This window comes from Ambystoma mexicanum, chromosome 10 (assembly GCF_040938575.1).
Source record: "Ambystoma mexicanum isolate Mex_15411 chromosome 10, UKY_AmexF1_1, whole genome shotgun sequence".
Taxonomy (NCBI): Eukaryota; Metazoa; Chordata; class Amphibia; order Caudata; family Ambystomatidae; genus Ambystoma; species Ambystoma mexicanum.
Genome location: NC_090932.1, coordinates 70001761 through 70520972, shown reverse-complemented (window position 1 = coordinate 70520972; position 519212 = coordinate 70001761). Strand labels below are relative to the sequence as shown.

Below are 519212 nucleotides of genomic sequence, written 5' to 3'. Positions count from 1 at the left end.
TCACAGAAATCCTCAAGAGGCTCGCAAGGCAGCCTACAATTTACAATGTGGGGAGGATCAGGCCCCACAAGAATTTGTGCAGGAGTTAAAGCGTGCTTTTGCGCAGACCACCAGAAGGGTGCGCACAGACAGTAGAGAATTCATTAATACATTTTTTCATGCCTTGCCCAAATACATAATGACCCAGCTCGTGAGGGATTTTCACGAGAAAAGATCTTTAGACTGGGTCATTGAACAGGCTACCCGGATCTATGAGGTGCAGAAACCGGTAGATAGCAAAAGTAATGCCCAGAAAAACCCCAAAGCCAACAGCATCCCTGCTGCTGCCAAGGTGGCAGAGGTAAAGGTCACCCCCGTTTTGGATTTGGAGATGGGGGGGCCTAAAAACCTACCTGCACCTAATAATGCTAGGCCCAGGAGGTCCTCGGGCCAGTCACAGACAGGGAGCCAGGGAGGCAGCCCCACAAATGGGGTCCCTCGCTCTCCTGATTATGTAAGTCCCCGTTACAAGGGAAATCGACCCATCCTGGGTTATGTGTGGACTCCTCCAGCCCAAGGGGGGGGATCCGGCCAAGCACCTAACCCAGGGAACCTCCCTCCTAACTTCCCACCGGAGGGCAGAAATTCTCCAAACCCTGGGCAGAACTTTTTCCCCAGATATCCACCCGACTTTCAGCCCCAAAACCATCCATCCTTCTTTCCCCAATTCCCTGAGCCCAGACCACTGAATCCGGGAGAGGGGAGGCCAAGGGTGGAGGGGTACCCAAATCTTCCCAACCCGGGGTATTACCAGAGGAGGGACAGCTACCCTTCCCGGGATCAGCCCAGGGGAGAAAACAGGGCCCTGTATCAGCCTGAGCGGGTTTCCCAGTTAGAGCGCCAGGTTCAAAACATGGCGCGGGATATGGGTCACATACTGAGGGCTCAGCAGAACCCTCAGATCGGCATGCCGGCGCAGAACATACCCAACTCTGGACCTGGTGCTCCAGAACAATGACGGGGGCAGCACCCCGACAACTCACCGGTTCCCAGGGAGGAGGCACAAAGGGAAGGGGGGTGTAAAGCCTTGGAGGAAGCTTCCTTCCTCACTTGTAAACAGCCCCTGGAAACCCAGGAACCGGAAACAAAATCTCTTGCCCCTGAAAGTCTGCCTCCTAAGGAGCAGAGGGGGGGTAGGAGAAACAAAAGACCCAAACAGACTCAGTTTGAGGAGGAGGTACAGATCTTCCAATTTGAGGGAGAGGGATCCTCAGAGGATCCTGGGAAAAGGATCTTCTCCTTCAGGGAGGGGGGAACTCCTCCCAAAGAAAAATGGGTCCCTAGGGATGCAAATCCAGACTGGGGAGATGTGGAGACTGAGCTACCGCCGCCCACCCTCTCATCCCAGAACCAACAGCAAGAAAATCCCCTGGTTCAAACCCATCCTGGTGACTGCCTCCAAAAAGGGGGGGGCGGCCCAGAACCGGAGCCAGGGGAACCCACAATGGCTCTGATCTCCAGTTGCCAACTTTTTCTTTCAGATTCCCAAGGCTCTCCACAGAATTCTGCCCAAATCTCTTCGCTAGCGATGTCCAAAACCAGAAAATTAGCCCACCAGTTGTCCAAAAATGTACATTATCTGTGCCCCCTTGAGGAGAAGGAGGGAAGATACTATGCCCCGGTACATGTACATGGGCAGGGTACAATTTTGGCACTGGTGGACACTGGATCTCAAGCTACCCTTCTGTCCAGAAGGGCCTTTGACGAACTGAATGCAGGAAGGGGAGGGAATTACCAAATTCCTCTCACCTCTCTTCCTTGACAACTGCAGAACTTTGACGGGAAGGAAATTCCCGTTGAGGGGACTGCAGACTTGGACATTAAAATTGGGCGACACAAGTTGAAACACCCGGTCATAGTTGTGACCCCAGAGGGCACCCCTTGTTTACTATGGAATGACCTCCTGAGAAGGTTGTCACCCCTAATAGATTGCGTAAACAAGGTCCTCTGGACCCAGACTAGCCGACCAATAAAATTAAAACAGAGTGTCAACCATGTTAGTTTAAACGGCACCTGCCACATGGTTGAACAAAAATCTGACCAAGTAGAATTTCACTTCCAGAACAACCAAATTCCAGACGTGACAGTAATAGAAGTAGGACAACAGACTGGTGATGGGGGGTCCTCTCTATTTCTGAAAATCAACCTTCCTTCCAGTTTAAGGTGGTATTCCACACTGGAAGGAAACACTCTGAAATTCTATACTAATCCACAATCAGAAACTACCACTTCTATAGTCCAGGAAGATGTGAAATCAGCTCATAGCCTGGCTGATATTCAGCAAATTGGAGAGCAGTTGTTCATCCCTGTTCAGTTAAATGATGGGAAGGACTCTGTTCTCGCTCGAGTGTGTGTGAACAACGGTAAGAGCTTCATCAGCGAAGCCATGTTTCGCCAACTCCCAAAAGATCCAGCCATTCCCACCTTCAAACTGATAGACAAATGGGAAATGGACCTGGAAGCACCTAATTCCAAACATCTCCTGCCAAACAGGTGTATGCTCAAAATCTCCATTGGCAACAAGAGCATAGTCCATAATTGTTGGGTCGTGCGAGACGTCACTGCCGCCTTTTACTTAGGCAGTGACATTCTCAATCGCTTTGCCATTAGTTTGGACCTAATAAACTTCAAGGCTTGGTCCCGATTAGCGGATAATCCCATGGGCTTTGATGATCCAGAAAAAGCATTTAGGTCAGCTCAATTGCTACCTTATGCAGTTGAAATTCAGGTTAAAGAGGAAGTCACCATCCCAGAAAGGACCCGACAATTCTCCCTGGAAGTGAAAGTTAAAAGGGGACAAGAGTTGAAAAACCCTGATGCTTACATACATCTAAACGCTTCTCTCCAACAGCAAGGGTTGGGGGTAAACCCAACTCCATTAGTCAACATAGAACATGACACCATTCCAATAGAGGTGAATAACAGCGACTTAAAGAGTATTACTCTAGCCGCAGGCACCATTATTGGAATGGCGGTTGATGACCGACATTTTTCCATCGACTTAGTAAATGAACTGTTAGGACCAATCCCCAAGGACTGTTTTGACAGTGACAGTGATGACAACGCAACACCAGACAGGATCTTTACCCGGCATGGGGGGAACTTCCTGGTGTACTCTTCCTGCCCCTATGGTAAGGAAGATGTGACTTGTGACTTCAGGAGGGATGAGGTGATTTTCCAGGTCCATGAGGGCTGCCTTTCCCACCTGAAGCCTCCAGTCCAAATCAGCACTCTGACCAGGGACTTCTCCACCCAGCTGGAGGAGGCCGCTGAAATAGCCAAACCAGAAGTCTTTCCAGGCTTCAGGCAGATGGTGGAAGAGAGAGTCAACCTAGCTGATGCCTGTGTGACTCTGGAACAAAAGCAAAAGTTGAAACAAGTTTTCTTGGATTTGCAAGATCTCTTTGCGGTAGACTCATATGACTGTGGTCGCACTGACATCCACACAACAACAATCCCCACGGACCCTGGCATGACTCCTGTGTTTGTGAAGCAATATCGCTTGCCTCTCGCATCAATGGAGTCCCTTACTGAAATAATTAAGAACCTTGAGTCCCGGGGAATAATCCGTCCAGTCCACAGCACCTTCAATAATCCGGTGCTGGGAATATTGAAGCCAAACGGCCAGTGGAGACTCTGCGCCGACCTCAGGGAGCTCAACAAACGGGTCCATACTTCCCGATGGCCTCTGCCCTACATTGACCAAGGGCTGGCCCAGATCCAGGGGTCACAGATATTCACTGCAATAGACCTGACCAATGGATACTGGACCGTGCCTGTCAGCAGGGAGGACCAATACAAACTGGCTTTTACCTTTGGGGGCCAGCAATACACATGGACCCGGACTCACTTCGGATACCTCAACTCCGGCAATGAATTCAACATTTTTCTACACAAGGCCTTGCCCGACTTGGGTGCAAGGGGTAACCTGGCTTATGTAGATGATGTCCTCATCAAAAGTTCATCTGTGGAGGAACACATAGCGGAGATCCGTTATGTTCTGACGCAGTTGAGGGCCGCCGGAGCAAAACTTTCCTTTCAGAAAGCACAGTGGTGTAGAACCCGTGTTAATTTCTTGGGGCATGAGATTACTCCTCAGGGTCTCTGTCCCCAGGAAAAGAAAGTGGAAGCACTTCAGAAACTGAAAGACCCCACAACTCTGCGGGAACTAAGGAGCCTCCTTGGACTGACTAATTACAGCAGAAAGTTCATTGAGGGCTACGCAGAGATCACCAGACCCCTGATTCATCTCCTGAAGGGGGGGGTCAAGTGGGAATGAGGTCCAGAACAAGCCGAGGCAGTAAAACAACTCAAAAGAAGCCTCTCACAAGCGCCCTGCCTAGCTTACCCTGTCAGAAACAAGGAGTTCTTCCTGGAGACGGGGTTTTCTAATACGTGCTTGACGGCAGTATTATACCAAAAGCATGACAAGGTCAATAAAGTAATCTCCTATGCGAGCAAAACTTTATCCTCTGTGGAGGAAAAATTCAACGATTGTGAGAAGGCACTCCTGGCAACGGTGTGGGCATTGAAGAATTACCGCCCGTTTATCCAGGGGGAACACATCATGGTGGAGACTCCACACCAGCCTCTGCAATATCTCCAAAGTGATAGAATCCGGGCCGGAAATGTGAGTAATTCCCGAATTACTTCCTGGATTCTATCAATGCAAGGCTTTCCTGTGGAGGTCCGATATGGCCAAAACAAGAAGAGTCCCCTTGCGCAAGGTCTGGCTGACTTGCATGATTGTGCCAGAGAAAACTGTCTCGAGGACGAAAGTCTAAAAATCAAGGACAACACGGAGGCATACCTTAATTCCCCACACAAAGTCTTTGAAGAAGACAAGTGTGAGGGAATGCCCACTGTGTATGTGGATGGATGCTCTTACCATGTTGACAACGACGGGGAGAAAGAACTGGTGGCTGGCGTAGGGAATGCATGGGTGAATGAGTCCCCAGAACCCTCCACTGGATACAAAATTGGTCCCCGAAGTAGTCAGGTGGCAGAATTGATGGCTGTGCATCAGGCCATCCTCACTGCTGTCCAGCATCAACTCCACGAACTGGTCATAATCACAGATTCGGATTATGTACGGAACGGGTTCGTGGAGCACCTGGTTAATTGGAAAACCAGAGGCATGTTATGTGCTAACAACAAACCCTTGAAACATGGGAAGTTGATCCAAAACATTGATGATCTGGTCACATCGAATGGGATGACCATCTACTGGAAAAAGATCAAGGGTCATTTCAAAGTAGAGGGACCAGACAAAACTGGAAATGACTTAGCTGATCAGCTGGCCAAAACCGGGGCCATCCAAGGGGATCTAATTGAGATTGAGTCCCTGTTGGGGGAAATCCAGGTCATTGCTATCACTAGGTCCCAGACAAATGCTCACAGCGACCTTTCAATTGCACAATGGAGTAAGGAGACCCCTGATGCTGATTTGATTACTGCTCAGAAGGGGGATCCAATAATTGGTAAATTTTACCAGCACCTTGAGGACCCTGAGAACTTTCCCCTGATGGATACCGATTACATTGGGAAAGAGGACCTAAGAGTGTTGATGAAATGTCCAAAAATGTTCCGGATCCAAGACGGTTTGCTGGTAAGGAAATCCAAAGCTGGCCACGATCAGTGGGTGGTTCCTACCTCATTCCGAAGCCTGATGTTAAGTCACGCCCATGATGCGGCCACCGCCGGTCATAGGGGGTTTCACACAACACTGGAAATCTTAAGAGAGGTTGCATACTGGCCACACATGGGGCAGGACCTCGACCAATACTTGAAGGGGTGTCTTGTGTGTGCACAATTTCAGCCATCATCCCTCACGCACCGCGCGCCTCTCCAAAAGCGGGGGATGACACTGCCATGGTCAGATTTACAAATCGACTTTGTAGGCCCTGTGATTCGCTCTGCTAGAGGGAATAAGTACATGTTGACTGTGACATGCTTGTTTACCAAGTGGGTGGAATGTCTCCCAGCCCCAAATTGCAAGGCAGAAACTGCAGCTGCCTTGATGATTAACCACATCTTTTCCCGTTTTGGTCTACCTCAAAGGATTGAGTCAGACAGAGGTAGCCACTTCACCAGTGAAGTAATGACAAAGATGTGGGAGATACTGGGGGTCAAGAGAAAGCTGCATATTGCTTATAGACCAGCTTCTTCTGGGGCAGTAGAGAGATATAACCGGACAATTGTGAGCATATTAAAGAAGTTTGTGGCAGATTCTGGGCCAAGTTGGGATATCCGATTACCTCTGGTCCTAATGGCCATCAGATCTACCCCTTCATCTGCAACCAAAATGTCACCATTTGAGTTGATGACTGGACGCAAGATGGTGCTTCCTCAGCATTTGCTCTATAGGACCCAAGAGCAGACACTGATAAATGCCTCCACTACTCATGAGTATGTGGAGAATTTAAGGAAACACCTCCAACATGCTTTTGCTTACGCTCAGCGGAATCTAGAAAGATCGGCTGATAGCATGAAGACCCATTATGACCTGAAAACTTCCAGGAAGGAATATCAGGTGGGAGACCGGGTCTATCTATACAATTTCCAAAGGAACCAAGCCAAGCAGCGCAAATTTTTGCCTACATGGAAGGGACCCTTTGAGATCATCGACAAAATCTCCCCAGTGGCCTACAAAATCCACATCCCCAAAGGTCCTTTGGCAGCGGGGGAAGACAAGTGGGTCCACATGAACCAGTTGAAATGTTGCCATCCCAGGCACACTCTGCAACAACTGGAGGAATCCTCTGGAATCCTAGCGGGTACTGTCTCAGACTAATTCAGTTCCCATCATAAAACATACCACATCTAGTCTCTAAAATATTGTGATTTGCATGAAACTGTCTCTTAGTTATACTGTTTTTTTTTTCAAAATAAGAATGTAATGTTTCATTATGATGAAATGAATATGCTGCCCCACTATCTCAACAGTGGTGAAAAACGTCTATGAGTAGGTATTGCCGCTTTTGCTTTATCATCCTAGGAGAGATGAAACCATGGAGAATGACCAAGGAGGATGATCCGGAGACGGGAACGAAGATCCAATGGGCCCGGGGTACCGCCCAATATTCCCATCAGGACTGGCGAGGATGACCGATCGATCCACCGGATGAAGGAAGAGATGCTGAACTGTGCCATCTATTGGAAGAAGATGAGGAAACATCCCAGATCTTGCGAGTCCCATCAGTGAAACCGAATGGCCATCGCAAGAGGGGGGCTTGTGGGATGTATTTACCCATGCATCCGAGCCCTACCTCAAAACTGTGCAGTACTGACATGGAAAACATCATGATGGCCAGAGTTTCCCAGAAAATGCACAGGAAAATCCCATTTTGCCTATATTGTGAGCTCAGAGAGGCAATGCTGATTGCCAAAAGCAAACCCATAACTGTGGGGAATTCATTTTTCTTGAATGTCAAATATGGAAAAATCATGGGCACAGAATTAATTTACTTCAGAAACACACCAATGCCATGTCCTGAACATGGACAATATACTCCATGTAATATCACTTGCTGAAATGAACCAATCTAAAAAAAATCCCAAGGATGGATGCAGTAACCACAAAATCCTGAGGGTGGCGCTAGCGGTCTAAACTCTGACAGGAGAGCTGTCTTGCAAAACTGTCTAGTGCAAAGAAAGGGGTCTTATTCAATTGAAAGTTCAAAGGGGTTGCCTGTCCTGAGAACTCTTGACACTTCAGAACTCAACACAAGAAGCCAGGAAATCACAGGGTTCTGTTAATTAAATGCAAAGTGGCTCCCTGGCCTCCTGATCTCAGCTTCCCAGGGACCACACAATGGCCCCTCTCCTCTGAAAGGAATATGTTGATTTTTACTGTTTCCTGTCAACAAAGGCCTGCCTGCCCCGAGGACACATGTGACTGACCCACCCAAGTCTTGGAGGCGGACTCCAACACTCTGAGGACTGAATTGAAAGTAAAATATATATTTTACAAAAACACTGATAACTCTTTGTAATCAAATGACAGAAATGTATAACTTTAAGAGCCTTAATTTAAAAAATGTACCTTCAATTCAAGCCCAAACTCCAATTTGTGTGATGTTCTGGGGCAAAACCCTGCTAATTGTTAATATTACAGACACTGTGTTTAAGTTAGACAAATGAAAATTCATTGGTATAAGTATGGACAGGCTGTGTACATATGTATGAAGTTGGAAGAAAATCCGATAGTGGGAACCAGCTTAAAACGCGCAAAATATTGCCATTTCTGGATGCAAGCTCCTAGAAACGCCAGAGTCAGAACAGGGGCTAACATCAGTAATGCCTCATGTGTGTATGTCATTTTAAACAAATGTGTACCTGTGCAAATATGTCTTTTGTTATCAAATATAGAATGTGTGCAATTTGACAGGGGAGTGTCCTCTCTGCAAGCCATAAAATGACATCGCTCTGACTCACAGTTCCTTCCCCAATCAAGTGAGAAATTGAAATTTGACCAATGGCAAGTGGAGAGGGGTAGGGTCTAGTGATGCTGCATACACACCCACTTTCAAAACACATAAAAGCAGAGAGTGCAAGCCAAATAGACATTCATTTTCCACTTGCAGCTGGAAGCTCTGCCAAAATTCCATACTTTACCTCCATCAAACTTCAAAGAGCCAAACTAGAGACTTCAATCTCCAGAATCCAGAAGCAGTGCTGTACCCAGAGAGAGAGAGCAGAGCTGACCCAGGCCAATGAGAGCTGAACCAGAGAGCTGAACCGGAGTCCAGTCCAAAACCTGACCAGATCCGTGATGAGGCCCATTTAATTCAAGAATATAGTGTGAGTACCTAGTAGAACTGTGCAGAACCAATCTCTTAGTTACAATAATATAATTCAATCTATTTAATCTAAGTAGAACTGCCTCCTAACTGTCACCTGTCATTTCTAGTTGCAAACTGTCACTTGTCTTTTTGAACTTTAAAATTTCAAATCTGAAAAACGACCTTCACAAAATCACTCATATCTCCGCGACCGTTTGTCTTAGAGACTTGCAGTAACTTTCCTCTGGAAGCTGAGATCCTAGGCTTTCCTAGGACCCCAAAACGATAGTGCTAGTACTTTTAGTTCCTCTGTAATCGTGCCAGACGCATTCGCGAATTTTGCCGCGATTTGCAAATTTCTCCACGTGTAAAAAATCTGCTGCTGCTTGCCTTCCATTTGCCAGAAATTCGTTTAACCTGCTAATTATCCCTGAATCATTGCAAGAGTGAGCCTGGACTAATATTAACTAGATACCACTCACCCTGAACCTCTAAAGGGAATTAAAAGCATTTTAGCATATTTTTTACTTAATTGCCAGCACATATAAAAGCATTTTGCCTGTGTTTTAAACTTCTGTAGTCTAAGCTGCTGGGGTGAACTGAATCACATTTGATTGCATTTCTGAGAACTGTGTGCTTTCCTTCCATTTCCTTGCATTGCATAAAAGGGGGGGGTGAATTGTACAAGAAAGTGATTACATTGTCTTTGCTGAAATCCTATCAAGTTATTTTCTTTACTGCATTTCATTCCACATTGCATCCATCTGAAACCATAAAAGTATTGTTGCTATCTTATCCATTTCATGTCAACTCCTTAGTGATTATAAAGAAGTGTGCTAGTGCCAGATTCTCCGTTGTTAATCTTTATCATATCAGATTAAGTGTGATAGTCAATTATTAATTTATTATAAGGTGTGATATATATATCTATTGTTTAAATTATCAAATAAACCTTTTAAACTTGCAAAACAGAACTACTTCTTGGCTCAGTGGGGTCAGGAGGATTCCAAGAGGGGTGTTATATAGGGGTAGTCATCCAGAACGCATGAACTGGACATAAAGATATATCAATAAGGGTTTTCATTCAGTATTATAGACTAGGCGTTGACTTAGCTGTAGTGTTGAATATGTTCCTCTTACAGTCCCTTCCCCCTGACTGGCTGTTGGGTGGAAGTTCCATATATGGTAGTGTGGGGAAGTGCTGACCAGACTGGCTGGAGCCTTCTCAACAACCGTATGTTGTGGGTACGCCTGTGGGTGGGACCTGGGTGAATGGAGTGTGTGACGAATACGCATTCTATGTTGTGGATGTCTAGTATCTGGTGGTTGACACAATGACTGAGACAACCCTGCCCGAAACCGGTATGAATGCAGCTTGGAGTGTTGAATGGCTCGGTACTTGTACCAATACACATAACTTGTTGTGAGTGTCTGGAGAGAAGTGAATGGCCTGAATGTCCCATGTGCCTGATTGGCTGCCTGCCGGCATGAATGACCGTAGTCGTGATTGGATGCTTGAGTGTGACCCAGCGGAATGAATGGGAGATCAACAGTATATCTGGGGACCTCTCACTGCTAGGAATCGTGTTCAGGAGCTAAAGTCCACTACGACGAGGAACTGGAGTAACTGAAGCTTGATCTTGAAACCCTGCTGGACGAGAAGAATTGCTGTTGCTCTCCTTCACAATCTGAAAGCTGCTGTGCTTGAAGAACTGACCCAGAGAGGACCTGGCAAGGCACCCTCTTCCCGAGCTACGAGGGACCATCGTGCACCAGCAGATCTTTGCCAAAGCTCCCTGGTAGACAGACCTTCGACAGGCTGCCAACCCGATATGGGGATTGCTGCGGAACTCCAAAGAGAAGCGCCCGGACTGTTGTCCGCCACTGTCGATGACTGCCATCGCCGATTGGAGCCGTCGTGCTCCTGTTTTGCCTAAGAACTTCATTGATCCAAGGACGCTCTCGTCTGCATCGTCGCTGCTGTATCCCGCTGGAGAAGGCCTGACCGTCGACGCGCCAAGGAGCATCCACCGGTGGGTTTCCCGCCACCCAAAGACCAAAGAGACGCCGACGACTCAATGCCCTTGCTGGGCCACAGTTCTTCAAACTCTTTGCGGTCCAGAACTATCGACACCGAGGTGCCCCAACGTTTACGCTTCCCCGTCAATGAGCACTGCTAGCGACAACGCGGCCACTTCAACGTCGTAGCTCGACCTGTTCCCCGTCGGACGTTCAACGACCCGTGACTCCTGCCTGAAAGGGAGGACACTCAAGAAGGGCCGTCGATTGCCCGACGAGGAACGCTACAACGCCAAGGTACTGTGGGGTTGCAGAACTATTGGATAGTCTAGTGTGAACGATATATGGACTGGGCTTGTGATACATCTTTGCTTTACAAGTTGCCCAGATGGGGGGATCTCCACACAGAACTGTGTCTAGTGGTCGGGCCAGTATTCTGCCAATTGTTCAAACATCTTGCTTTCCTTCCCCTCTCTACTGCTGGTTTCCTCTTTATCCTGATCTGTGTGTCATTCGGACCGTATGCACTTTAATGAGATCTGATAACGTTAGTGGTACCACTTTAGAACTGTATATATTTACCATTGTTGATTTTCGGAGTACAAAGTGAGTTATCGTGATATTGTATATACCTTTGAATATTAATTATATAAAGACTGTGTTGTAACCTATACAGTGTGTGGCCATTCCTTTGTGGGTGCTTGGGGACTACACTGTACTTAAGAACCAGCCCACATCACCTTCCGAGAACCTAGACCTTGATTGCTCGACCATAGCTACCGAATAGAGAATCTTGGCAGGGGTCCTCTGTGCCTCTACTCTACCATATAGAGAGCGGAAGTACAGACGCCCCCACCAGTGGTTTCTTTACAATGGGTTATATGGCGGTGGAGGTGCAAAAGTTCTTGAGTCCCCTTGCCCTCCTTAGTGGCTAATCCTGATAATCCTGTTGACACTCTCTCTATCACTGGAGGCCTATAGACTGGGTTTGTATACACTACTGTAAGTTTAGGCATTACGGGGTATTTAACCTTACATTGGTTCTCTTTTTCACCCTCCTGATTATGATGCTGGAAATGCATCGGAAGAACAGGGCATCCGCATCCTTGTCCTTTAATGTTTTTATCGTGTGTTCTGACATGTTTCCACGCAGGAGTTCATGTGGGACTCCTGGCGGTGCAGCTTTGTTTTGGTTTGGTGTACAGACCCATGGGATACACTTATGGCACCCATGGGTGGGGTGCAACTTGTGCCCCTAGTGTATGTTTTTGGAATTGGAATCAGTTGATTCCTGATAGGAAATAAGATGGCCCCTGTGGCCTCTTCCTTTCTATTACCTGTTACCTTGTTTTCCCATGGGAAGCCCTGACTCTGTCCCTTCCCCCTGACTGGCTGTTGGGTGGAATTTCCATATATGGTGTTGTTGTGAAGTCCATGCCAGACTGTCTGGAGCCTTCCCAGTGACTGTATGTTGTGGGTACACCTTGTGGGTGGGACCTGAGTGAATGGAGTGTGTGACCAATATGCACTTCTTGTTGTGGATGTCTGGTTTCTGGTGTTTGACAAAATGAATGAGACAGCCCTGCCCGAAACTTGTATGAATGCAGTGTGGAGTGTTGAATAGCTAGATACTTGTCCCAATACACATAACTTGTGAGTGTCTGGAGAGAAGTGAATGGCCTGAATGCACTATGCACCTGATTGGCTGCCTGCCTGCATGACTACCTTTCTGACTGATTTGTTGCCTGAGTGTGGCCCACCAGAATGAATGGGAGATCAACTAGTATATCTGGGTGGCTCTCACTGCTAGAATTCGTGTTCAGAAACTGAAGAGAAAATGGAGCTGAAACTGAAGCTTAACCTTGAAGCCCTGCTGGAAGAGAAGAATTGCCATTGCTCTTCTTCACCAATCTGAAAGCTGCTGTGTCTCCAAGGACTGACTTGCCTGCACCGTCGACCGCTTTGTCCCGCCGGAGAAAGTCAAGGCCGCTGACACACTGAGGAGCATCCGCCGGTCAGTTTCCTGCCACCTGACGACTGTAGAGACGCCGGACGACTTGACGCCCTTGCTGGGCCATAGTTCTTCACAATCTCTTTGGGGTCCTGAACTATCATCACTGAGGTGCCCCGCACGCCTCTTCCTTGCAAGTCGCCAACGCTCCGTCGTCGATGAGCACCGCTAGGAACGAAGCTGCCACCTCACCGTCGTCGTTCAACCCTTTTTCCTCATGGGATCTCGATGATCTGTGGCTCCTGCCTTAAAGGGAGCCGCTCAAGAATGATCTGTCGAAGACTCGACGACAAACTCTGCCAATCCAGGTATGAAGGGGTTTTAGAACTATTTTAGACTGAACTAAGACTTCTAGAACAATATATGTACTGGGCGTGTGATATATCTTTATTTTACAGGTTGCCCAGGTGGGGGGATCTCCACACAGAACTGTGTCTAGTGGTAGGGACCAGTATTCTGCCTATTATTCTAACCAACTGCTTTCCTCTTATATCTATTTTTGGTTTCCTTTACAAACTGATTTGTGTGAGATTTAACCGTACAGTTGATGCACTTTAATGAGATCTAATAGAACTGTATATTTGCCATTGTAGATAACGGAGTACAAAGTGAGTTATCATGATATTGTACATAACCTTGAACATTAATTATATAAAGACTATGTTTTAACTAATAAAATGTGTGGACATTCCTTTGTGGGACTTGGGGACTACACTGTACTTAAGAACCAGACTGCATCACCTCCTGAGAAGCTAGGCCTTGATTGCTCACCCACGTTTACCAATAATAGAGAATCTTGGCTGGGGCCCTCTGTGCCTCTCCTCTACCATATAGAGAGCAGAAGTACAGACCCCCCCCTCCAGTCTTTACATTGATCTTCCATATCCTCGAATAATCGCCAGAGATCTAGAATCTATTTTCTTTTTTGGAATTTTCTCCCCTTATATTTTGCTGCTAAAAAGATGGACATTTTTTCTAGCATATTTCTGTAATGGGAGCCCTGCTCTGGCCAGGAGCAGGACATCCCCCTTCCTTTGTTACCACTACCCATTGTTTGTGATATTTATCTATCCTGTCACAATACAGTGGCAAGAGCCTATGCATGTATTTTATTGGAGTTTCCTCCCCCATAATGTTGTGTGTGGCCCTAATGCTTCACTTAAACCTTACTGCTATGCTGTGCATGCTGCCGCTTGTTACACAAAAGTACAGATCAACCTACATTTTCCCCCACCCCTTTTATTTTTTTCCACTTTTATTGCGCACACACGCACACACACACAGCGACTCATCCACCTTCTTTCCTTTTTTACCACAAAAGAGAGCAACAGAAAATATATTAAAATAATTGACTAGAATCCAGGCCCATTCCTCATACCGAGCTACTACTTGTTTTTCCTTATATCCTTGTAATACCACCTTGCCAGCTTTTTTAATATGCTGAGGATCCCATTGCTTTTATCGTCATAAAAGAATAATCCATGGTACTACCATCTCAACCTATTATGGATGAGGATCCCTTACCTCTCAGCCTTTGTACACTGAGGCTCCCTTTCCTCTCAGTCTTTATACGCAGAGGCTCCCTTTTTCCATTATAAAAGGTAGAAAAAGAGAAAAATGTGACAATTTCAATCCACAACCCACCCCCTATCCAATCTACTCCTTAACACATCACCTGAAATCCTATCCAATCTATACCATAACAGATCACCAAACGTCATATTCAATCTATTCCATATCACATTACCAAAAGTCCTATTCAATCTATTCGATTGACCTTGTACTTCATCCACATCACCACACTATCATTTATACGTACATACATATCCCCTTGTTGTGATCACTTGCAAGAGTATACTGACATGTGCATGTTCACTCGAGTTTCCTCCGTTTACAAAGTCCCAATGCTGACCTGTCTTTCTTTCTGGAGCCCCGTCCCACTTTAGTGAGCAGAGAGGATTTCTATTAAAATGGCTCCTTCTAAAACCTCCCACAAAACACATGTTATTTTGATTTAAGGCACTGGTCGCTATAGATGGGCGTGGCTCTTTCCTGATGACTGGCCTGGGTCTTGGCAAAGTACAGGGGGCACAAAACTGAGATCACGTCGGGTCGTCACCACTCTGAGGGTAGCCCAACTTACAGAGGTATCCCTAATTAGAAGGGTGCCCCCAATCACACTCAGACCAGAGTAAAGTACACCTCTATAGGGAAGTAAGGCCAAGAGTCTATCTTGCAAGGATAACAAATGTAATATTTACAGAAATGGGGATGGGCAAAAGAACTCTGCTCCCTGAATGGCCTTCTGTCCCTCTTCCGTTCCTTTTCTCCTACAAATCGGTGCCAGGCAGGAGCTTTTATACGCATGACTTGCTATAGTGGCATTGCTGGATAAAGCCGTGGCTTTATCCCAACTCATCCTGCATCCATACAAGGGATGCTCCAGTCTTCCTTTCTTCATTGTCATCGATTTCTGTTAGGACATGCTACTTTAGATATTTCTACCTTACATAGACACACACCGCAGCCCTGCAGACTTTTACAAACCTTGAGGCCTAGCCCCAGGAAAAACTAAAGATTTATGTTGCTAATTTTCATTCATACTATACTCATTCCACTCATTTTTATGTGGTCCTGTAATTTCTTTTAAACCTGGTTTCATAATTCAGCATGTTGTGCATTGAACATGTTAAAATCCCTTTTTAGCATGCATGGGCTTTTGACAGACAGCAGACAGATGCTGAGTTACTTCTGCTGCTCTGCCAGCCTAAGGTGACGCAACACTGCATGAACCCTGCAATCAATTTTTAGCACAGGCAGCATTCTTTCCTGCAGAGAACGTGCTTCTATCGTGCTTTGAGATTTTAGAACTACATAGGATTAACATTTACAAACATATTCAGCTAATAATTATTTGCACCTTATATTTAAATAATAACTGCCTTCTTTTTGTGCATGACCATGTCTGTGTATATGATTACATTTGCACGAGAGAGCTTTCCCAGGGCCCCTCTTCCCCACTGGTCACTTGTAGTGCCTAGAAGCAGTCAAAAGAAGTCTTGTCTAATTCTAAACCACTTGGGGGTGAAGGAAGGTGCTAGCTCCTTCCCAACACTACATTCCTCTATTTTTCATTTATTGGAAATAAACACCTTCCCTTTAATCAACAGACCTATCAGTATTTCAAACAGTACTCAAGAAAACTCAATTTAAAATGTACTTGACATTTTTTCATGTAAATCACTTGCAAAAAGAAAAATATATATTTAATGTGTATGTTTGTTAGGTACCCTTCAACAGTGCTTCTATTGCATTCATGTGTAAAAACGTTTACTTTGTCATTTTCAATGGGCAACTAGCAGTGGTAAAAATGGGTGACATTTAAAATCCCTTTCCCTTTTTCCATGAGTGATTCAGGGACAGTAGCAGGGGATCACTTCAATTACATTATTTTTCTAGGCATATGCAAAGTGAAATATCATTGGGTTCCAAGTCGGTACTTGGCCATTGCACAGAGAAGAAGTCAGTGATCTCCCAATATGCATACCCTTTTGCTCTGTTTTTAACAAAATGAAAGTTTGCAGAGGCACTTACACTTCTGACATATTTATTTACTTCCCAGGATGTACAGTCAATGTATATCCACCCTCAGTACTTCCACAAGTAAAAAAGGGCTGGGAATTATTACATTCCCCCTTAGAGTATACTCCTTCTCAGAATTATATTTCACTTTAACATACTTAAATTGGAATATATTTTTGGCTGTCTCAGAGACAGGTGGTCACCCTCTTAAGGAATGATTCAACTCTGCCCCTCTAGCAACAGGTGGGAATCAGTCAGCAACATGGGTCAGTTTTCCTCCACAGCCTGGTTTATTTCCTTCTGCATTGTGCCAGTCTGCTTCCTTTTCCAATGAGGAAGGCCTAGGTTGGAACTCCATACAAGCCACTTTCACTTCAATCCAAAATTAGTCCAAAGGAAATCAAGCAATTCTATTCTACTTTTCTGTTGTTGTCAATTCTTCTTTCCATCTCCTCCCAGTCAGTCAGTTTTCTTAAATATTTGGGTTTGGATTTTTGTAGATTAAAACCACTCCCTTTAGAAGCATAATTTTTCTATTCAATCGGTCAGTCTATATTATTGAATTATGATCCAAAACAGACATCACACTAAACCATCCCTTTTGTACTCATTGGGCATATTAGTGAAGAGGGCAGTCTAATGGGATCAACTTCTAAACCGAGTTTCCCTCCCAATTGATGAGATTTCTACATTAAAAAATTGTGATTTTCTAAAACAATATGTTCCACACATGTAATTAAGTTACTAATTAGTTTACCGAATTGCTCTCACTCAGATTAAACAAATAATGTGGGTTTCATCAAAGGACAACATATGATGTGTGCTTGACCGATTTTATTCCCTTTATTCTCTGATGCTTTCACTCAAATATTTGATTCCCATCTCAGGATAACGCCCTTGTCGGCACAGACAGTAGGGTATATGATTTGTCTGTGCATAAAAATATATGTTAACATAATTTACATAATTAAACAACAGATACATATAATTTTACATCAAGCTAACAGAGCTTTTCGCCATCAACAATTAAAGAAAAGTAAGTTGCTACAACATTACTATCAAAAGATATTCAAGAACATATGCTCCATATGTAAAGTGAGCAATGCATTTTTTTCCATCCAATATGTTTTTGACAAAATATTAAATAGCATCCCCTTTTCCTGGCCTGGCAATGACAATATGGTGTCAGATCCTTTGAGACATCAGAGATGGGCTATTAATGATGCCTGCAAGGGCTGCTTTCATGAAGGTTCTTTGAAGTTCAGTTACTCAGAGTGATTACACCACTTGGATGTCACAAATGTCAGACCTCATGTCTGAGAAAGTGTGAATTGCATTGTTAATGGGAGACCTGTTTGATGAGAATTTCTGAATACATGGGGCAAGACTACTGCAGGCCCACTTCTCAGAATGTATTCTTTTATCTTATGGAATTTGTGGAGAGGACCAGTGATAAATGGAAATTGTTAATGGGCACCATTTGTTTTCCTCACAAGGCCTGTTTTTGGAAACAAATAGTACATTTGGCCCTTTGGTAAATCCAGGCAGTGTCATAACGTTTATAAACCAGCATCAAAGGACAGGATTTAATTTCCTTGGGAAAACATCTCCCAGCACTGTGGCTGGAGTCACTTCTAGTCCAAAGTTGCTAGTTTCATTCATAAATGTAGCATTTACAGTGACTTCCTTTTCCACATTTACATGTTATAATTAGTTCTTTAAAAAGGGGCAACATCAGAACATTTTTGCAATAACACTCCCTTCAAAGATTTACACTTGAAGTCTCTGTAGGTTTCTCAGTCCTGTAAAGAGGAAAGCAAAAACAACGTAGGCCTCAATTCGATTTTCCCTTTTCTATAACATGCAGTGCTTTTTCATCCCAGATTTCATTGTCTCCCCTTGATAAAGGTTGCTGGATATCTTCATATAACTGAAAAGATATATTTCTCATTCATTTATTTATTTAGACATTCATAAAGCGCAGCAAACCCATAGGCATCTGGGTGCTAGATTACATAGGCTTGGAAATTCCAATTGTAGTTTACATAGGAGAAGAGAGTGTAGTTGGTTAATGACATAATTGGTAATTAAGTAAGTGATAAACATGAGCATAAAGAATGGAGTTAATTTCAACATAAGTGTTACTTAGCAAGTCATTTCTTTGAGACAGATTGCCAGGTGCAGAAAAAAAAGAAATTGAACAATTTTATTTCCTCTGGATTTCTTGGGAGAGGAGCCAGGCTTTGAGGCCTTTGCAGAAGGACCAGAAGGATGGATCTGATCGTAGCACTAGGGGCATGGCATTCCCTTGGTTTGCCGCAATCACAGAGAAACTGCTACCTCCAGCTTTCTGATGCCTGAATCTGGGGATGACGAGAAGGTGCAAATAGGCAGACCACGTAGGTCTGTTAGATTGGGCCTTGGTAATTTGTCTGGGGGGATAAATCAGGGCACTAATCGATAAACATTTGTGGGTTAGGGATCGTGTTTTGAACATGATAAGTTCTCGGAGAGGGAGCCACTCGACATTTCTTCTAGCTGAGGAGATTTGGTCTTTTATAGGGATGTTGGGTGGTGCTCTTATGGCATTATTCTAGTTGATTTGTAGTTTGTTTATATTACGTGAGTTGGAACCTGCATAGAGGGAGTTACAGTAGACAATCCTGGACAGTGAGGGCTCGGGCAAGTGTGATGCAGTTGTCAGTGGTCAGGAAGGGCCAGCAGGCATTGATCAGTTCAGCAATGCATGCTGCAGCCGATGTGATTGCATTTACCTGTCTCATTAGGGAGTGTGTGGAGTCTAGGTATACTCCTAGAGTTTATAACTTTTTGGCTACAGTGATGATGTTTCCAGAGATCTTCGACCTACTCGATGACAATGGCATTCACATCCTGTTCATCACAGAAACATGGCTGGACGACAACTACAAAATCACACTCCAAAACTGCCTTCCGACCGACTTCAAATGCCTACAAATAAACAGGAAAAACAAAAAAGGAGGAGGCATCGCTATAGCATTCAAAGAACACCTGAAAATAAAAACTGACAAACCATTCAACATCCTCAACTGCGAAACCATAGTAATACACCTAACAGCGAGCCTAAAAATCAACATCACATTCATCCTGGTATGCAGATCGCCAACATATTATGCAACATTCGTCGATAACTTCATAGAAGCCATCACCAATTTAGCTATCAACCACGAACACCTAATCATCCTGGGGGACTTTAACATCTGGTTTGAAGACAGCCACACCAACTCCCAAAACTCACTAATTGAACAACTCAGCACCATGAAACTACGACAACTAGTCAAAGGAGCAACGCACTCAGCAGGACACACTCTAGACGCAATTTTCACCAAAGAAAAACTCATCACCACGGCACCTCTGATACAAATACTGTGGAGCGACCATCTCATCATCCCATTCGTGATCACTCTGCCTACCCAAGCCTACATCCAACATCCGAAAATCACAACCACCACCAAAAGAAACTGGAAACACGTCAAAGAAAGCAACCTATTTGAACAACTGGAATTAACGAAACCCTCAACTACAGAACTGGAGCTAGCTGACCTGACCTTGACGGGAAAGCAGAGATACTGCACAAATGGATCGCAGATACAATAGACCAGATCGCCCCAGAAAAACCGTTCACCCCATCAAAAAAAAAGAGCAATGTCAAAATGGTTCACCCCACTATTAAACGACATGAAAAAGGAAAACGAAAGATGGAATTGGAATGGAGGAAAGAATACAACCAAGGGAAAAAACACTGTACCAGAAACAAATCCACGCATACAAGAAGGAAATTCAAAAGGCAAAGAGAACATATTACGATGACAGAATCAATAATGCCACCAACACACAAAAAGAAATGTTTAGCATCATTGAAGAAATGAGAAACCCACCAGGCTGCGATAACACCCCAACCGCCTCAGAAAAACTATGCAACGACCTGGCAGAACACTTAAAAAAAAAAAAGAAATCAATGACATCCGACAAACCATACAAAAGCGACCAACCAACCACAACATACAACCCAACAAACCTGACACGGAACCACAGCACAAACTCTAAAGCTTTCCTGAAATATCAGCAGAGCCATTTGCAATGCTGGTAAAACGAAGCAAGAAAGCGGGATCACCCATGGACCCCTATCCCCCAGACATCTACAAATCAATCCTCGCGCAGGGATCACCAGCAGAACACTACAGAAACCTTCTAAATCTATCACTATCAACCGGGACTGTACCGAAGATCTTCAAAACAGCATACATCATGCCACTCATGAAAAACACAAGTGGTGACATAGATGACCTTTCCAACTACAGGCCGATCTCTAACATCCCCTACCCAGCAAAAATTCTAGAAACCTACGTATATAAACTAACACGTAGAAAAACACCACCTGCTGGACCAAGTTCAAATCGCTTTCAGACCAGCGAGAGGAACGGACACAGCACTACTATCCATCTGGGGTGACCTCAAAACTAACGCAGACTCAAACAATACCTCAACCCTTATTCTGCTTGACCTCTCCGCAGCCTTTGACACAGTTAGCCACGACACCCTGACCAAAAGACTAGAAGACATAGGCATAACAGACACAGCACTACGCTGGACCAAATCATTCCTAGCAGATGGAACAGAAACCGTATGGATAAAACCTTTCAAATCCACTCCACAAATTAACGACTGTGGAGTGCCTCAAGGATCCTCACTATCTACACTATATTTAAACATCTATCAGACTCGGGTCATCAGAATCTTCAAAAAATACAACATTACATGTTTCAACTACGCAGATGATACTCAGATCATCTACAAAATCAAAGACACTGATGCCGACCACTCAGCCCTAACCGACTGTCTAAAAGAGGTCTTCGACTGGATGGATGCCAACAACCTGAAAATCAACCCAGGAAAGACAGAAATCATGATCGTATCCAAAGACCAAGAGAACGAAACCACCATCCCATGGCCTACGAAAATGGGAAATGCACCAACACCATTGAAGGTAGTAAAAAATCTGGGAGTCCTAATGGACAACTCCCTAACCCTGGAACCACAAATAAATGCAACAGTGAAGAAATGCTTTTTCCTTCTCCACACGGCAAGAAGAATTCTACCTTTCCTCTCCTTCGCACACAAAACATTCACTATCATCGCCTTAATCATGTCAAAAATCAAATATGCAAACAGCCTCTACCTCGGAATACCAGAATACCTCCTGAAGAAACTGCAACGGATCCAAAATGCAGCAGCAAGACTACTCCTCAAGCTATCCAGAAGAGACCACATCACTCCAGCCCTAAAAACACACTACACTGGCTCCCAGTAAAACATTGCATCACCTTCAAAACAATGTGCATAACGCACAGGGCAATCAGCGGACAAAGAGCAGAATTCCTACAAAAGAAAATTACAGTCTACAAACCAACGAGACCCCTCCGATCAAGCAATGAAATACGTCTGGAACTCAAACCATACCTTGAGAAAAAACTTGGAGGCACCTCCTTCTACCACTTAGCCGCAAAAATCTGGAACAACATCCCAAAAGAAATAAGAAACACTGAAGATCACCTAAAATTCAGGAAATCACTAAAAACCTGGCTCTTCAACATCACAGACTAAATCTGGAAAGCAAAACCGGAAAAGTTAGAGGTGGGGGTCAGAGGAGTAAGGAACCTGTATGCCAGTCGGACCCAGATCAGGACAGAGCCGCATCAGGGGAGACTGCGCAAGCTGAGCGCCTCAATTCTGGATAGAGACGCAAACTTACCAACCCTACTAACAATTGCCCTTTCTGCATACACCTCTCAAACTCCAAACCAAACACAACCAAACCTACAGCACAACAAACCGCACAAACTTCACTACATTGTAATAACAAAACAAAAACACACATAGTCTTGCACAACAGTACACAACAACTACCGGCCACAAACACCCCAGGCCCAGCCAACGGACCCACCGGGCCGAGGCCGCCAACAGCACATCACTGCTCTCTTGCACTTTTCCTGCTTCCTCCCACTAACTCAACTTCCCCTCCTCTTTCAGAGCCGCCAGAACGCCAGGGGACCACTCCGGTGGTGATAGTGCGCGGTACAAATGTCCTTTAACATTAACATTAACATCGATGGTAAAGTGTCACACTTTGCCTGGAATCTCACCTGTTTATCTTTCGAAGTCTTGGTCAGGTGTTTTTCCTTATTCCGGACAGCTCAGGTCTTGTAGAGACACTGTCACGTATCCTCCGTCGTCAGCGTGCAGGTGAATCCGACCGAGGTGAGTGTACGTTCAGCTCCAGGGAGGAAGGAAGATTTCTTTTGTCTCGGGAAAAGGGAAGCTAGGAAGGAACCAGGACAAGAACAAGGTGGTAAGGAAATAGCGCTAAGTGCAGCAAAGGCCCAGGGAAGGGCGAGCGCTAGTGAGCTAAGAGGAAATGGGGGATTGAATAAAACCTGGAAGGAGGAAAGTACTAAGCGCAAGGGAAAGTACAACCACACTTGTCAAAGTTCGGAAAGTTAGCGTTGAGATGTGCAGCGCCGCGGGGGCGTGTCCCTTTTGAAGGACCTGGCGAACTCCTGGAAACACTAGAGCGGTAGTGATGATCTAGCGTCGGCCATGTTGGGTGTACTTTGGAGGGAATGTAGCAGTGTTTTATGGATCACGTAGTCCAAAAGGGACTGAAACGTTGAATCATGACATAAAGGCTTTGTAGGAGTCAGAGAGTTTGTTTTTCCGAGAACGTGCGCCAATAAGGAGCAATTCTGTTTTCTCATCATTTAGGCAAAGCTTGTGCTGTGCCATCCAGGCCTGAATGGTTTGGTATATCTCTCTCAGTACGATACAATCCATGCCATAGTTGCCGGCTATGGGTAGACTGGTTTGGGTGCCATCCGCGTAGTTGGTGTAGGTGACACTCAATGTGTCAAGGAGGTCAAAAAGTGGCTTGGTGAAGATATTGTAAAGTGTTGGTGAAAAACATGAGCCTTGAGGCGCACCACGGGTGGCTGGGGCTGGTGCGCTGCAGAGGTTGTGTGGAGCACTCTCATTGTGCAGTTGGACAAGAAGTACTCTATCCATGTTATGGTTTTGGTTGAGAAGCGGGCAGCTATGGCAAGGTGTTAGCAGAGTATTTTGTGATTTACCAAGTCAAAGGCTGCTCAGAGGTCGAGTAAGAGGACTTCAGGCCTTGTCATTTATTGTGGACAAACACACTCTCGTTGTAGATGAACTGCTGACATGATAATATTTACTCATGTGTGTTTCTTTCAAATGCAGGGTGCAGTCCATACATTTATTTTTAAATGTAGAGTTTTATTTTGCATCCTTTCCTTTATTAGATATTTCCCTTCAAAAGCTTCTAAATGATCCTTCGATGCAGGGGCTCCCATATAGCACAGAGGCCCAATTGTCTTGTGGGACATAAATGAACACATTGCATTCCATTCTATAGTAGTGAAATTCGTATTGCTGCATATCTATTGTACCTGCAACCTACCCGACTATGCCTTGTAGCCTTGCACTGCTTATGTATGATCGATCAGCCTGGCACTGTACCTGGAACTGTATTATATATGTAACCCACCTACTATGACCCATCAACACAGCGCTGTATTTGTTACCATGATAGGTGGTAACAAATACAGCACTGTGCTGTATTTTTTACCACCTATCATGACCTAACAATCTTGTGCTGCCCATGTACTGTAATAAGTATGTAATCCACCTATTACACCTATTGTACACCTGATGTAGTCCCTGTAACGTGAGACGTGGCTTTGCCATACTGTGCACCCACCCTATTTTGTCTTTGGCATATCTGTATACCAGATGTAGCCCTGCGCATGAGGTGTGGCTTTGCCAGTCTGTGCATGTACCCTTAACATATCTCTTTCATAGCTATATACCTGTGTTTTGCATCTGTTTGGCCATGTGAAGGGAGCACTTACACTTATGCCTCCCCGGCCCCCTAGCAAAAGCGAGTTATTGGAATCAGACGAGCAAAAACACCACACAGACTATGCATGAGAGATATATATATATATATATATATATATATATATATATATATATATATATATATATATATATACAGATAAACAAACATGCACTTAGATATATAAAGAAAGGGGTATAAGAAACATCACCGTCAAACATGAAGCAGAAGAAACCTTCATCTTGGCCACCACAACACTGCTTAGTCCCTCAGCAGGTAGGCAAAGAGATCAATGGTTCTATCGGGATCGGAGGCGGAGTGTCCTCCCTCTCAGTGAGACTGGATCACCCGGGGGTCCAAATTCCAACTAACTTGCCATGCAATCTGCTCTCCTTTATGGGGGCATTTCCCTGCCCTTCTCAGTTGTGTCTGCCCTCGGCCGAAGAGCAGATCACAAGTCGAAGGGACAGAGGGTGGAAAAAAACAGTTAGAAGTGGGAAAACCCAGCGCCCCTCTCCTCGCATTCATTCCCAGAACACCTTATCATACACCCGCAGGAAGCTCCGACTCCCTTTCTGTATTCGTCTTTCAGTGCACAATACAATAACTATTCTCCACAGCAAGTCCACTCGGCAATAATATTTATGTGACCGTGCTCTGTTCTTGCTGCTGCTCGTTTGTTTGCGTAAATGCAGGTTTTATTACTGTAATGGGAGATAAGTGTCCAAAAAGGCTGCACATCGACGCCATGTTCTGGCTCGCATTTTCGCACGAGCATTACAACCTGATGTAGCCCCATACCATGAGGCGTGGCTTTGCCAGACTGTTCAACTATCCTATTTTGTCTTTTGCGTATCTGTATACCTGATGTAGCCCCCGTACCATGAGGCGTGGCTTTGCCAGACTGTGCACCTACCATATTTTGTCTTTTGCGTATCTGTGTTCCTGATATAGCCCCCGTACCATGAGGCGTGGCTTTGCCAGACTGTGCACCTACCGTATTTTGTCTTTTGCGTATCTGTATACCTGATGTAGCCCCCGTACCATGAGGCGTGGCTTTGCTAGACTGTGTTTCTCATGGTCCGCCTGCATCTTGTAACCCTCATGTGTGGTCTTGCACTTTGTAGAATGTCACTTCGCACTTTCTGTAATTAGCGCCTAGATGCCTGTGTGCTGCTATAAATACATAATAAAATAAAAAATAAAAAAGCTTGACATAAGCAGCTTTCACATTAATTCTTTAGATAAACACCAACACTTTGAGGGAGGAGACAGTTGCATCATGCCACTGCACTAATGAGAGTTCAACAAAGTAACAGTTCTTGTAAAGTTTTACGATCTTTTCAAATGTTGCTTGTGGCTAATTGGGTGCTTTGTCCAGTTTCCTTGCAGGCTACCATGTGGCAAAGCATCACAACGTCAGAATGGCCATGGACTAAAGCTGAAGAAGATAAGGCCCAATCCTTTCCAGACTCATTTGGCTCCTGATGGTTCAAGAATAAAGTTCAAATTCGTATGCCTTGCGCAGAGATTGCGCACCGGGACATCCTCCGTGATTTTCAGAAATGAGATCATTTTCCACACTTGAACTATCCAACTCTAAGGCTCCTAAACACCCTCAAATCCAATCGCACAAGAAAGAGAGGCCGGCACGTCTCTGTTCAAGCACCAACCTTCTAGAACAGCCTCATACAGGATAAATGTGTCCAACTGTGTAAAAGCCACAGAAAGGTAATCTTTCCCAACCTGGGCACCAAATGAAACGTGCACAGTCCTCGTCCATCTCGGGCCAATTGACAGTCAGTGCCGGATTAAAACCTGTGGAGGCCACTATGCAGTCGAAATGTCAGCCCCCGCCCCTGCAAATTATCTCCTAATACGTTTTTAATTTTCTGCACCGCTGTTGTTTGTGGTTATGCACCATCGCTCTTCATCACAAATCTTGAGACAATGATAAACATGCAAAAATAAAATGCAAACATTGCAGCAGTGCCTCTGTATGGATTGTACATGCACAGTGATCCAGAGAGAGAAATACCGGGGAAGTTTGCATGCCATGCGTGTCAGCGTGATAGCGTACACACTCCAGTACTCTCTGCTTTATACGCCTGATTTGTAAATGCATCCATGTAACAACATGGCTGCTGCTCTTCACGAGTTCAGAGGTGAACAGTCGCTAAAGCGTCCACTCAGCCCCACACTACAACCAAACCAACAGAGATCCAGATCAAGAAGGGGAACTAGAGCTCAGCATACATGATGCACCTCCTTTGCCTCTTTCTGGAGTGGCCTGATGACAAGCTATACTCTTCAGGAGGGGTGTGAGCTGGCAGAGAAGCAACACAAACCAGAATGGTGCAGTCATGCCAAAATAAAAGCAATGTTCAGTCCAAGTTCAATACAAATGTGACTTCAATTGGACTCAAAATGCACACAACTAATAACAAACACGAATAGCCCACCCCTGTGAAAGAAAGCGCAAAGAGTGCAGACTTTGGAATAAAGGGACACTCTGGGTTGGGAGACAGGGAGTAGGCAGTCAAGAATTTGAATAGCAAATGTTATAGTTCAAGTGAAGTTGTCTTTTAAAGGGGGAAGAGTGAGTGAGGGTTTACAAGTCACACGGATCCTTTGAGGCAGGCAAGGGAGAAAGGGACACTTCAGACACCCGTAGTTCCTGATTTGGGGGTTCAGCAGTGTTGAGCCAGGCTTCTGGGAGCCTCCTGTGGTGTTGCTTCGGCATTCGGTTGCTGAGCTGAATGACTGGGTCCAGCACATGGTGCGGTCCAAGCAACAATGGCACGTGGTACGAAGAAGCTGGGACAGAGGGAGATGTCTGGGCCGGTGTAGCTCACAAGCAGTTTAAGGCGGTAACCAGGGCCCAGGTCTGTTCCTTGACTTCTGGGTTGCTGGGAGGCCCTACCCAGGGTCTCCAGGGGCAGGGGTCAAACTTTTTCTGTGCTTCCATGCAGGGAAGGTTACCATAAAGCACCTGCAGGAACTGCTACTTCCAATTAGCAGGATCTTGGTTCCAGTATTCAGGCAACAGACAAGGCATTGGTACACACAGCAGCTTCACCTTAAATAGGCCCTGAGATGGGTGACGACAAGAGCTTGCCTCTTGTTTTGAAGTCTATGGTCTTCTCGGGCAGAGGACTTTGGAGTGGGCAGTGCTCCCAATAAAGTTCCAGGTGAACACTACTTCCTTAGTCCAATGATGAATCAATTCCTGCAGAGGGTCACCTCCCAACTACCCCACCCCCCAGGCAAAAAGCAAGAGTGGATTTGTCCACAACATGCCTGTTGTTAAGGGTTTAATCCTGAAAATTGTAGAAAGTTTCTGCAGCCCGCTGATGTCACACCTAGAGTTCCTTGACTGTGGGAGTGGGCCAAGAGGTTTGGGATCAATAGAAGAATCCAAGTGGGTTAGACCTCTCTCTGAATTGAAGCTCACTGCTGGGATATATTAACTCTGCCCTCCTCCTGTTCCTCCTTCAAAAGGACTCCAATAATCAGCTCCCTGGAGGAAGGTAGCCATTGAAGTGACCGCCATCTTTAAAGCACTGGTTACCATGGGACCGCCCAAGGAGTGCTCCTGTTCCCTGCAAGAAGGTGACAAGACTACACAGGGGCTTCAAAGAGAGGGCTTACTGGGCTGGACCCAACATAGCTTGCGTGGGTGCACCCAACCCAGATAGCTTAATGCACAGCAAACATTGTCATGAATGAGTCACTGTCCACCAATCTCACAATACTATGACATCAATTGCTTGTGGCTGTATAATTGTGCAATCCCAGCCGCCAATATGTCAAAACCTATATATGGCTTCTATCTGTCTATCATAAACTGACACCAGAAGGCTTGAGTGCATACAATTATGCAATTCTAAACTGCTTGCTCACTTTCAAAGGTGTTCCAGTTTTTCTTGCAAAATTAGCCAATGTCAACATTAGAATACCTTCGATTCTGAAGATGCCAGGGAATAATCGTTTGTTTGCACTTTCTAGGATATGCATAAATGATCCCTTAAAATTGTAGAGACCTATCACTTTAGTAGCAGTTTTGGCAACCATGATCGTGTTGAACTTTTTAGTGAACAAACCGACTTGGCACTTTGTAACAGCTACACTTCCTGCTGGCAATCCAAATAAGCATGGCCAGTAGCGGGTACACAGGGGGTGTCTTCTACGTGGATATTGGTAACTTCAATAATGCACCCAATGGACAAAAGGCATGTCTGGCTACAAACCCACCAACACCAGTTTGTAAAACACAGAGCGCTCTCTGAAAGTGAGACTGTTTAGCAAATGTGACTTTCACTGCAGAATCCATTTACTACAGATCCTAAAATTAAAATAAATTGAAGATGCCCCCTCGTATATTGAAATCTGTCCCAATCGCAAGGACGTGTAGCTTCTTCTGAAGTTTGAATCGTCAATTCTCCTTCAGAGTGCTGGGCACTCACTGGGATTGCTGACTGCGATGGCATAATAGTTTGGTCGCTACTGCTCAGGATAGAGAACAGGTGTCAGCTCCATGCACCAGAAACATTCTACTTATGATTGAATCCAAAAAGAGGGTGTGCAACAGAAATCCCAATACTTCTTCTGAAGTCTGGTCATGACAGCTGGAAACTCTACTGTTTGCGTCTGGCTCTCTTGATGGCCAATTACCTGTTTTGCAGCATGTGCTTGTTCCCATTCCTGCTTTGCAATCTTTCCTGGCTGTGTTGTTTTTTTTTGTTTTTTTTTGTGCTGCTTTTCTGTTTCTTTTTTCCCCAGCTGTATTTAAAATGTTCACTAAGCAGGGGACTCCTCTAAAATCGCTTCTGAAGTCATAAAATATACTCCTTTTTATAAGAACAAGTTATACTATCACCAACCCACAGAAACGCCCCGCCTGTCAGGACTGTCCGGTTAATCAGTCAATAAAAAAACAGAGACAGTAAATGCGCCTACATGTGTTAAATTAGTTTAATAAGAAGAGTAACACATTTAATATTCTATATACATCCTTGCATTTTATGTTTAATATCTACACCATCCAAATGACAGAGTATCCTTTGATATGATATGGTATAAGACATGGCATTTATAACTCGCCTGTAGACCCGTCTTTTGCATCACACACAATGTCAGAATACTGCCAATGGCAGGTGGGCCTTCTCCTACTCAAGAATGAGTATTATTCATTCATTCCTTATGGTGTAAAAACTTTACACAGTTACATAGCGGGTGCCGAAACTGCAGAAAATACAAGCGCATTAGTGAAAATGGAATCTAGAAAGCCTGTTCTACACACAGGGTAACTAGATTAAACATAACAACATTTGGCTTAATTTGTCAACCCACATACCGGGTCTGGGTGTCAATAATATGCATCGCCAGCACCCCAAAATCCTGCATGTTATATCGAATTATACATTCTAAAATGTTGAAGACGAGGTGACCAACAGAACATCGCCACGCTGACACCTTTGTGTATTTGTGTGGGGTGAACTCAACTAGGAGACAAGGCTCACCTCCTCTTGTATTCCCTGTCTTTCGGGTGATCTGCCTAAGAATCAGCAACTATCATGAACGCAGTCATGCTGGACCACTAAGAGGAAGGGATGTAAACAGAACTTAACCAGGGGCCAGTGGTCCCTTTTGAATCCTTGGCCCAATACATAGTCTTTGGGATTTAGCACCCAATCGTTTGAAAACTCGCAGTCACCGGGATTTAGTGCCGGGCGCACTTCCTTACTTCTCGGTCCCAGCACATAGTTCCTCCCCCTTGCCTCGGGTCACTGGAAGGTTGCCTTATTTCAAACGACCAGCCTAGAGTCAGCCTCCTGGGCCAAACAAAGATGCTAGCCCTTAACAGGCTCGGGATGTTCATTTGGGTCTCCGTCTCCTTTCGGGGCCTGTGTATGGACACACTCCTTCCAATATCAAAGCTGATGCCTGCGGGCTACGGCGCATTGCAAATAAAGGAAGAAAGAAAGCTCGGACTCAATGGCAGCAGCGCCCTGGTCCACTCGGAGCGCATTTACGATATGCACTGCAGGTCCCTGCAGTAAACGAACTCCTCTGTTACAGCAGCTAAATACTGGAATGCATTTGCAGCAAGCATTCGCTGCAGCAAAACGTCTCTTCTTTAGAAACAAAACTTAAACATATATTCTGAGTCTTCCTCCCCCTCCACGCTCCCCTCCCGCCCCCCACAAGGTCTGTCCCTATTTCCCCCATTTTCTGGGACATTAGCTATTGTGAGTCAAGTGCCGAGAAACCTCTGGTTTGGTAGCGCCCCGCCCAAATAATACCAATGCCCTTCTCGCTCCTCAGCCAATGCTCACCCGGGCCCGTCTCCGCCCCTCGTCTGCTCTGCATCGTGCACTCCATGCACACTTCTTCCTGCGTTCGACATAGCCCCCAGGTATTACTCGCTTCCGGCTCCAATACGAAGAATGCCATCTAGCGCTTCATGTCGGATCCCCTCGCTTCTAAGAGCTGCAGTAATAGATGCGGCCTTCCAATATATGGAGCTCAGTTTAACTTCGGGAGGATGAATACCGAGCTATCTTTTCTTATCCCAGCTCCCCCCGCCCTCCACCTCCCCCCGCCCCCAATGGATCCATGGCGGCTTCCAGTTCTTGTAATGTATGCAATGTGTACACAGCACAGGCTCATCGATAGGCTGTATACAGGCAGATTCATTTAATTACACCTGGGCGTCTTGTATAGCGGAAGCATGCGGAGATGCTCACTTCGGAGCGCTATACAGAGAGAAAGAAAGGTCTGCAGACTTGCCTAGAGAGAAACCAGCAGACACACATTTCTCGGTATGTCTTTGTGTTTCTCCCCCGTCAGCCCTCCACTCCACCCTCAGAGATGAGTTCCTGGCAGCCTGGCTCAGATAAGTGTGTGTTCTGCTTTATTAAAAAGCGGATCTGATCCAGCAGCAGCAGCTCCCCCCTCCCCCTTGTCACTTCCCGATGTGATGCTCATGAAAGGGAGGGGGTAGGGGGCATGTTTGGCCTCTGTGTTCGGACCATGCCATTGTCCCGTGGTAAGCTGGGACATCCGGGTGGTTGGGATGGAAACCCAGCAGGCGGGCAGGAGGGCAGCAGGCAGAGGAGGGGGCTTCGATGCTGACAGTTTGCCTTGGGATGGGGTGGCCAGAGTCTCCGTTCCACTAGCCCTGGCCCTGGTGGTTGCTCGCCCCTTGCGCCCCTTGGTCCGCTCCACCATTTCCTGGGTGCTGCGGGAACAGCAGGCGACATCCAGGTAGACCAGCCTCACTCCCACTGAGCTGGCATTATCCGGCCTCTCACTGACCTCCATCGCTCGGCTGCCGAGGCAGGATGTCGGTGCACAGGGCCCAGCCTTCCCCCTTTGGGCACCTGAGGCGCGAAAGGCACATCTCGCGGAACGAGTGGAGGGTCTTGGCATCGCAGAGACCTCAGGATGGAAGGAGGTCGCCCACCTCTGGAGGCTGGAGCACAGAGGCCCCTCACAAATGCACCATGTTTACTGAGGTCCCTGCACCCAAGGGTGCTGTCAGGGCTGCGGCGAATGGTTGTGCACCCAACGGACGGGCAGATGTTGGAAAGCAGCCGAACGAGGTGGGAGGTCCAGGCCCCCAGGCTGCTCCACAATCACTGCCAGAAAGGGTAGGAGGGAGGAGAGGAAGCCCGGCCTTGGGGAAGAGCACGGAGCTGGACCAGGAGGTAGGAGACGCTCTGGGGGTCGGACTGCAGCTATTGGCCGGAGTGGACCAACTCTGCATCACCTCAAGAGACACGGCCCGGGGTAAGTCCAGCACCTTCTCCAGGAACCTGCTATTCTCCACACAAGCAGCTGTCTGCCACTCTGCCACACAGGCACCTGCCACTCTCCCCCAGCGGCTGCCTGCCACTGACACAGGTATCTGACACTCTCCTCCCAGCATCTGTCTGCCACTGTGCCCGAGGCACCTGCCACTCTCCCGCAGCGGCTGCCTGCCACACACACAGGCACCAGCCACTCTCCCCTATCAGCTGTCTCCCACTGTGCCATAGATACCTGACACTTTCCTCCCAGCATCTGTCTGCCACTCTGCCACACACACACACAAGCACCTGCCACTCTCACCCAGCAGCTGCCTTCCAGTGTGCCACACACACACAAGCAATGGCCACTCTCCCTCAGCTGCTGCCTTCCACTGTGCCACACACACAAGCACCTGCCACTCTCCCCCAGAAGCTGCCTTCCACTGTGCCACACACACAAACACCGGCCAGTCTCCCCCAGTAGCTGCCTTCCACTGTGCCACACACACACAAGCACTGGCCACTCTCCCCCAGCTGCTGCCTTTCACTGTGCCACAAACACAAGCACCAGCCACACTCCCCCAGCAGCTGCCTTCCACTGTGCCACACACACAAGCACCGGCCACTCCCCCCCAGCAGCTGCCTTCCACTGTGCCACACACATAAGCACCGGCCACTGTCCCCCAGCAGCTGCCTTCCACTGTGCCACACACAGAAACACACAAGCACCAGCCACTCTCCCCCAGCAGCTGCCTTCCACTGTGCCACACATACACACAAACACTGGCCACTCTCCCCCAGTAGCTGCCTTCCACTGTGACAAACACACAAGCACCGCCCACTCTCCCCCAGCAGCTGCCTTCCACTGTGCCACACACACAAGCACCGGCCACTCTCCCCCAGCAGCTGCCTTCCACTGTGCCACACACACAAGCACCTGCCACTCTCCCCCAGAAGCTGCCTTCCACTGTGCCACACACACAAGCACCGGCCAGTCTCCCCCAGCAGCTGCCTTCCACTGTGCCACACACACACAAGCACTGGCCACTCTCCCCCAGCAGCTGCCTTCCACTGTTCCACACACATAAGCACTGGCCACTCTCACCCAGCAGCTGCCTTCCACTGTGCCACACACACAAGCACCGGCCAGTCTCCCCCAGCAGCTGCCTTCCACTGTGCCACACACACACAAGCACTGGCCACTCTCCCCCAGCAGCTGCCTTCAACTGTGCCACACACACAAGCACCTGCCACACTCACCCAGCAGCTGCCTTCGACTGTGCCACACACACAAGCACCGGCCACTCTCCACCAGCAACTGCCTTCCACTGTGCCACAAACACAAGCACCTGCCACACTCCCCCAGCAGCTGCCTTCCACTGTGCCACACTCATAAGCACCAGCCACTCTCACGCAGCAGCTGCCTTCCACTGTGCCACACACACAAGCACCGGCCACTCTCCCCCAGCAGCTGCCTTTCATTGTGCCACACACATAAGCACTGGCCACTGTCCCCCAGCAGCTGCCTTCCACTGTGCCACACACATAAGCAATGGCCACTCTCCCCCAGCAGCTGCCTTCCACTGTGCCACACGCACAAGCACTGGCCACTCTCCCCCAGCAGCTGCCTTCCACTGTGCACACACACAAGCAACGGCCACTCTCCCCCAGCAGCTGCCTTCCACTGTGCCACACATACACACAAGCACCGGCCACTCTCGCCCAGTACCTGCCTTCCACTGTGCAAAACACACAAGCACTGCCCACTCTCCCCCGGCAGCTGCGTTCCACTGTGCCACACAACCAAGCACCGGCCACTCTCCCCCAGCAGCTGCCTTCCACTGTGCCACACACACACAAGCACCGGCCACTCTCCCCCAGCAGCTGCTTTCCACAGTGCCACACACACAAGCACCTGCCACTCTCCCCCAGAAGCTGCCTTCCACTGTGCCACACACACAAGCACTGGCCACTCTCCCCCAGCAGCTGCCTTCCACTGTGCCACACACACACAAGCACCAGCCACTCTACCCCAACAGCTGCCTTCCACTGTGCCAAACACACAAGCATTGCTCACTATCCCCCAGCAGCTGCCTTCCACTGTGCCACACACACAAGTACCGCCCACTCTCGCCCAGCAGCTGTCGACCACTGTGCCACACACACAAGCACCGGCCACTCTCACCCAGCAGCTGCCTTCCACTGTGCCACACACACACAAGCAACAGCCACTCTCCCCCAGCAGCTGCCTTCCACTGTGCCAAACACACAAGCACCGCCCACTCTCCCCCAGCAGCTGTGTTCCACTGTGCCACACACACAAGCACCGGCCACTCTCCCCCAGCAGCTGCCTCCCACTGTGCCACACACACAAACACCGGCCACTCTCCCCAGCAGCTGCTTTCCACTGTGCCACACAAACAAGCACCTGTCACTCTCCCCCAGAAGTTGCATTCCGCTGTGCCACACACACAAGCACCGGCCACTCTCCCCCAGCAGCTGCCTTCCACTGTGCCACAGACATAAGCACCGGCCACTCTCACCCAGCAGCTGCCTTCCACTGTGCCACACACACACAAGCACCAGACACTCTCCCCCAGCAGCTGCCTTCCACTGTGCCAAACACACAAGCACCAGCCACTCTCCCCCAGCAACTGCTTTCCACCGTGCCACACACACAAGCACTGGCCACTCTCCCCCAGCAGCTGCCTTCCACTGTACCACACATACACACAAGCACCGGCCACTCTCCCCCAGTAGCTGCCTTCCACTGTGCCACACACACAAGCACTGGCCACTCTCCCCCGGCAGCTGCCTTCCACTGCGCCACACACACAAGCACCGTCCACTCTCCCCCAGCAGATGCTTTCCACTGTGCCACACACACAAGCACCGGCCACTCTCCCCAGCTGCTGGTTCCACTGTGCCACACACACAAGCACCTGCCCCTCTCCCTCAGAAGCTGCCTTCCACTGTGCCAAACACACAAGCACCGGCCACTCTCCCCAGCAGCTGCCTTCCACTGTGCCACACACATAAGCACCGGCCACTCTCACCCAGCAGCTGCCTTCCACTGTGCCACACACACACAAGCACCAGACACTCTCCCCCAGCAGCTGCCTTCCACTGTGCCACACACACAAGCACCGGCCACTCTCCCCCAGCAGCTGCCTTCCACTGTGCCCCACACACAAGCGCCGGCCACTCTCCCCCAGCAGCTGCCTTCCACTGTGCCACACATACACACAAGCACCGGCCACTCTCCCCCAGTAGCTGCCTTCCACTGTGCCACACACACAAGCACTGGCCACTTTCCCCCAGCAGCTGCCTTCCACTGTGCCACACACACACAAGCACCGGCCACTCTCCCCAGCAGCTGCCTTCCACTGTGCCACACATACACAAAAGCACCGGCCACTCTCCCCAGTAGCTTTCTTCCACTGTGCCACACACACAAGCACCGGCCACTCTCCCCCAGCAGCTGCCTTCCACTGTGCCACACACATAAGCACTGGCCACTGTCCCCCAGCAGCTGCCTTCCACTGTGCCACACACATAAGCACCGGCCACTCTCACCCAGCAGCTGCCTTCCACTGTGCCACACACACAAGCACCTGCCACTCTCCCCCAGCAGCTGCTTCCACTGTGCCACACACAGAAACACACAAGCACCGGCCACTCTCCCCGAGCCGCTGCCTTCTACTGTGCCACACACACAAGCACCGGCCACTCTCCCCCAGCAGCTGCCTTCCACTGTGCCACATATACACACAAGCACCGGCTACTCTCCCCCAGTAGCTGCCTTCCACTGTGCCACACACACAAGCACTGGCCATTCTCCCCCAGTAGCTGCCTTCCACTGTGCCACACACACAAACACCGGCCACTCTCCCCAGCAGCTGCTTTCCACTGTGCCACACAAACAAGCACCTGTCACTCTCCCCCAGAAGTTGCATTCCGCTGTGCCACACACACAAGCACCGGCCACTCTCCCCCAGCAGCTGCCTTCCACTGTGCCACAGACATAAGCACCGGCCACTCTCACCCAGCAGCTGCCTTCCACTGTGCCACACACACACAAGCACCAGACACTCTCCCCCAGCAGCTGCCTTCCACTGTGCCAAACACACAAGCACCAGCCACTCTCCCCCAGCAACTGCTTTCCACCGTGCCACACACACAAGCACTGGCCACTCTCCCCCAGCAGCTGCCTTCCACTGTACCACACATACACACAAGCACCGGCCACTCTCCCCCAGTAGCTGCCTTCCACTGTGCCACACACACAAGCACTGGCCACTCTCCCCCGGCAGCTGCCTTCCACTGCGCCACACACACAAGCACCGTCCACTCTCCCCCAGCAGATGCTTTCCACTGTGCCACACACACAAGCACCGGCCACTCTCCCCAGCTGCTGGTTCCACTGTGCCACACACACAAGCACCTGCCCCTCTCCCTCAGAAGCTGCCTTCCACTGTGCCAAACACACAAGCACCGGCCACTCTCCCCAGCAGCTGCCTTCCACTGTGCCACACACATAAGCACCGGCCACTCTCACCCAGCAGCTGCCTTCCACTGTGCCACACACACACAAGCACCAGACACTCTCCCCCAGCAGCTGCCTTCCACTGTGCCACACACACAAGCACCGGCCACTCTCCCCCAGCAGCTGCCTTCCACTGTGCCACATATACACACAAGCACCGGCTACTCTCCCCCAGTAGCTGCCTTCCACTGTGCCACACATACACAAAAGCACCGGCCATTCTCCCCCAGTAGCTGCCTTCCACTGTGCCACACACACAAGCACCGGCCACTCTCCCCCAGCAGCTGCCTTCCAATGTGCCACACACACAAGCACCTGCCACTCGCCCCCAGAAGCTGCCTTCCACTGTGCCACACACACAAGCACCGGCCACTCTCCCCCAGCAGCTGCCTTCCACTGTGCCACACACACAAGCACCAGCCACTCTCCCCCAGCAGCTGCCTTCCACTGTGCCACACACATAAGCACCGGCCACTCTCACCCAGCAGCTGCCTTCCACTGTGCCACACACACAAGCACCAGCCACTCTCCCCCAGCAGCTGCCTTCCACTGTGCCACACACATAAGCACCGGCCACTCTCCCCGAGCCGCTGCCTTCTACTGTGCCACACACACAAGCACCGGCCACTCTCCCCCAGCAGCTGCCTTCCACTGTGCCACATATACACACAAGCACCGGCTACTCTCCCCCAGTAGCTGCCTTCCACTGTGCCACACATACACAAAAGCACCGGCCATTCTCCCCCAGTAGCTGCCTTCCACTGTGCCACACACACAAGCACCGGCCACTCTCCCCCAGCAGCTGCCTTCCAATGTGCCACACACACAAGCACCTGCCACTCGCCCCCAGAAGCTGCCTTCCACTGTGCCACACACACAAGCACCGGCCACTCTCCCCCAGCAGCTGCCTTCCACTGTGCCACACACACAAGCACCAGCCACTCTCCCCCAGCAGCTGCCTTCCACTGTGCCACACACATAAGCACCGGCCACTCTCACCCAGCAGCTGCCTTCCACTGTGCCACACACACACAAGCACCAGCCACTCTCCCCCAGCAGCTGCCTTCCACTGTGCCAAACACACAAGCAAGGCCCACTATCCCCCAGCAGCTGCCTTCCACTGTGCCCCACACACACAAGCACCGCCCACTCTCCCCCTGCAGCTGCCTTCCACTGTGCCACACACACAAGCACCGGCCACTCTCCCCAGCAGATGCTTTCCACTGTGCCACACACACAAGCACCGGCCACTCTCCCCCAGCAGCTGGTTCCACTGTGCCACACACACAAGCACCTGCCCCTCTCCCTCAGAAGCTGCCTTCCACTGTGCCAAACACACAAGCACCGGCCACTCTCCCCCAGCAGCTGCCTTCCACTGTGCCACACACATAAGCACTGGCCACTCTCACCCAGCAGCTGCCTTCCACTGTGCCACACAAACACAAGCAGCAGACACTCTCCCCCAGCAGCTGCCTTCCACTGTGCCACACACACAAGCATCGGCCACTCTCCCCCAGCAGCTGCTTTCCACTGTGCCACACACACAAGCACCGGCCACTCTCCCCCAGCAGCTGCCTTCCACTGCGCCACAAACACAAGCACCGTCCACTCTCCCCCAGCAGCTGCTTTCCACTGTACCACACATACACACAAGCACCGGCCACTCTCCCCCAGTAGCTGCCTTCCACTGTGCCACACACACAAGCACTGGCCACTCTCCCCCAGCAGCTGCCTTCCACTGCGCCACAAACACAAGCACCGTCCACTCTCCCCCAGCAGATGCTTTCCACTGTGCCACACACACAAGCACCGGCCACTCTCCCCCAGCAGCTGGTTCCACTGTGCCACACACACAAGCACCCGCCCCTCTCCCTCAGAAGCTGCCTTCCACTGTACCAAACACACAAGCACCGGCCACTCTCCCCCAGCAGCTGCCTTCCACTGTGCCACACACATAAGCACCGGCCACTCTCCCCCAGCAGCTGCCTTCCACTGTGCCACACATACACACAAGCACCGGACACTCTCCCCCAGTAGCTGCCTTCCACTGTGCCACACACACAAGCACTGGCCACTTTCCCCCAGCAGCTGCCTTCCACTGTGCCACACACACAAGCACCGGCCACTCTCCCCAGCAGCTGCCTTCCACTGTGCCACACATACACAAAAGCACCGGCCACTCTCCCCAGTAGCTTTCTTCCACTGTGCCACACACACAAGCACCGGCCACTCTCCCCCAGCAGCTGCCTTCCACTGTGCCACACACATAAGACTGGCCACTGTCCCCCAGCAGCTGCCTTCCACTGTGCCACACACACAAGCACCGGCCACTCTCCCCAGCAGCTGCCTTCCACTGTGCCACACATACACAAAAGCACCGGCCACTCTCCCCAGTAGCTTTCTTCCACTGTGCCACATACACAAGCACCGGCCACTCTCCCCCAGCAGCTGCCTTCCACTGTGCCACACACATAAGCACTGGCCACTGTCCCCCAGCAGCTGCCTTCCACTGTGCCACACACACAAGCACCGGCCACTCTCCCCAGCAGCTGCCTTCCACTGTGCCACACATACACAAAAGCACCGGCCACTCTCCCCAGTAGCTTTCTTCCACTGTGCCACACACACAAGCACCGGCCACTCTCCCCCAGCAGCTGCCTTCCACTGTGCCACACACATAAGACTGGCCACTGTCCCCCAGCAGCTGCCTTCCACTGTGCCACACACACAAGCACCGGCCACTCTCCCCAGCAGCTGCCTTCCACTGTGCCACACATACACAAAAGCACCGGCCACTCTCCCCAGTAGCTTTCTTCCACTGTGCCACACACACAAGCACCGGCCACTCTCCCCCATCAGCTGCTTCCACTGTGCCACACACGGAAACACACAAGCACCGGCCACTCTCCCCCAGCAGCTGCCTTCCACTGTGCCACACACATAAGCACCGGCCACTCTCACCCAGCAGCTGCCTTCCACTGTGCCACACACACACAAGCACCAGCCACTCTCCCCCAGCAGCTGCCTTCCACTGTGCCAAACACACAAGCACCGGCCACTCTCACCCAGCAGCTGCCTTCCACTGTGCCACACACACACAAGCACCAGCCACTCTCCCCCAGCAGCTGCCTTCTACTGTGCCACACATACACACAAGCACTGGCCACTCTCCCCCAGCAGCTGCCTTCCACTGTGCCACACATACACACAAGAACCGGCCACTCTCCCCCAGTAGCTGCCTTCCACTGTGCCACACACACAAGCACTGGCCACTCTCCCCCTGCAGCTGCCTTCCACTGTGCCACACATACACACAAGCACCGGCCACTCTCCCCCAGCAGCTGCCTTCCACTGTGCCACACACACACAAGCACTGGCCACTCTCCCCCTGCAGCTGCCTTCCACTGTGCCACACATACACAAAAGCACCGGCCATTCTCCCCCAGTAGCTGCCTTCCACTGTGCCACACACACAAGCACCGGCCACTCTCCCCCAGCAGCTGCCTTCCACTGTGCCACACACACAAGCACCTGCCACTCGCCCCCAGAAGCTGCCTTCGACTGTGCCACACACACAAGCACCGGCCACTCTCCCCCAGCAGCTGCCTTCCACTGTGCCACACACACAAGCACCAGCCACTCTCCCCCAGCAGCTGCCTTCCACTGTGCCACACACATAAGCACCGGCCACTCTCACCCAGCAGCTGCCTTCCACTGTGCCACACACACACAAGCACCAGCCACTCTCCCCCAGCAGCTGCCTTCCACTGTGCCAAACACACAAGCAAGGCCCACTATCCCCCAGCAGCTGCCTTCCCCTGTGCCCCACACACACAAGCACCGCCCACTCTCCCCCAGCAGCTGCCTTCCACTGTGCCACACACACAAGCACCGGCCACTCTCCCCCAGCAGCTGTTTGCCACACACACAAGCACCGTCCATTCCCCCTAAGTAGCTGTTGACCACTGTGCCACACACACAAGCACAGGCCACTCTCACCCAGCAGCTGCCTTCTACTGTGCCACAAACACAAGCACCGGCCACTCTCCCCCAGCAGCTGCCTTCCACTCTGCCACACACACAAGCACCGGCCACTCTCCCCCAGCAGCTGCCTTCCACTGTGCCACACACACACAAGCACCGGCCACTCTCCCCAGCAGCTGCCTTCCACTGTGCCACACATACACAAAAGCACCGGCCACTCTCCCCCAGTGGCTTTCTTCCACTGTGCCACACACACAAGCACCGGCCACTCTCCCCCAGCAGCTGCCTTCCACTGTGCCACACACATAAGCACTGACCACTGTCCCCCAGCAGCTGCCTTCCACTGTGCCACACACATAAGCACCGGCCACTCTCACCCAGCAGCTGCCTTCCACTGTGCCACACACACAAGCACCTGCCACTCTCCCCCAGCAGCTGCCTTCCACTGTGCCACACACAGAAACACCAGCCACTCTCCCCCAGCAGCTGCCTTCCACTGTTCCACACATACACATAAGCACCGGCCACTCTCCCCCAGTAGCTGCCTTCCACTGTGCCACACACACAAGCACTGGCCACTCTCCCCCAGCAGCTGCCTTCCACTGTGCCACACACACACAAGCACTGGCCACTCTCCCCCAGCAGCTGCCTTCCACTGTGCCACACATACACAAAAGCACCGGCCATTCTCCCCCAGAAGCTGCCTTCCACTGTGCCACACACACAAGCACCGGCCACTCTCCCCCAGCAGCTGCCTTCCACTGTGCCACAAACACAAGCACCTGCCACTCGCCCCCAGAAGCTGCCTTCCACTGTGCCACACACACAAGCACCGGCCTCTCTCCCCCAGCAGCTGCCTTCCACTGTGCCACACACACAAGCACCAGCCACTCTCTCTCAGCAGCTGCCTTCCACTGTGCCAAACACATAAGCACCGGCCACTCTCACCCAGCAGCTGCCTTCCACTGTGCCACACACACACAAGCACCAGTCACTCTCCCCCAGCAGCTGCCTTCCACTGTGCCAAACACACAAGCAAGGCCCACTATCCCCCAGCAGCTGCATTCCACTGTGCCCCACACACACAAGCACCGCCCACTCTCCCCCAGCAGCTGCCTTCCACTGTGCCACACACACAAGCACCGGCCACTATCCCCCAGCAGCTGCTTGCCACACACACAAGCACCGTCCATTCCCTCTAAGTAGCTGTTGACCACTGTGCCACACACACAAGCACCGGCCACTCTCACCCAGCAGCTGCCTTCTACTGTGCCACACACACAAGCACCGGCCACTCTCCCACAGCAGCTGCCTTCCACTGTGCCACACACACAAGCACCGGCCACTCTCCCCCAGCAGCTGCCTTCCACTGTGCCACACACATAAGCACTGGCCACTCTCACCCAGCAGTTGCCTTCCACTGTGCCACACACACACAAGCACCAGCCACTCTAACGCAGCAGCTGCCTTCCACTGTGCCAAACACACAAGCAAGGCCCACTATCCCCCAGCAGCTGCCTTCCACTGTGCCCCACACACACAAGCACCGCCCACTCTCCCCCAGCAGCTGCCTTCCACTGTGCCACACACACAAGCACCGGCCACTATCCCCCAGCAGCTGTTTGCCACACACACAAGCACCGTCCATTCCTCCTAAGTAGCTGTTGACCACTGTGCCACACACACAAGCACCGGCCACTCTCCCCCAGCAGCTGCCTTCCACTGTGCCACACACACAAGCACCGGCCACTCTCCCCCAGCAGCTGCCTTCCACTGTGCCACACACATAAGCACTGGCCACTCTCACCCAGCAGCTGCCTTCCACTGTGCCACACACACAAGCACCGGCCACTCTCCCCCAGCAGCTGCCTTCCACTGTGCCACACACATAAGCACTGGCCACTCTCACCCAGCAGCTGCCTTCCACTGTGCCACACACACACACAAGGAACGGCCACTCTCCCCCAGCAGCTGCCTTCTACTCTGCTACACATACAAACAAGCACCGGCCACTCTCTCCCAGTAGCTGCCTTCCACTGTGCCAAACACACAAGCACCGCCCACTCTCCCCCAGCAGCTGCGTTCCACTGTGCCACACACACAAGCACCGGCCACTCTCCCCCAGCAGCTGCTTTCCACTGTGCCACACACACAAGCACCTGTCACTCTCCCCCAGAAGCTGCCTTTCACTGTGCCACACACACAAGCACCGGCCACTCTCCCCCAGCAGCTGCCTTCCACTGTGCCACACACATAAGCACTGGCCACTCTCACCCAGCAGCTGCCTTCCACTGTGCCACACACACACAAGCACCAGACACTCTCCCCCAGCATCTGCATTCCACTGTGCCACACACACAAGCACTGGCCACTCTCCCCCAGCAGCTGCTTTAAACTGTGTCACACACACAAGCACTGGCCACTCTCCCCAGCAGCTGCCTTCCACTGTGCCACATATACACACAAGCACCGGCCACTCTCCCCCAGTAGCTTTCTTCCACTGTGCCACACACACAAGCACCGGCCACTCTCCCCCAGCAGCTGCCTTCCACTCTGCCACACACATAAGCACTGGCCACTGTCCCCCAGCAGCTGCCTTCCACTGTGCCACACACATAAGCACCGGCCACTCTCACCCAGCAGCTGCCTTCCACTGTGCCACACACACAAGCATCTGCCACTCTCCTGCAGCAGCTGCCTTCCACTGTGCCACACACAGAAACACACAAGCACCGGCCACTCTCACCCAGCAGCTGCCTTCCACTGTGCCACACACACAAGCAAGGCCCACTATCCCCCAGCAGCTGCATTCCACTGTGCCCCACAAACACAAGCACCGCCCACTCTCCCCCAGCAGCTGCCTTCCACTGTGCCACACACACAAGCACCGGCCACTATCCCCCAGCAGCTGCTTGCCACACACACAAGCACCGTCCATTCCCCCTAAGTAGCTGTTGACCACTGTGCCACACACACAAGCACCGGCCACTCTCACCCAGCAGCTGCCTTCTACTGTGCCACACACACAAGCACCGGCCACTCTCCCACAGCAGCTGCCTTCCACTGTGCCACACACACAAGCACCGGCCACTCTCCCCCAGCAGCTGCCTTCCACTGTGCCACACACATAAGCACTGGCCACTCTCACCCAGCAGCTGCCTTCCACTGTGCCACACACACACAAGCACCAGCCACTCTAACCCAGCAGCTGCCTTCCACTGTGCCAAACACACAAGCAAGGCCCACTATCCCCCAGCAGCTGCCTTCCACTGTGCCCCACACACACAAGCACCGCCCACTCTCCCCCAGCAGCTGCCTTCCACTGTGCCACACACACAAGCACCGGCCACTATCCCCCAGCAGCTGTTTGCCACACACACAAGCACCGTCCATTCCCCCTAAGTAGCTGTTGACAACTGTGCCACACACACAAGCACTGCCCACTCTCCCCCAGCAGCTGCCTTCCACTGTTCCACACACACAAGCACCGGCCACTCTCCCCCAGCAGCTGCCTTCCACTGTGCCACACACATAAGCACTGGCCACTCTCACCCAGCAGCTGCCTTCCACTGTGCCACACACACAAGCACCGGCCACTCTCCCCCAGCAGCTGCCTTCCACTGTGCCACACACATAAGCACTGGCCACTCTCACCCAGCAGCTGCCTTCCACTGTGCCACACACACACACACACACACACAAGGAACGGCCACTCTCCCCCAGCAGCTGCCTTCTACTCTGCTACACATACAAACAAGCACCGGCCACTCTCTCCCAGTAGCTGCCTTCCACTGTGCCAAACACACAAGCACCGCCCACACTCCCCCAGCAGCTGCGTTCCACTGTGCCACACACACAAGCACCGGCCACTCTCCCCCAGCAGCTGCTTTCCACTGTGCCACACACACAAGCACCTGTCACTCTCCCCCAGAAGCTGCCTTCCACTGTGCCACACACACAAGCACCGGCCACTCTCCCCCAGCAGCTGCCTTCCACTGTGCCACACACATAAGCACTGGCCACTCTCACCCAGCAGCTGCCTTCCACTGTGCCACACACACACAAGCACCAGACACTCTCCCCCAGCAGCTGCATTCCACTGTGCCACACACACAAGCACTGGCCACTCTCCCCCAGCAGCTGCTTCACACTGTGCCACACACACAAGCACCCGCCACTTTCCCCAGCAGCTGCCTTCCACTGTGCCACATATACACACAAGCACCGGCCACTCTCCCCCAGTAGCTTTCTTCCACTGTGCCACACACACAAGCACCGGCCACTCTCCCCCAGCAGCTGCCTTTCACTCTGCCACACACATAAGCACTGGCCACTGTCCCCCAGCAGCTGCCTTCCACTGTGCCACACACATAAGCACCGGCCACTCTCACCCAGCAGCTGCCTTCCACTGTGCCACACACACAAGCATCTGCCACTCTCCTGCAGCAGCTGCCTTCCACTGTGCCACACACAGAAACACACAAGCACGGGCCACTCTCCCCCAGCAGCTGCCTTCTACTGTGCCACACACACAAGCACCGGCCAATCTCCCCCAGCAGCTGCCTTCTACTGTGCCACACACACAAGCACCGGCCACTCTCCCCCAGCAGCTGCCTTCCACTGTGCCACACATACACACAAGCACCGGCCACTCTCCCCCAGCAGCTGCCTTCCACTGTGCCACACACACACAAGCACTGGCCACTCTTTCCCAGCAGCTGCCTTCCACTGTGCCACACATACACAAAAGCACCGGCCATTCTCCCCCAGTAGCTGCCTTCCACTGTACCACACACACAAGCACCGGCCACTCTCCCCCAGCAGCTGCCTTCCACTGTGCCACACACACAAGCACCTGCCACTCGCCCCCAGAAGCTGCCTTCCACTATGCCACACACACAAGCACCGGCCACTCTCCCCCAGCAGTTGCCTTCCACTGTGCCACACACATAAGCACCGGCCACTCTCACCCAGCAGCTGCCTTCCACTGTGCCACACACACACAAGCACCAGCCACTCTCCCCCAGCAGCTGCCTTCCACTGTGCCAAACACACAAGCACTGCCCACTATCCCCCAGCAGCTGCCTTCCACTGTGACCCACACACACAAGCACCGCCCACTCTCCCCCAGCAGCTGCCTTCCACTGTGCCACACACACAAGCACCGGCCACTCTCCCCCAGCAGCTGTTTGCCACACACACAAGCACCGTCCATTCCCCCTAAGGAGCTGTTGACCACTGTGCCACACACACAAGCATCGGCCACTCTCGCCCAGCAGCTGCCTTCTACTGTGCCACACACACAAGCAAGGCCCACTATCCCCCAGCAGCTGCATTCCACTGTGCCCCACAAACACAAGCACCGCCCACTCTCCCCCAGCAGCTGCCTTCCACTGTGCCACACACACAAGCACCGGCCACTATCCCCCAGCAGCTGCTTGCCACACACACAAGCACCGTCCATTCCCCCTAAGTAGCTGTTGACCACTGTGCCACACACACAAGCACCGGCCACTCTCACCCAGCAGCTGCCTTCTACTGTGCCACACACACAAGCACCGGCCACTCTCCCACAGCAGCTGCCTTCCACTGTGCCACACACACAAGCACCGGCCACTCTCCCCCAGCAGCTGCCTTCCACTGTGCCACACACATAAGCACTGGCCACTCTCACCCAGCAGCTGCCTTCCACTGTGCCACACACACACAAGCACCAGCCACTCTAACCCAGCAGCTGCCTTCCACTGTGCCAAACACACAAGCAAGGCCCACTATCCCCCAGCAGCTGCCTTCCACTGTGCCCCACACACACAAGCACCGCCCACTCTCCCCCAGCAGCTGCCTTCCACTGTGCCACACACACAAGCACCGGCCACTATCCCCCAGCAGCTGTTTGCCACACACACAAGCACCGTCCATTCCCCCTAAGTAGCTGTTGACAACTGTGCCACACACACAAGCACTGCCCACTCTCCCCCAGCAGCTGCCTTCCACTGTGCCACACACACAAGCACCGGCCACTCTCCCCCAGCAGCTGCCTTCCACTGTGCCACACACATAAGCACTGGCCACTCTCACCCAGCAGCTGCCTTCCACTGTGCCACACACACAAGCACCGGCCACTCTCCCCCAGCAGCTGCCTTCCACTGTGCCACACACATAAGCACTGGCCACTCTCACCCAGCAGCTGCCTTCCACTGTGCCACACACACACACAAGGAACGGCCACTCTCCCCCAGCAGCTGCCTTCTACTCTGCTACACATACAAACAAGCACCGGCCACTCTCTCCCAGTAGCTGCCTTCCACTGTGCCAAACACACAAGCACCGCCCACACTCCCCCAGCAGCTGCGTTCCACTGTGCCACACACACAAGCACCGGCCACTCTCCCCCAGCAGCTGCTTTCCACTGTGCCACACACACAAGCACCTGTCACTCTCCCCCAGAAGCTGCCTTCCACTGTGCCACACACACAAGCACCGGCCACTCTCCCCCAGCAGCTGCCTTCCACTGTGCCACACACATAAGCACTGGCCACTCTCACCCAGCAGCTGCCTTCCACTGTGCCACACACACACAAGCACCAGACACTCTCCCCCAGCAGCTGCATTCCACTGTGCCACACACACAAGCACTGGCCACTCTCCCCCAGCAGCTGGTTTACACTGTGCCACACACACAAGCACCCGCCACTCTCCCCAGCAGCTGCCTTCCACTGTGCCACATATACACACAAGCACCGGCCACTCTCCCCCAGTAGCTTTCTTCCACTGTGCCACACACACAAGCACCGGCCACTCTCCCCCAGCAGCTGCCTTTCACTCTGCCACACACATAAGCACTGGCCACTGTCCCCCAGCAGCTGCCTTCCACTGTGCCACACACATAAGCACCGGCCACTCTCACCCAGCAGCTGCCTTCCACTGTGCCACACACACAAGCATCTGCCACTCTCCTGCAGCAGCTGCCTTCCACTGTGCCACACACAGAAACACACAAGCACGGGCCACTCTCCCCCAGCAGCTGCCTTCTACTGTGCCACACACACAAGCACCGGCCAATCTCCCCCAGCAGCTGCCTTCTACTGTGCCACACACACAAGCACCGGCCACTCTCCCCCAGCAGCTGCCTTCCATTGTGCCACACATACACACAAGCACCGGCCACTCTCCCCCAGCAGCTGCCTTCCACTGTGCCACACACACACAAGCACTGGCCACTCTCTCCCAGCAGCTGCCTTCCACTGTGCCACACATACACAAAAGCACCGGCCATTCTCCCCCAGTAGCTGCCTTCCACTGTACCACACACACAAGCACCGGCCACTCTCCCCCAGCAGCTGCCTTCCACTGTGCCACACACACAAGCACCTGCCACTCGCTCCCAGAAGCTGCCTTCCACTATGCCACACACACAAGCACCGGCCACTCTCCCCCAGCAGTTGCCTTCCACTGTGCCACACACATAAGCACCGGCCACTCTCACCCAGCAGCTGCCTTCCACTGTGCCACACACACACAAGCACCAGCCACTCTCCCCCAGCAGCTGCCTTCCACTGTGCCAAACACACAAGCACTGCCCACTATCCCCCAGCAGCTGCCTTCCACTGTGACCCACACACACAAGCACCGCCCACTCTCCCCCAGCAGCTGCCTTCCACTGTGCCACACACACAAGCACCGGCCACTCTCCCCCAGCAGCTGTTTGCCACACACACAAGCACCGTCCATTCCCCCTAAGGAGCTGTTGACCACTGTGCCACACACACAAGCATCGGCCACTCTCGCCCAGCAGCTGCCTTCTACTGTGCCACACACACAAGCACCGGCCACTCTCCCCCAGCAGCTGCCTTCCACTCTGCCACACACACAAGCACTGGTCACTCTCCCCCAGCAGCTGCCTTCCACTGTGCTACACATACAAACAAGCACCGGCCACTCTCACCCAGCAGCTGCCTTCTACTGTGCCACACACACAAGCACCGGCCACTCTCCCACAGCAGCTGCCTTCCACTGTGCCACACACACAAGCACCGGCCACTCTCCCCCAGCAGCTGCCTTCCACTGTGCCACACACATAAGCACTGGCCACTCTCACCCAGCAGCTGCCTTCCACTGTGCCACACACACACAAGCACCAGCCACTCTAACCCAGCAGCTGCCTTCCACTGTGCCAAACACACAAGCAAGGCCCACTATCCCCCAGCAGCTGCCTTCCACTGTGCCCCACACACACAAGCACCGCCCACTCTCCCCCAGCAGCTGCCTTCCACTGTGCCACACACACAAGCACCGGCCACTATCCCCCAGCAGCTGTTTGCCACACACACAAGCACCGTCCATTCCCCCTAAGTAGCTGTTGACAACTGTGCCACACACACAAGCACTGCCCACTCTCCCCCAGCAGCTGCCTTCCACTGTGCCACACACACAAGCACCGGCCACTCTCCCCCAGCAGCTGCCTTCCACTGTGCCACACACATAAGCACTGGCCACTCTCACCCAGCAGCTGCCTTCCACTGTGCCACACACACAAGCACCGGCCACTCTCCCCCAGCAGCTGCCTTCCACTGTGCCACACACATAAGCACTGGCCACTCTCACCCAGCAGCTGCCTTCCACTGTGCCACACACACACACAAGGAACGGCCACTCTCCCCCAGCAGCTGCCTTCTACTCTGCTACACATACAAACAAGCACCGGCCACTCTCTCCCAGTAGCTGCCTTCCACTGTGCCAAACACACAAGCACCGCCCACACTCCCCCAGCAGCTGCGTTCCACTGTGCCACACACACAAGCACCGGCCACTCTCCCCCAGCAGCTGCTTTCCACTGTGCCACACACACAAGCACCTGTCACTCTCCCCCAGAAGCTGCCTTCCACTGTGCCACACACACAAGCACCGGCCACTCTCCCCCAGCAGCTGCCTTCCACTGTGCCACACACATAAGCACTGGCCACTCTCACCCAGCAGCTGCCTTCCACTGTGCCACACACACACAAGCACCAGACACTCTCCCCCAGCAGCTGCATTCCACTGTGCCACACACACAAGCACTGGCCACTCTCCCCCAGCAGCTGGTTTACACTGTGCCACACACACAAGCACCCGCCACTCTCCCCAGCAGCTGCCTTCCACTGTGCCACATATACACACAAGCACCGGCCACTCTCCCCCAGTAGCTTTCTTCCACTGTGCCACACACACAAGCACCGGCCACTCTCCCCCAGCAGCTGCCTTTCACTCTGCCACACACATAAGCACTGGCCACTGTCCCCCAGCAGCTGCCTTCCACTGTGCCACACACATAAGCACCGGCCACTCTCACCCAGCAGCTGCCTTCCACTGTGCCACACACACAAGCATCTGCCACTCTCCTGCAGCAGCTGCCTTCCACTGTGCCACACACAGAAACACACAAGCACGGGCCACTCTCCCCCAGCAGCTGCCTTCTACTGTGCCACACACACAAGCACCGGCCAATCTCCCCCAGCAGCTGCCTTCTACTGTGCCACACACACAAGCACCGGCCACTCTCCCCCAGCAGCTGCCTTCCATTGTGCCACACATACACACAAGCACCGGCCACTCTCCCCCAGCAGCTGCCTTCCACTGTGCCACACACACACAAGCACTGGCCACTCTCTCCCAGCAGCTGCCTTCCACTGTGCCACACATACACAAAAGCACCGGCCATTCTCCCCCAGTAGCTGCCTTCCACTGTACCACACACACAAGCACCGGCCACTCTCCCCCAGCAGCTGCCTTCCACTGTGCCACACACACAAGCACCTGCCACTCGCTCCCAGAAGCTGCCTTCCACTATGCCACACACACAAGCACCGGCCACTCTCCCCCAGCAGTTGCCTTCCACTGTGCCACACACATAAGCACCGGCCACTCTCACCCAGCAGCTGCCTTCCACTGTGCCACACACACACAAGCACCAGCCACTCTCCCCCAGCAGCTGCCTTCCACTGTGCCAAACACACAAGCACTGCCCACTATCCCCCAGCAGCTGCCTTCCACTGTGACCCACACACACAAGCACCGCCCACTCTCCCCCAGCAGCTGCCTTCCACTGTGCCACACACACAAGCACCGGCCACTCTCCCCCAGCAGCTGTTTGCCACACACACAAGCACCGTCCATTCCCCCTAAGGAGCTGTTGACCACTGTGCCACACACACAAGCATCGGCCACTCTCGCCCAGCAGCTGCCTTCTACTGTGCCACACACACAAGCACCGGCCACTCTCCCCCAGCAGCTGCCTTCCACTCTGCCACACACACAAGCACTGGTCACTCTCCCCCAGCAGCTGCCTTCCACTGTGCTACACATACAAACAAGCACCGGCCACTCTCCCCCAGTAGCTGCCTTCCACTGTGCCAAACACACAAGCACTGCCCACTCTCCCCAGCAGCTGCGTTCCACTGTGCCACACACACAAGCACCGGCCACTCTCCCCCAGCAGCTGCTTTCCACTGTGCCACACACACAAGCACCTGTCACTCTCCCCCAGAAGCTGCCTTCCACTGTACCACACACACAAGCACAGGCCACTCTCCCCCAGCAGCTGCCTTCCACTGTGCCACACACATAAGCACTGGCCACTCTCACCCAGCAGCTGCCTTCCACTGTGCCACACACACACAAGCACCAGACACTCTCCTCCAGCAGCTGCCTTCCACTGTGCCACACACACAAGCACTGGCCACTCTCCCCCAGCAGCTGCTTTACACTGTGCCACAAACACAAGCACCAGCCACTCTCCCCCAGTATCTGCCTTCCACTGTGCCACACACACAAGCACTGGCCACTCTCCCCCAGCAGCTGCCCTCCACTCTGCCACACACACAAGCACCGGCCACTCTCCCCCAGCAGCTGGTTCCACTGTGCCACACACACAAGCACCTGCCATTCTCCCCCAGAAGCTGCTTTCCACTGTGCCAAACACACAAGCACCGGCCACTCTCCCCCAGCAGCTGCCTTCCACTGTGCCACACACATAAGCACCAGCCACACTCACCCAGCAGCTGCCTTCCACTGTGCCACACACACACAAGCACCGGCCACTCTCCCCCAGCAGCTGCCTTCCACTGTGCCACACACACAAGCACTGGCCACTCTCCCCAGCAGCTGCCTTCCACTGTGCCACACATACACATAAGCACCGGCCACTCTCCCCCCGTAGCTGCCTTCCACTGTGCCACACACAAAAGCACTGGCCATTCTCCCCCAGCGGCTCTCTTCCACTTTGCCACACACACACAAGCACCGGCCACTCTCCCCCAGCAGCTGCCTTCCACTGTGCCACACACACAAGCACCTGCCACTCGCCCCCAGAAGCTGCCTTCCACTGTGCCACACACACAAGCACCGGCCACTCTCCCCCAGCAGCTGCCTTCCACTGTGCCACACACACAAGCACCAGCCACTCTCCCCCAGCAGCTGCCTTCCACTGTGCCACACACATAAGCACCGGCCACTTTCACCCAGCAGCTGCCTTCCACTGTGCCACACACACACAAGCACCAGCCACTCTCCCCCAGCAGCTGCCTTCCACTGTGCCAAACACACAAGCACTGCCCACTATCCCCCAGCAGCTGCCTTCCACTGTGCCCCACACACACAAGCACCGCCCACTCTCCCCCAGCAGCTGCCTTCCACTGTGCCACACACACAAGCACCGGCCACTCTCCCCCAGCAGCTGTTTGCCACACACACAAGCACCGTCCATTCCCCCTAAGGAGCTGTTGACCACTGTGCCACACACACAAGCATCGGCCACTCTCGCCCAGCAGCTGCCTTCTACTGTGCCCCACACACAAGCACCGGCCACTCTCCCCCAGCAGCTGCCTTCCACTCTGCCACACACACAAGCACTGGCCACTCTCCCCCAGCAGCTGCCTTCCACTGTGCTACACATACAAACAAGCACCGGCCACTCTCCCCCAGTAGCTGCTTCCACTTTGCCAAACACACGAGCACTGCCCACTCTCCCCCAGCAGCTGCGTTACACTGTGCCACACACACAAGCACCGGCCACTCTCCCCCAGCAGCTGCTTTCCACTGTGCCACACACACAAGCACCTGTCACTCTCCCCCAGAAGCTGCCTTCCACTGTACCACACACACAAGCACCGGCCACTCTCCCCCAGCAGCTGCCTTCCACTGTGCCACACACATAAGCACTGGCCACTCTCACCCAGCAGCTGCCTTCCACTGTGCCACACACACACACGCACCAGACACTCTCCCCCAGCAGCTGCTTTACACTGTGCCACACACACAAGCACCAGCCACTCTCCCCCAGCAGCTGCCTTCCACTGTGCCACACATACACACAAGCACCAGCCACTCTCCCCCAGTATCTGCCTTCCACTGTGCCACACACACAAGCACTGGCCACTCTCCCCCAGCAGCTGCCCTCCACTCTGCCACACACACAAGCACCGGCCACTCTCCCCCAGCAGCTGGTTCCACTGTGCCACACACACAAGCACCTGCCATTCTCCCCCAGAAGCTGCCTTCCACTGTGCCAAACACACAAGCACCGGCCACTCTCCCCCAGCAGCTGCCTTCCACTGTGCCACACACATAAGCACCAGCCACTCTCACCCAGCAGCTCCTTCCACTGTGCCACACACACACAAGCACTGGCCACTCTCCCCCAGCAGCTGCCTTCCACTGTGCCACACACACAAGCACTGGCCACTCTCCCCCAGCAGCTGCCTTCCACTGTGCCACACATACACATAAGCACCGGCCACTCTCCCCCCCGTAGCTGCCTTCCACTGTGCCACACACAAAAGCAACGGCCATTCTCCCCCAGCGGCTGTCTTCCACTTTGCCACACACATACAAGCACCGGCCACTCTCCCCCAGCAGCAGCCTTCCACTGTGCCACACATACACAAAAGCACCGGCCACTCTCCCCCAGTAGCTGCATTCCACTGTGCCAAACACACAAGCACTGCCCACTCTCCCCCAGCAGCTGCCTTCCACTGTGCCACCTACACAAGCCCGCCCACTCTCCCCCAGCAGCTGCCTTCCACTGGGCCACACACACAAGCACTAGCCACTCTCCCCCAGCAGCTGCCTTCCACTGTGCCACACACACACACACAAGCAACGGCCACTCTCCCCAGCAGCTGCCTTCCACTGTGCCACACATACACACAAGCACCGGCCACTCTCCCCCAGTAGCTGCATTCCACTGTGCCAAACACACAAGCACCGCCCACTCTCCCCCAGCAGCTGCCTTCCACTGTGCCACATACACAAGCACCGGCCACTCTCCCCCAGCAGCTGCCTTCCACTGTGCCACACACACAAGCACCGACCACTCTCCCCCAGCAGCTGCTTTCCACTGTGCCACACACACAAGCACCTGCCACTCTCCCCCAGAAGCTGCCTTCCACTGTGCCACACACAAGCACCGGCCACTATCCCCCAGCAGCTGCCTTCCACTGTGCCACACACATAAGCACCGGCCACTCTCACCCAGCAGCTGTCTTCCACTGTGCCACACACACACAAGCACCGGTCACTCTCCCCCAGCAGCTGGCTTCCACTGTGCCACACACATAAGCACCGGCCACTCTCCCCCAGCAGCTGCCTTCCACTGTGCCACACACACAAGCACCAGCCTGTCTCCCCCAGCAGCTGCCTTCCACTTTGCCACACAGGCACCTGCCACTCTCTCCCAGCAGCTGTCTACCATTGTGACACAGGCACCTGCCACTCTCACCCAGCAGCTGCTTTCCACTGTGCCACAAACACAAGCACCGGCCACACTCCCCCAGCAGCTGCATGCCATTCTGCCACACACACAAGCTTCGACCACTCTCCTGCAGCAGCTGCCGTCCACACTGCCACACACACAAGTACCTACCACTCTCCCCCAGCAGCTGTTTACCACTATGACAGAGGTACCTGCCACTCTCCTCCCAGCATCTGTCTGCCACTGGGCCACAGGCACCTTCCACTCTTCCCCAGCAGCTGTCTGACACTGTGCCATTGGTATCGGTCACTGTCCTCCCAGAATCTGAATGCCACTCTGTCACACACAAGCACCGGCCACACTCCCCCCAGCAGCTGGCTGACCGTGTGCCACAGGCACCTGCCACTCTTCTCCCAGAGTCTGACACTGTGCCATGGGCACCTGCCACTCTCCCCCCAGCAGCTGTCTGACACTGTGTCACAGGCACCCGCCACTCTCCCCAGCAGCTGTCTGACACTGTACCACACGTACCTGCCACTTTTCTCCCAGAGTCTGACACTGCGCCATGGGCACCTGCCACTCTCCCCCAGCAGCTGTCTGACACTGTGTCACAGGCACCCGCCACTCTCCCCAGCAGCTGTCTGACACTGTACCACACGTACCTGCCACTCAACTCTCGGCAGCTCTCTGACACTGTGCCACAGGCACCTGCCTCTCTACCCCAGCAGCTGTCTGACACTGTGCCACAGGCACCTGCCACTCTTCTCCCAGAGTCTGACACTGTGCCACAGGCACCTGCCTCTCTACCCCAGCAGCTGTCTGACACTGTGCCACAGGCACCTGCCACTCTTCTCCCAGAGTCTGACACTGTGCCACAGGCACCTGCCTCTCTACCCCAGCAGCTGTCTGACACTGTGCCACAGGCACCTGCCACTCTTCTCCCAGAGTCCGACACTGTTCCATGGGCACCTGCACCTCTCCTCCCAGCATTTACCTGCCAGAGTGCCACAGAACCGGCTCACATATACATTTATAAGCAGAGCGGGGGTGAGACCTAAGGGGTCCTATAGCCATCAGAAGATTGTGCTGGTATCCGGGGACAGCACAAAGTCAGAGGCCGAGTCCCTGCCAAAGTCACCAATGCCCTCAGATGGCCCAAGTCCCCACAATATTGTCATTAACCTGTGCAGGGCACGGCAGACTTTAACTGGTGAGCTTTACAGACACGAATTACAAAAAAGTTGTTGCCATTGGACAAACAAAACTATCTATAAATCAATTATTTATTTATCACTTTTTTCATTTCATATTTTTAATCGAGGTCACATAGACATTTCTAAAATGATCCTCCTGAGGCCTGTTAAACACCTGGAGAAGGAGGCTCGAGCCCAAACACAGCAGGACTCACCTAGCCCTGAACTATTGATCAGCCCCACCCCTGATACCCACTTGTCTACATATATGTCTGTGTACCATGTTGATGTTATAATGTGAAAATGCCTTATAAAATGTTTTGTTGAAAAAAAACACACCATTGCATACATATAAGCATCTGAAAACATTTGTTAGAGTACATCCAAAAGAGCAAAAAACTAAAATTACATAAATTATGAATCACCAGAAATCAAGCAAAGAAGCCCCCGGCCGGGATCCCTATCGGGGTTACACCCGAGGATGTGTAAAAGCAACACATCTCGACATACAAATACTAACTATTCATAAAATAATCTGCAGTCTACTTCCGGTATCGGAGGCGTAGGCAGGGTAGGGCCTGAGGGGCAAGGCCCACTCAGCAGCGCTGTGTGGGCATTTACAGATATTTTTGTCAGTGCAGTGGGTCCAACTGCATCAGCTTCAGGCCCCATTTGCCAGACAATCCTGGCTACGCCTCTGATCATGGGACTTCTCCCCGTGATCCACTCACTAAACATCCCACTGTTCCGCGCTTAAGACGATATTAGGAAGCATTAATGGGCGGCGACCTTTCTGATAAGAGAGGCTCGCGGCGGCAGCGCCCCAGGCAGTGAAACTAAAATGTGCCTCCTCTCTTCCCACAACCCCTGCACCACCCTGGTCAAGGTGGGAGTAAGGAGGTTTTTTTTGTTTATTTCCCCGCACTGCGGCAGGGAGATAATCACTGGAATAGGGCGCTGATGCTAATGAAAAACGTCTGCTCCCATGCCGGAGCAGGGAGGTAATCCTTACTGTTATTAAATGCACCCCGCTCACATGCTGGAAAGCCCGTCGCCAGCACAAGAGCGGACCGTATTTCATTTCAATATTGCGCTTGTTGCACCTTCTCCCACCACGCCACCTCGGGGGAGCCCTTGAAAGACTCCCCCGAGCTGGCGTAGTGCCCTGCTCGTGCACCCCTTCCATGTCTCCTAATCATAAATGCAAAAATAGACGCAATTTTAGAAACAATATGGTTGTGTTCAGGTGACACTTACAAAACACTCTGGGCCTCATTGCGAGTTTGGCAGCAGCCATGGAGCTATTAGCTCCATGGCTGCTGCCAAACCGGGCTCCTTTACCGGGTTCCCAGAATGGGGAATTACCGGGCCATTCCAAGTTCGGAGGGCCCGGTAATTCCTCCCTCTAGGAACCCGGGTCCAGACTTTCCCCATTCCCATCTGACCCCCCATAGGGCTCAACGGGAATGGGAGAGGGAGCTACCAACGGGTCGATTGCGACTGGCCTGTTAGCTCCCACTTCCCCTCGCGGGACCCGGTAACGATGCCTGGTTTTACCAGGCGTCTTTACCGGGTCCCTCGAGGGGACCTCGTAATTTCACAGAACGGGTTCAACGGGTCCACCTCCATTTGCGGAGCCCGTTAACTCGTCCCGCGAACGTCGTAATGAGGCCCTCTGATTTATGGTTGATCAGAAGCCCCCCGCCCACTCCCGATGGCGGTTAGCATTGTTGCTGTGTGGTTATGGCTGCCATTTTTGGTTAACCCTTTTTTTTGCCATGTGCTTCATTGAGAGAGCAATGGCTCTTATAGCGCGCACGTCAAAGGCATTTTATTTACGTGGCCGCCCAGACTCTCTGCATAATCCGGGAATCGCTGCCCATTGCTTGTTTCTGCGCCTCCTCGTAATGTTCGATTGCCCGGGAAACACATATCACTTCTTGCCTTCGACGCAGGGAGCAGCTCCAGCTGTCGGGCAAGCTCCAATTAGTCTGTACCAACGGATTGCTAAACCTTCTAGGCTAGCCTGCCCCTTGCCAGGGCCGTGAAGAGGCGAGGAGCTCCTGATGGTACATCACTATACACTGGACTGCCTCGAAGCGCTATAATAAAAGATGGCATTATGAACCGATTCCATGATGCTAAGTTTCACCCACTCGCTTGGAGGAAGGGTTGAGTTGGCTTTTGTATAGCCTTTAATGGCGTGGCCTAGCCTGTTTATAGTGCTTCTTTTTTGGTGGGTAAGGGAACAGAAGCACCTGGAAGGCGGCTTGGCCGCTCAAGCACCTCGCAGCTGGGTCATGATGGCAGGGCGCGATTTTAATTATTTAAGAAGCAGATTAAACGTATCTGTTCAACCTCAATGCAGGTTAAATCCCGTCCTCCCCGTCTTCCTGCCTGATTCCCCTGCCTGACAAATGACTTTTGTTGTCTCGTTCCTGTCTGTTCTTCATGTGCGCTCTGAGGCCTGTGGGGCGTAATAAATATAAAAATAAATACATTCAGTACATTGGCACCGTAACCCAAGTTTCCCAGGTCTAGGGCTGGCTCCTTAATCACCAGAGACTCTACCCCCTGATTAAGCTTACCAAGCCCACCATTCTGATTTTCCGGAAAGTAAATGGAGCCATATGCGAGCTTTGCACGCGGGTAGGTAGTAGGTAATTTGGGGACAGAGAGGGTGCGGTAGTGTGGGTGGGGCAGAGATGGGAGGGGGTAGGTGGGCCGGGGATAGAGTGTGGTGGGGTAGTGTTGGCAGAAGAAAAGAGCCAAGTGGTCTTGAGAGCTGCAAGGTCATATGCTGTTTTCCCTTTTTAAAGAAGGCACAACAACCTGCCCTCTATTAGGGTGACCAGACAACCCGGCTTTGCTGGACCATCCCAGAATTAGGCCCCCTGTCCCATGTCCCAAGAGTTTAAAACCCCGTCCCGGTTTTAGGAAAGGGTTGGTGACCCCTGCAGAGATGCAATATATCAAGGTGATATCCGTTGATAATAAACAGGTCTCTTGCTCTGTTATCACGTGTGTACATCTCTTCCACCCAGGGCTTTAAGTGGACCGGGGCCTGCCGGGGTTGGACCCGGCAGTCTCCGAAATCTCGTTTTGAGGCAAGGTCCTGCCAGGGCCCACTAATCTCCTCCTGCAGCCCCAGCCACTACACGAAAAGGTTTATTTTCCCACCATTGAGGCTGAATAGGCAAGGCACTGTCCCCTGCCAGGCGAGCCTATAGAAAGTAAATGCTTAGATCAGCACCCTCTCCCACATGGGGTCAGGGTGTGGATCTCTACAAAAGTCTGCCTGGCAGGGGTGCCAGTAGCCCATTGAGCAGGGGCTCATCGGTGGGTCGTGGCCTAATGGGCCAGCAGGACCCCTGCCGTTAGGCCACACCACCTTGATGAGCCCCGGCTCATTTGTTAGTGCCACTTAAGGCACTGATTTCTACCCCGGGTAGACTCGAACCCCCAACCTCCCTGTATTTACTGATTGCGCCACCGGGGTGCATAAGAAGCACTCATTGCAAAGCCTGTAATAACAAACAAAGGAAAAGCCCCTTTTGTTTTTAACATGCTTAGTGTCGCAGCCGAATCTGCAGTGTGTATGGCCGTAGAGAAAGAAGGGCTGGGAATTGCATTTGTTTTAATGTGCGATCCTACCCAGTTGTTGGGGGTGGAGGGGGCGGGGGGAGTGTAATCCTTTGGCACAATGGCTACGGGAAGAGCTCACTCAGAATTCCAATGCTCCAAGCATCCAGGGAATCCATGGTAGTGGCGGGAGACCCTTTCCCTGCACGAAGTGATGGGGAGCTTTATTGAGCCAAGATTCTCTCCCAGCCCCAAAAAGGTCCCCGCCAGGACAGGACTCTTCATGCCAGCCAAGCACATGGAAGAAAAACGTTCAAAAATGACCGTCGTCTCATCAACGATGGGGGTGTGCGCCATATAAGAGACTAATAATATAAAACAGCCCACACCATTGATTAATCAATAAATGAGAGGCTATACAGAGTAGGGCCTGAGCCAGCAAGGCCCACCCAAAAGCTGTAAATGCGCTGTGCGGGCATTTAGAGATGTTAATGTCACTGTGGGGGGCCCAACTACATTAGCTTCAGGCCCCACTAGTTGGGCAACCTTGGCTACGCCTCCGGGTAGTGTGGCCACAGAGCACCTAACTGGTCTCAAATAGCGGTGTCCCCTCCAAACCACCCTGCTATGACGACAGAAGGCATTTTACAGACCCTCTCTATTGAAACTATTAGTATCAGTAATCGAGGGCCAGAAGATGCGACAATAGATAACGCATGCAAGTGGTCAACCTCTCTGATAGAGCTCTAAGTTCGACAGAAAATGAAGTTTTAAGGAAAGGAGTTTCCTATTGACTAACATGCATAGCATGTACAAATATATTAAGATATTTCACCTTAACTGAGAGACACCCTGTTCCCGATATTATGTTTACCACGTTCCAAAATGGTGAATTGCTTTGACCAGGATCACACATGGGGATGAATGCTGTCATGAACAACAAAGAGGGACATTGCTGCATTTAAAAATGGGCATTTGCAGAACTTTACTGCACAATCTGACGAAGCCCACAAGGGTGAAACGCGTTGTTGTTTGCTTACCTGGATGTCCACATTTAATACATTAAAGGATTGAAATGAAGCCAGTTGGAGGTAGTGTACTTCATTTGACTTGATTGGAGCAAGTGCCTACGCCTCTTACAGGCAAAGAAAACTTTCTTCTGCCCGCTCTCTTGTTTTCATAATTATTCATATGTATATGTACATATTCAGCTCATTTTCAGGCTCCCTTCAGCCACCTCCTCTCATTCTCTCATCTCTAACTGTTCACTATCCAGAAGTGGTGTGCTGCCAATGACCGGCACACCTGCTCCCTCCTTTCCTGTCTCTCTCTGGTCGGCCTCTCTTGGCGCTCTTCCTTCTCCCACCTGTGAGGCTAAAAACCTTGGGGTCATCTTCGACTCCACACTCTCCTTCTCTCCTCACATCTCTGAGGTCTCTAAGAAGTCCCATTACAAGCTGCACCTCCTTAAAGGTATTCTTCCTTTCCTCTCCTTCCTCCAGAAGCTCACTGTCTCCAGAGCTCTGGTTCTCTCTAGGCTGGACTACTGCAACAGCCTCTTTCTAAATCTGCCTGCTTCTACTCTCCACCCTCTGCAACTCATCCAGAACAGGACTGCAAGATTTGTCCTTGGCCTCAAGCCCAGGGATTCTATCTCTCCAGGACTGAAATCTCTGCACTGACTCCCAGTGGCTGCGAGGATTAAGTTCAAAACCCTCTGTATTGTCCACAAGACCTTCTGGTGCCTGGGGCCTCAATACCTTCAACTCTCTCTTCCTAGATATTTTTCTTCTCGAGCTCTTCGCTCATCTGCCTCCAACTCGCTCATGGTCATTCGCTTGTCCAAGCAACAGGTTGGTGGTAGATCTCTTTCGTCAGCTCGGGCCTCCCTCTGGAAGAACCTCCCTGAAACTTGAGAACCATCTCTGGTTCCGGAAGCACCTCAAGACCTTCCTCTTTGCTTCTGCTTTCGCTCCTCCTCTCCCCTGTTGAACCCCTGATTGAACCTGCACTGGCCGAGGTCCCCTCCCCCGCAAGCTGCACACCTGCACTGCCTCCCAGGTATGCCCTGCACTTGGGGGCTGTCTCTGTATCCCTACAGTCCCCACCAGCTCCTGACACTTGATGTCTTCACTTAGCCATGCACTTGCCATTAGCCCGCAGCACTTTTTACCTATTGTTTTTATTTATTCTATTTATTTTTTACTGTTGATCCTATGTCCTGCACTGCCCTCTCCCCCTCCACACCTTTCCTTTCCCCCCTCCCCTGTCTCCTGGCCTAGTAAGATCGCTGTCTATGTCATCCCTCTGTTCCCCCTCCCTTGCCTCGTCGCGCCTTGAAACACTTGTGTATAGGCGCGTTATAAATTGCCATATCATATATGTATATATAGTTAAGTAGATGGTATGAAGCTATTTGATCTGGTGTAAGGATTAAGGTGGGGGTGTTATTGCCTTGAGTATTAGGGGGTGTTTGTTGTCAGTATCTGGGAGGTAAGGGATTTAGGGATTAGCTTGGCGTGAGGTGGTGAGTTTAGCTGGAGGCTTGCCTACGGCCGTCATGTGAAGAGGGGTTGCCCAAAATTAATATGCTTTAGCCCCACCTCCAGGAGTGTTGCTAGGTCTGGAAAAGATCTGGGGCTACACTAATGTCGGGACTCGGGGCTAGCTAGCCTTTTGGCTGTAGCCCCTGAGCTTCTATCCGGGGCTACAACCAAAAGACCTGGGGCTTTAGACCCATCAACCTCGCCCAAGCAACATCTCTGACCACCTCTATTTGGGTGGCACAGGATAGGAAAAAGGGGACTGTTCGTCTGCTCACCCTAGAGGTGCCTCATGACTACTTTCAGAGGGGCGGGCTGACGGAGCAGGACTGAGAGGGGAGGATTATGCCAGGGCTGGGAAGTGGGAACCTTAGTGAGCTATATTTAGAAATAAAAAGTGGGATATGAATGTTTGTTTATTGTTATTGTTAATTGTTTTGGATTAAAATAGAAGTTCCCGTTAAGGCATGACACAATCCACCCCAGTGACATTTATGGAAGGTTGGTGTAACATTGCTGCACATAGAGGAACCCCGGAAGTAGCCCATCTCCTGTTTGATGCGCCATCTATCATTTCCATGTTGTCCAACATCCATTTCCTTTACAGCTGGACTGTGGGGGAGAGGGTGTAGTGGACCCACCCTGGCCTAGTGGCGATGGCTGTGCCATTGGTCCACAACCCAAATAAGTCCAGGTCTACAACCCCAATAGCACAAAAGTGAAAATGAAGATGAAGGAACACCACATCTATAATTAATGTAAAAGAAAAACTGGTTTCCATCCGTTGTCGTTTCATTTTGCCTCCCTCACTCCCACACTTGTGTTTGTTACCTTGGGCCATCAGCACCGTCCCTTCTCAGTCAGTCGACTGCAGCGTAATTGCTGCCTTCCTACTTCCATGAAAAATATAATGACCCACGAGTAAAGTAAAGAAAGGGGACTGGAAGAAAGAATGGAAGAACCCCTCTAGACCATGCAATTGCACGACCCCTGAAACACTTGTGTATAGGCGCATTATAAATACCATATCATATCATATAAATAAAAAGGCCTGCAGCATCTTGGACCTGTTGAGAAGTAGTGAATCAGAAGTCCCACCCTAGATTCCCATTGTTTGCACCCTGTTCTCCAGCTACCCTTCCTGTGCCTGTGTGCACCCCAAAGTAAGGACACCCCAATGAAGGAATGGTGAAGACAGATGAAGAGGGAAGGTCGACATGTACCCCTACTTCCCCTTCCCCCAGACACATGAACATAAAGAAGAGCAGAAAGAATCACGAGCGCTCTCACCATTCTGCACCAGTTCCCAGTGTGCCCCTGAGTGACAAGTATGCTGAAAGATACCCACTCCGCCAACCTTACAGCCCAAAAGCAACACAAACCTTGCCCAGAGTAAATGAAGAGCCCCTGGATGCTGTTAAAGACACCTCAACTAAAGCGCCAAGAAGACGTGCCTAATGTCGTTAGAGACCCCATGACATAGCAGCGTTAGACATGAAGTACATGTGCCATCTGCACATCGGGACACAATCGCACATCCAGACACATGAAGAACACATGCGTCAGTTCTGTGAGTTAAAGGACAGATACATTTACACCCTGCCATTGCTTTATTATTTTGTCATTAGTTTGACTGCAGCAGTGCAGAAATCACAAGATGCAAGAGATGCTGTTTAAAAGCTTGCAGATGTTTACATGCAAATAACCAACCCTATGGAAAAACAGGAGCACTCGAGGGACCTGACAGAGCCATAAGAAACTACCCAATGGATACTCTATGGAGGAATGTGGACAGTAATGCTTTGGTTTAAGGGAAATTACAGCAGGCTGCAGCTGTTTGAGTGGCGCTGGATTAAGCGCGAACAAAAGGAGTAAACATTGTGAGCCAGGCTCGCTGCCACATTGTGAGCCAGGCTCGCTGCCAACGACCTTTGTTGCAGATAACTTACTATTCCCTGAACTTCAGTAAACTCCAGCGCAGAAAATATTGATGATCCCTCATACAATGCAGCTAATTCAAAGCTGCAGACGTTTAGAAGCATGGTGGCTGAACACGTGGTCCAGCAGAGCTGACAGGGAGCCAAGACTGGCAGCTGGGAGCGAAGGACAGTCTCATGAGCCAGACATGGCTTGCAACAAATGTTACAGAAGAGCCTGCATGTTGAATGGTGAGAGTGAGCGCTCTCAGAGGCATTGGTGGTTCACACAAGATTATAATGCAGACACATAATTATCCTTTTTACCTTAAAAAGGTACATTTAGAGCTTAGAACAGATTCTGTCCCAGGCCTGGGGGCACCAGCTCTAACCAATCACAGTTCAGGATCCTAGGGGTGGGTAGCTATGGGCACTAACCAATGAGAAGACCCTCACACTGCAATATTGTAGAAAACTAGCTACTTGGGGACAAGCCAGGCCAGCCATCTGACATGGAAGGACCAATTAAATACAGCCTAAGGGGGGAGCTATAGGTGGACTACTACTGAGCGCACAATCCCAGGGTGTGATAGGTGTTCTGGGAACCAGCCCAAGATGTGATGTCAGTATGATGTAGTTGTACTACAAAACTGGCCTGCAAGCCAGAGCTCTGAAAGAGAGTGCCTGGACCCTCCCTCCGTGCACGGATCCCTGTGGACTTTTGGCCATAATAAACCACAGTTTCAATTTGCTGTTTGTCTGGTCCTGCGTTCCTTTTGGCAAAGGGATGGCGTTGGGCCTTCCATGAGTTCTGGATCCATGAACTCCTAGTAGCCCAAACCTAACTGGGAGTTTGTTCTCTAACCCAACACAGACACACGTTGATATCAGTTCTACTCTGTTAATATGTTTGCATTTTTCAAACAGCATACGAGTACTGTAAGGAAAACAGGACTTGACAAGGGCAACAGTGTGAGGTTTTATATAGGCATTGTATAGACTTTTGCCAGGCATTCACCAGTTGACAGCTTTTGGCATCACAATATCACATCATTGGCCATGCATTGTAAAGATGCATTGGGAATCGACGGAATGCCCTCACAACTGTGTCACACTGCCATCCTTCAAGCTGTTAGGGTAAAACCAGCATCACAGGAGTGGGAAGGTGAAGTCCTGTTTCCCCTACCCCTGTGGGGGCGGGGTGCAATGGTCATCCGGTTATCCCTCTTGCTTGCTGTTTGTGCCCAAAACAGATCATCATGCCTGTTTCAACAATAGATGCCAGGATTGCCAGTGTAAAGCACAACTTCATGCTGCTAGTGCCCAAGGAAAGCATGAGCCCTGTCTCAAGAATATATGCCCCACTAACGTTGGCTGTGCCCAAAGAACATCATGGGGTGTGTCTCAACAATCTATAAGCACGATGCCTTGTGCAATTCTCAGTGCTTTGTCCCCCACATATGCCCATCAACACACACCTGTATTTTCACAAACATGCATGCAAGCAAAAACATTGTTTGTACCCTTTTCCCCCCATTCCTCTGGTTCCAATGGTCCTGCAGACAACAGTGAGAACTCAGATTTGAAGCTCCAGCCTACAATCTTTTGCACATGCTTGGACCCCAACCTAGATGGCTTCATAGTCTTCCATGAGCCGGGACTCTTAGGATCTAGGTAGCGCCTGCACGGACAGAAGACCATGCAGCGCCCCTGCTGGGACAGCAACGCATCTCACACAGTGCCCTTCATGGGCATCCGCCCCTGCGGGCACAAGGTGGCGTGCCATGCAGAGTGGTCGTCTGCCAAGTTGCAGAATAGAGGGCACCCACCCCTAGCACCAGATATCCAGCCATCTCGCGCCTTGAAACACTTGTGTATAGGCACGTTATAAATGCCATATCATATCAGACCATATCACTGTGACTGGTCTATGGGTGACTTGGCACAATGAGTAAGCTGGGCGGTATCACACTGAGTGCCACCTAGCTTCACAGCAGTGTAGACATATAAGAGATGTTATTACAACAGTAAATGCGCCTTTTATCGACAACATAAGGATAAAAGGCAGAGACAGTGCTGCCAGAATCCCAACATATACATATGTGCAAAGATATCAGAAGATCTATAGATAGTTGTACCGGACACCATGGGATGGACCCACGTACATGGCAAAGGGAAGCATTTTCTTTCCTGCCACACAAGTAATCTACAAGCACCCACAATTACTTCTTGAACTTTCTGACTTTGCGAGTCAGGATTGTGTCTTCAACAACAGAAAGAGTGAGAGTGTTGTAAATATGCACGTTCAGGATTGGAACAAAAGAACAGATTTCCCTACGCGTGTTTGTGATGCTGTTCTTATTGTGATCCTCCCTGGCATAGGATGTGTGATGCTGTTCTTATTGTGATCCTCCCTGGCATAGGATGTGTGATGCTGTTCTTATTGTGATCCTCCCTGGCATAGGATGTGTGATGCCGTTCTTATTGTGATCCTCCCTGGCATAGGATGTGTGATGCCGTTCTTATTGTGATCCTCCCTGGCATAGGATGTGTGATGCCGTTCTTATTGTGATCCTCCCTGGCATAGGATGTGTGATGCCGTTCTTATTGTGATCCTCCCTGGCATAATGTGTGTGATGCCGCCGTTCTTATTGTGATCCTCCCTGGCATAGGATGTGTGATGCCGTTCTTATTGTGATCCTCCCTGGCATAGGATGTGTGATGCTATTCTTATTGTGATCCTCCCTGGCATAGGATGTGTGATGCCGTTCTTATTGTGATCCTCCCTGGCATAGGATGTGTGATGCTGTTCTTATTGTGATTCTCCCTGGCATAGGATGTGTGATGCTGTTCTTATGGCAGGCAGGAGCAGCACCACTGAAGCATTCTGATGATTCTGCAGAGAGTTCTCAGCCGAATTCTCTCCTATACTTGAATCCACAGCTGTTTAGGCATGACCCCTTTTTCTGCATTCAGAAATCAATCCATTTTGAACCCCCTGCAGTCTGCTAATAGGTTCCATTGAAATGACCCCCAGGAGTACATTGCGATGGTTAAGAGACAAGTCACAAAGGCTCCTACTGTAGTGGCACACTTGTCCATTGGCATAAGGGAACACATCTTACATAGCCGCTGAATGATACAATAGCAATCCTTGCAATAACCTGGACATTCATCAACTATCAACTTGCTGCATCATCTATAAGGCAGTCGCCCTCAAGTCACCCAGCTACCTCGCAGAGGAACTCTGCATCTCTGGCAAACAGCGCACCACCAGAAGCCAGGACACGTGCAGACTTGAAATCTGCCACGGAAAAAAGGAAAGAACCAGAAAACAAGTCTTCTCTGCCTACGCCCCAAGACTATGGCACCTCCTCCCTGTCAGCATCAGACTCGCTCCAATGCTCCTACAATTCAGAAAAGAACTCAAGACCCGCCCCTTCAAGGAATCATTCCTCGACAACACCTAGGCCATCACATCACCCCTCACGCCACCTGACTCATTAGATGCTGCCCACCCCTCTGCTCCCCGCCACCCAGTACAGCTGTAGCCCTACTATGTACCCCGCTGTAGCCTAGCCCCCACTGTATATCTGTTCTGTTATTACCTCTGAAAAGCGCTCCATTATGCATCAGTACAGTGTGAAGGCATCATGAAGACGGACACAGACAACAGACTTAAAGTTCAAAGATATTCATTAACTTAAATGTCAGGATGGTTGAAGGCCTAACTTGCCCTATGCGAAGGTGGGATATCCATACTTGAACAAAACTAAGGAAAGTCTGAGTCAAAGAGTTCAACTTAAAGTCTGTGTCCAAAACCTATTCTTGCCCTCACAACTGAAGCTAAACAACGTCTAGAGATAGTACTAACAAAATGAACAGTACTTAACTCAAAGTCTGAGCTCCTTCCAGCTCTCAGCTTATTTTCAGCATCCCTTCCCCAAGTTCAAGAAAGTTCCATATAAATTCTCAAGATGCCCTTTTTCACATTAAAAACCACGCAGTTCCAAATAATCATTGGGGTTCCCTTCCCCGAGCTCCAAGCAACACAGTTCACAAAGTAAAGGGGTCTTGAGGCTTTCCCTCAAGACAACATGTGCCGTTCCTCAAGTCTCTGGGTGCCCTTCCCCATGACTTCAAATCGGCCAGGTTTATATTCAGTCTTTTCAAAAGTGCAAAAAAGACTGAGGTCTACTTGATTGTCATGCATGCTGGACATATCTCTGGACCTGGAACAACCTCTCCATACAGAATGAGTTACGCCCATAGAACCGCTAGACCGTTCTATTCTAAATGGAGGTCGTTTGATGCATTGCCAGGAAAACGACGTCTGCATTTTTCACATTGTTAAATTCACGTGATTTAGTTCCGTTACGTATGTTACGGCAGTACGTACATAAGCAGCGTGGAAACGTCGCTCGCTGCTTCTGATTGAATCATTTTGGCGTTTTGTAGCTGAACTCTTGACCTGCGTCCTCGCATTCCCTTCAGCTACTTCTTTGGCCTTTTGTAGCGTGTTTTCCTCCACACGCTAATTCCTGGAGCCGTGTATCCTGTTTGCGTTCATATCCACACGCGAACGCTGTCTCCAAGCGCGGCTGTCCTGGGCTGCGTGTATCCTGTTTGCATGCCAAATCTCCACGTGAACGCTGTCTCCAAGCGCGGCTGTCCTGGGCTGCGTGTATCCTGTTCGCATGCCAAATCTCCACGTGGACGCTGTCTTCAAGCGCGGCTGTCCTGGGCTGCGTGTATCCTGTTTGCATGCCAAATCTCCACGTGGACGCTGTCTTCAAGCGCGACTGTCCTGGGCTGCGTGCACTCTGTTCTGTTCGAGTGCAAATCCACACACGGATGCTGTTTCCAAGAGCGGCTGTCCTAGGCTGCGTGTACTCTGTTCGTGTGCAAAATCCACACGCGTGCGCTTTCTCCAAGCGCGGCTGTCCTAGGCTGCGTGTACTCTGTTCGCGTGCAAAATCCACACGCGGGCGCTGTCTCCAAGCGCGGCTGTCCTAGGCTGCGTGTACTCTGTTAGCGTGCAAATCCACACGCGGACGCTTTCTTCAAGCGTGGCTGTCTTGGGCTGCGTGAACCTTGTCGTGTGCACTCCTGCACGTGGATTTCTGAACTATTTAAACATATATTCGACTAGCAAGGACTGTTTTGCTTTGGAGTGAACCTCTGGCACTTGTGATAGTTAACAGGTGAACTTTCTATTTTCTGTTCTTCGTGGGATAGGAAGTATTTCATTAACTATTGGAAGGTGATTGTGCACAGTACTTCGGACATTATCCTGTGGTGCACCAACCTGGTATTTAGCGTGAGCCTTGTGCCGTTCGGGGTAAAGTCTCCCTTACTAATCTTCCCCTCCTTTGTCGTTGGTTCAACTCCTGGTTTTCTTCAAGAGACTTTTGTTGGATACTTCAGTTCTCGCTATAAGGTCAGTGTTTTGAATTAATGCTAATACTGTGCTATCATAGTGAGTTGAGTTGGGGCAGTTTCTTATGATACTTTATCTATCCTACGGCCGTCATGTGAAGAGGGGTTGCCCAAAATTAATATGCTTTAGCCCCACCTCCAGGAGTGTTGCTAGGTCTGGAAAAGATCTGGGGCTACACTAATGTCGGGACTCGGGGCTAGCTAGCCTTTTGGCTGTAGCCCCTGAGCTTCTATCCGGGGCTACAACCAAAAGACCTGGGGCTTTAGACCCATCAACCTCGCCCAAGCAACATCTCTGACCACCTCTATTTGGGTGGCACAGGATAGGAAAAAGGGGACTGTTCGTCTGCTCACCCTAGAGGTGCCTCATGACTACTTTCAGAGGGGCGGGCTGACGGAGCAGGACTGAGAGGGGAGGATTATGCCAGGGCTGGGAAGTGGGAACCTTAGTGAGCTATATTTAGAAATAAAAAGTGGGATATGAATGTTTGTTTATTGTTATTGTTAATTGTTTTGGATTAAAATAGAAGTTCCCGTTAAGGCATGACACAATCCACCCCAGTGACATTTATGGAAGGTTGGTGTAACATTGCTGCACATAGAGGAACCCCGGAAGTAGCCCATCTCCTGTTTGATGCGCCATCTATCATTTCCATGTTGTCCAACATCCATTTCCTTTACAGCTGGACTGTGGGGGAGAGGGTGTAGTGGACCCACCCTGGCCTAGTGGCGATGGCTGTGCCATTGGTCCACAACCCAAATAAGTCCAGGTCTACAACCCCAATAGCACAAAAGTGAAAATGAAGATGAAGGAACACCACATCTATAATTAATGTAAAAGAAAAACTGGTTTCCATCCGTTGTCGTTTCATTTTGCCTCCCTCACTCCCACACTTGTGTTTGTTACCTTGGGCCATCAGCACCGTCCCTTCTCAGTCAGTCGACTGCAGCGTAATTGCTGCCTTCCTACTTCCATGAAAAATATAATGACCCACGAGTAAAGTAAAGAAAGGGGACTGGAAGAAAGAATGGAAGAACCCCTCTAGACCATGCAATTGCACGACCCCTGAAACACTTGTGTATAGGCGCATTATAAATACCATATCATATCATATAAATAAAAAGGCCTGCAGCATCTTGGACCTGTTGAGAAGTAGTGAATCAGAAGTCCCACCCTAGATTCCCATTGTTTGCACCCTGTTCTCCAGCTACCCTTCCTGTGCCTGTGTGCACCCCAAAGTAAGGACACCCCAATGAAGGAATGGTGAAGACAGATGAAGAGGGAAGGTCGACATGTACCCCTACTTCCCCTTCCCCCAGACACATGAACATAAAGAAGAGCAGAAAGAATCACGAGCGCTCTCACCATTCTGCACCAGTTCCCAGTGTGCCCCTGAGTGACAAGTATGCTGAAAGATACCCACTCCGCCAACCTTACAGCCCAAAAGCAACACAAACCTTGCCCAGAGTAAATGAAGAGCCCCTGGATGCTGTTAAAGACACCTCAACTAAAGCGCCAAGAAGACGTGCCTAATGTCGTTAGAGACCCCATGACATAGCAGCGTTAGACATGAAGTACATGTGCCATCTGCACATCGGGACACAATCGCACATCCAGACACATGAAGAACACATGCGTCAGTTCTGTGAGTTAAAGGACAGATACATTTACACCCTGCCATTGCTTTATTATTTTGTCATTAGTTTGACTGCAGCAGTGCAGAAATCACAAGATGCAAGAGATGCTGTTTAAAAGCTTGCAGATGTTTACATGCAAATAACCAACCCTATGGAAAAACAGGAGCACTCGAGGGACCTGACAGAGCCATAAGAAACTACCCAATGGATACTCTATGGAGGAATGTGGACAGTAATGCTTTGGTTTAAGGGAAATTACAGCAGGCTGCAGCTGTTTGAGTGGCGCTGGATTAAGCGCGAACAAAAGGAGTAAACATTGTGAGCCAGGCTCGCTGCCACATTGTGAGCCAGGCTCGCTGCCAACGACCTTTGTTGCAGATAACTTACTATTCCCTGAACTTCAGTAAACTCCAGCGCAGAAAATATTGATGATCCCTCATACAATGCAGCTAATTCAAAGCTGCAGACGTTTAGAAGCATGGTGGCTGAACACGTGGTCCAGCAGAGTTGACAGGGAGCCAAGACTGGCAGCTGGGAGCGAAGGACAGTCTCATGAGCCAGACATGGCTTGCAACAAATGTTACAGAAGAGCCTGCATGTTGAATGGTGAGAGTGAGCGCTCTCAGAGGCATTGGTGGTTCACACAAGATTATAATGCAGACACATAATTATCCTTTTTACCTTAAAAAGGTACATTTAGAGCTTAGAACAGATTCTGTCCCAGGCCTGGGGGCACCAGCTCTAACCAATCACAGTTCAGGATCCTAGGGGTGGGTAGCTATGGGCACTAACCAATGAGAAGACCCTCACACTGCAATATTGTAGAAAACTAGCTACTTGGGGACAAGCCAGGCCAGCCATCTGACATGGAAGGACCAATTAAATACAGCCTAAGGGGGGAGCTATAGGTGGACTACTACTGAGCGCACAATCCCAGGGTGTGATAGGTGTTCTGGGAACCAGCCCAAGATGTGATGTCAGTATGATGTAGTTGTACTACAAAACTGGCCTGCAAGCCAGAGCTCTGAAAGAGAGTGCCTGGACCCTCCCTCCGTGCACGGATCCCTGTGGACTTTTGGCCATAATAAACCACAGTTTCAATTTGCTGTTTGTCTGGTCCTGCGTTCCTTTTGGCAAAGGGATGGCGTTGGGCCTTCCATGAGTTCTGGATCCATGAACTCCTAGTAGCCCAAACCTAACTGGGAGTTTGTTCTCTAACCCAACACAGACACACGTTGATATCAGTTCTACTCTGTTAATATGTTTGCATTTTTCAAACAGCATACGAGTACTGTAAGGAAAACAGGACTTGACAAGGGCAACAGTGTGAGGTTTTATATAGGCATTGTATAGACTTTTGCCAGGCATTCACCAGTTGACAGCTTTTGGCATCACAATATCACATCATTGGCCATGCATTGTAAAGATGCATTGGGAATCGACGGAATGCCCTCACAACTGTGTCACACTGCCATCCTTCAAGCTGTTAGGGTAAAACCAGCATCACAGGAGTGGGAAGGTGAAGTCCTGTTTCCCCTACCCCTGTGGGGGCGGGGTGCAATGGTCATCCGGTTATCCCTCTTGCTTGCTGTTTGTGCCCAAAACAGATCATCATGCCTGTTTCAACAATAGATGCCAGGATTGCCAGTGTAAAGCACAACTTCATGCTGCTAGTGCCCAAGGAAAGCATGAGCCCTGTCTCAAGAATATATGCCCCACTAACGTTGGCTGTGCCCAAAGAACATCATGGGGTGTGTCTCAACAATCTATAAGCACGATGCCTTGTGCAATTCTCAGTGCTTTGTCCCCCACATATGCCCATCAACACACACCTGTATTTTCACAAACATGCATGCAAGCAAAAACATTGTTTGTACCCTTTTCCCCCCATTCCTCTGGTTCCAATGGTCCTGCAGACAACAGTGAGAACTCAGATTTGAAGCTCCAGCCTACAATCTTTTGCACATGCTTGGACCCCAACCTAGATGGCTTCATAGTCTTCCATGAGCCGGGACTCTTAGGATCTAGGTAGCGCCTGCACGGACAGAAGACCATGCAGCGCCCCTGCTGGGACAGCAACGCATCTCACACAGTGCCCTTCATGGGCATCCGCCCCTGCGGGCACAAGGTGGCGTGCCATGCAGAGTGGTCGTCTGCCAAGTTGCAGAATAGAGGGCACCCACCCCTAGCACCAGATATCCAGCCATCTCGCGCCTTGAAACACTTGTGTATAGGCACGTTATAAATGCCATATCATATCAGACCATATCACTGTGACTGGTCTATGGGTGACTTGGCACAATGAGTAAGCTGGGCGGTATCACACTGAGTGCCACCTAGCTTCACAGCAGTGTAGACATATAAGAGATGTTATTACAACAGTAAATGCGCCTTTTATCGACAACATAAGGATAAAAGGCAGAGACAGTGCTGCCAGAATCCCAACATATACATATGTGCAAAGATATCAGAAGATCTATAGATAGTTGTACCGGACACCATGGGATGGACCCACGTACATGGCAAAGGGAAGCATTTTCTTTCCTGCCACACAAGTAATCTACAAGCACCCACAATTACTTCTTGAACTTTCTGACTTTGCGAGTCAGGATTGTGTCTTCAACAACAGAAAGAGTGAGAGTGTTGTAAATATGCACGTTCAGGATTGGAACAAAAGAACAGATTTCCCTACGCGTGTTTGTGATGCTGTTCTTATTGTGATCCTCCCTGGCATAGGATGTGTGATGCTGTTCTTATTGTGATCCTCCCTGGCATAGGATGTGTGATGCTGTTCTTATTGTGATCCTCCCTGGCATAGGATGTGTGATGCCGTTCTTATTGTGATCCTCCCTGGCATAGGATGTGTGATGCCGTTCTTATTGTGATCCTCCCTGGCATAGGATGTGTGATGCCGTTCTTATTGTGATCCTCCCTGGCATAGGATGTGTGATGCCGTTCTTATTGTGATCCTCCCTGGCATAATGTGTGTGATGCCGCCGTTCTTATTGTGATCCTCCCTGGCATAGGATGTGTGATGCCGTTCTTATTGTGATCCTCCCTGGCATAGGATGTGTGATGCTATTCTTATTGTGATCCTCCCTGGCATAGGATGTGTGATGCCGTTCTTATTGTGATCCTCCCTGGCATAGGATGTGTGATGCTGTTCTTATTGTGATTCTCCCTGGCATAGGATGTGTGATGCTGTTCTTATGGCAGGCAGGAGCAGCACCACTGAAGCATTCTGATGATTCTGCAGAGAGTTCTCAGCCGAATTCTCTCCTATACTTGAATCCACAGCTGTTTAGGCATGACCCCTTTTTCTGCATTCAGAAATCAATCCATTTTGAACCCCCTGCAGTCTGCTAATAGGTTCCATTGAAATGACCCCCAGGAGTACATTGCGATGGTTAAGAGACAAGTCACAAAGGCTCCTACTGTAGTGGCACACTTGTCCATTGGCATAAGGGAACACATCTTACATAGCCGCTGAATGATACAATAGCAATCCTTGCAATAACCTGGACATTCATCAACTATCAACTTGCTGCATCATCTATAAGGCAGTCGCCCTCAAGTCACCCAGCTACCTCGCAGAGGAACTCTGCATCTCTGGCAAACAGCGCACCACCAGAAGCCAGGACACGTGCAGACTTGAAATCTGCCACGGAAAAAAGGAAAGAACCAGAAAACAAGTCTTCTCTGCCTACGCCCCAAGACTATGGCACCTCCTCCCTGTCAGCATCAGACTCGCTCCAATGCTCCTACAATTCAGAAAAGAACTCAAGACCCGCCCCTTCAAGGAATCATTCCTCGACAACACCTAGGCCATCACATCACCCCTCACGCCACCTGACTCATTAGATGCTGCCCACCCCTCTGCTCCCCGCCACCCAGTACAGCTGTAGCCCTACTATGTACCCCGCTGTAGCCTAGCCCCCACTGTATATCTGTTCTGTTATTACCTCTGAAAAGCGCTCCATTATGCATCAGTACAGTGTGAAGGCATCATGAAGACGGACACAGACAACAGACTTAAAGTTCAAAGATATTCATTAACTTAAATGTCAGGATGGTTGAAGGCCTAACTTGCCCTATGCGAAGGTGGGATATCCATACTTGAACAAAACTAAGGAAAGTCTGAGTCAAAGAGTTCAACTTAAAGTCTGTGTCCAAAACCTATTCTTGCCCTCACAACTGAAGCTAAACAACGTCTAGAGATAGTACTAACAAAATGAACAGTACTTAACTCAAAGTCTGAGCTCCTTCCAGCTCTCAGCTTATTTTCAGCATCCCTTCCCCAAGTTCAAGAAAGTTCCATATAAATTCTCAAGATGCCCTTTTTCACATTAAAAACCACGCAGTTCCAAATAATCATTGGGGTTCCCTTCCCCGAGCTCCAAGCAACACAGTTCACAAAGTAAAGGGGTCTTGAGGCTTTCCCTCAAGACAACATGTGCCGTTCCTCAAGTCTCTGGGTGCCCTTCCCCATGACTTCAAATCGGCCAGGTTTATATTCAGTCTTTTCAAAAGTGCAAAAAAGACTGAGGTCTACTTGATTGTCATGCATGCTGGACATATCTCTGGACCTGGAACAACCTCTCCATACAGAATGAGTTACGCCCATAGAACCGCTAGACCGTTCTATTCTAAATGGAGGTCGTTTGATGCATTGCCAGGAAAACGACGTCTGCATTTTTCACATTGTTAAATTCACGTGATTTAGTTCCGTTACGTATGTTACGGCAGTACGTACATAAGCAGCGTGGAAACGTCGCTCGCTGCTTCTGATTGAATCATTTTGGCGTTTTGTAGCTGAACTCTTGACCTGCGTCCTCGCATTCCCTTCAGCTACTTCTTTGGCCTTTTGTAGCGTGTTTTCCTCCACACGCTAATTCCTGGAGCCGTGTATCCTGTTTGCGTTCATATCCACACGCGAACGCTGTCTCCAAGCGCGGCTGTCCTGGGCTGCGTGTATCCTGTTTGCATGCCAAATCTCCACGTGAACGCTGTCTCCAAGCGCGGCTGTCCTGGGCTGCGTGTATCCTGTTCGCATGCCAAATCTCCACGTGGACGCTGTCTTCAAGCGCAGCTGTCCTGGGCTGCGTGTATCCTGTTTGCATGCCAAATCTCCACGTGGACGCTGTCTTCAAGCGCGACTGTCCTGGGCTGCGTGCACTCTGTTCTGTTCGAGTGCAAATCCACACACGGATGCTGTTTCCAAGAGCGGCTGTCCTAGGCTGCGTGTACTCTGTTCGTGTGCAAAATCCACACGCGTGCGCTTTCTCCAAGCGCGGCTGTCCTAGGCTGCGTGTACTCTGTTCGCGTGCAAAATCCACACGCGGGCGCTGTCTCCAAGCGCGGCTGTCCTAGGCTGCGTGTACTCTGTTAGCGTGCAAATCCACACGCGGACGCTTTCTTCAAGCGTGGCTGTCTTGGGCTGCGTGAACCTTGTCGTGTGCACTCCTGCACGTGGATTTCTGAACTATTTAAACATATATTCGACTAGCAAGGACTGTTTTGCTTTGGAGTGAACCTCTGGCACTTGTGATAGTTAACAGGTGAACTTTCTATTTTCTGTTCTTCGTGGGATAGGAAGTATTTCATTAACTATTGGAAGGTGATTGTGCACAGTACTTCGGACATTATCCTGTGGTGCACCAACCTGGTATTTAGCGTGAGCCTTGTGCCGTTCGGGGTAAAGTCTCCCTTACTAATCTTCCCCTCCTTTGTCGTTGGTTCAACTCCTGGTTTTCTTCAAGAGACTTTTGTTGGATACTTCAGTTCTCGCTATAAGGTCAGTGTTTTGAATTAATGCTAATACTGTGCTATCATAGTGAGTTGAGTTGGGGCAGTTTCTTATGATACTTTATCTATCCTACGGCCGTCATGTGAAGAGGGGTTGCCCAAAATTAATATGCTTTAGCCCCACCTCCAGGAGTGTTGCTAGGTCTGGAAAAGATCTGGGGCTACACTAATGTCGGGACTCGGGGCTAGCTAGCCTTTTGGCTGTAGCCCCTGAGCTTCTATCCGGGGCTACAACCAAAAGACCTGGGGCTTTAGACCCATCAACCTCGCCCAAGCAACATCTCTGACCACCTCTATTTGGGTGGCACAGGATAGGAAAAAGGGGACTGTTCGTCTGCTCACCCTAGAGGTGCCTCATGACTACTTTCAGAGGGGCGGGCTGACGGAGCAGGACTGAGAGGGGAGGATTATGCCAGGGCTGGGAAGTGGGAACCTTAGTGAGCTATATTTAGAAATAAAAAGTGGGATATGAATGTTTGTTTATTGTTATTGTTAATTGTTTTGGATTAAAATAGAAGTTCCCGTTAAGGCATGACACAATCCACCCCAGTGACATTTATGGAAGGTTGGTGTAACATTGCTGCACATAGAGGAACCCCGGAAGTAGCCCATCTCCTGTTTGATGCGCCATCTATCATTTCCATGTTGTCCAACATCCATTTCCTTTACAGCTGGACTGTGGGGGAGAGGGTGTAGTGGACCCACCCTGGCCTAGTGGCGATGGCTGTGCCATTGGTCCACAACCCAAATAAGTCCAGGTCTACAACCCCAATAGCACAAAAGTGAAAATGAAGATGAAGGAACACCACATCTATAATTAATGTAAAAGAAAAACTGGTTTCCATCCGTTGTCGTTTCATTTTGCCTCCCTCACTCCCACACTTGTGTTTGTTACCTTGGGCCATCAGCACCGTCCCTTCTCAGTCAGTCGACTGCAGCGTAATTGCTGCCTTCCTACTTCCATGAAAAATATAATGACCCACGAGTAAAGTAAAGAAAGGGGACTGGAAGAAAGAATGGAAGAACCCCTCTAGACCATGCAATTGCACGACCCCTGAAACACTTGTGTATAGGCGCATTATAAATACCATATCATATCATATAAATAAAAAGGCCTGCAGCATCTTGGACCTGTTGAGAAGTAGTGAATCAGAAGTCCCACCCTAGATTCCCATTGTTTGCACCCTGTTCTCCAGCTACCCTTCCTGTGCCTGTGTGCACCCCAAAGTAAGGACACCCCAATGAAGGAATGGTGAAGACAGATGAAGAGGGAAGGTCGACATGTACCCCTACTTCCCCTTCCCCCAGACACATGAACATAAAGAAGAGCAGAAAGAATCACGAGCGCTCTCACCATTCTGCACCAGTTCCCAGTGTGCCCCTGAGTGACAAGTATGCTGAAAGATACCCACTCCGCCAACCTTACAGCCCAAAAGCAACACAAACCTTGCCCAGAGTAAATGAAGAGCCCCTGGATGCTGTTAAAGACACCTCAACTAAAGCGCCAAGAAGACGTGCCTAATGTCGTTAGAGACCCCATGACATAGCAGCGTTAGACATGAAGTACATGTGCCATCTGCACATCGGGACACAATCGCACATCCAGACACATGAAGAACACATGCGTCAGTTCTGTGAGTTAAAGGACAGATACATTTACACCCTGCCATTGCTTTATTATTTTGTCATTAGTTTGACTGCAGCAGTGCAGAAATCACAAGATGCAAGAGATGCTGTTTAAAAGCTTGCAGATGTTTACATGCAAATAACCAACCCTATGGAAAAACAGGAGCACTCGAGGGACCTGACAGAGCCATAAGAAACTACCCAATGGATACTCTATGGAGGAATGTGGACAGTAATGCTTTGGTTTAAGGGAAATTACAGCAGGCTGCAGCTGTTTGAGTGGCGCTGGATTAAGCGCGAACAAAAGGAGTAAACATTGTGAGCCAGGCTCGCTGCCACATTGTGAGCCAGGCTCGCTGCCAACGACCTTTGTTGCAGATAACTTACTATTCCCTGAACTTCAGTAAACTCCAGCGCAGAAAATATTGATGATCCCTCATACAATGCAGCTAATTCAAAGCTGCAGACGTTTAGAAGCATGGTGGCTGAACACGTGGTCCAGCAGAGCTGACAGGGAGCCAAGACTGGCAGCTGGGAGCGAAGGACAGTCTCATGAGCCAGACATGGCTTGCAACAAATGTTACAGAAGAGCCTGCATGTTGAATGGTGAGAGTGAGCGCTCTCAGAGGCATTGGTGGTTCACACAAGATTATAATGCAGACACATAATTATCCTTTTTACCTTAAAAAGGTACATTTAGAGCTTAGAACAGATTCTGTCCCAGGCCTGGGGGCACCAGCTCTAACCAATCACAGTTCAGGATCCTAGGGGTGGGTAGCTATGGGCACTAACCAATGAGAAGACCCTCACACTGCAATATTGTAGAAAACTAGCTACTTGGGGACAAGCCAGGCCAGCCATCTGACATGGAAGGACCAATTAAATACAGCCTAAGGGGGGAGCTATAGGTGGACTACTACTGAGCGCACAATCCCAGGGTGTGATAGGTGTTCTGGGAACCAGCCCAAGATGTGATGTCAGTATGATGTAGTTGTACTACAAAACTGGCCTGCAAGCCAGAGCTCTGAAAGAGAGTGCCTGGACCCTCCCTCCGTGCACGGATCCCTGTGGACTTTTGGCCATAATAAACCACAGTTTCAATTTGCTGTTTGTCTGGTCCTGCGTTCCTTTTGGCAAAGGGATGGCGTTGGGCCTTCCATGAGTTCTGGATCCATGAACTCCTAGTAGCCCAAACCTAACTGGGAGTTTGTTCTCTAACCCAACACAGACACACGTTGATATCAGTTCTACTCTGTTAATATGTTTGCATTTTTCAAACAGCATACGAGTACTGTAAGGAAAACAGGACTTGACAAGGGCAACAGTGTGAGGTTTTATATAGGCATTGTATAGACTTTTGCCAGGCATTCACCAGTTGACAGCTTTTGGCATCACAATATCACATCATTGGCCATGCATTGTAAAGATGCATTGGGAATCGACGGAATGCCCTCACAACTGTGTCACACTGCCATCCTTCAAGCTGTTAGGGTAAAACCAGCATCACAGGAGTGGGAAGGTGAAGTCCTGTTTCCCCTACCCCTGTGGGGGCGGGGTGCAATGGTCATCCGGTTATCCCTCTTGCTTGCTGTTTGTGCCCAAAACAGATCATCATGCCTGTTTCAACAATAGATGCCAGGATTGCCAGTGTAAAGCACAACTTCATGCTGCTAGTGCCCAAGGAAAGCATGAGCCCTGTCTCAAGAATATATGCCCCACTAACGTTGGCTGTGCCCAAAGAACATCATGGGGTGTGTCTCAACAATCTATAAGCACGATGCCTTGTGCAATTCTCAGTGCTTTGTCCCCCACATATGCCCATCAACACACACCTGTATTTTCACAAACATGCATGCAAGCAAAAACATTGTTTGTACCCTTTTCCCCCCATTCCTCTGGTTCCAATGGTCCTGCAGACAACAGTGAGAACTCAGATTTGAAGCTCCAGCCTACAATCTTTTGCACATGCTTGGACCCCAACCTAGATGGCTTCATAGTCTTCCATGAGCCGGGACTCTTAGGATCTAGGTAGCGCCTGCACGGACAGAAGACCATGCAGCGCCCCTGCTGGGACAGCAACGCATCTCACACAGTGCCCTTCATGGGCATCCGCCCCTGCGGGCACAAGGTGGCGTGCCATGCAGAGTGGTCGTCTGCCAAGTTGCAGAATAGAGGGCACCCACCCCTAGCACCAGATATCCAGCCATCTCGCGCCTTGAAACACTTGTGTATAGGCACGTTATAAATGCCATATCATATCAGACCATATCACTGTGACTGGTCTATGGGTGACTTGGCACAATGAGTAAGCTGGGCGGTATCACACTGAGTGCCACCTAGCTTCACAGCAGTGTAGACATATAAGAGATGTTATTACAACAGTAAATGCGCCTTTTATCGACAACATAAGGATAAAAGGCAGAGACAGTGCTGCCAGAATCCCAACATATACATATGTGCAAAGATATCAGAAGATCTATAGATAGTTGTACCGGACACCATGGGATGGACCCACGTACATGGCAAAGGGAAGCATTTTCTTTCCTGCCACACAAGTAATCTACAAGCACCCACAATTACTTCTTGAACTTTCTGACTTTGCGAGTCAGGATTGTGTCTTCAACAACAGAAAGAGTGAGAGTGTTGTAAATATGCACGTTCAGGATTGGAACAAAAGAACAGATTTCCCTACGCGTGTTTGTGATGCTGTTCTTATTGTGATCCTCCCTGGCATAGGATGTGTGATGCTGTTCTTATTGTGATCCTCCCTGGCATAGGATGTGTGATGCTGTTCTTATTGTGATCCTCCCTGGCATAGGATGTGTGATGCCGTTCTTATTGTGATCCTCCCTGGCATAGGATGTGTGATGCCGTTCTTATTGTGATCCTCCCTGGCATAGGATGTGTGATGCCGTTCTTATTGTGATCCTCCCTGGCATAGGATGTGTGATGCCGTTCTTATTGTGATCCTCCCTGGCATAATGTGTGTGATGCCGCCGTTCTTATTGTGATCCTCCCTGGCATAGGATGTGTGATGCCGTTCTTATTGTGATCCTCCCTGGCATAGGATGTGTGATGCTATTCTTATTGTGATCCTCCCTGGCATAGGATGTGTGATGCCGTTCTTATTGTGATCCTCCCTGGCATAGGATGTGTGATGCTGTTCTTATTGTGATTCTCCCTGGCATAGGATGTGTGATGCTGTTCTTATGGCAGGCAGGAGCAGCACCACTGAAGCATTCTGATGATTCTGCAGAGAGTTCTCAGCCGAATTCTCTCCTATACTTGAATCCACAGCTGTTTAGGCATGACCCCTTTTTCTGCATTCAGAAATCAATCCATTTTGAACCCCCTGCAGTCTGCTAATAGGTTCCATTGAAATGACCCCCAGGAGTACATTGCGATGGTTAAGAGACAAGTCACAAAGGCTCCTACTGTAGTGGCACACTTGTCCATTGGCATAAGGGAACACATCTTACATAGCCGCTGAATGATACAATAGCAATCCTTGCAATAACCTGGACATTCATCAACTATCAACTTGCTGCATCATCTATAAGGCAGTCGCCCTCAAGTCACCCAGCTACCTCGCAGAGGAACTCTGCATCTCTGGCAAACAGCGCACCACCAGAAGCCAGGACACGTGCAGACTTGAAATCTGCCACGGAAAAAAGGAAAGAACCAGAAAACAAGTCTTCTCTGCCTACGCCCCAAGACTATGGCACCTCCTCCCTGTCAGCATCAGACTCGCTCCAATGCTCCTACAATTCAGAAAAGAACTCAAGACCCGCCCCTTCAAGGAATCATTCCTCGACAACACCTAGGCCATCACATCACCCCTCACGCCACCTGACTCATTAGATGCTGCCCACCCCTCTGCTCCCCGCCACCCAGTACAGCTGTAGCCCTACTATGTACCCCGCTGTAGCCTAGCCCCCACTGTATATCTGTTCTGTTATTACCTCTGAAAAGCGCTCCATTATGCATCAGTACAGTGTGAAGGCATCATGAAGACGGACACAGACAACAGACTTAAAGTTCAAAGATATTCATTAACTTAAATGTCAGGATGGTTGAAGGCCTAACTTGCCCTATGCGAAGGTGGGATATCCATACTTGAACAAAACTAAGGAAAGTCTGAGTCAAAGAGTTCAACTTAAAGTCTGTGTCCAAAACCTATTCTTGCCCTCACAACTGAAGCTAAACAACGTCTAGAGATAGTACTAACAAAATGAACAGTACTTAACTCAAAGTCTGAGCTCCTTCCAGCTCTCAGCTTATTTTCAGCATCCCTTCCCCAAGTTCAAGAAAGTTCCATATAAATTCTCAAGATGCCCTTTTTCACATTAAAAACCACGCAGTTCCAAATAATCATTGGGGTTCCCTTCCCCGAGCTCCAAGCAACACAGTTCACAAAGTAAAGGGGTCTTGAGGCTTTCCCTCAAGACAACATGTGCCGTTCCTCAAGTCTCTGGGTGCCCTTCCCCATGACTTCAAATCGGCCAGGTTTATATTCAGTCTTTTCAAAAGTGCAAAAAAGACTGAGGTCTACTTGATTGTCATGCATGCTGGACATATCTCTGGACCTGGAACAACCTCTCCATACAGAATGAGTTACGCCCATAGAACCGCTAGACCGTTCTATTCTAAATGGAGGTCGTTTGATGCATTGCCAGGAAAACGACGTCTGCATTTTTCACATTGTTAAATTCACGTGATTTAGTTCCGTTACGTATGTTACGGCAGTACGTACATAAGCAGCGTGGAAACGTCGCTCGCTGCTTCTGATTGAATCATTTTGGCGTTTTGTAGCTGAACTCTTGACCTGCGTCCTCGCATTCCCTTCAGCTACTTCTTTGGCCTTTTGTAGCGTGTTTTCCTCCACACGCTAATTCCTGGAGCCGTGTATCCTGTTTGCGTTCATATCCACACGCGAACGCTGTCTCCAAGCGCGGCTGTCCTGGGCTGCGTGTATCCTGTTTGCATGCCAAATCTCCACGTGAACGCTGTCTCCAAGCGCGGCTGTCCTGGGCTGCGTGTATCCTGTTCGCATGCCAAATCTCCACGTGGACGCTGTCTTCAAGCGCGGCTGTCCTGGGCTGCGTGTATCCTGTTTGCATGCCAAATCTCCACGTGGACGCTGTCTTCAAGCGCGACTGTCCTGGGCTGCGTGCACTCTGTTCTGTTCGAGTGCAAATCCACACACGGATGCTGTTTCCAAGAGCGGCTGTCCTAGGCTGCGTGTACTCTGTTCGTGTGCAAAATCCACACGCGTGCGCTTTCTCCAAGCGCGGCTGTCCTAGGCTGCGTGTACTCTGTTCGCGTGCAAAATCCACACGCGGGCGCTGTCTCCAAGCGCGGCTGTCCTAGGCTGCGTGTACTCTGTTAGCGTGCAAATCCACACGCGGACGCTTTCTTCAAGCGTGGCTGTCTTGGGCTGCGTGAACCTTGTCGTGTGCACTCCTGCACGTGGATTTCTGAACTATTTAAACATATATTCGACTAGCAAGGACTGTTTTGCTTTGGAGTGAACCTCTGGCACTTGTGATAGTTAACAGGTGAACTTTCTATTTTCTGTTCTTCGTGGGATAGGAAGTATTTCATTAACTATTGGAAGGTGATTGTGCACAGTACTTCGGACATTATCCTGTGGTGCACCAACCTGGTATTTAGCGTGAGCCTTGTGCCGTTCGGGGTAAAGTCTCCCTTACTAATCTTCCCCTCCTTTGTCGTTGGTTCAACTCCTGGTTTTCTTCAAGAGACTTTTGTTGGATACTTCAGTTCTCGCTATAAGGTCAGTGTTTTGAATTAATGCTAATACTGTGCTATCATAGTGAGTTGAGTTGGGGCAGTTTCTTATGATACTTTATCTATCCTAGGCTGACTTCTTATACAATACCCACGCCCTTTCCAGTGATCCATCTCTCTGCCTGTATCATCAGTCAGAGAGTTGTATCATTTGGAAGGTCTAATTTGGCTTCACTACTATCAAGTCGTGTGAACAAGGATCCGGAAGAGCCCTACCAACTGTATCCTTTTTTGGTTACCGTATCCTTTTCAATTGATACATTGGTGATTTATGACATTGATCCTCCTACTGGTTTGCTTCACCAGTGCATTCACAATGTTTCTCCTTGGTTTGTTTAACAATTCATTCAGATCTCACTGGTCGAGGCGCAGTTGTCAGACCACACGGTCCACCCATCATAGGTCGCGCAACCAGGATCCCTAGGTTCTGGGCTGGCTCCTGCAATGTGTACCAAGTCACTTTCACTTAATTCCAATTCGTTGGCCTCTTGGCTTTATGTGCAAGTTGACACTTCTTTGGTTTCTCCTTCTCAACCTCTTGATTCTGCTACCATGTGTCACACACCTCTTGCCCGTCTGTGGCCTTGTCGCATTGCATTCACTCATAAAAGTTTGCTTTTGTGGGGTTTTATTCCTATCCCACCTTCTGTGGCACTCTTTCACACTTATGCCCTTTTTCCATCATTTTTTTTCAGGCTGCGTGAATGTACAGTCCGACATATTTCAGTTCAGCTGTAAGTGCTATAGGGTGGTCAAATATGCAGGCTCTCAAAAATAGAGGTTCTCAAAAGGAACAGCTGGGAATGCCACACAATTTGCTGGTATGTGCATCCTTTGGCGTTGTACTGCCTTGCATGCAGACAGGCAGAGACACACACTCTGAAACGCTTGATCTGCAGTACTTGGGCCAGTCAAACTTCTCAGCACTGTTCCACTCACATGAAGAGTTTGCAATCGGTGGCGGCACCGCCAATGGGCCAAAACTACATATCAAGAACAAAATGATGCAACAAAAAGCACATCTGGCTGAACTGCGAAGGATTCAGCGGCTCCGCTCCAGGAATCCAGATCCACCTCTTACCTGTGTTCACTTTAAAGGCGCTTTGACAATGGAAACCACCACCAAGCGAAGGCAGATGGGGGGGAAATACAAATCACTAAACCCCGAACGTGCATTGTAGCTGTGAAAGGGTGCACTCCCTGTGCCACATGCATGTATGCAAATAGCTTGCTGCCAGCACAGTCTTTGTGATGGGTGACCCTCACATGTGCATGGCCCCTTTAAGGGGATGTGTCCCTCCCACGTGTATTGCCCCTTTAAGATGGGCCATGACTGTGTCATGGCCTGAGCTAATAAAAGGAGCTCCTGCAGGCACGTGCAGACTCCCAAAGAGGAACGACTGAGTCCGTGTCTCATTATTGATGTAGGCCGCAGGCCTACACGTGGAGGTACAGGCCTGCATGCCCTGATGCCGTGGGACCCGCATGCCAGGATGGCAGCCGATGTCCGCACGGTCAGAGGCCTGGCAGGCTGTGACCCCACCTCATGGTGCTGATGTCCCATAGCACCAAGGGCCCTGCCGGATGTCCAGGGCAGGCCCCAAACCCCACAGATAGTGGGCCTGCGTCGTGCTCGCAGAGATAGCACCCAGGGGCGCCTGCCGGACGACCATGGCAGGCGACCCCCAACAGTCTTCATGCCTGCTTAGCCGTTGGCGGCTAGCTGTTTTGGGCTGGCACTGGGAAGCTGGCATTTTGGAGCCCACAGATGCTGCCAGCCTACAGTGGCTGAGCTGAGGAGGGCAATTCCTTGCGTGCCCACTTTGAAATGCTTGCTCTCATATTGGAGCATCTACGGATTTTAAACGTTTGCAAACGCTGCCCATCACGACAGCATGCCAGGGCGCTCTGGCTGGTGACGGGGCCGCTTCTCATCGCTCAGGTATTTGGGCAATGGTCTGCAGAAATTCCAAAACGAGGAACAATTCATACTCAGGTAAAAGAAATGGAATGTTCCGCCTCCTCGCCTGCATCTCTTGGTCAATCGGTGGGGCAGGAACAAGGCACGTGACAGGAAGAATGGGCGTGTCGCTGTGCGCAGGTTCGATACTGGTGCGGGTCTCTAATGTGCATTGAGATGAGTGAAGTGCATTTATATAGGAGTTTGTGCAACTCGTGTGTGTGTTTAGCACACACCATCACTGCAATGGTGGGTTAAATATACCAACAAAAAACCCTTCTACCAAAAATGGGAGTGGGCAATAGGCCAACACGTGCCTCCTATCAATCCGTGGGCGTCGACCTCTACTTCCGAGCCACCGAGCAATCCATTGTGGCTTATGCACATTTGCGCAAATGATGTTTTCCTGTGGCTGGATCAGTGCACATCTTCTAATCTCCATACCAGCCCGATGGCAGTTTCGCGTGCCAATTTCTTGACACTCACACACTTATTTCACTGTTTACAAACTGCAATCTTCGTTCGCACAACATGCACGCTTTTAAATTGGCTTATCTTTGTAACTTTGTAATATTTGTCTACTTGAGAGTTTTGTGATCGGCACATGCGCATTTTTCATTTTGCACAAAATTGGTGGTTGCGTAATCCCCCCCCCCCATGTGCCTTTGCTTACTGTGTCTGCTCCCACCTCTTCTTCCACTGTTCTCTATCCCTGAAATTCTCCGACTGCTCCTTCTGCACCCCCTTTCCCCTTCCGTCACCCCCATTCCTGCAGTGAGCGTGCTCCCCCAAGCACGGTGAGCCTTTACAGTAGAAAGGGTGACGGCGCACTGCAGCCCTGGACTCATTTGGTTCACTTCTCATTCCAGCCCCAAAGCACCATTCCTAGGCAGTTCATGGCAATCACTGGCAATGTGAGCACCTGGGCTCTCCATGGCAATAGCAATACCTTTCATTACACGAGTGCCAGAACCAATGGTGGGAGTAACCGAGCATATGACCGAAACTGGAGGCAAATGGTGAATGCCTGGCAAATACCCATACAATGCCCATACAAAAGTCAAAACTGTTGTCTTTGTCAATGCTCGTTACTTTTCGAAGTTTTTAGGTTTGGCATCAGATGTCTTACAACACTATATTTAAAAGTAAATATAAATATCCTAGGATATCAACAATCTTCACAGTCATAAAAGACCAGTGCTGGTGCGGTGGTGTGGTACCACTAGAAGCAGTGGAATGTGGTGAATACGATCATAAAAGCTCCATTTTTTCTTTCAGGGCTCTCCTGCCACCCTGGACGCTCATACGCCATCTGTACCCGAAAGGCCAAAAAGCTGTTTGCGGCTGTGGAAGGTAACCATTCCTTAATATACCGGTCTGCTCCCCTCCGACCCCTCGAGACCAGCACCTGGCTCATCACAATGTGTGTTCCTCGCGCTGCTCTCAGGACGTGGAGTCGCACCACAACCAACTGGGGTGCGTGGCTCTTGAGCCGGACGCTTGGTAGGAAGGCTTGTTTGCAAAGGATAACAGTATTTTGGGGGTGCTCTTCTCTGTACATGGTTTTAAAGTATATAATGACTAGAGCCGGGAGAAACTCAATCCAAGCCTATATTAAAAATTAGGTTCTGATCCGTTCCAATGATTCAAACCATTTGGAGCTGAAACTCAAAATGGCAGAAAAGAAAGCTAAACTCCCCAAATGAATGGGAGTACCTCTTGGCTCGAATTGTCTGGAATGTTTGGAAATGTTTAGTGTGTTTCCTTCATTGAATTTCTTTGGAGTGTGAGTGAGAGAGAGAGAGAGAGAGACACTACCTTGGCCACGCCCCCTCTATGGCCACGCCCCCTCTATGGATGAAGTCGGATGGTGCTTGCACGTGAGCCACCAGCCATCAACCCAGGGAAAGTCTGTACCTAGGTTACGGCACCACAGTACCTCTCTCAGAGATTCTCCGCGCCCCCCTCGAACAGACCCACTCATTCCAGTTACTCCAACCACCTCGCTATCCCCAAAAGCCTCAAAGCCCGGGCAGGTGGCTCAAGCTTCCCGGTGCTAGCAGCCACCAACTGGAACCTACTCCCCCCCGCCCCCCACAATCAGAAGCATCAAATCCCACACTGCCTTCAGAAAAGCAATCAACACTACACTGTTTGTATAACCTCACACAGGATCTCACTGCTAGGCATTTACCACCAGTAACCCCGGCAGTGCCTTCTACTTCTTGTAACTAAGACAATTTCTTGAAACAGCGCCTCGATGCCTCTGGGCTGCTAGGCGCTTTACAAATACAAAAATCATATAAATAAAAAATAGGTTGGTCTGCATGGAAAAGTTTGTCAATACCCAGGTGAATGTCCATATTGGTTGTGTATGTTCCAGTTGCACACTATCTTTCTTATTGCTGGAAGGTTGAAGATTTGGTGCACACGTGTTCAACGACTTCAAAGATATAAAGTGTGAAACAAAAAGCTGTGGGTTTTACTTTTTGCATTGGTTTTCCCATAGGGAAACATGAGCAGTCAGTGAACAGAAGCACAGCCTCAACCGCTGAACTGTTTGCATTATTTTGCGTTTGGTGCAGCACAAAGTGATGCAAATGCACCTTTTATTGGTTTGGTGGAAATGCATCCAGTTGTGGTTTAATTTTATTTGGCAGAGAGCCGAGCACCAGACTCTCTTCTGTATCTTCCACAATGCACTTGTTGTGAGGACCTTAGACTGTTCATAAATGAAGGTCCACTGGTTTATTTGCATGTTTTTTTAGTTGTGGAGGTCTGGGAAAAACTAGCAGAACTATCCGACCTCATTGAGCCCTGATCCGGTCAAGACAAGCACAAGGTCCCACTGAGCAGTTGCTGTGGCTGGGCTATGGCACCATGAGGTTGGATACCTCTGGCCCTCTGCAACCCTTCCACAGCAAAATCCTCCAGGCAGTTCAAGGTGCTTGGTGTGGCCTACCTGTTTTGACAGGTTCCCAAACCCGTGCCACCACTCATCTTGCAAAGGGGTTGGCCAGACATACCGAGCTTCACCTGGACTGCACATAGCATGACTGATCCTAACCCATCCCCTCCTGCCTCCCTCAGAGCACTCTAAAAGGGTGCGCTTAGTATTGTATTTTGTTGCCCTTCCTTTCAGTTCAACTGATCTCTGCTCCACTTCCTCTACGACTACAATTCATTTCCTAAATGATGTTTTTGAGGGTTACCTCTTTTTAATTTTGATCTGCAGATGGTGCAAATTACTTCTGTTACATTTTGCACATCATCTGGTTCAGGAGTTCCAATATAGTCCCAAATCCAAGATTTTAATTTGCCAAATGGTATTGTTCCAGAGGTATTCATATTTTTGGGATGTTGCTTTTTGATCTACTATTAGTTGTGCTTGAAATGCTTTTACTGCTGTCAGTACTACAGACATTTAGTTGTGATTTTTGTTCAGTTGTTGAACTTTCTGATGTATAAGTTAAAGGAGTAGTACTAATTGGAAAATGATATTTTGTTGTGTGGCCCACGCCAGTTTTCCTTTTAAAATACTACTACTTGAAAGTGAAGGAGTTTGCTGACGTTATAGGAGTTGCTTTGGGCACATTTATTGTTTTACTTTTAGTTATGTCAGAAATGTTATTTTTTTAAATAGAGGTAGTCGAAGTGCAACAATGTAGTTATTTTTGTTTAATAAAATAATTTTGCACCCTTTGAAATAGTACTAGCAGTAGTACTAGTAATAGGGAATGTTTTTGTGTTTTTTGGTGGATTTGTGGACCTTGAACTTTTGAAATAGTAGTATGTTTATTATAATGTGTTATTTGTGATGTATCAGCACTTTTAATTCCAGTCTAGAACTAGTAATAGGCACTAAAGCTCCCATTTCTATTTCAATAGGCGAAGTTTGTACTGTAGAAATGCATTTAATTTATTTTGACTATTTTACTTTGTTAACTTTAGTTGTATCGCATGGTGAATGTAATTCATGAGGTGTGGTACAGGTAGCCACAGGTGGTAACATTGGGAGCATTAAAACGTGTATTACTATTTTCAGTGGTTTCTTTTAAAATGTGTAAAGGACTTGTGAATACAGATGGCAAGACTTCATACGGTGCAATACATGTGGTTGTTTCTGTTGTAAGCTATTTTAAAAATATATTTTCGTTGATTGGAGGAGACTTCAACCTCACCCCCGACCCCCGCATCGACAAAACACTACCACCCACCAAATCGGACTACGCCCGATCCCTGGGGTTCACAGAATTCCTGAGGGGTGCGGGCACGAACAATGGGGCCCGAGACTACTACTCCTTTTCACACGTCGATAGGGGCTTCTCACGCAAAGATCTTCTGTTGGTGTCCAGCGCACTGTTCCCATGTATTGAAGACATTCAAATTGGTTCGAGGGTACTCTCTGACATGCTCCAATAGTAATCCGGCTCCAGACGGTTGGCCTACTGCTGCCCCCGCAGAGGCCCTGAAAGTTGCAAGACTACATTCTGTCGGATGCAGCATCGAGCTGGGAACTGTCAGAAGCCCTTACACACTAGTTTGCTGAAAATGCTTGGAGGGGGTCTTCTGAATCCATGGTATGGGATGCGATGAAGCCAGTGATCCGGGGTATAGCCATCGACTGCACAGCGGCACACAAACGCAGACACCATCTTCAACTCTCCAAGCTGGAGGCTGAAGTGGTGGGGAAAGAGGTGATTTACAAATGCGGCCAGTCGGCTAGAGCGGGGAGAGACCTCAGAAGGGCCAAAGCAGCACTCGAAATGCACCTGGCAGACAGAACGGCACGAGCACTGGCGTACACGAAACAGTACTATTATCTCAATAGTAACAAGGCCAACTGTCTGCGAGTGCACAAACTCAAGAAACTGCACTCCAGGAACAACATTCTAGACCTCCGGGACGGGGAGGGCAAACCCCCGCTGTTCGAAGGCGGAAAAGCTGGACATTATGACCAAACACCATAGAGGAGTTATGTCCGGAGACCCTACGAATAAGGAAGCTCAACTCTGCTACCTGCAAACTATTCAAAGACCCCCTCTCCATCCGCAGCTGGACTCTTGAAATCCCTATCGCCACTGAAGAAGTGACTGAAGTCATACGCTCCCTGAAAAACACAGGCTCAGGCCCAGGTGTCAACACCTTCTTGGTGACAGGCTGCACGACCCCGTCCATGGAGGACTCCCTCACAGTCCTGATACTAAAGCCTGGGAAGGACCACGAACTCTGCTCATCGTACCGCCCCATTGCACTGCTGAACGTTGACCTGAAAACCTTCTCTAAGCTCCTAGCATGCATGGTGGTGAAAATCCTCCTGGACCTGATCCACCCGTACCAGGCAGGATTCATACCAGGCCGCAATGCCTTAGACAACACCAGGCGCACTCTGAACATCGAGTCACCTAATAGGATGGGGGAGAAGGTGGCGATCCTGTCGCTCGACGCTCACAAAGCCTTCGATATGCTCAACTGGTGTTATATGGTGGAAACACTGAAGCACTTTGGCTTTGGGCAGAAATTCTTAAGATGGACGCTGCCGAACTACCAACACCCCACCACGGCCCTTCGTATAAATGGTAGCAAATCCCTCAAGATTGTAATAACCAGAGGCACTCGGCAGGGCTGCCCCCTGTCCCTGCTCATTTTTTATTATCCAGGGAGCCATTTGCCGCCAGAGTTCATCAAAACCAGCTGATCCGGGGTCTTGAATTTAAGGGTGAAACCTATAAAGCAGCCTTATGTGCCAACGATGTGCTGTCGACCCTGACCCAACCAGAGGCCTCTCTCAGCAACCTATGGGAGGAATTAGACAGCTTTAAAACAGCATCAGGCTTCACTATTAACCTCATGAAATCCAAAGCCCTGGGAATCAACATCCCAAAGCCCTTGGTGGACTCCTTGGCGGCCAACTTCCCGATCCCATGAGCAAAATCCCACCTTGACTATCTGGGTAGGCGACTCCCTAAATCCATAGAGCGAACTTACAAGGTGAACTTTCCAGCACTGCTTAATGACCTACAGTCAGATCTCTCTCGCTGGCAGAAACAGGAGATCTCCTGGACCGGGAGGATCACAGCCGTCAAAATGAATCTGGTACCCAGACTACTATACCACTGCCAGGCCCTCCCAGTTCCTATTACCAAAAAAGATAGGCAGAAACTGCAGGAAAACATCCTGAAATTTGTTGGGGGGCCACGCACACCAGGAGAGTCATGCTCCGGAGCCCGGGGAATCGGTGGAATGGGGGTCCCGGAGGTGAACAGATACTACCTAGCGGCCCATCTCTCAGCAACATTCATGTGGCAATCCGGCACTAACAGACCCCGCTCGTGGAAGTTGGAGGAAGCCTGAAGCAGCTACCCAATGGCGTCCCTCCCGCACATCCCCTGTCCTAGGACTCCGACAAATGCGGGGCCCCTGCTGGCAACCAGAACTACGGTGGAGAGCTGGAGAATGGCAGCTCAGAGGTGGGGTTGCCATAGTACGCTGGGCCCGCTGTCCCCGATACGGACTTCACCCCCGGACTGGAGCCAAATGATTTCACCAGGTGAAAGCCAGGCGGGCTGAAATGTATCATAGACTTCTTAACGGACGGCACCCTGCTCATCTTTGAGGGCTGTAAAGAGAAGTTCCAGGTACCAGAAAGCAAGCGCTTTCATTACGCCCAACTGCACCACTGGTTATCCCACAACTTGGTCAGGACACACTGGGGATGAGACTTAATGGCATTGGAACGAACCCTGACAGCATCCCTGCGCAGGGGGAACATTTCAACCCTGTACAAGCTATTGGAAGAGGTGCCCTTGGTGTAAAGGAGCCCTACATGGAACGATGGAGTTTGACCTTGGCAAAGAACTGGATGAGGCAAGCTGGAACCGGATCTGGACGAGGGCTCACGGGAGCTCCAAGTGCGTCACAAACAAGGAAGGGGCAATCAAGGTCTGCTACAGGTGGTACTTGACACCGGAGGTCCTGGATAAGAGCAACCCAGCAATCCCATCGCACTGCTGGAGGGTTTGCCTTGACAAAGGTTCCCTATTGCAACTCCTGTGGTCTGCCCGAAAGCGACCCAGTTCTGGAGAGAGGTCCTGGAACAGATCAAACTAATCACTGGTCTCTCAATTGCATGGGTCCCGGGGATAATTATGCTGGGTGACACTGGTGAGGGCCAATTTCCTCTAATGGGGCACCTGGCTATCCTCTGCATGCATCTGCTCACAGCTGCAAAAATCTCTTTAGCTAGGCTGTGGAAACACCCAGGGGGCCCAGCGATTCTTATGTGGTGGACCAAGTGTTGGGACATTGCGGCCGCAGAAAAGATTACGGCCCTCCAATTTGGGAACAGAAGCAAGTTCGACAGCATTTGGGCCCCCTTCTTGGAGGTTCATAGACATAATTTCGAATACAAAATATTCGAAAGTCAAAAAGTCGAAAAAAAAACGTCGAAAAAAAAAATGTCGAATTTTTTTTTAATGACGTTTTTTTTTCGAAATGGGGGGGTTCCCCCCCCAACCCCCCTTTTTTTTTATTTTTACCTATTTTTTTCACAGAAACTAGAGCCCAAAAAAAAATATCGAAAAAAAAAACAATTCGACATTTTTTTTTTCGACATTTTTGATTCGACTTTTTTGACTTTCGAAATTATGTTTTCGAAATTATGACTGGACACCCTTCTTGGATTACGCACAATTCCCCGGAGTGGTCAGTCAGCCACCGTCCCTCCACTGGATGGCAAAATATGACTGATCTGACTCACATCCCCGCCAGCGGCACCTGGGTGGCCCTATGCAGGACCACCTTTAACTGAAGTGCTCCGTGCCCCAATATCCCGCTCCCTATACCGAGTCGAACTGGAGGGCTGCGGCCCACCGCGGACCCCTTAAGACAGCTTCCGATGTCTAGGATCGTGACTTGAAGCTATCCCTGCCCCCTGAAATTTTGTGGTACTCTTGCGAGTTGAAGCTTGGTTTTGTTTAGTTTGTTGTTTTCCTTAATTGACAGCATTATGAATGACTTGAATAATGTACACAGCATTGTTATGTCAGTAAATGTTTAATAAAAAGCCTTGTTGAAAAAAAAGAAAATATATATATTTTCATCTAGCTCTTCTGTGAGAATACCAACACTTGGAATAGTTGTAATTTCTTCAGTGGGAATGTTTATTTGAATATCCTGGTGGCTAGTTATATATGTGCTTTTATGTTCTTTTTGTGTTCCTTTTTTGAGGAATATTTGTGCTATTTTTATTTGTTTTATTTACCACTTTATTTCCCTGCTTGTGTTTTCCTGCTGCAATTAAATTACAAAGGATACATTGTTTATTAAAAGACTATTGTTAATGTATTTTTACATTTTAGGTTTAATGTACAATTGTGTTTTTGACTTTTGTGAAAAACGTAAATTTGGTGAATGATTTTGTTTTTTATAATAAATGATACAAGAATTATGTTTGTGTTCTTTTTTCTCATCTTGTCATCTCTTAATCTATACAAAAAAGGCATGTTAAAATATAAAATGGTGTACTGTTTACTATATACACCTGTATGTTATAACTGTACAGACATTTGATGCTAGTGCCTTCATTTGTATGAACATTTTGTATGTAGTGCTATGTATGGTACGCTATTAACAGTATTGTGCTATCTACAGGACGCTAGTGGCTTTATGCGTATTAATTCTTATCTAGCATTACAAGCATAACTGAATGTTGTGTACACATTTGTTGAAGCTATGTAGCATATGAAGCATATTAACTCATCCAACTGTTTAGTGTACACACCTCTATGTTATGAAATTAAGGGTTTTAGAGGGTACTGCTTATGTTTGTCTTAACATTTTCTATTTAGTACTATTTATAGTATGCTGTTGCCTATATACATATTGACCTGTTGTATATAGTGCTCATAATAGTACGTTAGTGTGTACATTTGTATTGACATTTTGTGTACCGTGCTATTAACAATACTCTAGTGGGTACATTTGTATTGATTTTTAATTAGCATGACAAACATAACTGAATATATCTGTATGTTATAATTGTAAGGACATTTGATGCTAGTGCTTACATTCATTTTTAACATTTTCTATATAGTGCCATTAACACTACGGTATTGGCTACATTCATATTAATTTTTGCTAGCATTACACACATAACTGAATTGTGCGTACACACTTGTCGAAGCTATACAACACATGAAGCGTATCAACTCGTCCAACTGTTTACTGTACACACCTGTACATTATAATTGCAAGGACACTGTTTGCTACCTACATTTGTATTGTCATTTTCTATCCAAGACTATTCATTGTACACTAGTACCTACAATTTTATTGACCTTTTTTTATATTATGATATATCTCATTTATTGCACGCCCATAGACAGGTGTTTCAAAGCGGGGAACAAAGGGGAGACAAGACATTAATCGTACTAGGCCCAGTGACATTGAGAATGCGCAAGTGCAGGGGAGAGGAAAGGAGAAAGGTGCCGAGGGGAGGAGGAGCAAGTGCAGGACATAGAATCTTAACATCAAGAAACATGAAGTGAGGGCAACAGGTGGCAGTGCAAGGTTAAGTGCAGGGCAGCAAGTGATGGATAGTGCAGGTAGGGGACCGTAGGGTTACAGATACAGCCCCAAGTGTGCAGGGTTGCCAGGAGGCAGTGCAGGTGTGCAGCTGAGGCGGCAGGGACTTGGGCCCGTGGTTTAGAGGGGAGCCAGGTAACCATTGCAGTATCAGCCAGGAGATCAGCAGAGAAGAGGAAGAGAGAAGGCAGAAGCAAAAAGGAGAGTCTTGAGCTGCTTCTGGAACTGAGGTTGGTTCTGCTCAAGTTTCAGAGAGGCAGGGAGGCTGTTCCAGAGGGAGGCTTGGAGGCTGTTCCAGAGGGAGGTGCCCACAGAAGAGAGCGATCTGCCCCCAGCTCGTTGCTTGGAAAAGCGTCTGACCCTCACTGACTATAATGCTATCAATAGTCTGCTAGTGCCTCCATTTGTATTGAAATTGTGTACCTATTGCTATAAAAAGTACTCTAGGGGCTACAACCATTTTGTTATCTATTCTTATCGTTCATGTTTCACCTATACAAAAGAAGACATGTTAAAATCTAAAATGTACTGTTTACTGTAAAGACATGTGTTATAATTGTAAGGACATTCGATACTACTGCTTACATTTGTATTCACATTTTCTATGTAGTACTAATTATAGGACGCTAGTGCCTACATTAGTATTGAACTTTTGTATATAGTTCTGTTAATAGTGCGCTTTTGTGTACACTTGTATTGACATTTTGTGTATAACAGAATGCTAGTGGCTACATTCATATTAATTTTCATCAAGCACTACAAACATAACTGAATTTTGCGTAAACGCTTGTTGAAGCTATGCTGAATTTGAAGTATATTGACTAGTCGAAAAAAGTAGATCAAGCTACTGTTTAAAGTTGTTTTTGTAGTTTAGATCTATTGCTGTATTGCATTACAAAAGGAGTAACTTAAAAGGGTAGGTATTATTTACAATATTAACATTTAAACAATAATTGCATTCACTGGTAAAGAGTGATTTAATAAAAAATAATTCACTAACCTGGCTCGGTTGAAGGTGAGTTTATATGTTATGGGAGCGTGTGTGTGTTGTGTGTGGCTATGATAATGGAGTGAGTGCCTATGTTGTGTGTGGTTATGATAATGAGGCGAGTGTGTATGTTGTCTGTTAACATAATGTGGGCTGCATATTGTTGCTTGAACTTTATTATAATGCATGTTTCTAATATGTACGCCTTGAGGGTGAATGTGTATGCTTGGCGTGGTTATAGCTGACGTGCGTATGCCTGTCGTGTTTACTAAGCCGTGTGGTTTGAGTCATTTCATATTTTTTCCATGAAAACATTGTTTGTCACAGTGCATGCGTTATATATTGATACATTGTCAATTGTTAATAGCTCAAAAAGTCGATTTGTGAGTGTGTGAGCGCTCTGAGCTTGGGCCGGCAGGAAAGCGCAGGGCTGCTGTGCAGACTGGGGACCCTCTCCACAGAACAAACGGCGTGGCACTGTCCATCCCGGCTTCCGCTCAGATGGGGCAGACTCCGGAGACTCCAAGCAGCACTGTCCAGACTGTAAGAAACCTGAAGGTGTCTCACTCGCTAGTCCCCGGGGATCTGTCATCCAGGTGGCCAGGACACGGCCATCGCTATTGGATTCAGTTCCTGGGGTTGGACCAGTGTGGGAGGATCACCTGGATGGGGCATCTTCAGGGAGTGGAAGTGGGACACTGATGGGTGAGACGCGGTACCCTCTTCCTTATGACACCTTTTCTCCATCCTACCCAGTAGGATATCTAGAAACTCACCCCCCTTCTTGACACAAACACTTTCTCACAAACCGATTACCATGAAAGACAATTAACTAACACCAGAGCTGTATACCTGACATGCCCCAACACAACAGTCAGGCAGAGTCAGGCAATTACTGATAACCACACACACCTGACTTTCCTTCCCCTTCCCCATAGGGATAAAAGGCGGAGCACGAAAGCACACTCTGAGCAAGGCCAAACGTACAAGGAAGCAGCTATCCCGAGACAGCAGTTCAAACAGGGGAGAAAGGCGGCGAGACCTGAAAGGACACCAAGGAGGGAATAGCCCTTGCCGTTTCAACACATACACCCGAAACATCTAAGAAGGGAAACGTAAGACCGGGACTCACGGCTGGAAAATGGTGTGACAGATGTCAGCTGTACATGGGACCCTCCCGCACCGATAGCCAGGGTGGGGAGAAGTGGTTACCATTGTGGTACCGTCCTTGACTTTAGTGGCAACAAACGCCAACAAGTTCAGCACAGCCGGTGAGTCGGAAAGAACTGATAGTATACCGGACTGTGTTAAGCTCAAGGTTGCAGAAGCAACTTTGTGTGAAGAAAGAAGATTAAAGCACAAAGATCATTTGTAAGCCAAATTGGTATCAGAGTTAGAGGGGTCCAGCGCCACACAGGCGCTCATTCTAAAGGACTCGAACTGGTGCCATACTCCTGAACAAGAAGAATGTGTTGAACTGGGAAATCGAAGTGGTCCTGTACCAGGTTATGTTGAATCCCGTGCATAGTCAAAAATCTTTGGTTGTTGTAGAAACTACAAGTACCAAGACGCCTTGGGGGAGGCCAGCGTAAGGTGTCAAAGTGGCCATATGAGGGTCAAACGAATCCCCTTGTACAGTCGAAAGTCTATGACCCATTGTGGAGGCAAATGTGAACCCGAATGAGGGATGCCAAGAGAAAGCTAAGTAAGGTGAACTGTGTTATTGGGGCAGATGTGAACCCAACTGAGGGTGCCTGCAAATTAGGGTGAACAGTAACACACCCAAGAACATTGTGATGATAGAACTGTGTAAACTGACTGGAGGCTTTTGGAAAAAGGAAAGCTTTTGGGAAAGCTTTCGGCTGAGACCCGGACTTAGGTAAAGGAAGAACCTAAGGGGTCTAGGGGTCTAGAATGCCATTTCTTTTAACTGTGTTCAATGGCAATGTGAACCCGACAGAGGGATGCCCAAAGAAAGCCAAGGGGAGTGAATCCTGCATGGTGTTAAAACTAAGTGAACTGTGATAATTGGCAAATGTGAACCCGGCTGAGGGATGCCTGCGAATTAGGGTGAGCAGCAAAACACTTGTGAACATTGTGATGACAAGTGTGAAACCGACTGAGGGATGTCCACATAGGGTGGTTGGTCTGAGCCCGACTGAGGGAAGCTAACTTTGAGAGAAGGATCAGAGCCCAGCTGAGGGGGATCCATGGGTGAAGAGTAAGCGCCCGACGTGAAGAAAAATAGAAGGACCTTTTGTTTTGTTGTTAATGGCATATCAGGCCCTCTGAAGCAAGAGACTTTGCATGAAAGAGACTTGGGCACAGAAGGCCTTGATATTTATAAAAGGTACTTTAACCTCGTGCTGGAGAAGCCCAGGAGTGCCATGTGCTCAAGAGTCCCACCTTGTCCTGTGCTATAAACGTGGGGATGGGAGACCCCAGCCATAATATCCTGATTTATCATTTTGTGAACACTTCTTTCTTTTCTTGTGAACATTATCCCACACTCTTTTGTAGCATAGTGGTAAGGATTGGCAATAGGTTCTCTTCGTACAGGCCCTTTTATTTGACTAGACTCCAGTAGGACTGTATTATTATTATTTCATGGTCGTAGCTTGCTCCCATCTTAGATTGAAGTTTAGATTAGGTGTTTATCTCACCCATTTTTACAGTTTAATAAACACCCTTGAACTGTGATCACTTGTGTCCATCTCACTTTGATACCATGCCTTCCTTACAAGACCCAGAAAACGTCCACACAGCATATCTTTTAAAAACCAAGGTTTGGACCCTCTGCAGCAAAGCCAGCACAGGACATGGTCGCAGTGTTTGGAGAAGCAGGCATAGCAGCACTAAGTGCAAGCACGCTGCGCAGCCATCGACCAGCAGCTGCCGGAAGGGATCAGCACAGATTGCGAGTACTCTGCACAGCCATCGACCAGCAGCGCCCGGAGGGTATCGACGCAGAATGCGAGTATGCTGCACAGCCGTCGACCAGCAGCGACTGGAAGGAATCAGCACATAGTGCACGTACGTTGCACAGCAGTCGAGCAGCAGCAAGCGTAATGTAAGTAAGGTGCGGGCAGTGAGAGCAGCCACTATTGCTCTCTACTGAATTGCCTGCCATTTTTGCATACTTCCACCTATAGGCCCAACTTATCAAACTCTGTCCATGCACAACCTTAGGGTTCCCCTCCGTTGTGGTTAGCCGTACTTTGTGTTTTCTGAATCCTTGCTGGGTCCCTAGTCTAATGCTGCTAACTGTTGTGTTCTAGGCCTGCCCCTCCCCCGCCCAAGGTTCCTACTCCTCTGACATTGTTGCTACTGTATTACTGTATCCACTAGAGTCTCTCCCACTTCTAGGTTCCCACTCCTCTGCAGTTAATGTTGTTACTGTATCTCTGCTGTTCCACTTGCTCTCTCCCTCTCTGTAGTTCCCCATTCCACTGTGTTTACTGCCTGTTACTGTGTCTTGTTGTCCCACTAGGCTCTCTCCCACTCTCTAGGTTTCTACTGTGGTTACTGTTACTGTGCCACTCTCCCCCTTGTTGTGTGCCCTGCCTTACTTCCTGTTGCGTTGCCGTACTGTTCTGCTCCCCTGTGTGACCTCCCTCCCTCCTCCTCTGCATCCTGTGGTGTGCGGCACTGGGCTGTGCTCCTCTTCCTCCCTCCCTCTCACCTCCTTGCACCCCGTATGGTGCTCTCCATTGCCCCCCCATCTTCTCTAACTGCTACTCTATCGACTATCTTATCCCTCTCACTAAGTCTGGAAGGAAAAGGTTCAAGACGGATGCCCTCGTCTCCAACCCAGGCGTCCTTATCACCCGGTGGGAGGGCCACTTAGCCTCCTTCCACTCCTCCAAAACCATCATTAATGTCCATCTGAATGGGACCGTCTTGGTCCAGGACCCTCAGCCCAATCTCCTCCTTTTCGATAGGCACTTCCTGCGTTTGATCAACTTCCTCTCTTCTCCTGCTACCCCTTCTAACACCTCTCTGGCTCCTTTGCCACCTCCTTCCTCCATCACCTTTCTGGCACATACCACCTCCTCCTCCTCCTCCTCCTCTCTGACCCCCATGCCACCTCTGTCTATTGCCTCTGCCCACTCTAGGGCCCCTCTAAAGTCTCAGCTGGGTGTAACTTCCTCCTGTACACCACCCCAGAAGTCTTTTAAATGTGGCTACCTGCTCCACGTCACTACTCTCAATTGTCGCTCTGCTGTCAAACACTCCTCTGACATCTGTTGCCTCCTTGAAGACCTTGACCTGAACGTCCTCGCTCTCACCGAGACATGGTTCTCGGCTAGCTCTGTCACAAGTGTTGACACTCTCCTCCCAGAGGGCTATAAGATCCACTCTGAGCCCAGAACCTACCAGCCGGCTTGTGGAGTGGCCCTGATCTTTCAGGAGTGGGTCCCTGCTTCTGTCATTCCTACGCAGGCCTACTCCTCCTTTGAATGTCTGGTCTGCAGAATCTCTATCTCTTCTGGCCTCTCTCTGATTGTGGCCACCATCTAGAGGCCACCTGGCCAGGCTGCCCTATTCCTCTCTGAATTGGCTGGCCTCTCCTCTTCTCTCCTGGCCTCTACCTCTCAGTTTCTCCTCCTCAGAGAATTCAACATCCACCTGGATGCTTCTAATCCCACCTATGGTCTCTTCCGTTACCTTTGCGATTCTCCCTCTCTTTCCATTCTTCCCTCTATTCTGACACACTCTGCCGGCCACTCCTTGGATGCTCTCATCTCCTCAGACATCCCCCTCTCTAACCCTCTCATCACTCCTCTCTCGTGGACCGACCACTTTCTGCTCTCCTCCCACCTGACACTGCTTGTCCCACTTGCAAAGCCTACCCCAGCACTGCCACCTTCCTTCTTGGTCATTCGGCCCATGAAGCGAGGGTCAGGGGACGCCTTTGCCTCTACTTTCTCTGCTCCTCCTACTCCTGCGACTGACTCGCACCCCAACACGGCCCTCTCTATCCTACATGTCGATCTCCAGAACTCTGGACATCCTTGCCCCAGTCATGCATTACCCATCACTTCTTGCATAATGCCTTTATATGTGTATCCATCCAACACCATATGCTACTACTGCCATTTTGTAAATATTGTCGTATGTAATTCCAAATACTTACTATGTAACTGTAAATACCTCTTTCTATGTACCTGTAAGAAATGTGCCCAGATGCCCTAGGGCTTGGCGCGCTATATAAATAAATACAATACAATGAGAATCTGCCTGAAGTTTACCCCCAAGTGAAATTCTTGTGATGACTTGGACCTTGCTGCCCTGAAACGCAAGTGAAGGGGGGCTGAGAGGAAATGGAGGGCTTCAGGCTCATCCTCTGACAAACTGGCCTGCCGCCTGCTCCAAAGGCGATACAGACTCTGTCTTCTCCAAGAAGAGAGTCAATATCCAAGCATGCATCAATCTGGCCTCTAACAACATGGCTGAACTCTTTAAAATCTGCAAGGAGCTGGCCAATCCGACTGCTGTCTTCACCTCTCCTGTCCCCTTCCAGGTCCTCTGCACAGCACCGGCTTCTACTTTCATCACTAAAACTCAGGACTTTATGTCCTCACTTTTTTTTTTTTTTTTTTTTTCTCTCTCTCTCTCTCTCTCTCTCTCTCTCTCTCTCTCTCTCTGATTTGAGACAAGTCTGATCTATGGAAGTTTCATCTAAACAGGTGCTCCCCTGCTCTACCAGAACTATCAAGGACCACACTGACACCCTCTTTCCAGCCTGGGCCGATTTCTGCAATCACTCCTTCACCACTGGATCTTTCCCCTCTCTCCTCAAGCACTCCCTTGTGCACCCCCTCCTAAAAAAGCCTTCTGCTGATGCTACCTGTCTAGCAAACTATCGCCGATTTCTATCACTCCTTTCATGGGCAAACTCCTGTAAATGTTGGCCACTGACCGCCCTTTTTTTTCAGATCTGCCAGGGGACCACTCCGGTGGTAATAGTGTACAGTATAAATATCCTTTAAAATTAACATCCCCCAGCTTACTCTCCACAGTGTTGGTTGCCTCCACGACCATCAGTCTGGCTTCAGAGCAGCCAGAGGCAGGGAAACTGCTCTCCCGAACACTTTTGAAGATCTGCCCTCTAATCCTGACTCTAGATCTCCTTTTGTCCTCATGCTCCTTGACCTTTCTTCTGCTTTTGACACCGTCAATCACTCCACCCTGATAAATCAACTTCAAGAGAACCTGGGCATCATGGATCAGCCTCTGCTGTGGCTGACCTCCTTCCTCCTGGGCCGACCCTCCTAGGTCCAATTTAGGTCCTTCCTCTCCACCACCACTCCCTCTACATGTGGTGTCCTCCAGGGATCTATCCTCTCACCCTGGATCTTCAATGTCTTTTTGGCCCCTTTGGCCCACCTGACCACCTCCTTCTGCAACTTTCAGTGTTATGCGGAATGTCATCATAACATAAATCCCTCAGCTGCCTCTCCTGCCTCGCTCACTCCGGACTGTCTAGCCGCGCTTCGGGATTGGTGCACCTACAACGATCTCTGCCTTAATGCCAGTAAGACAGAGATCTTTCTAATTGGGATCCCTACTCCCGCTTTCCCTCTCTCACTCTGGTCACGCACCTTGGACCCTGTACCCTCGCCTACCTGTGAGGCATAAAACCTTGGTGTCATCTTTGACTCCATTCTCTCCTTCTCTCTTCACATCGCGGACCTTGCCAAGGAGGCCCACTTCCAGCTGCACATTCTCAGAGGTATTCTACCTTTTCTCACCTACCCCCAGAAGCTCACTGTCTCCAGAGCCCTGGTGCTCTCCAGGCTGGACTATGGCAACAGCCTCTTTCTCAATTTGCCTGCCTCTACTCTTCACCCTCTGCAACTAATCCAGAACAGGACTGCAAGACTTATCCTTGGCCTCAAGCGCAGGGACCATTTCTTGCCAGCCTTGAAATCTCTCCACTGGCTCCCGGTGGCTGCAAGGATCAAATTCAAGGCCCTCTGCATCGTCCACAAGGCTTTCTGGGGACGTGACCTGCACTACATCCAACTCCCTCAGCCTAAGTACCTTTCGTCTCCAGCCCTTTGCTCAGCTACCTCCAAATCTCTCAGGGTCAGACGCTTATCCAGACCTCGCTCTCCTCTGCAGGTGCTTCCCTCTGCAACAGCCTCCCTGCCCCTCGCAGACTTGAGCTGGACCTCCTGAAGTTCCGGAAGCAGCTCAAGACCCTCTTTTTCTCGTCTACCTTCTCTCTCTCGCTCCCCTGCTAACCTGTCGGACTGATGTGCCGACTGGTTGCTTGGTACCCTCAGAGCCTCACTGGGTACCAGGCTCCTCTACGACCAGTCCCCTTGCACTGCTGCCGGGCATACAGCGCACTTAGGGGCTGTAATCTGTATCCTCTACAGCCCCCCTGCCCACTTGCACTTACTCAGAGCCATGCTGGCCCTGACCGCACTTCCCCTACCCTTTCCCTTGCACTTGCCCCACTCCCTTCCCCCTACACCTCTCATTGCCATACTTGCATGATCTGAATGTCACAAGGCCTAGTAAGATAATTTGTCTTGTGCTCTCTCAGTTTTCCCTCCCTTGACTTGTGGCGCCTAGAAACAGGTGTACAGGCACGTTATAAATGCAGTATCATATCATATTAGGGTGAGTGAGGCACTTCAAAAAGGGTGGATAGTGGCTGCTTTAATAGAAAACATAAGCAGATATGGCATCTGGCGGGCCCAGCAACAATAGGTTTACTCAAGGGGCGGGGAAGTGCAGCAACAAGAGGTTTAGTCAAGGTTGGATAAAAAAGTTTGAATACCACTGATACAGCCTTATAGACTGAAGCAGAGGTCATTATCATGAGATAATGATGCATCCATCGACTCTGGCCATAAATTAGGCAAGTGTCATCATCCCAAGGTATACAGATCCCTCTGAGGTCTTTAAAGCATGTAGCTTATATTTGTAATAGCAATATAGGTTTTAGAATTGTGGTGGTGAAGTAGGAAATGTCAGCTTAATAGTATATTAAGTACGATAAATATGCAAACCATGTAAATCAATTAAATTTGGATTTATTTTGTAACATTTAAACAACAAGAGTGTCAACCATTTTAACTCTCGTTGAACTAGAACATATTTTAAGATATGTTTAAATTAGGTGTGTTGTGAAAGTGAACAATTTCCCCTATACAAAACAAAAGTAAAATCATTGGGCCTCATTCTGTGTCGGCCGGTCTGATAAAAAGTGCTGGTATTGATGTATAGCGGCACTTTACTGACCGGCCGACTATAGTTTTGCCAGTGGGGCACATGTGGAGGTAAGGCAAGCGCCGTGACGGCAAAACAAGGCGCCATTGCCGCTGCCAGTAATGACAGCACATCCCCTCATGGAGTGAATGGGGATTAACGCCGCCACTCCGGCACCCGTAATCTGATGGCAACGGTAACATTGGCCGGTATCCTGGATAACGGCAATGTTATAATGAGGCCCATTGTTCCATCTTTTAGCTTTCACTTTGACATGTTAAATTATATGTTGGCTGTCACATTGTGGGAGCAGTTGAAGGTTTTTGTTGAAATAAATCTTGCTGGGATGTTGCATTGCTATTTCTTGAATGTAGAGAAGGGTTTTATGTGATTTGCCCCTACGAGTCTGAATTCAGAATGTTTGGAATGCAGCCAATACCTGTAGTCATTGGGGTAAGATTTCCATGGAGGTATAAAAAGAAAGGATTCCCAGGAAATCCACTTGAATTTACCACCCGCTAAAAATAAGAGGGGTTCCACAGGAATCCATTTAAAAGGCTGCATGCAAAGCAGGTTACAAAAACAGAATGTAAAATAAAGAGTAAATGCAATTTCACCTGTTTTTACTATTCACCTTTGCACTCTGTCTCGCAAAAGTTGTAAATTGCACAGGGGGGGGGGCAACATCATGTAATTGCTTACAATGTTAGTTGCCTGCAAACGTTGTACAAAATGACCCCCTGCATGTGAATTCAGGAAGGGGCTTACCTGTCATCCTAAAGCTATCAAGCAAACTAATGTGTTTGCCCAGCGAAGGCTGGTGAGAGCCCATGTTGATAATCTGCCCTGGTCATATAGTGATGTGGTTGCCTGGATACCGAGCACCTCCATCTCCTCGCCCTTTTTTTCTAGAAACGGATTGCCTGTGCCTGCACCTGTGCGGCCCTGCCCGCTCCAGCTGCATCCGGCTCCACGACCAGAACGCGCAGGAAGTGCTTCGCCTCTGCCGCCCGTATCGTGTGGATGTCTGCTGTCTGGGCTGCTGCCTGATGGAGATGAGGGCGTTCACGGCAGCGGGCAAACTCCTGGGGACGGTGTGCCAAAGGTGAGCGTCAAGCCGGATTAGTGAATGACCATAACCAATGTATATGTCAACGTGTGACATTGGCGATTTGCCTGAACAATAACATGTGTTGCGCAACGTCTCTTGATTCTGAATAAATAAGGGATCTCAATGTATAATAGAAGTATTCTTGTATATTTTGCAGATTGCCACCATGGTGGTCTCCCAGCATAGAGGCTTGTCCGCCGGTTGGCAAATTGTACCCCTACCAAGGATATCCAGAACAAAGTCTGAGGAGCAAAGGGGAAGTAGGAGGGCAAAGTGGGAGTAGGCACAAATTGAAGATGAACTCTTGATAAAGACAAGGATAGACAGGAGGAGGGGGTTGGGGGTACTTATTTCATCTTGGATGCACTTAGAATAAAATTTGTTGGATCAAACTGTGGGCGGGGTTGAAAATGAGTAAGGCAATAACGAGGCAAAAACACAACCGAATTTGCTTATTAGTGTTTGACTTCTTTGAGGGGCCAATGCACCCGCTTTAATTTCTGAGCCAATACAGAGTGGGGTATCATAAGAATTTCAAAATTGAACACGGTGCTTCTTTGGAGTAGGTGAAAAGCCTACACAATTCTCAATGCAATAGGGCCGCAAACCAACTAACTAAAGTGTTTGGGTTTTCACTCTTAAATATGCAGAAGGGTAAGGAACCTACAACTCAAATGCCATTCTTTGCACTGTACAATGAAGGGCTTCAGTTTGTATATCTGGTGAAGAGTTGTGAGAAACCTGAAGGTGTCTCACCCACTAGTCCCTGGGGATCTGTCATCCAGGGGGCCAGGACACGGCCATTGCTATTGGATCCAGTTCCTGGGGGTGGACTAGTGTGGGAGGATCACCTGAATGAGGGGTCTTCGGGGAGTGTTAGTGGGGCATAGGATACCTAGGAACTCAACCCCCGGCCCCCTCCCCCCAACTCCCTTTGCTGACACAAACACTTTCTCACAGACAGTTCACTGGGAGCAACAACGGTCTAATACAAGAGCCGTATACCCGACATGTCCCAACACCATGGTCAGGCAAGTTCAAGCAATTACAGATCTTTACACACACAGACCTCCAGCACACTTCCCCCACACGGATAAAAGGCAGAGCATGAAAGCACATTCTGAGTGAAGCAAAACACACGAGGAAACAGCAGTTCTAAGATAGCAGTTTAATTCAAGGAGGAATATGGCAAAACCGGAGAGGGTTGCAAGAAGGGAAGCACCCTTGACCTATAAAGACTGTTACTTTCACGAGCCTTGGTTATTTACAGAAACAAAGGCTTATCAAACCTATACAGCGTGTCAGAGGTACATGGGGCTTTCCTGCGTCGATTATCAAGGCGGGGAGGAGCGATTGCTGCTGTGGTACTGTTCTTGGCTCCTACAACAAAGTATCCGAAAGAGCAACACAGCCAGTGAGTCGGAGAGACTGATACCAACCCTGCTTGTGTTTTGAACCAAGATTGCAAGTGGCAACATTGTATAAAGAGAACATTTGTGAAAGTCAGAAAGAATTACTTGAACTTCATAATTGAACACTGGGGAAATTAAGAAAAGATACCATGCACAGAGTGGTCCGGCACCACGTGGGTGCTCATTCGAATGTCTCTATTAGGTATCCAACCAATGGTGAGTGTGAAAGGCACATTGAGATTGAAGTGGTCATGCACCAGGACTTGCTAAACCCTGTGAACATTCGAAAGACTTCGACAGTATAAAGTAAATCCAATTGGTCTGAGCCCGGCTGAGGGAGACTAATTTAATCTTGTATTGGTAAAAGGCATCTGAGCCCAGAAGAGGGGGATCCAACGTGGAACGATCTGAGCAAAGAAGAGAGCATCCAACATTGAACTTTTTGTTTGTTTGTGAAAAGGATCTGTGCCCGGTTGAGGGAAGTCCAGGGTGAATACCCAAGGCGTATACTGTGAATGCTAAAGAGAACATTTGCATGTCGCTTCTGTTACAGCAGGCCCTCTGCGTCAAGAGACTGGTGAGAAGTAAAAAGACTTGAACACAGAAGGTTTTGAGTTCTGTGAACTGTCAAACTGGAACTGTATCCTCGTGCCGCAAAAGTCAGAGTGTGCGCTTTGCTCAACTGAACCGCCTTGCCCCATGCTGAAAACGTGGGGAAGGGAGGCCAACGATCCAAGTATCCTGACAGCATTTTGTGAACGCTTCTTTCTTTCTGCACCCCACACTATGTTTAACTAGTAGTAAGGATTGCAATAGGTTTTTTGAGTATAGGCTCCCATCTTTAGATGGGTGTTTATCACACCCTCCAAAGGTTCAATAAAACACCCTTGAACTGTGGTCACTTGTGTCTGTCTTACTATTGCCACCATGTGTTCCTTACAGAGTGATGTTGGTAAACGGTAAGGTATGGAAACATCCTTAGAATAGTTTTATATTTCTGTGTAATTAAAAAAGTGCACTGAAAATGACATTGACACTATGTTAATGTTAAAGGATATTTATACTGCGTACTATCACCACCGGAGTGGTCCCCTGGCGGCTCTGAAAAAGGGAGAAGGAGGGGTGAGTTAGTGGGAATAAGCTGGAAAAGTGCAAGAGTGCAGTGATGTGCTGTTGGTACCCTCAGACCGGTGGGTCCGTTGGCTGGGCGTGGGGTGTTTTACGGTCGGTAGTCATCGTGTGCTGTTGTGCTAGTCTATGAGTGGTTTGTTTTGTTGTTGCAGTGTAGTGCGGATTGCTGTGTTTTAGGTTCATGGTTGTGTCTGGTTAGAGTTTGAGAGGGTGTCCAGACATTTGGTCGACCTAAAACTGGTCGAATGACATTTGGTCGACGCAATTTGGTCGAAAACCAAATGGTCGATTTTTTTTTTTAATTTTATATTTATTTTTCGGGTTTTCGTTTTTTACAAAAATGGGTTTTTAGAAAAAAAAAAAGTTGCGGGGGGAACCCCCCCCCCCCCCCAAAAAAAAGGGGTGAAAATAAAAAAAATAAAAATTTGACAATTTGGTTTTCGACCAAATTGGTTCGACCATTTGTCTGGTCGACCAATTTTTTTCGACCAAATGTCTGGTAACCGTTTGAGAGGTGTATGCAGAGGGATTAAATTGTTAGTGGATTGGTTAGTTGGTATTGCTGTCCTTGCAATTGTGTCTAGGTGTGATGCTTGCTATCATTCACTATTCCATCCGAGTGTGGCCTTTGCCAATCTTCAATATTCTGGCTAGATGTGAGGCAGGCTAGTGATAACGATTCATAACAAGTGTATTGCAAGTGGCCCGAATCAGAGGGCGTAACCGAGAACAGTGATGTACTTTACCACTCGTTACATCATAATTATATTAGGTTTTGATTAGACATATTGTTGGATCATAGCTCTGCTGCTATTTGGGGCATGAAGGGAATATTCGCTCATTCTGGAGCTACTTGAGAGCATGGTCTATTGTTACAGGTATATAACGTTTAGTTCTCATGGGAAGCAACATTTCCTTCTGCACCATGGGTCTTCCTGAGTCATTCGAGCCGTATCACCTGGTAACTGCTGAGGGCACAAGTTATAGGCGCAAGCGCAGCCATCAGGTGCTATTGCCATTAGCACCCCGGGTTTCCAATCTGGAAACCCGCGGTATTGATAGCAATGTCTTATCTTTGAATGAAGGGGACTGACTTAAGATGGCCACTGGGAAAATGGAAGGCAGGGCTCCATGCAGAGCCCCTCTTCCATTTCCATGTGGCCGGTGGGCCAGGACATAGGTTACTATGAGCAGCAGAGGTGGTGGTAGTGATGAATTGCTGCAGTCGAAAGTCACCATCAAGGAGGACCCCAAGATTGTAAGCTGTGAGCAGGGGAGAAAGAAGGCGAGGCAGAAAGGATATGGGAGACTGGACAGTATGGATGGCGTTGGGAGTCGGGAGGAAAATTACTTGGGAATTTAAAACGTTCAGCATGAGGCAGCTAAAAGACCTCCAGTGATGGATTGGATTGACTCAGTAATCCATTCCGCGTTGGCTGGGTGACTGAAGAAAAGGAGAAAAAGATTAGAATTTAAATCAGCAAAGAAGTGATAGTGAAATCCAAAGGAAGACAGAAGTCTATCTAGGACAAAGGTATAGATGGGGAAGAACAAAGGTCCAAAGTCATTACAGAGCATTTGCAATGAATGTGAAAAAAAACTAGTGAATAGAAATATCCAGGTACAGGGTAGGCAGGAAAAACAACGAAATATATGCAAACTGTAGACAGATGCTGAAGAAGGGTGCTTAATGAGTACTACCTTAAAGGACACATAGGAATGCAAGAAGAGAGAAAATCATGGACCAGAAATCAGAACAGGTATCAGGAACTTAGGAAGAGAGCATGCAAGAAAATGCCACAGGAACTCAGAATCCTAGTGTTCTCGGAATAGCGGAACACTAAATGCACTAGTGACAAACAAGACAGGAGGTTGCTGCCAACTTAGTGAATATGTGGAATTATCAGGAACATGTCACACTCAATAGCAGGTGCATACAACTGTGGACGGAAGTATAGGAGCAAAGCCAGAAAGGAAGAAGTAGGAAACCTTAATACAAAGGTTTGCTGCTCACTCAGCAAATACATGAAATTGGCAAGCAGGAGAAAACGACATTAAAGCAAGAAACTGGGACTGCAGGGAGAAGTAGAGCAAAAATCACTTGCAGAAGCAAGGGGGGGTCTGTGGGAGGGAAGTGCACAGGGAAACAAGTATGTGTTGACAAACGGGCACAGAACCAGTAGGATGTAGTGGAGGCAGGACAGGACGCTGCACAAGAAGCTAATGCAGGGAGGATGCACTTGCAAGGATAGGACCAGCCACAGCAAACAGGATTTCAGTAGCAAGCAGTGGTGGAGTCAGAGGGGACGGGGGGAAGCTGCCCACTCTGGCTCCCCCCTGGGGCACAGTGCGCCCAGCAGCCTCACGCTGGCACCCTAATACCCCCCCTCCCCACCCCCTGCACCAAAAGCTGCCTCGGCTTCTGGTAGCAAGGCTCAAGGCTGTAGATGAATGGGGCCAGACACTGCACAAAGCAGTGACAACCAGGATGCAGAAGCCAAAGCAAAATCTCAAAGACAAGTTCAAAACTGGGAGGCTGTAACAGCACACAGGGCCCAGGAGCATTTCAAGGAAAGAGCCAAATAACCAGACACAGAAGAACATATGTTCAATGTTTAGCTCTATTCAAAAAGCCAAAGCAGACATTTGTGGGTTTTTAGAAATGCGCTATTAGGCAGGCTGGAAAGTGAGGGTCCTTGTCGATCACAAAGGGCGCTGCAGTGCCCCACAATGGGTTTCCTAAGGCATAATATTAGCACCTGTGTCTGCAAAGAAATCCATGATTGTGCCCAGACGGGCTTGACTCTTTCTTGTGCCTTGATGCAGGTGGAGTATGTTCAGTCCTCTTTTGGAGGTTTGTGACTCAGATGGCCAGGGTGTCATGAAGATCCACGGATGCTGGAGCGCCACACGTTGCTACACCGATCAAGAGTTCCAGGTATGGATTGTCAAGGTCCCATCAACTTAAAGTTCCATGCACGTGGAAGCCTTGCTAGTTTACAGGATCAAATGAAGTTTATTTAAAAAACCTGATAGGTGAAAAAGTTGAAGCGATCCAAGGATTACTTTTTTTAACAATAAAAATTACAGGTTGTCTTTCAGAGTTTTGGCACTCTGGAGGGGTTTTGGGTGACATTTTGACTCACAGACTACAAACGTGCTTTGTTTTTAAAATGTTAGCCATAAAACTTGAATTGATCAAATGTATTGACATTGTGTAATGTTGCACATGCAGAGCAAACCATGCCAATGTTCTGCCGGGCAGATGGGAAGAATGGTGGCGAGCAAGGGGGCAGAGGAGCGGGGTTACGGAAAGCATTTCCTTTTGCAGCTGACAGGCCTAGTTCACAATCAAGAAGCCAGGGGTGCAGAAATGACACCCTGCTAAACAGAATGACTCAAAACCTATAATGGAGTGCTCTAAAACAGACTTAGGGACTGTACAAGTCAGTGAGGAAGGTCAGTCTAGGTGTAAGAGGCAAGATCGGCCAGATCTTGCCGCTTCCACCTCTACAATATCCGTAAAATTCATCCCTTCCTAACCTTTCCTGCTACAAAACTTTTAATCTCCTACCTCATCTTCTCCAGACTCTTCTACTGCTCCACTCTTCTCTTTGGACTCCCTTCCTCTCACCTTTCTCCCCTCAAATCCATCACTCCGACATCCGCTCCCTCTCCCTCCTCGCGACTCCATCTCCTCTTCTCTTAACTCACTAGGTTGGCTCCCTTTTCACTCTCAGCTCAAATTAAATTGTCTCTGTCTTGTCTTCAAAGCCCTCTATAATCTTTCTCCTTCCTACCTATCCTCCCTTCTTACTTTCCATACTCATTCTCATTCCCTCCGCTCTGCTGAGCTCTTCCTTCTCTCTCCTCCTCCTCCACCCTGTACCCGCGTCCGCTCCTTCCAACTTCTTGCTCCTTTCCATTGGAATCACCTACCCCTCCCTGTCTGCTTGATCACCTCCTACCCTTCATTTCGCACTTCTCTTAAATCCTATCTCTTCCACTCACCCGCCTAACTTCTCTTTCATCTTCTTCCTTGACTGAATCTACCTCTACTTACCCCTCTTACCCCTTCTCTTACTATTGTTCTTTCCACTAGCATTTAACCACCTCAACTTTGTAAATTGTTCTTTGTACTGTTTTCTGGTTTGCTTCAATTGTCATGTATTGCTTGTTGTAATTGATTGTTCCTTTTGTAAAGTGCTTTGGATTAAAGTGCTATATAAATTCAAATAAATACAAATAGGTTCTTGGTACCTTTTAAAAAGGTCCTGGATGAGCACAGCCATATCACCATTGGGGGATGGGTTGAGGCGGGCATGTACAAGGTGGAGGAGGCTGACGAGAGACAATTAGATTCAGAGCCCCCCACACAAGTCTCAAAATTGGAGAACAGAACAATTTCTATCTTAAAGTTATTATAGAAACGACTCTACCTAGTCTTTTCTTGCAACAGACCATTCCTTATCCGAGTAGGGTTCTCCTCCTTTGCACCCATGCTCTCCTTGCTTCCTCTGCTGAATTTGACCAGCTATGTCATTCAGTACGATTTAATATAAAGCGTCTATCTCAGTGGTCTTTAAATTGTGGGGCTACCCCCTTAAGGGGGCCCAAAGGCGAGGCTCTTCCAAAGGGTACATGGTGACAGCTTTTAATAGAAAATATGAGCAAACATGTATTTCGGGGGCCCTCAGCAACAATATTTTTATTCAAGGGGGACTCAGCAACCACATCTCCACTGAAGGGGGGCTAAGCATTAAAATGTTTGCATATCACTGGTACCTTAAGCTGTTCCCTAAAGTTGTCAACTGTCGATTGCACAGGTTACCTCCAAAGCCGGTTATCCCGTGGCCGTGATATGGAAGAGGTGGCCAGGCTATAACGAGGACTGCAATATGGACCATGACTTCTTTGGACTCGACGGTAAGTTTGAAGTCTTTGAAAGGAAGACTTCCACTCACATATTGAGCAGGTTCTGAACTTTCTTCGCAGGTTGCAATCATTACAATTGCAGTCCTTATGGTGGTTTCATGGGTCTCGGGGTCACAACTTCGAGGTTAACTTCAGCCAGTTTCAAGCCAACTGATGAGGATTGTCCAGAGGAAAGATACCTTTGAGTCCAAAGCATATGGAGACCGCATGTTGCAGACCCTTGCCTAGAGGAATGAAACTGGCTCTATCCATGGACACAATGGACTACTGGTTAATTACTTTAGGAGCTTGTGCAGCCCCTTTTGGCACTAGCTGGCCACCCCAGTATTCTATAGGGTACAACAAGGACATTTACCCCTGAAGTATCTGTCCCCATGCATGCAACAGCAGAGCCTGGCGTGAATAGAACAGTATCTGGTCAATCCATCGAACACCAAAGCATCTAATACCAAACCATTGCATTATATGCAACGAAATTCCATTCCATCGAATAGCTATTTCGTTGTATATAATTTGATGGATCCATCGAAATTAGAGGGGTTAGGGTTGGGCCTAGGGTTGGGGTAGAGTTGGGGCTAGGGTGGGTTAGATTAAGGGCTACATTAGGGTTAGGGTTGGGGTTAGGGCTAGGGTTAGATTAAGGGTTACATTAGGGTTAGGGCTAGGTTTAGATTAAGGGTTACATTAGGGTTAGTGTTGGGGCTAGGGTTAGATTAAGGGTTACATTAGGGTTAGTGTTGGGGCTAGGGTTAGGGTTGGGCCTAGGGTTAGATTAAGGGTTACATTAGGCTTAGGGCTGGGGCTAGGGTTAGATTAAGGGTTACAATAGGGTTAGGGTTGGGGCTAGGGTTATGGTTGGGGCTAGGGATAGTGTTGGGGCTAGGGATAGATTAATGGTTACATTAGGGTTGGGTCTAGGGTTAGATTAAAGGTTACATTAGGGTTAGGGTTGGGTGGGCTGTAAACCGCTCCCTCCCCCCAATATACAATAAAAAATTAAAACGTTACAAGGAGCTGGCCAGTGCTGAAATTTCAGCATTGTACAGCTCCATGTAATGTTTCAAAGTTACAAAAAAAAAAGCATTGTAATGCTATATTTTACATGTAAAAGTGCATTTCCATTGAAACCAGTCCATTTATATTTTCGATGGACTGGTTTAGATAGAAAGGCACTTTTACATGTAAAAGATAGCCTATATGTTTTGGCATTGGATGCTTTTTATTAGATGCTTTGGTTTATAGTTGCTTTTTTCCCGATGGAATCACTATAAACCAATAGAACTGTGCTTGGTAACCCTCCAGGGGAGACCTGGCTGTGTTGGTATGGGAAGAGGAGTACGTTGTGTGCTACCCAACAGTTAACGTGGTGGTGGTGTGGATTGTCTTCGATGTATTCAATCCATAGAAAGATCTATGAGGTGGATGTTTATGCACTATGCCAGCTTTGTGTACAGCTGCAGGGGCAGCAGCGCGCTTTAATACAACGGTAACACACTATTACACATATCAGTATTTAATTAAAGGTGTATTACATTGTGCACTAATGAGGCCCTTGCAATTCGCGATTTCTTCACTAATGTTATTCATGTGAATGTCTCTTGAAAACTGGACTTAGTACTCAGTGTTTTGTGCTCAGCATTTCAAATCATGTGATCAACCTAGGACTCTGCCAAATTTAGTAGCACCTTGACCTTTGGAATGACAAATGTCACATTGAAAATACCATTTTTGGAGGTTCTATTCTGCTTTTTATCCGTCTGATCGACCATTGCATTATGCACTTTAGAGGCAGGCAGGATTAGGTCTCAACTACCATGTCTGCTCTTTTGCTGATTGCGCATGGCATATTGCACATTAGATGAACAAGTTACTCTCTTACCTGGTAACATTATTTTGATGGGATGGTCCGACGACGTATTCCATATCTATGACAGTAATCACCACAGCTGTGCTGCTTCGGAAAATCTTTCGGCATCTGCGTCCTGCGTCGATGACATCGATACGCTGTCTTCGAGGGCCTCCGTCGAGCCGACGTCACCGGATGTTAGAAGTAGGACGCACGACGCCCGTAGCCTCAGTTGTAGTTTTTTCCCAGAACGTGTGGCACTAATCTTCTGCCAGTATGACCACAGAAAGCCTTGTGGAAACGTAAGCTACAATCGCAAAAGAAATTCTGTAGCAGGGAAGGCAGGGAGGGAGCGATATGGAATACATCGGAGGACCCAATCCCCTCGAAGAACAAGTTACTCTCTTACCTGGTAACATTCTTTCGGTGGGATGGTCCGACGACGTATTCCATATCTATGACAGAATCCCATAGCAGTACCAACGTAAGGAGTTGGGAAAAGAATTTAGAATATATAATTTTAGAATGCTCAATCAAGTTGCATAGTAAAGGACCGCGTTGCCAAAGGCCAGATCCTGCCCATGTATAGAATCTAGGGAGTAGTGACATACAAAAGTATGGACCGAAGCCCAAGTGGCTGCTTCACAGATGTTAAGAATAGGAACACCCCTCTGCAGGGCAGTAGAGGCAGCCATACCCCTAGTCGAATGGGCCCTTAAGCCTACTGGAGGGGCCTTACCCGCCAGGCGGTAACATTCAGAAATTGCCAAGATAATCCATCTAGACAAAGTCTGCTTAGTCACAGCTTGTCCCAAACGCCTTCCAGCATAACCAATAAAGAGCTGATTGTCCACTCTGACCCGGGACATGCGTGAAATGTAGAAACTTAAAGCTCGCCTGGGATCTAACCTATGGAGCCTCTCCTCGTCCTTACCAGGATGCGGCGGAGGGTAAAATGCCGGCAGAATGACCTTCTGGCTCAAATGAAAATCCGACACAACTTTCGGAAGAAATGAAGGACGAACTCTAAGGACAACCTTGCCCTTATGAAACACAGTGAAGGGTGGATTAACAGACAGTGCCTGTAACTCAATCACTCTGCGAGCGGAAGTGACCGCAACTAAAAAGACCGTTTTCAGGGTTAACAGTCTAAAAGGACAAGAATGTAAAGGCTCAAATGGAGCACCCATTAGAAACTTGAGAACAAGGTTCAAATCCCACCCACGCACCTGGAAAGGTGACGGAGGGAACACATTAGTGAGCCCTTTCAGAAACTGAGAAATTAAAGGGATTTTAAAATAAGAACACTCCTCAGACGAGCGCTTAAATATGGACAGCGCCACCAGGTAACCTTTAATGGTACCCACTTGCAAGCCCCTGTGGGCTAAAGAAAGCAAAAAAGACAGAACCACAGGAATGTCACATGAAAAAAGGATCCACATTCTTAACCCTGCACCAGTCGCAGTACTTTCTCCAATGGCAACGGTACAGAGACTTTGTTGCCGGCCGTCTGGCCGAAAGCAACACCTCCATCACGTCTTCAGGGAGGTCCCAATCCTTATACCTCAACCTTTTAGAAGCCAAGCGTGAAGGTTGAGGGATCTGACCTCTGGATGGAGAACCTGACCCCCCCCTCCCGTGAGAGCAGATCGTCTCGGTAGGGAAGACGACGTGGAGGGCAGATGGACAAGTCAAGAAGGTCCGGGTACCACGTCCTTCGGGACCATGCCGGAGCAATGAGGATCATCCGGGAACCGAATCTCCGTAACCTCCGCAGCAATTGCGGGATGACAGGGACTGGAGGAAACGCATACAGCAGTGGTAAGGACCACACCACCACAAACGCGTCTCCCAAGGCTCCTCTTGGAGGAAATTCCCATGAGCAGAACCTTTCACACTTCCGGTTGACACTGGAGGTGAAGAGATCCACTTGAGGAGTCCCCCAAAGGGCAGAGATCTCCAGGAGAATCTCCTGAGCCAATCCCACTCGTGAAAGATTGTGCTCTGCCTGCTCAGAGCGTCCGCCGTCTCGTTTTCGTCTCCTGCCGAGATCGAAATTTCCTGCTGGATGGACCAGAACCAGAGCTCCATCACCTACCTGCACAGAGGAAGTGACCCTGCCCCCCCGTTTTGTTGAGGTAGTGCATGTCCACTGTGTTGTACGTCAGAATCAGGACATTCTTTCCTTGCACAGTCGGCAGAATAGCCTTCAGGGCAAGCCTGACGGCCCTCAGCTCCAACAGATTGATATGGAGTCTGGACTCCGACAGAGACCAACGACCGCTGACTGTCAGCTTGTTGGCATGAGCTCCCCACCCCGTGAGGGACGCGTCAGTCACGATAGTCACATCTGGCCAGGGCTGCCAAAACGGAGCCCCCCCCCTCATCAGATTGCCTTCAATTGCCCACCACAGAAGGTCCTGGGCGACCGAGGGCGGCACCTGAACGGGGTCCGACATCCTGCCGGAGGACTGTGACCACTGGAGCTTGAGAGCCCATTGCAAAGATCTCATCCGCAACCTGGCCTCTGGCACCAGAAGAATGCAGGATGCCATGAGGCCGAGCAACCTCAAGAACTCAAACGCTGGAAGACTCTGGGCATGTTGCAACTTGTGCACCATCTGCTGAATGTGGTGAGCCCTCACCTGGGGAGGAAAACACTGCCCCAGGGACGTGTCGAGCACTGCTCCGACATACTGGAGCCGCTGAGTTGGTGTCAAGCCCAGCTTGTGAAGGGAGTGGCAGGTGACGGACAGATGATCCAGGACTTGCTCGGGAGAGTGCGCTCTTATCAACCAATCGTCCAGCTAGGGATAGACATGAATCCCCCCTTTCCTGAAATACACTGCCACCACCACCATGAGCTTGGTGAAAACCCTCGGGGCGGAGGTCAATCCGAACGGCAGGACCCAAAACTGAAAGTGCGAGTCGCCAACCGCAAACCTCAGGTACTTCTTGTGCTTGGGATGGATCGGCACATGAAAATAAGCATCCTTGAGGTCGAGAGACACCAACCACTCCTGAAGTTGAAGGGCCTGGAGGACTTGAGAAAGAGTAACCATCTTGAACTTGTCCTTCCTGAGGAGCTTGTTCAAACCGTGCAAGTCCATGATGGGTCTCAATCCTCCCTCTTTCTTCGAAATCAAAAAATAAGGGGAATACCATCCCTTGTTCCTCTCCGCTACAGGCACCAGTTTTATGGCGCCTTTCTCCAGCAGGGATAGAATTTCCTGCGCAAGGAGCGGATCCGGACTCTTCAAAGAGAGATTCCCTGGTGGATTGTCGTGAGGCCTCTGCCGGAAAAGAAGACAGTAGCCGTGGGCTATGATCTCCAAAACCCACACATCTGAAGTAATGGCACGCCATTATGCAAGATGCTGCGCCAGCCTTCCCCCAACCGGAGAAGCATGGGCCTCATGACTGAGCTGAAGTGGCTGCGGCAGTGCCTGAGGGCAAAGAGGCAACTGCTTGCGCGGCCTTGGCACCTCTAGTACCTTGTTTTCCACCTCTGGCACTCCTACGGTTGCCCCTTTGACTTGCAGCTCCTCTCGATTTACTAAAGGACGAGTAATATCGAAAGGAACCTCCACTCCATTGCTGTCCCCTAGGACGAAAAGGCGGAGGTTGACGAACTGCAGCGTTCAACGACTTCACTGCAGCTTTGGAGGTCTGCAACCTCTCAAGACTCTCGTCAGCCTTGCTGCCAAAATGATGGTCACCATCAAAGGGCATGTTGAGAAGCCGGGCTTGCACATCAGGAGCAAAACCCGACTTCCGCAACCATGAAAACCTGCGTATTTCGGTGTTCGCCACCATGGACCGGCTGACGCAATCAACCATGTCCAGACACGACTGAACGGATTCACACACTGCATCCTTGCCATCCTGCACGATAGCAAGGAAACCATCCCGTTCCTCGCCTTTGGGAATATGATCAGCCGCTAGGGAAATACAGTTCCACAGAGTGTGCGTGAAACGAGACAAAGAAAAAACGGAGTTGGCAGCCTGAAGCGCCATACCCCCAGAAGAAAATACCTTCTTCGCCCAGCCGTCAAAACGTTTGTCGTCCCTATCAGGAGGGATGGTAGGGTACGACGCCTACTTTGCCAGGGCCGTAGCTGCCTGCACCACCAAACTCTCCGGAGTAGGGTGCGTGGTCAAGTAGCAGGGGTCGCCACTGGCTGGGCGATATTTCCTCGGCAAGGACTCTCAAGAGCAGTCCAAGCCGCAGCCACCCTTCTCTGCAAGGCCATATGGAATGGCAGCACCGGGTCAGTTGGAGGACCTTGGTCCAGGATATCAGTCAGGTCATCCTGCTGAAAATCGCCTGGGGGGGGCCAGGCCACCCCAGGTAGTCCGTGACCCTCAACATGAGGCACCGATATGAGGATTCGGCATGCATGCCAGGCTCCGGCCTACCAAATTCCACCTCCGGAGATGTGTCCAGACCACTGGCGTCATGCAGCGACTGACGCAGGTCCTCAAGTTGACTATGACCAGAAACAATGTCATCAGGAACCCCTGCAGGAACCTCACCTTCCTCAGAAACCTCATCCACCTCAGAAATATAATCCAGAGGCTGGAAGGAGGGTACAGAAAAAGGCACAAAGACATGTTTAGCCTTGGCCAGCACCTTTCTGGGGGGTGCCACCGTGCCATGGGGTACCTCCGACAAGGCCGCCTTATAAGGCGGTGAGGGCGTCGACAGTATCGGCGTCAAAGTCGAGCGCGGCACTGACAGCTTCAATGGCGTCGACACATGCCTCGAGGGCGGAGCCCCGAGCGTGTCTCTCGACAGCCTGGGCGCCGATGACTTCCTCAGAGGCGGGGCCTCTAGAGAGCCCGTCGACGACCTCGGGGCCGCCGGCGTCGATGTCGTCCTCGAAGACTTCACAGGTTCTCGAGGTCTCGAGGGCGTTGAGGTCCGGGACCTGGAACAGACATGTCTAGAGTGACCATCCTTGTCCGACCGGGACCTCGAAGGCGCCCGGTCGTCGCGAGGACTGCTCGAGCCCGAAGGCGTACGAGCGGTGTCTCTATCACGGCCACGACCAGCGTCCTCAGACGGCGCGGACGGACTGGAGCCCTGCGATTGAAAAATCACCAACATCTCCTTTCGGAAGGAATTCCATTCCTCAGGAGTAGAATGCGTGTTGGGACAAGCAACCCGCCGACGGGCGGAGTCCTCGAAAGAGGACGCTTCCTGGAATGCCTCGAAGAGGCAGAGGAATGGTGGGACCGACTCCCAGACCGAGAACCCCCGGACTCACGACGACGATGCAGAGAGTCGCCCCCCGAATCGTCCATCGAAAGACCAGTGGAACGTGACTTATGGGGCTTGGCCACCTTACCGACCGACAGCTTCTTCTAACGCTCCCGCAAGTCCTCGAAAGAGGACGGGGAAGGCGACCTATGACAGCGCTTCCTGGAATGCCTCGAAGAGGCAGAGGAATGGTGGGACCGACTCCCAGACCGAGAACCCCCGGACTCACGATGACGATATGGAGGGTCGCCCCCCGAATCGTCCATCGAAAGACCAGTGGAACGCGACGTCCGGGGCTTGGCCACCTTACCGACCGACAGCTTCTTCTTACGCTCCCGCAAGGCCTTCGATGTGAGCGATTGGCAGTCGACACAGTCGTCCGTATCATGGTCCTCCCCGAGGCACCAGAGGCAAGCGTCGTGTGTATCCGTCAGCGACATCTTGGACCCGCACACCCGACACTTCTTAAACCCGGACCGCGGGGTGGAAGAAGCTGAAGACATCATACGATAGCAATGAAGAAACAGGTTCGAAGAACCGAAAGAACAGGATTCAGTAGAATCGAGGCACGCCGAGACCTCCGAAGCGAACACGTTCGCGGAAAAAACGGAAATGAGGCTACGGGCGTCGTGCGTCCTACTTATAACATCCGGTGACATCGGCTCGACGGAGGCCCTCAAGGACCACGCATCGACGCAGGACGCCAAAAGATTTTCCAAAGCAGCACAGTTGTGATGATTACTGTCATAGATATGGAATACGTCGGAGGACCCAATCCCCTCAAAATTGCACTTTGCACTTTAAAGGCTTTTTAGTAATTAAAGGCTGCTATTATAAATGTATTCTGCGTGTGGAATATGAATACCCCATATAATAGCGCATGTGATTTTTAATTGCACTTTGCACTTCGTATTCCAGCTTCTGCAGGTTATGCTTCAGATGCTAGAATGACTATTGCCTTGTTGACTGCACATTGCATATTACAAAATGGCTTCTGCGCTGTGCACTTTCTAGGCGGATAGTGACCCGAGTTGTGAGGCTTACCCAGGCTTTGCCGAGAGCACATTACTAACCTTTACCAGTGAATCTGCCATCCCATCCGCATAATGCAGTTTGGGACATGCAGCATTTATACATGATGCTGTCCATTTGCCCAAAAAAAACAATGTACAATTGTTATTGCCTCAATATAACAAAATCGTAAGCTGCCACAATGTAGCCACTCTGCGTAGTGAAGTGAACCTCTGCATGCAGAGCGAATGGGTTGGCTTAATTGCACTTCGCACCTTAAATCCCAGGCTAGGTATTATGCGCTTTGGTACAGATTTGAATTTCATGCTGCAAGAATGATTCATGTTATGCTAATTGCACAATGTACACTGTATATAGTGGCTCATGCACCTGGCATTTTAGAGGCCAACAGTAACCTGTCATTGCGATACTTATTAAGATGTGTCTAAGCGCGCATTAGTAACTTTTCTCTGCGCATGCGCAACGTAGAAGGATTTGCTGTTCAATCTAGGCGTGGTAGTTTGGGTTAAAGAGAGGGATGTAGAGAATTCAAAAATTGTGTTTGTTATGCTTCGCATTCTTTCTGACAACGTACATTGTTGTGGCCTCCATTTGGATAACGATATAACGGCAACAGGCTTCCTGGGGTGCTCAATGCTACACAGGAGCCGATCCACAATGCAACCGCCTTTATTTCCCTTTACATGGAAACTGCCAGGCTTTGGTAGGCCCTCCTCTTCCTCTCTCATCCCTCGTTCCCCGTCCTTCCGTTTCCTCTCTTAAGGTTGTACCTGGTTTAAGGGGGACCGACCTTGGTTGCTCTCCACATCTCCACCCTGCTTATCTAGGTGAGGCAGTGGCCTTTGCTACATTTCAGTGATGCCTCACAGGGATGGTATCTTCCTGCTGGTTTATGGTGTCATCTCTTTAGTGCCACTCGTTCACATCTCTCTCGTCCGCTCGGTGGCCAAGGGTTTGGACGGTGCTTGTCATTTGGCGGATCATTCCTCCTTTGGTCTTCCCACGGATGAGAGTCTCCTCTCGCCCCTACGTTCCTCGGGTTGCTCGTCATCCCTTGTGATGGGAAGGAGATCCCTTCCCTGCACACCTGTTCAAAGTGATCTCTCTGCCACCATCTGGCACACCAGTCCCTTATCGCTGGACACAGTCCGCTGTGGGGGAACTGCAGCCTACATCAGTAGCACATCCTCTCTTTCCCACCCATCAGCGCCATGGTGTTTTGGGGTTTTCTATTGTAGTTGGCTTGTTCACGTGGCCAGATTGCACGATAAGTGGATATGGCTGCCACCTGCTCACTTCCAGTCGGCTTTTCTATCTCTGCGGCTTGGTGGTCAACCCTTTGGTGTGCTTGGTCTAGATCCAGGATGGCCGCAAGCGGGAGGAGCTCCTTCAGGTGGTGCTTCCTGAATATGGGTGGGGTGCACCCCTCTATCATCCGTCGGGATAAGGCCTCTTCGTCATTGAAGTTCGCAAAGTCACAATGTGTGCTCATCTTTTGTAGCCTGATGACAAAGCAGTCTATTGACTCCTGGGGAAGCTGTTGAAACTTGCATAAAAGGTATCTTTCAAAGTCTTTGTTCGGTTTGGCAAGTAGCTTCTTGTTGAGAGTAGTGATGGCCATCCCATATGTTGTGCTCTCTTTTGATGGGATTGTCTTGAGGATTCCTCTGATCTCACTCCTCGCGATGTTTTTGAAGACCCCCAGCAGTATTGTGGGATCATCTTCTCCTAGTGCTTTCATGTAGTCCTTAAAAAATATTTTTTACTTCACCTCCTTAGAGGTACTCTGCCTTTCCTCTACTTCCCTCAAAAGCACACTGTCTCCCAAGCTCTGGTTCTTTCCAGACTGGATTACTGTAACAGCCTCTTTCTAAATCTGCCTGCCTCCACTCTCCGCCCTCTACAACTAATCCAGAACAAGACTGCAAGACTTGTCCTTGGTCTCAAGCCCTGGGATCGTATCTCTCCAGCCTTGAAATCCCTTCATTGGCTCCCGGTGGATGCAAGGATTGCATTTAAAACCCTCTGCATTGTCCACAAGGCTTTCTGGGCCCTGGGTCCAAAATACCTTCAACTATCCCTCTGTAAATAACTCCCCTCTCGAGCCCTTCGCTCCTCTACTTTTAACGCTCTGAAACACTTGTGTACGAGCGCGATAGAAATAAAATATCAATCAATCAACTCCCTCAGGGTTAGTCGTTTTGCAAAAAAACAAGCTGTGGGTAGATCCCTGTCTTCGGCTGATGCCTCCCTTTGGAACAGCCTGCCGGCCACCTTGAAACTTGAGGAAAAACATCTTTGGTTCCGTAAACTTCTCAAGACCTTCCTCTTTGCCTCTGCCTTCTCTTCTGCTGATCTGTTTCTTCTCATGGCATTGTGCACCTGGTCACCCTCTGTTCTTCCGGGCCCAGGTACCTGCTCACCCTGCCACCCTCCGGCACTGCCTCCAGGCCACCATCTGCACTAAGGTTCTGTATCTGTACCCATACAGTCCCCCTCCCACGTTTCTTCTGCACTTATCAAATATACCTTTCTGACTAACTTTCACCTGCCACTTGCTGGCTGCACTACCATGGTGTTAAGCCCTTATTTATTATTTATTCTATTTAATATTTATTGATGTTTTCTCTCCTCTGCTTTGCACTTTCCACTCCCCCCCCTTTTCCTTGCACTTTCCCCCCATTTTACTTTCCCATTCACTTGCGCTTTCTTAAATGTCACTGGGCCTAGTAAGATCGCTGTTTTTCTGTGGTTTTTTTTCTCCCTTGTACCCCTCCCTTTTTGCCTGATCCCGCTCTGAAACACTTGTGTACGAGCGCGATATAAATAAAATATAATTTCTTTTAATGTAAAGGGAAATAAAGGAGGTTGCATTGCGGATCGGCTCCTGTGTATCATTGAGCACCCCCCATCCCAGGGCCAGCAAGGGCTGGGTAGCCTGTTGCTGTTATATTGTGGTCCAAATGGAGGCCACAAAAACTGCCGATGAGTGGATGATCCAAACCCGCAGTCCGTCTGACCTAGGCTGAGGGACGACGGCAGTCCGCCAAAATCACATGCGCCCACAGTAGAGACGTTGGGTGCCACGGAGGGTAGAGGAGCAGCAGCTGAGCAGGGTTGCCGTGCGCGGACCAGAAGGTGTTCCCCTGCTCCAGGACCACGAGGTGAGCGATCCGCTGCAAACGAGGTGGTCCATGCACCACCATGAGGCGAGCGTCACAGTACCTGGCCGCAACCCAGACCCACACCAGCAGTCCTGTGCTGTGGGGGCCGTGCAGGGTGTGAGGAAGATGGTGGCAGGGTGCCGCCACGCATAAGTGATTGGCAGAGGCCAAGAAGGAAGGGCAACCCGCCCACTAAAATGAAGGAGCAACATCCCACTTCATGGAGAGACTGATCCCAGCCTGCTGTTCAACAGGCTGATCCCAGCCTCAGAGCACCAGCAATCCGCCCAGCACAGGACAGGCTGATCCCAGCCTCAGGATAAGGGCAATCCGCCCGCTGGAGCGGAGGAAGGGTCAATCTGCCCAGTGCAGGGGAGGAAAGGCATTCCGCCTCAAATAAACTGGACAGGCTGATCCCAGCCTCGGAACAAGGGCAATCTGCCCAGTGCCGGACAGAAAGGGCACCACGCCCAACCCGCCAGTGCAGGACAGTCTGATCCCAGCTGCAGGATAAAGGTAGTCCGCCTATTGGAATTGAGGACAAGGGCAATCCGCCCAGTGCAGCTAGGAAGGGCTCTCCGCCCCACAGAGAGGATGACCCTGTGAGCAGGAACAAAGGGGTGGATGACCCACAAGGAAAGGACGGGTGGCACACCCAGAGGACAGGAGCGGAGTAGCCACACAAAGGCACCAGGGGTGCAAGCGTGCACGGGAGCTAACCTCATAAGAAATGCAAAGAGGATAGTGGAACGGGAGAGGAAGCGAGGTAAGCAACACAGAAGTGACAGGGGGTAGACTAGACGCCAGCCAACAACACACAATGGGGGAAGAACAGAGAATCCCAAGAATGAACAGTTGTGCGAGGACAGCCAGAGAAGCGTTCCTCAGACAACCACAACCGTTTCAACTGCAGCCGCATCAGGACCAGGCACCCAGATGGGAAGAGTGGCTAGTCGACTTTAAGGACTACATGAAAGCACTAGGAGAAGATGATCCCACAATGCTGCTGGGGGTCTTCACAAACATCGCGGGGAGTGAGATCAGAGGAATCCTCAAGACAATCCCATCAAAAGAGAGCACAACATATGGGATGGCCATCACTACTCTCAACAAGAAGCTACTTGCCAAACCGAACAAAGACTTTGAAAGATACCTTTTATACAAGTTTCAACAGCTTCCCCAGGAGTCAATAGACTGCTTGGTCATCAGGCTACAAAAGATGAGCACACATTGTGACTTTGCAAACTTCAATGACGAAGAGGCCATATCCCGACGGATGATAGAGGGGTGCACCCCACCCATATTCAGGAAGCACCACCTGAAGGAGCCCCTCCCGCTTGCGGCCATCCTGGATCTAGACCAAGCATACGAAAGGGTTGACCACCAAGCCGCAGAGATAGAAAAGCCAACTGGAAGTGAGCAGGTGGCAGCCATATCCACTCATCGTGCAATCTGGCCACGTGAACAAGCCAACTACAATAGAAAACCCCAAAACACCATGGCGCTGATGGGTGGGAAAGAGAGGATGTGCTACCGATGTGGGCTGCAGTTCCCCCACAGCGGATTGTGCCCAGCGATAAGGGACTGGTGTGCCAGATGTGGGCAGAGAGATCACTTTGAACAAGTGTGCAGGGAAGGGATCCCCTTCCCATCACAAGGGATGACGAGCAACCCGAGGAACGTAGGGGCGAGAGGAGACTCATCCGTGGGAAGACCAAAGGAGGAATGATCCGCCAAATGACAGGCACCGTCCAAACCCTTGGCCACCGAGCGGACGAGAGAGATGCGAACGAGTGACACTAAAGAGATGACACCATAAGCAAGCAGGAAGATACCATCCCTGTGAGGCATCACTGAAATGTAGCAAAGGCCACTGTCTCACCTAGATAAGCAGGGTGGAGATGTGGAGAGCAACCAAGGTCGGTCCCCCTTAAACCAGGTACAACCTTAAGAGAGGAAACGGAAGGACGGGGAACGAGGGATGAGAGAGGAAGAGGAGGGCCTACCAAAGCCTGGCAGTTTCCATGTAAAGGGAAATAAAGGCGGTTGCATTGTGGATCGGCTCCTGTGTAGCATTGAGCACCCCAGGAAGCCTGTTGCCGTTATATCGTTATCCAAATGGAGGCCACAACAATGTACGTTGTCAGAAAGAATGCGAAGCATAACAAACACAATGTTTGAATTCTCTACATCCCTCTCTTTAACCCAAACTACCACGCCTAGATTGAACAGCAAATCCTTCTACGTTGCGCATGCGCAGAGAAAAGTTACTAATGCGCTCTTAGACACATCTTAATAAGTATCGCAATGACAGGTTACTGTTGGCCTCTAAAATGCCAGGTGCATGAGCCACTATATACAGTGTACATTGTGCAATTAGCATAACATGAATCATTCTTGCAGCATGAAATTCAAATCTGTACCAAAGCGCATAATACCTAGCCTGGGATTTAAGGTGCGAAGTGCAATTAAGACATCCCATTCGCTCTGCATGCAGAGGTTCACTTCACTACGCAGAGTAGCTGCATTGTGGCAGCTTACGATTTTGTTATATTGAGGCAATAACAATTGTACATTGTTTTTTTTGGGCAAATGGACAGCATCATGTATAAATGCTGCATGTCCCAAACTGCATTATGCGGATGGGATGGCAGATTCACTGGTAAAGGTTAGTAATGTGCTCTCGGCAAAGCCTGGGTAAGCCTCACAACTCGGGTCACTATCCGCCTAGAAAGTGCACAGCGCAGAAGCCATTGTGTAATATGCAATGTGCAGTCAACAAGGCAATAGTCATTCTAGCATCTGAAGCATAACCTGCAGAAGCTGGAATACGAAGTGCAAAGTGCAATTAAAAATCACATGTGCTATTATATGGGGTATTCATATTCCACACGCAGAATACATTTATAATAGCAGCCTTGAATTATTAAAAAGCCTTTAAAGTGCAAAGTGCAATTTTGAGGGGATTGGGTCCTCCGACGTATTCCATATCTATGACAGTAATCACCACGACTGTGCTGCTTTGGAAAACCTTTTGGCGTCTGCGTCGATGACGTCGATATGTGGTCCTCGAGGGCCTCCGTCGAGCCGATGTCACCGGATGTTATAAGTAGGACGCACGACACCCGTAGCCTCAGTTCCGTTTTTTCCGCGAACGTGTTCGCTTCGGAGGTCTCGGCGTGCCTCGATTCTACTGAATCCTGTTCTTTCGGTTCTTCGAACCTGTTTCTTCATTGCTATCGTATGATGTCTTTGGCTTCTTCCACCCCGCGGTCCGGGTTTAAGAAGTGTCGGGTGTGCAAGTCCAAGATGTCGCTGACGGATACACACGACGCTTGCCTCTGGTGCCTCTGGGAGGACCATGATACGGACGACTGTGTCGACTGCCAATCGCTCACAACGAAGGCCTTGCGGGAGCGTAAGAAGAAGCTGTCGGTCGGTAAGGTGGCCAAGACCCGGAAGTCGCGTTCCACTGGTCTTTCGATGGACGATTCGGGGGGCGACTCTCCGCATCGTCGTCGTGAGTCTGGGGGTTCTCGGTCTGGGAGTCGGTCCCACCATTCCTCTGCCTCTTCGAGGCATTCCAGGAAGCGCTGTCATAGGTCGCCTTCCCCGTCCTCTTTCGAGGACTCCGCCCGTCGGCGGGTTGCTTGTCCCAACAAGCATTCCACTCCTGAGGAATGGGATTCCTTCCGAAAGGAGATGTTGGTGATTTTTCAATCGCAGGGCTCCGGTCCGTCCGCGCCGTCTGAGGACGCTGGTCGTAGCCGTGCTAGAGACACAGCCTGTTCCAAAGGGAGGCACCAGCCGAAGACAGGGATCTACCCCAGCTTGTTTTTTTGCAAAACGACTAACCCTGAGGGAGTTGATTGATTGATATTGTATTTCTATCGCGCTCGTACACAAGTGTTTCGAGCGTTAAAAGTAGAGGAGTGAAGGGCTCGAGAGGGGAGTTATTTACAGAGGGATAGTTGAAGGTATTTTGGACCCGGGGCCCAGAAAGCCTTGTGGACAATGCAGAGGGTTTTAAATGCAATCCTTGCATTCACTGGAGCCAATGAAGGGATTTCAAGGCTGGATGGATACGATCCCAGGGCTTGAGACCAAGGACAAGTCTTGCAGTCTTGTTCTGGATTAGTTGTAGAGGGCGGAGAGTGGAGGCAGGCAGATTTAGAAAGAGGCTGTTACAGTAATCCAGTCTGGAAAGAACCAGAGCTTGGGAGACCGTGAGCTTTTGAGGGAAGGAGAGGAAAGGCAGAGTACATCTAAGGAGGTGAAGTAAAAAATATTTTTTGGAGCCATCAGAGACGTGTGCGGAGAAGGAAAGTGTAGAGTCAAAGATAACCCCAAGGTTCTTAGCCATGCAGGTGGGGGTGGGAGGAGAGCCAAGGGAGGCCAACCAGAGAGTCGAGGAAAGGATGGAGATGGTGTACCAATAAGAGGATCTCAGTCTTGTTGGCATTTAGACATAGATCATTGGCGGCACACCAATTTTGAATGGTGATTAGACAATCGGAGATAAGAGAAGGAGAGGAGGAGACTGAAGGAAGCCTGAAAATGAGTTGGGTGTCGTCAGCATAGCACTGGAAAGTTGACCAGAACTTTGAGATGCAGTAAGCGAGAGTTGCCAGGTATTGGTTGAAAAGCCAGGGTGAGAGGATAGACCCCTGGGGGACACCACATGTGGAGAGGAAGATAGAAGATAGGAAGGGCCCAAGTTGTACCTGGGAGGGTCGATCAGAGAGAAAAGAGGTCAGCCAGGCCAGAGCCTGATCAATGATACCGAGGTTGTCACAAAGACAATTGAGCAGGGTGGTATGGTTGACCGTGTCGAACGCCGAGGAGAGATCAAGTAGGATGAGGACAGAGGGAATGTTAGAATCAAGGTTGGAGAGCAGTTTTTCACGGATGTTCAGGAGAGCAGTTTCCATACTTCTGGCAGCTCTGAAGCCAGATTGGTGGTCATGGAGGGAGCCAACAGAGTCGGAATGGAGATTAAGCTGAGAGATGACCAGCTTTTCCAGGAGCTTGCCCAAATAGGAAGTCATGGAAATTGGGCAGTAGTTCCCGGACATGACGGATCTGCAGTGGATTTCTTGAGGAAAGGATGCACAAGGGAGTGTTTAAGAGGGGTGGGGATAGAGCCAGAGGGAAAGCAGAGGTTGCAGAAATCAGCAAGGGCCAGCGCAAGTGTGTCAATGTGGTCCTTAATGGTTTTAGAGAAACAGGGATGGACCTATTTTGATGCGTTTTACATAGATCAGACTTTTCATAGATGGAAACTGCCCGGCTCTGGTAGCTGCTCTACTTCCTCCCTCATCCCTTGTGCCCCATCCGTCCTTTTCCTCTCTTAAGGTCGTCCCTCGTATAAGGGGCCACGACCTTGTTTGCTCTCCAACATCTATCAACTTGCTTCCGTATGTGAAAGAAGACACAGGGAACATTTCCGCCAAATCACTCTTAGACCTCTGCGACTCCTAAGGATGCCTATAGGTTTTAGTAGTGTCGCAATGGTGCATGCAGGGAACAGAGACAAAGAATTCCCCTACTCCGTTTGTCAAAATTGAGAAGAATTCTGCACACATCAGTTACTGCACCACAATAATAAACAGGTTTCCAAAGGCTGGTTTGTTTTATGTGTTAAGTCTTTAATGTGGCCCTTTAAGATGACACGTGTTTCAGCATTCTTAGTATGCCTTTATCAAATCAGGGCAGTAACTAATCTGCTGTATTCTGAAGTACATAATATCGTAGTGGTAGAAAGAGTCCCTACAGACTCATGAGAAATGCGGGCGCTGCAAACTCCAGTGCTGGTGCTTCACGCGACATTATTGTGGCGCAGTAACTGATGTGTGCAGAATTCTTCTCTGCTTCTGTATGTGGGATAGCATAATGCTCATTTCGAACATTCCCCACTCAAAATGGATGATATAAGGTTAACCTGATCTCTTGTAATCAACACTAATGATCGACCAAGCACTGTGGAGTTTCAGTACTCGGTTAACTCACTAGCTGTTGAGCACCTCTGCCATGTGACATTATGTGTTTTCTTATTTGAATGTGGGGCTACCGGGGATTGGATAATGTGAACAAGCAACAAGTAAGTTGCAAAATGTGTTGTTTTGCTGATGCCGCCACTCTGTGGCATACCATTTCGTACTTTTAACTTGAGTGGAGCACGTATGCTGGTGTAGCATATATATATATATATATATATATATATATATACTCTGAACATATCGATTTCTACCCGTCCCGCTTTATTCATCAATTGGCAACAAGAAAGTGGTTTCCATAAGGGTTGGTGTGCGGGGGTGTGGACCGTGTCTGCGTAAAAAGGGGATTTAACCTACAATTGCTTTGCTTGAAAAGAACTTTTCCTTTGTTGCATTGCAGTTTCAGCAGCACTGAACACCTGCGACCGAGCCCTGCTGTTGGCAGCCGTTTTTCTGCTGGTGAGTAACGAACCAACAAATACATACTTTTAATGCGGTCTGCTTCGAGAGAAGGTTATGGCCGGTCATCCTTTCAGAGATATCCGCCTACACCGTCATGGAGAGGAACCTCTCCAGTCGGTGGATAGCTTTGACTATCTGGCGATCCAAATGTCATCTTATCTTTTATTTGTATAGCGCCTCCTGCCACATTTAATGCCTTAGAAGAGCTTTGCCTGTCAGAGAGGCAAAGGAGTAATATGATAGAACATTCAGTAGTGGTAGGGAGACGCAAAGTCGGGTAGATAGTTGGGATGAGGACGAGGGATAGATAACATGCTCAGGAAGGCACGAGAAGGACATGGTAGAGGAGCTATGTGTACAATTGGACTGAGTTTATTGTGCAATAGATCTACACCGTGGTCAGCTCAGAGAGAGGAAAGCGGCCTGACCTTCTAGAAGAGGTGAAACCATAACCAACCTCTTTGTGGGTAGATCACTCTCACCAGCTTTGGGGGTGTATAAGGACCACGATTTAGCAGCAAGTTCTTATGATGCACATGTGGGGACAATGCAATATTCAAGCACTTGAGCACAAAAAATACCGTTTTTAAAAGATGATCGTATCTTCGATATAGAGCTCCCTCTATTCCAGTCAATATAGAGTGAGTTATTTGGGTATTGTTTTAGTCTTAAACATTTGTACTGGCTTCAAACAGGATCTAGGCTAATTCCCCACAGGCCAATTTCATTGAATCCAGTTTCATCTGGTCCGATATCGGCTCTGCAGGGAATCTTTTTTTTCGATTGTAGTGCCCTTTCCGTCCAGTACCCCAATACGTGGGACAATCCCACATCGCCTGTTCGCTCCCTCAATCTTGTATGATATGATAGATTATTTATAACACGCTTAATACCCAGAGGTTTCTAAGCGCAGAGCAAGGGCTTGAACCCATGTTGCTCTGCATCATCTTGCTTCCAAGGCGAGCGTGTTGCCCCTGAGCTATCCTCCCGAGTACGTGCGGACAATCCGCCACCCCCGACCGCCAAATGCCTATTCCCTTGACCCACCCCCTTTCTTAAAAACATACATGCACACAACATAAACATCTACCCACACACATACATACACATACCTCACCCCCCAAACTCCTTCCTCACCCCCTGCTGCTTTTTCCTGCGACAAATCCACATATTTCCGCTGTGCGCAGTACATGAATGCGCAGTCCCCAACGGGCCACCATCCCATGTCGGGGAATTCTTTGCCATGCTGTCAGCCAGTTCCTTCAAACATGGAATAATAGTGAACTACCTCGCTGATGTTCTGGCCTTTGAAGGAGCCGAGAAATGTCATTGCTTGTGGTGCGTGAAAGCAATGCGAGTATCTCTGAGGTTGGTTCCCCTTTGGAAAGACCCATGGATCTGTAATACCTACTCCAAGAGCCCTTTACTGAATGCTTAATGAAGAGAGGCTTTTGAAGGGCATCCTACATAATGGTAAAGCTCAAATCCCAACTATTCAACATCCTGCCATACACGTTATTATAGCTTCTGAAAAATATTTAGATCTGCTCCGCACCCCAAAAATCCTATTTATAAAGCTGTGCTAGGGAATTTTAGCTCGATTCTCATTCACAGCAACTTGGGATCGCAGCCGTCCTCCATACGGTTTACGCTGTGCATCATGGGAGGAAAGTGTTGCACACTTCCTTTTGCCCCTTCCAGAGGACGCCAAAAAGCATCCGGCTCAAACCTACATTGAGATCTTTCTATATACCGGATCCAGGGGACGCTCTGCCGTCTTCATTCGCATATTTATTTAGACATTTTTATAGCGCACTTAACGCGGAGGCATCTAGGCGCATTTCTTGGAAAAGCATGGAAAATTAGAAATTATTTTTTAGGCATGGCAGATTGATTAATATGGCGGCGGTGTATGCGTTACTTTTAACCCGTTTTAATGTTTATTGTCAATGCTTTGTTGCCTTATTGTGATGTGGATGAAATGTAGTTTTTGTTTGCTCTGTTCCGGGTTTGCATTTGTTCATGTAGCGGTCGTTCCTGGATTTTATTCACTAAAGCTATGAATGAGCATATAACAACTCACAATTTCCATAAAGGATAGAATATAAAATCTTTTACAAAAAACCCACTTGTAGCCAAATATGGTTGGGAGCAAATGAGAAAAGTTAGAAGGGTGTTGATGGTTTCCCCAATTCCGAACCTATACTTTTATAGATGGGTAACGGTAAAAAGAAAAGAAAGGGCGCCGATCTGGGGGGGTTCCATCTTTTTCCTAAAAGACTACTTCTACAAAACGCAGCAGTGCGTTGTCTTGAGTCACTCCAAACCCTTAAATATCATGACCAGCTGTGCATATGGTCTATGCTTTGCCCCCTCCCCATCCTGTTCAGCAGTTTTTAACATCAATGATTTTCTGTCTACTTTATTGTGTGTATTGAATTCTCCTGGACCGCACTCTGACACCAACGTGGATCTTGTACACACTGTATAGACCCTCAAAGTAATTTAATAAAATGAAACTGCTAAATCAATGCCAAACTAATAAAACACCTGACAAAATACAATTTGAGCTGCAATTTGTTTAACAAATCAAAGAAAATTAGTTATTTCCATCTTTTTCCATTCATATTTTTCTATTTCCATTACTTTCAACACAAGCTTCCTTACATGTACCTCTCTGTTTCAATCCATCCAGGCTACTCAGCCGCGTCGGTAGCACATCACTTGAAAATGGTTCTGAGACTTTGATTTCATCCTTAAGAGAATTCAATCATAGAGTGCCATCAAGTCCGGAAGAAGCGTCAGGAATTTCTGAAGTTGGCCATTATTTCTGATGCTTACAGAGAATCTGCATCAAAAGGGATAAACTGCCTTCTACATTTAGCACATGGCCGTTGTGGAGCTTATTCCTGAAGGTCTCCTAGAACTCACATTCCTTTCTCTTAGAAAATGGCTTGTTTTATCTCCCGGAACCTGGTGGCATATTGTAGATGAAATCGGCGTGTCTTGCACATACTGTAGTTTTCACAAATTAATGTTGCTCCTTGCGGTTAATGTTTGATCTCCTACTGATTTCAAACCCAGACTCCCCCTCCCCCACCAATCTATGTAAAATTTTATGTACGCATTTTTTTACGTAACAGCAGTGTATTTTTAAAAAAACTGCCCGCTTCGAGATCTCCAATTTAGAGAGAAACCATGACTAACCGATGGAAGGATCTGAACTAGCCTCCCCTCGCCATTGTAGGCCGGTTGCAGACTAGTGAGACGTGAGCTTGCACTACTCTCTGGAGGACTTCTTCCATGGGACCTCTCCACTCTGCATCTTTCAAGCAATTTGAAGGGTCCTTGAGCGCCTTAAGTAACACCACACAAACCCACCACCACGTCCTATCCTTATTCCAGACAGGATCACCCCAGAAACGAGTGTATCCTGGGCAAAGTGTGGAGCTCTGTGGGGACTCCATTTCTGCAGATTGCCATGTAAAGTTGTTTCCACTGTGCACAATGTGAGTCTGGTAACATCTGTGTTACCATGCGCTCACCCGTGCCCCTGGTCAGATGTGACATAGACGACCAGGGTACCTTGGTTCTAGAAGTTCTGAGAAGGTGCATAGGTAAAGAAATGGTGATGTGATGCTCTGTGCTTGAAACCTTTGTCTAAAACTGAAATATAAATGTGCTAGGGTTGAATTGAACATGCATCGTTTTAGCTGGGGGCTTGTACATCCCACCAAATAATGAACCAGATCAACTGTTTGGAAAATGAAATCTCACTTGAACGTGGGATATCTGTTGAGCTTGGAGCATGTCATGAGAGGAGACTGCATAGTCCATTACAAGGCACAATATTCAGAGTCTAGGTCTTCTTCCATACCCAAGAACATGATCAACTTTATGGGGAACATTCTACTCTGAAAACAAAACTCCAGGAAACTGGTGCTCTTTAAATGTCATTAAGCCACAGTCTAATCACATTATGCAAGACATAGGGTTAGCCTTAGTCACCATACTCAATGGTGACAGATCACGGGAGTTGTAGACCATAACCTCAGGTGACAAACATTGCAGACCCCACTCGTCTTTCCTCTTCTTGCTGACAGATTTTATCCACCAGCGGCGATTTTTGGATACCCAGTCTTGAGCCTTAATACTCCATCTTCTCAGGTTGAGTAGTAGTCGTGTGTTAGGATTCTTCTTGGTCTGTGTGGACTTGTCACAGTAGTGCTGGTTTCACAGAGTCTTCGCCATGATGGGCCATGGGTAGCGGTCAAAAGCGTTTGCAATGCTGGCAGTGAATCTTCTTATCAGAGGGTTCGGATCCAGTCCTTGGCAGAAGTTCTTGTTCCGCTTTGCTAGGTGTTCATCCAACATGTTAATGTCCAGTTCTCTGTACCTCCCTTCACAAGCTCTTCGCTCCTCTACCTTGAACTCCCTCAAGGTCAGTCATTTTTCAAAGAAACGAGCTCGGGGTAGATCTCTGTCTTCGGCTGGTGCCTCCCTCTGGAACAGCCTCCCTGCCACTCTAAAACTTGAGGAGAACCATCTCTGGTTCCGCAAACACCTCAAGACCTTCCTCTTTGCTTGCTTCTTCCTTCGCCCACCCTCTGCCCTGCTGATCTATTCTCTTCTGGCACTGTGCACCTGGCCACCCTCTATCCGCCGGGCCCAGGAACCTGCTCACACTGCCACCTGCACCGCCTCCGGGCCACCCCTTGCACTTGGGCCTGTATCTGTACCCATACAGCCCCCCTTTTTCTTCCTTCACTTATCAGGCCTACCCTGTCTGCTGCCTTAAACCCAGCACTTGCTGGCTGCACTACCACCCTTTGTTGCCTTTATTATTTATGTATTATTATTATTTATCTGTTTCTCCTTAGCTCTGCACTTTCCACTTCTCCCCCCTTCCATGCACTTTTCCTCTCCCCCTCCCATGCACTTGCACGTTCTCAATGTCACTGGGCCTAGTAAGTACGTGGTTTTGTTCTCCCTTGTTCCCCTCCCTTGCCTTGTCGCGCTTTGAAACCCTGTGTGTACAAAATAAAATATATCTGTGAAGGTCAGCTATCCTTGCAAAGAGAGGTGCTCCAGAAGCTATCGGCAGGGCCTTGTTCCGGACTATCTGAAGACTCTTCCGGTGTCACTCATGGCAGGTCATCCATGCTGGGGAGGGATATGTCAGGGTAGGTCTGATGATCACCTTGTAGACCCCAGCCAATACGAACTGTGTTTATACTCTCAGATTCTGTATAAATTAGCTTTCCAAACTTTTAAATAGAAAACGCGAATAAGCATTATAAAAAGCGAATGAATAAATGCCACTTCCCAAAGGCCTGCAGGAGCAGAACAGGAAAAGAACTCCGACCATTACATTCTGCTCCCAGTTGCCACTGTATGCAAGACCCGCAATCTCCTACAGAACTTGCGGAAAGGAGCAGAGATTAGCTACAAACCTCAGTCCCCCATAGCCACAGCTACATGTAAATAGCCTAGCAGTTTGGGGCTGGGCTACTCCTAAGGTTGACAGTACCCACATGATTGACTGATTTACATATGGCTGGACCCCTTTTGCAATGGGCTAAATGGTGTGGAAGGTTGCCTAGAGCAATGCCAGTGGTCCAGATTAATTCAAAACCTTCCACCCATCACTTTTTGGGTTATAGTTTGTCTCCTTATGTAAGAGAGAGTATGTCCAGATATTGGTCCCTTCTCGCCAAAGCAGCACCTCACTGATGAAGCCCAACAAGGCCAAAACATGTCTGGGGTGCTTGTGTTTTCGTGTAAAGGGGACCTGGCCTAACAGTTCAGTACCTGATTGATTTGTATACGGCGGGACCCCTTTTACAATGGTACAGATGGGCTAAAAGCAGTGCCAGTGATTCAGGTTAATTCAAAACCTGGTTATAGCATAGTAGCCAACATTCTCCTATGCATTGGATATCTGCACCCACCTGGAATTAGGCTGGTCGACAAGCCTTAAGGGCTTGCCATTCCAAAGGCACAGTCTACCTTTGTAACACTATTGCAAAATAAATGATAGAATGACACTGCTTGCCCAAGGGGCAGTTGCCGACCAATGTAGAACAGTGTGAAGAGTGCCTTTTCAGAGAGAGCATCACAGTACAGACAATCCCCTCAGTCCAGAGAATTGAGGGCTTGGCCGAGAGCAGCAGGCAATGCGACGGAGTCTAGAGATATTTTTATTTATTTATTTCAATTCTTAGTAACGTGCCAAAATCGCCCGGAGGCCTCACGGCGCACATAAAACAAACAAGACAGTGACATAAAAAGTGTGAAGCGGAAATCTGAAGGAGACCGTTAAGTGATGACTAAGGAGTGCTGAAGAGACGGGTCTTAAGGCTTTTTTTAATTGATCAGTGAGGTGGAACTCTTAAGAGGAAGAGAGTTCCACAGAGCAGGGGCAGCGACACTGAAGATGAAAATTTGACTGAGCAAATGCGAGGCTGAGCTCAGTGGAACTGAGTGATCGACCAGGGACATAGCGATGAATGCACTATGTCAGGTAGATGGGTGCAGAGTCAATCAAGCATTTGAATGTAAGAGGAGTATCTTGAAGGATACCCCATGCTTGATGGGCAACCAGTGCAATTTTTTCCTGGCTTCAGTAATAGAGGAAAGCCTGGGTAAACCAAGCACTGCTCGGACTGCACCATTTTAGGTCGTCTGGAGAGCGGCGATGTTAGCTGCCGACATGCATGCCAGGAGACTATTGCAGTAGTGTAACCTGGAATTGACATGGGCAGATGCAAGAAGGGACATGTTGCTGACAGATAGAAAAGGGCGCATTGTGCAAAGTTGCCTGTTGATCCAACTACAGGTTGCCCTGGTTTTAGCAACACGCAAGTGCATTGAGAGCTCAGCGTCAATGGTGACGCCAAGAGTCTTAACGCTTTGGGCCACTGGAATAGACACATTAGCAATAGTAAATGAGTCATATTCCTTAGGGAGATTTTTTAACATGTGACTTGATCCTGCAATGAGGATTTCGGTTTTATCCGCATTCAGAGCCATGAAATTCTGGCTCATCCACGAATGGATGATGGAATAGATGGCCTTGGAATCTGTGGGGTAGGAGCCAGACAGTTCAAGGACGACCTGGGTGACATCAGCGTAGTTAATATACAGAACACCCAGGTCGTCAAGCATGAGAAGCAAGGGGAGAATATAAATATTAAACAGGGTGGGCGGTAGAGAAGATCCCTGGGGGACACCACGTGTGAGCAGAGAGGGTATAGAGGAAGCATTTTGGATAACCATGCAGGCGTTCCGAGGACAAAGAAAAGAGACTAGCCATTGTGTGGTGAGTTTCGAGCAGCCGACAAGGGATTGTAGCCTAGTTGTCAGGAGCGCATGGTCGACCAAGTCGAACCCAGCGGAGAGATCTAACAGCATCAAAAGTGTAGGATGGCCATGATCGATAATGGATCCTAGACTGGATTTTAAATCCAGCATGGCAGTTTCAGTGCCGTGACAGGCATGAAAGCCAGACTGACGAGGCCCAAGGATTGCATTAGTGATGTTGGTGTTCTTGAGACTGAAGAGGATCAGATGGGAACTAGGAAGTGGACGCATGGCAGAGGAAGCACTGGTCCTAAACAAGGGTGTGTGTGGTGCGGTTTCATGTTGGGGTAAAGCATTAGATTGTGGGAAAAGATTCCAGACCAGGCCAAACTAAAGCTTGGAGGATAAGTTTGATCTCAATAGGATACTCAATGCACAGGACGTTACAAGTATGAGTTAAACATTTGAACATTTCCAAATTACAAAAGTTCTTTTTCTAACCTACAGTTCTATAACAGGACATGTGTAGGGGCACTTACAAGAGTTATGAATAATAGTATTTCCTTCTTTTCTTACAGAACTATATGTTCTTCGAGATGAGTTGAACAAGGAAACCCTTCCCAAAGCCTGATTTCTCTTCAAACGATGCCTCGTCAGGACATTTGTGGCACTGAACATAATGGAAAAAGAGAATGGTTTGCCCTCCAAAACAAAAACATGTTTGGTGAAAAACAAGTGGCACAAGACTTCCTGGCCATGGATCATTCCTGCTAAGTACATATGGCACCTTTGGCAAGTCGACCCCGTTATTCCTGGCAATACTGCAATGGCTGCATGGTCCGGTTAGCCTTTACCTGGTTTGGGCAAAGCTTGGATTGAGCCATCAAATAACAATAAGAGAAGTCATGTCTGAAATTGTGTCCTGGCCATAACAGGTTTACGATAGATAGTTGTTGCCTGCAATTCCTTAAAAAAAGAAAAATTTCTGCAATGTTGGACTGGGAACAGAAAGTGGCTCTGGAAGTATTTTTCAAAGTGGCCCCATATCACACTGTGAAAACAAATAACACGAGCAAGCACAACCCCTTCAAGTAGGACTTTGAGGGTACAATATTAAAATTTAAAGCACATATGTTCTTGTATATGAATTAAAAAGTAGAGAAGCAGAAGAAAAATAGTCATAGAACATCTCTTTGTTAAGAGTAACATACAGAAAGCTTTGTCGCACATTCTCCAAAGGGCTGTAGGGTATGAGGAGATGGGAGGAATTGGAGTCAGTGGGAGGAAGGGTAAGTAGAGTACAAAGGTAAACAGGATCAATCTTAGTTTGCTTAGGCTGCTTCTTAACGCTAAAGGGGAAGACTATGCAGGGGGGTTGAATTGGTACCTTTCCGATTATATGGGGTTGGGGGAAAAAGAGCCTTTGCTGAACTTGCTTGCTGATGTGAATTCTAAGTCTAGTCCTTGTCCTAACCTTCAGGGGGACCCCAAAGAGACACTACCTGTGGTAAAGTCTACCCAAATGTGCAATTGCTGACAAAAGAGAATGAGGACGATGGGTCGGAGATAGAATTCTGAAATAGCCAATCCCTGAAAAATATCTGACCTGAAGCACTGGATATTTGCTCCAAGGCCAGCTTTGAAACAATTAGGCCAGATATGGCATGGTTCATCCTGCATCTTTAAAAGTAACTCAAGTTCATACAACTTCTTTTGACAGTCCTGGAGATCTAAGCCAATTTATTCAGTCTCAAAGATTGGATGAGATGGATAACACCGGTCCTTCTTCAAATAATGCTTCCTAAAACCTTTGAAAGGAATTTTTCTTCGACTCGTCTAGTATAACGGTGCAAGAGTGTTACCTTGGAAGGCCTGGTCTCGCGCTGGGAGCCTGACCCTCATTTTTGATTTTTTATCTTAAACATGAAATGTTTTGGCCGTTTCCTGCTAGCCACACAGTTATCTTACTAAGAGTTATAATCTAATTTTACTCATGTTCATGTTGTTGTTGATCACCCCTCACTCCTTGCGTTTCTCCTTATCCTTTTGTCTCTCCCCCAAGGGTATCGTAGCAGTCATAATTGATTACTATATCAAAATTATATGGAAATCCTTATCTTCATTTTCTCCCCATTCTGGGTTTACCATTTATTTCAAGCTCATATTGTTTACCTTTGAAGCACTAGGTCTATAAATATATCATCTTTGAATGTTCAAGGTCTTACCAATCCCATCAAAAGACAAAGAGTACTCTCTTATCTCAACAGAACAAAACCTGCAATCGTTTGTATTAAAGAAACTCACCTCTCAGCCCGAGAAGCTGCTAAACTTAAGAAGCTCTGGCTGGGTAAAGTATTTGCTAGTGCTGCACAGGATTAAAAAACTGTTATTACACTGGTAAATAAAAATGTGAATTGCAAAATCATTAGATCGGAAACTGATGACACAGGTAGATGTATCCTTCTAAACCATCTCACTAATTCTATTCATTATTCAATTTTAAATATTTATGGTCCTGATGCAGATTCTATTTTCTGTAAACAACTTAGACAGTCTGCTCCGTTCAAATATGCAAAACCTTATTGTATGCAGAGATTGTAATGAAATAGTAGACCCTTTCTTTGATAGAAAATATAAATGTTTTAAAAACTTAAAGTCCCATAATCAATTTCTAAAGTTCATCTCTGAATTAAGCCTAGCTGATGCTTGGCGCTTACATTATCTGTCAGATAAGGAATTTCCCTTTCACTCCATTCCCCATGATTCTTTTTCCAGAATTGATTACATCTTCCTGGCCAACTCATTACTGCTAACCTTATAGCTTGTATATCCTTGTCAGATCATTCCCCTGTACACATTAAACTTATTGATATTAATCCTGCTTCCAAATCAAACAGTTTTAACTCAGCCCTATTAAAAGATGAAAAATTGGCTTCTTTTGTAACAAATGTCCACAATGATTATTATGAACTTAACAAAGCTGAAGATACATCTGTCCTTAATAATTGGGATTGCTATAAAGCAGTACTGAGAGGAGAAATAATGTCTTTTGTTGCAAAAAAGAAGGATATGAAACGCAAATCTAATGAGATCTTAAGAAAACTAAAAATCCTTAAGAAACAATATATTTCTAATCCTTTGCAAGTGATTCATCTTAATATACTACAGCTAAGAATAAAATATAATAAACCTACCTCTGAATACTCTTGCGCTAATATGCGTAAATATAAACCTAAAATCTATTTATTCTCAAATAAAATGAGCAAATCCCTAGCTTCCTACCTTAAAAATCAAACAAAGAAGTAGAATTACAGTAATAAAGGATTCAAATGGCACGAGAAGGTGTGCAGATAAAGAAATTATTAATGCATTCAGTACATTTTATCATCAATTATACTCCTCTGAATCTACACCTAATAATCCAAACATTGTTGCCTTCCTACAAAATATTACACGGTCAAATTGTCCGACTATTAATTTTGAATCACTTAATTCACCCATTAGGCAAAATGAAATTATCTAAGCTATACAAGAGCTTAAAAAAGGTAAGGCACCAGTACCAGATGGATTTTCAATTGATTTCTATGCTCATTTCAAATCATTACTTACTGCAAAACTAAATTAACTTTTCTCTCACTTTGTGTCAAACTCAAAATCTGAAGGCACCTTTACTGAAGCTATGCATCTGGCATTTCCTAAACCTAATAAGGATTGAGAGTAGCCAAAAAGTTATAGACCTATTTCCCTAATCAATACTGACTGCACAATCTTCCCAAATATCTTAGCAAATAGACTTATCCTGTTTTGGGCCAAGTTAATTAAACAAGACCAGGTTGGGTATGTAAAAGGAAGACTTTCAGCATCCAATGTTAGAATCTTTTTAAATGCCTTAAAGGTTGCAACCCTCTCAAGTGATCCATAGGCAGCTGTAGCCTTAGATGCTGAAAAAGCATGTAATAGAGCAGAGTGGGACTACTTGTTTGATGCGCTGCAATGGCATGGGTTTCAGGAGATTTTCATATCCATGGTTAAAGTTCTATAATCTAACCCTAAAACCTCTATTTTTATGAATGGTCAGATGTCTACCTTTTTCCCTTGAGGCAGAGGTACACGGCAAGGTTGTCCCCTTTCTCCCCTGTTATTTATTTTAGTACTTGAACCATTTTTAGAATCTATTAGACTACATCCTTGTATCCAGGGAATATCTTTTGGTGATTTCCATGTCAAACTGGCAGCCTATGCTGATATCATCTTTCTATTCCTTGAGAATCCTCAGATGAGTTTAAGGATTTTGCTTGATATTGTATCAAGTTTTTCTTCAGCCTCAGGTTACAAATTGAACATGGACAAATCAGAAATTCTACCTCTAATATTTATTGTACTAAACATCTTGTTCAACTATATGGCATGAGATGGTGTCCTAAGAACATCAAATATCTAGGACTACACATTTATGCATCTATCCAACATATTATTAAAGAAAATACTAATATTGCATTAACCAAAATTAAAAATTCCATAGATTCTTGGTCCCCACTATATTTATCCTGGTGGGGCCATCTTCAATCCATTAAAATGATGATCCCCAATAATCTTGTAGAATGGATTCATGCTCCCTGTCCCAATTCCCAATAAATTCTTTAAATATGTTGACTCATGTCTTGCCACTTTTTTGTTGTGTAAGAAATAACATAGGATCTCCCTTAATAGACTAAGGGAGAAAGCCACATGGAGTGGTGGTGGGGGGGGGAGGCGGGCAGTGGGTTTCCCAGATTTTATTTCATATCATTCTGCCTTTATATTAAAGCAAGCACCGTGCTGGTTCCGTCAAGCTGAACATCTTTTCACCCCTTCCTGTGTTCGGTCGGAAAGCAATATGTTTGGCCTTTTTCTCTGACTATTATGTATTTAGTACTAAAATAGATTTAGTAAATATAAGAATTATCAATTTACAGCCAAACCGATTAGAAGGTACTTTATTTCTACAAATCCCCCCCAAGTTCATATCACCATTCATATGGCCAAATAATCGTAAACTGATTAATGGCAAAGTTATTTGATGGAAAAATTGGATACTTAAGGAATTAAATGTGTACCTCAACTTTTTAATCAAAAGCCTTCACTGAATTCAGAGAAAAATTCCTCACTCCCAAGTCTTTCTTATCACCTTTCTATTAATGGGTGCTGTTATAGAGAATTTGGAACCCGTGATGGAATCCCTCATACTAACTAACATGTGTGGTCAGACAAAATCATGTGTATAATTATCAGCTATCAGCCTCTCTCTTCTATATAGAACTTACCAATGTCATGGTGGAAAATCCTCAGTGGAAAACTCAGCAAGAATGGCAACAAGACTGCTCTCGTACTTTAAAAGACTATAGCTGGCCATCGTTCTGGAAAAAAACCTTGACCATAACGGTGTCGGCTAATCTTACCAAAACTTTTATTTTTTCATCACAGAATGTTCTATTACCCTGGCTATGCTTTTTAAATGTAAGATATCCTTGGATAACAAATGCTGGAATTGTCACGATGCTAAAGGTTCTTTCAAACATGTTTTCAGAATTTAAGTCTATTGGAAAATGGACTATGGAAAAATATATGGTGCAACATAAAATGTATCTTTAAAGTAGATGAACCTTTTCATTTTAAGATTTGATATCAGGGGAGTGCTCTTTTTCAACATCATTTAGACATATACTCGTCAAATCCATTTGATCTTTTCATTGTGATTGCTGTTCAAGTTATCACAACTAATTGGAAGAAGTTTGACCAAATTAATCATAATGTATGGTGGAATTTCATATGCTCTATACACAGAATTGAGGGATGTATTGCTTCAATCCTATTATTACATCACAAATATGAATTGAATTGGAGAATGTTTTCTGATTTCCTAACGTCAAAAAGATTACATTATTTACTATGATAGCTTTACTTTGGTTTAAAACAGTACCCTTATCACATCTTTTGACCCTGCACCTTGACCCCTCCCACTACCTCACTTTCTTGTTTGTAATATATGTTATATGTTTTCCCCTCTCCCAACTTTAGAACGGCAAGTCCTATTCCTTTCAATTTGACTCATGCAGGGTCCAAACCCAATGCGTCATACCTTATATTGATAATCTATGTTAATAAAATGGATTATTCTACAAAATGTTTGAGCCTTGTTATTTTACTCAGGACTATGCTGTATTTGTATTGTTTGATGCCTTTAATAAAGAATTTGTTGACAAAAGAATAAAAGTACTGGATGTTTCAGGGCAAGTCACATCCGTAGACTTGTGACTGATGTAACGGATCAAACAGACTCCTCCAACATTTGCAAGAACAGAGTGATGGGTCTTAAGTCCTGCATCCATGAGTAAGCTAAACAGGGTCCTCACTTTTCCTCTTCGCAACTTACATGTTCATATCCCAGAACCATGAGTTGCAACATTGGTCACACCTACATTACATACATGGCTCGTCAACTAGGTCTTCATGTGGGCATGAGTGAGATCTGCCAGATTAGTCCAAGCCTAGGCTTTTACAAGGTCACTTTTGAGCGAACGTATCCTGATAACCATTCTTCTCATACCTAGTAATATTGCATCTCATACCAAGGAGGCCTTGAGAACCATGCAATAGCATGCGTTTCTCGTTATTGGGACCCTCAGCTTCCGCATAGAGCACATGTTCACTCTAACAAACAAAGGACTAGAGATGGCTCATTTGTCTTTTGTATCTAATTGTATGTTTATTTACATTTTCCTCTACTATAGTCACACGCACTTTAGAAAAGGGAATCAGCACTGTCGGCAACTACCTGAAAGTCTAACGCAGCGATTCATCACTGTCGCACAAACATTATTTTCCCCTAGAAGGGCAGACTGAGCTTATGCTACACTGCACTGCACTCCACAGTTTCCCTCGTCCAAGCAATCAGCACTGTCTCCATGTTACGAATGTGTTCCTAATGTCCTTGCCTTCTGGCATACCGCTCCTACCATTGCACTTTGGATTTTACATGGTAAAATACGTTTGGATAAATAAACAAGCTAGTATCATGTGGACAGATTTGTTGTGTAGAATGCCATCAATTAGCAAGGATGTGCTACCTAAGCAATATTTTAATGTATTATTTGTCGGGATCGGTCTTCCTTACATACTTCCACACGAACAAGCGGTCTAGAAATAACTGAATGGTCAAATTCTAGTAACTGCATTAAGACATACGAGAATTTCCCCATTTCGTCTGAAAGCATGATATCATAAATCATGAAATCCTGCTCCCTGCCTAACACAAGCCCCACCCAATCACTCCATTAGCTTGCCTCTTACATATCGCTCTCAAAGGAAAGCTGAAAGAGAGACGGTCTACCTTAGCAAGCAGGTCTGGCCTTAGAGGCTGCAGCGCCCCGGGCAGCAAAACAAACATGTGGTGGCCACCCCTCCCCCTGCATGCTCCTGGTCATGCGGGAGGGAAGGGGGCACATTCATCAATAGGCACCAGAGTGCCCTATTGTTATTACATAATCTCAAAAGGACACCTGCTGCACCTTCTATCACCATGCCAGCTCGAAGAAGACCTTGAGAGACTCCACCGATCTTGCGTGGCAGGTGGCTAAAGGCGCCCCAGGTGGTCGGCCCAGTCATAAGTCAATCCCTGTTAGGAAGTCAGGACCCTTCACAAGGAAACTCCTTTCCTTGCAGGGCCGCCCTAATAGGGAGTTCGTACTAGTACCGCAACAAGTGGCCGAGGCCACCTCCTTGGTCTCTTTGAAGTATTCAACAATGTCCATCTATCACTTTCAAGAAACACAGAGAACTCTACAGTTTCCAGCTGCTGCAGGGTACACACAGGTCTGTTGATCTGCGTCAGTGTGCAGAGGATTAGGTTGTAGAGGCCCGCTGGGAAATCTCCAGCATTCCACCTAGTCCAGACCAATGTTAGATTCCTGAAATAGTTACATTAAAGGCACAAAGGCACAATTATATGAACTCCATATGAGTGGTCTGTTCATCTCAATTGTTGAGAAGATATGCACTGCAGTATCAATGGAATTTCATAAAGTAGGACATTGCTTTGCGGAAGGGGATGCAAAAGCCTACATGCCCAAAAACCAATTTTTAGCACAAGGGTATCCCACACAGGCTGTTTATTTTATGTTATCAAGATTTTATAGCGGGCCAATCACCACAGTAGTGGTCTTATGGCACTGGTAACTCGTCAGAGAAAATGGAGCAGTGTGCCCCGCCTTTCCTACACATTTCTTTATGAATGCTCAGCACTAGTATATAATGTAGAGGCAGCAGTCTGAGTGAATAAAGATATATTGTGGGGTGGTCTCCTGCTTTACAGCTTTATCTCTGTAGTTGAATAAATATGTGGATTGCGAGAGAAACCAACTGTCATTCATCTCACCTTATGCCAGTAACCAAATTGATGCTATTTTTCCAAGGGACTGTAATACTACTCTATTCAAGTGGGCACATCTGAGCTGTCGGTCCACATATGGAGGCCTAGATGAATATTGTGGCTTCTGAAAAGAGACTCCCTAAAAGCAAACCCCATGAAGTCAAATATTTTGACCGTGCACCCAGTTCAGGGACGGAAATGAGACATTGCCTACTTTTTCACAGACCGTGCGCTTTTGTCACTAATCCTCCAGACAGTCTTACACTGGACTTATTCTGAACAAGGAAAGAGGAACAGTATATGAAAGAAGGGGTTCAAGCGGGGGTTTAAATGTCCTCATGTAGTAGGCACTGATCGATGCAAGAGGTACAGGACCTTCTGCATGGAACAGATACTTTCTATGTTGTACAGGGGCCAGGGTTATCGTGTGGCTAGGCAAGCTTCTGGCTAGATAAGTTAGGCAAGATCTCGAACTTGAAATGTGCTTTGTACTTAAAAAGAATGGCAAGTTCTGCACATAGAATTATAGATGAGTACCTATCTACTATGGGTATTGTGAGGAACCAGGAAGGAGACACGCACACAGAAGCTTGGTTTTGGCCATAAACCTTTATTGACAAAAGATAAGGGGGTTGGGAAATGCCTTTCTGTCCCTACTTTAAGAGCTGTTTCCCTACCTCAAACGACACTAAGGGTCTGTTGGATGTCAGAATGTCCAAAGCAAAATGTGTCTCCAAAGTGCTATTCTGGCCCTCACATTCTAAAAATCAAATCTAAGATGAAAGGGTAAATGGCTTTGGCCTCGAGTAGTAAACAAATGTTCAAAAGGAAACGCATATCTCCAACACAAAGGTTCCAGAATGATAGAGTTCCTTGTTCCAGAGGGTGCCTCCCTTCCCCTGGATTTCTCTTCACTCGGTTTATACTTCCAAGGCATTAGTTCCTTAAGTTTCTCTTGATCAACAACACAACTGATGCACACTAACAGCCAAGTTGTGTATTTTGGTAGGATACCTGGTGTACTCTCCTGCCAGGTTTCCAGTCCTTTTCAATACGTTTTAACACAGCCTTTTTCTTACTAGTCCTGATGTATCCTCCTCAGGACCTCCTTAGGTGATGTATTTTACACACACTAGCCTGGTATGCTTCCCTACCGGGGATTTGGCATATGAACGCACTTGCAGTTTACATCTGCCTGGTATACTCTGTCAGGCCATTTCTCTTGTAACTTGAATCTGCCTGGCATATGCTCTTGCTAGGGCTTTTCTCCCGGGACTTGAATTTGCCTGGTATATTCTCTTTCTGGGGCTTTTCTCTTGTGACTTTAACCTGCCTGGTATATTCCCTTGCCAGGGATTTTCTTAGAAGTATGTTCTTGTGCCTTGAGTCTGCCTGGTGTACTCTCTTGCTTCTACAAAATGAATTAGAACTGAATATGTTATTCTCTACTCAATATAAACATACTATTGTGAGAAAAAGAAATACAGTATTTACTCACAGTATGACATACGTCTACTTATGCCGCTTTTTCAAAGAATGTGATAGCCTAAAACACGCTGACATATGCCAAAAAGGAAACACACATATCAGAAGCAAGAGATGTGAAGGCAAGCATAGCTACATTCTAGGTGAAAAGCCTTCTTCGCAAAGACACGCAGTAAAAGCTCACCTCGGCATAATGTGCAAGGGTAGTACATACCATTTTCAATTCCAAACTTTCCCCCAAAGTCCCTTCCTATGAGACCTTCACTCCAGTCTCATTATGTACATTTCTAGGGGAACAAACATGTTCCAGCATGTCCTAGCAAATTATTTCTTCAGTAGCATGACAGTACAGCACATCAGCAGTTTGAGAGACGTCAGAACAGGTGTTGCCCAACAGATAATAGAAACACTTACAAATCATTGACAAATAGGAGACTTAGAATTAGGACTAGTGCTAGAGCAAGACCTGACCTATATACGTGCCCAGAGGAGGTCCCAATAGATCTTCAAGCCAAGACCCAAAGGTCCAGGAAGCCTCTGGACTGGTGTGAAGGAGGCTTATTGTGTGATGGGTGTGGGTGACAATTACTAACATTGCTTGAGTAATGTGGAATGAAACTACAGCACTCGCTCTTCACAATTGCGCAGATGCCTCCTTGTCAGGCCAGAACAATATCTAGAGCCATACAATTCTGAACCACCATGGTTCGGATGGCTACTTGTTCTCGAGATAATTGAGTCAAAGAGGACTCAGTGGCATTTGCAATATCCTCCACTGCCCGTGACAACTGGGTAAGGAGATCCTGAGTCATCTTAATTCAAAGGGCTGTGAGAAACCGGATGGTATTCTCCCACCTACTCCTTTCGGGTCCATTCAGGTGGCCAGGCAAGGGCCATCACTTTTGGATCACGACCCTGTGAGTGGACAAGCGAAGGAGGACCACCTGATTGGAGGCTCACGAGGGATTGGGAGGAGGATGCCCAAGGGCGAGACATGGTATTCCCCCAGTCACAGTAATAATCCAACTCACTCTCCCTCAGCCTTTATGGGGTACTTTCAATCTCGCCCCATCTCCCTCTCCCCATTGCCAACAAATACTGAGATGAGGTGGAGGCAACTAAGAGAAGATTACCCATATAAACCACATGGGGGAAAGTAAGAGAAACCTACTGTAGAAAGAACTTAAGTTGTCCCTCTAATAGAGTCAGGAAGGGTCAGGTATTCAATAATGATCACTCACACCTAACTCCACCTGACAGAAGGTAAACAGCATTTAAAGCTGAAAGCGATTGGAAAAGAGTGCAAAAGACACAAAAGTGGAAAAGCATAAAGTGTATAGAGAGCGGAAAGAAAAGGAAAGGTGCAAATGAGCACCGGGAAGACAGAAAGGTGTGGAAAAAGTGTGCAAGTAACTCAACAAAAAGGAGGGTACAAGTGAGCACAGAAAGGACAAGAGAAGGGTACAAGAGGCACAGGAAGTAAAAGGAAAGTGCCTGGGGCACGGAAAAGGTGAAAGCAAGCGAGAGGCAGTGCAAGTGTGCATGAGAAAGCAAGAAGTGTACAAGAAAGCAAGAAAGGTGCCAGTCTGCACAAGAAAAAAAGCAAAATACACAAAGGAGAACAAGAAGGGGTGCAGGAAGCACCTGAAGGTGAAAGAAGAGCATTGAATAAAGAGTGGGGTTACAGATTGGAGTGGCCATGCCTAGGAGTAAAGAACTATGCTGTCTCGAAAGTGTCCCACAAGTGAAGTGTGTATGAAAGTACTGTGTTTAAAAGGAAAGGTACATCCTGATAGGTTGCACTTGTATTTGAAACTGAAAAGGTGCCTAAGCTTGGGGAAGGGAACCCCGAGTGGCCTAGCAAAGTGCATCTGGACAAAACTGTATGTATTGGAAACTGAAAGGGGCCTGAGCTTGGGGGAACCGTGAGAGGCCCAACCAAGTTGGAGATGTATTTTTTGGTAGCGTTGAAAGGATTGAAGCTTGGGGAAGGGAACCCTGAGTTATATTAATTTTGTGGGGTATGGAACTTGAACATGTTGAAACTTGGGAAGGGAACCTTTTAGGCTCTGCAACAAACAGTGAAATGAGTAGTGGTGCAGGGCTCTATGTTGAGCCCTGCCACCTTTCATTATTGCACTGCTAGCATAGACATTGCTGATTGACAGGAGTGTCTCCTTTTCTGTCCGCCAGTGTGTTCACATTGCAGAGAGGAGGGCCATCTGGTCCTCCTCCATCATGGCGAAGACATGTGTGGTGATTGAGCGGCTACAGGTAAACTAAATGTAATTTGTTTTCTAAAAGTGTACATACGTATGCACTGATTTATGTGTGTGTGTGTGTAGGTTAGTTTGTTTTATGAACGCGAGCATGCAAGGAGGAGCTGTCTGAATGATATGTAAATGCATGGATGAAAGAGTTATATGTGAGTGTGTGTATGTGCCAGCCCTCGCACATAAATGTAGCACCATGACAATTTAGGGGTGAGGGCTGCTTATTGCAGAATATTCTTTTTTTGATTGACCCACGGTGCTGTGCGAGGGTAAAGCAAACATAAGTGTTATTACAGGATTAGTCAATGTTCATCAGAATGGGGCCCTACCAGGGTTCAAGCTGCCCGGACTCCAAATGAGTGGAAACGTTCTGCAGAGATCTAAACCCTGGTGTGCTACTAGCCCCCCAAGACCAGAAATATAGAAAGTATTGTAATTAGTTGGTCTAGACCTCAAAGCACTCCAATCAGTCAACAGAATAGAAATCGCTGATGTGGTGCGCCACTGCGCTGTTGGAGTGCTTGAACAAAGTACACAGGATGCTTAATAGAAATCTCTGCAGAGGTGTATTCATAACAAAGAAACTCAAACAGAACAGCTTAACACCTGTTTCAACCACTAATGGTCTTCATCAGTGCAAATGCGTATGCAAAAAGAAATGTCAATCATTGATGATGTCCATTTCAATTTCCATTCTTTTGTTTGATTGGAGTGAATTGAGGTCGAGTCCAGCTCATTACAACTATTACGTGACTAGAGTGGCCTACATTAAATATAGGCCTGTCTAGGCATGTAACAACATGGTAAAACAAACCTGGCAGGTGTTATTACGACTTTCTAGCAAAGTAATGACACTTATCAAGTTGGTTTTACTCTTGATGCACAGGTGTATTCAGCCTGCATGGAGACGTATGGGCACAGCCAGCATGAAAATGTTTTTACATTGGAATATGTTGTAGGCAAAGAGGTCACGGAAATGTGTTGGAAAATGTGCCTTTACATTGTTGATTTGCATCTAATGGATTTTTTGCTACCACACAACACCGATTAGAAACCATCGCTTTTGAACCAAGTTTTCATGAAAGTGCTGTAAAATGCACCACTGAAACCGATAAAAAATTCACCAGCCACCAATGAACATCGCCTTACCTGCCAATGGCCCGCATTATGACTTTGGCAGTAAATCCATCAAGATACCACCAAACTGATTTACTGTTACTGCCACTTGATTATAGTGGCGGTATGGTGGTGGTAGTCCCCATTTATGGTGATTTGTGGCAGAATTACCACTGGCGGTAATTCCGCCAAAATAGCAGTTTCCTGGCAGAATTACCTCAATTTCTCTGGAGGTTTTCCTCCACCTTACCTCCAAACTCATAGTTCGGCAGTGCAGTAACGTGGCGACAATGCAGTGGTAACTGTTACCACTGCATTATCACCATTTTTGGCCACATTGCCAAACATCTAGGGAGGCCCAATGTGTATAATGTTTTTCTTTCCCCAACAAACAATGTCAAGGTGTGCTTTAATGCTGGCATCAAGCATCGCACGAAGCCATGCTGTCTATATATATTTATGTATATGATACAAAACTTACTTAGTCTGGAATAAACCTTTCTTCAGTAGAGAAACATGACCGTTTTAGTTTATTTGCAGTTCTAATAATGAATCATATTCGGGTTCCTCCATATATAAACTAAAAGGGGAGATTTCTTGCATCTCCCCCTTGCGCCACTGCCGCTAGCCCAGAGCAAAATAGTAAGGGGGCCTCACCAAATATTTTGCCTCAGGCCTCACCACACCTTGTGACATCCCTGAATTCGACTTCATGTGCACTGTAAAATGCAGCATTGCATCAATTAAAATAATGATCTTGTACAAAGAACCCCTGCGGACCACCCTGCACAATTCAAGATTGCTCGGCCAACTTTGAGAAAATATTTACGCCCTACACTTGCAATAAAGTCACCAGCTGCCCCTGATCTGAGTGAATGTATGTGAAATCTTTCGAATTGTTTTACTTCATTCTTCTTTCAGGTTAAAACGTGCCAAGCAGCATCCAGGTACTTCTGCGACAATTGCAAAATAGTGACTTTTGCACCCATGGGCTATGAGCCACGCACTAGGTAGGTGTCTGTTCAACTACATTGCACAAGCGTTTAAAAGGAATAGTGCGCTCAAGAATATAATTGTCCAGAGGGTTCGGGCATGTGTTTTTAAGCATATGTTGATCAATCGTACAAACATTTCCTATGCACCTTACTGTAGTTTTCCTCACTTTTACACATGCGAAATCAGGCAGCAGTGCGCAGCCATCTTGTGCTAATCTTATCCGTTGCCTCATTGCCTAAGGTGAACTGCCCTCAAGGCATTACATCATATCGCCCGCCCCTGAGGCTGACATCACTAGAGGCATACCGCCCATTTTACGACGCCAATGCACGTCTCGTGTCAACATTCTCTGCGCTTCAGCTAATGACGTGTCTCCATGGAAATGGCAGGACGCCTCTTTCCTCAATAAGTATAAACGGACCGCTTCTCAGACAACATCAGATGTGCTTTCGAATTGTTTCACTGTTTTTGTGTATCCTGTGGCTCGTTTCTGCTCTGTTCAGCTATCTTTGTTGCTCATATTCCATGTGAACAGAGACTAGTACTATCATTGCTATCTATTTTTATTTTGTCACATAATGGCAACAATACAGCCCTACCAGTACGAGGCAGAATTACTCAAAAAGAGAAATATGCGGAAACGATGGGGTTTTGCATGACAGTTGGGATGACGAATCACCAGATCCAGAGCCTGAGCCTAGTCGCATGGACAACGTCTCCACCTCTTGTACCTGCACCCGGTGCACAGCAATGCCAACCGAGGAGAACTGCTGCTGCCGAGAAAACTCTGGATGCTTCCCCTACATATCGGAAGATGAGACACTGCCGCAATGAGTTACCATGCTGCATGACTTCAAAGCAGTCTGCCTCACACGGTCCGTGTTGAGGATTAGGATGGTGCTTATGCATGAACTTCATGCAACAGTTCACCCTTGCAATCCAAGTAATGAGTAAGTGTACTCTAGAGGTGATGTCACTTAAGCCACTAACATTTCATTTTTGTCTCCTATATTGTCCTAACTTTTATCTATCACTGCCAAACTAATGTAGTCTTGCAATTCTATACATCACTCGCGATTTGGGGGAAACATAGTGGTCATCTTATGTTTATTTCATGTACAACCATGAAACAATATTTCTTTTTGTCCCAATGTAACGGAATGCATAGTTAAAGCCCAAGTGGGTTGATCCGTGAAGTAACATTTGTACTGGCAACAATACCATAGGATACAAGATTGCATTTTCAACCAAGGTTTGATACACTTATCTTGTTCATTTAAAAAGAGTTTGCATCTTTCTCTTCCACAGGTGGTACAGGCTGGTGGCCTATTGTTTGTTTACATGGTGGTCATGGGAGGCTTGGACACCGCGCCTGTGTCGTTGGTGCCACTAGACACATTCCCCAGTGACAGCGGTCAGTAGAGGGGATTTTCCCACACTGTTCTGCAACCCAAAGTATATAATGTGTAGTACATTTGTGCCATCAAGAACAAAATAAAACAGAACTGAACTTTTATAAATGGTTGTTTCAATTTTTCAGTGAATCAAGTGGGTCTGCAAAAGGGGACTGGTAGGGGTGGGTACGGCCAAGGTGCCAAACAGCAAGTACACTTCAAAGTTATCTTCCGCGCAGGGTCCATTGTCCACATGCCCTCCCTAGACCCAGTGTCTCCAGGCATGCTCCCCTGAAGCAGGCCGCGCCCCTGCAATCCACATAAGTATGTCTCCATTCATCAGTGTTCCGGCACTTTTCTGCATGCCTCATGCCCCTCCACCACCCCTCCAGATTCAATGACTGTTCGCACCTGCAACCGTGCCCTCTCAAAGGGGGCTGACAGGGGTGGGAACGGCCAAGGTGCCAAACACCACGTACACTTCAAAGATATCTTCTGCGCAGGGGCCATTTTTCACATGGCCTCCCCAGACCCAGTGTCTTCATGTAGGCTTCCCTGAAGCAGGCCCCGGCCCTGCTATCCACATACAACCACGCCATATACACATCACTCATTCACATAGACACACACTTTTCTAATTCTTTATAAACCCCTTGATATTTACCATGAGAACATCTGTGAGCACTACAAGTCAACTCGTGAAGATGCTACCTGTGAACATCTCTGAGCACTGGAACACAGCTCGTGATCGCACTACCTGTTCTCTTGCTACTAACTACCCTGCTTTCTGAATCTAACTGTTTGTTGGTCAAGGTAAGGGCAGGTCACCTAATCATATCTTCTGGATCTCTACATTTCTATCTATTTCGGAAGGATGTACCCAGTAGTGTAATGTTCATTCATCTCATTGCCATTGACTTGAGTTTAATTTGTTCTGTTCTCGATATATTGTAGTTGTCATCAGTGTCAATTGGGATAGAATTGCATCCTTCACGGACCGTGTCTATAAGCAGGTTTCTTTTTGATGCACGATGGTACATTCAAGGGTCGAGTACCATGTTACGATTTGCGTTGCCTCATTCAATTGTGTATGAAAGTTATCCTCGAATACAGTCAGCTAAACTACACAGGTTTTGCTTCTGTGACCAAAACATACATTGCATAGAAAAATGTATGATATAATTCTATCTTTCTCACACATTCATGCAAAATAATTTAACAGTGTGGACTTTTCTTTTCTCACAGATTTATCAACAATGCCACCTTGTATGGTTTACGGTTGCCATTCTAAGACCCATACAAAACCTAAAGGCACAATAATGCATATATTCCCGAGGAATATATATCTAACAAGAGAATGGGTCAAATATTGCGGATTTGTGCCAGAAGAGCTTGAAAGTAGAACCCAGGATGTCTTGGGGGACTTGAGGGGTGATAGATTCCGCATCTGCAGCCTGCACTTTACCACAAATATGTACAACCAATCGCAGTACACAAAGAAGTATTGACTCAGAACTTCATGAAAATTGCTTCCAAATGTTATTCCAACTCTATTCATGCACACGCTGCGGTGAGTCATGGTTAATGAATTAGCTGTAGGCCTTTCGGTACTGAACAGGTAACTATATGGACGGATTGGTGTTTTTGGTTTAAATGTTCCTTATAATACTTTGCATTTTGACAAGATTGTGTTGCTTTACACCCGATTTTGCTATACATCGGTCCCTGGTTTTAGGAGCCTCATAGAAAACTATTTATAGACACAGAAAACTATACTATAGTGCCCTTGTAAATAAGCATAATCTTTTCATAATTGGTTGCGTTACATGTCTTTCTTTTTTTAGGTTAGCATGTTCACGGAAGCACAGACTATCGGTAGTGACGACATCACCGACACGTCCAGTATACCAATGGTGAGTCATACATACTTGCTGTAAGTTTATATTTTTCAGAGTTGGATCTTTCCACATTTCTAATTTATATCTAATTTTACCTTTACAACTCCATGACAATGCACTGAAATTGAATAAGCAAGATTCTGCATCCATTTCTTTCCCGCAGTCAACAACTTCAAGCGCGTTTTATTTCGCCATTCAATTCCGGAAATGTATTATGCATGGAATTATAGATATGAAAAAGTTGACATATCCTGTCGTTTGTTTACATAATGTTTCATTTATGGGTTTTTATGGATATGTACCACTGTCCGCATCCCATTGTGTGTGTTCAATTTCATTTTTTTCATCCATACTAAACCAAGTACTGTGTTACAGGGTGATGCTGGTATTTCGACTACAATTGCATCATCCTTTGGAGCTGATCCAGAGCCTGAGGTATGCGTACTGACAGTTCCCTTGAATGAAAGAAAATATATCCTACACCGGACACTATTATTGACATTTCTGGGTGCAAAATACCTTCAGCTATCCCTCGGGAAATATACTTCCCCTCTCAAGCTCTTCGCTCCTCTACCTCTAACTCCCTCAGGGTCAGTCCTTTTTCAAAGAAACAGATCTTGGTCTTTGGCTGGGGCCTCCCTCTGGAACAGCTTCCCTGCCACTCTAAAACTTGAGGAGAACCATCTCCGGTTCCAGAAGCACCTCAAGACCATCCTCTTTTCTTCTGCCTTTGCTCCCCCGCTACCCTGCTGATCTGTTCTCTCTTGGCAACGTGCACCTGGCCACCCTCTGTCCTCCGGGCCCAGGTACCTGCTCATCCTGCCACCCTCCCGCACTACCTACGGGCCAACCCTTGCACTGTGGTCTTTATCTGTACCCATAGAGCCCCCCCTTTTTCTTCCTGCACTCATCAGACCTACCCTGTCTGCTGCCTTAAACTTAGCACTTGCAAATTGCTGGCTGCACTACCACACTTTTTGTTGCCTATCTGTTTCTCCTCAGCTTCGCACTTTCCACTTCTCCCCACTTCCATGCACTTTTCCGCTCCCCCTCTCCCATGCACTTGCGCGTTCTCAATGTCACTGGGCCTAGTAAGATCGCTGTTTTGTTCTCCCCTGTTCCCCTCCCTTGCCGCGTTCTGAAACACTTGTGTACGAGCGTGATAGAAATAAAATATCAACATTATTATAAACGAGCATCTTTTGCAAAATGCTTGAGTGCAACATTACAATCAGTGGGCTTCGCACAGGATCTCCGATCGAGTACAGTAGCCTTCAATCAGGTGAAATTCGAAATGTATATTTTCACTAAATGACGTAAACTTTATACGAGGGTATCTATGTAAGCCATGTGTGCGAGGAAAGAATTTGATTTCAAATACGATTTACTTTTTTTTAATGAATATTCTATTCAAGGGATGTATAGAAGATCGGGAAATGGAAGAGGAGCCCCATGCATCCGAGGTGGCGGACCAGCTTGCTGGTTTAGTCTTTACAGTGAAGACACAGTTTCACAGAAAATCAAGAAAGCAAGGGTAACAAACAATTTCGATTACAAAAAGTGCTTTGGGTAGGTGTCTTTGAAAAGAAAATCTAAAGTGCTATATATTGTATGTTGGATTTACATTGGACATATTTTTACAACCCATCTCCTAGAGGCCCAGAAGTAAACAAACTATGAAGACACAGACCGCTACTGAAACCAGAGATGCTGCTTGTCAAACTGATTTCACCATGGAGCAACTATTATTTCAGGTGCAGCCTGTTCAAATCAATAAGCAGACTCGAGGTGCGTATGCCCAATGGCCCGAAAATGAATTGAATGTGACCGGCATGCCAGCAAAGTGTTGTTGGACCATTGCTACAATGCGAGAACTCCAGAAGATGAAGATGAAACTGAATATGATGAAGATGCTTTTGAATTACACCCTGACCACTTGACACAATCTACACCTGCAAAAAAAAGGGCGAACAAACAATCGACATTGATGGTTTCTCCAATTCGTGTTCAAATAACACAAGCTGAAATAATAACAGACTGAAGCCTCAACACAATTCACTGAGGAACTAGCCTAAGATATTGACTACAGTTTGTCCTCTTCGGCCAATATGTCCACCATAGTTGAGTCACAAACCACATTCATGTAGTACGATAGTCTAATAAAAGGAGCCAAAATACATTATATTGGACAGCTGCCTGGTAGAGATTATACTGATGCTGAAATGTGTCAATTCATGGAGAGGGTGCAGGGGGGTGGGGGGTGGTGATGTTGGGAGGGGAGTATGCAGGAAGCCATTGTTGAATGGGTCTAGTGTATCACAAGGCACTAACCTGAAAATACAAGCCGCCTGTGATATGCTCCATGCTAAATGTTCATGGTACGCTCAACCAATGCTGGGGAAAGTGCCAGCTGGAAATCTACTGTGTGCAGCAGCTTTACTTTTCAGTGGCTCTACTTTTAGGAAGTTGTCAGTTTCTGACAATTTGTGGGACTCCCGTTCCTTTCTAAAACGCAGTACTACAAATATCAACGTGAATATGTATTACCTGCTATTAGTGAAGCTTGGAAAATTGAACAAATGTCAATTGAAAGGACATTCTCTGACAAACGGTTCAGGCTAGCTGGCGATGGACAGTGTGACAGCCCCGGATTTTCAGTAAAGTACTGCACATACCACTTTCAGGATATGGAAACTAAAATAATTGCGAGCTCGCTGGTTATGCAGGTGTCCGAATGTAAATCCTCAGTGGCCATGGAGAAACATGGTTTTATCAAATCCGTGGAAGATCTCCAATCGAGGGGAATGCAAATAGACCCCATAGCCACCGACGAACATGTTTCAATAGCCAAGACCATGAGAGAGCAGTTTCCAAATATTCACCATCAATTTGATGTATGGCACTTTGCCAAATGAATTTTAAAAAAACTGCTGGAGAGAAGAAAAAAAAAAGGTTCTGAAAATATTGTACGGTGGTCCCAGTCTTTCAGCAACAATCTTTGGTGGAGCTCCAAAACTTGTGGTGGGTCTGTGGAAATTCTACTAGAAAAATGGCGCTCACCAATGCGCCATTGTTCCAAGATTCACTCTTTGACAGAAAACCAACATTTTCACCAATGTGCACATGGGCCTTTGTCGCAGGAGCAGGAACGCAAGAAGAAGTGGTTGATGCCATCATTTCTTGGGCCGGCTATTTTGTAGATTTGTTTGTGCTTAAGTGTTTAATTGTTCATCAATAAATGACTAAGTCATTTTCTGTTAGGGCGAATTCTGCAGAAAGCTAATGTCCCTCACCTGAGTCCCTCAGCAGCTTTGCTGGATTTCTAGCATTTAGATTTTTCACCAGGTAAGAGTGTGAGCCTTTTCCCCACTCTTACATGTGCTTTGCTGTGTGTGTTTTACATTTTTGTGTTCGTGGACTGGAGTCTCACCTACTCCATAGGCATCTTCTTGCTGTGTGTCACACAGCACCTGCAGTGCAGTGACACAGGGTTGTCTTTTTTAGGCTTCCCACTTTAAACTCAATTTTTTGGGACTGACTACTGTCTCCTAGAACATGTAAAGTTGCCATTGACTTTATTAGCCTTTTTAAATTCACAGACCCAGCATAAACTATCTTCCATAGAGTACTGGAAAGGGTTAATAATTATCCCTTTTTGTCTGTTTCGCATGGAATATTATTTCGTTCCCCTTTCTTTAAGATTTGGCTGGTGGCAGTGGTATTACCATTTTTTTCCTACCGCAGACTATGAAAATAGCCTTGGTACTGGTTTAGGCTAAGTTAGTAGCCTCGAACTTTAATCCGCTGGACCCCTTTTAATTTTATTTGGTTCCGGCTGGGTGTATTCGCCATTTCTTTTTGTAAAGGTATTTCTTGTGTTTTACTTTGCGTGCCAAACCAGGTTTGGTGCCTTTGTTCGCCGTCCTTTGGCGGGCTTCTGCAGAGAAGACCTCTTTAGGCGCCCGAGTGTCTGGGTGGACAGGATGTGAGGGAGGGGTTTTAGGCTCCCTGCACAGGGTCTACTTGGAGGCCCAAGACACACTCTTGTTTGATGGCTAGGTGACTGTCATGATGCCTACCCCCGGGGAACCAGACCAGGTCCAGCAACCCCGGAAGCAGGCATCAAGTTATTTTGAGCAAGCCCAAAAATCCCTGCTAGGGGCTGTTTGTGTGCGGTCCTGGCGCCTATGGCGCCAGGCTCATATGGAGAGTCAGTCTTGGCGCCTATGGCGCCAGGCTCATAGAGTAGAACTTACCTGATGCAGACCATGCTGCAAGCTTACCTGATGCAGACCATGCTGCAGAGCTCCAAGCCAAATGAGGCTTGGAAGGAACTATTTTACCTAGGAACTATTTTTTACTCGGGTGGGGCTGGGGAGGAATACTTACCTGGGACTACTTTGGAGGCTATTTAAACCACGCCCGAAGAGCAGCACATGCTTCGCGTTATTCTGCATCCAGCAGCGTAACGCTCACCGTGTCTGCAAGCCTGCATCCAGTCTTCTGCCACGCCCGCCTCGAGTCTGCAGCTCCTAGAAAAAGAGAGGAACAGGAGAAGAGGTTAGAATAAGAGCAAAACCTTCGATCCTTACCTGAATTTCAGATCCACCGCGCCTTCGAGCTGGAAGAAAGTAGCATTTTACGCGCGCCGCCTCGCCTGCTGCAGCGCCGCACTGAACTCACCGGCCTTCGCAGCATCCTCACGATCCACCGCATCCTTCTGCATGTTCCCGCCGCACTCTGGCACCTAAGGGGAACACAAGAACAGCAAAGGTGAGCCAAGGGAATAAACAGAGGCAATAGTAACTACCCCCATAGACTAACCCAATTACCGCCGGGGGTACTATTCCTCTTCACGGGTCAGCGCAGTCTCCATTGCATCCTCGCCATACCCCGGCCCCTAAGGGGAATAAAAGGACAACAAGGTGAGACGAAGGGACAAACAAGGGGAACTCTTCTCACCACAATAGACTTACCTAATTTTACCGCCAGAGGCATTATTCCCCGAACTTCATATTTTCTCTCCACACCTGAATAAGGGAGCAAGCCACAGGTTACATTCTGGCCTTATTTTATTGAACTGTGTAGGATAAGCCAAATCCTTACCTGAACTTCGTCAGCTACCACGAAGAACTCTTCGCTGGGGTCAAGCTGCAAACTGCAAGGAATCGGACAAGAGTGAAAGTCAGACATTTGAACTCTTACGAACTACATACTTTTCGGAGTCAATATTGTTCTGGAACTCACCAATTCCTTCGAGCCAGTGAAGCAACTGGTTATCAACGCGCCCCTGCGCTCAATGCAGGATGGAGAGCTCATCTTTTCAAACCATCAGGTGAGACTATAAGAGGGGACATCAAAGGTGATCTGTGGGGAGAACAGCGGGGGTGGGGGGATTTACTCAACTCCACTGGTGGTTAATTCCCCTTCTCCATTTACAGAAGAATATTCCTACGGGCCAAGCAAACGAAGCTAGGTGGGCCAGTCCAGTCCGTCATCTCGGCCCTACGTGTCACATTGGTGGAGATCGCAGCTGTCCAGTTCAGATCGACGCCTCTGTGGGAGCCAGGTGAGCGTAACAGTGACTGACCTGCTAGGACAGCCACCCTACTGTGTGACTGACAGCCTGACTGGGTGAATGGGGGGGAAACTGCATACAAAGCAGGTCTCTGGGACTTGGAAGGCAGAGTCGCCACTGGATCGAGCGAACCGAAGAGAAGCTGAAGGAAGAAGACTACTGCAACTACTGAACCTCCCGGTGAAGCCCTGCTGTGGGTCTGAATCTCCTAAACTTCGACGACAGACGATCTGCAAGGAATCTTCTTCCCTTGAGCTGGTGGGACCAACCAGTTCGGCAAACACCAAGCAAGGCCTCCCTTCCCTGGTCGAATTTGCTGTGCTGCAGTGAACCGGATAGCCAGGAGGACCGGACCCTGTTTGGGTTTTAAGAAGCGCACCTTTTATTTATCACTTTGCTCTGCTGCAGGTTTCTTCCATGGGCAGTGCAGGACCCTCCAGTCTTCCTCCTCCTTGTCAGCCCGACAGTCACTTCAGGAACCGTGAGCCTGCAGGATCTGCCAAGAACTTCTGCCTCAGCTACAGCATTCTTCTTCTACTACAGTACTGTTCAAATCTGGTCGTTCGTTCCGTCCGACCGCGGTGTAAGTGTTTTAAATCTTTCGCTAATACGAGGGCTTGTCTTTCTCTACTCTTTTAAATGACTTTTCTTCCGACCAACTTCGTTTCGAACTCTTGGCAAAGACTTAACCTCAAACTACTCTGAACTGTGTGATCCTCAGCAAATACTCTGACCCATTAACATTGGCCAAGGCCTATTGATTTGAATCCTAGTTACTACAACTAGAAACGTTTTCTAGATTGCCCTGCCTACTTACTTGTTGGTGCTGCTTGATTTTGAATAACCTTGTCTGTCCCTCCCTTTTTAAATTGCTGGAGTGCCATTTTGCTCACACTTCATTTTGAGCTTAACTTGTCCAGAATTCATTGGGTGGTGTGTAGTATTAAGATTGTGATTTTCGGCTGCTTTATACTAGTGAACCATTTTATAACTGATGGTGTAAATAAATGTATATTCTTTTATTCAGAAACCGTCAGTCAGTGTTTGTTTGAACCATAGCAATTGCTGTCCTTTGTGTAACTTCTGATACTGCTCACTTTACTCTTGAGATAAGTCTGGCTGCTCAGCCATCGCTACCACTTTACTGTGTAGTACAGGCGTGTATCAAAGGTGCATTTGTACTGTCACTTGTAGTCTTAATTGTGTGTGTCGTTCCCAAAGGGTACTGCATCATATGAATCTGCCTAACACTTTCGAAGAGGATTCAGAATGAGAGATTGGCTAGTTGCATGTGAAAAATCACACCTTGAACTAAGCATTGTTGTTCCTGTAACATAGCAGTAGATTAAAAACAAGGGGCACAAAATCCTATACGGGCCTTTACAAGCAATTTCTTGCCTACCCTATGCATCTGTAAAGCAAAGCTACTAGACATAGTAAAAAGGACTTTTTGCAATTGGTGTACTATTCCTATTAGAAAATGAACATTGGCAAAGAATAAAAACCATTTATTGCAGCACAAAGGGGTGGGGGATGCATCCTTGTACTATACAGCAGATACACAAAACAAGCCCTTAAAAGAAACATTCTGCAAATCTCACACAGTTTAAACAGCTCCACTAGCCTTTACAAAACGACCGCCGCTGTAACAGAGCTCTATGCACTGGAAGAGCACGATTGAGCAAGTGGACCGACACAGGAGGCCTGCTCTTGCATCTTTCTACATTAGTTCTCTCTGGCAGCAAACAAAGCTCACGCCAACCAGACCTAAAGAACAAACAGTTTCCTGGCTTAATTGGAGAGAAAAGCAGAGTGTTCCATGCTGCTTGCAATGCTTTGTAAAGGTGCTCAGATCTGGCTCTCTGGAATCAAAGGCAAGAGGATGAAGTGAGGACTGGAGTGGGGGGGGGGTAGCATCTCCTTCCTGAGCTCAGATGCAGCAATGATCCTTCCCTCTGAATGCCTCCCAAATCAGCAGGTCCCCAGCAACTTGGAAAGAAACGCATGCCACTGGCAGAGTAAAGGTATTTAACCTGGAGTCAAAACATTATTGCAACATCTAAAACATGAAGACCCTAGGTACGGTCCTGCCTCCAAAAGCACCCAGCTCAGCACAGGTCCTTCCACAGGTAAGGCGTTCAACAACCCCTCTTGCATTTTTGGCTCAGAGTGACACCTTGGCCCAGACCGTACAATTCATGACTGAACATACATATATAAAGCTTTCGTTTTCCTAAACCTAACTGAATATTAATTGTAGGTATGTACAATATAGGTACAGTCTGCCACACAGCTGCCTTCAAAGTACATCAAGTGAAACCCTTAATATGGCATCCGATATGCAGTCTATTATGAAGCCAACCGTATTAAGTGGCTGACACGAAACACTAAAGAAAGTACCGTGCATTAAACAGCACAGTTATGAACATGGCTAGTAAACCTCTTCATATGATTTCATGTTCGAATTACAAGAAAGGGGTGGACTCAATACTGCCCTTGAAACACAGTTAATTTAGGACACCTGAATTTGACATTGAGTTACACATAGAATGCCCAGAAACTCCTGGCCCCTGATCAGAGTAGCCATGAACTCTTCAGTAGACCTTGGTCCCGCCTGAGGCTACCCCTAGCAGCTTCAGAAGTTCCTAGTCTATCAGGGGGGACCCTCTGGCTCTTCAGAAGGTCCCAGTGGCAAGGTAGCACGCATTGGAGTAGTCAGACGGTGATGGCTTCTAAAGCCATGGCCTTTCCTAAAGTTAGCCGTTGCCTATTTAGAAGGCTATGCCTCGCATGAAGTTACCCTTGGTATCTCCAGGGGGCAACTGAAGGAAGAGTTACAGGGATTTTTGGACTTATTTGACTAGTCCAGTTGTACCATTACAATTGATTTTTTGTACAAAAAAAAAACCCACGCCTACGCTTTCTTTCAAATGTTTGAATTATCATTTTACAAATATGAGAATTACGTTACATGTGATAAGTCCGTGGTCCTTTCATATGAAACTACCCCAAGAGCAAGTGTGTGGTTTTGGTTTTGTCTACGAGATTAATAGTCCACAGTTCTATGAAAGGAACGTAGAAAGTGGGAAGAGGGCCATCGAAGTGGGTCGGTTGACACAGATGCAACCAGCTGGCTGCTTGGGCTCACCAGAGGATTTACTTTGGGTGTCACAGTTGTATTGGAGTCTCCAGGATACGGCAACAGAACACGCAGAAATTGGAATTATTAACAGAAAATATCTGTCCTAGGCCAGGATGAAGTCTTCGGCTAACCTTCTCTTCATCTCATAGCCTTCCTCTGGATCTGAAGAACGTTAAGGAGCTGGGACACTGGGCTGAGGACTCTGGTTCAATCAGTAGAGGTCATAATCAATATTCCATGTTAACATTTTCTTTCAAAACTGTACCCAAGTCGGGAAAACAAGAAAAAACAAACGCACTGAAATGGGGACCGAATAATTTAATGGCAGGGCTGAAGCGATCACTAGCACACAGATGCTGTGGCTCTCAGACAGCGCAGCATTCCTAGGCACACAGATGCTGCTCATATTGATAGGCCGTGAGAGGGTCTTGAATGTACATCAATTCTCAATATATCCTCTGTGTGCTAAACGGAGAGAAAGAACAAAGTGCTGAAGAACAAACGGCAGATTTTCACGAGGAATTGTTGGGCAGAAAATTTAAATGAAATTACCCACCGATAAAAAATAAAAATAAAAATGGCTGTGTTTAGCTGTATGGTCTTCGTGGGTTTTCGTCTAAGGAGAATGGCCACAGTGAATGGATCCTCACTTCCTAGATTAGTACAAAGTTAAATCCGAGAAACAAAGACACAGCGGAAATAAGAGCGAGACAGAAAACAGACAAGAGCTGAACACATTGTAGAGCGAGGATAGATTTATTCCGTGCCGTTTTTTCACAATGCCAGTTTGGTATTTCGAAAACTTGAATTGTCCCTAAAACAGAAAAAAGTAGAGTTAAAAAAACAGTTAATAGTAGCATATATTACATTAACAGTAGCCTATATTACATTAATAGTAGCCTATATTACATTAATAGTAGCCTATATTGGACAATCACAATCTCAGGAGCCATTTTCTTGCTTATCACATCATCTTGCCAAGTGTAACCCACATGTTGGCGCACAAGGTCTCCAATTCATGTGTAAATGAAACTACATTACATGTAGGAAGTAAACATCTGTGCTGCCGCCCACAGAATGTGTCAACAACTTCGTTAATGGTGTGAAATGTAACGTGAAGTGCGTTTGACACACTGGACCTGGTCCCAGTGGTTGCGTGTAACATGCATTATATAGCTCCATCAAACCTTTAAAGTATACATGTGTATTTCTTAAGCAACAACATTCGAGGAAGGGGTCTTTAAAGCTTGATAGTGGCCAGCTTTCAGTCCCTTAAATCGGTAAAGGGTTATTTAGCTATTAAGGGCAAAGCATGCTTTCTGCGTTTCCCATCAGTGATTGGCATGGTTGCCGTTTCACAAGTGAAAACAAAAATATCAACACAAAATGGCTGCCAGGGAAAAGAAAACTACCACTAGTACTTTCTTCCGTTTCCATAGCTCCCACGGCAGGAGTAGTGAAGAGTTAGGCCAGTGGAGCGAGCAGGGAGCAAATGGATACGGGTGAATTTTAACAGGGGAGTGCGGAGGTGGGGAGGAGAAATGTGGCAGGGTCAATGGAAGGGGTTTACAGGAGGAAGAAGCCTGAAGCTCGAGAGCCAGAATGGCTGTGTTTCACTGCTCAGGAGGTTCGGAAGGCAGGCTGATACCATAAGCCTTGAACTCGACGCTGCATGGGCTTTTCATGGGAAGCATACCCGTCACTGTACAGCAAATGCAGTGATGGCCAAGAGGTCACTGAATTTCAGAATGACCTGGGGATATCGGAATTGGCCACAGAATGTACCAAAGTAGAGAGGTACATAGAGGAATCATTGTTCCGGGCCTTTATGAAGGCTCTGGACCTGAAGCTCAAGACTCTAAAGGATTGTTCCAAGGGAGCTACCACTTTGGCTTTAAGCTGAACTCTTGTTGTCCACCTGCCTTCTATTTGGAATTCTTGACATGTAGGACTTTGTCCATAGTACTGAATCTGGGAAGAGCCATTATGCCGACAGCAAGAATTTTCCACCACAACATGAAGCATACTTGTAAAAAATAAATGACATGCGTGGTGCCTGAAGAAACAATACGCAAAAGGCAACTGAAGAAAGCGTTCACTGCATCTTACTGTCACAAAATGAAGGGGGAATGAGGGGGGAGTGAAAGACATCAAATGAAGCCAAACCGTGTCAAAAATGGGTTTACAAATGAGACACGAAGAAAGGCAGACCTGTGAATAAACTTTGAAGTAGGGATAGTTGTGAAATCAGCGATATGGAGTAACGGAGTGGTCCGGCGAAAGGAACTAGCCCACCCTAAAGTCTCAGTGAAAGGTGAAATGGTTGTAGTGATAAAGTGAATCACCTGTAAAAGCAAAGTGATTAAAATTAACCCCGAAAAAAGGGGACAGTAAAAAGGAGAATGTTGAATGTGGTGCTTATGACATAGAACTACCCAGACCAAGAAGCACTGGGCCAAATAACACAAGAGTGGGAGCTTAAGGGAAAGTCGAAGTGGTCATGCGGTGGTCTGTAGTAGAAGCCACACACATTCGAAAGTCTTCGACATCAGGAAACGGTTCGAGGCGACTGAGGGAAACCGGAAGTGTAATAAATTAGGGGAAAGGAACCCCTAAAGGTTGTGAATTAAGCTTGGGGACGGGAGCACCTACAAGTGTTTTTGAACCATGATTTATTAAGCGGTCCAAGTCCGACAGAGGCAGACCTAAGTGAACCTTTGCTTTAAGAGGTCTGAGCCCGGCAGAGGGGGACCGGCATGAACTTTTTGTTGAACTGGGTTTTGAAAGCTTGAAAGACTAACATGGAAGGCCAGGCGGGCCTCGATCCACGTTTTGAACTGCCTTTGTGTTAAGAACCTGAGCCAAAGTATGTCATCCTACCTAGGAGGACGCCTTACTCCATGCTTTCTAACGTGAGGAAGGGAGTTGACTCAGCCACATTTATTCTTTATATTTGAACACTGATTTTGCTTTGAATACATATTCTCCTTTACACACTTTTTGTACAAGATATAGGGCAGGCATTGGGTTTTTGTTAGTATAGGCCATTTTTATTTGACAGACTCAACTAGGACTGTTTTATATATTTGATTGTCGAGACTACTCCCATCCTAGTTATAGGGCAAAGTAGGAGTTTTTCCAAACCCAGAAGCTTTAATAAAGGTTTTACAAATTGTACCTTTTGTGTCAGTGTCATACTTGTTATGTTATTAGCATTTGTAAAGTGCGCGTTTGCCCAAAGGCATCATGGCGCTGGAAGGGAAGCTACCCAGTCGGAGAAGACCAGTGGAGTGGTCAGGCTTAGAACAGGTTGGTTTTCAACGCTCTTCTGAATCTGAGATGGTTAACAGTGGCCCTAAGAGGTTCGGGGAGGCTGTTCCAAAGTATGGTCGCGGCAACAGAGAAGGCTCTACCACCAAGCCTTGTCCGGTTAAACCTGGGGACAGTGAGCAGGTTAGAAGTAGCAGAGCAGAGGTTCCGGTCTGGACAATATCGGGTGAATTTAAGCTGCAGAAATTCAACACCATGACCGTGAATAGCCCGCTGAACAATACACAGAGATTTAAACTGAATTCGTTGGTTCACCGGGAGCCAGTGCAGTTGGGGAAGCACTGGTGTAAAGTGGGCACCATAAGGGGAGCCAGTAGCCAGCCTAGCAGCCAGGTTCTGCATACGCTGAAGGCGATGGATGAGGCCGTTAGGTTGAGACAGATAGAGCAAATTGCAATAGTCCAGTCGTGTGAGGACTAACGCGGCTACCACAGGGGGGCGGAGGGCTACCGGGATCAAGGGCATAACCCTCTTAAGGATTCTGATCTGGTGGTGGGTGGACTGGCCCACGGCAGCAACCTGGTTAGACATTGACAAAGAAGCGGAGAGGATAACTCCTAAATTCTTGACTTTGCTAATTGGGTTGGGTAGCGGGCCCAAGGCAGCGGGCCAGAAAGCAGGGGTCCACAGGGAGGGGTTGGAGGGGCAGCCTACCAACAGTACCTCCGTTTTATCACCATTTAACTTTAGCCAATTCTGGTCCATCCAGATCCCGACTGCCCTAAGGCAGTCGTGGAGGCATACAGAGGTCTCTGATTGATCCTGGTCCAGACGGATCAGGATTTGGGTATCATCTGCATATGAGTAGCAGTTTAACCCATAGGAGCGGATGAGACAAATCAGGGCCCAGATGTAGCTGTTAAACAGAATTGGCGATAGCGAGGATCCCTGAGGGACACCACAAGTGAGAACGCAAGCGGGGGAGAGAATCGGTGGCATAGCAAGGGTCTGAGTGCGATCCGAAAGAAACGAAGTAAACCAGGCAAGAACAGCACCGGATATCCCAATCTGTGAGAGACGAGAGAGAAGGATGGAGTGGTCTACCGTGTGGAATGCGGCAGAGAGATCTAGCAGGATCAGGGCCCCAACTCCGCCAGCATCGACAAGTCTGGACATGTCGTCCTGCACCGAGACCAGGACACTTTCCGTACCTCTCCCAGGCCTAAAACCCGCCTGGGCATGATTAAAAATTTTGGAATATTCCAAAAAAGAGGACAGAAGCGGTGTGACCAGTGATTCCAGCAGTTTGGACAGAAACGGAAGAAGAGAAATAGGGCGGAAATTAGCCAGGATAGTGCGGTCAAGAGAAGGCTTTTTAAGGAGGGCAATAACCCTAGCAGATTTCAGTTCTGGGGGAACAAATCCCAACTGACAAGAGTTGTTTATTGCCAGTGTGATCTCAGTCAGAATATCAGGAGCAATAACCTTCATAATAGTGGTATACTTGTGATACCATGTCTCCCCTACAGCACCCACTGGCAGGGTACCACATAGAGGGGGAGCTGGAAGCTATTTAGCTCCTGCTTTTAGCCTAGAAGAGCCTGGTTAGCTTGAAAACTACAGTTACCAGGAGCTACTTTCGACTCCCCAGGCCAACTGATGACTTCCAAACATGCATATTGGACATTAACTGAGTATTTGAGAATGCAATAAAGAAGAATTAGGACACATCTAGTGCACATTTAAACATCATGGACAAAAAGATAAGTGTGCATCTCATGTGGAAGTTAGATGTGTGGTGCACTGGGTTCCCTCCTCGTTCCCAAATGGTAGCACCTGCTTACTGGGTGATGCTGGACACCCAGGAGCCGTTTTAGATCCTGCTCATCAAATCTTAATTTCAGACCCTGCACACTGGTAGCAAAAACTGTTTATGTAGCCACATTTGCATCTGGAGGATATTTCTAAGATGATGGAATGTGTGCAGAGGGAATTCATGAGAAACACAAACAGGATGGTGGTGTTTTTTGAGAGCTGAATGTGTCATTAAAAAAAACAGAAGAGCAATTTATTTATTTAGAAACAAAGAAGTGTCCTGGAATCCATCATACAGCTATTCACTGTTCTTAAATACTAATAAAGATCCATGATGGAGAAGCAGAAAGGGAACACGGGCCTCTGTGTAAGAGTCTAATATCATTCAGGACTCAAAACAGGTCATTTTGCCTAAATGTTGTTCTTCCACCTCAAGGTTTACCGACATATCTGCACACGTTATGAAGATTCTACTTTCAAGATTTATCAGCTACACTCTGAACCCCCACTTCAGATATCCATGGTCTACACATTTATTTTCAATAATATTAAAGTCATTTTTATTAAACTTGTCAGGCTCTTGTTTTTCTAGACTTTCAGGAAGGGAGAAGGAGCCAAATACTAACACATTTAAGAAACTCCAGAACATGCAGAGCTTTTAGATACTCATGTTTCAGCAAAAGAACCCAGATTAAACTAGGGTCAAGGAAATATATATATATATATATATATATATATATATATATGATTTGAAGGGCTCCCCTGTGTTCCCCCCACCCAACACGTGCTACTGTGTGTGTGCAAAAGTTGGAAATCTGATAGTCTACCCCACCTCAGAGATCAAATATGCCAAGCATCACACATCTTTATTCTTAACTAAACGACAACACATGGTTTACTGCAACATGAGTTTTCAATACATTATGAGGTTGTGGATAAACATATGTAAGAGGCGAAAGTAAGGTTGAAAAGAACACCATTAAGCTTATGAAAAAGAAAGATAATGCCCTACCGCTATGCGTGCCACAGAGGAACAATTCCCTCAGCGACCACTGTTCAACAGGCCATGAAATTCTTCCCAAGCCCTAGGCAGGCCACAGACAAACAAATGAAAAACACAAAAAAGGGGTGGGGAAAAAGAATAGCACTTAAGAACTGCATATTAATGGTGCCCGTTTGTTTATAGTAAACAAAAACACTGACGACAAGGGGCTTTCAGTACAGACTACTCACAGTTCTGGTAATCCCTAAAACCTCTCCTTCAGACATGGACTTCCCTGCAGCACTAGGAAACAGACAGAACATTTTATATCCAGTAGGAATCACTGAAACATATTGGGAGTCATTTGTGCATTTTCATTGTGACAGGGTCAGGGACTTGACCCTGTTGGGGGTGTGATAGGGCCAGGGGGTGACCAGGTCACGGGAGGACATGGACCCCTCCCGGCCTGGAGTAGTCAGCCTAACAGGGTGTATGCGTGAGCAGATCCCCTAAGAGTTGAGGGAGTTGGTGGCAGTGGGGGGGGGAGGGCGCAGTCCCTGACCCCTACAAGTGTGCCTTGCTTGCTACTGTGGAAACCACTGTTAATCACCCCATACCTACCAGCCTCTTTTCTGACTAGAGATTTCCGTCACCATTTTCAGGACAAAAAAGGATCCAGAATCCTACACAGCAGCAAACAAAGAAAATAAGCAGAACAAAAGAACGCTGACCAAGAAGCTCCTTGACAGATCATGATCCAGCTTAACGGCACGAGCTGTAGCATCCCAAAGCAGAGGGAAAGTAAGACGCCTGGCAAACGTCAACCGGCTCAGACCACCAAGACTGTATAAACACTTTGAATTAAAAGTGGGCGATGAGTAAAGAGGTTCTTGAAACTGTTTTCCATGATAATCTGAACTCTGAGAAAAGCCTACGAATAGATTGGCCCGAATGGTCAGAGGAAGTAGGAATGCTTTGGGGAGGGGGAGGAACTAGAGAAACAGGAGGTCATGGGTATAAAACGCATGCATTTATAAAAGACAGCTCTCATGAGGTCAGGAGGTGTGGGGTGGATCGTGAGACCAGGAGGAAGGTGGAGTGGAGTGCTAAGAAGTCTATGAAGCTGGTGGATACAGGGGCAGGTAAGGTATTAGAGGTGAGAAAGAGTGGTACTAAGTGTTAAAAAGTAAAGTTGTGGTTGAGAGAGTGAGTGGTACAAGAGTGTGTGGGACATAGCATGAGTGACAGTGTATTGTTGATGGTGCGAGTCGTGAAATGGGCAGTGAATACGCAGGACGTGCGAGTGAAAGCAAGAGGAGGTGTAAAGGGGGAGGTTGGAGATAAGAGCAATAAGAGGAGGGGGGAGAGCAGAGAGCGAGAGAAGGGAAGAGTGTGAGAATACAAGAGAGGTCATAGGAGGAGAGAGAGAAAAAGACAGGAAGAGACACAGGGGCGGGGGAGAGTAGGAGCGATGGGAGTGGCAGAGTAGGGAAGGGATGTGGGGGACTAGGGAGACCAGAAGTGGGGAAAGAGTAGGAGGAGAACAATGATGAGACATAAGTTGGGACAAGAGCAGGAACAGGAGTGAGATTTTGTATGAGGAGACAGGCAGCCTAATTAATCGACTTGTGAGACAGCATGAGATTAGGGTATCTTTAGAATGTACCGGAGCGAGTAAGATAGCAAAGGCACCTTGAAACACTTGTGAATAGGTGCCATACAAATGTCCAATAAATAAAAGCTGTCTTCAGGCCCTCACCAATACAGCAGGATAGCTTAGGTTACTGATCGCTAGTTGCACTACACCATTGGGGTATAGGAGAACCTGTGATAGGGTGGAGGGAGGAGACAGGAATTTGAGGGATGAGGTGAGGACCTCCCTTAGTCAGATCTCTCTGCCATCTGAAAATACAACCCTTGAACTGTTTTCCCAGAATAGGTGGAATTATTCAAGCCATCTGTGACATCAGCCAAAGGGTCCTCTCCCCTCGGTACTTGAAGCCTTACTGTACTTTCGTAATTTTCTCTGTTCACCAAAATGCAGACAGTGGGAAGGAAATGTGTACCCACACAATGGTGAGTAACTGACTTCATGATCGGCCAACTCTGGTTTATTGAAACTCACAGAACATTTAGAAACATGACCATCTGGCTGAAAAGGAGGTTCTGTAGGAGGGCATGACAAAACTGGATGTACAGGATTGTGCCAATATCAAGTAGGGTTTTCAAAACGTGAATGGAGTATCCCATGTGGCTGCTTTAGAGCCAGTCTCTAGAGAGCCGATTTCCTAACTAAGCCAAGTATGATCAATGAAGCAGTAATTCACAGTAGTGACAACCGTACTCCTAGTTCATACTTTTCTTTGTCATAGTTTTGGGAGGTTATCCCTAGGAAGGGACAGAAGAATGTTGCACAGCAGTATTTTTATATGAAAAACAAAGGGTAGGGCACACACAATTTTCTTGTATCGGACCACCCTTGTGCATGATCTCTGCAACAAGCATCATTCCTTTAAAGATTACAAGACCTTTGACTTTTTGATCGGGAGGTTGAGAGGGGCATATGGAGGCAAGGGGACTATCAACTAGTGGCACAGTAGTCAGTGAAATGAGTAACGTTAATTTACTCCCACGTCCTGTCCTGTCCCCCTTCATCCTTACCAACCAGAAACCAAAAGCACCCTGATCGATTGAGGACAGAAAATAATCTGACCCAATAATTGGAGATCAGATATTTAACTATCTGAGAACTGCTTGCCCAAACGGTTCACAAACTCCACCCTAGATAATCGTGTTTCCAGAGTGCATGAGGCATGGCTCAAATAGCCACCTTGGAGATTACTCGCAAGAGAACATTCCTTTAGAAGACTGCAGATGCTGCCTTAACCCTGACAAGGCAAGCATACAAGGCCAGAGAAGGGTCATCCTCCTTTTATGACAATCTACTGAGCTATGGTGACCTTGGAAGTATTCAGCCCTGACCTCCACTCAGTTTCTTATTGTGGCTCTGGAAAAACACAGGAAGAAAAATGTCCTAGTTGATATGAAACTCTGGAAGCCCTTGGAACAGATGCATGCACAGAAGGACCTTTTATCTCCTGAACTTCAAATAAAGCTAGGATATCATGCAATTCACTGACTTTGCAAGCATAGGATATACACCAGAACTGTCATCTTCCACCACACTGCTGTAAATTCTGCTGAAGACATACGTTCAAATCTATTGTGGTAAAGTGTAGACAGAACTACATTCAGATCCCACATGGGTCAATGAGATATAATTGGATGATAAATTTGTAAAAGCCCACTAAGTGTCCCAATCACTGGATTGGCCAAAGAACATCAGGACCCAGGTTGCAGTGGCTGACATGTCAATCCTGCACGAGTCTAGTTTGATGCCAGAGCCTGCCAAATGAATCCAGAAAGAGAACGTGGTCTAACAAAACTGTGTGTGGGTGAATATCCACATTTATACATCAGTGCACAAAGCCTCATCGATTGTTTCTTACATTGCACATTTGTAGACCGTTTCCTGTGTGCCTTAATAACCTCCAGGTAGAGACTCAAGAACCTGAAAAACATGTCCTCCGGTATCAGGCTACGCAAAGAGATTAGAAAGAATGAGATCCACATACTATTACAGAAGATCTCTTCCCAGGCGAAGAGGGGAATAGCTTCCAGAAGGTTGAAAAACCATACTCTGGTCTACCAATAAGGGCCTATCAGAAACAGTTGACAAGTTGTGATTGTGCCATAGTTTTCTCACTGCCTTTCGTAGTAGTGGAAAAGAATTTAACGCATAAGGAACAGTCTGCTCCAAGAGCAAAGAAGAGCTTCTCCCAAGGAGTTTGTATGACCCTTGAATACTTCCGGGATGGGTTTGGAGGCAAAGGACATCTCCTGTTCACCTGGGTGGTCAACAAGTGCAGGAGCAGAAAACCACACTGAAAATCTGCAGACCCACTGGATTTAACAGCTCTCGTTTGTGAGGGGCATAGCTATGCCTGCTAAATTTGTCTTCTTCCACATTTAGCTCCCCAACCAGATGAGTCACCACTGGAAAAATGAGTGTGCCACCGACCAGTGACACATGAAATCCAGGGGACATCATGTGGATAGAGTTGGGGGGGCTGGCCCCCCACCATGTTTGTTCAGGTAATACCTAGACCTAGCTGCTGTGTTCTACAATGGGATCAACACCCTGCAACCTCCGACACAGTGACATTTGATGCTGAAGTCTTTCCAGCCCCGTCAGTGTTCAAATGTTTTAAACAGGACTCCCGGACTTACAGACCCATGTGTGTACCTACAGATCCCACCACCCTTCTCCCCACATTGTGCCCAAACATGTCAGATGAGTCCCTGGCAATTTAGAGTGAAGTGTCAAGGGGCATGTAGCAGATTCCTACCATCATATTCCCACTTCCCATCCACTATCTCAAGTCCTTTTTGACCGGTTTAGAAAATGGCAACACAATATTTAGGTTCGGTCTTTTGGGACTGTTGTCTTTTGGGCTGCATTTGGTGCTCTCTCATGAGGCATTTGGGCTTCTTTCTGCAAAGTGCAAATTGCATCCCCCTGACAACAGCATGAAAGAGGTCCAGTTGGTTTGGTGACCTAATTTCTTGTTCGTAGAAAAGAAATGGTGTGTAAAATCCCCATTTCCACTTCCGTCTGCACAACTTCCATAGCCCCCAAATTCGATGAATTGCTGGATCTACAGTGAGTTGCCATGGGAGGAGTGTTACGCTCACCTGGTTTCTGCGGGGACGTTGGGGCATGGTTGCAGCCCTCCCAGGAAGTAGAACCCCCCCTGTCTGCTTACTCCTGCTGCAAATAGGCTGTGGGCTGCAATGAATTGGAACACTGCTCCTGCGCAGATATGAGAGGATGCAAGTTTGCTGGCCTGTGAGTGAATTCCCTCTCAAACCCTTCTTCCCATAGCATGGTTTCCGTGAGCATGCATCGACCCATTAAGGCTCACCTGTAGATTATTATGGTGAGCTCTCAGTCCTGCTACTTCTGGCAGGGGTGCATTTATTATGAGGACCGAGTTCCTTCACTGGTCCTTCATACGTGGTGTCCAGTCCAGCTGCGACTATTCTACGCCTTTCTGTTAAGTGTCTTTCAGTTTTCTCTTTGTCTTGAAGTATTTGTATGGTCTTTCTCACAGCCTCTTGTTAGCTCTGTAATAATGTATATCTTTCTCTCAAATAGGTGCGATTGCAGCCAGCAGAGCTACAGAGCACGAGGTGGCTCCAGATTAGGAGCAGAGGATCCCACGGCGGTCCGGCAGCAGGTAAGTGAGCTTTTAAGGATAAGCGCGAAAAATTTAGCAAGCGCGACCTCAAACTGAAAGTTTGTAATGTCTAACCTTGCCTTTTGTCCCTTTACAGGGTCCGCCTTCGTGGATGAAGAACTCCCCCTCAAGGCCCCTATCAAGGGTGGTCCTCCTCCTGGTCCTGGTTTGGTGGGGTTGTCGTGATGGAACTGCCTAACCAATCAGGGAGCATGGACAGTCTTGAGGTCCAGATCCTTTCCAGTCTATGAGGTAGTATAATTTGGATCGGATCACTGAGTCTAGGATAATTTTGACTTCGTACTCCAGCACCCCCTCAATTATCTCAGGATCTGGTGGAATGCTGACACGTGTACCTGGTTTCATTGGTTTTAGAAGTGAAACGTGAAACACTGAATGAATCCGCATGAATCCCAATTTCATGGCGGCAGGATCGATTATGGCTTTGATTGTGTAGGGTCCCAAGTATCTGGGGCAGAAATCTCTTGGTCCTTTGATGATGTTTTTTGATGCCAACCAGACATTGTCTTCGATTTGGTAACTGGGAGCTTCTCTTTGATGTTGATCTGCAAACCTTTTCTGTCTCTCCTTGGCTCCGGCCAGCTGCTCGGCTGCTTCTTTAAAAACCTGGGTGATGGTTTATTGCTGGCATTTCTAATGTGTCGAGTGGATCGAAAACAGACGTTCGTGGATGCCGTCCGTACACAGTATAAAACAGACCTAGCCCTGTACTGGTGTGAATGGAATTGTTATATGCATACTCTGCCAACCAGAGGATGTCTTTCCAGGTGTCTTCGGATTGTTGTAACATGCATCTTAAATACTGCTCTAGGGTCTGGTTGGTTTGTTCCATCTGGCCATCGGTTTGAGGGTGATGACTTGTGGACAGCCGAAGGTCGATTTTGGCAATTTTACAAGACCTTCTCCAGAATGCTGAAACAAATTGAGTTCTGCGATCCGTTATTAATACCGATGGGAACCCATGCAGTCGCACAATCTGTTCCAGAAACACTGTCGCGAGAGCAGAAGCGGTGGGGAGTCCTTTCAAAGGAATGAAGTGGGCCATTTTGGAGAACAAATCCACAATAACCAAGATGGTGTTGTAACCGTGGCAGGAAGGGAGATCTGTAATAAAATCCATGGACAGAGTGTGTCAAGGCGCTGGCAGTACCATCAATGGACGTAGTAGACCAGCAGGATTTTGCTTTTGGGATTTGTATTGAGCGCAGACACCACAGGTCACAATGAAGTGGGCAATGTCCTTTCTCCAAGTGGGCCATCAATAGTGTTTCTTTACTTTAGCCCGAGTGTTTGCTATTCCTGGATGTCCTTCCACCAAGGAATCATGATAGTTGGCGATGATTTGTTTTTCAGTTTCTTATCCGAATGTACAGTCGCCCTTGGAAGTAGGGTAGATCTTCTTTAATGGTGTATCGGTCTCCTTTGAAGCCATTTCTGTTGGGCAGATTGACTCATCTAGCAACGCAAGTCGGAATGTAGATCGTCCAGACAGGTAGCCGTGACAAGCTTATTTTGGATCTGCTCTTCAGGAATGATAGCCACAGGGTCCGGTGTAGTGAAAGCTTCCTTTTCCTCACTCATGCGAGAGAGGGCGTCTGCTTTCCAGTTACGAACACCTGGCCTATAGGTAATGATAAAGTCGTATTCCACAAAGAAGAGGGCCCAACGAAGTTGGTGCAAAGATTGCGCCTTAGTAGACTTTGTAGGTTGCGGTGATCCGTGATGACAGTGACTGTATGTCTGGCTCCGAGAAGATAATGTCTCCATGCTTTAAACGCTGCCATGATTGCTAGCAATTCTTTGTCAGTGATTGCATAGTTCAATTCGGGAGCAGAAAACTTACGAGACCAGAATGCCACGGGATGTAACTGTCTGGTTTCAGGGTTCCGTTGTGACAATACAGCCCCCATTGCTATGTTGGAGGCATCAGTTTCAACCACATATGGTAAGTCTGGTTGCGGGTGTCGTAGAACTGGTGCTGTGGTAAATGCTCGTTTTAGTTTCTGGAAGGCTTCCTCAGCCTCTGGGGACCAGCAGAATTGTTTGTTTTTTCGCAGCAGAGAGGTAATAGGAGGGATGATCTGAGAGAAACCGGGTATGAACTGCCGATAGAAGTTGGCGAATCCGAGCACACTTTGTACTCCTTTTGTAGACGTCGGTGAGGGCCATTGAAGGATAGCGTCCACTTTGCGTGTATCCATGCGAACGCCTCGTGTGTGAGAATAAATCCAAGAAATTTGCCTCTGTTACATGTAAAAAACACTTCTCCAACTTGGCAAAGAAGTCGATGTTGCCGAAGCTTTTCTAGTACTGCCCGGACATGAAAAATATGCTCTTCTTTGGAAGTTGAATAAATGAGAATGTCATCAATATAGACAAGTGCGCAAACGTCCAGTAATTCACGGAGCACGTCGTTCATAAAAAACTGGAACGCTCCGGGGGCATTACATAGCCCAAAGGGCATCACCTGGTATTCATAGAGGCCATATTTAGTACGGATTGCAGTCTTCCACTCATCTCCTTTGACCCTTACAAGGTGGTAGGCCCCTCATAGGTCCAGTTTGGTGCAAATCGGAGCGTTTTTTACCTGATCCAAGAGTTCTGGGATAAGTGGTAATGGGTATCTATTCTTCACCGTGATCTGGTTTAGTTCTCTATAATCAATGCAAGTTCTTAAGTCGTCCTCCTTTTTAGGCACGAAAAAGAGCACCGAGGCAGGGGATTTGGATGGACGGATGAAGCCATTGGCTAGGTACTGGTCTAGGTAAGATTTTAGGTGTTGGTTTTCCTGCTCAGAGCATAAATTCGACTGCAGGGTATCTGGGCTCCAGGTACGAGATCAATTTGGCAGTCGTAAGACCTGTGCGGAGGAAGGACATTTGCTTGTTCCTTTTGAAAGACATCCTGACAATCTAGGTATTCGAGTGGCAAGGAGCCAGTGAGACCCAGTACGATTCCTTTCTTAGTCTTCGGGTTGGTGGGCCTTTGAGTGTAACAGGTACAAAAACGGTCTTGGGGAAAGGTCAGAACTCGTTTTCGCTAGTGAATCTTAGGGTTGTGGGTCTCCAACCAAAGTATTCCTAATATTATCTGGAACTGAGGAGCACTGATGAGATCGAAGGTAATGTCCTCTTGATGGCCGTCCTGACACAACAGCTTGACTTTCAGTATAATGTGTTACTGGGCCGGATGAAAGTTGAGATCCATCTACCGCTGTGACATTTTCCGATTTCTGCTTTTGTCTGAGTGTAAGGCCTATTCGGATAGCCAGATCCTGGTCAATGTAGTTTCCCACAGCTCCGTGGTCAATATATTCTTCCAAAGCATGTATTTCTGACGGTTGTTTGAGGTCTACCAAGAGCACCGGGATGACTAGATGTGAGGTCTGTACAGGTTCCTTTTCACGGCTCGACAAGTGGACCCCTACGCTTGCCGAGCGTTGAAGTTTTCCGAGTCTTGTTCTCCCTCGTCTTTGTCGGGTGCTCCGACTATTTTCTTGGGTGGCTTCACCGGGCATTCCCGAAAAAAGTGACCTGCTTTTCCGCAGTACAAGCAGAGTTATTGTCTCCTTTTTTCTTGTTCTGCCTTGGTGAGTGGACTCCGTAGTCCCCCAATCTGCATGGGTTCGGCCTGTTCATGTGATTTGGGTTTATTATCACGAGGCCGCTCATAGACCGGTCACCCTTCAGCACTTGTTCGATCCATTTTTCGATCCTGCAGCCTGTGATTGAGCTGTACAGTTAGGTTGATGTATTCCGCACAGCCCTCTGGGGGATTTACCACTTGAGCTACAATGTCCTTGAGTTCTCCACACAATCCATGGTAAAAGAGCGTAGTCCTTTTTTTTCCTTCTGGCCAACGATTCAAGGATGCGATGTAGGTTAACAAATCCTGATTTCCCTGTCTGAGTGACAGTAGCTAGTTGTCCAGGGCCTGTCCTCGAGTGTGTCGTGTAAACAATTTCTCCATTTCGTGCTGAAAACCCTTAAGGTCCCGAAGCAAAGGATCATCTTGATTTACCAAAGGTATTGACCAGTCCGCTGCACTGCCTCCCAAATACAAGAGTATGAACGCCACTATGGCTTGGTCGTTGGGAAAAGCCAGAGGTCTGCACAAAATTGTAAGCAGCATTGATTCATAAATATGGCGTACTTGTTAGGTCGCCTGTGAAACGTTTGGGCCGGTCCAGTGGAACTGCTCCTGGAAGAACCACCTGAACTGGTGGTGACTGGTGCGGTGTGGGAGTAGGCCCTGGCAATGACACCTGGCCAGCTCGTGCCTGGAGTAAATGTCTTTCCAAACCATAAGTACGCTCTCAGTTCACAATAAGGTCCCTTCTTACAGCATTGGTTTCCTGCCTAGAAGCATAATTCACCCAAAAGTTGGGCCAATTGGTCAGTATGAGGTATCCATAATGCCTAGGCAAAGATTTGTAGTGGCTTCGCGTTCTGTTACGCTCACCTGGTCTCTGCGGGGACGTTGGGGCACGGTTGCAGCCCTCCCAGGAAGTAGAACCCCCCCGGTCTGCTTTCTCCTGCTGCAAATAGGCTGTGGGCTGCTGCGATGAATTGGAACACTGTTCCTGCGCAGATGTGAGAGGAAGTAAGTTTGCTGGACTGTGAGTGAATTCCCTCTCATACCCTTCTTCCCATAGCGTGGTTTCCGTGAGCATGCATCGACCCATTAAGGCTCACCTGCAGATTATTAATGGTGAGCTCTCCATCCTGCTACTTCTGTCAGGGGGCATTTAGGATGAGGACTGAGTTCCTTCCCTGGTCCTTCATAAGTGGTGTCCTTCAGCTGCGACTATTCCACGCCTTTCTGTTAAGTGCCTTTCAGTTTTATCTTTGTCTTGAAGTATTTGTATTGTCTTTCTCACAGCCTGTTGTCAGCTCTGTAATAATGTCCATCTTTCTCCCAAATAGGTGTGATTGCGGGCCAGCAGAGCTACAGAGCACGAGGCGGCTCCAGATGAGGAGCGGAGGATCCCGCAGCGGTCTGGCAGCAGGTGAGTTTTTAAGGATAAGCGTGAAGAATTTGCAAGCACACCCTTAAACTGAAAGTTCGTAATGTCTAACCTTGCCTTTTGTCCTTTTACAGGGCCCGCCTTCATGGATGAAGAAGATGTCGTGCTGGGGTGCCCAGAGCTGAAGTCCTGCGTTCCGCAGGATGACGAATGGACACCGGGCTCAGCAGTGAAGAATGCAGGCGAATGCAGTCTCCAGGAGGTAAGCGTATGGGCAGGCGACTGGATTCCCAAAACAAAGTGCTGCTTTATCCCAGGCGACGGTGAGCGTTACGCTGCATGCGAATGCAGATTAACGCGAAGCGTGCGGCTTGGGGTTGGGTTGGCTTTTATAGGTCAGCTCTTAAGGCCACGCCTGCTAGTTCTGTTCTGTTCTGCTTGCCACACCCTAGCACTCCTTGAAGTTGCACGTGCAGCTGATAGATGAAAAGTTGCACGTGCAGCTCAAGATGGAAAGCCACACCGAGACTGACTGTACACACGTGGAAAGTTCCTGAAAAGCACTCCTGTCCATAATAAAGAGTCTTGCTTATGTTTCTCCATGAGCCTGGTGCCAAAAGCACCAGGACTGAGTCCAACCGGGCCCCCTGTGTATAAACGCCCCAAAGGGACGTGCTTGAACCATGCTACCCCTTGCTCCCACAACCTAATGGTGCAGCTCCTATGATCCTGGCCAAGTGACCATGACAAGGAGGTTTGGAGAGGTTGAAATATTGGTTGGCTAACAAGGCCATATGTTACCTCTCGCCAGGAAGGCAGAGAACAAAGGTTTCCTTTACTCTCCTGGAGAACTATCAGACCTGCCTTTTTGCTATGATATGGGTCTGACAAAAAATGTTCTTGATTCGTTTTGTTGCTTAGGTCTTGGATTCTTGGATTAATGGCCTTGTCAACTGCACCTGATTGAGTATCATCTGTCACACAAAAAGTATCTTGTCCTTTCTCTACAAGTAGGAGCTTTCAGCCCTATCTCACCATATCTGAGATGGAAGAAAATCTAGCCTTGGAATGGCCATCCTCCTCCTCCACCAGGTTATCAGCCGTCAAGTCCATGTCCACAATTCTTGATGGGCTCTAAACCACCAGTGTTGGAAGCCTAAGCGTAATAGCCTTGGCATGTCAATAAATAGATTCATTGGCATAAGTAGCAAATGAGTGAACGTCTTTACGTGAGCAGGAACCACGGTCAGAACAGCCAGTATTGGGACAGAAAAGGGGAGGACCATAGACCCTGGTACGAAATGGACCTCCATAATCAAATTAGTGAAATAGAACTGGAAAACCTCCAATGTTATTTTATGAAGGTACACAGTTTCGAGTGGAGGTTCCGGTCAAGGTGCATGCTTCAGGTGTTGGAGCCTGGGACCTCACAGATGGACACGATCTCTTGGTTTCATGTTTCCGACGGTAATAGGTGATAACTGCATACAAGAAGTTGGCAACTTCCTAGCGCAGAACCCAAATTTTACCAGTGAATCAATGGAATAAATGGATCTAACAATAGAAAGGGAAACCTGATGTAGGAGGAGAACTTGAGAAAGGGGTCTTTCAAGGAGTTGCAAGACTAAGGTGCATCAATTAAGGAGGGTGAAGCTATTAGCTACATTCCTATCAAAAAGGATGCTTAAACTTCCTGGCCTCTCCTAAAGATATTTCTGCAAGCTATGCAAAGAAACAATTTGGCAACGGCAAGGACTACCGTAGACAGCACAAAGGAGTTGGTATCAACTACAAGGTGCCTAAAGTCAGAGCCCAATGAAGTAGCTGGAGCCAAGAAGCTTTGCGTCTTCTTCAGTTCTACAATTTGCACTAAATTTTGACCTGCACATGTTAACATATAGGTGAAGATAACTTTGATTGGGCCAAGCCTGTCTGCATTTGTGACTGATGTTTCGGTTTATACCACCATCACTGGGAGACAGAAGACCCCTTACACTCCAGATATTGGAACAAGCATCATCTACAATGACCTTGGTATGCAATTAAGGTTTAGCCCCTTTTTGTGGCATCTGGGACAAGGACAAGCACTTGGCTTACTATGCATCTAGTGGTGCGGCTTATTGGACGATCTTACTGGATCCTCTATGCAGAGCTCAAAAAGCTAGGTGCTACATAGGTCAGAAAATCGATGGACTTTTTGTCCAAGGGGGACCCTGGAAGTGGTCTTGTAAACTTAACCCTATGTGTCGGATACGGTTACAATTGTGCCTTTGCTTGTGGTGCTCTTCTTCAATTAAAGTCTCTAGAAACAACACTGAGCCCCTCATATGGACTAACCTGTGAGAATATTAACAGTTGTAATTGGAGGTATTAATGACAGTTTGGCTTCGCAAAATGTAGTCTAGATTGGCCTATAATGGTACCGTTATTGGCAATTCTAGACTTGGTTAAGTCTAACATTGTCAATAATGTGACAACCATCAAAGACAGTGGCAAAGGAACTGACACAAGAGCATGTTATGGATTGTGGACTGATGGCAGGTGTGCCCTGGCACCGAACAGTAAAGACAAAAAGCGGGAGAGCGCGGGTCAGCCTATGGAAGGTACAACTAGTAGAAGGTGCATATCTTATTCTGTGCTGTTGATGACTGAATTTAAGTAGTCTAGAGGGCCTGGAGGCTGACTGACAACCACTGAGTAGAGAAGGCAGTCAGCTTAACAATGAAGGGTGATTGAACGCTGAATAAGACACGTCTGACCATGAGCAGCAAAAGAAAAGGACTAATGTACAGTGAGCAAGCTGGCATGAGTGGACAGCCAGCTGATGTACTTTCACACATCTCCCAATGGCTTTTCATGACTCCTGCTGATTAAAGCATGTTCTGGTCTGTGACCCGACACCTGAAAACATCTCCTGAGATTTAGAAAGAGCATAGATGTTCTATTTCAAGGAGAGTGACTACCGTGCCACTTTCACAGTGAAATATTGAAAACATGCTTCGTTAGGAGGTATCAAGTGTGATTCTCTTGGCAAGAGGTTTTAAGTTCCATGTTTTTAGCATCAAGACATTTTAGATTTAGTTTTAGGAAATTAACATTTTCATGAGGAATTCACAAAAACATGGATTTAGGAATTACTAGTAATGTTGTATTCCCCAGCACCAACTAGATCAAGGCATAACCATGAATACATAGAGCTTTGTGAGACAAGTCCCCCAAGAACACTGTCATTCTTTGGAAAGCAAGCCATCTACTTTTGTTGAGCGCAGATGTCAGTGGGACCGGTAACGTATAGACCGTGTCATATCTGTTCAGCACAGCACAGAAAATAGAATGAACAATTCCTTCTCTGATCGAGGAGGAATAATACAGGGTGCAGGCCAAAATCATGGGGAAAAACTGGAGCCTGCAGGGCAACAGGAGAATATATTTTCTCTCTCGCTCGCTCTCTCTCTCGCTCTCTTGCTCTCATTGGACAAAGTGTGCTAAATTACACTGGGATATTTGAGAAGTCATTCTGTAACAGGTGGGAACATGTGAACTGAGTTGCTGTGCACCACCAAAGAACAGAGAGGAAGTGGGGCAGTGGGAACTTGCAGCAGAGTATTAAGTGTGTCATGCCCTTGGGTGTGCCCCCTGCCCTCCACGCAGCACAACATCAACCACCATACCAGGGACTGTTGCTCCAGTCCAGGCAGCCATACAGGATGAATAACGACGCATGGACTGGCCCCTCAGGACCCAACCAGTCTCAGCAAGCTCCAGACCCCTTTAAGCCGCATCCCAGATCTGGGCATGTGCAGAATTGATGGTCAGGATCCAGATTATACTCGTCATGCTAATGAGCCAAGACCGCCATATACAAGTGAAACACACTAATGTTTCTCGGGTCCAGCTCATCCGAACCATTCTGGTCTAATTTCTTGCGTCTTTCCTGAGTGTTCTGGATTGCCCTTGGACTTTCAAGATTTGAGTGGCCAGCTGATTCATTCCTCATCTATTGCTCATTTTCTGGATGGACATGCTCTTCCTCTCCCTTTTGTCATGTTACGTTAATTAGCTTTCATACTGCGCACCTCACCACCTTAGTAGACCTAGAGCGCCAAAATCTTGTCCTTATGGGTGAACTGTGGCCCCACCCATGCTGCAAAGCAGACCTTGGTGATTTAGAAAGCAAATGAGGATAAAGGTAAGCGGGAAATGGCAACAGCGGGAGAAAGTCAGAGAGAGACCAGGTGACAAGGAGAGGTGAAGATAACATGAGAATTGTGCGGCAGCATTAGCTGGGAATCGTGTAGCTAAGCATAGGTTCAGAACAAAACAGTCATGAAAAGAATACGGGGCTGTCCATAAAGGGCAAATCAAATACTCGTCACTTAGGAGGAGTGCAAAGTGTTGTAGGTTTAATTAGAAGTAAGGTTATGGATAGATGATTGTCTAGAGAGGTGCTCAAGAGTTCCTGAATGCAGTGTATGTTGACTTTCCAGCGAATGACATCGCTCAGACCTGTTGACAATACTCCCTCCTCACTCCCCTTCCTCTTGAGGGGATGGAAGGGAGAGGGTGAATTCTGCCTTCCTTCTCCTGGTGTCCAGTACTCCTTTGCTGTCCCTAGCCTCTCCTTGTCCCGCTCTTCCCCTCGTCTTTTTATGTTTCTCGCCCCCTGCTTGGAGGATCTATTGTGCCCCATCATGCAATAGATTCCCTATATCTGTATCTCTATCGATTGTCTCTCTCCGGCTGTCGTTTGGGAACCGCCTTTATCTGTTCGCATACGGATCTGTTGGGGACACTTTTCTGCATCTACAGACAATTGAGCTTTGGGAACGTCAACATTGCCACTTGCCATTTGGTGCCAGGAATCCAACACGTTGCATTTCCCCCACTGTGCTCACTAATGTTCTTTGCATCTAAATCATATGCTCAGATTTGTATGTATTCCCTAAAGCCAGTTTCTATATCTAGTACTCATCCGGACCATACTAACATGTCGCTCTTTCTTTTTTCGTGCCGTTTCAATGGGGGAGTGGAGTATGTAGAGCTCGTTCTCTTTTGTGTTCGCTCCTAGCTGAATACAGGGTTGTGGTCTGTCCCAGGTGATGTGAGAAATGTCCATGGTGACTTTCCTCGAGAACTCTGAAAAGGTGCATCCCCACAGAGCGAGGAGTCTGTCTGCCGAGATCATCCGAATGGATGCAACTGCTGATCTGGGGTCTGATGTGCGTCTCGAGATGATAATGACTTGGTATTTATATAGCGCTTACGCCTAAGCGCTGTACATAGAACATATTTACATACATCTGTCATCCCAACCGAAGTTGGTAATCCTTTATCGACCTCGGAAGGATGAAAGGTTGAGTTGGCCTTGCTATCTGAACCTGCAATCTGCACATCACCCATAGATCGCAGCAACTAGTGCTCAGCCCTCTGTGCTATTTTACCGGCTCATATATCCAAAAACACTTTCCTGGACCAAATGCAGGCCAATGCCTAACCACTGCCTGACAGTGCCAAGCCATTTAGTGCAACAGCACCCTTCCTAGTTCCCCAAGCATTACTAGTCCAGTCTCCACCCAAAGTAGTGTGGACCATGCCAATTCTCCCATGCCGAAGATCAGAGAGCCTTCATTGAACCGATGCAGGTTCGTAGAATCGGGGGGCCTCCATCAACAAGTGAAGGGGAGAGAGGTCGGTCCATCGTCACTGCTGGGGAAACCCCACCCATTTATATGAAAATGCCGTTGCAGACCTGTAAGGACAGCAGCAAACGGATGGAGGGAACAGGCTCTAAGGCCCCAGATTACCAGTCCCCAGCAACTGCCCAGCCAGCAGCTCTACAGGTCACCCTAAACAAAACACTCCATTTTGACGCACAGGAACTAGTCCTGATAGCAATCTTTTTGGTGGCACCAGTAATTTTATGGGCCAGGCTTTGTTCATCTCTATAGAAGGCTATGTCCGAGGCACTGCAAGCCCTGGACCCACAGCAGAGACGATGGACATTAATTTGACCTGCTTATATATAATATATAGAATTGTTCTTTTATAAACACACTTAATACCGGGGATCAGTTTCCAAATGCAAGCCTGGGATTCAAACCTGTGTTGCTATGCGTTGTCTTGCTTCCAAGACAAACGTGTTGCCCCTGAGCTATCCTCCCGGACTAGATAATCACAGCAAGACCATGGACTTCAATTAAATCAATACACCTCAATTGGGTGTGGGATTGGGTATGTCCCGAGTTACCCTTCAAATCCATAGGTGAAGTAGAACGTACTGTAGCCCTAGGTTTTCACTTTACATACATGATTGTCGCACTACGCTGAAGAGCAACATGGCTGTCGGATGTTCCAAATCTCCCCCATTGCTGCTCCCCGATGGCCTGGTCATGGTTTCCATGGACATACGCTCTTAATATGAGGAATAGGCTAAGAGGTTATCAATCTTTCATAGTGTGCCAAATCACCACTGTGGTGTTTTCAAAGGATTAAAGCTTGTTCGAAAGTATTGTGCACCTGCCAGGTGGGAGGGAAGAGGGGCAGGATCCAGAACACAGATTGTGAAGGAAAAGAAATTGAAAGGGGTGAAGCAGTGGGCGAAAGAGGGTATAGGTAAAAAAGAAGTTAAACAAGGTGGGTCAGGATAAAAGAAAGAGGTAGTGTATAGGTCAGGCGAATGTCGATCCAGCCAAAGTAGATCATACATCAGGATTACATTAATTAGCAGGGTCAATTCTGAGGTCTCTGAAGGAGAAATTTACATGAGGGAATTCCTTAGACAGATCAATATCAATTACTAAAAAGGCAGTGTGTGGCTGTGTGATGGGCACAAGATGTGCTCAAGTGGACCTTTTGCACATGTCAGTTTGAGATACCTAAAGCATGTCTCCCAAAAATTACTTCAGAATTTTAACTCTGGTACGACTTCAAAGTTCACTGGCCAAATCAAGAATACACAGTGTGAAAAGTGAATATGAACAGAGACAAAGAGTTTAAAGTAAAGAGTGGTCCATAAGGTCTGCCACCCTTTTGTGTGAAACGTTTGAGTGACGCGATTAGGTCTTTGGCTCATGGGTGGTAATTGATATTGATGTTTTATTTATATCACACTCATACACAAGTGTTTCAGAGAGTGACAAAGCAAGGAAGGGGAACAAGGGAGAACAAAACAATGATCATACTAGGCCAATGACATTGAGAACATGCAAGTGCATGGGAGAATGGAGAATAGTGCAAGGGGGGGGTGGGCAGTGTGGAGCAAGGGGAAAAACAGATAAATAATAAAAATAAATAAAAGGCCACAAACAGTGGTATTGCAGCCAACAATTGGCAAGTGCTGGGTTTAAGACAGCAGACAAGGTATATCTGATAAGTGCAGGAAGAAAAGGGGGACTGTATGGTTACAGATACAGACCCCAGTGCAAGGGGTGGCCCAGGGAAAGTGCAGGTGGGTGGCAGGGTGTGCAGGTACCTGGGCCCAGAAGAACAAAGAGTAGGCCAGGTGCACAGTACTGAGAGAACAGATCAGTAGGGGAGAGAAGGGGTGAAGGCAGAAGCAAAGAGTAAGGTCTTGAGGTGGTTCCGGAACCAGAGATGGTTCTCCTCAAGTTTCAGAGTAGCTGGGAGGCTATTCCAGAGGGAGGCACAAGCCAAAGAGAGATCTACCCCCAACTTGTTTCTTTGAAAAATGACGGACCCTGATGGAGTTAGAGGTGGAGGAGTATAGAGCTTGAGAGGGGAGGTATTTAGGGAGGGATAGCTGAAGGTATATTTTGGACCCAGGCCCCAGAAAGCCTTGTGGACAATGCAGAGGGTTTTGAATTTAACCCGTGCGTCCAATGGGAGCCTGTGGAGAGATTTCAGGGCTTGAGAGATGCGATCCCAGGGCCTGAGGCCAAAGACAAGTCTTGCAGTCCTGTTCTGGATAAGTTGCAAAGGGCGGAGAGTAGAGGCAGGTAGATTTAGAAAGAAGCTGTTGCAATAGACCAGCCTAGAGAGAACAAAGGTTTGGGAGACGGTATGCTTCTGGGGGAAGGAGAGGAAAGGCAGAGTACCTCCGAGGAGGTGCAGTAGGAAGTTTGACTTTGTAGAGACATCGGAAATGTGGGCAGAGAAGGAGAGTGTGGAATCAAAGATGACCCAGAGGCTCTTGGCTTTGCAGGTGGAGGAAGGGGGGGGGCAAGAGAGGCTGGCCAGAGAGTAAGGGGAAGGAAGGGTGAAGGAGTGCCTATGAGGAGGATCTCAGTCTTGCTGGCCATCAGGCAAAGATTGTTGGCGACACACTAGTCTTGAATTGCAGCTAGGCAATCAGAGATGAGAGAAGGAGAGGAGGTGGCCAAGCGAAGCCTGAAAATGAGTTCAGTGTCGTCAGCATAGCACTGGAAATTGGAGCAGAAAATGGCAATGCAATGGGCGAGAGTTGCAAGGTATTGGTTGAAAAGCCAGGGCGAGAGGTTAGACCCCCCTGGGAAACACCACAGGTAGAAAGGGAGATAGATGATGGGAAGGACCCAATTTGGACCTGGGAAGGTCGATCATAGAGGAAAGAGGTCATACCCAGGTTGTCATGAAGACGGTTGAGCAGGATGGCATGGTTGACTATGTCGAAGGCAGAAGAGAGATGTAGTAGGATGAGGACAGAGGGAATGTTAGAGTCAAGGTTGGGGAGCAGATCTTCACGGATGTTCAGGAGAGCAGTTTCCGTGCTTCTGGAAGCTCTAAAGCCAGACTGATGGTCGTGGAGACAGCCAATAGAATCAGAATGAAGGTTAAGCTGAGAGATGGCCAGATTTTCCAGGAGTATTCCCACAAAAGGAGTAATGGTAATTGGGCGATAGTTAGGACGAGAAGGATCAGCTGTGGGTTTGAGAAGAGGACGCCCAAGAGTGCTTCAGAGGGGAGGGGAAGACTCCAGAGGCAAAGGAGAGGTTGAAGAAATCGGCAAGGGCCGGAGCAAGGGTATCAATGTGGTCCTTGTTGGTTTTAGAGGAACAGGGATGAACCACTTTTCACAAGGCTTTCATAGATTGGACTTGTCTAGCGACCTCGTCAGCGGAAAAAAGAGGAAAGGATGAGAAAGAGGTTCGACGGGTGGCTGAAGGAGCGTCAGCGTGCACAGAAGGAGAGGGGGGAAGGAGAGGGTGGACAGGATGTCCTGGGTTTTTGAGATAAAGTGAGAGGCAAGGGCATTGCAAAGAGCCTGGGAGGCGACAGGAGAGGTAGAGACTGCAGCAGGGTTGGCCAGTTCCAAGCAGATTTTAAAGAGTTCGGCCGAGTTGTTCGATGCCGCAGAGACACAGGCTTGAATGTGGGCTCTCTTCTTGGTGATGACAGAGAATCGGTATTGCCTTTGGGAAAGGAGACAGGCCAGTTTGTCAGAGGATGAACAAGAAGCCCTCCATTTCCTCTCAGCCCCCTGTAGCTAGGTCAGAGTCACACCAGGAATTGCACCTGGCTTTGGACTTCAAACGGATACTCCTGTCAGGGGCGAAAGCATCAAGAGTATCAGAAACAAAAGAGTAGAGCAGAGACAGGGCTGTGTCAGGATGCGAGTCAGCCAGAGGTAGAAGCGGAGAGGAAAGAAGGTGGCGGCAAAAGCCTCAGCTGACACACGCTTCATGGGTTGGCTGTCCGAGAAGGTAGGTGGCAGTGTTGGGGTAGACTTGGCCTGGGAAGAAGAGAGGGAGAGATGAGCGGAGAGGAGGGATTGATCGCTCCAGGAGAGAGGAGCGGTCAGAAGGTTGGAGAGGGGGAGGATAGAGGAAATCAAGACATCAAGTATGTGCCCTGCCGAGTGAGTCAGGCCAGAGGGGAGGATAGAAAAGGGAGTGAGTTGCAGAGGTTACAGAAGAGTACAGAGGAGGAACAAGGAAAGTCTCGATGGATATTGAGGTCACCAAGGAGGAGTTGAGTGGTAGAGGCAAAGAGGGAAGAGGAGAGGTTAGCCCACTCAGAGAAATGAGGTGATTTGGCCAGAAGGCCGGTAGATAGTAGCCACGGTAAGAGATTGGCTAGGAGTGAGTCCTGCAGAGAAGGCACTAAGGCATTCAAAAGAGAAGTAGGTCTGAGTGGGAATGATGGAGGGAGGAATCCACTCAGGATAGATCAGTGCCGCAACACCAGGGCGTAATTTTTAATGTGGTTGTCTTAAAACAATTCACAAAAAGGAGCAAGAGTGCAAATGCCCCCCTATTTAACCCCTCCACTCCCGAACAGCCAGGTTCTATAACAACCCTGGCAGGAGCTTGGCTTTGAACTATGGGTCCTCTGGGAGCCAATCCTGTGACAGAGATGCCTGGCCTGCTGGGAGCTTACTATGAGCTTTATTGGAACAGTTCTAGTAGTGTAGATCCTCTTGGGATGAGAGCATGCACTTCTAGGCGTTGATTTGCTTAATCCAAATTGGTCTTCCTTTCTGGGCCTGGGTTGCAGGATGAGGACGAATGCAACAAAACCCAGACAGATGGCCACTACATAGGGAGGAGGACTGCTCCATAGACTTCACACCAGGTGCAAAGATGTCATGTGTGCACATGTATGCGCTGACAGAACAAGAGGATGCCCACCCAAGACAATCCTTCAGGCAGGTCTATTTTCAACATTCACAATTCCCCAGACATCTTTCCCCTGTTCTTCATTCCTTAAAATGGTGGTGAACTCCATACCCATGTCATGTATAGTGCAATTAAAACATAACTGAAGAATCAGTATCCCTCCCTCAACAGATTTCAGTCCTAGGCGGACAGGTCTGTATGCCCGCATCTTTATGAAGCGCAACCTAGGATTATAAGGAGCATACAACCTAGTGCACATGTGCATAAGGGATGAGTGGAAAACTGGATAATTGTACAGACCATATTGCATTGGTTGAGTTCCTGAAATTCGTTCTGTCCCCAGATGGAGTACAGATGGACCATTGCACGGTCACGGCAGACCTGGACCAGCTAACTCCTAAAACCCTTTATGCATTGCATGTCTTTCTACGCTTTGTACATTTTTATTATTGCTTCATTCAAAGCTCCTCCTCCCCCATCAAACCAAACATGGCATACCGTAGATTAGTGGTCGTCGGCAGGCCATACAGCAGCAAACATTTTAAAGATTTCTTTCATGTCAGTAAAGGAATCCAACATGGGATTCCGGCTGTATCTTATAATGTAGAGGCAGACTCATCCTCAAAGGCCACAGGGTGAGTCCTGTCGCAACAGTTTTCAAACAATCATCGGCTCCACCTGGGAAAACACTCAAAGAAATCACTTACATGATCATGAAAGAGCCCCTGGCCATTTGGGTGTAATTTCAAGAATGGAGTGATATTTTTTCCTGACCTTTAAATGGCTTCAAAATTTGTGTCCCCTCACAGCAATCGTGGGGGGTGGGGGACTGTTCAGTCACTCACGGTGTGAGTTCAAGGGTTTTTATTTCCTGTGTGGGGACTAAGGGCGTCCCTCTCGCTCATCTGCCCACGACCTTCCCAAACCCAGGCGTCCGGAGCTCCAGGTTACTGCTACCAAATGGTAACCCCCTACTGTTTAGAAATTGACATTAAGGATGCTTCCCTAATTGCAGGCTATTTATGCTCCCTCAGGGACTTACTAGTTGGCACTGCTCTTATCAAAAGGTTAGTGTAGTAATGGGAGTTTGCACTACTTCAGTTGACTTTTGCCTAGTTCAAGCACGGCCACACACCTTTTCTGCTCTCACTACCACTCCCTCCAACGTAATACTCCCACCCATCCTCAATCCCTCTGATGTTTCACTTATACTAGCTTCCACCCTGTCATGTAACCACTCCTCTCTCCTTCACATTCCTATGCTCCTCCTCCCACTACTACGTTTCTCCTCACAAATATACAAAACACCCTTCTCCCACTCTGTACCAGTAAATTCACATTCACTCCTTACACTAACTTCTTCTTGCTTGTTACACAATCATCCACACTCAAACGGCAGACCCCAACAATACCTCACCAATTCACTCCACAAGCCGCCCCTTCTTCCTTTCTCTTGCTGGTCTCTTGGTCCTTCTTCAACTCCACTTCTGGCATTACCCAAAAAACACAGTTCCTGCTTCCTGTTCTTCCCATAAGTACTTTGGGATTGGCTGCTTCTCTTCCCGCTCCGCGATGTGTACATGTGCATGGCAAAGTTTTGAAAAGGGGGCTAAGCCCCACCCACATTCTCTGCGCAGGGTTGCCGTATATTTGGCCATCGCTACATAACAAGTGCAACAACCCAGTTCGCACTTCAGGGTCTGATTTACAGGACACTTTTGGTAAGTTTGAGGCAATGTCCCCAGTGATTTAAACCATCTTTATTGGTTAGTGCAGGCTTGACAACGGACTCTGGAAGGCTCATAATGTGGGTTTTTTTTTTTTTTGGTCGGTGTGCGGTTGCAGCAGTGTTCTCTCAAGCCGTGCTGCTGCACTTGGGTCTCTGTGGAGCAGTGATGGCTCATCTCTGTCCCTCTTTTCACTTCGAAGCATAGAGTGATGAGGTTGGTTCTCTCTCAGGAAATTCGCTGCAATTCAACCTTGTGCTGGGATTTTCTGAAAGCAAAGAAAATACTCAGGATTAGCATTTGTATTTAGAGTCACGGTTGGAGAGAAGGGTGTGCAAACACACATACTGGGACAAGAGGGAGGACAGACTGGAAGTGGGGCCCTCTCTGATGCCAATGTCCACGTCAGGGGCAGATCTGGATGGCTCCCTGTTAAGTCTCCTCCCGGATGACAGGGGCTCCGGTTCTCTCTTGACAAGGCCTGGTTACTGGCCTTATCACACAGAGGTATAAATGTACCCTTTACTTCATTCCAAATGTCTCGGAGCTGATTCTTCTTTACCGTATTGGTAGGATCCTGTTCCTGGGTCATCTGCTGCTGATGTCCAGATCTAGGCAACCACAAGGATGAGGCTAGAAGTTACTATCTGAAGCCCCCAAGGAATATCACTGGGGTTTGGTTGGGCTGGAGGAAGGCGCTTCTTCCCTCTTCTGGGATATGTCTTACTGATGCCCAAGTTCCGCTCTGGCTCTTTTCCTCATATTTCTTCAATGCTCTTGTTCCTCGGGTACCACCCTTTGTTTCTACAGGCACTTTAACACTATAATTTTCCTCAAGCAACTCTAGTTATCCAAGTAGCAAAACCGGGATTATAGTCTTCCAATGACTTGAACTTCCAGGTCTTTCACCATCTCCACCAATGGATATCACTATTCTCTTCCTTGTCTTAAGTCAACTTTTTCTTTAGGCGATTCACCACATCCCCCCGCTGACTGACTAACTTTCCCTCTAAATATTTCTTCAACTTCGCTCAGTAACTTTTCTTCTGCCCAATGTCTCTTGCTGTTTCACAATTTTTTTCCTATAGAGGCCTTTATTAACCACTCATTTAGCACAACCATTTGATACTTCACCTCCCCTCCTCCCTTTGTCGCCACCATTCTCAGCGGTTCTTAAAAACCACTCTCCCATTCATCTACTTGCTCTCCTCCCAGTCACCTTTGCCTTCTCACTTCCAACCACCACCAGTTTCTCCTAAACCACCTTCCTCCTCGCCACCCCTCTTGCCTGCAACACAGTCCTTTTCTGTTACACCCCATTACTCTGTTCAGCGCTGGATTTTGCATGCAATTTTAAGATTGGGATTGGTTGGTTTGTATTAGTTTGAGGTTTTCTATTTTTGGTGGAGACCATGACTTCTCGTTCCCCCACGCTGCCACCAAATCCTACATCACTTAGTGGGTGGTGGTACCAAACCCCCATGGTCACCCCATCCCAGACCCTTGGAGCTAGACAAGGCATATAGTCTTAAAATCCATTGCAGTAACTTTGGTGTTTGGTAAATCCCAAATGGAGACATATTAATGTGAAATTAAATATTTTACATTGGATACAAATAGCCTGTTTTCAATAGGAGCATCTTTCCCATACAATCATCACTAATGTTATTTACACACCTGTGAAAGCAATCTCACTGAAAAATAATCCAATGAACCCAATAACGGTAGCGTGGCATACTTTAGGAACATCTCCAAAATCAGTGTCCAAGAAATTATGCCGTCAAAACCTATGGCCTGATCTATATGTAGCTAGCTGCTTTGCAGATCTCTGGCATAGAAACTTGTTCTGCAAGCGCCGTGTTGGCAGCCTTGACTTGTTAATAAAATACTACAGGAAGAGGATAGCCGCCTTCTACTATTGGAAGTAGGCAAAATACAAATGGTTAACTACTGCTTAAAGAAAGCCTCTCCTCGGGCAACATAACCCTTAGATTCATCAATCCGCATTTTGTGAACAGCATTTCATTGTGATGTTTTGTTAGTAGACATCTGCCTCATCATTTGAGGTATGGCAGGACAGTTCTGTCGGAGTAGGAAGAAGATAGTAAAAGAAACATATTGAAGATGATGAAAATAAGGATCCTCCTCGGATGAAAAGAACTATCTACGAACAGGGGCGAAAGGACTCCACGAGTAGACAAAATGAAATTGAACTCTTGTGTTTGCATATACAAAAGTTACATTTCCAAGAAAGATTCTTCAACACAAAAGGAAACAGAGCCTCAAAATGAGGCCTAATCAGCATGGATACATTAATGTCATATATACATTGAGCTTTTTATAATGGGAATGTACCTTTCTTGGAACCACACTCAAAGAACTTGAGAGAAGAAACTCTGAATAATTACAACCATACCATTTTTGTAGAGTCCAACAGCTTGGGAATACTGAACGATCAACGTGGGTTAGAAATGCACAGCGATTAAGGGGGACCAGGGGACCATGGGGGTCAGGGAAAGCCACCAGCTAAAGGATGTGACCCCCCCCTGGAGTGGTAGATGAAGGATCCCATTAGAACTCCTGCAGGTGCCCCTTGGACACTAATGGTGCAGCAGCTGCATAAGTAAGGCAAACCGCATAGGTCATCCGGGTCGAAAAATGGTTTATGTGTACATAGGTAGTCTTGCATTATGTTTACAACTACAGCCCGGGAAAGAAACCCTATAAAAATCAGCCTCATAGGTTTGTCATTCACATATAACAAGCAGATTCTTGGAATAGTTACTAGAGTTGAAACTAAAAATGGAAGAGTTTTCAAATCACATTCAAGAGTGTTAGTTGTGTTTCAGTAAGAGAAGCAGGAGGAGAGAGAGAGAGAGACAAAGCCTGCACCGTCCAAGCCAAATAGGCACGCTAGTAGAATACAAGTGGTAGCTGGGAAACCTATTGGCGTCAACTAAAGAAGTTTGCACCTAGGAGAAACCCTTGGCTGGAGGTTCCAATTAATGCAATCTGACTAATACAATAGATGGGGAGGGGGAGGGGGGGACTCCGAGCCAAAAGAACCCCTCCACAAGAGGTTAGGCTACAGGTCTTGCTTCCATAACACATTCAGAGAGCACTAGGACAAAAGGAGCATGATAAAGGACTTGCCGGGAATGAGTTTCATGGCAACATCATCCCAGGAGAGTACACAATGTCAGGATTGTCAGACAAGGCCAGGAAAATAGACAACATGCACCATAACATCCTATCAACATTGAACTTGATTGCATGGCTGGTGAGTACATACAAAATGAACACAAATCTGCTTAAGGTCCATTTTGAGTACTGTAAGCAAATCCTCAAGGTAACTTACTATGTTACCAACAGAAATACAACAACTCCATGAAATACCTGGAAGAAACAGTGCTGGCATAACATTGGTATAGGCAATACGATAGTCCTTAGAAATAAGTAATTTCAGACCTCCACATTTTGCTTGCATTCTTTTTCAAAACCCACCCTTTCCAGCCATAGCTATCTCTTCAGCCCCTTGTCGTATGGAGAGCGTTATGTTGCTACTTTAAGAAAACAAGGAACAGCAAGAGAATGAAGCGGCTCTTGCCAAGTTAAGCCCAGTCAATACAGGCAGCAGAGCTTCCAGGAAATCCATTTGTTTGAGATGGGTAGAGGCGGTATAGGTGGGCATTGCTTTATCAGCAAGCCTATGAGTCACTTCTAGGTAAACGAGTGCCCATTACACCAGATGAGAAGCATGTACTGCTGCTCTTCTGTGAAATATCCCACCCACTGAAATGTTCAAAGCAACGCATTATGGCCATTGGCACAGCATCAGTGTTTATATCAGGATGTGCGGGAGGGCACAAGTCTAACATGCATCTTGCACAACAGATTTAAGCAAATCACCTATTATCTGCACTGTCTGGACATCGTCCCAGAGACTGGGATGATTATGAATCAATGCAGATAACATGATTGAGAAGGGAAAGTTACTTATCCTAGTTCTGCAGCATGGGTATCATTATAAACCATCCTCACCAATACAGGGAAAACAAGAGCACTTCCATTAACGTCAATCTTACTCCTACTGTCAAGGAGGTGGTAGATTTGATTGAAAAGATTTTACCTAATGACAAAGTGAACGAATCTATTTCACTGAAAATAACTACTTTCTTTCTGTGTGTCTTAAGAACATTGGAAAGAACATTGATGCTTTGATGGGTTTTAACGTGCAGGCTAGGAGTGAAGATTACCAAGATTCAACAGCTTTCCCAGTGTGAATGGTCAAACAAAAAAAGAAATGGGTTAGCAAGTGCGTGTTGTCCATAAAAATGTCAAGTCAGACTTGACTTGTCTAATGTGAAAATATAACTTTGTTCAATCCTACACAAGGTACGCAAAACGCAACATACTTGATACTGTCGGTGTGCGTCTTGTATTCCATAATGGTGTTCGGCGGAAGGTTAAGGACTCGTCGCAGAGTATCGCGGATTCGGGCTGTCGTTGCCTGGTCACTGGCGGTTTTGTTCCATATCGATATTATATCCTCCTGGATAAATATAGTTGCATTAGTAAGTATCTACTTGGATATTTTAGTTGCACCTCAAAGCAAGGATACAGACATTTTGGTTGGTGGGAATCTGCTTACATTCATAATGCACACAGAAACACCTTTAAGTGTCCAAGAGAAGATTTAAAACTCCTGCTGTTGTAATTACAGTTAACTTAATTTTAATTTGACTTATATTTACTGTCTAAAGCAGAAGATATTTGTTCGGAACAAAACCACTTTACATGAAATCAAAAAATGATGGTAGCAATCCCATTTATAGGTCCTTTGAAATTTGAAGTAATGCTGACGGCAAAAAGGGAACCAAAAACAGTGGGAATAGTAGTGTGGACGAATTGTAACACTTTCAACTAGGGAAAGGACTGGGGCAACCAGGACCAGCTAGGGTAGGTGGGGGAAAGGAGGGGTGGACAAGGATGGATAACAATCTAAACAGTAAGCAATGAGTATTTATTTATTTTTAATTTATCTATCGCTTGGGAGAAGGAACAAAAAGGACTTTGTCAGGTAAAACAATCATCATTGTGCAAGTAACAAACTAGATATCCCCTAGGGTACAGAAGACAGACCATCTCTAAGGTGAATTAAGGTGAGTTGAAGGGGTTCAGCTTCCTTGAGTTTCCACCTAATAGATTCAGTCTGGAGATCAATATGCTTCTGGCAAGTTGGGGTCACGTTGGACAAATGCCTACAAGTACTAAGGGATGTTAACTAAAACACAAAAAATGGACCTTCTTGTCAGGATGGAGGATTAACTCAAAGCCTGTGAGAGTGGTTGTACAACTTAAGGCCCTTAGTCCTAAAATCCCCTCCCTATTCCAATTCACAGATTTCCCAGGAAAGTGTTCCTCGGTTTCTGCACAATGTCAGGGGGCTTTAAGTAGGCACACTTCTTGCATGGCTTTGGCAGATGGTCCCAATTATGTACAATCCACTGGGTGTTTGTAGCCATGAGATGCTCTCATACCAGGGCAACACTTTGAAGCCTTCCCTCCCTTGCCCCACGGGTCATTGTAGATGCTTACTGATGCAAGCCCTTGTAGCGCTCACCCTCTTGCACTAGGGGTTTCTTGGAGTATGTTCTCCCACCTCCCTTGGTCCTTGCCAGATTGCATCAAGTAAAGCCCATCAGCCATTGGCAGAACTCTTCTGCTCGAGTCTGCTGCAGGCTCTGGTGAGGCTCTCCCAGTCAAAGTTTTTCTGCAGCTCTGGTAGCTGTGCAGCTACCACCATGGTGTGGAGTAGGGTCCTCACAGCAGGTGTCTGTTGCACTCTCTCTTCAGTATCCTCTGGCTCCAGCCACCTTCTGTGTCAAAGCCCCAAACAGCCTATTCAGTCAATTTTCTCCTGTGTGTAAGATCCCTTAAAGTGTGGCCTATTGGGTCAGCCAACTCCCATTTCTCAGCTCTCTCAGAAGGCCACCTATTTGGCTTTGTCAGCTCTTTTGCAATGTGGCTTACCTGGCTTGGCCACCTCCAGCTCCCTCCTTTTGCCGGTCTCCTTCTGCTTCTCTATCTGAAATAACACCAACTTTCAGAAACGCTGCTCTCGCTCTGCCAGTTTTTTCCAATGTTTATGCCCGGTGTTCTGTAGGTCAGAATCAGGAGACGGACAAGACCGTATGATTTCTGTGCTTTTTATTCAAACAACCACAAACAAGGACTACTCTTTTGCTAACCCTTTTAGCACCAGCCCTATTCTACAAAAGAAAGTCAATGGGGTGCTCGTCAGGGTGTCTCAAATTCCTCTGTCCGAAAATCTTCTGTAACCTAGTCCCTGTCCCAATCTCTAAAAAGGAAACAAAGCAAATACAGGTTTTTGATAACTGCCCTTGGAAAAGGTTTGCCGTTTGCTTCTGACCCCCAACCCTATGCATCTTTACCATCGGCCCTCACCTATGTGTACAGTTCCAGGCAAACAACCTGTTTCATACTGGACTGCGGTCCATTTTGGCATTCCTGCTGGCTCATTCTCGTCCTCGCTCTGGGGCTCTGCTCCTTCTCACTCCCCACTCTGGGGCTGCTTCCTTCTTTCCCCACTCTGGGTTTCTCCTCTCTCACACCCCGCTCTGGGGTCTCTTTGTTCCCTCCCCACTCTTGGTGAGTCTCCTTCTCTCATCCCACTCAGGTCTTTCTTCATTCTCTCCCTGCTTCAGGGGTTGTCTCTTCATCTCACCCCACTCTGGGGCTGCTTTGTTCTCTCCCCACTCCTGGGTCTGTCTCCTTCCTGCTCCTCACCCTGGGGTTTCCCACTTCCCTGCTCCAGGGCTATCCTCTCCCTTTCTCAATTTGCCACCTGGTCTCCCAAAACACAGGAGGCACCGCATACTTGCTTGGATTGAGCTGCGCTCCTCGGGAGGGACCCGAGGTAGGCTTGGCACTCCTCTCGCTGCAGAACTGCTTATGCGACTCGTCAACTGGACTCTGCAGCGACCATCAGTGGTTCCACCTGCTCCACTTGGTGTGGGGGCGGGCAGGCGGCGTCTCGTTGGGGCTTTCCCTCCACCTTCCAAGATACTTCTCCTCACAGGCCGGCACGCTTCCAGAACCCACCCGTTGTTCATGGCAGAACTTCCCTAGTGCACACCGCAGGCCGGGACGCTGCACCTGGCATTCGCTCCCCCTTGCTGGCAACACTACCTGTGAACGCTTCAGAGTAGTTCAGCTCTGAGGGCTTCAAGGAAGCCCTCTCCTGATTGAAGGAACCAATGAAGCTCCTCTAGGTGCAGGATTTCTCATGCACTGTGGTCTTTTATGGATATTGGGCAGAGCATGGATCAGAAGCCAAGTCAGCCAATATTAAAGGGTTTATAGCAGTTTTTGCCACCCTAGCAACTACATACCCATAAAGGTGTTTGTGTCTGGGGCAGGAAAGCAACCTCTACCATCTCTGGACTTTCTTATCCCCCAAGAGGGGAGTCCCCTCCAGAGGAAATCCTGCTTACCCTGTACCCTAGGGGGAAGCCAAGCATAGCGGGCTCACCTCCCTAGTCCCAAAGGGGGTGGCTTCCCCTTGGGGAGAGGTGACCATCACCTTGGATGTGTCACAGTTCTCACTCATGTTCATGTGTTTTGGGGTCTCCAATAATGTAATTCGGTCAATGTTCTGGCCATAATCGTCCACCCTCCCACACCCGCCCCTCCTTTACCTGGCCTAGTCTTCATTATTTTTGGGCACCGGTCTAATGAGATTGACCTAGTGACCTTGCGTTGCATAGGAGTATGTGAGACAGGCATGGTATCAAGAGAGAGAAAGACAAATGGGTTTGTTTGAAAGCCTTTATTTACTGTCATAATTCCTGCCCCTCATGTCTCCAGCCCTCCAAGATGTCAGGCTGGAGCTAGGCCACAATCACCTACATGGTCCTCAAGGGCCTCTCCATCCCTCCAAAGACCCACTTGGAGTCAGACTTGGCGCTTGTGGCACCAGACTCACTCACTCCCATAGGATAACATTGGGGATTGGACTTGTAGTGCATTGATGGGAACAAGATAGATGCCCCCACATATTTCGGTTCTCAGAACTGCATGTGCGGTCTAGTCTTGGGTGTGGTTCAGCCCAGAGACACCTGGGATACCCAAAGACTATTTAAGCCACACCCAGGCTGAGAAACATGCTTTGCGTTTTCTGCACCTGCAGCGTGACACTCACCGTGTTCGGATCGGTCTCCAGTAGGCCTGCATCTTTCTTCTGCGCTCAGCTCCTGCAAGAACAAGAACAGTGTTAGGAACAGCCTTACCTTGCGGCGCTTCTGCCCATCATTCATCGCTCCTTCTGTTCTGCGAGCATCTTCGGAGGTGTCATTCCCATCCCGGTACGCCGCTTCATAAGGAAAAGGGAAAAGAACAGAAAAAAGGCATTAGTAAGCATTCTGCAAATCTTCTCTTATTTTTAAATACTGCACGAGCTTCAAACGCTTACCTGAATCCCAGCCGCTCTGGGGGAACTCTGTCTCCGGAACTTCTGCAAGAGGGAAAAGACACTCCAGCTTAGAGTGGAAACATCTAGAGGCGCTGCATACCGCGCTTACCCACTGCATTTGTTCTTCATAACCGGCATCCACGCTGAAAATGTCGCAGCACCTAAAAGACACAGAAAAAGAACTCCGTTCAATGCAAATACGAAAGGGGTGCATCGCGCTATCACTCACCTTCAGCGCTACTCATCTCAGCAGCACGCCGCCATCTCCGGACGCGGGCCATCATCAAAGGAAGGAAAGGAACGAAGTTAGAGAACTGTTCAAAAGACTCATTATACTTACCTGTTGGACTCTTGCCATTGAAGTAACTAGGCAGCAACGAGCCCGCATCAAGCAACGCGTCCCTGCGCTGAAAGCAGGACAGAGCACACTATCCAAGAAAACAAGGTGAGCTGTGGATCAAAGGGAAGGGTTGGACCCCAGGGAAGAAGGGATTCAAGCACACAGAGACAATAGGGAGTTAAACTCAACCAATCCCGTGTTTCAGGCCCAGTCTCCAGTCGAATAGCCTCCAGGGAAGGGTTTGAGGTCGTAAGAGGTCAGAACAAGCCGAGTGACGTCCCCGTGGATACCAGGTGAACGTTACAGAACGCAAAGCCTCACATCAAAATCCACCTGGGCGTCATGGAAACGTCAGAAACCGACCAGTTAGCCCACATGTTGGGGCAGCTACGTTCCGACGTACATGCAGCTAAGCAGGAGACCAACACCCTGAGGAGAGAGCTGATAGTAGCCAAAGAACGCAGTGATGATTTAAGCCGGCAACTTCTCCAGTCACAAGCAGGGCATGCACCATTGCCGGCAAGCGTGCCCTCGATGCCAGCGCCATCAGCCAATCCCGTTCAGATAACCCTTCCTTGGGCAGTTCCCTTGGCCCCGCCCTAACAATTTACGGGGGATCCCAAGAGGTTTGCAACGTTCATGAACCAGTGCTGCCTGCACTTCCTTTGTAGGCCAGGGGCCTTTCCGAATGACCAATCACGGGTCGCTTTTGTGCTATCCTACCCGAGTGGTAGCGCCGCGGACTGGTCTGTACCCTTTGTGGCCCAAGACGATCCTTTGCTGCATGACTTCAGGGGCTTTCAGCAGGAGATGGAAAAGCTGTTCACCAGTCGTACTCGAGGGCAGGCATTAGACAACAAACTTCTGTCCCTACGCCAAGGGAATCAAGACCTATTAACATACATAGCCACGTTCAATAGACTTGTAGTTGAAGAAGAATGGCCAGTGGAGAAGAAAACCATGTTTTTTCATCAGGGGTTGTGGGGGGAGCTCAAGGATGTTCTCGCACAAGTAGTGAACCCCCTGAAAGACTGCTCAGAATTCATTGACCTTGTTGTTCAACTGGATCATAGGTTGCAGGACCGAAGAGCAGATTGAACCAGACCGGACCCTCGTCCTATGTATGTTTGTTCAAAGGACAATACTGCCCAAACAACGGAAGGTCCAGGAGAACCAATGCAAATCGGGGGGGGGGGGTCAGATCCCCCTCGACTAAAGCGGAAAGGGATAAAAGGAGACAACAGCAGTTTTGTCTGTACTGTGGAAGGTCAGGTCATTTCCTTAAAGAGTGCCCTGTGAAGCCACCGAGGAGGACGGTAGGGGCCACGGACAAGGAAGATACCATCAAGGAATTGGAAAACGCCCCAGCCCGGCAGGTGTAGGGGTCCACTTTTCAAGTGAAGAAGGTGAACTACAGACCTCCCATTTTGCACTATCTGTGGTCTTGATCAATCACCAACAACCATTTTGGATGCACGCAGTAAGAGTGTACATAGACAGTGGAGCCGTTGGGAATTGCATCGACCAGGATCTTGCGGCAAAGATGGGGCTTCCATTACGCCCTAAATCAACCACCGACACTGTTATCACTGTCGACAGCACAGAAATAGCTTCTGGTCCAGTATCCCAATGCACTGCAGCTTTAACCCTTCTGTGCCAGGATGGACACCAAGAATCTATCGTTTTCGACCTCATTAAGGCACCACAGTTCGTTGATTTTGGGAATGTCATGGTTGGTAGCTCACAATCCTCGAATCGATTGGCGAGCAAAAGAATTGGCCTTTCCCGAGACTTGCGCCCACACATGTTATCACCAAGAGAAACAACCAATAGACACCAGAACCTCCACGCTTGCGACTGTGGCAATCGGCACCCTACCAAGTGAATACCAGGACTTTCAAGATGTCTTTCAGAAAGAACAGGCTAATACCCTGCCACCGCATACACCATACGATTGCCAAATCAACCTCATACCCGGCGCACAAATCCCTTGTGGGCGAATTTACGCACTCACAGATCCAGAAAACCAGCACCTGAAGGCCTATCTTGACCAATACCTGGCCAACGGGTTCATCCGTCCCTCGAAGTCTCCAGCAGCCAGTCCTCTATTCTTCATACCGAAAAAGGAGGGGGACTTGAGAACGTGCATCGACTATCGGACACTGAACCAGATTACCGTAAAAAAATGCTACCCCCTGCCACTGATCCCTGAATTGCTTGATCAAGTCAAAGATGCCCAAATCTACACAAAACTAGACCTGAGGGGGGGATATCACCTTGTTCGCGTAAAGCACGGGGACTAATGGAAAACCGCTTTTCGCACCAAATACGGCTTGTACGAATATCAAGTAATGCCCTTTGGCCTTTGCAACGCACCTGCTGCATTTCAATACTTCATGAACGATGTCCTACGGGAATTGATTGATGTCTGTGCTCTAGTGTACATTGACGATATCCTAGTATATTCCGCATCAAAGCAGGACCACGTTAAACACGTCCGATCCGTATTGGAGAAACTCAGTCAACACCAGCTCTACGCCAAGCTGGCAAAGTGCTCATTCCACGTCTCCGAGGTGGAATTCCTGGGCTTTATTCTCAGCCCGAATGGAATCCGAATGGATGTACACAAGGTAGATGCTATCCTGAAATGGCCATCCCCAATTCATTCAAGGGGGTTCAAAGTATGCTGAGTTTTGCAAACTTCTACCGCCGGTTCATCCCAGGATTTTCGCAAATCGTGCATCCCATCACGTCATTACTAAGGAAAAGCAACAAAAAGTTCCAGTGGACAACAGAATCCGAGGAGGCTTTCCAGGAACTCAAAGCAAGGTTCACATCTGCCCCAATCTTACGCCACCCTTGCCCTGATCTCCCATACCTGGTGGAAACGGATGCCTGAAGCATGGCTATGGGAGCCGTCCTCTCACAAAATGACCCCGAAACGGGCCAGTTACACCCTGTTGCCTTCTGGTCGTGTAAATTCACAACCCCTGAACTCAATTACGCTATCACAGACAAAGAACTCCTGGCCATTAAGTCAGTCTTTAAGGCATGGCAGCACTACCTCTTAGGCGCCAGACACACAATAACCGTAATAACTGACCACCGGAACCTCCAGTACCTAAAAACGGCAAAGGCCCAATCCTCACGACAACTACGTTGGGCTCTTTTTTTTGCTGAATAGGACTACGTGATTACATTTCGACCAGGGGTGAAAAACGGGAAGGCTGATGCCCTTGCCCGTATGGGGGTGGAAGAGCAAGGGTATCAGACCCCTGACCCAATAGCAATCATCCCGAGTGACAAGCTCCTAGTAATCACAGCAACCATAACTCAGAAAGGATTACATGAAGAAATCCAAAACCTGATGAGTCCGGAGCAATTACAAGCGTGGAGTGCACAAGGAGAACATTACATGATACAAGATCAGTTGCCCTACTTCAGGAATCGTTTATTCTTACCAAACCAAGAACTACGAGAACAAGTCATGTCCGGTTATCATGATTCCTTGATCGAGGGCCACCACGCAATCGCTAAAACCCTAGCCAAGGTAAAACGAAATTATTGGTGGCCCACGTGGCATAAAGACATTATCCAATTCATCCCATCTTGTGGAGTGTGTGCTCAAAACAAGTCATCCAAGCAGAAACCTGGCTGGGCTATTACAACCATTGGAAATCCCACCAGCACCCTGGCACACGGTGTCCCTCGATTTTATTACTGACTTACCACCCAGTCAAGGGTTTAACACTATTCTTGTGGTGGTGGACCTATTTTCAAAAATGGCACATTTCATTCCTCTTAAGGGGCTCCCAAATGGTTCCAATCTGGCAAAGGTATTTCTTGAAGGCATCGTACGGCTCCATGGGTTTCCTTCAGTTTTGGTCTCTGACCAAGGTACTCAATTCGTATCTAACTTCTGGAGAAAATGCTGCTCTATGGCCCAGATCGAGATCCGGCTATCCACCAGTCACCATCCCCAAACGGATGGTCAAACTGAGAGGACAAATCAGACGCTCAAGCAGTATCTGCGTTGCATGTTACACCAAGCTGAAGGAAGCTGGTTCGACCTATTATGGATAGCTGAATATGCTTATAATAATTCCCTACACACCAGCACTGGGCAGACACCCTTTTATACCATGTATGGCAGGGACCAACGTACTTCTGAGTTGGACGTTCCTACAACCCTGGAAATGCCAGAAGTCAAAACCTTGGACACGATCATTTCTCAAACCTTTAAAAGGACAGCTGAACACTACTTCAAGCTAAGAATCGCCAAAAGAAGTTTGCTGATCAACACCGAGCAAAGGCCCCCCAACTACCAAGTGGGAGACAGTCTGGCTGGTGTCTAAACACGTGTCCATTAAAAGGAGCCCAAACTTTCCATCCAAGATACCTGGGTCCATTCACCTTCACCTCCGTGATAAATCCTGTGGCGGTCAGACTAGCTTTGCCGTCAAACATGCAGATTCATCCTGTGTTCCACGTGTCTCTCCTTAAACCTGTTCAACCGGGACCCGGGGAGCAACGCCACCGCAGCCAGTAGTAGCCGGGGAGCCAGAATTCGAAGTCAAGGACATCCTAGATTCAAAGTACGTCAGATCCAAATTATACTACTTAGTAGACTGGAAGGGGTATGGTCTACAAGACAGGACATGGGAGCCTTGTGGGTACATCCATGCACCTCGCTTGCTTAGACGATTTCATCAAAACCATCCAACGAAACCAGGACCAGACAGAAGAGCCATCTTGAGAGGGGCCTTGGCGGGGGAGGAGAGAGTGACGTCATGATTCCTGCCCCTCATGTCCCCAGCCCTCCAAGGTGTCAGGCTGGAGCCAGGCCACAATCACCTACATGGCCCTCAAGGGCCTCTACATCCCTCCAAAGACCCACTTGGAGTCAGACTTGGCGCTTGTGGCACCAGACTCACTCCCATAGGAGAACATTGGGGATTGGACTTGTAGTGCATTGATGGGGACAAGATGGATGCCCCCACATATTTCGGTTCCCAGAACTGCATGTGCGGTCTAGTCTTTTGGGTGTGGTTCAGCCCAGAGACAACTGGGATACCCAGAGACTATTTCAGCCACACCCAGGCTGAGAAACATGCTTTGCGTTTTATGCACCTGCACCGTGACCCTCACCGTGTTCGGATCGGTCTCCAGTAGGCCTGCATCTTTCTTCTGCGCTCAGCTCCTGCAAGAACACCGTTAGGAACAGCCTTACCCTGCGGCACTTCTGCCCATCATTCATCGCTCCTTCTGTTCTGCGAGTATCTTCGGCAGTGTCATTCCCATCCCGGCATGCCGCTTCCTAAGGAAAAGGGAAAAGAACAGAAAAAAGGCATTAGTAAGCATTCTGCAAATCTTCGCTTATTTTTAAATACTGTACGAGCTTCAAACGCTTACCTGAATCCCAGCCGCTCTGGGGGAACTCTTTCTCCGGAACTTCTCATCCATCTGCAAGAGGGAAAAAGACACTCCAGTTTAGCGTGGAAACATCTAGAGGCGCCGCATACCTCTGCATTTGTTCTTCATAACTGGCATCCACGCTGAAAACGTTGCGGCACCTAAAAGACACAGAAAAAGAACTCAGTTCAATGCAAATACGAAAGGGGTGCATCGCGCTCTCACTCACCTTCACCGCTACTCATCTCAGCAGCACGCCGCCATCCCCGGACACCGGCCATCATCTAAGGAAGGAAAGGAACGAAGTTAGAGAACTGTTCAAAAGACTCATTATACTTACCTATCAGACTCTTTCCAATGAAGTAACTAGGCAGCAACGAGCATGCATCAATCAACACGCACCTGCACTGAAAGCAGGACGGAGAGCACACTATCCAAGAAAACAAGGTGAGCTGTGGATCAAAGGGAAGGGTTGGACCCCGAGGAAGAAGGGGTTCAAGCACACACAGACAATAGAGAGTTAAACTCTACCAATCCTGTGTTTCAGGCCCAGTCTCCAGTCGAATAGCCTCGAGGGAAGGGTTTGAGGTCAGAACAGGCTGAGTGACGTCCCCGTGGATACCAGGTGAGCGTTACAATTTACTAAGGTTCCTGGGTTGGTGTAATGCCTAACTGGCCCTAACTCTAAAGGGATAATTCCCTCAACCAATGTTTCTAATGGCAGTCGTCTAAAATAAAAGTCAGTCGGTTTGTAAACCTAGGCTTGCCCTCACTCTATACAAAAAATGTGATAGGAAGTCTTTTCAAAAATTAGGAAAAATAGTTCATCAAAAATGGAAACCACAGTTGGTTTCAGGTGGTCTTTTCACCAGGCGCTGTTGGGTCAATGTCACACCAATAAATTCAATCCACAGAGCTATTCGTAAGACCTTCTCCACAGGTCTCTTGTAGTTGTTCCAGCTACCTTCAGTGTCTTTAAGTTTCTTGTGGTTCCTTTCCCCAAGCTTCAGCAAGTTTCAAAACACCATTGAAAATAATAACAGTTCCTTTTGGCAAGCTTCTCGGGGTTCCCTTCCCCGCGCTTCAATCCTCTCACCAGTTCAACAAAACGTACAAGTCTCTAACTTGGCCCCTTTCCCAAGCTCAGGCCCCCTTCAATTTTCAAACACAAAATCAGTTCTTTTATCGGGATATACTTTGATTTCTCAAATAGGCCTCGCAAGGTCTCCTTCCTTCCCCAAGCTCTAGGCCTCTCCCAGCTCCCAAACACAACACAAGATTTATTACAGTTCCTTCTTGAATTCATAAACCACTCCTTCATGGGGTAGAAACAGATTTTGAAAACGCCAGGCTTTTTTGCTTTTCCTAGGCGCAACCACTCGGACCCTCTTGCCCCTCTCTTTGCTCTCACGTTCTTCTGTTGCCTTTTTGTTCCCTTCAGATGCTCTCTGCACCACTTTTCTTCTGCTTTCCTTTCTGTGCACACTTGCACCCTTTTTAAACGTGCCCCTGGCACTTTGCTGATCTTTCCCCCCCCCTTCTGTGCACACTTGCACCCTCATGTTTCGTACCCGAGCCACTCTTTGCCTTTCTCGTGCCTCTCTCTCACTACGGGCAACTCACTGTTGTCTTCCCTCTTTCTCTCGATTCGATCAGGCTTTTGCTTGCCTTTCGACCCAATCTGCTTTCTTACTGCTTTTGCTTTCTGGTGTCCTTACTGCATTTTCAGCCTTTCCGCTTTTCATTCCGATTATGTGCCTCTTTTCCTTTTTTCCCCCGCTACGCTCTCATTTAAACGCACGCTCCAGATTTCTCTTGCATTCCTCATGAAACTCACAGGGCAGCGCTGCGTAGAGAGGCGGCCCCTCCAGACAGTGCGGATGGATGTCAGTGTCTCACCACCTGCCACTCAGGCACCCTTTGGGTCGGCACTGGCCCCAAGGGAAGCAGCACTTTACTGGACCTCGCCTATGGAATGCAGGCAGTGCTTCTCTGGCTCCCTCGCCATGCTGCAGCCCACACACATTGGGCCAGCGTATCTGCGCGCCGTCTCCCTCTGGCCTGCAGCTCCTGCTTCTGGGCTTCACTGGTCCATATACTGCATCCCCAGCTCGTTCAAATCTGTGACTGACCACACCTTTTACAGCTGAACACAATATGGTCCGGTGTGTATGGGTACCTACCCATGCCTGCCTCAATTAATGGGACAGTGGATTTCTCTAAAGTCGGTTGCCCTTACTTTCCCCATGTCATTCCTATGGGTATTCCTCATTGATCTTGGGGGACTTCTCGTCTCAGTATTTCATAGAAATGGGAGGGGAGGATGAGGCGAGATTGAAAACACAGCACAAAGGCTGAGGGAGAGTAGGATAAGGTGTTTTGAGGATTGGGAATATACCATGTCTCTCCCTCGGGTATCCTCCTCCAAATCCCCTGTGACCCTCCGCTCAGGTGATCCTCCCTCGCTTGTCCACCCCCAGGATCGGGATCCAAAAGCGATGGCATTCCCTGGCCACCGGAATGGAAGATCCCGAGGGAGTGTTTGGAAGAATACCACTACGTTTCTCACAGGTCACTACAAAAGCACATGATGGGGATATAGAGAGGTGACTGGGACATCTTTGAATTGCCTCCTACTGGTGTTGCATCGTGTAAGTGGTGGATTTACCAGGTTCATAACCTCCCTCCTGCCCCCCACACAATCTATAGTTCTCCCATATAGGCTCTCACAAGAGTCCCTTACCGGAGGGGGCAGCATCCTGCAATATTTACAGGGGTCCAGACAGGGGAAATGGGAGTGCGAACCTGACCGAGAGGAAAACAGGTAGCCAGATAAATGGCATACCTGCCACTTCACTAGTTAAAAACAGTGCTTCACTCTCAACAAAAAATAACCAGCAAAAAACAGGAGACAATAGATCTTGCCTCCTGCTTCCACTCATATATTTCAATATTATTACTTCATGATTTGAACAGGACATTAATGGTAAATACATACCTTTTAATTTGCATTAATTACTAGATGCAAAGAACTATGAATTTCACAAAGAAATGTGTTTAGAGTGAAAGCATTTTTACTCACCTAACAAAATCCTGCCATTGGGAAAAGGACTTACATTTTCATTCCATTAATCATTTTTCGCCACCTTAAAAAAATAGGGAGTAAAATGCTCCTACTTCAAAATCTAAAGCTTGGCTAGCAGGGGGATGGCCTTATCCGCCAGGCCTCCCAGATGCTGGATGCCAAAGTCCAGTGATGTAAGACCTATAAGGATACCCAATCAGAGCGGACAAGGACTTCAGAGTTTGAAAGTAGTTTTATAGCAGTACAAAGCTCTGTCGTTGAGGTTTAATGGCTAGATTATTACATTACCATGCTGGAGTGCAAGATAGGGACCTGAAGCTGCACCCCAAGTATTTTCATCTCTACATTTACAAAAAGGAGCAGGGTGTGCGTAAACAATCCCCCGCCCTCTTCACCGCCACTAGCATTGTCATTTCTTTTTGCTCAATTATAGCAGGGTCTTCAGCACAGATATGAGGATCTGTTCTTCGCACACAACAAGATTATTCTGTAATGGGTTCCTATGCTCTTTGTACGTTGTATCAGAGGTCGCAGCAGAGTTCCAAAAAACTGCTCTGCTGAATTGGGTCCTTTATAGTTGCCATTAAGTCTATGGAATTCATCACCATTATAAAAATAACATATTTGGTACTAGGCACCTACGCGGTTAGCGACTACTGTAATATGCCGAGGTAAGAGGTCTTAAAAACTAGATGCGCAGACAAAGCTGCTGGAACCTTATTTGTCCCTGCCCTGTAATTGTAGAACTTTGTTTATTATCTAAAGAGAAGGTGTGTGGGGTGTCTATGCCTCCACTGCTACAGAACAAGGCAATCCTAGGTTTTCCTTTTCACCATCTCGCCTCTGTCCCTAGGGGCATCCATGGCACCGTCCTCCATAGGCTATTTTACTCGCTCTTCGGTGTCCACAGGCGAACCTGAAAACCATATTTAAGATTCATCCAGTAAGGAGCAATTAGACACAAAGTTAGAAACCCACTTTAGCTGACTGACAGTCTCCTTATACTTAAACCTGCTTATTACGACCTTTGCAGACATCAAAGTAGCACCCCTGTTTTTTTCGTGCCTCAGTTGGGCATGATCAAGGTTCCTCATCAGTACGCTCCTATAAAAGATCCTCCCTGCTTTGCCTCATTCATTAGATTAGCAAAATGGAATGCAGTGGCTCTCCAAATCCCCTTTTGACTGACTTCCACTTATCCCGCCACTTGAATACTTATCGCATCTCTATGCTCAAACTGGTGCCACTGCTTCCACTCTCCTAGATTATCCGTAGCTTGAGGAAATCAAGCTTAACACACTCGACAGACCCACACCGTGGGATACAAGCACAATTAAATCTCCTAACTTTCTCACAGACCTCCCACCCAGCTTTTCATTCAAGTGTGTTCAGGCTCAACAGCACCTGCTCCTAGCAGGAGTTAGCCTTCTGTAGCAAACATCTTTTCCTTCTTCCCTCTCCCCCTTCCTTGTTAAATGTCCGCCCGCCGCTGGGACTGGTGCCTGGACCTGTATGTGCCTTACTAGGGCCAGGCCCTACTAGGGCCAGGCCCTACTCGTCCAGTCCACCCCAGTACCCCTTACCAGCACTTGCCCTCAGGCACCCTTCCCCGACTAGCCCGAATCTGGTCCACCCCTTCCCCACACTAGCTGATCCTTAACCCTGGCTCCCTTGGCACTTGCCCAGCCCTTGGGGCCCCTGCCTTCCAGCACTTCTCCCTCCCCCTTTCCCAGCCCTTGCACCCTGACCTGCCCCCTCCAAACTGCACTTATTGTCCCTGCAGTTTCACAATCCGAATTTAACAGGGCCTAGTAGGACTGTTTATGTACTCTTATTGTTTTCTCGCCTCTGTCTCCCCCTGCCCCTATTGTCTTAAGCCATCTGGAAACACAGAGGGATGTACAAGCATACCTCACAAAAGGGCACCATTATCCATATTGAATGGGAGTAATTATTTGTAAAGCGCTTATAAACAAGTGAAGTGCTTCAGAGTGCTTCGAATGGGAAGGGAACAAGCGGATATCATCGTCATTCTTAGGCCTTGAAGATTCCAAATGATCTAAACAGCAATAACTAGCATACTGGGGAGGAACGTGGGGGCGGGGGGGCGAAACGGGAGAGGAACATACAAGACAATAAAGGTTGGTCATCAATGCGCCTATGCATGCAGGCACAACCAGCTAGGGAGGGGAGATAGAGGATAGGACAGAAACATGCTAAGCATAGTACATTCATGGCCGTACAAGTGCGCAGACAGAAGTGCGAGGGATGGGGAGGTGGACAAGTGTACCCAGACCAGCAGGGGTCCGGGTTAAGTGCAGAGTGGGTGCCACTCTCAAGGAACGTATTCCGAGTGCAGTAATGCAAGTCAGAGCGGAGGCCCAGAGGCAAGTGCAGGACTGGCAGGGGAGCCTGGGACCTGTGAGGCTCTGGGGGTGCACCAGGCAACCAGTCAGCTGACTGAGCAGATTGGGGAAGATAACGAGGGAGGGAAGCAGGTTAGCAAGGGAGAGAGAAAGAGATGAGGAATGTCTTTAGGAGTTTCCAGAATTTAAGGAGGTCCGGCTCAAAACGGGCAAACAGCGCAGGGCATCATAATCTCTCTTCTAGTCTATCAAGACAAACTAATGGACGCTTAGCCTGTTTTCAAACCTGTAAAGGATCATAGACCCAACTTTTTGATTGCGCACAGTTTATAGACCTGCGGGGGAAAAACAGCTAGATTTGCCATTGAAAACCCTTAGCATCACCATTACAGGTTTTACCTTGTTGGCACACGAGTCATTTACATGCTTTTTGCTTTCTTGCTAGTTTCCCCGCTCAACCTACAGTATTAAATGGTTTCCTTAGAGTAAATCGAATACATTTCATCGTAGCATAATTCAAGTGCTGTAGGGTGGTTTCGTAGTAGATTGCAACAGCTTTAATCACTCTGTCCAGGTCAGTCTGAGTGTGATTCAATAGAATTAAACCGTCAACATATGTAGCTAACCAATATGCTCATCTCCCAATTCAGCAACAAAAGATTGTATGTTCACTAAGGTTCTAGGCAGATCGAGAATATAAATACTGAAACAGTAGGGGAGCAAAGAAGAAGCCTTACTTCAGGCTGCGTTTCATCATCCTTTGCTTCGCAAAGCTATCCTTACTGTTGAATCCTTACGCACGGTTGTGTTCTACTGGAACCGTATCAGCAGATTTAGCCAGCAAGGATTAATTCCCCACCCCACAGTTTCTTCGACTGTCCTCCATCTACCCGGTCAAAAGGTAGACAAATGCTTGAGGAAAACTATGAAGAGTAGGTGCTTGCCTCGCCAGAAGTCACAGGACTAAATAAATGTGAATGGCAGATGATCCCTTTCTAAATCCAGTCTGAACATGGGAATGTAGAACCCTTTCCTCAGACCATCCATATAGTTTTAGCAAAAGGGTTTCTGGATACATCCAAGAACACAACAGTTGATGTCATGGATCCAACCAGCTACCTTCCTTATAGATCAGTGTCAATAAGAGGCCAGTTCAAGGTTTAGGTAAAGCAGATGCTGAAATCACTTTAAATAGCATAACAACGTGCACCACTCCTCAGGTTGTTTTAATTTGACACCATTACCTAAGCCATCGGGATCGGAGGCGCACTCTCTTTTGTTTAATTTTATTTATAGGGTATTTATAATGTATAACTTTTCATAAGTGTAATTACAGAATGCATTTTAGCTATAGTTAAATTTATATACAATCTTGAGCATGCAGCCTCATTTCAAATTCTAAAGAGGCCTCCTCCAGTAGACAGGCATTCTCAATGTACCGACACTATGTACCTTTGCCTGTGGGATTTATTAGCCTTGAAGTGGGATCTTTTATAAAAAAAACTATTGTGAAAAATCATAGGGTGTTTCACAACCTAGTCCCCAGGGATCCCGTACTCAGGTGGCCAGGGAAAGGCCATCACTTTTGGATCCCAAATCTGGGGCTGGACAAGCGAGGGAGGATCACCTAGGTATGGGGTCCTCTGGGAGTGGGGAAGAAGCACCTTATGGTGAGATATGGTATCACCTTTCCCACAACAAATCTAACCCCTTTTCCCAGCGTACTTTATGCAAAACTACAACTCCCATATAATCCCCCCACTTTATCTTAACAGTACTGTGCTGAGGAAGAGGAGGAATGAGGTCAGAAGGATTACCTCCCCTGACTTGTATTGGTCCTGTCCCTGTAATGAGACCAGGCAGAGTCAGGAACATAACTAACAATGTACACCTGACACTTCTTAACAGTCCCTGTGAAGATAAAAGGTGGCGCACACAAGCACACTTTGAGCGAGGCTGGGTACAAGAAAGAACAGCTCTTCCGAGGCTGATGCGAACCAGGCTGTGGAAGTTGGAAGGCCAAAGTGCTGATCGGCAGCTGCGAGGATCAAGAGAAAGCCAGGCAAGCTTTTCAAGCTTTCTGGAAGTTGTGAGCATGCGATAAGCAAGCCGAGTGAGCGGAGGGAAGAAACCTGCAAGTGGCCAGAAAACTGCCCGTGACCGTTCCAGGTGAACGGCAGAGTTAGGGCAGAGCAGAGGAGGTGTTAGCCACGGCCTTGAGCTGCACGAAGAAGAAATAAATCCCATTAACACAACCAGAGTTATCGAAGGGAAAAAAGTGTGTTGGAAGTTAAAGGGAAAGTTACTATAATTTTAAAGTTGAAGATTGAGCGTGTGGCGAAAAAACGCGAATTAAGATAATTGATGAAAGGAAAGTATACAAAAGTAACAGAGTGGTCCTGCAAGGTGAAGTCGCACATTCAAAAGTCTCTGAAATGTTATTCATTTTTAAAGATATTACAGCAGGGATCAAAGGAAAACAAAGTTGAATAAGAGGAAAGTGAAATATATGAACTATGAATACGCCAAGAGGGCAAAATATAAGAACTTTGGAAAAGGTCTAGAGGGCAAATTAAAGAGAATAAGAACTACAAGTACCAAAAGGCATTGGGGGAAAACAAATACCAAGGCAAAAAAGTCTAAAATGAGGTAGAACCACAAGTACCAAGATGTTTTGGTGCCACAAGAGTATTCACTGTGAATTGAAGAATTGATGAGATTGAAGTGGTCATGCAGAGGTCTATGTAAATTCTTTGCAGTTTTGAAAGTCTTCGACAGTGAAAAGGATACTTTAGATAAGACGCGGGGCAGGAAACCCCCACGAGATATGCTTGAACGCGGGAGAGGGAAGCCTGTGCAGAACTGTGAGAAATAGAGAAAGTAAATGCAAACTGAATATTGATGGCAAGGCGGGCAAACCCTTAAGGAAGTGATTGAACTACTAGAAGATGCAAGCCTAACATTGACTGTTGAATTTTACCAGTAAGCCAAAGTGTGCAAGACTGATAGAGGCGTACCATCCACCGATCCGTTGCTTTTTGAGAGACTCTCTAGGCCCCATTGGGTTGAACCGGAGGAAGGGCGTCAATGCTGAAAACACATTTTGAGAAGGAGGGCAAGGTTAGGTTTTCTTAGTATATGCCTTTATTTTGCCGAGACTGACGTGGACTTATTTGTTATTTATGTAATGGTTGAGATTCCTCCCATTTTACTTTAAATAAAGGTTTTCAAATATTGTATCCATTGTGTCTGTGTCCATTGTTTGACACTATGCCTTCCTCACACTATTCACTAAGTGTCCAAAATCCTGTGGTGTTGGATCTAGCTAGCATTATATGAATATCCTGCTACTTCAAACTATTAATAGTATGCTTATAGTGAGGTAACCAGTTTTTGTAAGTGTGTGTGGCCATCCTTTTTTTGGTAGTCTCTTTGCAATTGTTGATTACCTCTCTTAGTACCCAGCAAATGTATACTATGGCCAAGCCCTCTACATTCTGGTCATGCTGGCAATATGATATCTTTCCTTGAGCTGTGATTTAACATCCAGTAAAAACTATCAGTTGAACTGCACATTTGTTTTGTGAATAGAGTGATAAGTAACAGTTTTGTTATGTTCACCGACACCCCACAATTTTGATTTGCGACACATTTACTAATGGCATTAAGGTTGAGATCTGTCCACTTGATAAAATTCCCTAAATTTGCCACTGCAGTTCACCCACAATCGATTTATCTTGTTCAAATAGGTCATCGGCATGTAGAAGTAGTGACAACAAAAGTGTGATTGCACTTTGCTGTCAGTGTTATATTATCAAACAGATCAAGGTGGGCGGAGGACACAAGTGGGACCCACATGTGACCACTATGTAAAATCAACCTAAACCATGCCATTCAATTAATAATATGTCCTGTGTCCAAACAGTCCTATCCTGGCCCTCAGACTATAAACAAAAACAGCAAAGGGTGCAAGGAAATGTCTGACCTGATGGCAAAAATGTTCAAAACCAAAAAATAATAACTCAACAAAAATGTTCTCCAAGAAAAAAAAAACCTTTGATGCAGAAGATGTTTCCTTTTCCCTAGATTCTTCAAATAAGATTACAAAAGTGTTCCTTTAAATAACAGTTCCTTTAGACTCTCAAAGTTTTTGTTTAAATAATAATGACTAAACTGCATAGTCAATAACAATAAAAACTAGTTTAAGTAAATTAAATAAAACAACTGAGATTCATAGCAAAATTCAAGGTGTCGGAGTATTACAATTCAAAATAAGACATTATATGGCATTTATAACGTGTCTATACACAAGATAGTTTCTCATTTATGCCCGAGGTAGCGACAACCTCAAGACTGAAAATGACAACTATTTTAGATATGGTTTTTGCATGCACAAATGCCCTCAGGCCTGAACGAGAACAAGGTGGCAACTGATTTACTAGGCCTTTAAAATACATACTAAGCAATGAAACCTCTATGCAAATATTGTCACACACTTACTATAAACACATGGATACATTCACCTTTATGAGAAGAAAAGCATACAATTCAAAACCAGTGTAATATAGGTAAGCAGTCAGATACATAAAACACATTAGAAACAGTTGAGGATCTGGAATCTGTTGCCTGGTCCTCTCAAGGGAGGGCCAGGGGTTGTGGGTGCAGAGGTCAGTTTCAGATACAGGATTTAGTCGATCCGTCGCGGTGCTTGAATCTTGGACCCATGCACCTTCCAGATGAAGACTCTTAGGATGGAATGAAGACTTCTGCGAAGCAGGCGACCTCCGGACACCTCCAGCGAAAAAGGTGGATTGCAACGAGAGTCACCACGGTCAGGCGGTGACAGGCAATCTTCAGTGGATGAACAAAGGAGCAGGTCCTGAACTGCTTCCTTTGATGCAAGAAGGCTGACAATGCAGGAGCAGGCATATTGCAGTACAAGCTGAAAAGGCTCCAATTTCCAAGAATGCAGCTGCAGCGAGGTAGCCCAGGACATAGCTGTTTAGTCCATCGGTTGGAACAGGTACCCTTTCAAAGGCTTAGAAGGCACAGATCCTCGAGCAGGGGTCGAGACTAGTAGTTCCCGTCAGTCCAGGGGTCAAAGCACCGACACGGTTCATCTTGGGATCAGGCAGTGGAGCAGGGCCTCACCGGGACTTGGATGCTGGAGTTGATGCTGGTCAGCTGCAAATGTTGTCTTCGGATTCTGGGTCTTGGCTCCAATAATGACCTTTCGACTGGCAGCAGGAGTCCTTTTAGACAAGATTTGGACTGGAAGCCCACCAATGGTAAGGATCTGTACCATTCAAACTGGCATGGCTACCCAATTATGTATAGCCACTGACCACACAATATGTCCAGCAACAAACATTCAGGTACCAGAATATGGACTGGTAACATACAGCCACAGCCCCCACATCAGGCCCCACACACAGACCACCCCTTAGCCTTGAAAAGCAGCAGCTATATCCCCAGAAAGAACATTCTATAAGGCAATTCCAGCCCTCAGAGCAGGAAGAAGGCCAAAGAACAATATGGCCAAAGGAGTGCTAGCCCATCTTAGTGGCCATTTGCAGTAATTGCAAATGTGTACAAGTAAAAAGTTTAAAACCCATTATAAAAACCTCTGCTGCCACCAATCCATCATGGACACAATGCATTTGCAACTCAAAAGTTACAAAAGAAAGAGTTAAGGATACAGAGTATCCCAAACGCATTTCAATAAAGATTGCCCACGCTTACAGCTCAGGAAAGTCTTCATTCTATTAAAGACAAGGAGGCGAGCATTATGCTATACTTTATTACTGCCATAATTAGCTTTTCAAATTAAACTTTTTAAAACTACAAATTTTGTTATGTTTTTCTGAACCTTCTTGAAAAAGGTGCAAATTTTGGGTTTAAAAGTTCTGCAATCCAGGTAAAGTCTCAAAATCTAACTCCAAACCACAACTCCCAGGACTCTCCGGGGTTTGGTAGTCCTGACCTCTCCTCCTGCACCTATCCCCATGCAGGTCAGCCCTTAAGAACCCTCAACCCTAGGTCCTTTCCTCTTTCTTTTTCTTTTCCGAACTTGTCTATGAACCGCAATAGTCTTAATGCCAACTAGAAAACGATCTTCAAACTGTAACTGTGACTTCGAACTGTTGAAGCCTGAACTCCTTGGATGAAGGTGCTTGTGTCCACATTAATCTCCCCGTTTACGATCAGGCCGCTTTTTGATCGTCTCCTACGAGAAATGGAAAACAACACATCAGGGCGGGTATCCAACAAAGTTGAACATTTAATACATGATGCAAGAACAATCTTTGTCAACAATCTGGGTGGGATATAATGCTCGCCTCCTTGTCTTTAATAGAATGAAGACTTTCCTGAGCTGTAAGCGTGGGCAATCTTTATTCTATGACAAGACAGGAGGTTCGCATTATGCTTGTTCAAAGCTTGCTACCACTCTATTCGGTATGTTTGATACAGGTTTGAAATAAAATGTTTTGAAGGTCGACTCAGAGGACCAATCGGCTGATTTCATGATATCTTGAAGGGATACTCCTGCTGAAAACGCTCTAGAAGCCGTCCCGCCCCTGGCAGAATGCGCGCCAAACTGAGCTAGGTCTATCCCTGCCCATTGCATTACCTCTCGCACCCATCGAGCAATTGTCGCTGCAGCTACCGCATGATAAGGCTTTCTGCGCGCTACTAGCAGTTGAGTTACCCCCTGAGGCCTTAGGTGCACTGTCGCCGTTTCATAATCCTTAATGCACTGAGCTACGCACAGTTTCTTATTGTCTACAAAGTAAGGGTATGAGTTAACACTGGAATCTGACTTTGTTCGCTTAGCTATGGTGAAAGCTACTCCGTCTGGGTAAAAAATCTTTCTATCGATCTCCAGAGCTTTCACGTCTGACACTCTCCGGCACGCTGTGAGACATAACAACATTGCTAGCTTTCCTGAAAGCTGAGAACGAGAAAGATGTTCGTTCTCCGGCCATGCCAGGAAAAGTTGGAAAACTTCTTTGACATCCCACAAAACCGCGTATTTCGGCTTGGGGGGCCTTCTGAGTTTCATTCCTCTCAAGAGACGAAGTACCGTGGGGTGCTCGCCAAGGGCGGCATTTTCTACTCTGTCATGTCCTGCTGAGATTGCTGATCTAAGCACTCCTATCGTCCTGAAGGCGTTACCTTCTTGAAATTTCTCCGCAAAGAAGTTGAGTATTTGTACTACAGGTGAAGAAACGGGATCCATACCATGCTCCGAGCACCACCAGGTCCAACTCATCCATGCTGCGTTATAGCTCCTAATGGTGGAAGGCGCCCAGGAATCTCTGATGCAGTCTGCAGCGAGCTGTGAAATGCCTGGCAATTCCCACTTTCTCCTGAAACCCTGCAGGCCATCAACTGCAAAGTGTTCGCTATTATCAATGGGTTTCTCTGCCCAGACGGGTGGAGCAGAAGGTCTAGATGATGAGGAACTATCCTCGGAAAATCCGTAGAAGTTCCATCGCTACTGGAAACCAGGGCTGGGACTTCCAGAAAGGGAGGATTATTACAAGCTCTGCTTTCTCCCTCCAAACTTTCGCTAACGTCCTTGTGATCATGAGGAACGGTGGGAATGCATAGTGGAGCGCTCCGCTCCAGGATTGGAGGAACGCGTCCGTACCAGCTGCACCCGGGTCTATCCTCCAACTGAAATATTTCTGAGTCTGCGCGTTCAGTCTGGACACAAACAGATCTATGTGAAGGGGACCCCAGAGTTCTTGTAGCTTCTCGAATATTTGTGGGTGCAGTCTCCAGTCGCTGGAATCCACTAGATATCGTGAATTCCAGTCTGCCACCTCGTTGAGGGTGCCCGGCAGGTATTCCGCCGTGACTGTGATCTGGTTCTGAAGGCAGTAGTGCCAGAAGTCTTTCGCTAGTTCTGCTAGCATTTTGGACCTTGTGCCACCCAATTTGTTGATGTAGCGCACTGCTGAGATATTTTCCATCTTGAGCAGCACGCAGCATTTGATTTTGTCTTTCGTAAATGCGCGAACTGCGAATGACCCTGCTAATAAATCGAGACAGATGATGTGAAGGTGTAACTCTTGCTCCGACCATTTCCCTCCTGTATTTATGTGTTTGCACCGTGCTCCCCAGCCAGATCTGCTCGCATCGGACTCTATGATAATGTCTGGGGAATCCCCGAAAATCGCCCGGCCATTCCAGGCTTCCATATTCTGGAGCCACCATTGTAGTTCGGTCACAGCGTCTGGATCCAGAGTGACTACCTGATGGTAACCTAGCCCTCCTTGTAGGTGTCGGATCTTTAACCTCTGTAACGCTCGATAGTGGAGGGGCCCTGGGAAAATCGCTTGAATGGAGGCTGCAAGCAAGCCCACTACTCTGGCGAGGTTCCGTAGGGAAATCACTTTCCTCGCTATCACTAGCCTGAGTTCCTTCTTTATTGCCTTCACTTTGCGAAGAGGAAGTGCGAGGGTCGCTTTGTACGTATCTATGTTGAATCCTAGGAATTCTAGAGTCTGGATTGGTACCAACTGGGATTTGTCTAAATTCACTAAGAATCCTAGAGATGTTAAGAGAGAAAATGTCCACTGAACGCTCTTGGTGAGGGTCTCTTTGTCTGGGCCTAGCACGAGAATATCGTCTGGGTAGATAATGATGCGAATCCCTCTCTCTCTTATGGCTCCTGCTACTGGTCTCATTAGTTTGGTGAATGCCCAGGGTGCTGACGCTAGGCCGAACGGGAGACATGTAAAATGCCACGTCTCCCTGTTCCAGCGGAAGCGGAGATATTTCCGAAACTCCTGAGCTATCGGAATCGTAAGGTAAGTGTCCTTGAGATCGAGTCGGGCTAGCCAGTCCCCTGTACGGAGGATATCTCGGAGCAGATGGATACCTTCCATCTTGAAGTGATTGTACACTAGCCATTCGTTTAGACCTTTTAGGTTTATGACTGGTCGGATTTTTTCCCCTCTGTGAACTAGAAACATGTTGCTGAGGAACCCTGGTCCTCCTTGAACATCTCTTTCTATTGCATTCTTTTCTCTTAGCTTGAGCAGTTCGCTGTGCAACAACGCTGCTTCTTCGTCTGCCATGTGAATGGGGTGAGGCTCTGATCTCTGAACGGGGTTCCCTACAAAATCTAACTGCAGGCATACTACTGCTTGTAAAACCCATGCATCGCGCGATAACGCTTGCCACGCGCTCAGACAATGAAGGGTTCTCCCTCCTACTTTTATGCCTATCGCACTCACCTCCTGAGACATTGGGCTGACGGTAGGTTCCTCTCCCTCTACGACCTCTGGGAAACCTGGATCTGGTCGGAAAGAAGGTATCTTGTTGTTTCCCTTCCAAGTATTGGGCGCGTGGCCCTTGGGGTCTTCGATGGTAGTTGAATCGACCGGACGGGCGACCCCTTTGGCGTCCGGTCCCGTATAAAACACGATTCGGGAAGATCTTTTTTATTGAGCTTTGTGCTCTCTCCAGAGCGGAATAGGTGCCCACAAACCGTGCCATTTCTTTAGCGAATGCTTCGCCGAATAACAGTCCTTTGGCGCTCTCGCCTGCTTCGTAGGAGGCGAGATCACTTAGTTTATTATCGATCTTTAGCAGAACTCCTCTTCTTCTCTCGGAGGAGATTGCACAATTCGCATTGCCTAAGAGACACACTGCTCGTTGGGCCCAATTAGCGAGTGCGGAGACGTCCACCGGGGTACCAGTATCTTTTGCCTTCTCTGCTAGGTCCATTATTTTGGCTAATGGTCCCGCCAGGTCGAGGAGCTTGTCCTGGCACCCTCGCCAAGCCCGATCTACTCCCTTCCTTATATCTTTCGCTGATTTAGTCACAAAAGTGACCATCTTTGGGTCTAGATCTGGTGTTTCTGTTAGTTTCCCCGGTAAGTCTGGTCTGGGGCATTCTGATCTCATACGAGATCGTACGTCTCGTTCCAGTGGCTTGCGGATGTGCTGCGCCATATACGCTGCCACTCTAGGTGACGGCACCCACTCCGAAGATTTCGGGTGCCTGATTGCCTCCGGATCAAACATGTCAGTGGTATTATCCACCTCTTGTGGATCGATCTCTTCTTCCACCTGTTGAAAGGTGTCATTCTCACCCTCGTCGTCAGGCATATAGCCTTCGTCGTTGTCCCCTATATTTTCCACCCCTGGGGTTGGGGGTCGATCCTGGCATTCTTTTTTCTTTTCCAGGAAGGCTCTCTTTAGCCTAGAGACAGGGTCGCTCATTTCTTGGGGAGCAGTATCCTACCTTTCAACATTGCTCGGGGGGGTCAAAGAGTCCTTGCTCTTCCGAGCTGCTTTACGCCCCTCAAGTTCGACCCCAGTGGGGTGTCTGGCTGACAGTCCCTCTCCGGGGCTCTCTGCTCTCCTCTTCCTGGCAAGCCTTGCTTGCTGTTCCGCCAAAATAGCCTCCAGAACTTCTAACCTCTGAGCAATAGGTTGTACTCCCTGCGAGACTGCTTTAGAAAGCGAGTCTTCCAGCACCTGCTTAAAGCTTTGGGAGAGGTCTGTCTCCTGATTGTAAGGACTGTCCTCCCATTCTTCTTCAGACCACTCTGGCGAAGTGGAAGGTGTCTGGCCAGGACTTCTGCTTTGAGCCATGTTTAATATTGGCAGAGCCAAATCTGTGTGTCAGCCAAGGGGTCTGGATCCGCTGCCACTCTCACTCGAGCTGTATAAAGCCAAGCTTTCTCTGTTTGTTGTATGCTCAATACCAACGTGAGCAGCTGTATATATAAATATAAATGCCCCTTTGTTCAATCTGTTTTTTTTTTTTTTATGTAAGCTTGGAGGCCGTGTGTATGACGCTTTGCGATCGCACTTCCAACTGTGCGCGCGAGCGTTGGACGCGCAGGGAAAGCCGGGAGATTATTCCTTCTCCCGCTCCCCTGGGTCCTGGTGCTAGTCGCGTCTGCCGGCGCCAGCACGTAACATGGGGGAGCGGGGCCGGCTGCCTGAGGCGAGCGAATTTCACTCGTGGCGTCGGCTCTGCCTCTCCCCGACAACCGACAAACTAATTTGGCTAACTGTATACACGCGCAATAATGAACACGATACTCTTGCATACGTGACAAGACGAACACGCTTTAAATGACGGTATTTATCATTATTATTATTCTTTTTTTTTTTATAACCGCGCTAAATATGTCGCGCATCCACCATATAAAACGCCCAAGCCGCACACTATGACTAGGCAAGATATACGATATTACACGGCTTGTAAAGCCAAACAAATAATTAGCATAGCAGCTTAGAGACAACTGAGGTACTTATCTCTACAAGGCAGCAAAAAAGAAAGAGGAAAGGACCTAGGGTTGAGGGTTCTTAAGGGCTGACCTGCATGCGGATAGGTGCAGGAGGAGAGGTCAGGACTACCAAACCCCGGAGAGTCATGGGAGTCGTGGTTTGGAGTTAAATTTTGAGACTTTACTTGGATTGCAGAACTTTTAAACCCAAAATTTGCACCTTTTTCAAGAAAGTTCAGAAAAACATTACAAAATGTGTAGTTTTAAAAAGTTTAATTTGAAAAGCTAATTATGGTAGTAATAAAGAAAGTATAGCATAATGCGAGCCTCCTGTCTTGTCATAGAATTTAGGGTGATGTGTACAGATGTAAAAATACAAGAAATTCATAGATTCCTATGGACGGATCAGTCCTCCCATAAGAATGAGCACAAAGCAAGGGAAGTAAATCAGAAGGATTTACTACCATCAAAGTCAGGACAGGAGTAAAAAAAAAAGAAAGGAAAAAAAAAAGTGTTCCTTAGAAGTCTATGCAAGGAAAGCAGCCAAAGGAAAATCTTTCTTAACACCTCCAATATTCTTTATCTGGGGTGCGTTTGACTACTCTGAAGTATCTTAATTGGTAAAAGTTAATCACACTGTACCTGTAAATTAACACTTAGTTTTCTTAGTTTTCTTATTTCTCATGGCACAAGTCATAAAGCAACCATGCATGCAACTTCACCATTTACATCCAGCCCTTCTGGACCCTTTGCAGACCCTTCAAGTTTGTGTGCAGTTTTTGAGCAAAGCCGCTACCTCCTACAGACGTTTGGCCATACTGATGCGTGTGCACCTGCCAACGCCTCCTATCAAGTGCTGTAATGCTATAGTGAGCTGTTCCCAATTCAGTAAGGTTGCTTCTTCAGACACAGACTATACATTGTGGATCCTTTGTTTATTACACTGATAAGCCAGCCAATTAAAATCCACCAACCTTGGAGTCTCAGCGTGGATCAATACATCTACTTACAGAGCCCAACGTGCACGGGACGACATCATGCACATAAAAATCACTCTGGAGTTGCAATCTGTGATAGGTCGAGCACACACACATGACGCCAGATAACACTGCTTCAACTCTAGCTTTATTTAGAATTCTGTCAGGGAAGGGGTTTGCCCAAACAACTGTAGGAACTAGGGAAAGCTCTTAAAAAAAAAAGGATATTTCTAAAGCAAACCATATGACCCTTGGGAGTGCACAAAGTGGTGTTCTCCAGGTGTCCTACACCTCAAAGGCGGATTATCCAAATAACTGTCCTTCAAGGCTGCCCCTCCGGAAAGACGGAGACCTTCTCAGATATTGCATGGGGTGCACTGTGCCTCACACCTAGAATGGCATGAATGTGAGCACTCTTCTGAATGTCCTAGACTTCATAGCACAGCTGCATATTATATGCTTCTACAATTAGCAATCTAGGGATTATTGTTTAAATAGACTCCCAAATTATGGGGTTTGTGATGGAGGAAAACCCTGTCTTTCAGTTAAGGCGTTATTGTCATTCTTGGACCCTGTGGGGTAGACCCCCTTATGTGAGCTCAGTGTACTCCGCTGTCACTGCTGAAAGATGTTAGAAGCAGACTAATGTACCCCAGCTGTTTTCAAAAAGCGTTCACTAAGAGTAATTCTCCCACTTTCTCCTTTCACCCAGATAAATATTTTGGAGATGCAGACTTGCTGAATGATTTGATTCCATCATGGAGTTCATTCACACCATACACCAATTTCCCCTCCGTGATTAATTGCAGAGACATGGTAACATTGCAATTAGAATATAATTTGGCGCACTACGCTTTACATTTATGCAAAGATGGAAGCAGCAGAATGGCTACTGGGGAAGCATGCTGAAAGTTCTCCCAAATAGATTAGCTTCCCTGGCTTCTGCCATTTGACTACCCTCTTTACTCCCACACCAGTGAATCTGGCGACATGATCACTAAAAGCCTGTTGTGGGCCTCCTCATGTAGCCAGGGGAAGGCAGCTACTACCTGGTCCTGACCCTGGGGGCGGTATTATGTGGGAGGATCAAATGGGAGGGGACTCATGAGGGGGAATTGGTGATCTAATTAACTCATGATTCCACTATTCTTCCTGAACCACTGACGGCATATTGTAAAATAGAGCAAACGAATGTAACTGCTATGCAATCCATTATGGACTTCATGATCCATAATGCCATGGTACTGGGACAAGGAAGAAAGGCCCAGAGTTTGTAAGGATCAAAGGTGCTATTGACAAGCATGTAGGGTCTAGTTGTTGTAGAGCAGGACATCTGAGCGGGACATTTAAATTCAGGAATGAGTTGCAGCTGAAGAGAGACTTGGAAGAAGTAGCTGAGGTAGAGGCAGCCCCGGTGCTGGGATTGCTGCAGAAGGAAGAGCTGACATGATAAGTGAAGGCGTGCAAGATTGCAGAGTGCGCACTGCAGGAAGCAGCGTCAGGTAGAGAAGCCGAGCCGAAGGGGAGACTTGCTCCCAATCCGATGTGTGGCGCTTCGGTGTGTGGAAGGACCAACGGAGCTGGCAGAGCTCTGAATAAGAGCCATGCATACAGCTGAAGTTACGGCGGGGCTGGCAATGGAGACAGCAGGACGCAGGAGTTGCGCCACAGAAGCAGACAGTGAAGCAGTGACAGCAAGAAGACCAGTGAGTTGACCTAGAGTTAAAGGTGACCCCGGGCGCTCCGAGCAGGACATTTGACAGTAAATAATTTTGAATACCGAACAAATAAAGTACAGAGGCAACAAAGTCACAATTCCCCTTTTATGAGAAACCAACTGGGGGGAAACCTGTAACCTATATTGCCAACAGCCAAGAGGCTGTAAAGAAGCAATACAGAGCTGACAAGGGCACAACTCCCCCTTTATGGGATACCAACTGGGGAAATCTGTAATGCGCATGGCCATCAGCTAATAGGCTGTAAGAAGCAGTCAAGAGTCAACTTGGGCGCAATTCTCCTTTAAGTTTCCAGGCTGGGGAAACCTGTAACCCACATTGCCAAGAGACTATAAAAAGAGGCAACCATTGTTCAGCCCTTCTCACATAGGATACTGGTGTGGAGAATCTTGGAACAAATATTGCCACTAAAACCAATTGTAGTTGTGGGAGTTTTTCATCCTGGAAGGCGAGTACATCAGTAAAGGGATCAATAGTAGTTCGTCCTGGCAGGCAATTATACCAGGAAAGAAGATATTTTGAAGAAATGCATTTGTGGCAAAGGTGTGGTGGAATGAAGTTAAAGCTTATCATTTCGACGAACTGCTGCATCACCAGAGGTAGTTGCTGTGTTATCCTGACAAAGGTAATCCATTGGAATAATAAGTGGGATTTGCTAGTAATTTGCTTTACATCCTGAGGAGAACAATTGCCTTGGTGTATGAATTTTTGTTTTGTGAGAAAGGAACATGCCTTACCGAGAAGGATCTTGTGTGAAGACACCAATTGCTTTGATTGTTGAACAAGTGTTTGTGAAAAAGGCATTTTTTTTTTGTGTTTTTAATCCATTAGGATTTTTACACAAAGCAGTTTGTCTCTATGAAGAATGAAAGAGTCTGCCGAAAGAATTTCTTGTGGACCTGTCGCTGGCGAAGCGAGTTATTAAGTGGCAGGTGTAAGCAGTACACAAGAGGTCGAATCTGATGGGGTTGGGAGAGCCTCTTGTAAATGGCGTAAGATGTTGTAAGCTGCTAACAGCCACGAGGTCTTGTCGCCCGCCATTAACCTCGGCCAGCACAGGTCTTCGTCCTGCAGAACGTGGTCCGAAAAAGTGTACTTCAAATATCGTGATCTTAACCTCGAGGTCTCAGGGCAAGAGAGCAGTAGGTGGCGAATTGATTCCACCACTTCTGGTTGGCCATAGAATCTGCAGCCTTTTGTTGTCGCCAGCCCGCGTATTGTCAAGTTTTCGTTAGTGTATAACAAATTTAGTCTTGCTCTCAGTAACAGGGTTCTCGCTTGCTTAGATGGAAATTGTTTTATGTATGACTGAGGCTCGTTCAGTTTTCGCTGGCACGTTGGCAGGTGTTTCGTTAGTTTATTAGAGGCGGCTTTCTCCCCTGTTTTAATCCAGTCGAGCTCCTTCACTCTCTTCAGTACTTTCGCTGGGCTGTTGTTTAGGGTTTCCATATCAGATGAGACCTCTTGTAGGGTTTCCTTGATCTGGGTTGACCAACTGGTTAGCATCTTGCAGCTTGAGTCGTTCATTTCTTGTAAAATCAAGGCGTATACTGTCGGTTTTTCTGCAAGTTGACATTTATGGTAGAGCATCATGGAATTACATCTTACAGCTCCCTCAAGCGAAAGCAAGCTAAGTTCCTTCCTTATACACGCTATTGGGACGCTCTTTGGGAGACCTAGGATTTCTCACCAAAAGGTTGTCTCAAGGGACGGCCAGAGAGCTGCTGGAATGTTGGGCATTGCGTCTGCCCCGTAGACTAGGGTTGGCACCACCTTCGTTTTGTAGAAGTTGATCACTGGCGTCAGGGAGAAACGGCCAAATTTCCTGTCGATCGCTTTGCCTTGTGCCGTGAGTTTCCTAGTTTTTTCTTTTAGAAGGGTTTGCATGCCAGTCTCGCTCTTTGAGTTGTCCAGAATAACACCCAGGTATCTGAAATCTTCTACGTTTTCGATTCGGTTTCAACACTAGTAGCGTTTTCGCGTTGTTTCTTGTATTTTTAGACAAGGACATAATTTTAGTTTTCTTTTCGTTAATCTCCGGGTTGTTTCTTTCCATGTATGACTGCAGGTTGCTCATCTGCCGTTGCAGTCCTATGGGCATGTAGTCAAGGAGTATTACGTCATCTGCGTACAGGAGTCTTCCCACTTTTGTTTTCCCTATTTTTGGTGGGAAGCTATGCACGCACGCAACGCTGTTATTAATGTCGCCCAAAAAAGCTAGAAACAGGGCCGGAGCCAGAGGGCATCCTTGTTTGAGGCATTCACTTTACCAAGTGGAAGGACGCAGTGGAGGGAAAAGACAGTTGTGTTGAACTGAACAAAACTTCATTGAATCAGAACTTTTCCAAGGGCATTCCCGAATTGATCCAGGGGAAGGGAGCCCAACCCTTCTCACAAGGAGTACTCCGAGTTTGAACTTTTGCATTGTTCTGTTGAACTGAAGACAACAAAAGTATACAAGGTGTATTTGTCGGTTTGTATTAGTGTGAGGGTCAGATACTATTTGGACACTAGTTCATCTTTCTTTAGTTTTAGTTTGCTACATAGGGACATCCTTGTTAGGCTAGGGAAACAAAAGGCTTTTATCTCACGCTTTTTCATTTAATAAATGGCAGACATTGAGAAAACTATACATTTGTGTCCGTCTCGCATTTCTGACCCCTCACACTCGCCACCTGCCCTCTCATCTGTGCCTGCCGATCTCCGGGGTCTCCAGTGAATCATAATTTGATCCCTCAATCACTGATTAAGCCTGCACGGTCCTGACGCCCCCCTCCCCCACTACTGACGACATGGGGTGGAGGCCTGACTCCTTTTCAGGATAGAGTTGGGGAGCTTGCTCCCTCATCCAAAATTCAGTTAATCAAAGTAGCTCCTACTCTGGATCACCCGGACCTCCACACAACCGTTGCTCATACCCGCAGCAATTTCTACCCGATTTGACATCTGTGTGGCAGTAACTTTTCCGCTGTAAGAGATGGCAATCCCCATAGCTGGAATAGCAAAGGACCAATAACTATCTATAAAAGAAGGATCTGCGCGAAAAGACTGAATTAAAGAGTCAGAGTCCCAAAAGTCTGATTTGTTTATTTTTTTATTTCCCATTTGTTCAGATAGATAGATATATATATTGGGAGGACCCCCCCCACCTTACCCCCATACATTTTTATTAACTCTACCCCCATATATATACATATATACACACACACATACAAACAAATAGGGGTCAGACTTTTGGGATTCAGACTTTTTGCCCTCGGTCATTTTGGAAGAAACCGTAAAAGGACGGACTATCCAGCAGCTGTGTAGTGGAATCTCAGCAGCTGAAAGTTTAAGCTGTTCCGTCTCCGGTCATACCTCCTCACAGTTCGACTATAGGATCATTCCTCTACCCACCCTACGCAACCCATATGTGTGGCGTGCATGGGTCCCTCACTCTTTCCCTCAGGTCTTCGTTATCCTCTTCCTCACCTCTGCTGTTTAAGACCTCCTGCTCAACTATCTGTTCAGTACATAAGGAAGGCATGATATCAAAGTAAGGCAGACACAAGTGATCAAAGTTCAAGGGTGTTTATTAAACTTTTTTCTGGGTGTGAAAAACGCCAATCTAACCCTAAAATATATGATGGGAGCAAGCTACAACCATCAAATAATAATAATAATAATAATAATAATAATACAGCCCTAGTGGAGTCTAGTCAAATAAAAAGGGCCTATACTAAAATATACCATTACCAATCCTTACCGCTATGCTACAGAATAGTGTGGGATAATGTTCACAAAACGAAAGAAGTGTTCACAAAAAGATAAGTCAGGATGTTTAGGCCGGAGCCTCCAGTTCCCACGTTTTTTCGCACGGGACAAGGCGGGTCACGAGCACAGCACACTCCTGGGCTTCTCTGGCACAAGGACACAATTCCTTTCACCAACATCAGGGCCTTCGTTGCCAAAGTCTCTTTAGTGCAAAGTCTCTTGCCTCAGCAGACCTGATGTTACATAAACAAAGAAAAGTTCCTTTTCCTTTCTCAATATTCACGTAGGGCAATTTATTCTTCACCCTGGATCCCCATCAGTCAGGCTCCAATCCTTTTCACCATTAGCTTCCCTCAGTCAGGTTCAGAACAATTTCAATTTGGTAGCATCCCTCAGTCGGGTTCACATTTGCCACAACAATCTTCTTGGATGTTAAACCAGGATCCCCCTCTTCGGGGCTCCAACCCCTTTTCTACAATTAGTCCCCCCTCAGCCAGACTCGGACCAATTTCACTTTACAGACAATCGAAGACTTTTGAATGTGCACAGGATTCAAGGTAAGCCGCTGCAGGACCACTTCGATTTCACAGTTCAATAATTCCTCCCTGCTCAGTTGGGTGGCACGAAACAGACCTTCGAATGAGCACCCACATGGCGGCGGATCACTCTGCATCTGGTACCTATTTCGGTTTCACAAAGGACAATTGTATACCAATTTGGTTTCTTCATACAATGTTGCCGCTTGCAACCTTGAGCACAACAAGGTCTGGTCTGCGATCAGTTTCTCCATCTCATCGGCTGTGCTGAACTCGTTGCCATGGCTTTGCTGTTGGAGTGAAGGACGGTACCACAGTAAAAATCGCTTCTTCCAGCGCTGGCTAGTAGTGAGGGAGGGCCCCGTGTACTTTTAACACACGCTACACCATTAGTCAGCGGCAATCCCCGGTCTTACGTTTCTTTTCCTTGAGGCTTCTTGAAAGTCGTGGTTATGGGTTGAAAAGGGCAAAGGTAATTCCCTTCTTGTCGTCCTCTCTGATCTTGCAGCCTTTCTCCTCAGTTTAAACTGTCTCGGAATAGCTGCTTCCTTGCGAGTTTGGCCTTGCTCAGAGTATGCTTTCGTGCTCTGCATTTAATCCCTGTGGGGAAGTGTGATGGAATTCAGGTGTGTGTAATTATCAGCAATTGCCTGACTCTGCCTGACCCTTATGTTGCGACATGTCGGGTATACAGCTCTGGTATTGTCACTCACTTTGTTTAGGTCCCACATCTCCTTCCTGTGGATATGCTTTATACACGCAAGGGGTGCCACACGTGCAGGTGCTGCCACCTGTATGAGAGCGCCCCTCCTTGCGTTCTCTAAAGGGCAATGTGATGAGTCCTTGGACCCTACACATCGCATGATAAGGGTAATCGGGCATTCTCCATAAATCACCTAGGCCCAGCTTCCCCTGGCTGGCAGCGGCACCCGCCCCATATTTGCTACCCAACCATCCACTAGGAGTTTAGACAGGGGACCTCATCACAGCCTCCTCAATAAATGCTCATCTAGACCACCCTCCAAGATCTAGATGAAAGATTGACTCCAATCTCTCAAAAAATGATGCCGTAAATTAGAGACCCACAGACACATAAGGGAGACACCAGGGAATTTGTTTGAGCAGCGTGGAAGTTAACCCTGGTAAAGTAACTTGCAATTGAACCAAAAAACGACCTGCGCTGCTTTTGCAAATAGATATTTAGAAGATGATACATACTATCAGTGTTCAGCAACCAATTATCAGTCAGAAAATGCTTTATTCAGCATGTTTGCACACACAAATTACAAAAACATCATTGCCTCAGTCTAAAATTCAAGATCAAAGCATAACAAAAGATAGACACATAAAAGCAATAATAAAATCAGGTTACACATAGAAGTCTCCTATGGAGCCACACAATTAATACATTTTGCCACAGGATAAATATCATTTAACCTTTCCGTAGAGTGACACAAAGCTACTGCTTCTAAGGTGATGTTAATGCGTGCTTTCCTGAATAATGGAAACAAATAATGAATAGACTCAGGAGCCAGGCCACAAGCCTGACAAATAACAGTATTGCCACCCCTCCAGGAGTGAGTAAAAGATGCAACCCGTAGGTTGCCAATTCTAAATTCAATAAACAAGGTACACACTTTAGCTGGGCTTATTAAATCTAAACTCTCCCTGCCCTAAATGGTATTCAAGCAGAAGTAGTCCAACCAAAACGTCAAGCTCAAACATGAATTTATAAGACAATCACGACCCACCCGTTTAGCAGTGGATTTAACAGCACTTTTTAAGCTAGGTGGCATATTCACGTGTTCTTCCAAAGTTAGTCTAATCCCACCAATTCGAGTTGATGTTTTACATGGCTCGGCCATTGCAAAGAACGACCTCCCGGTTGTTTTAATAAATCCAAGAGAGCATCTCTGTACCTTCCAAGCTCTGGCAAACTCCAGAGTCTGATCCAATAGAGGACCGATTTCCAAAACAATTGATGTGTTTTAGGTTCTAGGTCACATTCCAATAGTAATGGTGCACTTGGGGAGCTGCATGGTAGCCTAAATAAGGTTTTTCTAGAAATGTGCTCTTTGCCACACCCAAATTTGAGCAATTGGTGTGGCCCCAGATCCATACAATACTACCAATGCAACCTGGATTGTGTAAATACCGATTGCAGGTAGGGCTGCATACTCACCATGGAATAAAAAAATTACTTTAAGCCACCACTATTTTTTTCTAGGATGGTCTGCGCCCTACTGGCCTAGCTTACCCAGGTTCCATTCTCTGAGAACCTTACCCCCAAATAATCATAGTGGGGGAACCTGTTCCAGCGTGGTCACCTCAACATCCAGCCTGTTCACCACAGGCCTTGACCGTGTTGGGTTAAACACCATTAACTTGGTCTTACTCCTGTGGAGAGACCGGCCTAAGTGCTTCAGGCCCCGCCTGATCCCCATAGGTGACGTGGACAGCAAGACTAAATCATTCTCAAAAAATAGTGCTGGATAAAAATCAACACCAGGTTTTGGCGGATCAAGGTTCCCCCACAATGGCATTTTGCAACCAACTCTATATTAATTTAGAGAGACTAAACAGAAGCGGGACAAGGACACAGCCTTGCCGAATGCCTCGTCATCAGGAAACCAATTCGTAGTCTCTCCTAAGAGACCTATCTCACGGTCGCCGTGTTGCATGAGTAAAGCTGCGCAATCACGACACCAGCTGGCTTGGCACCCCGTTCCTCAGCAAGACCTGCCATAGGAATGCCCTAGGGACGCTGTCAAATGCTGCGCAGGTCTATAAATACTACATAAGACACACATCTTAAGCACAGTATATTTCTGCAGGACAATGGACAAGCAAAAGCACTGATCTACCGTGCTCAGCCCCTGCTGAAACTGGCTTGAAGATGGGAAATAAGGCCACTAGTAGACACCCAATCCTGCAATTGATATAGAACCACTTCGGCAAATTTACCTGATGCATCAAGTAACTCTAGATTGGCCTATAGTTGCTTGTTTTTTCTCTCCCCCTTTTTTGTATATGGGTACGATCTCTGCACGGCACCATGATTCTGGGACCTCATTGAGGTGGACCACTACGTGGAACAATCTCGTCAATATAGGCACCCAGACGACAGGCTCATTCTTCCAGATATCGACCGGGATCTTGTCAGGGCCAGGGGCCTTATGGCCCTTCGAGCTCATCGGCGCAGTCTTCACAGCTGCGAAAGTAATGTTAAAGTGTGGACTACCATGGATAGATAATATCTGGTCCATTTCTACTATTCTCTCCCTGTGGGGGTCTTCAGACCCTTCATCCTTCTCATATAGGGCAAGGAAATGAGAAAACCATTCCTCTTCTTCCTCATTGTAAGTTTACAGATTATATTTTAGGTCCTTCCGGTCCCAGGTAAGTTTGCCAGACTTATTTATGCAGTAGAGCAGCAATAGCCAGGCACTAGAATGCAACGCTTACAAAAAAGCGGAGCAGTGTTTAATTCATCTGTCTGTCAAAAGGTAGCTTAGATTACATTGCCATTTGGGCCTTTGTTGTTGTGCCAGAAACACAAGTATAGCCCCCGAAGAAGTTCCTAGATTCATTCTTTTATGAAGGAATGGAACATGTATGGCAATCTCATTGGAGAATAATTTCTTTTTTGTTAGAAAAGTTGGTGCTCATCACTCAGGGTTTAGGTGTGTACAATTTACAGTCCACGTTTAGTCAAGGTTTACTAAGCACGGTAACACTTTAGTAGCACATTGCACTTTACGAGTTGAAAACACATTTGTCGTTTATTGATGTACTTATGTTGAATGTTGTATATGTGTCAACTATATGTTTTTATGATGTATTATTGTTGTCTGGCAAACAACCAGAAGAAACCAATAGCTAATACATTGATTGGGTATCTAGTCAATTCATCTAAACACATTCCATCTAATGACATTCCATCAAAATTTCCCATCTAACATATTTCCATCTAATGCATGTTTTTGGGGGGCAGAGGGGGCAAAGGATTAATTTTTGTTCAGGTGCCTTCTAAAGGGTAAAAAATGGGGGTTGGACGGGGGACCCCACCGCCAAAAAAAAGAAAAGAAAAATGCATTAGATGGACATTTTTTAGATGGAAACATTTTGATGGAATGGCATTAGATGCATTGGTTTGAGATGAAATTACCATGAACCCATTGATTGCTGAACAGGTTGATGGTATTGCATCACGTTCTAAGTGTCTATTTGCTCTAGCAGCAGAGGACGCTTTTCAGTTCAACTGTAAATTAGAGACCGGCACAAACAGTCTGACCACTGTGGCGTACCAGAAGAAAGACTCGAACGAAAAGACCTATTCAGTTTACAGTGCTTTTATTTAACTTAAAGAACATGCAAGTTCGCTAACCTCCAAATAAAATTAAGGGTGATTCTCAATATTAGTCAAAATAACAAAGCTTATCCTCTGTCCAAATTCTAAATTCTAAACTGGCCCTACCACTTAGAGAAATAACTAAAAATGGAAGGTGGGCACTGTACGTTGCACCAGTGTTATTTGCTGAAACCACTAGGAGATGGCAAAGTAATCTCTCCTAAGGTCACGTTTCTTTATCAGGAGATGGGTTTTCATGAGTTTATCAGTTCATGTCTATCTTGTCAGAGTTAAACAAATAAAGAAAAAAAAAGTGTTTTTCCTCAGATACACAATTATCCTAAATTCTCAAGTTCCAAAGAAAGTCAAATTCTCAGATCTTAGATGAAGGGCTGTTTCCTTAATCTTCCTCCAACAACTATGTGGGTCTCTCCCCACGAGAGTCCAGTCTTGCTTAGTTCGGATTTTTCCTTGTTCCTGGTTCTATAGACTCTTGTTACCAGCTTCTCATTCAATCCATAAGGAAATGCATCTCTCTCCCATTGTATCTTTCCCCTAGTTTCTGTTTGTCCTTTGAGCAGTTTGGTGGCTTGGGTTTTCAGCGTTCCCGTAACCTCTCTTTAAGTGTCTGGTTCCCCTTTGGGCCAAGTTGCCCCTCAGTTTTATACTCTGTTATTTCTCCCTTGTTCGGGGTTTGGTCTCTGTGCCCCCCTCAACTGGCAGGAACCGGCATACCTCCTCTATAGCGGGTCCTAATCCCACGAGTTGGCTCTGGCCTACTGTCACTGGACTTCTCTGCGGCTCTTCTGCGTCCTCTCCGGTAAGCAAGTGAAAAGGTTTCTTTACTCGCCACCTTGTTCCTCTCCCTCTGGTTTCTCGTGGTGCATGTGGGAGTTTCGATCCCCTCTCATGCGCCGGGTTCAGTGTTCTTTCTTGGGCTCCAAACCCACCACATCCTTTGCATGCTCACGCCTTCCCTCTCAGTCGACTCCACTCAACCTTGCCATCTACGCACAGCCCTGCGCCTCAACGGCCAAGTCCCTCTCCCTCTCCCTCTCCCTCTCCCTCTCCCTCTCGGGATTCTCTGGCAGTGTTTCTCTGTGTCTCCGTCTGGACCTCCTTTCGGGTCCTTCTCTGTGCTACAGCTGGCTCCACTCGGCACTGCGTCTCCACCTCCAAATGACATTGTTACATTGGACGCTCGCCTCTGTGTATTGTGTCTCCTCCATTGAAGCGAGTAAGACCTTTTATTCTGGTTATCAGATACGAAAAGGATGCATTTGATTGTCCAGCCATTTGAAAGACCAGCCTTGTCTTGACCAGCCTTGTTTAAATGTATTTCCTACATTATTTGTAGTTTCACAGCTGTCAGACAGATCCATTTCTGGTATTCCCATGTATGCAGACAATGTTTCAGTAATAGGGAGTTCCTAACTGGAATGGGAGTCACTGTCCCCTGGTTGGGAGTCCGTTCAAGTGAGGTCCCCCTTTCCGAAACCCCTAGGGAGGTTTTTTCTTAGTGGGCTCACCTCCCTGGCCTCAGAAGAAGGCTCCCTCCAAATGTGTCACACCACCCTCTCGTAAAAATGCTTTGTCCAATGCTCAAACTGCCCATCACAAAGTCACATAGTGACCAAGAGGGATTACTTTGCCTCTAAAACAAGAGATGCCATCAACCTTCAAGAGCTCTTCAAGACTGTTCAGTCATTCATCTCCCCTCCTTTCATAGCCTTGATAGTTCTGCAGACTCAGACCCTCTGCACTAAACTTTGCTCATTGTTAACACAAAACATTTGAGACCGAAGTGATTGCCTCTGCCAGCCCCCTCCAACAGACCAACAAGCTATCTCCCCACCATCATGGTTAGCTGTGACCCTTTGTCTACATTCAACATCAAATAAGTTACTGTGGATTATACCTACAAGCTGGCCAACGTAGCTAGACGGCTCGAGTCTTTGGGGACACCTGTTCTTCCACTGCAACGCAGCCCCAGTGTAAGATTCCACCAATAGATTCTTAGCTAAAGGATCAATTACCAACTCTCTGAAACGCTACCCGATTACCCCTCTGCTCAAAAAATCCCTAGGCCTCAAAGATCTTTGAGCTCTCTGCTGGCCTCCCTTAGGTTGCCAAAAATGTCAAAACAATTGATCTCCTAAACTCCAAAAACCGGTCAAATAACATCTCTAGGTCATCGCAATTTGGATTTCACACCCATACAGCACATACTTGGTCTCAGTTCGGGTTGAGGCTCCAAAGCTGGCTGACTTTGGCAATTTAACCATGTAAATCCTGTGGAACCTCTATGCGGCCTTCGACACAGTCAACCATCCTATCTTACTGAAGAGACTTCAATCTCTTACAATTCCATTAATTGATTCCACTCTTTGGTGAAAGCCCCAGAGGAGAGCCTTGGAAAGCCAATGAGGTTGCTCCCTGTTTTTTGGATACTTTGGGTATTTGTGAAAGTTCGGCTCAGTAGCAACATTTCATGCAATTCCAAGGCGTGACTACTACTTTGGACCCAAGATTGTGGGATACAGTCTCCCATAGTAGTAAACCGGGGTCAAGCCAGCGGGAAAGAAAAAAAGAGGTCACTCAAAGGACATCATTCAACCTGGGGGAGAGGGAAAAGCCCCCCTAGGTGCAGCCCAGATCACCATACATACAACAAAAAATAGTTAAAAATACCATATTTATTGATTTCATTTTTAAATCTTTAAAAAAAAATTTTTTTAAAAAGTGTATTGAATCATCTAGAATTCTTGTACAATGTACAACAAATATACAACTATAAAAAGTGCATACTTTGTTAAAGTGCTAGTGTTAAATATTGGCTGCTACAACAACAAGCTAAATCACATAAATCCTAGAAACTAGTCTGGGCATGCCATATGGGGTACCCTAAGTGAGTGAAGGGAGACCCCCAGACGCCCTGAACAGACCAGCTATCTAGCCAAGAGATTATATATCAGTAACACAACCTGGACAATAGTAATAATGCAAAAATAACTTTCTTTGCTATTAGTGATAACAGTTCCAATGATCAATTTTAAAGGCAGACAAATTACTAGAAAGGAAGAATATATTAATTCAAAGGAAGACAGTAAAGCACACACTAAAATCTAACTAAGGGATGCTGTGCGTCGACTACTAAGATGTCATGAAAAAAGAAAAACAAATAATTTAATTTGACAAACATGACACCATTGCAGAATAGTAGTCTCAATGGAACAAACACATCAAGCAAAGACAATGCAGGTGGTATCCATCTTCATCAGGACATAGCATTCCCGTGAAATAAGTACTTGGTCATTCTGAATGTCCTCAAATGTAGATTCAGTTAAAAAAACTTTCACATATACATTTAAGCACATTAGAAGAAAAAGTTGCATCAAAAATCAAGGTGTCGTAGTCTCTACCCTTGTGAGGGGCTGGTTCCGCAATCCTGTTTGGTAAGTCCAGGAAATGACAGTTCAGCCGCACAAAAAGAGATCTCAAATAAATTGGATCTGTAGGCCAATAGATTCGTTCAAGTGTCAATGGTCAGAAAGTTAGAATACACGTAACCGGATTCATGAAGTAAAGTAAGCTCTGACTTGGATATGTTGAACCCGCATCTTCAAATTAGCCCGGGATAGCGGACATCAATGTCATCAAGTGACAATAAGGAAACCTGTGTGTATTCTTGGACCAACGCAGCGTCCGTTTACTCAGCACCAAAACCGGAAGTGCCGGGCCGTCCTACAGTCTCCCATATGCCAGCTACAAAAGACCTAACCAATATGGTAGGAAGACTTCTGCGACAAGAGACTGAGTCACATGGGGGAGGGGAGGTGAGCCCCAAGCAAACTTAAGGGACTTGGTTGAGACACATTCTTGTGAGCAGCCTTTATGTCTAGAACCTCACCTAAATCCCGAAGTTCTTTGGACAATCTTTGTATAGTCCAATCTTTGTAAAGTCAATAATTTAAATCCTGTTTAACTACAATGACAAAGTCCCCAGCGTAACTCTGGGGGCACCTATTGGGATGAACATGGCGGCCAAGGTCTCCATGAACTAGTTGATGATGGACCCAGGGTTTGTATGGGGATGATCCCCCCTGGTCACCATCACCTAAACCCTGTGACTGGGCACAGGACAGCATCATGTATCTTGCCCTCCCCAATGTTCTCAAGGTGATCTTAACCAAACTAGACAACAGACTCAGCATGATTTCTTACACAAACAAGTGTGATGAATCCAATGGAGTCATCATTGATATCCCAGCGGTGCCTTCCTCCCATGTGGCTAGGGAACGGCAGCCACTACCTGATACGGACCCTGGAGGAAGGATCACATGGGAGGAGACAACTGCTGGGGAGATGTCATTGCTTTATTGGATGAGACATGGTATCCCCTTCTTCCCCAAGTAGACAAGCCTTTCATACCCAATCCCCTTATGGCCCATTGTCATACATCTACAACTCCCCCTAGGGAGGATAAGGAAAACCTTTTCCCAAAATCAAATAAATCTACTTCCAACTCTGGTCTACTTTGTGGAAATTACAAGACCGCTTTCTTCATTTCTAATTTTACATCCTCTAGAACCGATTTGCCATTTGGAACTATTGAAACTGATTATCCTAGCTTTTTATTCAACCATGTATGGACTTCTTTTCCGAGAATCACCGGAATACTGGGACGAGTAAGAGGGGCAGAGCAGAGCAGAAGAAGCCACCGGTACAATCCGCACTCTAGTTTTTTTTCTGAAAACATCTGTACCAGTAAATGTAAAAGGACGGAGGCAAAGTGTCAAAAGAACGGTTCACCTTTCCGCGAGGTTGGCGATTCGGAGCATCACAGACCGGTGTGGCGGAGCCACGCAGCTCACCAGTCAGGAAGACCGGAGACAATGTAAGGTAGGGACGTGCTGCAGAGATGACAGGAGCCTACGGGTGCGGGGGGAAGACTCCTTGGCATTTACCGACCACGAAGATCAGTACCTTACCTAGCAGAGCCTGAACTGAAGTGGGCATTCTGAAGCGAAGCCGAGAGACACCGGAACAAAGAGAAAGCAGCCGCAAGAGGAAAGCAGGCAGTGCACCTTTGCCGGTTGACCACGGCCGAGCCTGAACCTCACCCCAAAAATAGTGGGGACCCTGGGGGTGTATCAGCGAGCATGCCAAACAAGAGTAATAGTAAACAGAATGGAAGAAAGAGAAAGCAAAGCGGCTAATTGTGAAGCAAGAAAGTGAATTGCAAAGACTCCTATCAGTATGCGACTGCATGGAATGCATATATATGGGGAGCATGAATCAAATAAGACATTAAGAGGATATATTAAACAATAAAAAGGGAAAGAGCAACTGTGGAAGTGGAGAGAAACAATGTCGGAATCTAAGAAGTCCTGGCAAGAGAGTATACCAAGCAATTACAAATGTGTGAAATACAAGAAGCCCTGGCAGGAGAGTACACCAAGCAATCACAAGTGTGTATGACCATAAGAAGTCCAGGCAGGAAATTATACAGGCAATTACAAGTACATGAGTATAGGAAATCCTGGCAGGAGAGTATACCAAACAATTACAAATGTGTGAAATACAAGAAGCCCTGGCAGGAGAGTACACCAAGCAATCACAAGTGTGTATGACTATAATAAGTCCAGGCAGGAAATTATACAGGCAATTACAAGTACATGAGTATATGAAATCCTGGCAGGAGAGTATACCAGGCAACTGTAAGAATGTGGTTATCCTGAGAAGAAATATAACAATGTTGATAGGAAGACTAGGAGTAAAATCCTGGTAGGAGGAGATAACAAGAATAGTGAAAGACTTACAAAAAAAAAAAAAACAGCTATGTAGATTATAGTGAACTTGTAGACCGCTTATTCCTGAAGAACCTTTGTGTAGAGGAAGAAATCCAGGGGAAGGGGATCATCCTCTGGAATAAGGATTGTTTATCGTCAAGGAACCTGTTGTACGAAACAAGAACCCACGGGAAAAGAATCATCCTCAGTTAAAAGACCTTTTGATTACTTTTCTTTCTTTGTTGATAACATCCAGAGGATGGGAGTCACCCTCTGGATCAAGGACTCTGTCCTTGGAGAAAACCTGGATGGAGTTGTAATAATTTATTCTTCGTTTAAAAATATTTTCCAAGCACCTAAAAGTTAAAGACATTTCCCTTTTCATCGATAGTTTAATTTATAGTGTGAGGGTCCCAATGGAACTTGGGGATGGACAGTTTTGATTTTAACAACCTACACAGACAGATCCTTGGTTATGGTTTTAGGTAGGGAAATTCCTCTTAGAGCAGGGTCATAGAGGCCTTTTCCCAAACCCTTAATCCACGCCGGGTCACCCTCCCTGCACACCAGACTCCTAAAGCCTGCAGCTCCTGCTCCTCTCTGCTCCTGGGCTCCTCCGGTCCGGACTACATCACCAGCTTGCTCATCCATCTGTGCAAGACTACACCTTTTATAGCGAAAAGACCAGTCAAGCGGAGGAGTCGGGTGTGAATAGTTACTATGAAATGCCCGACCCTGCCGGACTATCAGTGGGACAACTTCAATACTTTCTAGGGTAGGTTTCCCTTATTTTCTGCCATTTTATTCCTATGGGTAATCCTTTCTGATATTAGTTGCCTCTTCCCTGTCCCAGTACTTGCTGGAAACGGAGAGGGGTAGACCAAACAAGATTGGAGTCTTGTATGTTATATGTTTGTTCGTTTTTGTAACGTTATCAAAAAAAAATAAAACCAATAGTGTTTTTAAAAAAAAAGATGGGAGTTTATATTTGCAGGTTACATTATTTGCAGGTGATTGGTTTTGTATCCCAAAGTTGATTTTCTTGGTGTCAGATTACTCCCATTTTTAAACACCCGGACACAAGAGCACTGGTTTGTAGAACACTTTCCCATGATCAGAACTAGGGGAAGATAAAGAAGTGTTGAAATGGAAGTTATGTCCGTCTTATTTTACTTTTCCCTTTTCCGGGGTTTGTTCTGGGATGAGGTTTGTCCCCCTCCTGGGTTTGGGACCTGCATAACCCATAAAGGCTACTGGACTTTTTTCACCTACCGTCCAGTTGGAATACCATGTCTCGCCTAGGGCACTCTTGTGAGTACAACCCTGGACTGACCTACCCAGGTGATCATCCCTCACTTGTCCACCCCTAGGTTTCTCACACTGGTTTAGGTCCAACTTTCGACACCATGCTCGTTTGGGTCCAAAGTTTGGGCACTACACGTGCCCGGCGTAGATTAGGCTCTAAGCTTCTTTAAAGAAAAATCCCTGGTGGGTTAGTGGATTCGTCTCATCTCACAGACTCCAAGCAGGGAGGCCCTTCCTAGAGTTTGTCAGTTCATTTTATGTGTTTAACAAACGTATGTGATGAAGGAAAAATAGTGGACAAATTAAGAGACGTGAAAAAGAAAGCACATAGACTTGAAATGTAACTATTTAGTTGAAATGATGATGTTTTAGTGAATAAGTGGGTTGAAGTAAAAAGTGGTATAAAAGGTTTGGAGCTGCAACAATTGGTGCATGCTCATATTGTATTATTTTTCTGAACCATATTTTTGTAAAGGGGAATATTGACAGTCAAGTGTGACGAGTCAAAATGGAGGAAATTACTCGACTTATACATCTATGCAAGCAGTTGCCAAAACATGCACCCAATCTTAAGCAGTACAGTGCGGAATGGGTTAAAGGCACAGCAGATAAGATGTTCATGCCATGGCCACAAGGGGCATCACTAGCAAAGGCAGTTTTGCAACATATGACATACTTGCACACAGCATACACGGGAAAAAAGTTCGACAAGAGGCTAGCGAGCTTAGAGCTCTGGAAAATGTACTAAGAGGAAAGGGAAGAGCCACCTCCTGAAGACTGGATACTTAACATATGCAAAGAGTTGGGTGAGGAGCCTTCTGCTCCCCCCACCGCGCCTGAAATAAAATGGCAATAGTATGAAGGATGACGGAGTGTACCCATTAAGAGAACTTAAGGTAGCAATAGGGTACAGAATCCGGCATATGAGTCGCCTGCATGGAGTCCAGAGAAGACGCTCTAAAAAGATGTGATATCTAAAGTCCCACGGGACACAGAGAAGTGATCAACCAAGTACATCCTTAGGTATAGGACGGGAAATAAAGAGATGGAAAGGGGAGAAAGATAAGGCTGATGAGGTAGCATTCATACAGAACGAATGGATGGGCGGTCAGATTTTGCTCAAACTTGATGAAGAGCATTGAGGAAGTAAGGCAAAGGGAAGATCAAGACGAAGAAGAAAAAAAGTTAGAGAACGAGAGGAACGATTGAAAGTAGATGGGGCTAGAAAGAAGGAAAGACAGCGACAGGAACAGCTAAAAAAGCAGGAAAGGGCAGAGGAGCAAATAAAGCACGATAATAGAGGTCATTCGAAGAATGGGACAAACTAGAAAGAAAGGTAGAGTAAGAAGAAATAAAGGGATAAAAGAATACAAAGACGAAGAAATACATAGTGCAAATGAGAGAAGAGGGATGAAGACAGGAAGAGGAAAGGGTAAGAGAAGAAGCAAGAAAGCAAAGAGAGCTTGACGATGAAATAGAATGTAAAAGAAGGCAAAGAGTATTTGACATTGATCGCACAGAAAAGGAATTAATGGATCCTAATTCAATAGTAGCATGGGAAGACATAGAAGAATTCTTCCCGACACGAACAAATGCCAAGTCCTTCTAGAGCAAATCTAGAGGATGAGTTTGATTCTAGAAGCATTGGGGACGCGATCGATAAAGTCTATCATGATATGAGGACTAAGAAAGAACCAAAAGGAAAGGGTAAAAACGATCGACTTGAAAGTACGCAGTTATACAAGTTGGGGACAGGATAGGTCAGAGGAGGACAGAGAAACCTTCCGTGGGGAGGAGGGAGGTGATGCATGTGGTCCTGACGGATGTTCTCCGATAGGCAGAGAACTAAGATGATCAGATCTAGATCTACCCAAATCGCGGGCGTCAGTCTGTGGTGCATCTAGATCGACCTAAAGGGCAATCCCATAGTGAGAGCGGGGGGGGGGGGGTCTCGCCACGTTATGTGAGCAGGTGAAGGTCGCTACCAGGAAAAAGGCAATGCAGAACCATTGTCCCTGCTATGGACAAACAGACGATGGGGTATGAATGTGAGTTTGGGATCTCACAGTTTCCTTTGTTAGAGAAAAGAAGAGCCAGGCCACAGTATATACCATGGCCACAAATGGATAAGGATAATTTAAGGTGTAAACTCCCGAGTTTTACTTCAGGTGCAGGGAAATGGATACATGAATTAGAGAAAATGACGGGAGGAAACACGTTAGCTATAGGAGACATTAAGGGTCTTCTAGACACTATTCTTGGGGAAAGAGCAGACCACATTTGGACGAAAGCAGGATACTAGAGTATCATTGCGCAGATGACGGAGCGCTGTTTAATAACTGCAGAACGGCAGTCTGGAAGGCGCTGATAGTGCAGTATCCAGACAAGTCAGATATGGGAGCTAGAATGGCAAGGAAGGGGAAGATCCTCTTGTTTACATTCAAAATTTCCAACAGCAGTGGTCTTTGGAAACACGCGAGACGCGAGGAAAATCTATACCTGTATTCTATCATATATTATGCCAAGGGCTGCCAGACCAAGTGCAGAAGCAGCACAGGAAACTAGTGGGTATGCAGGCGAAACCATGGTCGGAAAAACAGCCGAACATCGTGCATTATTGTAGATTGCTGCAGAGGCAGACAAAGGTATTTTTAAGACAATATCTGCCATGAAGGAGCAGGGTCTCTTACTGACGTCAGAGTCACCATGTAATACTGCAATGTACCCTATCAACAAATCTATGGGGGTGGGTCATGGCATTTAATTCAAGACATGAGTCCAATTAATCCGGAGACGATCTTATGTAGCATCCCTGTGGAGGCGTAATATTTCACTGTGACTTGAAAAATTCATTTTTCTCAATCCCATTGCATAAGGATTCTCAAGATCCAACGTCATTTACGTTCAGACAAACAACGTTAAAAAGCACAAAATTACCCCAGGGGTACTGTGAGTCTCCATCGATTTTCAATAGAGTCCTGCAGATGTACTTAAGCAATATCGATTCAAAGTGTTGTGCTGCAATACATAGATGACATATTAGTCTGTAGCACCTCAGAGGAAGAGTGCAAACAAGACTCAGTTCAGCTAATTGTTATTCTCGCAGAGAAAGAATATAAAGTGGATAAGGAGAAATTGCAGTATTGCCAAGAAGAGGTGTTATACATAGGTCAGTTAATTTTGCATGAAGGAAATAAAGTGACTCCTGAAAGAGCTGAGGCTATTTTGAAAACAGCAAAGCCCCACACGATAAAGCACATACAAAGATTTTTGGGACTATGCAATTATATTAGAGCATGGGTCTTTGATTATAGTTCATATATAAGGCCCTTGTTGCAGGCTCTAAAAAAGGCACAGGCAACTCAGAGAAAAATTGTCTGGACTGAGGAAATGGAGGAAAGGTTTGATGAGTTTAAAAAAGCAATTTTCCCAGCTCCAGTTCTAGAAATGCCCAATTATGCTGAGCAATTCTTATTTTCGCACAAGAATGGAACAGTCATGACAGAGTACTCAAGCAGAGAACTACGTTAGGGTACAAGCCCCCCATCATATTACAGTGGGATTCTGGACCCATTAATGAGGGGTAATTTTCATTGCGAACAATCTTTGGCAGTCGTCACGTTCGCCATTGAGAAAGCTGCCAGCATAGTAATGGGATGCTTCTTGACGTCATTTGTCGAACATAATTTGTTTGCCATTTTCGAAAAACCTAAGGGCACATTGACTTCTCAAAGGGTTTCTGCCTATGAGGTGGTCATATCGATTCCAGCGATTAAAATAGTCAGATAAAGAATAGTGAACCCTGCCATGTTTGTAGCAGAACCACTGGCAGATGATGAGCATGCACACGATTGTTTGAATTATGTGGAGTTCTATGATGAGATCCCAAGGGTGAAGGAAAATGCTTTGGCAGCTATGGAAAATTCTCTTTGACGGTTCTTCTAGAATCGCTCAGAACAATGGACAAAGAAACAGGTGCTGCTGTGGAAAGCACATAGCCAATGGGGAGTTTGAAGTATTGATAACTGCACGAATACCGGCTCACTTTTCAGCACAGACTGCAGAATTAGTGGCGCCGATTGTCGCGTTCGAGAAAAACACAGACCAGGAAGTAACTGTGTACAGTGACTCCGCCTATGTGACGTTGACAGTACAAGCAGGGCTAGCACGTTGGAAAAGGGGCGGGCTACATCCGAGCGGACGGCACTCCAGTACAGCATTCCGCCTTATTGGATAGACTTTTTAGAGCACTACAACTCCCAGTAGCCATCGCAGTCATTAAATGCGCAGCTCATACTAAGAGAGCAGACTTTATCTCACACGGAAATCAAGCCGCAGACGAGGAAGCAAAACGAGTTGCATGTTCTAAACTTATTATGAATTTTGATACGCCTGATGTGGAAGAAAGCATGGTGGTGATGTTGAGTGTGCCTGAAAACTTAACAATTTGTCTAAGACTCAGCTAATGGAAATTCAAGGGGAGGCGCCGCAGGATGAGAAAGACCTGTGGAGGGGGTGTTCTTTATCCCCTTCCGAAGCATTGTGGCAACAGGAAAGCACTGGTAAACCAGTGATGCCTGTAGCCTTATTAGGGGTGGCGTTCGAACAGCTGCACTACACTGCGCATGTCACTAGAGAAAGCCTCACAGCAGCTATTGCGGAGGACTGGTTTGTTCCGAATCCGCTAGAACATGTTGCATTTTATGTAGTAAACTGCATTGTATGTCAAAGGTTTACGGCTGGGAACACACTGGGTACAGTTAGAGTCGTCATCCTGAGACCAAATGGTCCTTTTCAGCATTTACACAGACTATGTCGATATGCTGCAGGTCTGTAATGGATACAGATACACAATGGTGGTTGTAAGTCCCTTTTCTAGGTGGATTGGAGCTGGTCAATGTAAACATCCAGATTCCACCTGATAATGGCCCTCATTTTGTCAATGAAGTCTTTGAGCAAATAAGCTTGTTGCTTAGTATAAAGCACAGGTTTTCATCGGGTGATCACCCGCAAGCGAATGGGGTCTGTGAGATTACATTGCCTGCCACTTGCATTGTATGCATTGAGAAATCAACCAGGCTCTGACCATCATCTTACGCCCCAAGAATAGTGACAGGGAGGCGAATGAGGACAGCCCTCACTCCTCCATCTAGAACTAGAAGTGATGCCCAGACGACAGCATAATTGTTAGGAAAGGAGTTGCATGCTTACTGAACAAAGTATCTGTCATTTCAGATGAGCACAAGCGGAAGGGGTGTGGGGCTCAGAACACAGATGGAGACCATACAACAATCGGATATGAAAAATTAAGTCTTCCCAAACTTTCCCCGGAGAGGAGATCCTAATTAGGATTTTTCTCTTACGAGGAAGTGGCACGAGCCACGCTTCAACGGCCCGTTTGTTGCAGAGGACGTAACACAGTCAGCCATGAAGGTGCTAGAAAGATGCTTTCCTCGGAGGCGTAAAGATCTACACTGGAGAATCCCCTTCATCCCCACCCCAGTCGGAAGCAAGCATCGGGGAAGAACCTCAGCACGTTCACACTAAATCAAGGACGAGGAAGCAGGACGCAGAGACTATAGACAGATAAAGAGTACATTGAGCTGTGGTTCTTTCGGGACACTCAACTGCAAAAAAAGGAGTGAAAGAAGGTTATTTGTTCTTGAGACACAGGAGCTTGTTAACATTGGACTGAGACACATTTAAGTCTTGATCGGGAAGGAAAGATGCCAGATCTGGAGTTCTTTTTCGACGACCGGATGAGGGATCAGTTCCTTTCTCTCAGAGTTTTTTTTTCGGGGGCACCCATGGTAGAGTCTAATGGCCACATTTGCTGGATTGTTCTTACAGTTTCTCTTTATTCTTCGTGCATACCCTGCACTTGAGGGGAAAACTGTTAGCGTTCATCTGTTCCTGCAAGATCCTAACAATGGTCCAATTGTGAGGCGATTGATCGCAGCCATAATAGAGCAAGTTCTCCAGCTTCCTGTGTACAGTTTAGAAACCACAAATGCCCATATATAATGACAACGCTCAGACTGGTTGGAATGGTCTTTTACTACTTGATTGAGGAATGCCCACATCTTGTTGGAAGACAAACTGATGTTTGTACTTTCCTGAGAGATCAGAGGAACACAGTGGCACTTAACGAATTGCTACGTGACATCATTGAACAAGTCCTTTAATATTCTGAGAGAACGCCCTGAAGGACACTTTCGAGGGAAGAAATCCAGAACTTGGTGTCCACAGTCTTATTTCTTGCTGGAGACAGACCCTCACTTTGTCTGGCGAAAGGACGACTCCTTTGTGTACATTAGGAATCCTGTGAATCATCCTGCAATCAGCCAGCTGCTTGAAGAACTTGTGGAGCAGATCCAGATGCTGCCAGAGTAATTCACGATTTTAGACAAATAAAAGTCACTTTTTCCTTCCTTAAGAAAGATTAAGAATGGGTAACATCGATAGCAATAATAATGTTGCTAACACCGAGAGGCCGCCACGAAGAGCAAGGAGCTACTGCTGCATCAAGCCTGCCTACTGCTATATTATTTATACCTGCATCTTGTTTATTGTAATTGTTCTCTCACTTACAGTACGCACAGTCTACTATGTGGATCCAAATAAAGCAAGGATCCCTGAGTATCTTCCTATGCAGAAAGAGGTTACAGGTGTGGCAACTACTTATGTAATTGTCCCTACTCAAGAGGTAGCACATGTAAAAGCACCAAGTTCACTGACAAATGTTCCTATGATTGACCCAGGAAGAAGGAATTTGTCATGATGCCTACCTCCAAGGAGCCAGGTCCGACCCAGCAACCCCAGAGGCAGGCATCATTCCCCCCCAGGGAAGTGCCAGCGGGCCCAAGCTGGGGCGCTTTGGCCACAGTCCTGGCGCCTTAGGAGCCAGGCTCATGTTGGGCGCCAGGCTCATAAAGCTAGACATGTGTTCAAGTGTTTTAATGTGCACTTACCTGATGCAGACCATGCTGCTACATCCAGGCCCTCTTGAGGCCTGAATGGAACTACTTTACCTGTGGGACTACTTTCCAGCTGGGTGTGGTCGGGGAAGGATACATACCTGATCGGTGGAAGGATACATGCCTGGAACTTCTCCCAAAGCTATTTAAACCACGCCCGATCAGCAACTCACGCTTCGCGTTGTTCTGCTCCTCGCAGCTGGACGCTCACCGTGTCAGCTCCTGCATCTGGACTTCAGCCACGCCTGTCAGCATCCTGGGTCGCCTGCAAAAGGAGCTAAGAGAGAATTGGTGAGAAAGAAGACCTTACCTGCTAAAGCTGCATCACAGGGACATCACACCGACGATCCTGAAAGGGAAGACATCATTTTAAAAGCATTTCGCTTTGATCGCTGCAGCGCTGCATTTCACTCACCTTTCCTGGGCGCCTCCACCTTCAGCAGCGATCATCCGGATCCGCACCCACTTCCCAGAGCCTAGAGAGAAAAGACAAGAAAACAAGGTGAGAGAAGGAAGGAAAATAGGAAAAGCTCAGTTTCCTTCTAAGACTTACCTGTTGGGTCATTCCCATTTAATTTCGGGTCCTGCCGCTTCCTGGCATTCCGGACCTCGGCCCCAATGGGGAAAAATGACAAAGACTTTGAATGAGCGAATGCAAAGACATTACCTGAACGCTCATCCAGAACTTACACTTCGGGTCGGCGCCATATCAACCGGCATTCCGAACCCCGGCCCCTAAGGGGAAAAAGACATAAGCATTAGCGCTTGCTGCAATAAGACAAAGAACATTATTATTAAGCTTGAACTTTTGAACTTGCAACAGAACTCTAACAGTGCCTCACCTGAATATTCAAGCTTATTTTGAACTCCCATCAAACCTCAATCCAGTGAAGTAACTGGGTTTCAATGCGCCCCTGCATCAGAAGCATGATGGAGAACTCACCCTTCCAGACCCTAAGGTGAGACTTCACGGGGAATCGTGAAAAGGTATCGAGGAGGGTTGGAAGGGAGTGGGAGGCTTGAGCATTATTCAGTCAGTAGGTAATACTCCCTTTTCACGCACAGGGGATTATTCCTGCGAGCCAGAAAAGCCAGAGTAGAGGGGCCCTTCCTGTCCATCATCAGAGTCTTACGCTTCACCATTGAAGAAGCATCAGCACTCGAAGCCAGACCTGCGCCTCCGTGGGAATCAGGTGAGCGTGACAGAATTATGCCAATATACTTCGTGAAATGATTATAGAAGCTCATAAGAAAAGAATGAGACCTAAAAGAAGTGCTAGGGAAGATGAGAAGATGATCATGAGTTAAATTTTTACCTGGATAGTAGAACACATTTGGGAAATAACTTATGTTATCAGCATATGAAAAGTGGGAAGGAGGACCTCAGAAGGAGGAATGCTTTGTATGTGCACTCCTACCTTATAGTATGGGGAAGTCTAAGATCTTCATAGCTATTGAAAGAGACGCCCAGACAGCACATTGTCAATCTCACATTGCGCTCTGCCGTACAAGGGGTCAGTTTATAGGCCGAACAGCCCATCTCAAATGGGCAACTGAATGGACTGATCCAGAAGATGATTATGTCCAAGATATAAAGACAAGGCTAAGAGCTCATACCAAGAACCACGTGATCAGATATGAAAATCCTGGAGTAAAAAGGAGCTGGAATCAGATGGGAAGTAAACAGAAGACTTTAAAGTCCAGAAAAATCTGCAGAAGAAATTCATAGATGGAAGAATAGAGGCCAGATGCAGATTTGGGGATCAGTGCTTTCACCAGATGGATGGGAAGATGGAGTGGTCATCTGCAGCGTCTAGGTAGTCATTGTTTCTATCAGCCAACCATTGACCTAGTACAGAATGGATGCAAACCTTTATGGCCGAAACTTGCTAAACTACTGACATGGGTCGAAGATAAAGGAGGACCTTTGCAGATAGTACCTTTGGAAATTGCAAAGCTGTGCTTCAGAAACAAACGGCACAAGAAAAGCTGGAGGGAATCAGAACTGTGGTTGAGTCTTTGATGTACCAGGAAAGAACATTGGGACAGCACGGATAATTGATCACTACTGGACTTGTGGATCCAGAGCTCCCATGAAGCTGCCCGAGGATTGAGGAGGATGATGTTCAATAGTAAACGTTCATGTTCCAGCGTTGGCGATTCCTAAAAGTGATTTGAACATTGCTAACTTTCCAAAAGCAGATGCTCACTTGAGGAAGAGGAGATCTGTTGAACTCCTGAATCGAATGAAGAGAGAACTATTCCTCAGCAAAATTAATAGAAGCTTTTGACTATTCCTTATGAGCTGTTCAGCAAGACTTCATAGATATTCACGATAATCTTCATGCCCAAAATCCAGACAGATGCAAACACCAAATGGTTACAGATAACAAGATGGGAGCTGTTGCAGACAATCAACACTACCATAAAGGGATTCAATGCTATAAAGGAAGAGCTGAGAGCCATTCGACTGATGGCTCTTCAGAATAGATCCGTCCTAGACATGATCACAGTTATGGATGGAGGGGTTTGTGCCAAAATTGGAGAATCATGTTGCACGTTCATACCTTCTCATGATAACACGAATGGTACCTTGACAGAGGCCATAGAGATGTTGACAAAGCTACACGTCCAAATGATAGACGAAGTGGAAGACATTGCTGATGATAGTTGGTTTGGATCACTGTTCGTGGGTTCCACAATGGATGACAGAAATGTACAAGTTCCTTGGAGCCCTGTTGGTGAAGATCATGCTTGAATTCTGTGTAATCAGATTGGCCATATCACAGTGCAAGAAGACTGCAAAGAAAGCCATAGGGATGAAGATCATGATTGAGGTTGAATCAGGGTAGAAAACCAAAGAGCTAACAGCTGAAGAAATCAGATTTTGTGAAAACAAGTATCCAAGCACCTGAAGGGACAAAGTTCCTCTATCCAAAGAGCCATAAGAAATATGTGGGAGAGTGGATCTATTGCAGTCCAAGTGGACAGTGCATGCTCATGACTTGAAATAAGTATGAGCATGTGAAATCAGCTGGATGCCTGAAAGGAGTAATCAAGATGTGGGACCCGAAAAAAAGCATTTCTTCAGAAAAGGGTGGCTAGATGTGAAGAATGATGGGAGAGTGGTCGATGAATCGCCTGGGGTTGTGGGGGGGGGGGGGCAGTGTAGAGAAGGAGCCAAGTACCCCCACCTCAAGCGTCTCGCCCATATTGCCTATATGTTAGGAACCAGAGCGTGAAGTACGTGCAGTACCAGTGAAAATACAAATACCAAGGAGAATCCTGGAAGCAAGGTTCCCGTTAAGCAAGCCATACCTACATACAAGACAGTATGATGGCCATTTGAATGAAATCCCAGAAGAGGAGGCAGAAACTAGCAAAAGAGCAAATTGGTGACGTCACATGAAGCAAGACTGGCGCAACCAGAAGAGATGCAGAGACAAGAAAACAGATATTCTACGAGTATCAAAGCTGTAACATCTCGAGGTCGAGATGAAGAGGCTTATGCTACAGAAACGATAAAGATATCAAGTTATTTTACTCGTGTACAGATGCAAAGAAATGCAAGCAGACAAAGTATTCTTGAGGCTAGCTATGTAGTGAATAGATTGCGGCAAGCGCCAACGTATATATATTGGACTGAGTGAACTATGGACGATTCCACAACGCATTATAGCTGAGCTGGACAAGAAAAAGGGAAGGCCTTTTTCCAGTATGTCGCAGTTGAAAAAGCAAATTGAATTACAGAAGTGAATCTTAGAAGGGCGAGGCTGGACCAGCGCCAAGAACCCAAGTCCATGTCAGGCTGAGCATGCCTCCCCTCCCTCCTTTTCTCCAGAGCAAAGAGCATTTCCAAGGCCAAGTTCAAATGCTTAATTGACATGCAGACCACTGAGGTGATGATATGGTAATTGGTGGGAAGCTATGGCCAAGACCAACCCACCAGCACTTGGAGACCAGCCTGCGTGCTGCTGGCGTAGGTTTAAAAGTACTAACGGATGTAAGGGTGCCAACCAATTATAGGGCGTCACATAGTTAGGAGCCCTATAGCTTGTGTAACCAATGGGACGTCGTGTATTTAGTGACTTTTATAGTGACCTGTTTGAGTGGAGGGCTTAGTTGCCCCACCTGATGCTAGAGACCCTATCACTTTTCTAGACTAGTATGGAACATATACCTAGATGTTCCCTTTAAGCCCATCACATTTGCCACTAGGTTTTTGTAGTTTGCCACGTAGGATGACATTAGCAAACACGTAGGTTGACGTCGGCAATGACAAGTTTTTGCTATAAAAGTAATTTTTATGAACTTCGTTGAGATCATGCTGTGAGACGTCCGTTGTACTCCCCGTTTTAGGTAACTGACATCAAAACAGTCAAACCTTGCCAACTTTGAGTTAGTCTGCTTATTGATGTTTGAGTATCTTCTGCATCTGCATTCATCTCAAAATATTGCTACCTCATCTTAAAGGGATGGGTCGGCTGTCCCGGTTCAGTAGTGAATGCCATAGGTAGGTTGTGCAATGCGACTGCCCTGATCATGTTCCTATATTAGGTTGTCCAGCACAGAGACAGACACTGTCTCTGACGCTGCAAGGTATTTTGCAATCTGGTCATTTAGGAAGAACATTGCAGTGGGTGCATTACAACCCTCTACTAAAGCTTGGCAAAAGAAGGTAGATTGGATGAGTTTGCTAAGTCCATTGAGGGAAATTTCAGAGAGGTAGAACTAACTCCAGGTAGAGGTCTTGAAGAACAATACCCATCTAAAAGAAAAGTTAATGTCTAATATTTGTCTGGCACTATGAATGTTTGCTCGCTCATTAAAGCGGAGAAATGTCGTCATCCAATATAGAGTTCTCTTCTTGTGACAGCCAGGCTGAGGAAGACCTCCATGGGTAAGGGCAAAAAGGAATGGAATATGCTCTGCACATTAAGATTTGACCCATAAGTCAATAAAAGGCCGATAAAGTGGCAATATCATTTTAGATATTTTTGAAGAAATATAGGTTGAAAGATGGTAGCAGGGTTCTCGGACGTTATGGTTTCAAACCTCAGATGTTTTGCAGGACGAGATTGCTATACAGGTTCTAAACACCATTTGCAGAAATTTGGACTCAGAAATGCAGCAAGTTCTTTTTGTGGCAGTCAAATGTTCTTTAAAGATGTGATGATTTGTTATATCGATAGGCTGTTGTACTGCAGCAATCAAAACCATAGTTGTTTTACAGTTCTGGGGATTTTCCTGCAAGACCAGTATTGTGCTTCAACCCAGGGTGGCACGCTGTGGCCAGTGGAGGAAAGGAAAATTGGTGGAGGATAGAAACACACTGACTTCCATTCAGAAAGTTATGAGATGGTTAAGGGGCAGGGTATGAGATTGTGTTAATCTGGGTGTGTGCCATAAGCAGTGGATCAGAATGAAGGATCAGAAAGCGGGCATCTAATAACATCTCATGGTACCAAGCATTTTCCAGCAAAGGCAGCTTCTAGTACTTGGAAGGTGGTGCTAGAATTAGTCAAAGCATGGCTTTGTGTTGGAATTTAGATGCGCTCAAACATGCCTTTGTACGATTGCAGCCCGACTGCCAGGTAATGATATTTAAGTGCCCTCTGCCATTCCAGTACTTGTGAAGGCATCATGAAGCACGACAGACAATGGACTTAAAGTTAAAACAAAAGATGTTTATTAACTTAAATGTCAGGATAGAGGGCGCTAGAGAGCCACCCAAGATGGCCACAGCTCCGTAGGGCTCTAATGAATCCTGTAACATCGATGCTCCTGTGATGGTTGGAATGACCCATCCTACAGCTGTGCACATTCACAAGGCTTCACTGATCATTCTGAGATAAATCTCGACCCAGCCGTTTGCCCACGGCCCGAGATATTCGCTCTCAGATCTGAGGCCTGCCGGCTGACAGAGTGAGTGGTCACGGCCCCTGTGTGTGTGCGGAGCGGCGTAGGCGGGCACTTGGCGGGAGTCTCGGCGGCGGGACCAGGAGCAGCGCCGTGCAAGCAGGGTGGACGTGTGTGTACTTGCACCTGTGAGACGAGGTGGTCTCCGTCCCCCACGGCGGTCCGTCGCGAGGGCAGAGGAGCGACGAGTCGGGGTGCCGGAGTCCCGAGACAGCCCAGGTAGGAGCAGACTGCAGCACGGACTGGCTCGGCGCGGCCGCTGGGTGGGCCCGCCCTGCCCCGCTGCCAGACGCGGAATAATCCGCGCGGCCCCCGCCAACGGCTGACCGCGCTGTGGCGCAGACCTGGTGTACAGCGCGGGGGAGCAACCCACACTCAAGGCCACCTCCTAGAAACCTGAGGCATGACACGCGTCCCGGTGAGGCCTCCCACGGCGCCCTTCCGCTCAGCTACAGGCGCGGAGAGGCCTGGTTCGGTCGACCGGATATCTGAGAGCTAGTAAATCCTGGCGGCATTGATCCTGGGTACAAGAAGCTGCAGCCGACCCGAGGTGGCTGGGCCTGACGCTCCGATACATGCCGTATGACCCATGGGCACGCATCCCCCCGCTGACTGCACCGTGTGCTGCCGCCCCTCGGCGCAGGTGATATAGAAGGCCTGTGGCAAATACTGGCATACAAACTCCTCCAATACAGCCGCAGCTACAGTAGTGCCGCTGTGTAAGCGGCGGTGTGCCGTGCAGGCCCCACGCTCGGTGCACGGACTCTCCGCATCAAGCACCGAAGGCATCCGGAAAAGTACGCGGTGCGGCTGCCGTCTGGGTCCACCAGGCACCGCCATAAACCAAGACAGTCGCAACTTGGCCGGGCTCCACGAACACTCTCCCCAAGCCATCATGGGGAAAGTAGATAAGAACCAGAAGAAACTGACTTTTCGAAGCCAGCTCACAGGCCAAGCCCACGACCAGCAGCAGACCCAACTCCCCGCCACCTGACACGATGTCGACCGAGGACCAGACCCCACATCTGGATATAAGGGAGATTCTGATGGACCTGAAAGCCGGTATCAGCGGCCTGGGATGCAAATTGGACACCCTATTGACGAAGGTAGACCAGCTTCAGCACAGGCTAGATAAACATGCCGATCGGCTCGACAATGTCGAACAACGCGTGTCTGACCTGGACGATGGATCAGCGGCACTGACATCCCGCGTCTCTGCGCTCGAAACCCAGATGAAGGTGGTGTGTGCCAAGAATGAGGATTTGGAGGGCCGCTCCTGCAGGAACATCAGGATCATAGGGGTGAGGGAGAGACAAATCCCAGGTAAAATGGAAGACTTTGTGGAACAGATCTGCATAGCTCTCTTTGGTAGAGAAACGCTGTCTCAGCTATTTGTGGTAGAAAGAGCACACAGAATCCCGAACACCAGACCGGCGCCCGGCGCGCACCCTAGACCAATCATTGCAAGACTTTTAAACTACAAGGATCGCGACGCCATGCGTAGGGCAGCCAGAGATAAGGGGAAACTTCAATACGACGGCGACTCTATTCAAGTCTTCCCAGATTTCTCACAGGCGGTGCAAACGCAGAGGAGATCCTTTACAGCAGTCAAGCGACGCCTACAGGACAATCAGATCCTGTATTCCATGCTATATCCAGCGAAACTGCGTATCCAACATGAGGGGAAGGCCCAATTCTTCAATACCCCCGAAGAAGCCAATGACTACCTGGACTGGACTGGCTGCAGACATGGCGGGAACAATCCGAGACCCCGTCGGGAAGAGCGAGCGAGAAGAGACCCTCCGTAAACTACAATCCCAGTAATTGGCGGTTGTGACCAGCACACCTCCTTCTTCCATGCTCAATGTACATCACAGGAACGAAACTATGTCGCTATAGGAAGCCCGGTACCCTCTTGGCAGGCTACTAGTGCCCCTAGCGCGGCTATGCTTGCAACTCTGTTCTGTTTGGGGGGATTAATGTGGGCCAGTTGGGGGTTGCCCACACAAGGGAGGGACTCGGGCCAGACGCGGCCGCTCCACTCACCCCGCTCTCATGCCGCAACATTGATGATATGTTACTTTGACAGCCCGGAAACCAAGCCCACTGGTCACTCCAATACTTCAAGGCATCATTATCACTCTCACGTCCTGATAGGCGAGAATCCACCCGGCCTTCGGAATGCCAGCCATTACATTTAGAATAGCCACTTGGAACATCCGTGGCGGCAAACAGCCGGCAAAGAACAGGAAAGGGGGGCGTGGCCTGGAGCCGACTCAACTGGAATGTCTTCCTGAGAGCTCCCGCCTGGCCCAATGCGCCTTTTCATAAAAACCCCGCTTCCAGCCTCCGTTTTTCGCCGGGATTGAAACCTCCGGCAGGGGAACCTCCCCTGCACCCACTGGCCAAGCGATCCCCGGCTTCATCCCGAGACCGCCATGATAGACCCCTCTACAGCCCCGGGGCCCACTCGGCAGCAAGATGGCCGCCGCAGCTTCGGGAATCGGAGGCCACCCAAGAGGGGGCGGAGCGGACACTGAAGCCCTGCCGATCAGCAACCGCCAGAGATGGTCTGGAGTGCACCTGCTCGTCGATCACTGCAGTGTCCCATTGCCTTGGACCCAACACCCAACCTCCCCAATCAAGCACTCCCGGAGACACTATCGCACCCCAGGAATCGAGGACGCCAACCCTAACCCTTGACGATCGAACGCGGTCGCCGACCGCGACCTCCGCTCCTCGGCTCCTGGCACAGAGGGATCGACTTTGTCCACGCTGAGCCCATCCATCACAGGCACCCCCCCCAAACTCCCTGCAGCGCCAGCGAGTGCGGGCGACCGCACCAGAACCTTCGACACCCGCCCGCTCCCGGAACAGACCTGCTCCCCGGGCAGAGGCACAGCCAACTCTCATCCTCGTCGCCGGCGGTCCGCCACACAGCCGGCCTGCCTCTGCGCACCCACCACAGGAGGCCATCAGCCTTTACCATCGCCACTGGAGCCCGAGGACCCTGATTATAGCCCAGCCATCGAGCCCACCAGGAGAGCGCGCGCCCAGAGCCCGCTCACAGGACTGCACCAGACCCACAAAGGCTCTGACCCACGGTCCTCCCTCTCCCTTCTCTGAGCACATTACAAGTGGTGTTACGGCCACCTAATCACAACACCTCCCACCGGTACTGGCACATCTGCTTCCTCAGCTACAGCACCCCCGGGCCCGGGGGCCATCTTGCGGTCCAGAGCCCGGAGCACCCACCACAGCATCAGGCCCTCTTGCCACCCACACGCCACCATCGGAGTACAACCTCCACCCAGCCTCCTCATCAACTGCATCCAGGCCAACAGCCACCCGCTCCTCGTGTCTCCTGCCCCCCTTCCGGAACCGTCGCTCCATAGGCCGGCAGGGGTTGCGGCCCCCAACATCCTCCCAGGCTGCTCCTGGTCGCAGGATACCCACGCACTCAAGACAGTGGCGGTACACTCCGCCACAGGGGACAGGAGGTAAGGAGTCGGGGGGAGAGCGGGAGGACAATCAGCCTACCCCGGGAGCGTGGCAGAGGGGGGCCTCTCGGACTCGCTGGCTGGCTGGCTTAACTTTCCAAACCCGATACCCACCCGGGATTCCGGCGCAACCATTTCCCCTCTTACTGTGCCCCCACACCTCTGGAACAGACAACTTCCACTTCCCAGAGCTCCAACCCTAGATCCTCCCGAGCATCTCATAACTCTCACCACCTCGCTTATACGGAGCTACTGCCTCTCCCTGCAACCCCTCACGGCAATGTCTAAAAGCGGGAAAGCACCTAAACAATCGGACATTATCTCCCTTATGTCGTCCGCGACCGCCGAAAGAGCAAAGAAAGCCGACCTTCCGGGGGAGACCATGAAAAATACCACCCCACCAACCACAGAAACAGATCCCACCCTGCCTCAAGCTGCAACCAAAGCAGACCTACAAGAGCTATTAGTAGCCCTAACCAGGGAAATTCAAAAAAGTTCCGAGGAAATCACTAAGAAAATAAACACTCTGGATAAAATAATGGGGGAAGTAGAACAGCGAACCGCCGAAATCGAATCCGAAATCTGCGACCAAAGATTCGAAGATGAACATAACAAAGACCGGATAGCTGCCCTCGAAGCAAGATGTAACACCCTTGATGCAAAGCAGGAGGATTTGGAAAACCGATCAAGGAGGAACAACATCAGAATCCGAGGTATCCCAACCACGATCCCGGAACCAGATCTGAAAGCCTATATATTGGATCTCTTTCGTTTCATCATCACCCTCCCAGACACCTCCCCCCTAGAATTGGACCGGGTGCACAGAATTACCCCAAGGAAATCCTCAACGCTCCCCCCGGATGTCCTGGCCAGAATACACTTCTTTCAAATAAAAGAGGACATTATGCGAGAAGCTAGACAAATGAAACAGATCACCTTCAGAGGTTTCAAGATCTCTCTTTACCAAGACCTAGCGAATACCACACTCCTGAAACGGAAAGCAATGAAACCCCTGACAACCTGGCTACAAGAAAAGAAAATCCCATACCACTGGGGTTTCCCCACTTCAGTAAAATTCAAATGGGAGGGAACACAGAGGCAAATACAGTCTTTGAAAGAGGCGGAGAAACTCATGGGCGTGAGCGGTGCCGACCCCAGCGCCGAACCCGAAGAGGCAACTCACCCTCCCCGAGACGTATCCCCAGGTGGGCCATGGTCCAAGTCCAGCAGACGGCGCAGACTCAGAGGACCCCCGAAAACAGACGGCGACAGGGGCTGAACACTCAACAGCAGCTCCCCGGGGCAGGAAACAATGATTCCCTCAAGCAATGTTCTCCCAAGACCAAGGAGGGCCCTCCAATCACATCGCAAACAACCCTCGCGCTCCGACACGGAGAGGTATCCCCCGACGAGCTTACTCCCGGTTCATCTCGACGGCCCAGTTGGCCACACCGAGCGCATTGGTGCCACAAGTTCCCCAGTGGCAGTAGGTAGAAGTTCCATCTACCAGTTCGACGTTTGGAAAGGAGAAAAGACTCAGAAAGAAGTACGAAAAACTTGCAAGAATGCTTTACTCAGTTCGTTTATTCACTGGTCCCAGAGTCAACCATATTCAAAAACAAGCCCACATCTCGTTACACTCATCAAGCCTGATACATCCCCCACAGATCAGCCCAGGGACAAATCCCAAGAATCAGCCTCATCACAACGCCGCCAGAGACGACTAATACAAGTGAGTTAAGATTCCTCTCCTGGAATATCCAGGGGATGAACTCACCAAGGAAACGCAGATCGGTTGAGCACCGCCTGAGTCAACTGGCCGGAGATATCGTTCTACTGCAAGAAACGCACCTTCTAGCCGAGGATGAACGACGCATAAAATTCAAGAGATACAAACAGTCCTACTTCGCCACCTCCGGCTCAAAGAAAAGAGGGGTGGCAATTCTTCTCAGCAACAAAATTCCACTACTCAACATCACTATAAGAAGAGACCCAGACGGCCGTTACCTACTTCTCAAAGGTACCTTTGAAGAACTTCCCATCACGATAGCCTCAATTTACAGCCCCAATTCCTCCCAAAACAAGTTCTTAAACGACATCCTGCCAACAATTCTAGCTTTCAGAGAAGGACACCTATTTATCGGAGGAGATTTCAATACCATCCCTAACCCACAGCTTGACAAGACTCTCCCAGCCAGGAACAATGATTACGTACAGGCCCTAGCCTTACTTAAGTTGTTCAGAGAAACAGACAGTAGACGCATGGAGAATACAAAACGGCGACACAAGAGATTTCACATACTTCTCCAACGTTCATAAGGGATTCTCAAGAATTGATCTAATTTTAATCCCCGGCATCCTACTCCCCTGTGTCACTGATACGGAAATCCACACACGCATGATCTCCGACCACTCCCAGATATCTGTAAATCTAGCCATTTCAGGCCAGAAATCCCCCCCTCAAAGGTACTGGAAACTGAACGATGCACTCCTTCTAGATATCAGCATAAGAGCCGAAGTGGAGGACTCACTGATAAATTACTTTGAAGAGAACACCACACAAACATCCCACATCAGTACAATCTGGGACGCAATGAAAGCGGTGGTTAGGGGTGTACAACCATAGGAGCCGGAGCTGAACAGCGAAGGATCTCAAACATAGCCCACTCCAAACTAGAAAAAGAAGTATCCCTCCACGAATCACAGCTAAAAGCTCAATACTCAAGGAATACCGAGCGGGCCCTGAGAAAGGCGAAAACTGCTTTGGAAATGCACTGTGCTGACCGGACAGCTAAATCCCTGGCGTACACAAAGCAATTTTACTACGCCAAAGGAAACAAAGCAAACAGGATATTAGTGCAAAAGCTGAGGGCACTCCGTAATCGGAACAACATACTTAAACTACGAGGAGGGAACGGAAAACTGCTCTTCTCCCAAACGGAGAAAATGAACGAACTCCTGAGATACCATACAGCGATAATGTCCAGTGACCCACTAACACTAAATGAGCTACCAGAATATCTGAACGCACTTCCGCCCCGCAACCCCACACATCTGGAGGCTCCCATTGAAGTAGAAGAAATTATTGAAGCCATCAAAACTCTCAAACCCTCCGCCCCAGGCCCAGATGGCCTAACCGCAGCCTTCTATAAAAAATTTGCCAGAGTTCTGGCCCCACAACTATCCGCTTTATTCAACTCCTTCCTATCCACGAAAACTGTCACGAAATCCATGGCCGAATCAATCACAATCCTGCTACATAAGACCGGAAAAGACCCCGAACTCCCAGAATCCTACCGGCCCATCTCACTCTTAAACAATGACGGGAAGATCTTCGCCAAGGTACTAGCCAGAAGACTGGGCCCAACTCTTCCAAGCCTAATCGACCGGGACCAAACAGGATTTATCCCTGGCAGAGGGACAAACGACAACATTCGACGAGTACTAAACCTAATTGAAGGCGCTCACAAAGCTAAAACAAAAATGGCGGTAATCTCATTAGACGCCTTTGATCGGGTGGACTGGGGATACATCCAAGAGGTCCTCCAACGCTTCGGCTTTGGCCCCAACTTCACAGCATGGGTCATGGCTAACTATCAAATTCCCACCACACAGCTCCGAGTTAATGGCACAAGGTCCGAACAGATCCGCATCACAAGAGGCACCAGACAAGGCTGCCCGCTCTCGCCCCTGGTCTTTGCTCTATCAATGGAGCCTTTCGCCGCTAGAATCAGACAAAATGAAACCATAAAAGGAATCCAAGTGGGTAATCACGAGTATAAAATCGCACTCTATGCCGACGACGTGCTCTTAACGATTACAGACCTGGCGGCCTCCCTAGGGACACTATTAGAGGAGTTTGGCACCATGTCAGGATTCAAAGTCAACTTAACCAAATCCTCAACACTACCCATTAACCTAACCCACCTGGACGAGGCCGCCCTCGCACCGCTCTCACCAATTCCCTGGGCCAAAGACGCCATAGGATACCTCGGGGTCCAGATCACCGAAAACCCAAAGCGACTATACTCAAAGAACATCCCACAATTACTTAGCACCCTTCAAAATGATCTCAAAAGATGGAAACAACAAGAAATCTCATGGTTTGGACGAATCTCAGCGGTAAAAATGAACCTAATCCCCAGATGGATATACCATTGCGCAGCCCTGCCAATACAAATCCCACCCCCAGCCATACGTGCACTACAGAAGAAACTAATGGAATTTGTCTGGGGAGGGAAGAGGCCCAGGATCAACAAACGAATCATGATGAAAGGCAAACCTTCAGGAGGAATGGGTGTCCCTGACCTAGCCAGATACTCGCTAGCAGCTCAACTATCACACGCATTCGCTTGGGTGCAGGAAGCTGACCCCCCGCTATGGCGCCAAATTGAGGAGTCCTGGTGTCCAGTCCCCCTATATGATCTCCCACACCTACCACCGCTAAAACCTCAAACCAACTCCGGGCCACTGTCGGCCACGACCATCACAACCCAATGCTGGAAAACCGCAGCTCGGAAATGGGGACATTGCAGCCCCCTAGGACCCTTGTCACCTATCTGGAACAACCCGGAGTTTACCCCCGGAAACCGCCACGAGATTTTCACGCTTGGATAGCGGGGGGTCTGGCAAAAACTAGCGATTTTATCGAAGAAGGCCTACCCATCACCTTCGAGAGATGCAAATCAAAATTTGGAGTGGGGGAACAGGAAAGATTCCGATACTCGCAAATCAGACACTGGATCTCGCACAGAAGAACCCGGGACAAATGCTCGAGGGAACCATCAGCTCTGGAGATCACGTTAACTTCCCCGACCAACAAAGGGAAAATAGCTACCATATACCGGCTCCTAGAAAGATCGGACCCAGCAAAGAAAGAAAAATATATGACGGAATGGGAAAAGGATATGGGCCGTGAAATAACATCAGAGAGCTGGGGGCAAATCTGGTCCAGACTACATAAAAGCTCACAATGCGTCACGAACAAGGAAGGAGGCTACAAACTGTGCTACAGATACTACATCACCCCCGTCCAAATCCATAAAGCCAACCCGGACTTTCCCGCCACATGCTGGCGAGGGTGCCAAATCCCCGGATCTCTCCATCACCTAGTTTGGAGCTGCCCTAAGGCAGAAATATACTGGAAAGAAGTCCTGAAACACATCAAAGATATCTCTGGCCTCTCCATCCCTTGGGACCCAGGAATTGTCCTCCTGGGCGAAACCGGCGATGGAGCATTCCCAATCTCAGGTCACATTTCCCGACTATGCAACCACCTGCTATTAGCCGCAAAGATAGCTATGGCTTGATTATGGAAGGACAAAAATGGCCCCTCGATCGCCCTATGGTGGGCCAAATGCTGGGAGATTGCAGTAGCGGAAAAAATCACGGCAATCCGCTCGGACTCCCTAAACAGATCCCTGAATATATGGGACCCATTCTTGGACTATGCGGCCAAATACCCTCACCAGGAGACCTCCACTTACTAGATGGCTCCAATGTAGCCCTCTCTATTAATCACCGTCCAATCCCCGAACATACCGGATCAGAAGGAACAAGTACCCAGAACTCTTCCACCCAGCGCCACATCCAGAAAACGTCCACCATTTCCTCCATCCTCCGACTCACATTGGGCTACAAACGCACTAATTAAATATTGAAATTGTAATATTTTACATTGTTGCATGTAACACTATATCCTGCAAGATCAATAAAATGTTGTTATGAAAAAAAAAAGAACAGGAAAATCCTTCAATGTCTCCGTAGGCATAAGGTTAACATCGCCATTCTCCAGGAAACCCATCTCCTGCCGGCATCGGAATCTCAGTGGGACAAGTCCTGGGGTTGTCACAGGTACTTTTCATCATACTCGTCCTTCGCCAGAGGGGTCGCCATTCTGATTGATAGAAGAACAAACTTCAGCCTCATTGAATCGGTGAAGGACACTGAAGGTAGGGGCCTGCTGGTGAGGGGAATAATTGCAGGGAAAGAAGTGGCGATTGTAAATTCTTACGCTCCCAACACTGATGGACCTGACAATTTCAACTGGGTGATGTCCAACACAGAAACAATCATATGGGGTGCTGACCTTAACACACCGATGGACCCCACCCTAGACAAATCCCATAACACCACGGGGAAGCGGTCCAACGCCAGTAGTCAAGTTTGCGAGATATGTCAAAAATTTGACCTGTCTGACACATGGCGGCATCACAACCGAGATGCGAAAGACTTCACATTCTACTCGCCCGTTCACAACACCAGCTCCAGGATAGATTACATCATGGCCTCCACCCATTGTCCGTTTGCCTGGGGAACGAGCCAAATCCTACCACGCACGCTATCCGACCACTCAATGGTCACACTTGACGCCTCCATGATGGGCGCAACAGTCCCCGGATTGAACTGAAGATTCAAGCTGGGTGCGCTTTTGGACACTGTTTTCGCTGAAGAACTGCGCGAGGAAATAACATCCTTCATTGAGAGAAATCAAGGCTCAGTCAAGGCGACCAGCTTCATCTGGGAAACACTGAAGTGCTTTGTGCGCGGAATATGTTTGGGTAAGGAAAATGGTGTACTGAAGCTGATCCGCAGTGAACTCTCCGACAGCGAAACCCGTCTGAAGGATCTAGAAATGAAGGCTATCTCAGCTCCAAGCCCGCAAATCCAGGCAGAACTGAAGGAGGAGCTTCGGAGGTTCAGGGAAACAGCCGAAAGAGCTAAAATTCCTAGGGCGGAAACACCAGATCCGACAATATGGAGAGGGTCAGAAGCCAGGAGCCCTGCTCGCCCGATTACTATCGGTGGACAAAGCCCCGACCCGGGTGGAATGTGTTAAAGACGCACGAGGGCAGCGTGTCTATGCAGAAGTGGACATCGCCAAGGCATTTTGGGACTTCTACCAGGAACTGTACAGCTCTAGAGGCATCTCGGACTTTGAATCTCTGCAAGAATACCTAGACGACACTGAGCTGTATTGGGTGGAGGCAGACCTACGAGAACCTCTTAATGCTCCGATAACGACAGAAGAAATACTGGAAGCAATAAAATCCCTCCCGAGCTCCAAGGCACTAGGTCCAGATGGACTTACCAGAGAGTTTTACAAGGCCTACGCAACATCCCTTGCCCCTCTGTCCTGCTGCGCGTATGTGAAGAATCCATTGAAAGCGGATGCCTGCCCCCAACACTACGGGAAGCCAATATAATCCTTTTACACAAAGCCGGCAGACCCGCTGACGAATGTGCATCCTATAGACCAATTTCTTTGATCAACCTGGACAAAATCCTGGCCAAAATTCTTGCATCCAGGCTCCTCCCCCTTATGCCAGCACTGGTGATTGGAGAACAAGCCGGATTTATTCCAGGGCGCAGCACCACCTATGGCATCAGGCATTTGTTTGGCGTCATGGAGGCCCTGGACCCATCACAACAGGCAATAGCGGTGCTTCTTGACGCCGAGAAGGCATTTGACTGTGGAATGGCCATTCATGCTAGCAACGCTTAGACAAATGGGTTTTGGCAACTACTTTATTAAATTGATGACATTATTGTACAACAGCCCCCGATCCTATATTACACTAGGGAACACTAGATCCACATGCATTTCACTTGAACGCGGAACGAGGCAGGGATGCCCACTTTCAGCCTTGATATTTGCTCTCATTATGGAACCCCTGGCTTCCAGACTACGCGAATTCCAAATTCACAGAGGTCTCAAATTAGGCCCCCACAAATTTTGTCATATTATTTGTCAGCAATCCCCAGGAGAACCTTAACCCAGTTATGCGGGAGGTATTAAGATTTGGGCAAATGTCGAGATTGAAAATCAATCACTCTAAATCTGTGATATTCCCCCTGACCCCTCACACGGTGCAATTTGCTGATGACCATGGCTTTAAATGGGAGAATTCGGGGGTACGCTACTTAGGTATATTTATGTCACGTAGCCATCACGAGATATATACAGACAACTATGTCTCCACGCTCACCTCCATTCAGGAACGGATCCACAGGTGGGAAACGCTCCCACTAACGCTGTGGGGTAGGACCTCTCTTACGAAGATGGTTATAATCCCCAAGCTTCTGTACTCGTTTACCAATATCCCGTTACTCCTCCTGAAAGTCAAGGCTGCAGTCCTGGAGCTGCTATGGGCCGGTAAACCGGCGCGCGTGGCTTACGACACCCTAGTTCTGCGAACATCAAAAGGAGGCCTTGCGCTCCCAGACATTGAGAAGTACTACTGGGCATCTCAGGCACATTTTCTAAGTCATTGGTACACGATCCACTTCGTGCGTCCACATGTGCAGGTGGAACGTGCTCTGGCCTCTCCCGACTTGCTCAGTGCCGTTATCATTAGTCAAATCCCTGTTCCGTACAACACTCTAAATACAGTCCTCTCTACGTACGCAGTCAGGAAGAAAATGGCTGCTAAATATGGGGTGCCCGTGAGATACTCCCCTCTGCTACCGATTAGGTTCATCCCGGGTGCTCCGCTCACGAATGAAAAAGTATTTTTAATATGGGCCGACAAGCTTAATATTCACTCCTTCAGTGATGTCTTCCCGGGAGGCACCTTCCTAACGCCTCAGATGGCCAAGGAAAGGGGCGGAAGAACCTCACTAGATATATTTCTTTATTTCAGACTGCGCTACACCCTGCATAAAATACTGCCCTCTTTTCCTAAACAACCCCCTACATGGGATCTGCTGCACAAAACCATCCAGGCGAGGGAGAGGGGAGGCTGGTCTCGGCACTTTACAGGTCCCTGGTGGCAGACACCGGATCACCCAATGCCAGAACTCAACAAAGATGAGAATCGGACCTCCGGATGTCGATAGATGCTGGGGACTGGTCCTACATCCTATATCAAACCCAAAAAGTTGCGGTGTATACACGATACAAACTAATACACTTTAATTACGTGCACCAAACGTATTACACCCCTGCCAAGAAACACTGATACCACCCTGAAGTATCGGCCCAATGTGAGCGTTGTACAGCGGCGCATGCCGACTTTTTCCACCTGGCATGGGACTGCCCCGGAATCCAGCGGTTCTGGGCCTCAGTCCTGCGGATCGTCGCCGATATCATTGGGGAACAAGTAGCTCCGCTACCGTTGGCGGCCCTCCTCGGCCTCACAAAATATTTACGCCCTGAATCCCGCAGACTAGCAGCTCTCCTCCTGGTGCTGGCCCATAGGCGGATCGCTATGGCCTGGAGCCGGGGCCCCCTACCCAAAATTGAAGATTGGAAAAAAGACATTACCTATTGTCAGGATGTAGAGAGCGAATTTATAAGAACCCTACCACTGCATGCTCGACCCCCCGACATCTGGGGGCCGTATATTACATATCTGCAAAACAGTGCAGCTCCTTCCGCTACTGAGAGCTCCTGACTCCGAAACAGATTTGTGCGATTGAAAGACACTATATATTTGTGCCTTGTTGGTGATTGACAATTAACCAGGAAAGCCCTGAGGCTTGTTGTTGTGGGCATGGGTGGGGTGGGGCGGCTTTGCGGTCGAACCCGTGAGCGGGAAATGTTATGTTTTCTTGGCGTTTATTTTATTCCTTTCCTTTCCCTGCCCTTTCTTCAATTCGTCCCTTTTCTCCTCTCTGTTTCTCCTTGTTACGTCAACGCACCCTGATGGTGTGCTTGTGTTTTTTGTTGTTCTGAAAATTTTAAAAATAAAGTTTAAAAAAAAAAAAACTTAAATGTCAGGATGGTAGGTCTAACTTGCCCTATGCTATGGTGGGATTCCCTTACCTGAACGAAACGAAGGAAAGACAGAGTCAAAGAGTTCAACTTAATAGTCTGTGTCCCCAAAACCTATTCTCGCTTCTCGCCAATAGAACAAACAAATGTGTAGGGATGTCAAAAGTCAAATTAAACAATTTAACTTAAAGGTCTGAGCTCCTTCCAGCTCTCCGCTTCCTCTCAGCTCCCCTACCTGCCCTACCCGCCCTACCTACCCCCCAACCCCAGTAAAAGAAAGTTCAATGAACAAGAGTCTTAAAGTTTACCTTTCTCCACCAGTTCAAAAGCAATATAGTTCAGAGTCTCTTCTGGGGTTCCCTTCCCCAGGTTTCAAACACAACAATCCAAACAAAAGAGGGGTTCTTGAGAGCCCAATCGCAAGACACTTGCCAGGTTTCAGAGTTCCCTTCCCCAAGACTACGTCTCACACAGGCTTCCTTGGAACTTCATCCTGTGCATCAAGTTACTTTCGTAGGGGAAAGGGCGCAGAAGTGGCCGACGAGCCCGCGGGGTAAAGGGCGCAGGAGTTGGTGTCCGCATGGAGTTTGAGGCTACCAAGCTCCTGAAGACTCCATGCTTGTTTAAAAGAAGGAGTATTACCTACATGTTTCGCCAAAGTTGCTGCATAGGCTGTGTACCTCTTGGAATCTGCACATGCGTCAAGTGGACCTATCGAGTAAACAAGTAACCACCCCGAGCAGGGCTTTGACACCGGTGCAAGGCACTTTGGGGGGGCAAACAGGGCGACATAAGGCAGTTTTTAATAAAGCTATGACGGGAAAAACAACAAGGCGAACAGAACTTTTGTGCTGCCACTGAATTTGCTGCGACTCCAAGTGACACCCGATTGGTCCAGGGTCTCTGAGCTCACTGTCACCTCAACATAAAAGGACCTTTTTGCTAATTTCTCATCTTCCACATAGTAACAATGGCAATTCTAGTCCCCCCCCCCCGTTATATCCACCATACTAGAACAGACACTGGCGCACTTACCTAGACGAAAACTGCTAATTGTGAAAAGGAAAATTCTGACAATTGCCACAGACATTGGCTCCACCATCTTCCTTTTCATGTACTCCTGAAATCAGCTCGTTGAACTCATCTGGACCCCAGGGGGAAGCTTACACCCTTCATTAATGAAATAAATAAATGTATGAGTTCGTCCAACGTCCCTGTTAGTTTGGACTCCTTGGTGGGGGGAGCGGGGGGTGTAGACATTGCATGACATGGAGCCTCTTATTATTAAAATTGATAAGACCTTGTGCTCTCCCCATGAGCCAGCCTGCTGATTTTGGACGAACGGGAAGTGATGACTAATCTTCCAGCTCATCTGCTCAGCCTCTCAGGACTTTTGATGCTGTGTCTGCGATTGTTCCGGCTGCTTCTGTTCCTCCTGCATCTTCCAGCCACAGCATCTCCGAACAGTCCCATTTATCAGCCTCTACCAATGTTATCCCAGCTGAACGGGAGGGTTCTATGCCACCAGAGTCGGTCTTGCCTCATGAGCCTCCTGACTCCCTTGAACACCATCACGGCCCGCGGGGCTCTAAGAACGAGTCCATGCTGGCTGGAGACATTTCCTCGATTGATTATGGGAGGAGGGTGGCAGGCAGCCTTGCCGGTTGGGACAACGGGATGCTTAAGATCTCGCCATTCAGTGAATTTAATGTCAGAAGACTCACTCATGCGGTACAGGGGGAGCCTAGCAGTTAAAAGAGTCAGTGCAGCTCTGTCCTCGCTGAAATTCTTATCCTAAAGAAATTGGTTACATCATTGTTGGGTTTTGTCGGTAAAGGTCTGAACATGGGGGAGTTAGCGCTCCATCAAAAGGATGGGAAAAGGCCCTAAATCCTGTGGCAGAAGCTGGTTCGATCCCGTCTGAAACATGCCCCTGTAACAGCATAGACACGAAAACCATGAAACCCACTGTGGATGAGAGGGACTCGATAAACGGGAACAAACCAAGCAGTAGCCTCACGCCTGCAAATGCAGACAAAACGTGGTCTGTGGTATCTGTTATAGGAGCGACCAAGATCCATCCTCTACTTCAGCGCCTCAATCAACCAATTTCCAAGCGGTCAAGGAACACAGCCTAAAAACCGAATCTAATAAGGTGGAGAGCAGACCGGGTTACCACCCTCCCTGCCCCCCACACCCCCACAGTACCCACCCAGCAAAACCTGGAAGGCAATTAGCAAACCTGACCGAGGGGGCTGTATACTTGCATAGGGTCCCCAAATTGGTTACAAGTGATCATGAATCCAGGGACGCAGTCATCAACAGATGTACTCATTGGCTCCGAGTGCCTATTTGCGTCACAAGAACACATTTTGAGTTGTACACGGGTAAGCCGGAAGGGCAGGAACACCCCTGATTCTGTCAAAAAATAATTCAAGAGCCGAAGTATAGCTAAGCGCATTTTGAGTTTCCTGGCAAGATGTCTTCCCTCAGTGAATAGTGCAATCATATCCAGTGCCATGACCAGGAAAACATTAAGGAGGCCAGTGCTCTCAGGAACGAATACCATTCCACTTGGGAATATGTTTATAGTTGATACTTTCCAGCTGATATCCCCCATAGTAAATGCCCAATCAATGACATTGTGTTTCTATCCAGGGTCCAACTGTGCCACAAACCAAACTCCCCGATTGCTTCATTTTTTAAAAAATGTTTTGTGTTACAGTTAAAGTATTACAATTATGACTTCACAAAATTCTATAACTGTATAGAATCGAAAATGTCTGCCTAAAATCTATATCATTGCATTCTATAAGAGAAAGAAAGGAAAAAAAGACCAATTCCTTATTAATTTCCTCTCTAAGAGAAAGAAAGAAATAGAGCAGAAAACGATCGAAATCACATAATTCACCTCCCAATTCATAGTTACTTCAAAAAACTGAGTTCACGTAAAAATGTTATCACCGCCCACGTTAAACATGCCCAGAACTAAGATGGGTCCGTAGCCACCAAGCCTTATCCACAAACTTACAAACTTTTACAATCTAAGGGAGAGAGTGCCTAGGCATTCAATAAGAATATGATGTAGGGTCTCCAAACGAGCTTCGGTGCAACATTGGCAAATATTATCCCTATAGATTTCCTTGTGCCTCGAGTGGAGAATTTCCCTCGTGGGTAAAATATTCAAACGAAATCTGAATAAATCAGACCGACCTTTATCAGAGTGAATGGGAGGGCGATCATTTCTTAGATCTCTTGACTGTTATGGTCTCTATCCAATCCTTTCTTAATCTTTTTTTAACATATAATGGATTGTCATACAGGTCACTAGTTTCACAATCACAGGAGATCAGAATACCCTGTGCATAAGTGGCGAAACCTGCCAGAAACCGGTTCCCTGCTTTCAAAAGCTCTACATTGAGGTCTTCATACAGAGTATTGACTTGTGGGCAGCCAATAAGTCTTCATGTGAACACTATTCTCCACTCTACATGACAGCGGAGGGAGAGAAGACCTAGTATGCATCTCAGAGGCCACAGGAAGAGATTGTGGGAGGAAAAAAACACTTCTCCATAGTAGGCCTTCCAGTCTTTCCCAGTTTATTGCGACAAACGCTGGCAATACATATGCCATGAATCAAAATAGGAATGATTTTGCTGGCATAGAATTTTAAGAGGGGTTTTATCGAGAACTTACAGAACGAAGCATTCAGTTTCTTCATCCGACAGCCAAGGTTAGTCAGCTTAATTTCAAGGATGCCCTCTATATACATTCTTGATGGGAAAGATTGAATATTGAACCCCAGATATAAGACGTCCTTGCCTTCGGAGATAACTTGTCCAGACAGCTCCCATATGAAAGGGAATTCCCTAGTGAGAGGGCGTTTGAAAGTAACTATTTTAGATTTGGCCGGGTTGATCTTTAAATTATTCGCCTTTGCGTAATCATCAGATGCATCCAGTAATCTCTGAAGTTCTATGGGGGTGTAATCTAGTTGCACAATGTCTTCTGTGTACGCAACCTCATTTCCAACCATAGGACTACACAGTCCCTTACCTCGCAATTCAGTGGCCAAATCCGCTAGATATAAATTAAAGAGGTATGGAGCCACCATACACCCCCGTCTCACTCTCTTATAGGTCCGTATACAAATGGATAGATTTCCTCTGGTATCAAGACTAATCCTCGGAGCAGACTTGTGTAGCTCGACTATGATAAATTGAATTTAGCCTGTGCAGTGTTGCTGCAATTCCCCAGCCCTGCTGGATAATCAATTTTAATTGTGCTTGCGGCTGTTTTTGCTCCCACAAGGCGCATCTCCATTTGTCTCCACCCTCCACCCCAACCACCTCCAACTGCATTAGTGCTTCAGTCTGGAAAGTGCCCTCCCCTCCCTTGACTTTTGCCTACCATGTCGCTATCCTCTCCCAACTGCTTCACAATCATCTATCTGCCTCCTATCACTAAATCTGGGCGGAAGAAACTTAAGGAAACTCTGGGCTGCAACACAAGCCTTCGTATTGCAGACACCCATGTCACCGCTTCTGCCAGTGAGACGGTCACTGACATCCTCTTCTTCGTTAACTCACCTGACCTATGGACTCGCTATATTGTTGGCTTTCTCTGTCCCATCGCCTTTTCTCCCATTAATGGTGGCACTCGCTGGGAGGTCCTCCTCGAACTCTTCACCATTTCCAGAGTCATCATTAATGTCTATTTCAACTGAACCATCATGATTCTGGGTACTCAACCCAACCTTTTTCTCTTCAATTGACTCCTCCCTCGCCTTTCTAATCTAACCTCCAACTCCAGCCAGGCTCACTTGCCCACTGTGCCTTCCTCCTCTTCTACACAGGCCCCCTTGCCCACTACACCTTCCGCCTCCTCCTCTGTACAAGCGGCTGGGCCCTGCCCTACTGCCCCGGCCCCCTTGACGACTCCTCCATCCACTACTATCCCTCTGGCTCTCTTGCCACCCTCAGGGGGTGCCACTGTCCCATGCGCCCCCCACAGAAGATGGCAAGATGGCAAGCTGCTCCACATTGCCACCCTTAACACTTGCTCTGCAGTAAAACACTCAGATATCTGCAACCTTCTCGAACTCGTGGATCTTGATGTAATCGCCATCACGGAAACATGGGTCAAGGACAGCTGTCACACGCTTTGACACTATCCTCGCTGTTGGCTACAAAATCCTCTCTGTGCCCAGAGAGTAGCATTGATTTTCCCTGAATTGATACAGGTGTCTTTTATCCCTATTTCGGCCTTACTCCTCCGAGTGCCTAGTCTGCAGGCTCTCTCTGACCTAATTCTTTTCTCCTCATGGCCACCTTCTATTGGCCCCATGGATAGCTCACGGTCTTCCTTTCGGAATGGACCGACCTAGCCTCTTCTCTACTCTCCTCCTCCTGCTGGGTGATCTCAACATCCATCTGGACTCTCGCGACTTGTCAGGACCTTTCCGCAACCTATGTGACTCTCTCTCTCCCTCTCTATTCTACCCTCTGGTTCCACTCACACCGCAGGCTACATGTGGATGCTCTCATTTCCACTGACATCCCATGCTCTATACCTCTCACTACCTCTCTCTTGGACCGACCACTCTCTTCTATCAACTCACCTAAAGCTCTCCTCTGGCAAAAACTCACCTTGCAGAGCCATTCGGCTTTATAGCCACCAGGTCCAAGTGTAAGTAGCTGCCTTTGCCTCCACCTACTACACTCCTCCCATTCCTGCGGCTGACTCCCACCCTGACAGCCCTCACTACCTTTAATCTCCCGATCTCCAGCACTCTTGATATTCTTGACCCAGTCATGATGGTCCGACTGAAGCCTTAAAAAAAAGTTCAACTCTTGGTACAACTCAGACCTTGGACCCTTGCCCTTCAAAAACCATCAAGGACAACATTGACTCCCTCGCACCAGCCCTGGCCGACCTTAGCAACCTCTCCTTTTCCACTGGAGATTTCCCAAACTCCCTTTGCTCAAGAAACCCTCTGCTGACCCTTCCATCCTGTCAAATTACCGCTTGATCTCTATCACTCCTTTCTTGGGAAAACTCCTGCAGAAGCTGTCTATCTCTCAGCTAAACCTCCACACGGAATCAATCAGTTGTTTCCACAACCATCAGTCTGGCTTTAGAGCATCCAGAGGCACAGAACCTGCTCTTCTGAACACCTGTGAAAGCCTGTTCTCAAATCTCGATACTAACACTCCCTCTGTCCTAATTCTCCTTGATCGCTCTTCCGCCTTTGACACGTATAACCACAACATCCTGATCTCACAGCTTTGTGACACCATGGGAATCACCAGTCAGGCTCTGGTTTGGTTAACCTCTTTTCTCTCCAACTGCCCATCCCAGGTCGAACTTGGTGCTTTTCTCTTGACTATGACCCTCTCAACCTGTGGCATTCCCCAGGGCTCTAACCTATCCCCCTGGTTCTTCAACGTCTGCATGGCTACCTTGGCACGCGTGATTGCCACTTTTACCTCTAACTTCCAGTGTTATGCGGATGACACGCAACTATCCTTCAGGCTACCCTCAGCCACCCCCTCCTCTTCACTCATACCCAACTGTCCATTATATAGTCATGGTGTGCCGCAAATGACTTGTCTCAATGCCAGTAGAACTGAGAGATTGTTTGCATTGGGACCCCTGCATCTGCTTCCCCCCCTCTCACTCTGGCCAGCTTCCCTTGGCCCCGCGCCAACCCCTACCTGTGAGGCCAAAAACCTTGGAGTCATTTTCGACTCCATTCTCTCTTTCCCCTCTCACATTTCTGACATCTCAAAAAAATCCAACTATCAACTACACCCCCTCAGAGGCACTGTACCTTTTCTCACCTCCCCCAGTGGCTCACAGTCTCCAGAGCCTTGGTTCTCTCAAGGCTGGACTATTGCAACAGCCTCTTCCTCAAGCTCCCTGCTTCTGCCCTGCACCCTCCGAAACTCATCCAGAACAGAACCGCGAGACACATCCTTGGCCTCAAGCACAGGGACTGCATCTCTCTGGCGCTGAAATCTCTTCACTGGCTCCCCGTGGCTGCAAGGATCAAATTCAAGACACTCTGCATTGTCCACAAGGCATTCTGGGGCCTGGGACACGCTTACCTTCAACACTGCCTTCCTAAATACTGTCCCTCTCGAGCACTCTGCTCATCTACCTCCAACCTTCTCCGAGTGAGGGGGTTCTCCAAGCAGAGATTTGGTGGGAGATCCCTTTCCTCAGCAGGCGCCTCACTCTGAACAGCCTCCCTGCCACCCTATGTCTTGAGCCAGATATTCTTAAGTTCCAGAAACTCCTCAAGACCTTCCTCTTCTCCTCTTCCTTCTCTCTCACCCTACACTGCTAACCTAGGTCTCTGCCCTTCCTTCTCTCCCTCCTTTCCATGCAGCTTATTGACTGGCCACCTGGTGCACCTCAGAGTCTTACAGGACAGTCCTTTTTGCACTTGCCTCAGGGCCCCTCACCCCCCCCCTCACTGCACTTGAAATAAATCTGAGAGTTTCTCTCTGCACTTCACCAGTCTACCAGCTGGGTGCACTTTATCCCCTGCCCCTCCCTTGCCCGCACTTGCAATCTGTATTCAGCACAGCCTGTAGATTGTTCCATCTGTTCTCCCTTGTCTTCACCCCTTAATGTGCACTTGAAAAAACCCACAGAATCGCTGTTAGGCCCATTTGCTGTATCTAAACTGCTAAATGTATCATTCACTTAATCTGCTGATGCAGACAGTTATCGCCTCAGAAATTCAAGGTCTCTGAGCAACTGTTTTTCCCCCTTGTTCCAACCCTCTTCGAGCGCTTTCAAACACTTGCCTGTCTATAGGCGCTATATAAATAAACATTAACATAACACAGATAGAAGAGACTCAGTGATACCCCAGATTCCCCCCAAAGTCGCTCCATCTACAGTATCAAAAACCTGCGACAAATCGACCCAGGCTCCAAACAATAGGGCCCGTTCTTTACAAGGCTTTTACTCGATGTTGTGCTAAGGATAAGCAGCAGAAAAATATAGGCTTCTGTTCCCATTTCCCTTGAGGAGATTCCACTCCGTCAGGAAAACTAGCAGTTTTCGTCTTGACGGACTTGGCATCTTCCAGGTATCTACTGCTAATTGGGTTTTAATGCACTGGGCACTTAGGTCACCCGACAAGATGATACTACAAGCACCATTTGTAATTTTTAGGTCTGTTAAAACGTGCGCCAAGTTACTCAGAAAGGAGTGTAAAGGTAAATTAGCAGGATTACAATAGATATTTATCACCCATAACACCATGGCTACTTTCGGGGGCCTAATTTTAGTTTTTATTGCTGGGATACCGGGAAGTCACTACTTATGATTTCTGAGTTGGAGAATGCATCATTCCTTCGATTAATTAGCAGACTACCAGCAGGCCTGTCTTTGCTTTGGTCTGTGGCTAGTTTTCTTTATTGTAAACCCATCTAATTAGAATCAAATATATTAACCTTCAAGTACTGGGCTCTGGGTCCGCTGTATAACCTGTTCAAAATTGATAGGTTTCATTTTCGTTTTTTCTTTCCTCATTTTCCCCTTGTAATAAAACTGTATTGGTATTGTTTTATATTTGTTTCGCAATACTTTTATGGCACAATGCCGAAATAAAGTCATTGACTGACCAATACTTTCACTTGCTTCCATTGATTGCTCTCAGGATTTACTGTGTGCTCTCTGGGCTTCTCTGGTTTCTCCTCGGCTGCCCTTTGGCTCTGTCACCATGTGTGTCACGCCCCTTTCCAAATGGCAGCTTTGTCACACTTCATTTACTTCTTGTGGTTCACCTTTTAAACTTTCTTCATTGTGCAACAATTACTCAATGATGTATAATTGTAGTTCATAGTTTAATAGAGTATTTTGTAGCTTAATTGTATTCAGATTGAAAGTTTGAGTTGGTTTGTTGTGCTACATACATTTAGTAATTAGTTTACTGATTTGCTTCACAGTTAAATTTCCCTTCTAATTTGGTATTAACTAAACACTCATTTCTGAGTTTGTTTGGTGTGCAACATGCATTCAGCGTTTTACTGTTCTTATTTTTAATGTCAAACGTCCCTTTGAGTTCGGAATTCACTGTGCACTTCCTTCACACTTTTTAGTTATTCAATGTACGCTAATTCAGTGTTCAATATACGTTGCTTTCCGTACTTTCATTCTGTTTAAGACTCGAAAGTGTTCCTTTCAAGCGCGCAACCACTTAAAACTTAATTAGTTCATAAAGGAAGGATTTGCAACTTTGGAGGCTTTCGAAAACGTGCCTGTTCCTTTAACAAGGCACGCCACCACACTGCTATATTATATCGGTCTCGGATCTCATTGACAATAGCGGTTCACTTGCCGAAGCTCGAGTTAGAGTAACACTGGGTTCCTCGCTGACTTAGCCCATAAAGGTCGGGGGAGGATTAGGTTTGTCATAAAAGGGGCATGCAAGGTCCCACCCAAGGGTTCCCCACTCCCAATCCTCACCACCCAGGTGATCCTTCCTCGCTTCTCCACCCCCAGGGTCAGGACCCAAGAGTGGCGGCAACCTGCGCAGACGATCAAAGGGGAGTGGGAGTGAGAATACCCTTGGGTTTCTCAGACTGCAAAGCTAACTGCCAGAAGTGAAAGCCAAACAGTTGGAAGTGTAAAGGTGAATGCAGGGAGTACAACAGGAAAACAAGAAGGGGTGAACCAGACCTTCCAACAGCCATTCATGAATGACCAAGTGAGACAAGTTCAATAATTAGTATTACGAGTAAGTGTGGTGAAGAACATGGCAGGAATCATAATACAGCCGGGTCCGGTGGCACAGACGAGAATATTGAACTGTAAATCTCTTAGAGTACAACACCCATATCAGTCAAAATAAAGTGATGGGTCTTTAACCTTTGAGAATGAAGCAAGACCAATCAGTGGACACATTTGCCAGTCCCCAAAAGTGAGGAGTGGGTCTTTCTTGTGGGGAGAAAACAATCTACCCTAGAACAGCTAGGGACCAAGCACACATCCTATACAGGCAAAGAAGAGAAGGCCTACACCCCATTGCTTCAAAATAATGGGGATGATCAAGAAAAGTAAACACCATTAGTCCCCAAAGGCTACACAAGGTAATCTAAGCAACATCAATCTGAGAAAAGCAATAGTCAAAACCCAGCGTGGATCACATCTGGCATGAGTAGAACATGTTGGCCTCCTACTTCTAAGCACAGTGCTGTTTGGGCTCCCCTCCAATATAGCATTGTTGATTAAGGGAAAAGCAAACCTCAATATTGACCGGAAGGTAAAGAGGTATATCTTGGTAGGCAGCTATAGGACTTTGTTGCAGAGCAACTGAGACAAGTGTTACAGATGGCTCAAAGAACACTACAACTTCTGAGATGGTTCAAGGGTTTTTATTACAGTTTAGGCAAGCCGCCAAGGCCGTTCCTCTCTCTCTCTCATCTATAAGCACCAGTCCTACCCATGCCCAAGCGACCTTATTCCCAAGGTTCATATATAAAGGTTTCTCCCTACTGTCCAACTTCTATACTATGCTAAAAGGGAACCCCTAAAGGCCAACACCTTAACTACCTAATCTACCTCTGGGACTTACTAACAGACCTAACATTTATCCAGTGTTTAGTCGACTAAAAGGGATAGTGGACTGTACCTTCCAGGCACTCTGGCCAATTCAGTAGTCTTCCTGTCACACCCACGTACTCCCTCTCCGTTTGATGTTCTCCTCTCACTAATCTCCTACTCCAACTCCATATTCCTACCACCAGGGGCTTCCTCCTCTGTCCCTACAATGTCTTCCATTCTCTCTCTCCTACCTCCACCCTTCAATGTTACAACTCCCTCCTCCACACTACTACCCTTCTACACCACTTTCTGCTCAAACACACTCCTTTCTCACACAAGCACTTCAGATTCACTACATACACTTCCTCTTGAACACCCTTGCCCCACCCACACACACACCAGCACCACTTTCACTCACTGACCAATACCTCACCTGCTTCAAAAATCAACTCCACACTCCACTCCACTGTTCGTCCCCTGCTGATCTCTTGGTATGCCACTTCCTCCTTCACCTCCGACTTCACCTGAGCAACCCACACCTTCCTGCTCCTGGGATCTCTGTTAATCCCCTCCCTATAGTGTGGTTTGTCTGGCTCTGGTCAGTCTGTTGCATACAGAGTGAATTCTAAATATTGTGTTAAGCCCTGACCCCCCCCCCCCCCGTGTGAGTCACCATGCAATGGTAATGGCAGCCGAGACGTGCAATGCATAATATTGTATTTACTTGGTCTGGTCTACTCCTATGGGAGTACAGTCTGGGTGGGGTCTGCAACCGTGGGTATTGTGCCTGGCAATCTAGGGTTGTCTGCTTCAGCTTTGTAGGAGCTTGCGCAAATACTGGAAAGCAGTGCACAGCAGAATTACCAGTCATATGAGCTTTTCAGTCCTCCCTCTACAGTGTGACAGGGCCACTTACCTGACCTGGTCAGGAGTGGGAGGAAACCCTGACCCCAAACTCCCTTTGAGGTGTCGAAGTGCAGGCAGACACACCCCTCCCCCTGCTAGCCCCTTCTTACCCGAGGGAAAGGAGTCGGCACAGGGACACCACGAGAGCTGGCTGAGCATGACCAGCTGAGGGACACTGACATTGCGTTCCAGGTCTCAACTGCACCAGCAGCCAAGGCAGCGGCAGCGGGAGAAGCCGGGCGGAGCGCATCTCCCTAAGGGGAAGGGGTTGTGGGGAGGGGGTACAGCACCTCAGAGGCGGACTGAAAAGGAAACAACTCCAGCAGATGTTATCTGTTGGAGCCTGTGGCTGAAGAGCCATTAAACCACCAGCTAAATGAACAATAAAAATAGGCCTAACAGAAGGCCCTATAAATAAGGGGCACCAGTCCCCTTTAATTGCGAGTAGCCCAGGCCAGGAACATGAGGCAGAGCGTAACACTTAAGAATCATTCTCAAGCCTCTGCAGTCACACCACCTCAGCTCAAGTAAGGGATTGGTTAAGGATAGTTGGTCAATCCAGGGAGGGTTATTTAACAAGTAGCTTGGGGATGGTCTTCTGTGGGTTAAGTAGGGTGAGGTCAGGTGGTGGAGGGAGGACACCGAGAGACCAGAGGACGGCGGACTGGAAGGAGTGAAGGTGGATGGAGAGAGGGGTCTGCAGAGTAGTTGTGCATGAGTGAATAGTGGGTGGCATAGTGGTAGAGTAGGAGTCAAGGAGAGGAGGTGTAAATAGATGCAGTAGTAGTAGTAGTAGTAGTAGTAGTAGGGGTAGTGCGAGCAGGGGAAGGTGTTGGCAGTGGTAGAACAGTAGTGGGCGTAAGTGGAGATCAAAGTAGTGGCAGCAGCAGAGGAGAAGAAGTGGCAGTAGTAGTACATGGTAGTTAGGAGAGAGGGTGAGGGAAAAGTAGCAGGAACAGCATAGTAAAAGTAGAGGTAGACAGAGGAGGTAGTAGAAGAAGTAGTACACGGTAGAGGTAGCAACAGTAGCAAAGAGATCGTAGTAATAAAGAAAGTAGTAAGAGGAGAGACCTATTAGTAGGTGGAGTAGTGGAGTAGCATTGGGAGGTAGTGAGTGGAAGAGGAGGAGAGCAGGTGGTGTGTCAGGAATAGGGTCTGGGGCAAGCCCAGGAGACAGTATACTAGAAAATGAGGAGAAATCTACAGTTCCCAGCATGTTTAGGGGCAAGTTGTAGTCTATGGAATTCGCGCCGTGAGACAGCTGAAGCCATTAGGAGAGTATTTAGCCGTTGACCGCCCATGCACAGGTGCTGATAATTGAGGTTGTGCAGCACGGGCGATCATGATGGCGTGTGAGGAACGTTGGACGATCTGATGGCGAGCTGGTGAGAAACATTCACGGAGGCGAACAGGGGCTGCAGGCAACACGGCAGTGAGGGAGAGTTGTCGGCCTGCACATGCATTTCCTTGCTGGCGGACTCTGGAGGCCACGCGAGTCACGCGGCAGCCCTCTCTCTGGGCCACGCCAGTGAACTCCTTCATACCGCTGCCTTCAGACTATGTGCGGCAGTAGCTCCCAGAGGCTACTGCGTTTCACGGCGGCATATCCTGATGTCCAGGTGTACTCTCGAGGCACCCAGACCCTAAGATAAGTAAATCCAAATATTCATGTGAATTTTGCGAGCTTTATGTTATGTGCTACGTTTTGAGAGACTTCATGAGTTATTGATGTTAGGTAAACCGGTGTGAGTATCACGTGTTATACCCAGAGTATGAGACAATACTTGCAGTAAAGAGAGGAAATCTTTACTAATGGGAAGGGGCAAGGTTGTTCAGTCCTACCACGACAGGAAAGTCACGATTTATGTTTTTTGCTTCTGTTTGCTCATGTTAAATGTCGCCCACAGGGCCATGTGTCATGTTGAATTCATGTAGGGAAGATTCCATTGTATGTGCCGTACAGTTTGTGTTGCTTCATGTCTGCTATATGTGATAACCACATGGTTAGGGTCAGGGGTATGGTGTAGGGTAATTAAGAACCCTAATCCCTACTTCGGTGTACTCAGGAGTTGGACAGGCTAGGGAGGAGTTTCAGTATTAGGTGTCTGTGTTATATATAGGCATGTTCTCTCTTCCCTACCTTCCCTTTGTCATTCCACCCCTTTCCTTAACTCAGTCTTCCCCCCCATTGGCTGCCACGTGGTTATCTGTGTATTTACATCCAGACGCCCGTGCCAACCACGGTGGGAGGGTCGATCTATTCGGCTTCTGTGGTTCGGGAGAGGGGGTTGAAACCCTTTCATCCCTCATTAGACTTGATAAGGTGGAAGGAAGGTAAAATCTAAGTGGAGGTAGGCAGAGTGTCAGATCGAAGGGACAGAAGAGAGATGGGAAGGACTACTGGACAGGAACAGTAGAAGGGCAGGAGAATGTGTGCGTGGTTGCCTGAGCGATTCTAACTGGCCGGCTGTTGGGCACTATTTCCAGAACGCCCTAGAACAGCAAGAGGGTCTAGGAGAAGGATAGGTAGAAGGCCCTAGGAAGTCAGCTAGCCAACACATCGGGGCAGCCACCGAAGTCTTAGTCCACACGCAAAACAGTAGGGGCTACCGTGCCCTAGTACTAGCTGCGGTTAAGGCTGCCTGGGTTAGGGTGGTGGTAGCCCAAGGGAGACGAGAGAATGAGGGAAGGCCCTAGCACCAAATTCCTCAAAACCCTGGTAAGCCCAGAGTTCTCCAGCAAATTACATCAAAAAGCAATACATGTATTTTATATCAAATAAAGACCCTTGATCAGTCTTAAGCAGTCAGAGTGAGTTTCTTTGTGACGCCCTATCACAACTCCCTCTCTCTCACTTTGCGGGTTCCCAGTTCCTGGTGGTGAGATACGGGTAGCATAGGACAATCGGGGGCTGCTCCCTCTCTGCCCAGCACTCCAATCAGCAGTATTGTGAACACTATATCTAGGGGAAATAAAGTGAGAAAACATGTCAAGCATTTGGTTTAAGAGGCATGTGGGGATGCAAATGGATATTGCGGATACAGAAGCTAGCACTTTGGGTGAGGTGGTAATTAGTGCCCTCTCCTGCCACTACCCCCTTCTGGGGTATGACTGGCACCCTGGTAGACCTCTAACCCCCACTGACGGGTGTTCCCGTCCATTCTTGAAAAGGTCAGGCAACCTTTTGGATGCTTTGTTTGGTTTAAATTCTGTATTTTGGACGATGTTGGGGGTGTGGGCTATCTAAATATTTGTAGGAAAGGTAGATAAACAGGATGGGAACATTTGCTCCCCTCGCCCAACAACCACTGTAATTTCCAGAGTTTTGTGTGGTCGTAGGATAGAAATTGTCCTCTTTGCTAGCGGGAACCAATTTGCACAATCAGCTACCCAACAGAGTGGTAGATTTTTAAGCAGAGATGTGCATCCGCTGGAGAACTCAAATATACTCGAGGGTGAGGCCAATATTCCCATTACACGTTTTCAAGCGAATGTGAAGTAAGATTTTAGTATCCAACATTGTAGCATTTCCCTTATTTTCACAATGGGTTTCAATATGACCATGATACATCAAAAATATCAGCTTAAGATCAAACAGATCCAATCAAAACCTAACTTGTGGGCAGGCAAATATGCATCCAATACAAAATGGAGAAGTGTGAAAAACTGATATGTCACTGAAACTTACCTGAAATCGAACAGATACAACAGCCCCACAAATCTCCTCCCCCACCATGAACTGTTCACCCAAGAGGGCGAGAATCAGGTTCTCCCAACAGCGGGATGCCAGACCCTTTCGTAGACGAATAATCCACTTGCCACCATTCTTATTTGCATCATCCTGTGGACAACAAATGAAACAAATTTTTTTAAAAAAAGGAACAAAACGGGGAGTTAAGTCAATGCATTATGAAGTGCTCCAAAAAGGGAGAACAGCCAAGCACAAATAATTGCCAAATTCAGAAGACAGAACATAGTGATATGTGGGTGATCGAGCAGTTACTGAGCGAGGATGACTGTTCGTTCATCAATCTGGGTAGAACAGAGATTTCAACAACAAAAAAAGAAAAACGACATGAATGGTACTTCCCAGTCTCCCATTTCATTAGCCCTGGCTGCTGGTTTTCTAAGATGGTTTACTCTCTTGATCTCCTTTGCTAGGTAAACCTTAAACACCATATTGGAGTTCTCAGTCAGTTCTACTACTAAGGGTTTGCACCACTGAAAAACCTCCCAGAAGGACTGAGAACACATATGGAGTGTGGGATCCAGTGACCACCCTAGGAGGGGGAAGTGGAGGGTTAAGGGAGAAAGAAGAGGGTGAGGGTGGTGCCACTTCAATGCAACGGTTCGCCTATCAAAGGTGAGGAGGCTGAAGGAGTTTGTCAGGACTATCCCTACCCGCTTCCACAGTTAACATGAGTCAAGATAGAGTAGGGCACCTAGAGGCCAGGACTCTGAGTTCCATTTACTGGATCAACATGGGTACCCCATTTGGCCAACCGTCAGCACTCCCATATGTGGCAAGGAGTGCAGCCACCACATTCTAATTTATTCATCAAAGTTCTTTGTGGGAGAGATGAGGGTGATCATCACATGGAGAATGACCACAACCCCATTTTGTCATAGCTAGATTCCATTGGGCATCTGGGGTAGAAACTGCATCCCTCACTGGGTGCAGTGAATGAGTGAGTCCAATAAGATAGCGCATACCAACTAAACCACTTCCCGATGGGGTTATGCACTGTGCATGGGTATACCCAACTTTGGTTGAGAAAAGAAAGGTTTTAGGGAGGGCTCTGAAGTGGAAAAGGTTCGGCCAGAGCAGATTTTGGATATAGTGTGTTCTACTGTGGACCCAGAATGCTTCAGCTTCAACCTTAATGTGAGATAAAGGTACATGTGGTGACAGCAGGAAGGCAAGGAGAGAAGGGAGACCCTGGTCCTGCCCTCAGTGCTACTGAAAAGCTGCTGATACAGTAATGGAACCTGCCTCTGCACCTTAGCTCCAGTTTGGATTTTTAGCTGCTGGGCATACTTCCTTCTGCTGGTCCTCCTAATTAGCAGGACTAGGAGAATGTGCTTGGACCATCTTTTGGACGTTTTACTGCCACCTTTACATTTAACCACCTTGGTCATCACTTTGGTAAAGAAAGTTGCCTTCACCTAGAAAGCTGTCGGACACCAATATTCGGTCTCTGCTGTTGGTCATCTTCATTGTGGGACCATTTTCTGCTGGCTGGCTTTGCCCACTGAGCCATCAGAATCTGCTTTGCTGGGTTTCTCCTTCTAAGAGCCATCTTCATCAATGTTTTGACTCCTGGCTGGTGGGTCCCACTCCAAGGAAGGCCAATTATTTTTCTTTTTGCACATGTGGTTCCATGTTCAAGTCCGTGGGTGACTGGATTGTGTACAAGAGCTGAATTGTCTTTTTGTAAACCCCCTAGGTTGGTGGGTTATCCAAGATATTTGCCCTCTGGGGTTCCCATGGTCCATTGTCTTTGGACTATGGAAGTTGCTTTCTACCGCTTTTTGCCATTTGTTTGTATTGGTCCAAATCACGTGTGGCTGTAGGTCATCCTGGGGTTTCTGGGTCTTCTGCACACCAATGATGTAGAACTGGTACTTGCCTTCCTTTTCCTCATAACCAAGCCTGTGCCTACTAACGTGTCCCACTGATTCCTGTGGGAAACCTTTGAACTTGCCTGGAGCTGTCCCACTGTAACTCTTGAGGGTACTTACATCAGGGTGCAAAATGTGCACTCGCCATGAGACATTGGGCTAGTGATCTTTGACTCTTGGCGAGAAAGAAATGTGTGCTGTGTATGTATAGAATTGAGGTGGAAAGTGCCTTTATGGCTGGTTAGTAGCTTGCAGCTTGAATTTTTGCATCATGCGTTCCTGCCTCTGGACAGATTTCCTGGGTCCCTGGAATTTTAGCAAATGCCCCCGATTTCATATGTATTTTTAAAGTCCTGTGTTGCCCTCCTGCCTATGGGAATTGCTTTGCTACAATGTTTAACTGCCAAGTGTTACTTTAATCTAATTTTCCTAAGCGTGTAATGAGATGGTGTTAATGAGATGGTGTTAAATATAATCTGTATTTGGGGTCCTCTGGCTGTGTGTTCCAGTGTTCGCCCTCCCCATCCCCCCCTTGTGCATCATACATTTACTGCGAGGTATGCTTTTGTATTATTTACAATACTATGTCCTAAAGGTTAAGGAATAACTACGACTGTGTTCCGTAATTCAGTGTTGGCACATGGGGTTCTAATCAGGATTGCGTTAACGTAGGTCACTATTGTCTAGGCTCCTCTTTTCTTCCCCCTCCTTAGCCTATATGTACTGTGCCTAACACCAGATGATAGGCTGGTGCAGTGTTAGGGATGGGTGTGGTCTTAATGGACCATTACTGTTTTTATAACATACACTGTGTTTCTACTATGTGTTCCGTTTAACTTATTGTACTTACATAACCCGATAGAGATGCTACATGTAATTTTAATAAAGTGTATATATGTTTCACTATACCAGTGTGGGCTGCTGTAGAGGTCTGCAACCTCAAGGCTCTAGTCAGCCTTGCTGCCAAAAAGATGAGACCCGTCAAATGGCATGTTCAGATGCCTAGCCTGCATGTTGGGTACAAACCCAGACTTCCGCAACCACGCAAATCTGCATATCACGGTGCTCGTAGCCATGGATCTGCTTACGCTATCTGCAGAATCCAACACAGCAGACTGAAGGGACTCACGTGGCTTCCTTGCCATCTTAACAGCCAGGAAGCTGTCCCCTTCTTCCCCTTCAGGAATATGCTCTGGCGCCATAGCTTGCACTCCCACAGAGTGTACGAAAATGTAGCCAAGGCACAAGTGGAGTTGGCTGACTTCAAAGCCACACTAACAGCTAAAAATACCTACCAGCCTATCCATCCACGTGCTTATCGTCCCCATCAGGAGGTATGGTAGGGTACGCCGCCTGATTCGAGGTAGCCGTGGCTGCCTGGACCACCAGACTCTCGGGAGTGGGGTAAGTTGACAGGTAGCCGGGGTCACTACTGGGAGGGGCGGTATTTTGTTCACCGCAGGATTAGTCTTCGGGGTCTCCCAATTCCTGGCCATCCTTTTTTTGCAGAGCTACATGGAATGGTAAAACAGGATCTGTAGGTGGACTCTTGTCCAAAATGTCTAAGATCATCCTGATCAAAATGCACAGGAGGTCTAAACCAGCCCAGATACTCCACAACTCTCAACATAAGTTGGCATGCTCCCCTGGGTTGTGCTTGCCAAACTCCAGCTCAGGAGAAGAGTCTATACCACTAGCATTATGCAAGGACTCTGAGATCCTGCATCCTACTCTCCTTCGAAATGAGGCATTCAGGGACATTAGGAGCCCCAAATTGAAGACCAAAAGGGGCATCCTCCTCATCCGCCCATTCCTCCTCCTCAAAAATGAAGTGAGGAAGAGGGGTACACCTTTTGTCAGGTGCAGTACTCAGAGGCTGCCCAGACGTTGACTTAGACTTATGAAGCGCCTTTTTCAGCGGTTCCACAGTCGCAGGTAACTGTGCCGGGAAGACTGGCACAAACAGCGCAGATGGTGTGGACGTCGACAACGGTGTCAAAGGCATCAACGGTCTGACCAGGGTGGTAGACCCGATAGGCACTATCGACTGGCATGGCGCCGATGGCTTTGAGGGTTTGAAAGGCTTTGATGGTGTCGAAGACCTTGACATCTCAGCCTGTCTCGAGCGATCCTTAGAAACCTTGTCCGAACGGTACCGTGAGGGCTCCCGATGTGGATCACGCCCTTTACTCAGGCTTGAGGGCGCACGAATATCCGGCCGAGACCACTCCCTGCCGGCTTCCACAGAAGGCACTGACAGAGCTTTGCCCCGTTTATTAAATATCTTAAGCATCTCCCCTCGGAATGCTTCCCATTCTGCCGGCGTTAATTTCTTGGGCGGGCATCTCAGCCTCTCTGGGGTGTTGCCTGAAGAAGACTATGAGGAAGGCGACCGGTGGTGCCTTCACCTCCAATGCTTCGACGAGGTAGAGTGGCGGAACCCACTCCGTGACCTTGAGCGCTTTGCCTTCTTCCTCTGGAGAAGAGTCACTTCTCAACTCATCGGCCCAGCAGGTCGGGACTTATGGGGCATGGACACCTTGCCTACCTTGAGCTTCCTCCTTCATTCCCTCAAGGCTTTCCGGTCATAGACTGGCACTTGGAGCAGGTATCCATGTCATGGCCCTCGCATCTTGGAGCCGCAGTCCGTGCATTTCTTGAATCCGGATTTAGGAGTCATCAGTGTTGAAGACGAGGACATATCGAAAACTTTGAACAGCAAATACTTCAGAAGTATGAGGTGCACCGAGTTTCATGAAGCAAACACGGAACTGAGGCAACAGGCGCCGTGCGTGCTACAACATCCAATGACATCACCCTCGACAGAGGCCTTCGAGGGTCATCGACCCGACGCCACATACGCAGGGCACTCTCTGCCAAAAAAATTCCGAAGCTGGACACTACATGTCAAAGGTGAGCAATACGTTGGTGGACAACAATTTGAATGGAGAAACAGTCTCATATCACAAAAAAAAAAATGCCAGACTACAGCTGCTTCAGTTATACATCACACAAATGGGATATCTCAAGCCGGATGCAATCACCAACTTTAGAGGGGCAGGCGTACACACATGCCCCAAAAATAAGGGAAATGCAGATATGAAGCACATGTTTTGTGAATTTAGCATCATACAGGAATTTTGGAAGCACATCGCGAACAAGGTGGCCCCAGGAGGCGTCATCCTAGATGTACAATCCCCGAATGCATGCATACTGGGACTCAAACAGAAAGCGATGGGCAAGATCAAAGATCTGATATACTTGTTGGCCAAGCGCAGCATAGCCATGCGGTAGAAAGCGGTCAAAGCACTGTGTGTCAACAGATGGTGGGGAGACTTGTGGAAATGAGCAACAGCGGGGTGTGGAAGAAGGCGGTTGGGGAGCAAAAACTAGAACCTGGAGTGGATATACAGCAGTGGATAGCCACCACGGTAAGATTGTTCAGTCAAAGCAAGAGCATACGGTTGGTCTAGTCGGTATGTGACAAGCATGGAACGGGTTTGTTTAGGTCTACAATGGCAGTCTGGGAATACTATAAACGGGCTTCTAGGGGGGTGGGGGGGAGGGTTTGGAATGTAACCAGATTTTAAGAGGTTTGGGAATGTTGCATCATTTTATGATGTGATAATGACATTAATATGAGGTATATTAAATAAATGGACCAAAAGATCCCCTTTCAACCCTTTATCATCCAGAGGTACGTTCTTTCATCAACTCCATCTTCCCTGCTAAATGAAACCCTTTATTCAGGTCTTGGAGAGATGGTATCAATCTCTAAGGAAGAGAGGCCATCCAGTGAATCAACTGAGGCCATAAAATGGGAGGTGGTAGCATCATATTGTATGAGTGCCAATCACACCAGTGGAATATCTGGTTTATTTACGATCACAGAGTTAACAATGAGTCATAAAACCAGACTGGTCTCTCTCCCGTGGAAAATCGGGATATACCCAGGTTTACACCGAAAACTATTTCCTCAGAAAAAGAGAGCAGGAGACTGACAGTGAACCTCCTAAGAAGATCCTCAAAAGAAACCCAGAAGAAAAGGAGGCCCCGGATACACTTGTCAAGACGGTCATGGCAGCTTTAAAACGGAGGAATTTTCCTTCATACCCTCACTCCCTCACCCCCCCCCCTTCTTCACCCACCCACTCCCACTCTCAGGCCCCCTCCCCCCCACCTCCCAAAAACAAGACCCTGAAAAGGTGAAATCCCAAAGTCTGGACTGGAAAGTCGTACTGAGAAAAGGCTGAAGAAACATCTAAGAAAGGAGGAAAGTGTTGCTATACTGGAGGTAACCCCCATAATATCACACTAACACTTCCACACCACTCCGTGGGCAAAGCCGGACACAGGGAGCCTAGTTTCAACCATCAGAACGGAATTTATGCCAACATCCTGGTGAGTGAAAAGTGCAAAAACTATGGCAAAAGAGAAAGTTACAATACTACCATCATTCCCATTCAGAGAAAGGGGCAGAGTTGGAAATTTGAAGCGTCCATCATTCCTGGTCTACCTGAAGATATCATTATAGGAACAAACTTCGTATATCTTCACCACTAGATTACAAGACTCCATCCAGCAAAAGAGGACCAGAGATCCACCAACCTAAAGATATACCAACGCACCAATAAGATCAAGAGGGGAAGAGTTGAGATCCATTCTATTAAGGAGTTTTTGCCAAATTCCACCTACAGGGAATCGTCAAAGAAGTTGGGAAAGGAAGACCCAGAGAGAAGGAGGAAATATGGTCAAGAAATATAGAACTCAAACCCGCCCCCCCTCCCACACTGCCCCCCTAAGGAAAAGTCAAGGAAGGGCCAAAAGAAAACTTGGGATATGTGGTGAATAACAGGGTCACAATCCCCACAAGTGACTTACACAGGACTGTCTCCCACTGGAGGGGGACAGCAGCAGCAGCAGCGGCGCAAAATCGGACACACGGAGGGACAACCGGGCATCCACCCATCAGCATGTTTATGCTGGAGCATTGGGAGCAGGGACAGAGGCGTGCTCCGCTCTGAGGGATGCAAGTGGAAGAGAGATGACAGAGACACTGCAGGACCTTGGAGGAAAGGTCCTAGCCTTTCCCTTCCACAGCGCCAGGAAGTCCTGAATGTTTAGTACACCAGAGAGCCTATTGGAGAACGAGTTCTTAAATGAATACAAAATAAACCTGAGCCCAATGATCAGACAAATAACATTTAAAAGGAGCCCAGGATTAAAAAAAAGAATACATAAAAGACAAAGAAAGTGAAACCACAATTGAACTAACAGAAGTTCAACTGGCCAATGGAAAGAGAGCCTATCACAGGAGGACCAGAGTGGAAACACCCTGCCATTCAATCCTGCAAGCAGGACTTTCCACCAATCATCTGTCAAAACGCTGAAGAGTCTGGCAATAAAAGAAGAGCCAGCTCATTCTGAATTTCTATCAGTCAGTCAGTCAGTCACAGGTTCCCAGTACTTTTCTCCAGCTGCCGGTGCATGAAGAGGAGTTGTATTCTGAAGGAGGAGTTGTTGCCTGGGGTGGGGGGGGGGGCTTGGGGCTGGTCTACCCTGGAGCCTAGACTGCCTGAAGGAAGCTTACTGACCCAGTGGGAAGAAAGAGTTACCTCTGCAGCACTACCCAACCCCAAAAGTGGAAAGGGCTGAAGCCCCCCCTCTTCCCCCCGCGATTCCCTCCTCTCCCCCCATTTCACAAAGTCAGGAAGACTGTCAGTAGCGAGTTGCAACGCAACTTGCCGGGGGCGTAGTCTCCCTATAAACAAGCAGTCCGGGAAGACTAGTGCGATACACCAACTAACTGCAATGTCTCAATGGAGCCTCCATCTTTGCCACACTTTCCACGGCCGTATCGTGACATCAGCATCACACTTCACATTGTACTTTGGGGGTGTGGTCTGCAGCCGGAGCATGAGCACGTAGCTCTCGGGTCGCCTGTCAAGATCCTGCTTGATATTTTATGAAGCTGTCCCCATGACTGAGTCTTGGCTGGGGGAACTGCAGAGCCACAATCTGAACCTCTGGGAGTGAAAGAAGCTGGTTCAGAGAAAATATAGCCAACGCGACTGCAGAGTCTAAAATGGCCACCGGCGGTAATCGCTGGCACCGGGGCAGTGAATAACAACCCCCGCAGGTTAATCATGACATTTTATGCCCAGGCGTAACATATCCCAGTCACAAAGCGGAGGGACAGCAGGGCCCGGTGGACGATGAACTGCTGGGACGAGCACCGGAGCAGAGGGAAAGTACGGCCAGGTCTGGTGACAATAGAGGGAGAGACACTGCCAGATGAGAAACGGGGACGCGGAGGCCTGCAGCACCTCAGCAACACGTGTCCCTTTACCCCCCACGCCCCGATTGAAAGGGTGCACTGGAACAGAGCAACCATAGGGAGCCACAACGCTGCAGGAGAGAAGAACGGAGATCCACACAGCAGCATATTGATCCGGAAGAAGTAGCAGAGCATTGGACCGATGGGGAGACCCCTCATCTCCTTTATGCCATAGTGAGAACAGAGGAGCTCCCACCTCCCAAGCAGTTGAGACTAAGGGAGGCTAATATTGGACGCAATATTGGCAGGGAGCTGATACAGCAGACCCAAGCCAAGAAAGACTCTGGTGGTGCTGAGGCACGATAACTCAGAGCCCAGCGGCCCAGATAGCAGCGTAGATCCTTCCTTACACACGGCGGGGGACTGACAGAGAAGTGTTGGTCGGGAGAACGATGGGACCCTTGGGGTGGAGTATCCCAGACTCCCCCACTCAAGACCCCAATTGAGGAGCTGCGAGATCTCCCAAACTACACCCCCGGAGGGGAGAGTGCATAATTTGGAGCGTGTTTGCATGCCGAGCTCCAGGAGGGTCTACTGAAATTGGATCAATATCAAGACAGACTCTGGGGTAGATACAGGACAAAAGAGGGGACAGAATCCTGAAGCCCCAGCGGAGAAGGGAACGACCCACTCCCCCAGACCCCCTGGTCAGGCACTGCAGGAAAGAGGAACGCTGAGTGAACAAGGAAGCGTGCTCAGGACTGCACAGCCCAATAACAGCGGCAATGGTGAAGGGCCAGCAGAAGATGGACAAGTACACAGACCGAAAAAACAAACAAAAATGAGAGAAAAGGAGGGCATGCATCCTAACTGTTTGAACACCACCCCATCCGTGCCCCCTTGTGACGGTCTTATTTTAATATAATGGTTTTGTAGCTGGTGGAGGGGTGACCATTGATGCCCTGATGGAAGCGATTCAGGCCACAAGACCCTCCCTTGAGGGGAGCATCAAGGAAGTAGGGGTAGATGTATCTCTGGTGAGAGCAGACCTCCGGAAGGTGTGTGAGAGGGTCATCGAAGTGGAGCAGAGAGTTGGCACTGTGGAGGATCATCTGCAACTCTCATGAATCAAGTGGCGGATTTAGTGAGGGCGACCAGGACAGTGGAAATCCAGGGCGGAGGACGCAGAGGGACGATCGTGCCAGTGCAACATGGCCGGTGGGTGTCCCGGAGAGAGAGGAGGGACCCAGTACAGAAATCTTTGTGGAACACCTCATCTTGGACACCCTGAGAGTGAAGGGATTCTCGAAACATTTCACGGTGGAACGAGCACAGAGTACTGGGCAGAACCCCACCCCCTGGAGGACCACTGAGAGTCATAGTGGCGAAAATCCTAAACTTCAGAGACAGAGATGCCATCCTGCAGGAATCACGAAGAGTAGGCTACTATGAAGTGGGGAACGTGATCTTCCCGGATTTCACATTGGAGCTGCAACGTAAGACCTATGATGCAGTGAGGGTACGCCTCAGGGAACTTATTAAATATATAATGTTCCCCCCCCAAAATCCCCATCAAATTGAAGGTGATCATGGATGGGAAGTCATGTTCTTTTACATCACTGCAGGAGGTGTGGACTTGGCTGGACACGCAGTCGCAGGGGTCGAATGTTCAGGAGGAGGATGAGACACAATGACCAGGGGACAGAGGAGAAAAGGAATGGTGGGGGATTGTTAAAAGAGTAGACCTATAATGAGGTATGACACCAGTTTATGGGTGGGAAAGCAAGCAAGACATGCTTTCATTGACAGGTGGGAAGGAGGCTGCGGGGGGAATCCCTAGACCAGCAACCATTTATCCACTGGGGAAGAGGAGGGTGGGTGTGGGGGGGTCGAAGGTCAAGAGTAATGGGGAAAGGGGATACGGACCTTGGTTGGGGGAGGGATTTGAGGGATTAGGAGGGTGGGGGAGGAGTTGGGAGGACAGATGGGGAAGATGAGGGGTTTAGACAGGAAATGAAAAAAAGGGGCAGAGAGGGGAGGAACAAGGGGGAAGGAGGTTCGAGGGACGTTGGGGGTGCCAACATGTTGGGCACAGTTGCCTAGTCGGTTAGAGTTTGAAGTAAGGTTGGTAGAATGGATTGTAACAGCATATACAGGACAGGGAAGTGGCGAGACGGTGGAAAGTGAATGGAGAGGTAGAGACAATTGTATCCGAAACAGGGGGTGATTGCTTGAGAATCGGGACTTTGAATGGCCGAGGTCTAGGTAAAAAGTTGAAATGTCAACAGCTAGTGGGTATTCTGAAACGTCTACAGCTGGCCCCGATATAAGAAACCCATATTGTACGTAAAGATTTGGATTTAAGAGGTGGTGGTGAGGAACGGTAGTTGGTACATCTTATTCTAAATACGCGCGAGGACTGCTGATTTGGGCAGCAGCGGGGGTGCCCCTACAGATAGGCAGGGTGGTAACTGATGAGGTGGGGATAATGGTAGTACTTCAGTGTGTGCTGGAAGGCAGACACATTTGTGTGGTCAATTCTTATGCTCCTAACGTGGATTATCAGGATTACTTTCCATCGCTGATGCACTTGGTGGGTGGGTATCGTGAGGATTGTTTATATGGGGAGGGGATTTTAATTGCCTTCTACACTCCAATTTGGACAGTACAGGGAGCTCAGGTTTATTAACAACATGCAGTGTCGTCACTGCATAAGATAGTAGGGGATTGGGACCTGGTGGAGTTGTGGAGGGGATCTCATAGGAAGGATCACAGTTACTCCCATTTCTCCAGGGTGCATGGAACTTACTCACGACTGGCTTACTTGTTTGTTGGGGTGGAGCATTTCTGCAGATTTAGTGGTATGGAATACCTTGAAAGGATCCTCTCATTTCACTCACATGGGGGGTGGAAATACGACGGAGGCCCCCGCTGTGTTCCTGGAGACGCTCGGTTGTGGCTCTAGAAATTGGGGCATTCAACAAGGGCTTGGTGGACAGGTGGGGGAGCCCTATTGGAAGTGTTCAAGGTCACGTTTAGGGGAATTTCTTTTCTTTTTTTATCGTTTTAGCTGAAATAAATCAGCTTTTCAATATATTTTACAAAAAAAAACAAATACAATTCGTACAAAGAAAGGAAGAAAAAGAACATCATAACTAAACTTTGATGAAAGAATTTCTCCACAATTAACATTAAAGAGTAATAGTAAAATATAATACCCATCAAGAAAATTAAGATAAAATAGCTTGCTTATTTATAATAAAACAACTCAGTTTCACATTAATTCATTTGACAAGTCCCTGCATCAATTACATCTAAGTTCAAAGCCTTTAAATAATTAACCATCGATAACTGTACTGAAATATTAGTCGAACATAACAAATAAGGCCAGCGACGATCAAAATGCAGAGGCAACATGAAATCAGGTGTTCAAGAGATTCTTAGGAGTTGTGAAGAAAGCAAAATAGACAAAATTTCATGTTAGTAGGTATTATTTTGCGTCTTGCTTGAATTTGTCTAGTAGGCCACAGATCAAAATGCACTCTAAGGATAGCTAGCCGTACCTCTGGTGATGGAGATTTTAAAAGATAAGATTATGGAAACTTAACACTCTTTGACCAAAATCTCAAAGCACAGTTCTGTCTATACTGTAAACATTTGGCCCTAGTGGCAATCCTGTCACAACAATAAATCAGTTATTTGGCTTTATCAGGATTTCTAATTAATGTTTCAGTGGATACATTAGCATTTGCAAGAAAGTTATAAACCTCATTCATCCAAATTGAAACAAATTTATGAGATAATGTAAACATATAGGCCGATACCATTCTCAACATGTTTTTCAAGGGAGTTGAGAAGAGACATTTGCGAAATAAGGCACATAGGCACCAGTGATAAAAATCATGGAGTGAAATTATGCCCAATTCTTAACAAAGCCACGGCCCCGGGACGCACTGTGGGAGATGTAGAACACTGCTCGAGAATTTTGCCTCTAATCGATCAAGTTTCTGGGTTTCCAAATCAGTTGTGTTTCAATGCCATATAATAAACAAGACGTTGCTTTTTGATACCAATAAAGCAGAGCCGGTTTTAACGTAAACTTGCCTTATCTATGCAACAGTAACCTAGTTTGAGATATGGCAGTATTCAACTTCTGCTCTGTGGTCTCTTCATGACCCTTCGGATTCCTAATGCCCTCAAAGATCATCCCCAAGTATGTGCATCTTTTAACAATTTCCAGTTTGGTCTGGTTAATAGACCAGCTTTTTGAGTTACGACCAGTTCTGGAAGCTGAATAGATCGCAATCTGGGTTTTGTTTGTATTAATTTTCAGTAGATTTTTATCAATATAAGAATTAAAGGCCATGATTATCTTTTGAAGACCTGTCAGTGTTTTTGATATGAGCACTATGTCATCTGCATACATTAGATTTGAAATCGGCATGCCATTAAGAATCGCAGAGTCAGAGGATATATTCGCAAAAGTCTGCTTGACATCTTGCATAAAATAGTTAAAAATAGCAGACACAAGCAGACACCCTTGTTTGAGTCCCCTAGCTGTCAAAATGGGTGATGATAATAGCCTATCTGATGTGAGCCGGATGCGTATAGATGTTTCAAAATGAAGTGCATGGATGATGTCACAAATCGTCAGAGGGCAACTGTCTTTTTAATTTGACTTTAGAAGAACACGCAAGATGGAATCAAAAGGTGCATGTAGGCCCACGAAAGCAAAGTAAACGTATTGTTTTGTTATTTGGCATTGGTGCTTAATGGCATTAAGGCAAAAAAGGTTTTAATATGTGTCCCTATACCAGCAACAAATCCAGTTTGCTGTGGATCCCACAAATGACCAGCCATTGTCCAAGCATTGAAGTCACGCAAGATCATTTTAGCAAATAATTTGCCCGGCGCGTCTAATAACGCTATGGGCTGGTAGTTGTGGAATGGAGCGATCTCCCTTTTTATAAATTGGGACGATGATGGACCTTTTCCAATCAGGAATGATATGCACTATTAAGATTTGTTTGAAGATTTCATATAAGATTTCAGCCCAGTATTGCGGATCAGCTTTAAGGATTGCATTGTGTAGACCATCAGGGCCCGCTGCTCTAGAAGAGCTCCATTGCTTGATAAAATCTTCGATGAAAATCTTCGATGATTTCTATGGAACAATCAGTTGTCCATCTTGTCGTAGATCTTTGCACATAAGCTGCGGGATTAAACTCCACATCCGCATATAAAAGTGGTGAAGTGGGACACCGATTGACGTTCTTGAACGCAACTTGTTTGTGCCTCAGCTTGCCGCTGATTTGCATACGAATTGAGGATCACCCATATCTGACACATTTTTACTGGCAATGGCTTCGAGCATTTGCTCACTATCAGTTTGATAGGTAAGGGCTCTACGACCAAACAGCGAATTCTGATATTTGCATTTAGCAGACTTCAATGTCTGTCCAATAGAGGACTCTGTAGAGGCTAGTATAAATCTTCTCTCTCTACGATAGGCTACTTTTTTTCCCTTTAACTTCAGGATGAAACATGTGTAAATGTTTCCCTTTGTCTCGACCAGTAACCATAATCGTATTTCTATATGTTTCTAGGAAGTCTGTATAACATATTAGAGTTTTAGAATTTTTGTTCTAATGAATTACCTGCTTCAGCTCCGCTAATTTTGATTGCGTCCATCGAAGCTTCGTTTTTGCATGATTAACTGAAAACTGCTGGGGTAACCAGTGATGCTCAACCATAGATGAGGACCACTGTATATGTAGAAATAATAAATTGTGGTCGCTTTGCATTTGTGAGATGACTTCAAAAGAGGATACTTCAGTAAACAAATTCTGATCCACATGCATATAATCAATAATGCTGGTGGTAGAGTCACGCTGCCAGGTGTGATGCGCAGGAACATCTCCCTCTACTGCACCATTTAGCATATAAAGATTTCTCCCTCATGAAGTTGAGCCACCTGGTTGCATCTTTGGTTTGGCCTTTAGATTTAAATAAGAGGCAATCAAGATTTAAATCCCCAACTACCACAGCGTCTGTTAAATCTGAATCCATGGTGATTTTATTAAGTAATCTTGCTAAACCTGAATAAAAAGGCCTCATGCACTAATCCAACCGGATTACGATAAATGTTTACAAAAGCAATGTGTTGGGGGCACACAATTTTGAACAATTGGATAAAAGAACTGACAGAGTCCCACTGTGCAATAGATAAACCTTGACTCATGCTTACGCCTACTAGTAAGCCCGATGAAAGTCTGTCTACCCCTAGTACCTGTGCTTGCAGGGAGTAAGATGATTTCATAATGATCCCATGCAGGCGTACGAGTGAGCCACGTCTCTTAGAGAGCTATTATATCAAACTTGTGTGAAAAGGTTTTAATAGACGTTTGTAGGTGGCAGTGCCCTCTGGTGTTCCAACTGGCAACTCTAAGCGACAATAGTTGTATTTGAGTTAAATGTTAAGCCGACGGAATTGGGGGAACACGGGGTCTGACGGTCTGCATGGGCTCCTAAGTACATGTTTGTGTTGGGATGGTTATGTTCAGCTCTGAAGGCAAGTCGATCTGGATCCGGAGGGGAATTTATATATCTAAATCAATTGGGCTCAAAAGAACTCTTCAGGGAAAGTTACGAAAATTGGAAGGGGAAGATAACTGTGCTAGAACAGGAAGCAGTGACATGGTAGCACAGGGCACGGAATCAGCTGACATTTTGGCAACTCATTGGGCGACACAGGACTCACTGTCAATATTTGATGGGAGTCAGAGGGACAATCAGGCAGGGTGACTATTGGTCTGGCCGATACGGCGGGAGCAGCCCGGCACACCATTAATCAGATTAGAGGAGACTCCGGGAACTTAACCGTCACCCAAGAAGGCATCAATGCAGCCTTTCAACATTTCTATCAATCTTTGTATACGAGTGAGGGGACGTTCGAAAGAGGACACACGGGAGCTCCTAGATATGGCAGAATTGCCGGTCCTCGCGTGTGATGTCCAGGAAAAGTTAGTTGTACCAATCGAAGGATCCGAAATATGCAAGGCGGTACGGGCGATGGGAAAGGGTAAATCTCCAGGAGGGGCTGGACTCCTGGTGGAGTTCTACTGTAGGTTCGAGGAACTATTGGTCCCCAGTTTAAGGTGGTATATGAGGGATTCTCCCAGAATCAACACGGGAAGCAATAATAACTGTCATATTTAAAGGAACATAAAGACCCCCTCAAGTGTGCATCCGATAGCCAGACTTTCGTTATTCAATGGTGATGCAAAAATCCTGGGAAAGTTACTGGCTACCAGATTATCCAGAGTGGCCCCAGATTATCCAGAGTGGCTCCAGCTCTGGTACACCCGGACCAGTGTGGGTTCGTAGTGGGGCAGAGCACCACAATGAATCTTCTCAGTTGCATCATGTGATGGACCAGGTTAGGGATTCTCGAAAGGACATGGCGGTGGCCTCATTCGAGGCTATGAAGGCCTTCGACTCCGTGGAGCGGAAATGGCTGTTTCAGGTGCTGAGAGCCTGTAGGTTCAGAGACATGTCACTGGTTGCAACTTCTGCACAATGAACCAATGGCAAGAGTGAAAACAAACGACGGTGTCGCAGAGTGGACGTTAAGCAGAGGGAGGCAGCAAGGGTGCCCGGTCTCCCCAATATTGTTTGCGGTGGTGCTGGAACCCTTGGCAAGATAACTCAAGAAAAACGGGGGATTCAGGCATCCTGGTGTGAGTGGTATGACACATGATCTCCTTATATGCCGATTTGTTGTTATATGTAGGGAATCCCCTAAATAACAATAACCTACCAATCCTACTAGAAGTGCTGGACAACTTCTGATAGTTATCAGGATATCGTATCAATATCGAAAAATCTGTGTCGTTTCTGTTAGGGGGTCTACGCAATCAGGATCCAACAAACTTCCCAGACTGGGGACTAGATGGGAGGAGGACTCGTTTTGGTATCTGAGCATCCAGAATTCTCACAGTATCGAAGAGACCTTTGTACACAATACAGGCAGCGCACTCTTAGGGATAGGGGACTCAGTCCAGTTCTGGAAGACGTTACCGCTAACGCCGATGGGCAGGGTAGCTTTATGCAAAATGGTCACTCTCCCAAGACTTCCATTATTTTACCAACATCCCATATGCTGTTAAGGTCTTCTTTAAGAAGTTAGATCAACGAGTTGGGGAGCTATTGTGGAATTCGGGGAGGAGAAGAATCTCACTGGCAACTCCAAGACGTCCACGTCAAGAAGGGGGTCTCAACCTGCCAAATTATGAGTGATATTTTACAGCAGCCCAGCTACAGGCAGTGCTAAGGTGAGTGGATTCAGGGGTGGGGGGGGGGGGGGGAAGAGGGCTGCAGACTAGTTTATTGGGGAGTCTCCGGCTCATCTAAGTGGAGTGCAATTACTGTGGGGAACAATCGGCGGGAAGGGGAACACAAATGTTTCCCAGGTGGTACAGGAGATCTGGAAGAAGCTTTTGAGAAGTAAACGGGTAGTGTGACTATAGTGCAGACCTACCATGGTAGGGACCTTATTTGAAGGAGGTAAAGTGATGCCATTTGAGAAATTGAGGCAGTGATATGGGATTTCTAGGGGGCAGTTTCTAGCCTACAGGACAATGGTTAAGCGCTTAGCAAGAATATGGGTGGCCATCCCAGAGGAACCCACTACAAATCAATTAATGCAAGTGCTACTGGCAGAGGGCGTGTGTGGGGGGGGGGGCGAGCCAGGATCTCTAGGATTTATCAGTCAATAGGTGAGCTGTTCCTGGAGAGGAGCTAGCAGTTAAGACCAAGTGGGAGAGAGATGCAGGGGAACAGATCCCGGAACGACTAAGTGCAATGTGGGATCAGACTCGAGAAATGCTAGATTTCAATTGATACAATTTAATGTCCCACATAGGGTATATGTAACCCCCGAAAAACTACACTCAATGAACAATACTTTGAGTGCAGATGGCCCAAGATGTGGGGTAGGGCAAGCAGGGATCTGGCACACGCGTTGGGGGTGTTCAGTGATTGCGGACCTCTGGCAAGTAGTCGTATCAAAAATCAACAGGCTACTGGGCGCCACTTTTGAATGTGTCCCAAAATTATGTTTATGGGGATTACTGCAGAGTGAAAAACGCCACAAAACACAAATGCGGCTGGCACAATTTATGCTAGTACTGGCCAAAAGGAGAGTGGCTCTAGCATGGAAGAAACCCCAGGGTCCATCCTCAAGACAGTGGATGGAGGACATCCGTAGGTGGGGGATGGTGGAACTTGATATCTTTAAGAGGCACCGAGATCCGATGTTGGAAGACAGGGGTGGTGGATTGGAGGCAGCTGGTAAATGAGTTACACTCCTCAGACGTGAAGCCCCCGTGAGGAGTGGAAGAGAGGACTGCTGAACTGGAGAGGGGAGGTGCCTGAAGGGAGGGAGATGTGGTAACAGTCAAATAGGGTGAAAGAGCTTCAAGGAACCAGGGTGGGGAATATGCATGGGTGTGCCCCCGCTGGGATTGTGAAAATATGGCAATGTCTTGCGACTGATAACCTCAAAAGGGAACTCTCACGTGTGATGTCCAGGAAAAGTTAGTTGGACCAATCGAAGGATCCGAAATATGCAAGGCGTTACGGGCGATGGGAAAGGGTAAATCTCCAGGAGGGGAGATTTTACCTTGAGACTGTATTTGGTTTGCTCTGCCTAGAGAAGGTTACATAAGTGACAATGACATTCTGCCACCTATGCCATGTAATTGCTCAGATCTATCCTTCACTGGTTTGCACTAAAGTGTATTAAAAAGATTTACACAAAACATTGTACTTTGCCCTCACTTTTATGGCAATAGTGTCCTTCCTCCACTAAAGGCCACACTAGAAAGGAAGGAGGATGAGCCACAGAACATGGCCATTCATAAACAACTTTTACAAAGGTTACTTCTCCATAGCACCAACAAACTTAAAACATTAGACCACACCTGGGTTTTTAATTTTAAAACTTGTACTATTCGAGTTCAATGGTTTTCAAACATACAACATATCTCAAGCAAATAATGTGGAGGGGAGCTTGAGACTCCTACATATTCCCTTTTCTTGTGGCTACCTTAGATTGGCCCTGTGGTTTCTCAATCCCCACCTTCTCCAGAATGGCAAAAGAAATGTCATTTTCGTTCAGTTCTCAGAGGCCCCTTTCACAATTCACCAGATTTAGAATGTTAACCCAATAGGTTTTTATCTCAATCTTTCTTCCCGACAGGTGTTCGTTAAACCAATAGGTTTTTATCTCAATCTTTCTTCCTGACAGGTGTTCGTTAACCCAATAGGTTTTTATCTCAATCTTTCTTCCCGACAGGTGTTCGTTAAGCACAAATCTTCCCTGAAAGTGTAGAAGGGCTTTGGAAAATTGCCAGTGCTTGTTGGAGTTTTTAGTGACATATTTTCTAATTCCTCTTTTCCAAACGTTCCGAAGGGTTCAGAGTATGACACTCACAATCACTTCCTTGAGGATTCTAAAAGGAATTTCTCTGGCTTGTTTCCGGTTAGTCTCTTCAACCTCTCACTAGAAACAGGAACAGTGCCATGAGCCTTCAAATCGGCTTACATCTAACCACTAAGACACCACTGGAAACGTGCAAGACCTTACCAATTGGCGACCCAATTTTAATTTCAAATATCCCATACCCGACAAAGATACTAAAAAGCTAGGTCTACAAACAAATCGTGCAGTACATGGAAAATCATCATCTGCTAGATCAGGCACAAGTAGGCTTCAGACCAATGAGAGGAAGGGAAACTGCCCTACTGTCCACCTGGAAGGATCCAAAGACCAACAGCGATTCCAACACAAACTCAGCACTAATAATACACTCTCTCAGCAGCCTTCGACACGGTCAACCACGACACCCTAATCAAAAGACTAAAGAATATTGGGATCAGCAACACAGCCCTCTTCTGGCTAAAAGCATGCCTGAGAGAAATAAATGAAACAACGTGGCTAGCACCATTCAAATCAACATCTCAAAAAACAACATGGAGTCCCACTGGGCTCGTCGCCATCACCGTTACTCTTTAATATCTACATGACACCCCTAATAAACCTCATCAAAAGACATGGCCTCACCTACTACAACTACATAGATGACACCCAAATCATCTACAAAATCGACGCCAGCGAGGTGAAACCACAAGACTAACCAACTGTCTCAGGAACTAAACTAATGGATGAGGACCAACAGCTTTAAACTCAATCCGGACAAAACTGAAATCATGATCACACCAAACGCCTTGGTAAACAACTAGCACTTTCGGTGGCGGTCTGAGCTGGGAAAACCGCTGAAGCCATCCACGGTGGTAAAAAAAAAAAAAAAAAAAAACTTGGAATCCTAATGGACAAAGAACTACCACTAGAACCACAAGTCAATGCATAGTTGCAAAATGCTTCTTCCACCTGCACACAATCAAGAATATACTTCCCTTCCTGTCCTTCACAGACAAAACACTTCCCCATCATCTCTCTCGTAATGTCAAGAATGGACTACGCCAACAGTACCTACCTGAGAATGCCATAATACCTGTTGTGGAAGCTACAATGGATACAGAATACAGCAGCAAGACTACTCCTTAAACTCGTTTGAGACAACACCAGCACTAAGAACGCTGCATTCACTGCTAGTCAAAAAAAGAAAATTTTCTTCAAAACACTGTGCATAACACAGAGCGATCCACGGCCAAGGAGCAGAATTCATACGGGAATAATTCACCATCTACAAACCAACATGAACACTGAGATTCTGCAACGACACCCACTTTGAACTGAAACAATAATCAAAACAAAAACTGGGAGGATCAGCATTCTCTTGGATAGCAGGGAATCTCTGGAACTCGCTCCCAAAGGAAATACGAACATAAGAGGATCACGATCTCTTAGCTAATTCATTGTGGCGTCCCTCAGGGCTCTTGCGTGTCGCCTACAATATATAATGTTTTTACTAAACCGCTCTTTGATGTACTTGATTATCTGGGTGTCTCCTACACAAATTATGCAGACGACACCCAGATACTCATTCCCATCACTGGAGACTACTTAATTGATACCAAGGGCCTGAACAACGTCTACCTGGTCATCCAAGCTTGGATGGCACAACACCAGCTATGCCTCAACGACGACAAGACGGAGCTCCTCATCCTGGGCACCACGCAACGCATCAGCAAACTTGAGCCATCCTACCAATCGTTCATTATTGATGGCAACACCATCCAAGTTTTGAAAGACACTAAAACCCTAGGCTTTTACCTTGACACCACACTATACTTAACGCGTCGAACAAATGCTGTCAGATCAGCCTCTGCATATACCTGCAAACTTATTGCAGCCTGCAGGCCATTTCTGACTACCCCCAATAGTGTCACACTGGCCAGAACCCTCATGTCCCAATTGACTATGAAGGGCCCTCTACTTAGGAACCAGCCAAGAGAACATGAACAAACTACAAATCACCCAGAACAACGCTATCAGAGCTGCCTTAAACATCCCCCGAAACTCCCATATCTCCGAAACTAGAACCAATCTACATTGGCTACCTGTCAAACAGAGAATTGCATTGAAATCTCTAGCCCTCACCCACAAATATCTGGCCAACAAGGCCCCCCGGTACCTTTGCAGCCGGCTATCACGCCACGCACCTACACGACCTCAAAGGACCGCCTAGACCCACTGTCCATCAATCCCGAGGTTCAAACTTCAAAAAGCTGGGGGCACAAGCTTCCCCGTCCTTGCCTCCAAGCTTTGGAATGCCCTCCCGATCACCATTAGATCTGAGGAGTCTTTTAGCGCATTCAAAACCAAAACGAAATCCTGGCTCTTCAATCAGTGTTGAAACTTCATTCACCACTGCCCTACCTGCACTGACCCACCTCACCTGCTGTACACTTTTCCCCCATGTCTCTTGTAACACACTTGCTTTGTAAACTATGTATAGTCTTATACTTGTTATCTAGTATGCATGTACATTCACCTGTGCCTAAAATATGTTTCTATATATGATCATTATGTACCTTTGTTCAAGATGCGCCGGTGCATGCACACTCACCTTGTGCCTAATGTATGTATATTTATAAATGCTCATTATGTAACCTTTGCTCAAGTTGCGCCCTGATGCCTCCGGGCCCGATGGTGCGTGTTACAAATAAAACAAATACAAATCTCAATTTCGAAAAGCTGTTAAAAACATGGCTCTTTAACAATCCGAAATAAGAACACCCCTGAGCGAAATATTTCCACCCACTACAAAACAAGAGAAATACAAGAAGGCAAAACTGCTGTAGAGATATAACTCAAACACCTTGAGTGGGCAATGTACTGATCCCAGGTGTGTGGAGGGTGGCCACTGCTCTGGATCCGGATGTGTCAGAGGGTTTACAATGTTGAGTTTAGATAAGGCTCAGGATGATCAATGCGGTGGGCTTGGATAGATTTCCAAAGCAACCTTTGTGTGGAATCTGGATGCAACTGTGGAGGGCCATGGTAACAAATTCAGAGGTAGCAAATACTTTAACCTGACTGAGCATGAGGGTGACAACAGTCCTCGATCCAAATGACAACCCTCAAATCATTCTCCCTACTCACTCTACTGCAACACATAAGATCATTGCACACGACAACGAGCCACACACACCACCAAAAAAGAAAACAGGCCAAACTCACAAACTGGACACACCCACGCACCTAGCACAATACAACAACCTCCAAACTTCACAAACCAGCACGGTGACTGGTTTTCCAAACTGAAACTACCAACAGCACATCAAAGCTCTTGCGCTTGTCCCTCTCTATCCCACTAACAACTCCCCCTCACCCCACCAGACCACCAGGTCACCAAAAGGCCACGCAAGTGGCATCAGTGCATGGTACAAGATAGTGAAAATGGGTCCTGAGGCTCTGTCCTGACCTAGGTAAATGCCCCCTCTTCGCCCCCATCCATTTTTGTTTCTTCACCCCTTTTTCCTCTCTGCCTCCCCTTCCCATCTCCCCATACCTTGATTCCCTCTCAGACCTCTCCCCTGTCCTCCCACCTCAACTCCCCATGAGTGACTGGCCTCCCTCGAAAGCTGCGCTCTTAGCAGAGGATACCCCAACACTACATGACGGTACCAATCAAAGACGAACAATGCTCAGACTGTTTTTTCCGTACTGAAGCTGCCAACAGCACATCAAAACTCTCTTGCTCTTCTCCCTCTGTGAGGTCAGAAATGTGAGGCAGACAACTTTGTAAAGGGTTTTCAAAGTTCGACATTTTGTTAAATAAAAATGTTGGATGAACGCCTCGCGGTCCTTACCCAGACGAGGATTTCCCTGCCTAAAATAAACTAAAGGAAACACTCTAACAAAAGGATATCTGACCCTCACACTTGTACATTCAATAAAGCAATTAAGAAAGGCATGGCAGTTCAATTCAACAAATATATAACATACAAAATTCACAATATGATCACCGTCGTTTCTCAACCTGGGTGAATTCCCCTTAACCAGGTCTGAGCAAGGGTTTGCTCCACAGCTCAAAAGAAATCCTGGTTACCCCACAGAGTTCCAACACAGTTCTTGAGGATTTAAACTTGAAAACAAAAAGTTCTGTTGTCTCAACAATGTTCCAAAAGATCTAGTATGTTCCAACTCCTCCTGCAGTAAGAACAGGTTTAACATTTGTCTTAGTAAACAATTGTCTTTGTCAGGATGATTTGCCACAAACCTGGACTTCTGAAGAAAATGCAACTCCTCCATTGCAGGAGTCTTTGATGGAACCACAGTTCAGCACTCAACTACTACCTGGTTTACACCCATGGCAGGCCTTCAACAACAACTTAACAAGGTTTTGTTGTCAAACTTTAAACCACTTTCAGGGGGAAACCAGGAAATCACATTAGTGCTCTTTAGGACTCCTTTGCAACTATGCTCATCTCCCTCTGGATAATCTTCTCCATAAGGGCAGCCTGTTTGCCACCTTTCTTTCCCCCTCTACACAAACAACCAAATAGTGACCAGGATATGGTCTTACTCGGTTTCTGTCTTGGCTTTGACAATGTGCGTTTATATCATTTGATGATCTGTATTTCACAACACATGCACAGCAAGTCTTAAAACTCTTGGGTTTCCCAATATCCCCCTCTCGCCTTGAGTAATGTTAGTTTGGTGTTGCTGTTTTTTGTAAAATATATTTTTGGCTTGGGTATTCCTTGTAGGCTTTAAAGCTTCCCCACAGGGTTTTTGGGCCTTCCACCAACTCACACGCTTGCTTGCATAGTCACTTTGGTTCAATAAGCATAACCTTTGTCGTTTTCTATTAGTTTGGTATTCAAAATTGTTATTACTGCTTCTTTCACTCACACGCAAGGGAAACTGCCTTTCGTGATGACGCAAATAGCGTCAAAGTGCTCCGCAGACACTTACAAACAATTAACTCACCGAGTAAGTCGCTCACTCACGCTCTGCTTGGTGTTTGCAGGTTTTCTGTCGTTGTGGCTGCTCGAACAGTCTCCTCTGGTCTCCACTCCAGATAGGCTCAGGTACAACCCAGACACCTGAAGCCTTTAAAGAGGGCACACTTCCTTCACTGCTTCAGCTTCCCGCTGTGTGACCTCTGCACAACAAGCCTTCAATAGTCAAGTGTCCTTTTCTCACCCTTTCCGCTGCACGACCTCTGTAACAAGGATATCGTGAGGCAAAGACCCTCTCAGGTCCCGCTAATGCGTTTGGCTTCACAGTGGTCGCAGCGTCTTCTTTCGCCTCCAGCTTCACTTTGCTCTGCATACACGGCCTGCACTGCTTTCTCCTCTCCTGCTGCTTTACTGCCTGCACCCGAGGGGGCTTTTCAAGCCTCTCGGTCCCCCTCAGGTGTAGGTCGTCTACACTAATTAGCCGACTGCGCCTACAGCAGTATTGCTCTGCATCCCACTTCTGTCACTGTATTGAGAGAATTATGGGACTTGAAGTCCCTGCCAACTAAGTTAGTTTTCCTAACATTTTCTACTTTGATGACTTAATCTCCGCGCTCTCCAGTATTTATTGAAGGAGTATCACACTATTTATTCATCAGTCTTGTTTGAAAAGAGGAATAAGGATTTTTAGACTTTTTACAGTCAATATTCACAAACTTGCTTTCATTACCCCCTTTTGAGTTGAGGAAGTTTCTAGCTCTATCAGGTTGAGAAGTGATTGTATTCCTTTTTATACCACAGGAGTGCTGGCTGATTTCACCCACATTAAGATGTTCCAACAGGTGAAACAGCTAGTTTATTGTGGCAACAAGCAATTATATACTTTGCACTGTCGATAGGTCTTCCCTAGAGGAAGGCAAATACTGTGTCTCACCACACGGATTCCTCTCACTTCTCTGGGCCTTTTCTCCTCCCAGGAGCTTCTCCGGTAGAACACCAACCCCTGAGGTCAGGATCAGGAAGCGTCTGCCTTTCTCTGGCCACCTGGGAGGAGCTCTAGGCAGGGATAAAGTGAGGAACGCATAGGATTCATCTCACCCTCACATTCCCACTAACAAACAGCCCCCCCAACCCTCCTATTGCAGATCTGCCAGAGCGCCAAGATAGCACGTAAGTGGCAGCAGTGCACGGTACAAGACAACAAAGTTAGGGTCCGATCACTTCCGGCTTCCTGTCAAATTTACAGTTGCCACTGGGTCTCCACCACAGGTTTAAAAGCAGACAGAGTGAGGGGTGTGGCGGAGCCGAGCGCCGGAGCAGTGCAGATTGCGATGGCTCCATAGGCTGATGGCGTTCTGGGGCCAGTAAGGTGCCCAAAATTATTTTGCAGAAACTGAGCCTGGGCGGCCCAACAGTGAGCATGGTGGAGTCGCCGAGTTTTGGGCAGAGGGGGCGTCATGGCGATACGGCAGACCCCGCTCGGTGAAACCAGATGGCGTCCTGACTAAGCAGAAGATGGGAGCTGGGCCCGAGGCAGCTTCTACCCACTGAAAGCAATCACAGCAGAGGCGTGGCTTGCCTCTCCTTCAACTGTTCGCTGGTTGTGCCGATCACCTGAGAGCCTACAGCAACTTAGCTGGGGACCTACCCAGCCCTCGTCCTGAGCTCCAAAGTGGATGGTGTCCGATTGCTGGGCTCCCGAGGCAGGGATGCCCAGGCTCCTTTTAGAGCATCAGACTCCCTTGATGGGCGAGGGCCCCAGCGTCAGTGCTGGAAATTACAGTGCTGGTGGAGTCCTGAGGCAGGTGAGGCTCCGGCAGAGGTGGGCGGGCTTGCTTAGCCCTACTGTCTGCAGGGGTTGGGAGACTACCCTGCTCCTCCTGTGGTTGGTACTGGAGACTTCCTCCCCACTGCCCCCACACACACACACCCTAAACAGGGAAACCTGGGTTGCTGTTTGCTGAACAGACCAGTGACACTGAATAGGAGCGTCTGGTCAGAAGCGTTGTGGGACATTATTGTCCAGGGACTGGATTTGAGTCTCTAGGGCTCTGATTCTGCTCGCCTTGATCTGTGTCCCTCCTTGGTGAGAGGATACTGTGCGAGGGTCATGTCCTTATATCAGTTGAGTTGGCACAAGGAAAGCCAGTTCTCTCCAACATGGTTGGGAAATCCCCCAAGAGTGGTAAAGGAGGCGATATGCTGGCAATCATGCACAATCACGACTGAGGCTCATGTGCATGCGGACAGTGCGGCCTGGGACCGGGTGGTCCGGACCATCAGAGCAGATCTATGCCAAATGCTCATGGATATTTAGAAAGATATCCAGGGCGCAGTAGGGGAACTCACTCAAAGTGCCTGGGATAGACGAGTGAGTTGTAGCAGCTGAGATCCGGTCTCTAGGTCCTCGAAGAGGAAACTGAATTTTCATATGATGGGTCACAGCTTGCGGGTAGGCTGGAAGAGCTCGAATCTGCCTAGGAGCACTTGAACCTATGTCAGGAGGACCCGGAGAACTGGTCTAGAAGAAATAGCATCAGGCTTCGGAGGAGCCCGTCACAGATGCCGGATTCTGGCCTGCTTTCCAACATGGGTACTCTGTTTAGAGACCTGCTGCAATGGCTGGCTGGTGGAGCTTGATTGTACTGATCGGGTGCATTAGTCGGCCAAATCTGCAGCAACTGGACTCTTGATGCATTAACTAGAGTACACGTCTACACGATCAAGGAGGACATTATGGTTGCTGCTCGGCCTAGTCCAGCTCTTGAGTTCAGGGGCTCCAGGATCTTGCTGCTCCACGACCTCACCCCATCCACGTTAGCTAAGAGGCGCTGTCTCCCCGGGACTTCATGCAGTGGCTTCGGAGCAAGAATGTGAAGTACCGCTGGGGGTCCATGCAGAGTGATCTTAACAATGGAGGGGAGAAGAGATTGGTTTCTCGATGCAAGACGCTATGCCGATTATGAGTCTTTCCGTCCGATGGGCGAACGACAAGATCGCAGAACCGTAGGAAGACCGCTGGTCCAAGGGCAGGCTCAGGCCCTGGGCGCACCTCAGTCTCGTGAGCGGAAGATGGAAGAAAATGTTCTTGAGGCCAGGCCACCCTATCAAATTCTCTCCCCTCTCCCCCCCAGACAAGTTGATCCCAATACCTAGCTCTTTTATGGCCCGTTAAGCCAGAGGTCGGCTCAGGCTCACTCTGATTTTGGGGGCATCGGGCCCTGGTGGAATGGGGCTCAGCTCATGCTGGTCCTGGCCTAAGGATCTATATAGCCTTATGGCGAAGGAGGGCTTTCTTTGTTGGGGGAGAAAGTGGAGGGTGGGGGATAAAGGTTTAGGTTGTGGGGGGTTCTTTTTCTATTCAAATGTTCGCACTTTTGAGTGCTCGGGGTGCTATTCTTGATACAAGTTGTAGATGTGGGTGGAGACAGGGGTTCATTGTCGTTCGCCTTATGGGGGAGGGCAGAATACTTAGGGTAGCTCAATGTGCAGGGACTGAATTCCAAGCTTAAAAGAAGGTTGATGAGGAGCCTCCAGACATCCAAGATAGCCATTGCCATGCTTCAGAAAACCCACTTGCTTCCTGCGGACGAAACTTGCATGAGGTACAGGGCCTTTTGTGTTTTGCCTCAGCGGAGGGTAAAAATAAATTAAAGGTGGGCGGTTGCCATACTGATTGCCAGAGAGGGCCCCTTTCTCCCGGGTGAGTTACCGGAGGGGAGATTCATCCTCATGTGGGGAACTCTGTCGGGCTTCCCAGCAACACTGGCTTCTCTGCATCTCCCTAATGACAATTAACATGATTACATGGCATCCCTGCTCCCGGTTTTGGCAGAATCTATCATGTGTGTAGTGCTTCTGGGGGATGACTTTAATCTCGTCACAGATCCAGCAGTGGACAAGACATTACCCCAAGCCCCAGGGGAATATAGACGCTCCTTGGCCTTGATGAAAGTACTACGAGAGTTGGATGTTGAGGACGTCTGGAGGCTTCATCATGAAAAAGAAGCAGAAGTTACGTTTTACTCGCATGGTCCTAAGGGGTTCACTTGCATTGATCTTCAATTGGTTTCAGCCTCGTTAATTCCTTACATTTCTAATGCGGTCATAGGCCCTAGATCGGTCTCCGATCACGCTCTGGTTTCACTCTACTTGAGGGAAGTTAGGCCTCAACCCTCGGCCAGGCGTAGAGGCTCCATGAACCTCTCCTCCAGGATCCACTAATACTTTGGGAAATGCACAGGTTATAGCTAATTATATCAGGGCAAATGACAAGGATGGGTTAGCATCTGGGGTGGTGTGGGACGCTAGGAAAGCAGTGGTAAGGGGTGAATTTATTAGCTAGTCAGCCTCACACTTTGCTGCTGGGGCTAGCAATGGGGCACTATTGGAGGCCCAAGTGAGTGAACGGGAGATCGAGCAAGCTCACAAGAAGTCACAGGGGGCACAGAGTTAAGGCTGGATAGATCCAATCTGGAGGCATTGATGGCCTCCGATAAAGTCAAGTCCCTGATCCGAACGCAGCAGTCTTATTATTCTCAGTCGAATAAAGCCATTAGGTACCTAGCGTACAAGCTGAAGAAACAGAAAACTAGAAATAGCATTCAGGCAATCAGGAATGGGAGAGGAGTCCTCTGGCACTCGGAGTCGAAGAAGCTTGAGACATATACAGAGTTCTACAAACCATTGCTCCAGGAGGAAGTTCCAACACTGGAGGCCCACAACTCCTTTTGGCCAAGCTGCCCTTCCTTGAATCTCGGGCAGAGCCGGACTGAGCCATCAGATCCCTTCCTAACCCGAAATCTCCGGGCCCTGATGCTTTTACACTTGCATTGTACAAGACATTTAAGGTGCAGTTGCTGACTGCTCTTACTTCTCTTTTCAATTAGTTCTTAGCATCAAAGGCAGTTACACAATCGATGGGCAAATCATACCTCTGGTTGCTACTTAAGCTGGGCAAGGATGCCACCCTTTGCAGATTCTATCACCCGATTTCCCTTCTCAATATGACGCGAAAATATACTCTTAAGATTTTAGCTACACGGTTGGAGTGCTTGACCGCTTTGATCTCACCTGACCCGACGGGGTAGATTGTAGGATGGAGCTCACATGGAAATATTAGGAGGGTCATTAATGCTATACAGTTAGGAGTGGCTAGCAAGACCCCTCTGACCCTGTTGGTGCTGGAAGCCGATTAGGCTTTCGATAGGGTGGATTGGCGCTTTATCAGGCTTACCTTTCAAAGTTCAGGTTCAGACCAAATTTCATGGACATGATGATGGCTTGATATGATTTGTTAAGAACCAGAATCACCAAGGATGGCAGTTATTTGCGCTTTGTTTCCATCTCCAGGATGTACATACCTGGGCTGTGTGATGAATTCTACCGATCTCTCACTAAACCCCTGCCTAAAGTGTCCTCCCAGGTGGCCACGGAAAAGCAGATGCTTTCGGATCTTGAATATGGGGTGGTGTTTCCGCAGGAGGATACCCTGGGAGGAGAAAAGGCCCAGGGGAGTGAGATGAATCTGTGGGATGAGACACAGTATTTGTCTCCCTTCGGGGAGTATGACTAGGCAATACCCAAGTATATAATGGCTTATTGCAATTCACTTTCTTCCTGTTGCACAAGCTATGCATACAAATAGGGGTGAATTCAATCATACGCTCCTGGGTCTTAGAAGAAATCGAAACCCTTCTAACATTCGGGAGATTGATGAAACTGAAAACCTGCTCAACACCAAAAGGGCCATTGAAAGGAATAATATCAGAATTACCTTCCCCTATACAATCTAAGATAAGGACCAACTCTTCCAAAATGCCTTTTGAGAATGTTATAAGGAATAAACTGTGGTTAGTAAAACAGAAATGAGAACGCCTGATTTTAGTGCTAGGGGCTTCAAGTCCCATCATTTCCTAAGTACTGGGATGAAGAACAGGGTTGAATAGGCACAATATTGCGGAGGTGGTCAGTTCATTAGAGCAGATGACGCATGCCTGAGGGAGACAGAGGCTTAAAAGCCGACAGCAGGTGCAGGCCATACAGCTGGCTTTGTTGGTGGAGAGTAGAAGAAATCAGCAGCAGAAGCAGCGTGGTCCATGCCGTCAGCCCAGGCAGAAGCAGGAGGAGCGAAAAGACGCCAGGACCGTTACATGGCAGGTATCAACTGCCAGTCCCGAGAGGGCCTATGCCCCTAGAAATCTGAAATGCAGAGGTCGCGCAGCGGAAGGCGTATTGGAGGAAAGCTTTCCCCCTTGTGACCTTATATGCAGAGGCAGCACAGCAGGAACTTGTGTTGGTGCGCACCTGAAGACCTCAAGGCTGTCTCCAGTGTCTGGCATGCACCCGAGAGCCTCAGCAGCAGGGGGTGCTCCAAATAGAAGTGGCATGGACGAAGGCAGACTTACCAAAGTGGTTTTCCGGTTCAAGTAGATCCACAACAGCTGAAGTCATGTGATCAGCGAAGGAAATAGGAGGTGCGCGTCTGATCCGGTGAGGTCACAGCTTGTTCGTGACCCCGCAGTGCTCTGTCCTCGCTCACGTAGTGAAAGCAGGCACCCATCGAGTGAACAGCACTTGCAAAGAGGCAGAATTGTAGAAAATAAGCACAAGCAACACTCGCATGTGACTGAAAGTGAGTCACATGTTACTGATCCAGATCGGAATATTGTAAAACAGCAGCGGCAGTATTCTCTTGTGAGTGAAATAGATTCCCAAGTTGGTTTCAAACATTAAATCAGGGCAAAGCAGCAAAACAGTAGCAAACCAAAGCCAAATGGCGAGAATTCTGAAAGTGTAAATCTGTGGAGAACCCAAATACCTGTGGGGGCGACCTTCTTTGGTTGCTTGTGCAGTGGGGAACCAAGAGAGGAAAAAGGGCTGCCCTACTGTGAGTAGTTATCTAGAAGGAGGGGAGCATCATTTGCAGAAGAGCATCAATGTGAATCTTGGTTTCCCTGAAAAGTTGTTAAAGTTTTTGAAGCTACAATCATTTGTTGAATGCTGTGAAGCTGTTCTAATCTCCCATCAGTTGACATTGACCACAAAAGCACTTGTAATAGTAAAAGGCTGTTCAGGCAGGGGATTATACCCGGATAGTGATCCTTTAGAACTGGTAGGGAAGCAGGCCAAGACCAGGCGTGCTACAAGGCGGTCTTGGTACTTCATATTGTTTGTGGAGTCAAAGAAAGAGCCAAGCAAGGCTGTTAGAGACATTGTATTTCTTGAGTTGTTAAAGTGGCAAATCATCCTAACAGCGACAATCGTTGATGCAATTGAGGAACTGAGACACTATTTAAAGAAGAATAAGAAAATACATATTTTCTGTGTTGGAAACTTCTGTTGACAAGCTGAAACAAACTGTTTTGAACTTTTGTTGTGAATCAGGATTTCCTTGTGGTCTTTTTTGCACTTTAAAGGACACGTACAAACCTGTGGAAGGGGAGTTTGTACAGGTTATGAGAAGAGACTTCTATTTTGAATTCATTCATTATTGTTTTGAACTACTATATATTTCCTCATTTGTTGCATGTCTAAGTGTGAGGGACAGATATCCTTTGTTAGAGTGTTTCATTTAGTTTATTTTAGGCAGGTAAATCCTTGTCAGGTTAGGGATAATGAGGCGTTCATCCAACCGTATACTGAAATAAAATGGCATTTGTTGAGAAAACTTCACAATGTGGTCCACCTCACATTTCTGACCCCTCGCAACTGTCCCTGGTCTCCTCTCATCTTCATGCTCATGATGGAAAACTTGGCCACCCAAATTCGCTACAACTCACAAAATACGTGCATCCGTTTGGGGCAAACGGAACACAAAGCTGCCTTTTAAGCGGATGACTGCTTGTTATTAATGTCCCATAAACTTGAATTCCCCCTAGGGAGTTGGACGGTTTCCAGACCGTCTGAAACTTCATGGTGAAGTCCATGGGTCTGAACAGGTTTCTCACAGGAATTTCAATGCAGTAATGCAGAGCTTGAATATTTGGGGATAAAATGGACTCCATCAGTTGCGGGCTTATAGAAGGCAAATGTGCCCTTGTTCAGCGTGTTGGCAGATGATTTGTCCAGAGATACGTTAGCTGTGCCCAGACTTCTCTACTACGAGTCATGCCCAAACCCTAGAGACCCGCTATAGACGCTGCACCGGAAGGTTATGAAATTCATATGGGCGGGAGACAAACCCGGGTCAGTAGGAAGGTTCATCACGCAAATAAATATTGTGGGGATCTGGGGCTGCCTTTTATACAGAACTACATCCCTGCGGCTAATATCGCCATGATTTCATCTTGGGGTGAGGAGCGCCCTCTGGGCTGATATGGAACAGTCCGCGGCAGGCCTCTCTGAGGGATCGCCCACACATGGGCGCAGCAGAAAGAGGGTCTGGTCGTCTCTTGCCATCCAATAGGGCTTCCCTGTCATAGTGGAACAAGGCAATCAGGCAGCAGGAGGGGAGGAGGGGCAGACGGGACCCTTATCGCTGGTTCAGGGTAACGCTCACTGTGCCCCAGGGTTGGAGAGGGATTCCTTCACACATTGGATGGAGGTCTGTCCCACCTACACCAGCTGTATTGGGATGAGACTCCACTGATGTAAGAGAATTGCAGGGCCGATCTGAGACTGAACGTTTTTGGTATTTCTAGCTCCGCCATTGTATCACTAACCCCGTTACAAGGATACTGCATTTGAGACCCTTTCTGGAGCTGAAACACATGCCACAGGAGGGCAACCCACTCATAAAAATCTCCATAGTTTACAAATTGTTAGACAGAACCGACACTCCCAACAGGTTCATATGACTCAATGGGAGTGAGATGGGGCAAATCCCTTTTGGAGGAAGCCTGGGTGTGGATTTGGCAGAGGGCAGTGACCTTATCACGCTGCGTCACCAATGAGGAAAACACCTAACAAGTTGTTGCATCGCTGGTTCTTCTATCCTACCCAGATTCATAAGATTCATGCCTCAATCGCGCCCTCATGCTGGAGGGGGTGCGGTCAGAATAATGACTACCTACATATGTGGTGGACATGAGAGAAAGCTCAGATTTTGGTAGGAGGTTATAGCCCTAAAAGGGGAAATTACTTTGTCCAAATAACTTATCACCCCAATCGTGGTGCTCTTAGGAGATACTTTGAATTCGGTCTAGCCCCCGAGTGGCAATAGGTTGACGCCGCTGGCAGGTCACATAGCTCTGACCAACAATTGGAACAACAAATATACCATAGGTGAACGGCTGGTGGTAGAAGATTTGGGAGATTCCAGCTGTAGAAAAGGTTTGGGTGGTCCAAGGTCGCTTATTCAGGCACGTTAACGTTGGTTCCCTGTGAACAAATTGTGAGAAATTCTCAGCACGTTCCGTCAAGACACAACATTTTCATTGATTTAGGGGTTGCAGCTCTTGTATTTAATTGAGCCTGGGAGTGAGATGCAGGGATACTAGTGAGCTGGCCATTTGATGTCCCTAGCTGCTACCCTGATGTTACGCCCCTGTATCTTTGCATCATCCCCGTTGCACTCTTGGTATTCCAAGAATGTTTGGTTTTGTTTTATTGATATTTGTAAAACTGATAAAGCCTTTATTATAAAAAAAATTTAAATGCAGGTTGCATTTGGCTCAGAGGGGGTATGTAGAGCCAAAGGGAACTCTAGAGCATTACCACCTTCTTCCCCTAGGGTTTTGTTTTATACTTCCTGGAGCAACTTTGCCAATTCTCTTCCGTTCCTGTCCCAGTTGATGCCATGCCACTTGCCTGGTCTTCCTTCCACACTTGGCCGAGACCTACCCTCTTTCCTTTGGCAATGCTTGCCATTTCATGCCTTCCTTTTCTCACGGGATCCTGACACCTTAGCCAACCACCAGTCTTCCTCCTCAATGACCCCTAGTGCTGGTTCTCCGGTATGAGTACCTGTTCTCCACCAGTCACCCATTTTCCATTTTCTTCCACGACTGCCTCATTCTCGTCTGCGGACACCACCTTGTGTTCTTCCATCACCATTACTGATTTCCTCATATGGCCACCACCTTGGTCTCTCCGATCAACCCTGTATGTTCTTTTACTGTTTCCACCAACTTATTTTCTTCCCTCATCACCCTGGCTCTCCTCCTACCACCTCTTTTGCCACTACCGGATGCTCACTTCTCGCCGCTATCTTGGGCTTCCCTCCTGCCATCACCTTCTGTCATTCTCCACCTGTCACCATCTAACAGTCTCCTCTCCTTGCTACTGCCAATGTTTTTCATTCTCGCTTCTAGCCTTCTTTGCATTCGTCTCTCCTCCTCCAATCTCGTTGCCCCAACTCACTCGCAAATGGACCATTCTAGCCAGAATTCACTGCCGGCTAGCACCGGCTAGCACCGGCTAGCACCGGACAAGCACCCAGGTCCTTCCAAGGTGGCCCCTTTTAGCTTTTTGCGACTCCTCCCTGGATCTGGTCTCAAGATAATAAAGGCACATAACTAAATTTCTTTGGCCTGACTTGGCATTGGTCAGTTTTGTAAAACCATTGTAGCTCAGGTGCCATGCATGCCCGAGTTAGGAGACTATGCAAAAGCTAGAACGTGGCTTTACAAAGCAAGGGCCATCTTGGTAGTGGATGCCGCCACTCGCGCACATGCATCGGAGCACTCTCCATCCGGCGAGTGCTCATGCTGCATGACCTGGGTGAACAGTGAATTGGTAAACTTAAGTTTTTCTCCCACGTGTGCCTTTTGCTGTGCGGACTGTTGACAGTCCGTTAGAGAGTCTCTGCCTCTTCCTGACTGAATATCTTTCCTTTGGCAATTTGTTGGTAGTCACCTAAACTCAAATTCAGACTAAGTGGGGGTGACATGGGGTCCTAACCATACTTCCCCTCTCCCTTGCACTTTTTCCCCTCCCCCCACCCTTGCACTTTCTGAATGACACCTGGCCTAGCAGGATCGTTGTCTGTCTCCTCTTGTTCTCTCCCCCCCCCCCTGCCTCGTCGCGCCTTGAAACACTTGTGTATAGGTGCGTTATAAATGCCATATCATATCATCCACTGTCACAAGGAGGCATCTGACCCAAGGCACCCAAACAGATCCACGCAGAAGAAGGCAAGGGACTTTTCACAGGTTTTAAAACATGCTCTGTATCTATGGACGTCCTTTAAACGATCACCTACTCTCAGGTTCCACTGGAAGGCTAGACATGGAAGTCATTCCATGTCTAGCCTTCCAGTGGAACCTGAGAGTATCTGTGCAATAAACTCACCTCCCACATGGGCTTTATTCCTTCTTTGAAGAGATGAAAGTCACTGTGGCCAGTCAGATCCCCAGGACGAACCATGTGACTGTAAAACCTCCAAAACTGCTCCACCTGTAAAAAGGACACAGACAAGTCAATAATTACCTTTTATGGTACCCTATTCCAAAAAAAACAAATGCAAATAATTGAAGTGGGACAACAGTCTCAAAACAATCATATAGAAAAAGCAGTTTTACAGTGAAATGATTTTCTTTGTTGGGGATGAATTTGTTGGTTTATACGTCTGCGTGAAAAAATAAACTGCCACTTGGTAGTAATTCAAAAAGAGGATAAATAAATGAATGACCAGGTGTTCTCAACGACCACTTTATCCTCGCTTGGATGCACACTGTTGAGTTGCCTGAGAAATGACCAGCACTTGTAAGCTGGCCCGCTTTATATATGGGACTGTACCTGCACTCATCTGCAGGGTTGCTCTACATTATAAAGTTAAGAAAAGAGTTTACAATAGCACAATCGTGCAAGCCCACATTAAAGTTAATTGAATATTATTAGGTTTTCAAAACACAACTCCCATCATTTGTATGGATATAAATTCAACAAAAACTGCAAATGAATATCAATGTTTTGTAGATATATGCCCTTCTGGTAACAGCGTGCCAATTCTGAATGCAGTCAATGATAATCATAGGAAGAACGCTGGATTGGCAATATATCTCAGCTCTATACAGCCAAAACACGCGTTTCGACCTAAACAGGTCTTTTTCAAGGCCAACAGGATATTCACAGTGATATATTCTTAAATATCTTAAATTGGGGAGTTGGAGTGCACACTGTTGTATCTTGCGTTGTAAAGAGGCTGGTGCTTGATAAGTTCCATGTTGTAGTAATATGCTTGGGTGTTCACAAGTAAAATGTATGTAGTATTGGTCTCAACTATCCCTGCGTTTCACACGTTTGTAGCGATTGATCGAGATGGAGATCTCTATCGTGTTCAATTTCCGGAGTCAACAAAGCTGTGTTCGGTCATACATCACCTGCATGTAAGTTGGAACCAATCTCTTTACACTGGGATTGGAAGAAGCTGTAGTGGAGGGACACCCAACTACCCACCTGCTCTACCTCCCGTGCAATCGCTCACAAATATAGGAGCTGTTTAAGGGGAATTTGCACTTGAACCCAACCACCTTGGTCTGATCAGCTCAAACTGTTTGCATACAACTGGTTCTGAAGCAACGAGGGACAGCAGACTCTTTGGGTCGCCCAGTATCAGTGTCATTAGGTCACAGGACTATTCACAGTCACCCTCTTGCAAACTGGAGGTGGAATATATACCTAGAGGCTTGTATTCTTCACACTGGAATAATGAATGTCTGCACTCCATACAGGTCCATTGATGCCCCTAAAGTGGATGTCTCTTTAGTACATGTTCTATGAGCCACCGGGTTTGTTGTTGTATTCAACTGCCATTAACTTATCACCTCCTCATTAAATCAACGCAGCAGCATCTCACTTTGAACATGAAATAACTCGCCACCAAGCTCAGTTTCCCTACGGGGTAATATCCAGAAGCAACAAAAAAGGACCTAATTTAGGAGATCCACTGTACAAATATCTGCTTGCTCCAGTGGACCTCTGACCATGCCGCCATCAATTCTCATATTGCAAACAACATACTTTTGTGCTGTAAATATGCGTCACAGTTCCGACTCAACCTCTGCCACACAGGATCCATCATGTACATTTCCTTTAAAAAAAAACTTTAAAGCAAGTCCTACCATTCCAAGCAAGAAGCAAATCCCACCATTGCCCACCCAGTTTCCCATGGGCATATACTAAGGCTACCAGAAATGCTTGACCTCGTCACTCACTGCACCGTTAGTGACATGGTTTATGTACAGCATGCAGACTACCACACTTGGGACATTCACAAACTTATCTTGGAGAGCCATCTTGACCGCCTCCTCATTGGGGAAACCTGGTTAACGGACAGATCCACACCAGCACAGAGGGACGATAACCTTTTCCATCACCACATACAAAGCCAAACGAGCATGGGACGGGGGAAGCCAACATCCATAAAGCTTTCCTGACAATCATCCAACTTCAAATATTTCCTTGCACCAAGATGGATTTCCAAAAATTAACCCTTCGGGAGGATTTTGGGAGGCCACTCTATTAAAGGAGAACGGACACAGTTTAGCCAAACTCAGTCATAGCAGCAAAGCTTAGTCTCAGGAATGGTGTGACGGTGGTCTAGTGTTACAATGAGTCCACACAGAGCAACACCATTAAATCTTGTTAGACAGCCGTATAAAATCATGCAATAGCTTATTAGGCCTTTAAAAATGACACACTAAGCAAGTTAAGCGTTTAGTCAAATACTGTCACACCAACACTAATAGAACATATATACATTCACCCAAAGGAAAAATAGAATATCATTAGATTCAAATACCAGAGAAACACAGATAACTAATCAGATGCATTAGAAATAGAAAGAAAACTTCAAGATAATCACAGAACAGCGTCTGTAGCTCTTCTAAAGTCCAACCTTAAGATGGTTTGGGGGCCTTGTGCCCAAAGGTTACATGTTCCAAAGTAGTTACCTTTCACAGGTAGGTTTATTAAGAGGTCAGCGATGCCAGTAGTTCTTCCAAATTAGAGTTAAAAAGTTAGATACAGTTCAGGAAAGTAAGCACTCAAACCCAGTCCTTAGGATAGTCCTAGGAAGGGATCCTTCACTAGGCCTTCATTGACCAAGTCAGGAAAGAGCGATTTAGGCGCAGGCCTTTTTCTTACGCTAATATACCCCCTATGGAGGATAGAGGGGGGGGACTCAGCGAAACAGGAATATTAACTTATTCCCCGAATCAACTGTTGGTGTTCCCGATTCCATTGGGGACACAGTCTTCTGTGCTTGGTCCCGCGGAGGAAGGCCCAGGGGTTGCGGGTGCAAAGGTTACCTTCAGTTGTAGGATTTCATTTCGGTCGTTCACAGTGCTCAAGGAGTTCCAACAGCTTCCAATAGAACATCCAAAGAAAGATCAAGACTTCTGCAGAGAAGACCACCTCAGGAAACCTCCAGGGATCAAATGAGTGCTGTAGCGGGAGTCACCATCGTCAGGCGATCTTCAATGGACGAACAAAGGAGTAGGCCCAGCACAGCTTCCGTTCATGCAAGAAGGCTTAAAATGCAGGCAAAGGCGTTTTATTACACAAGTTGACAATTCATGTTACAAGGATACACTCCCAACAGAGATGGTCAGTTCACCCATTAGTCCGGGGACACTTCTGAAGACTTAAAAGTTGCAGATCCTCCAGCAGAGGTCAAGGTGGGCTGATTCCCACCAGTCCAGGGGTAGAGACCAGGACAGAGGAGCAGGCTTCACCGGGACAGCACTGGAGTCGATGCTGGTCCGCTTCAGGGGGTCATCCTGAGGTTGTCAGCAGGCTGTACTTCATACTTCATACTTCTTCATAGATTTGTCGAATAGCTGCAGGAGCCCTCCTTTTATGCAAGATTTGAGCAGGGAGCATTCCCATGGCCCCCAATGGTAAGGATCTGCACCATTCAAACAAGCAGTGGCTAGTATGGCGAGCCAGAAGGACGCGGACAAAAGGACGTGGTTCATCCATTTTTAATGAATATAAAATATGGCCTAGATTTACCCATCGCTATGGGTGATCCCTGCCCATCTTACCAACTACAGTGCGTGTCCGTCATGTGTGAAAGTCCAAAAAGAAAACAAAGTCTGCTGTCCACCACTTATCTAACTGACCCTACCACTACCAAAACAAACGTACGACAGGAGAAGGACTCCCTTCTCCTCAGGGTACTTCCAGTAGCAGTCAGTGTTTTCATTTAATACTCCATTCTTTAATGGTCTCTTGTGACTTCATGGACTAGTCTGTAATTCTGAAAAGGGACTACTGACTATTCTCAGCTCCTTGCAAATCACTTTGTGATCTTTTCTAGGATCTTTTATCCAGGTTGCCGATTTCTGCATATTCTTGCTTTAGATTTTTTTTTTTATTCCAACAGGTTCTTTTCTCCTGGATGTTAACACTTGACCTCATTCGCCCCCATTTGCCAAGGTACACCTTTCAATTGATAAGTTCCTCTGAATTCTCCCTCATAAAAGGTTATTGTTCTTTACTATTGGGTACTTCATATGGAGAATGTTGAACCCCACCCCCCACTTTTCCCACAGTGTTGCTTTCCACTGTTCCCTTCTCCTGTGCCTACATATAGAGTTCTCTCTCGACACAACACAGTGTACTCTTAACAGTGGATTGGAAGTTTTGTTTTCAAGGGACATGTTCTTCTTGACAATAAAAAGGTCTATTGAGTCTTTCTTCGCCATATTTTAGGGCATGATATGTACAGCTGTTACAGAGAGAGCATGTATGTTTCCACATGTATGAAATCTGGAAGATTTCATTTATAGGTATGTTTCTGTTTTCCAGTACTTGTAGTAAGTACATTAGAAATTCTTGTGGATCTTCTTGTGTGCTTATAGTGAATCTAACCATTCCAGCACAATAGTCCAATTCTTGTCTTATTCCGTGAACACTGAACGTGTTGTCAGGATGGTTTGTTGCGTTTCTATGAAGGACTAACATTTGCAAACACAATTGGTCTGTACTGTGTAAGTACATATTGTTAACAATTGGTGGCAATTGAAATAGAATATTCATTGCTACATTTGCATAGCAATTTACACCAGTTTCATTTGAAAATTTGAATGGACTAGCTAGTTCTGTCTCGGAGTGCTTTTTTCTGAGTTTCTGTTCCTTCTTTGAAGTAGTACCGGATTTACTTTTGTTAATAGGTTCTTCTTTGCTTGTGGTAATTGATGAAGTTTTAGCTTGTTTTCTTTGAAGGATTTGCCGTCAGATTCTGTTGCATTTCTGTTTGAATTAGTTTTCTTTTACCACGTTCTGGAACAGGGCATTGTTTCAGATGGGGGGTGTACAGTGAACGCAGTCTATTGTATTCTAAAATGCAAGGAATACGAGCGTTCAGTTTACTTGCATCAAAGTTGATTAGAAATAGACCGTCAAGTTTACGTAAGCATGATAGTGCTACGAAGCTCATGCCTTCTTTAAAGACTGTTTCCTATATCTATCAATGCTTTGTCTAGGGTAAGACCTTGGGATTTATGAATGGTGACTGCATATGCAAGAGTTAGAGAAAATTGTTCTCTACGTACATACATGTCTTTGAAGAGAAGGAATCGAGCAGTTGAGCGCCTTATATTCTTCACTTCTGAATGTTTGTCAAAGCGAATATTGAAAAACTGAATGTTGTTGTCATGTGACAAACTGAATGTTGTTGTCATGTGGGTATGTTTGAAAGCCAACAATTGTACCCAGTGCCCCATTAACTAGCCCTTGCTCCACGTCAAGGTTACGTTTAAGCATTACTCCACAATTTAAGGATAATTTTAATATTTTTCCAACCCAGCTGTGTTGGAGATTGATTTTCTAAGGTATTTAGTCTTGTTGTGGCTTGCTCACACATTGGTAGTGTCATACCATGTACGTCTAGTTTGTCTGTGGCGCAAATTTCCATTATTGGTTGCATTTCTTTTTTTAACATGGTTTCATTGAATTTGAAACAGCTTGCAAGAGTTGACATTAAGGCCATACAATTGACATTTTTGTGCGCCAATTGTTCCATAACATCAGTAGCACATGCATTATCGCCATAAAGTGCATGAATGTGCCAGTTTTTCAATATTGATTGTGCTTCTTGAGATAGTATACCAACTCTAATACTTTTTAAGATGTTTGCATAAGTGAGATCTGCAGATTGCTGCATGTTTTCTGGTAATTTTCTGTATTGGAAATGTTGCCAAAGGTTGACATTTCCTATGCTGCCAACAGTTTTACGGCAGAGTTTGTGTCCTAAGGTTTTAAAAATAGGTTCACCTTTCACTGGTGTCAATTGTAGAAGATCTCTGAAAACGATACTGTGTTTCCCTGCAAAGAGTTCTTCGTAGTTTGTTTTAAGTGCTTCTTGCAATCTGAGGTGAATCAAAGCCAACATTAGGTTGGAGACCATGCTCACTTCATCTATTAGTAGCATTTTCATTTGTTTTAATACTCTGCGTAGTTCCATTGCAGCTCCTGCAGAAAGTTTGTAATAGTCTAATTTGTTTTGGTGTTCTGCTGGAAGGAGTAGTAATCGGTGTAAAGTGATACCGCCTATGTTGTAGGCAGCTAAACCTGTGGGGGCAGTTACAACAGCTGACAGTTTGTGGTTTGTGAATTGTTGAAGGAACTTGCTGTTGATTTTGATTAAGAATGTTTTTCCTGACCCAGCTTCACCACTGACGTACAGCAGTATAGGTTTGTAATTTTGGCAGGTACGTTCTTTATTTTCGTGTTGTACACCATGTGCAATTTGTTTTATTACGTCTTCAAAAATGGTGCGCTGATCTTTGTTAAGTTTTGCTTGTTGTACAGTTAAGTCTTCTATATCTTCTTGATAGTGACGCATGGTGTTTTCCACTTCTGTCATAGCTAATTCTGCCTCATTTGCTATTAGTGGCTGTCCTAGTGGTTCTTGGCTTCCTGTTACAGAAGGTTGACTACTGTCGGAAGTGTCTTTATCTAGTTAGGCCTGAAGTTCTTTGTGTTTCTGTTCATTGCGCAACATTGTTTTGTACTGCGTAAAGTTCACATCAGTGATAGCGCTTTCATTTGCTTTAAAAGCATCTTCATAGCAGTCACAGTAATCTAGTATCTCTTCCTCTTTTCTCCATGGTTTAAAAAGTTGTAGCAGAGACATGTAATATAGTTCTTTCTGGTGAGGAGTTTTTAATGACAATTTGACATGATTAAGCTTTGTTTGGCAAGTTTCACTAAGCTGCCTTCACAATCTGTCACTCTATATCTACCTTTGCTTTCATCGGGTTGTATATTATTTTTGTATGCAAAGTTTTGAGCTATGTGGTATAGACACATGCTTTCCAAAGTGCTACTCCTGTTTGGATAGTATGTGTCCAGTAAATTGTTTTTTTAAATGTCTTGGCTGTTGGGATCATTTCTGGCAATTGTTTCTATGTCCTCATATGATTTCAGAACTATTTTTCTAGATTTAGCAGGACCAAGACTCAGCCATACTATGTTGTCTGATTTTCCATACAAAGCAGTACAGTTAAAAAGTCTGCCGCTTCATAGGCGCCACATTTTCTATGAGAGCGCATTTTTATGCCTAGGCTGTACAATTTCTGAGATAGTGTTTTATCTGATGATAGGTCATCCCAGAGGTCTTGAAGCTCTGTTTTTTTTCTGCTTTTGTTAAGTAGGCTGTAACATATCGTGCAACAGCAGTGGAATTGTCTGCAATGTACGGCACATCTATATTTGCATTCCATAAGAGGGCAATGATTGCATTGTAATCATTGACATATTTTGTTTCTTCTGTTCTTTTTATGTAATACGTGTTCTTAGATGATTTACCTTTAACACTATGTCGAGCTGAAGACATGAAGTTGCTCACTACACCTGTTTCTGTAACTGGTCTAGGGAAACCAAAGCGGCATTTGGTGTAGTATTTCCCTTTGCTTTTGTATTTGCGACGACAATATTTGCCTCATTTGTGTCTTTGAAATTGTAAAATCTGCCCATGCAGGTCACTATGTGGCCGTTGTGAAGGGATTTCACAAGTGACATATTTTTGGATGAACTGCAGAAACAGTGGCATCACTGTCATGACCAAATTTAGGTGCACTTTTGATCCATAAAAGCATGTGAATATGTGGTGCTCCTCTCGCATGGTATTCTTTTCTCCAAAAGAAGTGTTGCACTTCTCCTAGGGGAGGAACAGTTTTATTGCACATAAAGTGTAGCATAGCAATGAAACTATGATGGAAATATCTTGACACATTAACTGGATCTAGAGAGCAAAGTTCTCCAGGTGTTATATCTATGTTGGTTTTGTTGTCGTTTGATATGCGTAGGAACTCATGTAAATCTTCCCATGCATATTCTGCACAACTTAGTGTAACAAGCCGGTGGTCCAAGGTTTCTGATCATACAACGTACGTCCCGTGCCGTCGTAACCAGTATTCTTTTGTACCACGCATGTTTGCAAACAGATTTGTTATACTTGATTGTAAAACCTCATCTTTTTCCTTGTACTTTTTGTATTAATTGCATAGCTGACATATTTATGAAAGTGGGTTCCAGATTTCAAAATGTGTGCAACTCGTAACATAGGGTTGCTAGTTCACTTTCAAAGAGTAGGTGGAATATGTATTCCACATTTTGTCTAAATCTGGGATCTTGCGAATACATTCAAAATGAGCGGTATTCTGATGCCGTAATCTGAGTGGGTCTATCATCGTATCTTCTGCCTTTGCCAGTAGGAAATAGCAGTGGAAAAGCATGTGCTTCTATAGTTTTTTCCCATATGCTCATTGGTGACCCTTTGGTTTTGCGCATTTGGTAAGTTTCTAGTGCATCATCTATGCTTTCATTGGAATGCAATGGATGAATTGTGTAATGGTCCAAAAGAGTGGATACTGCAGCAGGATCCAGAAGTTCAAATTGTCCAGTTTCTGATGACTCTTGAATTATTACAGTTGTTTCCCTTAAGCTTTCTTCAATATTTATTTCCTTGTAGTATTAGTTATTGTTTTTTAGATATTGCAAGGCTTGTCTAACTTTATGAAAGTCCACCAGTTGTTGCCAAATTCTTTTGTCTTTTGTTGGTACACCATTTACCAAGACAATTAAAGAATGCTCTATTGAACGTTGCACTCCTGGAGTGTGTACATTTTCTGTTAGATCTAATGGCAAACTACTTTGCCACGAATGCCTTTCACCAATTCAGAGGGAGGTTGTTTTGCTGTTTTCGGTTGAAGGCGTATAATTGCTTGAAATGGGTGCACTGTTTGAATTCTCTCATAAAAATTGAGTTGTTGCAGGGGTTTTGCTAGTGGGAACAATTCCAAATTATTTGTGATAGCACCTGAAGGAGTTTGGTTGTTGTCCAGTTTTGTAGTGCAGTAAATGCAACATATTAAGGGTTCACTTATTTGGTATTTGTTTTCTGCTAAAAGGTAGAGAGCTTATTCAAACCATTTGGAATCTTCATTGTCTTCTATTTTGTATGCTATGTCTATATTTTTTGTGTACCTTTTGTAAAACGTTCTGCGGCAACACACACATGGTTTGGTACTTCCGCCGATGCACTTTTAAATTTTAGTATTTCTTTTTTGTATGTGTGTAATAGAAGGTTGGTATGTGCAGAATTGTTGCTAGTCTGTTCTAAAGCTATTGCATTTTGTAAGTGGCTTTCACTTCCAAAATATTTTCTCTGGATACGGTCGATTTCTTCTTGTAGGTATTTGGGTGTACCATGCAGAAGAGTGTTATTTAAATTCTAAAGCTGGACTTTTAGCATAGTATATTTTATACACTAGATTTCTTACATTTAAATGATGTATTGATATCCTTTTGATATCCTGGAAGTTGCTTTTGCAAATAGGTCCTGAATTGCAGGCTACTGAATGTCCTTGTAGTCTTGTGTATTTGCGCACCTGACAGATTTGTTAGGAATGGCACACATTGACGTGCACGCCATTTGTATACTGGAGAGTCTGGTTCAGTCGAATCAAGAGGTAATTCTGAGTTTTCAGGGGATACTTTTCTCAGCAGTGTTTCTTTTTCCATGATGGTATTATTGATTTTTTCATACCCTCGTCCACTGCTATGGATGGCAATTGTGTGTGTGTATATGCTTCTTCATTAAAATATGGTTCTGTGGTTGTCGTGTGACTCCATTCACCTCCACAAACATTTAAACAATTATTTTTGTTCACATTCCGTTTATTGCTGAGTTTTTGTAGTTTAGTACTTAGTTTTGTTAGTGGTTTCATCCTATTTAACACTAATATAAACAACTTGCTTTTGAAAAGGATTGCACTGTCCACGAGAGCTTCTAGGATTACTTTTCTACGGTAGGTTTTAAGGGTTGAGGAGGATTTCGGTCCTCTTCTTATTAGATTCTGAAGGACTCTGTTGCGAAACATTTTTGCCAAAATACTTTTTTTTACTATCGGTTCTTGTTACTATATCGGGATTAATAAGAGCATTCTTAGCAGTACTGGTAGCCGATTTTTTGTGAATGGTTTTGTGTTTCATGCCACATTTTGATGGAGGAAGTAAAGGTTCGGTAATTGAAGCTTCCTTTGTTTCGCTAAATGACTGTATTAGCTGTTTTGTTCCAACGTTCTCTACAAGCTCTGCTACAGATGGATGCTTACTTTGGACACTTTTATTTTCATTTGCTCTATTTGTGCGTTCCTTTCTATGGCCTTGCTTTTTGGTAGGCATTCTTTGGGGTCTGTTGAAAAAAAGAAGGCATGGTTTGGTCTGTTGTACAATGTATGTGTGCTGTGTGCATGAGTTTCATGGGGAAGCTCTTTGTGGTGGTGTGTGAATGTGCATTGGGCTGTTACAATGATTTGGGAAGGCTATTTTTCTGTTTGTATACTACTACAATGTGCTTCAGATGAGAGTACAAAGTGAGCTAGTGGTGAGGAGAAGCATTAATAGTAAACATAATGGTATAAAATTGAAACAGCTGTTTTCTAGTAGTAACATTCTAAGGCTTCTGTATGTTATTTGAGTTCCAAAAACACAGGGATTTGTGAGCCATTCTGCCTGTTATTCTTTGTTTAATAAATGGGGATTTGTGGGTAGAATGATTCAGAAACCAATGTTTGTTTTGGTGTGCAAATGAAATAAATAACCCACACAGTCTCTGAGGAACAGTAAGAATATAAAGGTAGTACCGTACTTACTTTTTTTAGTGGAATGACAAGGTTTCTTCGGATATGTCGTTTGCAGTGTAGATGCTGTTGATTTTCAGGAGAGTAGTCTTCACTGCGATTGTAAAAAGAAGAAGTTAGTAACTGTGTGTTTAATGTTAATGTATATGTTCATTTTGCATCTTTCGTCTGAGTATTCTCCTTTGATATCTCAACACAGTGCATGTGTGCATTTCACTTCACTATGTGCTTTTTTTAAGCTGTGTTATCAATAGCATAGAGGTTTGTAAGTGATAGGTCATTATAGTAGATGGGAAAATTCTCACTACTTTCATATTATAAGTACGAATCCGAAAAATCGGGAGACGCTTAGAGGGAGATGTCACCACAGCAATCAGAGTTTATTTTTCTCATACAATCGCATTGGAAGTAACATTAATGTAGGCGGTACACAGTAAAAAATGTTGACATTTTCTAATGGAAAATAGAGTTCCGCGCTAAATAGGGAGGGTTGTAACGTATGTATAGGTTATGCGGGAGACAGTAAGAAGTAGTGCGGTTTGTCAATGAAAAATCGGACATCTTGTATTAAAGGGGGAGCGTTGGTATGTATTGGCTATGCAGATTTAGTGGCATTAATTTGTTTAAATGAAATCAGAAGGGTTGCAAAGGTTCGCTGATTAAAATATGCATACCTGTACTTTATATTCATGCATGTGCGCATGCATGGATCTGTACGTAGAAATCCGCGAAACTTGCACAGTAGTTTTTGAAGTAGGTGCTTTGCGATGATATGCAACTTGCATTCAGAGAGATCAATAGTACATTTTAAGTGCAAAATGTTGATGACGGAGTTAGATGTGGAGATGTTGAATGTGATTGGTGGATGGTTGTCTGACTGCTTAGCTGTGTCCAATGAGGGAATGGATTCGCGAGTGATGTGGAAAGGGTAGAAGGACTGGCTAAGAGTTACGTGTCGCACGTAGACAACGCTTGTCCGCGGGTAGGGCGTGTCACATACGGGTTTCTACAGCAAATCCAGCATGGAAAGGGGACTGTAGGCATCAGCCAATCAGATGTTCACATTGCTCTTTTGTGTCGAAAGACGGTGCGTATACTGAAGATGGCAGAGGTGGAGAGGGGTCAGGGTTTTGGTGCTTGGAGATATTTTTGTCCATGGTTTACAGCACTATGCTGAAAGTAGGCATGCGGCACACAATTTCGATGTGAGAGGAGTGGAGGTAGTGTGGAGCGCAGAGACTGATCACAATGTTGCAGCAATTCTCCAAGTTTGCAGAGACATGTGTAGGATGACCAGGCCCCATGTGGTACTTTTGCACTACGGTGCTTGCCATTTGGGCTACGCGAGTTCACATACTTTGTTGGAAGATTTGTAACAGTTGGTTCAAGCAGTCATGAAAATCTTTCCAACTGCGAAAGTAATTTTTTCTGGGTTACTCCCTAGAGGAAAATGGGACAACAGTTCTGTTTTCTGTCCTGATGAAAGTATTGGGAGGTGTAACATCAATTGTGGCATGCGTGCTTTCATGTTGCGAGCTGGTATGTTTTTCTGCAGCCACGAGAAAATTGTTCTCAGTAATGCGGCTTATTTTGAAGCAGATGGTGTTGCGTTATCTTCTTTGGGAAATGCCATGTTCTTTTGGAATGTAAGGCTTGCTTTGGAGAAGGTTCTTTAATGGTTGTAGGAGTAAACTAAGAAGAAAAAATATTTAAAAAAAAAAAAAAAAACAGGTGTCTGTAAGGCATCTGCCCAAAAAAGGAAAACTGCTCTTTTTCAGAGCCCACCTTAAAGGGGAAAAGGGGAATAATATTTAAATGTACAGTCGTCACGCTCTGATCCTCTACGTGTCCGTGGACATGGCGGTAGTTGCAGGCAGCACGTATTACCAACGGGGATTCTGGGGTGGAGACGCATGCAAATGAGAATGTGCAAAGTTAGGGATTGGTCAGTAAAGTTCAGTGGGTGTGTTTTGAACGGAGAAATTTAGTGAGAAGGTCTTTTCCCTGACAAGAGACCAGACAGCCATGGCTCTGTGTGCTCGAAAACAGATTATCTGGATTTTGGGAGACTCATGAATACATTGGTTGAAGGTGCATGCAGAAAGTTGCGGTCTATCTGCAGATCTTGGATTTCCTCATGTGGAAGTGCACTGGCATGGCGTGCGCGGAATGAGGTGGCTGGACTTGGTACCACTCTGTGCTACTTTACAGACAGAGCGTCATCCTGATATACTTCTCATTCATTGCGGAGGAAACAGTTTAGGCCATGTCTCTGGAATTTCATTGCAATTTGCAATGAAGGAAGGACTTGCGAAGGTCATGGACACGTTTCCAAATTGCCAAATAGTTTTTTCCCGTATTGCACAAAGACAAATAAGGCTGCGTTCTTCTGCATTTGGTCCACAAATGGAGAAAGAGAGGCGCAATGTCAATAAGGCTGTTTGTGACTTTCTAAGAGATGTTGGCATGTCCTCATTCCACAATGAAAACATTTTGCTTCGCAGCTCTCATTTTTTGCAGATATAGACCCATCTCACATATGCTGGCAATCAGATTTTTCTTCGCAATGTACAAAATGCATTGCAACCTTTTTTGGATTCATAGTCACCTATTTGGCAATCCGTGTTTTCCAATTGTCAGTTTTTGAAACACACAAAAACACCAAAGGCTCTTTTTAGAGCCACCACTTACTCCCAGTGAAAAGTGCATTGGTTTTGCTCCGCTTGCACCCTCCATTTTTGTGCGTCCTACGACTGTCCGCAGACTTTTTGAAACACGCGCATGGGCCTACAACGGTCACTTGATAGTTCTATTGTTAAAATGAGAAAGACGGCTCTGAAAAGAGCCTTTTTTGTAATTATTGTTGTTTTCCAGTTTATTGCTTTTGAGCACACAACACACTAGGAGAGGAAGGCAAAGGAGGGTAAGAAAGGGACAGCAACCACAGGGAAAAAAAAGGGCAGGTAGAGAGAAAGATGTAGGGTGGGCTTTACTTAGGTAGGGGGCAGCTCTTCTGGTGCTCTGTGACCGTTGCCTCAAAAGCACTTTGAAGACTCTTCCCCCCCTGCAGAGTACTGCGTCACAGTGCATTCACAATATTGTGACCCTCGAAAGGTAAGGGTCAACAGCATCGCAAATGGCTTGTGAGGCAGCTGGAGGGATGCGCTCCCTCACAGGAGTGTGTTTTTGGTGAGAGGATCGGAGACAGAGGATGCTGTGGAGGAACTCAATCTACTACGTTCTTCACATGGCACCACCTTGCGAATGTCCGCACTGTGGAACAAAGTTAGGTGTCGCTTCATGGTTGTCGTACCAAAGCTGTACGCACCAGGTCTCGCGCGACTTAGCACCAACTGTTACACCTGACCAGGTTCGCACATGCTTTTGGTACGTTCCCAACAACGGCCACACCCCACGACTCCCGGCGAGTGAGTTCCTCCACCTCATTCTCTTCTTCCTCGATCTCTACATCCTCACCCGTATTTCCCTCTGCAGGCCCTTGGGGAGGTGGTAGCGGCGGAGGGTTTGGGGGTGGTGCGGAGGCTAATGAAGCAACAGTAGCCATGGATGCCATAAGGATTAGTCGGCTAATGGTCGCTACAGCAGTAAAGGCAGCACAACTCAATCTGCTATAGCCAGAAGCACAATGAAGATGAGCTTGGGGGTGTGGCCTTTTATAGGGGTGGAAGGGTGCAGCTCGTGACCATATTGATCACTCAAAAGCGTTGCAAAAACTCTAAACAATACGTTCAAAGGTAGGGCCATTGTATGGGACATGTGAAATGGTGATTTTATACTGTAAAATAATTTCCCAAGTTCTTTTGAAATGTTGTGGAAGCAGACAAACTGCGCAAATTAGTCCACACACTCAGCGTGGGTGCGGTCACATGATGTCCTGAACACATCTGCGAGGGAAATGGGTGCCCGCTGGACAGCAAATGCAGAATAACGGATACGTGCGCGCGGATGTTCTACGGACAGTGTTCGGGTCCTGAAACTTAAGTAAAAGTGCGACACAGACAGTTACGGACAGGCGCGATGTTCGCAGTACTTATGGGTGTAGTGCGCATGTGCGTACATGATCTGCTGACTGTACGGCCTGGTACAGTGTCCTTGGGACACCTCCATTTTGTTTGACTACGGACATGCCGGCCACCACGCCTGATCTACAGACAGTTCCATCTTGGCTGCGAACGGTACGGACAGGTATAGTGTCCTTAGGACACTCCCATTTTGCTTGTTTAGAGACATCCCGGACACCTGGTGTGTTCTAAGAACATGTTTTATCTTGTTTGTGAGCGGTACGGAGAGGTATAATGGCCTTAGGACGCCCCATTCTGTTCATTTACGCACAACTTGAACAGATGGTGCGTTCAGTTCCATCTTGGTTGCCATTGTTACGGGTAGGTGTATTGCCGTTAGAACATCCATATTCTATAGCTTACTTCTAGTTCGAATAAGCGTGCTTTCTTTTAACTCTTTAAAAAAATGTTTTGCCTCAAACCCTCCCACTGCAACTAACTTAAAAAAAACTTTCAAAACACACACACACACACACCTCAAGTGAAATACAGGTGGAAGCAGATACTGAAATTAATATAGGGGAATTAGGGTTTAACACAGGCTGGTTGTGAGGGGATGATTTTTGAGGGGATGAAGGGATGGTTGTTTCATCAAAAAGTTTATTTTCTTCTTAAAGGTTTGGCGATGGTTCACTAGAAAATGGAGAAGGGGTGCAGGTACAGGTGGGACAATGATATCGTATTCTTCCTCTCACATATTCCTCCACAAATTGCCTTAAACTATTAAAATTGTCATTTGGTATGTCCATTTTCACTTCTATCGTTTTCAGCCTGTCTTCCTCTGTGTAGTTTGTTGGCCTTTCTTTTTCTTTTTTTACCTGGTCTGTTAAAACGAAATATATATATATATTAAATGCCCATAAAATACTCACCATTAATTTGCTTATGCAGAGTAGTGTGTACCATTATTAATCGCTATCTTCGGACATTTCCCCATGCGGAAAAATTCTCCTCCAGCCACTCCAAAGTACTGCACATTTGTGTCAAAACAACAGAAGGAAATTATTTTTTCTGCCCCTCATACAAAAAAGTACACCCACATATAAGACAAATGAAGTTCACTTACTATTTTGTTGCAATTTGTCTTTGTTGTACTGTGTGCGTGTACTGTTGCTCCTGGCGGCACAGTTTCTGTGAGGTAATTACGTTGGAGGTATACCTTTTTTTGTCATGGTATAATCCATTTAATTCTACATGTTCATTAAATGCATGGTTATTGTTTCAGACGTTTAGGTTCACCTATTTATTTATTAGTACTTATAATGTCTTTAGTGTCCTTTTTCAAGGTTGTGCATTTTTCATATAACACAATAGTACAATTTCAGATACCCCCTGACTGTTTGCGTACTGTTGCGCCTCGTCCGCAGACAGGCGCTCAGTCCGTGCCTTTCAAATATTAGCGAGGGGGTTCAGTATGTTCTATGTTCTATGTTACATGTATATAAAGTAAGGAAATTATACTACATATCTCCCAAAATCACATGATGAAAGTGTATATTCAGTAAAAAAAAAACTTTAACTAAATGTTTAAGTTCCCCTTCTAAAAACCTAAAAAAAAACTTTACAAACGTGAATTATGGTTCAAAGTAAAACCTAAAAACCCCTGAAATTCACCAGTTATGGTAGGCTAAGCAACCATACCTGCACTGTGCACTGCTAACACTAACACCCAGGACATGAAGGATGGCATCACAAAGGTCATTGATGACATCACTGATGATATCACATGTGTAGCCCCTTTGTTTTTGTTCCCTGCTAACATATATATATTTCAGTAAAAAAAAGCTTTAAGGGACGTTATGGTTCACAGTAAAACCGAAAAACACTTGACATTCGCTAATTATGGTAAGCTAAGCAATCATAACTCGCGCCACCTACGTGCATTGCTAAGACTAACACCCAGGACATCAAAGATGACATCACAAATGTCATTGATGACATCACGTTTGGCTCTCTTTTTCCCTTTAGTGATATATCTTAGGAACAAAAAAAACAAAAAAATATATATATATCAAAAAGTACTATATTTGTAGACTTGCACTTATACATGGGGAGAATACACACTTGAAAGACATCAATGCTTTCTGTGTATGAAGACAATCATTAAGGTTATCAACACTTTTATTGGTCTGCTGTTTTTTATTACTGTACTTTCTGTGGAGATGCTCATATTTGTATTCGCATTACTCTCTTTAGGATGCAGGCACATCATGTGATAGTTATTCATAGGGAAGTAGTAGATTTGAAGCAGAACAATCATTTCTGTGCATACAAATAATCAGGTAGGTTATGAAGAATTTCTGGTGATACTGCTGCTTTTTTTGCGTACTTCACTTTCACTGTATATACACATATTTCTATTTGTTGTTATGTCTTTGTGTTTTGTGTAATAATTAAATTATATAGGAAGTGGGTTTCATTAGCTACTTATAACATGTTGCAAAGTACACAAAACCCTAAGAAAGCATTTACCATTTCACTATTTAACATGGGAAGATTATGAATATTGCACTTCCATTATGTATGCTGCACACAATGCGTATGTTTATACACGAGTACATTATTGTACTGTAAAGAACTTCGTAATAGAATGCTATTTATATCAATGCATTGCTTAATTCACCACATAGCTCATGTCATCTATTCCAATGATCCTTGACAGTTTTATCAACATTATAATAAGACTCCCTTCTGCAGACTTTTCATGAAAAGTACATGCACATGTGATGTCATTTGTGATGCCATCTTTCATGTCCTGGGTGTTAGCGTTAGCAGTGCACAGTGGTGCGGGGAGGTATGGTTGCTTAGTCTACTATAAGTGGTGAATTTCAGGGGGTTTTCAGTTTTACTTTGAACCATAATGTCATGTTTGTAAAGTTTTTTTAGTGAATTGCACAGGTTTTTAGTAGGGCAACTTAACCATAACGTCCCCTTACCAAAGTTTTTTGTTTTAAGTGAGAGATATATTATATTATATTATACATTATATATATAGATCGCAGACTCCCTCTCCTTTTGCTATCCAAATTTTAACTTCTTTCTTCTTAGTGGGTGGGCAACGTTTTTGCCTTTACATTTAGAACATAGGACAACTGCCAGTATTATCACACTGTGTACATTCCCTAACTCAACTTGTATATTTCCTGTACAGGGTCAGCAAATACTCATGATATTCCATTATGTTTACAGATTCTTTTAGCGTGTTTTTTGTATTTAACTCATGACCTGCATTATTATCCTGTACATAAGGCAACGGCATTCTCAGCTATCCGATGTCCTGAGTTTACATGCACTTAGCACTTCATGTATTCCCATAACGGGAACACAATTATCCAGCTGCTATATGCACCTTGCACTTTATTGATATAAGGCAGCATATTGTATATTTGCACAGTTATTATCAATAGGCATTTTTGCACTTGAATTAGGTAACTCAGGACATGGGGACGGGGATACGCTGTTGCCTAATACACTATGCATTTCAGCAAAAGAACCGCATCATCCAGAATGCATTAGAACTAATGTATGGCACTACTACTAATTAACAGATTTGTCTGGCCAAACAGCACAAAGTATATATAATGTATTTTTGCAGCACACATTAGGTTCACAAACTAACACCCAAAAAAGATATTTGCTTACGGAATGGCAGGCTCCACAGATTCAATGTGGGATATATGAGGGACATAGAGACTGTACACAAGTACGGTCTATGCATCCATCTCAACTATTGACGATGCATGACATAGGCTCCACTTCCGAGTGTTTCTCCGTATTATGGAACACTACGGCAACCTAGCAGTATATACGGATTAATTAGACTAAGCATACCCAATATGGGTGTCGCTGACCCGACTCCCCCCCCCACATTATTTCTCTCATATTGTCACATTGAATCTGGATATAATACTCCTGCTGCACTGCCTTAAGTATTGTCGTGACATGTGGAATGCTGCCTACTTACCCCTAAATACTTTGAAAGTATGACCATGTATTTGGAGTGTTCTATTCTGACATACATAACGTTCTAAGATGGCGGATTTCATCTGCTGGCAGTTTTCAGCTGTACACCTTGTTGCCGGCCTCTGCAGGGTTAACAAGTTGCCCCACCCACAATAGGGGCAGGAGTTGTGGACGAAGGTTGAGGGAAGTTGGGGGGATTATGGGTAAGGTACGCTACGTCCATCTACTCAAGAAGGGTGCAGCAAAGTAATCAACACCTTGCAAAATGAGCAATCCTGTGTCCCCCCCGCCTGCCCGTGCATCTAAATCCATACAATTAAGGATGCCACCCCCATTCACCACGACGCCCCAAGCCACAAAAGGGCCCAGGTGGACGGAGGACTTCCATCACTTTGTGAGATGGTCAGGAGACAGTGACTCCCCAATATCAGAGATATCTTCCTCAATTGGGTGGGGGGAGAGATTAAGACCATTGTCAAGACAATCCCCGCAGTTGAACAAACACTTTGCAGAATTAAAGCACTGGACAAACTTCTCATTATTGAAGTAAATCGCACTTATGAAAGATACCTTTTCAACCAATGTACACAGAAACCACAGGAGACAGTGGATGAATTCATAACTCGCTTAAGGGTAAAAGGAGCCCACTGCCAATTTGATGCGTTTTCCCTGAAGGAGCGATACGCCTCAGATTTATAGAGGGCTGCCTATCACCCGCACTCAAGAAGCAGTTGTTGAAGAAGCCCCTCGCCATCCCCGAAGTCAGTGAGCTTGCATGTATATTTGAGAGAGTCGATGCCCAAGCCGCATCCACGACTGGAACAAATAACCCAAAACAAGACACCGCCAAACTCATAGCTGCCATACAACCACCTCACCAGGGCGACAGAGGACCACACCAATACAGACCACAAGTCTCACAAGTTCCACGTCAACAAAGACAATGCTATCGCTGCGGAATGACATTTCCACACTCAGGATCATGCCCAGCTCTATCACAATGGAGCACGAATTGTGGGCGAGAAGGACAGTCATTATGTAGAGAAGGGATACCGTTTCCTCCAGTACACCCCAAGCACCGTCAGGATGCCGTTCCGCCTACCGTCCCCACAATCCAGACAGAAAAGATACTACCAACGGTGCTATGTTGGAGCTATTGATGAGTACCAAGAACATGAGTACCCGCAAACATTTGATCACACGGATCAAACCCAATTCTTAACGGATGAATACGACAACCCACCAGAAGGTTACGCGGAGGATGCACTCCATCATGATCCTACAGCGACCGCATACACCACATACTATGACCCACATAATCAAGACGAATATGTCAACCTCATACTCGACAACGAGGAAGCCAGGGAAGCCCCAAAATTCTGATCAAAATGGAAAACTGCCCGTTTCATTTCATGATAGACTCTGGTGCCACCGTAAACATAATGGGTGAGCAAGATTATGCTAGGATCCCAAATCCACCAGCGCTTGAGTCGTCACACTCGCGAATCTTTCAGTGGGGCGCTGCCACACCCTTGCAGACAATTGGGCATTTTACACGCCGGTTCCTCCTAAATGGGCGACAGGTGGACACCACCATCCATGTCATTCGCTCACTCACCAGAATTGATGACTTCTCAGCTATCGCACCGCTTCTCGCCTGGGACTGATTGAGATTCAACTGAGAGCTGGAGACACCATCACTGCGATGACGAACAGACAAGAACCGAAAGAACAGATTGGGACAATTCTGTGCAAGCAATCACAAAACCTCGTCACAAAGGTGGACATTGTACAGAGATTTCCAAAAATATGCTCAGGCCTGAGAAAACTCAAAGGTCCCCCAATCAAACTTCACATAGACCCCAACGTAAGACCAGAGCCACAACATCCAAGAAGAGTTGGATTTCATCTCCAAGAAGAAGTGTCGCGAGAACTTCAGCAGCTACTCTCCGATGGCATCATTGAGCCAGCAACAGGTCCAACACCATGGGTGTCCCCTCTCGTCATCGTATACAAAGAAGGGGGCAAATTACGCTTGTGCGTAGATAGGAGGGTAGCCAACACAGCTAACCAATGCAAGACATATCTGGGTCCATGCAGCGAGGACATGATAGTGCAACAATGCCCGCATGTTCTCTAAACTTGATCTAATCCAAGGTTACCACCAACTGGAGCTGCACCTGGACTCCAGCGCAATCACGACTTTTGCAACGCACAATGGTTTGTTCAGGTACCAGAGACTAAACTTTGGCATTTTTTCTGTAGCTGAAATTTTCCAGGAGACGGTACGCCAGTTCAGACTGATAAAGAGGACCTCTTAATTATAGTGACGACATCCTCATCTTCGGCTCGTCAAAGGAAGCTCATGATATCGCTCTGTTTGCCACCTGTGAGGCACTACAAGCTGCTGGCCTCACGCTCAACATCGCAAAATGCCGGTTCAGCAAAGCTCAGCTCACATTTTTTGGACATATTTTCTCTAGCGAGGGGATGACGCCGGATCCTGAAAAAGTTGACATGATCACAAACCTCTGCGAACCACGTCAGACCGCAGAGGTCCACTCGTTCCTAGGCATGGCCGGATATTGCGCAAGATACATTCCGCACTACGCATCCCTCACAGAGCCACTGAGAAGACTTCTACAGAAAGAAGCTTCATTTGACTGGACGCCAGCGTGCCAATGTGTTTTTGCCGACATCACCGCCTTGCCCATTTCAACCCGACGTGGCACACGGAAGTAATAGTGGACGCAAGCCCAGTTGGCCTAAGAGCCATCCTAGCCCAGACGAGTAGCGCAAATGTGAACCCCAGACACGTGGTCGCTTATGCAAGCAGGGCACTTTCTACCCCGGAAATAGCCTACTCCCAGGCAGAAAAAGAAAGCCTGGCAGCTGTCCGAGCAGGTGAGCATTTTCACAATTTTTTTAATAGGAAAATAATTCACCCTGATAACGGACCACCAGGCACTATTTTCGGCAACACGCACACCAAGATGCCTCCGAGGATAGAGAGATGGGGCATTCGCCTTCAAGAATATGATTACGACATCATTCATCGACCCGGAGGCAACCTGAACCCCGCCGATTACTTGTCGCAACACCCAGTGGGAGCCCCAATAACACGCAGAGGTGATTTCGCATATGTCCACTACATTGCGTCGAATTCCTTACCTCCCGCATTGTCGCTAGACATGGTTCCGCTGCATCAGCTGCAGACCCACCGACTTCTCTTGCGATCAGCCTCACGACAACTAACAATTGGAAGGACCACCGGAGAGCAATGCTTGCTCACCCCGGGGTGAGCAGGGAAGAAATTGAAAGGTTAGCCAGAGTGCACAATGAATTTGCTGTAAAGGACCACAGCATTCTACTCAGAGGCTGCCGAATTGTCATCCCAGCTGCTCTAAGAAACAAGGTTGTCCGCACCGCACATGAAGGACATAGGGGAGCCGAGAAAACAAAAAAACAGAGAGGTCATGTCTGGTTCCCATTCCGCAGTCGACGAATGGGTCAAGAACTGCCATGCTTGCCAGTGCACATCAGAAGAACCTCTTGCTCCTCTACAACACACACAAATATCAGATCACCTGTGGGAAAGAGTAGCCACAGACTTTTATGGACCCACAGAATCAGGTGACTATCTCCTACTCCTGATAGAGGAGTACTCAGGGTTTCCGATAGTAAAAAACGGTAGCCACCACAGCTTTTCCACAAGTGGCTGCGGTACTAGAAGAAGTACTCCACGAATGGGGAATTCCCAGAGTGATAAAATCCGAAAATGGACCACCGTTCTGCAGACATGAATTTGAAATGCTGGCAAGACATCTAGGATTCAACCACATGAAAATCACACCTCGACACCTGCAAGGAAACGGGATGGCGGAGCGATTCATGGCATCAAAAAGACAATCCAGAGAGCCAGAATTGAAACAGTCAACCCGCACCAAGCACTCTGTCAGCTCCTCAGAGATTATCGGAACACACCCCATGTGGCCACGGGTAAGACACCGGCTGAACTCACGATTCGTTATGAAGTACGCACTCACATCCCATGGAACCTGTCCGCCACGGATACCCTGGACGTTGAAGTACTCCAGTGTGATGCCGAAGGAAAAGAGAGCGAAACAGGACACCGACACGAGGCGCAAGGCAACTCCAAAAGACTTTCAGATCGGAGAAGTTCTGGTACAACAAACCATGGTACGCAAGACAGACCCACTGTTTGCCCCGAGCCCCATGAGGGTCACTGCAATAAAAAGGCACGATGGTGACAGCCCACGACCAGGCAAAGCCATCACGAGGAATTGCCAACAATTCAAACACTATCTCAAGAGAGAAGAGACCAAGTTCGTCCCGAGACCCGTCACCCCGGAGCCACGGATCCCAAGAGATGACCTATGGGCCCCCTCTGAGGAAGAGGCCAGAGGGACAGAACAGGGCAAAGGCCTCCTGAATGGAGAAGAGGCTGAGGCCTGCTGTGGGAGGCCACAGTGAACAATCAAGAGGCCAACACGACTAGTTGAATAGAGTTAAATTGACGTTTGAACATATTGTCCGGGGGTGGTGTTGCCGGCCTCCGCAGGGTTAACAATTTGCCCCGCCCACAATAGGGGTAGGAGTTGTGGACGAAGGTTGAGGGAAGTTGGGGGGATTACGGGTAATGCACGCTACGCGCCAGAAACCATTGGAGATGATAATAAATAGTTCTTATCTCTCCGTGTGTGTGCGTGTGTTTTACCTTGCCGTATAAACGGCAACACACCTCTCTACACTTCGTAACCATAGAGAGTCTGCCAGTATATATGTCCTTCTATGTTTATACCCCAAACGTGATCAAGCAGTGCGTTTACCGTGAAATGCGTCGTTTCCGTGTGTTTTCTTTGTCTGTCCATGACATTTAACTAATAAATGAGTATTCTATTGCTCGGCATCTACAGGCTTCTTTGGCTAAATGTCAAGCGTGGATTTTCCTCACTGGACTGCACTCTGCTCTCTAATATATATTTCCTATAGCCCCACTTCATCCATTATATACTATACCCATTCCCCCACATATACCATACATGTGGGGTGAAAAAGGAGTCGAATTTTCAGGGGCTGGGGGGGAGGGAGGGTCGCAGTAATTGTAGAATCCTGTTCAGAATGCTTTTTAAACTTCAGCATTTAGCACCGCATATACGTTGCAACGTAATGACAATGAGTAGTTTAGCGCAATGTCATAACTGACAGAAAAAGAAAATGTTTGAAATCCAGACCAGGATGTCCATAGAAAACGTGACAAATTCAGAAAAACACAACATTAACCAAATTGACTTAGTCTTACCATATTTCATCAATACACATATAAAACTATAAGAAATACATTATTTCTTAATTCAATTATGAACTAAACAAATCATGCTGCTCCAAAAATGTCATGACATATCTTACCACACAAGTTCTACAGTTGCGCACGCTCTTAACTGTTCCTCTCCTACACTAGGTCCTAAAATGCTCTCCTCCCATTACACCAGTGTCCCTCTGATGTTACACTCTGCTTTTCTACCAGCACCCTTACATTTTACCTCCTCCCATTTCTCAATTCCTCCACTTTCTATTGTCACTACTGCCTACTATCTCTGAAGAACCTGTCCTCCCTCCTTCTCCTAGGTTACCTCCTTGCCTCTACTATTCCTCCCCTACTACATATCTACTCTTACCGCCACTCCTTATTCCACCATCACCTCTCTACTACTGCTGCTCATGCTCCACTTCTACGACCACTACCTCATCTCTCTCTAGACTCACTATTTACGGCTGCTATTGCTACTACTCCTTGTCACTACGACTTCCAACTACTGCTCTGCTACTTCCACTACCATTATCTCCACTTCCAACTACTACTACCTCCCCTCAACTTCTACTCTATCGCTACTACCCTTACTCCTTACTCTCACGCACAAACACTTCACAGAACTCTCTCTCTCTCTCTCTCTCCAATAACCTCTGCACTCTCCTTCTCTGGTCTATCAGACACCCTCCTCCACCTCCTGTCCTCACCCAACAAATCCACACTAGACAGCACACAATCCCGCCCCCTCCCAGGATTGGCCAACTTACCCAGACCAATCCACTAACTTCCTGGAGGGGTGTACCAGGGGAAGGGCTCAGAGGCTTCAAAAGGGCGTGTAAGCCCTGCCCCATTGTACCATTTAGTATTGCTGCATTAATTACATGAAAGAAAGTTTGTTCCAAGGGATTTATGTCCGTCCCTGGGATTTGACTTTCCTGGAGGTCCCCTTTAAAATGAACACCAAGTGCATGGTGATTTAGTGCATTAATAAGGCCTTCATGGAGGTCTTTATTATTATTATTATCTTTTTAATTTTTTTTTTTTTTAAAAGCTGGTATTTAAGTGGAGTATTCTTTGTATGTGCAGGCTCCTCACTAACGGGGACACTGCAAGTCTATGGAGAATCGTGGTTAGGACTCGCCTGCCAGAAATCACTACCATTGACCACCGTGATATTTCTGAATAATCACCCTTCCTAGAACCCCAAGATAGGTACTCACTTCAGTGGTTTCGGTGGAAAGTGCTTCAGTGACCCAAATCAACCTGGTAAATAGATGGCTCATCTCCAGAGGTGCGATATTCAGGGTTTGGTACTCTGGCTCATGCACCCTGATCCAATGGCAATCCCAGAAGTAAAGAAACAAAGGCTCTTCCTGGGACATCTACCTTCAACCCAGGAGCGAAAGATACAGTAAGGAAGACTCTAGGAACAAGGGAGAACCCGAACAGATGGCTGCCAGTTGCAGGGCGAAATAAAAGAAGGCATCAGCACAGCAGCAAAACGTTCCAGGATGGAGAGAACTGGTGGCACCCTTAGACGTCCCAAACTGAAGATCTAGCAGAGCTAAAAACTCTCAGCAGCTCTTTGTACTCCTGCAGCAGCCCACAGCCAAGCGAAAGAGCCCACAGCCAAGCAGAAGATCAAGGCGGCGGGATGCATAGGTGAAACGGCCCAGAAAAAGTTCCAAAGTGGAGGGCTCGACACAGCAGAAGTGGAGAATCACCTGGAGTCTCCAAGAAATCAGAATGGACATCTGGCAACAAAACAAAATATACTGCGATATGATCAAGCCACTGAACTTTACAAATATTGCCAAGTTAGGGCATTACAAACTACCAAAACGGTGGGAATCGGCAGGGAAAACATTCAGCAGGTTGACAGACCTGCCACCTCCAAGCTACAAGAGACAGAAAGCAAGAGAGCTAGTTAGGAGCATCCCTTTGAAAGGGGCTTGGCCACAGGGTCCGTTGACCAACCATACTGGCTGATCACCAGGATCTTCCACTCAGCTAAAGCCAACCCCACAGTGAGAGGGCTCGTCCAGGGACCTAAACTACCTTAAACCAATTAGGACAATTATGGAGGCTTCCAGGATGGGCTTAGAGCCCACATGGTCACAGCAGCCATTTTGAGCTTTGTACTCCAATGGCTACCAAAAAAGGTGAATTGGGTCAGCAAACCAGTACAATGGTTTGCATGCTTGTGAAACCAAAATTAAAGCACAGCTGCCACCAACCTTTTCCCTAAAACCAATTTATAGTGATGCAATCACTTGCACTAGGGCAGAAATGGGGTACTCGAGAGGCACCCCTAGGACTGGGAAGGAAAGGACCCGCTGGCCACCAAAAAGATCAAGAAACCAAACAAAAGATGGGGGTGAGGGGAGGGAGCAAAAAGGGAGTCCCAAAAATTCCACATAGAATCCTCAAAACAGGAATTCTGACAACACATTGCCTAATAAAGGACACCGTACACCAGACCTGTAAAGGTGCCCTTCTATCACGATTTGGTCAAACCACAGGATACCTGTATTTAATATCTCGCCGCTCACACAACGGCCTTGAACAAGAAACCCAAGACACAACCTACCTTGTTTGTTTCACTTAAACTCCTATCCACCAAATTTAATGAGACAACGAAGAACAATCCTAGCCTCCTCGATAACATCAGCATCACAGAAACGTCCATCACCATCTAGGAGCACATCTCCCAATAAGTGGCTTCTGGAGCCCATTCCAAAGTGGTACGAGCTAAATTCAAAATCGGCCAAGAAAATGCAGCAAAACTCCCCAAAATTAAGATTTGGTCATCCAAACCAGACTTGCTCTGGTCTAATCATTTAGCTCATAAATCTGCTGGCTCCATAACATGAATGTGGGAAAGAAGGCTGGTTTACTCTTCTAGACCAAATTAGTCAGCTATCCAGAGGTAGCCTCAAGGAAGGGAATAGTTTCCTACCTGTAACTCCATTCACATGCTTAGAATATTCCCAGTCGACAGAAACTTCCGACACTTCGGTGCCCCATCTATGTCGTTTTCGGGGTCGCTTACGCATGCCCCACTAGGACATAGCGCTATAAATACCCCGCCCCCGCGGCTCCCTTCAGATTTCAACCCCTCCAAAGCAGAATGGGGTGAAAACCTAGTTATACAAATACATTGCATTCCGGGGAGGCCGGCGGGCACATGTGAATCCATGAAAGATACCAATGCTGGAGAAATGGAGTTACAGGTAAGAAACTATTCCCTTCTCCAGCATTGGATCTTTCATGGATTCACATGCTTAGAATAGAATGTACAGCAGTAATCCTGAAAAAAGGGGAAGTGTGAATGCAATCCAACACCCTCCTAAGCATACATATATATAACCATGCTTACATATAACTGCAAACGTATGAATACACAAATGTATATGCAAGTACAGACCCTTCATGAAAAGGGCTTCCCTTATTGAAACAGATGGCGCAAGACTGCTCTTCCCATTTGTACATCGTCCGCATGCTGCCGTTCGAGGCAGTAATGGCAGGTAAACGTGTGAGGCACTGACCATGCCGCCGCCTGGCAAATGTCTGCCAGCGGGATTCCTGCCCACAACGCCGAAGACCAAGTTGACCTCGTGGAATGAGCTCTCAGATGCCCTTGTAGCGGTTTTCCCGCCTTGGAATGACAAAAGGCAATCGTCGACGAGACCCATCGAGCCAGTCCTTGCTTTGAAATTGCTTTTCCTCTCGTCGACGGACCATATGCAATGAAGAGTTGCTGGTAGATCTAAGTTGTTGAGTCCGATGAAGATAACATTTTAGAGCTCTCTTCACGTCCAAGGTATGGAGGGCTTTTTCCGCAGCCGATGAGGGGGGTCGTGAAAAAGGTAGGCAGGACAATGGACGAGTGTTTATGATAAGCAGTAGGAACCTTTGGGATGAAACGAGGATTAGTTGACAGCACCACTTTGTCTTTAAAGAACCTTAGGTACGGCGGGTCTACAACCAATGCTTGTAATTCTGAGAGCTGCCTAGCTGATGTAATAGCTATTAGAAAGGCCAACTTCCATGACAAGAACTTCATCGACGAGGTGGCCATTGGTTCAAAGGGTGCTTTCATTAACCCTGCTAGCACCACATTAAGACTCCACATTGGTGGAAAGCGTTTAATCGGCGGGAATGTTCGGAACATACCCCTCATGAAGTGTTTCACCAGCCCGTCACTAAAAAAGGGAGACGACTGCGTCTTCCTCGTGAACCTAGAGATGGCCGCCAGGTGTACTTTTATTGATGAAAGAGACAATCCGCTCTTCGCCAGGTTTAGCAGATACGGTAGAAGTTGCTCCGGAGTTACCCTTAGAGGTTGCGCTGTCGGCTGCCCTTGACACCACGTACACAACCTTCTCCACTTACATGCGTACAACTTGTTGGTGGAAGGGGCCCGTGCTGCCTACAGGATTCTCTGACAATCCGATGAAATGTTCAAGGCACCAAATTCCGAAAAGTCAGGAGCCAAGCTGCGAGATTGAGACTGTCTGAATTGTGATGCCACACTGTCCCTTCGTCACGGGACCGGAGATTCGGGACCTTCGCAAAAGTTATCGGTTGTTCTATTGACAGGTGAAGCAGGTCGGAAAACCACGGCTGCCTCGGCCAACACGGTGCCACTAGGAATACCCGGCACCTGTACCTGCTTATCCACTGCAGGGTTCTCTGTATAAGAGGGAACGGGGGGAAAGGCGTAGAGAAACTTGTCCGTCCACGGGAAGGAGAACGCTTCCCCCAGAGAACCTTCCTGTGGCCACCTGCTGGCGTACAGCTCACACTTCTTGTTCCCCTTCGTTGCGAAGAGATCCAGCAGAGGCTGCCCCCATTTCTCGAAGACCTTCGACAACTGAACGCTGTCTGTCTCCCATTCGGGTATTTGGTCAATTTTTCTGCTGAGTGAGTCCGCTTGCTCGTTCCTTAATCCAGGGAGATGATGAGCTACGATGGATATATCATGTTTCAGAGCCCTATGCCACACCTTCTGACCCTCGATGGAAAGGGTTCTGGACCGCGTGCCCCCTTGCTTCCTCAAGTAAAACATTTCTGTTGTGTTGTCTGTCAATATTCTCACTAATGACCCTCTGATGTGCGGCAGGAAAGACTTCAAGGCCCAGCGCACTGCCCTCAGCTCCAGAAAGTTGATGTGCAGGAGTGACTCCCTCCGGGACCATCAACCTTGCGTTTGTAGAGTGCCCATGTGTGCTCCCCAGCCTGTCAGGGACGCGTCAATCACTATGGTTAGCCGGAACTCCGGCTCCTGTAGGGGTACCCCTCTGGATAGGTTCCGAAAGCTTTGCCACCACTGAAGAGCTAGCAAGAGCTAGTCGTCGTCGACAGTCAGCTTGTCCGACCAGAGCCCTTGGGCCTGTGTCCACCGGTCCGCCAGGAACTCTTGAACCGGCCTCGAACAGGCGGCAGTTGCCCACTAGAGGAATGCAGGACGCCATAGCGCCCAGAATCGACACATTTTCTCACTGATAGTCTGGTATTGATCCTCAGCCGACTTGCCAATCGATTGAGTTTGGTGATTCTGTCGAGGGATGGCTTCACTAACCCTGACTGAGTTTCGAACTGCGCGCCCAGGAACACCAAGCTTCTAGACAGCGTCAACAAAGATTTCTCGAAGTTTACCACAAACCCCAGCCGTTGTAAAAGTTGCATGGTGGCCTGCAAACTTGTGTGAGTCGACATAGGGGAGGACCCCCTCACCAACCAGTCGTCGAGATACGGTTACACATGATGACCTTGCCTTCTCAGCCAGGCTGCCACTGGGGCCAAACATTTCGTGAATGTTCTGGGAGAGGATTTCAGCCCAAATGGAAGAACTGTGTACTGGTAGTGAGTTCGTCCTACCACAAACCTTACAAACTTTCTGTGTCGACGACGCATTGGTATGTGGAAGTACACGTCCTGCAGGTCCAGAGATGCCAGAAAATCCCCTTCTTGAACTGATCCGATCACTTCCTGGAGCGTGAGCATCTTGAATTTTAGGCTTTTCAACGTCTTGTTGAGATCGTGCAGGTCTAGAATGGGACGCCATTTTCCGTTTGTTTTTTTCACCACAAAGTATCGGGAGTAAACCCCTTGACCCTTCTGCGATGACGGAACCAATTCTATAGCTCCTTTTTGTAGCATAAGTGCTAGTTCCTGCTGCAACACGCTCAGATGGGGTTGAGCTACCAACGCCGGTGGAATGTGCAGAGGGTTGCTCTTGAATTGCAGTGAATGTCCGTATCTTACTGTGTCCAACACCCACTGATCCGTTATTTGCTCCCATTCGTCAACGCAGTACGATACTCTGCCTCCCAGAACGTACCGACGCCCGTCATTGCTGGTCCTTGGTCTGCTTATCTCTCGTCGACGACGAGTAGCCTGTTCTCTTCCTGGAGGTTTGGTAGTCTCAGCGTTGTTTTGCCACTTGAGAAGCCCGTCTGCATCCCTGGGAGGGGTACGCCGGCCTACTGAAGGATCTGTCTCTCGATGCTGAGAATCTGGAGTTTTCCCGATGCTCTCCTAAAGGGACGAAAAGACCTAAAACTTCGACCACTCTGGAGGGCACCCAAGGAACGCGCTGTGTCAGAGTCCTCCTTCATGCCCTTCAGGGCCTCATCCACCTTCTCGCCGAACAGAAGGTCTCCCTCAAAGGGCATATCAAGCACCTTGTATTGCACCTCTGATCTAAAGTTGGTGCATTTAATGCTTGCCTTCGTAGAACCACCCTGTTGTTCACTTGTTTAAACCCCAATTCTGCGAGGTCCACAGCGATGCTTATAGCATGATTGGAGGCCTCTTCACCTTCCCGGATGAGCAACATCGCCGCCTTCCTATGTTCTTCCGGAAGATGCTCCTGCCACACATGATCCAGGATGGGTACCAAGAACACCGACCTTCTCTTTCCCATGTGGTCGAAAAGAAAACAGTCCTTTCTCTCCTCTTCCTGGGCCAACCCGAATTCTGTACACGCTTTGGCCATCATGGCGTGAAATGACCCAATGTCGTCCGGGGGAGACGGCTGAGCTGGGCTTCTTGGGGTTTCTAACTCAGCCTCCGACTCCCAAGTTGGATCCCTGGAGGGGATAATGAGACATCCGATAGGGTACTCCTGTCTGAGTCTGAATCTAGCAGTTCTCCCTCATCGTGGCGTGCAGCTGAGAGGTCCTCACCCGCTGGTACTGTCGTGGGGATTGACAGAGTTGGCCGACGAGAGGGGCCCGGTTTGTTGATGGCCGACCTGGCCAGGGTTGCTTGAGGTAGCCTCTCGTCCAATGACTTCAACAAAGTCTGTAACGTGGATAAAACTTCCTGCGATAAGATTGACTGCGGATTAAGAAGAGGGGTAGACCCCGGAATGCTGGCTCCCCCGGAGAGAGGCTTGCTAATTCCTCGTAACCCGAGGTCTGCAGGGCCAGCTACTCTCACACCCTCCTCATCTCCCGAGGACACCGACAAGGCTGCCTCTTGCTGCAGCAGGGTCTCCAATACTTCAGGTCACCAGGCCTCTTGCGGAATCTCCATCGACAAGGCTAAAGCCGGCCCCGTCATCGTCGTCACCACCTACGGTCCAAGAATAGTTGAGACCAATTGTGTCAATGGTAGAGAAGGGGTCAACGACTGCACTGCCGTCGACGACGATGGTGGTCGTGTAGGTCCCCGAGGCGTTTGCGCCTTTTCTGAACTTGATCTCCGCTTCTCCGCTTCTCGACTCGAGGTCGATCTATGGTGATCGCCCAAGGAGGATTTCGACCTTTCTTTTCTGTCTTTCTTCGCTGAAGATGAGGATGACGAGGCTTTCTTCGAGGAGGACTCCTTGGAATGGCTTCTTGTTGACTCTTTCTCCGGCGGTCGTGATTATGTCGAGTGGCGCAGGGCCCCTGAAGATTTTGACGCTGAGACAATGCTGCGTGTGGAGCCTACCTCCGAAGGCGGGTATGCCCCCGCTCCATCGCTCAACCAAGCTACTAGCCGCCGACTTCGATCTTTAACTGTCTTTTGGGAAAAGCCTTTACATATGTCGCTCTTGTCTGCCGAATGAGGAGGGTGTAGACAATATATGCAATCCATATGCCCGTCCCCCTCATACACTTTCTTCAACCCGCACTTAGCGCACGGGCAGAACAGCGCTTTCCCAGACATCAGGACAAAGCTCCAACAACACAACTTTGACAAAATAGTAGACTACGCGAGGTGATCCCACTACTTTGGAGACGGTTGAAATCTGAAGGGAGCCGCGGGGCGGGGAATTTATACCACTACGCCTTAGTGGGGCATGCGTAAGCGGCCCCGAAAACGACTTAGATAGGACACTGAAGTGTCGGAAGTTTTCCTATGGGAAACGGCTTTATAAGTGTACCGAGGGTTCCAAGTCTGTCGACAGGGAATATTCTAAGAATGTGAATCCATGAAAGATCCAATGCTGTAGAAGCTGTATTCACCCACATGAGGAGCTACTTGGTGTTTAAGCCACCAAGAGCACCTTCGTAGAATATTTGGATGTTACAGATAATGTTGTCCATTTTTGTTATCTTGATACCATACCAGTGACTAGTGATAGAATATTAGCTACAAGATTGCACCTGAATTTGTTGTCACAGAATTCAGGTGGGCCCCAGCATCTATACTGACCCAAGTGCTGTACAGTTCTGGGGCAGATTACATGAAAACTATAGTCCATTTTCTTTTCCATTGTCCTTGCTACCGTATCCCAAGAAAAAAAGTAGCCTGCACCTTTACGGAGGTTGTTGGATCCAGCAGGCAACAAGGACGCAGTAAGGAAGTTGCTAGCCTTACACATGCAGAAGGCTACACAGTATTTGTAAATGCAGCATAACAAAAATGATCTGAATTTGTTCAGTTATTTTAAATACATGTGTGGTTTTAGATCATTGTTAATTATCTTTAATTAGCAGCATGGTTTTGATAGCTTTTAACCAGAGTTTTATATAATGCAATGTGGCTTGTATTGTATGGGGATATGTAAGGTGCTTGTATTCTTCTTTCAGGAGATGTAAATGTAAATTTGATATGATTGTGTTTTATGGATTCTAAATCCGAATAAGCATGAACTTGATTAAATAGAAGACAACTGGCAAGATGAACGACAGTTCTTAAAAAAGAAAACCTAGCACTTCCATCCACAAGACGATCTTCTCAGAATCTATACCAATTCACCAGACCTAAAACAAACTGCAAAAGTAAACTACTGCACAGTGGAGACTTGTTGAAAAATCAATACGGTATTGCCCTATCTTCAACTAGAAACCAAACATCCTCCCCAAACCGCTGCCAGAAATATCAACATCACAAAGAGGTGGTTTTGCATTCCAATTCACTGCACCCCAAAAGGTCTTCAATGACTCACAAGCCAAAGACCCAGTGACATGCCGATTGCCTTGGGCAACCAGCCAACAACAGCCGAGCGGATGAGGGTGAGGGGGATAAATCTTGGGCACGTGTGACTGATGCAGCCCTTAAAGTGGGATTTTGCCTTGTGCTTTATTTCATTAATACTTTAGCCTTTAAGGTATCAATGATCACAGAAGGTTTCCTGAATCTCGATAATGGTTTTCTGGCAGAATTCCATTCACAAGAGTTCTGCTAACCCTAAACATTTTGCTTTTTCCATCCTTATTTTGTTCTGCATCACCGACTTATTGTTTTGGTCATAGGGACTTCAAAAGAATCACTCTGCCACTGCAGCCCCTTTTCACTCCTGAAGAGTATATGGTCCTGGGTCACCAATAAGGCCCCCAGGAGCAGGTGAGCTTTTTAGACATCACATCTTTGCCTACAGGTGATTATATCACCCAGTTTTGGTTTTGGAGAGTGGGCTGGAGGCAGCTGTAATTCCGTTTTTGCTTAATCAATGAGGAAGACCATGTACTGCGTTGTACCTTTATGGTAGCAAATTATCTTTTGTTTGTTTAAGTCCTACCATCTACCGTTTTAGCACTTTATTCAGGGGAATGTCAAGGCAGGCCTAAAAGGACGGGTGCACATATTAGCCCTTGGTGCACCCATGCACCCTCTATAGTGGTCTACACCACTTTCCAGCCCTTGGCAGGCCATCACACTTCCTGTGACGGTGGACGTGTTTATTTGGCGATCTTTGGAGTCAACCTGGCTGGCCGCCTAAAGCTATGTGATTGGTGGATATGGGAATACATAGGGGAGACCTGGTTTCGGTCCTCAATTCTGCCGATTTTCAGAAGGTGAGCAGGTTAACTTACCTGCTGGAGGATTTTTCACCATTTGGTGCTCTACAACATTTTCAGGACTAGGTTTGGCCATAGTGGATGGATGCTGTGTCCAGGCATAAGCACCTGTCTGGGTGTTCAGGAGTGGGTGCGCTTCTTGGCCCTGCCTACATCCCATGCCCCGCCTAATCTGCTTGGGCCATGCCTTCCATATTCAGACCATTGTCCGGGCAGTTGCTTCCACTATTTATCGCCAAGGATTCCCACCTTGTTGCTGAACAGCACTGCTATCACCTCGGTGCTGGGACGCAAACACTCCACCTCACCTGCTCTTCTGGGCCTCCCTTGGTCACCTCCACCATTGTCTAAGTGATGGACCATTTCGGCTCGAGTGGTGCCCTCCTTTTCCCTTTGAGCCACAGGAACCTGCCTTGACTGGGCTCCCCAACCATATTAGAGCCTCGGTTGCTGCTTTGCCTCTGAATTGGGCCCACTCCTATCAAGGTAGATTATTCTTTTGGCCATTGTTGCCTCATGGTTCAAGTTGCTGGGTTAAATGATCCTTCATCTCACTGTGTAAAAGGAGATTGGTCCTTGCTATTTTGTTTTGCCTTATTGGAACCATCTTTTTGGGAACCAACGCCTTACAATTTCCTCTGGGCCCTGTATTGGTATGTTGTTCCCGATGCTTACCCTCAGGGTCCCTGTAAAGGATCCACTTCAAGGATCCTTGCAGGCGAGTCTTCACCCCCAATTGTGGTCAATGGGTTAATTTAGTTAAGTCCTACTGAGCTGCATGTTGTGATAGGGTTACTGGATCTCTCTCCTGGCCGTGTATCCCTTCTTATGGGACACCTTTGGGGGTTGCCCGTTTGCCATCCACCCTGCACCTCCGGAGGGAATTGGACTTGCCTGGCTCTTTGTTCTGCAGTAACCAGAACTGCTTACTAGTTTTGATCTATATGCATAGTTGACTCAATACCACTTAGCTGAAACTGCTTTGAAAGTGACTAACAGTACAGGGACGGGGCCTGGACAGGGACATTTCTATGGATTCCTGCTGGGTCACTAGAGTTAAAGGCCAAAGACTGGGATTTTATGCAGCACAAAACTGGTCCCTCTCAATATTACCGAATATGCTTCACCCATCCTGGACAAAGGGGACCTCTGCTCATCGGTCCCTGACCTCTCGGCTGTCTTAAATATGGTTGACCATGAAGCTCTCCAAAACATTCGCGCCACACACATGGGCTTTAAAGAAACAGTTCTTCGGTGGTTCGCCTTATGAGACCAACTCCTCCAGATGGGCCCAAACATATCCATGCGCTAGCCAGTAAACTGTAGAGTTCTACCAGGCTACTTCCGGTCTCCATTCATCTTCAACCTCTACATGGAACAATACACTGATGACACACAGCTTTACCCAAAGATCAACTGCATAAACAAAATACATCAACTCGAGCACTGTCTCTCTCATCCAGGCCTGGATGCTACACACCTGCCTGAAGCTCACCCTACAAAGACCCAATGAGTTCTCAGAGAAAACCTCACAAAGCACGCCCGAGTCCAGAATTGGCTAACTGACGTGTAGCTCAACGGATTCATGGCTCAACTTCACCCAATGCTAAATCTCTGCTTTACTTTCCGCTGTGGCTATGACCCCTCACACAAAACATAAATTGCCAAGAACACACAAGTCGCATGATACCAGCTTGAACTCCGCCACAAAGTCAAGCACTTCACTACCCAGAGCTTCAGAACATACCCATGTTGCAGGGTGCCTCGTAGACCCCTCTGAAAACAGGTCAGCAGGTCTCACTCAACTAAGAAAATTCAACCACATCACCCTTATCCTCAAGGAGCTACACTGGCTACCCCTTCAACCAGGAATCATGCTCAAAACTCCCTGCATCACCTACAAAGCAGTTACAACCAAAAAAGCACTCGACTTGGCTGAGAAATTCACCATCTCTGGAGGCCACAGTACTGACAGGAGCCACACCATCGCCAGGCTGGAAACAACTGAAAGAAGGGGAAAAAAAATGATTCTTTGGAAACAGGCATTTTCTTGCTATGCTCCCGGTCTCTGGAACAATTTACCAACACAGATAAGACTGGTGCCCTCCATACTACATTTCAGAAAGGGCCTAAAAACCCAAATCAAAGAACACCGTGCGCATTGCTCCACTGAACCCAATTCCTCCACCTCTGGAGACCCTTAGCCTCCTGCTCCCCTACCCATCCCAGCTACTCGAATACTGCCGCTTCCTACATGTAACAGCCTGGGTACACCCCTTCAGGCCTCCAGAAAAGCTTAGTTCTGTGGCTTTTTACGCATTAAAATCTTGTAATTAGGACACCTTTTATCTTTCTATACATACCGTTTACGCACCAGTTGACAGCAGAGTGCAATGCAAAGGGCAAATTACGATAGAAACACCTCTTTTGATTCGAAATTTCAGGCAACAAAGGAGCAGTTCAGAAATGTTTCTCTGTGCCGCACATACTGAGTCTGTGAAAAACAGCACACAATTAGAGGAGGAATTCTGTGTTAAACTTCTGCTACGTTTTATGTCTGTACATGTTCATGAAATGTTGCATTTCATAATGCATGCATATTTATTTTCCTAGTCTTGAAGGAGGATCATAGCAGTAATAAGATGGACAACTTAATACAACTGGGGAGTATTCTTTTAACAGATAAAATATGCTTTTTAATGAATGCTTGCATAAAAATATTTTTCAGACTTCCTGTGACGAAGCGAGGGAATTTGTCCCTTCTCCCCAAGAGGGGATTCTCCCCCCACACCCTGTGAGGTTAGGGATATGAGCCTGCTCCACAACACCATCCCTAGGGGAGGAGGCAAGTGGAACTTCACCGGGATGCACTCCCACTTAGGGAACAAGGGCTCCCATTCCCATGAGGAACTTCCTCATGCAATGGCCTACGTGGAACTATCCAATACACAAACTGGAGTGAAGATAAAGTGAACGTATGCCATTCCCAAAGAGAAGGAGAAACTGTCCCTTTAAATCAAAATCTCCAATGGACTGAGCCAAGTTCATTGAAAAGGGATGACATACCAAAGACAGAATGAGAGCGCAAGGCAGAAAGAGACAGGGGAAGTCCCCTGTGTGCAAATTACCTGGAGGCGGTAGAGCGGACATTGACAGGGGAGCTCAAGAAATTCAGGACGGATCCGAGTTAGAGTGAGGAACGCTGGAAGCCCTGTGTGTACGAGGAGCAGAAAGCCGGGAAAGCTGGACCACAGAACTTGGTGGTGGCGTGACCACGAAGAAGTCATGGTGAGCTGGGCGCCCTCTAAGCTACGCAGACAGCACCTGAGGGAGAAAGCAACTTCCGAATCGGATACCCTTGAGGGTATCGAGAAGCTGAGAAGGAGATGGGAAAGTGTACAAAGCAAACATCACAGAGTGCAAAGCAAGAAACAAACTGAAGGAAGAAAAAGGTTTCAAACACCCACAGGCACCAGACACTGTCCCCTACAACACAGAAGGTAATCGGGAGATGGGAATAATCTGAAGCCAAAAGGGGACTCGTTATAGACTTGGAGAAACTCGTTCCAGTACGGATAATGCAGGGGTGGAAAAGTGGATAACTTTGGCCTTACTGCAATATAGGAAAGAGCCGAGAATACAGAGAGCGAGAAGAGTAGAGTTGGATTACTACTATCCTGGGAAATGGGTAAAATCGCCCCACATACAAGAAACAACAAGTCAGACATAAGGGAGAGACACTTATGTAGTGAAGACCAGAGGGGTCTCAAGGATAAACTGTATGCAAGGAAGAGTAGCAGAGGAAAAGGTGAAATATAACTAGTTGGAAACCTAAAGAATCAGAAAAAGAAAAATTATACCAGAACACATAGTTCTCTAAGAAAGAGGTGGGGTTTCAAAAGAGCAAGAAAAACCACAGGTACAAAATAGGAGAGAAAGGCTGTCAATCCCCTCAAGGAATTACATAAATTAATACAAAGGACTATTTACAAATTGCATATTTAGCAGAACTCTGAAACAGAAGAACACAAGTGCAACAGCACAGCCACCAGGAGAAGGAAGTCATTATCCTGGCCTTAGTTGATTAGAATAGTGTAGGGTCAGTTAGGTTAGTTTTGAACAGCAAACAGATTCCTTTGGACATTTACGCACGACTGACGAGCACCTTAGCTAGTAGGGAACACCAAATAGGCGTAGGGAAAGAAAGGCCTTCTTTTTATTCTTTAACAAACAGATGATCAAAATATCGTCCGAATGCTCGTGTCCTTCAGGCGCGCCACACTTCTGTTGTGTGCATTTATCATCGATGATAAATTATTTATGTAGGGCTTTTGCCAAAGCGATGTACATGGAACATATTTACATATAATTATCACCAAACCTAAGTCAATACTCATTTCTCAACCCCCGAAAGATGAAAGGCCAAGTTGGCCTTCTCAGGATTCGTACCTGCAACTTGCAGATCCCTTAGATCGGAGCGAGCACTCAACCCGCTGAGATAGCTTCCTGGTGCATAATGCATCTAGATGCATTTATGTGGTGGGTTCATACATAGTAATGTCTACGAGAAGGGTCTTCGCAAATGTAATTACTTGTTTGAAGCAAGACAGCTTTGCTACACAACTGTTTTAGTTGTGTTCCGTCCATTTTCAAGTTTAGTAATGTTCTGGTTGCTTTTCACATACTATTTACACACTTGCTAAGGCAAATTAGGTTCCCTCTTCCAATTTAATGTACACTATTAAAAGAGTGTACATTACTCCCAAAAATGAAATGGTCACAGTTGCAATTTAAATAGAACGTCACTTGCTTTAGTGGTAATCCAGATAGGTATTTAACTTTATGTAGTGCTTCATGCAGAGTTACTTCAACTTCTAAGCAAATATCAGTCGATAGTTTAGTGACCTCTAAGATCCAAGGGTACCTCAGCCAGCCAACATTGGACTACGATATTAGATACAGATTTTAGCATTGAACGCGTGTCTCTCTGCACCCTTGTATCACAACGCTGTCATACCATTAAGTAGAACTAGTTACAGTAAAAGAGGACTTTCACCATCTGACAATTTGATCATCAAACCTAAAAGAACAGAACACAAGTCCTGTTTGCTTTACTGTGTAATTGGCCAGGTTTGCCTGCATCTTAGAAATGTAAATGTATACAGAACAGATTAAATGAGCACCAAAAATGAAAGTCGTATTGAACAACGTATCGACCTGTAATATTAACATCACCTTCTGCAACAGGTTCAAGTTCATTTAACAAAGTTTTATTAACTCCAAAAGGTGGAATAGAGTAATGCCTAACTTGCCCTATTCGAAGGTGGGATTTCTCTACCTAAAGAAAACTAAGGTTAGTCTGTCAGAAAGTTCAAAGGAATTATCAGTCTGTCCAAAACCGGTCCTTGCCCTTACAACTAATTGCATACAAATTGTAGGGATGTCGGCATCAAAAATGAATAGAGTTCAAAATAAAGTTCAGAGCTCCTTCTAGTTCTTGGCTTGTAAACAGCTTCCCCTTCCCAAAGTTCGAAACCAGTTTATGAGGCACAGTGATTCCCTTCCCCAAAGCTTTCAAAACACTTGACTTCAAAATCACGTAAAAGGTTATTGCAGAACACAAGTTTCTTTATGGGCGTTTTCAGTGGCTTTTCCATTCAGGGGCATCCGGTCTAGGAGCAGTTGTCGGACCACGCAGTCCACCAATTATAGGTAACGCAACGTTACCTCTTAACTGCTTTTCCATTAACACCAGTCCACTGTTTTTCCTTAATGGAGAGGTTTGCTTCATTCAAATGCGTCACACTCTCCTGACCCTGTACCGTGGCTTGGTTGGCTACCATGCACTTGTTACACTTGCTTATGTTACCTTGGCTCTGGCTAATTCTTGTTTCTTTATAACAGTTCCTTGAACTCTTAGCATTGGATAAAGCTGGATTTCTCATATCATACAACTCTTTGTGCTCTCTTGGCTTTGCTAGCACTTGTTTCTCAGGTAATATAGTTCATTGTAATTTGGCTATTGCCAATGCTTGGTTTCTCATATAATGCAGTTAATCGGGTCAGTACAGTTCACAAACTTCCAAGATTCACAATCTTCATTTCACTCCTCTCAAGGTTGTTCATAACTTCCTTTCATTTAGTATGGTATTCAAATTGCCTTATATTTGCTTTCATTCAAATAGCAACGTGTGCTTCTGTTCAAATCACTGTCCATTACTTAATAACTATGTCCGCCTACCAACAAAGTATCCCCCCCCCCCTTCTGGTTGCACTCACCGGTCAGTCCTTCAGCTTCCCATGTAGTCCACCACCACGGGTTCCTTTCTCTCAATGTGGTACCTGGCGTTCATCTCCAGTGGTCCTCTGCGGCTTGCGCTCACCCAGTAGGGATTCTTCTGCGACTCAGGACTTGCACAACAATTTCCCTCAGTCAAGCTGGCCTCCTTCCTATGGCTGGCCACCGGCCTCCAGCGTCGTGTACCTCTGCTTTCTGCTGTATAAACTCAGCACTTGTCCACGGGTCTCGAGTGCTCCTCCTGCAACACAAAAGGTCTGCCCGCACCCAGCAGTTCATGGGCGTTCTCCCACAGCTGATTCCATTTCCATTTGGAGTCTGGCTTTTAAAGCTCCTGCCTTAATGCTTATTCCAAAAAGGACTAGACTGCTCACCACCAAAGTGTTAGTCCTGCTTTACTCTGGCTTTCCTCCTCCTCGTCTCACTACCTGGCTGGGGTCCATATGTGTCTGCATTAACAAAGTGAGGATGGTCTCTTCTTTGTGCCAGTAGAATACTTGTATGTTTTGACAAAGGCCTATAAAGTCTTTAGGGATGGATGGTTCGTTGTGAAAGGGAAAATGGGGGGATACCATGTCTCACCCAAGGACATCCTCTCCCCACCCCCCCATTCTCCTCCACCCAGGTGATCCCCCTCGCATATCCACCCCCAGGGTCAGGATCCAAGGGCAATGGCCTTTCCCTGGCCACCTGGGAGGCCGATTCTAGGGCGAAAGCAGTGATGACACCCTCAGGTTCCTTACAGTACACAAATCATTTGTTTTTGAAAGGCCGAATTACTTCCTACTAGTTCTTGTTTTTCTGATTCTTATTTGTAACTAGTCGCCATCACAGCTATATTTTGTCAATCTGTGAGGAGCTTGCACTGCAGAGGCAATTAACTGTTCCTGTTCTATGTGACTAGTTCTCCCACTGCTGTGGTTATGCTATTCCGATTTCTATGTGGGTGGAGCTTGGATCACTTAGCCCCTGCTGGGCAAGTTCTTTGTGATGGAAATTTTGACTGCTGGTTCCCATTTTATCCAAGTCTAGCTTGATTCGGGGCCATTTACCTGTTCAGTCTGGGGGTGCTTGCACAGCCCCATCCCATGCAGTTTAATCTCTATGCAAGTGGAACCTCTACTGTGCTAATCTTGTACGGTTGAGATCCACACAATTCCTGTTCCATTTGAAGAAAGAATGATCTACTGAGGCCCATGGCATACCCTTTCAATATTAGGAAGGTAGTGTGCCCTCTTGAAGAATATGTTGCACTTGTATGTGAGGGGAGCGCCCACAGCAGAGACCCATTCCTTATCTGTTCTGCGTGGGTTATCTTCTACCCTTGCTTTGCCTTGCATGGATTAACTCCACCTGTTCTACATGATGAAAGGTTGCATTGCTGTTGTCCAGATTTGGCTTCTCGGTTTGTGAGAGGGAAGCCTGAATGGCTCCTACTCAAGCTGACCCGTTCTGGGCGAGTGAAGCATTAAGCAGCATATGCTGCTGTTGTACCTATTCTTTGCATGCAGAGCAAGTGTTCGTGCTCATCGGTTACATTTGTGACAGGGTGCTTGTGCTACAGCATACGGTGGGTTATCTGTTAACTATGAGATAACTCTGCTTTTCTGTCATGATGTGGACCGCATGATAATGATATACATACAGTGGATGTCACATATGTTTTAATCCCTTGTGAAGGAGAACACTCATGTTTACACCCTTGAAATCACACTTACTCGCAAAGTTTAAAAATAGGGATTTAAATACTCCCACCTCAAATCCGTATCGGGAGCATTGGCCTCATTTGGACAGCATTTAGTTGATCAATTAGGTTTGTGCTTTTAAAAAAAATCCCAAACTTGAGTGGGCTTAACAAATTCCAAAAAAAAAAAAAAAAATCAATCCATCCCTCCACTTTAGCACCAACGAGAAGGGTCTTCCATGCCACAGCCTTTCTGAAAGGCCTGTGAAAATTTGACTACATTACGCCCACACTCTAAACTACAAAGTTTGCACCTACAAGTATTAATTATATTCAAGCCCTGCTCCATCAAAGCAGTTTGTATTCTCCCTCCTAACTAGCCAACAAGGCCACCATCTCTGACAGCCAACACTCCATGAGCAGCAAGAACCTGGTCAGATTAGAGGTGCCAAATGCAGAAAGGAAAAGAGCAGGAAACAGGCATTCTCAGACTATGCCCCTAGGCTGTGGAACCTTATACCCATCAATATTAGACATGCACTCAATGCCATTCAGAAAGGAGCTAAAGACTCTTCGTGGAGCACCTTTCTTCAGACTGCCACCCCTGAACCCATTATTGCTCCTGTTGCTTACTTGTAATGTATTACTGCCTTTCTGTAACTTGTGCCCCCTTCCCTGTAGTCCCAAAACCCATTTTTGAAAGCACTCTGATGCTTCTCGAACGTAGGTCTGCAAACTCAAATACCTAAAATGTATTAATGCAAGTAACATGAAATACCTAAAATGTTAATAAAATCCCCTATCTGCAGTCCCCAGCATATTTAAGAGTTTTCATCTCGGATTGATTTATGATTGAATGGGCCAACCTAAAATTATGAACTTAAATAGCCAACTTTAATATACTTTTTGTCCAGAAAGCCTGTTTTTTTAACCCCTCACCCGTTCCCGCTTCCGCCTCTGTACTACACTCTATTCCAAAAATCCTGGTGAATGTATATGACTATAGTGGGATTTAAAGGCGGTCGAGCCCTATCCCGCTTTACCCCTACCGCCTCTTCCCTAGTCTTCCATTCCCAGTCTCCTCTCACACCTTAAGGGTGTCGAAGAAGGAAGCTGACAATGGTGACATGGTGGTGGTTATAGACAATTTTCAGTACTGAAAACCCATCTCTATGAGGGGGTTCCCTGCCTCAAAACTAATATTAAAGAGTCAGTCAGAATGTCTGTCAAAATAAACTCCACCGTCCAGTGTTACAACCTACTTCTATTCCTCGCACTACAACTAAAGGATAAACCAATAGAAAGTTCCTTCTTCAGGAGAATGGCTCCCTTCTCCTGTTGTCTGGATAGCGTCATAAATAATGTTCTCTTGCAATAAGAATAGCAGGGGGTATGCCTCCCCTCCCATGGCTTGGAGGTTTCACACAACCGAGAAGGGCTTCCTTCTCCTGATGTACAGTTTCCGGCACAGGCAGGGGGAATGACTCAGACGTCTCTAGCACAACTCCCAGCTCAGGACCAGGAGAAGGACTCCCCTTCTACTGGTATTGCTTGGTACAGTTCAGAACAAGGCCAGGCGGAATGACTCCCTTCCCCTGGCGTCTAACATGTCCTTGCTTGCTCAGTTTCCTCTCAGCATCTGCTTATGGTTCCCAGACCCTTCCCTGGCAGTCAGTGGTTCTCCTTTTCCCACTGTGATGAGGAATATTTCCTCTAATACTCTGTTTTCGGGTCCCAGACCCTTCTGTGGTTATATTCAGTAGAGGGATCCCCACTACTGATGCAAGGAGCTTCGTGAACTAGCCCCCCTTCCATCCCAATGTCCACTCTGGGTCTTCCGTACCTCCAGTCACCTTGTGTGGGATTGTGGAACGTCACCGGGACTTCCTGGGACCTCAGGTCTCCTCTGCGGCTCTGCTGGTTCACTGCCATTGCACCGTCAGCTGTGTAGTAATTCTCTCGTCTGTTCCATGACTTTCCTCACTAATAAGGGCTTCTGCACAGGTTTGCTCCTTCAGAACCCGTGGCGGACATCTACAGCACTTCATTGGCATAATCTTCCCTCCGGTCCTTCAGCAGCTCTTGGACCGCTTGCACTGGTCCGCCTCAGGTAGACCCGGCGGGGTTTGACACGGCCGCTCTTCACACGGGTAGGCTTGACCCATTCGATAGCCGTTTGTTCTTTTTTTATACATTGGATCGAGTTCCTCCCATTAGGATTGTAAAGTCCTTTGCCTCTGTTAATAACAGACTCCTTATGCCTCCTTGGGGGCTACTTCATACCTCATACCAGTACAAGCAGAGTTAATGACCTTCCTGTGTTATTTTTCATCCTAGTACTTTTTTTTAGGATCATCTCCAGTGTGGCAATAGTACATGGGTTGACTTTCAATAAAGTGGTTCTGAACAGTGGGAAGGGGTAGGGAATGTTGGGGCGAGAACATTCAATGGGCTGTACCCAAGGTGATCGTCCTTGTCCCCAGAGGGGCAGTTCCTCCTCATGAGGTCGTCCCGCATTAAACCACCCCTAGAAGGGACTATTGCGTAGCAGCCGCACCTCCCTAGCCCTCTGGGAAAATGCCCCCCTTGGGGAAAGTGACAACACAAACATCACTCAGGCCGCTTTTCTCTCCAATCACTCCCACTCCAACCTCATCTATCCTACCCACTTCCCTTCATCTACTATACTACCACCTCATCCTCTGCTCCACCTGTTGACCTGACCCTGGAATGCACAATCGCTATTTAAAAAAAAAATAATAATAATCCTCACAAATCATTTTGATTTCCCACCACCCCAAACTCTTTGTGAAAGCCATCACCGAATCCTGGATGTCTGTCCGTTTACACCGCCACCATGGCAGCTACTCACACCAATTTTGCCTCTTTCTCTTCCCCAGGTTCTCAAAAAAAGGAGATGTTGTAGATTGCATGCTCAGCAAGTACACACCATCGGCATGACATCACCTCTCATATTTCACTCCCTCATCCTCCAAGCATGTCTTAGTCCATCTCCTCGCTCCCACCCCGCTTACAATCATTGATTAGGCGTACAGCTCCCTCTCAAAGTTGGCCATATCAATAATAGTAAGAACTCTTGTAGCAAACAAAACAACATTAAATGTAGACATCAGAACCTTACCATCTTAGGTTCTGAAAAGACCAACTCTCCTTTCATTCCAAATTAATCATTGACTCCTTTCAAATTTCCTCCTGAAAACGTAATTGAGAATAGAAGTGAAATATGTATATTTAAAAACAAGGTGCAGAAAGAAAAATGTAATTTGCACATTGTGGACTTCAAGTCCCACAATGCCCCAAGTACTGGGTTGAGGAAGAGGGATGTGGCGGCACTAGACTGCAAGGTGCAGTCTAATGATTCTAAGGACCCACACATGAGAGGCTCTGGTGAGTGTAAAGGGCCCCCTCAGGTGCAGGCCATTGGGAGTAGTAGAAGGTGGAGTGTATTTAGTGACTCCATGTTGCAGTGGCAGCAGAGGAATTTATTGCCAGAGCGGATGATGGTCCAGAGAGAGTCTCCAAACTTAGAGACTGTATGCAGAGGCTGCACAGCAGGAAACATTGTTGTGGAAAGCTTTCCCACTTTTGATGACCCCGAATGCAGAGCTGGCGCAGCGGGAAGCGCGAGTTTGAAAAGCTTTCCACTGTCTATTTCGTGCTCTGGTGGCAGGCGAGCACCAGAGCATTTGTGGAGCGAGAAAGGCTCCTCTCTCGACTGGCGCGTGCGCTGAAGAGAACTAGTTGTAGAGCAAAGCGAAGTGAAAGAAGCAGACGGCACAGAGGCAGAGGAGCAAGCAGACGCATATGCAGCACCCAGCGAGTTCACGGTTATGTGACCCCGGAACGTTCTGTTATCGCCCGCTAGCCTCAAACAATAGTTTTGAATACCGAACTGATAAGAAGTTAGAGGGGCAGAATTATACACATTTTAAATACCGAACTCATACAGAGAAACTGAATTGGCAGATTAAGAACTGTGGTAGCAGGAAAGAAAATTGCAGTTATACTTATGACAGGCTGAAAAACTGCCAAAGCCAAGAAAGAGCAATACTAAAACAAGCTAATAAAAATCATCATTACCAAAGCAATAAAGAAACAAGCGGATTGTGACCCTTATGGCCAGAGTGAAAAGGGGGCAATAATTAGCGCTCTGATGCCCCAGGGTTAGGTGCACTTTACAAATTCCAAAATAAATATAAAATACATAAATTGGAAAAGATCCAAACAAACATTGGTAAAACCCAAGAAGAGCAAGTGTGAGGGAAAGCCATTTTCAGCATTTGGTTGATGTAAGAGTGGAAACACAAGAGTGGCAGGAGAGCAGACCGTCTAATAGAATACATTCATAAATTGGGGAGAAAACCTGCATTGCAAGTGGCAATCACAAGTGTGGAACAAACAGCAACAATGTGTTTCTGGTCTTCCCAAAAGAAGTAGTCAATACTGAAGTACTTGGAAATCAAAAGACATTACAAAGTTGCTTGAGGCACATTTGACCACAAATGCACTTGTAGTAGCGTTAGGAGTCGCTTTAGTCCTGGCAGGTGAGTGTGTCAGGGCAGGGAACTTGTTAGTGGTAGACCTGGGAGGGGAGTGGACCATGTAAAAGACAAAGTACTGTGGTGTGGTTAAAATCTTGAAGTTGTGTTGAACCATTTGTAACAAGTGAAGCAACAAAGTTATTTCTTTTGAACTGTTGGAAAGTCAAAGTGAGAGACTTTTGAAGCAAGAAGATTATTATTACCAAAACCTTGTTGTTGAGTGGTACTTTAACATTGAACTGTTGGGTGAAAATCCTGCTTTGAATCTGGGGGAAAGGGGATGTTACCCAGGTTACAAGGAAAAACAATTACAAGGTTCTGTTGAACAGAACTGTATTTGAATTGCCATACACCCCTTTTAGAAGTTTGTTGTATGTACAAGTGTGAGGGATGGATTCCACCTTTTGGTGGAGTGTTTCCTTTGGTCTATTTTGATAGGCAAGGAAATCTTGAGGGTAGGGACAGTAAGCATTTATTTAATAAAACAGCATTTTATGAAAAACCTTTACCAAGTTGTCCGCCTCACATTTCTGAACACTCACAGTGGGCAACACAAAAACAATGGTGAACCACCTTATCCAAGAGGTGCATTAACATAGCAGTTGCTCATAAGATCCCATCAATTAATTCTACTCAAGTCAATTTGGGAATAAGCACATTTTCACATCTATTTTTGTATGTTATGTTAATACGCTTTTATACTCTGCCAAATCACCCTGTAGTTTCAGAGAATCTACACTTGTCCTCAGAGTGGAATACTGTACCACCGTCAGATCCATGCCTTAGGAAAGAAAATGAGCAAGAAGATGGGAAAGCAGGAAACATATGTTACTAACACAGGGAGGGAGGACTTACCTTCTGATAACATGGGTGCATATCAGTCCTGCTAGGTCCTATGGTCCTGCTAGGTGGACCATAGTTCCACAAAAGAGGTACAGGATTTGTACCCAATATTATTGACAGACAACCCAAAACCATTGTCGGGGTTATTCTACAGTCATCATAAAATGAAGCGGTTATCAAGTTCACTGTTAAAATCCCAGCAGAAGCCCATCTACCTTTTAAATCAGACCTCCATTCCCTAAGAAAGTGAATTGTAGTTTCCCCACCTTCCTTTAGCCTGCGACAGAACCCAATTGTGTGGAGCAGGAAAGATGTGTGCAATGAAACGTCAGTAAACTCGAATATTAACTTTTTGGTTTTATGCAACTGGTAGGACATCCCCAGGGAAAGGCTTTGGCTTCATTTCTGCAGGATACAGAATTTCAGTGATGTACAACTGGCTGTAATATGTATTTTATGCTTCCTAAGGATTACAGTGTGTTGGCCCCCGAGCCATTTCTTTCACAGCCCACTTGAGCAGTTCTAGCAAAATGGTACTACAGTAAAAACCCTTTCCTGTTAAAAAAAAAAAAAAAATGTCTAAAGGCTGTTAATCATTTCATGGTTCTCCAATCATGGGGTAGGATTAATAGGAAGAGAACTAATTGTGCATGTCAAAACCTCAGAAAATGACAATCTAGGCCTACTCTTTAAAAGAACACAATTGTCTGATGTTGGTCAACAGGAATAAACTGTTGCATCGTTGTGGGTTCTTTAAGGATTTAACAAATCCCAAATTAACAGAATGAACATAGTTTATTACAACAGCAATAGCAGTAGCACATAATCTTAACCCAACCTGTTTCGGGACTCAATAGGAGATGTTGTAGATCCTTGAAGAACTCTAGTTACAACCCTGCTTAGAAAACACTCTAATCTCTACAGTCCTCAACAACTACCACCTTACTGCAGGCCTTCCTTGGCTTTCCAAAACAATGGAGAAGGTAAGAGCTGTCCAACGTCAGACCCACACACCCACTCCAGGGAACGACAAGAGTGGCACAACACAAGCGCACAGGCTTGGTCCATGCATAGACAAAACAAGAATATAGGTCTAGGGCAAGAAAAAGCCTGTGCGTGACACTCCTCTTCAGCCCTCTCCTAGGTCATATGAGCCGACTGTTACCAAATAAAATGCACGTTTAATTACAAGTGAAATAGTGGACTCACAGTCAGGGTGGTGAGCATTCACATGAGAGTTGCCACATGTGCAGCACATACACATGAATGCATATGCTTTGTCTATACTTGGAATTCAAACTGCTCCGAAGCAGCATGCTCCGGGAAGGACATGCCATATGTATGGAGGAAAGGGGACATCACTTAGTATAAAGAGCAAACCATGCTATATAGACAAGCTCATGCTACCAAAAGCTGCAGCTTTTGCTAAAAGGACAAAAGAGTATACAGAAAGGGTACTCACAGAAGCAAAGGAGCCAACTTGTTTGATGTTCTGTTCATAGCTTTGTGAACTGGTGGGCCTCCCTGGTGTCCGTCTGGAGTACCAAAAAGTGTAATTGTATTGCAGAGGGTGTTCAGACGGCCCTGGAACAGCAGTCTGTGGAAAACATGAGCTCAATGACCCTCACACAATAGTATGAATTACACAAGGTATGTAAAACCACTCGCATAGTAAAGCATTACAAGCAGAACAAGTCTGTCACTACTTCAGTCAGTTCAGAGTTGAGAGGATGGGGAGTATAGGAATTCGTATATCTCGGGCCTTTAAGTCATAGGATGGATAGTCCCAGACCAGGTGTCCTAGCAAGAGAAATTAAAATGAGCTTAGAACCCTGACTGTGGATGCATTGCCTACTTCTGAATCCAAGTCAGACTATTTAATACGTTAGCATGGACAGGTTTTCTATAGCTTTAGTAAAAAAATAAAATCATTTGGATGTCCCATCTTTTAATCAACCTCTTGTTTGAAAAACTCTTATTTAAGCAGCCTTTTCATAATCGAATCCGCATTTATTTTGTTTGCAGCGTTTATGGTTTTCACACCAAAAGTTATAAATGATGTCCTGTTCTAGGGACTAGCAGCATTTCAGCACAATAGAAATTGTAATTTACAAGTTCTGGGGAAAAGTCCATCACAAGAATGTTTGGCTTTCCAGGTTCACTTTTCTTCACACACTGTTCGCAGGACGAGTATTCCCCAGAAATGTTGAGAGTTGCCAGGAGTGAAGAACAGGTGTCGACTGAGGTATCTACAATATACTAGCGAGTAGCAGATTTAAATTTCAAACCGACACAAAAACAGCTCCATGCCCAACACTATCGGACTTTGATTCTTTAAATCCAGCAAAATCTGAGAATTCAGTCTCAGGACCGACACCCATTCTCATCCTGACATACCTCATTTACAGGGCAAACAGTCATATAGACTACTTCATTCTATCACTCAAACATACTGTGAGACAGTCATGGTATCAAGAGAGACAGACTCGAAAGTAACAGTTTTGAAAACATTATCAAAACTTTGTGGGGTTGCTGCAATGCCTACCTGGCCCTAACTCTAAGAGGATTGTTCCCTCAACTGATGCTTCCAAAGGCCATTGATCTCCGTTAAGTCCAAAACCAAAGTTTATCTGTGTCCAAACCTTTGCTTGCCCTCACTCAAACCAAATGCGATGGGGGGGGGGGGGGTGTAGTTCTGCCAGTCCAAAAATAGTTCAACTGAAAAGGGTTGCCCTTTTCACAATGACTCTGGGTCTCTTAGGTTTCTCTTCCCCAAGCTTCTATCCTTCCAGTTCTAAACAAAAAGACAGTTCCTGTTCGGTCTCTCAGGGTTCCCTTCCCAAAGTCTAGGCCCCTCTAGTATCAAACAAAAGTTCACCAGGTCAGGATGCACCGTTCTCACAGTTCTTTCCATGGGGTAGTGTCAGAAACTTTCCAAAACGCCGGGCTTTGACTCTTTCCTTGCGTGACCACTTTCTTTATCCCTTTCTTCTGGCACGTTTCCCTTTGGTTGTGCACCCTTGCACCATTCTCTCTTTGTCGTGCCTCTTGCACTTTCCCCATTTCAGCCTTTGGGTTGCTCATACCTTATTTTCCAGATTTCGGGTCGCTTGCACCCCTTTCCCCCCTGGTCTCTTGCACCCTTTGCTTTCTCACGCTTTTGCTATTACTTTTCCAGTCCGTCGGGTCGCTCACACCCTTTTCCCATACATTCTTTACAGTTCACTTTCCTCTTACTTCTCTCTACTTCTGCCCGCCTAGCGCAACTTTCTTTATGCTTTTCTTTCTCTTGCTCTCTGCTTTCTTTACTTTCCCTCTTTCTTTCTGCACGTTTGTGGCGCTTGCAAATCTTGTCTGCTCCCACTCCTGCTCCAGCCACCCGCAGCTCCAGAGTTCACATCTTCATTTTACCCCGAAACTCACTGGGATGCGCATCGCTGACGAGCGATCACCTCGTGATACACTGGGTCGAGGTCAGGGTCTCACCACCTGCCCCTCAAACACCTGTGGGACCGGCACACGTCCAAAGGGAATGAGCATTTCTCTGGGCTTGGCTAGCAGGTCGCAGTGTGCCTCACTCCGGCTCTCTGGAGACACGGCTCGCTAACCACGCTGCAGCCCCTCGAAACTCACCAGGCCAGAGTCTCGGCATGCCGCTCTCCTCCTGACTCTCTAGGCTTTTCCCACTGAAGCTCCCTGCTCCTTGGCCCAGCAACAACTCCAGCTGGCGCATACTCTTTTTATACTGGTGTAAAGAGTCAGGTATGAATAGCCGGTCATGGTTTCGAGATAACACTGCACCTAAACCAGTCAAAGCAGCGTCACTCTGTAATATAAAATCTTAGAAAAGTCTGCTACCTTGAGAATAGGGCTTTGACAGTGTTCGTCCGAGGGCCTGATATTTCCTCTTCATCCCATTTAAGTTTCTGGGGTTCTGCACTTCGTAGTTTGTCGGTCAGTCTGGCAGTTTTACTGGAAAAGTTAGGTATGCATCTCAGATAATACCCAATTAACCCTAGAAAAGATCTTAAATCGTTTTAGTTTTGGGCATAGGGGATTCAAAGACAGCCTTAACCTTTTCCTCTTGAGGTTGAACGCTGCCATTTCCAACAAAAAAAAAAAAGAGGTATTTCAGGGCAGTTTGGGCCAACTTGCATTTTCTTGGGTTGGCTGTTAATCCCATTTTAAGGCTCTTTCTAGTGTATAGATGGTATAAATGGTCTTCCCAGGTTGGACTGTAGATTACAATGTCTTCGATGTATGCCCCGTAAAACTCTGAATAAGGCTGGAGAATCTGATCCATCAACCTTTGGCAAGTTGCTGGGACACCATGCATGCACCATACCAACGACACCTAATTGACGACCTACACCTCTACCTCCTTAGGCCTCTACATGACCTCTGCTTCTGCTAACCTACACTGTACTTTAGGCATCTGTGCACGTATGGCTATTTGTCATGTATGTACATTATGGTTATTTGACGCCGTAATCATGCATGTGCACATACTGACTAGAGTCCCAAATGGGAAAGCAGATTTAGGCAGAAACACTGCAGCATTTAGCATTTCCCATTTGGGGCTCTCGGGGCCCCGGTGGGGAGCCCGAGAGCCCCAAATGGGAGATCAGCTGTAGGCAGAACACCGCGGCATGTAAACACAACCGTGTTGTGTTTCTGCCTGCCTTTGCTTTCACTTTGGGTCTCCGGTGCTCTCCTGGGGGAGCACCGGAGACCCAAAGTGATAGCCACGGCAGGCAGAAACACAACGCGGTTGTGTTTGAAAATGCTGCGGTTTTTCTTTCCGAGTTTCTCAGGCTCCTCCGAGCCGGAGAAGCCCGAGAAACTTAGAAGGAAAAACCGCAGCGTTTTCAAATACAATAACTTATTTATGTTTGCGGTCGCTTCAAAAGCTACCGCAAACATAAATACAACGTTTTTAAAGCTGTGGTTTTATTTCTAAGTTTTCCGGGCTCCTCCAGCCCGGAAAAAAACGCAGCTAGTGCTCATTTAAAAAAAAAAAAAATAGCACTTACCGAGATGCAGCTGCAGCTTTTCTGCCTGTAGTCTCCGGTCCCCATCCTCCACGTACAGCACCAATGAAGGAAAAGCCACCCAGTGGTAGCTTTTGTTTACTACAGCTGGCTGGCTTTTCCTTCATTAGTGCCGCAAAAGGCAAAGCGAGCACAGCGGCGGGCATCCATTTCACAAAATGGATGCCCCCATGTGCTTTCTTTGAGCTTGATTTGCTCAAAATTTTACATAGGGACTTGGAAAAAAAATTGCCAATCGACTTTTTTTAATATTGCCTACCCATTTTTGAAATAAAAAGTTTTGGGCAAACCATCCCTTTAAGGGAAGAAACTGACGAGGAGCAGGCTTGGCACAGAACGAGAATCAAATTCATATTAAGGCGAGCCTGTCCTATATAAATAGTAATTTCGAAAGGTTTTCTTTTAGGGAAGCAGAGAATATGAAACATTTGGTAAACCCATGGATATAGAAAATATATTATATGTATATTATTTTTTTCTCCATTTTCAATATTTCCCAATGCAGCAGTTCAGTCTGCAAATGTCCACGTCATTGAAAAGCAATAGAACTTTGCTACTTACAAAACAGATTCACGTCAAGTAGAACGTTTTCCTGTTGTATTTCCACCGATCCTTTATTTTAAAACTGACTTTCATTCGTTTTTTTAGCTGTGTCGCAGTTGCGGAGTGGCCGGAAATACATCCAATCCAGTTTGTGTGTGAGAAAAAGAAACAAACATGTTTTGAAGCACATTACTTTCTGAGGCGGTTTTGTCTCTTTTGAAGTGCTGGCGTGTGAGAAAGATAAAAATAACATTTGAAGCACTTTATTTCCTGAGGCGAATTTCTTTCCTTTGATGCATTACTGTCAAAGTGCTAGGGGTAAAAATAAACATCTGCGCTATGTGTCACAGTGATTTATAGGGGCTGGCTGGCGATGTGTGTCGGAGTGCGAGGGGGCGCACTGATAATGGCGATATTTTGCACAACAAAATTATCTCCAGGGATAGCATTACGTGATACTGCTCCAGCCATCTACACGCTCCAAAGTTTCTAGCTTCACTTCCACAACACTCACCAGGAAGCCGTGGCGCTGGCAAGCGGTTTCCTCAGGATACACTGGGTCGAGGTCAGGGTATCATCACCTGCCCCTCAGGCACCCTTGCAACTGGCACACGTCCCAAGGGAACCAGCATTTCTCTGGGCTAGGCCAGCAGGTTGCAGTCTACCTCACGCCGGCCCTCTGGAGTAATCTTCCTAGCCATGCTGCACCCCTCAAAAACACAGGTCCAGCGTCTCAGCATGCTGCTCATCTCCAGGGTCTCCAGGTTTCTCAAACTGCAGCTCCTTGCTCCTTGGCTCTCCTGGTCCCAGCTGCAGCTCGCTCATACTCTTTGGCAGAACCACATCTTTTATACTGGTGTAAAGAGTCAGAATAAAGTGCCTGAGCTTGCACAACTATTAGTGGGATAATTCAAAGTTGTTATACGGTTGGCCCGCCTTTTTATTCCTATGTTGTTTCTATTGGTAATCTTCATTTCTCATGATCGCCTCTTTTTCGACCCAGTACCTATTGGAAATGGGGTAGGGGGAGATGGGGTTTGATTGAAAATAACCTATTAATGCTGAGGGATAGCGGGTTGGTGTATAATTGTGAATGGGGGAAATACCTAATCTCGCCCTCGGGTAATCTCCTCCCAATACCCTGTGACCCTCGACTAAGGTAATCCTCCCTCGCTTGTTCACCCCCAAGGTCAGGATCAAAAGTGATAGCCCTTACCTGGCCACCTGAATGGAAGATCAAAGGGGAGTAGGTGGAAGAATACAGTTAGGTTTCTCACAATACCTTCTGAAGGTTTGGACCAGTTCTAACAGATTGTAACAAGAGGCAATCAGGAATTTAGTGCATAATGCAATAGTCTGTTAGCAACAGATACATGTTTAAAAACAAAATCCATCTTCTCTCACACTCCCACCAGCTAGGTCCTGAGTGGTAGCAGCAAACGGTTTCTAAAACTAAAAGTTTCTCACTTTGACAATGGCAAACTATTAATTCACAGACAATACATATTAGCTTAATTTGTATTCATATTGCTACAGTCAAACTCAAAAGCTGTTATAACATACAAGCTGTTCGTGCAGATGTAAAAAGAAACTTCTCCCATGAAAATCGAGATTTAAAAAAAATTAATAAATTACGTCTTGGCAGATGGGATGGAATTTTGTCAAATGTCAAGCACCTCGTATGAACTAGTAGATGCTGCAACCATGCATTATAAGAAATGCAGATACCTAATTGTACTTGTTTATACAGAAAAACATTTTGAAAGAGTAAAGAAAGAGGGCAAGCTTGGCTTAAGAAAACATATTTGAATGAGGAAGTGCAGGACAGCGTTTTGGATTTTCACAAAACAGTATATTCTTTAGCTGGATGATATTGTAAATAAATACTTCTGCATAATTTCTAAAAGGTATGCCAATAGGTCTCAAACTGCTCACAGGTCACCTTTCTTTCATAGAGTAAAGAGCAAACTGCTGTTTCTTTGCTGAAAAATAGCTTGGATGTAATGCATCCCCAATCTTTAGTAATGTGGACACCCTTTTTGACAAAAACACAAGAGTGTTATTATTAGCATTAGAAAACCAACATCAAAAGGACTTACAAATAGTGTATGACTTTATTTTCTCCAATTCAAGACTCCACGACATCCTTGAACCAGCACTAGTATAGGACAGGACACTGTGGGAACTCATACCTTGGAAAAAGTCCTTTCGGTCGAAACACATGTCGGCAAACAATACGATTAGCTGTGCAAACTGTTCCATGACAATCAATAGTACCGAATTTTAGAAAAAGATTTTGACTAACAACACAATACTGAGATTTGTTGTTTGAATTGTTCTAGGATAATAAATGGTACAGAATTGTTATTTTTTAAGATACGTTTTTGGGAACACAAAGGTTTATCCAAGACCATCTGGCAAATTCGGAGAAATTATATAGTGGGCGCAAAAGCACATCGGTCGCTTTTTACTTTACTTGTCTGTGCAGCATTTGCAGTGTATCCATATGTGCAACCGAACTAGCCAAGATGGTTTTCAAGAGGTGTCAGGGAGACTGCCTTTTATGGGGACTGCATCTTGTGTAAACTTCCTTTCACAGAGGTTTCACATTTCTCCATGCTATGCTCGAAGACGTAATCCATTACTGCTATTATCTTTAGATTATGGAGCTTTTTGTCATCCATCTATCGAACTAGATTTATAAAGGTGAAAAGGAGTGGTTTTGTTTGTGGCATGGTGAATCGCTTTTCCTTATACAATTGCACACCATTTCACCAATCTGCACCAAATTTTGTATAGTTACCCGTTAGGACCCTCTGGACAACACTGGCTACATGACATTTGGACACCCCCACACCGTTCCAAGTATTTCAGCAAAAGTCGAATTTTTCTTGTGGCTTGGCAAAGCATTGTTCCTTATACAATTCCACACCGTTGCACCAATCGGCATAGTCACCTCCTAGGATACTCCAGACATTATTGGCTACATAACTTTGGACACCCCACACCTTTACCCATATTTCTGCACTTTCACACATGAGACGGTTGCCTGAAATCGGCCAAACATCAATGTGGTTATAGAAGCAACGGTCTCGACACGAGGAACAAAACCTGTGATATGGGACCACGAAAACCATGTTTCAAGGCTCTAAGATGCATGGTTTCCATGGATATCGATGTGTAGAAACCTGGAACAAAGATCGCCACAAGCAGAGAGAGAGACATCAACAGCTGTGTGAAGTAGAAACCATTCCTGGCAAGAGAGTAAACCAGGAAAGTAGCAATTGTGAAGAGTGACAACTATTCCTGACAGACGAGTAAACTAGGAAATAAAGTGTTGTGTAAAGAAAACATTTACTTTATCATCCTGACAAACTATTGTACAACAAGAGACATTTGTTTAGCCATTCTGCCAAAAGTGTTCTATGAGGAAACCTAAGAAAAACCTTCTATGAAAGAAACACTCAACATCTTGAGAAAACTCTTCTATGGAAAAGACTGTAGTTACATCCTCCTAAGTAATCATTCTGACATCTTGAGAAGAATATTTCATAAGAGAAACAGTTGCTTTCGGTTTGAACAAGTGTTCTATGGAAGAGACATTTACTTTGCCAGTTTGAGGGAAGTGTTAGATGAAAAACATGTTTTGTTTAACTGAATAGAATATTGTTGGAACAGAACTCTTTCAAAAGTCTTCCTTAATTGAGTCAGGGAAAGAGTCAAATCTTGGACGCAAGGATTGCTTGGAATCATACTTGTGAACTTTTACACATTTTTGTTGAACTGAAAACAGACATTTACCTTACACGTTTTAGTGTGAGGATCAGATACATTTGGACACAAGGCCAATTTTCTATAGCTTTGGTTTGATAGGCAGGAAGATTCTTGTTAGGATAGGGACAGATGGGCCTTCATCCCATCCCCCTTTTATTTTTAATAAACATGAAAATGTTGACAAAATTGTAACTTTGTGTCCTCCTCTCAGATCTGTCCCCTCACACATTGTTCAGGAAGTAAAGGTAAAAACTAAACCAGGAATGTTTTCTGCAGGCACCCAAAGTTCTTGAAGGGCAAGATGGTCCAGGGCTTACCTTTCTCTTTGAGCTGCTCTGGTTCTTGTCCTTCTCAGTTTTTTCCTTCTCACCGTTTTTCTGTGTGCAGTTTTCTTCATTCTGCTCATGGTCCCCACTATCATCATCTTTTAGACTGCAGGAAAGAAACAACCGCACTCAGATGAATAAGTTAATTACAACAGTAGATTGGTCCAACTATACTTCAGTCATCCCTGTATTGGAAACAGCTGTCTCTTGTCAGCGGCAAACAAGTTTAGGGACTGCATTAGTATACCTAAACCAGTACGAGGGACAAATATCTGGCATGAAGTGATGTACCGAAGCACAGACTGGTGAACAAATCATACAATGACCATACACCACGACTGCCAAACTGAGCATAGTTCCACTACCTGTAGCCAAGTGCAGCCTGTGGGCATCCACACATCCATTTTGGTCAAGCATTTCTTCAGAAGCAACACACCCTTAGAAGAAACATAACATCCGAGTTTTTATTCAAGATTTGCCATGATCTAGAATGGACTATTGCAACTCAATGTATGCTGGCCTCAGTTTGAAAAGCCTCAGCAAGCTGGACTCGTGTTGAGATTTAGTGTCAATGTTGGTGGATGGCCAGAAGGCCTCAAACTTTACACTAGTCACTGGCTAGTGATAAACTGCCTCTTGGCAAGTAAATTGCTTGCTGTCTATATGTGGAGAATTGCGGGCGTGAGGAACTGGTTATGTCTGGCAAGTAGCTTGCAACCTCGCATGATCAGCTCTGGTTGAGCGTTATTGTTAGTTTTAAAAAGAGGGCTATTAGTATAGGCATTTTATTTTGCTGTGCAAAACAACTTAAAAGGTAATTCGATACCTGTATACAAGTTGGATTAAGATATTCTGTAGGAGGAACAGGAAACATCAATAATGCAATTGTTTCACAACCACTACCTGAATCACGTAGTAACAGGGTTCGAAATTGAGATTCGATGAGCAGGAGCCCATACCAGTTCCTGTGTGTCAGGCATCCCCATGTAGATGGGAGCTACCGCAGGGGAACCAGGAGCTTCCAGAGATGCTTCTTTACTTGTTGTCCATTTTGTATGAACCACTGTATTTAAAACGTGTATTGGATGTGTTCTAATGCTTCTTTATTAACATTCTCAAGTATTCAAAGTTAATGTCACATATATATGTGTGTGGAATGCACCCGTTGGCCATAGGAGCCAAAAGTAGCTCCTGGTAGCTGTTGGTATCAAGCTAACCAGGCTCTATTATGCTAGAACCAGACGCTAAATAGCTCCCAGCTCTCCTCAATTTCAAACCCTGTAGTAATGTGTAAACGTGCATTGCAAGCTTACATAAAGTTAGTCTAGTGGATTTTGTGACGAAACGTGGGAATTTGTCTATTCTCCGCAAGAGCAAGGGTGGGGTTAGGGCGGGGCCTGCGAGGATAGGTAGGTGAGCCTGCTCCTCAAAACTCTCCCTAGGGTTAGAGGCATGCAGGGCTTCACCGGGAGAGACTCCCCCTTAGGGGACAAGATCTCTGTGTGGAACTACCTAAAGGACATTCCAACAATACCTCTTCAAATCCATCAAGTGAAGAATGAGGAAAGTAGCAGTATGTATTATTGTAAACTGGCTCGTTGCAATGCTCGGAATTAAAACATGGCGCCAGTGCGCAGTGCACTCTGGTGCGCTCTGAGCCATTATGGACATTTGATTCATGCCCCAGTGCAATCTGCCCTTGCTGTGAACTATAAACGTATTTTCAGCATCGTTCACACTATTCCAATGTTATTGAATGCTTATGTTAGTTTGCATTGCGAATCCAAGGACACAGTGACCAAAGAGGCTGGGATAAGCAGTGCCAGCTGGTACCTGATGAGGTTACCATTGGCAGTGTCAAAACGGAGTACAAATTACTAACGAGTAGAGACTCCGGCCAGAGGTTTCTAGAAGGTGCCACCCCGATTTTACAGGGGGCTTAAAACACAGGACACTGGACTGGTCAGGCAGAACACTTTACTTGGAAGGGGTAGGGGACTTGCTCCATGCCCGTTGGCTGCCAAAGTCTTTCCGCCTAGCTGTTCTTGGGGCTTTTCAGGGATTCTGGCGAGATGAGGGCATTCCTTAAAGCTGCGTCAACTTTGATGCATTTTCTTTAGACTTCTTTTATTCACTTATTATTGTTGCATTTATTCATTTATGTATGCTTTTGATGAATAAAAGGCCGTATAAGAGCCGGCTTACCATAAAGCCTAGCGCGTGTATGTGTGAATCATTGCCTCCTCGCATTCAAGGTTTTTCATTCAGTGTATTGGAAAAAAAAAAAGTATATATATATATATATATATATATATATATATATATATATATATATATATATATATATACACACACACACACACACACACACACACACTTTTTGAAAAGCAAAACACTTGTCCTTCAAATGAAAAAAGAAAATCTCACCTTCACCTGGGACGAGGAGGATGGCCTGCGGAGGAGAAGTGAAACCGCAGAAGACAGAGAAAGGTATACGACCTTACGCCAGGGAAGTCCCATAGCTACACAATATTTATGAGGGGAGGAGACTGGAGATGACTGGAGACAGAGGAGGGAAGCCCAGGTGTTAAGAATGGGCTTGCTCGGGGGGCGTAGCTTGGAGCACATCGATGTGGCTGCTCCCTTGAGGCTGCCCGTGAGAAGCCCGCCGTAATTTCAAAAATATGCGGCTTCCCGACCTTCAGCCGGGGCCCTGCTAACACCCAGGACAGTCGCAACGACCATGGCATCCACAGCCCGAATTTGAGAGCTTAACGTTCTCGCTGGTCCCAGTAATCGCATGAAGCAGCATAGCACAGAATGGCTCTGAAAATCCAAGATGGCGGACGCGCCTTCGGCGAGAGAGCAGAAGCGGCGAGGAGGATTCCCATAACCCCTTGAAGGCCCCGCGGGGCTCACAGTGCGCCGCCCGCCCTCGACGATCAAGATCCGGAGATCCCCTGCTGCTAGTCTCCGGACTGAGGGGGTGGTACTCTAATATCACCCCCGCACAACACGGCTTCCCAGAGGCGACCGTCACGGCAGCACGCAGCTTTCCCCGCGCCGGCTCGCTGCCAACATGGGACTCGGCTCCCTCCCAGCGGGAGAATCGGCACCAGCACCTGCAGCGGAGGTGGCTTGGGCAGCGCACACTCAGGTAGGGCCCGCTAGGGGGCTTGAAGTGGGGGTCAGACCACACCGGGCCTGGCCCCCCCCCACCAGGGGAGACCGCGGCACAACCGTTGCACGCCATCCTCCCCCCGGCCCGGCGGCCCTAGAGGTTTCTCCGGACCTTCTCTTCGCCGGCCCGCAGCAGAGGGCGCGGGCGGATCACACGGCCTGCTTTCCTGGCTCATGGGGCGCCCCGGCCCACGCCACCAGCCAGCCAGCCACCTCTCTGCCACAGGCCCACACCTTTCCTAAAAAGCAGCACTTCCACCGGATTCCTACATCCTGGGGTGCCCCGGCCCACCTCTCCACTCAGATTCCGTCTCCTTCTCCCGGGAGACCCACGCCAGCAGTCTCCAGAATCATCTCGCTCGAGCGCCAAACGGCATCTACGAGGTGGAACACTAAGCGGCTCCCCTGTCTCACCTGCTGCCTCACGTCCCATAACTATGTCCAAACAATCAAACGCAAGCAAAAAAAAAACAGGGGACAGTCAACATGCTTACAGCGCCGGACAAGGGGAAAAAACCCGACCTTGCCAGGCCCACCGCACAGGTCCATCAAGAGGGAGGCAATCCCCCGGCCATCAGAGGGGACCTACTAGCATTCATGGCAGATATTAAAGCCAAATTCAGGTCCTGCATGACAGAACTCTCCACCAAACTGGAACAAACCGACCACAGAGTAACTGAGGTGGAGCAAAGGCTGGGGGAGTTCGAGGACCGCTCCCAGGATCAGGCAACAACGCTGGGTGAGATCCAACAAGCAGTGAGAGCCCTTTAAGACAAGTACGAAATCCTGGAGTACAAGCAAGAAGATTTGGAAAATAGGGCCCGCCGCAACAACCTTCGGATCCGGGGTATACCATCTTCAGTTCCGGACATCAAACTAGCGGAATACGTGGGGGACTTCAAGCCCTGCTCCCAGACCTGGACAATTCCCTATTACTTCTTGACTGCACCCACAGGCTGCGCCCGCGCCGGGGGGGGTTGACTCGGACCTCCCACCAGATGTCATCACCAGGGTCCATTTCTTCTCCACGAAAGAGGCCATCTCAGCCACCAGTCGCTCCCAAGACGAGATTTCATTTCAGGGCTTGCCTCTCCAGATCTACTAAGATCTTTCGCTTCTAACTCTCCAGAGGAGAAGAGCACTCTGACCGCTAGCCATCTTCCTTCAAGAGCGTCAGGTCCGATATTGGTGGCTCTTTCCAACAGCTCTGCAATTTTCATATAACCGGACCTTGCAGAGAATTGGACACCTGGAAGATGCCAGCAAGATCATGCACCCATCTCCCCCCAAAGGGGCCACCCTCCACGACCTCAGAGGCAGCTGGGAACCCAGAGTCTGCCCCCTCTCCGCGGCCTAGACGGTCCTCATGGTCGAGGGCTTCCCGAAACAAGAGGAGATGAACTAGACCACATCACAGGAACCATGGCCGCATCCTCGGTCTGGGCACCCAGCTTTCCTCTACACCGATTTGCCATTCCCGATTTAGCCAATGTTTATTTCTACCCAACACAGCGGGCTTCACCCACGGCCCATGCCCATTCCAAGGTTCGCTCCATCCCTATGTCCTTGGAAACCCAAGTCATCCTAATGTCTCAATGGGCCCAGTTGGCCAGGGGTCTGGCCGCACCCACAATGCCGACCACCCCGCTAGTTAAAAAGTTGCCCCCACCCCGTTGGGGGCCCCTGTTAAAACCCCAAGAGCAGGTCAACACACACTTCACCTTCACCTATGACGGCGATTAATTCTCTATTCTCCAACCCCCCCACCCCAACCGGTACATGTCACAGAGGGGTCACGGGCTCTCGAGCATCAAACGGTGCAATGTCTCTCGCTAAATGTTAATGGGCTGAACTCCCCCCCCCCCCCCTCTAAACGCAAGTCGATCCTACAGAAATTGCAAGACGAAGATGCCGGAGTGGCGATGCTCCAAGAAACGCACCTCCTCCGAGCTGACTTTGGGCGCCTCCGTTCCCACCTATTCCCGCTTCAATTCTTCGCCTCGGGAGAATCCAAAAAGGGGGGCGATTCTTTTCAGGAAAGACCTAAAGCCCCAGATCTTGGACTCAATATCATGCCCTGAGGGCCGCTTTGTGGCAGTTAAATGCCTCTTACTGGGTGATCTCTTCACCTTCATCTCAGTTTACGCTCCCAACTCGGGACAAGCACATTTCTATGACTCCCTGGGCGCCTCCCTCTCGGGCTTCACGGAAGGCCAGACAGTAATTTCGGGGGGGGGGGACTTCAACGGAGTGCCAGACCCCACCAAAGACAAATCCCACCCCCCCCACCCCGGGAGACTTCACACAAGCCCTCAGCCTCCTACGCCTATTCAGAACCATGGATGTGGTGGACTCGTGGCGGGTGCTCCATCCTACTGAAAGAGACTTCTTCTCCCATGTCCACCGAACTCTCGAGGATCGACCTCCTCCTAACCTCAGCCCAGACCCTCGCATACGCCAACGAGGTCTCCACAGGCCTGAGAATCCCATCAGACCACGCTCCAATAATCATGAAACTCCGAACCCAAGACCCCAGAGCCAAGTCCGCACGCAGATGGTCACTCTACGACCCGATTCTCAATGACATGCCGATTAGGGACAGAATCGCATCCACTATCAAAAACTTCCTCGAGGAAGGGGGGCGCTGTTGAGCAGCCTGCAAAATGGCTGCCTAGTGCAAGAGCTCTGTGCCTAGCCGCCTTTTATCCGTTGACATCTGCGGTTCTGCTTTGGATCCTATGTCCCTGCTACGATCCCTTCACTGCCCGCACATTGAATTTTGGGAGAAATCGGACCCTCAGAGCCGGAGATCTTCGTCCCGCTGTGTCTTGCTGAGGGCCGCCCTTGGGCCTCCGCCGGGCCCTGTCCTCATCGTGGCCTGATCGGGTGCCTCCCGCCGGATTCGCTGCTGGCTGCTCTGCCCCTGGCGCCTTGGGGCACACACTACACTCGTGGGCCGGTCCGTTCCTGTCCCGGCCCCGCCGGACTGTCCTTTCCGCTGGGGGCTTAGGCCGCGGCCGCCTGTGGCACGTCGGTTGCCCGTCTACGGTCGTGAGGGGCCTGGGCTGAGCTGTTTGGTGCGGACCGGCGGGGACCGCTGTCGCGACCGGTTTCCTGCATCGCTGCTGATCTGTAACCTAGCTGAACCTAAATGGTGTGTCCATTTTCTAAGGGATTTCTGTCTCGACAACGATCCGGTGCCGGTCAGGTGAGGAGCTGAGGGGGTGGCTCCACCTGGGCCCTACATGTATCCGCAATTCTTCTACCCTCTCCCTTGACACTGACTGGCGGCGTGTGCATTGCTTGGTCCATTCCCTGGAACACCGGGACACGGCCACTCTACGGCGGATTGCCCTATCACCCACACTTCAGCCGCGTGGCTGGAGGGGGGTACCTCTCCCGCTGGAATCTCCCTCTGCCGCCCTGCCATACATTGCTTCGGAGCTGCAGCCTCCCCGGACTTGACACCGCTCCCCAAGGGAACCGCAATAAAGAATATGATGATCCATCTGGCCTCATACTTGGCTGAGCTATTTATTTAGACTCCCCGCGCACGGGGCCTCCTCAATACCGGACTCACTAGCTGGACTGACCGAGGGGGGCTGTGTTCTCAAATTGCCGGGCTGCTCTCGTCGAGCCTGTGGCAGCCCCTAACGCCGCCGGAGCCCGCTCCCTTCATCTTATTACCTCCCCCCTCTGGTTCCGGCCATGTCGAGTCGTTCCAAAGTATCTGCTAAAGGGGGTGCCATGGACAAATTTACTAAGACGGCCCTCGGCCTCAGGTGGGCCACACGTCGCCCCCACAGGAAGAACTTGACAACAACCCTAATCCGGGGGTGGCGGCGCCAGACCTCACTGCCATGATAGAATCAATGGCTAAAAACTTTGCCTCCTTTCACGAGAAGCTTGACGACATTAATGCGAACATTGCCTCACTCAAAACCCGTGTAGACCAGGCTGGATCTAGAATTACTGAAGCTGAAAACCGGATCTCCACCAATGAAGATGCGATACACGCACTTCAGGACACTGTGGCCACCTTATCGCGCGACATGAAGAGCGTTAAGGCAAAATGCGATGACTTGGAGTCCCGCTCCCGTAGAAACAACCTTCGCATCATTGGGGTCCCTGAAACTGCCCTGAAGGGGCGCATGGAGGACGCAGTCAAACAACTACTCAAGGACTTGCTGGGTGATCCGGACTTCTCCCCTTATTTCACGGTGGAGCGGGCTCACCGGGCCCTTTCCCCGCGACCCAGACCTGGCGATAGCCCCAGACCCATTATAGCCAAGATTCTTAATTATCGTGACAGGGACCTCATCCTTCGCCTGTCACGGGAGAAGGGGGAGCTGCGACTGGAGTCTCACACTATCAGAATCTTCCCAGACTTTTCGGCAGCGGTGCAGCAGGAGAGACGTCAATTCCTCAGCATCAAGAAAATGCTCAAGGAACGCAATGTCCCATATGCCATCTTATTCCCTGCACGGCTCAAACTCACCCATAAGGGCAAACTGTACTTTTTCACCGTCCCTGACGAGGTGGTGAAATTCATAGAGATGCAAATACCGCTTCAGGTTTCTGGAGACGGCTGAGTTGATGATAATTGATTGCGAATGGCACAGATTGTAGACATTTATTGAACTTAACTTAATCTGCAATGTGTTACTGGTAAGGTTGCTCTGTTCACTGTAACGTTCTGTGCCTGCGATGAATCACGTCCCTGCAGTCCTTACGAGCTACAGCGTTAATGTGCACATCCTTATTGGGGTGTTAGTGAGGCACTCCAAGAGCTAATCTTGCATTGTTTTGTTGTCCTACCTCAATTTCTGTCTTCCTGTTGTTCAAATGCAGGTCTTTTATCTCTCTGCGATAAGCCCCGTTCCCCATATATGGGACATAGGGATGTACACTATTTGACTGTTGAAACTGTCTTGGTTTGTTTCGGAACCGCAGGTGCTCGTGCGCAGTCCCCGACTACCCGCCCCGTGGGCGGGGCCTGCGTCATGTGTCCGCCACCACTGTTCGTTTTGCAACAGAGCCATTTGGCTCCAAGCGTGCTAGCGCACGGCAACGGCGCACCCCATTGCGATTGCACTATTTTTTTTCAAACCTTTGGTACGTGTTGGCCCCAGTTGGGCCTCAGGGCAGTTCTCACGATGATCCACAGATCAATCAAGTTTGTGCTGCATAAAAGCTATGTCGACCCTGAAGGTCGTTATGTTATACTACACTGCACACAGGTCAATAAAGAGTATCTGCTGGTTAACACTTACTGTCCCAACATAGATTCTCCGAATTCTTTGACACTGTAACTACCATACTGCTGGGCTTCGTAGGGGTGCAGATCATATGGTGGGTGGGGGGGTCTGAACCTTATTCTGGACACTGTCCTGGACAGAACTGCCACGGCTGCCAGAGTTCTGTCTGGTGCGGCGCGCAGGCTGCATGGCCACATGCAGTCGCTCAACATCTGTTACGCCTGGAGAACACTTCACCCCCAGCAGAGGGAATACACCTATTACTCTTCTGTACACGATACCTCGTCCAGGATAGATTTTTTCTTGGTCTCTAGAGAGGTCATGGGTAGGGTGGAAGATACATGCATTTTGCCCTGCACATTTTTGCCCTGCACATTTTCCGATCACGCTCCAATTACACTGTCCTTAGGACTGGGAATTCCCATTCCAACACTCTGCACCTGGCGTTTTAAGTCCGAAGCCCTAAAAGACATTGCGTTTAAGTCTGAGATACTAGCTGACATTGAGTCGTTCTTTGAACTTAACTCTCTTCAGGAAACGTCTGCCGCGGTTAGATGGGAGGCCTTTAAGGCTTACATTAGGGGTATGTCTATCTCCCGGGAGGCTGGGGAGTTAAAAGCTATTAGAGCCGCTCTTGGGCGATCTGAGGCCAAACTGAAAAGATTGGAGCAATGTTGCTCCTCGGTACTGACCCCACCACTCTTGCCCAAATCTCGGATGAACGCCAAGTATTTAACACACTAGCTACCAGCGAAGTTCATTACTTCAGCCGCCCGCAGGCCGCCAGGAAATACAGAGAGATAGACAGACCCAGGATAACGCTTGCGACACTGGTGAGGGGGGAACTGGGCCAAACGCAGATCACTTCCATCAAAGATCGAAATGGTGACGCTCAATGGGCGGACCAACAAATACTGGGTATATTTACCGAGTTCTATAGATCCCTTTACTCCCAGCCCGTAGAGCACACCAAACATCATATGCGAGAGCTCCTCGACCAGATCCCCACTACGGAAATTTCCCCACAGACCCGGGACCAGTTGGATGCCCCGTTTACGCTAGACGAGATAGTATCGGCTATCTCAGACTTACCTAAAGGCAAGGCGCCGGGAGCTGACGGCCTCACTGCGGACTTCTACCAAGAGCACATAGCTATTTTGGCCCCCCGGCTGTTGGAGGTCTGGAATGAGGCACTCCGTGCCTCTAACCTTCCCCCTTCCATGCGGGAAGCGGCCATCACAGTGCTGCTCAAACCGGGTAAACCTGATGACGAGTGCGGGTCCGATAGACCTCTCTCCCTCATGAACCTCGACACAAAGATCATTGCTAATTGCTTTCTGCCTATTATGACGCTCTTGGTACAAGAAGACCAAGCAGGCTTTGTTCCCGGCAGGTCCATCTACCATAACATCAGGAGATTGTTCAATGTCATGTCCCGTATAGATCAAGACGTCCAGGCCGTAGCGGTTACGCTGGACGCTCAGAAGGCCTTCGATATGGTCTCTTGGAAATACATGTGGCTGGTCCTCGAAACAATGGGTATTGGCCCAAACATGATATGGTTCATTAAACTATTATACACTTCCCCTGTTGCGCGGGTACGAGTTAACTCACTAACATCCGAGATGTTCAGGCTATTCAGGGGCACCAGACAGGGTTGCCCCTTCTCCCCGATCCTTTTCACTTTGGTGATAGAACCAATGGCGGACTTTGTCCGTGCACGACACTCGCGTAAAGGAATAAGACTGGTTGAAGATCCTGAAATAATATCGCTTTATGCTGACGATGTCCTACTATACGTCAGAGATCCCACAACCCACCTAGATCGCATACTGAGAGACATCGCCCGCGTCGGCACCCACTCCGGATTTACGATTAACTATTCCAAATCGGAGATCTTCCTGCTCACTAAAGCTACCCTACAGCAACTCAGGGTGTTAAGATACCTTGGGGTGCAGATATCCCTCACTAAACGCACCTTGCTTGCCGATAATTACTCAGCTGTAGCACGAACAGTTGAGACCAAACTTTCACGATGGCGCACTCTTCCGTTGTCCGTTGCTGGCCGACTATCTCTTATTAAAATGATTTTGCTCCGCAAGCTCTTATACACCTTTTGCAATATACCCATATGGCCTGGGAGGGCTTATTTCACCAAATTGCATACGCTTTGTGCACAATTCCTTTGGCACTCCGGTGCAGTGCGCTAGAAGTGGACTGACATGGCACTTCATACAAACGGGGTGGTATTGCTGCTCCGGACCTAGCACTATACTGGATCTCGGCCCAGGCCCAGCATGCTACTCATTGGTACCCTGGCTCCCCAGTGCGCCCACATGTCAAACTGGATCGGCTTGCGTCCGCTGGCATCAACTTAATGTCCTTAATACGACATCGACACTATGCACCCAATCCCCCCCCCCCAATTGACCCCATTGCTGCGACTCTGTATGCCTGGTCACGTCTGCTATACTCGACAAGTGGGCCCTCCCCATATTACAAATGGCTTCCCGTATGGGCCTTCCCTGGCCTGGAGCCCACGCTGGATACCCCAGTGTCGGGCCAAAGCGGTATCGGGCGCTATCCGACTTCTATCCCGAAGGCAAGTTCATAGATCCCCAAACTTGGAGACGGGGGCACACCAGATCCCCCCCTAGAGACTCTTCAATACTAGAGGCTCCACGCCGCGTAGCGCACCATGTGGCCCTCCTTTCCTGATGAGCCCCCAGATAACCCGGCAATAGCATATATCGCTAACTCGGGCGGTGCACGGGGTGTCGTCTCTTCACTGTATCAAATCCTACAAGACATCATCCCCACTCCGGCTCTCGGGGCGCGCGACGGATGGTCGGCTGAACTGTGCCTAGAAATACCTGATGAATTGTGGGAGGATATGTGCTGCCACACCCAAAAAGTCTCCCTCAACTTCCGTTTTCGTGCCATGCAATATAAGCTTCTTAATAGGCTCTACTACACTCCACGCAGGACTTCGGGGTTTGCTCGTTCTGAGGTGCACCTCTGCCCGCATTGCAGGGCAGTGGATGCTGATCACTTACATATGTTCTGGCCCTGTAACAAATTATCCGATTTTTAGGACGGTGTTCTACATACACTAAGTGCAGTAACTGAAACTGTAATTGATTCCGATCCTTTGGCAGTTCTGTTTGGGGTCCGGAGGACTGACGAAACTAAGCGCCTGAAAATGTTTTTTGAATATAAGTTGCATGATTGCCAAAAAATGTATACTCCAGAGCTGGAAGCGCTCCTCCCCACCAGCCTCTGAGAAATGGCTGGGTATGCTCACATGGTCACGGGACTGTGAGGAGGAATACCCGACTATGCTGCCTGCCCAATCTCGCCCCAGGAACATCTGGAGCAAATTTAATACGTATCTCAACAACCAAAGTGAGAACACGCCCGGATGTGGCTTGTCTCCAATCTCCATCCATGCATCGTGATCTCTGTTGTGTCCTTCTTTATATGGTGATGCTCTGTAACCACTTTCGGAACTATATTTTGTAATCATTATGATGTTCTATGCTATGCCTGGTTTATATGCTTGTTGCCTTGAAGTTTGTGCCTTGTGAACCTCTGCCGACAAAAAAAGTTAAAAAAAAAAATAAAAAATAAAAATAAAAAAAAAGCCTTCCTCGAGGAAAACCCGGTTACAGACACTTCCACCGCAAACAATTGGGACGCCATGAAAGCAGTGATCAGGGGAGCCCTGATAGCACAAGGGGTGGCATTCCACCATAATCGACGACAAACCCGGCAAGCCCTCGAGGAGGAACTGCAATTAGCAGAGGAGGCCCAAAAGAAGAAGGGGTGGTCCCCCAGGACACAACAGTCCATCTGCACAGCCAAAAAGAAACTTGAGGCCCACTAAGCGGAACATATTGCGCAACTAATGGCCAAGACTAGGCAATTCTATTACTCTAAGAATAACAAAGCTAACAAGTTACTCGTAGCCAAACTGGCCAAAACAAGGCGAAATAATACTATCACGGGGCTCCGCGACCCACAAGGGAGGATGCACTACTCTGAGCGGGAGAAACAACAGCTGGCTACGGACCACCTCACCCAAGTAATGACTGCTCCCCCCTCGGGACCAGTCCGAACAGAGGGAATACCTGCCGGGAGGGCAGCCCTGCCACAGCTGCCCGCCTCAACAAGAGAGCCTAGAGGCTCCAATCACAGACAAGGAGATCGACAAAGCCATCAAGTCCCTTAAAACACGGGCCCCGGGGCCAGACGGATTCTCCTCGAGATTTTACAAAATATTCAAACCTCAACTAATCACCACTATGGTGACACTCTTCAATTCATTCAAAGAGACAGGCTTGGTGACCCCCTCAATGCAGGAATCCACTACAATCCTTCTACCCAAGCCAGGGAAAGACCCGAGAGACCCAGCCTCATACAAGCCAATTGACGCTAACCTCTACTCCAAGATCCTGGCCAATCGGCTGTCCCACATTCTCCCGACCATAATTCACCCCGATCAAACGGGCTTCATCCTGAACAGAGCGGTGGGGGACAACATCAGGAGAACCCTCAACCTGGTCGACATCGCTCATCGACGCTCCCAGGGCCTTGCACTGATGGCCCTAGATGCTACCAAAGCATTCGAGAGGGTAGACTGGTCATTCTTGGAGCTCACTCTAGAGGCCTTTGGTTTTGGTCCAACTTTCCAATCCATGATAATGGCCAACTATAAATCCCCCAAAACCCTCATGAGGATCAATGGTTCCTTATCACCAATTCCTATGACCTGTGGGACAAGGCAGGGCTGCCCGCTATCACTCCTTCTCTTCGCACTAACAATGGAACCCTTTGCCCAAAGAATCGGGCGTAATAAGCTCATCAAGGGTCCCAAAGTAGGGCCATCCCAACACAAAATTGCATTATACGCCGACGACGTCCTACTGACGCTTTCAGAACCCAACATCTCAGCAGATTACGCCCTGGTGGAAATATCGAACTTCGGGAAGGTCACCGGCTTCGCTGTCAACTTCTCTAAATCGGTGGCCCTAGGCATCGGCCTCCAGCAGGAAGAACAAGAGGCACTGTCCAGGATGTGCCCGATCGCATGGAAGAAACAATCTATCCACTATCTGGGGAGTTCACATCACAGCGATCCACGAGACACATAACAGGGAAACTTCCCCAGATTATTCCGGGAACTGGAAGGGGATGTAAAGCGCTGAGCCACCCAGGAAATTTCGCTAATGGGACGGATTACAGCTGCCAAAATGAAACTGCTTCCGAGATGCCTCTACGCGTGCTCCTCCCTCGCAGTAGCCATCCCAAACTCCGCTCTCCAGGAGCTGCAGAAGAAAATGCTGAAGTTCATATGGAGAGGCAAGAAGGCCAGAATTCCCCACAAAACGCTCACTGGCAGCTCTAGACTGGAGGGATTGGGGGTCCCCGACCTTCGGGCTTACAGGGCGGCAGCACAGCTAGCACCCGTCCGTGCCTGGCAGATTATCACAGACTGCCCTAGATGGGTAGAACTGGAGCAAGCGCAACTACCGCCCCCCTGCGATTCCTCCAGCCCACCCTGAGAGAACACTGGAACAAGCACACACTAAGCTCCTGGGACTGGGCTTTGAAAGAAAAGGGAATCCCGAGAGGAAAAAGCCCCCTCTCCCCAATCTTTCACAATCCAAACTTCTCGCCGGGGACGAACCCACGCAATTTCCAGAACTGGATCGACGGTGGTCTCGAGACCCTGGCTCAACTTAACGATGGGATCACTCCCCGCACCTTCGAACAATGCAAGGCAGTGTTCCAACTCCAGGAAAACGACAGATTTACTTACTGCCAGCTCCGGCACTGGTGCTCGCATCCCCGGACCCTCCAGGCTGCCACTCGCCCCCTTACCCCCCCTTGAATTAACACTTAAGGACTAACCAGCCCGGGGCAGGACCTCGTCCCCTGGGGAACTTTCTAACCGCTAGAACACGATGCATGGCCCAATGGGAGGCCGACCTGGGTGGACATCTGGACACGGACCCACTCCTCATCGACCTGCACTACCAATAGAGAACGTGCATACAAGCTTATGTTGCAATGGTATTTCTCCCCCCCTTAGACTACACCACATGAACCCACAGGTGAACTACTCCTGCTGGAGGGGATGCTCCCAGCCTGGCTCCTTCTTCCACATGTCGTGGGCCTGCCCAAAGATCTGGCTATTCTGGGAGCGATGCCTAGCGACGATCGGACAAAATTACCGGGATGACACTCCCCCTGGAACCCAAAACTGTCCTTCTGGGGGTCCTGACCCCCGGGGTTTATCCCCGCTCTGGAAACAGAGCGAAGCTGGTAAGGCAATGCCTCCTGGCAGGTAAAACTGTGCTAGCCCGCTTCTGGAAGTCCCCAGACGGCCCCTGCATGGCCCACTGGTGGGGAAAACTATGGGACATCCTGATCGCGGAAAAAGTGACAGCAGCAAGAGTTGGATTCTTGCACCGCTTCCAGAATGTCTGGGCACCAGTGCTGGACTACGACCAGCGATTCCAACATTTAAACCGCTCAACACTCGATGGGCCCTGAAGGATAGGGAGCCCACCTGAGTAACAAGGGCAGCGGACGAGCCCACTGAGCAAAGGAACTGGGGGAAAGTGGCTGGAAACCAGAGGGGGGAGAGAGAGAGAGAGAGAGAGAGAGAGAGAGAGAGAGAGAAAGGGGGTCAGGTGTATAAACTAAAGTGAACTGCAAGAGTGAAATCCTTATGCAATGTTCTTTGTAATTTGTCCTGCCTTGGTTTAAAATAAACATTTTTTAAAAAGAATGGGCTTGCTCGCTAATACAGTGGAGAGGTTGGACGCGCTGCGTACCGTTACTGCAAGTATGGCAGTCGCAAGAGAAACCAAGGTGGGCACGTGGCATCCCAATACCAAGAGAGAAAGAATGAAAAGAGTGGTAGTGTGACCACAGCCAGTTGGTGGTGGACCTGGGGTCTGGAGAACAACGCTGATGGCACACTGCAAAGGCAAACACAGAACCAATCTGCAAGAACAATACTGAGGAACCAGCTCATGAGACGGCATTTAGAAAAAGCAATTGAAGGAATACGAGAGGTCAACCTGACGACACAGAGAGGAACCCAAACATAACAAACCCAGCGATGTTATGTTATCCCTCGTAACTACAAGTAACGGGGAAAACAGGAGACCCGGGAGGGGAAATAGAGAATCATTATTGGGACATTCAGACTCGTCCAAATCAAGACAAAGTATTGACACTTAGAAGATTGACTGAGAATCATCATTGGGATACTTATACTCGACAAAGTTTAGATACAAATATTGACTCTGGGGATTAACGAGAATCACTAGTGGAATGCTCATACTCGTCCCAGTCAGTGAGAAGAAATTAGCCCACTAGAGTATACAAGAGTGAATAAGGATCAAGGCTGGAATACTCATACTGTATCAGACAAGACAAGGAAAGTCTCATTAAAGAAGAGACATAACAGAAAAGAAAAGCCTGAAGACAAAGTTGGAACATAGAATAAATGTAGAGATAAAGTACAGGGACATATCAAAGAGTGAACTGTACAATAAAGACAAAAATGAAGCACAGTGCAGAGTTCTAAACATTGAATAACTATACCGTGGTAAGAGAGGAAAACCACTACGTAAAATAATAATTCAAGAAAGGAATGGAAAACTGTCACAAAAAAGAGAAGGCACAAAAGTCGAATAGCATTTAAATCAACTGTACGGGTTGATAAAAACAGTCACAAAGAACTACTTGAAAATAGTTTATTGAACTGAACTTTGTGAGAAACAAACCCTCATGAGGAGGGATACACTCTCCTGTATTGAATTGTTAAAATAGTGGTAGAGTCAGAAAGGGTTGGTTGGGATGGTGGACAGATTCTGTTCAGACATTCACGGACGAGCACCATAGCTGGTTTTGTTAGGTAGGGAAGCCTTGCAGCAAGAAAGGTAGGCATTTATCTTGTCAATTAATAAAGAGATTCAGTGATATCGATTATCAGGGTCTGAATCCTTCTTCTGACCCACCACAATTTGTAAAATGTAGTATTATTCCTTTCGAAACATTGATGTCATAACACAAAGTTATAGTATTAGTTTATGTTCTGCTCCTTGCAATCATGGACTTCTAATGAAAAATGCAAAACTACAAGTATATTACCAAGGGAAAACGGACCAGATGGGCCACGACCACCCAGTATGGAGCAGCCTGAGATCTAGGATTGCTAATGTAATGGTGCCACACTATACATTACCTTGGTTTCTTTTTAAGGGTGCATCCAAGTAGAGTGTTGGTTTTAAGTAAGCTACCACACAGAGAGGCCTCACAAAAACCTTAAATGCACCCCGCTTCTCTTTCTAGATGCGCAAGCTTGATTGTTGTTAATAGGTGTGCACCTGCCTCGGCAAAGGAACAATTGGGCATGGTTGCAGTTCAAGCACTGTGGACACATGGAGGGACCCAGGGCGTGGACCAGAAGTGGCCACTGTGAAGTGCTGCAGGCCATGTCCAGTGAGCACGCTGGGTAGGATATTGTAAAAACTTGTTTTTTAAATCCTCTTAAAAAGAGAGGTTATGGTAACAACGTAGCCATGTGGCTAAGTATTTGAAATGTGGTACTGTAGGATGATGCAGTGTGCATGCACATGCATGCCGGGTAACCTCTGCACAGACATCCGCAAGCCTTAAAAGAAAGGATAGGAGTGCAGTTTTTGGCTACCCTGGATGGTTTTCCCTTTCTGGACCATGGTTGGTTTGTAATCGTTCCAAATGTCTTGGAGAAGGGGGCTAGGATGTAGACGTTAGAATATATATTCTTTTCTGCGTAATCGTGCTCTATTTTGGGCTCCCCTGCACTGGGCGAGCTATTCTGCAAGTCCTGAAAACGATTGACTGTAGGCCTAGATAAATGTGGAATTTAACTTGTGCTTTCTGAAATGATAATCTGATTTCACACTGCGGACACTTTTCTGACAAGCTAATCATTAGTTTGCCTCCAAACTGGAAACACTTCTAAAAAAAAAAAAAAAGATAGCTATATGAACAAGAAAGACCTAGCAGCATGCCTGAACCTTTCCACACCAACTTCCTTCGAGTTTTGTGCTTTCCACAATGTCGCCTGCTCCTAGTTCAGCGGGGGTCGGGCTAGCTTGACACCAACAGCTACTAGGTACTACATTTGGCTCCCAAGGCAAACTGTTGCCACAAATGGAGCGGGCGCAAGAACGGATTTTTTTGCTATGCCAGGACTGCACGCATATAAAGAAAACCGCAATGAGTGACTCCACTAATTTAGACTAACTATGAATAGGAGTAATGTCGCTGCACTGGTTTTCCATGAAGTTAGAAAGTATTCGACGGTTATCTTTTTATAGCAATCTTGAGCTAGGAGAGTTTATATGCCAGGTGGAACAGACTCGTTAAACAGTTGTTCAAGTCCTGAAAATATTCCCACAATCTTGGGGGAAGACAGATGTTGAAACTAGTTATGGGGCGACGACTGGTGTGTCGTTCCTGGACCTCAAGCACAACATAAGCTTGGGAAAGTTGTCAAAACTAGTAGACGGACCATTTTTAAAAGATTACTTCAAACAACGATTTTGTTAATGATTTTCAAATCGACCATTTCTAAATAATTTCGCGCATCCGGAAGTGTGTTGTTCAGCTGTACAAGTTGCCTGCCTACTGGTTCAACCTAAAAAGGAGTTTTGGACTTTTATCACTTTGCTTCAAGGTCCGTTATTTGACTGGACTTTTCGTAGCAAATTAAGTGTTTCTAGCATATTGGCGTAGTATACGCTTATATTCCTATATTTCTCCCATTGTATTGTGCCCTTCAAAGAAAAACCCTGCCTACTGACCTGTAAAAGAACATTTAATTAGTGCTCGCGCGCATCCGGAAGTGCGCTCTGAAGTGTGCTGTTCAGCTGTTTGGCTGTGTGCACTGCGTGAAGTGTAGATAATATGTGGTATGCAACGTTGATCTAATGCTCTTCACCGCGGTATGTAATGCGCAATGAGTCCTTTTCCATTTTGCGTGTAGTGAGCAAGTAAGTGTTAGGCATAATTACATGCAGTACTATTTGGGAACACTACACACAATTAAGACTACAGGTGTAAGCACAATCTCATCTTTGTTACAAGCCTGTACTAGACAGTTATGTGGTAGCAGTGGCTGAGCAGCCAGACTTGTCTCAAGAGGGATGTGAGCAGTACAATATATTACAAAGGACTTTCAATCACAATAGTTCAAACAAACACTTAATCAAGGTTTCTTGGTAAAAGAATATACATTTATTTACACATTTAGTTAGAAAACGTTCAACTAGTAATAAGCAGCTCAATACCACACACAAATACACTACAATACTAAACCAATAAGTTTCTGAACAAGTTAGGCTCCCCTGAAGTGGGAGCAAAAGGGGTAGAAAGACAAAAGGTTATAAGAATCAAAACCGAGTTACTTTCAGAGGCAGGGCAAATAATTTCAGTTGACTACACTAGGCAATTCAATTCAATAGGCCTGGGCCAAAGTCAATGGTTCAGTGCCTTGGATAGGATAGCACAGTTCTGGTAGTAAATGGTTAAGTCTTTGCCAATGTTCTCAGAAGTAGTTTGCACGAAAAAGAGTTATAGGTCGGTTTTGGAGCGAACAAGACTCCAAAGTTGAGAAAGTTTCACAAACTGTCACCGCGGCAGAAAGGATTTCCACACCCCGTTTGCCCAATACCTTATGGATGAAGAAAAGCAGTAGCTGAGGCAGTTGTTCCTGGCAGTTCCTACAGATCTCGCTGTTCCTGAGCTTCAGTCGTGGGGACAAGGAGGAGGACATCGGGAGGTTCCTGCACTGCCCAAGGAAGAAGCCAAAAGCTCGGCTAAATGTCAGTTTTAAGTTGCGAGTCCCTTAAGAGTCCACAAACTGGTATTCTCACTGGCTATCCAGTTTTCAACAGACCTCTGATGAAAATTTGACCAGTATGGAGACTTTTTCCAGGTGGCTTGTGAGTTGGTTGTTCCCACCAGCTCAAGGGAAGAAGTCGGGCTTCGGTGAGGGAGTTTCAGGCAATTTGGACCTGCAGCAGGGCTTCACCGGGCAAACCAATGGTCCAGGAGTTGCAGCAGTCATCTTCCTTCAGCTTGTCTTCGGTTCACCCAGCAGGGTGGCTGTCCCTGCTGGACAATCAGCCAACCAATCACGCCAGAGTGCATTCAGGTCTCCTAGGAGACTAAGCACAGGGATTTTCGGGCACCTCCCTCATATCCTGTCCATCACAGACACTCAGGCGCCAAAGGAGGGCTTCAGCACTGAAGCCCGCCAAAGGCCAACAAACAAAGGAACCAACCCTGTTTTGGCGCACAGAGGCAAACACTATAAGGACCTTTCCTAAAAGAAACAGCAAAAAAAAGATGACCAGAGTTTTCTCCAGAGGGGTCTTGGGCGCCATATTGAAAAACATGGCTGACCCGATTTTTAGCTACCGGTGTTCGCGGTCGGGAAAAATCATGGTAGTTTGTTCTAAAACCACTGCCACCAGCCATTTCAGGAGGACAGAGTAACGTTTGACTGTTACGTGAGTGTTTAGACATAGTCGATGCTAGGCAACCCCTCCAGCACTCCATTAGGAGGATAATTTGTCCTGGGTCTATGAATTTAAAAAGACTAGCAAAGTCAATTTAACTTTACATTCACTGGGAGACAGTAGTCAGTCCCAGAGAAGGTATTTAAACCTCTGAAAAACATCCTTGTGCCACTGCACTGAAGGTGCTGTGTGACAAAAGAAAATGATGATGCCTAAGGAGTTTTTCTAAAAACTCCATATCCAAAGAACACAAAAAGTAAAACACACACCAAAATACAGGAGAGTGGGAAGAAAAGTCTCACCATCTTTCCAGGTGAAAATTAAAGTCCTAGAAATCCAGCAATGTTGCTGGGGGTATCAAAAGGTAAGGGAAATTATAGCAAATTTCTGAGAATTCTCCCTAACAGTAAGTAATAAGTAAGTTAGTAAACGCACGTAGATGTGTTTCGGTTTACGTGGCTGACAACAGTTAATCAGCCACCTCGCTTTTCTTGGTTTTTGCTTTGCTCATAATGCTGTGATCCGTTGGCAACGTAAAGCTGTCTTGTGTTTTACGGCCTCATCACGAGTTGGGCGTTATTCCGGCATATTTTCGGTCAAGCACTATTTGCGCTAACACTGCGTTGCTTGGTGGAAACAACGCCACAACATGCACAGGGACATGGCTTTAACACAAATATCGCTTGGCGGAAAAAGTGGCCAGGAACCCGTAAATCCAGCGCACATCGGGCTACCGGCGATCAGTGACACTAGTAGCGCATGGGAAACACGTCACCGCCATAACAGGAAATAACGTGGCGGTAATTTTGGAAATCACAATCCGCCGAATATCTCAGCCCCTGCAAGCCATCCACTTGTGTAAATATTGGAAAATGTCTCAGGAACGCACCAGGGGCATGTCAGTCCTGGATAGGGTGAGAAAACCAAAGTTTACTGACCAGGAGCTAGCCATACTGGTAGAGGAGGCAGTGGGCCATCAGGAAGAGCTGTATGGCCCACTGCAGTGCAAGACAAGTGCCCAGCGTCAAGCGCACATATGGAGGCAAATCAGCCAGAAGGTGTCTGAAGTGGGTCGTGTGCCCAGGGATGGGGAGGACTGCCGCAAGCACCTGAATGACTTGTGGGTCCGAGTACGTAGTCTACTCGCACAACACAGGAGTGAGATCATGGCGACTGGAGGAGGGCCAGCACCACCACCACCGGAGCTCACCCCCTGGGAGGAGCAGATGACACTCATTAACATGGGCACTATTGAGTGAGTTGGAGGAGCAGAGGCTGGCACCGGTACCCAGTTGTACGTACAATGTATCAACACAAGGCCCAGGGAAAAGACATCCATGGCCATGGCACAGCAATGTGATTTGTGAGTGTGTATGAAACCCTCCCCCCACCGCACAGCAATATAGGAGCTGTGCATCCCCAACAGACATCTGAAGATGTCACGCCAACATATCTGAGCAGTGTCCCTCCCTGTACCACGTTCCACCAATCACAACATGGGGACTCACTAAAATGCAATGGCCAAGCATGATAGAAACTGTATCCAAACCCACTGTTAAGGCATGATATGCAGGATACAAAGCTGCCCTCAACTCATACACACCCTATGCAGCACTCAGAGGCCGATGATGATGGGGAGGAAGCAACAACATCCAACCGCATGTCCCAGTGCGCTTCGACCAGCACCACCACCGCGCAAAGTGACCGGGCAGAAAAAAAAACAGGATGCAGAACACATCCAAGTTCACCCCACCGTAGCCCAACCAGACGGGTGCTGCGTCCACAAGGCCACTGGGCAACAGTGCCTCAGTCACCGGAAGCCACCACAGGCACTTACGATGTGGAGTGAGCCCCCAGTGGGTCTGACTCTGATGAGGGCCACACACCCACAGCAGCACAACGCACTGCACAGCTGTCATCACCCAGCCTCAATGTCACACATGAGTTGGCCACACCCCAGGAAGCCCAGAGCATGCACCAGTGGATGCACACTTGCCCGCACACCTGAGACAGATGTGGACACACCATCTTATGGCTTCCATCAACTGCAGCAGCCCCATCAGAGGGGGTACCATGTCCCCCAACAGCCCCCACTTCCGCCCCGCGCAGAGCCGTCACTCCGATTCTCAGAACACCTCAAAGACCCTTCGTCACGGGAGCAGCAGTGATGGGGCGGCTGGATGTTATGGATGCCAGACAACTGCTAATTGAGGAAATGTCTACAGAGCACACCCGCCACATCAAGGCAATCGGCTGTGAAATACGGAATGCAGCAAAATCCATGGCACGTGACAATGCACGGACCTGTAGAGTCTTGGAGGGCTGCACAGTGGCCCCGACAGGTTTTGGTCAAAGGGTACGGGAGCTGTGCAAGGTCCAATCCGCACATGCCGAGCAGATGCAGGAGGTGAACAATCTGCTACGCCAGCAGCTGCAGGTCTCTGGAGCAATACTATATGCCTCTACCACACCCACTGAGGGATTTCTGGATGCTTCGCCCAGGCGCCGTTCCCTGTGAAATCTCCCCCGCTGTTCACCAAAGGGACCTGGTCGTGGGAAGCGCCCACGTACATCCTAGTGCGACATGGCACAGTTGTGCCGAGACCTGGGAACATGAACCCACTAGCACTGTCTTGGGGTGTTCTGCTAGGGTGTGAGGGGTCGAGGGGGGATTGTGTGATGGGGAGTTCACAGGAGGGAGGGGGGTTTGTTTTAAAAAAATAAATAAAAATCACGTTCATAATGCATACAAAGCACGGACATTCATGATTGAGTTGAAGTACTCATTTTACAAGTGATGTGTCAAATGCATCATTCCACTGGATCAAAAATAAGTGTTGATCAAGGCCTGTCTGGTCAACCTCCCCTCCGTCATCCCATCCCTGTGTGCATGTGCCCCCGCTTCAGGCACATTTTCATCATCACTCCCATCCCCAGGTGGCTGGCCATCAGCATCAGGGGGCAGTGGCACATGCCTGCGACAGCAAATGTTGTGCAGCATGGCACAGGCAAGTATGATTTTGCCAACTTTCTCCAGTGCATACATCAAGGCCCTTCCCATACGGTCTAGGCACCGGAAGCGTGCCTTCAGCAATCCTAATGCCATTTCCACACAGATGCGTGTACGCCCATGGGACATGTTGTATCCCAGTTCTGCTGGAGTGTGTGGATTACGCACACGGGTCATGAGCCATGTGTACTGCGGGTATCCAGAATCATAAGCAGCGGAGAGAATGCGGACATTAGGCCAACGTTGGTTCTGTGGGCGTACAAGGATCAGACATCAGTGACATTGGCAGCAGAGTCAAGTATGTATTGGAAAGATTTATGCCATCTCAGTGCATTGGTGTCATACATCCTTCAACTTCTGGGACATTCATGGGCCGAGGTTTACATGCAGCAGTGTATCCATTAATATGCAAAAGCTAAAGTGTGTCACACTCATGTAGTACATGTATGCTATTTGTCATATAGCAACTTTCATTGTGGTGTGTGCTGTGCAAGGTGCAGTATTAAACCAATGGACTACTTACTGCATGCACCACCCCTGAGTCTAAATGCCACTGTACTTGGTCCCTTATTTCTGGATGAGGGTACCCTTATTACGGCATGTTCAGTCGACATGTTAGCCCATGTTTTGAGGCATTTGCTATGGCTGGTGTTGCGTTTGCTCCTGGCACAATCATGTACATTTGGCCAGGCATGTGATTGGCCAATCAGGGGTCACCATTTCAGGGATGCTCATTGTCTTCACTACAACTGCTCGCCGTATAGTGGATGTGTGGATGTGCCTACATTAGGACTCTATTGGGATGACTGTCTGGTGAGCAGGGTGGGCCATCTCTTCGGCGTCAGGGTGAGGAGCAGCAATGCGACGCACACAAGATGCTTTTATGTGGGCTTCATATGGGACTGTGCTTTCACAAGGGTGTGTTCTGCTGTGTCTAATGTGTGCAGGGGTTCTCGTACGAGGCACATGTATGACAATTTTGCTGTGCTAGTGCTGCCTGTGTCTCCTGCTGGCATGCAGGGATTGCTGTGTGTATATGCCCCCAATAGGTGTAATTTGGCATGCATTTCAGACAAGATTTGTACTCGCCCAACATCCATGTGTTATGACCTCAGTGCCTCTCCATGTAGGCTGGCAGGGTACTATTGCGCAGGACCATGGAGTCATGGATGGATCCTGGGTAGTGGGCGCAGCAGTGGCTGAAGGTTAGGTCGGGGCTACAGGTCTGCATATTCATGGAAAGGAAAGTGTTCTGGGTCCTGTAGGCTGCTCATGGTCCTGGTGTGCTACTAGGGCTACATGTGTGCAGTCTAGGGCTGCTATAACGTTCAGGACTTTGGCAATGGCATGGATCTGTCCTGTTCCGGTGTGGCTGGCAATGGAATCTGCTCATTCACATGGAGCAGTAGTGCATCCAGCACCTGTCCCAGCACAGCACTGAAGGTGGACTGGGCCATGCATCATGGCAACGGTATGTTGGAAGCTGCCAGATCCAAGGTACTGCAGAACGGACACAAGCTTCAGTGGGGGCACAGCAGTGCCGATGGATAAACGGCTGCTTATGTCAGCCTGGATTCTATGTCAAGACCGGAGGCTCCCATTATGCTTCTCTTTCTTTTATTATCATATAAATAGAAAGCTCAGCAGCAAGTGTTAATGCACCTTACTGAAAGCGCAGGTATGCGTGGCAGACAAAAGGTGCATGAAAAACACTAATAACTTAGAAAATATAAACAAAAACAGTGTAAATCAGAGAAAAACTCCATTTCCCATGGTGCTTCAGGAAAAGGTCCACTAAAGGGTCACTAACATGTGACCTAGTCCACCAATGAATAACTGGCTGTCCATATAAACAGTCATGCAAATTGTGTCACTTCCTCTTTTTTGGTGCTCACAGCAAAGATAAGTACTCTTATCTCCTTGTTCAAAAAAAACCTAGAATTTTAGATTTAAATATATTTTAATAAGGTTGAATAATATATGTACATATTATTGTATTTAGCATTCATAACTTTAATTGGCATACGCGCGCATAGCGCTTCATTGTTTTCCTTGTCAGTTTCGCTTCGATCCTCCGCGTCAGCTGCTTGGCTGTCGTCGGAGGATCTCGGCTAACTGACAGGACCCCTCGCGTTCGCGAGCGGCTCTGCTAATTTATACACTGCTCTGTGCGCGGCCCCCGGCTCGCCTCTTCACTCCTGCAGAGACCGGGGAGGCCGCACACGGAGAGCATTTTGTTGCGGTAGCCTTTTGTGGCCACTAGAGGGAGTGTCTGCTCCCTGAGTCCTTTCCTCAAACAGCTGGCGCTCGCTTGTCATTTCTGTTGCTTTTACAAGGGATTTTGAAAGCGAGCACCAGCTGCATTTACGAGCCCCTCCTTTCCTTTCTTCTGCTTAACAGCATATAAAAAAAAAAGAAAGAAAGAAAACGGAAAACGAAGGAAGTCTCTCTAGATAACTTCCACAGAAGCAGATTGCTTTTTCCAACACAGCAAGGTATTGTGCTCCACACCTCCACACCTTCCTTGGCTGAAATTAAGTGGGCTGAGAGAAGGCTGTCTGTTGCCCACAAGGAACATTTTTTTTTTTTTTTTTTTAAATATAAAAGAAAAAAAAAGGTGCATTTGAATTTGATTATGGCAGCTCAGTACTTCCCCCAGGCAGATCAGGATTGGTCTGATCATGAGGAGGAAGAATATCAGATAGATGAGGTGGCAATGGCAGACAGCCTCAAAAAGGTGCTGGGATCCTCAGTGGAGACAACCATCAAGAAGGCAGTATCTGAGATGCTCCTGCCTATCCAGCAGCGCCTAGACAGTATGGAGGAGCATCTACAGGAGACCTCCCCGACAGGGAGAAAGAAAACCCATAAAAGAAAGCACCTTATAGATGGGGGATGTACTCCGGCTCGCAGGAGCAAAGACTCCATGACCCCCCCCCCCCCCCGAGCCAGCCTACTCCTGCCACCGCTGCCGTCTCAGACGCCTTCTCCAGGCTGAAAAAAGCCTTCATGGACAGGAAGGACACCCCTTCCCTCGAAAGACCCTCTTACCCCGAGGAAGACAACAGGGGTATTAGACCCTCAAGCCCAGAGGGAGATCAACAGAGCACCGGTGACGAAGCTAGAGGGGTCTATGATAACTATCATTCCCTTTCATCCTCCGATGAGGAATCTCAAACTATAGGGTCGCGACCCTATACCTCTGGGATTGTGGCAGTCCCCATCCCCAAGAAGGTAACGGAGGAACCGCCCACTTCCAGCGGGATGTTTACTCAAGAAGATCTTGTGCACCCCAGATCCTCTGACTGGGAACCTTCGTCCAGAACAACCAATTACATCATGAACAGGCTTCACAAGCCTCTAGAAAAGGAAGGGCGGGCCAGATTAAAGGCAGAATGCCCCCGTCCCAATATTCGTGGGAAAGTAGCCCTCACCCTGGAGCTAGACTCCAAGATGATCACATTTCTGGGAAAGAATGTGAAAGACCCTAGAAAGGGTATTGACCGCGCTTGGAGGTCCTGTCAGGACAGAGTCCTGGACATTACTGGTTCTCTAGCTAAGATTATGGACCTGGCCGAGGCGGCCATTGATTCCAGTGATCCCATCGATCCAGCGATCCTTTCAGGTTGGGCGCAAAGAGCCCTCTGTCTACTGGGTAATGCCAGTTGTGCCATCTCGGCTGAACGCCGTAAAGGTATCTTATACAAAATTGACGGCAAGCTAACCGAACTAGCAGATACGGAATCAGGAGCAGCAGCCCAAGGTCTGCTTTTCGGAGACCCATTCATGAAAGAAAGGTCGAAATTCGTCAGCACATTTACAGCCTTGGATAAGGCTCAAGCCTCCATCAGGAGGGTTTTTGCTACTAAGGTTTTCTCCAGGGCCGGACGAGGCAGAGGTCGCTCCTCCAGCCGCTTCGCCTTTGATCGAAGACCTCAGCAATCCCGGGACCAATACAATTCTTGGCAGGACCGCTCAGACACTTTCTTCCCCTCAAGAGGGCGGGGAAGAGGTTGTGGATGGAGAAGAGGTGCAAGATATCCAGCCCAACAGCAAACTATAGGTCAGTGTACCCATAGCAGCGCCTGCGCCACAGACACCCGTAGGGGTGAGGTTAGCTCTTTTTGCACAGGCATTATCAGGAGATGCATGGGTCAGGGACGCAGCGCGCAGCCTGCGCTTAAGAGTTTTTCGCTCAACCTCATCATACCACTCGTCCTGCACCATACAGTTATGTCCATAGCAGACGAGGAAGCGGTAGATGGTGAAATACGCAGTCTACATCTAAAACAAGCAATTCGCCCCGGCTCAAGCCAAGGCAGGTTCTTCAGTCCTATATTCTTGGTTCGCAGGAATCAAAAAGTACGCCCAGTTATAAATTTGAGGGCTCTCAACGACTTCATTGTCTACCATCACTTCAAGATGGAAGGGATACACATGCTCAGGGACCTCCTGAGGCCAAACGATTGGCTTGTGCGCCTGGACTTGAAGGACGCTTACCTAGCAGTTCCTATTCACCAGGCCCAGGTAAGCTATCTCAGGTTTTCCTGGAAAAACCAAGACTGGGAGTGCACAAGTTTCCCTTTCGGGCTCTCCTCAGCGCCTTGGGCCTTTACCAAACTTCTGCGGCCCGTAGTAGCCTGCTTGAGAGAACTAGGAGTCAGATTAATAGTCTATCTAGACGACATTATTTTCATGGCTCATTCTCAAGCCCTAGTAGTGCATCAGGCCAGAATAGCCATCAACCTACTACACAGTCTTGGTTTCCTCATAAACTGGGAGAAATCTGTACTCCGTCCATCTCAGAATCTAGAATTTCTCGGATTCTTGGTAGACACCTTGAACCCGCAACTTAATCTTCCCGTGGCCAAGATACACGCGACACGGAGGGAGATCCGCAGACTTCTACAGAGGGACCTCATATCTCTTCGAGAGTTGGCAAGAGTAATCGGTCTCCTGTCTTCTTCCATTCAAGCAATTTTTCCCGGTCCTCTTCATTACAGAGAATAGCAAAGGCTCAAGGGTCAGCACCTGAGACAGAGCCTCTCTGTCAGGATTCGTAAATCAGGGAGGCATACTGGCAATCTTTCCTCTCATACTCGTTTGCTTTCCACACCTGGGGTTCCTTCGCTTTTGTCACGAAGACGCTGCTTCGGAACACGGAAGTTTGCTCAGCCAGTCCGTTCGGTGTATCTGAAGCAGCGCTGGTCTTTGCCATGGAAACGCAGTCGCTCTGCGTACCTGAGGTCACGTGTCTTTACACATCCTTAGAACCTCACGTGACTTTTTGTTTTTCCTTCTTATACCCCGCCTCCCCGCTACTTCTGAAATTGTTATTTCTCTTGCCGCTACGTATCTGACCTTACTCCTGTTGTATTCTGTGTTTTGACCCGGACCGCCTACTGGATTCCTGTTTCTGTACCCTCTTGTTGTTGTCTCGACCCTCGGAACTGCTATTTTGGATTTGTTACGGATCACGGACGTCTGTTCGATTTTTGCCCGCATGGTTTTCGACCCTTGGAACATTTCACGGATCTCTCCTTGTCAGGTTTTTGGCTGGTGCTACCATCTACGTCCTTCATTCTGCTGCTACTGGAACATTTCTACGGACTTCCTCGTTTCCCCTTGGAACTGAAGACTTTATACTAGGCGTCCGCGTGCCGTCGGTTTCAGTGGACATTGCTGTTTGCTGGATTCTTGTTTAGGCGTCCTCGTGCCGGCGGTGGGTAGGTGGATCGCATTGCTTCTGGATCACTCCGGCGCTTCATTGGTTTCTTCAGTTTATTTGGAACTTCCTGGGAAACTCTCATCCGGTAAGACTGTTCCTTTCTTTCTGATTCTCTTTTTTGGTCATTGTATGGTTCCAGTTACTTACTGGTTATTCTTGTCCCCTTAGAAATCTGACGCCACCTTCCTTTCTGAATTGCCAGTCAGTCTACTATAGTCTATTTTCAGGTACTTGAGGTGGGCTTGTTTGAGCATTGCTATTCAAGTTGTCTTCTGCCACTAATATACGGTTCCTTTACAGGTTGACTGGTTCCCGTGACGTCCTCTCATCACTTGGTCAATTGACTGGCCAGAGAGTTTTTTCTACATCTCTGTTGGGTACATTGACAAAAAGAATTCGTCCTCTACACGACGAGTTCAACGACTTGAAGTCAGGATTCTGGTTACTTGTCAAGGAATATCTCCTGACTTAACATATTCAGAAGCCTTATTATGGACGTCACAGGCGACCCGTTAACCACGTTGGCTCAACTAGTGGCTGATTTACGGGCTGACATGACAGCAGCTCTTGAGGACACGCAACGCAACATTCATGAGTTGCGAGTGGGCCTTCACTCTGCTGGGGCTGGCACCTCAGGTTTCCCTTCTGGTTCTGGTGCCGGTTCGGGATCTGCTCCTATTAACCCCGAGAGCGCTCCCGTTGTTCTCGCTGCCCAATTCCCTCTGGCTCCACCAGAGCTGTTTCACGGGGATCCAAAAACATTCCGGACCTTTATTAACCAGTGTCGATTGCATTTCCTCTGCCGTCCTACTTCATTCCCTGATTCCACTACCAAGGCAGCGTTCGTACTGTCGTATTTAGGTGGCACAGCGGCAACTTGGGCTAATCCATTGTTGGAGCAGGGAAGCCACCTACTTTATGATTGTGATGCATTGATTAAAGCCCTGTCACGGGTTTTTGATACCAGGTATAAGACCCAGGCCACCGATCTAGAACTTCTCTCTTTGCAACAAGGTGACACTACGTTATTGAATTATCTGGCTAGGTTTAATCAGTTGGTTGCAGAAGCCGGTTGGCCTGATGAGAAAAAGGAAGCCCTGTTTTATAAGGGTCTTTCTGAATCCCTGAAAGATATACTGGCCACAGTCCCGGTAGTACCCTCCACGTTTCCAGAATTGTTGGATCTAGTCCTCCAGATAGATGCCCGTCGGGCAGAACGGAAGGGTGAAAGAAGGGGCCCCGTTCCTGCTACCGCTTCCGTAAATACCCCTGTGCCAGGCAGCGAGGAACCTATGCAGATAGGCGCAGTACGGGGCCCATTAACCACGGAGGAAAGAGAACATCGCAAAAAGAGTAATTTGTGCTTTTATTGCGGTTCTTCCGAACATTTTTTGAGACAGTGCCCTAAAAAACCCAAGAAACAGGGAAACTCCAGGGCCCGGCAATAGATGGAGTCCCATTGCCGAGCAAACTAGGTCAGGACTCCAGACGCTCCGTACTATTTTTTGTCCCAGCTACTCTAGCTTTTCAGTCTGCCAGTCCATGGACTGTCCTTGCTGTCTTGGACTCCGGTGCCACGGGGAATTACATTGACGGACAGTATTTACAGGAATGGAAAATCCCTGTAGAACCCAAGGAGTTTCCAGAGGTGGTCAACGCTGTGGACGGTACCTCTCTATTGTCAGGTCTGGTCATGGAGCGTACCATTGAACTTACTAGGACATTAGACTCTGGTCATACTGAACAAATCACTTTTGACGTCATTTCCGCACCTCAATATAAGATCATCTTGGGGTTACCTTGGTTGATGCACCACAACCCATTGGTCAATTGGCAGTCTGGTTGTATTACGTTCTCTTCAGACCATTGCAAAAAGCACTGTCTGTCAGTACCTGGGAAGTGTTCTGGGCCTTGCATCTCCTTGTTGGATACGGCCGCGGTGGTTGGTGGCGTTTCCTCAGTCTTGCCTAAAGAATACGACGGGTTCAAGGATGTATTTGATAAGATAGGGGCCGACACCCTTCCACCTCATCGTCCCTACGATTGTCCTATAGACTTACTGGAAGGCGCAAAGATACCTTCAGGACGCGTTTATTCTCTCACTCAAAAGGAGAACCTCGTTTTGAAAGAGTATTTGGATAAAGCCCTAGCCAATGGTTTGATCCGTCCTTCTCGTTCCCCTGCCGCTTCTCCGCTCTTCTTTGTGCCGAAGAATGAGGGAGATCTGAGACCTTGCATAGACTATCGCGAACCTAATGCTGTTACCATCAGAAACCAATACCCTATTCCGTTGATTTCTGTGCTCCTAGACCAACTGGGTTCTTCTGAATTGTTCACCAAACTTGACTTACGCGGAGCATACAATTTGGTCAGAATGAGGAAAGGAGATGAGTGGAAGACAGCGTTCAAAACTAAATATGGGTTGTTCGAATATTTAGTTATGCCCTTTGGTTTGTGCAATGCTCCGGCTACTTTCCAAAGGTTTATTAATGATGTTTTCAGCGACATGTTGGATCGTCACGTCGTTGTCTATCTTGACGACATTTTGGTATACTCCTCATCCTATGAAGAACATGTAAAACATGTATCTGCAGTTTTGCAGCGTCTTCGTGAAAATCGCTTATATGCCAAATTGGAAAAGTGCTTGTTTCATGTTACCGAGGTAGAGTTCCTTGGTTATGATATAACTAATACTGGCATAAAGATGAGCAATGTCAAGGTTCAGGCGGTGTTGGACTGGCCGATTCCTTCTACTATCAAAGCATTACAGTCTTTCCTTGGCTTTGCTAATTTTTATCGTCGGTTCATTCGTTCATTCTCTGAAACAGTGGCTCCACTCACTGCTTTGACCAGTAATAAACGGCCGTTCGTTTGGAATACTAAGGCTCAACAAGCGTTTGACACCTTGAAGCAAGCCTTTACCACTGCACCGGTGCTTCAACATCCAGATTCGACCCAACCATTTTTTGTGGAGGCAGACGCGTCTGAGGTTGCGGTCGGCGCAGTTCTGTCTCAAATGTGTAGAGACACTGGTTTGCTCCACCCTGTGGCTTATCATTCACGCAAACTCACCCCTTACGAACAGAATTATACTGTTTCTGAATTGGAGCTCTTGGCCGTAAGGGATGCTTTCATTGTTTGGAGACATCACTTACTGGGGGCGGTCTTACCTGTGCAAGTATACACTGATCACAGGAATCTTTTGGCCTTACAATCCTTACAGTGTACTACGGCCCGTCATTCCAGATGGCATGAGTTCTTCTCCATGTAGAACTTTACACTCACATATCGTCCTGGACCTTTGAACTCCAAGGCTGATGCCTTGTCAAGACTGCATGGAAACGCCTTGCGTTCTTGGGGGGGTACTATACTTCAGAGTCACCAGGTAGTTTGCGCCTGTACCTTACAACCCTCACTAGTCTCTTCTATCCAGGACTGGGTGGTCTCGGAACCGAGTGAGTTGAAAGAACATAACATGGACATCGTTCAACTCTTTGCCTTATGCTCAAGGTCGCCTGTACTTACCCGATTTGGCTACACGGCGCACGGCAATGCAATGGTGCCATGATTCCTTGCTGGCGGCACATCCAGGGAGGCGCAAGACCCAAGAATTGTTACGTCGCTGGTGTTGGTGGCCGTCTTTACAGCGAGACGTCGCTGTTTATGTCTCCGCTTGTTCTATCTGTGCCCAGTGCAAGGGATCTACCACGAAACCTATGGGACTTATGCAACCATTACCGGTCCACGAACGTCCATGGTCAATGATATCCATGGATTTTATTGTCGAGCTCCCACCTGTTCAAGGTTTTGATACGGTTTGGGTTATTGTGGACTATTTCACCAAACTTGCTCGTTTTGTCCCTTGCCAAGGTTTACCTACTGCTCCTGCTCTTGCGGATATGTTTCTGCGTCATGTTTTCCGTGATTTCGGTCTCCCTGATATTATTATATCGGATAGAGGGTCTCAATTCACCTCAAGATTCTGGAGACACCTTACTAGTTCTTTGGGCATCGACGACCGCTTTTCCAGTGCTTACCACCCACAAACGGACGGTCAGACAGAAAGGCTCAATGCCACCCTTGAGCAATATTTGCGCTGTCTTACATTGCAATTCCAGGAATCGTGGTTTTCGGTGCTGATACATGCCGAGTTTGCATATAACAATTCTATCCATACTTCCACCGGTACCACACCATTTTTTGCCATGTATGGCCAACATCCCCGGACCCTCCCGCTGGACCTCGTCACGGACATTTCTAACCCGGCCGTACAGGGTTGTCTACGAGACGTTACAACCATTCGTGAGGCCGTACTTCGTCAGTTAAAGTTAGCGAAAGAACATGCTAAACAGTATGCTGACCGGCATATAGAACCAGCACCTCAGTGTACACCGGGGAACAAGGTGTGGTTGTCCACCAAGAATCTTCGTTTACCAGGTCGCAGATGTCTTTTACCTCGTTTTTTGGGTCCTTTTTCTGTGCTTTCATTGGAGCCTCTCTGTCAGGATTCGTAAATCAGGGAGGCATACTGGCAATCTTTCCTCTCATATTCGTTTGCTTTCCACACCTGGGGTTCCTTCGCTTTTGTCACGAAGACGCTGCTTCAGAACACGGAAGTTTGCTCAGCCAGTCCGTTCGGTGTATCTGAAGCAGCGCTGGTCTTTGCCATGGAAACGCAGTCGCTCTGCGTACCTGAGGTCACGTGTCTTTACACATCCTTAGAACCTCACGTGACTTTTTGTTTTTCCTTCTTATACCCCGCCTCCCCGCTACTCGCTGCTTCTGAAATTGTTATTTCTCTTGCTGCTACGTATCTGACCTTACTCCTGTTGTATTCTGTGTTTTGACCCGGACCGCCTACTGGATTCCTGTTTCTGTACCCTCTTGTTGTGGTCTCGACCCTCGGAACTGCTATTTTGGATTTGTTACGGATCACGGACGTCTGTTCGATTTTTGCCCGCATGGTTTTCGACCCTTGGAACATTTCACGGATCTCTCCTTGTCAAGTTTTTGGCTGGTGCTACCATCTACGTCCTTCATTCTGCTGCTACTGGAACATTTCTACGTACTTCCTTGTTTCCCCTTGGAACTGAAGACTTTATACTAGGCGTCCGCGTGCCGTCGGTTTCAGTGGACATTGCTGTTTGCTGGATTCTTGTTTAGGCGTCCTCGTGCCAGCGGTGGGTAGGTGGATCGCATTGCTTCTGGATCACTCCGGCGCTTCATTGGTTTCTTCAGTTTATTTGGAACTTCCTGGGAAACTCTCATCTGGTAAGACTGTTCCTTTCTTTCTGATTCTCTTTTTTGGTCATTGTATGGTTCCAGTTACTTACTGGTTATTCTTGTCCCCTTAGAAATCTGACGCCACCTTCCTTTCTGAATTGCCAGTCAGTCTACTATAGTCTATTTTCAGGTACTTGAGGTGGGCTTGTTTGAGCATTGCTATTCAAGTTGTCTTCTGCCACTAATATACGGTTCCTTTACAGGTTGACTGGTTCCCGTGACGTCCTCTCATCACTTGGTCAATTGACTGGTCAGAGAGTTTCTGCTACATCTCTCTTGGGTTCATTGACACTCATCTTTTGGTCAATTGACTGGTCAGAGAGTTTTTTCTACATCTCTGTTGGGTACATTGACAAAAAGAATTCGTCCTCTACACGACGAGTTCAACGACTTGAAGTCAGGATTCTGGTTACTTGTCAAGGAATATCTCCTGACTTAACACTCTCCTACTCTCAACATCTGACACTATCGGCCTCCGCGCGCACGGAGCTCAATTGGTGGCTCACTCATATGGAAGCCTGGAACGGCAGAGCCATTTTCGAATCCACCCCCGATATTATCATAGAATCAGACGCCAGTCGCTCCGCTTGGGGAGCGAGATACGGCTCCGTCGCCACAGGAGGGATCTGGTCACCTCAGAAGCTGAAAATGCATATAAACTGTCTGGAGCTCCACGCAGGCACATTCGCTGTGCGCTCCTTTGCCAGAGGCAAAGCGAGTTGTTGTATTTTACTAAAGATGGACAACATCTCCGCAGTACGGTACATCAATCACCTGGGAGGGACAAAGTCAAGACCTCTAGCGGAATTAGCCAAGGATGTTTGGCATTTCTGTCTGGAACACCGGATCTCGGTGACAGCGGAATATCTCCCAGGGCTCACAAACGTAGTGGTGGACTGGTACTCCCGTCACTCCACAGATTTCAGCGACTGGAGGCTCGACAGAGAAGTCTTTCTCCGCCTCCAGCGAACATGGGGCCCCATGTCCGTAGATCTCTTTGCATCCCGTCTCAACACCCAGCTACCCATCTTTTACAGCTGGAGACCGGATCCAGCAGCAGCTGCGACCGATGCATTCCTACAGCAGTGAACCCAGGGGATTCACTATGCCTTTCTTCCATTTACAATGATAACGCGGACCCTCGTGAAGGCCCGTCAGGAGCATACGGACCTGGTTCTCATAGCCCCGGTCTGGACCTCTCAGACCTGGTATCCAGTTCTTCTGGAACTTTCTTCGGATTTTCCAATCCTTCTACCCCAATTTCCAGATCTCCTTCTGGATCCGTCAGGGCAGCGTCACCCCCTTCTCCTCAACGGATCACTGAACCTAGCAGCCTGGAGGATTTCAGGTCAAGGTGGTGGATTCCCGGCATATCAGCCATGGCAGTCAACCTCATTGAGGAAAGCTGGGCCCCTGCTACCCTCAAGAGGTATTCTAACTCCTGGAGCGCCTGGAGTAACTGGTGCCAAAGGAACGGTTCACATCCAGTTTCAGCACCTATAGAGGAAATCCTAAATTTCCTGGCATCATTAGTTGAAAGAGCCTCGCCTATAGGACAGTTAACGCCTACCGCTCAGCTATTTCTGCCGGGCATGACCTCATTCAAGGGCTTCCAGCTGGAGAGCATCAGATCGTCTGCAAACTGCTTAAAGGAATCAGACTTACAATACCGCCCCCGTCCCGCTATGATAAGCTTTGGGACGTCAACAAGGTTCTGAATCTTTTTCTGCCATGGCCGCATAACAAGGACCTGTCCCGGACTGCCTGGTCAGGCAAACTTACTACGCTGCTCTGCTTGGTCTCCTGCAGGAGGGTCTCTGAAGTCAGAGCTCTCGATCTGGCGGGCAGGACCTTTTCTCCTGATGGGGTGGTATTCCACTTGCACAGGAGAACGAATGTAACTCGAGGGTGATTTCGTACCAAGCTTTCAAAGATCAACCTAAGCTTTGCCTAGTTAAATGCTTAAAAGTTTACGAGGAGCAGACTGCCCCGCTTAGGACTTCTAACGGGCAACTGCTGATAGCCCTGCGTAAACCGCACAAGGCAGTTTCGGCTCCAACCCTAGCGCGCTGGGTGCGCTGGACTCTGACTCAAGCAGGAATAGATACCCTGCATTTCGGGGCCCACTCGGTGAGAGGAGCCATGGCTTCCAAAGCATTTCAGGTGGGAGTACGCCTAGAAGATATCATGAGAATGGCGGATTGGTCAGGTGAATCAATATTCAAGGAATTCTACCTGAAACCGCTAGAACAACCAGCATCTATCGTGGTAAGTAAGCTTTAAACAAGCATAATGGGAGCCTCCGGTCTTGACATAGAATAAAGATTTTCCATAATAACTTACTAGAAATTCTTGATTCTATTAAAGACACGGAGGCGAGCATTATTCCGCCCAGCAAGAGAAATAACAGCGCTAATCACCTTTGAGGTAATAATTGCGCGACTTGTTTGAAAATGTTACTGCTTATTGGACTGACTTATGTATGTCAAATTAACACACTATTTCTCTCGCACCCCGTAAAGGGAACTAGGGTTCGTTGATGCACAAACTAATTCTAGTTACTTCTCTTCCCTGACAGCGGCTACAGACAAGCCCTCCTGATCGCCTACTCAGCTCCATTTCGGCTTCTGTCTTAAGACGATCTCAGTTACAGTTGTTCTTCTCACCGTCTTTCTTCTTGAACAGCCAAGTTCGCAGCTACGAAAGAGGAAGTGACACAATTTGCATGACTGTTTATATGGACAGCCAGTTACTCATTGGTGGACTAGGTCACATGTTAGTGACCCTTTACTGGACCTTTTCCTGAAGCACCATGGGAAATGGAGTTTTTCTCTGATTTACACTGTTTTTGTTTATATTTTCTAAGTTCTTTGTGTTTTTAACACTTGCTGCTGAGCTTTCTATTTATATGATAAAGAAACATGCATAATGCTCGCCTCCATGTCTTTAATAGAATCAGGAATTTCTAGTTATTATGGAAAATCTTTATTGTGTCCAGCAACTGGGTGATTGTTGCCCTGTCCAGCCTCCTCCTCCTCCTACTCCTCCTCCTACTCCTCCTCCTACTCCTCCTCCTACTCCTCCTCCTACTCCTCCTCCTACTCCTCCTCCTACTCCTCCTCCTCCTCCTCCTCCTCCTACTCCTCCTAAACACTCAAGTGGATCTTTATCATGCCTTTGGCTTTGAATGTGGAAGTTGCCAAAGGTGATGATTAAATCAGCTAGTACTGGTACTATAAGGGCCATGATGTTGCGCCTGTGGCATCCATATCTAAATTATCTAGGAGCGTGAAGCTGCATATGACCACAGGAGGGGAGTGAGATTCCCCTTGTACAGAAAGATTGCAAGTGCGGTATAATCTCAGATATACCCGACTCGTTTACTTTTACGGACTTCTGTCGGGAGACAGTGATCAGTACCAGCTCACACGTGAACTCTGTAGAGTTAGGTAGCTGCGGCCCTGTGTCATCTGTTCTGCCAGCTCTGTCTCCTGGAGTAAGGATATGTGCCATGGTTTACAATTCTGTAACTGGTGGCACGATATGTAATTCTGGGCTTGATTTAGTCTCTGCTTCTTCCGATATTTCTGAAGTGGATTACATGGGAGATTTGCTAAATTACTCAAACACTGCGAATGTTCGCAGTACTGATCCACAGAGCTTGTTAGATAAATGCCCCACCAATGAATCGGCCAGTGATGCCATCTCTGATGCCACTCCAGTGCTCAATGATAATAATGAGGCGGTCCATACTGTTATAAAGCCGAGTGATATCTTGAACAAATCGAATGAGGCTATGGATGACACCCCGATATTTCCGGACACAAATATTAGCTCAACAAGCAGGTCTTCCAATGACATGCTTCTTGCTTCTGAATGCCTGCTTGCTACGCTAGTTACGAAATGTGAGAAAATGGAAAATAAAATCCATTCTTCTCCATAAAAGTATTAATAGAATGCGTAAATCTGTAAAAGATAAATGGCAGCAAGACTGTGCTATCCAGATATTATCCCATTACTGCTGTGCCTTTATTTGCTGAGACAAATGCCAACTCTTCTAATGCTACTTTTGTTTGCGCCCCCTCCCCCCATTTCATCTAAACGATTAGCTGCCAAAAAGAAAGCGAAACCGGTGTGTCAAGCCTTTATGTATGCTAGAACAAAAGCCAGGAAAAATGCATGCATGATCACAGGTCCTAGCGCTCCATCTATACTGCCTCGTACTGATGCCACAGCAATACGATCCCTGGACCTGCGACCGGTGTAGTGTTGACTTTGCCGTTGCTTCCGATTGTGCTCCTGTGACCAAGATGGTTGCACTACCTCCTGTAGATCCGCATACAGGATCTGACAAATGGCAATAAATCGGCCGCTTCTACGACGGCGCAAACCAGTACCCTACCCAGTACTCACCCAAATATTCCAGAGAAGGTGGTTCAAACCACATTACTTGATCACTGGGTTGCGCCTGCCCATCCAACATCTGTGATTAATGGGGTCTCTTCTTCCTTCGCCCCTACCAATTGCACAGTAAAAGCACTACAATTTCAACTTGTTTTTAGTAAGGATTATATACCTCCTTTCAATAGATAAAGAACGCTTGACATATTTCATGCAGTGGCTGCATTATGAGGGATTCTAACGGCCGACATTAAAATCAAATAGAACATACACCATGTAGTATATCTAATATTTGGTTTTGCTCCGAAGCAACTCTGGATTATGTATTGAAGAATGAGATTGAGCTCTACAGACTGGATTTTACATGTAAAGACTGTGCAGATAGCATCTGTTTTAAACATAGTATCATAGTTTGCCAGAGTCTGGAATTCGCTTACAGAAGCAGACTAAGGCGGGGTAGTGGGAGTGGGTGGGGGTAGAATGAACAGGGATTTTGGAGGAGAGAGGGTGGATCAGTGAACAGGCTTTCTGTGAAGTGGTGGAGATTTTGGCTTTGAGAAGCTAATGTCTCCACCATGGGGTTAATGGCTCAAAGATTAACACCCTTTGGGCCCAATTCACAGAAGAGTTTTATAATGGCAAAACCCCATTGGAAAAAGCTCTATGAATTAGGCCCTTTGTCTCCACTCCCTGTTGTGCCCATTGCAGTGCACGGCTGATAGAAAGAATTCAGTCCTCAAAAAATCTGTTAATTTATACAAAAACATAAAGGAACTGCCGTCCAAGAACGAAATGTTGCATGGGGTCTCCGTTTCCTTTCCTTGAGATATGTGTAAAGCGGAGTGCTCTTGTATTACCTCATTTTAATAGTATTTGCTCTATTCCAACCTCTAATCTACAGCCGGAAAACACCTCTTGGAAACAGGCGCTCAACCCGCTAAACTATCTCCAGCGTCCCTGGACTCCTTTTAGAAGGACCATTCTGCTGGTTCGTTCTATGCCTGTTGAGAGTCAAAGCGACTTGAAGAATGGATATTCCAAACTCCATAAAAAATATACCCAGGTGACCTGAGCCCCATTAGTGTACACAGTATAAATTGTCACATCCCATTACCAAAGCAGTTCCACATTTGCATGGAGTGGTGAAACTGCCGAAGCATACACTGCTATTATTGCCGCATGGTGCATTATAATATCAGGTGCAAAATGGGTTCTAGGTGAGCAGATTACGCTCGCCATCAAGTGCAAAAGATAACACGAAAATACGTGGGGGGAATTTTCTCAACTCCCCTGACTCAAGCTGGCAGTGAAACGCGCATCACACACTCACAGCATTAAAACGATCTAAAGACTGATCCCAAGCGGAAGTGCCCCATCCCATAAGAGTAGGTCCTTCACATCCAGTAGGATTAGCTCGGGCTGGGCGCGGCTTGTGTGTGAGAGAGAAGGAAGCCTGCCCCACGCGAGCAGCAGCGTTGCATACATATTCTATTGTGTGTTCAACACCTGGCTTGCAGGCCACACCGAGGCCACTAGAACCTCGGTGCAAGAAACATTGGCCCAATCAACAGAGTGGTGCGCGGGAAGGGAGGAGGGGGCCAGGTACACCAGGAAGCGGTGAGAGAAGGGGGGGGGGGGCAACGCGCAACAGAGCGCTGCTGGAAGAAGAAAACAGATCACTCGGCGGTGTGGACAGGAGTTTAAGTGAAAAAAAGAATTGGTGCATACATAAATAAACGGCATATACCTAAGTGCAGTCATTTTGCTCCTACTTCAGGAGCGTGCACAGCTCTCAGGCAACAGCAGCAGGCCAGCAGACGTCAGCGACAGGGTGAAGACCCAGATGGTGCTTTGGACATTTCATCACCACACTCAGAAAGTTGCCATGTCAACACCATACAATGCTTCCAAACTCCCTTTTCTCCTTTTTTAAACATTTACAGTACCAATGTTTTAGCGATTAGGTGGTTTACGCAAAAGAAGTGCCAAAACCAAAAGATGGCATGCACAGTTACAGTCACGGAATTTAACCTCCTCCTGCCTGCCTAACCTATTTTGGATGTACTTTCTCACTATGACAAGAAATGTTGGTGCGTTTATGGCCTAGATGTAGCAGCCAAAGATGCCCTATTGATTTTCGACGTTCTTCCTTTCCTTAAACTAAATTCTATTGCAATGTTCTAGATCTCCTTCAACTAAAGCATAGTCCCCTCTACTGCTCTGGCAACCTTCTGCCTTGGCCTAACAAGATCAATATCGAAATTGAACCAAGCATGTCCAATTTATAATATTTTTTTCCAGAACCATTAAATATTTTGCAAGACCAAGAACCACTGATAATGTTCAGGAAAGTTTGATCCTACAGAAACACCCAATATTCAGGACTTTTACAGTACAGCTGAATAATTTCACCAATGCAGAGTTAAATCTAGGATAAATGGCTTGTAAATTGGTGAATGGGTGTTATACTATTTAAGGTTTCTTAATGATCATACACACGTATAACAATGCATGCACTGCAAGCCTGGGGGTCTAGTAGCAAATACAGCTTCATTTTTACCACCTATTGCAATAAACCGAAATACCAGAGAAGGAGTAAGCTTTTCCTCCATGTTCTAGGATGGAGAAGAAACCAAAGAGCCTTTAAATCAATACTGGCCTTCTTCCAAATAAAAAATATAAAAAACTCCTAGTGGTGAATTTCAAGATGGACATGATCGCTCAGAAACACTGCCTCTCCAACAGGATCCCTTGGTCTCGACAATAGATTTAGAGGATGGTGTGACGAATCTGGAGAGATCTCCCTTTTTCCTTATGGGCAACCACGCCCTTCTGAGGATAGGGAGGTGAGACCACTAAGCAAAATCCTCACTAGGGTTTTGGGAAAGCGGGACCTCACTGGGAATGACTCCTATATAGGGGACAAGGACTCCCATTCCCATGTGGTGTAGTAAACAAAAACACGACATGTTTTACTACAAAGAATGTGGACATTTCTGGGAGTAATATCCTGTAAGTAACGATCAGCCCCCTCTCACTTCGGCTATACAAATCATGTATATTTCCCCTGGGTAGATATAAAGGGATACCACAAGAGGAACTGCTGGTATTACAAATACAATGGGAGACCAGGACCTTTAGATACCTGGGGATTGAAGTACATTATAGTGTAGAGGTCGAACACAAACAAAACACAGAGAAGGCGCTGGCTAACATTGAAAACACCATAAGGTTCTGGGCCAAGCTCCCTCTGACCATGATGGGGATAGTGGCACTGTTAAATACGGTGGTGCAGCCTAGGCTGTTACATGGTATATTCATAAAGTAGTGTATGATACCCAAGCAATTCTTTGTTAAAATCCAGTGCATATGCAGGGGGTTCATATGGCAGAACACTAGGAACAGAATAGCGTTATGGAAATTGCAAAACACGTATGACCAAAGGGGCATTAAATTGCTCAATTTCGAGATTGTACTATCTGACCAGCCAACCAATCTAATTTGTTATTGGTAGTACTGTATTCATCCAAGCGCCTGGGTGTCTTCGGGTGTTTGTGCGCTCTACAAATACGTCTAACATAACATAACTACAATATGTGACAAGGTGGTTATCGGAAGACTACACATCGGAGACAAGGTTGTTGAGGGCTCAATGTGCTCCGTTGTTCCTGAAAGAATGGATATGGCTGCCAAAATCGCAACAAGGCGGAGGGATAAGAATGTTAGACTTGGGATGGAAGATATGGCGGCGGGCTTGCTGGGCCATGGAGAACCCGTTCCCGTGTTCCCCACAGATGCCGCTAGCGGCACTGAATGGAGTGGATGAGCAATTGAGGAAGATAGTCCGGAAGCATTGGGAACCTGCTTGTAGGGGTTTTTCGAAGGTTGTGGATATCTAAGTGTCTAAGATATCGCTAAGAGTAGTGCGGAAGGATAGACGACAGGTGAAAGTTAGCCGCTAGAGTTGGGTCAGCCCGTTGCTTTTTTAGGAGAGGTATTACTGTGGCCATTTTTAAAATATAAGGAAAGGAAGCAGAGCCTAAGGACTAGTTGAAGAGTTCAACAAAGTGAGAGACCACTAAAGGGGCAATAGGCTTGACTAGCTGAGGAGCATGAAGGTCCGATCGTCGGGCACAAGCGGGCATAGCCTTCATCAGTAGAAGATGATGATACAATATGCAGAGTGTAGAATGTAGGAGGAGTATCCAGAGTGTAGAATGTAGAAGGAAGGTCAGGAGAGAGTCTCTAATTTTGGAACTTTTGCAGCAAAGTATTCATTTAGGCCATTAGCTGAGAGAGTGGAATTGATAGTCATAGGTTTAGGAGTAGTGACGAGTGAGTTTAGGGTGCCTTGTAGCCGGCAAGGATGGTTAGAGTGAGAATCAATGACTTGAGAGAGTTCAGGACAAAGAGGTAGAGTTTCAGGTACTCATGCAAGTGGGTAGGCCTCAATTTGCACAGCAGCTGATGGAGGACTGGGCGGAGAAAGCCTATGAATGGGGTGACCATTGAAGATGCTGAGACTTGGGGGTGAAAGCAGTGGAAAGTGAGAGGGGAATGAGTTATAGTAGGGATTGGAAGCTGAAGAAGGCAGCATTCGTGCAAGAGGCATCAGGTGTGAAGGAGGAGAGTGAGAACTGTAGGTCTGAGAGAAAGGAGGAATGGCAGAAGGTTTACATTTCCTTTTAGTACTAGGTGGGGCAAGTGGTGAAGAGAGGTTGAAGAGTGGAAAGGATATGGTGGTGGAAACAATGGAGTTATCAGATAAGAATGGTATGACAGTAGTATTAGTGGCTGAGAATGCTGTGGTAGTGTTAGGGGCTAAAAGAGGTGTAGATTAATATGAGATCCAAAGACTTACCCCCTTTGTGGGTAGGTAGGTTATGGATAGAGTGCAGAGCATGGTCACTAAGAAAAGACTGACGTTCCGATTTCTGAGAAGTGGCTGGAGAGGGAAGGTTAAAGTCAACTAAGAGAATGAGGTGATGTTTAGTGGAAAGAGAATCAAGGAGGTGCCCAATATCAAAGAATTGTCCAGTAGGACCAGGAGGGGGCGATCAATTGGAGAGGATATGAACAGAGTGAGGCAGAGCAATAGAAGAGATGGTGAATTCAATAGAGGTAGGAGAGGACCTGGTATTGGAGATTTGTGAGGCATTGAGGCGGAAAGATTGTACGTGCCCAACGCCTCCACCTCTACCAGTCAGTCGAGAAGAGTGACTGAAGGATTTGGAGTTGCGTAGGGCCATCAGGGTAGCAGTGTCAGATCGAGAAATCCAGGTTTCAGTGATAGGAAGAAGGTCTAGGGGAGGAGAGCTTGAGTGAAAGTAGTCAGCAATAAAGGAAATGTTATTGCATACAGACTGAGCATTCCAGAGCGCAATGTTCAGTTGATGCAGTAAGGAAGAGTAGAAAAGTTGAGTCTCAGAGGAAGAGAGGCGAGGTGGATAGTTGTTAGCAGAGGTATGGTTAGCTCATCGGCTTTGTTTGTTGAAAGTAGGAGGTGCAATAGAAATGGAGCAGTGGAAGTTTGGAGATGTGAGTTTTAGGACAGGAAAGGAGGAAGTTGTAGCATGATTGGATAAAGCATATAGAGGCTAGTAGGAAGAGCAAATGCATTGTAGGAGAGTACTGCAGTGTGTAGAGTCAGTACAGTAATTAGAAAGCTGGTAGTACTTGGGTGCAGCAAGGTGGAAGGCAAGGGCAAAGACTCATGGGCTCAGAGGCAAAGAGGCTGGTCAACGACTGGTCTTAACCATTATAAGTGTGCTGAAAAAAAAACATTCTTGGTAGTCTACACTTGTGCTTAAAGGGTAAAGTGATCAAATAGCTCAGTCAAAAGGGACAAATACATTTTGGGATTGGGTCATTTTAAAAAAAGGACTCACCTCCCCTTAGCCAGGAATGTTTATTTCATTTAAAAATCAGAAACCGTGCCTTACACAACCATTTTCACAAGTCAATCTTCAGAAGCAGAAAGACAATTCTGAAGATTAGATGTTCAGAAAGTGCTCAAATTCTGCTGGGACCAAATCTAGACAGTCCCTTAATCTGTTTGTAATTTACAGAGGAAACGCCCTGCTGGGGAGGGTAGCCATAGTTTGTATATCTTGCTGGAGAGGCTCAACAAGCCGTGCAGTCCGTGCTAAACTAGCTTCTACAGCCTTTCAAAAGTACATCCAAATGTATTTCATCAGCAAAATGTCTACCCGATTAGTCCAAGCATTATGAGTTGGCTGGGTTGGGGTGGTTGATAAGGGTACCGGGGCCAAAGAGAAGTTTGAATTGATCGTGTCGTGTTGGTGGCTGGGGCGACATCAATGTTGACATAGGTGGCAATTTAACATGAATCCAGTGTAGTGGGAATGAGATATGCATTATTTTTAGTGTCGTTTGTGTTTTAGTTGATACATTTTCGAATCGCATGTGCACAGCAAGATCAGTGTGAAAACTGCCGATCCAATATAAACGCAACACAGGTGTGTCATGCCACATAGCGCTTAATCAGGCAGCTGAGAGCTAGATAGGAGATTGGCAATGGGAAACTCAGTGTGAGGGGATGTGGTAGTCCTGAACCTACATTTATAGCTACACATGCATGGGCTCTTTAGGGAAATAGGTTTTGGGCAGTATGAAAATACAGATCTGTTTTGGTCGCAGAATTCTCTGACAAGTTAGGAATTGCACTGGCTAAAAACTGGGTTGGGCAATTGAACTCTGTGTGACTGAAAAACTAGTTTTACAAGGTTAGTGAAAGCCAGCAGCGGTTGCAATGAATATCAGATGGTCAATTTCAGGCAGGTCTTTTTTATGGTCTAGGTGCATTGTGAAGGGGAGATGCAATCTCTGCAAGTATATAGTTGTCTATTGTTGAATATTCCGGCCACCTGTTAGGGCCGGACAATTAAACCCAATGTGGGCTGCTTGCAGGTAAAGGAGCACCATAGATTTTCAATAGAGTTATCAAGATGTGGGTTGGGACCATGTGGGCTGGAATGGCAAGTCATATAGTTTAGAATGAAATGTGGACACCAACATGTTTGGGCGATAAAACCAGAAACAATAGATCAAAAGGAAAGGTGTTTGCTCTCCTCTTTCCATCAATGGAAAGAATAGCCGTATGCGTCACAGGTAGGGGTAACAGTTTCTAACCACAACCTTTGATAATTGAAATTGTAAGTTGTGTAAACTGTGCAACTAGGAGATGGGACTATGACCAAATATGGAAAGGCACCAGAGAGGGGTGCAGTGTAAATATGCAATTATAAGTTAAAGAGAATGGTGCTTAGATGAATGTATCCAATAAGAAGTGTGGGAACTAAAGGGAATATGGTTACATTGTATAGGTTTAATCAATCTTTTGTGGCGGGTTGACTCTGTAACAAAACTTGTGTTTTAACTGTTGCAAATTGTATAAAATGCATATTCTTTGTGTGGTTCAGGGAGAAAGGTTAGCTCGACTCTGAGGCCATCTAACCCCTCCTGGCCATGTGTACAATAAGCTTGCTTAAGAGTGGGCCTGCTTTTTGTTACAGTGATCAAAGGCCCAATCCTACAGATGCTAGTTTCGGGGGTGGGGCGCAATTCTACCAAGCCTTGCTGATGAACATCACTTGCTAGACTGCACTGGACATCAAACCATCTCTCTCTTCAATAGAGGCTTACAAAACTTCTCAAACGTAGGACTGAACAGGCAGAAACGTAAAACGGACTAGAGGCTAGTCACAGTAATCATTTATGTAATTAGTACCCTGCCGCCACATCATTCACACAACTCACCCTCGAACCCCACTCCACCTGGCCATAAATGTACACACACATACAAACACCAACTCGTTGGAAGAAGCATGGTCTACAAGGTGGACAGAGCTGGGGAAAATGAGCCACCTCTCAGGTTTTTTTAACATCATTTTTATGCTCTTAAGAGGCTATGCACTTGTTCCAGAAACAGCAATGTGTAAGATTGGGAGAGAGCAAGGCGAGATCCTATTTTCAGGCGACATTGCACCTACCGCTGGTGACAAAACTAGTCTTAGATGGAAAAAATGTTGCATTGCTTAAACAACATAGGGGGCTTCTTAGAGGGATGCAGGGTGTGGCACCCTGCAGGAGTACATGGTACAACTGAACATCTAAGAAAACGTGAGTTGAACAGGGAATCTTTTACGTTTTAATATAAACACTGGAGCAATAAACTATAAGATTGTGCATTGTAGAAATAAAGACACAACCCGTGAACAGTACAAAATGCCCAATTGTTCCACAGCAGATAAAGCACGCCCAACACCGCCTGCAACAAGCAGACCTACAGTGCATATGGCCTGGACATTTTTATACTTGACACAGAGGGACATACTTCACAACCATATCCACGGAGTGACAATGTCTTCAAATGTAGCCGTGTACAAGTGCTTAACCTCTTGTGATGAACGATAGTAGTACCCAGATCCACATTATATACACGTTATACAAATTCTTGCCATTAAGGGGAAAATCAGCTCAGATGCTTCATAAAACAAGCAAGTGGATTACCCTGAAGAGGGAAGGCCGAATAAAATTTGCCTCCTATGCCCCCTCCCATAAAGGCACATGGCACGAAGGAAGAACCGGAGATGATCGTGATCGGCCATATTATTTCGGACCAGTTCCTAGTGCTCCACTCAGGTACCCACTCAGTCAACCATATAGCCCAGGAGAAACACAAACACTGCCCAGAGTGGATGAAGAACTCCAGACTGAAACCTCCATTGACAGTATTGATTAAAACGCCAAGAAGCAAACCACTGATGTTGTTAGAGACATCAAGACATAGATGCGTTAGAAATCACACGTGCCATCCACACATCGGGAGACAAACACACACCAGAGTACACAAAGAACGCATGTGTAACATTTCTATGAGTTAGAGGACGGTTACATATATATAACGCCATTGCTTTATTATTTTGTCATTAGCTGAAAACAGAAACCGCAAAGAGCAAGAGATCCTGAGTAAGCTTGCAGATGCAACTAACCTTATGGAGCTGCAGGAACAACTAAGGGACCTGACAGAGCCAGTATGACTAACATATAGGATGTGTAGTATATTACAGAAATGTAGGAGCCATATTATAGCCTATGAAAATTACAGCAAACTACAGACTCTCAGCAAGTGCTGAGCTGCGTTGAATCCAGGACGAACAGGAGAAACAAACGTGTGGGACAGGGCCTGTAGCCAAGGCCACCAGATACGGGCAACATTCCATTCCCTGAACGACAGTAACACCAGCTACAGTAAATGCGAATAATTCTTCGTAATGCTACATAAGCCCAAAACACGGTCTCTGAACACAGGGTTCAGCCGACCCGCATGATGAATCGAAACCGGCGATGAGGAAAGAAGCGCGCTCACGCCGCCAGACAAGGAAGTTTGCAACAAACTTGTTATACTGAAGTCAGGTGCTGTATGTGGACAGGAACTCTCATAGCCTATGGTGGTACACACAAGTTCCAATGCAGAAACATAATTGTACATTGAGAGCTGAGAACCATTTCAGATCCCAGGCATGGGGGAACGCCAGCTCTAGCCAATCACAATCTAGTATCCTAGGGGTGGGTAACAACGGGCAAGAACCAATGGTAAGACCCTCACACTGCAACATTGTAGAAGTAGCATTTTTGGGGATGGGCCAGGCCAGTCACCAGACATGCGAGAGCCAGTGAACTAACTAGTATGGGGTCCACTATAGGTGGACTATCACTCAGCGCCCAATCCAGGGGTGCGATAGGTTTGCTGGAGAAGGGACCAGGTTGTGATGTCATTCTGATGCAATGTGCCCTCAAAACTGGCCTGGGAGCCACGACACGCTGAGAAGTTCCAGGAGAGTCTTCGATCCATGTTTTGATCTCTGTTGGTTTTGGCTGTAATAAACTGCAGTTTGAACTTGCCGTCTGTCTGGACCTACGTTCCTTTGGTGGGAGGTGTTGGGCCTTCCATGAGTTCTGAGTTTGCGAACTTCTAGTAGCCCTCGAACCTACCTGGGAGTTTGTCCCAACAACCCACTGATGCAAAATCGAGACATGCTAAAGTATGCCATGCGGTCCTGTTCTATCTAAAGGCTTTAACAATCAAGGGAAATTGGTTTGGGAGTTTGCATGGTGCAATTCTGGAGGGATGGGAATGGTGTTCCAAGTGGCATTTTTGGGAAGTAATTTCCCAGTTACTGCAGTTTGCTTTTCAAGTTAAGATGGCTTATGGTTTGTTGATGAAAACCTTCACATTTTAAGGTATGGGTGATGCCATCCAACAAGCCTGGTTTTGGCAGGTCTCAAAATCTGTACTTGCTAGTAGCCATTTGCAAGTGGCAAATAAGAAATGGTGTGCTGTGTGCATATGAAGAATTGAAACGGAAAGTGACTTAGTGCCCCTCTAGTAGGATTCAACTTGAAATGTTTACCCTTGGTTTCGGGTCATCCACAATAGATAAAGGCATTGCAGGAGCTATGGTACGGTTAACAACTTAGTTTTACTGTACACCGACCTCTTCACGGAGTTTAAAGAAGTCTATTGCTAGTATTAATAAGTTTCATATCGATATTAATGTCAGATACCTCCACTTGCAAATCCTTTAGAAGTAGGTGTTACTATTACCGAACTAAACGTACTGACCTTGGAAGGCTTTATAGTTTAGTCGTCCCAGACTAAAGTTTAGGAGATCATTTCCATTTCGCCCAGGCCACTATTCCAGTCCTGGGTTGCTGTTACGTTAGCCCAAAGTAGTCAGTTGAAATAATCAAAGACTGCAGCTCACAGAGTATATTGGTGGATCAATTAAAGCCCAGGAGTCAGACATGAGGTCCACGATGACATGAACTCATCCGGTGACCTTGGCCATCCTGAGATTCAAACTTGAAGTGTGCAAATTAGCCCGATGCAGGAGTCCAACTCCGGAGCCATACTGTACAACACCAACGTCTTTTCTTGGGATCTTGTTTTTTTATACAATGTAGATTGATGTTAACCTATTTTATATATAGTTAAAGCATTTTCTGTGACATACAAAAGACCCTAACGAAATGTGAAGCACCCCAACTCAGATCGGCTAATGAGATGTTGATAGTGGCCCATATACAAGCAGAGCAAGCGAGTATCACATTTACCCAAGAGCACAGAGAAAACCACTTGGTGGACGGATCACTTTAGATTCTAAAAATGACAAATCAGAACAGTGAAGCACGCTCTGTTCATCAACTTGTATCACATCAGTGAAAGGGGTAGAAGAAACCTATGTGAACAACTTACTACAGGAAAAGAAGCCACAGAGATGAGTTACCTACTACATAACTGAGTTGTTGATTTAGCACCTTTGCTACGACACAAACACAATGCACATTCCAAATCAGCTGCCTACAAGCCGAAACTATTGGCATGGGAAATTAACACAGGATAGAGATGGGTTGTGAGGAGGGACACAGACTGTGGAAGTGGTTTTGAATTTGACCACCAGATTGACAAAGGCCAACCCCACCCACTGCCAGCCCCTTCTCACCCAAAATACTCCCTCCCTGGCAACTCTTAGATAGCTCTGTACTATTAAGGGGATGCAAGTTATATTTCCATGGAGTTCTTTGAAAAGGAATGGCTTAACTTCAGCTGAAAAACAGCTTTTGGCTTACTAAAAACGTCTTGATCAAGTGTACCTTCAGCCACTTGATTTATGAGCAATACTGCATCTTTGCATCTGCTTCTTGCGCTAAACGTCTGTAAAAAAATAAAAAATAAAAAGAATTGGCAAATCGAACCGTTTTGGCCTCCGTATAGACATTAGCCAGGCACTGCCATTGATATGCCCAAGTACAACACCATTCGTCAGATGCTGCTATCTTAAAGTCGGGTTTGTGGCAGTGCCTAGAAAATGTCCAAGAAAAACCGTTGGAATTAGAAATACTCAAAAAATAAATATAAGAAAAAATACATTCACGGTTTTTTTTGCATGCGGGGAACCACCAAAGCTCGCACTTACTTGCTGTTGGGTGCCATCCAAGCACTTTGAGACTCAAAGCGCAATGGCAAACTGAAGAACAAAACCAGGCGAAATTGCCTTTACTCTTCAGTTGCACTCTCTGCTTTGAGAGAAATAAAGCTCTGCCTGCAAATTACGCTTTGCAAGCAGTGTTTCATGATGCAGTCCAATGGAATCCCTGGTTATTGAGCAGGTGCAATTGCAAAGCATATTCAATTGATTTCACATTTGCATGAAAATCGAAAGCAAAGTGGAGATGCTAACTCTGCTTTGCCGCCCTCCTATTCCTCAGAAGGCACTTTTACGCTTTCATGTTTGCACCAATCATCATACTCAGATTTCAAAACATTGTAGTATAGTGCTAGCACCATTTGGCCGCTTAAAAGAACCATACTGATTATTGGCCATCTTAATCTTTGATCCACACAGAGGATAGATCCATGGGTACTGTAGAGTATTTGGCTTTAACACTGCCAGTGTAAAGGGTGGACACCCATTACATCCCACGAGAAATGCGGGGGTCTTCCGTCTAAACGGCCATTTGGTTTCTAACAAATGGCTCCTTTGAACCGACTGAACCTCAGAAACTTAATCTGTGTAAATAGATCGAGGTCAGGGAATCTAAATAGTGAGGACTGCAGGTGAGACATACACGGGGACAACCCTCAAGTCTCTGCTACATATATTTTGAAACAATGGGGTGGTTTGGTTCTCAATAGAGGACTCTGAAGAGGACTGGGTTAGCCATCAAATGATGGGGCATTTTGAAAGCAACATCTTACCACGTGGGCTGGGCACTCCTGGCATTTTCAAAATCAAAAAAGGACATAGTGGCTTGAAATAAATGTCCAGTCTCATCCTCCCCATAGTGCTCGGAAGGTACTTGGAAGTGACAACAAGAGGCAGAAAGATACATGCATTATAAAAAGGAACATATCCCATGTTGGTCACTAGCCAAGGTGTGTGATATATAGTCTCGAGTTTTCCTTTTCCTTCTGGCATCTGTAGATAGTCTATAAATGAAGTGCTAGAAGGACCAGAATGCAAAGAAAAAAGCAGGACTGCATGATCGGTGTATGCGTAACATGACGCAATATGAACTCTGTCTTATTTTGGGAGGTTAAGGGGGGGCACATTGGTGTACCCTCCGTTTGACTCTCTGCAATCAGTATGTGGAACATTTGGGGTGGGGATTAGTTTGAAGAACGCGCTGGGCTAGTGCACAAGCATAACTTTGGATGAAGAAATTAAGCAAGGCAGGGCCATTCCAGGGGCACATGCCAGTGTTTATGAGGGATGGCCTTTTCAACAATCTCCCAGTGGGATATACATGTGGGTTATTTGGTTGTCTGAACTGCTGGTTATATGGATGTGCTCACACAACGATCGGGTGTGTGCATGCAAAAAACTGTTGTTTTGGGCATTACACAAGGGTGATTGAGGTCTCATAAAACGGTCTGAATGTAACGTGCACCAACGTAGTAGTGAGGCAACGGGGTCCACAACTAGCTACCGTACTTCCACACGTTTAAGGTAGTCAGTGACTTCAAAACCATGTATCAAATAGGGCTGTCCCTAAATCTATACACAGCCATACACCAGATTCAGTAGAAAAAAAACATATTTTAAATTGATATACGATTTTACATGAGATTTAAAAACAATAAAAGAACCATACAAATGTGTAAAAGAAGAATTGTTTTTGAGAAGGCCATGTATAATGTGGCTTAAGGGGCAAACAAGATGTTAAATGACTCAGTTCTTTGGTGATGTTAGTGACAGAAAAAAAAAATCAATATCCATGTCTAGATCACTTCTCATGGAGCATCAAGAACTACTAACGTAGTAGTGTCATAATAGTAGAGCCTCATGCCCGTCATTTATGGGTGTGTCTCATGAGATGATAGTTACATTGGGGTGTCCTAGAAGCGGCATGTTTTAGCCTCACACGTGCATAGGCCTCATAGATCACCACAAGGGCTCATGCCAACTTCAGGATATTAAGTAATGCACATATGAGAATAGTTTTAGGGACCCCTTACATGGGTAAGATTGTGATACGGGGGGGGGGTCTACAGCGAGGGCCATTTTGGAGTCTTACACAGAAGCTCCTTAAATGGATGATTTTAACACGTCATTCTAGGGCATACTTGCCAACCCTACAGATTTAGGCAGTAGGCTACTACTGCTTTTTAAGCAGTCCTACCGCCTACAGATTTGTGCGACAGACCCTACTGCTTTTTACAGTGTTAGGTGGTTTATGTGACTCTAAGGCAGCCTGCAAGACAAAGCATGCAACACTGTCTATACAGTGGGCTGCTAGGTGATTATTTTGATTGGGTTCAGACCAATCCACTGACCCAACAGGTACGTGACTCTGTCCTGCACACTTGCCGGGACAACCCTTAGGTGAACCACCAGTGAAGGCAAGTGGCAAAGCGTAACACCATCACACAGCATCTGCCTATCAGACTCATACATGCCAACCCTCCCGAGTTAGGCGGGAGACTCACGATTTTTCAGGGAAAAATACTGCTATTTTTTTTACATTCTCCCTCCTAAAATTATACTTTCCCCAATGCATTCCTATGGAGAAATTGTTGTCTTCCGATTTCTTCGAAGAAATCTCCAACTCATGTATCTCGGAATGTTGCCATGTATGCTAGACTGAGGGGGGAAAGGGGGGCTATCAGTCTCCATGTCATTCAGTGGTCAAGTTGCAAAGCAGGAATACATATGTAGTGCCCAGGCTGCTGCTACAGAGCAGTGGCAAACGTTGCCAACCAGCCCTGATTGATTATTTGAATTGGATGTTAATTTACCATTCAGAATTAGACATTTTTAACATTTTAACATCTTTCCATGTTGTGCTGTTGATGGGCTGTGTATTTTAGAATGCTCCAGTGGTGCCAGCAATGTATGTTTTGTATGTTCCTGGGATGTTATTGTTATGCGAATTATTTTTGAAACTTGAAAAATCCTACATCTTTTTGGTCAGAGAATGTTGGCAAGTATGTTCTAGGGTACCACTGGGGCACTTGGGTGGAGTAAAGTGGGGGGAGGAGGTTATAATTAAGATATGTTGGTTGTCCTCCTAGGTGTATTGGGGGGGCGGTGTTGCTGGAAGGATGTACATATTGTGGGTAGGGGGGCGTGTGACTGACGCACGCCGCAGCACGAGCTCCGGGCGCAGTGTGCCTGCGCACGTCCTCCCCGGGGATGAGCGGAGGAGCCCTGCGGCTCGGGCTCCGTGGGGGGTTCACTTGACGCGGCACGCGGCGGCCCCGCTGCTGGGAACTGAGGCCGCAGCCCCCGCACCCCCTTTGCCCGGGCAGCGGCACCACCAGACTCACGCCTGGAACTTGTTGTTCATCCTTCGCTCTCCTCCGCCTCCTCGGCGCTGGCTGCTCCCCGCTGCCGGCTCGCTCTTCTGCGGCGCCCGCCGCTGACAGACGGGAGGGAGGCGGAACCGGAGACGCGGCGGCCGCGGGTTCCGCACGGGAGGTTATGAGCGGGGGACGCGCGCCTCGGCCAGGCGGCCCATGTCGCCATGTTGGTTGGGGGCGAGCCCTGACAGAGAGAAGTCCTCTGAGGAGCACCCCTCGGGATTCCCTCCTGACAAGCTTTCTGACCACCTCCATTTCCAGTGACTCTCAGCAGTGGATGGACGACTTCTTCCTTTTCGTAAATATTGCACTTTCTCTGCTGATAAGGGCATTATTATGAGCAAAATCAATTTAATGCCTCCTTGAGAGAACCTTAATATGTCACAAATCTGATATGTTTGCACAGAATGTCATTGCATTTATGTAATTGTCCCAACTCCTGGAAAAAAGTATTAAAAAAGTATAACAGTGACACCAAATTAATATTATTAGCACATATGTGGTCAGACCTAATTTGTGGTGGGCTGTGGGGCACACAGCAATAAAGGCACAGACTACTTGTCTGCTTAATAACCGTCAAATATCACCTGCTCTTGAGCAGGGGTGGAGCCATGTTGCCCGGACTGGGCTGGCATTCATACAATAAGGACACGTAGCTGGAGAGGAGTAACATGCAACTTATCTTTATTCTTACTTAACAGGAACTGACGTATTCAAGGCAGCTCTCCTCCCTCCAGCCTTGCGTCACTCAACACGCCCCTAACTTGACGGGGGGCCCTGTTGTGTGGCGGTCTAGTTGTTGGGGTAACGTGAGCGTGAGCAGGACTAGTTGTCCTGTGTCATGACGCTCACGTGCTCCGTTAATAAACGGGCTCTGCTGGCACTGCAAGGGCAGAGCAGCAGAGCCCCAGGAAGTGGCAACTCGTGTCTGTGTTTGAGTGTGTGTGGGCCTGCCACGTGGACGTGACCTATTGTGTACCGCGGCCCGAGCGTCCTCGGAGCCGTGGCTGTGGCAACTGGGGGTGACACCCTCACACTGAGAGTCTTGCGCCCGGTGATACCGGGCGCCATAGGGTGCTCCCCTACGCAAGGTTCGCCGGCTGATACCCGGCGCACCTCTGGTGTCGGGTGGTCCCGACACCATCGGTGGGCTGCCCCGGAGACCGGAGGCAGCCCACAACACTGGCGACGAAGTCGCGCCTGCCGCCTGGTGTTTGTGGCGGGCGGGAGAAACGACCCGCGCACACGGCCGTGGTCGGCGGCCGTGTGGAAGAGCCTGCGAGGTCTGCTGAGGCTGGCCATGCGTGTCGCGGCGTCAGCCGCGTGTGGAAGGAGCAGTGGGTGGACATGGTGCCCACGCGCCCCCTGTGTCTTTGGGAGACTCCGGCGCCTGGCCCTGGCAGTGTGCTGCATTAAGGCGCGTGAGAGGGGGGGCGGAGCAAAGTGGCCACGTGTGCGGTCGTGTTCGGCAGCCGGGGCCCCTGGACGCACATCTGTCAGTGGGCGCCCGGTGCCGAGGCCTTTCTCCTCCATCCCTGATAAGGGGAGTTTTCATCTGCGGCGCAGGCCGCCGAACAATGGACTGCCGGTGAGACGGCGTGTCGGTGCCCCTGCCCAGAACAAAGGAGGTGGGCGGGGCCTGTGGGGCTCGTGCCGAGTGAGGTCACTGCGTGGGCCTGCGGAGGCAGAAGCGGTCACAACAGCCCTCTGCAGTTGAAGCGGCAGTCGGGGCCGGCAACCCATGGTCGAATGGGCTGCTGAAAAGGATTTGAAAACATTAAAACTCACCGTGGGTGCTCCGGACTCGGACCGCGGTGCGGCCGGAAGGGGGCGTGCCCTCCACTCGGGAGGACTGCCTAACAAAGGAAAGGGGGCGGGGCCATCTCTCTGTCTCTCGTGTAGAGGGAGGGAAGCAGACCCCAACACCCAGGCCGCTGAATGGGAAGAACAACAGGCCCGTGCTTTAAAGACACAGAACAGTAACACCACCCGCGGACAAATGTTTGTGTGTCCGGGTCAAAATTCTTCAACCCAGCGTAACGGCTTCCGCAATGTTCGCTAGGTCCTGGCTTCTCGCTCTTCTCCACCTTCCATGCCTTAAGGGTCAAGCATGGGTCTTCCTGAGTCCAGTGTGCCCTGTGGCGAGACCTACAGATCATCTTGTGGCTCTCTCACCACAGGATCAGGTTCTGGCGGGGGAGGCTCATAGTCTTCTAGCTTGACAAAGTGCTTGAACAGCGAGTTATTTCTTGTGATCTCTTTGTCATCGTTCTGAGCGGTCACCATTGTCCCTTTTACGGCAGTGAGACTCATGGGGCTCGGGGCGAACCGGCTGTTCGTTTTCTTGGCCATCGGCTGTTGGACGAGGACTTCGTCCCCGACTTGAAAGTCCTTCGGTACCGCCCACTGCCGTGCATCCAACTCTCGCTTCGCTTTCTCTTTTACATCCGCATCTCGACGGATCACCTCTGTCTCTGCTTCCCCTGGGGTCGAGGAGTGTCGCATGATGCGTGTGTGCACGTCGTATCGTACCATCAGTTCCGCCGAGGTCTTGTTGGTGGCCTCATGCAGGGTATTGTGATAGTCCAGGAGGAGCCGGCACAGAGCCTGGTGAGGGTTGGTGGCCTCTATGCGAGCCCTTTGGAGTGTCTTCTTAATCGAGGCCATAAATCGTTCTGCCATGCCGTTTGCTTGTGGCCACCTAGGAGTTATCTTGAGGTGTTTCAAACCGAGATGTTTTGCCAACTCTCCAAATTCATGCCCATTGAATGGTGGGCCATTACCGACTTGATCACTCGTGGGACACCCCACTCACTCAGCACTTCATCGAGAACGGCCGCTATTTGGGGGAACGCTGTGGTGGTGACCCTTTTGACAATGGGAAATCGAGAGTACTCCTCGATGAGGAAGAGGAGGTACTTGTGACTTGAACGATACCCCTGGCTGAGTCCCCCCTGTGTACACGCTCTCCTCACCTGAGCTTTCCGAGTCGATGGTATCTTGCAGGCCTCGACGTGCCAGGTAGTCTCTCTCCTTCTTCTGGTGCGTGGGCTTGTCACGGAGAGAAGCCACTGTGGCCGCTGGGTGAGAACAGCGGCACAGTGACCTCCTTTCCGGAATCAAGCCAGAAAATACAGGGAAAAAAACCTGCAAGGGGAAAAAAAACCCTGATATGAGGTGTCAAGACTTGTCTCAGAAGGCCAGTTGTTCACAGATGAAGAAGGAAGCGAAGGATCTCCAACACTGAGGAAGTGGCCCTCAAAACGTCCAAGTCCAATGGTAGCACTAGGCCCGAAGAGCAGGCGGAGAAGGCAGCAGCTGACGGCTGAGGTGGAGGTAGTAAATCTTCCAAGAAAGCACTGCGGGGAAAAAAACCCACGCTGTCTGGACTCAAAGAGCAAGGGAACGAAAAAGGGTGAGAGAGAGAGAGAGGGAGCCCGACCGCCGGAGAAAAAGGCACAGCTAGCGCCGCCCAGGGAAGGCGGCGGAGAGAAACGGAAAACAAAAGTGCGGTGTTCCGGGAACAGGAACACCGGAGAAAGTAACCACGGGGAAAACTCCTCAGTAATTCCAAAGCGAGGTGCAGAGGAAGAGCGAAGGACCCAGAGTCGAAAGGTAAACAACAGAGGGGGGGGTTGCAACGCAACGACCTGCCGGGAGGCGGGGATTTAAATACTCCCGGCAGTGTTGCGTCCCGCGTTTGAAGCGGTGGCTGCGAACACAGAAAAGGGACTAAAGTAACCTTCCTCTGCGTCTCCTCAAACTCCAACGCGGAAGAAATCGCCAGTCACGGCGATGGCCGCGACTGCGAGTGACAGTATGCCCCCCCCCCTAGAGTGCAACCACCCAGGTTTACCCGGGTGCAAGCGATGGAACCTGGCCAACAGCTGAGGGGCATGTACTTGGGAAGCTGGCTCCCAGGAATCCTCCGATACCGGGTAACCCTTCCATGACAGGAGGTATTCCAACCGACCACGAAGGAATCTAGAATCACGAATGGCAGAAACTTCGTATTCTTCCTGGTCGGCTGCAGTGACAGGAAGATTCCGGTTGAGAGGCCGGCGATGTGGATCTGAATAGTAGGGTTTAAGAAGAGAGGCGTGAAAAACAGGGTGTATGCGTCTGAGAGATGGAGAGAGTTGTAGACGATAGGCAACAGGATTGACCTTGGAGAGAATGGGGAAAGGTCCCAAGAAACGTGGAGACAGTTTAGAAGGTCTTGTCCATCTGGGAAGGAATCTGGTGGACAACCACACCTTGTCCCCAGGTTTCCATGAAGGTGCTTCCCTGCGATGTTTGTCGGCTTCAATCTTATTCCGCTGTCTACTATTCACCAAACATAGCAATGCATTGTCCCTGGCTTCCTTGATATTTCTTAGCACCTCTTCAGCAGTTGGAGAAACCGGGCACCTCGGGCATTAAATAACGCGGGTGAACCCCGTAGGTACAAAAAAAAGGGGAAAGGCCTGTGGCAGTGTGCCTGGAATTGTTGTAAACAAATTCCGCAGTAGGGAGTAGAGAAACCCAATTATCTTGATGCTGGGAAATAAAGCATCGCAAGTATTGCTCCAGGGTTGCGTTGAGTCGTTCCGTTTGGCCATTTGTCTGTGGGTGAAAACCAGAGGAAAGAGCCCTTTCCACTCCCAATCGAGTACATAAAGCCGTCCAGAATTTGGAAATGTACTTGCTTCCTCGATCGGATATTATCTTGTCGGGGAGGCCATGAAGCTTGAAAATATCTCGGGCAAATGTTTCTGCCATCTTGGTGGCAGAAGGGAGTCCCGGAAGAGTAGAGAAATGGGCTAACTTGGATAAAGCGTCCACCGTAACCATGATACATGTGCATGACTCAGAATCAGGAAGCTCCACTATGAAGTCCGTGGAGATGAGTCCCCACGGGCGAGTCGGCATCTCCACTTGGTGAGAAGTCCTAGGGGCTTACCCGAGGCATATTTGACTCTGGCACAAGTCGGGCAGATCTTTACGTAGTTGAACACGTCTCTCCTGATGTTGGGCCAAAGAAACGACCTCGAGATAAGTTCCAACGTACCATTTCCACTTCTGTGTCCGCCTAGACGTGAGTCGTGACACCATTTTAGGACTTTCCGGCGCAGCGACCCTTCAGGGATATACCACCTCTTCTTGTAGAAGACCCAACCGTCCTTGATTTGGAAAGGGGAATCAGCGGAAAAAGAGATATGAGGAGCCTCTTGTGCGACAGCAGCCTTGACTTCCTGAAGGAAAGAACCCACCGTGGCTAGGATCCGAGTTCTGTGGAACAATGGTTCAGACTTGACAGCTACCGTTTCCAAGTGAGAATCCTTGCGAGACAAAGCGTCAGCTAGACGATTGAGAGACCCAGGGATGCACGTGATCTGGAAGTCGTACTGCGAAAATAGGTAGGCCCATCTAGCCTGCCTGGAGTTCGAACATTCCATGTCCTGTAAGGCCTTTAGGTTCTTATGGTCGGTGCGAATGAGGAACCGATGACGGGCACCCATGAGAAGGTGCCTCCATTCCTCACAAGCCAACTTCATTGCCAACAATTCCTTCTCCAGAACCGAATAGTTGAGTTGGCTGGGAGAAAGAGTCTTAGAGAGATAGGCGACAGGATGCTCCACCATGTTGATGGACTGAAGCAACACAGCTCCGACAGCTATAGCGGAGGCGTCCATCTCCAGAATAAATGGAAGAGTTTGGTTGGGATGCTGCAGAATCGGGGCAGAGTAGAAGAGGGTTTTCAGGTGACAAAAACTTCCTTCCGCCTCAGTGGACCAGGAGAAAGGATAGGCCGTCTTCTTGAGTAGACGGGTGATGGGAAACACCACCTCCGAAAAGTTTGAAATGAATCTCCTGTAGTAATTCGAAAGACCCAAGAACCTCTGGACCTCCCGGACGGAGGTCGGGGCCGGCCAGTCAAGAATAACGTGCACCTTGTCAGGATCCATGGCGATCCCTCCTTCTGACAGAACATATCCCAGATAATGTACCGAAGGTACAGCGAATCTGCACTTCTCCTCCTTGACCAGTAGATTGTTTTCCTTTAGACGCTCCAAAACTCGTCGTACTTGTTCAATGTGTTCTCTCATGTTAGGGGAAAAAACCAAGATATCATCTAAATAGATGATGACAGAGATGGAAAGCATGTCAGAGAACATTCGGTCCATGAACCTCTGGAATACCGCTGGGGCGTTCACCAAACCGAACGGCATAACCTTATACTCAAATAAGCCCAGAGGAGTACGAAATGCGGTTTTCCATTCGTCACCCTTGGCAATCCGCAACAGATGGTATGCGTTGCGAAGATCCAGTTTGGTAAAGACTCGAGCACCTTGCACCGCCTCAATAATGTCCGTGATAAGGGACATAAGATACCGGTCACGGACTGTCACTGTATTTAGGCCCCTGTAGTCAATGCAGGGTCTAAGGTCGGCGGAATCTCTTTTCTTGATAAAAAACAAAGGGGCTCCTGCTGGAGACTTTGAAGGTTGGATGAGACCATTCTCCATGTTGGTATCCAAGTATCTCCGAAGAACTTGTCTCTCGGTTTGGGTGAGAGCGAACATCCGTCCGAATGGAACCAAGGCATTGGGCTCCAGATCGATGGTGCAGTCCTCTGGCCGATGGGGTGGAAGTCTGGCATGGAGGCACTCCTGAAAAACCTCTGAAAACCCAGAGCAGAAATTGGGTAAAGCATGGACACCCACATGGTTGTTGGGAAACACTTTGACTGGCTGAAGATCAGCTCGACTTCCAGTGAAAAACAGTTGGTTGCGCAATACGGGGAACTGAAACGTATCTGATTCTCGGTCCAGTTAATCAGAGGATTATGTCGACGGAGCCATGTAATGCCCAAGATGATGGGGAAATGGGCAGCCCTGATGATATCAAAACACAAAACTTCCTTATGTTGGTTGATTGTCAAGGAGAGATCCTCAGTGGTATGGGTGATGGGACCTGAAGACAAAGGCGAACCATCCACACCTTCCACCTTCTGACCTTCTGCCCGGGGGATCCGACGGAGACCCACCCTGTCTGCCCACAGGGTGTCGACGAAGTTCCCTGCCGCGCCACAGTCCAATAGAGCCAGTGTTTCCACCTGATGGTTTCCGAGGTTGAGTTGTACTGGAATGACCATCAGCCTGGAGTCCTCCTTAGATTCGGAAGAGGTCACTGACAGAGAGACATAGGGACGATGAAGTTTGCTCGAAGACCCTCGGTCGCTTGTCCCTACTGACGCCGAGGGTAGTCGTTTCCCGACCTCTTGCTTGGCAGTTCTGTACAGTCTCTGAGAAGATGTTGCTCTGATCCGCAGTAGGCACACAGCCCTTTCTCTCTTCTGCGACGTCTTTCAGCTGCGGACAAGGGCGCCCTGGTGGCACCAATCTGCATTGGTTCTTCGGTAATAATGTTAGTAGAGCGACCAGGGAGAACGGGTACAGAGGGGTCTGAGGTATAGCCAGGAGTCCTTTGCTTACGACGTTCAACTCGTCTCTCTTGAAGGCGATACTCAATATGAAGGGCAGCAGAAAGCAGAACTGAGAAAGTAGGAGAACGAGGGGATCTGGCCAGCTCGTCTTTAATTTCCTCCTTCAGTCCTCTTCTGAAAATGGCATACTGCGCTGTCTCGGGCCATCCTGCTCCGGCTGCTAATGTTTTGAAAGAGGAGATGTATGACAAAACGTCTAGCGAGCCTTGTCTAACATCCAACAGGTCTTCACAGGCTGTAAAGGAGAGCTCTGGTCGTTCGAAGGTCTGCTTGAGAAGATTCTGCAACCCCGAATAGTCCTGCAGAATGGCGTTTCCACTAGTCACCAATGGGGTGGCCCAGGACAGAGCGTTTCCAGTCATGTTGGATATTAGGAAACCCACCCGGGCCTGATCTGTAGCAAAGGTACGGGGTCTGAATGTGAAATGAACCAAGCATGCTTCAAGAAACTCCTTCACCTTCTTGGGGGAGCCATCAAATTTCCCAGAGGACAGCGCCATGGGTGGCAATTCCGAGGGAATCGGTTCCCTAGCCGCAACCATTTGTTTAAGCAAAGCGTTCTCAGTTTTGACACCTTGTAGCTCCTGGGACATGGCCTGGAAAGCCTTCCACAGCTCTTGGACCTGTTCCTCAGCTGACATCGTGATACTCTTTGGCGTTGCAATCTGTGACTTGAACGATACCCTTGGCTGAGTCCCCCCTGTGTACACGCTCTCCTCACCTGAGCTTTCCGAGTCGATGGTATCTTGCAGGCCTCGACGTGCCAGGTAGTCTCTCTCCTTCTTCTGGTGCGTGGGCTTGTCACGGAGAGAAGCCACTGTGGCCGCTGGGTGAGAACAGCGGCACAGTGACCTCCTTTCCGGAATCAAGCCAGAAAATACAGGGAAAAAAACCCGCAAGGGGAAAAAAAACCCTGATATGAGGTGTCAAGACTTGTCTCAGAAGGCCAGTTGTTCACAGATGAAGAAGGAAGCGAAGGATCTCCAACACTGAGGAAGTGGCCCTCAAAACGTCCAAGTCCAATGGTAGCACTAGGCCCGAAGAGCAGGCGGAGAAGGCAGCAGCTGACGGCTGAGGTGGAGGTAGTAAATCTTCCAAGAAAGCACTGCGGGGAAGCACGGGAAAAAACCCCACGCTGTCTGGACTCAAAGAGCAAGGGAACGAAAAAGGGTGAGAGAGATAGAGAGAGAGAGAGAGAGAGAGCCCGACCGCCGGAGAAAAAGGCACAGCTAGCGCCGCCCAGGGAAGGCGGCAGAGAGAAACGGAAAACAAAAGTGCGGTGTTCCGGGAACAGGAACACCGGAGAAAGTAACCACGGGGAAAACTCCTCAGTAATTCCAAAACGAGGTGCAGAGGAAGAGCGAAGGACCCAGAGTCGAAAGGTGAACAACAGAGGGGGGGGTTGCAACGCAACGACCTGCCGGGAGGCGGGGATTTAAATACTCCCGGCAGTGTTGCGTCCCGCGTTTGGAGCGGTGGCTGCGAACACAGAAAAGGGACTAAAGTAACCTTCCTCTGCGTCTCCTCAAACTCCAACGCGGAAGAAATCGCCAGTCACGGCGATGGCCGCGACTGCGAGTGACAGTACTCTCCTGATTCCACTGGACCATAGAAGGAGACTGCGACTCTCTTCCATGGTCGTTCTGGGATTTGTGTGGGTTGTAAGGGCACCGGGGGTTCGCTGGCGCCGTGCATTGGCAGGCTAGGCAGTTCTTGATCCATTTGTCGACTAGGGCGTCCAGAAAGGGGAACCAGACGTGAAGGTGTAATTGCCTTTTTGTGTTCTCGGCTCTTCAGTGACCCTTGTGTGCTGTCCGGACGACGTCAGCCCTGAGAGCGGTGGGAATGACGATGCAACAGACTGTCATACCCTCTGCCCATCCCACCAGTGATCCCAGGTTCTCCTTAGGCCGATTACACCCTCCACTTACCTCCCACAGGTTCCGGGGCTCACGTTGGCGGTCCAGGCCGCTCTGCAAATGAGCACAGCAGCAGCTGTACGCTCACACCCCACAATCACGATTGTGGCCGTTTCTCCACTGGCAGTTGCCATGCAGATTAGGCAACAGTAAGACCGGAGGAGCTTCTTCGCGTCACGTTGCAGTGCCTACCCAATCACGTGATCTGGACTCACGATCACGTGACGTAGTTCAGCGTCACGTGACCAGCAAGCGAACGGTACAAAAGCAGTGATTCGCTTCAGTACCGCGCTTCACAGCTGTTTCCCTGAGACTCTGTTTGGCTTCGTGCATCCAGCTTTATTTTTTGGAATCTTGGACCCGGCTATTGTATCACGGACTTCTTTTGGATACTACTTTTTGGCTATTGTTCTAAAGACTCTGGATTGTTACCCTGGCTGCTGACCTTGGATTGTTATCTCGGACTTATTTTGGATTGCACCTTTTGGCTATTGTTCTAAAGACTCTGGATTGATACTCTGGCTGCTGACCTTGGATTGTTATACGGACTTCCTTGTTTATTCTTCTCGGTCTAGGATCTTGTTGCCAAGTCCAACCTTGGTTACAGAACTTTATCAGGTGGACTCTTGAATGACCCTCAGTGGGGGCATTCCGCCTCCACCCACTCAGGACCTGTGCCCACGCGAGTCCCGGAACAACTCTCCTTCCACTAGGTTTTCCCCTTCCGTTCTGCCAACACCCGGTAAGACCTTATTGTTTTTTGTACATCTTGAGTTATCCTGCTTGCCTGGTACTTAACCCTATTTTTCTAAACAGCTTCCTTGGGGTTTCCAGTTCTCCGCGATTCCGGACTTCTCCACCTGTGGCCTCAAGGGTTGCACAGAGAGTGATTCTAATATCTCTCTGTGTGGCACTTGGGGACGGAGGTCTTACATATCTGCACAACACTCAAGATACAACAGACTGTGAAGCCTTTGTCGTGTCGGATATGCAGGGTACCACGGAGGACCCCATGGCTGCAATGATCCAGACAATCACGGTACTTCGGGCTGACATGGTTGCTGCTAACACAGCAATCCACCAACGCCTTGATTTGTTGCAGAGCGCCCAGCATCCCCTACCCGTGGATCCGGAGCTCAGGGACGCTGCCCCAGTGCCGCCGCCTCCCACAGTCCCGACTCCCGGCGTCCCGAATCCCGTCCCTGTGGTTCTGCCATCGCCCTTCCCACTGGCCGCCCCGGAAAGGTTCCATGGAAACCCCAGGAAATTCAGGACCTTCCTTAACCAACGGAAATTACATTTTTTGTGCAGACCCCTTGCTTTCCCTGATCCCACCACAAAGGCGGCATTCACTCTATCACACTTGTCTGGTACAGCTGCTGCTTGGGCCAACCCCCTATTGGAGAATGACCACCCTGCCCTCTATGATTTTGATCTACTGGTGACTGAAATGTCATGGGTGTTCGACACCAGACACAAAGCACAGTCCCACGATTTCGAGCTACTGGAACTGACCCAGGGTAGGGGGTCCCTCATTGAATACATCACTCGATTTAATCAGCTAGCGGCAGAAACATCATGGCCAGAAAGTAAGAAATCAGTGGTCTTCTACCGAGGGTTGAGCAATCCTATGAAGGACGCACTGTCAGTGGTTCCGTCCCTGCCAGTCCAATTCCCGGCTCTTGTGGATTTGGCTCTCCAAGTAGATGCCCGACGCTCTGAACGGAGAGCTGAGGCCGGGTTTCCCCACTCCTCAGGCCCAACCACTTCCCCGTCCACCTCTGATACTACTGGGGAACGTATGCAGATTGGAGGTATTAGGAGTCCTATCACTTCAAGGGAAAGGGAACGTAGAAGAGCAGACAATGCCTGTTTTTACTGTGGTTTGAGTGGCCATTTCGTTAAAGAGTGTCCCCGTCGGCCGAAACCAAAGAACCAGGTTTTTCGTACAGCTCGACCCTAGAAGCGGGGGTTGGATCGAGCACTCCATGTTACACCCCGGATCCTGTCCCCGCATTTGGCCGGATTAGGCCCATTCAAGTACAAGCCACCCTTCAACCCTGTTAATGACTCCAATCAAGCATTCCCACTAAGTCAGTGTCTTGTCTGGGATTGCTCAAGGGAAGCCCTTATTTATATATTTTTATGACAAGTTACAATCTGGATGATGAACCCTTGTATAACGACCCTCTCTTAGAATCCCCCTGACCCCACTGAGCCAAGAAGTAGGTTTGTTTTGCAAATTAAAAAGGTTTATTTGAAAAATTAAACAATAGATATATATCACACTTTGTTAATAAATTAATATTTGATATCACACTTATGAGTATAATGGCGATCAACAATGGAAAATCTTACACTAGCACACTTATTCTATTACTTAGGAGTTGGTATGGAAAGAACAAGGTAGCTGGGAATGCTTTATGGTTTCAAGGAGATGCAAAGATGAATAAAAGGCAGTACAGAAATAAACTTGATATGATTTCAGCAAAAGATAATATGATTACTTTTTCTCTGACAATTCACTCCCCCCCTATGCAATGTAAGGAGATGGAAGTAACACACAGTCTTCAGGAATACAATCACAGTACAATCTGAATTCAGTTCCCCCCTAGCAAGCTTAGAGAAACCAGGGATGATTTTGAAACACAGGCAAAATACTTTAAATGTGGTTTGCAAAGAAGGGAAAGATATGCTAAAAATGATTTTAATTCCCTATAAGAGATTCAGGGTGGGTGATAGCTACTTTAAATTAGTTCAGGATCACTTTAGCAATGCTCTATGAATGATTGTCAGGTTGCAAACGAATTTCAGCAAAGGAAAGCAAGAAGCTGCTATTTTGACAAGTGAAGAAATTTGAGCCAAAATCGCAAATCGCGGCACTTTTTCCGAGTGCGTCGAGCGCGATTACGGAAAAAGTATAATGTAATGGCAAATGACACTTTTACAGGTTTAAAATCGGAGAAGGAACACACGATTCCTATGATGCAGTTCTGGACAGGTTCAAATGTTTTGAATCAGATTAATTTAAGCTAAGAGATGGGTTCTGCACAGTTCTAGCTGGGTACTCACACTATAAATTTGAAAGGAATGGCCTCGTCACGGATCTGGTCAACAAGTTTAACCGCGGTTCTCTCTGCTCGGTGGGTCAATCAGGCACTGGTTCTGTTCACAGCGGTCTGGTCTGGGTCTCTGGTTCTGCTCACAGCGATCTGGTCTGGTCTCTCTGGATACAGCACTGCTTTCTGGGTACTGGTTCTTTTCTGGATTCTGGAGTTCTCCGTCAACGTGCTGCGCAGGAATTCAGTTGAAGGTTGGAAAATGAATGTCCCTGTCTGGCTCCCAGTGGCTCTTTTTATCTCTTTTGAAAATGGGTGTGGATGCTAACTTTCTATGCCCAACCCACTCACGATTTGATAGTGTTAGACGGAAACCTGTGCAGTTCCCTCTGGGATCACTGCAAAGATTTAGGACTACAGGTGTTTGGCAGTAAACCCACTCGGTAGCAGTCTGTACCACACAGATTCACTTGGTAGCTGTGGCTGAGCAGTCAGACTTCCCTCAAGAAGAGTTAGACAGTATGTGGAGTATACAAGATAGGGCAATTCTACACAGTAAGACAAGCAAACACGTAACAAGGCTTCGGTGTAAAGATATAAAGGTATTTATTTATAACAGCACATCTATAGAAAACACTCTGGCACTAATACGGCAAACAACTTCAATCACAATTACTATACGAAGAAAAAGATCAATCCCCCTAACAATAGTTCGACAAGTCTAGGTTTACCAGCATCACTTATTTGCAGAAAGAGGTGTATGCGTTACCCTAGATGGCACTCTAGTATTCGTTAGGACGGGAGAGAAAAAAATAAGGCAGGTTATGAAATCAACTCGGTACCAATACTTTACGGACAAATGCAAGGCAAGAAGAAAAGAACCACTGTAGATCACAAAGTTCAGAGGCCAGGCCCACTCGGAGAGAGGCAAGGCGATATGTCCCAACAGTGTCTTAGTGGAAATGCGCTTAGAGTCTTTATCGCAAATTGTTATGGAAAGATTGGACCAGTTCTGAACGGAAAGTTAAAGAACGCTTGGAGGCGACCCAATGGAAAGGCAAGGATTAAGACACCTCACTCTATCCGGCAGAAAGGGAAGCCAGGCGGACACGGTACCTTGTTTGTGGAGAGACAGCTCCGGCGGGGGCAGTTGTTCCTGGTGGTGGATGCACGTCGGGTCTTTGCCAAGAGTAGAGGTGATCTCGTCGTCGAAGAAAAGTGAAGTCCGGTGCACCACCAGGGAAGAGACCAGCCGCAGAGTGCTCCGTCACAAGGCACCACCTTTTGGTCGCGTTACAGGGGTAGTGGCTATCCGGTTGCCGAGGTGCTCTACACGGGAAATTCGACCACTGCGTCCTGGAGCGAAGAAAAAGCAAAGGGGACTGGTTGTTCCCACCAGTCAGGGGAAGAGACTCTCCGGCAGGGAGATCTCCTCTGTCGTCGGGAAGTGGTGAGTCGGTTCTGCAGGGCTCCACCGGAGGTGTCGTCGTTGCAGATCGGCTCAGCTTTACTCTCGTCGGATTCTCAGGTCCTGTGGCGACTTCTGAAGATCCAGTCCCAAAAGCCCTGCTTTTATGCAGAAAACCCCCATTCATTCAGCCTAGCTGTCACTCAAAACACGCTAAGTGGTGAGCGGGGTGGCTCACCACTTGGGCCAATCACACCAGAGTGCGACCGGGGTTGGCAAGGCAACTCGGTCCAGGGTGCCTAAACCCCCTCCCACACCCCTGTGGTAACCCAGACAGAATGGCACCACTTTGGAGGGTCTCTGTACAGAAGCCTGCCAAAAGTGGAACAAAGGGCTCAACCTTTGGTTTAGGAGTCACAGAGACGAACACAGACACCATTTTAAAAACCGAGTTCTGGCAGAAAATACCATCCGATAGACTCATTTAAGATAAGTAAACCGGTGGTATGTTAGAGATTAACGAGGAAAAGTATCAATCTCCAACAATGGGAAGAATCCCATAGGGTTATATTCGGGGTCGAACATAACAAGTAGTTTCCACTTGCCATTTGGACTTCCTCCTCTGGAGCGAAGGCTAAGGAGACAAGCTGGACCCCTGAAGGTTTACCCTTACATCTGGGATCTCCTTTCACGTGGTCAGTCGAGCCACAAACAAAGCATTTACCGAATGCTTTCTGGAATGGTGGCTTGTTCTGGCCTCCTTCCGGTTTGGCACCAGAAGACACACTATTCTGCTGCGGTTTTCCTTGTGGCTTACCTTTCTGGTTTTGATTGGGGCCCTCTTTGGAATTTGAGTTATTCGAATTCTCTTTTGAGTCTTTTTTAGGCTGTTTTCCCTGATCCTTTTTCTGAGTTGCCCCAGAATCCTTATGAGTAGCCCTGTTGGCAACCCATAAGTCAGCAGCCTTAGCTAACTTCCGGGAATCCAATTCCTTCGAATCAGCCAAGTGCTGTCTGAGCTCAGGAGAACAGGCATCATAAATAGACTCCAACATAAAAAGATTCTTCATACCCTCATAAGTGTTCACTTTGTAACCCTTAATCCATCCCTCTAAGTTCTTCAACCCTTCACTCACCAAGGTAGCCCAAGGGGTACCATCATGCTTTTTGAGGGTTCTAAACCTCTTAAGATACTGGGAAGGGGTCTTCCCAAATCTAGCTATCAAAGCTAGTTTCACACTTTCGTAATCCGTCTTATCCGCCTCCCCCAACTCCATTACCACATCAGTCGCAACAGGGGGAGCCTAGAGAACAACCAGGGAAGTAAATCATTCCCGGTGATGTCCTGGAGCCCATGATTGTACTCAAACAGTTTTAACCAATCCAACACATCCAATCTCGGTTCATACATACCCACTAATTCCTTCGGCATCCGGGGCCTTTTGGGACTGGAGCTCCTAGAGGAACCAGAGGAGAGAGAAGCATTTTCCACAGACAACTTTTTCATCTCTAACTCGTGATTAAGTTCCATTTCCCTGAGCCTTAACTCAGCTTGCTTCTGCTCAGCCTGGGCATTCATCCGTCTGAACTCGAGCTCTTGGTTTCGTTCAGATTGAGCCAAGAACCGTTTGTATTCTAATTCGAGCTTCATTTTTTCAAGTTCAAAATAAGCAGGGTTACATGTGGGACCTGGAATGGGCCCCGTAGGTACAGCTGGTAAGGCAGGTAGAGGATCAGGGGAGACAGTTTCGTTATCCTCTCCTTCCTCTTCAGCCTCTTCATCACTATCATCAGAATTATGATTTAGATCAACACCATCACTGTTATCTACATTTGCTGGAGAAGTTGGTTCCTCTGAACCAGTACCCAGACTTTGGTTCGCCAGCAATCTCTCTATTAGTTCTAACTTCTTGCCCCTTACAGAAAGATTCTCTTGCCTACAGAGAGCTCGTAAACCCTCAGTAGTTTCAGCTGACAAGGATTCTTGACTGTAAGCTTCCATAGTAGACATGTTTTTGAAAGTTGCTTTTTAGTGCTAAGCTTTGTGGTTAGTTATCCTAAAGTGTCGAAAAGCACTCTAAACTGTATACTCGATACAAATCCCACCGCTGTACACCAGTGTTAGCCGGAAACCTATGCAGTTCCCTCTGGGACCACTGCAAAAGATTTAGGACTACAGGTGTTTGGCAGTAAACCCACTTGGTAGCAGTCTGCACCACACAGATTCACTTGGTAGCTGTGGCTGAGCAGTCAGACTTCCCTCAAGAAGAGTTAGACAGTATGTGGAGTATACAATATAGGGCAATTCTACACAGTAAGACAAGCAAACACGTAACAAGGCTTCGGTGTAAAGATATAAAGGTATTTATTTATAACAGTACATCTATAGAAAACACTCTGGCACTAATACGGCAAACAACTTCAATCACAATTACTATACGAAGAAAAAGATCAATCCCCCTAACAATAGTTCGACAAGTCTAGGTTTACCAGCATCACTTATTTGCAGACAGAGGTGTATGCGTTACCCTAGATGGCACTCTAGTATTCGTTAGGACGGGAGAGAAAAAAATAAGGCAGGTTATGAAATCAACTCGGTACCAATACTTTACGGACAAATGCAAGGCAAGAAGACAAGAACCACTGTAGATCACAAAGTTCAGAGGCCAGGCCCACTCGGAGAGAGGCAAGGCGATATGTCAAAACAGTGTCTTAGTGGAAATGCGCTTAGAGTCTTTATCGCAAATTGTTATGGAAAGATTGGACCAGTTCAGAACGGAAAGTTAAAGAACGCTTGGAGGCGACCCAATGGAAAGGCGAGGATTAAGACACCTCACTCTATCCGGCAGAAAGGGAAGCCAGGCGGACACGGTACCTTGTTTGTGGAGAGACAGCTCCGGCGGGGGCAGTTGTTCCTGGTGGTGGATGGACGTCGGGTCTTTGCCAAGAGTAGAGATGATCTCGTCGTCGAAGAAATGTGAAGTCCGGTGCACCACCAGGGAAGAGACCAGCCGCGGAGTGCTCCGTCACAAGGCACCACCTTTTGGTCGCGGTACAGGGGTAGTGGCTATCCGGTTGCCGAGGTCCTCTGCACGGGCAATTCGACCACTGCGTCCTGGAGCGAAGAAAAAGCAAAGGGGACTGGTTGTTCCCACCAGTCAGGGGAAGAGTGTAACGCTCACCTGATTCTCGCAGAGGCGCCGGTCTTGACTGGGCGACTACCGTATCTTCAAAGGTGATGTGTAGCACCCGGTTGGCTCTTTGGGCTGGACCTCTGTGCACTGTATGCCTGACGTGTAGAGTAAGATGTCTGCAGATAGAAAATATGGGGTTAATGAACTGGGGTTATTGGGGTGTCCCTATCTCTTTCCTCTTCTCCTCTCCTGTAGACCCCCAAAGGTTAACGCTCTCACCTTAGGTAAGTGAATGCCGAGCTCTCCATCTGCCTCAGGGCAGGGTGCTGTAACCAGTTTCTTCACTGGATAGGTAGCGCAGGCCTCTTGACTTCAGAGGACTGCTGTCCGTCGTTTACTGCACGAACGGTAAGTTTCGAGTCATTCAAATGTCTTTAAAGTCTTTAGTAATGATGTCTCTTGTTTTGCAGGGTTCCGGCGATGGCGGATGACGGGCTGAAGTGAGTTGAAGATGGAGCCCGTGTGATGAATAGAAGCGCCTGGAAGCACGTAAGTAAGCGCTTGTTGCCTGCTTCACTATGCGCTCTAACTGTCTTTTTATTTTGCAGGTACGAGTTCGGAGCGGCTGCAGGGTGCCGGAATACCCACTGGATTAGATGTGGAAAGGAGTAATGGCACGTGAGTATTAAAGTTCCCCAATGTCTTTAAACGCACCTTGTTTTGTCTTTCAGACGCGGGATGCAGCGCCGAAGACCTCCGGAGCACACGAAGAGTAGGTAAGCCTTTGCCTTTCAGATGCCGGAATGCTAACCTGTTCTTTCTTGTCTTTATAGGTGTTGCTGAAGACTGGATTCAGGATGGTAAGCCTTTGCCTTTCAGATGCCGGAATGCTAACCTGTTCTTTCTTGTCTTTATAGGTGTTGCTGAAGACTGGATTCAGGATGGTAAGCCTTTTTCCTTAGGCCCAGGACCGGATGCAGAAGACACGATGAGCGTTCTGCTGCAGAGGTTGCAGAATAACGCAAAGCAAGATTCATCCACCGGGTGTGGTTTAAATAGCCTCCTGTAGTGCTTAGGTGTCTCCTTCCACAGCCACGCCCAAGTAAGAAAAGAGTTCCTGGTAAGAAAAGAGTTCCTGCCTTCCAGAAGAGTTCCAGTGTTCTGAATCTAGGGAGTGGCTCCAGCCCCACCCAACAGGAAAAGTAGTTCCAAACAGAAGAGGATCAGAGGCTCAACTGGCAGGCAAGTAAGCAGCATGGTCTGCTGAAGGTAAGTCCACCCAAGCATTATGAGCCCGGCGCTTCCAGCGCTGGGACTGGGCATATTTATGAGCCTGGTGCCACTGGCGCCAGGACTGGGTCCAAAAGGTCCCAATTGGGACTGGTTGGCACTCGGAACCTGGGTTATGGATCTGCTTCCAAGGGAGTTGGGAAAACCCTGACCTTTTGGAAGCAGAGATCATGACAGTACCCCCCTCAAGGCCCCTCCCAAACCGGGCTTCTCCGGGGGTTTTGGCTTGTCAGGAAATGTTCGGTGAAATCTTTTGATTAGGCGAGGAGCGTGGACATATTCAGCAGGTTCCCAGGATCTCTCTTGGGGGCCGTAGCCTTTCCAGTCAATTAGGTAGAATAGTTTAGATTTGGAGATCTTGGAGTCCAGAATGCTTTTGACTTCAAACTCGAGTTCTCCATCCACTAGGATAGGTTTTGGAGATTTGGTTAGTCGGGTTTGAGGTTGCACGGGTTTTAATAGAGAGACGTGGAAGACCGGATGTATCTTCATGTGCGGGGGCAAGTCCAACTTGACCGCTACTGGGTTTACTATGGTAGTGATGGAATAGGGACCAAGGTATCTTGGGTTGAATGTGCGTGGCCCTTTTAGAGATAGATATTTGGTGGATAACCAGACTTGATCCCCTACTTGATAGTGAGGGGCTTCCTTCCGATGTTGATCTGCTCCTTTCTTGTATTGTTCTTTAGCCCTTTGAAGGTGAGAAACAGCTTCCTTAAAGGCTTGGGTGATTGTAGAATGCAGGTAGTCTACTGCTGGTGTTTCAAGATCTTGGAGGGGATCCAACTCCGAGGTTCGAGGGTGACTGCCGTACAAAAGAAAAAACGGGGTTTTCCCAGTTCCCGAATGGACAGAGTTATTGTAGGCATACTCGGCTATCCAAAGGATGTCTTTCCAAGTTTTTTCAGTTTGTTGCAGCATGCAGCGTAAATACTGTTCCAGAGTTTGATTGGTCCTCTCGGTTTGTCCGTCGGTCTGAGGGTGGTGACTGGTCGATAGTCTCACATCAATTTGAGCCGACCGACAGCAACTTCGCCAAAAATGAGAAATAAATTGACTACCTCGAACCGAAATTAGAACCGAAGGAAAACCGTGCAGTCGGACGATGTTTTCGAGAAATTCTCGGGCCAGAGTTGCTGCTGTTGGCAAGCCTTTGAGCGGAATGAAATGCGCCATCTTGGAGAATAAGTCCACGATTACTAGAATCGTATTGTATCCGGAGCATGGAGGTAGATCGGTGATGAAGTCCATAGAAAGCGTATGCCAAGGGCGAGGTGGGATGTCAATAGGGCGTAAGAGGCCTGCTGGTCTTTCCTTTTGACTCTTGTTTTGGGCGCATACTCCACAGGACATTATAAAGTCTCTGATATCTTTTTTCCAAGATGGCCACCAGAAGTAGCGCTTGATCTTTTCTGAGGTCTTGGCTATACCGGGATGACCTTCCATTAAAGAGTCGTGATAACAAGAGATTACTTTTTTCTGTAAATCTGTGCTGGGTAGGTATAATCGTTCTTGGAAATACAATAAGTTGTCCTTTACTGCAAAGTCCTTTCCCTGCAGATGCCAATTCTGTATGTCTGCTGGAGTTACAAGTTGCCTGGCTTTATCCTTAACTTCCTCTATGGATTCTGTGGCGATTACACCCAGAATTCTTTGTTCGGGAATGATTGGTACAGGTTTAGGGTTGACCAAGTGTTCTTCCACTCCCATCCGAGAAAGGGCATCGGCTTTACCGTTCTTTGTACCAGGTCGATAGGTAATTATGAAGTCAAACTCGGCAAAGAATAATGCCCAACGGAGTTGTCTAGAGGATTGGGCTTTTGCGGTCTTCAAATATTGCAGGTTTCGGTGATCCGTAATCACAGTAACGGTGTGTCGGGCCCCCAGCAGATAATGCCGCCAAGCCTTAAAGGCAGACTTGATAGCCAGAAGTTCCTTGTCAGTAATCGTGTAATTGATTTCAGGAGGCGAGAATTTGCGGGACCAAAATGCCACGGGATGCAACTGATTGGTTACCGGGTCCTTTTGTGATAGAACTGCCCCCATGGCAAGGCTTGAAGCATCAGTTTCCACGATGTAGGGGAGTTCGGGGCGAGGGTGTTTTAAGATTGGTGCAGAGATAAATTTAGTCTTCAAATCCTGGAAAGCTTGTTCCGCCTCGGTAGACCATTCAAAACGTTTGTTTTTCTTTAACAAGGCAGTGATGGGCTGGACTATTCGAGAGAATTCGGGGATAAACCTGCGGTAAAAGTTAGCGAAGCCTAACATGCTTTGCACACCTTTTACGGAGGATGGTGATGGCCATTTGAGAACTGCATCGACCTTCTTTGAATCCATACGCACTCCGCCAGGTGATAATATGAATCCCAAGAATTCAACTTCAGTCACGTTGAAAACACATTTTTCCAACTTAGCGAAAAGTTTGTGTTGACGCAATCTTTCGAGGACCATTTTCACGTGTTTCCGATGTTCAGATTCCGATGAAGAATAAACGAGGATGTCGTCAATGTAAACAACAACACATACATCTATGAGCTCTCTGAGGACATCGTTCATAAAATATTGAAAGGCGGCCGGGGCATTGCAAAGTCCGAAGGGCATGACCTGATATTCAAATAGCCCATACTTGGTGCGGAAGGCCGTCTTCCATTCATCGCCCTCTTTTACTCGTACCAAGTGGTAAGCTCCTCTAAGATCCAGCTTTGTATATATGCATGCTTTTCTGACTTGGTCCAGGAGTTCAGGGATCAAAGGTAATGGATATCTATTCTTAACGGTGATCTGGTTCAGGGAGCGATAATCGATACAAGTTCTAAGGTCTCCTTCCTTTTTTGGAATGAAGAACAAAGCTGAAGAAGCAGGGGACTTGGAAGGACGAATAAACCCATTTGCCAGGTATTGATCCAGGTATTGTCGAAGGTGAAGGTTCTCAGGCTCGGTGAGGGCATAAATTCTACTACAAGGAGGAGTAGATCCAGGTATCAGGTCTATCTGGCAGTCATAAGACCTATGAGGAGGTAGAGAGTTAGCCTGATCCTTCCGGAAAACATCTTGGTATTCTAGGTATTCGGGAGGTAACTGGGGAGTCTCTGAAGAAATTGCGGCCAGTGCAACACCAGGTGGAGGGTGACAAGTAGAGACACATTCTGGAAACTGGACCGTTCTTGCTCGCCAATCGATCAGAGGATTGTGTTTCTCTAACCAAGGTATTCCTAGAATAATCTGAAACTGAGGGGCCTTGATCACATCGAACACGATCTTCTCATGGTGTCCATCTTGACTTACTAGCGTCACCTCTTGAGTGGTATGCGTTACTGGCCCGGAGGCTATCTCCGTACCATCCACCGTAGTAATGACGTCCTTTACAGCCTTGGGACAAAGAGTTAGATTCATCCTCAAAACCATTTCATGATCCACATAATTGCCGATGGCACCGCTGTCGACGTAAGCTTCAATTGCATGTAATCGATCCGGATTATCAGGGCTAATGAGGACCATAGGTATCACGAAATGCGAGGTCACGGAACTGGTTTTCACGCTCGGCAAGAGGACCTCTATTCTTGTCGGGCGAGGTTGTTTCCCTGCTCAGAGTTTGTAACTTTGGTAACTGCAGCTCCTACTGCCTTCTTGGCAGGTTTCACCGGACAGTCTCGAAGAAAGTGCCCTGAGTTTCCGCAATATAGGCATAATTGCAACTGTTTCCTCCTTTCCCGCTCCCTTTGTGTTAGAGGACCTTTCAGACCCCCTATTTGCATGGGTTCCCCGGAGTCTACTCCTTTGGAAGGAGTTGGCGGTTTGGAAAATACTCGAGCATCAAACTTGGAACGATCGGCCTTCCTGTTCTGCAGCCTGTGATCTATTTGAACGACCAAGTCTATATAATCCGAACAGTCTTGTGGGGGATTCACTACTTGGGCTAAAACGTCTTTGAGCTCTCCACGTAGACCTCTATAAAACAGCGTAATCCTTTTGTCCTCAGGCCATTGAATTTCCACTATTAGTCTATTGAAAGATGCAATATAAGCCAAAAGGTCTTGATTACCCTGTCGCAACGAAAGAAGCTCATTGTCCAAGGCCTGCCCCTGTGAATGTCTTGCTAACAGTTTTTTCATACTAAGCTGAAAGGCTTGAAAATCATGGAGAACCGGATCATCTTGATTAACTAGAGGGATCGACCAGTCTGCCGCATTGCCACTAAGGTACGAAAGTACAAAAGCTACTTTTGCTTGATCAGTTGGAAAGGCTGCTGGCCGGCATAAGAAGTGCAACCGGCACTGATTGATAAATACTGCAAACCTCTTTGGGTCACCAGAAAATCGTTCGGGCGGAGCCAGAGGTACATTCCCAGGTAGGTTGATCTGCACTGGATTCATAGAGGATGTTGAAGGAAGATTTGCCCCTGATGCGGGTAACGGGGTCTGTCCGGCTTGTGACTGTAGCACTTGTCTAGCAAGATTGTCTGTTCTCTCCTTGGAAATAATTAGTTCCCTTCTTAGAGCATTCGTTTCCTGACGAGCTGCATGCACTTCTGCCCTTAGTTCCCCAAGTAACCGGGCTAGGGGGTCAGTATCCGAGGTTTCCATAGCGCCTGGGCGAGAGTTTTGCGGTAGGCTTTGCGTTCTGTAACGCTCACCTGATTCTCGCAGAGGCGCCGGTCTTGACTGGGCGACTACCGTATCTTCAAAGGTGATGTGTAGCACCCGGTTGGCTCTTTGGGCTGGACCTCTGTGCACTGTATGCCTGACGTGTAGAGTAAGATGTCTGCAGATAGAAAATATGGGGTTAATGAACTGGGGTTATTGGGGTGTCCCTATCTCTTTCCTCTTCTCCTCTCCTGTAGACCCCCAAAGGTTAACGCTCTCACCTTAGGTAAGTGAATGCCGAGCTCTCCATCTGCCTCAGGGCAGGGTGCTGTAACCAGTTTCTTCACTGGATAGGTAGCGCAGGCCTCTTGACTTCAGAGGACTGCTGTCCGTCGTTTACTGCACGAACGGTAAGTTTCGAGTCATTCAAATGTCTTTAAAGTCTTTAGTAATGATGTCTCTTGTTTTGCAGGGTTCCGGCGATGGCGGATGACGGGCTGAAGTGAGTTGAAGATGGAGCCCGTGTGATGAATAGAAGCGCCTGGAAGCACGTAAGTAAGCGCTTGTTGCCTGCTTCACTATGCGCTCTAACTGTCTTTTTATTTTGCAGGTACGAGTTCGGAGCGGCTGCAGGGTGCCGGAATACCCACTGGATTAGATGTGGAAAGGAGTAATGGCACGTGAGTATTAAAGTTCCCCAATGTCTTTAAACGCACCTTGTTTTGTCTTTCAGATGCGGGATGCAGCGCCGAAGACCTCCGGAGCGCACGAAGAGTAGGTAAGCCTTTGCCTTTCAGATGCCGGAATGCTAACCTGTTCTTTCTTGTCTTTATAGGTGTTGCTGAAGACTGGATTCAGGATGGTAAGCCTTTGCCTTTCAGATGCCGGAATGCTAACCTGTTCTTTCTTGTCTTTATAGGTGTTGCTGAAGACTGGATTCAGGATGGTAAGCCTTTTTCCTTAGGCCCAGGACCGGATGCAGAAGACACGATGAGCGTTCTGCTGCAGAGGTTGCAGAATAACGCAAAGCAAGATTCATCCACCGGGTGTGGTTTAAATAGCCTCCTGTAGTGCTTAGGTGTCTCCTTCCACAGCCACGCCCAAGTAAGAAAAGAGTTCCTGGTAAGAAAAGAGTTCCTGCCTTCCAGAAGAGTTCCAGTGTTCTGAATCTAGGGAGTGGCTCCAGCCCCACCCAACAGGAAAAGTAGTTCCAAACAGAAGAGGATCAGAGGCTCAACTGGCAGGCAAGTAAGCAGCATGGTCTGCTGAAGGTAAGTCCACCCAAGCATTATGAGCCCGGCGCTTCCAGCGCTGGGACTGGGCATATTTATGAGCCTGGTGCCACTGGCGCCAGGACTGGGTCCAAAAGGTCCCAATTGGGACTGGTTGGCACTCGGAACCTGGGTTATGGATCTGCTTCCAAGGGAGTTGGGAAAACCCTGACCTTTTGGAAGCAGAGATCATGACAAAGAGACTCTCCGGCAGGGAGATCTCCTCTATCATCGGGAAGTGGTGAGTCGGTTCCGCAGGGCTCCACCGGAGGTGTCGTCGTTGCAGATCGGCTCAGCTTTACCCTCGTCGGATTCTTAGGTCCTGTGGCAACTTCTGAAGATCCAGTCCCAAAAGCCCTGCTTTTATGCAGAAAACCCCCATTCACACTCAAAACACGCTAAGTGGTGAGCGGGGTGGCTAACCACTTGGGCCAATCACACCAGAGTGCGACCGGGGTTGGCAAGGCAACTCGGTCCAGGGTGCCTAAACCCCCTCCCACACCCCTGTGGTAACCCAGACAGAATGGCACCACTTTGGAGGGTCTCTGTACAGAAGCCCGCCAAAAGTGGAACAAAGGGCTCAACCTTTGGTTTAGGAGTCACAGAGACGAACACAGACGCCATTTTAAAAACCAAGTTCTGGCAGAAAATACCATCCGATAGACTTATTTAAGATAAGTAAACCGGTGGTATGTTAGAGATTAACGAGGAAAAGTATCAATCTCCAACAATGGGAAGAATCCCATAGGGTTATATTCGGGGTCGAAACATAACAAGTAGTTTCCACTGCCACCAGCCAAAACTCGACGAGGGGGGACGGGATAGTGCCCCCTTGAATAACAGACCCAGGAGTAATCGAATTACCCCTACTAGTACGTCCACAATAGGTTGTTTTGTACTAGTTCTGTTATTAAATTTAGGTCTAGTAAAGCCAATGGTGACTTTACATGCCCGGGGAGACAGTAGTCAGTCCCTGGGTATGGAGTCTATGATGGAGGTCCGCTAGGACACCCCAGTGCTACGGCACGGAGGGTGCGTTGTAACACACATAGAAAAACATATGAGACCCCATGGAGTAAAAGACCCCATAGCCCATAGAACACATTGACATTCAAAGGAATTAAACACATTCATGTGGGAGAAAAGAGTCTCACTCTTGGCAGGATGGAAAAAAAACAACTCCAGAAATCCAGCTAAGCTGCTGGGGGACTCACTAGGTTAGGAAATTCAGCCTAAACAGAGAATTCTCCCTAACAGATAGGTCAAGGATTTGTCTTTGACCTGATTTGAGAAGGGAGCAGTGAGTCATCAGGTGTCATCTTTATGGCATACCGAAAGAACACTCCCCTTTGCTTTTACCTTAGAAAATCATTTTCATAACTAAACACATTTCCCAGATACACAAGTGGTTGGCATTACATATACACATCATATATCACATAAGGTAGTTTCTGTTCCAACTCTGATGTTTCTAAGAGCTTGGATTAAGAAATGACAACATTTTGCGCTTTTTGGTTGGTTTACCAATATTGGATTTTTACCAAAAATGACACAGATGTACCCCGCCTCTCTACACATATTCCAGTAAATTTTCATTTTTCTAGCGTGAACCCCGTGTCTGCAATCTCCATAATTCATGGGGTTTTGCCTCAGAACATGGTACAGAGTTCTAACACCTCTTAAAATGTGCACAGAAAAATCACAAGAATAATGATATTAATTATATGATTTTGACAAGTCCGTACTATGAATTATCCATCTTTTTAAAATTATGCTCTGGCCCAGAGGGGTGTGGTTTCCCAAAGCACATGGTGGACTTTCTGGTTTGTCCACTTCCGCCAAACTCAAGTTGCTCACAGAGGCACTGCCCCTCCCGTTTCTCTCAAGAGGAAGCCATTTACGACCCCCCCTAATTTAACATTTGCCTGAGCCCAGGAAGGCTCATTGTTCTGTTTCCTGCAGTCCCCAGCTGCTCCTCCCCTAATCCAATCCGAGAGGTGTCATCTCCCTTTGGTGAGGGCAGGAGAATGCAGGCCAGGCCTGGGAAGAGTGGCTGAGCAAGTTTCAACTCCTGTCGGGGGTAGTTGCCAGGCAGAATTCAATCTCTTTAAGCCAGGCTTCAGCTAAATGTCACTTTTGTTCCTAGTTTTTCTTCATTCAAAACAAACTTACAATTTTTACACATGCAGCTAGAATGCTGATTCTAAGTTCAAAACTATGACATTTAACAGTTGCAAACTATGTGACACTCAACAGTATGTCACCCCTTTATTTTAAACATTTAGATTTTAGTGTCTTTCAGTCCAATTTAACTTAGGCTGCTGACATCCACAGCTCAGCCAGTTTTGTTATAAACATTGTTTAGGGCTCTTCATCTTTCCAGATTTTGTATGCACACAAGAATACATTCTGCCAAATGTCTGCCGGTGTTCAGTGAGATTTTTGAATATCTTGCAATGTTTAAAATAGGCATTTTAGCTTGCATTTCAGAGAAACAATGGTGATTTCAAAGCGCTTTTTGAGCCAACCGGCACTGGTGTTTTTCCTTTGGCACACATTTCACTCATGGCACTCCTGGCCCATCACGCTCGCACTGGTGGGTGGCAGGTCAGGGGAACATTTTGGTGTGCGCCAAAACTGCGCAGTTCCCCTCGATTCTGGCACAAAGTGGGCTTTTCGGCCATCTTGGATTTTCTAAGCCCACAGCACCAACTGTTGCAGCTTAATGACTGAAACGTGGGTCAATATCCCTGACAAGCCCCCCCACCCGACTGCACTTTGATTTCAAGTCGAGGGGAGTCGGGTGCAAAGGATGTTTTGATCCACGCGCTGGTATGTCCGCATCATCTTCTTCCAATTCCGTAGATGGCACAGTTCAGCATCTTTTCCTCCATCCAGTGGATCGATCGGTTCTCCTCGCCGGTCCTGATGGGAATATTGGGCGGTACCCCGGGCCCCTCGGATCTTTGCTCCCGGTCCCCGGGTCGTCCTCCTTGGTCAGTCTCCATGGTTTCATCTCTCCTAGGATGATAAAGCAAAGCGGCAATACACATTCCTAGACATTTTTCCACCACTATTAATGGTGTGGCGAACATATACATTTTATACATCAGGATACATTTTGCAGTCTTATTTTAAAAACAAGATATAATCAGGAGACATTTTCCTTCAAGAATCATAATATTTTAGAGACCATATGTGGGATATTTTAGGGTTGGAACTGAATTACTCTGGAGCGGCCCCCTTTGGTATTGCAGAGGACTCCTCCAGTTGCTGCAGAGTGTGCCTGGGATGGCAACACTTTAACTGATTTATATGGACCCACTTGTCTTCCCCTTCCGCCAAACTACCTTTGGGGATGCGGATCTTGTATGCAACTGGGGAGATCTTGTCTATAATTACAAAGGGTCCCTTCCATGTAGGCAAACATTTTGCTGTTTGGCCTGGTTCCTTTGGAAATTGTATAGGTAGACCTGGTCTCCCACATTATATACTTTCCTGGAAGTTTTCAAATCGTAATGGGTCTTCATGCTATCAGCTGATCTTTCTAGATTTCGCTGAGCATAGGCAAATGCATGTTGGAGGTGTTTCCTTAAATTCTCCAAATACTCATGAGTTGTGGAGGCATTTATCAACGTCTGCTCTTGGGCCCTGTAGAGCAAATGCTGGGGAAGCACCATCTTGCGTCCAGTCATCAACTCAAATGGTGACATTTTGGTTGCAGATGAAGGGGTAGATCTGATGGCCATTAGGACCAGAGGTAATCGGATATCCCAACTTGGCCCATAATCTGCCACAAACTTTTTTAATATGCTCACAATGGTTCTGTTGTAACTCTCCACTGCACCAGAAGAGGCTGGCCGGTAAGCAATATGTAGCTTCCTTTTGACCCCCAGTATCTCCCACATCTTTGTCATTGGTGTCGCTGGTGAAATGGCTACCTCTGTCTGACTCAATCCTTTGAGGTAGACCAAAACAGGAAAAGATGTGGTTAATCATCAGGGCAGCTGCTGTTTCTGCCTTGCAGTTTGGGGCCAGGAGACATTCCACCCACTTGGTAAACAAGAATGTGACCGTCAACATGTACTTGTTTCCCCTAGACGAGCGAATCACAGGGCCTACGAAGTCGATTTGCAAATCTGACCATGGCAGTGTCATCCCCCTCTTTTGGAGAGGCGCACGGTGTGAGAGGGATGATGGCTGAAATTGTGCACACACTAGACACCCCTTCAAGTATTGGTTGAGGTCCTGTCCCATGTGTGGCCAGTATGCAACCTCTCTTAAGATCTCAAGTGTTCTATGAAACCCGCTATGACCGGCGGTGGCTGCATCATGGGCGTGACTTAACATCAGGCATCGGAATGAGGTAGGGACCACCCACTGATCATGGCCAGCTTGGGATTTCCTTACCAACAAACCGTCTTGGATTCGGAACATTTTTGGACATTTCATCAACACTCTAAGGTCCTCCTTCCCAATGTAATCGGTATCCCTCAGGGGAAAGTTCTCAGGCTCCTCAATGTGTTGGTAAAACTTACCAATTATTGGATCCCCCTTCTGAGCCGTAATTAAATCAGCATCGGGGGTCTCCTTACTCCATTGTGCAGTTGAAAGTTCATTGTGAGCATTTGTCTGGGACCTAGTGATAGCCGTGACCTGGATTTCCCCCAACAGGGGCTCAATCTCTATTAGATCCCCTTGGATGCCCCTGTTTTGGCCAGCTGATCAGCTAAGTCATTTCCAGTTTTGTCTGGTCCCTCTACTTTTGAATGACCCTTGATCTTTTTCCAGTAGATGGTCAGCCATTCGATGTGACCAGATCATCAATATTTTGGATTAACTTCCCATGTTTCAGGGGTTTGTTATTAGCACATAACATGCCTCTGGTTTTCCAATTAACCAGGTGCTCCACGAACCCGTTCCGTACATAATCCGAATCTGTGATTATGACCAGTTCGTGGAGTTGATGTTGGACAGCAGTGAGGATGGCTTGATACACAGCCATCAATTCTGCCACCTGACTACTTCGGGGACCAATTTTGTACCCAGCGGAGGGTTCTGGGGACTCCTTCACCCATGCATTCCCTATGCCGGCCAACAGTTCTTTTCCCCGTTGTTGTCAACATGGTAAAAGCATGCATCCACATAGACAGTGGGCATTCCCTCACACTTGTCCTCTTCAAAGACTTTGGGCCTCATCACGACTTTGGCGGTAACCCTTAAATCCGGCGGTAGCGCTATTACCGCCGGATTTAAGGGTCCGCCAAAGCAGGACTTCGGCGGATTTCTCCCCAGCTCTGAGCTGGGGGGAAATCCGCCGAAAATTCGTGCTATTACCGCCGGCGGGAAATCCGCCGGCGGTATTAGCGCGAAATTTCCCCATTGAGCCCAATGGGGAATGGGGCATTCCCGAATGGGCTCAATGGGGAATGGGGATTGACATTACCGCCGAACTCGTGATCCGGCGCTATTAGCGCCGGGGAGTTCGGCGGTAGGGCTAATACCGCCCGCGCTAATAGCGTTACCGTTACCGCCCAAGTCGTGATGAGGCCCTTTGTGTGGGGAATTAAGGTATGCCTCCATGTTGTCCTTAATTTTTAGACTTTCGTCCTCGAGACAGTTTTCTCTGGCACAATCATGCAAGTCAGCCAGACCTTGCGCGAGGGGACTGTTCTTGTTTTGGCCCTATCTGACCTCCACAGGAAAGCCTTGCATTGACAGAATCCAGGAAGTAATTCGGGAATTACTCACATTTCCGGCTCGGATTCTGTCACTTTGGAGATATTGCAGAGGCTGGTGTGGAGTCTCCACTATGATGTGTTCCCCCTGGATGAACGGGTGGTAATTCTTCAATGCCCACACCGTTGCCAGGAGTGCCTTCTCACAATCGTTGAATTTCTCCTCCACAGTGGATAAAGTTTGACTCGCATAGGAGATTACTTTATTGACCTTGTCATGCTTTTGGTATAATACTGCCATCAAGCACGTATTAGAGAACCCTGTCTCCAGGTAGTACTCCTTGTTTCTGACAGGGTAAGCTAGGCAAGGTGCTTGTGAGAGGCTTCTTTTGAGTTGTCTTACTGCCTCGGATTGTTCTGGACCCCATTCCCACTTGACCCCCCCCTTCAAAAGATGAATCAGGGGTTGAGTGATCTCTGCGTAGCCCTCAATGAACTTCCTGCTGTAATTAGTCAGTCCAAGGAGGCTCCTTAGTTCCAGCAGAGTTGTGGGGTCCTTCAGTTTCTGAAGTGCTTCCACTTTCTTTTCTTGAGGACAGACACCCTGAGGAGTAATCTCGTGCCCCAAGAAATTAACACAGGCTCTACACCACTGTGCTTTCTGAAAGGAAAGTTTTGCTCCGGCGGCCCTCAACTGGGTCAGAACATAACGGATTTCCGCTATGGGTTCCTCCACAGATGAACTTTTGATGAGGACATCATCTACATAAGCCAGGTTACCCCTTGCACCCAGGTCGGGCATGTCCTTGTGTAGGAAAATGTTGAACTCATTGCTGGAGTTGAGGTATCCGAAGGGAGTCCGGGTCCATGTGTACTGCTGGCCCCCAAAGGTAAAAGCCAGTTTGTCTTGGTCCTCTCTACTGACAGGCACGGTCCAGTATCCATTGGTCAGGTCTTTTGCAGTGAATATCTGTGACCCCTGAATCTGGGCCAGCCCTTGGTCAATGTAGGGCAGAGGCCATCGGGAAGTATGGACCCGTTTGTTGAGCTCCCTAAGGTTGGCGCAGAGTCTCCACTGGCCGTTTGGCTTCAATATTCCCAGCACCGGATTATTGAAGGTGCTGTGTACTGGACGGATTATTCCCGGGACTCAAGGTTCTTAATTATTTCAGTAAGGGACTCCATTGATGCGAGAGGCAAGCGATATTGCTTCACAAACACTGGAGTCATGCCAGGGTCCGTGGGAATTGTTGTTGTATGGATGTCGGTGTAACCACAGTCATATGAGTCTACCGCAAAGAGATCTTGGAAATCCAAGAAAACTTGTTTCAACTTTTGCTTCTGTTCCAGAGTCACACAGGCATCAGCTAGGTTGACTCTCTCTTCCACCATCTGCTTGAAGCCTGGAAAGACTTCTGGTTTCGCTATCTCAGCGGCCTCCTCCAGCTGGGTGGAGAAGTCCCTGGTCAGAGTGCTGATTTGGACTGGTGGCTTCAGGTGGGAAAGGCAGCCCTCATGGACCTGGAAAATCACCTCATCCCTCCTGAAGTCACAAGTCACCTCTTCCTTACCATAAGGGCAGGAAGTGTACACCAGGAAGTTCCCCCCATGCCGGGTAAAGATCCTGTCTGGCGTTGTATTGTCATCACTGTCACTGTCAAAACAGTCCTTGGGGATTGGTCCTAACAGTTAATTTCCTAAATCAATGGAAAAATGTTGGTCATCAACTGCCATTCCAATAATGGTGCCTGCGGCTAGAGTGATACTCTTTAAGTCGCTGTTATCCACCTCTATTGGAATGGTGTCATGCTCTAGATTGACTAGTGGAGTTGGGTTTACCCCCAACCCTTGCTGTTGGAGAGAAGCATTTAGATGAATATAAGCATCAGGGTTTTTCAATTTTTGTCCTCTTTTAACTTTCACTTCCAGGAAGAATTGTCGGGTCCTTTCTGGGATGGTGACTTCCTCCTTAATCTGAATTTCAACTGCATAAGGTAGCAATTGAGCTGACCTAAATGCTTTTTCTGGATCATCAAAGCCCATGGGATTATCCGCTAATCGGGACCAAGCTTTGAAGTTTATTAGGTCCAAACTAATGGCAAAGCGATTGAGAATGTCACTGCCTAAGTAAAAGGCGGCAGTGACGTCTCGCACGACCCAACAATTATGGACTATGCTCTTGTTGCCAATGGAGATTTTGAGCATACACCTGCTTGGCAGGAGTTGTTTGGAATTAGGTGCTTCCAGGTCCATTTCCCATTTGTCTATCAGTTTGAATCGGGGAATGGCTGGATCTTTTGGGAGTTGGCGGAACATGGCTTCGCTGATGAAGCTCTTACCGTTGTTCACACACACTCGGGCGAGAACAGAGTCCTTCCCTTCATTTAACTGAACAGGGATGAACAACTGCTCTCCAATTTGCTGAATATCAGCCAGGCTCTGAGCTGATTTCACATCTTTCTGGACTATCGGAGTGGGAATGTCTGATTGTGGATTAGTAAAGAATTTCAGAGTGTTTCCTTCCAGTGTGGAATACCACCTTAAACTGGAGGGAAGGTTGATTTTCAGAAATAGAGAGGACCCCCCATCACCAGTCTGTTGTCCTACTGCTATTACTGTCATCTGGAATTTGGTTGTTCTGGAAGTGAAAATCTACTTGGTCAGATTTTTGTTCAACCATGTGGCATGTGCCGTTTCAACTAATATGGTTGACACTCTGTTTTAATTTTATTGGTCGGCTAGTCTGAGTCCAGAGGACCTTGTTTACGCAATCTATTAGGGGTGACAACCTTCTCAGGAGGTCATTCCCTAGTAAACAAGGGGTGCCCTCTGGAGTCACTACTATGACCGGGTGTTTCACCTTGTGTCGCCCAATTTTGCAATTTTGATGTCCAAATCTGCAGTCCCCTCGATGGGAATTTCCTTCCCGTCAAAGTTCTGGAGTTGTCCAGGAAGAGAGGTGAGAGGAATACGGTAATTCTCCCCCCTTCCTGCATTTAGCTCATCAAAGGCCCTTTTGGACAGAAGAGTAGCTTGGGATCCAGTGTCGACAAGTGCCAAAATTGTACCCTGCCCCTGTACTTGTACCGGGGCATAGTATCTTCCCTCCTTCTCCTCAAGGGGGCACAGATAATGCACATTTTTGGACAACTGGCGGGCTAATTTTCTGGTTTTGGACATTGGGAGAGAAGAGATTTGGGCAGAATTCTGTGGAGAGTCGTGGGAATCTGCAAGAAAAAATTGGCAACTTGAAAGAGGATATTCGAGTTCCCCTGGTTCCGGTCCTGGGCCGCCCCCCCCCCCCTTTTTGGAGGCAGTCACCAGAATGGGTTTGAACCCGGGGATTTTGATGCTGTTGGTTCTGGGATAGGATGATGGGCGGCGACAGCTCAATCCCCACATCTACCCAGTCTATTGATGCGGTTTTGGGTTCCCCTGGTTCCGGTTCTGGGCCGCCCCCCCTTTTTGGAGGCAGTCACCAGGATAGGTTTGAACCAGGGGTTTTCGGTCTTGTTGGTTCTGGGATAGAATGATGGGCGGCGACAGCTCAATCCCCACATTTACCCAGTCTAGTTTGGAATCCCTTGGGACCCATTTTTCCTGGGGAGGAGTTCCCCCATCTCTGAAGGAGAAGATCCTTTTCCCAGGATCCTCAGAGGATCCCTCTCCCTGAAATTGGAAGACCTGTACCTCCTCCACAAAATGGGTCTGTTTGGGTCCTTTGTTTCTCCTACCTCCTCTTTGCCCCTTGGGTGGCAGACTTTCAGGGGTAGGAGATTTTGTTTCCGGTTCCTGGTTTTCCAGGGGCTGTTTACAAGTTGGGAAGGAAGCTTCCTCCAAGGCTTTACACCCCCCTTCCCCATGTGCCTCCTCCCTGGGAACCGGTGGGTTATCAGGGTGCTGCCCCGTCATTGTTCTGGAGCACCAGGCCCAGAGTTTGGGGCATTCTGCGGTGGCATGCTCATCTGAGGGTTCAGTTGAGCCCTCAGTATGTGACCCAGATCCCGGGCCATATTTTGGACCTGGCGCTCAAGTTGGGAAACCCGCTCAGGCTGATACGGGGTTCTGTTTTCTCCCCTGGGCTGATCCCGGGAAGGGTAGCTATCCCTTCTCTGGTAATACCCTGGGTTGGGAAGATTTGGGTACCTCTCCACCCTTGGCCTCCCCTCTCCCGGATTAGGTTGTCTGGGCTCAGGGAATTGGGGAAAGGAGGATGGATGGTTTTGGGGTTGGAAATTGGGTGAATACCTGGGAAAAAAGTTCTGCCCAGTGTTTGGGGAATTTCTGCCCTCCTGTGGGAAGTTAGGAGGGAAGTTCCCTGGGTCAGGTGCTTGGCTGGTTCCCCCCCCCTTGGGCTGGAGGAGTCCACACATAACCCAGGATTGGTCTGTTTCCCTTGTAGCAGGGACTTACATAGTCAGGGGAGCGAGGGACCCCATTTGTGGGATTACCTCCTTGACTCCCTGTCTGTGACTGGCCCGAGGGCCTTCTGGGCTGTGAATTGTTCGTTGAATGTAGGTTAGGTTTTTAGGCCCCCCATCTCCAAATATAAAACGGGGGCAACCTTTACCTCTGCCACCTTGGCAGCAGCAGGGGTGCTGTTGGTTTTGGGGTTTTTGGGCTGATTCTTATTTACCACTGGTTTCTGCAGCTCATAGATGCGGGTGGCTTGCTCAATGACCCAGTCTAAGGATCTTTTCTTGTGAAAATCTCTCACGAGCTGGGTCATTATGTATTTGGGTAAGGCATGGAAAAACGTATTTCCTTACTGTCGGTGCGCACCCTTTTGGTAGTCTGCGCAAAAGCACGCTTTAACTCCTGCACAAATTCTTGTGGGGCCTGATCCTCCCCACATTGCAAATTGTAGGCTGCCTTGCGAGCCTCTTGAGGATTTCTATGAACAGAAAAATGTTTCAAGATGGCCGCCCTATAGGTGGACCATCTTGAATGATTTTGGTCCTCCAGCCCCGCAAAGAAACTGGAGTATTCTGGGGAGAATGTCCATTTGACGTACTGGATGCAGCTACTGCTGTCCTTCAAATGGAAAGTCTCCATCATTTGCTCAAAGAGCTCCAAGTGTTCCCAAACAGAATACTTGGAGTTCTTGTGATAAGGCGTGATGACACTCCTGATTGCCTTAATCTGCTTTAAGGGGTCCTTAAGCAAGGCCCTTTTTGCCTTATTGGCCTTTTTGGTTCGGGTAACCCTGGTCCATTCATCCTCTGACTCAGAAGCACTGCTCCCAGAGGTGCCCGTCTGATCTTCCAGGCTCTCCCGGATTCTGCGAGCCTGGGAATGGCTGGCAGAATGTGGGGACCTGGTCTCCTGTGTCCTGGGCCGCTCAGAGGAGTCTTCAGATCCCTCCTTGCTGCCAGGATTTGATGGGTACCCCCCCTGACCTAACTGGGCAGAGGTTTTCAGGATGCCCTTAGTGGGCCTACTCTCCTGGGGTACCCCACTAAATTGCACTGTGCTTAGGTGCCCATACCCGGATGCCCGCCCATCCATTCCTGGGAGGTACTGGCCTATGAACCCCATACTTTTGGCCGGATAGTAATCTGCCCTCCCTGTGGCCCTGTGCTCATGTGCGCCAGGGGACATGGGGGTGGCAGAGTCCAAGGACTGGGAGAGGTGAAGGCCTCTGGTACTAGGGCTCCTGAGGTTATGCTCAGGTGTTTCCCTTTGCCAGCGAACTTCATCTCTACCAGCCCCTGCTCCCTGTTGCAATGCAAGAGCCTGCGCTTTCAGTTCCTCAGTTAAGGCCTTACTAGACTCTATCAGTCTCTCCTGCATGGCTACCTGTTGCTGGAGCCTATCATTGCGCTGACAGAGAGCCTCATTCTCTCTCTGTGCCTCCTGATTGGTCCTGGAATACTGGGCCAGTCTTTGCTGCAGGAGGGTTACCTCCTGGGTCCCATCCCTACTGGCCTGCTCCTTTCTTGCCAGAGCATCTTCCACCCTCCTGGTGTGCTCTAACAAGTTCTGATGCTCTTTTTGGAGGTCACCAGCCCCTGGAGGGCCAGGTGATTTCCTTCAATTTTTTCTTTTAATTGGCAGACTTCCTGGCCTAAGGTGTCCCTTTCCTGACTAAGAGCCTGCATCTGTGCTGCCAGGTCGTCCCTCTGCCGTTGAAAGGCACCAGCTTTCTGGCGTTGTTGATCAAACTCTAACTGGGTATCCAGGTCTTTCAAAATCAATTTATTGCTTTCCTCTTTCTCTCTGTCTAGTCGGATTTGCAGGGTGGCTACCTGCTCTGTGCATGCCCTGTTAAAGTCTAGTTGTTGCTCCAGCTTTTTCTGGCTCTGCAGTAGGGAGTCCAAACCTTCTTGGTACTCCTTCTGCAAGGCCAGAAATTTGGTATCCTGGTCAGCCTTTTCCTGTTGCAGGATATCCATATCCTCCTTTATTTTAATAATATACTGCCTACTATCATTTTCTGACTCCTGGCTCCTCTGCAGCCTCTGCTCAGAAGAGACCAGGTCAGATTGGGCCTTCTCTAATGCCATCAGTTGCCTATTTGCCAGATCTTGGCCTTCAGCACATTTGTCCTGTATGGCTCCCATATGTAAATATAAATATGCAGCTATCTTGGCAATCTTGTTGTGCTCATCCTTGGCCTTAGGGGCCATATATAGTTCACTCAGGGCCACATGTAAGGGACCCTGATCTCTCCATATATCTGACCCTGTTTCAGTGATCTGGGGTGCGATTGCCTGCAACCAGACCGCCTGGTCCTGATGAGCCCACCCACCTCTAACAAATAGCTTATGTAAGAGGTGTTCTCTGGCTATTTTGATATCTACCAAGGTCGTCATTCTGGAACTTGATTTCCTTCCTGACTTACAGAAGTTTGTATTTTATTTTGCAAAGCAGACCGTTTCCTTAGAGCGTTCCTTTGAGGGGTGTTTTTACAGTGTAACACGGCGTGGTGATCCAACAGAATTTATATATCCTGTCAATTAGCACACTGTATTAATCTGCACAAGTGATAGATTTAATCCAGAATCCCCGGCTACGAGCCCCCACTGTGTTAATGACTCCAATCAAGCATTCCCACTAAGTCAGTGCCTTGTCTGGGATTGCTCAAGGGAAGCCCTTATTTATATATTTTTATGACAAGTTATAATCTGGATGATGAACCCTTGTATAACGCCCCTCTCTTAGAATCCCCCTGACCCCACTGAACCAAGAAGTAGGTTTGTTTTGCAAATTAAAAAGGTTTATTTGAAAAATTAAACAATAGCTATATATCACACTTTGATAATAAATTAATATTTGATATCACACTTATGAGTATAATGTCGATCAACAATGGATAATCTTACACTAGCACACTTATTTTATTACTTAGGAGTTGGTATGGAAAGAACAAGGTAGCTGGGAATGCTTTATGGTTTCAAGGAGATGCAAAGATGAATAAAAGGCAGTACAGAAATAAACTTGATATGATTTCAGCAAAAGATAATATGATTACTTTTTCTCTGACAATTCACTCCCCCCCTATGCAATGTAAGGAGATGGAAGTAACACACAGTCTTCAGGAATACAATCACAGTACAATCCGAATTCAGTTCCCCCCTAGCAAGCTTAGAGAAACCAGGGATGATTTTGAAACACAGGCAAAATACTTTAAATGTGGTTTGCAAAGAAGGGAAAGATATGCTAAAAATGATTTTAATTCCCTATAAGAGATTCAGGGTGGGTGATAGCTACTTTAAATTAGTTCAGGATCACTTTAGCAATGCTCTATGAATGATTGTCAGTTTGCAAACAAATTTCAGCAAAGGAAAGCAAGAAGCTGCTATTTTGACAAGTGAAGAAATTTGAGCCAAATCGCAAATCGCTGCACTTTTTCCGAGTGTCTCGAGCGCGATTACGGAAAAAGTATAATGTAATGGCAAATGACACTTTTACAGGTTTAAAATCGGAGAAGGAACACACGATTCCTATGATGCAGTTCTCGCCAGGCAGAATTCAATCTCTTTAAGCCAGGCTTCAGCTAAATGTCACTTTTGTTCCTAGTTTTTCTTCATTCAAAACAAACTTACAATTTTTACACATGCAGCTAGAACGCTGATTCTAAGTTCAAAACTATGACATTTAACAGTTGCAAACTATGTGACACTCAACAGTAGGTCACCCCTTTATTTTAAACATTTAGATTTTGGTGTCTTTCAGTCCAATTTAACTTAGGCTGCTGACATCCACAGCTCAGCCAGTTTTGTTATAAACATTGTTCAGGGCTCTTCATCTTTCCAGATTTTGTATGCACACAAGAATACATTCTGCCAAATATCTGCTGGTGTTCAGTGAGATTTTTGAATATCTTGCAATGTTTAAAATAGGCATTTTTAGCTTGCATTTCAGAGAAACAACAGTGATTTCAAAGCGCTTTTTGAGCCAACCGGCACTGCTGTTTTTCCTATGGCACACATTTCACTCATGGCACTCCTGGCCCATCACGCTCACACTGGTGGGTGGCAGGTCAGGGGAACATTTTGGTGTGCGCCAAAACTGCGCGGTTCTCCTCGATTCTGGCGCAACGTGGGCTTTTCGGCCATCTTGGATTTTCTAAGCCCACAGCACCAACTGTTGCAGCTTAATGACTCAAACGTGGGTCAATACCCCTGACAACCCACTCCCGGCACCATCCACCCAGTTGTGATCATCATTGATTCAGGGGCCACAGGGAATTACATCGACATTACCTTAGCTCAGGCCTTGAATTTGCCTTTGGTGAACAAGACTCGTCCAGAACTAGTACAAGCGGTAGATGGGACAGCATTGACGTTGGGTCCCATCAAACAGCAAACAGCACCACTCATATTGACGATCCAATCTGTCCACAAGGAAACCATACATTTCGATTTAATAGCCATGCCACAGTTCGGTGTCATATTAGGGATACCCTGGTTGCGGGACCACAACCCACATATCAACAGGAGAACGGGTCAAGTGCACTCCGAGTCCGAGCTAAGCCAGAACTTCTGTCTCCCTACAAACAGAGAGGAGGAAACACCTACATCTGCATTAGGGGCCGTCGCCCATCTTAGTGTAACAGACAATCATGATCCCTCAGATCAGCATGTAGTGGGTATGGTTGCCGCGAACATCCCTGCGGTATACCAGGACTATGCTCAGGTGTTTGACCAAGGCTCCTCTGAAGTACTTCCCCCGCATCGTTCCTACGATTGCCCTATCAACTTGACTCCTGGGGCCTCTATACCCACAGGTCGTATTTATTCTCTATCCCCCTCCGAAGACCAAGCACTTAAGGAGTACATAAAGAAATCCCTACGTCTGGGCCACATACGACTCTCAATTCGTCAGCCGCCAGTCCTATTTTTTTCGTTCCTAAAAAGGAAGGCGATCTTCGTCCCTGTGTGGACAACCGTCGCCTCAATAACATTACTGTTAAGAATCGGTACCCGATACCGCTAATTTTTCCTTTACTAGATCGCCTGACTCATGCCTCTATTTACTCCAAACTAAATCTACGAGGCGCATACAATCTTGTCCGAATCCGAAAAGGGGACGAATGGAAGACCGCCTTCTGTACACGGTATGGTCTCTACGAATACACCGTCATGCCTTTCGGACTATGTAATGCCCCAGCCACGTTCCAGCATTTCATGAACAACGTTTTCTGTGACATACTGGACGTGTTCGTGGTAGTTTACCTGGACGACATTCTCATCTTTTCACATGATCTAGAAGAACACGTGCAACATGTTCGAGAAGTACTTTCTCGTCTGAGAAAATACTCTTTATTTGCAAAACCCGAGAAATGCCAGTTTCATGTAAATAATGTCGAGTTCCTATGGTTCAACATCACACCCGGTGGCCTGGCGATGAACTATTCCAAGGTACGGGCGGTCCTAGAATGGCCAACCCCGCAGAATCTGAAGGCCTTACAATCCTTCTTAGGCTTCGCCAACTTTTATCAGCGTTTTATCTCTGGGTTTTCTTCCATAGTATCACCTCTCACCACCCTTACCAGTCCTCACATAGCCTTTAAATGGACAGAGGTCCACCAGAAAGCCTTTGAGGATTTAAAAGCAGCCTTCACTACCGCCCCTGTCCTCCAACATCCCGATCCTGAATTGCCATTCATTGTCGAGGCGGATGCCTCCTCTTTTGCCCTCGGAGCAGTTCTGTCACAAATTTGCTCCTCTACTGTCCGCTTACACCCTGTGGCCTTCCATTCCCGCAAATTTAGCTCTGCAGAAGTCCATTACACTGTTACCGAAAAAGAGCTCCTGGAGGTGATGGATGCTTTCCGGGTTTGGCAACACCATCTCTTGGGGGCCAAACACAAGATCATAGTGTTTACAGATCACCAGAACTTGCAGGACCTAGCGTCCCTCAAGTGTGTCAATAGTAGACACGTTAGATGGCACCTATTCTTCGCAGCTTTCGACTTTCAGATTAGGCATCGTTCTGGTATGACACATGGTAAAGCCGATGCTTTGTCACGTTCTCCTGGGGGCGTTTCATTACCTGTCTTCCCGGAAACTCTCCAGCATCATGGGAACGTTGTCTGTACATGTACACCCCCTCTAGCATTGCTGGACGCGATCCGCACTTGGGTACTGCAGCATCCCGAACAACTATCCGAATGGGACCCTGTGTACTATGATGGCTTACCTTATGTACAAAACCGTCTAGTTCTGCCCACTACTGAAACCAGGAATCTAGTCCTGGAATGGTCCCACGACACCCCCATCAACGGCCACCCGGACCAGGACCGTACCCTGGATCTTCTGAAATGCTGGTGGCCCTCCATGAAGCGAGACGTCGCCTGTTACGTGAACACGTGTACAGTTTGTGCCCAGTGTAAACACTGCAAGGGACGTCCTGTGGGCCTCCTGCAACCACTACCTATACCACCGAAACCTTGGCAAACTCTGACCATGGATTTTGTAACTGATCTACCTAGGGTCCAGGGATATGACACTGTCTGGGTGGTAGTTGATGCATTCACTAAAATGGCCCACTTTATTCCTTGCCGGGGAATCCCGTCTGCTCCTATGTTAGCCAAGTTGTTCTTTGAATCTATTTTTTGTCTTTTTGGCCTACCTTCTGTGCTCATTTCTGATAGGGGGTCCCAGTTCACGTCCCGTTTCTGGCGTGCATTGACCAGGTTGCTTGGTATTGATGCGCGGTATTCCTCGGCCTACCATCCGGAGACCGACGGTCAGACTGAGAGAACAAACCAATCGATGGAGCAATACCTGCGTTGTTTAACACTGCAGCAACAAGCAACCTGGTTGCAGGTCATACGTTTTGCAGAATTTGCTTATAACAATGCTGTTCACTCTTCCACCGGATCATCCCCCTTTTATGCTTTGTATGGCCAACACCCCTGTGTTCTCCCCGTCCCTGACATCTCTTCCTCTGTCAACCCGGCCACAGCTGCCTGTATTAGAGATATGTCCTCTGTTCATGCTCAGATCATTGTTCATCTCCAAGAGGCCCAGACATCCATTAAGTCCCTGGCTGACACTAAACGTAGTTTAGCCCCGTTGTATTCTGTGGGTTCCCGGGTCTGGTTGTCCACCCGACATCTCCGTTTAGCGGGGTGTCGGAAGCTTCTGCCTCGTTGTATAGGCCCTTATGTTGTTTCCCAGGTCATCAATCCGGTAGCCTATCGCCTTATGCTTCCGGCCTCTTGGCGGATACACCCTGTCTTCCACACGTCCCTGCTCAAACCTTGTCCTGACTCTTCTCGTCTGCGTTCCCCGGCTGCCCCGGTTTCCCTAGAGGCCCCTGACGTTTTTGAGGTATCTTGGGTTCCCGTCTCCATCGGTTGCAGTACCTGGTGGACTGGTTGGGCTACGGTCCGGAGGAACGTTCTTGGGTCTCGGCGTCAGATGTCCAGGCTCCCCGGTTGGTTGCTCAGTTCCATCGGGAGCATCCTTCCAGCCCACGAGGTTCTGGGCCTTTGGGGGTGGGCTCTGTCATACCCTCCGCCGTCCCACCAGTGATCCCAGGTTCCCCTTAGCACGATTACGCCCTCTACCTACCTCCCACAGGTTCCGGGGCTCACGTTGGCGGTCCAGGCCGCTCCGCAGACGAGCGCAGCAGCAGCTGTACGCTCACACCCCGCAGTCACGATTGCGGCTGTTTCTCCAGTGGCGTGGAAATTAGGCAACAGTAAGACTGGAGGAGCTTCTTCACGTCGCGTTGCGGTGCCTACCCAAGCACGTGATCTGGACTCGCGATCACGTGACGTAGTTCCGCATCACGTGAGCAGGAAGCGAACGGTACAAAAGCAGTGATTCGCTTCAGTACCGCGCTTCACAGCTGTTTCCCTGAGACTCTGTTTGGCTTCGTGCATCCAGCTTTATTTTTCGGAATCTTGGACCCGGCTTTTGTATCACGGACTTCTTTTGGATACTACTTTTTGGCTATTGTTCTAAAGACTCTGGATTGTTACCCTGGCTGCTGACCTTGGATTGTTATCTCAGACTTCTTTTAGATTGCACCTTTTGGCTATTGTTCTAAAGACTCTGGATTGATACTCTGGCTGCTGACCTTGGATTGTTATATGGACTTCCTTGTTTATTCTTCTCGGTCTAGGATCTTGTTGCCAAGTCCAACCTTGGTTACAGAACTTTATCAGGTGGACTCTTGATCGACCCTCAGTAGGGGCATTCCGCCTCCACCCACTCAGGACCTGTGCCCACGCGAGTCCCGGAACAACTCTCCTTCAACTAGGTTTTCCCGTTCCGTTCTGCCAACACCCGGTAAAACCTTATTGTTTTTTGTACATCTTGAGTTATCCTGCTTGCCAGGTACTTAACCCTATTTTTTTTAACAGCTTCCTTGGGGTTTCCAGTTCTCCGCGTTTCTGGACTTCTCCACCTGTGGCCTCAAGGGTTGCACAGAGAGTGATTCTAATATCTCTCTGTGTGGCACTTGGGGACGGAGTTCTCACATATCTGCACGACACTCAAGATACAACACAGACCTTCAGAAGTATGTTGTGATCTTTTACAGCTAGCTCAGTCTGTACCCGCGCCAGTCTCTCCATTTCCTCTTTGCACACCCCCGGGTGGACCAAAGTGGCTCGATGGTAGTCCTTCCACCTGCCGTTGGTCGTCTGGCTGATGGCGAGGGAGATCGTCGGGTCTGCCGCCGATGCAGCAGCGATCATGTCTAGTGATAGAGCAGGCAGGAGCGATTTGGCAGCCACGTAGTTGATGTAGGCCACGTCCCCCACCCGGGTAACTGGTGGCCCTACAGGGTGGCGGGATAGGTAGTCTGCTGGGTTCAAGTCTCCCCAAGGCCTGTGTACGATATCGTAGTCGTACTCCTGCAGCCTAATACCCCATCGCTCGATTCTCGTTGGCATCTTGGTCTGAGGGTTGCCGAACAGGGACAGAAGCGCCTGATGATCAGTGATCAAAGTGAACTTCTTGCCGATGACAAAGTTGTGGAAGTGCTTGCAGGCCCACACTGCGACAAGGCTCTCTTTCTCGGCCTGCGAGTAGGCTGACTCTGGCGTGGACAGGGCCCTGCTGGTGTAGGCCACGATGTGTCTTGGGTTGACGTCGGCTCCACTCGTCTGGGCCAACTGGGCTGGCGTCAACGGTTATCTCTGTGTGCCAGGCCAGGTTGAAATATGGTAGGCGATGTGCTTCCGTCAGGGCCTTCTTGACGGCGTTGAACGCCTGCTGACATCCGGGGGTGCAATCAAACACAGCTCCTTTTTGAAGCAGCTTCCTAAGAGGTTCGGCAATCGAGGCGTAATGTGGGATGTATCTTGCGCAGTACCCCGCCATGCCCAGGAAGGATCGGACATCGGCCACTTGCTGTGGTTCTTTCAGCTTCTTTATGGTGTCAACCTTTTCTGGGTCGGGTGTCATGCCCTCGCTGGAGAATATGTGTCCAAAAAAATGTAACTTTTATTTGCAGAACTGACACTTGTCAATGTTGAGTGTAAGGCCAGCGCCCTGGACCGCTGTACAGGTGGCAAGGAGTGTGGCATCATGTTCTTCCTTGGATGCACCAAAAATGAGAATGTCGTCACTGTAGTTGAGCGCACCAGGGATCGGCCTGATCTGTCGTACGGCCTCCTGAAAGATCACAGCCGCTGAGGAGATCCCAAAGTTCAGCCGCCGATAGCGGAATAATCCCTTGTGAGTGGTGAATATTGTTATGACTCTTGAGTCAGGGTGCAGTTCGAGTTGATGATATCCCTGTATTAGGTCAAGCTTAGAGAACATGCAGGCGTTGTTAAGTTGCACGATCATGCCCTCTATGCACGGACCCAGCTGACTCTCCCTGGATGGCGGTTTTGGTCGCCCTCATGTCGACGCAGAGGCGCAGCCTCCCACCTTCCTTTGGCACAATGACAAGTGGTGACACCCACGGGGTGGGTCCGGTGGCAGGTTCAATAATGCCGTCTGAGAGTAACTGGTCAAGCTCCCTCGAAACTGCCTCATGGAGGTGGAACCCAGCTCGCCTGGGGTGTTGTGGGACGGGTCTCACGGATGGGTCAATGTGCAACTTGATCGGCAGACCTTTCAGCCTGCCCAGGCCTGTGCAAAGCAGTGGTCATTTCTCCATGATGTCGGACTTGGTGATGGGTTCACGAGGGTCGGCAGTTGCGACGCCCTCACGGAGTCTGCCACCATCTGGTTGATTTCTGCTGAGGTGATCACGTCCTCAGCCTTGACATGGATCTCGATGAGTCCGAGGCTTGAAGCAGTATAGTAACTGAGGAGCCATCGACCTTTAGTGAGAGATCGAATGACGTGGATGATAGTGTCAGTTTGCCGTCCTCTCAGGAGAAGACAGTGTTTGAAATGTCCAATGGCATGTAGAGGTCTAGCTGCGCCCCACTGGAAGATTCTGGATTGTGTCAAAACCAGTGTGGGTCTGTCCGGGATTCGTAGGTATTCTTGCTCACCCATGATGTTCACCGTGGTACCAGAGTCTATCAAGAAATTAAAAAGGCGTTTGCCCATCTTGACTGGAATTCGTGGGGCTTCCTTGGCCTCCTCGCTGTCTTGAACGAGATTGACGTATTCATCCTGTGAGGACTGGTCGAAGTATGCAGCGCTTGGGTTGTGCATGGGAACATATTGTTTTTATTTATTTATTTATTTATTTATTTGTTTGTTTGTATAGCGCTAAAAGCCCGCGGGCATCAGAGCGCTGATAAAGAGACAAGACAACAGATAGTGGAAAAACAGGACAGAGTGTGAATGACCGATTTCCTCATGATCGAACGGGCCTGTTACCCGGAGTTAGTTGAAAAGTACTGTTTTCAATTTCTTCCGAAAAAGAATGTAGTTGGATTCGAGCTTCAGTGAGGTGGGAAGTTCGTTCCATTTTTTAATGCTTAGTGTCGGGAAAGCCTTGCCAAGGCCGTGCTGCTTTTTTATTATGGTGGTTTGCAGTTGGCCTGTGTTGGAGGATCTGAGCCGCCTTGGTGGCTCATACCACTTGAATTGTTTCTTGAGGTAGGCCGGTGCTTTGCCGTATAAGCAACGATGAACCATGGTGAGAGACTTAAAAGTAATTCTTTCTTTCATAGCCAACCAATGGAGGGCCTTCCTTTCTCCAGTGATATGTTCCCTCCAGGTTCTTCCTGTGATGGTCCTGATGGCGTTATTTTGGATTGTTTGACATTTCTTCACACATTTGCTGTTTGCTCCTAAGAGTAGGGAATTTCCATAATCTAGTCTAGATAGTATAGTGGCTCTAGCGATGGTTGTGCTGTTTTTTTTTGTCTAGCAATGGTCTGATTTATTTCAGTAGCATTTGGTGGTATTGGCAATTTTTCTTTAGATAGGCTGTGTGTGCTTCAGCACCTAACGAGGCTTGAAGATATACTCCTAGTGTCTTCACTTTTTCTGATATCGGAATTTGGGTATTTTTAATAGAGAATGAAGAGTAGAATGGGCTCAATTTCTTTCTGGCCTGTGTAGAGCCGAAAATCATAAGCTCGGTCTTGGAGCCGTTTAGACACATCCAATTTTCTTTCATCCAACATTCTATGGTGTTGTATAGGGATGAGAGTTTGTCACTGTCCTTATTGTAATCCCCGCTAAATTCGAAGACTAGCTGGGTATCATCGGCAAAGAAAATACACATTTGGGATAACATGGTGCAAAGGCAGTGCATGTAAAGGTTTTAAAGAAGAGGGGAGAAACTGGCCCCTTGTGGGACACCACAATCCACCGGTTTTGTGTTTGATGTTTTATTTCCCCAGACAATCCTGGATTGTCTGTTTTGAAGGAACGAGGCTATCCAATCGGTTGCCCCTGATGAGCAATTTCCTGATTTTTCCAGGGCCTCTCTGAGTTTTGTATGATCCAGCAAATCGAATGCTGCCGAGAGGTCCAATAATATTAACAGGCCTGATTTGCCTTTATCTATTATTGACAGCATTTCAGTCTGGAGGTCTAACAGAGCAGACTCGGTACTATGGCTGGATCTAAATCCGGACTGCTGTGTGTGTAATAAGTTATTTTCGTCCACATAGCTTTGGAATTGTTCTGTAGCTACTTTATCCAGAATTTTCAGCAGAAAATTGCAGTTAGTTATGGGTCTGAGATTGGCTGGGTCTTGTTGATTGAGGTCTGGTTTCTTTGGTAGGGGAGTGACCGTGACTGTTTTAATGATGTTGGGTACAGTTTGGTCCCTAAAAGAAGCATTTACCATTCTTCTGAAGAAGGGGACAAAAATATCTGGATTGTCCAGAATGAATTTTGGAGATAGAACATTTTCCAAACATGAGGTGCATCTCATATTGGAGAGTGTTTTCTTCATTTCATCTAGTGTGATGGACCTGAATTGAAATTTGGGATTTTCTGATTCAATCTTATTTTCTACAAAGTGGGTGTCAATTGAGGTATTTGTGGTCTGGCAGTTTATGATGGTTTCTCTGGCTTTAACAATTTTATTATGAAATGCGGTTTGAACTTTCTCGCAATCTATTTCGGTAGGTTGGAAGGGTGGAGTGAGAGTCGTGGGTTTGTCTATGGATTTGAGAATTTGGAAGAGCTTTCCAGTGGAGTTTTCCGCGGTACTAATGATGTCGTTATAGTAATTTTTCTTCAGATCTTTAAGTTTAGATTTGTAGATGCGTTCTGCATTTTTCCAATTCGTTTTGTTTATTTCCGTGGGTTCTTTTAGCCATTTACTCTCAAGATTCCTTTTATCTTTCTTGAGCTCAATCGCTTCAGCGTTGAACCATTTTTTGTGATTAGAATTGGGTCTGACTTTCTTGTTTTTTAGGGGGGCGTGGAAATCTAATAATTTTATCATGCCATGATTGTATGTTGATATTATGTGTTCACAAGAGTCTTCATCTTTTGTGGTGTCCATGATTTTCTGCATTTCTGCTGAAAGTATGCTGCTCTTAATTTTTTTCAGGTTCCGGTCGAAAACTGATTTCGGTATGTTAGATTGTTTTACCTTTTTAAAGTTCAGAGTCAGGGAAATTTCAATTTTGAAATGATCTGACCAAATGCATGGATAAGTTCCAAGCATGGTTACTTTGGAGCTGTTTGTGACAATCCAGTCCAGCTGGTTCCCTGTGATAGCCGTGGGGCCTTTGTTAATGATGGTAAAATTACTATTTTGTAGGTCCTCTTCTAGGATTATGGCTTGTTGGTCGTGTTGGTTTCCTCTCCATCTGTTTATGTCACCCATCAATATAGTTTCTGTGTTGGTGGATTTAAGGTTATTTAAGATGGTCACAATTTCATCATTAAACTCTGTTGTTAAGGATGGAGGTCTGTATATAGTTATAATATTTGTACAGTTGTTTTGAGTGGGGGTCAGTTTGAGATGAATGATCTCACATCCTGAGCACTGAATCGGGGTGGCAAAGAGTTTAAGGGAGTTTTTTGCGATTATCGCCACTCCTCCGCCCTTTCCAGATTCTCTGTTTTTAAGGTATATGTTATAGTTAGATGGAATTGCAGTGTCTATAGTAGGTCCAACAGGTTCTTGTAACCATGTTTCTGTTAGGCATAAGATGTCTAGTTTCTCGTCTATAATGTAGTCGTGGATTTCTTGTGCATGTTTCGTCATTGACCTGGTATTTAATAATGCAATTTTAAGATTAGCATTATCAGCCACTATCTCTTGAGCTGCTTTGATGTGAGTGGCAGCTTTGGGTGGTATACTTCTGATCTGTGTAACAGTTTGATCAGGAGGCTCAGGTCTGTATCTAAGAAAGTCCTGGACCAGGCCTTGCTGCTGTAATATAGCAGCTTGGGACAGTAGGTCGTTAATATTAGGGTAACCCATACCTGTATTTTAGTTAGCAATGCCTATGTTCGAGATTGGCCATCCTCCTCTAGGTACCCTTCTGGGGGATCATCGTACTCGACCACCAGCTGATGTGGGTGTTTGTGGTACCCGTATGCTTGCGACTAGTCTGGATATTGATATTCATCCACTGCTCTGACATATCGCCGCAGGTTGGGTTGGTAGAACCTCTGCTGCAGGTATTGAGGTTGTTGTGGTTGGTTCCTCATGTACTGAGGCACACTCATTCAATTTGGCAATGTATTTTCTGTGTTGTTTCCGACTTGCAAACTGATTCATATGCATTACTTATCACTATGTATCTAAATTGTTTTTTGTTCGAAGTTGGTTTTGTTGATTATTTATTTATTGTCAAAATATATATGACCTTACTCTTTCATTGCTTTCATGATTTTTGTAAACCATCATATTTAACGAAATACAGTATTATTTCTTACACACCAGCCTTTTTGTTTTTTTATTCGCTCTCACTTTTAAATATGTTTTGGCCATAAAGGGCTATCCAATTAGGATATCTTTTGATACTAGCCTAGAATAAGTATGAGGATTTAATTTTCAATTCATTATGCAGCTTTTTGGATTCCTTTTTTCTATTATATTAGTCCCCCACCATAGCTGTACCACTTTAAAAGGGGCAACCCACATTTTTAGTCTAGTTGTGGTCGGTATTGGCATCCTTGTGGGCATTGGCGGCCTCAAGATTGAAAATGAACCACCTTCTCAGCATACAGATTGAAAGTGGCCCTCTCTCCCGCAGTAGGTACACCTCTGGGACAGGGCCGAACAGGAGCCTGAGTGCGGAAACGCCATCCCACATCGGTAGAACTGCCTCTGTAGTCTGGGCCCTGGTTGACTGGGTGGCTTGTATGTGTTGACCCCTCTCTCTCTTTGCCGGGGAGCTGCCTGCTGGACTGCAGCAATGAGTTTGGCATTATCGTGCTTTGGCGTTATTGTGCCCACCATGGAGGCGGCTTGGGCATCCACCCTCTCGAAGATTCTTGCGAGTTCACTTACTTCTGGGATCGTGAGGGGCTTTTTCAGTAGTTGTTTCTTAAATGAGGGTGACAGGCAGCCTTCAATGATGCGTAGGCGGATGGCCTCATCTAGTGTGAAGGTTTAAAATTGACAGTGAGCCCCTTTGACTCTCAAGCACGTTCTCGTCCACCGTCTCCTGTGGTTTCTGCGTGCATTGATTGATTGATCAGGTAGCGTTCAGAGTCTCTGTTGGGTTGTATGATGAGGAGCCTGTCCAGGGCGGTGATCAGGTAAGCAAAGTCGGGCTGATCAGCTGTCGGGATAGTTTTCACAATAGTTTTCACCTCACCACCCACTGAATTGAGGAAGACATCTCAGAGGTGAGGGGAGTCACCTTCCCCAGAGCTCCTGACGAAGTGGTAGAAGTCCTCCATCCATTCGGTCCACCGTGGACTCTTATTTGCTTGTGGAGTCATGGAAAATGGAAGGGGCATGCGAAGTTGCACACATTTCATGCTGCGGACAGGGGGTGGTGAGGCTTGTTGACTCATGGCAGCAGTTGTGCCTTATTCCGTAGGAAAGGAGTAGATAAGGTCCCAGAGTACCAGTCTCTTCGCCCCTTGCGTGGCCTGGGCTTGCCACTTAAGCCCTGGGTTCCCTGGGGGCACGTGGGCGTGAGACGGGAGGCTTGGAGGGGGGCTGTGGCTGACACGTTCTTTTCACTTTTATGTATCCCTTTATTATTATATATTTTTCTCTCAAGCCTTGGAGACGGTTGTCCAGTTGTGTGGGCCCGCACTGGGCCTTAATGGCGGGGGTAGGTGTGCTGCATGTGCTCTTACTCACTGTGAGCACGTGGGGCGTAGAGCTTTTGGTGGCGTGTTTCGCTCCTGTCTGCCCTGGTCGGCTTGCAGGCGGGTGTCCTTGTGAGGAGGAGTCTCACGCAACTCAGCACGCGTGGAGCAGGTTGGTGCCAGAGGACCTGCCTTGGTGGGGCTTCCTCACGATGTTGCTGCCTGCGTTGGCTCTGGTGTGGCGGAGGGGGTTTCCCGATCACAGAGCTGGCTGATGAGTGTAGGCTCTGCCCCTCCCCCTCGAGTCGTGTGCGTGCTTCTACGCTACGGATGAAGTTGTGCTCCTTGCTGGGACACGGCCGGTGCAATTGCACTGCGGCCGTCATTGTCAGGGGCGGGGGTGCGCTCCTGTGCTCACTGGCGCTTTTGTGCTTGGCAGCAGTATGCCAGGAATGGGCCCAGTGCCTGTTGTCATGGAGGAGTGACACAGCGGGATCGCCGGTCACAAGGGTGCGGAGGGCAGCCATCACGAGTGGAGGAGGTGACCTGGTGGGATCACCGGTCGCAAGTGAGGAGGACGCAGGGTGGGATCACCCACGTGTGAAGGACACCGACGCTCGGGGGAGAAATCCTTTTCGCCAATTGTTGCCCGGACTGGGCTGGCATTCATACAATAAGGACGCGTAGCCAGAGAGGAGTAACATGCAACTTATCTTTATTCTTACTTAACAGGAACTGACGTATTCAAGGCAGCTCTCCTCCCTCCAGCCTTGCGTCACTCAACACGCCCCTAACTTGACGGGGCCCTGTGCCTTAAAGACACAGAACAGTAACAAGCCAGACTCACAATATTTTGCAGGGGGCGGTTGAATGGCAGTTTTGAAAGCTAGTAGTGACGGAATGTCGGGTCTATCAATGTAGACCGTGTCTATCAAGCAGTGCCATACACACAATGAGGTGGGGGCAACTTAGAGGAGATGCAATACTATCTTTACTCTAAAACACCACCCAACATTAATGAAGTTCATCCTCCCCTTCCACCCACTTCGCTCCCGCTGCCTTCCGGGTCCCTCCCGCCCCACGTGACCAGGATCACATGCCACTTGTAACACCATAACCTCCCCCCTTTTAAACAGTCAACTTTTTAAATCCATTTCTTCAATGAGGTCTCGTACTGGCTCTCTGAGGCTGACCAGGATGACTCACCTGGATCCTCACATGGCTGGAACCACCCGGGAGTCCCAGAAGTTGCAGCTGGACTCTTCGCCATCTCCTTCATATGGATCTTCAGACTCCTCTACGCACGCCTCCTCACATTCTCCTCTCAAGCTCACAGTCTCTGGGAACTTCTTGGAATGCAAGGAATTCCTTGTTATTTGCCAGTGTCCATCACCAGCAGTTACTAACGATTCCTTAACTCTAGTGACCATCAGGGGTGCACTGCGGAAGGTTGCAGTGTGTTTGTGGGTGTGAGGCTGTATCACCACTACAGTGTCTTCTTCATGCAGGCCTGCTTCTGGAGCTTGTCTTTGTGTTTCAGCGTACACTTTCATCCCTTCTTTGGCTCGGCATCACATTCTCTCAGGTCCTGATCTTCCGGGTAAGTTTCCTCAGGCAACGTGGCGAGCCATGACGGGGTTATTCGTCTGTTTGAACCCCATGTTTCTGAAAAAGTCTGTAAGTCTTGCCCCGAGAAAAGGGGCTCACTGGCAGACTTCACTACCTGCAAAACCCCATATGCCATGAACATCCTGTCGAGGACTGGGATGGTGTTATAGTTCGCTGTGGAAGTCGCCAATTGTATCTCAGGGTATATGGAGTACTCGTCCATGGATACGAGCACATAGCCACAGCCATCCATGGGCCCAAAGAAGTCAATGGAGATTACATCCCATGCTTTCTCGCTGAGTTCTGTTATTTGCAGAGGCTCAGGTCTGGTGTGCGGATTGAGGATGGTACATGTGTGACAATCTTTGAGTAGTGCTTCAACTTGGCCATCTAGGTGAGGAAACCCCATCTTCTGTCGCAGGAGCCGCTTTGTGGATACTATGCCTCTATGTCCCTCATGTACAAGTTCCAAGTGTCTGAGGTATTACTATCTTGATCCCTTTCAATAGAAGGTCTTCCTCGGCCCATTTTAGTTCCTCCTTGACAAACAGTAGTCTTTCAATTTCTCACAGCACCTCTAGGCATGCACCTGCCCCCAATGGCTTAGCTTGCTTCCATCCTCCTGATCTCAAGCGTGGCAAGATGATTTGGAACGCCTGGTCATTCTCTGATTCCTGAACGCACGATCTGCATGATATGATATGGCATTTATAACACTCCTATACACAAATGTTTCATGACGTCGACCCCTTGTGGGGTGGCCGGCTGAACTACCTAGTGGATGTACGGATCTGCAATTGTGGAGCTTGTCTCTGCTGATGTGATCGGGTGGTGAGATAAAACATCTGCAGGATTTTCCACCTTCCCAGGCCTATGTATGATGCGAAAGCGATAATCCTGCAATCATAGGCCCCATCTCGCAATCCGGGGTGGCATCTTGGCTTGTGGGTTTCCAAATATAAATAAAAGAGCATGGTGGTCTGTCACAATGATGGACTATTTCCCGTAAAGAAACAAATGGAAATGCTTGCAGGCCCACACCACGGCCAGCCCTTCTTTACCGGGTTTAGGAGTATGCCCTTTCTGTTTGGGAGAGTCTTCTAGGAAATGAGGTGATGTGCCGCTTGTCCGGTGACTCCGGGTCTATTTGAACCAAGTTGGCCCTAGCCGCACCGGGCTGGCGTTAACCGAGCCCAGTGTCTCTGGCTGTGTTGAAATAGGCCATGTTTTCTGCAGAAGAGATGCGCTGACGAATGGCTTCAAAAACATCCTAGCAGGCCTCTGACCATACAAACAGGACTTGTTTCTTCGTGTGCATGAGGTGGGGTTCACTTACTGATGCAAAATTCTGTATATATCGGGTTGTTACTCACCAGCCGGTGAATGACCAAGGCAGGAGACCGCATCTGAGCAAGGAATCTGCGCACGTTCTGCATTGATGGGTTCCGGCTGCCCTGACGGGTGAGAGAGCCCCAATGTTCAGGTTGCCAGGTGCGAAGTGTAACAGCATCCACCCCCAAAGGCAGCCCCAACCCCTTGCGGGCATGGAAGCGATGCACAAGAGTAGGTGAATGAATGTTGCGCAGGGGCTACCAAGATCGATCTTCAGGGCCGTAACCCTTCCAGTCAACAAGATAGAATGGACGGCCTCTGCGCAGCCGAAAGTCCAGGATGTCTGCCACCTCATATTCCAGATCACCGCCCACCCTTACCAGAGGCGGACGAGGAGACAGCCTAGTAGCGAAAGGACATGGCTTCAACAGACTCACGTGAAATACATGATGTATCCTCCATGAGGAGGGTAAAGAAAGACGCACCAACGCAGGGTAAATCACTGTCGCAATAGGGTATGGACCCACATATTTCGGGTTAAGCATACGTTTTCCAGGGATCCTCAAGTAACGTGTAGAAAGCCACACTTTCATGCCAACCTTGTAAGCGGGAGCAGGGACCCGATGCCGGTCAGCATACCGCTTCGCCCTATTTTGAGCAGTGAGTAGATGTAGGTGAACCGATCTGTGCACCACCTTGATATCACGAACACAGGCCCGGGCCGCCGGATTATCGGTGGGAAGAGACGGGTCCAAAGGCAACGATTGAGAATGCTGCCCATACAATGCAAAGGATGGCGTCGCACCAGAAGCGGAGTGCACAGAATTGTTGTAAGCATATTCGGCGGGAGGAAGCATTGTCAACCAGGTAGAATGAAACTGAAGGCAAAGACAACGAGTGGCGTTGACCATTTCAGTTTGTCCATCCGTTTGCAGATGGTAAGCTGAGCTGAATCGGTCCTCAATGTGGAGTTAAGCCGTCAAAGTTTTCCAGAAGCGTGATGTAAACTGTGATCCGTGATCCGAGACCACAATCGAAGGGAGGCCAAAAAACCTGAACACATTTTTGAGGAACAAGGCTGCCAGGGCCGGAGCCGAAGGGAGGCCAGTGTATGGAACATAGATAGCCATCTTTGAAAAGTAGTCTATGACCACCCAAATGGTGTCCACAGGAGGCAAGTCTACGATAAAGTCTATAGAAACCATGTACCATGGTTTATGTGGCACCGGGAGCGGTTGCAATAGGCCCATGGGTTTAGAGCGAGAGGTCTTGCACTGAGAACATATAGAACAGGAGGCTATATAGTCAATGACATCCTTGGATATAGAAGGCCACCAAGCCCAATGGCGTAAAGAGTCCAGTGTTTTTTTTCTGTTCCGGGTGTACCGCCATCAATGAGTCATGAGACCAGGTAAGAGCGCGAAGATGCGCCTCCCCTGGAGGCAAGTATAATCGACCCTGAATGTACGGCAGATCCTGAATCACATCCAGATTAAGCTCACACATTCTGCCGTGTGGGAAGAAACCCAGTTGGCAACTAATGAGTGCAGCGACAGCTGTGGAGTACAACCACAAACAATCCTATAAGGCAACACCAAAGGGTGCTCAGTTTAGCTGCTCCGAGGTCTTGGAGTGAGATGAGACAAAGCATCTGCACAGGTGTTAAAATGGGCTGGGCGATACGTGATGGTAAAATTGAACTGAGAAAAGAAGAGGTGCCAGCGTGCCTGTTGCGCAATGAGGCATTTCATAGACTTGAAAGCCAGAAGGCTACGATGATCCGAGAAGACCGTTACAGGATGGCGGGCTCCCAGTAAATGATGTCTCCACTCAGAAAAAGCTTCCTTGATAGCTAAGAGTTCTCGTTCTGTGATTGGGTAGTTCTTTTTTTCATATTGAGTTTGTTTTCTAGAAAAGAAAGCTATCAGATAAGTCTCCCCTTAGTCAGGACAACGTGGAAAGAGAATAGCTCCAATAGCTGAGCCTGATGCATTGGTCTCTACCAGATAATGCAACATGGGATTAGGGTGTTGTATTACCGGAGCAGATGAAATTGCAGCTCTGACAGCGTCAAATGCTTGTTGTGCCTCCGAGTTCCAATGATACGGTTGTTTGGAACTGGTCAAAGCAGTCAGAGGTGCAGAGATGGACGAGAATGAATGGATGAACCGTTTATAGAAATTTGAGAAACCCAGAAATGATTGAAGCTCCTTTCACCGTAGCAGGAACAGGCCACTCCACCACTGCCTTGACTTTGGAACAACTCATTTGGATACTGTGGTTGGTAAGAAATTCCACCTCTGTAGTGTTAAAAACACATTTTTTCCGCTTTGACATATAAATGGTTTTTCCTGAGTCTCTGAAGGACAAAATGCACATGTTCAACGTGTTCCTCTTTAGACGATGAATATATCAAAATGTCGTCCAGATAAACCACCATGAACTGGTCCAGACAATCATGGAAAATGTCGTTCATAAATACCTGAAAAGTGGTCGGGACATTGCACAACCCAAAGGGCATAACAAGGTATTCATATAGCCCATATTGGGTTTTGAAGGCCATCTTCCATTCGTCCCCATTTCAGACACGAACGAGATTGTATGCACCCCGAAGATCCAACTTGGTGAAGACCGCAGAGGAACCAAGTTGATCCAAAAGGACTGATATCAACGGGAGAGGATACTGATTATTTTACTGTGATGCCATTCAAGGCTCTGTAATCGATGCAAGGGCGGAGATCACATTCCTTCTTCAGGACAAAAAAGAAAGGAGAAGCCGCAGGAGACCTGGATGGCCTTATGAACCCAGTGGCCAATGCCTTGTCAATGTACTCTTTTAATACTTTGTCCTCTGGTAAGGTGAGAGAGTAAACTCTGCCCGCTGGTATCTTGTCTCCAGGTACCAGGTCAATGGGGCAGTCATAGAGACGATGTGGGGGTAAATGGTCAGCACCTCCATTGTCAAAGACGTCCCAGAAAGCCATATACTCTGAAGGGATGCTGGTTCCATTGGTGGTAGTAATAGCCCCAATGAGGGCCGTGGAAGCTACCAAGGCCTGGCAAGAAGAGTCTGGAGATACGCTAGTGTTCTGGAAGCAATTCTCGTTACAGACTGCGGAAGGGAATTGAACGACTCTCTTAGCCCAATCAATAGCAGGGTTATGGTGTTGTAGCCAGGGTACACCCAATATAACCCTCAACTGAGGGGCCTTTATCAGGTCAAAGGAAATGTTTTTCGCATGTGCCTCCTCTATCTGCATACGGACAACAGATGTATTTTGTGTGACGAAACCGGAGACCAATGAGGTACCGTCCACTGCATGAACTATTACGCCTTGATGACAACACTCTAGTAATCAAGTAAGCAGCAAACAAATAGCAGGACTCACTAACCTGGGCAGCCGATGGGTTCCGAGGGCAGCAACACGGATGAAAGGAAAGGTCTCCCGGGAAACTCTATTCTCTCCCTGCCGATGAGAAATCTCGGCAAGGGAGAAAACACAACCCACAGGGAAAACCCTCCTGGTACACGAAGGTGGATCTGTTTGGCAGTCGTCTTCCGGTGTTCGGTTCGATTGCGATTTGGAAGCGGACTGTGGGCGGAAAACAAGAGAGGTGAGTATCTGCCCTAGATTGCAAGGTAAGAGCTCTAAATGAATAGATCGTTACGTACTCCAGAGGCGGAGATTAATGAATTCACATATGCTCAGAGCTAAACCCCACAATTAGCGGTCTGCTCAGCCTAAGGGAAAGGGAAGACCTTGTCCGGAAAAACAGAAGTCAGAGATTAGATAAACAGAGGGAGTTAGGAAAGGACAATGGAAAAAGATTGATGGGAGCTCCCGGGAAACTCACTTCTCAGCGATGGTACAGAGCGCTACAATGGGACTCCTAAATCTGTAGAGAAAATCAATTGGTGGTCTGAGGAGGAGGGAATCTCTAAGGGACAAACCATAGAAAGAAAGAGGTATAAGGAACGGAATCAGAATGAAGGAAAGACAAAGTGAGTAAGTACTAGTTCCTAGGTCCGAACTTACGAAGCGCCGTGCTGTGGAGTAGCGACGCAAATGCTGAACTTCCTGGTTGCACTATAAGGAATCACGTGATCGCTTCGGAACAAATGCAGGAAACGTACATCCTCTAGACCGTTGCTTGCACTGTCGACTCTTGAGTCGTCGGCCATGTTGGGTGAGTGGGATTGCAGTACTGTACCTACTCGTCGCTGTTGCCAAAGCGACCATCGGCAGAAAGGTGTAACAGTATGTCCCCTCTTACGGGGAGGTGATCATGGCTTCCCCGGGTGAAGACGGAAGAATTTCCGAACCAACGAAGGAGCGTGCACCCCTGATGCCAGCTCCCAAGTCCTTTCGGCAGGAGAATACCCCTTCCAATCTACTAAGAATTGTAACCGGCCTCGATGGTATCTGGAGTCACAAATGCCTGCCACCTCATATTCTGGTCCGGTATTGGTCATTATAGGTGGGGGATGAGTAATAGGGGTGCGTTGAAATCGATCTGTCACCGACAATTTGATTTGTGAGAGGTGAAAGACCGGATGGATACGGACCCAAGAGTCAGGTAAAGCCAATCGAACCGCAACAGGACCGACTAATGCTACCACCTTAAAGGGCCTGAAATATTTGGGTGATAGTTTGGACGGAACCAAATGTTTCGGGAGAAATCGGGCAGACAACCAGACTGCCTCGCCAACTTGAATGGATGGTAAGTCTTGTCGACGACGGTCGGCTACCCTTTTAGCTCACTCTTGAGCGGCTTGCAAAGTTATTCGAGCGAGCTGCTGTTCCTTATGAATTCTGTCAACAAGTCTGTCTACTCCTGGACAGTTGGAGGAAGATTTAGCGATCGAAGGCTCGAATGATGGATGGAAACCATAAGAGCAGGAAAAGGGACTGGTCTTCAGAGCCGAATGTCTGGCATTGTTGTAAGCGTATTCTGCCAAAGGTAAGAGATCTCCCCAATTGTCTTGAGCAGCTGAAACAAAGCAAAGTATATAACCCTCTAACGTTTGGTTGAGGCGCTCTGTTTGTCCATTCGTTTGGGGATGATATCCTGAGCTGAGAGCTCTTTTTATGCCCAATACCTGGGCACATACCCTTCCAGAACTGCGATACATACTGTGGACCCCTATCAGAAACAATGGTGTCAGGAAGACCATGCCTGGAAAAAATTTCAGATACAAAGATTTTAGACATCAAAGCCGCCCCCGGGAGTTTGCTTAGCAGGGTGAAGTGAGCCATCTTCGTAAAATAGTCAATGGTCACCATAATAGTGGTGTATCCAAAAGATAAAGGGAGATCAACAATGAAATCTGTGGCTATGACTTGCCATGGTTTGTCCGGAATGGGCATGCAGGTTAGTAGACCAAATGGTGGGTTCCTAGGAGTTTTAGATTGTAAGCAAACAGTACATGCTGATACATAATCATGAACGTCCCTGGGCAAACCCGGCCACCAAAAATGACGTGTGACTAAATCTAGGGTAGTTTGATATCCTCTATGTCCTGCCGCCTTAGAATCATGACACATAAAAAGTACTTCCCTTTGAAGCATCGGGGTTAGAACAAAAACTTGGTCATTAAAGAAATAGTATTCCTTGTCTCTGGTAAGCGAGTGGGTCTTTGCCAGGTCCTTGCAGATCAGCTCATTGCGGACTGTCTCTTGTCTGAGTGCCTGTAGAAAATCGGTGATAGATGCCAAAAATCTAGCTTTAGGAAAAAGCAGTTCCGGTTGAAATTTCTTGTTAGGAGGATCCTTTTGTGAAAGTGCATCTGCTCGAAGGTTTTGATTACCTGGAAGGAAAGTGAATTCAATCCGGAATGGTAGGAAGAAGTGGGCCCATCGAGCCTGTTGGCTGTTAGTTGTGTGAGCCTGTTGCAGCACCTTGAGGTTGCGATGATCGGTGCGGACTTCTACTGGGTGCACAGAACCAAGCAAAAGATGTCTCCATTCTTCAAAAGCCTTTTTGATGGCCAACAATTCCTTCTCAAGGACTGAATAGTTTATTTCCGAGGAAGAGAAGGTTTTAGACAGGTACGCGACTGGCCTTTCTTGCCCCAGATTGTCTTTTTGCAACAGGATGGCTCCTAGGGCATAGTGAGAGGAATCAATCTCAACAATGAAGGGACGAGATTGATCCGGAGTAAGCAAGAAGGGGGTGGAAGTAAATAGACCCTTGAGTTCAGTAAATGCCTTATGAGCGGGATCGTCCCACACAAAGATCTTTCCCTTCTTCAGAAGACTGGTGATGAGAAGAATGATTTTAGAGAACCCTGGGATGAATTTCCGGTAAAAATGTGTGAATCCCAAAAATCGTTGAACCTCTTTAATATTAGTGGGTGGAGACCAATCCAAAATAGCGGAAACCTTCCGAGGGTCCATGGAAATACCCCGGGCTTCTAGAACAAACCCTAAGTAAGTGACCTGTTCCTTGTGCAATTCACATTTTTCTACTTTGCAAAACAGTTGGTTGGCCTTAAGACGATCCAACACTAGATTCACATGTTTGATGTGTTCCTCTAGATTCTGTGAGGACACCAGAATATCATCCAAGTAGATGATTACATGATGAAGTAGGACGTCAGCGAATAGGTGGTCCATGAATCACTGAAAAACCGCAGGGGCATTCACCAACCCAAATGGCATTACTCAATATTTATAATGACTGAACGGGGTCCGGAATGCAGTCTTCCATTCATCACCAGGTGCGATGCGAATCAGGTGATAAGCCCCGCGTAAATCCAGTTTGGTATAGAGTTAAGCCCCTCGAACAGCTTCAAGAATGTCCGGGATTAGAGGCAAGGGATATTTGTCAGCAACGGTGACCTTGTTTAACCCTCGATAATCTATTAGTTTCTCCTGCGTGGTGACCGAGATCTCTTGTCGACTAAACATGGATCGTAAACTATTGGTAAAGGCCGGGAATTAATCCAATATGGCATTCCCCCAAAGTTACTAAAGGAGTAGCCCAGGCCAATGCAGGACCCGTCAAATGTGAAATCACATACCCAAACTTATCTTTATCAGTCGGGAAAAAACGGGCCTTAAAGGTAAATTGAACCGTGCAACTATCAAGGAATTCCTTGAGTTTATGAGGGTCACCATCATACTTGCCAGTGTTTAGAGTAGTGGGGGAGTCTCAGAAAAGGCTTGAGCGACCTGTTATCGCAATTGCGCATTGCCTTGCTTCAGAGATTGCATCTCCAAAGACATAGACTGCATAGCAGCCATTAACTGCTGCAATCTGTTGCTCCATCGGAAGACTGTCAGCCGCCCAGTAGGTAAGAAAGGTAAATGCTGAACTTCCTGGTTGCACTATAAGGAATCACGTGATCGCCTCGGAACAAATGCAGGAAACGTACATCCTCTAGACCGTTGCTTGCACTGTCGACTCTTGAGTCGTCAGCCATGTTGGGTGAGTGGGATTGCAGTACAGTACCTACTCGTCGCTGTTGCCAAAGCGACCATCGGCGGAAAGGTGTAATATGAACTGTCTCAGGTTGAGCTTTGGATAACACAGAAATGTTATGGGAGATGGCATAATCGTAATCCATATAGTTCGCCGTGGCTCCGGAGTCGTTGACGGCCAAGGAAGAAAAAGAAGCATCAGGCACTGTGGTAAAGACCACAGGCAAACTGACAGGAGCAGAGGCAGTTTCGTGAGAGTCCAAGGAGTGAACCCTTGGCGTAGGGACTCTAACTATCGACGGGTTTTGGCGTTTCCTGCCTTCTTAACTGGCTTCTTTGGGCAATCTTTCAACTGATGCTCAGCCAAACCGCAATACAAACACAGGTTGTGTGATCTGCAGTATTCTCCTTGAGCCAGAGTCAGAGGACCCTGTACAGCCCCCACCTACATAGGCTTTGGGGTAGAAGTAGGAAGACCGGCGGAATCCAGGGGGGAAGGCACCGGGGCAACAGGTTTACATTCCCCTTTCCTCTCGGCTCTTCTGGTTTCTATCTGTAGCACCAGATCAAGTAATTCACCAAAACAGTAGGAACCACAGGTACGACGCCTGACTTCTTATCATCCGGCAAGTCTGTCTCTGCGGCCAGTTGTTTGAACTGGGTAAGATACATGAACAGGGAAGACGTCCCTTGATGCAGGTTCAAAAACTCCAGGTCTGTACCTTGTGATTTATAGCGTGTATCAAATACTCTGTTCATGGCTGTAATAAGAGCATATCAGTCGTATAGGGCATAGCTATTCGACTCAAGCAATGGATTCGCCCATGCAGCTGCTGTTCTGCCAAGATGCGAAAGGACAAACAATGCTTTAGTAGTGGAATTGGGAAATGCTGTGGGACGACACACCCACAGCATTTCCCTAATGACCTGAGCTGACCTGTGTCACCTACCTCCCACTGCAATCATTCACGTTAAATTTTTATGTATATTTCTGTAATTCCGATTGACTTTACCTTTGAACATTGGATATTCTGTAATTATTTGTGAACTAGAGACCTTTATTGTACACTGCATATAATTCTATGTTGTAACCATGTAAGCTTTGCATCTTCTTACTGCTGCGCCCTGTTACCCATGGGTCTGGCGCGCATAAATAATGAATAGAACAAACAAACAAACAAGTGCAATTTGCACTGGTTGATGAATGTCCTGTATTGCTTGGGTTCACCCATGAACCTTTCAGGGGGGACCAGCGGGAACTGTGAAGCCACAAGGACCGAGCAGCCGAAAAGCCTGAGCCGGACGCTGTAGAAACCCCAGAAGTTGATGCCGCAGCACCAGACCTGTCGACACCCACATTCTGGGGAGTCAGGCATCTCTGCAGACCATCAATCCTATGACGCAAGGTATCATGGGCTGCCGCCATGTCTGCTTGGAGCTCAGCCACTAAACTGACCATGGCAGCCAAGGGATCTTCCCCTTCCATGGCTTCTGTTACTGTTACTCACCAGACGGTGAATGAGCAAGGCAGGAGACTGTGTCGGAGTTGCACGGGTAGTTGATTGAAGAGTTTGATTTGGAGCCTCCACCCCGAGCCTCCTCTCTATGAGGGAAAAAGATCTTTTCTATGATATGTCTCTTTGCTGTATGTAATACAGGCAAAGAGACCGATCATCTAAAAGAGCGGGGAGAACGCACCGCCACGGAACCAGCTGCAAAGAAAGGACAAGCAATTAAAGACAAGTGGTGTAGGTGTTGGAACAATCCTCAAAACAGTAAGGAATCTACTTGAAATCACTTCAGGGTATTCACGAAGGACACAACGATACTCCCTACAAGCACAGAACATAGTTATGAAGGGCTACAAAGGAACCAGGGTGGATATTTGAGGAGAGGAGTTATGCTTGCCACTTATCAACTGGGACCAGTTCCAGAGAGGGAGAAAACGACAGTATAAAATAACAAACAGGGATGTTAGTTAGGGTACTACCCCCGGACGGCACGAGGAGCGCACTAGGTTCGGGTTGGTGGGCACTCTGCAAGGCGTCCTTGTGCACTTGTGGCAATGTGGTTAATGTGATCCCAGTACAGTTTGCAGAACAACTACAATAATGAGCAGTATGATTTCCCAGGTAGCCAAATACAGAAGAGATCACAGTGGACACCCCCAGGAGGCTCAATGGAATGGAATTCCCCAGCTCAGTAATCTCAAAAGAGACCGTATGGAGAACAGGTTAAATAAATGTTCCCCCTAAACAGAGCAGTTTCTCCAAACAGAACAAGTTAAATAACATGCCTCCTAAATAGAGCAGTTCCCCCTAAACAGACCAGATAGAACGTAGTAGACTCGCCAAGTTGAGGCGTGGGATGAGACTATGCTACGTAGCTCAAGCAGCAGGCGAGTTCGGGTAACAGGGAAAGCTTTACAGGCCGGTCGGCGGAAGACCGTGTCTGCAATTTGCACTCAGGCTGGCGGGGGACCGTTAACTGCAGGTAGAAACTCTCTGTGTGGCAGTGAGGCGTCCGAGATGTCTGGAATCACACGCAGAGCAGAACGTAGCTCCGACCAAAGAACGAGCACACGAGTTGGGTATAATGAGCACATTACGGAAAGCGTTAGCAATCCAAAGAGCAAACAAAAGGTCCTGGTACACGGGAAGGCAGCTGATCAAATCAGTAGACAAATCGCAGTGCGTAAGACAGGAAGCCAGGTTTGGTACACGGAAGGCAGGCAAGGGAGTCCTGAATGCAAACAAGGGTTCGGTACACGGATAACCACAGTAGGATAGGATGAAGACGAACTTCAGTGTCGGGTTAGCAACTTCAGACAGAAGCAGCATTCCAAAGTTACAGCTGCATTTATCAGGAAAGCGGACGTGGCTAGGAAGTGAGTCACTAATGACTGTTAATTGGTGGCGCGTGATGTTAAAGCCTCATAGGCCCTTTCTCCACGGCAACTTCCACTGGGCGTAAAGGGGTGAGGTAAGGCGCTGCACTCCATGGGGGATGGCAAGGAATCTGCGCGCATTCCGCATTGATGTGTTCCGGCTGCCCTGAGGGGTGAGAGAGCCCCGATGCGCAGGTTGCCAGGAGCGAAGTGTAACACGGGTGCAGTAACTGGCTAGCCCCAAGAATGAATGCAAGTCAGATACATTGGTGGGCGGCATTGCGTTAGTACGTGCAGCCACTTTTTCCAGCTCTGGGGTCATTTGTTGGGCCGATAACACAAGTCCAAAGAATTGCAGAGTACCCTTGCAAAATTCGAATTTTTCCTTATTTAGGGCGAGATGCGTGGCTTCCAGTGCCATGCACACCCTTGCCAGTGTATTGTCGTGCTGGTCCTGATCTTTCCCAAACACCAATATGTTGTCACTATAGTTCAGACAGTTGGGAATGTGTTTGATGACATTATAGATCCCAGCCTGAAAGGGCTTGGGGGCGGAGGACACCCCAAAGCTGAGATGCTTATACCTGAAAAGTCCCAGGTGTGTGGCGAAAGTTGTAATATCTGGATTTTTCACTCAGGTCTAGCTGGTGGTAGCCCTTGTTCATGTGGGCTTGGAGAAAATTTGGGCTCTGTTTAGCAAATGGATCATATCTGTGATTCTCTGAGCTTAATGGCTTTCCCTCATGATCGCCTTGTTTGGCCTGCGCATGTCGATGCAGACCCGGATGTCATCAGACACTTTCTTGGGGACCGGGACTATGGGTGAGATCCACGGACGGGTCCTGTCGCCGACTAAATAATTTCCTGTGCAAGTAGCTTGCGCAACTCTTCCTTTTCCTGCAGTTTTATGTTTACGGGAATGCCCCTGTAGTGTTGTGCTACCGTCAATGTGTAGTTTGATTTGTTTATTTTTTTGTTTTCAAGTCCATTGAAAAATGTGGGGAATAACTGTTCCATTTCCATGGTGGCATCTATGTACTTCTGTGCCATGAGGTGATACAGGATGTGGATCATTCCTATGTCTAGAGCCACCTTGAGGCTCAAAATACATCCACTTTCTGCTGCTCCCTATAGCACATGGATTGGTAGTGTCTTGGCCTGCCCCTTGTATTTGCACTCAGCCATGAAATACCCTTTAGAAGGCATCGACCCGTAGGGATAGATGTTCACTTCAGACACTTTGAGTCTCGGAGCCTGTGGCATTTGCTATAGATTTCCTCACTAATGATGTTGGCAGTCACCCCCTTTGTCCAATAGAAACTCTGCCAGCAATCCGTTCACGTGGAGCAATAAGATGGGGCTGTGTTCTTTAGCTGTAAAATTGCCCGGATGTAATGCCCCGGAATTACCGGGGCATTACAACCCCGGTTTTCCGGGAATCACGGAGGCGGAATGGTGTTAATCCCCATTCCCATCGAGTCCTATTGGACTCGATGGGAATGGGGATCATGGAAACACTAGCAGCATCTCGTAATGCTGCCGGTGTTTCCTCGTCCGCCTGCAGGCGGGCGGTGTTAAACCCGCCAGGTCAGACCTGGTGGGAACATCACCTCCCGCCTGCAGGAGTTGTGATCAGGCGGTCCGGAAACAACGGTGGCGGCGGTTTTACCGCCACCGTTATTTCCGGACCGCCTGATTTGTAATGAGGCCCATAGTGTTTGGGTCCACTCTGAGGCCGCCAGCTAGATGCATGCTGAGAGCGCCATTCTGGCACAGGCTTTCCATGATAGCATCTCTCCTCCTTTCATTCTTTTTGTCATCTATATGGGGGCTCGTATAGCATTGAGATCCTCATCGATGGTGTGTTTGTTCCATCTGTTGGTTGTGGCGTCCCAGTACTTACTCCTTCCACCCTCGCCTGGCTGCGGGACATGCAGAATATGGCCTTAAATGGTTCTCTCGCCACACGCTGCACATTGCTGATCTAGGGGAGGGTACGTGCCCTCATGCGCAAACTCATATCCGCATCAGTAGCTGAACGGGCCATTGTTATGTTGCTGCACAGAGGATGATGCCACTTTGTGAATAGCTTCCGATGGTGGGGCCAACACTTTAATGTTGCTCATGGCTTCGACTTGCAGCTCCAGCGCTGTGTCAGATGTGGCCAAACTGAAAATCTCATCCAGGGACCTCTGTTTCTGAAGAAGGCATTTGCGGAACACTGAAGATTCACATCATGCGATGATCTGGGATCGCAGGGCCTCCTCATTGGAGTAATTGTTGAAATCACAATGCAACCGCATCACAAATGTGTCCATGGGCTCACCCTTGTTCTGTTTTGTCGTGTGGAACATGTTGCGCTCATAGTCCATGTTGGTGTGTGGTGTAAATAAAGTATTCTGTGAGTGCCACCCTTAAACCAACATACAAGTCTTTGGCATCCGCCGGGAGTTCATCCACAATGTCTCTCACTTTGGCCCTTATGGCCAGTCATAGCAGACTGTGCTTCTTGTCATCATCCAAAGGGCCTATGGCCCTAATATAAAGGTTAAAGTCTCTGGCCCACCTGATCCATCTGGACTCGAGATTGCTGGTCTCCATGACCTCAAAATGGCCAGGTAGCTTCATGGCCAAATTGTCCTGTATTCGTGAAGGGAGGCTTCCCTGCGGTGTAGCAGGCGGTGTAGCGGGTACCACTATGTTGTCATGTTCTGACATGATGTATAGGTTGGTTTCACTGTCTGCACAGATGTACGGTCCTGGTCTTTTCCTGGGTGCATGCCTGTCTAATGTAACTTCTGCTATGTAGGCTACCTTCCTTGCCTTTCATCCACTACTACTGGAGTCTGACACTCTGTTTCCCCTTAGCACATATATATGGAAGTTGGTGGTATGAGGCCTCACTGTTTCCAAAAGCTCCTCAGCAACTCCTGCCAGCCACACCGGTGCCTGTGTGCCGCCCCTTACAGCTCGGTACCTCTGTCTCAATGGAAAATATGTAACGCTGCCCTGTGCGGACCTCCATGTACACGGTCTGCCGCGTTGATGCAAGTTGCTGCAGTGCTCGATTACTGCCACCCACCAGCAGATGGCGAGTGGGTCCTCCGCTCCCCTTTCGTCGCTAGTGTCAGGTCTATCAGTGTGATACCTGCCATTGTCAGTCTCCTCACCTCCCACATGGCGCCATACACACAATGAGGCGCAGACAACTTAGAGGAGTTGCAATACCATCTTTACACCACCAAACATGAATGAAGGTCCCCCTTCCCTTCCGCCCACCCCGTTCTGCATGCCTTCTGACTCCCTCCCACCATGTCACTTGCAACACCATAGTGAGTGGAGCCATTAAACCTGTTGCGTGTTAACCCCTCCTTCCTTTGAGCCGAGGATGATGAATAGCTATTTCAAGTTCCTTTGGCCCATTACATGCATCTTTCACCACAATTGAGAGGCTATTTACTTTAACAAAGAGGTTACTCATTAGAGGTGTGGACCATCTCAAAGCTGAACCCAGCGGTTAAGCCTTCAGATTCAAACTGGTCTTCAAGCTTTTTATGCCAGCCCCCCGTGAAGAAAAATGTGTACCGGTGACCCCTCCCCCCTACCAACCTATACCTGGTCATGGTGTTAGCTGGCATGTGGAAAGGGAGGCACGTGGCATGTCGAGCAACGGGTTTAGCTACGGGTGACAGAATGCCAGGATGCCACCTTCACCCACTCTAATGCTACCACTAAAGCTATTTAGCCTTGAAGGGGAGGCCAACCTTGGATGATTTTGTGGGGTATCAAATGGAGGTCAAGATGGCATTTGATTTGCTAGGAGGGTGAAAATGCTTACCAAGGAGGACAATACCACAGAATCTTCTGCAGCAGGAGGACTGAAGAGGGGTTGAAGCCAGCTAATCAAACCAATTGTCTCAGATTGTTTAATTGCAGGTGGATGAGAGGTAGCATGTTTCAAATTTAAAGGATCCAGAGACTGATCACTGAGGATGGAATTTACACAGCATGGAACAGGCTGGCCCAGAATATATGACTTTTTCATTTTGGATGCTTTATTTGCTCTGCCTTCTATTCTCCCTCATCACTCTTTCCCCTGGTCACTCTCTCCACCATCTCTTAATTCTTCACACTTCCTCCTCTGTTCTTTCTATACCTCCCCTGTTCTGCCAACCTTCCCTCTCTCCCTTTTTCGGATTTCTGGTCTGTACTCTTTCTCACTGTTTCACACTCCCTTTTTTGTTATCATATTCCCTCTTGCATTCTTGATTAATTTTCTCCTTGATTGCCTTTATGTTTAGTATCCTCTGTTTTCGTCGCTCTTTCCTGTTCCTTCTGTATCACTTCTATTCCTTCCATCCTGACTTTACATTTTGTTTTAGTTTCTTCCCTTTATGCCTACTATTCTCTTTGCACACCCTCTCATGCAGTCTCATGGTTATCCATCACTTCAATTCTGTCTCTTCACTCACTCTTTCTTTGGGTCAGTTACTTGTATCATCTTCCTCACATTCTCTTTCTTACCCCCTCTCATGTTCTTTCTCTTTCTCTCCCTTTTATTCTTCCTTTTCTCTCCCTCCCATCTGTCCCTCCTTTCTCCTCCTTTTGGTCTGCTCTATTTTCACATTCAGTTTTGTTTCCCTTACTCCCCGTCTCCAGAGCACTGAAGTTGCCCCACACCATACATGAGTAGGTCATCCATTTCTGAAGTTTCCTCTATCATTCTTAATGTTCTAACTTCTCTGTTTCCGCTGTCTCTCTCTCTCTGTGCCTCTCTCTGTCTCACTCCATTCTTAGTCTTGCTCTCTGTATCCATGACCTCTCATCCTGCCTCTCTTTCCCTCTGTCTCGATGATCTCTCTTGCCCCTGTCCTTCGCCCCTTATATGTATATAGCTGTCGCACTTCACCCTTTTGGTTCTGTTTCTCCCTTCAGCTCTCTCTGTGCTTCTGTGGTTGATCCTGCCCATCTCTCAGTTAGTTAATGAGAGGTGCCAAGCAGTTCTCGAAGTGAATCTTTAATTTCTGGCTAAAATGCTGCTTGCTTTAGCAGATGAAGTTGCACCACTAAAATGTTCCTCAAGTAGGAAACGCCCTTCGTCCTCTTAAAAACCTGGCAGCTTAAGGCAATACAGGCTGAATGCAGATGGTGTTCGGCCTATCAACCACCTCTAAAAACCACCCTCTTTGGTCCCCTGGCTTACCCAGGCAGTCAACCGATCATGCCAGATGGGCGTTATTACGGTTGAACTTAATCAGGCCACTGTGTTTTCCCTCCTAAAGAAACCCTCACTGGATCCTTCTGTTCTGGCTAATTACTGTCCATTTTCTCTCCTTCTTTCCCGATGAAACTCTTGGAATCTTTGGTTTCCCTGCTTCTCTCTTCCTTTTTTGAGACCTCATCTTTTTTCGATCCCTTCCAGTCGTGTTTCCTTCCAGGGCATGGAACCGAGAGCGTCCTAGTGTCTGTCCTTGATGATCTAGCCATGTTGGCTGACCAAAGGCGGGGTAGGAGCCCTAATATTGCTTGATCTGTCAGTGGCGTTTGACACTGTCAACCACTCTATTCTCCTATCCTGCCTGGCCCATCCTTGCATGGTTTTCCTCTTTCCTGACAGAAAGGGGCCAATCACTCCTTTTTTCTCTTTTTCTCTCTTCTCTCTGCTCTCTTTCATGCGATGTGCCTCAACACTCAGCCTTGTCCCCAACCTTGTTCAACATCTATGTGCGCCCGCTGTTGGATCTTATCCGCTCTCACAGGTTTCGTTGTTAGTCGTACGCTGACAACACCCGGATTCTCGTCCGTTTAGATCTCGGCGGGGCTGGGCTGTCTTCAAGCTTGTATGCAAGCATGGAAGATGTGAAAACGTTGATGAAGTCTAAAACTCAAAGGGGACAAGACTGAGATTCTGGTGGTGGGGGGCCCCTCTGCATCTAGTTGCTCCTTTCTCTCTAACTGGCCTTCTTCACTTGGTGCGGCTCCGGATGCTCCTTTCTCTCTAGCTGGCCTTCTTCACTTGGTGCGGCTCCGGATCCAGTGATGGAGGTAAAAAACCTGGGAGTTGTTTTCTCTGCATCCCTCTCTATGTCCTCACAGATTGGTGCAGTGTGTAAGAACGGTCACTTTATACTGAGAACTCTTCGTAAGGTACTTCCCTTCCTCCCTGCAAACTTGCAGCCTCTGGTAGTGGCTTCACATGTGAATAGTCCTATTGACTATTGTAACTCCCTTTCCTTTGCACAGCCGCGGGGTCAAATCCATAGACTCCAACTTCTACAAAATATGGCCGCACGGGTCGCTACCTCTACTCCGTATGGGGCCCACATCCGTCCAGTGCTTAGGTCCCTACCCTGGCTTGCAGTGGCAAGTAGAAGTGAGTTTAAAACCCTCTGTCTAGTTCATCGGGCCTACTGCTATCAAGGCGCGGAATATTTACAGGATAAACTTTCGGTCTGCATTCCTGAACGCATTTTGCGTTCCAGCAATGCCCATTTGGTAGTTATCCCTACATTTGGTTGTGCTAGAATAGGCGGCCGCGCTTTCTCAGTTGCTGCTGGAACACTGTGAAACAGTCTACCACGGGTTCTTAGGTGCACTGGAAACCATCTAGCCTTCAGATGTCTTTTGAAAACCCTACTCTTTTAAGCTTTGCTTCTGTGCCCTTCTCTGCGCAAAGATGCCATTGGCGAACGTGCACGCTATAAGTGATCATAACGTAACATGCAGTGCCTCTGTCCCTTCACTTTGATCCTACTCTGCTCTTTCACCTCCTCCGACCCCCTTTCCAGTTTGTTTTCTCTCCCTTCTGTTTTTTTTTGTTCTCTGTGTAACAGCCACCTGTGTCGCAGTGTGCCCCTTTCAGGGGAATCTGGTGTCCATTACAGTAATCGAGAAATAAACACAGCTTAAAACTTTCTTTCAGGCTTTGTATATTTCCATTAATGGGTCCATTCGCTGGAGCTAACATGCACAGGGCCTCAGTTGAAATACAGATAAGCCTAAATGATTTAGGTGGTGTTTTACGCTGTGCAATTCGGGCATGAGAAGGTGTCAGCCCCCTCCCAGAGCCCCACACTTTGAAGCCACTGGGGGTCGATTGATATTGCCTTGGCAGACTTCTATCCTATGCTAATGGGCCTCATTATGAGTATGCCGGTCCGGTAACAACGATGCCGGTAAGCTACCGGCACCGTTGTTACTGGACTGATACACTCCGAGTTCTGCGGGTGGGTGCAGTCCCGCCCCTCAAGTCTGACTCGGCGGGTCGAAAGGCACCCATGCCCCGAAGACTCAGTTTGTGTTGTATGTATCATCCCTCCAAAAGATCAGATTAATTACAAATATGATGGGGTCAAATGGTGAAAGTGTTTTGAGGGCACTGGAACTTACATCAACTTCTGCTACCATAGTCCTTCATCTTTACACCGCGGCTGTCAGTCCCTTTGATGGTAGTAGTGTGGTTCTGGTTCACCCTGCACATTCAGATAGGTGCTGTAGGCTTCCGGTGATCTTCTTGTGGTGGAACTATTGGCTTCATTGCTTGTGTCGAATTCAGGGCTATAATCGATATTATCATCCTCTCATGGTCCTTATAAATTTTCAGGTTTTGTATTGGATTCTTGGATTTCTCTAGGGGTCTCCACCCATGACAGGCCTCCAAATCTCTTAAAGTGATGCATGTTACAGGTGACTGCCCCATATATTATGTTATTTGACATTTATATAGCGCTCTATATATCATTGGTATGACCTCAAGGCGCTGGTAGGTTGAATGCCCTCTTGGACCGTAATCCAGGTAAGTTGATAGAGTAAGGCGCCATAGGGTGCTTGGGTGAACCAGTTATGTGTGCAGCTGATGTAATTGCCTGATGGTCGCTGCATCCTAGCATTAGGTGTGGTGATATTGATATCAGTTGAATGTGTGCAGTCTGCAGGGTGGACACCTAGATTGGGTTCTGGCTGCGTTAGGCCTGTGTAGGACGCTTATGTGTGCAGCTAGGCCGGTTTGACATGGGATGTAGTTGCGTTTTATTAGAATGATGAGGTGTTCATGGAGTAATGTTCGTATGTGAGCAGCTAGGCAGAAATTAATCGAGGGGTATAGTTGCACTCTAATTGTGTGATGGTGTAGAGTAGAGAGTAAGCATAGTGATATGGGAGGTGAGTGTTTGGGTTGAGTTATGATCTAACAAGTTCGTTATTCCATATTTCAAGCGTGCGCTTGCTTAATAGTGACTTAATAAGCGTATTCAGTGGCGTCATTGCTCGGGATCTCATTGAGCATTAGTCATCGGAATGCAAGGTTCAGTCGCTTCAGATGGTCGTGGTCGACATTACGGAAAGAGCCACGTTTTTAGAGCTTTGCAAAATGTCAAATAGTCGTGGGTGTGTGGAATATGTGGGGGGAGCGAGTGCCACAGAGTTGGGCCCAAGGTTCAGAAGGCGGATCCTCCGATCCTGACAGAGTTAGAGGTTGGAATTACTAGAAGGAGGGCAGTACTTGATCTTAGGGTGTGATATGGGGGTATGGTTTTATCTTTTCTTGTAGGTACAACAGGCCGGTCTTGTGCACTGGTCGGTGAGTGATGCATAGGGTCTTGAAGGTGGCCCTTTGTCTGACTGGGAGTCAATGGAGGGTTCGGAGAGCTGGTGAGATGTGGTCTCTTAGACCTACTGCAACGAGCAGTTTTGCAGCAGCGTTTTGGGCTCTTTGGAGTTTCTTGCGTTAGTATGCAGGAGCTCCTAGGTATAGGGAGTTGGCATAGTCCAGTCTCAACATCACAATAGACATAACTGCGGCAAGTCTGTTTGGGTAGGAGAGGTAGGGAATAATGGATCTGAGAAATTTGAGGTGGTAGTGACAGCATTTTGACATGTTGTTGATCTGACGGGAGAGGGTTAAGCCTGAGTCCATAGTGCAGCCTAGCTTTTTCACTTTTACAGAGGGGGAGGGCCAAGGGACGGGGGCCATGGGAGCGGATGTGGTAGAAGGGCAGTGTTGCTGCACACCATGATTTCACTTTTATTGGGGTTCAAATGGAGGTGGTTTGTTGTCATCCATCGGTTAATATCGCAGAGATAGGCTTCAAGCTAGGGAAGGGGGTTGGTGCCTGACATGAGAATTCTTAGGATAATTTGGGTATCGTCAGCATAGTTGTAACAAGAGATGTTGTGCACGCAGATGATTCCTGGTAAAGTGGTCATATAGAGGTTGAACAGGAGAGCAGATAGGCATGTGCCCTGGGGTACTCCTTTGTTCACCGAGCGAGCAGTTGAGACAAAAGGAGAGAGGAGGGTTATTTGTTTCCTGTTGTTGAAGAAGGAGGTGATCCACTTGGGAGCAGTGCTACGGATTCCTAGGGAGTGAAGGCGGTCAAGGAGGATTGAGTGGTTAACCGTGTCAAAGGCTGCAGAGAGATCGAGGAGGATTAGTGCTGCACAGCCTTCAGAGACTGCAGTGACCTTGAGATTGTTATGATGTACTTGTTATGTGTGCATGATTGCATGGAATACTGATGTGAGCCAGCAGAATGTTTGGTGATGAATGCAGTTCCAAGGTTCTAATCTGTGTCAGTTGAGACTGGGTGAAGGGACCCAGTGGTTCCTATGCCTAACAGCTTAATGTAAATTGCAATAAAGTATTTGTGAATAAGTCAAGAAGACTACAGAAGCTGCTTTGTAACAAAGGTGACAAGGTAATCAAGAACCCTGTAACCAAGAAGAAGATGTAGAATGCTGAGGGGGGAGCAGCTGAAGAAGAAGAGGAACCACTGCCCCCCAAAGAACCAGAAGTAAGTCCCATCACCCAGGGGTGCAGAGCGCAGGTCTGGGGCACAAGTGAAGAAGGAAGGGCAGCCCAGTGCAGTGTTCAGGCGGTGAGAAGCAAAAAATGCCCCAGCGCAGGCACCAGCAGGCAGTCTAAAGAAGAGAAGTACCTGCGCATAGAAGAAGCAGCAAAGTGGGGGGGATAAAGTGACACCCCTGTGTAGTGTAGCACCCAGTGAAGGGAGACCTCAAGGGTGAAGTATACCCTTAAAGAGCAGAATTATGAAGCAAGGGGGCTGCCCAGTCAAACTACCCAACAGTTGAGCAAAACAGAGGTTGAAGAAAAAGGGGGAAGGCGAAGTGGGCAGTGCAGTGAAGGAAGGCCCAGCGCAGGCTCTAAAGAGCAACTGTGAAGTATAAGAGGCACCCCTAAATCCAAAGCAGGGATGTGAAAGCAGAGCCTGGGGGAGGCAGGGCATCACTTCCCCATTGAAAGATAAAGACTGATGTCCTGGTTAGGTAAAATGTTCGTTTATTGATCACGGCCAGGTGACACAATGTCCGGGTGCAGTATGAGGCAGCGCTGCCTCGCTGCTCTCACCGTGGAGATGCAGGGGGCTTGGAGGGGAAGATGACAATTGGGACATTAGCCAGGCAGGAGCTCCGTTGAGCTCAGAGTCACCGTAGCAAGTGGTGACGTCAGATCCCAAGAGAGGGGAGATGGTGATAGAGTGGAACGCTGAGTCCCAAGGTTCACATGCGCGATGGTTTGAAGAGCGCGCCATTGTATACGCGCATGAAGTTAACTGCCTGAGTTAAGGAGTAAGATACTGCGTAGGCCTATTATGAGGAAGGGACTTTAATCCGTCACGACATGCCACATATGACGTCTGTGTAACGGTGTAGAGAGACGATACATGGCAGGCGAGTGGAAGTTAAAGCATCCGAAAGGCGAGTGCAGCCCTGGCTTTTCAATAACAAGGTGATCGAGATTCAAGAAGTGAAGCGCCCAACGTCAGAGGGTGACATCGATTGGGCGCAGCCTCTGTGTTCAAAGAAACAGAAGGACAATCGAGGAGCGAAGCGCCCACCGTACGAGGGGTGAAAGAGCATGTCCCTAGGTGGGAAAGTTAGAGTATTCTTTACTGTGTTTATTTCTGTCAGCAGCGCGTGTTTTGATATATGCATTCAGGATGAATGTGTAATTGTTACGCTCACCTGGTCTCTGTGGAGGCGTTGGGGCACGGTTGCAGCCCTCCCAGGAGTTAGATCACCCCGTCAGGTCTCTCCCTCTGCAGATAAGCTGTGAGCGGCGGCAATTGGTGACACTGCTCCTGTTAATTATTGATGATAGCTCTCCGTTCTGCTACTTCTGGCAGGGGCGCTTGTCGATGGGACCTAGTTCCTTCACTGATCCCCGGTAAGTAATAGTCCAGTCCAGCTGTGACTATGCTTCTCCTGGTTGGTAGTAAGTGTCTCTCAATGTCTCTTGTCTCTTTCCCTTTCTGTTTTCTCTTTGCCCCTTCTCGTTTTATGTCTTGGTATTATTGCTCTCAATACTGTTGTTAATTTCTGAATAATGTTTCTCTTCTGTTTTCTTCCCAATAGGTGGAAATGCGGCCCAAAAGCAGCTGTGGGGGCACGGAACGCGGCTGTGTGGAAAATGCATGAAACCGCAATGTCGGACATCAGGTGAGTGATGGTTTAAGGAAAAGCACAAAGTTCGGTGGTAGCACAACCTTAAACTGAATGGGCCTCATTACGAGTCGGCTGGAATATCCGGCACAATTACCGGCATGGCGGGAAGTGCGTGTCCGTGCCCTCGAGAACCCGCTACCAGCGGCCGGTCACGAGTGCGTGAGCATGCGTGTCACCCCATGCCGGTAGTGAAAAAACCGCCATCCCAGTAACGTCCCACCAACCCCCCTATACCGGCATTGTGGCTTGCGTCCACTCCGTAACCGCCTTCAATGAACCCCTAAACACCAGCACGGTAACAAGCAAGAGGAAGCAGCATTTCTTGGACGCTGAGCTCACCATGCTCGCCAACACCCTGGAAGAGCATGCGGATGTAATACGCAGCACAGACCTAAAGCATGCAGCCCAAACCCGCAAAAAAGAGGTCTGGCTTGAGGTAGCTCAGAGGGTGACAGCAATGGGGTGCGCCCCAAGGAGTGTGCGCGACTGCCGGAAGCGGTGGGACGACCTCCGCCACCGTGTCCGGAGGATCATGTCTGAGAACCGGAGAGCCGCAATGGCGACAGGCAGTGGCCCACACTCCCCAGTCCAATTGATGCCATGGGAGGAGACGGCAAGTGGCTTCATTGACCCCAAAACCATTGAGGGGATCGGAGATCAGGAGGTCGGCGCAGCAATCACCACAGAGGAAGGTGAGTGTACCATCACAAACACGTATCACGACACATGACGTGGCCCAACTGGGGAAGTTAGAGTGGGCAAGGTGATGCATCAACATATCCATAGAATAATCATTGTCACTCCCTGCACCACATGGACGCTGAGTAACGACCCCAATCCCAACAGAGGTTCCACATGACCCAACCATGCCCATGCACCCACCACACAGAGACCAAACTAATGCTACCCCACCAGCCATGCATTGATTCCCGACATACCCCCTCAGTACACCTAAAGCAACAAACCAGAAATGAAATGATGGCTGAATGCATGAACATATCCCACCGCAATTCAACATAGCTGCCATTTGACAACATCACTGATGACCTGCATCTCTTCTATCCCCCAGGCACCGATGATGAAGGTGGACCACTGGACAGGGGTGCGAGCACGTCCAGTGCATGCAAGGGGACCAGGGATACCCCAACACAACCGGCCAAGGAAAAGACACCTGCCAAAGCCAGTGTGCCACGCAAGGCAGCAACCCTGCAGCCGACACCTGCACCCACTGCCCAACAACAAAGAACCACAACAGTGGTAGCCCTGCCACCAGCCAACAGGGACGTTGTGTCCACAGAGTTGGAAGAAGAATCAGACATGAAGCCTGGCACACCCACCCCAAGCCACATTGCCAGCCCCCAACCTCTAGCGGAGTCTGAGTGCCTCGATGATCCGTGTCTACATGATTCCAACCTTGGGGAATCAGACAATGCGCTGTTTGAGGACAGTGCCCCGGAGGATGGCTCCGCACAGGCCCCTTCCTCCACTCTGCCTTCCTCCACTCTGCCTTCCTCCACCCTGCCAGCAACCTGCAGACCTGCGGACGACACCTCATTTGATGCCCGCCTGACAAGGGTCGAGGCCCAGCAGGAGTACATGCTCCAGATCATGCGCCAGCAGGTGGAAGCAGGCAATGAGGCCATGAGTGCCATCGAAAGGGCAATAGCAGCCAATAGTGCAGCAATGGAGGCATCCACGCGTGCCTTCCGGGAGTGCATGGGGACACTCACGGAGGCCATCCTTGCAGGTAACGCTCCGATGCAGCGGCCACAGCTTCACACAGACAGTCGATTGACAATAGACTCCTCCGCAACTACTAGCCCTACCACCTCGGCGCAATCCAGTCCGGTACGTCACATAAGGAGGAGCACACGACAGTCGGCCATGGCACCACCCGACACTAAAGTCCAAAAGAAGTGAATGCACTGACAATGACATTGTGGCAAAACACATTGTGGAAGGGAGCACTGTCCGTTGCACACATGGGGACACTTTGCATCTGTGGGGTGGGAGAGGGAGTTAACAGGGGTGTTTTGAGGGTTTGTGGGGTGGGAGAGGGAGTTTGTTGGGGAATTGTGGGAGGGGGGAGTGGGCACAGTTTTGCACTTTCATATAATACACAAGTTTTCTGGAGAACAATCCATGGCTGGACATTGTTATTTTTGGTGTGCATCCATTTAATGTGTTACGGTGTTCAATGTCCAAATTACAACATTCCCTTTGTGCATGTTCACATTGGCCCAGTGTCTGACTGACAAAAGTCATTCATGGTCCCTGTATCTTAAAAGTATTCGTCAATTAGTGCTTGGCGTAGAGCATGGCCGTCCCGTGCATCACGTACTGGCAGGGGGGCTCCTTCACCTCCATCTCCATCCCCTTCATCCTCACCCGGGCCATGCATGTCAATGTCAGGTGGCAGTGGTACATTCCTTTCGGATGCACATGTTGTGCAGCATGACACAGGCATTGGTGATCTTTGCCACCTTCTCAGGCCTATATAGGAGTGCCCCACCAGACCTGCTTAGGCAGCGGAACCGCGCCTTCAACAGGCCAAAGGCCTGCTCAATCACAACACAGGTACGAGTGTGCACACGATTGTACTCCTCTTCATGGCTGTTCTGCGGGATCCGCACAGGGGTAAGTAGCCATGGCCTCAAGGGATATCCTCCATCACCTGCAAGCAGATACAAATAGGTGTGTGTCACTCTGAACTGACACCTTCAGGGAGCACGGTCATGGCAGCAGCTATTAGGTGTGAGCATGCACATGTCCCTGTACGTGTACCAAATAGTCACCAATATGGAATGTATACTGTAAAGAGGTGTGGAACACTGGATGGGGTTGAATAGATGATGCAGGGTGTAATCATGCATGCTGAGGCAGATGTGCTGTGGCAGTGCGACAATGTTTAGCCTCCAATTCATGCTGTATACTCTTTACTATGCATGGTCACACAGCCCGCATTGGCACAGTTGTCATCCTATTCAGTCATGCATTGCTTGCCATCACCATGGTGCCCCGGTTGTGCCTCTTACTTGTTGTCTTCCATTTGCATTATTTGTGATATGTGGCCCAGTGATGTGTCATTTTCCGTTTGGCTGTGTCAGGTGAGTAGTCTTTAGCTCTGCATTCATTCTCCACTCACTGGCTATTGCCACCCAGGTAAACTACCCCATCTTTCCCACCCAGGTGTACTATCCCCCCCTTCTGCATCCGCACACATGAGTACCCCACAGCATGGCCATGGGCCTGTTGTGCAACTCACCGAGCAGCCAGGCACGTGGTCCAGCATGTCGCTCCATGTGACGGGGTAGCGTGGAGTTGCGCAGTACCATGGCATCATGTGTGGATCCAGGAAATCGGGCGCAGCAATGGGTGATGATCTTGCTGGAGTCACATACCATTTGCACATTGATGGAGTGGTATTGCTTGCGATTGCGGTACACCGCTTCTATGGCATGGGGGACTACCAATTCCACATGGGTGCAGTCGATGGCACCGACACAATTGGGCATGCCTGCCAGTGCATGGAAGCCTACTTTGGTTTCGGCTATCTCCTGGGCAGTCCGTGGTAGGGATATGTGGGTGCTTGCGTGCTTCAGGAGGGCATCCAGCACTTGGTTCAGCATGCGTGAGAATAGTGGTTGTGAAATGCCATGCAGCTGGCCCACTGTGTGTTGGTAGGTGCCTGTGGCCAGGAAGTGTAGCACAGACACCACCTTCAGTAGTGGGGGGATGGCAGTGCGTATTTGTATGTGGCTGGCAATGTCGTTGTGTATCATGTCCACTATGGTGGTGATGGTGTCACGGTCCAACCGGTACAGGGTGTGGATCTGCTCAGGGGTTAGGTTGAATGGGCTGGGTCTGGTGCGAGGGATTGGTGGCTGCCTACGAGGCGCTGGTGGCTGGGCTGGTGGTAATTGCTGGGCCTGTCTCACCCTCCTTCTCCTCCTGCGTCTCCTCTGTGCCGCCTGTTCTTGCAGCTGTAGTTGTTGTTGTTGTTGTTGTTGTTGCTGTTGTTGCTGTAGTTGTAGCAGTATAGGCATGTCCTCCAGCGCCATGATTGCAAATGCTAGTGGTAGCATTTTGGTGTAGGAAGGATTGTGGTGTGTGGGTGTGCTCCTTTTGTACTGGGCCACTCTGCATTGCCTACACCTGTGGGGGGGTGTGGTGTGTGGGTGTGCTCCTTTTGTACTGGGCCACTCTGCATTGCCTAGACCTGTGGGCGGGGAGGGTGTGGTGTGTGGGTGTGCTCAGTTCATACTTGCACAGCCTCCTTTGACTCCACCTGTGGGGATTGTGTGCACCTGTGGCAGCTGCCTTGTATCTTGGCTGCTGTTTGCGGGTGGTCCGCGATGCCTGTTTTTCCGGCATCATGCAGCCCGTTATTTCCGTGTTCGCGATGCCGGTATTTGCATGTTTGCGTGGGTTGTGATTGCCCCCTATTACCGGCATGCCGGTATTTACTACCCGAAGAGGCGCGTGTACGCGCCTATGCCGCTATTAACGGCACCGTAGATAACGGTGCCGTTAATGCCGGGTTTGCGGGTCAGAATGCTACGGGACGTTAAATGATGCCGGTATTTACATACCGGCATCATTTTTCCCTTACCGGCATGACTCGTAATGAGGCCCAATGTCTTTTAAGTGTCTAACCTTGCCTTTCATTTTTACTTGCAGGTGCTGCTGTCGCGGACGGAGCGCGTTGTGCTGCGGTGCCAAGATGAAGATTTCAGCGTCCCGGAAGATTTGAAGATGAGCTGCGGTGCCAAGAAGATGTCAGCATTCCAGAAGACTTGAAGATGAACTGCAGTGCCAAGAAGAAGAGGTCAACATTCCGGAAGACTTGAAGATTAATCTGCGATGCCAAGAAGAAGATGTCAGCGTTTCGGAAGATTTGAAGAAGAATGCCAGGATCAACGAAGACGCACACAGTTGAGAGCAGATTCCCCAGGCGGTAAGTATGAAGGCAGGAAGCAGGATTTCCAAAGGTAAATCTAATCCCAGGCAGTGGTAAGCATTAGGCTGCATGGAAGTGCAGAATAACGCAAAGCGTCTGTCTCGGGGATCGGAGCAGCTTATATAGCTGTGATCGTGGGCACGCCCACTAGGCCTGGCTTGCCTGCCACTCCTAAAGAGTCAGCAGGTGCAAGGCAACCCAATAGCAGCAGCCACACCCAAGAATACATGTGGGGCTGCTTTAGTGAATGGAAGTTCCCATTTGGAAGTTTTCATGTTAAATGCACTTTGCATCTAAAATGAGGTGCTATGTCCATAATAAAAGTATTTTTGTCCCAAATAAATGTTCTTGCTTACTGTTATTCATGAGCCTGGCGCCAAAGGCGCCAGGACTGTCCCCATCCGGGCCCCCTGTGTATGTGGCCCTTTAATGTTTGCATTCTTGGCCCGATGTTCATGACAATAATGGAATTTTGAACACTTTAAGAGGCGAAGAAATCGTGCGCATGAAGTAGTATGATATGAGTTTGTGTGGCATGCTCAGGTTTTTAATAAGCGTAATGTCACCTTTTGAGGATTTTCAGGATGGACTTTCATGGATACATAAAGTTTGAAGTCAGGAGAGATGTCCAAGTTTTGTGGGGGGATAGCATCTCCTCAGTGTGCTTAAAATTTTAAGTTATTGTAGAGATAGCCTCCAAATCAGTGAAGTCTGGAGGGTGAAGTTAAGTGTAGGGATTCCGTCCCAGTGTAGTGGAAGGTAGCGCCTTCCCAGTGCATCAAAGTCTGAAGTCAGTGTAGGGATTCCGTCCCAGTGTAGTGAAGTATGAAGTCTGAAGCCAGTGTAGGGATTCCGTCCCAATGGACGAAGGTAGCGCCTTCCCAGTGAATTTAAGTCTGAAGTCAGTGTAGGGATTCCGTCCCAGAGTAGTGAAGTATAAAGTCTGAAGCCACTGGAGGGATAACGTCCCAGAGTAGTGAAGTGTGAAGTCTGAAGACAGTGTAGTGATAACGTCCCAGTAATGTTTGAGTTGCATCTCTCACTAAAAGATGCTTGGCATGTCTGTGTGGTGTGAGTTCCCCATGTCTGTGTTTCCCGCGTTATTGGTGTCTGTGGAAAGGAGATGAATGCGTTGTGATGTGTTTCCCATGTTTGTATTGTTATTGGAAAGGAATGAGATGTGTTATGATGTACTTGTTATGTGTGCATGCTTGCATGGAATGCTGATGTGAGCCAGCAGAATGTTTCCCAGATCGAGATCAGAGTGGTTTCTTTTCCATGTCGGTCTGAAGCCTGATTGTGCGGGGTCGAGGAGACAGTTGGATTCTACAAAGGAGTTGAGCTGGGAGTATGCAGTCCGGTCAATGATTTTCACAAGAAATCTGGTGTCTGGTCTGTAATTCTTGGGGTCAAGCGAGTCAGGGGATGCCTTTTTTAGAAGTGGCTTGACATGCGCTATTTTGAAGGCATCAGGGAAGATGCTAGAGGTGAGGGAGTCATTTAGTATGGCTCTTGCATGTTCCCCTGCGCAGGTAGACAAGAATATTTCTTTCAGGACAGAGGCGGGGCAGGGATCGAGGGGCGACCCGGAAGATTTGCTGGCTAATAATAGGTCAAGGAACTCATCTCTGGAGATGGGTTTGAAGGAGTCGAGCATATGGGAATTGGGCGTCGGGGCAATGGGATCAGGAGGGGTCGGTGATGGGAGGAGGGGAGGACAGTTTGGTGTTAAGGGATGTTGTCCTGTCAAGAGCAGTTTTGTACAAGTGAGAGGGATTCGCAGAGTGATTGTGTGGCGTTGGATTGGGTAGAGGAGCAAGTGGGTTTGACAAATTCTCTTATGATCATGTGGAGTTCTTTGCTGCAGTTGCCACAGTTGGGAATTCGTTTATTGTAGTAGGCTTTTTTGTCCTTTCGGATTTCAGCTTTGTAGTTATGGTGGTGCAGGGCGAACATGGATGTGCTGAGATCAGTTTTAGATGCTCGTCATTTGCGTTAAAGAGAGTTATTTTATTTTTTGGCATTCCTCAGGTGGGGCGTGAACCATTTGGGGCATGGTCCATTGCGTGAGGAAGCTGGGCGCGAGGGGGTGAGAGGAATTAGTGAGTCATTAACCAACTAAATGAGAAATCAACATGCACTCCTGTATCTGTCCAATGATTTGTGAAGTTTTATTAGTAGGCAAAAATAATTTTTTTGTAAGTTTAAGGTGCAGAGGAGATAAAAACCAACCCTGGCATATGGGTTCTATAATATGAATCAGAGAACAAATAAGTTCCCAATGTGGGAACTCCTGTCCCCAGCACACTATCAAAAGGCTCAAAATATTTTGAGTCCAGGTAATTTGGTTGTATTTCGTGTGTTTGTTTCAGTGTAGTTTCCCATCATCACATTCATATCAATAAGCAATATTTCATATATTTATAGAGAAGAGACAGAACATGTTGATACAGGCTAATTCATGTAACACTGTGAAGTCATTGTTGAATCGGACTATGGGGTCAATATATCCTAATTCACAGATTGTGATCTCTATTTTTGAGACAGGTCTAAATTTATATCTAGTACTTGACTAAGTCCTTTTTTACTAATGGTATGCCTCCTCACACAGGTAGGTATAGGTAAACACACACTAGTAATTACATTCATCTCTAAGATATATGATGGGGATTTCTTGTACCATCGAACATCCTCACATTATATTCATTATGTACACTGACCTGTTATAACACTACTTAAGAGTATTTTCACCCTCCATCCATTATGTAAACTTTTTCTCAGGACGACCTACTCTTGAACTCATGACGTCACATGACACATGCACATGAGAACATCATATGTTCATCTATATTTTGGATGGCTATTCCCGTCTGAGTACAACCTTATCACTATCTGGGCCGCATCTGATCTCTCTAGAATAGCCCTTTACACTTTTATGTATAGTAATTTTTCAGACTTCATTCCTTAGAGCCTTTAACATCTTGTTACTTGTCCCACAATGTTTAACCATTCTTTTGAAATCATGACATAACGTGGTGCATGCGTGTGTGTACGTCAGTTCACTATCTCTTATGACTTTTCAGCCTGAGCAAGATCTTTTAGCCATGACATCTCCATTCGGGCCTCATTTCAGCCCTTTTTACTGACCGTTTACATCCCTGTGTCGAGATGCTGAACGAACACTGAATTGCGGCGTCCTCGCGCTACTTTTTCTTAAATTCTGACATCACGCTGCGCATGTGCGCGATGACATCACTCTATTTACATTTCCTCCGTGAGAACGCACGATTGCGCGATTACATCATCAATACAGGCCACTACTTATAGCGGCCATCTTGACAACATATTATCATCCAGAATCCATCCTGGAAAGGGATCCGGCGGATGCTCCTGGTCTACCCCGCGTGTAATTTATCCATAGTAAGTCTTCTTGGTGAGGTTTTTCGCTTCCTTATCTACAGCACTTTTTACCCAGCTTTCTAATTAGGATATCTCTTATCCTTAGGTTTTGTTCCTTTAAAACATCACAGGACACTTGACTGGGTGATCCTTGTTCAATGTGAAGCTGTATAACTAGATCCACCCCAGAGGGACCTTGGACTCCAGTTTTATTATTATTATCATCCTTCTAAACATCTAAATTGACCACTTTAGGTAAGTTCCTTTAACTTACCTTTTAAAACATCCTTGTTGTCTTTTTGTATCTATTACCAATTAGATACAATACCTTCCACTCTTTACATAGGTGTGGTGAAGCAATTTAAAGGATCTGTACAGTTTGATCCTCTAACCGCATCCTTGGGAATTTTTACCTGAACATAGAAACATTCACCTAGCAGTTACCATGATTGATGGTAAGCCTCCAAGACCTTTTTTTTAATACAGTATTCCGACAGTTTGCATTAGGGATTCTAGTCCTCTGTTTAAAATGTATTCAGCTATTGCGAAATTGCACTTCGAGGAGTGTCAACATACATATGGCTTCTTATAAAGCAAAATCCAGCTAGGATTAGAGACTACCATGAGTCCTTGTTGTTCTTGAAAAACTAAAAATGTAATAATGAGGATACCTGCACATGTCATTAGGATGACTCAAAAATATAAATATGATTGTATTCTATACTGTGAATAAGCGTGTGTAATGCTCTTTTGCTTGATTATGGAATCGTTCTTGAAAATAACATGTTTTAATGCTTATTATTTAATATTCTTTCCAGATATTGTTTGAAATTTATTCATATGCCCCTGAAGAAGAGATTGTCTCGAAACGCGTTGGGCCACAAAATAAATTACTTATGTTTTACAAGGATACTGATTGTCAGTTTATCTGATATGCATTTAAATATATAAAATATTGCTTATTGATATGAATGTGATGTTGGGAAACTACACTGAAACAAACACACAAAATACAACCAAATTACCTGGACTCAAAATATTTTGAGCCTTCCGAAAGTGTGCAGGGGACGGGAGTTCCCACATTGGGAACTTATTTGTTCTAGGAATTAGTGAGATTTAGGGGGATGGGCAGAAGTCTGGATGTTGAAAGGGACGGCATAGTGGTCAGTCCAGATGAGTGGTTTGGGACAGGATATATAAACCAAGTCATGAGAGCTTAAAATTGCATCAAGGGTGTGCCCACCTGAGTGGGTTGGACCAGTGGTATGATGGGAGAGGTTGAGCGCATCAAGACTGTCAACCAGCGGATGAGCATTGGAGTTGTTGGGGATATCGAACCAGATATTGAATTCTCCTAGGAGTGTAAGAGAAGGGTGATTTACTGGAATGGTAGCTAATGAATCACATAGTTAGTTTGGGAAATGTCTGTCATATCCAGGGTGTCTGTAGATGAGTAGGAAGCTGTGGGAGAAAGTCGGTGGTAACGAGAGTTTAACTAGAAGGGATTCACAGGAGGCAATGCATGTCTGGGATTCGACGAGTGAGGCGGAGAAATGAGGATTGAAGAGGACTGCCACTCTGCCACCTCTGGAGGGTCTGGCGATGAGCGAGTAGCCAAGGGGGAAGGCTTCATGTGCTACTGGGGCAAAGTCATCGGAGAACCAGGTTTCGGTGATAAATATTAGGTCGGGCTGTCAGAGCATAGGAAGTCTAAGATGCTGTGTCTGTTTCTTGCTACGGAGCGGGCATTAAAAAGGATGCAAGTGACTTTGTGAGGGGATGTGATTTTCGTGGGGCTCATCAGAGTGGGAGCTTGAGGGACGTGGGTGCCAGGTAGGGTGGTAGGAATGGTAGGAACATTCAGGGTGGTTGAGATAGGTTCAGGTGGGGTATGGGAGGGGCTGGTGCCTGTGGACTTTGAGTCATGGGTGAGAGGGTTACGTCGATGGGGGGCGGGAAGAGTAGGTGGGCAGAGGTAGATAGGTGAGAGACCAGGGGTGGGTCAAAGGGGATTGGGCGGGTGGTGAATGGATCAGTTGGTGTGTGGGGGTTTAGGCTGGTAGATTTTGGAATGAGTCTGGAAGGCGCTGGGGGTTTGGGTGTACAGGGGGAGAAGTCAAGAGAAAGTTGAAGGAAACTGGGGTTGGGGAGTGTATGGGGGTAGGGGAGGGAGAGGCTGGAAGGTTGGGCTGAAGCAGAAGTGCCGAGGAGTAGAAGGTTGAGGGAGAGGACCAGTCATGTTTAATGCATTTCATGAGTTTTGGTTTCATAGGGGTTTGAGAGAGCGTGGGAGGGTCAGAGGGGGAGGGAGATGAGGCTACCGTTCTAGCAAGGGCGAGCCGCGCTGCTTTCAGAGAGGGTAAGGGATATGAAGGGGACCGTTTGTTGGCAGGGGTTGAGTAGGCGTTAAGGGGAGGGAGAGGGTGGCATGGGATGTTGATCGAGAGGGTGGCGAGTTCTCCAGTGGGCTAAGGGGGAGGGAGTTTGGTCGGCAAGGGATGTCGGAAGAGAGGGAGGGGAGTTCCGCAGAGAGCATAAGGATGGAGTGGAAGTAGAGGTGGATTCACGTTGTTTCGAGCACCAGAGGGCTCCCCTAACGTGGGAGTTCGATAAAGGGTGTGGTGTATGAGCGGGGGGTATCAGGGCATTCTCAATAGATGTCAGAGGGAGAGTTGAAGAGTGGGATGGGCGATGGGGATAGGAGCTTGAGGAGGCAGGTGTTTGGTACGCCAGAGGGCTCCTCTGATCTTAGAGTTGGACAAGGGATGACGGTAGGAGAGTGGGCAGGGGGTGTCTGGGTGTATTGATGTACAAGGGGAGGGGTTGTGGTTTGTGATCCAGTGGGGAATGGAGGGGGGTCGTGAAGTTGGGTGCTAGAGCGCGTGTCATGCACCACGGAGGGGGTGCGATGGCAGGTATGGTGCGGGGAGGCTAGGGATCAGGATTGGTCGGAAAGTGGGTATATAATGAGCTGGGATCTCCATCTCGGGGGGAGGTCAAGGGCAGCCCCTAGAGATTGATGAACTAGTAACAGTAGATGTAGAGGCCCTAGATGTACAACCTGCGTCCAGATTCTGGACACCAGGGCAGTGGGAGAGGGCCAAAGAGGGTAACGGTAGGGTGGGGGTCTAGATGAAGTGTAGTAGCGCCTAAAACATAGGCAAGTAAATTACAGTACTACCTCAGGTGGCACTTTCTAGTTGAGAAACAAACGAGTGAGAGCAATTCTAATTGTGCAGCATAGGCAAGTAAATCACAGTGCCACCTCAGGGGGCACTTTAAAGATGAGAATCAAAGTAGCTTCCTACCAGCTTTCTATTTCAGTCTAACAAGAACAAGAATAATTCCAAGAGTGTGGGGCAGGCAAATAAATCACAGTACCATCACAGCGGGTACCCTCTAGATTTGAATCAATACGACAAGACAAATTCCAAGTGAGCGGCACAGGCAGGCAAATCACAGCACTATCACAGTGGGCAGCCTCCAGATGTGAATCAACCCAACAAGAACAATTTCCAGGTGAGCGGTACAGGCAAACACATTACAGTACAGTGGGCACCTTCGAGAAGTGGATCAGATGAGCAAGAGCAATTTCAGATGTGCAGTGCAGGTAAGTAGGTCACAGTACTATCTCAGTGGGCACTTTAGATGCGGATCAAGCTAACAGGAATAAATTGTAAGTGTGTGGCACAGGCAAGAAGAAATTACAGTACTGTCACAGTGGGCAATTTCTGGATGTGAATCAATGCAACAAGAACAATTTTCTAAGTGTGTGGTACAAATAAATCACATTATTGTCTTAGTGGGCACTTTTAGATGCGGAACAGGCTAACAGGAACAATTTCTAAGTCACAGCGGGCACTTTCTAGATGTGAATCAATGCAACAAGAACACATTTCTAAGTGTGTGGTACAAGTAAATCACAGTAGTATCTCAGTGATCACTTTTAGGTGAGAATCAATGTAACTTTCTAGATGTGAGTCAGTCTAACGAGCAATTTCTAAGTCACAGTGGATGTAACAGTGACGATTCTAACAGAATCGATGTAATGGAATGGATTCTTAGGGAGCGGCAGAGGCAACTAAATCACAGAAATATCACAGTGTCCACTTTCTAAAAGTCCATATAATTTCTTCTGGTTACTAGCGTTCTGTGGCAATATCAGACAGTTAGTGGAGTAGCTTCAAAATGGATGTCAGTCTTTCCTTTTGGAGCTGAAAGTCCTTAGTACACTCTGGACATAACATCCCTCCAAAACGTCAGAATAATTACAAATGTTTTATAGTCCAATGGTGAGTGTGTTTTGAGGGCAAAGATTCTTACATCAACTGCTGCAGTCACAGTCCTTCAGCTTCACCAACGTACACCAATCCAATTGGAGGTGGTAGTGAAGTCCTGATAGCCCTGGAAACAATATCTTGAGGGAGCTGGTGTTTGTTTAGTGCCATGAGAGCATTCAATTCTAAAGACAAACACTGCTGTATGTCTTTAGAATTGATTAAATTGTAACAAGTTTTTGTTAAAATATGTGACAATATGCAGACACTGTTTAAAGATACATATAATTTTTCCAGAACAAAGATTGCCTGCAAGCAGCATCATTATGTGGATCTTGAAACAGTGCTTGCACCCTGCCACAAATTACACAAAACAGGTATCTGACAATGACTGTCTTCCCACGCATGTTGTCTGTCACTCACCATCAGGGAATCCGTCAGGAGAACCCAGATGGAGGGTTCAGGTGAGCGCCGGACTCTTGGTCAGTCCAGTTGATTGAAGAACCTGGGTTATTCCTTAACCCAGGTCTATTCTCTTGAGGAAGCTCTTTTTCCTGATACACCCCTCTGATGTGTAAAGGTGACCGGCAGAGGGGCAAATCAAATAAAATAGCGGGGGAACACACTGCCATGGTTACCAGGCTGCAAAGGAAAGCAAGATGATTACTAAGAGTACAATCCTGTGAATATATATATTTGTCTACTCTCTTTCTCCTTCAATATTGACCTGATCCCGCTCTGTAAGACGTTCAAGATGGCGGCAGTACAGGAACCCAGACCACTAACAGGAAACAAGTTAAAATCACTATCTAGGCTATGAGCGTTGTAAATAATAGGCCTCTATTGAGGAGTTGTGGCTGAGGAGAGGAGGATGGTCGAGGCAAGCAGAATCCAGCTGAGTGAGCAACAGCGGGATAAAACAACCAAAAGGGAAGATTAGTTTAGGTTCTTACCAGGACGGAACGAGGAACACACTAGGTCCGAGTTGGTGCACTTGATAACCACAGCAGAGCATCCCGTTGGTGCACAGATGTTAGAAACAGAAATGTTCCCAGAGAAATCAAGTGTCCGTGAGGAGCTGGGGTTTGCACAATGATAGTAGAGGAGTCTGCGCGGTAATTCGGAAAGGGCAAGAGTGACTGCTTCAGTCAGAAAGCAGGATGGTGTCTGCGAGAGAGAGTAGTAAACGAAATGACAGGATGTATATGCCAGTCGTGCAGTTCCAGTGACAGGCAAGGCTTGCAACTACGTGGGTGATTGCACAAAATCAGCAAGCATGTGACAGTCCAGCGACAGGCAGGAGTTCGGCAACGGCAAGAGCAGTAGTTACAAATCAGCAAGCGTAGGGGAGTCCAGAGACAGGCAGGAGTTTGGCAACGGCAAGAGCGGAACAATACCAAATCAGCAGGCAAATTCAAATCCAAAAGGCAGGCGTGAGTCAGGTTAGCAGAATAAAGGTGCAGCATCAAGGTAGTGAACAACTACAATAAGAAGCAGTGACTCTCAGGACTGTGCATGCTTTTATTCAAACACTGCGGGCGAAACCTGCGGCTCCAGGCAGCTGACCCGATCACGTTACCATGTGTGGAAACCATGGCAACCCGTCTACCAGAGCACAGCGTTGTTGCCGCAAAACATCTCCATGGCAACCGCTACTTATGTAAAAACAGGGCAGCAAAATGCTTCAGCCTGCGAGGAGTGAGCCCCCGAACTCTGGAAAGGGAAGCCCTGAGATGGGCATGGGATCTCGC

General features: G+C 47.4%; 2 protein-coding genes across 11 annotated transcripts; one reads left to right on the top strand and one right to left on the bottom strand.

The window, feature by feature from the left end:
* The first annotated feature begins 31388 nt into the window (after positions 1-31388).
* Positions 31389-144566, top strand: LOC138491162 (phospholipid scramblase family member 5-like). Of its 2 annotated transcripts, XM_069617537.1 has the most exons (7): positions 31389-32182; positions 87229-87303; positions 105662-105854; positions 111230-111341; positions 113230-113329; positions 131040-131098; positions 138982-144566. In XM_069617537.1, exons 1-7 carry the CDS (start codon positions 31735-31737, stop codon positions 139006-139008), a joined length of 1014 nt encoding a protein of 337 aa, XP_069473638.1. In that variant the 5' UTR covers positions 31389-31734; the 3' UTR covers positions 139009-144566. The 2 variants fall into 2 exon arrangements, with proteins under 2 accessions (XP_069473638.1, XP_069473639.1); XM_069617538.1 differs by lacking the exon at positions 87229-87303.
* A 20431-nt stretch (positions 144567-164997) lies between these two features.
* EIF4E2 (eukaryotic translation initiation factor 4E family member 2) lies at positions 164998-430339 on the bottom strand. 9 transcript variants are annotated; one of them, XR_011275971.1, is made up of 8 exons: positions 430185-430339; positions 376373-376487; positions 368150-368284; positions 318878-318982; positions 284000-284152; positions 197742-197878; positions 165344-165506; positions 164998-165285 (listed from the first exon to the last, which is right to left on the bottom strand). XR_011275971.1 is itself a non-coding variant. In XM_069617529.1 (8 exons), the coding sequence occupies exons 1-7, from the start codon at positions 430202-430204 to the stop codon at positions 170820-170822; spliced, it is 708 nt and encodes a 235-aa protein (XP_069473630.1). In that variant the 5' UTR covers positions 430205-430339; the 3' UTR covers positions 165430-165506; positions 170790-170819. The 9 variants fall into 9 exon arrangements, 8 of the variants coding, with proteins under 8 accessions (XP_069473631.1, XP_069473633.1, XP_069473632.1 ...); XM_069617529.1 differs by lacking the exon at positions 164998-165285 and adding an exon at positions 170790-170862 and having other exon boundaries at positions 165430-165506; XM_069617530.1 differs by having other exon boundaries at positions 164998-165506.
* Positions 430340-519212: the final 88873 nt, after the last annotated feature.

Excerpts from the sequence above, each read along its gene's own strand:
- LOC138491162 (XM_069617537.1), top strand. The coding sequence starts at position 31,735 with ATGTCGGTGCACAGGGCCCAGCCTTCCCCCTTTGGGCACCTGAGGCGC. Across the intron at positions 105,855-111,229 it reads CTGGGGACGGTGTGCCAAAG|GTGGAGTATGTTCAGTCCTC; the intron begins GTGAGCGTCAAG and ends GCCTTGATGCAG. Across the intron at positions 131,099-138,981 it reads TGGCAGCCGTTTTTCTGCTG|AACTATATGTTCTTCGAGAT; the intron begins GTGAGTAACGAA and ends CTTTTCTTACAG.
- EIF4E2 (XM_069617529.1), bottom strand. The coding sequence starts at position 430,204 with ATGAACAACAAGTTCCAGGC. Across the intron at positions 376,488-430,184 it reads ATGAACAACAAGTTCCAGGC|TCTAAAAGATGATGATAGTG; the intron begins GTGAGTCTGGTG and ends TCTTTCCTGCAG. Across the intron at positions 284,153-318,877 it reads GAATAAAGCCCATGTGGGAG|GATGATGCAAATAAGAATGG; the intron begins GTGAGTTTATTG and ends TGTTGTCCACAG.